Source organism: Vanessa tameamea, chromosome 27, assembly GCF_037043105.1.
Source record: "Vanessa tameamea isolate UH-Manoa-2023 chromosome 27, ilVanTame1 primary haplotype, whole genome shotgun sequence".
Lineage (NCBI taxonomy): Eukaryota > Metazoa > Arthropoda > Insecta > Lepidoptera > Nymphalidae > Vanessa > Vanessa tameamea.
In genome coordinates, this window is record NC_087335.1 from 1,946,093 (window position 1) to 2,522,808 (window position 576,716).

Consider the following 576,716-nt stretch of genomic DNA (forward strand, 5'->3'; position numbering starts at 1 on the left):
ATGATACTTTGAGTGTTGTCAGATACTAGTCAGCAATTTATTTATAACTAAACGTATATGTATTTGCTGACCGCTCGTCGTTGTCAAAATGTTGTTTAATTCTACGGATGGATAAAGTTAGGTCTTGGATCTAATTGGAAACTTATGTTTAATTTGACATTATCTGTTAACTTACACAATATTATTATTTTTTCGTACAAATTCTATTGATTTGAACTGTATAAACGGGGCCGGATTATGTATGCGAAGAGTCGAAGAGCCGTTATCTGAAATATTTGTTTAAACTTTAGCAAATGTTTGTAAAGTTTTTTTTACAAGCGTTTTTTGGTAAGCTCGAAACAGAGGGTACTGTTTTTTTAAACAACGTTGCGTCATTATTGATTTTTATTTAATAAATCCGGCCCTGTTATCATATCCCTCGTCCACTAACTAATCGACATCAGAACAAATAAAACGGCTCTATTCTTCATTTTCTAAATGTCATATTTGGATGAATATAGAAAAACTTTTTGGATGCGTTTTTTTTTTTTTTTTTTAATTTAGAATGTTGGTGCTGATATAGCATATTTTAATTCCAATTTTTATTTGACTGACGTTGCATTTATAATGGTTTTATCGTTGCCAGCTTAAAACGTAATCGTTCAAAGTGATAGTGAAGAACAAACTTTAATTTTAATAGCTAGCAAGAACTGCATTTCTTGTAGTAATTTCTGTACTCATATTATTAATCTACAATCTACAAATCAATTTAATTAAATTTAAAAATCTAAGTTTTAGTCTTACTTTCTGCAATACATTTTAATGGCAATTGTAATGTTTTCAATTATCACTTAGATAGTGATTAATAATTATTTTTCCTTAAAATGTATTTGATATATCTGAATCTTAATGTCGGCCATTTTTATTAGGCCCCGCCCACTTGTCAGATCTGTATCTTTAACGTTTGCGTTTTAATCTCGCAACCATAACAGTTCGTTTGTTTTATTATTTTACAAATGCGATCAATCTCATAAAATCATACATTAGTGATATATAATATATATAAATATATATAATATAAAGTGTAAGATAAAAAAATAGTATTAAAAATTTAAACTAACCAAATTTACGTTGGTAATGACGTTTATACAATTTTTTTTTTATTCGTATCGGTCTCAGTTATGTCAAAGATTGTGTATTTATTCATAGTTTATACATATATAGAAATGATTAAAGGTAAATAAATAAAAAAAATGCCATTTTCGATGAATATTTAAAATCGCCTAACATTGAGCTTCTTTTTTTGTTTCGTGTTCGCATAAAAGCTTTTATAAGATTTATTTTTAAAGTGTTTATTGTGTAATCGATGATGTTTTTAATTGTAAATTAAAATATATATCGTGAGATATGTTTTATATCCTCGCTGACTCGGCCGTTGCACTACCGCGCACTTTTTTAGCGCCTCTATACTAATTTGTGTAATTAATTCTTAATAATGAATGATTGTTTGTCGGATGGTTAATTTTTATCAAATGATTTGTATGTTGTATCCAAATAATGGCTTTAAAATATTACCGCTGTAATTAAATGTATGTATTTAATAACTAATATCGTGGAAGTTCGCCTATTTTTTTTTTATTTGGGACGATATTCGTTTTTTTTTTTGTGTACATCAATAATATAAGTTTCATTCTTTAAAAGATTTTGTTAAATTTTGATTGTAAACAATTTTGTATATTATTAAGATGATTTTTTATTTTATTTTATTTCTGTAATTAATTTAATGTTTTCGTCATCGAAGGCTTAAATGTTTGGATATATATTTGATATTTGGCGGTAATGTTGTAAACGCGTGGTGGTAAGTGATGCTCTAGTTAAGGTTACCACAAGACGTATGTAATTCAATTTATACTAATTGATGGTTTTCGTAGTCACTCGGATTATTGTAAATACCTACCCTTTACGAATTATATTATTTTTTTGTGATCCCATTTCTTTTGTTTTTATTTTTATTTCTCCTTTCATTTCAAATTTTAATTTAGTTAATTTTTTTTTTGTAATGGCAACTTTTTATAATACTACGTACAGTACAGAAGTTTTTTTATTTTAAATTAAATTTTGTGTTAGATCATAGACAGTATGTTTTATAAAAGTTATAATTTAACATATTATATAACGAAATACATATATTAATTTAATAACTAGTGATTCCTATGAAACATTATTTACTGCATTCAGTCTAGAGTTTGTGTGTTATCGAAATTTATGAAAATAGTCGCGTAATCGTTATCTGATATATGTTAAATACGAATGAGTGTCGACCGGTTTTGTAAACGCCATAACGTTAAGAATCCTTAGAACACTGCCAATACACTAAAACGATCAATTTCTATGATTCTATTTTAGTTATCAATAGCCTACTGAGATATACAATAGTAGCTTCTGGCGTTTACAACGGAGTGCTAGCTTGATGTTTGTACATACGCTGGAGTCAATAAAATGATACGTAAGACGATTTGTTTTATTTCCCACCTCTGTTTTCCCTAACCTTGTGCCAAACTATTTTAGGGCGGTGCTGCATGTCTTCCATTCTCCTCAATTAATCACCTGATCGTTCACATCTATCCATATCTTCTTTGGTCATCCTCTAGGTAGGCAGGCTACCTTCCTACCTTCACGCTCATGATCTTAGTAATGAGACTACTCTGCGCCACGCATGTCGATACTAACTCAAACGGGTCACACGGGTCGTTTCACTTATGGCGCTACTTTACAACAAAATATCGAAGATCCTCGATGAATCCTATTGCTGGACTAACCGTTGAGAAGATTTGGAGTTTAGGCTGTTCTAATCCGTGTTGGATACACGTATGGCCGATTACTATCTACTATCGGATAGGGACACGTGCAGGTTCCCTCTTTTTTATGTAATAGGTAGGCGGGCCAGCAAATATCGCCAACCATACACATTGGCTCTGTAGAAATATTAACCACCACAGCTTACATCGCCAATGCGCCACCAACCTTGGGAACTAAGATGTTATGTCCCTTGTGCCTGTAATTACACTGGCTCACTCACCCTTCAAATCGGAACACAACGATTCCAAATATTGCTGTCTTGCAGTATAACACCTGATGAGTGGGTGGTATGGAGGTGTACCGTCAGCACGTTGCCTTTTTAGTTGTAATTCATATTTGGCATGACGACGAAATCATAACAATTTCTTATTCGATTATATAACTAACGTAGAGGCTAATCCAGTTGAAAATGGAATAAAGATAAACAAACATTATACGTATTCTATGTGATTTACTAAACATAGCTCTGTGGGAATGACACGACTCAACATGAGAAAATCATAGAATGCTATTGGATTATACTGCGATTTGTCTAAAGCAGTAGTTCCCAAACTTATTTTTCTCGTGGACCACTTTCAAAATTTTACTGGTTTCGGTGGACCCCCTGCAGCTACATTTCTACCACATTCTTAAAGTCGCCAAAAAATAAAAATTGTGTCGCTTCTGAGTTCTGTCCCTATATTCCGATAGGTAAAATAAAAACGAAAAATGGTACATTTTATAACACTTTATTTATTAAAAAAATAGAATTACAAGAAAAAAATTCTGGTCCTTTTTTATTTTTAGTATATATTAATGATCTTCCTGATCCTAACGCTATAATTTACTAAAATTACCTTCCTTTCTATTTTATAGGTTTTTGTGCTATCAACAGTTAACTGATATCGATACAGCTCGTCTAGTATATTTCTATTAGTTTAATAGAATATTTTATTTAATTAACATAACTTTGTATTTGAAATGTTGGAAATAGAAACAACTGAGATTCTAGTAGATTGTACCAAAAAAACAGGCTTTCTAGCTAAAATCTACATACCGAACCGATGGTAGCTACCTATACTTTTAATATAGTTCTATAAAACGCTGAGTCAAAAGTGCTTATAAAAGCCTTTGAATAACCTATATATTGATTTTGTTCCTAGTATTAATTAGTCATTATTATTCTTTTGGGTCCAGGTTATAAAATGTCCTCTACTGCAATATTAAAATGGTATACCGGCTGAATTAGACATTAAATAGGCGAGCTGTGTCAACATAGGCTAGATGAATTTATTTTATCGCTATCATCAATCTTAAGCAGTACTTGACCGATTTTGATACGACTCTCATATATTCGTCATTTTGTACAATTCAGATGAAAACTCATTAGATAATTCATACAGGAAAATCTTAAACCGATGGACGGACGATGGAAAATCAAAACAGAAACTTTAAAAAAGGCATTTTATTTAAAAGAACTGAAAATAAAAATTACAAAAACACATTGCCAACATTTATAAATAATATTTAGTATCCACGTAATCTAATGCTTCAACAATCTTTACAAGAATACATTGTCATGTACAAAATCACTTTTTTATAACAAAATGAGAATAAAACGCTACAAATATATCAAAAACTATTAATACGATCATCACCAGCTTTATTTTTAAAATATTTGTAGCAAAGTTTCAAAAATAACGTATTCGAACACTCTTTTTAAACTTAAAACACATCGATAAATACAAGAAACAAACGAACAAAATATGGTGGTCACTGGTGTTGTCATGTAATTAAATAGCAATTTTTATATTAAAAAAGCACGAAGCGTGTTTTTATTAAATTTTATTGCACAATTTAACAACAAATATCATTTTGTGCGTAAGCACTTATAACTAAATCAACATTTATCTGTCACAGAATAGCTATTTTATATTTATATATTTAGCTATATCGCACTTTTAAAGCAAAGTTGTGGTTATTTAAGAGACATAAGTACCGAGTTGTGATGTTTATTAACAGTAAAATAACATTTAAAAATAACAAGTATTTTTTATATTAATTCATCTTAAATAAATATAATGTATATGGTAACCTTAAATTTCATGTGTATTGTCGTAACTTCGAAGAAATGAGGTAGAGATTTTAATAAATCCTCCATGTTTGTAACTTTGGCGTGTTTAATTTTTTTTTTTTTTTTGATGGTAACGTGAACGTTTGGAAATGGTTTTTAAGGTGGGCTCTAGCGATTCCTAAACTAGTCTAACTTTCGCGCCAATATGTGAGATAAAGCGGGAATCAAATTTTTTTTAGAATTTTTTATAAGGGAAACTACTTTTTATTCTTACAGCTAATATACAATTTCATATAACGTTTACATTTATAAATATATTTGTAAAAAAGCCTTTACAATGTATACGTATAGTACAAGGGTGTTGTACTTCGTTAATCTTAATAAATTAAATAATTTAAGTATATAGTTTTAATATTTTGTGCTTAAGCCTGGCGAAGATCACAACATTCTTATGTTCTTGTCCGTGTAAGGTGATGAGATGTAAGCCCTAGAAATAAGAAAATAATAATTAATACGATTATCATTAAATTACTTTAAAAACATCGAATTATTACAGCATAAAGCACTGCTATAAATGTGCATATCAAAAACTTTGTTATTCGAAAATAAAATGTGCTCAAAAAAGGTAAACGCGTTATAGCTAAGTTGGTAATTAAGGAGAGCATGCTTGGATAACATTTAATTATAATTTCAATTTGTTTACGGTTAATAGTAATGTCAACGAGGTGTAAAGCAAAAGCGTCCTTATGAAAATCTTCCAAACGCTTCAAAGTCGTATATACACGTATGTGCATTTAGGAATTTATCAGCTCGTTAATCGTAACTGAAAAACGTACGGTTACTGTTGTACAGACACGATTCGTTAAATATAGGAACCGAGCATTGACTTTCTGGACTGTTATAATGATTGGGTTACTGTGTATTTATTAAATTCATTATGTATATATGACAGAATAGAAGAACGTTTATTGACTTTTCATTTTTTTCTATTATTCTGCTATTAAACTTGCTCTTGAAAAAGGCAAAGACGATAAATAAACAGACAATTGCCATAGACAATGTTATTAGTTTCGACCTGTGTTTTAAAAAACTTTTCTTCATTATCAAAGTTTATTCATAATATACTAGAGACAGATCTGCATTATATCGAGCGTTCTAGTAATTTGAAAAATGATTAAGAACACCCGAGTAAATATAATAAATTATACACATACATTTGCTAGAGTTGTTAATCAATGAAATTAATGATTACCATAGAGATGATAAGTCGAGTGTTTTTACTTTTATAGTCATGATAAGTATGTCTATGATAATTAATTTCATACAAAATTTACATAGAAGGTTAAAATCAATTACTGAAGAAATTGCTCTATTAATAAAGCAAAATAAAGACATTAATAAAAGGATAAAGTACTCAATGATTTGTCTATCTCATAGAGTCCATAGATACAACATAAACATGCCACAAAAAAGGCAAACAGATTATAAAGGCGACTACAGACTTTAGTGTTTTTAGACCTGAATAGCTTTGATTTTTTTGTATTTTTTTTGTTTTATTTTTCTTGCAGTCTTCTTGCTTAGCTGGTTTATTCGCTTAACACTGGGAGCATGGATCTAGAAGAATAATTATTAAACATTATTAATAATGACATATATATTAATAAACTATAATTTAATATAGATATATTGCAGCTACAAATTTTAAATTACAAAAAACTATTTAAAGCTTCTAAATGTTGATAAAGCAAATTAAATAAGAAAAGCACGTTTTTTGATGTATTGTTTCTAATGACATATCAGCCATCTTGTTTTTTTTTATTATTAAATATAGAATTAAACATACAACTAAATTTATTTAAAATTAGCTGCTTTTATACAATTATATGCATGTCAGCTTCAAAATATTAGGAAAATACATTTAAATTGTATTTGCTTTTGTTATGGTAGAACATTAATTTACTTAGATTTATAACATGAGTTTATAAGATTTGGTATACAATTTCAACTCGCTTTGTAAATAAAAATTACGAACACATATTGGAAACAAAACGGTTATGTAGAAAATAGTAATCATTCTTTACATCGCAAATGCTCAGTGAACCTTGAGAACTAAGATGTCCGCCTTTAGTTACAATATCAGGTTTTGCTGTTTAGCGATCAAGGTGATCAGAGGGTGATACCCAGATGAGCTTGCACAAAGCCCTATCACCAAGTATTCATATTTTAGTGACTACAAGTCAGGTTATAGTCTTAAATAAATTTATAATATTTCATAGCTGACAATAAAACATTGATATAAAGACGACACTAGCGCAAAATTAATAAAAATACACGAATTTAATCTAACATTAAACAGTACATTTTTTTAAAATAATACTCATTTCAGTTCAATTCATCGGTCACTAAATTAAGTCATTCAATAATATTGAATGGAAATATTATTCGTAATTTTCATATATTGTGTGATAGCTACATATAATTATATTCTTTTTTTTTTAATTGTGCATGCGCTAGTCACGTCACTGTAACATATAATAGCATAGAGATGAACGATCATGACAAAGACAATATATATTGTTAATTTATCAATATATTGAGTATTATCTATTTTTTTTTATTCTGTCTTTTATTTGTGCCAAGAGGGCATAGAGTATTATCTATAAAATATTTAGTTATGACACTGTCACTTATGTGACAGTCATCTGTCAAAACAATTTTTATTTGACAATCGAATGATATCGAATCTTTTTGAGAATCGAATGAATCAATGATATTATAATCAATTATTCATATTCGTTCATCTCGAGACAACAATAAAAGCGTTTTAATATTATATGAACTAAATGTACCTTCCATTTCCAAAACTATGGGAATGGGACCTTGGCAGCATTGAAAATTAAAATATTCGTAAGCAATATAGCGGAAATGAATAGGAAAAATGTTTACGAGATACACTTTATGGGAGAGATATGTTTTTATAGTGAAACATTACCGTATCAGAGAACTCTACTGAGATTTATTACAAAATGATATATCTTTTTCTTGATTCTGTTGTAAACTATTTTTAAGCTAATTTAATTTGACAGTACTAAACAAAAAAACATAAAAAGTGGAAGGGATGGCAATTTGTGCTATATCTTTCTCTAAACCTGTGTCAAAAAGTTTAATTTACTGTCAAATTAGTTCAAGAGAAGCACGAAAAAAAAAACAAATTAAGAATAAGTCAGTATACAACAGAACAATTACCTACGTAAAAAAACGATGAGATTCGATCATTCAAACTGATCGTGGAATGACTGAATGAAAACCGGTTTCAACGATATGATATTTTGATATCTGTATACGTCTGATAAATTACAATGAAGTTTTCTGTCGTTATTATAGAACAGATTTCAATCTCGCTGACTGATTTAATTCATTCAGTCGAGTTCTCTAAGTCGTTTCGGATCTCGTAAACTATATGTATGTTTTAGCCGCTTATTATAAGCAACTTTTAAACAAAAAGTTGTTTATCATTCGTAACATAATCAATTACTAGAAAGCATGATTACTACTTGATTGTAAAATATTACATTGATTTTTTTTTTTTATATGTTGACAATGAGAATTTTCAATTAACCGTGCTAATTAAGAATTAATAATTTTAATATATATGGAGCCGTATATAATTATTATTTAATTTTTAAATAATATAGGCAAAGACATTTAGTACAACACGCATTTTTACAATTGTAGAATTTGAAATAATTATATAAATTCCTTTTGGAAACTGCTGTTGATAAGATTCTTCATCAGCACGATATTATTCGTAACTATTTAAACTAGTAAATACCAGATTTCATTTACTTCATTTTATCAAAAAACAGATACTAAAAATATCTCTTAAATATATTAAAAATCGATTGGCAAAATCGATATGAATCGATTCCAGTGAAATCTGGTTTGTTGCACACTTACCATACATTGGTTACAATCAATATATACAAAGCGTGATATATATTATTATATATGTAATGTATATGGATTCTAGCTAGCTATGTCGTTGGTTACCATTACATGTCGGACTCGTATTCATTGGAAGGCAACCAGATAAAATAAAATGTATACATAAATACATACGTTAAATAATTACAACGAATTTATTAATCTTATCTGTGGAATTAATATTTTTCATTTTGACAGATAATTTGGCGCTAATATTAGATGTCACTTTTATGATATTATATTCACTTTTAAATATGTATTTTTGAGAACTTCTTATATTTTTTTAATTAAATTGTTTATCAATCCTTATTTACAGTATATCAAGCTGTTATATTTAATAATTTAAAAAACAACCTATTTGCTTTAAACTATATCTTAAAAATATTTACCTGTAATAATAATAATATAAATAATAAAACATTAAATTTATTATTAAGTACTACAGTATTCATAATTGTTATTTCTGCCTATATTAATAACACATAAATACTACACTCACAGGCGGTTGTCGTAGTCGACTAATTCCCCCCACTCACAGCAACCCGGAGTACTTACTGAATTGTTGACGTGCGAGTTATAAACATACTTACAATTGTACACAGTAATTCTACATCGTAGGCTGGAGCACATACGTGTGGTATTACTGACTGTGGACTTACTCAGAATTCTGTCACGTGACTAGTAGAGCAGGCACACGTACAGTACTAGTGATGTATCACTAAATCGTAGTACAGCTCTCAGTGTGTTTATACTTACAATTCAATGTATATGTACGTGACAGATCTGTCGCACGTGGCAGCCCCAATGTCGCGCGACTATATCGTCGAGCATATCGGAGCGCGTGTGTGTGCGTGTGTGCGTGCGTGCGTGTACTCACAGCTCCATGTCGTGCACGGTGGAGCGCGCGCAGGGCTCGGGCACGCGCACGTGGCAGTGCTTGTGCACGCGCATGCGGCAGTCGCGGCACTCGTAGCCCTGCTTGCCGAGGCGGCGCGCCACTGTCTTGTGGCACACCTCACATACTGTGCCACTGCGGACAAGTATTGTCACTTGACTGTAAGCTTGCGTTAGATGCGACGATAATTGCGCAGTCCTTTTTTTTATGGCATTGGTTGGCGGACGTGCATATGGGCCACCTGATGGTAAGTGGTCACCATGGTCACCGCCCATAGACAAAGGCGCTGTAAGAAATATTAAACATTCCTTACATCACCTCTGCGCCACCAACCTCGGGAACTAAGATGTTACGTCCCTTGTGCCTGTGATTACACTGGCTCACTCACCCTTCTAACCGGAACACAACAATACAGAGTACTGTTATTTGGCGGTAGAATATCTGATGAGTGGGTGGTACCTACCCAGACGGGCTTGCACAAAGCCCTACCACCAAGTAATTTTTTTATTTTAATGAGCATCTTCAGGATCATTCAGATGTAATCACGAAGGTAGTTCAGATAGTCACACTACGCGATTACCTCCACTGAGCCTCTAGAGAATAGAATCTTAATATTCAATGCACACGATGCTCGATCGACTACAGTACAGTACCGCTACTTAAAGCTAACTAACTCAGGCTATCTGAATACAACATCTAAGGCAAACTTTATTTTTTATTGTTTGAAGTATATCTGTATATTGCATTTTGTGGTCAAGAATTTTGATGACTATAATAATTCCAACCGACTAAATATATTGTTATTTTTTTCTCAAATATGTCATTAAAAAGAATAACAAGACCTTTAGTCCTGTTACATTAATCAAATATAACTCACAACAGTAATGTTTAATTTAATTCAATAAAAATAAATATGAAAACACTTAAAGTTTTTATCTCTTTAAAAGTAAAGATTAAATTATTCCATAATAATCGCTTACCCGCTAAGATGTTTAGCGATGAAAGTATGTTCATTATAAATATGCAGTTTCACACCCTTCCGCCGCCATCTTGATCTTTGTGCGACTGTCAGCGGTACCAAGTAGTGTTTCTTAATACCGGCCTCTATGGTCTCCAAGACCAGGGTAGAGGCCTCATGGATGAAGGTACGAGCTGATGCTGTACTGAATCCGGAGACTTCGCTAAGGGACGATCTACTGGGTTATTTTTTGTAATGGTCACATATGACATGAATGATTTGATTCATGGTATAGTTTTGGAAAATATATAATCAGTATAAAAGTTGGACATTTTGAGTTTGACAGGAAAAAACGTATGAATTGGCAATGAAATATGTAGAAGGATGAAAAGTAGAAAAAAGAAGGTTGATCGAAGCGTTAAAAGGGGAGAATAAATCAAGAAAATTCATGCATTTTAAAGAAAATTAATTATAGAGAATGATTATGACAAACCAATGTTACCAGATTGCAGAGTGCGTTTATCCCCAGCGTGAGTGTTGCCAGATGAAAAAAGAGAAAAATTCACATTTAGCGCTTTGTTAAAAATATATATTCGCGTTCTATATATATTATGTATACAAATTATTGTTTTATTTTTTAAATGAGGCAGTACAGCCTTGTTTTTGTTATTTAGCTTAGTAATTATAACTACATTTCAATCGTAAGTTACTGTTTTAAAGAAGATTTGTCTTGTTAGTGCAAAATCATCAAAAATTTTAAATTTGGAAATGTCTATGATGGTATTTTTAATTAAATTTTAGAATAAAATATTTTTATGGCGATGGCAACATTGATTAAGTAACGTCAAACAAAACTATATTAGTGCATACCTTCTGGACGTCCTTGACTCGTCTCCGGACTGCGCGGGCGACGCTCCCGCGGAATATACGTTCCTATTTGGCAGTGTTAAGGCTTTTTCTGTAAAATTAATAAAGCAGATGTTTCATAAGACCGAATTCTTATTAAGAAAAGTATTTGATTAAGAATCGCCTTCGAAAAAAGAGTACTGTTCGAGGTAAACTGACGACGTACAGATTTGTAGATGGCGAAAAATTTGAATATGATCGTATAATCTTTTTAAAAAAATGCCTGAAATTTACATGTTGGGACTCAGAAGAATTGTAAGCACGTTTAGGTGTTATCTTTCCAATCCGAGCGAATGCCGTTCTGTTGAAATATTATAATACTATATAAAAGCCGCTACTATAATATCTCCAGCGCAATCGGCTACGTAGCTCCTCATCAACATCATAAGCATTATCATGAATTCAATAAAATTGAAGTTAAACTTACCATGACTGTTTCTCTCAGCGCTGATGCTGCGTATCCGTTGATTTTCCATCTCCGCATCTTGTTCTAGGGACTGGCCACGAGTTCGCGACCGACCCAATCTGGAATTACATTTTTAATATTAAATATGTGCCCTTAATAGTTATAAATTTGCCAGTAAATAAAATTATGCATTTTGGATGGTTAATTTTTTTAACATTTATTTTAATATCGAACATAGTTTTTATTTATCAATTGTTTATTAAAGGATTTCAACGTAAAAAGTAAAGTCTTCTACGATATACTTGATATACACTCATAAATGGGTCCAATTTTAATTAGGTATACCGCTAAATATCAATCTACAGTTTAAAGGCTTAGGGTGCCTGTATAATAATATACACAGATTGAACATCATAGTTATTTTGGTTGGCACCTCATTTCATTGTAAAGAATAAGCCTATACACAAATGACCTTATTTAGTTTGAAATATAAAATTGAGTTTATTATTCAACTATTTAATTAATTATGCAATAATCACATCGACCAAACCGACCTGAATTGCTGTCTCTTTCTCACTCATTCACATATATAAATATCTCCAAATCTTTATTTATAGATTCAACTCCTTCACGAACAAAATTAAACTTAAATTGTCCAATAGTTTTAAACAGCAGACAGTTCTTACCTTCGTTTAATAGTTCCAAAGAAGTCGCGTTTTCTCTTTTGCCTCGGCAAGGGTTCTGGGGGAGCTTCTTGGTTCACGAAATCGCCCTGCTGCTAGCAAATAAGCACATTAGAAATATAGTTGTAGTATTAAACCAAAGAGTTCGTATGTCACCGATAAACTAAATTTATAAGACTAAATAATTTATTAATAAAAATTTACTGTTGCGTTTAACGTCATGACTGTATAAATACACATTAATACATTTACATTAATACAAATATTTCACAGATTAAAAACGCACGTCTATAATAGCAGGCAAATAATACAGTGTATTCCGACTACAAGAGGACTAAAACCAAATAAAAACATTTAAAATCTAATTGACGCGATATCATTGGTCGAAAGCTTGAATAATCTACGATAATCACTATGGATTTGCGAAAAAAATGCATTTTGAACGTCAACGAAGCTGTTATCGTAATTAAAAGATGTAAAATTAAAGTGGATATAAGTAGTTAAGAGCTTAGTATTGTATTATTAATAAATATATATTAATCAAGAACCGTTAACAGTGTACAATATAGCGAAGCTAATTGTAAATTCAATGGAATACGTAAATCTATGGTTTGTTTAAATTCATCCTTACTCGAACCGTACCAACGAACGCGAATGAAACCGCGGTCGATAACAAGTACTACTATTACGATATTACCTTTTCGAATGGAACGTCTGACGCCTGTCAGTGTTACCAGTAAGACAACCGACGTTATTTAACTTTTCACAACGAAAAGTATTAATGTAGGTACCTTTTGACGAAATTAGTGCTAAGAATAAATGACATGTACTTGTGATATATTTATAGATCAATAGAATATAACCCAATTTGTATAGTTATGAGTGAACAAGAGAAATTGATGCCTAATTAAGTAAAAAATGATTTTATGTTAATGTTGTACTTTTAATGTATTGATTTTTAGTATAATATGTCAATTTTAATACATGTTATAAAAAAGTTTTTATTAAATACAATGAATCCAAATGATATGATTAATGCAACTATATTATTATTATTTTTAAAATAAAGCTCAATGCTTAATAGTTGAGACTTAAGAAATAATATTTCATGCAACAATTAAAAAGGAAATTAAAAAAACACACTTTTACCATCTCAGTGTCTCCGTTAGCTTTGGCGCCATTTTCCTTTATCCTTACACTTTTGGCGGGAGATTGATTAGGAGTGGATTGTTTCTCTTTAGGTTTATCTATGATCTCAAGGTTGTTTTCCATAGCTTCTCTTTCAACCTCGATGAATTTGCCGGAGTCCGTTAATTCCACCTTTTTAGGGAGTTTTTTTTTTTGTTAGTATGACAACACTGCACACGGGTATAATAGGAATTTGAGATTTTTAAATTAATAAAATTGTTAAAAAAGTATATACTACTATTAATTTGGTTATTTGAGTATAATTAATAAATAAATTAATTTAATTGAGAAATATAAAACGAATTTAATTTACTTAATTTCTAAATTAAAAATCTCATTTTTCTATAAAAAAAAATTAATAAAGAGAAACAAAGATCATGCTCAAAGAGGTTATTAGTTATTCTTCATAGACTTCAAGGGCAATAATTACATGAAGATAAACAGGCAAATGACGTATCAATCATTGCCTAAATGCAAGGGAATCTCACCTTTATCGACTTCATCGGCTCCTGCGATGTTTCAATTCCACACAGGCATGCGAAAATAAAATCATTTATATGTTAATTCACTTCTAAATAAAACACAAACAAATACGTCGCAGGGCAGTTTAATCAGTCATTCAATTAACAGCCGAACTTTCTAGGAGAGTCTAAAGCAAACTATAATATGAACTGAAAATGTACTAGCGGATGACATTTAGGAAGCTTTTTGAACGACGCCGTTTAGTAAAATGGCTAGGCTGTTGATGGAAAGGCTAATTAAATTTGGTTGCGACAAATACATTCTAATTACTCATAATATGATAGACCAAATAAATGCTTTTTTACATAATTATTTAGCGGATCATCATCGTGTCTGAAATGAAATGTTTGGACTGAAATAAGTATTCTTTCTTCTCATCTTCTAATTTTATAAACTTATACAAATTTTTGTAAATGTTAGATGCATAATACTGGTCATGACAATGTTGATGATTGACAACGTACGGTTGGAGAGCAAATTTTGCCGTATAAGGGAAGTCCTTGTGACGGCTCATGGACGTCCTATAGGAGTCTCAAGCGAGAACGTAACTCGGTTAGCGTTAGGAATGCTATTAAAACTAATAGTAATTTATCTGCGATGTTTATGTAATTTAAAAAAACTTCAGTTTCCAAGTGAGCTGTGTCGCATTCGACAGTTTAGATATAGGTTGTCTTGAGTCTATTCATGAAAATTCTTTAATAAATTAAGCTAGTTCAAAGATAGTAAAGACTGAAAAAAAAAACTTCTTCGAGAATTCTTCTTGATATGTTCTTATATTCTTATACGAGTGTAAATAGACAAAAAAAACACTAACATATTAAGTAAGTAGATACTTAGTGCATTTAATGTACCCAACGCATAATTTTATTTTTTCTAGCACGTTTTCGGGGACTGGCAAGTGGGCCACCTTATGGTAAGTAGTTATAACTGCCCAATAATATTGGCGCCGTAAGAAATATTAACCATTGCTTCCTACGCCAATGAGCCACTTAAGTTTAGCTTCATATCGGCAGTGTTTGTTATTAGCTACTGATAGATCGGTTTTTATGCAAATTTCATATTTTTGGTTGCTCTTGCAACTCAATCTTTAATAATCATAAAGTTTCCTGTTAAAGAACAGCTTCTATACAATACATACCCTTTGAACGGAGTGTATGATGAGCGTGGATTTGTTGGCTGCGCTGGTCGGACTCAACTCCAGCTCCCGGAGAGCTGACTCCGTGAGTTGGCTGGCGTCGTGTCCTGGACGGATAATGAATAGTTCCACGTTGTCCAAATTTATTTCATACTTAATGACATGATGCCCCAGGGGTCAGTTGAGTGGTCTCATTAAAATAACTTCCCCCCCTTTTTGTAGGAGCAAATATTCCACCAAATGGTAAGAACCTTGGTCCATGGCAAGATATGTACATGGCACTACCATCTACCATCAAATTCATATTAGACACTTGACATAGTATTTATGATGACATATTAACTGCATAGTCCCATAATTTTATATATATGTAGTATTTAAAGTTACATCCATTGCAATGAGTCAATAAAAATCTGTCGGTTTCCTCAAAAATAGTCTCTCACCGTTCTGCTGAAAGGTGGTCTTGGTGGTCGTGGTCAGTCTGCCCTGCGGAGTCACGGTGCGAAGACTCTCCTTGATCTTGAAGGGTTTCGACCCTATATCTGGTATATCTGCGCCCTCGATGAATAGGAACTGAAAATAAATTGTCATGTTATGTCATCTTATAGAAACTGTACAACCTCTTCTCTGAAACCTTTTTTTATATTGAATTTTAGTTTAGACAAGCTCACCTCTACAGTGAGGCTCCCGCTGACGTCGTGCTCCTCCATGGGCCTGGTCTGGAGCCCGATCTGTTGCCTCTGGGAGGGCGCCGCCAGCAGCTCGTCTATACCCACCAAACCCAGACCTAGGAACCTGGGGAAAAGTATAATGTACTTCACGAATACCATATCTACGATTTGAATCAGAATCTGGACATAATATTTTTATAGAAATTATTCAAATGCTGATCGGTTCTGTTTGTAAAGTTGAAACAGAGAACTGGAGACTACAAATTCCGTACTTTTGGAAGCCGAGACCCGTTCTTATAGGATTAGACGTCTCATTGGAAGTTAAGTTTAAAAAAATTAGAGTATCTTTGGTTGCACTGCGTGAAAAACGTTCTGACATCACGAGGACATTTCTCCCGAACTTTGCCAATATAACATCTCGTTTGTATATTTGTAATAAATAAAATATTAACATAACATAGTTAGTACTTGTACCTGTGTTGCGAAGTCGTGTTTCCGGGTGACGGGGGGCTACTGCGGTCGTACACTTCGAAGAGCAGTTCCGCTGTTTGTGGAGAGAGATCACTGGAAACAAAATACAAGTCTTTATATAACAAAATATTTCAGTTTATTTAGTATTTTATTCGTTTCGCTGTAATAATTGTGAGGCAACTTCCAGTTTAAAAGATTTGTGAACCAATTTGAGATGAACAAAGTAAATGGTTCGACAAAGCGTTTTGTGATTGGCCAAACATTGGTTATTAACGAAATATTATTGGCTATTGGCGGAACCAATCACGGGATATAAAATGTGATTGTTATGCTACTATTATTTCAATAAAATTTCTGGTTATTATATACTTGATGCCCATCATAACTCAGTATTGCTTGATAGGTGAGTTCAGATTCTCATTTCATAACAGTTGGACCATATAAGCTCACTTACATAAGAAAATGCGTTAATACCAAATATAAGTACTTAGTAACAGACTTTAAGAAGGTTCCACTACTGGGCAAGAACACAGCGCTCTTGAGGAGTGAATTTGACACGTTTCTCCGATGTGGCAGATTTCATCCAATTCAAACAGACTCCTCACGATGTTTGCCTTCACAATCCAAGTCTTTTAAGCAGAGGCCGCGATAGAAGCCTTTGATTAATATTATCTAGGGACTCACAATAGGAAATGTTCCTCCCACTGTGGGCTGGTGGTGTCCTTCTTGAACGCAGTCTGATTCCTTTGCGGAGGCTCGTCCATCTCAACCACGCAGTAGGGGGCGATACACCCAGTTTTACCTTTGAGACGAATAATTAATTGTTACATTAGCCATCCGGCAATGCCTCACGCGGGTACGATAGGGGTCTATACGAACTTTTTGATTTAATGAAAAACAAAAAAAAAAGATTATTCCAGCTAGGAATGTTGAATAGTCGAGTAGACTTTTCTCTACTGAAATGTGCACGTATTACACATTAAAATCCGTTGCGTGTTTTAAAAGATCAGATCAGATGGCGAAAAGCACCTTCCTTTGTACAAAGCACTTATATTTTTTTCATAATAATATATTAAAAATATTTTCTTTCGAAAAAGTTTCATTCAATTGATTTCCATTTAAAAGATATGTTTATTTATATAAAGTTGACTTTGAATTTTATTCGAGGAAAACAGTAATCATTGAATTTTTATTTGGATTTTTTTCTCGGTAGAATCTATAATACGAACAGTGGAGCTATTCTGTAAGAAGATATTCGAAATTCACCGCAGATACTCACTCATACGAGAGTGAGATGTTCGAATGTAATAATTGACATTGTCTGTACATAAACATAAACATAATCAGCCTGTAAATTTCCCATTGCTGGGCTAAGGCCTCCTCTCCCGTTGAGGAGAAGGTATGGAGCATATTCCACCACGCTGCTCCAATGCGGGTTGGTGGAATACACGTGTGGCAGAATTTCGTTGAAATTAGACACATGTAGGTTTTCTCACGATGTTTTCCTTCACCGTCGAGCACGAGATGAATTATAAACACAAATTAAGCACATGAAAACTCAGTGGTGCCTGCCTGGGTTTGAACCCGAAATCATCGGTTAAGATGCACGCGTTCTAACCACTGGGCCATCTCGGACATTGTCTGTAACAATTATAAAATTGCAAGTATACTCGTATCACCGTGAGTCGGTTGTCAACATTGCACGAGTGATATACGAAATGAGATCTTACAGTATCGCTCTACTGGCCTTTACAATAAATTTGATCCCGGCGATTAAAAAAATCTTATAAGGTCGAAGGTACTGTGCTAAGTGTTCTATATTTTGATTTTTAAAGTATTATGTTACACGTTTATTACTTACCACCAATATCCTTGGCCCCCACCACTTTCACTAGCAGCCGCTTGTCTCCGAGCAATTGGATACATCCAGCTGTGGAGTTCGGTGTCGAAGTGTACATCTGACGGTCTTGATGAAGCTGGAAATCAATGCGTAGGCTTTTGAGTTTTACATCACTGTTTAAAACGCTTTATTTAAAAGGAAGAATGTAACGTTTTTAAGGTTTTTAAGTATTTGTAAAAACTTTAAATTTTTTATTATTTTTCATGGAGTAACTAATGTAGCAAAATATAATTAATATGTCAACACTCTGAGAAATTTACACCAGTGGACTAATTCTTGGGCACCATATGCGTTTTCTTGTGTCAAAGACGTTAAAATTAATAGTAAAAATTGCATTAGTCGATTTACGGCTCCCACACAGATAGAAAGATTTTAAGATATCATAATGAAGAGCCTAAAATGATTGTGTCCCAAGATTGTGTCCGACGAGCCCCCAGTGAGCGGTGCGTAGAGGTGGTACCATGGAGTCGTAGTGCAGCGGCAGGCGCGGCGCGGCGTCGGGCGGGTGGCGGCGCAGGCGCGGGCACGTGGGGTAGCCCGCGAACGAGAAGAACAGCTGCGTGTTGCGCAGCGCACTCACTACGATGTCGCTGGAACCCATTGGAAAGTGCACGCCCGTATTCGTGACAAAACTTAAGATAAAAGGTTAGTTTATTTTTAGGAGACCAACAAAGTATTCACTAAATCCAAGTACAAAAACATGAAGACTAAATGCAACCTTAATTATGAGTAATAGTAATAGTATTTACTCCTAACGATGACAGTAGCAACGAAAATAAAATATTGTTTAAACGACGGCTGAAATATAAAATAGTCACAAACTGAAAAAAGCAACGATCAGCATACTTTTGATTTAAATATGACTTAATCACTTTTTTAAACTTCGAAATGTTGCCATTAAAAACGTCAAAAGTATACGTATGTGTATAATGAGCCGAGATGGCCCAGTGGTTAGAACGCGTGCAACTTAACCGATAATTATGAGTTCAAACATGAAGGAAAACATTTTGAGGAAACCTGCATGTGTCTAATTTCAACGAAATTCTGCCACATGTGTATTCCACCAACCCTCATTGGAGCAGCGTGGTGAAATATGCTCCAAAACCTTCTCCTCAAAGGAGGCCTTAGCCCAGCAGTGGGAAATTTACAGGCTGTTAATGTAAAATGTTTTAATATATGTATATAAGAATAGCTGTTGTCATTTTGGAATTAAAAAAATTAATAACCCATAAACATTTACAGACGATTCTGTATCGATTGGTCAGCCTGATACGGTTACGTTAAGAAGGACAACAAAAAATACATAAAAGTCAAATGTATTACTGAAGTTTTAGTAATAGTATTTATGCAAGCAATTTAATGAAGTTCTAGTAAGTTTTGTTTACCATATAAAAGAGCAAAGTTATTCCTACTCTAGAAATGTTTTCCGATTTCAGTTTGTAGCACTTTTTATATTGTAGCGGTAAATTTAGTATTACGAATAGTTTTATGTCGGCAAACCAAGTTATGTGGCCCAGGTACATAAAATGCAATTTTCAAATTCTGGAGGGAATTGGCAAATTACGTTTGGTTCGGAAAAAAATTGGCTCAGCGAAATGTATTGATAGAATCTACATTTATATAAATAGCCAAAGAACATATAAATATTTTATTCAATAAAAAAAATTAAGTTGCATTAATGACGGGTATTTACCTAATCAACTGCTGTAAGTCGCTCTCAGCGGCGTTTGGCCTTAACGGGCCCACCGGTGCGAGGGCGACTTTGACGTCTGGCCATCCGTCACATTTTAATTCACCAGTCAGCTTATCCGTGATGCATGTAACGTGGAGACGAGCTCGAAATCTGAAAATCAAAAAGGATTATTTTATTGGAAAAGTTACACCATCAACTTATGAATAAGCACTTAAAATTATATCTGACTTGGGTAACATACAAAGTGATACGTCTTTAAAGGTGTAAACAACATTGAGGATAACTTTTTGATCATAAAATTCGGCAATTCCCATGCGCTTACGCAGCGATGCGGCTGCGATTCAATCAGAGTCGGGTCGTATTTTAATCGCATCGTTAAGATCAATAAGCAGAATCGGTCCTCAGTTACGATAAAGCTGACGTTAAATTTCTGTCACCTCATCATTTTAAAGGACTACTTTGTAGTGCTTCAGTTTGCAGGTTCAGCGAGCTACATAAATCTCAAGCTTCATCGATATAAACACTAAGATTTGACAGTACGGATACGAACAGTCTAAAAGACACTTAGTTTAGTGTTTGCTTTTTGTCTGACCAAATATTTTTATGTTTTTCACTCCAGATAATTGTATGTTCGAGAAAGGTAGTATTTATTATAATAACCGTCTTTAGCGTCAATAGCGCAATGTTTACGGGCCGCCTAGCGATGTAAAAAGTCGCAGGATCCTGACACCTTGGGCTATTGTCGTCTCCACTCCTAAGGGGGGTAGATAATAGGAATATTAACAATTCCTTAATTCATTTGGGGAATTGCTAGTATTCTGTAATAAAAAGTAGCAATTAGTAATCTATCAACTATATAGTTATAATTTACTTGGTGGTAGGGCTTTTTACCAGCCCGCCTGGTTAGGTACCATCCACTCATCAGATTTTCTGCAGCCACGCAGCAATATTTTGTACATTGTGTTCCGGTTTGAAGGGGAAGCTAATGAAACTACAGGCACAAGGGAAATAACATCTTGGCTCCCAAGATTGGTGGCGCATTGGCGATGCAAGGAATGGTTAAAGTTTCTTTTGGTGCCAATGTGACCAGTGGTTACTAGTTACCATAACGTCACCGCGTTTATAAATAGGTATCCTATTTTGATTACGTACTTGTTAACATTAACCCTGTAGTGAGAAACTTCGACTTTTTCGCCTCGTTGACTGAAAGCCTTCAACTGGAAGGCGGGCATTGCTTCGCAGTCAGATGTTATAGTCTGAAATGTAAATAAAATTCATGAATTTATATATTTTGCTTAGACTTCTATCATTATAAAGATAACCCATTACCGTATTCATTGAACGGAAGATGTATTGAATGATTTAAATAAATAAATAAATATTGGACAACATCACATACATTACTCTGATTCCAATGTAAGTAGCTAAAGCACTTCGAAATCAGTAGTAACTACCGTTCGTAAATATATTCGTCATACAACAAATCGATTTAATTCAATGAGAATATTAGTTGTTATAATTCAATTCGGTAAGTCGTATAATTTATTAAAATGCTGGCAACATTGAATTATAATGACAGTCAATTTAATCTGTCACAATTGAATCTTCCGCTCTGCGGGCGCAGCTCGTAATTTATCAGCAGATACGGAACTTAGTCGCAACCTTATATGTATTAAAATGTTTTAATACAATACAGGAGATGATGACTCTTGGATGATGATGAATACGGGAATGGTTACATACTGATGATTGCGGGTTCTATTCCAGGCAAGCACCACTGAATTACCATGTGCTTAAAATTTGTGAGCATAATTCGTATCGTGCTTGGTGATGAAGGACACGTGATGAAGCTTCGTCACCAGTGACCGTAGTCATCGGAGAAGCGTGGTACAATAAATTCCAAACCGTGTCTTCAAAAGGAGAATCCAGCCGCGGGAAATTTACTGGCAGCTATTATTGTTTTTTTTTATACATATTAACATAACATACAGTATAATATACTTATCACTTATCATAGTTGAAAAAACAACCCCATCTGAGCAATTTTTTTCCCATTTTCCACAGGAAGGCAGACGTGCAAATGGACCATCTAAGTGGTTACTATGGCTGTTTGACGTTTGAATAACGAATTAATGGGGACCTACTCAAAACTTCAACTAGTAAATTATATCATTATTTAAAAAAATTAAGTTTAAGAAATAATTTTACCAAATAAGTAACGTGTAGTTCAAATTATTAAAATGTTGTAAAATTTATCTGTGCCTCAATCTTATTATCTTTGATTAGCAATATATATTTTATTTGACAGTACGCCAGAAGGCTTTGGAGGACTTGTTAAAGCCTCTTACGTAATATTATGATATTGTACTCTTTCAAACAGCGAATGAAACTTTTACGTCGAGCCCAAAGGTTGTCTGGAATCGCTTTACAGCGATAAGACCGCCTTTGTACATCTTCCCTAGCTTTAGTTATAATTATTTTTGAAACGAAGATCTTTTACGCGGCTTACAGTAGACAATTACAGCTTAGGGCGAACTGGCACAAAATATTCGATTAATTATCAAAAAAAAATCAGTAGTGCTTGACGGGGAATTTTCGATTACCACAGACGTTAAGTCGAGATAGCCCAGTCTATCGCAGCTTGTAAATAATGGTCGTACTCACCACGTCATCCTTAGTGTCGCACTCACAGAATATGTTTGATAGGCTTGGCGGGTGGCTCTCCAGCGCTCGTACGATTTCAACCCCGACACCTTGCTGAAAATAAAATATTGTTATATTAATAAATTGTATTTTTTTTTAAATTTTATAGGTAGGCTATTGGTAGGACAGACTATTGGTACAACCCGTATCATGACCGGCCATGGTAAGAAATATGAACTATTCCTTATATCGCCAATGCACAACCAATCTTGGGTACTAAGATGTTATGTCCCCTGTGTCTGTAATAACACTCGCCCACTTACTCTTCAAGCCGGAACCTAACAGAACTAAGTATTACTATTTGGCGGCAAAATAGATGATAAGTGGGTGGTACCTATCCTGCTGAGCTCGCCTACCACCCAGAACTATTAACTGCAGTTACTTACTTACTAACATTATAAACAAAAACCTTCTACGAAACGCGCTTGTTACATGAAACGACTGTAGGGGGAATCGCTGATGCTGCGAGCCGCCAGTTCCATTGCGACCCAGATCGACGAGTCCTCATCAGCAGAATATAGTTTTCGTAATTAATTATTGATTAATATTAATCATTCAATATCTAAACTTAACATTGGTATTGTCTCAAATTATTGTAAGTTTGGTTTAATTAGAGTAATTATGAAATCTTCGGTTTTTTTTAGTCCTACGGCTGTAGAAAACGTAATTCGCTGCATCTTCTGGTATATTTTTTACGTAAATCGGTTCAGTAGTAGGTAATATCAGTTAAGCAGAAGAAATGAGTCTCCTCATTTATTAGAGGTTTTTGTATTCAGATTGTTTGAAAGTTGTAACAAATTATATTGTGAAGTTACGTCAAGTTACTTCTAGAAAGTTTATAAAAAAGGGGTACCCAATGTTATTCGAAAACGTTTTTGGAATAAAACTGTTACTAATATCCTGCAAGTTGTATCATTTTTATCACATCACTGCCGTCTCGACATTTTATCTGTGATTACTTTTCATGATACTAAGAATTACATATATTATAGACTATTGGTTACCTAGAGCTAAAAAAATGAAGGCTGGGAAACCTTAAGTGGCTTCTAATTCGTATTATGAAGCCAAATTTGGAGTTAATCCACTAACCTTCGAGAACCAGCTCATTCTTAGAAAGCTTTATATGGTGTGGGTGATTTTTTATTGTCTGCAAGATGACCTAACTGCTCTAAACTCAATAATATTATGGGAATGGATTAAGAAACAAATATATATATTGTTACGAGACTAGGCCTAGCCTCCATACGGTGCTACGTCATAGGATATTATAATTAATTATATCATTAATAATATCATATATTATAAATATATACAATTATTATTGTAATTAATTGATCAATAATTTGTACAACTTTAGTTAATATTATTTTATGGGATAACATTTAATACTGGCATGTAGCACTATTTCTTATTTTAAAAATGATTGAGCTGTCATAAGGAAAACAATTGGAGGATTGTGAGGGATGGTAAAAGATATATACAGAGATTGGAGCATCATTGTAAAAAACATAAAATTATGTTAAAATTCAATCAAAACAAAACCTGTCATAGGTTTCGAAATTCCTAAAAATCTTTTGAATAAACGCGAAGTTTCGCGATAGTCAATTGTTTAATGGCGTAGTTATTATACTTATTACTAGCTTTTATCCGCGTCTTATCGTGTTTCTAGTCGTTCGTAGGTGTTATTTATAAATATTAAGAAATAGCCTGTCTCTCCTTGAAGTTCAAGCTTGTTTCCAATAACCATTCATAATATATTTTTTATTTTAAAGAAAACTTAAGTCGGTCTACACCTCATGGCCAAATAGGGGTTCATAGTTTGTAAAATAATTATATTACTCTAAGGATACTATTATATTCGTTAAGCCCTTATTTATTTACTTTATTACAGAGACGAAGTCGTTTTTGACAATCGAGTGCATTGTAATTCACTGTAACTGTCAAACTTTAACTGTAGTAACATTAAATCTCTTCTAAACGCTGGGTTATTATATTTTATGACTGTGTGATATTTTTCGATTGAGTCTGGAAAAATTGTTAAAGATTTTAAAGATAATGGATTATGGAATAAACTTTTACTGGTGGTAGGGTTTTGTTCGGGCTCTGGGTAGGTACCACACACTCATCAGATATTCTACCGCCAAACAGCAGTACTCAGTATTGTTGTGTACCGGTTTAAAGGATGAGTGACAGATGAACAATCTTCTAAACAACAATCTTAGTTTAACATAAAATGTGATTTGCTAACAAATCTGCTATATTATGCACTACAAACAGTTCTTGATTAATATATATTTATTTATAATATAACAATATTCCACTTTACAACTTATAATCGCTTTAATTTTACTTCCAAAGTTCCGCTAACAATATCGCTAATATTCAAAACGTCATTTGTTATGAGTCGATAATGAATACCATATATTATTCCAGCTATCGACCAATGATATCGCTTCAATTCAAGGTCAAAGTTGTTTATTTGTCTTTACGCGTTCTGAAATTGAAATTGTCTATAATTCTTTGCATTAGGTACAAAGAAAAATCCGCAATCATATTTTTTCTATTAAATCTCGCGATCAAATACCTACTGTGTCCTTATCCAACAGAATAAAAATATACTTTATTCAAGTAGGCTTTTATAAGCACTTTTGAATATACATATTATTTAGGTCTGTATATTTTGTTTGTAATGGTTCTGTATACTATGGTTTTCGTGTACTTAGTTTATCTTAACTATTAAACAATTATTAAACGTATTATAAATCCGAAATTTAATAAAAATTACTTAAGTTAGGTTTTGTTTCTACCTTAATTTTCAATTTTGTACGTTACTGTGTATTTTTGTTAGAAATTAATAAATAAAATCTAGATCACAGACTGCTATGTCAAACTACGTAAACAAATGTACAGACACGGTTACTTTCGCGTTTACGATATATATATAAAAGGACAAAGACACGTTGTATCGCCTATAGTAAAATAACAGATAAAACAAGGAATACTGCGTCTTCCAGTATAAGTTTAACGTATATTAAGCATTAAAAACCCCTCTTTAATACTTGAGTTATGTAAAGAAATTTTGGTAAATTTGTCGAATCATATGATATGAATTATATGATATTATATAATATTACTTAGGAAACGTAGTACTGGTAAAGAACGATAGAAAAACAATTTAGAACACTTTCGAGGTGGAGCCGTGATTCGACAAATTTACCGAAATTTTACTCAAGACATTTTACACACACATAAACGAACACGTACAAAATATGATCGTCTTTTGTCGTCTTTGATCGCGTCTCATTTGGCGCCATCGCTGTCTGGCTTTACTTGACAGATCGTAGACTATAGATACTATAAATATTGTCTATACTACACAGATTATTAAGATTAATAATATTCGTTCTCTGAAATAGTACACATTTAATATATTTCAATTAAAGGCAAAAAATAATAACGATATAATTAGTACTAGTTGTACGCACGCGGCTTTACGTTTAAGGGATTCGGTATAAAGTAGGCCATGGTCTTTCTTATGATTCTAGCTTTCTCCATACCGAATTTCGTCTAATTCGGTTCAGTGGATTGGCTTTTAGACAGACAGATAGACAGATTTACTTTCGGATTTATAATATTAGCATAGATAAAAAGGAAACGCCAAAATAATATTAAATTATATTTGTATAAAATTATTTCTTAATTTTCTTTAAATTAAAAAATATATATCTGCTAAGTAACTTTATTATGTAAAATTTGGAGATGTCAGATAGTATGAATCCTTGTGACACTTGGGTGTTGTAGGCTTCTGAGGGCCTTTGATTTCACAGGCTGTGCTTCGAAATATCCCGCAGCCCGAAGCGTTAATTCATGTGCAGCTTTTCACAGGTGAAGTTTTTTTAATTTCTACATTTGGAGACAATTTAATGTCTACCTAAAAAATTTCATTTTGTTAGTCGACATGACTTTAAAACTCTTTACAAAAATGCAACTACTCAGTTATTTCAAACTCAAATGCAAAATTAAATAATTAAATAATTTTATTTTTTATCATAGTATTATTTGTACGTTCAAAGAAAAATATGTTTATACATTAGCTCTCAAATAAAAGCAATCACAATTGTTGTACGTATTCGAACCGAATATTACTTTTGCAGTTAATAAAGTCGGTCGGGCAAGATCAAATTTATTCGTCACGTTATGTGACGTCAGACAAAACAAGAAAATAAACTATTGTCTATTACTTTAAGTCTATTTTAAATATATACTAATAAAATATAGTGTAATGTTTGGTTATAAAGTTACGGAATTACAAGTAAGTTTTTCGCCTTTATTTTTAGAAAAATAAAAATACTAGCGACCCGCCCCGATTTCGCACGGGTGTATTATTAAGAAATTATATGATATAATTATAATGAATACCCTATAACACTCAGAATCATGTGGCTCTTTTATTGGTGATTTGCTTTTACTAAAGATTTTAGTTCTTTGGTTACGGAGATTACCCCCTACATACAAACTAACACATTCATCTATATATAATATTAGTATAGACTACAGATATACTACAAAATATAGAATATCGTTCTTTTTTTAAAATTTCTTCTTTCGTTTCAAATTTTGGCGACTCTATTTTTATCAAAATTAAAACATAAAAATTAAACTATTATTTATTAAAGTCTGCTCATGTCTTACGATACTATAAATTACCCACTATAAAGCTCCTATTAATAACAAACTACTAAAGGTATCAAAAGTAGAAGCCCATAAGTATCCCACAACTGGACAAAGGCCTCCATTCCTCTTCTACTTATAGTATGAACACTCGATCATCGATTCAGATGCACGCATTCTGCCCACACAGTTAAATGAAAATTAAATCCAGGCGGAGGTGGATTTTTACGGGATACTTTACTATGACCCACGCGAACGAAGTCGTCTTTAAAGTGGAGTGAAACCACGCGCAACGGCTAGTGAATAATAATAACAAAAGTATCGTCACATTTATAAAATGTATATATGCGTCTTGCCAATAACCCCTGAGAGTTGGCAATGGCTTAAAAACTACAACTTTGGCAGGTTGCCACGGTGTCCTATTGTCAGGAGAATGTTGGATCAATAATGCTCTGAGAATTGGAAATGTCTGACACGTCTCAAGGTTTTTTAGGGACAAACAAACAACAATAACAGCATCTATAGTATATTCCAATCGAAGGAGTAAAGATAAACAAACCTTAGATTTACGTATTTCAATCAATCGTTTAATTACTTAACAAGCTGATACTTTATAATAAGCTCTATGTACCTGATTTGAACAGCACCTCTTTTCCGACAATCAATCCTTGTAGCTTTAAGTAGTTAAGAAGAGTTTTTTATAACTAAGTATAACTTAGGTAGGTATACTTTTTATTAGGGCTCCGTACATTAAGAGTAAAAACGGGACCCTATTACTAAGACTTCGTTGTCTGTCCGTCCGTCTGTCTGTCACCAGGGTGTATCTCAAAATCCCGCGATAGCTAGACAGTTGAAATTTTCACAAGTTATTTATTTCTGTTGCCGCTATAATAACAAATCCTAAAACAAAATAAAATAGATATTCAAGGGAGCTGCCGAACAAAAAACTTTTCGTCCCTTTTTGCTCGATATTAATAATGGCAACATCCTATCTGTAAATACTTGAAATATTCACAAAATACTCAGTTGTATTTTTACTTTTATAATAAATAATAAAAAGAGGGTTTTTTCGGGTTCCGTACTCATTATAAAATTTGTGTACATACTATTGTTTAGTCGATGGTACGGAACCCATCGTGCGCAGCCGTTTTTATTGTTACTTATTTTCTCCTATTCTTGTATCAAGTTGTCAATTTTAGTTGAATCCTTATCGCATGCGGTGTTTACCTATAATTAGCTTATCATTTTGTTTTATTTGTATATAAGTATAAAGTTGTCATAAATATATACAAATGTTATAACTCGTTGGCGAAACAAATAAATAAATAAAAAATATTGTCCCCTACTAACAGTCCTTGATTTATATGTCATTATTTATAAGACATCACTATTCCACTTAACGACTAATGTCAACTTCAATTTTATTTCCAAAATTCCGATAACAGCTTTCTCGACGTTCATGACGCCATTTTTTTGCAAATCCATAGTGAATATCATAGATTATTTCAGCTCTCAACCAATTATATCGCGTCAATACGACGTCAAATGTTATTTATTTGGGCTTTGTCCTCTTGTGGTTGGAATACACTATACGATATTAAGTTTCAACCATTAGATCTCACTAGTAAGCATTTTACGGTTACTGTTGTATTTAAATAGAGTATGGAATATATCTATTACATATAATAAAATTGGAGTGTCTGTTTGTAATATTAAAATAACCGCGTTTTACTAAATGCATATGTATATACGGTACATATACCTAAATATTTTTTTTTACAATTTTTATCTGTCTGTCTGTTTGTTCCGGCTAATCTCTGGACCGGCTGGACCGATTTTGACGAGACTTTCACTGGCAGATAGCTGATGTAATAAGGAGTAACTTAGGCTACATTTATTTTAGAATTATATGTAAAATAATAATAGACACGCTTTTTTATTAAATTCAAACGCGCACGAAGTCGCGGGCACAGCTAGTATACAATAAAATTGTTTACGTACTTAATTGACAGGCGAAAATATCAGTCAACTAATGTTCATAAAATTAGTTAAATGAGTCAATAGTACGCCACTAGCAATGGTTTAAGGGCAGTCTTGACCCCTTGGGCTATCGTCTTCTCCACTCCTAACACAAGCTTTAGGCTTAATTTTAACGGCACATTGCTAATATTATATTTAAAAAAAAAAGGATAGCACGAAATACAATCTCGATATTGTATATGCGACAGTCGTGAACGTTATCAAGCTCTTTTGAGTAGTAATGTTTTATTTTATTTATAAAATTTAGTGTTTAAATGTTTTCATATTAAATACTGGTAGATATGTAATCGTGACAAGTCCGATAGATTACCACAATTAGGTATTCAGCACTTAAGGATTATTTATTCAAATTAAAACTAGAAATTTCATTAATTAAATTAAATAAATATCAAAAGCTATTCTCAATTAAGTATGCATCCTCAATCGCGACATTGATAATTAATACTCAACTTTCTTTTAGAGTAGGGTACTCTTAGCAGAACAGCTATCAGTAGGTTATTTCTTGGTTCTTTTATTTACTTATTTCTATGTATTTATTTATGTATATATACTTCTTCTGGTGCGTGTGTATCTCCTAAACAGAAGCGACGTTATGATGGCTTTTATTGTATGTTTTGAAGTGGCACTGCGACCGGTTTCAAGGATTTTTTTTTATAACACATATAATAAAATTCTTATATGACCTATAGACACCGGCAGCTAGTATATTACATATATTCTGTTACTAGAACTAGTTACGATAAGCTTTTTCGGTTTAATGTTATAGCATTTATTACAAAAAGTCTTTAGAAAATTAAATATCAAGCATTCGTATGCTTGGGAGCGTTCGTATAACAAATTAATTCAAGTCTAACAAAACATCTTGATCCTTGTTTTACGTCAAATATATTACTTTTATTTTTTTTTTATTTTTTTTTATTTCATTGATTGGCGGACGAGCATATGGGCCACCTGATGGTAAGTGGTCACCACCGCCCATAGACAAAGGCGCTGTAAGAAATATTAACCATTCCTTACATCACCTATGCGCCACCAACATTGGGAACTAAGATGTTATGTCCCTTGTGCCTGTGATTACACTGGCTCACTCACCCTTCTAACCGGAACACAACAATACAGAGTACTGTTATTTGGCGGTAGAATATCTGATGAGTGGGTGGTACCTACCCAGACGGGCTTGCACAAAGCCCTACCACCAAGTATACTTATATGTATTTTGACGTAACACTACAGTTGCAACAGGATAGGCTCCTTGCTCAACGGTTTCCGTCATAAGTCGTAACCCACATACTCCATATACGTATCGCAATATCTCGGTTCTGTCTCGTGTTACTGACGCGCGTGTTTCGTGGCTTACGTTTTCTTTCCGTGTTAAGCAATTTGTTCATTAATGACCATTTAATAATATTGCGCTTGTATTTTTCATATATATTCATAACATACAAAATAAACCACTTATCGTCGTTAGCAAAACCAATTGATAATGGTTGGTATATTAACAATTAGCTTCCGCACGCGGCTTTGTTCGCATGAGGAGGGAGAAAGGGGGGTCAGGTGTGTGGTGGTAAATGTACGCTATATCTGTTCCAAGTTTCATCCAAATCCGTTCAGTACTTTTTGAGGAAACTTCAGCCTGCTCACGTTTCGTCACCAAGTAAAACATGTATTTTGATTCTTTACCAAATAATAAGTCGTTATTTAGGATCTCATGTCTAATTGACGTTTCTGCAAATATGAATACGTGACAGATTTTCATTACATAATTGTGTTCTGCAGGACTATTCTGTAACAAGAAATTCGAAAGTCACCGCAGAACACGACCGCGGAATGTCAGTGTGTGATATGCGACAGTGCCTTTAATAATTATACAATGTATAGGTTATACGAGTACGTATCAAAATGGTATATTACTGTAAGTCAGGCGTCAATATTTCACGCCAGTAGGGATATAACATCTCAGATCGCACAGTTATTGGTGCTGTAAAGAATAGTAAATGTTTCTAATGGTGCCATTCTCTATGGGCGTTAGTGACCACTTACTAGTAAAAAACCAAATACAAAATAAATTAAAAGATAACTCCGTACACCACCTTGCGTTGAACTTGTATACGCTTTCGGCAATGAGTCAGCCTTTTGTAAAGTATATACACTACAGGTCCCTTGTAATTCAGAGTGCAAAAATTTTGGGACGCTTCACCGATGACGATCAAGTCTTAGACCATAAGAATTAGACTATTCAAATGTTATTTAAGAAGGAGGGTTGTTCGCCAGAACACTTTTGCACCTGAGCACTGTTTGTGTTTGTGAAGGGGTTGAAGTTTGTCTTCGTTTGTTTGACGGGGTTGTCTTTAGGTAGGTACCAAGGACTCATCAGATATTCTATCGCCATAATGGTAATACTTAGATCTGTTGTGTTCCAGTTAGAAGGGTGAGTGAGCCAGTATAACTACAAGGACAAAGAACATAGCAGTCTTAATTCCCAAGCTTGATGGTGCATTAGCAATATTTCTTCCAGCGCCAATTTCTATGGGCGGTAACCATTTATCATTAGGTGGTCCATTTCCGCCTAATTATACCATAAAAAAATCTTGTAAAATCAACTTTAAGTTCAAATTCAAATAACAACTAGAAAGGATCCATCAGTGCGAAATCGATCCAGGTAAAGCTAGTCAAGAACATACCCTGACGTCATATTTATTTTTAGAGTCTAAGATTCAGCTGTCTGTTTTATTTTTAAAACTCTATTATTAATAAGTTTTCATATAACATAGTCCTCTAGAGTAGATAACTGTAGAGTTTACGGTTTGTGTCACTTGTTGCTTTGTATATTTTTGATGTTTTATTGGGTTCCGTACTTCTAAAGTGAAGAAACCCTTATAATATCACTTCGTTATCCGTCTGTCTGTCTCTCCGTCAAGGCCCTTTTTCTCAGGAACGCGTAGAGGTATAAAGTTGAAATTAATACCACATACTGAGGTCTGCTGACCTTTGGAGCTGTGTAAAAATCTAGACTTTTAGTCTACGCAATATAATGATGTAGCTGTTTATGCCGCGTTTCCCATCATTCCTAAAGGGAATCAAACCTATTGGGTACTTCCCGTTGACCAAGAATCATGAAATTGAAATTTGGCAAGACACTTGTGCGAGTTGTGTGTGCAAGTATAGTAAGAAATCCGATAACCGTAAATTTGTTGTTACATAATTGTCTGTTTGTCTATCTGTCTGGTGGTACGAAACCCCTCAGTACAGCCGGACTCGCACTTACCCACTTTGTTGCTTTTTATGTTATCGTTAGTTATTTCTTAGATTTAAGAAAGCACTAAATTTTTTTAAATATTTATTCATCTATTTTCTGTATCGTGGTTTATTTACAAATAAAATATTATTTTATTCTATTCTGTTCGAAATGTAATAAAAATTAGACAATTTGACAATCCGAGATGGCCACGTGCATCTTAACCGATGATTGTGGGCTCAAGCCCAGGCAAGCAAGCACCACTGAATTTTCATGTGTTTAATTTATTAATTTAATTAAATTATTAATTTATAATTCATCTCGTGCTGGGCGGTCAAGGAAAACATCGTGAGGAAACCTGCATGTGTCTAATTCTAATGAAATTCCGCCACATGTCTATCCACCAACCAGCATTGGAGCAGCGTGGTGGAATTTGCTCCAAACCTTCTCCTCAAAGGGAGAGGAGGCCTTATGTTAATGTAATCAATAAGTGTCTAAAGGATTTTACATTCGAAATTGGAATTTAGAACATATAAATTTTGAATATGTTTGAACGCGATTGCCGCACCGATCTTAGTATTAGCAGCGTAGGAATTGTTGCGCATTGCGACTCAGTGCACATACAAAGTAACTTACCGCAGCAACCTGAGTATTAAGTTTACCGAGTGTATTTAGGTTAAGTTTATTCATAAACTTATAAAATTATAAATCGATTTTCAAAGTATCTGTTTATTTATTGTATCTCATAAGTAGTCACAAGATTATTATACTAGTAATACTAGCCGAAACCGTGGCTTTACGCGCGCGAAATTTGTAAAACTTTATTATGCAACATCAATTTTTCCCTCGATAGAAAAATTGATTGATTCCCCATACAGACATCCAGCCCCTTGTCATATACTTATTATTATTATGAAAGATATATTATTATGAAAGATAAAATAAATGTTAAAGGATTTCTATATCCGGGATCTAATCTATTTTGATACAATATTGCATCATAATCAGTTCAGTGGTTTAGTGAAGAGGTAACAGACAGAGTTACTTCCGCATTTATAACCTTAGTAGGGATTATACTAGCCGTGTACCTGTTGGGATATGCCATCGGAATAACCAATTTCATCTTCTAGGATGAATTTTCAAGTCGTATAACTATTTGCTTTTAGTCATACCTTAATACTGATCTCAATATTATTAACATACAAAGTGACAAACTTCGACAAAAATTTTCATCCTAAATTTCATCCTCTTAGGTGATGTACAATGCTTCAACACCAGTCTCTAACAAACATTAGAAATTAAGATTTTCCATACAAACTTTCATCCCCATTTCAACCCACTTAGAATTAATTTTATGCGCCTGTAGTGTGCGCCTAGGTTTCACAAGGAAGTCCTGTGTAATTTTTTTTATTGTAAGTCCCACGTGTTTAATCTGTACGTTGCATTATCAGTTAATATAGATCGCCTTACAAAAGAACTAAAACAAACGAACTAACTTCATTATCTTGGTTTGCGTGTCGACTACGCTAAACGTCATACTATTTTCCTGGTGTCCTTAACCACAGTTGGCCACTATTCTTTTCGACTCGTTTGACAAGCAAGCAGCAATTTATGAAGACACATAAATAAAATCCAAGTCCGACAGTTATTTAAAACTTTTATTAAGTAGATTTTTATATGGACCTAGATGCCTAACGATCACGTCACTTAAATCTTACACGGTTGAAATAATCTTAAGAAAAGTACTGTATCCAACTAACGTATTTTATGCAAGGGGAAGACGATTTCTGATATCTATCGAGTCGGATGTATTCCATGAATAAGTAATGAGAAGGAGGGATGTTACTAAAATTGACAGATTTGTATCGAACTATTCTAATAAATGAAAAAAGTTTTTAATGCCTAACTGAAACAAAAAAAACTATTAAGTTTAATACTTACATTAAAATGATACAAGAACATGAAACGCCTTTCGGAGATTTCTGTAATATAATCTATACAAATATTTAAAATGCTCAAGTATGTCTGTTGCTCTATCACGTCCAAACCATAGACCGAATTTAATGAAATTTTGATCTGTAACAAGCTTAAACTTCACGGAGGAACATAGCTACCAACCTGACGACCAACCCCTTAAACGCGACCGACAACTAGTTAGACACTAGACACTTCGCAGTTACACGAAAATATAATAACTTATGTTTCTCTTTCACCCCCTCCCCCTATACCCTCTCAAGAAGTGAGTTAGAAAAAGAAACCTATGTCCTTCCCAGAGACTCGAAGTTTCTCCATGATAAATTTTATTTATATCGGTTCACCTTGAAGTGGTAAAACACAGAGTTACTTTCCCATTTATAAAGTATAGGTTATACATAACATAACATAATCAGCCTGTAAATTTCCCACTGCTGGGCTAAGGCCTCCTCTCCCGTTGAGGAGAAGGTATGGAGCATATTCCACCACGCTGCTCCAATGCGGGTTGGTGGAATACACATGTGGCAGAATTTCGTTGAAAATTAGACACATGCAGGTTTCCTCACGATGTTTTCCTTCACCGCCGAGCACGAGATGAATTATAAACACAAATTAAGCATATGAAAATTCAGTGGTGCCTGCCTGGGTTTGAACCCGAAATCATCGGTTAAGATGCACGCGTTCTAACCACTGGGCCATCTCGGCTCTTCATATATAGCATATTACACGTTTCAGTTATACGCAAAAATCTTATGTGATTTTTTTGCTCGCTGTTACATTACAATTAGACTTGAAGACACAATTAATCGTTAAGGATAAAGAGGTACGTAATTATAAACAGAATTTGTATGTCCTTGCAACAGCAATTACGCGAGCAATTTTCTTCAAACGGACGCATGCTGAATTTTAAGTGCAGATGTTATAGTCGACCACTTTCTGGTCGAAACTATTATTAACTGTGCGGTGAATTTTCATTATTCTTATTATGTTATGTTAATATACTTTATTGTACACCACAAACAAAAATACAGAAATCTTAGGATTAAACAAAAAACGAAAAAAAAATCAAAAATAAAAATAGAAATAATGCTCAAAACAAAATTATAACCAATTATTTTATTTTTACTGAAAGAACATTCCGTAAATTCATGGCCTGTACAGTAAACGAGTTGTTTAGAAATTATCCTAATTTTTTATAGAGAAATATATGAATACTTGTCACGTTTTAGTAAGCAACTGATATTTTAGTCGAAACAGAGTTTTCTCGAAACTTGTACTGTATATTCGATAAACTAAAAGAAAGCCGCAGTGGTTAACAGCGATCATCATCGTTCTGCCCTTATCCCAATTTCACTTGGAGTCGGCGCAGCATGTCTTCCACACTTCTGTCTGACGTCATCTCACAAATAACATTATTTTCAGCCATATCGTCTTGCACACAATCCATCCATCGTTTCTTTGGTCCCCTTCATCTATATCCACATCTCACATCCCACATCCAAGCTCAAGACTGTCCTCACAACATGGTCCTCATTCCTCCGCATTAACAACAATATTGAATAGAAAGTGTACATTCCAATGGCAGGAGGAGGAAAGATATACAAAACTTAGATTTACATATTTCATGTCATTTTCTACTAACTCTGCTATATTATGCACAAAAAACAGTTCTTGATTAATATTTTTTTATTCATAAAACAGCACCCCCACATCACTACTAATGTCTAAGTCATCATTTAAGTCGTTCACTCTTGCCTGAGTGCTCGTGATTACGAGTATTTTGATGCAGCTCTTACGATCTTTCACCTGCATCTATTAATTGCGTTACGAGAACACTAATTAATGGATAAGTAGCTGATCTGATTAGGTCGGTCTATCTTGTTGGATGAACACGTTCGTGTTCCTTCCACTGGACCTAGAACCGTTAGGTGCAGGGATTAATCCAAAAACATTCCCCGTGAACTGCTTTGGAAGATGCTGAGTGATCAAACATCTCTGAGCAAAGCTAAAAGATCAAGCAGGTTGCAAAGATTTAAGACCTTGACCAATGATGTCGCTTCAATTCAAGGTCAAATTTGTTTATTTACCTTCTTTTTCTGCTATTGGTACCGAAAGGACCGGGTGGTTCTTTAATTAATATATTTCACGTACATTTTTATAGAAATATACGAAACCTATGTTTTTACGGAGCAAGCTTTAATCCCAAGGACGGACGTAAATTATGCTAACCTATGAGTTGGATATCGTATCGTATTAAAAGATTTTCATCACTACCTTAAATCCACGTGTATGAAACCAGGTGTTTAATATTTATTTGATAACATATTCAGTCAGACGTTTTTACTTGAATGATCATTTATCTCGAATTCTGGGCCAAACGTCACGATGACGTCACTCATGACGCAACGAACTAAAATAATCGAGTTTATTAGAGCCGGTGCATAAATACCGCGATCTATCAGACGTGCGAGGCCGATTTTGACATTAAGGCGGATCACATACGATGCGATTGTTTTTAATAAACAAGTTATAACCAGTTATTTCTGGTTCAGTTATACTAATACAATAAAATCAAATTTAGTATTGGTGAATTCCAAATAAGGCAAGTCGAAGGAGAAACACTTTTATAAATAAAATAATTAATTTAAAACATTATCCATGCGATCCGTTTATCGTCTTCACCATCACGAACCCATAATAAGATTATTTAGATCAGCTGGATTTTTAAACTTTCCCAGATTGAGTTGTCTGAAAGATATTGCTAACTCATAAACAATTTTAATTTATCTAATAACACAGTTAAAATATACAATAAAGTTTATGAATAAAAAAAAGTTTAGACATAAAATATATTTATGATATACATTTTACTAGTCGTGACTTGAACGGTACCTTTGTTCATATTCAAACGTTAATTAAATATGTTGGTATATTGTTCAATGGCGTGAATGTTTAAATTAACATAATCATTATTGTGCTCAGTAGACTGTATTTGAAGGGATCTAACTCGCAATCTTGACTCTTACACTTGAATTGACAGTAGTTTACTTGAAATCTCTATTTTAATAATTTTTGGAATCTAGACAAATTGAATCGCACAAGCTGAATCGCACGGGCTACATATTTACAAATATTTACCGAGGCCGCGTCATTCGGAGCCTAATATGTATTGAAATTCTAAGCAAAGTCCAGGACTCACCTTCATGACGTTGTAAAGCCAACATAACTTTAATAATCTTGAAAAATATAGATGTTGACACAAATATAATAAAGTTACACAACCCGGCGAAAGAACTTAACTTTGTTTCACGATGCATTGAACCACAAATTCTTCGTAACGCAGAGAATCTTGCGTTTTAATTTTTTAATATTGGTATACATTATATCTATTAAGTTATTTTCCAGTGAATCTTATATAAAACAATATGATTATATATAAAGAATACTCTTCGCTTCTACCTGTTAACCGATTACTTTTTTTTTTGTTGTAATATAGTATTACACCAAAGCTCATCAATAACGAGCTTAACCGTAATAAATGAAAAAAATTGAGTTGAAAAATTTCGTCTTTCCACTGCGTTAGGTTAGTTCTTACAAAACAACAGTAAATTATTAAGAAAAATTTCACGCAAATTGCATTTAACGTCACTCATGAGATCATCCTTACCAACTACAGACGGAAATACTCGAGTATATTAGTACCGGTACATAAATATCGCAGTCTATCACCGTAGACAAGCGAGGTCGATGCCGGTTAAGCTACCTGCATACTTTGCGATTATTGAACGCAACAAAATAAAAAAAAAACGTCAAAGTTGTTCTTATTGTGGCTTGCTTTCTTAAACGTTTTTCAATTCATTCAATCATAGCAATTCTTTATTTAGTCTTGAATCTGTACTAGATTAAATATGAGATTTCCCATCGGTCTATTATGAATATTAAAAGTATTAATAATATTATTATTTAGAATGGCTTAGTAGATTTTTCAGTTACAATTATATAAAAATACAATAAAACTTGGTTTACTTGCACGTCCGCCAACCTTCTTCATAAAAAAAACTTTGTATATGAACTAATAAACCCTAAAATAAACTTCGCTGAAGTAATACGAACATTCTAGAAATTATCTAAGTCAATACCTGTTTAAGGCAATTAGTTGTTAATTGAATTAACTAGTTCTCTTACTGTTGACCTATTAAGGCTTCTGCTATGATATTATAACAGCCTCGTTGATGTCGATGGATAATGCATAGATTTGAACCCGGGGTTTTAGGTTCAAATCCTTAGTATGATTTCTAAACAAACCAGTAAGCAACTTAATTAATTTTTTTAATTATTCCTCTAATTTTTACATCATCACAAGATAAGAAGTGAAATAAATTTAAGATATATATATATATATATATATATATATATATATATATATATATATATATAAGATATATATATATATATATATATATATATATATATATATATATATATAACAATATAAAATATAATAATATGGACTATTTCCACATAACAGTTAGTAAGCGAATGAATTTGTACAATATATTGCTTATTTTTATATTATTTACAATCAGATTTATTTATAATAATTTTATTTACACTCGGCCCTTGGCGTGGTTACTATAAAGTACGTATTATTGTAAGCTCACAGACGACTATCGCATTAAAATATATTTATAAAGACTTAGACACCATTGGTGTAAAGAAAATAAACGTCCAAATATTTATTTTACAGATATAGATTTGATTGTAAGATGATTAGCTTCTATTGATCGATTTGAAGGCCAATCTTCTGATCATCGCAGGATATTTGAAAATAATTTTAAATATGTGTGAGTTATTGAAAACCTTCACTAAAACCCTCATTTTAGCCTGACTTTAAGTTTGAAACTAGAATCTCGAGATTTGCAGCTTTACAGCCTACCTTAGCCTAAGTTTATAAATCATAGTGATAACTATTTGTACTAAAATGAGTGTCAAAATGAGTTTAGTTAAGTCAAATGTTCGTCATCCTCTCGACGTTTTTCTTCAACGTTGAGCACGATGAATTATCAAGACAAACTTTATTTATAGAGCATTATTATGAAATCGACTTTGAAATTTTATCTTACTTCTAATAATTGTCTACATAATTATCTACATAAAAAGTTGATATCATAATACGTAAAAATCTATTGGTTAACGCTGCGCACGCAAGTAAATTTTGAATTAGGAAGGAAAGCAAAAATCATAACTATTTTTTTTACGACATCTTCAACAATCATCGTTTCGGTCAATTTACATAAAACCACATTGAATAATACATTTTTACCTTCCTTATGAATCAATCTGCCTATACGTGAAGACCGTATGAAAATCAGTTCGGTAGCTTTTGAGTTTATCACGTTTCGAGAGAGAGACTGTATTTTATAATTTGTAATGATTTTTCGGACGCTCTGTATGCGGTAGCCCTAAATACCTGCGGTGGTCCAACCATTAAGATTTTAATTTCACGCCCAGCCTTTTTCGTTCGTTTTATAAACGTGACTTCGACGATGTGTTACTCAATCAAGTTATGAATGTCATCACAATATATATACTTGCGAAATATATATATATATATTACCAAACAGTCTATCAACATTGCTATTATGTAAAAAACGACCCATAGTGATGCTGTTTTGATGACAATTCAATAGTTGTTTATATTAACTTGGTGTTAGGATATGGTAAGCCCGTCTGGGTCAGTACTACCCAACCACACTCCACATCCAAACAGCAACACAGTAACTATTTTTAATTCATATTTGTATATATATTTAAGCTCAGTATTGTTGTGGTCAAAAGATACTTTATTTAAGTAGGCTTTTACAAGCACTTTTGAATTGTCATTTAACAAACTATTTAAAGTAAAACTACCACCGATTCGGAATGTAGATTCTACCGAGAAGAACCGTCAATAAACTTAGTAGTTACTCTATTTCAACATCTAAAAATACAGTAATGTTAGTTAAATACAATTATATAAGTATGTTATGTCTCTTGCCTGGAAGTTAACTAGCATTAACTCCACGCTTTTTTATCATCAATATAATTTTTTATCGAATAATATGCCTTCTTTACCAATGTAATTTTTACAATTGACTTGAATCTATGAAACGGCAAAGTTAAAAATGTCTGCGGAATTTTATTATAGAAGCGGCTACCTTGCCCCAAGAATGATTTATTGACTTTGCGGAGTCGGAAACTTAGCGTTCTAAGCTTATCCTTACGTCTTGTGCACATACAATGATTATCACTGATTTTATCAAAGTGATCAATGCTACTGTGAATATACATAATATTGTTGTAAATATATTGTGACGCAACAGTGAGTATTCCTACTTTGTTAAAAACATCCTGAAGAGAGTCTCTAGCTCCAAGATTATAAATAGATCGGATTGCTCTCTTTTGTAAAATAAAAACAGATTAAATATCTGCAGCATTACCCCAAAGTAATATGCCATATGACATAATACTGTGAAAATAACCAAAATATACTAGACGAGCGGTATCAATATCAGTTAGTTGTCTAACTTTTCTAACCGCGTATGCTGCGATGCTGAGTCTTCCTGTCAGGGATGATAAATGAGGACTCCACTGAAGTTTGGAATCCAATGCTATTCCCAAAAAAACCGTAGTATCGGCTACATCAAGACGGCCACCATTTAAAGATATATTATAATTTAGCTTTCTAACATTGGGTAGGGTAAAAACTACACATTTTGTTTTTTAAGTATTCAAACTAAAATATTTACTGTAAACCAATCGTGTATCTGTGATAATGCACCGATCACATCGTCATAGTCAGTTCTTTTCCTGTCTACCTTAAAATCAGTGAAGTATCGTCAGCAAACAACACTATATCACAAATACCTTTAACATAAAAATGAAGATCATTTATATATACTAGAAATAGAAATGGACCCAAAATTGATCCTTGTGGAACACCCATATTTAACGTAGATCCAGAAGACTTTATGCCGTTAATGAAAACTTGCTGAACTCTTTGACTTAAATATGAAGTAATGAAATGAAGTGCTTTACCTTTAATACCGTAGTGTTTGAGCTTATAAAGAAGCGTCTCGTCTATCAGATAACTTCTTTGCCTCTACAACAATTTAAAAAAAACCACAGATCACAGTGCCAATCTCCTGGGTACGATGCCACAGGACAATCTTTTGGATGGTATGTTTTTTTTTTTAATTTAATGTAATGAATGTCCTAGACTTTTCATATTATCTTATCTCATCATAAGCGGAACGTTCTCATTCAAATTAAATTTATATCGTTGTATTGAGGTATGTCCTATTCATTAATAAACAATTTCCAATCGAGAACATCACGTAACAAAAAAGTGTAATAATTAATGACGTCATAGATTATAGAACCTTAGTGTCTAATGGTCAAAGGTCATAAGTATTCATTACCCAATTAATAAAAATTATAGCAATTAATTGGTGAATTGCTTCAATTGGATTACATCAGAGGTGGAGACTATATACGAAGTGGTCCTAATTAAATCATTTCTACAATTTTGAAGATTTAACACTTGACTGAAAGCTGGAGGGCTGCTATTGCTATGTCATACCGTGATTGCAATATCAAGTCACAGGACAAACTTTGTAGTATATTGAATCTGAACAGCTTAACAAAAAACAAAACACAAAATAACACCCAAAAAACACTGGGCCCTTGGATAGTGGTGCAAAAAACTTCATCAAAAGTATAACACCTCGCCTTATTGCCTCCACTGGTGACTGGCTGGTTCGTTTTTAGCCCAGAGGATCGGAATTGCGATTCAACGGGGAAATGCTGCTAACATTCTTGCCACCATTCCACGCGGTCAAGATTTATACAGTAACTATATTTAGTTCATATTTATGTATATTTAATGTTATCAATTCTTATGTTAATAAAATTACTCTTAACAGGAAGTCAATGCAGATCTATACTAATATTATAGATGCGAAAGTCTGACTGACCTCTTCGCGCTTAATTTGATATGAAAATAGTTTGTCTATGGGATTGATGAAGGATATTGTTACTTTTTTTTAATTCACATCTCCAGGGGTTAAAATCGGGGTGACGGTTTGTGGTAGGATTACTTTCATAAATTGTATTCTAAAATAGTGGTTCCACAGGGTAACTTCAGGATAATGACAGCATTATCCTCCCTAAAGAATCGGACTGACTTTCTATCTACGAAGATGTCTACTATCTACACAGACAGAGGGAGAAAATTGTCTCTTCTGGTTAGAATCTAGTCACCAAATCGGTGGTAGCTTTATATTTAATTCACATTGAATTTGTAGCTTATTTTAATACAATAGACATAATAGTTAGGAATAATATACATTGATAAAATGTCTTACTAGACTTGATAGTGAAGTAGATACAGTAAACATGAAAAAGATAAATTTTTGAGTCTTTTATTAAATAAAACAAATTAAGTATCTCGATTCCATTCGGTTTTTAATGAGAATTAATTATATTATATAATAAAACAAAAGAAGTATCCGATTCTATTCGATTTTTTAATGAGAAATAAGAGTATCACTTTATTAAGAGCGGAGCAAAGCTGACATAATACCTCTGGTAATAACGTTTCATTTTTAAAGTTCAAGTGTTTAAGATCTAAATGATTACACTATTCGTATCTTGGCTGCCCAGACCGTAGATGTTTTTCGTTACAGACCGACATTGAACGACAGGGAAAATAATAAAACACAAGTAGCTGCCAATTTATAATGTGGCTATCAGTCTATCACAACCCGTGGACGAGGTGAGCGCAAAAATCAGTAGAGCAATTCTGTTAGAACAAACAAAACTCACTTCAGAACTCGATCATTGAATGTCACAAAGTGATATGCGATATTGACATTAATATTTATTAGTCTTAAAGGTCATTGTAAAAGCATAAAAAAAATCATAATTTCACAAGAATAGTACTGTAAATAGACGACATTTTTTTTTATAAAAATAGTAAGTATGTTTTGTCTTCTTCTTTCTAATGTTAAATCAATTGTAACGGAAAGAGAGGAAGTATTGTTTAGCTAAACATCCGCTATACATAAATAAGGCTGTATATGTTGTGCATAGATAGCTCTTTAAACGTACTAATCTTAATTCACAATGATTTCTATTGGTAAAGTTTGCGCTTAAGATGTCGGTTACTTAAAGTAATGTTGTAATTGGTCAGATTCTAAACAATTTCATTGTTTTAAAGTATATTTATGTCATGGAATAGGACGTAATGCTTTAGTTATTTTAGTTGTGTTTAGTTTTTTTTTTTATTTCAACTTTATCGACAGGCAAACGTTAGTTAAAAATAAACCTAAAAATATATCATTGATAGGGATTATTTTTACCATTTAGCCTAGTGATAACAGTTTGTCTGACTCATTTAATTCTAATTACACTCGAAATATTTAAATACTATTAATATACATTATGACTCTGAACATGATCGACTACATTGAATTTAATCTCTATGTCGAAATGAACAAGATCGAAAATAGACTGCGGGTCAATATGATATGAAGAGGGTTACGTGATTGGCATTTTGTAATGTTGCCAGAATTGATTATTGTCGCGATTGCTATACTAAATTGATTTGTTTATTTACTGTGTGAGATATATATTTTTTTAATTTCCTAAATACAATAAACTATATATTTTTTTTTATAAAATCCCCGTTTTCTTAAAATCATATAAAAAGTATGTATGTGTGTGCGAAAAAACGTCGTATGAATTTTACCGATGAAATAATTGTTTAATTCCAATTTTAAAAATTAGACATCTATGATCGACATGATAAATCGATGTTCACTCACTTTTTTGTCACTTATGAAGTCGAATTTTGTATACTCAATTGCCATTAATTAACATAAAAATAGCACTTGTAATTAATATATAGGTACAGAAGAACAAACAAAAACATAGCAATTTATTTTGTATCGACTATAATATATATTAGATATAGTAATCTGATCTTTAACTTTTCAAAGGTAAAGATCAAATTTACAAAAACATTGCAAAATAAAATAGACATCCTAATTAATATTATAAATGGGTAAGTGAGTCATATTTAATTGTTTTAAGTAATACTTTTACGTCCTATAGTTTTGCTATGTACAGACAAAGTCATGCTATACCCAACACTCCTCACTAAACTTAACGAAACAAGTCTTAATAACACTTAGTTCTTTTTGTTGTCAAGAGATGGCGTTAATAGGTCTTTAAAACGCGCTATAAATGTTTTAAGTTATTATTTTAAGTATCGTCATTTATAATATAAAATCAAACATTTCATACGTAAAAAAATATGACATACAAAACAGAGACTATTAATTCCTTCATCATTACTTTTTTTTTTATTTTAATGTTTCAACATGGCAAACGTTGAATTACACACAGCCTGTAATGACCCGTGTAGATTTGTTAATAAGAAACTATTCTATTCCAATACTATGACCGGAACCTTGGACGTTATACTAGGCGTGTAACATATAACAATGCATGTTTACTATAATCTGAAGGTTTTTAATCATAGTAAGACCTTTTGAACCGTGTAATTCTAACTATTCATTTAGTGATCGAGTTACTATGTCTGTAGTGGTATTATAAATGCGAAAGTAAGTCTGTCTGTTACACTTTAACGGTTGAACCACTGAATTGAATTTGAATTTGGTAGGAGGCAATCTTTAAGCGCAAGGAATGAATTATGCTTTATATACTTTAAGAGCCGAGATGGCCCAATGGTTAGAACGCGTGCATCTTAACCGATGATTATGGGTTCAAATCCAGACAAACACCACTGAATTTTCATATGCTCAATTTGTGTTTATAATACATCTCGTGATCGGCGGTGAAGGAAAACATCGTGAGGAAACCTGCATGTGTCTAATTCTAACGAAATTCTGCCACATGTGTATTGAATTGAATTGAATTGCACCAACCCGCATTGGAGCAGCGTGGTGGAATATGCTCAAAACCTTTTCCTCAAAGGGAGAGGAGGTCTTAGCCCAGCAGTGGGAAATTTACAGGCTGCTAATGTAATGTACATGTGGTACTTGAAACTTACGAGCGCCCCAAAACGACGACGAAGCTGGTAAACTAATTAATTAATACTATATATTTTAATGAAACTTTGAATTTACATTGTCAAATGTGTCTGCGTGTATTCAATTAACAGACTTTTCACTAGGAGGCGCCGTTCAATCAGAAACTTGAATGTCATTGGGCGAATACATCTTCCGTTCATAGAATACGGTAATTTGTATCAATCTACTAATAGTAAAAATATTTATATTGGTTAGAACATAATTATTTGATTAAATACAATTTTATGAATTATTATGATCAGACCAGGCGAACTTTTGGAATATTCACGAAATATTAAGTTTTATTTAACAATTAAATTTTACAGAAAATTTACTAATAAATATATATTTCTATATATTATAGTGAGCCACATTATGTAATGTATATTGTTACGAGACTAGCACTAGCCTCCATACGGTGCTACGTCATAGGATATTATAATTAATTATATCATTAATAATATCATATATTATAAATATATACATTTATTATTGTAATTAATTGATCAATAATTTGTACAACTTTAGTTAATATTATTTTATGGGATAACATTTAATACTGGCATGTAGCACTATTTCTTATTTTAAAAATGATTGAGCTGTCATAAGGAAAACAATTGGAGGATTGTGAGGGATGGTAAAAGATATATACAGAGATTGGAGCATCATTGTAAAAAACATAATTTTATTGCCATATCGAACTACTGAAATTACAATATGTAACGTTATATTATATGCATGCAATAGTCGTTATTCGACATAATTGAATGATTATTGAAAATTAAGGGAAATCATTCACTCGTTCCAACTTTTTTTCCGTTCTTCTGTTATGATCTTTAACTCGTCTCTTTGGATTGAATTGAATGGACTCTAAAGCTCGTCGTTAACCTCTACGTGGTATAAAAGAAAGTCACTTCCCGCCGTCCGTAGGGTTAGATCTTTTAAAATACGCAACGGATTTTAATGCGGGTTTTATGAATGTACAGGATGATTCAAGGGGAAGGTTTATATGCATATTTTATACATAATTAAAGTTTTAATATATCTAAAAGTACATAAAACATCGTACCCTTGTGAATCCGGGACGGGTAGCTAGTGTTTATATAGTTATAGATAAATAGCGACCCACACTGGCTTTGCAATTCTCTGAGCTCTTAGAAAATGAGAAGACGCACAGCGCACGCTTTGAAAAAAACTATAAGGTATAGTCTATTCCAATCGAAGAAGGGATAAAGATAAACAAACCATAGATTTATGTATTTTACACAGTTAATAGCTCTGCTACATTGTGCTCTGCTAACAGTTCTTGACTAAGATATAGATTCCACTAAACTACTTATAACCACTTCAATTTTACTTCCAAAGTTCCGCTAACAGTTTTGTCGACGTTCAAAACGCCATTTTTTCTCAAATCCATAGTGTATATCATAGATTCAAGCTCTCGACCAATTATATCGTTTCAATTCAATGTCATATGTTGTTTATTTGGCTTTGTCATCTTGTATTTGGAATATACTATATGCATATTATGAATTTTATATAATATGAATAGTATCAAAACGGTTTAAATCGTAATTTCATTATAAAACATTGATCAAAGTAAACGGTTTATATATTCTTAGAATAGTTTAAATTTTCATTTAAAACTCGAATGAGTACTTTAGAATATATATATATATACAGACATAGTGTGCAAGACAGTTTTAAATGCACAAGATAAGCAGGACTTTCCTTTATATTATTTTAAAACTTATCAGATCATCATCTACCACGAGCAGGTTTCCTCGCGATGTTTTTCTTCACCGCTGAGCACGTGATGAATATAAATATATAAATTAAGCATATGAATTTAGACGCCGGGTTTGATATCAGAAATATCAGTAAATATCTTGTAACTATTGAGCGATTACGGCGCACAATAAATTGTATGGAATGAGTACCTCTATGATTTGTTTATCTAATTCAGCTGGAATAGGCTTAGCCTCATCTTTTGACATAAATAAAGAAAAAAACTCAATACATGAATATCATACACGTTTATATGTACATAAACAAAATAAATAGTCGTGCTAGAGAGTATACGAAGCTACCTTACGTTATATTCATAGAAAAGATTTAATCTTCAAAGACTGCAACAGAGCGTGACTGATAAGGTTTACGATCGTTTAAAGCAAGTTACATTTGTAATAGTCATGACTTTACTCGTGTTAAACACATTGAACTCAGCTCTGATTGGATAGGGAATAATACAACTTTAAATTATGTTTCCCTGGTACTTTGGGCAGTGATTCACGGAATGACTTATATAACGGATGACAAATCAGTTATTTGTTAACGCTCTAAGTTTTATGAGTCCCTGGTACTTTGATATCCAACATGAATGTGCAAACGGCAAAATATTGGTTATAGTTGAGATTATAAGTTAGGTAAATAAATAGACTAGCAAATGGAAATACCTAAAGATATGTGATCACCACCAACAATGTCAGAAATATTAACCAGCTCGCCGCCAACTCAAGGTGTAATATCAATTTTCTGTAGTTACAGTAGCTCAAAGAGAAACATTAATCAGTCATACTTAAATCAAATAGTTTTTTTTTACGTTATAGGTAGACCGGCAAGTGGGCCACCTGATGATAAGTGGTCACCACCGCCCATAGACACTGTAGGAAATACTAACAATTCCTTACATCACACCAATGCGCCACCAACCTTGGTAACTTAGATAATATGCATTGTTGTTTGGTGGTAGAATATATGATGTGTGGGTGGTACCTAGCCAGACAGGCTTGTATAAGGCTCTACCACCAAGTACTCCCAGGCACTTCTGAATTACCATTTTACAACATTAGTTAAATTTAAATCTATCACTTCGGAACTGCCGAGAAGGAAACTCATAAAATCAACGAATACAACTCCGAACTGTTTTTATTTGATGGTTTTTAGTGGGTATTTCGGTGTACTTGTCGTTTTGGGCAACACCGAGTCCCACATACCCCATAACGTTGAGAAAAGCGTACTGCGTTTTTCCAGCGAGAAAAAAGAGATATCACCCACTCATCAGTTATTCTACTGCCAAACAGGAATTCTTAGTATTGTTGTGTTCCAGTTTGAAGGATAAGTGAGTGAGTGATCTTAGCTCTCAAGGTTGGTGTCTGCTTACCCTTTGGGGGACATTTAAAAACTAAACTATAAAAATAAATGAGATTATAAAACGTCAAATGATCGTGGACCGTAACATAATGCTTACTTTAACGCATTATTTTTCGGCAGATTTGTAGTCTATCGATTTGAATTTATAATCTATATTATATGAACTCTAACCTAAACATCATCATCATCATCCTCCTGCCCTTATCCCAATTTTACTTGGGGTCGGCGCAGCATGTCTTCCTCTTCCATACTTCTCTGTCGGACGTCATCTCAAAAGTAACGTTCTTTCTAACCATATCGTCTTTCACACAATCCATCCAACGTTTCTTTAGTCCTCATTCAGAAATAATCCAATTGCTAGATTAATATTATAACTGCTAAAGTAACTCTGTCTGTTACCTATTTACGCTTAAACTGCTTAACCGATTTAAATGAAATTTGGTGTGGAAATAGTTTGACTTTCTGTAATTCACCCCTTCAAGGGGCTTTTGTGGCGTGTGTTTAGTGTTCGCCGCCGGTTCAGCTAGTAAAATATAAATTGAAATATGATATTGAAGGGGGAATTATTGAGATAAACATCTATCAATACATTTAATCTTGCTGTCAAAGATAAGTTCTACAAAATATCTGAAATTTTCAATACCATATTTATCTGTTGCGTAATGTAAAATCGTATATTAATAAATATAAGAAAACAGAAGGATTATGTAAGTTGGGTTAGGCCGATGATTTTGGTTTCAAACCCAGGCAACAACAGAATTTCCGTATGTTTAATTCGTGTTTTTTGTTCATCTTGAAGGAAGGTCCTTGTGTCTAATTTCAATGAAATTCTGACAAATATGTTTCGACTAACCCCATCTCCAAACCTCTCCTCAAAAGGAGATGTAGCTTTAGCCCAGCCGTGTGACATACAGATGTTACTTAATGAGGATTTTTTTAGTAATGTCTAACGGAAAAATAGTGCTAACCAATACACATAAAACTTATACCAGACGATGCTGGGCGTTTCCGAGAAAGTTTTATTATATAAGCAGCCATAAGTAAGTATGTACTTCGTGTACTTGTATGTATAATATCTATATACGAATAGGTGAAGTTAAATCGTTTTACTGCTTTTTTACGAAAATTACACGAACAGAAAAGAATGATAATGAGCACGGTTGAGGTTTATATGGAGAAGAAACGTTTGACAGACGCACACATTTATATTTCATATAAAACATTTATAATAGTTTACGTTCATACCAGTGACATCTGACAACACAGGTCATGTCAAAGAGAAAAATCGATGAAGCTAATTTTGACATTTGTTTTTTTTTTTAAATCGTAATATTGACAAGGTAGAGCCCAGCTGAGCCTAATTTTTTTCTATCTTTCGAATCCACGTATCTTATATTTTTGTCAGCGATTAATGACGGTCGAATTTCAACCCATGAGCGATCACTATATGGTATTAATTTATTATACGTGTATACAACATAAGTTGTAACGTTTAAGTATGTTTACCAGTAAATGTATTTGTCTTATGCACATTCAAGTGTATGTTATTTCCTTTTAACTTAACAGCTTTTAAAGTGTTTAAGTAATTAGTAGAAGTAATTCCAATAGGACAGCGAATATTAAGGTACCTTCACACGTGTATTTATAGGACATTCAACGATTTTCTTAATAAATCGCTAATTAATCTTGTTTTCTTTATAGAATGTTTTATATTGACTTTAAAGCAAAAGCTAGATGAGCCAATGGTTAGAATGCATCAATTCTCGGGCAAGCATCACTCAATTTTCATGTAAAAACGTGTTGGAAAACGTCATGGAGAAACTTGTATGTGTTGAAGGAGTATCTAGTTCATATGTATTCTCGAATGTTCCATACCGCCCTTAGGGAGAGGGGGCAATATTAAAAACACGTGATAACTCAGTGAAATCAGTAAACATATTTACTGACTTCTGTTTACAAAAACACTCGCTTTGTTACGTTCGATTTTTAAAACGATTAGAATTCAATTAAAAAAAAAAACTATTTCAATATCTTACATACATAATAGTAGTATATTAATAGTACAAAGAGTTATTGTTTTTTTTTTTTATTAAATTATAAATTCATTGTTTTTAACGTGTAAATAGGAAACCTGTCCGTGAGCCCAAATAGACATTGGTGCCTAAGAAATATTAACCCATCCTTAAATCGACAATGCACCACCAAATTTGGGAACTGAGATGTTCATTGTGCCTGCCACACTGGCTCACTCATCCTTTCAACCGGAACACAACAATACTTAGTACTGCTTGGCGGTAAAAGATATCATGACCGACCATGAAGAGTTTAATTGCAATTCAATTTATAATTTATTCGACTGATAATTTTTTTCTTTTTATTATTTAATTTTGGGACTTTTATCCACACACACACACACAGGTACGTCAGTCCCATTGTCCCTTCTTCCTTTTGTTTAAACATTATTTATTATTTATAGCTATTAGATAGAATTCTAGCAGCATCCTAGCAGATTCTTGTAAAGGATCTGATATAATGCTTCGAACTAATCCAAAACAAACAAGCATGCTTTTAAATTAGTTAAGAGTAACTTTCTATGATTCTGAGTTTTGTCACATTCCATAAAAAAGTGATATTGATCTTCAATAATTCCACACTTATTACAATTAGGAGATTTAATTTTTTTCATGCGGAATCTAAAACTATTTGATGGGTTATGTCATGACCTAAGACGATTAGTAAAGTATAATCTGTTTATTTTGTATCTGGTATATGAGGAGGCTCACTTTGGATGGTACAATACGATATTTCTTCAATTTTAGATATTTCATAGAAAAACTCTTTCCAATTACTATAAATCTCTTTTTTGTACTTAGATAAAACTTTTGTCAACCGATGATTCATTGAAAACAGTGGGTCTTGTTATGTTATATTATGTAGCAATTATTTTTAAGATTTTTTTTTCCCTCTTTGTTAACAATTTATTTTACTGAAATCGTTTCTCTCCATTTTAGAACATGTATTTTATATAAATTTTTGTTTCGTTTATTTTAAAATTCAGAAATTATTTTTAAAATCATTTCTACAAAATTGTTAGGTTATTATAGTATATACTTTTTTGTATTATTAATAAATTAAAAGTCCTTAAGGAGCGACATGAATTTAATTAACAAGCTTGCCAAAAAGTTCAGCAACCCTGCCCTAAATGATAATACTGAAAACAGCTGATGACAAAGATGCCAAAATAGATCAAATGCTGTCCAAGCTTTTAAAATTCGAATGTCAAACACGTTGATCGAGGCGTGATTGGCTGATAAAACTAAATCGTTATGCCTACATAAAATAAATTGGACCAAGGAGGTTTTATTGTCTTAAATCTTAATACAATAAAGATTGGACCATGTGTTTATATCCGCTGTGTATTATTACGTCCTCTATATACCAATCGTTCTTGAACCAGTTTTTTTACTCCATTAATTCAGATGTCTTACCAATCATCTCATAAAACTAAACTAGAACTTTATTGCAATTAATTAAAGTTAAAAATCGCTTGACAGATCAAAGTGATGCAAAGTAATAAACCAACGGGAAACTATAAACTTGCTCATTTCAAAGCTAAAACAACGCTAGAATATATATATATTTTTAAAAGTATATAGGTCAAAGAAACTCACCTCCTCGACGGACTTTTTGGAGAAATCGTTCATGGACACAATCCATTGCTGCACAAGTTCATTCACAATAACAAGATCATTATATAACCACGTCAATAATTCGTTAACCCACTGAACGCTCGCGGCATCCGCACCGGTGCAGGTGGGCACAATTACGCTTTGGTGCTTCTTTAATGTCAGCTGTTCAGGTCCGGGTGACATACGACCCGGTCTTCTTTTATTCGTCGGCGGCGTCGCGGGCACGAAACTCGTCGGTTTCGAGGGTTTGAAGGCGCCGCTTTTGAACTTCGCACTGGTAGCCAGCACGCTGTCCGCGCTTGAGATTATTTCGTTCGCTGTCTTCTTCGTATCTTCGCTCGGCTTCGGCTTGTCGGTCTTTTCCTCTACGCTCTTCGCGCTGAACCTCCCGTAAGCCCATTTCGCGATCCCGAGGATGACGATGGAGAATAGTATCCATATGAATATAAGCATCACTAGATTGTCCATCGCTGTGTCCATATAGTCGAAACTACATATGAGGTCATCAACCGCTTCGGCTAGGTCAGCCATAGTTTTCCATGGTGTTGTCCACCATGCGGCGTGGGCTCCCGCCGCCTCACCCTCCTCTACTGACGATGAGCCCGACATTTTTTCACTATTTCTGAACGTACTATTTTTGGACGCAGCTCTCTGTCTTTTTCCCGCGCTATCCCTTTCTTACGAGCGCGTTCAAAATTGCATATTGTATCACTCGTACGCTAATCACAATATTTACAATTTTTCAACTATAGGCAGCGAATTTCGTTTCAATGAACACATTTCTAAGATACGGATTAAATTTTATTGTATTTTAATCGATCGTTCGTATAATCGTGGTTCCTAATCATTCGTGTTCTGGTGTCGAGTTCTTACAGCATCCGGTTATCGAATCTCTGAAACGATGAAAAAAAATATTAGGAGTTTATTCAAATATTGCATTTCTATTATTCAAATCTTTTTTTTACTATCTAAATTATGGTATCTGTATTTATTTAATAGAGAGATTTTGTTTTTTAAATATGTGACATTTATTCCCTCATTGGACAATATCTGCTAACTATATAAATTATATAATAATTACATAATTCATTTTTATACATACACATTCCGATTTAAATAATTAAAAAAATATTTTAATTCAAAATATGCAACTTTAGCTAGCATTTGAAACAATATCAAAGTTATTAAAGTAACAGCAGTAAATATGGCCACCGCTGGGCAAATCTCGTCACCTTTCAAGGACAAATATATATCATATATAGGTACATCATAGTATAAACCAATGTCGATTCTCGCCGTCTGTACTCTTAGATCTTTTAGACTACGCAACGGATTTGAATGCGATTTTCATCAACAAACAGTGTGACTTATATGCAAGAGGAAGATATATATATATATATATATATATATATATATATATATATTACATACATATTATAGCAGGGACAAGCATATAATTTAACTTTCATAGCCGTAAAAACCGAGACATTTTTATTTGTTCTTCAATCTGAAAGTTGTAAATACTCTTAGTGTCAGATTAAACTTAAAAAGTGTGTTCGTATGCTTGCTCTTAAATCGTATGTAATTTGAATATTCATTATAATAATTTATGTTATTAAGATTTTAATCTTCAAAAAGATATCATCTTTGTTAGATTTCAATAATATATTATCTGATAAATTCATTTAGTTCATTAATTTATCCAGTTGTACGTAATAATTCCGAAAACTATTTATTTTAAACACAAATGACAGATAAAAATTGGCGCGAAAACTTTGACATATCTGTGAGTAGGTACCATACCAAAGACTGTAAAGCCGAGGCTTCACAAACATTGGTAACAGAAGTATACGAACGGGTGATTGCGGTGAAATAAAAGAAAAAAAATAATAAAACAGTCGAAAGACGATATTAGTTCAATTTACAAACATCAACACCAACAAAGACTCTTCATTGCCGGGAGGATGTCACGTAGTCATGATTGTTATCATAAATATTTAATATTCATCAGTTATAAAGAAATATATACTAATAATGAGCCGAGATGGCCCAGTGGTTAGAACGCGTGCACCTTAACCGACGATTGCGGGTTCAAACCCAGGCAAGCGCCACTGAATTTTCATGGGTTTAATTTGTATTTATAATTCATCTCGTGCTCGGCGGTGAAGGAAAACATCGTGAGGAAACCTGCATGTGTCTAATTTCAACGAAATTCTGCCACATGTGTATTCCACCAACCCGCATTGGAGCAGCGTGGTGGAATATGCTCCATACCTTCTCCTCAACGGGAGAGGAGGCCTTAGCCCAGCAGTGGGAAATTTACAGGCTGATTATGTTTATGTAATTAGACTCTACTTAGTATAAAAAAGTCCCTCCCATATAGACGCTTAAATCTTATAAGCTACGCAACGGATTTCACCAATGAACAGAAAGATTCAAAAGGAAGTTTTGTATGTAGATATATTAGAGAGCCGAGGATTTTAACTCTCCCAGCCAACAAACAAGAATATTGCTTCAATGTTTGTTATTCAATATAAAAGTTGTATTATTAGACACGTACTGTACCCATGTGAAGACAGGGCGGTTAACTAGTATAACTATAAATCTGTTCGTTGTTTTAACGTAAGGATAACACTTTCTTCTGGTTTAATTTTTGTTTTGATAAATTACAGGGTTTAATTAAAAGAAATTTAAATTTGGAAAAGAAATACTTGATAAAGTATTTGTTTTCGTCTTCCTCAAAGACTTTTTATGCCTCAGTGCCTCCAAATTCTTAAATGCTCTCTATAACTAAACGCGTTCACGAAACCGCGAACAGAGAGCGACTGTGTTCTTGGTCAGTACATCTTTCGCGCAGCAACTAAGCTACTGATAGACTCATTTACGCGTGTAGTACTTTATGGGCCTGTACTAATTTTTAAATTTATATTAAAAAAAAAAAACTGTTCTTTCGAAAACGTTTTTTAACGCAAAAAAAAGCTTAACAAGACAAAACAGTCTTTAATATTATTTTGCCTCTTTAACCTAATTCACTATATATATTTTTTTTATTTTTACTTATATAATATGTAGGTTAATACTGATTTAACTGAAATTTGTCTGTGGTTGATATTTATAATCTGTCGAAATGGACTTAATGGACCTTTTAGTGACGTCACTTGTAACAGTGAACTGCCTAGCTTTAGATTGTAGTTTAGCATCTGTGTCCTATTTTTTAAATACTTATATTTATTACAATACTATCTTACATCACTCCCTTTCCAAAGTTTAAGTACGATCCTGTAAACGTCTTTTCTTAAATTAATTTATGTTAAGGCAACCGATTATGCTTAATGACTAGAACAAATAAATCCTACGTAAAGATTGTAGGTTTTAGAAAAACATCATGAGGACAACTACATACGTAAAATGAAAATCTGAAACATTTGTAGGTATACACCTACACATATGGACCAGCGTAGAGGAGTCTTAGCCTTCTCGTCCACGGACAACGCCTAGTATTTCCTATTGACTCTGACATTAACTGGTTGTCTTTCATTATCTGTCTTTAAATATATACAAATATGGAACCGATCGGACGGGACCGCGTGGAATGGTGGCAAGAATGCTGGTGGCAAAAAACGAACCAACCCTCCTGTCACCTCTGGAGGCAATAAGTCGAGATGTTATACTTTTGTGCCTACTATAAATACTATGTCACATAATTTTATTGTTCAGTGTTGTAATAGATACTCAATTAAACAGACTTGATTCCTGCTGCGTCTAGTTATTTCACGCTTACCAATAAGGTACTATAATGTAAACACACTTTTAATTAAGCTTTTTGCACTACTTCTCGAAGGTCCAAGCGTTTCAACAACAAATGGGACAAAAACAGAATTTGGAACAAGATAAGGATATTTGGATCGTTTGTATATGTTAAAATATTTGATAAAATTTTTAAAAAATCTGACAATTTAAAATTGAAATTTTAATTAAACAACATATTAGAATGATATTGTCTGTGTTTTATCAATGACGCTATGAAGTCATTAGTTCAAGGTCGCAACCAAATGAGGTCATTCGACAAACATAACCGTTACCAGACGTTGAATGTGTAAAGAGGGCCTCAATAGGTACGATTACGCATTAATAATTCATAGCAATGATATAATATATATTATATCTTTTGATACTTTCGCATTAAATATCTTGACCTATTAAAGTTTTAAAAAGCTCATATCAAAGAAAACATTTATAAATAAGTCATTTTACTCAATACAAGATTATATTAATGACAAAAAAACGTACTTAGAATGTATTGATTTTTAAGCAAGATATATAAAAATTTAAATGTACTTAAGTGGTAATTAAGACTAAAATACTGAATTTCTTGTTGGTTCTTCTCGGTAGAATCTGTTTACCGAACGGGTGGTAGCTTTAAATTTAATTCAACACTAACACGACGATTAAACATGCCTTTATGAGCCTACTTGAATAAATAAATTTTTTTTTTTTTATTCTATCTGTCGGTCTGTTGCTATTTCACCACTGAACCGATTTGATGGAATTTGATATGAAGTAAGCTTGAACTCCAAGGAAGGTAAGAGGTTTTTTTATTCCTAATACCTGACGATCAACCCATAAAACCCGACGAAGCTGCGTGCAACAACTAGTTAATAAATAGGAATAATGTTTTTTCCCTATGTTATTAAACCATTTATCCGATTGTAGTAAATCTATGGTTTGTTCTGTACGCCTGCAGAGGTTCCGGTCACAAATAAATACAATGATTTATCTTGTTTGTCTTTCTGTATAAGGTATAAGAGTTTTATTTATAACCTATTTCGATCAAAGAAATAATAGAGACAAACAAACCTTAGATTCATGTATTCCGTATGGTACAATTCGTTAATAGCTCATCTATATTACTGACAGTTCTTGATTAATATATCTTTACATAAATAACATCACTATTCCAGTTATACTTATAGCAATATACTTTAATTCTGATTACAGTTTCGACAATAATAATGTGTCAAATTCTTAGGTTTAGCTCTTGTCATAAAAAAAAGTCCATTACTAAAACAATTCTTGGAAGATTCCATTTGGAAATTTGTCTTTAAACGCTTATGACATAGGCTTTAAAAGTTATTTCATGTTCCGAACCAAATCAAATCAAATTATACTTTATTAAAATAGACTCTAGCGAGCACTTGTAATTTCAAGCAGGGACTCGGTAATTAAATTAAATGTTCAGAAATTAATGAACACACACACACTTATATCATCTTCTTTGTAATATATATAATCCTTTATTGAGTAACATACATACCTTATTAATAAAGTATTTTAAACATGTGATTGAAATTGATTTGTCTAAGCTAAAAGTGTTTGAGGAATTTAATATAGAAAGAACACCTTGCCCACGGAAGTATGAACTGACTTTGCGGAGACGGAAGCCAGTTGTTAAGTTTTTCTTTACTTCTCGAATTTGGTTTTATCCACCCCACGATTGAATCTTAAAGTCTCTAGAATTGCGAATACAAAATATTAATATTCATTTACTACGATAATATTAATATTCAAATTACTAAATTGAAGCTGTAAAGTATAATTCGACTGTCTTGTGAAATGTAACAATCCATAGAAAAGCTAATTGTAAAGATTTAAAAAAGAGAAGGAGATAAGAAATCCAATAAAATGTTTTTGATGTCTTTATAATAATATGCATAACATTATAGTTATATACATATACAATTTAACAGAGTTACTATGACAATAAAACTGGTTTTCTTATGAAATCTTAATAACTTTTAGTAGTGCTGGTGTGCTGATATATTTCTGCACAACACGGTCCAATTGAATCAAATATATTCGCTCATCGATTGAGTAATGAAAAACAATGTCATTGTCTATGCCTAAACAATTAAAAACAATAATAATTACGTAATCAAATTAATCAGTGCATGTTTCTGTGAGTAATAATTTTTTTCACTTTTCTTGTATATAATCTGCGGTTTATATAATTATTATTATTCGGATAAATATTTTTCTTAATGAAACTTTTATAAACACTCATTTTTTTAAGTTTGTTCAATCTAATAGTTGCATATAGACACGTATGAAGCAGGGTAGAGACAGCTAGTTTTGTAATAAATATTGTAAAATACGGTAAGGTATGAAATTGTTTTACTTCGAGCGACTTGACAGTTTTGTGAGCGACTTCACCATGTAGGTTTCGTGTCGGTGTTCGCGCATCGAATTTTCACTCATCATTTTATTTACAACGTGCCAAAAGATGTATAACTTCAATAATATATTGTATTTACGTAAATATGTCGTATTTATTTTGATCCGTGTTTATTTATTGATTGATTTTCAATTATACGTTCATTTATTTCGATTATACTGTACAATCAACGATATTTCTATATTTTTATGTTTTATTTTTAATATTAACCATTCCTTACAACACCAATACGCCACCAACATTCGGACCTGAGATATGTCCCTCGTGTCTGTAGCTACACTGGCTCACGCAGTCTTCAAACCGGAACACTACTAGTATTGCTGCTTGGTAGAATGATGATGGTACATAACCAGCCGGGCACAAAACCGAACCACCAAAAAATCTTCAACGTTAGAAAAAAAGGTAAATTAAGTTAGTTTGCATTCTCGCTTAAAATACACATTCTCGTGTTGAAGAAACAATGGAAGATGTCACGGCCACACTCAGGTTTCTTTTGTTTACATTTCTGATGAAGTAACATCACATCTTGTGAATACAATCCGCACGTACGTATTTACGACCTTTACTGCAAAGTACATATTGTAGAAAAGGAGGTTGACTTATTGACAAACTCCTTACAAATATAACTCGTGCTGGCATTAGACGTAAATTTAATCTATATTCAATTTTTAAAATAGAATTTGTAAAATATGATTTCCATATTATAATCTATCAATACTTACAAGTTAACAGTTTTTTTCAAATGTCTAACTGAAAAAAACCTACTAAAACAATATACTTAAGTGAAATTATATCAGAAAATGCAGCGTTTTGAAGTAAGTTGCGTTTCGAAGTTTAACTTAGTTTAAATTAAGACTAATTTAGATAAATAAATGATGGATATTTAATTACATTACATTACATTAACAGCCTGTAAATTTCCCACTGCAGAGCTAAGGCCTCCTCTCCCTTTGAGGAGAAGGTATTGGAGCATATTCCACCACACTGCTCCAATGCGGGTTGGTGGAGTACACATGTGGCAGAATTTCGTTGAAATTAGACTCATGCAGATTTCCTCACGATGTTTTCCTTCACCGCCGAGCACGAGATAAATTATAAACATGAAAATTCAGTGGTTTGAACCTGGGTTTGAACCCGAAATCATCGGTTAAGATGCACATGTTAAGATGCAGGCCATCTCGGCTCGGCTCGGTATATTTAATGACAGAACTATATTTTATACTAGTTTCCGGCCGAAGCTTTGCCTGTGACAGGGAAAGGGTTGTCGTGCAAGTGTCAGAGAAAAAAAGTAACCTTTGTGCTTAATTCTAGACTAATAATGTATTTCTGTGACTTTGCCATATAATATACAAGGTTATATTTAGAACTAAATACCGCCATGGTATATTAGTCTAATAAAAGTGGGCCATCTTAATAGGAAATAAGCAGGTGACCGTGAGGTGATCTGTCACCAGTCGTGTAGGATACCTTACTATGAATTTGCGAGGCTGGAAATTAAGAGTATACTTGTGTATGTGTAAAAGATCTTGCAAAGTTGGATAAACTTCGTATCCTTTGAGTTTAGCCGCCGTCGAAATTCGGTCAAGATAAAATTAAGAAACACAAAGAGCGACCATGAAATTTATTTTCATAACATAATTAATATGCTAAGATATTAATAATAATTATATAAATAGATTATAAGACGGCAACCATTGATAAAATTGGCCAAAAAAAAATAAAATAAAGTTTCCATCTTGTAAACACTACGATACGTTCAGCAGTGCGATTTGGTCAGAATTCACTTCGAATCTCACTCATCAAATTTTGACAACTGACTTACGGTGACAGGCTATTTTATATGTGTATCCTATAAATCTCCCCTATTTATAATTTCGTGCAGGTCTACAATAGACCCGATTGAAAAAACGTTAAAAAATAACGTTTTTTTTTAATTGACAATATATATCCGCAAAATTCGTATAATCAAGATACAAATTTCTATATTAAATCAATAAAATTCAATGACATGACAGTTCAAAGGGCGGCCATGTTTGACGTTTACGGGTGCGTTCAGAAAGTGTCCAAATAATAATTTCGTGCAGGGGTACGGTAGACTCGATGGAAACTTATCCACAATGAATTATAGATCAAAGTTTATAAATAAGTTATATAAAAAGTAAAGGATAAACCGTTACTATTTGTTTAGTTTTTTTTCATTTACCCGAGCGAAGCAGGATTTTCATCTAGTATTATAATAATTCATATCACATTCGGACATATTGCGCTCGCGTTCTTCGGTTAGTTTCGAAGTTTTTCTTACAGAACAGCTCTAAAGTTCCACAAAATGTCCAAATGTCTGAAAATCTCTTAGATAACATTTATTTTAGAATATCATGTAACAAAGTTGTTAAGCTACTTAAAAATACAATTTGCTATATCGAATATTTAGGCTTAAATTGTAAATTTATATCGAACCATTACAACATACAAGATTAATCCTCTATAAATAACCATTATCTTTAATACAAAATAAACTACACGGATTTATACGCTGTTTATAAACATCTAGATGGTTTCCCAAACGTGACCAAAATTTAAACAATTCACGTGACATAACCCTATACATATTCTAACAATCCTAAAAGCCCAATGAAATAGCTTGATTTTAGATAGAATTTTATAACTTAAAAATGACGTTGCAAGGTCATTTCAGAATTTATTCAGCTTTTCAAGGAAAATGTTTTGGAAGCGGCATTTATTCATACGTGCAAAATTTATCAGGTACCTTAAATGGCTGTATTTGCTAGTGAGCTATACATTTAAAACCTCTTTTTGGCCCGTCAACTCCTTTAAGGATAGGGTCAACGCGATTTGACTGATATACGTGTGCCGAATTTTGGATATAAGTAGATTTTTTGGGAAATTATCCTCGCCGAGCACGAGATGAATTATAAACACAATTTAAGCACATGAAATTCACACGAGTCACGTCAATAATCTAAATACTTATATAATAATATTATATATTAAAAACTTCTCCGAAACGCACTGCAATTTCTGGTATAAATTCTATGAATATTTATGGGATTAGTAAATGGTTATTAGGGTTTAGTAGTGGTAGTATTTTTTCAGCTAGGCATTACTAATAATAAAATCTCATATATTATTATAGTGTTTTTTTTAATTAATCAAATTACATATACATAAGAATTGTGATAACAACATCAAGGTCGTATACGATGGGAACCCTCTTATCACAAGGATGTGGTCTGCAAAACCCAATAGTACATACTTGCAATTTAGTTTATTATTAAATAATATTATCTTTATACGATTCGCACATTTATACATTAAAACAATTAACACGTACGAATTATACTGTATTGTTTTTTTTCAAGGGCTCAATCCCGTCTTAGAAGCATCTGAGTTCTTTCAAGACAAAACTTAAAATGAACTTGGTAATTATTATTCTCATCAAACTTCCTATAGTCCATTCCAACCACAAGAGTCTAGAGCCCAAATAAAAAACATTTGACATGATAATTGAAGCGATTTAATTGGTCGAGAGCTTGAATGATCAATGATATTCATTATGGTTTTGCAAAATTCGTATAATCGAGATATTCCGATACTAAATCAATGAAATTTAATGATATGACAGTTCAACAGGCCATCTTTGACGTTTAGGGGTGCGTTCAGAAACCTGTGTAACGAATGTTTATTGTTAATTTTCACCGCCTAAATAGAAAATATAGATGTTTGATAAACACAACGTTTATAAAAAAGTTATATGAAAATTAAACGATAAAACGTATTTGTTTAGTACTATTTATTTCACCCGAGCGAAGCCGCGGTAAATAGTAATACTTTATAGTCCGTATTAAAATCATTCACCCTTACGAAGTTGGACAGCTAGTAAAAATTTATAAAATGAATCGCTATGATTCACATCACACTAAATAACCAAAGACCTTGCTTCGGTAGTTATCATTTAAAATATAAACAGCTCTTATTTACATAGCTACAAAGACTACATTGCACTAACAAGTGAACTTTAAACTTGGTGTTGATTTATAATTTCATAATTAATGTTTATGGACCTTGATTTTTGTACTAAACAGTATGTCTTACTTACACGTGTTTTATTATTTACTATTTACTACCTTAATAATAATTGGTAGGGTTTATTTCCCGTCTGGGTAGGTACTACCCACTCCATTCTACCACCAAGCAACAAAAAGAAGTGGTAAAGTGTTTGGCGTTATTATTGTGCTCCAGTTTGAAATTTCAATGAGCTAGTGTAACTACTTTTAAAAGACATAATATCCCAAGGTTGGAGGCGCATTGGCGATGTAAGGAATGGTTAATATTGAATACGGCGCCAATGTTTATCGGAAACGGTCATCAGATCGCTCATTTGCTAAACGCTTAAATATTACAGTCAGTCTGACTGTTACACTTTAACGGTTGAACCACTGAATTGAATTTGAATTTTGTAGGAGGCAATCTTTAACCGCAAGGAATGAATTATGCTTTATATACTTTAAGAGCCGAGATGGCCCAGTGGTTAGGACGCGTGCATTTTAACCGATGATTTCGGGTTCAAACCCAGGCAGGCACCACTGAATTTTCATGTGCTTAATTTGTGTTAATAATTCATCTCGTGCTCGGCGGTGAAGGTAAACATCGTGAGGAAACCTGCATGTGTCTAAGTTCAACGAAATTCTGCCAGATGTGTATTCCACCAACCCGCTTTGGAGCAGATTGGTGGAATATGCTCCAAACCTTTTCCTCAAAGGGAGAGAAGGCCTTATCCCAGCAGTGGGAAATTTACAGGCTGTTAATGCAATGTAATTGCAATGCTGATTGTATTGAGTCTCCCGAAGATGCCGTTCAAAGCCGATGACCGATACAGAAGGCGCTCGTAAGACGCGTGTAATCTGAGTCCTTAAGTGGACTCCCGACATCTGGCTTGCCTCTCAATACTCGCCCTTTCAACTGATGACGCTGTCAAGGCCTATAGTCCCTCAACTGTAATATACAGTCCGAGAAATATTATGACCGTATTCTTTAATGGAAGTACCTACTCAACTAGTTGTCCTCCGCGGATTCGATCGCATTTTGGCCTATATGCTTGAAATTCAATCTTGCCACATAGCGAATTACATAAAATTCCGTTTAGTTATTTGAAAGAGCGACAGACAGACAGAGTTACTTTCGCATTCATAATATTAATGTATATGTATATTTAAAATATATTTTTAACTAACTTTAAATTTTACTTGCGTTTAGGTTGTATTCGCTTTTTTAGCTTCACTACAATGATCCGCGAGCACCTGCCTTTTGTTTTGAAATGAAAGTCTGTACCTATATATAAGCATGACAGTTTATATTATTTTATGTAAATTAGAGTGCAATTAAGTCAATAAAAGATAATCAATAGACGAAATATAAGGGAAAAGCTCGGGCCAGTACTAATATCATAAATGCGATAATCTGGATGTATGGATGTTTGTCAATCAATAACGGCTGAATGGATGTAAAAGATTCTTGGCACTGATAGATTATAGTCTAGATTCTAGACTATTCTAGACTCTAGACTATCACATAGATTACTTTTATCGCTAAAATCAGCAAACGCCCATCACGCGGGCGTAACCGCTGACGGAAAACAGTATACATTCGAATACTAATTATGAAAAAAAAAAATAAGCATTTTTCGCCAGAACGACTGATTATGAGTAAGGGAAATTTAATTAGCGATACTCATAACACCAACATTTAATTACTGTTAATTAATACAGAATTTTGTGTATTAAGTTTTAATATTCTATGTTATAAATATGTGAATTTTGTATGTTTGGATGTTGGAGGTAATCTCCGAAACTAGGCATCTGATTTCAATTATTTAACTTATATTTAAAATGTAGCTTGAGGACGGACATTTAACACACACACAGTTAAATTGAGGCTCTTCGTGTAGAATTTGGCAACGTCGACTGTCAACTTACGAGAAACATGGTTGAGTTTTTACGAAAGATATATAACTCAAACGTAAGATATAAATTAATGCATTCTATAGAAAAGTTTTAGAGCTTAAAGAGGAGAAAACCCAAATAAACAACATTTGACAGCAAATTGACGCGATATCATTGGTCAAGAGCTTGATTAATCTATGATTTTCACTATGGATTTGCGAAAAAAAATGGCGTCAATTTGAACGTCAACGAAACCGTTATCAGAATTTTTAAAGTAAAATTAAAGTTGATATGAGTAGTTAAGTGTAATTGTGTTGTATTATAAATAAAGATATATTAATCATAAACTCAGTAGTGCACGACATAGCCGATTTAATCTTTATTAGTCAATTTTTTCTTTAGTACATCTCTACATAGTATAAAAACCTTCGCGTTTGAACTACGAAACGGATTTTAATGTAAATTTCGTCCATAAACAGCGATTCAAGAAAAAGGTTTGTTGGTATAATACATGCATGTTATATTAGAAATACGCCAAGAATTTCAACTTTTCGTAACTTTATATTTAGTCATTAATTATGTTACACTTACTTTGAATATTTAAACATGATATAGGCAAAGAAAAAACAGTTCGATAACTATTATCAAAAAATATACAAAGGTTACTTACCGTGTTATAGAAGCTTTATTCAAAAAGCCACCGATATGAAATATTTTTAAATACAAAATAAGAATCACATCATCAAATATCCAACAACCTTTCGAGACCAAACACAGATAAAGACTGAACGAAGTTCTTTCATATAAAATAACCTTTATGGATGATTAGTAGATATCTGACTCAACGCATATCCAGTGAGTAGGCTGGAGTAGACACAAACAAACCTTAGATATTAATATGCTATGCTATTTGATAATAACTCTGCCATATTATGTACTACAAACAGTTCTTGATTAATATATCTAAATTTTTAAAACAATGAATCCATTTAACTACTTGTAATCCGTTTTTATTTTACTTCCAAAGTTCCAATGACAACTTTGCCGACTATCAAAGCGCCATTTTTTCATGAATCCATAGCGAATACCATATTAAGACCGATCTCGACTAATTGTGTCCTGTCAATTCAATGTCAAAGACGTTTATTTATTTTTACTACTACTGCCGTTGGAATAAACTTTATGCAATTATTGGATTTGATTTTTGATTGTTTGCTGTTTGCTCTATTAAGGCTTGACCAAATAACCTTGAGTCTTTATCAGGTTTATTAAAACCCAAAATCTACTGAAAATACACACAAAGTAAAATTCAATTCATTTGGTCAAGAGCTTAAAAAATTAAACCACACCCTACCTAACACATTTTTGATGTAGCCATTGGTAGGTCGGCATGCAAATGGGCCAACTGAAGGTATTCACCAATGTCCATAGAGATTGGCGCCGTTAAAAATTTTTACCATCTCTTACAGCGCCAATGCACCACCAACTTTGGGAACTAAGATGTTATGCCTCTGTGCCTGTAGTTACACTGTCTCACTCATCCTTCAAACCGGAACACAATAATACTATTGCTGCTTGCCGGTAATATATATGACGAGAGGATGGTACCTACCGAGGCAGGCTTGCAGGAAGTCCTACCTCCGATGGCATTTCTTAAAAATGTTTCAATATAAAACCTTATCTGAATAAATTACTAGGATCTTGTTATATCTATAAATGCTTTACAAACACGTGAATCACTAACAAAAATTTTATATACATCGCTAAATTGTACGTCCTTGCGTATCATGAATGAGACTATACATTGTAACCTACTATATTATAATTATTAAGTTTGTTTTATCAGTTTAATCGAGTATTTCTCACGCTATTATCGATAGTTTTGTCGATGTTTACATTTTAATTATTCACATCTATTACGTCACTAGTGATTTAAGATCTGTTGAGTTACAATATATAACGCAGTTTTAAACATTTCCTCTTCCCGTTGATTGATTATCAACACTCAGCCTCAACTAGAGTCAAGAAAGATTGAATTAGGAATATACGTGTGTGTGTGTGTGCGTGTGCGACAGGTTACTATACAATTAGTGAGTTTATGTTTGATAGCACACCTTGGGAATGAAACGATCGCTTCCTGGCTATTTCCTTTCATATTCAATATATGTATTTAATTAGATTGACAAAAAAAGACCCGCTGAGTTTCTTTCGCCGGTTCTTCTCAGGTCAGGGTGTTTCCTTTTCCGAACCGGTGGTAGTGTTTGATTTAACTATCAATAAGTAAGTGTAATGCTTCTATATTGAATAAAGGAATTTGAGTTTGAGTTTGACGTATAGTTTATTTTATAACGTAAGCATCCCTAAGCAATTTCAATTTAAGGAGAGATATTACCTCGCATAGCTAGTTACATATGAAATAGAAAAAAACTTATTGTCTATGGGCAGTGGTTAACACTTACTATAAGGTGACCCATTTATCGATCCGCCTACCTATATCATGAATAAAAACTGTAACGAACATAACGCACAAGTGACTACCTAAACACCATAGCCTTTTATTTCGTCATTTTCGTAATCCGATTTGACGGCAAATCCGGCACGACTGGAAAGGTTCAAGCGCAGGACGCACACAGTACACTTTCAACGTCCAGACTCCGGGCTGACTCCAGCTGACATCGTTGATATATACAGATACTTAAAAGTTTTTTTTTTTTTTAATACTGATGTATAAAGTAGGCTAGGCCACGACTCATCCAATCCAAACGTGTTTGAAGTACGAACAACACATTTACTTACCGCGCAGCTATTTTTATTTATAGCTATTACACGTGTCAAAAAATTCTACTAATTATGTAACTTTAAAAAAAAAATGCTCTATAAAACAAAAAAAAAATGTTTTAAAAACTTTTTTAAGATAACATTGATATACTAAAAGTATTTTACGAAGAAGATTAACTGTACAAAAACGTACGTAGCTTGTTCAGGGTCAATAAAAATGTTATTATGGACTATTAAATAAAATAATCAAGTATCAAGTAATCTATTAGAATCAGGAAATATACGTTTATTTGGAATGTGTGCAATTTATGGTGGGTATCTTATGTAACTATGTGTGACGATGGAAGGGATGTTTATTTTTTCTTATCATCGGGCGGTCCAATTGCCAGACTGCCTATATATTTAAAATAAAACATTACGTATATACTCATATATTTATTCTCCAGTTCGACGTATGAACACGGAATATTTATTCAAAAACGATGTGTCATTTTTTTTTGTATTCTGATTCATACAAAAAAGGCGTATTATAGGTTACGGATCAAGAGAATGATAAGAGCTCTCAAGATAACGCCATTGAAGTGCATCGAAAATATTTCACGTACCTACATAATCTAAACGCTTTGTGGTAAATAAAATTTTTTTTTGCCTGGTAACATTTTTTTTTGTAATCAAAATTTATGTAAGGTCATGTTATGTAATCAATTCTATTTTTGGTTACAGATACATAGCATTTTTTTATTCAGGTTATAGTCTCGTATATTGGTAATCTGTGCTGATAGTATGTATCCTACGGATATAATTATGTTATTATTGTCTTTGTATAAGCCGAATGATTTCAATAACTTCACTTAAGCAATGAAAATATGCCGCAATCATATAAATTTAATATAATTTAAGTAGCCTTCCTATACCTAATATTTATTTAAGGTCAGAATATATAAAAAATATATTGTTAATCTGTATATATTAAGGAAGAGCATACAAACAAATATTTATACACATATGTATATTTAGGTAAATCGCAGAGCACAATAAATACGATTGTTTTTTGTGCTGTCACCAACGAAAATAGCTCAAACATTAAAAAAAAAATCTATGGAGTTATAAAATGGCGGGACGTACATAAAAGTAACTACCACTATTCTAGAACATAAATCATAATGGCCAGCAGTAAAATGTATGCGCAAATTATGATGGCGAGAAATATTATGCATTTGCAGCCGTTTTTATTACTTTTTCAAAATTTCATAAAACTAAAAAGAGGTCACAAGATTTCTTCAACGAAAATTAAAATATTATTTACTTAGATATTTTTATATATCCTTGATACTTTCGAACTACAGACGAGGCAATTTTATTATCTTGGTGTGCCTGATAGCTACGCTTGACACTCACCAAACGCCGTACTTTACTAGTGCGCCAACTGAGGCGCCTATTTTATTCGACGAGCTCATCTTTAATAGTCTATCTATACACATAAATAATCGCAGATTCTTTATTCGAGTAGCCTCTTGTTGATCTTAGCAATCGGAATATTGCAGATATAAAAAGATTAAAATAAATATTCGACTGATTCCGAATGTAGATTCTTTTGAGAATAACCAAGTTAATACCAGGTTAGGTTATTGTTTCCACCAAGTATATAGATATGGTTACTTTTTAAATAATACAATCTGTATTGTGATTGACAGCAGCTCCGTCTCAAGTTCAACAAGCGCCCGGTTGCTAGCAGTGTCCTGGGGAACATCCTAATTTTTTTTTTTTTAATTGGGGCGCGACACCGATTATCCAAGACTTCGTCGGCGACGCGCAGCGCCCGTCAATTTATTTCGATATCGATCTTAGCCACAATAGTACTTTAGTATGTATAATTAATTGAGTTATATCTAATGGAAAACGTAATTCTGAAGTTGAATTATATTAAATGGAAATCTAGCTAATTAAAATTTAAATATATTTTTTAATCTTATTACATAAGGATCGTGAAGAGTCAACGGACTTAATATTCAATTTGTTATCTATAACCACATCTTGATGATAACAATTCTCTAGTGATTAATTACTGTTCTTTACATGTTTGTAACTTTGTAGCCCCTATATGCGTGGCGGTCTCGCACATCGCTCGTCGCATTTGATTTACTTACCGATTTTGTAATCCAATCAGTAAAAACTATCTAATTAAGATCCCAGAAAAAATATATACAAACATTTTTTTCCGATACACTCAGATTAACAAAATCATACTTTTATTTACTTACCAATAATTTTAAATATCACAAAAACAAATTTCGAAAAAACAAATTATACTAATTTAATACAATTAATTAATTAGTATGCACGTACTTCAATTAATTAGTAGTAAGTATATATTATATTATTCGGAGCCCTAGCAATATAATAATGTAGTGAGCCAAACCCGCGGTTACGTAATACTGACATCATACTTTGGACAAAATGGCGTCACCACAAAAAAACTTAAATGCCGCGAAAGGTTGATAGCCTAGCTTTAAATTCGAGATTTACATAAAAAAAAAAAACAATTTTTTCCCCGTGCTAACTTGTTAATTTTTTTTTCTTATAGAACTTATTAAGCCTTTTTTATATACGTTTACGATTTTACAAATGTGTTTTGTCTTATGTAATTTGAATTGTTTTCTCATTGGCTAAAAAATTAACTTAAAAATTATAAAAAAATATGACATGTATGTATATTATTATTATTAAAATTTTATTTTTAATATTAATCAATGCGAAAAAAAAATGATATAATAGCTCGATTTGTTTGACATAAAATAACACTATCCTGTTACGCCAAAGTTCAAGGACGACGGTGTCGGTATGTTTCGTTAATTAATATTTTTATTTCTTTCTTTCTTGTCCGACAAATTTTGTCCTTGACTTTGCATACATCAATTTTATAATTCTGTTAACTGTCAATGTCATTAAAAAAACTTGAATGTTGTTTATGATATAAATAAATAAGCATATTAATCAATACGCAATTATATTCATTATTAAAAGCGCCATGTTTGTATTTGTTGATTTCCAGGCAAGATCTATGTATATAAATTTAATTTAAAATGATTGCCATAAACTATAAATAAACTGGCGGAAAAAGTAACTGTATTGTGTCGATCTGGGAGTCCTTTTATGCGCCTAGTACTTGAATAATTAATATTTTTATTTTTATTTATCATCGACTAAAGACTAACAATATATAGCTGATAAAAAAACGAAAACGTATTTAATATTCGACGATTTTCATGCCAAATGACAATGATAATTTTATAGCACTTAATTAACATATCTCTGCAATGTAATTAGCAAAAAATAGTAAGTATCAAGTTTCCTGTCGGTTGTCTTCGATGGAATCTACAAACCGAGTCGATGGTAGTCTTTACATATAAATAAAATAGGTATATCTTTGCAATGAATTAAAAAAAATAAATGGTTGTGTTCATTTTGGTAATTATTAATGTATGTAATTTCTTTTTTAATTATCTAACTTTATGTTCCTGTTTAATTATTTGTATCTTGTACTGTTTTCGTAAAAAAAAAGGAATAGGTTTTTCTTTGAACTTTTAACTATTATGATCAGAGCAATAGACTCAAGGTATTACTAAAAAAACTAATATTATAACTAGTTTAGGTACCCACTTACCTAAACTAGTTATAATATTAGTTATTTAGTAAGTAATAAAAGTTGCCCGTGTCCTTCCTTGGGATTACGTTTAGTGAATTAGCTCAAAGCATAACAGACAGCTTGATACTATTATCATACAAGTATAAGTATAAAACGTAGAGAAGGTCAAGAAGTGCTATAAAACAATGATTACAAAATAAGCCGGCTATGTTTGGTATCGATAACAAAATATTGAATACTTAATATATATGGTTTGTTCCCTCAGCGCGGGCTTTTTGCAAGATCGTCTGGCTAAGTGGCACCCACTCTATAGATATTTTTAGCCATCGCTGAAACCGCGAAACGATAAAATATATAGTATTGATATGTTTCAGTTTCGAAGGGTAAATGATTCTTAATAATTATTTATTTTTATTTTATTTAATATACTTTATTGCACAACACAGGAATACATAATATAGACACAAGGGTCTTTTTATATTGTTTATTATTATCAAATCAAATCAAATTCTACTTTATTCAAGTAGGCTTTTGCAAGCACTTTTGAATCGTCATTTAACAAACTATTTAAAGTAAAGCTACCAGTTCAGAATGTAGATTCTACCGAAAAGAACCGGCAAGGATCTCAGTAGTTACTCTTTTTCAACATCTAAAAATACAGCCATGTTAGTTAAATACAATTATATATGTATGTTATGTCTCTTGCCTGGAAGTCAACAAGCATTAACTCCACGCTTTATCATAGCCCCTTATGCCCTTATTTAATTCAAGTGTTATACTCCAACTTCAGATATGATTTGGTAGCAGCTTCTCGTCAGTGACTCTTGATTTTTTATATGTGACTTGATTTTAATTACAGGGACAAGGGACATAACATCTTAGTTTCAAAGGTTCGTGGCACATTGGCGATGTAAGGAATGGTTAATATTTATTACAGTGCCATTGTCTATGGGTGGTGGTGACCACTTACCACCAGGTGACCCATTTGCTCGTACGCCTACCTATATCATAAAAAAAGATGACTATCCGTCGTAACCTCACACGGACAGAATCTTCTTCTTCTTCTTCCTAGTCGTTTCCTCATTACTGAGGGACTCATCACGACCCTCGTGACCACCATGCGTGTGGCTCTCCTGTACACTTCGCACCACCTTCTTCCAGGCATTCCTATTCTGTGCCATTCGTAGGCAAGCCTGGGCACTGGATCCTGTAGACGTCTTTACTGTGTCTATCCACCAGGACGGCGCTCTTCCTCTGTCTCTCTTCCCATCCACGGGGCCAACCATTATAAGTTTTTCCAGGCCTCCTCCTGCCTAGCCACATGGCCAAAGAAACGAAGTACGTATGGAGAGACGTGTCTTAATCTTTAGCTGGTTCAGGATTGATTCGTTTGTGCGGCGAGCTGTTCACTTGATACCCAGCATTTTCAGCACCACATTTCGAACGCGTCAATCCGTTCCCTTGTTCTTGCTTTCAGGGTCCACGTTTCAGAGGATATAAAAAGATGGAAAAGATTAGAGTCCGCATCAAGTTAACTTTGGTCATCAAACTAATCCCGCGGTTGTTCCATATCTTCTCCAGCCTTTTGACCGCCGCTTTTGCCATCTGACCTCGTCGCACGACTTCTTTCTCGCAGTTACCATTGGAGCGTATCAAAGAGCCCAAATAATTGAAATCCTCGACTGTATCCAAATCTCGGAGTTCAAACGTGCGAGGATTGGTGTTGTACCTGTCCACGAACATCAATTTAGTTTTGCCTCTATTCATCTTCAGGCCGTATTCTAATCTGATTTTCTCCAAGACTTTCAACATTTCCGCTAATTCCTCCTCGTTCGACAATCGTCGGTTACTTATGCGTTTACCTCCTATCTTTACCCCGCCTTTCCAGTTCTGAAGTACTCTAAGCATAATATGTTCCCCAACAAGATTAAAAAGTACCGGGAAGAGTAACAACCCTGGCGGACTCCTCGTCCTATTTTAAAAGGCTTAGAGGCGGTGTTCTCTAACCTTACTTTTGACTGCCCATCAAAGTACAAGTTCTGAACCAGGAATGTTAGGTGCTCGGGTATACCCATCTCGTCCATAACCCGTAGCATTTGAGACCAGTTAATGCAGTCGAAAGCTTTAGCGTAATCAATAAAGCATAATGATAAAGGTGTTTTGTATACTCGGCGTTTTTCAATTAACTGTCTCATGTTGAATATCTGCTCGCGTGTACCCCGATTTCTAACAAAACCGGCTTGTTCTCTGGCTATGAGTCTGTCACTGAAGTAGGTTAATCTGTCCTTAATAATATACAGGAGGATTTTGCTCGCATGTGATATCATCGAGATGGTTCTGTAGTTCTCGCATTTACGAGTTGACCCCTTTTTGTGTAATGGTACCACACTAGACTCTGTCCAATCTTCTGGCCATTGGCTAGTACGCCAGACCTTGAGGCATATGGTATGTATGAGTTTGGTACCGTAGGTTCCTGTTTGTTTTGATATCTGCGCTGTTATACCGTCGTTGCCAGATGCCTTTTGTTTCAGTTTTTAAATAGTATGCTCCACTTCACGGAGGATACCGGGTTCTCTGCTCTCTAAGGGAATCATAAAAAGCTGTAAAATCTTCAATGGATGAGTCTAGCGTTGGCGCATACACCTGAATTATGTTGATTGGGCATGGATTTGCTGAAATCCTGAATTTTACTATACTGTCACTTATCGTGTCATATCCTATCACTTTTCCTGCCACTGACTTAGATATTAGAAAGCCAACTCCACTGAAAATGTTGTCCGGTGTACCCGCATTGCTTTGGAGGTTTCCAGTCGGATATTAGAATGACCACTTTCCCTTAGATGCGACTCACTGATTCCCAGAATGTCAATTCCATATCTCTCCATCTCACTCTCTATGATTTCTATTTTCCCGGCTTTTAGAAGACCTCTTACATTCCAGGTGGCCAAATTCAGGATTTCCTTCATGGTTTGTCTACGTTGCGTTGGTGGTATATGATCAACAGTAGCCCATTCTCTACCAGCAGCCTATCGATACACTGACTTGTAGCCGGTCGCCAATTTCACACCAGGGGGCCCGGACTCACACTGGCGCCGAGTATCAGCCAACAACAACAACAACAAACCATTCCTTGTAGTGCTGCTATGCATGGTAGTTTTCTTGGGATAAATTAGTAACGGTAGTGTCCCATTCCTTTCCATCCCAGTCTTTTTGAGGTTATTTAGTCCTCACGGCTACTGACGCCGCCCTTTGATTAAGGGTGTCGGGTTATTTACCGCCGCCCGATGCTCGGCGTTGTTGCTCGTTTAGCACCACCCGGAGGACAGGTGTGGGGTAGTAAAAGGTAGCTCCCAAGGACGCGAGCAACTCACCGGACCGGACAGAATAAAGTTCAATAAAAAAAAGGTTTATAGAAACATATACAAAAAAACCATGATCTTCTTTCGCCATGATCTTGGATCTTCAGGAATCTTGGGCCAAGAAGTTTCGCGGGCAAGCAGCGTACGTAACATCACATCAAGTTTTCATCTCAATGGCTTAATGGTTAAGCAACGCATACAGGATGTAGGTAAACATATTTTTATTTTGGAACAAATTTCTTTTACGCAGCTTAGAGAATAAAACGTTCCTTCCAGAAAACCTCTCCCTGTTTCTCTTTCTAATACGGTTTCATTTAAACTATTTTTTTTGTATCGTTTAAATTCACAGTGGGTTTTTAAAAACGATTTTATTTCATTGTATCTATTATTGAATACATAATACATAGCAAAAGCATGTATGTATGTATTTTATAGAGCATGTTTATGAGCTTACGATGGATGTAAATATTTACTCACAACGAATACACAATAATAGCAAGTTTTTTTTTTTATTTAACTGACAAAGGTCGTAACATTTTAAACACCGTGCATGATCCAAGGAAGGAATACTAAGGCCTACTTTGCTAAACAGAAAATAATAAATATATTTATACGGAAGAAATACGTCGTGAGAAACGAGACAAGACAAGTTAATACGAGGTTGCAAATCCTACCGATCTCACAAAAGACGTCCACAACTTCCGCTATAATTTAGAAGTGACATCGTTGACAGCCGCTGTCACCCCAAACGGTTTTAACGATGACGTAACGATGAACCGAGTGACGGGATATTAAATAATTATTTCCATAATTCAGGCTTTGAATATAATCTAATAAAACTCTTGGATCTTGAAGTTAAAGTTCCAAAACGCTTCTGAAACCATATAACAATCGTATTCCTTGACAGAATGCTCCTCGATTTTCGCCCAGAGGATTTGCGATTCAACGGAAAATACTGTTTACACTATCGTTCACGGTCTTATTAATTTTTCTCTATATTTATTTAGTGTTGGAGTACTGAAGTAAGTCTATTGAAGTGTATAAAATGCCACTACCGTGTACATCAAATTAGCATTTATGACTTTACTAATTGGGTTTAATTTTGATTAACAGAATAATTTGAAAATAGTTCCTTTTGAAATAAAAATAGACCGGAATAAGAGGGAGAGAAAGTTCGTACTGTCTCTGTCTAATTTCTTTTTTAATATACCGAGTACTAGGGCGTTCTATCTTTCACCCTATAACTCCAGCTGTGACATCTAAATGCAAAATATATTTCGAGGGACATTGTTTATACACTAAGTTCTGTTTACCTCTAAACTCCATAGTTTTCAATGGAAATAAATTCTCACATAAAATCTCATTAATTTTATTGTTCGTTAGTTTTTAGCGATGATATCATGACCTCAATGACTCAATGGTTATCGTATACGGACTCCTAATTAGCATGTTCGATTATCGTATGTAATACATAAATTAAATTAGAAAACAATGATTAATTATTACAAAAATACTATTGAACTGTGGTATTTATACTAACTGACATTTTTACTCTGTGGCAATCCGATTTAGCAGACTAATTGGAACTCGCCTAATTGTTATAGGTAGTTTTATTTCACACAATTTAAGCCATTGGAGTTTTAACTTTAATTATTCGTATACAGTCCATTGTTTCATTGATTCGTTTCGTTATTGTAATTTTGTCCGATTAAATCAAGTTAAAAAGAAAATATCCGAGTGCGTCTGGATATTATGATGAACTTATTTAACGGTCTCAGAAATAACATACCTTTAGATGTAATTTTTACAGCATTCTATACATACATAGGCTTATACAGCTATAATTCTCAAGGCCGATGGTCCTGCGCCTGAACGCTTTCAGTCCCAACTAATTATGAGTGAGAGGTTTAGAGTGCACATAATTGTGGGCACACACTTGTGCACTACAATATCTCGGACGCAATTGGCTAGACTTCGTTGAGACTGACCGATGTAAACGAAATCGGTCAGAAGGTTATCAGTTTTTTTTTTCTTTTAAACAAGACTGTCGTATTGAATACGATGACTTAATCAACTCTTCATTGTGGCCGAGACAAGTTAAATGCCAATATTGTTATATTTACTCAAACTATTTGAGACGTGCTTTTTAAAATACTTTAAATAAAACTTTTTAAATTAAATTTTGTAAATTAGAACCACTGCTAGAAAATTAAATATCACAAAAAAATTATACGCATAGATTTTTCAATAATTTGATATTTTAAAAATCGAACCCATTCCAAATTGGACGTTCCAAATTAATTTATAATAAACAAAACAACCAACGGATATTTTTTGAATCGCTTCCAGTCAAAACATGAGCAAACCAACCAATGACTCAACCATGTATAAAATGACTCAACTATACATAATATATATTTTGCACTACACACATTTCTAAAAGTGTCATAGGTACTATAATTATTAAATAATACATTTCTCTTTCATTTTGTAAGAAAAAAGGGAGCTTCGTTTCATTGTTAGAAATCTTCGTGGGAAAGCGTTTTATGTGTAAGTAGGTCAAGTTGTCATATCTCACTACACTTTGCCCGGGACTTTCCTATTCGATCGATTCAAAATGTTCTAAGTGTTCACTACAGATAAATACTAATATTTTAAGTGGTATACACTAATTTTATATAGAAACATTCATAAATATTCAAAAAGCGTTTCTAGATAATTTTAAAAATCGAATTTGAATACAAGATGTCTTTCCAAATAACAGATACATAAAAACATTCGAATATTTTTTTAAATATTTTAACAAAAAAAAAAAAACCCAACCGTTTGAATTCTTTATCAATGGCATAATAATGTTAGTCGTTTTCCGTGAATAAAAACGCGTTTAATAACATTTTGCGAAATAAAATAATTTGAACCAAATTATTTAGAAATGTGTAGGTGCATATTATTTCTGAAATATAACCTTAAAAATAAAGTACTTAAACTAACAGACTTTCATGTTCATTCTATTTCGACAATACATATAGAGAGATTATTATACTATTTTATTTATTTTTCTGTTAATTATTTTTTGTTTTATGTCTTAATATTTTAGACGTCATGTCAAATTTAGTAAATACTATACAAAATCATTATTGTATTTTCTGTACTGATAACTACTTGGTAGTGCTATGGGCCCTATATTCATATAAGCCCGTCTTCGGTACCACACACCACATATTTACCGCCAAATAGCAACACTTAGTATTATTATGATCCAGTTTTAAAGGTGAGTGAGCCAGTGTAATTGCAGAAACAAGACTTATCTTAATTTCCAAGGTTAGTGGCTCTTTGACGATATAAAGGATAGTTAATAATTCTTACATGTGCCATTGTCTATGGATGTTAGTGCTGACGTATCAGTTAGTCCGTTTACTACTCTGCATACCTAATATAAATTTAAAAAAAAACTCAAAGACATTCTACTCAAACTGGCTTTATAATCTTAGTCAATAAAAGAAGTCACTCGTACAATATAACTTGTTCACACGCGAAGTACTCTTTGAAAGTGAAGGGTGGGTTTTAAAGGCATACCCATTGACCTCATATGTATCCACGAGGTCGAATTTCATCAGAAGCAATTAAATTTTTTGTTTAATGATTTTTAATCGTTATGTCAATGTTGGGTGGGAATAGGGCTGTCACTTGAATAAATTATTTATTCATTGAATTGTCCGTTACTTATTGGTGGCGAAACTATAAAATAAAGGCTTAATATATATAAATTAGATTAAAGTCTCAACCAGGCTAGGCTACTACTCCCTTAGCCCATAATAGGCATGTCTGTAGACCACACAAAAGCATGCCAGATACTAATAACTCGGTAAATGCTATCGCAAAACTAAAATAAGTTAATGAAAAATTAATAATCCATTATTTAAACAGGACTATTCCGCTCATTATAAATGATTATACTGATAATTCTACATAGATACATTTAAAAGTTTAGTCTAGAAATTAAAATTTAAAACATTGCTCAAAAAATATATTTTTGGTCCTTCCAAACATCTGGAAATTTATTTTAAATTGTTGATTTCGAAATTTCTTAAATCAATTTTTTGACACAAATATATCATTGAATGTAATAACAATTCATACTTAACGTGATCACTTAAGAAACATTTAAAATTAATTTAAATATAATAATTTGTAAGATAATTATTAACTGACAGCCCTATAAATACACAGTAAGAATCCTGTTTTACCTGTTTCGGTGACATACGAGCTCTCTTGTAACTGGGATATGAAAACAAAATGTTTTTATACTATTACATATGCCTTCAAAACATATTAGATTTTTTCAATATCAACTTTTCCTGACTTCTATTCACGTCATATTCACAAAAATAACATCTGTGCCCTCTGTTCGAAAATAAAAAAAGATAACCGAACATTCATTTTTTTTTGCCGCTATATATTAAATAAGTACGCAATCTTTTTTATCTGTATTCAATACTTGTAAATTTGGCACGTAACATTGATACTAATATATTTTTAGATCATCGATATTTTTATTGAAAGGAATCTTTTTTCCGTCTTATGGCATTTGATACTGCGGTTTAAGCCCACAAACATACCGCCAGAAGAGAAAACTTCCTTGAAAGACTTGAGTAAAGTTTCATAAATCGAATCGTAATCGAATTGGATAACTTGTGACGTAATGTTTCAAGACGAAACGTTTCTGATCCGAAGATATTTTACGTCTGTCTCATAAATGGAGTCGCGTGCGTTATTTTATATATATTATTAACCTATAGGTATTTAAATAAAAATATAATAAATAATATACCCTTTACCGCAATCGATATAATAGTCGTTTGTCATCCGCCATATTGGATATCTAATGACCCCTTTTACCATTTGAACTTTCAATGTATTTTCTCTAAAGATATATTAATATAATTTCTAATATTTTATTGTGTAATATTTTTCCAAATTTTCATATTTTATTGTATATTATACGTAAACAACTTACTTTTAATTTAAATTTTATTAATAAGTGCTTGTTTTATCTTTGTGTGTAACTCTTTACCTCTGTGTACATAATTGTTTAATTTTTCATAAAATACCGATTACCATAATAATCATTAAAATGTTTTTTGTTTTTTTTTTACCATAAAAATATATTTTATATAAAAATATATTTTTAAAAATAGTTAGCGGTAAAATAATGGACATATAACAGTTAGCCTAATTCCTTATCGACACGGGTACCAGTTATTAACAAAAATAGATAAACTCTTCAATTATAGGTAGCGTAACTCTTTATTATGTTTTTTTTTTATGAGCGTCTCCGGTTCTTCCTTATTTCGGATTTCCTAGATGAGACAAAAATTTGAAAGGCAGTCAAATCGTCGCTCCTTTATTTGAAAATAATAATTTAAAATCTACCCTAACCAAATATATACTTTTTAAAAGAAAGTAAAAATTAGTATTAGTTCTCTCTCTATTGCCTATTTTGTTAATTATAAATATCAATTGGTGCCCCATTGGCGCTTTTATTAAATTTCCACATCGGCGCTGCCGAGAACAAATACCAATAATTGTTGGAAAAAAAAAATTACATACCAAGAAAAAAAAAATTTCGACTATCATTACAAATATTAGTCTAATTTATTAATAAAAAAGATTGTTAAAACTTAACTAATTACATATTTAATTAACGAAGGTATAAGAAAAATAAAAATAAGGAATAATTATTATATCATTTATCAACACTGAATATTTATACATTAACAGATTTTAATTAAATATTTTTTAAATCGAATCATAATAGTTTTTTTTCTATACCTTTAATAACATGTCTGGAAAATAGCTTTATCATCCACAATTACAAATTGAATTACATTAAAATGTAAATAAAGCCTATTAACATCACAATCCACAATCATGCGTAAAGGAATCTTAGTAGAATTCACTTGAATTTAGTTTTCACGTCCGATTATCGACATAAATTTTACGAGTAACATAATGATAATGCATTTACATAAATACTGATTGAAAAACACATCGTAAAATTTATCAGGGAAATTGGAAAAACATTTATGTTATGAATATTAATTTACATATTTGTTTACGGGGACGTTACTATGGGTTACTTTTTATAACATTCAATATGTTAAATTTGTACACATTGAATCGTTTGTACTCATTTATTAAGCTTACTAATACGTATACATTTATTTATAAAATCTTACCTCACTTAACGTCCAAAACACGAATCACTAACAATTATCGCAACACGAGTGTCAATAAACCAAAACCTTTTCTTTAAATCAAAACAAATTTAAACCACAGATATTATACTAGATCGCGTATTTTATGTTAAGACTTTGTACTATTAGTCATGTTTTCCGAAAAAAAAACACCACAATAACACAACGTCAAATTTATGACAGGATCGATAAAACGCGCGCAAAAACGTCCTCTCCATACGCAACTTGTGCCGCACTGACATAAGTACATAACTTAAGTTCAAAATGGCGCGGTTGTTGAGTTTGCGCAATGTAAAGACTGCTTCACAGCTGTGAATATTAAAACCTTAATTTATTTCATTATGTGAATATTTAAAAGATGCGATATGCTCCGAGCAGTATGATGTTTTACTAATTTCACGTTCTCATTAAATTAAACCGTTATTACGTTTCATAAGCACGATCAAAATTTGTTTTTTTTTTCTGATTAGCAGGTCAGTGACCTATTTTCATAATAAAAAGATATATTTTATGAAATAAGAATATGTTTTATTCATTACAGAGTATGGTATTAAAAAAAAAACATTTTTTGCAGTAAAATATTGGTTATATTACTAATATAGTTATACTAACAAACAGGACTTTTAAGGATTATTTATAATTATTATCTATAATCTACATTTAAAGTAAAGTAAAGTAATCTAACAGTAAGTAAATTTCCCGCCGCTGGGCTGAAGTCTCCTTTCGCTTTAAGGAGAAGATTCTAGCTGTGCCACCACGCTAATACGATGCAGGTTACACATGTGGCCGAATTTTTACTTCACGGCCAAATGGATCATAAATACATATTAAGCACATGGAAAATCAGTAGTGCTTGCCTGCGTTTTAATCCACAATAATCAGATGCACGTGTTCTACCCACTGGGTCATCTTGGCTATTTTGTATAAACTAAATGTTTATTATATATAACGAAAAATTAAAATTTTAATGAATAAATAAAAATAAACCTAAAATACAGATGTGAGTAAAATGGTATAGAGTATGTAGGTAGTAGAGTTTGTGCAACCTAATTAATTATTTAAGGGCAACGACCACTGCTGCCACAGCTAAATTACGAAATACTTGTCGTTTATGTTTCGAACCTCGTTCAGTTCCGCGGTCAATTTGAAGGTAAAGTCAAATTGGCATCTAATAAGCTTGGTGCTCAGCAAGGCAAGACGGTGCCGCACGTCGGCCCATAGCCTAAAACTGTACAAGTCGTTATGGAGTACTGCTCTCACCTCTGGCCGGAAGCTGCCCAGTACCAGTTTCTTCCATTTTACCGTATTCAACACAGAGCGGCTCGAATTATCGACGATCAAGCCCTTTCCAACCTACTTCATCCTTTGGCTTTGCATAGATGTTTTGGCCTCTCTGCATCTACTACGGCATTTTTCATGGGGAATGTTTCGAGAAATTGTTTGGATTAATCCTGGCTGCTGAATTTCCTTAGGAAATAGTGTTAAACTTCGAAGTTCCAACCGAAATTCCTTGTCATCCTTTCAAAAAACATTAAAAATTAAATATTTATTTGTTGTCCACGTTACCTTTTCTTTTTAGTATTGAATTGTTTTGTTTTTTTTTTTATCGTCATATAAAAGTGCTTTGTGTAGAATTCATATCATTTCCTTTTCATGAAATTAAATTTAATGTAAAGTACCGTTGATAAAGTAACACATAAAAAAATTGGAATCGAAGAGTTGCCAGCACAAAATAATCTATGTTTTTAAAAGCACATTTCTGTTTAAGCTGTCAGCATTTTTTTAATATGCAAACTTTTAAATGACAGTCAGTAACAAGATGGGATTATCTCAGAATACTCATGTGTCTCAAATTACGCTTTCCGATTAAAAAACGCCAAAAGTATCGAGAATCACTAGGATCTAATTTCTGAAGAATAACGAGAGGGAGACGTGGCAACACTTTGTACATTGAACTATCGTACATAAGAAAAAGTGACTTGATTACTTGATACTCATTCTCATCAATTGTGGAACGAAAAATTATATAATTTCATGGAAGAGTATCCCACATAGTTGTACAATAGAGTACGTAGTAGAGGAAATTTGTGAAGAGGGTACAAACGGGGCTTCCAAAGACATTATTGCTTACAACACTAAATGTGTTGGTCCATAATCTGTTATACTATTATCCAGAGATGTCTCCATTCAGAAATATCGAATATAAATAACAACTTATTACGGATTAGAATAGGACCTCCCCAACTCTACCCGTGGCTGTCGTAAGAGGCAACTAAGGGTATTTAAGGCCCACTGCATATCACCTGCACTTTGGGCTACCCGCACGGTGGCGGGTAAACCACCACGACAGCATTCCCAAGGAGGGTTGGTGTCAGGCAGGCGGCCGACCGTAAAATTTAAGCCAAAACCCTTAGCAGCATGGACAGTAAAAACCATACGAGTGATAGGGCTAGGGCGTACCCCACAGGCGACGCGCAGGGGCAGCACCCGGCTCCTGTGGGAAATGGACCAGGGTTGTCGCACCGGAACGGGCGGGTGCGACGTAAGAAGCGAGCTCGAAGTGTGAGAGAGTTAAGATTGAGGTGTGCAAGTTGGAATGTAGGAACGGTGTCTGGAAGAGGAAGAGAGCTAGCAGATGTTTTAAAAAGGCGACGGATAAATGCAGCGTGCCTGCAAGAGACAAAGTGGAAGGGTGCAAGGGCTAGGGAAATAGGAGAAGAATATAAATTATTCTATTGTGGAAGTGATAGCAAGAGAAATGGTGTGGGTATAGTTTTAGATAGTAGGTTGAAAGAATGTGTGGTGGATGTAAAAAGAGTGAATGATAGATTGATAGCGATTAAACTGATTCTGGACGGTATGACACTGAATTTAGTAAGTGTGTATGCGCCATAGTCAGGCTGTGAGGAGAGCGTGAAAGAAAAGTTTTGGGAGGACTTTGATTGCCTGCTGATGAATTTACAGGATAGCGAGGAAGTATACGTGGGTGACTTTAATGTCCATGTAGGAAGAGAGAGTGATGGATATGAGAGAGTGCATGGTGGGTGGGGATTAGGAAATCGGAACGCTGATGGCGAAGCACTTTTACAAGCTGCCTGTGCCTTCGACCTGGCTATAACAAACACGTGGTTTAAGAAAAAAAAGGAACACCTAATAACCTACAAGAGTGGCTACCACGCGACACAGATAGACTACTTCCTAGTGTGGCGGAGGAGTCTATGCTGTGTCAAAAACTGTAAAGTACTGCCAGGCGAAGCATTAATCGCCCAACATAGGCTTGTGGTGATGAAAGTTAAATTAAGTGTCTCCCCCAGAAACAGCCAAACACGGCCCCCTCCAAAGACGAATGTGCTAGTAGATTTAGGAACCATATAGTGGAGAAAGTGATAGAAATGAATGAGATGGAAGAGAAATTGGTAGATGAATGTTGGAATGAGATGGCCAGGCACATAAGGAAGATCGCAAAAGACGTGTTTGAAGAGTCGAAAGAAAAAAGTTTGATAGATAGGGATACATGGTGGTGGAATGAAGAAGTGCAAATGTACTAAGAGAGAAGAAAGTGGCATTTAAAGAATGGCAGGTTGTAAAAAATGTGAATACAAGTTTAAAAGATGAAAAAAAAGGAAGTTTACAAGGAATTTAAGAGGAGAGCAAAAAAGGCGGTAGCAGTGGCCAGAGCCAAGGCAGAAGAGAAGTTGTACAACTCACTGAACAGCCCTAGAGGCCAGAAGGAACTCTACCGAATTACGAAAGAGAGAGAAAGACGATCGAGAGATATAACACATATCAAATGCATGAAATATGAGGCTGGTAAGGTGTTATGTAAAGATGAGGAAATAAAAGAGCGATGGAAGATTTATTTTGAAAAGCTTATGAATGAAGAGAATGACTGGAATGGTATTCTCCAAGAGGCACAAGTAAATAAGAGATTAGTAAGAGAAATAAGCATGGATGAGATAATGACAGCAGTGAAAAGCATAAAAAATGGGAAGGCTTTGGGTCCAGATGACATACCAGTTGAAGTATGGAAGGTGTTAAAGACTGACGGATGTATATGGTTGACTTTATTCTTTAATAAGTTGTTGCATGAAGAGACCATCCCTCAAGAATGGTGCAGTAGTTCGTTAGTGCCCATCTTCAAAAATAAAGGGGATGTACAGGATTGCAACAACTATAGAGGGATAAAGCTCATGTCATATACTATGAAAGTATGGGAGAAGGTAATAGAGAGAAGATTGCGAGAAGAGAGTGAAATTGCCCAAAATCAGTTTGGGTTTATGTCAGGTCGAGGGACAATAGACGCTATTTTTGCACTCCGCCAATTGTGCGAGAAGTATAGACGTGCTCACAAGAACCTGCACATGGTGTTCATTGATTTCGAGAAAGCCTATGATAGGGTGCCTCGTGAAGTGTTATGGTGGGCATTGAAAGAGAAAGGTTTGCCTGGGAAGTATGTGGAGTTAGTCCGTGCTATGTACAGGGGATCCTGTACCTACGTCCGATCGTCTGCCGGCAACACCGACCAGTTCAGTGTGGCTGTAGGGTTGCACCAAGGGTCGGCTCTAAGTCCTTACCTCTTCCTGATAATTATGGACGCTCTAACGGCGGACATACAGGAGGAGGCACCCTGGTGCATGCTTTTTGCCGACGACATTGTACTGGTTAGTGAAGATGGACCTGAGATCCAGAGCAGATTGGAAGATTGGCAACAGAAACTGGAGAATGTTGACTTGAAAATCAGTAGAACTAAGACTGAATACATGTTCTGCGATTTCGGCGGTCTCTCGGGTCCTGAAACCATAGCGCTTGATGGCGTGGCCCTTCCAATCTGCTCCGACTTCCGGTATCTCGGTTCACTCATTCAAGGCGATGGCGAAATAGATCGAACGGTGAAGCACAGGATTAACACAGGGTGGATGAAATGGCGGCAGGTTACGGGAAATTTCTGACCCCGTATTCCCCATAAACTTAAGGGGAAGATCTGATGATTATTCTCGTTGGTATTATCAAACTGTCATTTTCCGACATAAAGCCTGTTTGTGTGTGTTTTTTTTATTGTGTAGATAAAAAAATTCTGAAACTTCCATATTGCATGAGTCTGTTTGTAGTTTTGCCTTTACTTATATAGGAATTTCAAAAATTACAAATGTCAATGTCATAGGCAGATGGAGTAACGGATGACAGTTACAATAACAAAAGTGCTTTTGGCGGTTATTTATTGTAGCATGTTGTAAATAGTTTAAGTATATTTTAACAATAATTAATCATTTACAATGGCCGAAAAGTTAGAAGACCTCAATCTCCCACTAACAGTTGTTACCAGAATCGTAAAAGAGGCCTTACCGGATGGAGTTTCTATATCCAAAGAAGCGCGTACTGGTCTCGCGAAGGCGGCATCAGTTTTCGTCTTATATGTCACTTCAGCAGCTACAAATATCGTTAAAAACAATAAACGCAAGGCATTAACTGGTCAAGATGTTCTAGAAGCCATGTCAGATATAGAATTCGATAGGTTTGTGGATTCTTTACGAGACGCTTTAGAACTATACAAACAGGCTGTGTCAGCAAAGAAATTGGCTTCCGGAAAGAAGAAAGATGAAGGGGAAGACGTAGAAATGGTTGAAGATGAATGATGTGATACAAACATTGTTTTTAAGTTCTTATTTTAATTGACTTATGGTGATAATGAGTTTTATATTTAAGGATCTAGTTAATAAATAATGTTTTTTGAAATTTTGTTTCCTTTTGAAGTAACAAATATTCGTATTAAACATTTATCAATATTACAAAGGATCTATATATAAATGAATGTTTGTGAACAATAAGTGGCAAGCAAGGGCAAATAATATGTACCGAGTTTTTAAGTAACCAACATTTATGTTATTTAAAATTTATTAGATCTTATACAAAATCACTAAAAATGATTAGTCTTTATATTTAATTTTGTTTTAATGTTGAGCCTAGCCAGGTCTATCTGTATAGTATATTAATGTTGATGTTGACTATATTAAGGTTTTATTTTTTAATTATTTTCAATGGACTTTTCACCTATTATGCTATGATGTCCATGTACAAAGAGGGGTATTTGGCATGGTAAATCCCAATAGGAATAGAATACAATGTCGTAAACTTAAATTATGACAAAAAACAATATTAGAACCAGAAATCTTGAAAGCCATTAAGTTGTTAATTACTTAAAATATGGATTTTTTATTTAAAGACCTTACCATTTGTGACTATGTCGCTCTGTTAGTTACACTTTACTTATTACATTTTTATTTTCTTAAACATTTGTTAGTTAATTTGAACAATAATTTCGCTTCATTACTGTCAGGAAAAGCCAGAAAACTTATACATTGCACAATAGTTAAAGTAATTTTAATATGCTGATAAATATCCTGTCTAAGTGACTTGTTCCGAACACATTCCAGTAAAATATGATAAATATCTTCAATTACACCACATTCGGTGCAATTGGTGCATTCAGTACATTTAAATTAATCCTAGTAATATATGAAAGCATTGATGTTTGTAACTTAATCACATAAGAGGGACAGAATATAATATATAGAATATATATATATATATTGGCACATAGGCTGCATGAGACCTGTGATAAATTACAAAACAATAATTATTTATTAACACCACCATAGCCACAAAAAGGCGTCAATATAGGTTAGGTTTTATTTTTTTATTCATTTATATTATTTATTTTTTTACATATTATAAATAATACCTAACCTAAGCTAGATATTTTTGTAATACCGCAATATAAAGTTTGATACATTTAAAAAAATCATGTCATTATTGTAAAAATAAATGGGCAAGATACATCAATTACCAGTCAAAATTATCATGTCTCACATGAGTTACTAATTAATCTGGCTCTCTTAATAACTGCTGATTATAATTAAAATAGATTTAATTAAATTAAAAACAGTCGTTTTCATAATTTACTTTATTCAGGAATAAAATTTGTTCAGAAACAATCTTGAATGTTAACATTGAAACTCGACATTCCTCTCATTGTCTATGTCTAGCTACTTATTTACAATCCAAGGATCTGAAACTACCCTCATTAACGAAAATATATACTTACGAGTCTAATAATTTCGCAAAATCTTATAATCTAATTTATATTTTTTTGATTACGAACAATTTTTAAACTTTCTTTTATTACTCAAGATTATAGAAGAATTATTGAGAAAATTGGATACTAATATCTATAGATTGTCTCACAATTTAACATTCTAATTTATGAAAAATCCTACAAATAATTAATGAAAACTAACATCAGCACACTAGCATGAAGCTTTCGCAAGAAAAAAACTAATATCAGAAGCATTATATGCTCATGATTGAAATATTAAATGACTTTTACCAGACTTTGTTTTAATATAAACCTTATTTTCCGCTTAATATCGAATATATTATTTACCACAAATAGAATTAATTTTAAAATTTAGATTTTTTTCAATTGGTAATACATAACTAACCTACAAGTATTAAACTTTCCACACTTTTATATTTTGGTGTTGCGTTGATTTTCTTATGTCTATTATTCGAAAAACGTACTTATAATATATATCTATATATATTTATATCTATATAAACTCAAGAATTATAGTCTTACTTGGTAAAATTCTAAAAATATTTTATCACTGAATTCAAAACAGCCTTTCTCAGTCCGTTTGCCTGTTTTCATTTTGGCAATTTAAGAGAGACTTGTGAAAAGCGATTCTAGAAAAAATATACAACTACATAAATTGTGACCGACGGATCTAAATAATTAATCTATTGGTTCTGTTTACAGATACGTTAATAAGCAGATGAAGCGTACGATAACTAAATTATTTAAATGAAACTAAAATTTAATTAGCTATTCTCAGGTGTTCAAAACTGTATATTTAGAGTTTTTCACAGATTTCGAATCATAGAATAGCAATATTCTATGTAAGACTCAAACTCATTGTTTTCTTTTATGTACCAATCACAATAAACACACTACGCGGAAAACCTGTAGTAGGCATCCGGGGGGATTAATCAATAATAAATCTGTCCAATGAGAAACCTATTTTGTCCATGCTTTGTACTGTACTAAACAAAATTAAGAACTCAACAACTAACCACTACCGTCTATACGTTGTAAGTTGTAGTACATAAAATTATAGCATTTTTACAATAATGTCCGACTGCTATCACCAATAACTAATTTCACACTACACATTATATCATATTAAAAAAAAAATCAATTACATGTTATTTTTATTTCTCTATTTTGTGTCTATGCTATTTGAGCGTAAAATAGTCTGCCAATGTCACGCAGATAGTAGAGAAGACACGGAGGACATGTGGCTTATATATTAAAGACGTAATTTAAATACGTTAAAATTTATATAAAATCACAAATTATACCAAACGAAAGAAACCAAGGAAACGAAAAGAAAAAAAAACCAAAAATTTAAAATAAAAATTTATTTCGGAGTATAAATAAACTGGATTATTCAAGTGTTACAGTCAATAAATAAATGGCGGTGCAAAAAATCCACTATAACCATTGTTAGTTGGATATATACATCCTTGAAGAATTAAAGAACTTAAGAAAAAAATATATGTTTAAAAATGTTTTATTGCTAGACAGTGGATCTCTCACACACGGCTTCCATAAGAGAATGCATAAAAATAACTGGATTTGAAATTATGAGAGAACAGGCCATGTCTAGAAATATAATGCCATCGGCGTTTATTTTAATCTGTATAATATTATAGACAAAAAATATAGTCATGAGCTGTATAATTGTATCTTTTAACATCCCGATATTACATCAAAAGATACCTCATAAAGCATTAGGTAAATTAATAATCTCATTAATTAAAATACACTTGATAAATAAATTTGATTGTATTTCAAAACCTAACCATGAATAATACGAAACAAACTATAAAAAAAAAAAACAATGACAGACAATAAATAAACAGTCCATTTTCACTCAGAAATGAGGATACCTTTAAAAAAAATTAAATACATTAAAATTACAATAACTACACTATTGATATTATACAATTGACTAAAAACTAATTGGAATATTTGTAATTATTTACAAAAAAAATACAATAGTGATTCATTTAAAAAAAAATCTATGTTATAATCTACATTTTTATATAAAGAAAATTGTCTTTTTTTATATTTTGTAAAAGTTTAAGGTAACACCGAACCTCAAATCACTTAATTTGGTTTCTTACACAAAGCAAGCATATTCATAACGTACTAAAATAAATTATTGCTATAGAAATCAAACTGTTCAACCTATTATTTATGTATATTTAAAAAGTCTGTCTAACTTCCTATTAGTACTGTGTTCACGCTAATTAATATGTATTTTAATTGAAATAAGAAACCGTTACATTTAAAATCGTTTCTTTTAATTTTATATTTAGTTTGGTTTTGTGCAAATATAAAAGAAACTAACTGCAGCGGCTATAAATGCGTTAAAGATATTAATATAATATTTACAAATAAATGTAAATTAAAAATTACACAAGTTTTTTTTTTTAATTTTTCTGTTCTAGGTCCATCCTTTTCAGCCTTTCTTAAATAATATAGAAAATAAATTTAGCCAGAAAGTTAGAAATGTTATTGTAATATATTTGTTGAATTTTTAAATCTAACGGTTTAATCTTCCAATACGTATAGCGTAGTTACTCTACATTGTCTATTGAACTCTACGCGATTCGATAACTCGAATACCTATAAAATCATTCGCTGTATAAGTATTGCTTTCGACATCAATGGATTTAATTACTGGCAGTGCTATAAGGATTTTTATAATACTAGGTTGCCTCGCGGAATTTCTTCGATTCTAAATAACCTAAGATTAAATGAGGTCACTATATTTTGTATTTTATATTAGTCAGCTAATAAAATTAAGGTCAAAGCTACGATAATAATCTGATCTGTTTATTTGTGTTTAGTTATTTTCATTTCTTAATTCAATCGGGTTACTATATTCGAAAAAACGATTCGTTTTGCTTACGAATGGTAGTAATTAAAAAGCGTCCCATTAAAAACAATTCGTAAATTTTGACGAAAAATCTTATTGGTTTGCGAAACACTAGAGTATGATACTATTTTTTTATAAGCAAAGTAACATGTATAAATGTATAGCTTAACGTCGTTGATATTTTAATGTATATTAAGCTGTTCTACGGTACAATACTTCTATAATGGATACCTGTTAGATGTGCACTCATTTTAAAAAAATCCCACAACCGCTTTTAATACTCCACTTTCACTCGACCAAATTATATTAATTGCAAACGAAATACAACCTAATTGTATAGGAATTACAGTTGCAAATCTATTGTCAAATCACTGTTGTTATGTTGCATTCCTAACCACTATGAACCGAGATTGCGACTATGTGGTTCATGAGACATTAGCAATTATAATAATTAAACGATTCTAATGTATTTGAGGTACTACAAACCACAAAATATATTTATAACTATCAGCAAATACTAGCGTGTTACAAATAATTTTCACTTTGTATAAAAAAATACGTTCGACATATTCACTAAACTGGATCATGGTGTAAATTAGACGAAATCGATGAACCAATTACAAATAAAATTATCGATAAACGTTTAATTTTTTATTACTTTCCGTTAGTATTGTATGTAAGCTATTAATGCGTATTAATACGACGCTTCGTGACCAGCCAATATGTACAAATCGTTGCCGTCTTCGCCCGATAGCGTGTTGTTCTGAAGCAAATGCGATTCCAATACCACCACTCTGAAAAACATAAACAGTGTATTTTTGTCACGTTTTTATCGATCAATAATAAAAATGGATCTCTCAATATGTATATATATAATCAATTTATGACCTGCAGCGACATTTACTGATCTTCCATACACATTGAAACAAAAAAATAACAAACTTGAATAACAATATAAGATTATCAGATCAGATCGGATACACAGCGAACTTAACAGAAGGTATTTTAAACGCTTCTTTGACAATATGGCGCTGCAATTGGGTCGGTGACGTCACTTACATGTATTGTAATCTGTGGCACATATAATCCACATGCAACGAGCAAACGAGGTCAACGAGCAAGTGACGTCATAATAAGCCCGACCAATCAGGAACGTTTTGTGTCACGTGACAAACGTTTATAAAAATGCATTTTTATTTATGAATTTTTGAATAATTTAATTATTATTTTCAACTTTCGTTAATAAAATACCATTTTTAAACTCATAATATATACTGATTACAATAATTGACATTTTATTTTTCGCATTGTCAAATAGCCTATTGATCGGATCACAGTGTAATTAATGCTAAAATTTCAAAATTAATAATTTTCACTTACTTATCATTTCCAAGCAGTCGGTACGCGCGTGAATGATCGGTGATTTCTTGTGTTATATCCGCATTTCTCAACGAACGGCCCTGAACGCCGTGACGATGAAATGCTAATACTGAATCGGCTAAACACACTGAACAAAAAACAAAATCAATTTAAAACTTTTCTCATAACAAATGCATTCTAAATTCAAAATAAAATCTGGGTTCTACTTATAGATGTATTCTAATTTTAATTATAAATTCTAGTATATTCCAATGGCAGCCGGAGTAAGGATAAACAAACCTTAGAATTTATATATCGACCTTATATAGCTTTATTATATAACGCACTACAAACAGTTTTTGATTATTGTATCTTTAATTTGTTATACAAACCTTTTCCATTTAATTACATACTTATAGTATCTTTAAATTTATTTTATTTTATTTATTTATTTATTTACTTATTTATTTATTGGAAAAGTTACACCATCAACATATCACTAAGCACTTAAAATTAATATCTGTTGGGTAACATACAAAATAATACGTCTTTAAAGGTGTAAACAACATTGACAACTTCCAAAGTTCCGAAAACATCATTAGAAAAAACTATATTTGTACGAGTCGGGCAGCGCGTACAGTGCTATGTATCGTCGCATAAGCATTTTCACATTATTTCATCAGTTCGTGTGCGGCGAGCAACCATACCGCGCGCTCTCATATCATTATATCATATAATTCTTAGTTACTTATATCAATAAATATCATATATCAGAGACTTTCATTCCACACTACAATCAACTATCAGTTACCAGCAATCAACAATTGTTTTAAGTCTCTTTTAAAACGACGCTGTGATACTCACATATACTATCAATATGGAAGTCGAATTGTATCCGCGATGGAAGTTTGTTCCGACGTCTCTCGTCGTGTCGCCTCTCGAACGTTGGAAGCACTGGGATGATATCTACTACGTTTTCATGACACACCAGCACCTGAGATTCGTTTTTTAATATAGTTATTAAAAATAGGCTAGGAAAACAAAATTCTATCGGAAATATATATATGTCTCAACTGTTTTTATATAAATCTATGTTTTACTTATAATTTATGATAAATAAATTACTAACAGCATCTTTATTCAACTGATGAACGGCTCGCAATGTATGAAGTCGTTCCGGACGCGGGATCACAGTGTTCGAACCACCCGGACAGAGTTCCAATTCATCCGAATGGAACCAAGTCGCTCCTAAAAATAGATTTATGGCTCATACTTTGGATCATGGTGTAAATAAGTAAGTGTAATTAAATAAATATAAAATATATTGTATGTGAAAGTGAGTTTATTTTGATTGTTTGTGAGATTATCACGTCTTAATTGCCTAAACGATTACAATCATCGTGAACTTTTGCATACAAGTTGTATAACCAAACATCTGATAGCAACTCCACCCGTTAAAATACGAGTGAAGCTACCGTCGGATAGTCTAGTACTATTAAATGTAAGTATATAAATAATTTAAATCGTATTAATATTATGTTATTTATTAATCACTATAATTTATATTGTTATTATTTAAAACCACTGAACAATAAACTTAAATATTTATGAGATTCTAAATACGTAATTTTTTTCATTTTTATTTAAAACGATTAAACTTTAAGTAGTAATATGAACTGCATATTTATTAATTTCTAGTCTATTTCCAAATATTTAATAATCACTTTGAATGTTACTGAGTCTTACCTGAATTTATATTGATTAGATTAAGTCGGAGCGGTTTCCGGGTGACGCCGACGCAGAGCAACGGATATTCCAGCTCAGGCGTGATGATCAGCTCGAAAGCCAGTAGCGGTGAAGGTACCACACATTCGATGTTCTGATGGACATGTTATATATTTTAATTCAATATATCTATTGTATGATTGTATATTAGAGGACTTTATATAAAATATATTTACTTATAACTATGTTATATAGCACTACGAAAGCTTTGATGTCCAACAAACTAGGGTAGTATTACGTTGTGGTAACGATATTCAAAATTAAAAATAATATATTTTTATTAATCCGTTGTCTATGTGTACTTTTTATTTTGTTGTTTATACCGAGTAGTCTACCTTATCTTGTCTTGACACCAAAGTCGACATAAAATTATTCTGTATGATAACTATATAGGTTTGAAGTTATGAACTTACCTTGAGCAACATAAACTTTCTGAGTGGATCATACCACTGCATGAGGAAAAGTCCAGCGGGAGTCGCACCGCAAAGATATTTGTAGCCGTTGTAGGGATTACGGGCTACCGCACATCGCATACAACCTGATATTACCGACGTTATTACTATATAGTATATTTAACATATAATAATAATAAAATAAATAAATAAATAAATAAATAAATAAAATATATCGAAGGTAGGTTAGAGCACATGTTTGAGGTAATTTTTTTAAAATAGGCGGAGAGTTGTTTGCGTACTTGATATTATTGCCATACAAGGTAAAGCAAGTAACATACTAAATGTTTCAAAGCTTAGACAAAATCGCGCCTCATTTTTGAGTTTCTCCTCAAAAGGAGTTTTCTGACATAGATTCAATGAATCCAAAATACCAAATTCCATATTTAAATACAATAGGTAAATAAAATATATAATAAACCACATACCTCTAGTATCAGGTACCCGAGTGGTAGGCGCGAACCGTCGCGGCAGTAATCTCGGCGGCAGGACACGGAGCGACCGCGCACCACCACCCCTTCCTCCTCTACCGCTACCCGATAGTACGAGAAGTTCATGGCGGTAGAGTGATGGAGTTTTACCTGTTCGAGAAGTTATTTGTCTTTTATACAAGTATGGTGATGGTTAAAGTATCTTTATTCTCGTTTGAAATACATCTTTTACTTTTTGTGTTTTCACAAAGTTAGGGACCATAGTACAATAGAAATAAATATTTTATATTTAATAGTTAAAAAAAAGCAAATAGGGTAAGGGTAGTGATACAACAAATTTATAGATTTAAATACAATTTAACAGACATTGTCAATAAATAAAAAAACTAGTGTAAATAAATAAGTGTAATTTGTACGTCCCTGATATATATTCCGGGAATATAGAGTAAAGTTAAACAAATAACTATTTAACAAATTAATTTAAATGAGTTAATATCATACAAAAACATTAACAAAATTTTAGAAAATTTACGAAATGAAATGCAATGTGAAAAAATTAGCTCATAGTGGTTTGATGATCCATTCTCTGGCTCATGTCAAATTCTGTATCTATCTTAATAAGAAAAACTCGTTTCTCTCTGATAGTTAAACGTTATGTGACATGAGACATTTATTAACGCGTATAGTTTATTTTTAATCAAATATTTTTAGATTTAATTAAAATTTCCTTTTTTTTAAAGTACAGGAATCGTTACTTACCAGAGAGCGACATTAAAACATCTTTTATGACATGCATCCATATAGTTCGTCTCGGACACAGCTGATCCATGGCCGTTTCGTGAAGCTCGTTCAAGTTTAAAGTGTAGATACCTTCTTCTGCCCCTGAATATCACGGAATATTGGATAATTTAATTTAGGTTTAAGTGACTTACTCATATGCTTAATAAGGGCAAATAAAAAGCACTAACAACTAGTCAAAATATCCATTTTACTAAATTTTATTAATAATGTGTTAACTCAACGTCTGATAAATCTGAATCACGCTATCAAAATTTTCTGGCGGCTGCTACATATATACAAACAACTATATACATTAAGTAGAGTCTGAGTCGACTCGATGTGATAATCATCTCAGCAAATTTATAATTTCTGTAGTTGTTAATGAAAAAATATTGAAGGAATTTACCTATAAGAATATGCTGATCTCTGGTGTCTGGATGTATCCAGGACGCTGTGCAGTTTATCCTCAAAGGACATCCGTTGAACACCTAAAATGTGTGTATAAAACTACAAAAAAATCTAAATACAATAATTTTATTAATTAAATTCGGCGAGGTTAAGTTTGAATGAAGTAATGATTTTTAGTTTAAGTAAAAATGCCAAAAATGTGTAAATAATATCTCAGTACCAGTAATGTGCCGAATGTGGTTTCGACCGATCAATAATTCGGCCGAACATTCGATAAAAATGAAAGCTAAGTCTGAAGTATCGGAAGCGTGTCCACCAACAGAATACCCACCTTCGAGAAGCAGGCCCCCATGTGCACCTTGGGCGTGGGCGGCAGGCCGTTGGGCGCGGGGCGGGGGGGCGTGCGCGTGCGCCGCCCGCGCGCGCGCCGCGGCGGCACCGGCGGCGTGCGCGCTGCACACCACCACACTCGTAAGGTTACTGTGGCTTCACTGCTGACTCGACTCAGTTTGAAGTTAGAGCGAGCCAATCTCATTACGGGCTCAGGGGACTTAACGTCTTAGTTCCGATAGACATATGTCTAACGATTGTGGTGACCGCTTGTCATTAGGTGCCCCATTTTCTCGTCTAAATAATTATGTAATAAATTGAATAACTTTTTAAATCTCGTTCAGTGCCTTCCCTCATTTATCATTTCCCTTTATTAGTGATCATAATTACTGCACTTGCATTGCATTATTTTCGCTCGTAAATCAGAACACTTACCGTCGCCTTCGACCTTCGCTTTGTCCCTTTGACTGTCAGACAGACTCCTTTGCCTCTGACTGGTCTTCAGTTCCTCGTCCACGAGCTCCTTCTGACCGTCCCGACCGTTCTCCTCGACCATTTTGAATATCTCGTCCACCGACGACGTCTTCCTCTTACTGGTACTCTCCATCTCACACTGGCAGAACTGACTCAGATCTATACCAGCCGTGACTGAGTCCGAGTTATGTCTGTTGTGTCTTTTCCTGTGCTCGTAACTTTTGTCCTCCATGTTCATGCTCATATCTATCTTCCTGCACAAGTCATCATCGGACGTCCCGCCGTTTTCGACTCGATCTGTATCCGCTATCCGTAAGCGATTCGCTATTTGCAAAGCGCGAAAATTCGATAGAGAAATCTTTTGTTTCTTACACGCATCACAGTAAACTATACCCGAATCCGCATTTTGGTTCGAACAATGCCGATAGTAGCTCAATATATCGCCGTTTGAATTGCACGCATCGCAGGAACATTTCGACGCTACCGACCTTTGCAGGTCGCTCAGCGTGTTGTTACCTTTCGCTTCTGGTTTGGGACACAGGCCGCATTCGCAATTTGCGTTTCTCATTTGAGACGAGTCGTTCGCTATGTCGTTCTCCTGCTGATCGACGTATAGGATATCCGTTTCGATCTTTCTAGAGAGAGGATCGTCTATTGAAATGGAGGATGCTCCGATAGGAGATTGGAAATTAGACGCGATGCTTTGGTAAACATTCGTTGTGGAATTGTTTAAGAAGTTCTGCTTCAACTGTATGCATTGAGAGAGATGTTGGTCGTGGATCGACAGACCGGAGCTGGTGGCTTGGGACATGGCTGCTGTGTCTGCTGTCAGGGGTAGTGTTGCCCTGTAAAATAAAACTATTTTTTTAACATTCGTTTGGTTATGTTTTAGAAGAAAGCGGGGTGTGATGCAGTTATGTGGAAGCTTGGGTTGAGTGCTGTTAGACACAAAACGGTATATTTATCGAGCATCGTTTTATGGGTTAGTTATATTAGTTTAAATAACAAGTGGTGCTTGTGGGACAATTTGATAAAGATCGTGGAATTTGAAATGTGACCAAAATTTATTTATTTTATTTCATCGTTTTATATGAATGGAATTTTTAATCTACATTTTTTTACTAACCGTACTACGAAATATGAACATATCAAATTAAACTAAAGTAATACCAAACGTCTAATGCAAACACATGCGACGCTGTTGATGTTAATAAAAATAAGCTGAAAACGCCAAAATAGGAACTTGTACTTTCTAATTGATTCAAAATCAGATTAGAAGCTTCTATTAAAATAAATTCCAGAATAATAAACTCATCATCATCATCATTTGAAGAAATAATATGTAAAATAACAACCAATCACCATAACTACTACTAATCAAATTACACAATTAAATTTAGACAAAAAAGGTATACAATTTGAGAACCATAGATTACAAAAAAAAAGTATATTTCGCAGATTCATATCTTCAACTAAATTTGGACAAATTTAAAATAGCATAACCATTGGAAAAACTTTATTTCATTGATGCATATTGCCACTAACATATGCCCATCGAAGGTATACCTTAATAAAGGATGAAGCCTTCCTAACCAAAATTCGGCAATGTCAATCAATCTCAAGGACAAGCCCTCCGTGCAGAAGATATTAGAGTGAATATGCGCTGATGCACGCCCATAATTCGGCGAGATGGCAAACCGACACCGGGGATAGACTGGGCGTCAAATCAATATCTGTACGTGCATTCCGAGGCACGGGAATGTACTTCAACACTACTGCCAATGCTAATTAAAGTAGAAGGAGTTGCTAAGCTAGCTCTGCTATAATTTGAAATATATATATATTTATTATATAGGTTGGTCGACGAGCAAATGGGCCCCCTGAAGATGGTCACCATAGCTCATAGACAAGGGCGCTGTAAGAAATATTAACCATTCCTTTCATTTATATCCATACCTTTCCTTGTGCCTGTAGTTTCACTGGAATACATTTCCGAATACATAATGAATATCATAGATTACTCAAAATATATTACCAATAGCAGGGATATCGCTTCAATTGAGTTTCAAAATAGTTTTTTTTTTGTCTTTTCTCCTGCTCTGATTGGAATAAAAAGTTAGGTATTGCCTATTGGGTAAATCTAACTTTTTTTTTAAGCCCATTGGAGCATCTGGGTTCAAAGCTAATGCATTCAAAGAAGCCACTAGCCCATCGAGGGAGTTGACATCTTTGTGACACACTGCAAATTGGCCACGTTCTATCATTGTCGAGCACGTGATAAATTGTAACTTAAGCACGTACTGCTTATTTGAGTTCTAACTAAAGTTTGATTAAAATATCTATCCACTGTCGGTTAGCCCTTGAGATCAGCTACTATTTCCAAAATTTGGTTACAAAGGGAGACTTCATTCATCACTAATATACATGTTAAATATTTCATCATTATTTAAACACAAACGAAAAATTATTTATCAGTTATTAGATCAGTCATAAATAGTAAACAAAACATAAACATATCAATCGAAAACCCAAGAAAAACCAATCACATATTTGATAACACAACTAGCGACATCTAACGAAATCGTTAGGAAACTTTTCTAGTAATCTTATTACAACACGTTACCAAGTTTATTATTCTGAATGTAACTACGATAAATGTGAACACATAGAACGGAGATCATGCAAGTGTCGTTTACCTGAGCATTAACTCTTCATCAATATATTGCAAGAGGCTCCTAAAACAAGAGAAATGACGTATAGACATAGGCGACCCCTCGTTGTGAACCTTAATATTTATTGCATAAGGTCTTTATTTTAATAAACAATTTCATTCGAATATTAATAATTATATCAGTTATTTAAAGCTTAGTAAATTCTTTAAGCGCCATTTTTTAGGCAGTTTAGATCCATATTTACTGTTTACTTTATTAATTTCAAAGCAGATTATATAAAGGCAGATTATACAGCTTATTTTGCTAAAACAGTATAAGAAGGTTATAATACATTATGGTTAAAAAGAAATTTGAAAGGAGAATTAATAGTCGACAGAAACATAATAGAAAATCTTTGGAATGAGCGCTATCTTTTAAAGTCAACACTTAATTGTAATAATTTAGACTTTTTAAATATTGATAAGGTTGCTTTTATAAATTTTCATACGTGTTTTTACTTGGATTAATATTTCATTTGACTCTTTTGAATTTATCATAAAATACTTATATGATATATAAATGATACCATTAACAAATATAGCATATTTAGTGTATATTTATTAATACTAAATAAAATTTGTTATTATTATTTTTTTTTAAATGTAAACTATTACCGTCCCTAATATACAGAAAAAAAGGGATTCGATCGATGATCGCTATAAAATAAAAACTAAATATACTACATAAGGTCCAGAATTTTTTATCACTAAGAATAAGAAAGTCATATCATAGTCTTCGGTGTGCTTTCTAAAGAAATACCTCACATACGTAACGCAATCTGTACGTATTACTCGCTGACGGCTCAGATACTGTGTATTGTTCGAGTGTGATATTCGTAAAGCCAATATAAAACAGTTATTTTCACATAAAAAAAAATTACATGCAAAAAAACGACATACGACAATTTCAAAACGTGTTTTATTTATTCTACACATTTGTGCACTTTTGAACATCCCTATAACAACGCATCGCCAAACAGTCTATAGCAAAGCACTTGAAATAACTGTAAATGACATAGATATATAATATGTATGACAACCAAAGAATTAAGAAGAAAAAGTAAAGGTGGAATATATTAAAAAAAAAAAAAACACCATAAATATATTTTTGTTAGTATCAAAAAAGTCATTTGCAGCTATTTAAACAAATTGCTATGAAATTTTCAAATAAAAAAAAAATAAAACACTAACCGCGAATCGCCACACGCATTCAATTGTTTCCAACAAACCTTTCCATTTAAAAAAAAAAAAAACCTGTTAGATTCAACCGCAGACCCGAAGAGTTAACGCAAGAGAAAATAATTAGAAAAAAAAATAATAATAATAATTTTGAAAATCGAACCTATACCTCAAACTCATTCTCATAATATCATCACCGGTGACGACCCGACACCACTTGCTATAACATAAACAATAATACATAAACATATAGAAAAAGAGATTTGTTTTAAAGCAGCGAGAGAGGTGAAAATTGTCTATGGTCACTCACTTCTCGCTGGAAGGCATACTGTCGGTGGAAGGGTCTTGGGTCAGCGGATTGTGCTTTGGACAGCTCATGAGAGACGCGACACTCCAATCTTCGCTCGTTTGTCTGTGGTATACTGAAATGCGGACATAAAAAAATATTATTCTGTCTGTCTGGAACAAAACCATATTATTGTTATAGTCGTGTGCGCAAACTCTTCCCCCCCCCCCCCCCATTAATAATTCAACACGATCAGAAACAGTTCAAGCTCAAGACCAATGGCTTCACGTGCGCTTGTCTTTTTTTAACCAGATTTGAATCTCGGACATCGTGGTCTGAAGCCAAATAAGTTAGGCATTAAAACAACGAGAGCATAACTACCTGATATTTAATTATACATAAAATTGAAATCCATAGACAATTAAACTTACAGTTCCGTTTAACAGTGTCCCCATCACACCTATTGACTTCAGCACTAAAATTGATCACTTTGGGCATAGACAAACTCAAATCGTCATCAGCGTCTAGGTCTATGATGGGGGAGTCGTCGTACACGCCTGAACGTCTGTTCGCCTCTCTCTCCTCTTCTGACGATAATCTGTAATTAAACTAATGCATTATATAATGAGGAGACCATGTCTGCCTTTAGAGCCCTAAAAGAAACTCTTAATTTTATGTAAACATAGTTTATATATTTTATGTTATGACGAGTTCCTATATTGATGTATAAGAACATAATATATGTATGAGTTCTTCTCCTTCAATGAAATCAAATTTGAAACTGATAGTAACTTCATATTCAAATTAATTGTGATAAACGACTATTCAAAACTGTTCGTAAGAACCTACTTTATGGCTTTATATAAAAAAAGTTGTAGACGTAGCTTTGACTATATATGTTGATCGACACCTCACCTGAGCGGATGATCGAGGGGCGAAGGCCGAGCCTCCATCAGTGACCGTGGACGACCTCGCGTCTGTCGCGATGCGATTCGTTGAGGTACGTTTGATAAAGCCTGGAAAAATAAAAATGTTTATTAGTAGTCAAAAAACGAGAATTTGTGAGAATTTGTTATATAAGAAAATTCTGTGAGACAGTTACTATATAGGAAATAAATATATAAGCATATGTGTGAATTTGAATGAATATTTTTTTGCAATTTCATAATGGGACTTAAAAACTCAATCGTATAATATAAAATACTTACTCCATCGTCATCCAACTCTTGGCTGTTACAGTGACTGGGTGGGTTCGAGTATTTCTGCAATAGATCGATCGCTAGACGTTTGCTCATATCTTGTTGGAAAAATGCGTGCTGTCGACAAAAGCAATTTTTATAATTTTCATATATTATAAATTTAATTAAATGTTTTATATACAAACTTATACTATTTACGCAAATGATAAATAAAAAAGGTCTTAATAGAACTCCTTGTGGCACCCCATAATGGTATTAAATAAAAATGATAAAACTTGATAACAGTCACTAGTTGACCCACCAACTTGCAGAGTTACGAATAAAATCAAATATTTTTACACAATATTTGGGACGTATTAACCAAAAAAACACTTATCAAAGAATATGTGTTACATTATCCAAAGCTGTAGAGAAATCCAATTTTTTATTTTAATAGATTAAATAGAGTAGAGTACCTGTAATAATTTCTCGGCGGTTGGCCGTTTCTTAGGATTCTTTGTTAATGCTAGTTTAAGAAATGCGTGGAATAGTTGCGACCATCGTTCCCGCTCTTTTAACTGTGGTGGTTTGAATCCCGACTTTGACATTAGGAATAATACTCGCATCGGGTGTAACTCAAACATTGGTGGTTGAAGTTCCGCTAGCTCTGAAAACGTGATTTACTTTTACAAATATTAGCTTCATAATTAAACTTCAAGTGCGTTCATTGATAAGTTAACCAAGTTTATGTAAGGGGAAATCTCTGGAACAGATTCTAATTATTTTGTTCATTGGTTGAAAGCTATATCATTCCTGAGTACTTTACTCACTCGAATTATGTAAAATGGCACTCATGCGAAACTGGATAGGTTTCTAGTCTTATATAAAAAATTGAAAATTGGTATATCTATTTGAGATATAATAGATTTCGAAACTATTTGATCGATGACCTTGAATGATTATAAATATATGTATTTTTCATGGAGTTGACGCTATACCACATCAATTTCTATACCGTTCAACGTATCACCATGACAATTGCTATACATATATTTATAAACAGGAAAACTTATATCAGCTCTAGCTAGGATTATATATAAATTTAAAATCAATTTACCGATCGCAGTGATACCACACGCCCAAATGTCACAAAGTTGATTGTATCCACCCTTTCTTTCTACAGCCGCTACCTGTAAATATAAACAATTTATTGTCCTAACTTTGCCTGCTATTGTTTAAGCCTACTATACGTTTTTTTTTTTTTTTTTATCCCAATGTAAGTAGCTAAAGCACTTGTGTTATGGAAAATCAGAAGTAACGACGGTACCACAAACACCCAGACCCAAGCCAATATAGAAAAGTAATGAACTTTTTCTACATCGACTCGGCCGGGAATCGAACCCGGGACCTTGGAGTGCCGTACCCATGAAAACCGGTGTACACACTACTCGACCACGGAGGTCGTCAAATACGTAATCGAAATATAATCAATAGACGAAATTTTGACGTGCCCTTTACTGACGGAACACATTTACTAAAGTCAACTTGTTGGGAAGGTTTTGTGCCAGCCCGTCTGGGTAATAGAAATACTTACTATTGTTGAGTTCCCGTATGAAGGGTGAGTGAGCCAGTGTAACAGGCACAGCATACATAAAATATCAGTTAGCAAAGTCGGTGGCGCACTAACGATGTTTGGGATGGTTAATTGTAATTATGTCAATGTCTCTGGGCGGTCGTGTCCATTTAACATCAAGAGACCAATTTGCGAGTTTACCGATTAAATATATTTAAAAAAACACGGCCTTCACTATTACGAACACGGTCACGGGATCATTCAAATAAGCCATTGCAACGCTGCGCTTATGTTGTTGAATTTTCCATCTTTGACTGAAGATTTTACTTGGTGGTAGAGATTTGTGCAAGCCCGTCTGGGTAGGTACCACCCACTCATCAGATATTCTACCACCAAATAACAGTACTCTGTATTGTTGTGTTCCGGTTAGAAGGGTGAGTGAGCCAGTGTAATCACAGGCACAAGGGACATAACATCTATTAGTTCCCAAGGTTGGTGGCACATAGGTGATGTAAGGAATGGTTAATATTTCTTACAGCGCCTTTGTCTATGGGCGGTGGTGACCACTTACCATCAGGTGGCCCATATGCTCGTCCGCCAACCAATGCCACAACTTTTTTTAGTGAACCGGTTAACTTCTTCTATACAACATTTTAATACATAATTTCACAATGGCATTGGGAAATGAGCGAAATACCACTGGCTGATAGATCTCAGAAACTATAAGTCCGGTTTCCTTGAAAATTAGCATAGTTATTCCTTACGCGACAAAGACGCTTCCCGACAAAGGATTTTAGAAAATTGCAACTTCAAGAGGGGTAACTTCGTATCAAATTTGACCCTTTCGAGACAGACCTACCTACCTACTAACTACTAACTATACTACTACTAACCTACCTACCCTACTAGTACACTATATAGATTCAAAAATACCTATAGATATTTACCTCTGGTGCCATCCAATAGGGTGTACCAATAAAACTTTTCCTTTTATTAATAGTAGCCGTAATCTGTGCTGATACCCCAAAATCTGCCAACTTAACGTCCCCACATTCCGTTAGTAAGATGTTAGCGCCTTTTATGTCTCTGAAATAAACAATGAACACATAATTTTTGGACAAATATCATCACATTAGTAGCCTGTAAATTTCCCACTGCTGGGCTAAGGCCTCATCTCCAACCTAACCTAACCTAACCACGTTAGGTTCAATGCGGGGTACATACATATGTGGCAGAATTTCGTTGAAATTAGACACATGCAGGTTTCCTCACGATGTTCTCCTTCACTGCTGAGCACGAGACGAATTATAAACACAAATTAAGCACATGAAAATTCAGTGGCGCTTGCCTGGGTTTGAACCCGAAATCATCGGTTAAAATGCACGCGTTCTAACCACAGAGCCATCTCGCTAATATCATCGCATATAATCAGATTAATGGACTTGACTCAGATGGTGGAAGGGCATTGTACAAAATCATATACATTTGGGAACAAGTCTCGCACATACGTAACATCCTTTTCCTGAGTAGACTGTTTGATGATTTGACATTGGCGGGATACTGTTTGTGGGGTACAATTTTCAGTAAGGAACTCAACAACAAAAGCATGTTCCAGCAACAACAAACCAATCATGTATTCTTCTGTATTCCTGCCAATATTCAGTATTCCTATGTACTACTTTGTAGAGTGAGCTACTACAGCACTTTCAAATTTACAGTTGAAAAACTCTAACTAGCTGCAGAGACTGGTGGGTCTTGATTTTCCTATCGTAAAAATATTATTTAAAACGGAAGACATATACAATAAAAAAAACAAAAAATATGTAAGTTCTCATGATTGGTTGAAGTTTGACAGGATATAGAAAATATTGGTAGTCATCTCTGACAAGATCAATGTCCAAAGCTCATTGGTTACTAATCACCAGTATGTAGGCCAAGTGCCACCTACGTGTCCAAATTTATTAAGAATAATAATAAATCGCTGTTGTCCACATACGTCAGCTCCTCTTGCTTGCTCGAATTCGACTAAATGAGTTGTGGACAATTGACCGTAACTTAGTGCGCAAAATATACGTATACAATATCTAAATATCTATTAAATATAACGATTTACCTGTGCATCTTTCCCATACTGTGTAGATACGACAGGCCCATCAGTGTCTCCTTGCACATGTACGCTATCTGTAACTCGGTGAGTGGACCCGTCACGTGGTAAATGTCCTTAAAACAAAGAAAAAAAAAATTAAAAATGTTAGTAGAGGCAACCTTTCAATGACCCGGTAGGGGTCTCTCAATCAGAATAATTCAAATATAAAACTTAATTTAAGCTTCGCAAAGTTAATACATCCTCCCTGGGGCATGGTATAATAAGATTCCACAGTAGTTTTAAACTTAGCCTAGTAGTAACTACTGAGTTACTTGCCGGTTTATCTTGGAAGAATCTACTTTCGGAATCGGTAGTAGCTTTACATTAATTTCTACACTGCAAAATGACGATACAAGAGTTTTTAAGGCCCTACTTGAATAAAGATTTTTTTTTTATTTTGATATTTGATATATCCACCACGCTTTTGCAATGTGGGTTGTCAACACCGTGCACGGGATTAATTATACTATGACGTTATGTGATGCTTATCCGAATTAGAACTAGAGATCTAGTTAAGGTACACGCGTCCTATCCGCTTTGATATCTAAGCTTTCTACCACTACTGACTGTTATACGTTTAACAAATATTGCTACGGTGTTACCTGTAAGCTTCCTCCTCCACAGTACTCCATGGATATCCATAATTTATCCCTCCTAAGATAAGAGCCATAATACGCGACAATGTTCGGGTGACGACAGTCTTTCATCATCAGGATCTCCTGCTGGATGATGGCGAAGTCGTCACCCGGTTCCAGTTTGATCACCTTGATGGCAGCCAGCTCACCATTGCCGTTAAGACGTTTCGCCTGCAAAATAAAAATAAATAAATCAATAGCCAATACAGTTTATTAATAACACGTGGTTTTTAACGGATAAATCTTCTGCTAGAGAAACTGCGTTATGTAGAGCCATCACATCTGAAACCGCGGCTTGTGAGACTCAAGGGAAGTTTTGTTAAGGCACCTATCAATACGAGTATTAAACCAACCTTATTTTTAAACTTCAAGCTTCTGTGTGCTTTAAACTAATTCTCCGGGTTGAACCCAGAACTCAACACAAGTTGCAGTTTTGCAACTGATAACTTTTTGCTCATCCTAAACACCCTTATAATATATAATATTCATTCAAAGCATAGTGTTTTGATGGTAAACTGACGGCACTGCTACTAAACTATCCGTCAAAACAACAAACAACAAGTCGTTACCTACATCATCAGATAATCTAACACGATCCGTTAATCTGTCCTTGAAGATGACAGAGGTCAGAAAGCAATCGTTTCAACGAGGAAAACGAGAAGATCCAGGCAATCACAAACGCATTAACTGGATTAGCGAGACGAGATCATAACATCAGATCGGGAAATTGAACATTTAGAAATTTACAACGAAACTTTGAGAAAATCACCACGAATGAAATAAAATCATTTAAACGGTATTTTGGTATTATTAGATTCCATCCGCAGCTTCGCCCGCATGTCAGCCAAGGGGGGAGGGGGGGGGGATGTAAGGTCCTTTACTGTATTACTTACGGCTACTTGAATAGTGTACACTTTTATGTAATTGGACATGCCTTAATATCTTTACTAATCCACACTAATATTATAAACGCAAAAGTAACTCTGTCTGTTGCTCTGTCACAACATTAGCAACCTCTAAATTTTCCACTGCCGGGTTAAGGCTCTCCGTTTGAGGAGAAGGTTTGGAGCATACTCCACCCCGCTCCAATGCGGTTTCGTGGATACACGTGTATATGGCAGAATTTCGTTGATATTAGACACATGCAGATTTCCTCACGATGTTTTCCTTCACCGCCGAGCACGAGATGAATTATAAACACATATTAAGCACATGAAAATTCAGTGGTGCTTGCCTGGGCTTGAACCCACTATCATCGGTTATGATGCATAGAATTTTATGAAATTGAGTATGAAACAAGTTTCAATGAAGGCCATAGACATACTTTTTTATCCATAACACTTAAACCAGCCTCTAAAACGCGAGCGACGCCGCAGGCGATACCTAGCAAGATATGTAATAGATGATTTTACTAGTTTACATTTTACTGTCTTATATGAAGACCACAATGGTAAGTACCGCTGGTTGTATTGAACCACACCAAGAGTCATCTCTCTGGGGTAGCTACCCACTCAATGGAATCATTTATACCTTGTCGAATCGGATTTCCAGTAGAATCAGCTATCAATAAAAACACATTCGTAGCTCTAGAGGTTTGTAACATATAAAAAATAACATAAAATAACGGTCCATACCTAATATCAAATATATTTAACACGTTGAAATTAATTGGCGGCATAGGTCTTTGACCTTATATCTTAGAGACCAGTATTACGAATAAGTAGTAAAAATTATTGATCGAAATTATTGTGTAGGTATATATATGAATTTATGGGTAGAACCATATTATAATGAGTTAAAATGGCTTACCTATTTAAATAAAGGATATATTATATTATATATATATACTGTGAACAAATCAAATCAATATATACTATATTCAAGTGGGCATTTTACATAATTGTATTAAACGTAAACCTACCCGTTCGGAATGTAGATTCTACCGAGAAGAATCGGCAAGAAACCCAGTAGCTACTCTTTTAGTTGCAGTAGCAGCATTGGGATACAAAGTTATAGCAGTTCCATACAATTAAATTCATATTTATATGCAACTATTATTCTTATTATTGCTTTTTAATTAAGACATACAGTTATCGTCAATAAATTAATTATAAGTAGCACATTATTAAAACGTTTGCAACTCCATGCGGTATCACAAAAGCACAAACAGAAGCCGACGTAGACTAAATTATAAATTAGCAAACGGAACTCGAGGATTCACCGGCTTGGAATTGAGTTTGTGAAGTAAAATTCTAGAACTTGTATAATATAACTTCAACCATGACATTATGGGGTTACAACTTAATATGTTTACCGAAGCACGGGAACATACTTGTAACGTCCAGACTCTAGGCTGTTGACTGAAAAACCCAAAACCTTTTTATCAGTCCGTTCTGGGGTTCGAACCCACAGCCCCAGGATCTGTGGCCTTATCTTTACCCACTAAGCCATCAAGGCAACTATACCACATAGATATTGCATAATGCAACAAATATTAAAGTGTCGAAGATCAGCGACGCTATTCTATAAAGACTAGAGTGAGTGAGACTAAGGGTGACCCTCCATTTTAATAAATATATTACCTTTAATATCTTTATTGTTATAGTCAAGGTCATATAACACTTTTTGATAATATAAATAACTATATCGACTCAATGTACTTAGTTAACAACATTAATATCCAGTGTCCACACGCATCTGCCCGTTCAAAACAGACCTTTTATGTACCGATATGTAAAAGTAACTATTCCAAAAGTCGTTTTTGGTAAGAGCAAGTGCTACTTATAATAAATATTATAGTAATGTTGATATGTTTAACGTAAATCTGTTAAAGTTCTTACGAGTCTTAAAAAACACTATTTATTATTAATATTATTGTTTTGTTTCTTTTGTTAATTTTGGAATTCATGTTGGATAACCTTATTTCGTATACATTGATAATATGTTACTTTTATTACTTGTCTTTTAGTTCACTCCATGTTTTAATGCAACAGTGGAAACTTTGTTGGCATATGTTAGAATTATTTTGGTATTAATTGTATCTATTATACTACGCTGTATGTTTCCCTAAAAAAAAAAAATTCAGTATATTGTAAACGAATTCAGACGAAAGCAACAAAAGTAGCATCAATGTCGATTTATAGAGATCGATTTCAATCCGAAAACGATTTTCATCGCGAGCGTGTTTCACGACCGTTAAAATCTTATCACCAGCAACAGTTTCCACCAAATTCACTTCCTCGATTACATCATACGGAAATAAAATTTATATAAAACGAAACTATACACGTACTCGAATTTAAATGAAAAACGATCGCATGCAGGCGACCTAACCTTTTTATTTTATATATAAAAAAAAAAATAGCTGGTCCACGCGACGTTTTGCAACTGCGTTCAAATATAAGTCTTATTATAACGAGAGATGAGAGGTGAAATTTGCTTGCAAGCACATGGCGTGGTCGAACACGTTAAGATCGAATTAAAACTTTAATTGGTTACTCAGCGTGTTAGTTTAAAAGGTTGTGAAGTAGAAAAATTAAACAGAAGTCATGCTTAATGTGACCATACGTCTCGTTTTCAATGGGACAGTCCGGTATAGAAAAGACAAAAGACAAAGTAGTTCCAATTGTTTTTCTGTCATTTTCCATGACAAAAAAATACCAATGCATCTTTATGGTGGGGGTCATTTCTAACACCATGAAAAAAAAGTCATACCAATATTACAATTAGTGAATCATCATGACACACGCACACAAAACTATCACTAGATGGATCCGGTTAATTTTGACATGTCATGTAATATCATGATAAATGTCTTGAAATGACAAAAATGTCTAACAAAAAAAACCTAACCTAATTTACTAATTTTTAGAATTGGAGACTGATAAAACAAAAACAGTTTCGGGGTAAACCCATCATTCAATCCAGTCCTGTTCCCAAGCTCTTTGACTCATTGAATTTGCTAATTAAAACATTTAAAAAAGCATCTCTATGGATAATGACGTCACATATTCAAAGAATTTTGCCCTTCCAAATAATCTACATTAAAACAAAATTGTAATCATGAATTAATTTTTCAAAACTATTAATTACGTATATAAACATCCGGTTCTATTTGTAAAAAATAAATACAGTCAGGTTAGTCATGCTAAGTGATTGTGACAATTATTTTTCTGAGCTGACATTAAGTAACAAAAGAAATCCTTGTCCATACATACTCGAGAAAACGAGAGTATTTTGTTTTTGAATCCAAATTGCGAATGGTGTCCGAAACATTCAATATATGACAAAATATTTCATTTAAAAATACTTAACATTTGCATTTACCATATAGTCGATTTCAAGTAATATTTATCATATACAGACAATTCGTCAACGATCATAAAATTAAAAAAAGTAAAAGACACGATTTATATTACACGATATTTTCATGTTCGTGTATTAAATAATAGTTAGCGCTCGCGGTTTAGAGGGAGCTGGCCGTCACGTGATAGCCATAAAAGGTAGCCTACGTCTTTCCTTGGAGTTCACGCTTGCTTCACACCAAACTTCATCAATTTCGGTTACAAACGGAGTTACTTTCGCATTTATAATATTAATATAGATAAAGATATAGATATACATATATAGATAACTTATTCTTGTTCGTATGTTATCTCGTACCTTTATAGTAATTACCTATACGGCTTTTATAAGGGGTTGGTTATTAAGAGAATCAAAATAATAAAAACAGGATTTAGAAGGATTTCGAAATTCAATCTAAAAAAATATTTTATTTTTTAAAAACAAAAATATAATGACGTACAATTAAAAACAGTTATTAGTAAATGAAAATGATAAGAGTTTTGCCGAGCTTTAAATTCTAGTTACATTTCCCATTATTATTTTGTAAAACAACTTGCGTGTTTAAGAATTAAACAAAAATCTTGTAATAAAATTATTAACGACTTAGTATATACTTACATACATACATATAGAATGAATTAATATCAATAACAAAACTTTTAGTAAAATCTTAATGCGTACAGTATCTTACAACGATTCACTCAGTCTCATACGTAATAACAAAATATATTTATATAAATAGCTCAATTACATCTGTCCGTACATGTGCAGGGCTTATTGTCTCAAACCCTCTCCGAGGCCGGAAGACTTCAAGTGGTGAATCAGCTATTGAAACTTAGGGTTACCCGTTTTGATAATATTCACACTTTATACAAACACGCCAGCTGCTCTATTGGTAACGGCCTTTCAATGAATTATATTAATAACATTTAGAAAAATATATTTTATGTAACATTATAATTATGATGTCATTATGATCTAAATATGACGGTGTATTTCGATTTATAGCCTATTTATATATTCATTGAGATTTTCTAACAGGAAGGCTATATTATGCACTACAATCATTTCCACACTATTCCACTTTTATATGCTTCATAAGTTTTGATAACAACTTTCCAATCCAAAACCATCGACTTGATATTAGTGACATTGTTTTTACTCCTCTCGAGATTGGGACAGGCTATACATTTGTTCAAAGTAACCAAAAATAAACTTATTTTATAGTAAATCATGGCATCCCTAAACGGGGTCAATGTACTTTTGATTTTATTGGTGGTTTTAACACTTGGCACGTTGTTTAAATATTTTAATCCGTTGTTCGACACCTTGTTCGAATTTTAAATATATTTAGTGTTTTTATAGAGGTCAGCCTGATTGTAATTCATCTCGTGTACCGCGGTGAACATTATCATCGCGAGAAAACCAGGTGCCATATGAAATAATGTCACATTGTAATCTCGTGTGATCAGTAAAGATATTCTGTGAGAAGAAACTCGAATCTCACTGCAGAACTCGAGCTTGATATATCAGGCTGTGATATGGGACATTGACTATTTACATTGTTCAATTTATAGGAATCGCATGCTGAATGGATAAATAGCCTCAAAACATTCTTGTCACAGCAGAGGTATCTACTGTTTAGCTTTAAAGTTGCCTGGAAGAAATCGTTACTTTAGCGATAAAGTCATATATTGCACCTAATAAAATAATACTCTGTACATTCCAACTATTTATTATCTACCTATCTAACGTATGCATATTATCAGCCCCGTCTTAAGTACAACAAGCGCCCAAATGGAAGCAGAGCTGGCGATCACCCCTCCCTCCAAAAATATTTTAAAGAGACTTTCTGGATCGTCTCAGACTTGCCCATTATGTAACGGAGATGCCAAGAGAGACGCCCGGGTTCTTAGGACCCTGGATCCTGGGTTAAGAGTAGCTTGTACACAATGTCACATATTGTGAATTATCCTGCAATAAAAATCAATAAAAATCAATAAAAGTAATCAACGAGTATACACTCGGTAACGTTGTCTAACAAGCCCAGCCCTTCATGCCAGCGCAAAAATAACGAGCGACTGATGTTTGCAATTGCTCACCAGAACTCGCAAATATTTGCCTATGTGTTACGTGGGTGATGTTACCGGTTAAGGCATTGTCAATGGCACGCAGGTTCGATGTCCAGGCAAGGTCAACTTACAAAACGTGAAAGTGAACGTTGCTCTTGTAATGGGACCGTTCAGACTTTCACGGATCGTGTCGCGATTAATATCATGCAAGTGCAATATTAGGAGTGGTTATATTTGTCTCGAGATTTCATGATCTCGTATCGTATATTATATACAATTCATTGAGTAGCACATAAAGTTACTTTTCTTAGAATATATCATAAATATTTCGATACTATAATTAATAGATGTTAAAAGAATACGATAACTTCACATTTTAATATCATATCATACGGACATTGCTAACTGAGATAGTTGAAATGGAATTTGGACCTCAATTTCCGAATTTGATCGTTGATTACAAATACTGTTTAAGAAAAATAGCAACTATATTCAATTAAATAAAAAACACATTAGTATCACATCGTAACATAAAAGTTTTCAGACTATACACAAAATTGAAACGTCAAAGAACAAAGGCAGAGTAAATACGATACGATCCGAATAAGTGTGGTTCGTACCATTGGTATTCGTTGTTTAAACAGTATGACAATAGCCGTCCGCCCAACGAGCCGCCCACCATACGATTCTAGTAAGCTGTTTGGCAAAATTTAATCAAATCCTTTAAACACTATAATACATTTGCATAGAGTATTTAAGATGTTTGGATATAGGTGAGATATATACGTATAAAAATATATTTTAAAGTATTACTGAGCTATTATATACCATGCTGATACGTGTATCCTTTAAATGTTACAATTATGGAAGTTAATGTCGCATATCACTTCTCGATATTTAACAATCGTCTTCTAAGGTGAGTTTCGAGTTGGTCACAGACTACCTCTACTGACCTCTGTACACGATTAAAAAAACAACCGTATCGTAATTATCTTTATCATTATTATCATAGTATAAAACAAAGTCGCTTACCGCTGTCTGTCCTGTATGTATGCTTAGGTCTTTAAAATTACACAACGGATTTTGATTCGGTTTTTATTAATAGATAGATGCTATTATAGTAGAGAGACACTGACTATTTTAGAGGTTTTAAGTACCTTAAATAACATTATATATTAAATAGATTAATATGGCCTTTTACAGCGTGTAATTTAAATGAATATTTTCGAAGATGTTACAGATTTAAAACGTAGGGACATAGCTGTTTGTATTGTCTAATGGCAAAAAACCCGTGAACGTTGTAAGACACTCCGTAGTATATTTAGTATCAGCATTGCACCCGTGCGAAGCCGGGCCGGGTCGCTAGTTTATTATAAATATCATAGTTAACGAATAGACTCATCGGATTTTAAACATATTTGTTACAGGACGGGTGATATTTTTTATGGCATAGTTTATAGTTGGACTAGCAAACGTAACGATATTGTAAATCACCCCATAAACATTGACACCGTATGAAGTTTTAACAATTTCTGATATACCTAACCATCGCGCCAACAACCTTCGGAACCGAGATGTTATGTCCCTTGTGCCTGTAGTCACACTGGCTCATTCACCCTTCAAACAATATTAAGCGTTGCAGCTTGGTCATAGAATGATGCAGCTATGACGAGTGGGTGGTACATACCCAGAGGGTCTTGCACAAAGCTCTACCAAATAAAAACAACCACTTGACGGTAAGTCGTCAACACGGCCTATATATATATATTGGCACTGTTATACACATAACACCGAACCCTATCATCACGTAGAACCACTAAATTAAATTCCCACTATTAATTTCACGAGGGAACCCTAAAATATGTGCTGTTTTGTTTCTTTACCACATATGCATAACAGACGCATGAGTTTTTCATCTCGTTTTTGTTATCACAGAGTTATTATTTCATGTTTAAATTATAAAAAGTGTTTTAAGTAAGACGTAACCTACACTTTGGTTTGGTTTGGGTGTTTAAGATCTAGCAAACATATATGAAATACAAACAGAATTGTCTAGTCGTACATTTTAACTATTTAAATATAAAAAATAAAAAAAAACAAATTATAAGGCTGATTATTTTTATCTGTGATTATAACTAATACCGAATAATAGTCTACAAATAAATTCAAACCGTCACCTTGTAATTTTCTAAATAATCTAACATTCATAACTAAAAAAATCCGATACAATCTGATAATCCGTAATAAACCGTAACCGTATCTGAAAACGATAAAATATTATTAACATATCCGTAGCCGTATCCAAGTCCAAAATGCGACATCCATAACATCCCTGATAACAATACCCTATCCTGTGATATCCTGTTACAAAACCAGCGAATAGTTTTGAAATTACAACACTACATACGCGGATATAAGTCGCACGTCACAATACCGCCAGCGAGCTGTGAGCCTATTTCGTTCTAGACTCTTGTGTCCTCATTATGTCTAGCACTCATTACTTTAAAACTGATGCTGGATACAGCAAACCAAGTGTAGATATTACTGTTTTGTTTTTTTTACAAAAACCGTATCAATCTCTTTTATATTGTGCACTGCCTGTATTTAACTAAATAATATATATTGGTAACTATCGACGATATTAAATACTTACCAGATTATTGATTCATAATACACAACATTTAAATCAACAGACAGGGGGTCGGTTAGGATTCGTAGTTTCGTCTGCTTTAAATATAGATTGTTAATGTTATAAGCCTAATATGAAGTGTATATACATATATGTATGTTATACAGTCGAACTTCAAAGGAGACGTAAAAGAATTCGAGTTATAGTGTACGACGTATGAAGGGTTTCGATTTAGGGCGGACTCACTGATTATTGCGACGTAAAGTGAGTTTGGATTTAGAAAATTGGAAGATTTGAGCTTTGAACGGAAGGGTACGAAATATATATTTTAGTTGTCGAGATTTCGAACTCACTTGGGTTCTATAATTATTTATAAGTTCTATATATAAGCCATTGTAAAATTAAGATTAGAGATCAGTCTTTGTCTGAATGTGGCCTTAACGAAGTTTCCCATGTACTGTTCTCCTGCCCCGAACTCCTCCATCCTGTTCTCCCTCCTAAAGTTCCTCATCCTATTTATGTTGAATGTTTGTTAATGTTTAGTCCATTTTGTAAATTTCTATGTAAATATATTAAACGTAATAAGATTAAGCTGTAAACAGTTTTGTGATTAAATATAATAAATAAATAAATACTGGACACCATCACATACATTACTCTGATCCCAAAGTAAGTAGCTAAAGCACTTGTGTTATGGAAAATCAGATGTAACGACGGTACCACAAACACCCAGACCCCAGCCAACATAGAAAACTAATGAACTTTTCCTACATCGACTCGGCCGGGAATCGAACCCGGGACCTCGGAGTGGCGTACCCATGAAAACCGGCGTAAACACTACTCGACCACGGAGGTCGTCATTGTTCTTATGTGTTTTAATAGCAATTAATTTTTTATCTAATTATTATTATTGTGTTGTTTCAGGTTATGGGTTTTCAATCCGTCTTCTGCAATTATGCCTTCAAAATTAATTTGAGCCTGTAATCTCTCTCTCTGATCAATCTCTATCTCTCCACCGCACGTGACATTGGCGAAATAATCTGTGCCTTTTTAGCACAAATAAAAACCAAAAAAAAAAATATATATATATATATGTGTATACAAGTCATCAAATTACTGATCGATAATTGTAAATAGCGATTCCAAGTGTCTTTGTAACTCGGTTGTATAACTTGTAAAACCTGCTCTCTGAGAACGGAGAACACCCAGATGGACGTCAGATACATCCATATATATACGAAATCAAGAATAATCCGATTCGACTTAACCTGTTTGGATGACGTCGACGTACAACAAAATACTCTTTCATTTAACATACAGACCTTTTAACATTGTTCATTCCAACGATCAAGGGATCGAAGAAGCATCTCCAAAGTAATCAATACTAATATTATAAATACGAAAGTAACTGTACCTGTTACTTCTACACATGTAAATCGCTGAACCGATTTAGATTAAATTTGGCATGAATATAGTGAAGGCGAAGGATATAGGCTACCTAAAGGGGGGGGGGGGCGTACGGTAGTATTATTATAATCGGCGAAGGATATAGACTACGTAAAATTTTGGTATTATTATAAATGGGAACGTGAGTTTATCTATTTATTTTATCATGAATTTACATATACGTTGTCAGGATTCAGAAAAAGAGAAAGGTCACTGAACACCTGTTCCTGCTCTCTAAGGAAAAACCGCGGACTGAAACTAGTAAAATATAAGATTTAAGGAGATATTTTCCTTAGAATAATAATCTAACTATTATTTTATTTATGAAGACTCTTACGAGTACTAGCAATTAAGTCAGTAGTTACTCTTTTTCTCAAATAAATTAATGTCTTGTATAGAAATCAAAGATTACTGGTAAGATGGCTATATGATGAAATAAACATCCGAATTATTGCAAAGTATTTATTGAATTAAGAACTATTTTGCGTGTAGTATAAAAGTTCAGTGGTCAAATATATGCTCAGTCAATTCCATGTTTTGAAAGGTCTTCATATTTCGGGTTTCCATGGTTACCGGACACCCTGGCCTCATCTCATAAAGGGATATAAAAGTACTGTAACGAACGTGACATACAAATTATTTCATATGAATAATACTTATGTCATATATATTAAGAGTCAGCTTTCCCAGGCACCGCTACGATTGATGGATCACCATGATCTTTAACTGATTTTTAAATGAGTTTGATTGATACATATCTGTACAATTTAATCTTCCCGCAAGAACTTTATACAAGCCTGGGTTGGTACCATCGAAAACAACCCAAACAACAAAACTTGTAGTTTTGTGTTGCGGTTTGAGGAGCAAGGGACAAAGGTACATAACAACTTAGTTCCCAAGGTTGGTTTCGCATTATTGATATTATGAGGAATTGTTTATATTTCTTTCAGTACCTATGTGCAATGGTGACCTTCCTGGTGCGTCTTGTGTTTTTATTCCCGGGTTTTTTTAACAGCTCTCCAAAATTTAGACATCTGGGAGTATTTTAAATTTGATTTTACATTTAACCATAAAGTATTATTTCGGCCAATACGTTTATATGGTCTCGGTATGATCCAATTTTAATGACCAATTTATTACCAAAAACGCTATTATTTTACGCGTGAATGTATCGCTTGATGATTGCACTCGCTTCATGGTTATCAATAATCAATAATCCTCCATCGGATTGTAAAGAAATGCCATGAGGAATATCTAGGCTAAGGTTTGAATTATTTATTAGATTCATTATATTTAAAAGAAAACTACTCGTAATCAAACAACCATTTATTCCTTCTTCTACTTCCTTAGACAGTAAGAGAATGTGGAAACGCCCAGTAAAAGTGACATCTGTAGTCCAATCACATTGATTTATATTAGAAACTAGTGTGACACGCTGCTTCGCCTGAGTTTTAGGCGGTTGGTCGTAAAGTAGCATGTTCTTCTTTGGAGTTCAAGCTTGCTTTATTATACTAATTTTCTTCAAATTCGGCTCAGTATTTTGGGCATGAAAGAGCAACAGACAGACAGAGTTACCTTCCGTTTTATAATATGAGTATGGATTTATTGCGATAAATGTAATTTCTTCATTTTTCACCATTGACATCATGACACTCTCTCACAAATTTAAACATTCGAAATTTGAATTTGTAATAAAGTAAGATGTGAAGTTGTCTATTTCGAGCGAGTTGACACGTAATTAGAGGTTTAGTGAGCAATTTCATCATGCACTATCCATGTGACCAAGTGAGCGCGTATCATCAAATTTATTTTTCTTTTGTTTCAAGATCTCATTGTTCGATCTCATACCTTATAACTAATATATTTAAGTTTTGTTTTTTCTTTTTTCTTTTATAAGTCTTGTAATTTGCTTTTATATTCCTCATTACGGTATTTTTTCTTTGTTATCTTAATTTCAATTATTATTTAGTTTCTAAAATTTAATTTTATATTTTATATAGGTTAGTTTGGCTTATATAGTTTCCTATCAAAAATATTTTTGAAGGTCAATGTTGTTTACACCTTTAAAGACGTATCACTTTGTATGTTACCCAAGTCAGATATTAATTTTAAGTGCTTAGTGATATGTTGATGGTGTAACTTTTCCAATAAATAAATAAATAAATAAATAAATAAATAAATAAATAAATAAATAAATAAATAAATAAAATAACGCGTTAAGACACTTATAACTTTAAAAACTATAAAATCTCATATATATGTATAGTAACAATCAAAAAATCTGACGCTTAAATCGAAATATTATTTTTGAACTCAAATTTCAGGAGCATAATTTCCAGAGTGTTCTGTACATTTAGCTCTAACGACTTAATTAACGAATTCCTCATCATGTCAGTTCAAAATACATTGACTCGCGACAGGCGTTTCCCTCACTCAACCCTTTTTAATTCATTCTCAGTTCTTCAATTAATGAATCCACACAGAACAAACTCTTAGGGTTAGGGGGGAAAGAGCAACAAACAGACAAAGATACTTACACATTTATAATATTAGTTTCGATATACATATCAACCCAGATGACAATTACTTCTGGTCAATAAATATTCGCACTTTATTGGAAGTAGAAAAGTATAGAAGTTACGTATGCCGTTTAGTTCTGGCAGAATTGACTAGTCTTCTCAATTTGTCAGTGTTATAAGAAGCGATTATGGGATTCCGCAAAGAGCTTTAACACACATAAAAAAACCATATTGCCAATATACAGGGATCGTATCAAGCTGGTGGGTCTGCTTTTAAATTAGCTATTGTATAATACTAATTTAAGTTTAGATCGGGTGTAATAAAAGACAATTTCACGAGATAGTTTTAAGTTAGAAAGAAAATATCTTTGTGAGTTTAGTACTTCTTTTTGGTATCTTAGTTATATCAATGATCAAGAAGTACAAAATATTGTATATAAAATTAATTATATAATTAAAAAATAGTTACGTTGTAACAAACACTTTCACTTTTCATCTCAAATTCGACACAAAAAACACTAATATATGTTTGATTCTCTGTTTTATAATATATACATATATATACTCAATCCTATTATTATAAAAGTGAAAGTCGAAACTCGGTCTCTGTCCGTCTGTCCATCTGTCCGTTGATCTTTTACGACCAGACCACTAAACCGAAATTAATGGAATTTGGTATCAAGCTATCTTGAACTCCAAGGAAAGGAAAAGGAAACTTTTTATACCTAACGGCTGATCGACCCATTAAACGCGAGCGAAACTGCGGGCGCCAGCTAGTTTGTTTATACGTTGTTAATTTAACTAAACATAGCTCATCATATTAACAGGTTTGGAGAATATACTTTTGATTGTATAACGCTGTTGTGTAACGCGTTATCAAAACGATAACAGATACACAAACATTTCATATCCGAGCTTGGCTTGATATAAAAAATGTATAGAAAACATTTTTATTTATTTACCCCTAATTTCTAAAATGTTAATCAAAGTCGAATTAATGATTTTTTTTTTCTTCAACTTGAATGGTCATTGGCCGATGGCAGACGATGACGCAACAGACGACCAATGGGCGTACAGTATTTAGACAGACTGGGATAAATTTAATTCAGAAAGCGGTTTATGTAAATCCCGCTTCGCTTGGCGTTAATTAAAATATAACCATTTTTTTTACTTAACTGAACGTTAATTTATAATAATAACAATCATTAACATATATATATTTTTTAATTTAAATTTAAGAAAAAAATTTGTTATGTATTCCTTGTAAAATGTAAATAAATTTGAATAAATTGCAAAAGTATTACACCAATACACATGCACCAGACTTAAACATGTACCAGAATCAATATTAACATTACGAATGCTAAAGTATCTCTGTCTGTTAGCTCTTCACGCTGAACCGATTTAGATGAAAAAAGTTGTATTGATAGTTTGAGTCCCAGGAAAGAACATAGGTTACTTTTTTAATTCAACCCTCGAGGTGGTAAAATAGGGTTAAAATTTCGCGCGGTTAATGCCGCAGGTTCAGTTAAATATACAAAAACCTGCGCTTCGGAGTTTCACTAGCTATAAATTTAGACTATTGAATGTGACACGCGTGTATATTCATGTTTTTTGTAAACATTTTTTTAAGTGATCAGTGGATAAACGATTAAATTATGGTAAGTGGTCACCTGATGGCAAGTTGTCACTTCTGCCCGTAGACATTGACGAAGCAGAAATTTTCAACAATTTCTTAGATAATCAACATCTAAGTAGTAAACTGAGATGTTACATAATCGCAAATCGACAACAGTATACAGCTGCTGTTAATCGTTAAGCAAATAATTAATCTATAAAACATATAAGTCGATAATCTGGTTTGAACTTCGAAAAATATTTAAAGATTGTGTTAATGTCAATAAGTATATGGCTAAATTAAATCTATATTTGAATTTATTGAAAAAAAAACACCAAATTTCAAATTTATTCTAAAAATGTGCAGTGATGGAAGTGAACGCGTAAGCGACGCATAATCCACGGCGTTTACGACCTTTCGGACGCTTACTTGACTGCAATTAAATTTTATCGGTGTTAAGTAAAGTTAGTTCCTCTAAGCTTCATCTACCGACATTATTGTGATCAATATATAAACAAAATGGATTGTAAGCATTGCTCCGAAATTTAAAGACCTGAAGGAACAATTAAATGCACAGCTTGTCAAAGTATGTCCCATTACTCATGTGTTGAAAGTGAGTTCAAAAATATTCTGCCTATGAATAAAGCGAAATGGAAATGTCGAGCTCGTAAAATATCTAAGAAAAACAATACTATAAGTCCAAAATTAAATACAATGGTCAGAGAAAGTAAATAATAATCAAGCCCAAATCATAGGTGTAAAATCGTTGATTGCTCACTTTGATGACCGTTTCAATAGTTTGCATTCCACAATGGAGTCATTCAAGTCTTTTATTACCGAAGAATTTAAAAAGCTTTCAGAATCGGTTACTTTTTTGTCTACGAAAATTAATTCGATCGAGTCTTCCATCACTTCTATTGTTGATCAAAAAAATGATCTCGATAAGGAGGTTACCAAAATAAACAATTTTGGAACAGAACTCGAAGAGTTGAAACTTAAGTTTAAGGAATTATCAGAGAGTAGTAATTAAAATGAACAGTGGGTGCGACGCTCCAATATTCAAATTAATGGGATTCCACAAGAAAAGGGAGAAAACTTAGTTCATATTATCAAGACCCTTGCTGAAAAAAGCGGTTACTCCATAAACTTTGGTACGGATGTCGATTTTGTAACAAGGGTTGCGGTAAGGAGTAATTCGTCCAATAATAAATCGCTACCTATTATTCTTAAAATGCAAGCACGTTACAAAAAGGATGATTTTCTTTCATCGCTAAGAAAATTAAAGAATTTGAAGGCGAGTGACATTGGATTTTCAAGTAGTAATAATCCTATATATATAAATGACCACCTCTCCACTTACAACGAGGCTCTTCTGAATGAAGCACGACGTAAATGCAAAGAGAAATGTTACCAATTCTGTTGGGTTCGAAATTGCACTGTTATGGTTCGCAAGACCAACAACTCACCAGTTATTCACATTACTTCCAAAGGTTCTTTAAACAAAATTTTATAAGCGTTATTAATTTTTTAGTTTATCATATTAAATCATGTTACTTTGTTGAGTTTTTTAAAAAGTTTATTTACTTTTTCATATTTTTACTTTCTATTGTTATTATTTTAATTATATTTTTAAAGAAGTTTATCCTAATAAGGTATGGTTTTAGGGACTTCCAGGTATGTTTTATTTCTTATTTGGTGTCTAAGTACATTAAAAATATTGATTTATTTAATATTACTACACACAATAACTATAATATAAAATATATATCACTAAGTACTTAAATATTTATTATCAAAACGTCAGAGGCTTGCGCACCAAAACTGTGCAGTTCTATTCTAATTTGTTAAATTCCAATTATGACGTAATTTGTTTAAGTGAGACCTGGTTACTTCCTAATATATTTGATGAAGAACTCTTCGATTCACGCTATAACGTGTACCGAAATGATCGTGACTATGCATTTCTAGGGATTAGTAAAGGTGGTGGTACACTTATTGCGGTACGTCGTAGCCACTGTGTTGACATGCTATACTCGAGGATGCCTTTGTCTCTTCCAGGTGCTGATGTAAAATTTGTTAGTATAGCAGTCGGACAGGGTTCAAGAAAGCACAAAATATGGCTTTTCTGTTGTTATTTGACTCAAAATCAACAACAGTGCGAGTCTGAAGCTACGTTTTTTGAATTCTTATCAGATTTAACTTTAAATAACCAATTAGGAGGGTAACCGAGATTAGGAACCTGGGAGTGCTTCTGGATTCAACTTTACTGATTGACAGGCATGTGAATAAAATTATTGCAAAAGCTTACAGCATGTTGGGTTTCATATTTCGCCACGGAAGTGATTTTAGAAATATAAGTACATATACCTTGTAAAACGCGTATGTAAGGTCCAGTTTGGAATTTGCTTCACTTTTGAAGACACAAATTTGGAATCCACAATATTCAAAGTATATTATGGCTATCGAAAATGTACAGAATAAATTTATTAGAAGATTAACGCGCAAATTTGGGTCCAATTCCGTTAATAAACTTAATATTTTGTCGCTTGAGAAACCCAGGGAATGCAAAGATTAGGTTTTTCTTTATAAAATTATAAATAACTATATCGACTCAATGTACTTAGTTAACAACATTAATATCCAGTGTCCACACGCATCTGCCCGTACAAAACAGACCTTTTATGTACCGATATGTAAAACTAACTATTCCAAAAGTCGTTTTTGGTAAGAGCATGTGCTACTTATAATAAATATTATAGTAATGTAGATATGTTTAACGTAAATCTGTTTAAGTTCTTACGAGTCTTAAAAAACACTATTTATTATTAATATTATTTGGAGCTTGTTGTTTTGTTTCTTTTGTTATTTTATTATATTTTTTTGTTTGTTAATTTTGTTAATTTTAGAATTCATGTTGGATAACCTTATTTCATAAACATTGATAATATGTTACTTTTATTACTTGTCTTTTAGTTCACTCCATGTTTTAATGCAACAGTGGAAACTTTGTTGGCATATGTTAGAATTAAATTTGGTATTAATTGTATATATTATACTATGCTGAATATTTCCCTAAAAAAAATAAATAAATATAAAAAAAAAAATGTTATGTGCCTGTACCGGAACATAGTGGGTGGTACCTACCCAGATGTCACTAAGTAAAACATAGTAAAGTTAAGTAAGTCATAAATATATGCCATAAAAACCAATATAACATCTTCGTAACTTGGACCAGTACTTGTGGAGGTATTAAAAGATATTTGATGCATAAAAGATGATCGTGAGGCGTGCGAGCAGCCATATTATCATGGTTGTTGAGCTGAATGGGGCGGGGGGAGAGATACTTATATTACTATGCAGTAAACTGTCGATAAAACGCCGATTATTTACAATAAAGTAACCGCTTGGCAATGACTCATTGCTGAGCTGTTCGGCTACACCGCCGGTCGTAGAGGTTTCCTCACGTTATACTCATTGATGCGTGGCCGTGTATGAACCTATAACCTTCGAGTAAGATTAATTACCGACTGGCCAATCTCAACGGAAACGAGTCAACACTGGACAGGATATCAGTATGTGCGAAAACACTGGCGCAATCTCTATTACGACATACATTCAGTAACTTATCTACTCCTAGTTTCGGTAACTAAAGATAACCAAACCAAACGAAACTAGCCATCTCTCATCGGGAGGACGGATAGCTTACTAGAGATCGGAACGCTCATACAAATCGTGCTTACTAGTATTTCAAACAAAGTTACAAGTTACTCTCGGATAGACGAAGCTATCTCTAGTGACGTCATCCGCTTATCTGTCAAAATCGACCGATAACTTTGGTTTTTCGTAAATGAAGTCTGTGTAATTTCTATCATTCATGGAGTATTATAGCAATAATGACAGTGATGGGGAACTATTTCGAATGATATTAGATTACGATGCAGTGATAATTATACCGATATCGTACGGTCACGGAATGAGTATAAGACACTTGCGAATTTTATGACTAAATTAAATCATTAAGAATTTGCACATAAATCTAGACTAAACGAAAGTGCTGATTGAATTTAAAAATTGAATACATCACTATTTGAGTGTAACAACTTAAAAGTGATATTACTTTTGTCATAAAAATTTCCTTACTTATGTAAGTACCTAATATCAGAATTCAATATTAACTCAACTTTTTTCAGAAGTCACGGTATGTCCTTCATCAGATACTTTGGCACTACGACTCCATGCATTGGATACTTTAGCATAAATATTAAACTGCCGAGACCACCAGAGAGAGACCGTGCTATCCTAGGCCCGACAGTATCAACACTGCCATCTTCCAATTTTCCAGAATTTAAACTCAAAACCTCGAGGTCTACAGCCTTATAAATCAGCCAATAGACCATTAGCACCCAAACTAGTGTTAAAACACTAAACTATATGATATTATAAAAGTGAACGTGTGCGAAGTTATGAAAACGACTGTAAATCAAACGAGTGTAATTTCAACGCTCGGAGAATCCAGCACGCTACCTCAGACGGTCGTCGAACCTGCACTTGTCTCGACGTGTTACATACACTTGTATAAACGTTGACTGATCTTCAGATGAAAGTTAATTATTAATCGTTTTTATTAATTAATGTAATTGATTTTGTCTAACTTTTTTTAGCTGTTAATAATGTTCTTGTATTTGATTTAGTAATATTTGTAGAAATAAATTATAAATACCTACAATCATTATTAACAAATACTTTTTTACTTATATAAATGATTTCTTTTTAGTAAAATTTTAATTTTATTCGGTAACCGTTTGTCGTGATAATACACTTTCTTTACCTCATTCTTACTAATGTTCTAAAAAAAAAACAAATTTAAATAAATAAACATTTTATCAGTCACAACTCATAGGTTAGTCTTGTGTGTCTAATAAATAACTGTTGGGGTCTATTATCTATACTTAAGTCTATATTTAAATCTATATATTATATAATTGTTGGATTAATAAAAATATGGAAAGTTTGTTGGGTATGAAATAATGAATTTTTTTGTATTATTTTATTAAGAACTTAATTTAAGGAAATATAATATTAAATGCTGTTTTTTTTTTTTACGTACGAGTACGTTTTCCTCCGTACGAGCATTCGTCAGGGTTAGTCAAATCATCAAACACTCATATCTTGTTAATCAGATATGCCACGATTAAAATAATTTGTATTAGTGTTTCTGACTAGTAGAGGTCAAACAGGACCAAAATCTAAAACATGAAAAATGTTTTTGTATGTCCGCTTCTCGTGAAATGTACTATTTGTAATGAAATAAACATTGTAAAACGAGATAAGGTACCAAGTTCATTTTGATCGACTTGACACCTAATGGAGGTTCAGAGCGCAACCTCATCATCAAAATGTTGTCAGAACGCGCCTGATACCTACTTTACCAAGTAAATCGTTACGAGTAGATACATTTTAAAAGAATTTAATTATTTAAATATCAAACATTTATAAGGTGATACTATTAATATTGTATCAATTGAGGGTTGAGTGGTGACCTAATGGACAGGATCTACATTATTTAGGCGCCGTTCTCCTCCAATAAATGATAATGTACCGAACTTAAGACTTACATTTGTTTGTACTCCATAGGGAAATAAAAATAAATTAATTCGTTCAATTAATCGTAAAGCAACTACCGAGGTACTTCTTTGAGGGAAATTCGCTCGCGTTTTGGTGAAATATCATGAAATTCAGTTCAGTAACTTCACCGTTAAAGAGCAACAGACATAAAGGCAGAGTTTTTTGCGCACTTATAATATTAGTACAGATAACTAACAATCTGTTCATTCAAAGCAATACCGTACAAGTACAAAACTCATGTTAAACATACAGAATACCATCGTAGTTAAAAATAACGACATAGAATAATCGATAATTAATTATTTGCTTACAAAAGGAAATAATCCACTTATTAACACTCCAGTGGAGCTAATCCAATGTCAATAGCCGTCTTAGTGCAGCGGTTGCATTGTCGAGTCTTAACGAAGGTCAAGGTTCGCGGCCGTGACGGGATTCCGAAACGCTAGTAATGCTGACTGCTTTTTTATTCAATATGACACATTGCTTAGTCAACATTAAGTTTTTTTTTTATAGGCAATGATACCTGATGGTAAGTTGAATGGTGCTGTAAGAAATATTAACCATTCCCTACATCACACCGATGCGCCACCAAACTTGGCAGCTAAGATGTTATGTCCCTTGTGTCTGTAGTTACACTGGCTCACTCACCCTTTAAACCGTAACACAACAACACTAAGTATAGTATAGTTTATAATATCTGATGAGTGATTGGTACCTAGACGCGCTTGCGCAAAGCCCATCACCAAGTGTAGATTAATACTTTTTAAATAACTTCGTTCATAAGATTTCATATACCTACAAAGTTATTGATATTTTAATTTTAATTTAATTTTTAGAATACTATATATACATACACATTGGGAACCATTCGAAAGGAGCTTCTAGGAGTAGAGTACGTGTACTTAGAAGAACTAAGTATAAAGAAGAAGAGTAAGTATATTTAGATTTCATGTAGGTGCATTTCATCTTATCAAATAAATACATTTTTAAATTTATCGTGTTAAATAAATAGTGTTATTTTTTTAAATTAATAAACAGACCCGTGATCATACAAACAATTCACTAATTCGGGATCCACTTTCGGCAACCGCGACATTTTCAATGCTAGCTAACTGCGCAGGAGTTTTTCACGCACGTGTTTTTACAAACAGAGGTGTACTCTATCCCTTACTCTCATTAACAAAACGTAATATGACACGAACGGATTGAATTCGGACGCACAATTACGTGCAATGCAAGGCAGTGGAGTTTAAATATCGTCAATTTCTAAACAACGGACTGCGACTGAAAAAAGAGTAAGAGATATACAACCTTAGATTTACATCTACCCTACTAACTTCAAAGTAAACCCTATTAACAGTTCTTGATTAATATATCTTTATTTATAAAACAACACCATTTCACTTAAATATATATCTAAATAGTCTAATTTAATAATAGATGTTGAAAAAGAGTAACTACTGAGTTTCTTGCCGGTTCTTCTCGGTAGAATATACATTACGAACCGGTGGTAGCTTTACTTTAAATAGTTTGTCAAATGACGTTTCAAAAGTGCTTGTAAAAGCCTACTTGAATAAAGTATATTTTGATTTTGATTTTACTTTCAAAATTCCGATAAGAGCTTCGTCAACGTTCAAGACACCAATTTTTCGCAAAACCATAATAAATACCATAGATAATTCCGGTTCTCGATCAATGATATTGCGTCAATTCGATGTCAAATATTGTCAATTTGTCCTCTCGTCATTGGAATAGGCTATAGATATTTTTAACTTTAAACATATAGGCAATCCATAACATAAGCACAAAAACGAAAATAACGACTGAAACAATACAGCACAGTTGACCTGGTTATGCTGAATCTAGATCATAGTATTTCGAAGCCAAAAAACGAACGTAAACGCTAAAATCTTATATAAGTACTGAGTGTATTGTATCTAATTATCAAACAGAACAGGGAATACTTCAGATGGAAATGATAACGATCTGCCAAGTAATATAATATTGTAACTTTTAATATACCAAAAAAATAAACACAATATTTTTATGGATTCTGTGGTTTTCGAGCCGAGATGGCCCAGTGGTTAGAACGCGTGCATCTTAACCGATGATTTCGGGTTCAAACCCAGACAAGCACCACTGAATTTTCATGTGCTTAATTTGTGTTTATAATTCATCTCGTGCTCGGCGGTGAAGGAAAACATCCTGAGGAAACCTGCATGTGTCTAATTTCAACGAAATTCTGCCACATGTGTATTCCACCAACCCGCATTGGAGCTGAATATGCTCCAAGACCTTCTCCTCAAAGCGAGAGGAGGCTTTAGCCCAGCAGAGGGATATTTATAGGCTGTTAATGTAATGTAATGCTGTGATTTTCAAACCAAAAGAAATATCAGTATTAGTAGAATTTACATGGTTTTGGTTTTGTGCAAATCGTCATTCATACCGCGAAACAGCAATAGACCTCGTATTGCTGTTTATCGTTAGTTAAGGGTGAGACATTAGATGTTCCAAGAAGGACGCCGGATTAACGATGTTAATATATTTAGCTTATTATCTATTTGGGGCGGTAGTGACCGCAAGCCATCAGTTGACGCCTTTGCTCTGCCTACCAATTTGATATATAAAAAAGTATCTGTATTTCGTACATTTAACTTAATATCCATCATCTGTAGCCTTCTGATCTGTAATTGACAACACACTGGTACCTTTTCAATTACGCCTCGTAGACAATTCTTCAAGCCGTATGCAAGACGAAACGTTTGTTGAAAGTAATATCCGGGCATGAGTGAATCGAATCGAATCAATTTCCTTTATTCAATATTTCTATATTCAAGTTAAACACTACTACCTGTTCGGAAAAGAAAATACACTGATGTGAGAGGAACATGCGAAAGGAACTCAGCGGGATTCCTTTTTATCCAAAAATTTGGGATCGTTTACTTGTATTCAATATCCAGGAGATTATTATTTAATTCCGTAGATATGCCATCAACCACGAATTCACTTATTGTATAATAACCGCTTGCACACAATCGAACCGACTTCATACCATTTCTAACAAACTCGCTGATCTTTGATATTTACATTGAGATGAACGCAACGATGATTCAAACGTGACGCATTGGTCGGTTGTCTCGGTTCTGACCACAAACAATGATGAAAATCATACTTTTTTTTTTTAAGGTAAACCCACACTATTAAAATAGACACCATACATACTTAATCGTGACACGTAAGTACGTTCTTTATTTTTTTACGATACCTAAAAAGTACTACTATGTACTATATGAAATATAGAAACATGTGTTCGACATGTATTCAGTCAAGATAGTTTATTTGTGAGACTAGACGAGGTTGCAAATTTGCTTTTAGGTACCTTTCCTATCGTAATTGGAAACTGAGGTAAATATCATATAAAACATATTCCAGAACAAGAGATCCCATCACGGTCTCAATTCTTTCAACCTGGTATTATGCATTCTAATCACAAGTGCCTCTAACAAGTGACAGGTCACCCATGAGCAGATCATTTGAAAACTGTTGAAAACAACTGAGGCAGATTATCGTGCACGCTGCAATACCAGAATAAAGATCATTATTACGACGCCATGGTTAAAACGAAAATTAATGCTTTCTGACGACTTTTATCTATCTTGAAAACAGATGATGAGATCAACTTCAAGCTAGTTATCTGACGCGTAATCCCATAATCGGCGACTGATTATGTACTCATCTATACTAATATTATAAAGAGTGAAAATTTGTTTGTTCGTATGTCGGATATAATCTCCAAAATTATATAATATAATTTTCTTTATTAATAAACAGCACCCGTACCGATATACATAGGTAATAACTATATATTTTCGTGCGAGTCATTCAGCCGTAAATTAATATTTTATATTCGATACGGAAGCGCTACACAATAAAAACTAAACGGTTCGGAAAAGAAAACACGAACGAGAACCAGCGGAAGAGCCACCGGTTTTTCTCAATTCCTTTCATTTCAGTATATCAATAGTATCAGTATATGAATCCCTAGGAAAGACATAGACTACATTGGCCCATTCCAATTGAAGTAGGAAAAAAGATAAACAAAACTTAGATTTACGTATTTCATGCGATTTGCTAATAACTATGCTAAGTTGTACACTATTAAGAGTATGTGATTAATATATCTTTATTTATAATACAACACTATTGCAAGTAACCATTTTAATTTTACTTCCAAAATTAACACTTTCGTCGATGTTCAAAGCGCCATTTTTTCGCAAATCCATAGCGATGATCATAGATTAATCAAGCTCTCGACCAATGATATCGCGTCAATTTGCTGTCAGATGTTGTTTATTTGGCTATTCTCTTCTTGTGGTTGGAATAGAGTATAAGTAGTTGTTTATAATATAGTCATTTTTTGCATTTTCTTGAATAATTTCGTAAGATCATGTACATTGCTCTACAAAACAGATACATAGTCTATTTCAGGCGAGCAAAAGGCGAAATAATTCAGTAACATTTAAAAAATATAAAAAACAATAGCATAAACATTACGTATACAAATTCAAGTTCTCTTAAACACCAAATTAGAGATGTTGTGAGCAAAACAGTGAGATAGTTGACTTTTGTAAAGAGAACTGTTTACTGGTCTACCAGGAACTCCTTTTATTAGTTAAGAAATTACAATTTTTACATAACAATGTGCACAAAAGTTACATTATTTCAAACAATTACATTAAATTACAATATCGTGTCGTAGTCGTATAAATAAAAATCCTTGACTTTGTAATTAAATCACATGTCATAATGGATATAAGCGTCAGTGACGTTTTTCAATATAATATATGGGAAGGATTCAGTTGAGCAAATGGGCTATATCATGGTAAGTGGTCATTACCAATATACAATAGTAGTCTAAGAAATTATAATCATTTCTTTTCAGTACCCAAGATTGAAAACGCATTGGCGATGTGAGTGTTGGCTAAAATTTCGTACGGCGCAAATGTCTACGGCCAGAGGTGACCACTTACTACCAGGTGGCCCGATTGCCAGTCCGCCCACCTATGGCACAAATATAAAAAAGAAATAAACGCATGACCAATGGCTTTATGGGTTGCGCGATTGCTTTGATGCCTCTCCGGTGATATGCCATCCCCTTCGGTCGTATCGAATCGTCGTCCCATCGAATGTGGACGTGTCTAAAATACTAACACATACAGATGTGCCAGTATAATATCTGAAGTACGGTCTTGCTTTGCTAAGCACACCAAGCTCTTTATGCCAATTTGGCTTTATCTTATAATTAGCCGCGGAACTGGACGAGACTTGAAACATCGTCGACGAGTATTTGGGCACTAGCTGTGGTAGATAGCTGCCGCATTGAGATACAACAAATAGTGACTTTAAAGCATTAAACGAGCAAACTTATGTCTTTTTGGGGTTAAATTGGACTAGGTTTCGTCTGCCCCATTCCGAGACTCTGTTGACTCGATTTTAGACACAAGTTTGTTCCGGTTTTCGTCAAATGATCCCGAGAAATATTAGCGCGGCCGGTGTATAAGGTGTCTACGGTACTATCATCTGAATAGCAATGGATATTGCTAATTTTCAACAAGTCATTGATAAACAGAAGAAACATAATAGGTGATAGTATGCAGCCTTGTGGAACACCAGAATTGAAGAATTTTAAGGCAGAGTACACCAATGCTCCAATCTGCAAAAAACTGGTGATCCAGTTGAAAGCCCATAGGAAGGAAGCTTTGAAAGAAGCGCATTTTATAGTATACCAAATATAATATATTACATAACAGTAATTTCAAAATAATATGTTATAAACACTTGGTTATTATTAATTTAATGTAAGAAATATACATGAATTTATTGTTACATTCACAAATGAATGTAGAAACAGCTGTTATATCAAACACATCGCTGAGTCATTGACTTAAGTATATTTAAACTTTAAATAGAATGTGGTTATATTGAACAAAATTACATTTAATTGTAACTATTCTGATAGTAATATAAATTACATAATTAAACAACTTACATTTATTGCATTAAAACAATTATTAAATGCAATAATTTTCATAACATTTCTCAATAGAATTTTAAAACAATGGCCTAATTTTGTTTGAACTGTTATTACTATTTGTGATTATACTAAGGATCTGTTATTTGGTAATAGCTTTACTGAGAAAATATTATAGTTTATATATTTAATTACTCATTTTAATTTGTAGAATTATGATTAAATTGTTATTAATGTTTTTTGTGTAAATTTTAAATTATACGTACACACTACTTCTTACTACAGCGACAAGGGACCAAACATCTTAGTTCCGAAGATTAGTGGAGCATTGGTGATATCATTAATTTGTGTTATTAATTCACAGCACACTTTAAGCACAGTAATGAAAACTTAGTGAAGAAAACGTGGAATTAAATTATGCCATATATGTTACTTTGAAGCTTATAACAAACCTACATTGAATTAGCGTACAATAGGAGGATACATTTCCTTAAGAGAGCAGGATTATGCTCTATAATCAATTTACAGGCTGTGGCATGAGTTTCTGTTAAAGACATCACAGAAAAGAGTACTTTAAATTTAAATATTATATCTTTTTAAACTAAGAATGTCTAATAATGAATGTAATCATGGTGTCAGTAGGAAGTCATGTAGAAGAATTAACTATTTTTCTGAGATACAATTTATTATTTTAACATGAATAAAGTGTGATTCATATGGACTAACAGAATCTGACAAATGAATACCTACTGAATTCTTAAACTTAAAAAAAAAAAACAATTCTGTAACAACTACCAATATAAAGTAACAAAAAAAAGATAAAACTTATATATTAATAGACAATTTTAAGTAAAAGTCATTCAACAATAATTAATTTGATAGTTTGATTTAATCCTCAGTGAAGTAGTTTAGTTCAAATATTGTTAATGTAACATTTATTTAATAGATTTATTGATCTTAATTATTGTTTACTATAATAAATCACACTAATTGTATATTATTGATTGTTACACTGGCAGTAATTTTGGCAGTCACCCTTGATAGCACAATGCTTGGATTATTTGTAAATATTATTGATATAAAGGTTACCAATAAAACACAACCAAAAAATAGGATCACATTTTGAACTGAATTTCTTGCATCTATATCTCAATATTTAAAATTATATGTTTAATATGTGTTACACGGTGTAAAGTGAAGAGTATAAATATTGTTTTTTTTTTTTCTATTCAAAATTGGAATTGATGCAAATGATCAACAAATTATTCAACAACAATTTATTCAGAGTAATTCATACACATTTTGTGATATGTTTAGCTTGCATTTCAATTGCTTATTATGTAATTCCTGTCCTAATTTCATATCAGTGTGCTGTATGAAATATGATATCTTTACACAATTTCCTATTCAAACATCTACACTTACTATTAGTATAAATGTATGTGTAAATTATTTTATGTTTTGAGCTTTTTTTTAATATAATAAACGTACAATAACTAAGGCATAGTTCAATAAAATTCGTTGCATTTTTTATTTTTATTTTTGGGCGTGTTTACTTGATAATAATTAATTAGTAAAACATAATGAGATAGACATAGTTAATGTTTTTTCTTTCAAATAATAAATTTTGTATCTTATCAACAGCACTCCTCCAAGGACAATAAGAGGTAATTAACGATGCAATACGTATTCGAGAAAAAAAAACAAAATCGAGACAAAGCCATTTCGAATTATTAATGTTAAATGGGTGTGTACTTATTCATTTTAATTAACTCATTTTACATTCAAGGCCGCAGCAATCGCGTGCTGTTTATTAAAAATATGCTCACTATAAAATACTTCATGCCAATTTCATACAAAATTCAATGCAGCGACAAACCACATCGAGCACCAAATATCGTATGCGAATGACGATCCATGAACCGTTACGAATCGCTCATAAGCACGGTGAATCATTCGCGAACCGAAATAATTGGTTACAAACAACCTGATGATGAGAAAAAATAGAGTTTAGAAAGGTCCCCTACCTTGTACACATCTCCGTAAGTGCCCGAACCGATCCTCTGTATGAGCTCGTATTCATCTTGAGGATTCCTACGCGATATATCCGAGCTTAAAACACCACCACTATGCGCCATAATCACTAGCGTACACTAATCTAACATTTATTTACACTTTCATCTCATTATTCACATAATTGTAACACAAAAACGTCGACAAATTAATTATTTTTTACACACAAACTAGACATCTCCGTCTGACGTCTGACACCACAGAATAAATAATGTCAAAATTCCTCACATTTACGATCTATCATAAAGTTGCCAGTACCAATATTCCGAAAGAGTAAGTTATTTTTTTACAATCGATTTGGAATTAATTAATTGGTATACTTGACTTCTTAATTTTAATATTACAACTATTTCATCTAAAATAGAACAACATGTTAGCATTTTATCCTGTGTAGCTTATACGTGATTTTACAAACTACGTACTTTTTGTAAATAAATTTAAAAACGATTACTAGTTTAAATAAAAATAGTGTTATCGAAAGATTATTTTCATACCATATAAATATTATCTATTTTTAAATAATGTTATAATTTCATTTATTTATAATTGATTTAAAACAAACAGTTATTGCATAAGTATTATCATGAAGAAACTTATGCAATAAGTTGATATTTTATTGAAATCGCTGTCGATAGTTTAGTAATATCGGTTTTTATTCAAAGTCCATCGATTAAAATTACATTAATTATTTAATTTTTTTTCTTATCCGTTACTTAATCATAAATCTTTGGGTAGATGCAAATCACTGAATTCATATCATTTACAAATTACACAGGCAACTGTTCGACTTATTAATCTACTAGCTTGCCATCATGACCTCGCACTGGATAAATAAAGTTTTGACCACTTCATCATCATTATCCAATTGCAATCCATTGCTGTGCAGCCTTTCCTAAGGTAAAAATGATTAGTTCTCCGCATCTGGTCAGGTCCCGCCTTTCTTCAGGGCATCGGTAGATCTGAGTGGAGGGTGCGTACTGTCTTAAATTACTTAATGTACAATGTATGTCATCCACGCGTCGCGTATTTAAATATCTAGTAATATTCCTAAAACTATAAGTTTCATTTGCGAAGTCTAGAAGGTATTAGGTATTCACATATTGGATTGTAATTTCATATGTTATTCATTTTGATAAGTGTTAATATGTTGTGAAAATTAAACTAAATTGTCAAAAAAAAAACTTTAATATATGTATATAGATATTTTTTGAAATATAAGTATAATTGTCGAGCAATATATTATTGTAATACCCGACTGAAAAAAAGAACTTAGAGAAACATACATAGAATATGGAGTTTAAATACGAAGTACCATACATAAGTGACGCTGGAACTCAAACGGTATAGACATCAGACTCGTCTTAATCTACCCAAAAAAACCTGAGCTCCTCTCCGATATTCGTCATGTCTGAGTCATCGGTGAGGCGCAAAATCTGTTTTGGAAGGAAGGCTGATAAACATTAGAAAGATTAACAGTAGTAGTCATTTTATTTGAAAATTACCTGTTCAGGGTGTATTTATTTATTTATTCTCTTTTTGTCTACAGGATATTTGTATTAGACCTTCCATCTACAACCAACTTTTAGTTAGGTACTGAGCATAGTTTTAAAGTCTTGTTTAGCATTTTATCAAGGAAACATGTAGGCGTTTGAAAGTCCCCAGAACCAGACGCCTGGAGCGGACCGGCCCTTCCGTACTCCCTTCTTGTATCTGCAGGCACAAAGGACATCACATCTTACCTCCCAAGCCACTTACCAACAGGTGACCCATTTGTCCGTTCGCCTAAGGAGTATTTTCTGTATAAAGTCTGTTGAATATTCAACCAGTGTTTAACAAACGTAGTCTTGATTAATTGAAACACCAGATTAGTCCAATCAATTTATATTCGATTTGATAACATCACGGGTATTTTAATAAAACGATAGACAAATGTTAAAATGGTATATTTATTACAATCCAATATCTCGGCCGGCATTTGTGTAACATGTTACAAAATTTGTTTAACGCCGACACTACAATAATAACTTCTATCACTTTATTATAAAATTATATAATCTTTTGGTTCAATCCATTTAAGTGCACTTTTACATACATTACGACGTACTGACGTAATATTTATCTCAAGCGAATGGAAATTTTTAATTTCCCACCAAATATTCACTTCGCGTCTATAATGACTTGCCTTATTATGCTGTTCTTATAAACAAGCTGTGATAACACACTTTTTCGATGCAAACGATTTGAGTCCTGATGATAAATTTCATTTTGACAGTTAATAACAATCTGAATTTTTTGTAATTGTTTAGTTTTTTTACTAGACTTTTCAGACCAATATTAAATACTGATTTTTAATGAAAGATTTTATGAAAGTGGTGATAATGAAGTGATTTATATATTATAATAAAAATAAATATGTTACGCATTTTAAAGAAAACTGTTAAAGAAAGCATAGTAAAAGTGTCTAAATAAATTCTTACATAAAAGAAAATATCAACGAAAATAAAAATATTGTACGCAACGATTAACTTTGCAAAGATTCAGTTTTAGCAAATATATATTTTTGTATTATTTTGAACTTGAGACATTTTTTAATACTAATGAACTGTCAAACCTGATGTAATCAAACTGGAACAGTCTTGATACTTATAGATTTAAGTTAGTGTCGAATAAACTATCGTATTTATGTGTTTTTAAATAATTAATTTTTACAATATAATAATTTTACATTTAAATAAAATGTCTTACCGATGTGTCTGAATCAACACATGGTTAGATGAAATTACAATAATTTTGATACAAGTTCACTCATAAAAAAATTATTTTATGTTTTCGATACAATCAAAGTGAAAGAATTACCACAGCTTGCTTTTTAAATCTATAAATACGAGTATAATTCACATTTTTTTTGATAATATTTTGTTTAAACTCGTATGTGTTTAATAATACAAATGTTCCAACAATAAAACTGGCAATACAACAGAATTATTGCATGATAAATTTTACATATATTTATGCAGTTGTAACAATTTATAAAGCATTTTCTCATATAAATGAATCAATTTATCAATATTATTGTTATTGCTTTATAGTCTTTGTAACGGTATATAAATATTGTGACATATCATCCGCTGTGTTTATAAAATTTTAAATATATATAATATATACGACATATTTTTTTTTTATATATGAACACACTTTTATCCCATACAAGTCGAAGACACGAAATTACATTGAAAAAGAAATTTAGCAAATGATTTTTATAAACACCAATGATATGCCTTCAGCTATCTACAGTGGCGTATTTTTTTTTTGAGATTTTCCATAAATAATAATAATTCTTCCACCGTTTTTTTTTTGTACTAAACACTAAATTTATATACATCGAAACAATCAAAATCAATTGTTATTTGGTAAAAGCGCTTAAAACAATGAAGGAAAACTAAATTGAGAAAGTACAGTCGAAGAAATAATCGTGTTACAAGATACATAAAAAGGCGTGCGTTTTTATACAAATTTACTCAACATATTTAAGCATGCTTTGGCACTTTCACCATACACAAAATTATATAATTTGGATAATTAAATGGAAGTATATGTAAAAATGTCATCGTTTATGATAATTTACAAATTTAACCTATTAAACTACGTTCAAACAAATATACACACACATAACTAATTTTTTTTTTAAATGATAGAGATCTATAAAAACCATCTTGATGCCTTCTGATCAAAAATATAGGATTATAAGATTAAATTACGACAAATCTTAAATTCTAATTGTTCATTAGACTCAAACTAACGAATTAGAATTTAATAAATCATAGAAAACCAACTTAATCAGAAAGTCGTTGCCGGATTGAAATAGAAATTAATTTCAGCTAAGGGAGGAAGTGCTCAACCACACATCGAAATTGCCTATTAATTAATTATTAATTACCTATTCAAAATACATAATAACCAACATCAAAGAATTACTCTAATGGTAATAATAGGGAAAAAGAGTGACTTAAAAATTAGTAGTAACATTAAATAAAAGAATTAAAAATAAAAAAAAAAACAGATTACCGTTAATTCATTTCGAACTAGATTGGAGCAGCTAACTAGGGAAATATAACTTACTCTTTTGAATAAATAATCTTTTTTTTTTACTAAACTATGCGTGAGCAAGCGTCGATAACTTTTTTTTTAAATTAATTTCTGCTTCACTATCTGTCTCGTTATTTGGAATTTTTCGAGGTTAAATAGCTGAACGCCATATTGGAATTTTCGAAACTAGATAATATATTCAGTTGCCAGACGGCGTAACAGACTATAAAGGATAATGAAATTGTCTATAGTTGATAACGGATGGCGTTACATTTAATTTTTTTTTTTTGGAAAATTAAATCGGACTTACTTGTGTAGGAACGACTTTATTTCACCTACGATTAGCGCGAGTTCTCGTGGTGCGAACGGGAGGCTTTTTCGCTTTACTCGTATTCTTCTTCCCTTTAAGGTTATTTTTTCCTTTGGCATTAGAAGTTTTGGATCGATTGCTCTCGATCGAGTTAACTCTTCGGTCGGATTCGAATGAAAAAGCCGGTATAACGCTCTTCACTTCGGAGGGAGAGAGGCTTATTTCCAGGCGTCTCCTCCTCGAACGAGTCATTCTCACGTTTTGTGTGTCCTGTAGTTCTAATTGCAATGGCTCTACGGTTCTTTTTGCTTTGGCAACCTTGCGCGTTTCGGTTTTAGTTTCCGCACTCGCCTTCCTCGACTGCCGGCCGTTTTGGCCCTTTTCTCTGAGAACCGGCTTTTCGATTTCCTCGTACTTACGTTTACGAGTCGCTCTAGTGACGATAGTTTTATCGTTTTCGATAGACTCTTTGGTTGTTCTAGATTTCTTCTCGTCGGCTTCTGGAATCTTCTTGGGCCGTCCTCTGCCACGTTTCTCTGGCGTTTTATTTTTCAAATCTGTAGTATCTCCATTGACCTTTTGTTTTTTGGCGGATCGAGTATCTATTTTTCTGCGTTTCCGCGGTACCGGTGATTGTGACTCTTTCTTCTTCCGACTCGTCTTTGGGAAGGCGACTTCCGTATCTTCTAAGCCTTGACTACTTTCTATATAAATATATTCGTCTAGCTTAGACCTAGATTTACCGTATGTCTTTTCTACTGGTTTAACAGACGGTATGTCGTCGTTAATGTCGAAGCTCGGTTCGTCTGCCTCGTTGACGGGCGTGTCTTGGGTGTTGGCCTTGATGAGTTCCACGTCGTTCTCTATGGAATTCTTGTTCATTCTATTCTTAAGGTTGTTTATGGTCTCCAAGAGTGACGTCTCCTTAGATTCCTCAGTGTCCGTAGTCGTTTCCGTCTGTCTAGAAGTGCCCGGCTCGGAAGTGCTGGATTTTCTTTGTTTATTTTTACTACGCCGCTTGTAGAGATCAGCTTTGGTCATATCCTGAAACATTTTTTAAATTAATTTATTTTAGCATTTCGGTCTTCTGATGCAAACGGATCTCTCAGAGTAACTCTCGTCTTATTTGTGTATTCGTCTGTTGCAGCTATTTTTTTCACATTAATTATGATATGTTTGGATTTTGTTTAAAATTTGTCGTTGTTTTTATATTGTTTTTACTTTGAACAAATTGAAACAGTTGAAACGAATCGAACCTGTAGTTTGAAGTTGTTTCCATCTTGGAAATTAACTCCCAACTCTTGTAGCAGCTCGTTGACAGTCAATCTATCGGCGGGCTCCACTGCGAGCAAGCCCGACACGAGGCGCTTACTATCTTCGGATATGTTATCCCACGCTGGACCTGAGTGGTATATTTTTATAAATAAATAAAATAAGAAATAAAAATATCAACTACGTCCTTAAATAAAACAGAGAAGAAAAATGACACATTGTACTAAAAGTTCATAGCAGTTTTTTATTGAAATAAATTTAATTGTATATATGGACATACGTTGTGGTCCTTCGAGCCGGAGTAAGATTAAGTATGGGTTAAATAAAAGTTCTAGAGTATATGCCTCACCTTCCATAGTAAAGCTACCGCTTCTGATCCTATCCATGAAAGCCGTGACCGGTTCCTTCTTCGAGATAGGTTGGAAGGGAGCCTTGCCGCATAGCAGGCAGTACTGAAAGGAATTATTTGAAATATATGAAATTCTCTGCTGACTTCTTATTTGTATTGTTTGTCGAGCTCATTGAGACACATTACAAGCGATTTTACTAAAGTATATCTAAGCGCAAATATTACACCTTCAAGAGTAATAATTTCACCTATTTAGTGAGTATTTTTTTTTAATTGTTTTTATGACAGTTACATATGGGTGGAGTACTCACGAATATGACGCCCAGACTCCACAGGTCGCAGCCGGCGCCGTAGCCCGCCACGCCGCCGCGCGCGCACGACACCACCTCGGGCGCCGCGTACGGCAGGCTGCGCAACACATGGCCGTTACACAAGCATTCATTATCATGGACCTATAGCCCATCCTGGTGGATTGGATTGAGAGCCAAGTCGGGTCAAGTTATTGAGAATTTTATGATTTTCTGTTAATTCGAAAGTACATTCCAAACTCTCAGTGGTCGTATCGCATTTACAGGCCCATCGGGTGATAAGAGTGAAGGAGTAGAGGGTTTGCTGGGATTGTGCACATCCTCATGTGTGTGTGTGTCTCATACGTCTTCCACGAGACAGGCCACGATGACCGAACATAGTCAGGAGACCATGATTTAAAAAATACTATTTGTTTTCAGATTAGTAATATAGTAGTTATTAGTAGTATAATTATATTGTCTTCAGCTTAGTACCTTTATCTACGAGCGATGCGTATGCGACTTTAAAATATATATTATTAATAGTAATTTACTTTTTTTTTTTTTAAATGATGAGACTAATACATGAATTGTGTGTGTGAATTGACTACTTAACGTAGGAATTTATTTTTTTTGTTAAAAAATCTAAATACAACAGTATTATTGTACATATTTGTATAGAATAGGAACGCTAAAGGAATGTTCGCATCTAGTAAGATAAATACCTGAAACACGGCGTCATCATCCGCTGCCGTTCGTCGCAGTCGGGCAGCCGTCGCGCGAAGCCGAAGTCGACCACTTTCACCTTCGCCTCGTTTAAACGTGTACTGCTCAGAAGAATATTCTGGTGAAAGAATAAAATTCTTTAAGACAACTATTTTCATGTCGTTCGACTGTTTTTTTTTGGTCGATACCATCGAATCCTACCTCAATAGTGAATAGTTTAGGAAATAAAATCTATACTGATACTATAAATACGAAGGTAACTCCGTGCGTCTGTTGCTTTTGACGGCCAAACTGCAGAATTGAATTTTATGAAATTTGGTATGAGGCAAACTTGATACCAAGGGCTCATTTACGCCTAACATTTGACGAGCAATCTATCAAGTAAGGCGGGCGACGAGTATTCGGTCGATCCGAAAGCGGACGGGAAATGCAAAAGGCGGCTCGCACCTCGGGCTTGAGGTCGCGGTGCACGACGAGGCGCGCGTGCATGTGGCGCACGGCGAGCGCGAGCTGCACGAGCACGCGCCGCGCCACGCGCTCGCCCGCGCCGCCCGCGCCCGCGCCGCCCGTGCCGCCCGGCAGCGCCGACAGCTCGCCGCCCGGCGCCAGCTCCGTCACGATGTACGTGAACGCCTGCGCAGCGCCCAGGTCACGGCCCGCTCCTAGCTCGAGCTTTAGTTGCCTCAAAGCTCGCGCTAGGCTCGGCCGGGTGAGTGTACACATTTATGTGGTTTGGTTGTGAAGTGTGTACATTAAATAGGAATGAGAGCATAAAACATAACGTAGAGGAACAAATTTAAAAAAAGTAAAATGTGGGCAAAAATGCTCACTAAATTTACACAAATTATTAGAACGATTAATTTATCTACCACTAGTACTAAGTCAAAAATTTAAAACGATTTAAGAATTTTAGAGGAAACCCAATAGTAGTTACCGATCTGATCCTAATGAAACAATTCTTACCGAATCGTGAAAAACTTCATGTAAGGTTATAATGTAAGGGCATCCTTGACACGCTTTGAGCAATTCGATTTCTTGTTTGACGTCTTTTCTCTGTGATGATATTATCTGTGAAAAAAGTCATTCATCATCATTTGATAAAAAAAAATGACCTTCTAAGCACCAACAATAGAATGACACGAATATAAAGTTTAAAAAAAAACAGTTATTTTTATTCATTTACTGAAAGCTATAAATTCAAAAATATTTAGTATTTACCTTCACAGCGTATTCTTTGCCCGTTTGTCTGTGTATACATTTTCTACACACAGCGTACGATCCATCTCCAAGCAGGGGCGTACTCAGGTCCACAGCGTACTTTTGGAAAAAAGGCGAATCCTGTAAAGTTGAGATCAATTGTAATTCATGTTGTTCAATGTTCTCGTAAATTAACATTTTTTAACATTTTAAAACCTCAAGTTAATATTAGTACATCTTATAATGTATGTAACCCATACTCATAAAACTAAAACTGTATGTATGTATGTATTGGACATCTCCCAAAATAGTGTCGCTTTAAAGTTAACGAGTAATATTTGGTATTCTAAAACATAAATGTTTGTCTATTTTCAGAAAGGCTTTATAAGTCTAACTACAAGATAACTGTACGAGGGGTGCCTCAGGGTGTAATTATTTTCTTAAACTTATCCTGAGTCACAACATACAACACACAATCAATTGTTGGTACTTAACGATACTAACCTTCGCTACCCATCCTTTTAGTTTGTCGTGTTTCTGTCCAGTAGCTTGCATCCATATCTGATCGGATATTACATTCTCGGAAAAGAGTATACTTGGAGCTACGTACGAATAACCTGGAAGGTAGGAAATTTTTTATACAGTAATTTCAAAGTATGTTTAATTTATAAATTTTAAGATAAATATAAATATATAAATATTGGACAACATCACATACATTACTCTGACCCCAATGTAAGTAGCTAAAGCACTTGTGTTATGGAAATCAGAAGTAAGGACGGCACCACATACACCCAGACCCAAGACAATATAGAAAATTAATGAACTTTTTCTACATCGACTTGGCCGGGAATCGAACCCAGGACCTCGGAGTGGTGTACCCATGAAAATCGGTGTACACCCTACTCAACTACGGAGGTCATCAAAGTTTAAGGTCAGATAGTTTAATTGTGTGTGTGTTTAGATATACTCACACACCACACCCAAGTATATTAACCTCAAACATCAGCGGTAGAGTTTGATGATTTGTTTTAACAAAAATTAAGACAATATTTAACGGTTTAATTTTCTATGAATTAAACTAATTTGAAAGGTCTTCAACTATATCTATTCCAATTGTGGGATATCTTTTATTTCCAGCAGAAAAGCCTGTTTTCGTTATTGAAAACATAACATTCTGCTATTCGATCCGAAGTTTGAACATTTTACGGAACAATGTCAGCGATATATGATCTATATTAATTTAGATATATGAATCATATTTAAAAATTATAATGTACAAAAATGAGCGATTAATCAGACCAAATAAGTTTAGTTACAATGGGTACTGATAATCCTAAGATTAATATTAATAAACTAGTGACACTCTTTGCATGATATTGTGTTTTCATTTTTATTAATAAATATATATTCAATTTAGGGTAATTTAGATGCTCACCAAGGAAGAGCTTGTCATGATGCTTGGGAGCTTGAGCAGGTGAGTCAGTGGGTGGCATTCTAGTGAACTCGTCGGCGAAGTTGCAAGTATCGGCGGCATGTGATAGCTGAGGCACGAAGGGCGCTGATATTTCGCGACGGGCTACCGCTTCCCAGTCTAAGTTCTGAAATTTCACATATAAAGTATTAACGAATATGTTTTTTTTTTAATAAAAAACGTAATCTGAATGATTTGGAATAATAATTGACTCTTTTCTAATTCTTTGCCTAAAGTTTAAGTGACCTTTTAAGAATAATATACTAAAAAGCATTTAGCCGTTAATAGTATTCTCTATATTAAATTTTTTCAGTCTGGTGTGCGAATTTTGAGTAATGTGAGATTGTCATTCTCATTTCTTGTATATTATGTATTACATTACAAATACGTATAGAATACATATATAATTACGGGAATAATTATTGGAAATGTAGTAATTATGCACGAGTCGTCAAAATAACTGACCTCGGGACATAAATCTAACCTGGAAAAATGAGTGTCTTTTCAACTCCTCCGCGTCACCCTCTCCGCCGCCGAGACGACGCCGAGGATCTTTTACTAGAAGTCTGAAATAATTGATATATATTTATATAATTTTTGGTAAAACTCAAAACTTATATGTTTACAATATAATAATACTAAACTAGCAATGCCTGCGTTTTGCGGGCAATTTTATTAATATGTTCCAATTTTTTTTCTTGGTTTCTATTTTAAGTATTTTTAAAAGATATATATGTATATATTTAACCTTATAAATAAAATATACATTTAAATATTCAAATATCCTCTTTGAAGAACTAAGTTGTCATGAATTAACTATCGTAATGGTCATACCATATCATGACCGTCTAATCTTTAGCGCAGTGTACAAAGTTGCAGGACTTACTTCTTAATAAAATCCTGCACTTCTGGACTGACGTCGTTCGGTACGGGGTAGCTGCATCTAACTATACGCTTGGTTATCTCCTGCTGGGTATTCTTCTCTCCCTCCACGGTGAACGGTGACGCGCCTGTCAGCAGTTCGTAAGTGAGGACGCCAACAGACCACCAGTCAACCGCCTGCGGACAAGAAAAGAGGACAATTAAAACAAATGTGTTTTTGAAAAATATGGTATATATTCCGAATGGATATGTTACATTACTAGTTAACACCTGTGTGTGAGAGGGTGTTTATTAGTCGTTAGTTACATATGTCCTTTCGGTCCTGAGAGCCGAGATGGCCCAGTGGTTAGAACGCGTGCATCTTAACCGATGATTTCGGGTTCAAACCCAGGCAGGCACCACTGAATTTTCATGTGCTTAATTTGTGTTTATAATTCATCTCGTGCTCGGCGGTGAAGGAAAACATCGTGAGGAAACCTGCATGTGTCTAATTTCAACGAAATTCTGCCACATGTGTATGCCACCAAACCGCATTGGAGCAGCGTGGTGGAATATGCTCCATACCTTCTCCTCAACGGGAGCCTTAGCCCAGCAGTGGGAAATTTACAGGCTGATTATGTTATGATTATTTCGGTCCTATAATCGGTTAAGTCGAGACATGAAAGACGTCAAAGAAGGTGACGCACTTGTAACATTAGATTAGAACATCATCGTTTATTGAAAGTCAACGATTTCTTTATTAAATATATTAATTTCCAAATATTATTTTGCACAATATTTATGTATTCGGTCTATCTTTCCTTGTTATTCTAAATATATGTTGCTTGAAGAAGGATTAATGTAATTAAAAGTTTTTCTTTTATCATATAGATAGGCGGACCAACCTTGAGAACTAAGATGTTACGTCCCTTGTGCCTGTAGTTACACTGGCTCACTCACCCTTCAAAACGGAACCCAACAATACTGAGTAGAAGAATATCTGATGAGTGGGTGTTACCTACCCAGACGGGATTTGCTTATATTTCATTTCTTATGTCTCTTCAGTATTTGGTCCTATTTATAAAAACTAATTAGGCGTATGATATATCCATATGTAAATAAGTAAGAGACTTCCTTATCCGAAAATACCCGATTGTCGCCGAGCGCTTGTCATCTCAACGTATATCATACGGTTTCCGTGTAGCATAAACCTTGAAGACTATTATCATTACATTGGGATTAAAAACTTATAATTTCCTTCATTAATTTGTGTGTCTCTGTACATTTATTTACGCGAAATATAAACTAACGTATTTAAAAAAGAGACTTGTATACATTTTCGTTTTACCATCAAAAAAATCTCAGTATCAGATCGCACCTTTAAAGTAGTCGTTCAAGAAAAATTTTTTTTCATTGGATATGTTTCACTCAAATTTCACTCGAAGTCGATTTTGACTTATGTCGTAATTTCACTTGAAAAACTTTTACGTGGAAAGTGGTTCAATACATTTTGTTCAGCAGAACCAATCACGATCGACGTAACATGTACGTATGATCCAATCAAATGGCAAGAGGAGTTAGGATAAACGAACAAGTTTGACCTTGAATTGACATGCAATCATTGGTCGCGATCTAAATAATCGTCATAATAAGTGAAGATTTGAGAAAAAAAGATTCTTAATGTCAGAGTTAATATAAGTGGTTTAGTGAGAGCTATTTGTGATGAACATTATAGGAGTGAGAGAGAGAGAGAGATATATATCTACAGTTCTGTGTTCATCAACCATATAAATATTCCTGTCTCTTTCAAATAATTCATTAGTTAAAAATAAAATTTAAAACCGATGAAGAACAAATCCCCCATACCGGTCGACCTTTAATTTAATATATTCTCGATGAAACAATCGCGGCTGTAATATTACTAATACAAAAATCACGAGTCCACGAGCTTATACCTTTAATGCTATGTATTTTATGACTGATTCGTCAGGCTGACCGAATCGATTTTACGTGCCACGTTGGTCTAATTGTAAGGTTAATTGGAAACTATAACTGGAAGTATAGTGTTCAAAAAACAAATGTCGTTTTTATGACGCTCGGAGTTTAGGAAGTTGCCAGTTTAAAACTCTCATCGCTTGAAGAACATAAGCCGTTGCTCCTGTGTCCGATCTTTCTCCCGTCGAATGTTAGAGCGAGACAAAATTGTGTATGTGTTTGGACACACACGGTACACTATAATATCTCCTGCGCATTTGACTAGGCGTTGAGATTGCTCGCCACGACCAAAACTAGGTCAGGAGGACATCATTATTATTATATTTAGATTTTCATAGTCGATAAAATGTTTGCAATATATTTAATTATATCTAATTTCCATCCCGACTTCGTGTGGGTAAAGTTACACACCGTTCTCATTACACCCTTAAAGTAAAAAAAAAATCCAAATAATATATTTATTAATTGAACCTGTGTTCCAAATTTGAGCTTTCAAAACTGTGATTTCTGTTGTGAATCGAGTTCATAACAAACGCTTTTATAAGTATAAATTAACTTTTTAACACAAGTGTTATTTCTTAAGAAAGCAACAATAATTTGTTAAGAATTTATTTTTACTCAATACGAACATTTGAAATCCTATCAAAGCCGATAAATTCTGTGTAACATTTTACCTCACTTATTGTAATAACTTATGTACATACTGTGTGCACAGTTGTACATATAATAATTGTATTATACATTATTCATCAATCAACACCGACATTTGATAAAACTTAATAAAAGAAAATACAATCTTAGAATCAAGACAATAAGATTTATATTCCTTCATGATTACAGTCAGGAATCGAACCTTGAACGTGTGATAGGCACGAGGTCGCGGCCGCTGTAGCGGAAGGTTGGACTTGCGTGAAAAAAAAAACAATACACTTTATTTTCAACTCTATTTTCGAAACCGTAACGTTTATAATCATTTGATTTCATATTTTGTGATTTGCCAAGCAATAATGCACTTTAACGTAAGGGAGGAATGTGCGAATATGGTACGAATTATCAAGTGGGTCAAACGAATAGTAAAATTTTGGCATCTTTTTTGCAAAGTAACAAGCTAGCATTGCAGATACTACAAATACGATTAGGTAGCGGTCAGACGTGACACTCATATTTCTCAACTATATATTTAAACATTAAATATCTGTATTAATGCAGCTAATGTAAATAACATTATTATTTTATATTATAACATATTAGTCTAAATCAGAGTGTTAAATATTCAAGTAGGCTCATTAAAAGCCTTACCTTCGAATTGTCACGTAAACTTTACAAAAAATCCTTAAAACATAAAAAAAAAAACATTATTTTAAAAAATGTTATATTACCAAATTTATTTATAATTGTGACTACAAAAACTGAGTGTAAAAATAAGCTAAAGGTGATAAAATATAGTGATAAATACACATTACAGCATTATACGTTAACGTGGAAGATGTTATCTAACTGTAAACTTGCATTTATCTGTATCACAAAGTTTGTCAGTTGGTATGGTCAGACACGGTCATCACGGGAACTAAATAATCGATTAAAATTTTTATTACATTATAATTAATTTGACAAGACACGTTATAAACTACGTGACTTCACGTTGCAATCGTAAGGAGCATGAATATAACATACTGGTTGTCGACTGCGGCTTCAATCGCGTTCTAGGGACATCGTTAGGCAAAAAAGTAACCTATGCAATTACTTGGCGTTCAAGCTTGCTTCTTACCAAAATTTCATTAAATTCTGCTAAAGAGCAACAGACAGACACACACACAGTTACTCATTAAGCATTTATATTATTATTAGATTGTATAAAACCGGTACCTTTCTATTATAATATATCGCCTCTCTAACGCTTCGCTTTCCTACCGTATCCTGTAAACGTGCCGTATATATTTTTAGCACTCGCCATGAATGAATAATGGTAAATTATCTTCTTATTGTGCCGTTCTACAGTTACAATTTACCACATACCAAATTATGGGAAAATATTATAAGTAAGTATTTTCTTTCGAGTAAACATTTCTCTTTATACAGTTATATATTTCTAGTAGGAAAATTAATTAATCATTAAATCAGACTAACACTGAATATTTTATCATAGTTACATACGTATAATTCTATAAGATAAAATAGTGATTCGATAAACAACATTTGCAATTGCGGTTACAGGTGGTGGGGCTTTCGGTAAGATCTTCTATTGCCTGACCAAGAATAATAATAATAATTATTGGTGCAAAAGTAAATATTACAAAAAAAAACTTATATATATGAGTTTACAAAATAAGTATGACTATTGTTAAATATTACTATTAGCTAAGTACTCTATTTACGTTTTCAGAATTCATCAGTTATTTCAATGTTCAGGATGGAAAATATCAGATAGAAAAGTGTATTAGGAAGACCATCTTAGCTGGTTATAGCAGCTTAGGTACTGACGATGTTAAAAGTTTATCCTTCTGACAGTGAAGAGGAAGGAAATTACTTAAAACCGACTGTCGACAATTGGTTAGTTTGCCATCTTAAAATAAAATAAATTAAAAAAATAATACCCACACCGATATTATCTGTAACTGTATTTGTTACAAACTCACATTTGAACCGCAGAATTCTAAATATCGCTAGCACCGTTAGGACAAAGCTTAAAAATAATTAGTTACAATACAAAATCTCATTCAACCAACTCAAATCCACTCCTTGGACTCAGGTCAAAGGAATTTCGATGTCATCGCTAATACTGGCTACTTCATATTTTACAACAAATTTCAAGGCTGTATCTGGTAGTTTAGCGTCAATTTTAGCTTAATAGATAGCAGTTTCAAATTTTCAAGGGAAGGTTACTCGGAATAGATAAAATAAATGTTTATAGTCGAGATAATGCATAAAATAACGTAAATACATCATTACGATGTTTCTGTTGAAATAACCTTGAAACCTCTAATTGCATTTCATTTGAAATTTTAGGGGGAGGGAACTATATTAAAATGTCTCCAATCCCATCAAAGCGCCTTGAGCAAAAATACAGTTAAAATTTTTTTTTTTTTTAAAACAATTTGCCTTCTGTATGAATATTAATAACCCGCACTAGTAATGGTTTCGCAAATATATTTCAGGCATAGCGCAATTAATTTTAGTTGGAGTTCAAAATAATAACGGAAACTATCAAACTATCAAAAGAACTGAAAATATCCTGTTGCTATGTAATAGAACAAAGGTTATAAGTAGTATATGTTAAATGTTACATACATAAGTATATGTTACAAGCAAATACGTCAGTTATTGGTGCCTGCCATTTATTATAGATTAAAACCTTCTTTTAAACGCGCTGCATCCTTTCGTATAACTTTTATATATATTGGATTAGTAGTTTTTCTTTTTAAAAAAAGAAACATACCCTCGTTCAAAAGAGGTTTCTTGTAATGCCTAATGGGAAAAAATCTATTAAACTAATACACATAACAAATCATATCATAAGATGAAGCACGTTTTCAGATAAACTTTCAGTAGATAATATTAATATATGAGCATTCGCGTGTAGCAGTTACACTCGCATCGTATTTAGACCATTCACGTGACCAGCGTGAATTTCATGTTATTGTAATATATGTGTAATTTATGTACTTACGAATGCCTATGTGTGCGTGTGCTTGTTACCATGCCGCGCTGAAATGTTAGGAAACGCGACCTCGACGTGAAATCGCCAATGTCAAATATATTCTTTAAGTAAAACGTAACGTATTTTTGTTTACATTTTTTTCCTTTTACACCTACCATAAAATGGCTAATTAGGTACAATTAGTAAATACTTAGACATAAAATATATTTAAATATATACTAATATTATAAATTCGAAAGTAACTCTATCTATCTGTATGTCTGTTACATTTTCTGTGACCCCGAATGTGATGATATTTGGTATGATGCATGAACAACAAAGAAGGTTAATGACTACTCGTACAAAATACATTATAACAAAATGTTTGAATCCAAGATACCACCCAATTGTGAGTCCAGGCCCCCTTTTCGACACTACCGACTGGACACTATTGCTATTAAGTATTATTTGTATTTTCTTAATACACACACCTATGTTAGACAGGCAGACAGATTACTATCAGCTGCTACAGTTGGTATATTTCATATAATTAAAGCGTTGCGAAAGTAAGTTTATTTACTTTTTGTTACGCTTTAACTACTTAGCCCGGCGATCAGGAAATTCTGCATACAAGTTGTCACCGATACATAAAGATACCAGACACCAGACACGTGGACGAATTTAATGAAAAATAAAACAAAGTTCAAAAGAACAATGTTGAAGTATATTGATTAGAAAATTAACAAGTGTGTACTACTTAGCTAACAATAGCCAATTACGCAATTATTATAAATAGATTTAAATCAATCAGGAACTTTAAAGATATTAATGACATAAATAAAAATATTTTTATAACTATTATTATGTTCTCCTCCTGACCGGATTTCCGGTAAGGCGGCTTATCACAATGACAAGTAACCTGGAAAGGAGGTATAGAGCTCAAGTGTTGCATAAGGAACGGGTTACTCTCACAGTGAGTATATATAGGAACATTATGATAGAAATATTCATGACAAACCTCAGAAGAAAATATTACCTACGTTTAGAAAAACCATCAATTGATAAGGCACATCAATACAAGAAAATATAGAAGATAAAAAGATTAAAGTACGTTACAATGTTGTAATTACTACTACTGTGGAATCTATTACGGATCCTCGTCGTTGAATCTACATTCCCATACGGTGGTAACTTAAAGAGCGGTCCCTCGCTGGGGACATTCACATGCATTGTACTAGTCCAGATTCAACCATTACAAAAGTAGATGACGACGGAGCTTTACAGTGCTCAAAATTTTGATGCAGTTTGTCGACATTGTAATAACAACCGACTCGACTTCAGGCGAATTCAAAATCTTAGATTGTTAAATTGCAGACCAATATGCTCTGCCTCCGGGGGACCGCTCTTACATTTAATTCAATTCTCTAGCATGACGACTCAAAAGTATTTCCTAAGTAGAGCATTCCTACTTGCATAAATAACATTTGTTTTTATTCAAATTTAACTTCAAGTAAATTTTTAGTTTTGATTCGTAAACATATTGAATTTCTCATTCGACTCATTTACAATATTGTAACTTGTGAACTTAAGATTAAATTTCAAATATATTCTCTTTCTAAATCTACTGTTTTAGCTTTTATTACAAATAATTGTGAAACAGATCACAACCGAAACAGTCCAAGAATAAAAAAAAAACAAATTCGATTTGCAAATTCGCAACAGACCTTGGTCTAAGTTAGGGTTTCCAACATCGATATTCTATAAATTCTTACTTATTTTTCTTAATGAGAAAGTGGATATTAGGGAAGGAAATGTGACAACTGGAACGACCGAAATTAAATAATTTTCATAATTCAGTTCAAATAAATTCTAATAATATCGAACATAGAAATCAACAACATTTAAAACACAAAAGTTAGTACTTCTACTTCAAAAATTCCTCGACGCGGTTGGAAACCTTCAAAGTTTCTGTTAAATTAACACTGTCCAATTATGGATATTCAATCAAAAATCTGTGATAATATTCAGATATCCAAGTATGTCATCTAGCTTATAAAATCCAGGTCATTCGAACTATTTGTCCTACTTTGATGATATAACTTTTGGCAACCCTAAAGTGAGTAAACATAAAATTTGTCGCACATCATTTTTAGTTAAAGTAGGTCAAGGAACGGTAAAGAGAGCATTAAGCGTAAAAGCCTACATCGTTACAGCGAGAACGTTACTCAGATAGAACCATGTCGATCTCGCTTTTCGATAATTCGGCAATAAGCTACTGACCAAATGATTTAATGCGGCGAGGTTCTAACCTCATTACCGAAATTGGTCACAAATGGCATCATGCGAAATTGTACGGTAAAAATTAAATACCGTTAGTTAACCCCCCTCAAATTTTACTATTAATAAGTCTAAACACGTGAATTCCAAATAACTGCTCCTATTTTCGAGCCCGTTGTCTCTTCGTCTTTGAAAAGCTAAAACGTGGACGCGTCACGTGTACCGGCCGTCTCTCGCAGCGGTCACGTGAATCATAACAAACATCGGGACTCGTTCGCAATACTATACGGGCTTTTCGTCACGGTCAGTTGAGTTGAGCGGTTAATATATAAATTGAAAAAAAAAAAACAATAATTCTTGATGGCTCAATCTATCAGTAGACGATGATGATGAGGTCCTTCTGACTGATTTCGACCACGGCGATAATTTCCAAGAGATTATGCGGGTCATATTCAGACAAGTATTTGCGCAAAGAGAAATACACTTTAATCCCAGTAGTTTAGGCGCTTGACCAACGGCTGTACGTACTTGTCGACAAACGAGGATGAATACTCAGCCATCTGTCAAACGGTGGACTGCTAAAAATCAATAACTATTGTAATAAGCTAGCCAATAGACCGATGTAAGTTACCTCATTAATTTTCATTTAGATATATATCCAAGGAAAAAAGCAATTATATATAATATATAGACAGACAAGAGGTGCATATCATATTAGTTCCCATGGTTGGCTTCGCATTGAAGGTATAACATTAACAGCCTGTAAATTTCCCACCGCTTGGCTAAGGCCTCCTCTCCTCTCTCAAAGGTTTGGAGCATATTCCGCCACGCTGCTTCAATGCGGGTTGGTGGAATACACATGTGGCAGAATTTCGTTGAAAAAAGACACATGCAGGTTTCCTCACGATGTTTTCCTAAACCACCGAGCACGAAGTTAATTATAAACACAAATTAAGCACATGAAAATTCAGTGATGCTTGCCTGGGTTTGAGCCCGAAGTCATTAATATTACTTACAAGGCCAATGTCAATGGAGGGTGGTACCTTCCTGTCTAATTTACTCTTCCAATTATTAATAAAATATCCTTGCGTTGGAGACGTTTCTTATCGGTTTTTCTTATTAATAGAGAAGCTTCAGTGGTTTTAATTTACATTGAAGAAAGGAAGTCCACGAAAAGGCCGATATAGGTATTATAACGTGACCTAGCTATATGCTATATATAACCTATATCGCGATATTGATTGGCATTTTATGAAATGACTTTTATTTGTTACGCCATTCAAACAGAATGTAAACTATTATATTACTAATACACTTGCCTTAACGAGCTTAGTATCTGATACGACTAGACACAGGACATAAAGCCAAATTTGTTACAAGCAGAACTTTTGGTCAAACCGAAAGTATTAAAGAGAAACTCTTGCTAGGCCATATCTAAATTTTAATATCATTGGTAACGTTTAGTAAGTATCTATCTGTCTGTTTGTTACACTGTTACGGATAAAACATAGATTCGAATATGATGAAATTTCGTATGAAGCCAGTTGAATCTTAAGGAAGGACGTAGTAGTAGGGGCAACTGTTTACGCAAGTGATAATAAGTATTACATAAACATATAAATAATACAGTCATCAAGACTCTTTAGAAAGACACTAATCAACACTATCACCCACAGACGCCCCCCCCCCTCAAAGTAATCAATAAACAAGGAAAATGCCGTTTTAAAAATATCAAAACATCTGCATATAAATAATGCTAGTATATATGATAGGATATATACAGACAAGAATCGATCGTTTACACAAGAAGTCGATTTAGCTTGCGCCAGTTTAATTGCATTGTTTTCCGGCTTCTGTCTTTGGCTACGCATCTAGAAACTATGTATATTAATAAGTCATATATTTAAGAACATTTCATTTATATTGAGGACTTAAATTTGTATGTATATGTCACCGTACCGTTAGACTATAATCTATCTATATTGTGAACCGTAACATACTGCTTAAACTATTTTTCGGTAACGTATAGGCAAATTGGCAACCTGATGGTAAGTAGTCACTACCGTCGCTCATAGGCATAGGCGCTGTTAGTATTTCATATTTTATCCATTCCTTGCATCGCCAATGTGCCACTAATCTTGGGAGCAAAGATGTTATGTTCCTTGTGCTTGCAGTTATACTGGCTCACTCGCCCTTCAAACCTGAACACAACAATACTAAGTATAACATAACATAATCAGCCTGTAAATTTCCCACTGCTGGGCTAAGGCCTCCTCTCCCGTTGAGGAGAAGGTATGGAGCATATTCCACCACGCTGCTCCAATGCGGGTTGGTGGAATACACATGTGGCAGAATTTCGTTGAAATTAGACACATGCAGGTTTCCTCACGATGTTTCCCTTCACCGCCGAGCACGAGATGAATTATAAACACAAATTAAGCACATGAAAATTCCTAATTAGTGGTAAAATATCGAATGAGTGGGTGGTATATACCCAAAGGCTTGCATACCGCCGCCGAGTAACTTCCCCGTTGAATTGCAAACTATTCAAATATTAATTTACGGACAATTTCTAAGACGATTTGTGAGGAATGAAATATTTGCTATCCCTTTTTATTTTCACACAAAAGAAAGAGAGACCGATGTTTTTATTCTCGCATAATTAGTTAAAAGTTTTTGTAGCACATACACCATTATTGTGTTAGTGAGCTGGTATTCGAGCCGGTTACATTGTGAAAGATTGTGAAAGTCACAGGTTAGGTCCTGACCCTTAGAGTAATTACCGTATCCAATCATTCACAAGTACTCACAAATACTCACAAGTACAAAGTTTAACATTTAAGAGACAAAATGCTAATACACACAAGTACGGCTTCCTCGATTCGGATTAACTCGCACTGCCAATAAATACCTCGCGGTTTTCTGTCGAAAATACTTGTACAATTGTACTCGTAAATTTAAAATGCCCGCGGTAAACATTTCTTTAATGAGACAAATTTCGTGACCTTAGCCTTAATAATTTCAAAATACATTCGATATACAGTCATGGCGTTGTACGAGTATCATATGTAACATTATTAATAACATCATTCAAGTTTCATTCTCCAATTGATCGTGAAGCTGTTGAAAAAAATATATCGGCACGTCAAAAACAAAATATTAAAGAAGTATTATACCACCGTCAAGATAAGAAGTCAGTAAAAAAATTTAATTCTCTATATTTTCAATTACATTATTTTTTAAATTGTTCTATCATTTTCATATAGACGGACTAGATCTGAATTACTCGATAGATTAAAACATGGTAAAAAAAAAAAACCAGTTCAATAATTAAAAAGCAATAAAAACTCTATTATGGAATAGTATATTATGTAAACAGTAAAAGAACCTAACGATCTCCCAGAATAGATACACAACGTTTTTTTAACGTTCCGGTGACGTCATACATTGAACCATCTAAACCGTCATTTAGTTATTCTAAATTGTAAATATAAGTAAAAGTATTCTTTCCCATCGGGTTTCTCACACGCTGCCTAATTTAAAAGTCCTCGCAGAAAATATTAGATACTATACTCTAATCAGAACAGGAAAAAAGCCAAATAAACAATATCTGACAGCAAATTGACGCGATATCATTGGTCGAGAGCTTGATTATTCTATGATATTCACTATGGATTTCCGAAAAAATGGCGTTTTTAACATCGACCTAACTGTTATCGGAATTTTGGAAGTAAAATTAAAATGGAAATAAGTGGTTAAGTGCAATATTGTTGTATTATTATAAATAAATATGTATATTAATCATAAACTTTTAGTAGAGCACAATTATTTTTTTTCGAGTTATTAGCAAATCGCATGAAATACGTAAATCTAAGGTTTGTTTACCTTTTTTCCTACTTCCATTGGAATAGGTTATAGATGTCGCCTGCGGTTTCACTCGCGTTTTAGGATTTGGTTGTCGTTAAGTAGCCATGTCCTTGGACTTGAAGCTTGCTTCATACCAAATTTAACAAATTCGATTCAGCAGTTTGCGAAAGAGCAACAGACGGACAGAGTTTCTTTTGCATTTATGATATTAGTATAGATATGCTATGTGTAGTATTACAATGGGACAGCAATCCGGCATGACTTGAGAGAGATTAAGCTCAAAAACAACAGCTTTACGACGCTTTCCGTGGCACGCGAAGTGTAACACTGCTTTCTAAATTCGAGCGAGAAAGATACTTTTACAATTTCGACCGAATGTTTAACACCGGGTTAAATCCCTTATTCGTTCAAAAATCAAAATATACTTTATTCAAGCAGGCCTTTACGAGCACTTTTGAATCGTCATTTTACAAACTATATCAAGTGAAGCTACCACCGGTTCGGAGTGCAGATTCTACCGAGAAGTATCTGCAATAAACTCAGTAGAACCATCTGTATACTTGTCAATTTCGGACAACCGACTGAGATAAAATTAATAATTATTTACAATTGCAAATGGACCACCTGACGATGATAAGTGGTCACTAATGACTGTAGACATTGGAAAATTAATCATACCTCCTTTCATTCAAGCAATGTCAAGGCGCGCCCTAATCATAGAAATTATGTTATTATGTCCCTTGTGCCTATATATTACTGCCTTCAAACCGAAACACAGAACATTTTCTTGGTGGTAGGGCTTTATGCAAGCCCGTATATCACAGCCACAACATTACAACATTAACAGCAGCCTTTTAATTTCCCACTACTGCTGGGCTAAGGCCTCCTCTCACTTTGAGGAGAAGATTTGAGCATATTCCACCACGCTGCTCCAATGCGGGTTGGTGGGTACACATGTGGCAGAATTTAGTTGAAATTAGTCACATGCAGGTTTTCTCCGCCGAGCAAGAGATGAATTATAAATACAAATTAAGTGGTGAAAATTTAGTCGTGCTTGCCTGGGTTTGAGCCCGCTATCATCGGTTAAGATGCACGCGTTCTAACCACTGGGCCATGGCTCTCAGAGCCATGTCTTACAGAAAAAAAATGTGAAGATCTTTTCTAATGCTGCCTCTTCCAGAGGTGCACTTTCTATCCCCTTACTTTATTAATTCTAAGCGACGACTCGATACGACTAGAGAGTATCATGCTCTGGACCAAGATTTTAAATAATTATGCTGCTGAGAATAACTAATCAGATAAAGTCGATAAATTTTTAGTGACCAGGTCTGAGATTTAAGCCCTAGAAGATTATACACATAGACGTTGTTATTGTATTGCGATTAATGTTATGACGAGTTACACAACCTATGTCTCCTCCGAACTATAGATGTCTGCTCCTTAAAATTATACTCCTCACAATAATGAACTCAATCAATATAACCCGTGACTGTTTCGCATTAACGCTACAATCGAGTATCGATAACTCGTTTATCGACATCGCGAGATCGTTGTGCAACTATCGACAAGCACAATGGAATGAATTCGACCGTTATGCAAGTCGATTGCAATACATCGACTGATTGAGTGTAAATTGTTATTTTAAGTGCAACTAAAGCGATTTGATATTTGCATTTTATTTAAATAGAAAAATTAAACTTTTCGTTAGGTCATGACTCGCTGTCACGGATTTAATAAGTTCCATTAAAATGTTGCATTACGTTAATTTTAAATTCATATGTATTTGATTAATCTTCAAAATGTTACGAAAACTTTAATACTAAACGATGGTGAACAAGATTAATATAAATAAAAGGTAATAATAATTTCAGTGGAATAGAAGTTTAATTGCAATCAGATTTGATACAATCTATTTGCTATCCTTGGTTATTATAGGATTTTTTTTTTTTTTTAATACAGCCGATTATTATTCTTATTATATATTTAAAAAAATCTGCTATATATAGCATTATCTAAAGCTGTAGAGTATGTTTGTCGATCTACGGGAGCGGAGCAACTTAACGCGGGTAAAACCACGCAAAGTAGGCAGTAACAAAAATGTTGCTGGGTCTTTTTACTCCCAGTGTCACTTCACCGCTGGACCTTGGCAGTTAGCCTCGCAAATTCTTCACGTTGGAAATGCCGGACCATTATCTAACATTCCGCAATCCTGAAGTACTTAATGGTCTTCATCTTAATCTTTGTAGTGAAGTTGACCTTTGTCATATTTTAAATACAACAATGCCATTACAATACTGCAGTCAAATGTCGTCATGATTAACGAAAGCTGGCCATTAAAATACAAAATAGTTTTACGCGCTTATAACGTATACCCACAATATGTCATTTAAACTAGTCTGACTTATACGTAGAAAAACATATATTTTGAAAACCCGGTTGGTTTTGAAACACTTGCTTTAATATTCAATTTAAATTACATTTTAATCATTTTTTTTATTACGAAATGAGGTAAAACACCGATATCAAATTAATTTCTTAATACTTCCACAATCGGTATCAATTTATTGATTAAACACAATTATTTTCAAATTGCTCAATCGCGTTCCATCGACGTTGACAAAACTTTCCTCTTGACGATTCGGTACAACATTATCGTAATGAACTAAAAATTTTACAGCTCCTTAAATATGGCATATCATTTTCAAATCGACCAATCGAATTCCCGAAATGAAGGCAACCGCTAAAATGACATAACACGCAAATCCCGAACCAAGTTCAGGGCTGACCGACCGGTTAGATGTTGCTACTTACTCGCCCTACTGACCCCGTTGCGCGGCCTCGCGTTGGCACGTTTTAGCGCTACGGATATTACAATTTAAATACGACCTTAAATTCCTTGTATTACGATTCAATTTACATTACTGTAAGATAATATGTTAACAGATATCATTATCGACTTTATTCATTCGTGATAAGATTCATTTTAGATTGTCCCGTAACAACAATAGCTAACAGTTGGTGAAATTATTGCGGTGTAACGTGGTAATGAGTGTTACTTTTGCTTTTTAAGCAAACTGTAATCAAATTTCTAATAAATAATTTAGATAGTTAAATTAATTTTGAGATAAAAAAAAAAACAGTTTTTTTTTTCAATTTTATTATAAAGGAAAATTTTCCTTTTTTTTCATTCTCAATAGCCTTCCCTACAGTATACAATCATGATCTATCAACATAGTTACTGTGCATTCGAACCTTGAGCGATGGAACCACGACGTATTAAGGTATCTTCACACTTGTATTTTGTATGTATGTCTATTTTATGAAAACTACAGAAACATTAAAATTTTAATACACTTTAAATACACGTTCAATAGCAAAGTAAATAAGATTTTTTGTCAATTTTCTCCCGTTCAATTCAGTGTCGATGATGTATTTTGACCAATAATTAATTATACTCGTAAACTTTTTCAACTTTACATCACAAATCCAGACGTAACCGGTTTAATCTAGATTAGATCACTGCGTAGATATCGAAGAAATATAGAAGCAGAAATAATTAAACATCACGAATGAAACAATCGTCGATGGCGATTTATATACCTTGTTATATAAACTATTCGAAGCTCAGTACTATTGTTAATTTAAAAAATTAATAGACCGTTTCGAATCATACCTAAGGTTTATATTTGCTTGATATTTTAAATGGATTATATGCTATGAGTAACGTGCGTCACGTTTTTTGATCAGGACTCGTCCCAGTATTAAAAAACACTTCATTAAAAGTAAAACACATCGCTTCATTGCCTCCGCTGATGACATGGCTAAAGGATCGAAATTGCGATTCAACGGGAATATTTAGCATTCTTTCCACCATTCCACGAGGTCATGATTCGTACAGTAACTATTTTTTTTTTAATTTATATATATATATATATATAGTTAAGGCCTTAATATTAATAAATCTCATGTAGGTAAATAAAGCTAAGTTGAATATTCAAAAAAGGGGTTCTCTCAAGTTTGAACATTATAGTTATTAGTAAGAGGCAATTAAACAACGATTCCATGGTATATCAGTATTGAAAATTTAGATATCTATCTTAGATTTCGTATTAAATCTCATCATTCGCTTGCCTTATCTAATTTCTTTCGAGTCAACGCCGCGATTGTTTCTACTATTGATCTCATATCTAGTCATAAACACGGTTATTTTCATTTTTGCGTTACTTTTAATGATATCAGCTATACAACTATAGATGTTAAAGGTGGAAACAAACGGATCCGTCACCTAAAAGATGATATCGGTCACATCCACTCTGAGGAACGATCACTTGAGTTGATTTGAATCTATGGCGAATCGAATGTTTGTATCGGTTCACTGATGAATTAATTGTTACTCTTGATTCATTTTGTATAGAGGTGTCACTTTGAGTGAAAGCAATATGAACGAAAAAGTAACCGTCTGATTCCATCTAACACTGGGGATTTGCGGAAAATTCTCCGAAAACAATTCACCGAGAACAATTCACCGAATCACAATTTTAGCATGTCAACTCATTTCACAATTTGTACATGTCAACTCATTAACTGAGCAAATTTTACAGAGTCTTCAATCCGCAAGGATAACCGAACTCTCCGTTACACGAGATGCATCGACGAACCTTACTTATAAATGTTTTTATACTAATACAAAGAATACAAATTAATAAATTTCCGCTTTCAGCCGCACCCGGAGTCAACGAACGAGGACTATTTTTTAGTATTTAAATTTGTTTTATTAATTTTTTTTTTGTATATTTCGTTCTTCAAATTTGTTTATAGTTTTTTTTTTGTATTTATGATTTTATAATCGTTGAAATTACGATTTCAAAATATTGGCCGTATGATTTCTGGCCAGGTTTTGGCGTCGCCAATTACGTCTGATATCCGATCCGATCCGATCCGATCCGAAAAACATTTATAAGAAAGGACCGTCGATGCTTTTCGTATAACAGAGAGTTCGATTATCCTCCGTAAAATTTGCTCAGTTAATGAGTTGACATGCAAAAATTGTGATTCGGTGAATTGTGTTTTCGGTGAATTGTTCTCGGTGAATTGTTTTCGGAGAATTTTCCGCAGACGAACACTGGGAATGTAATGATGCCTTCTATTACAAATAAAAATATATCGTTACCCTAAGTGGCACTTATCGGAATCGCTTTCATTTCGCTCAATCGATCGTGTGTAGTCGATCCTTATCGAATATCGTAAAATCGAAATAGTAATTCTTAGTCCCTACGGCAATCAAACCGTGTAAAGGTTCGGTCACAAATATAGCATTAGCGTTATTATATTGCATTTACCATAAAAAACTTCGGGAAAGTCCATCGTCCATACTTTAACATAGGAAAGTATTTATTTTATTACTGTTTATGAGCCTACTTGAATAAAGAATACTATTTTGATATTGGTTACAAACTAACCTCTAAGAAAATTTCATTAAAATCTGCTTACGTTATTGGTTAAGATTTATGTATCTTATTCTTTGCGATTCTTGGGATATAGACCTTGGAATTTTATTCGGAAAGCAAAATTTATAGAAAATATATCAGTTTTTATATTCTACTGACAATTACCATCAGAGAGACAGATCAGTAAATTTCAGGCATTACTGAATAAGGCAGTTTAATTACAAAGAGAAGAGACATGAAAACTTAATCTCAGTTAAAAATTGACAATACAACCCGACGCTACATAACTAACGGCTCTGATGACATTGTCTTCAACCAAAAGTGACCAAATAAACGAACAGCTGTTATTGAACCATGAAAATTTTAAAATTCGGATGTTTCTTGACGACAAATATAACCAACGATATCATACAAGTAAAAAGTACGTAACTATAATATATAAGCTTTAATGAAAACAGGCGAGCTGAAAGAACGCGCATCTATTTATAAATGCTGAAATTGTCAGAGCAGTCCGCCGTCGCAGTGACATTGTTAACTTGTTATTTTAGCTATTCCTCAGATATCCGAAGATTATTTTTAATATAGGGGGCCTCTAATGAGGGGGAGGGAATGTTACTTTTACGTTTTATATTAGTAGATGAATTGAAGATTAGTGTATTTTAAGCCGATCATGAGATACGATTATTACACTCTCCTACTGTTCGGTGTTTACCCAACACTTGGGGAGGTTTAGAGCGTATTGGTGGTAACCATGTGACAGAAAACGACGATGATATCTTTCAGCGCTGAGCACGAAATGAATATAAAACAAAGTCGCTTTCCGTCGTCTATGCGCTATAATCTATTAAACTACGCAACAGATTTTAATGCGTTTTTCATCAATAAACAGAGAGGAAGGTTAATAATGTATTATTCCGTAGCCCTCTAATCTCAACGGAACAATAGTAACTGATTTAAGAAATATACATAAAATTATCCTAGAATGTGATCTTTGACAAAAATAAAATGTTGAAAGTAGAGGAATACAACTTTCCTTACCTAAAAAAACAACATATTTATTTTGATGTATGTTCCTCAAACTAAAGGTTGTATATGTAACCTTATTGTACACGTGTTAAGCTAAGGGGGAGGGGTATTTATCTAGTATTTCATAATCTGAGTTCGATAGTATTAATTTTACATACAAAGTACCAGGCGATCATGACTAATATGTAGGTGTAAATCTCAAAATATAAAATCTATTTCTGTTAACATGATGTCGTATTCACATACGAACTAATGTAGGCAATATGACGCTCATCTTAATATTATTTTTCTTAGAGCATAATAAAGGACATACGACGCGACGTAGAGTGTTGATTCTATTATATATGTATTACTTATGTGTGTTTGTATTAAACAGCTGATCTGTCCCCGTTCGTCGTTGTGTGCGTGAGATGCGGCTGTATTTTTTGACAATAAAAAGGGTACCCTATTCTTTTTTAATCGGTCTATTATATTTTTGTATACGTGCTATGTTTAGCACGTAAACATAAACATACGTAAAAATACGTAAAAATAAAAATACGTAAACATACGTAAAAATAAAAAATAACCAAACCAAAGCCTCAACCTTTAATTGGCTGTAAGATCGTGATGTATCAATCAATCAAAATAAACTTTATTCAAGTAATTTTGAATCGTCATTTAACAAAATATATAAAGTGAAGCTATCATCGGTTCGGAATGCAGATTCTACCGAGAATAACCGGCAAGAAACTAAGTAGTTACTCTTTTTTAGAAATGTATAAATAATCTATATATTTTTGAAATGTGCTATCTAACGAAAAATTAAATGTGGCAATTAACATATACTCTAAAGTTGTGTAACATTTCTATAACGCTGATTACAAATAAATAGATTTATTCAAACCGAACAGCTAGATCCTGAGATCAGTGCGTTAAAACATACAAACTCTTAAGATATACATATTAGTATAAATAAGTAGGTATTTACTACGAATTTGCTTTGCTAAAATAAAATAAAAAATATATTTACTAAAAAAATTAAATACTTAATCCCATACTAGAACTAAAGCTACTTACGAATCTATTTTTATCCGAATATGTAAATTAGTTTTGGTGTGATTGTGTAACAAACATCCGAGCAGATTTACCATTTATAATATAATAATATATAATATTAAACTGCTAGTCTAACTTGTTTTATTTTCTTCGTTACACTTAATCCACCACACACAACACTTAATCCGTTTCTAAACTAACACAAGTTAAACATTCAATTCAAATAATTTGCACTTTCAAAAACTTTTGAATCGTAATTTAACAAGATAAATTAAATTTAAAGCTACCGCACCGTATGGAGAAAATATATGCATACATAATGTATGTATGTATTATACACATATTGTTTAACGGCACACAGATAGTTATCTAAGGACTTTTTCTTTAAATAATTGTAGTAACATCAAAATTAATTTTAAATGAAACGAAAAATAAACCGTGTCTTCCTTTCACTTTTACAAGATTTAAATCTTTAGACTTTCTTATTTTTTATTTTATTTTTTAATTATACCAGTTAGAAACAAGGAAGACAAGGAAACGGATTGAAAATTATATTATAACAAGACATGTTGCAAGAGTTATATATAATGTATTGTAGAATGAGAGAATTCCCAGGAGTCAAGCATAGTCCTTTAACCATTGAAGTAAAAAATAAATATATTATATCAGTAGGTGCTATACACTCAAACGACTTAGGAAGAAATACTTCAGACATGAAGACCCGGACAAAGAATCTTAGCAGAATTATATTTCAAAATATATATTAAAGTAACAACAACAATTGTTGGCAAAATTGCTTGTAAAGACATACACTTGAATGAAGTAAAGTATGTTTTGATTTTAATCTTATATAGACTTACGTACATAATAATTACTATTAAAAATTACGGTATATAAGTATAGTGTTCGATTCTATAAACTACAGTATAAATATAAAATGAATCAAATTAAAAACTAGCTAAATAAAAATCGCAACCGACAAAAATGTGAAAATTCAACCTCTCACATTTCCTCGATCGTGATTTTTTACAATCTCGGGCGAGTTGCGCCGGCGCAGCACGTTTCACTTTTGCGGGCACTTTCACTACTAACGGTTCAAGCGAATAAAGCCTTTGCTCACTGCGGTTTGGCTTCGAATTCGCTACAAATGTATTCGTTAATAACAAACGAATTTTAATAAAATGTATACGTCTATTGTATGGCATTCTATTGCTCGATGAAATTGAATTACTATTTATTCAAATGTATAATTATCAATTTATGTTAATACGATTTCTTTTACTCGTGAGAAAAAACACAATCGATAGAATCGAAACAAAACTATCAATCAAGATATTTAATAAAATGTTTTATTGAGAAAAATGTTAAGTTTTAATATGGTTGTATAAACCAGGAAAACCAAACTGTGTATGTACTGTGTCGGGGATGACATGAGCAAGAAGGATATATAGATAGATAGGATATGAAGAGAGACAGAGATAAATAATTCATCGACCCAAAAAAAGTAAGAAAACGGCAAACGTACAACATTCATAACATATTCAAGAAAACAACAAGATAATAAAACAAATATTAAAAATTCTATTGATAATTGATCGTAAATATTGCATAGTTTAATCTCTAAACATTATATCGAAATTGTAAATAACATTTCCGAAGCAAAACAAACAAGCAACAAATGTTTATTATTGTGTACGTTGCTAAGTACGGAAAACTTGCTCTGACCTTACATCGAGCTATATGTAACGTTACTGTATCTTCTATTACAACATTTTAACGCTATATAGTACAAAATACGACCGTATAATAATGTTCATAAGGTGTCAATTCGAATGCAACGACATAGATTCCGAAGTTTTCCGAAGTGCGTCGACGTCAGCCGATCCGGTCCGAGCTGCGCGTGAGTTTGAAAGGTGGTACCGTAATCTTGTGTCATCCGTTACGCCGGTGAAACTTATTACGTTGAGAACCGCTACGTTACGAATCGGATGGGGGCTGGGAATTTTGAACCGATTTAAAATGAATCGGTTTCATTTTGTAACATGCGATGTTTGTATAAAATTATTTTAGTGATTCATCGCTCATCGCCGATAGCCTATTTATTTGTGATTGTATTCGGAGTACATTATTTCATTATATTTTAAATATATATAATATATTGATGCACTTTAAAACCATAACCGATATATACATAGTACTGACGACCTCCGTGGTCGAGTACTGTGTACACCGGTTTTCATGGCTACGCCACTCCAAGGTCCCGGGTTCGATTCCCGGCCGAGTCGATGTAAAAAAAAGTTAATAAGTTTTCTATGTTGTCTTGTGTCTGGGTGTATGTGGTACCGTCGTTACTTCTGAATTTCCATAACACAAGTGCTTTAGCTACTTACATTGGGATCAGAGTGATGTATGTGATGTTGTCCAATATTTATTATTTATTTATTTATTATAATAATCTAAAATATATCGCTATATGCAACAACTCTGAATAGAATGCAGGCACAGAACCGTAAAGTCAAATGTTGTTTTTTTTTTGATAAAATATACAAAACACGATTTTTCTTCGGACATTTTGGCTTTAAGCCAATATTATTCCGCGGCTTTTAAAATTATTACAGATTCGAGTATATTATTATAATAAAAATGTTCTCTATTATAATATTTTTTTCATTATTATGCCATTTTTCTTAATATTTGTTAATAGTGTTTAAACATGAGGCTTTACTTGCAAATTTAAGTACCGCTTATTAAAAAAAAATATATAAAAAGATCGAACATTTAATAGCTAAATGCTCGATCTTAATGGAGATTGTATTTAATAAAAGGCAAGTAAAAGTTAGCAACACGCGATTCGTTCGACTTGACATTCATTATTTTGAAGTACACGATAAGGACTACACAACCTATGACCGAAGAAAGTCGCTTTACTTGGTTTCAAAACTAAAAAAACCTCAATAGCAGTGTAATACTTGCCGCCTAGTGATGTGAAAAACCAGTACTATTCAGATACTGCCTTCGTATTTCGACCTTCATGCAGCCTAAAGCATGTTGAAAATTGCCTTACAATGCTACGCTATATAAATCCGTATATCCTTAATTGTTATAATTATCTTAGTCAATATAACGTATCAGTTTCTCACATTTCACAATTCTGTTGTGCGTGAAAATCAAGTTTGTTCTGCGATATTTAAATTTCATCTGAATATATTCACCAATGTTGAATGATTTGCAAGTTTGTTATCTCGAGCGATTGATATGGAGATTAAATTAAAATCATCTTATAACCTTTTTTTAATGATATACGTAGGCGATCGAGCAAATGAACTACCTTGTGCTAAGTGATCACCACCGCCCATAGACACTAGCGCTGTAAGAAATATTAACCATTCCATGCAAAGCCAATGTGCCACCAATATTGGGAACTCAGATGTTATATCCCTTGTGCCTGGAGTTCCACTGGCTCGTTCACCCTTCAAACCGGAACACAACAATACTGGTACTACTGGGTACTAAGGATAGGCGGTAGAATATCTCATGAGTGGGTGGTACCTACCCAGACGGGCTAGTACAAAGTAAAGTAACTGCTTAAAATTATAGCGTTCATATGTCAAAGTTGAGATCATATTAGCAAGTTTCTTAAAAAAATACAGATATAGAAAAAAAGAACTCTAACATTTGTGTGTTAAGGATAAATTATTTTCTATAAATAGTTTTATTTCTATTAGTTGTTTGTATATCATTGTCCTCAACTTCAAGAGTAAATGTTGACACACAGTTATCAGTTTAAGGTCGAGTGTTCGCTGTAAGATTTTAATTTCCGAATAGATTAAATACATTGTATCTTTTTAATTAACGTATTTTCAGATGGGACCTTTTTCAAATGTTAAGTTGTTTTAAAAATATCGTAAAATTGTTTTAAATTTTATAATGTGCTATTATATAAGGAATTAATATTACTCGTATTACCTCACCCTTATTCGTAGAGCTTATTTTATTGGTAAAGGTTTGAATTGAGAGGTCAGTAGAACTACTCTTTGAGAACGATCTCGAAACGCACCGCAGAACACAATCATGAAATGTCAGACAGTTATATGCGACATTGACCATAATAATTATGATATTTGTATCCTACAAGCATCAAAATTGCGTATCATCGTACGTCGGTTATCAACATTTCACGAGCGACATACCAGATACGAAGTAAGTGCTTACAGAATAGCAAAATTGACTTGGGCTTTGTGCAAGCCCTGCCACTGGTATGGGAAGATACCCACTCATATTATATTCTACCGTCAAACAGCAAAACTTAGTTATGTAGTAATTTAAAGAACGAGTGAGCCAGTGTAACTACATGCACAAGAAATATAATTTAGTTCCCAAGCTTGATGGCGTATTAGTTTAAGGGAAGGTTGAGATTCCTCATGATGGCAATGTATATGGGCAGTGGTGGGCATTTACCATCAGATGGTCTATCTGCTCGTTCGCCTACCTAATAAATAAAAGCAGAATAGTGACTAATAAGATTTAACAAGGAAATTTGGAACTGTAAATGTATTATATCAAAATTCATTATCGATAATTCCGAGGAAATCGGTCCTTACCGGGAAACGGATCTCGGCAGTTACTCCGTCTCGCTCTAATCAACGTTTGTTTAGATGATTCCGAGAGAGATAGTAAATGTGCCGTGTAACGGTTATCGGTCTATTTATAATTGGACAGATGTGAAACAAGTTATCATCTGGATTGCGAATGTCTAGTTTGATTGAACTAAAGCTACGATTGAAAAATAAATCATGAGTTTGTCGACCTGTGAACTAATATTACCTTCTTGATAAAAGGGATCGTGTACTAAAATAATTGTTATTAAAAAAGGTTTTGCTTTTTTTAATATCTTAATAATTTAAATTTAGAACAGGAGGAATTATTAATGTTAATGAGTATTACATCTAATTAAAAAAATGAATGTGTAGTTGTTATTTTTTTTTTACGAATATTTACCTAATAATCAAATCTTGTTTTGCCGGAAATCTCAAACGCTGAGATTTCATCAATGCGAAACATAATTAAATTGAGTTATGTAAAGAGAAAACAAATCAGGTTTAAGATACAAAGTCAATCTAAACGAGGAATCAATGAAAGTAACATTAGAACAACTAATCAGCGAAATGAAACCATTTACTGTATCCGGCTGTATAAAAATTATCTTCGGTACAATAGGTTGGCAACCAAAAAAAAATAAAATGTCAGTGAAAGTACCTATCAAACTGAAATTCAAAATTGGAACACGCCGACCTCATTCCTCGCGCGACTTCGCAAGACAGCGCACGGATGATACGAAAATAAATGTTTAAAAATAGAACGTAATATTTGTTAATAATATCCATTCACAGATAACTAAGCGATGTTTTAAGCAACTGTCAAAGGAGGTTTTCATATAAGCGCGTTACGCTCTGTTAAATAAATTATTTTGTTGGCTTTCACTTGTTGAATGGAATTCGTCGAACGCTGAGAGAATATAGTATTCGATCCGTTTCAAAACTTCGATACAATTAGAACAAACTCGCATGTTCTTTATTCATTAAAGACCAAATTTTAAAGAGAGCTACTCCAAATGCCCATTGTTAATATATGTAATAATCAAATCACCATATATTAAAGTCATAATTTCGACGCCTTCATACCTGGTCGGGGAAATACGATAGTGAACGAATGCAACAATAAAAAGCATTGTTTTATCTACGAAGGTTTAAAATTTTGTATGAATTATTTCAAAGACAACGGACGCTGACTCGAATGAGGACCAAAGTAATAAAACTATTATATAGAACCCGTAATGTAGAATAGATGCTCCGAGAATAAGAAATAAATAACAAAGTAATTATTTATTTTTTCCATGGAATTTATATTTACATCGATAATTTCTACAAAGTAAGCAATTTTTTTCCAAATCAATGAGTTCTATGTAATTGGATTTCTTTGATAAAGAATCATTATTTTTTTGGAATATTTTTTTAAATGTTACCACGCAAGCTATTACTTGGCAAAACATTGCCATAGGTCTCGACAACCAGAACCTATTCACGAACCTGCATTGGAGCAATCCGAAACTGCGTGGTGGAATAAGCTCTAAACCTCTTCAAAACGAGTGGAAACTTTGCTCAAGGTTGGGAAGAGTGGGACAATTACACGTTACTTTTACATTTTAAAACACAAATATTGAAAATGCTAATTATAACTTGTCTAAGTACTTAATCAAGAATGGAGTTTTTACAGCGTTCCTTGTTATAACAACGGAACCATAACAAAAACCGTATCACATCCGAGTAAAAGTATTGGCAAATAGGTACTTTCACTTTTAGGAATTCGATGCTAATCTTGTTTTACTGGCTGCATACTATATCGCTATACAGGGCCGGCTTAGGGTACGGGAAAAGGGATCGACGCTCCGAGTCCTTTATAAAACCAATTTTTCTTGGATGTGTTCCGAGTTATCATGTTATAACTTTCCAAATTGTTTCAGTGTATGTGTCCTGAAAGTTTTCAACCTATATCTTACAAAGTATTTTCGATAATTATAACGTTGTATCTCTGGTAGCCTCGTTTCTTTAACCAACGCTACTGTTTGGCGGTAGAATATCTGATGAGTGGGAGTTAGTAAAGTAAAGCCATTGGTCCTGTGCCTCTCTCAACTCATCGCGGTCGTGTCGGATTAACTCACCCATCTGATTACGAGTGCGAGTTAATAAAGAGTGAACCTGTGTTAGGCACACACTTGTCCACTATAATATGTCCTGCGTAGTCCGCCTTAGCTGGACAGTTAAGACGACATTAACGTTGCTCCTCTATTTATTAACAATAAATAAAATCTACTTCTAATAATCATTTTATTAGAACTACTTTTAAAGGTCACCTTGTAGCAATTCAGTAATTATTTTTTCAGCAGTTTTTATGAGCGAACGCAAAAATCAATAAATTTCATATTTCAAGCAAATAATCTAGACTCAATCTAAGCTACTCTCACTGGACATAGTCAATTACAACACACTAGAATCTTGATTGATGATTCATCCTTCCATCCAACCTTTCAACATATTATTAATATTTGTTTTTATACTAATGGCATAGTGGCAAATGTCACATTTTTTAAAAAGCCCTTAGGCACTACACGACAACACGCTAACCATGGATTCTAAAATGGTATTCCTTATACCTGTATAGCTGCAGTAATACATGATAAAATGATGGTAACCATCCAGCCCTACCACCGACTTAGTAGCTCATAAGCGAACTAACCAAATAAATAACTACACTTAGTTACACCGTTTTGTTTAATACACTTAAGACCTTTTTTACAAACATTGCTAAACGGGTGTTTTGTTAAAGAAACCATCTCTTTTTGTTATCATATATTTGACATTTGAAAGAAGAAGACAGCATTATTCAACTACCCCATACACATAAATTATAATTAAATCTGTTATTAACAACCATAACATTTTAGATAGATGATACTAAAATAGTTCTTATATTGCGTAATATTACTTGATATGACGAAAGCAATTATTCATTTATGTGTATGACTATGTAACATATATTGTATAGATATATTATGTACAAGAGGTTTAGATGTTTGCACGATGTTTTAAGATTACAATAACATGAGTTATTGTAATCTTAAAAGTATTTTTATTTGATTGTTTGACTACGCTCGGCTGGGCTGACAGTAGTAAAACTCACCGAAGAGGTCTATTATTTCTATATCTATTTCATGAAATAATCGGTTTCTCTGGAGCTATTGTGTGAGAAAAAAGTCGAAAAGTTAGAACAGCGTATCACTCTAAGTCGGATTTAAACTTGTTTACACCTTTAAAGACGTATCACTTTGTATGTTACCCAAGTCAGATATAATTTTAAGTGCTTAGTGATAAGTTGATGGTGTAACTTTTCCAATAAATAAATAAATAAATAAATAAATAAATAAATAAATAAATAAATAAATAAATAAATAAATTTCACAACTGAAATAACAAGCGAATTCTTTCAGAATCGCACTGGCGGATCGGATATGGTTCAGCTCAATTTTTGTATTCATTTTTAATTTCTAAACAAATATCATAAATAATGAGGTTACTTTTATATTTATTTAATAATAATAATTGCTAATATACCGCTGGCATATTAAGATATTATTTACAACTTTTTTGGTACGAAGTTTTACGTGGCTTACAGTATAATGAACACGCAAATAGCCACGTAAGGAAAAAGCCTTATCTTTAGGCGACCTTTCCTTCTCCTACGCTATGTCTGTCTATTTCGATTTCGTTTACTATTATTTAAATACATTGTCTTACTCACATGAAATTATAATAACAATTTAATTTCTTGTCATGTTATTTATTATACATAATAATTTAAATGTGAAAGTGAGTCTGTTTAAAACGCTTTCACGTACCAATCATCATGAAACACAGAAAACTAGACACCACACTATGGGACAGTACCGTAATATCACAATATTAAATTAGGCGACTACAAAAAATAACAGACGTAACTCGATAACGAAACAATATTAGTAGGTAAATGTTTATTATTGTACGAAGCTACTAAATCTCTTTAAGTATAAACACACCCTTAATATAGTTATAGATGTAAGACTTAGATTTGTGACCAAGCAGGCGCGATTAATACTCCGATTTTATTTTGACTCAGTAAATCGTCGGGTACCAAAATCTTTAAAATAAAATGGCTCAGGACTACAGGTCTCCTTTATGGTATTTCGCCGAAAGCAATGACTCACGCCATAATCAACTTTGGTACGGTTTATATTCTAAACGAGGTCATGATATCAATGCTTACAAACATACATGTATAAGGTATTCGTAAGTATCTACATCCTGTTTAACCATAGACAATTTATTTGTTTACTCATATAAATATATATATATATATTGCTTTTGTTTAGACTATTGACTGTTATTTCTTTTATTAGATACATTGAATTTAAGTCTTTGGAGAGGCATTTTAATATTAAATATTCCTAGCTGAGCCCGCACCTTCGTGCGCGTTTGAATTTAACAAAAATGTTATTATTCATTTCGCAGATTTTACTATAACTTATTAATTCTGAATTAGGCAGCTTTTGTGATATTAAGTCGTTGGTAGGAGGAACCCGACGTAGCGGCGGCGCCAGGGCTGCGCACGGTACTGGCCAGTATTTGGACATTGCAGCGTGACTTTAGTATTAAAGTAGCCTAAGTTACTCCTTATTACATCAACTATCTGCCAGTGAAAGTCCTGTCGAAATCGGTCCAGCCGTTCCAGATATTAGCCGGAACAAACAGACAGATAAAACGTGTAAAAAAATGTTATTTTGGTATACGTACCGTGTATACATACATACATATGCATTTAGTGAAAAGGGGTTATTAAAAACAGACACAAAATTTATAAAATGTATAGATGAAAGTAATAAAATTGCATATTATCGGATAATATTGACACAGAATGTAATTTCGGTTGGATATTCGTAAGTAGGCAGAGGCGAGATCGCCGTGACCTACATTCTAACCGCCATTTTGAATATTGAGTGCGCGTGCGCACCGGCGGGCCATTTCACATGATACCGCTTATCTTGAGTTTTTATTTCGTGGGTATGTGATTGTTATTCAATTTAAACAATTACTGTACATATATAACATGGCAATAATTAAACATACGTGCGTTAATTAAGAACAAACAATATCAAATGTATGTAATATTTAACTTGTGGTTTTTTTTAAAGTGAATATTTATATATATATATTGATGATAATTTTAGCTTAAATTGTGATCGCTATAAATTAGTGTTTATGTCACAGATCTACACTACCTACTGAACTTTTTAGTAGTTGTTATTGATAGACCAGTATACGGATTACAGAATCTGCATTCCGGACCACTAACACTAACGTAATATTGCTTAGTACAGAAAACCACAGAAAAACACCTTTTTTTTATTTGTCTGTCTATATGCTTGTGTAGTCAGTTCTAAGGTAAAAATATCGTATAAGATTCAATCAACCTAACCGACTAGTATACAAAAAAAAAAAAACAATAATTATGGACATACCAAGACAAGAAGACCCGTTCTAGAACGAAAATAAATCACCTATTATTGTTAAATACTTTATATGTACAATATATACGACATTTAATTATCGTTCAAATTAATAATAATTTCAATGACAATTAAAATGGAAATGTTTATAACAATAACGACATTCTTTATCCTGAGAATTAATTAAATATTTGTGTTTAATAATTGTTATGCATGCATATTTTTATAGCTATCCCGTTCACACACGAGCGTTCTAATTATAGCATCTCTCTCTATTTTCAGCTCAGAAGGTGACACTAATGATACACGTGATAAGACTGAACGCTTTCTATATAACCACATACATTTTATATATATATATATTATTGACATTCTTTACGTCTTGTTTACTAACGTTATACGTACGTACTTAACGCGACTGTAGTGTGCGTAAAAAAGGAATTCTGTTTCTATATTACGTTTGCATGTGTTTTATTTACAGACAAACTAATTGATAGATTTTAATAATTATCTTTCAAATGTTTCATATTGAAGACCCAGCTTCAAGTAAATAAGAACGTCAAATAATTAACAATATTTAATATAGTTTACAATATTTATTTTTCCAGTTTTTGTTACAAACATCCATTATCTTCCGCTTTTCAAACCAGATTAACAATTCCCATGTCAAATTCAAAAATATTCTTCCTCTCCTTTTATTATAAAAATATCAAACCAAAAAGTATTCATCACATTTATATAATTCTGTGATTGAATATAACTCAATAGCTAAAAGCTATACAACGTTAAATGATTATTTATAAATATTTTATATAAAATAATTTATAGGCTTACAATATTCACTCTGATAAACGTGCACACGAGTGAATATTCATTTCTATACGGAATGCCGAATACTGTAACGGTTTAAAATAAATTCACTTCTCACTTTTGTTTCTTATTTATGTTGAGACGTGTCACTTTGAGTAAAAGTAAAATGAACGATAAAGGAACCGTCTAATTCTAGATTAATTTAGGTACGGATGATAAGTAATACTGGTAATATAATAAATATCTAGGTCCCACAATTATTTGTATATATGATAATTGTGGATAATAATAGATGTGGCGGGTAAAATTAAAAAAAAATATATAGACAGATTTATCATTTGAATGTAACTGAAATAAATGATATGCTTATTATATTATTTTTAATAATAATAATATACCTACTTAAAATTAACTATTGAGTTTCTCTTTTTTTATGGCATCGATTGGCAGACGAGCATATGGGCTACCTGATGGTAAATGGTCACTACTGACCAAAGACGAAGGCGCTGTAAGAAATATTAACCATTCCTTACATCACCGAAGTATAATCCTCCGTAGTTAATCTCAACGAATAATTAAATTTTAAGTCAGGGGAGCTAAACATTATGACTTGGTTTCGAGTCGATATGTCCGAGTAGTTGGAACAGGTGAATCTTAATCGAAGACTGTGTGTTCAAAGAATGCAGCTAAATTTTTACGTGATAAATTCGCATTTGGTACTCGACGACACGAGGAAATCTGTGTGTCGGATGCAGCATGGTCCAAGCTACAAACGTCCGCTTAAAAATTGACGAACATTCCCTGACTTCACTGTAAGTCGCACCTTGACTCCTTATCAAGCAACTACTTGACACATAAATAGTTGACAATTTCTGAATTTGCAACTGTTTGCAATTCTTTTGAAAGTCACTACCAATTATACAAAACTGTATGAACTTTTATCGACAGCTTAATTACAGTAAATTATGCCCTTAGAGCGTGTTGCGTGAACGCAGCTTTAGTTAGCTCAGAGCATATTGATAAATGAGTTCTTATTTTATTTTAAAACTCTATATTATTTCATTTAATATTTATTTCTAGTTTTTTTATGATTTGTAAAAAATAAATAAAGCGTAATTGATTTATAAAACATAGTAATTAAATAATAAACAATTGTTAACATAAGAGTTTTTAGTTGAGCAGTGCATCTTTTTCTTTTCAATGTCAAAGCAATGATCGCAAGAAGAGAGCAATCGGTGTTTAACTAAACACACCTACTACAAAAAAGATTGGACCATTTTTAGACGGAAGGGGTCGGTTTGGTTTATATGTGGTACTGATATTTATCGGTTTAAAAATTAAATTAATGTACAATTTATTCTTTTTAAATAAAATTGTAATTCCAATAGTCTTACGTTTGAACCCTCTTGAATTGTTACTCCCAGGGGTACAATAGTGCACTTAAACTCTATGATTTATATGATTTATATCTTATCATATGAACAGTTGACTCGTGTCTGTTGAAAACAGCCTATAATTACAGTGGCTAACTAACTCTACTAAGCTTAAAGTAATCCTGCATTATTAATAAATACAATTAAATTCTTATTACTCAACCTGTAATACTTTTCTCTTAAAATATTCTAACAATGATTAATACAAGTCTGCACAATTTATTTAAAATTGAACCTTATTCCGTGGACATAAAGAGATAACGTTTTGTTACAAAATATAATGAGAAAACAAATTGATATTAAACTTTAGAGACTTAAATACAGAGTCTAAAATCAATTGTATTTTTATTTCGTAAATTGATTTAGTCAAGCGATATTGAACTCTTTGTAATTATTTTAAAGTACAAATGTTTGTGTTGTTTAATTCCATAGGTTATAGGAGACAGACGGTCATCGACGTTTTGTTTATGACATTCCTCTTGCATTTGTCATGTAAATAACTTTGTAAATACGAATTATATGATCTTTATTTATATTATCTTTGATTAAGTACACCTTTGGTTATTTATTTTATATATTTAGACAGAATCACCAGACGGGATAAGCTCGCGGAAACCTAGCCTTAAAATGTCCAAGTGCTGGACTACAGCGTCCTCTTTAGGTGATGACTTTGAGCTTCCACTGTTTCAAAGGATTGGTGAATATATTTGTGACGTAATTTCATTCGATACGTGTTGGTTTCTTCACTACGTATTTCTTTACAGCCTATTAAAGGTAAAATATGACATCTCTAATACTATATTTGATAGGCGATAGGGGAACAACTATTAACATAAATTAAGAAAATCAAAATATTCGAAAATATAGTAGCGCTTGCTACGATCCGACGATCTTTAAAAAAACCATTTCAAACGTTATTCGGCTTTGCTTCAAATTAATTTAAAGCTTTTTTTCATTCTTCATTATTAAATCAAGACGAAAATAATTCAAGTACAAAAGAAGAGTCACGAATTCTCTAAGAAATATTATCACTGCAATATCTTTGGCTTTCGAACGTATTCGTTGGATTGCTCGACTAAATACAAGAGCAATGAACAACCCGTAAAAGTTGAGATGACCTATTAGACAACACGTGTATACGACACGATATCTTTCAAATTCCCCGTATTGCATCATGCTTTCATGTACGGGCTCTCAGGCAGGAGATAACCAAAAGGTCGTTTCATAATTTTAGTCATAGCATTGCATATTTTTCGAACGCTTAAATGTACAGAACAAAAAGACTTAATACGTTTTTCAAATGCAGATATAATTCTAATTATAATTTACTCTATTCATGTCTCACGAGCTCGATTAAAACGAAAACGACTACCGATTCTGAATGTTGAATCTACTGTAATTGAACGTTAAGAAACTAAGTAGTTACTCTTTTTTACTGACCAATAATATTCATTCATTATTAACAATTTGATTTTGTAATTTTTACTATATATATAAATTAATGAAGTATGTTTTATTTATAAATAATTTTTATTTCTAAATTTACACTTGAGTAGTATTAATAATACTTTAATAAACTTAAATATGAATTAAACACAGACTATTTCTCAAAAACAGTTGATTGTATCTCATAAGAGTAACGCAACGACAATTAAATTATTATCATAATATTAAAGACTAGCTGTGCCCGCGACTTCGTGCGCTTTGTATGAATTTAAGTTGTTTGGATATTGTAGCGTGATTTTATTTTTATTCTAAATATAATTCTAAAATAAAAGTAGCCTAAGTTACTCTTATTACATCCGCTATCTGCCAGTGAAAGTCCCGTCGAAATCGGTTCAGCCGTTCCAGAGATTAGCCGGAACAAACAGACAAACAGACAAAAATTGTAAAAAAAATGTTACTTTGGTGTATGTACCGTGTATACATACATATGCATTTAGTTGGTATGGGTTATTTTAATATTACAAACAGACACTCCAATTCTATTATATGTATAGATTAAAAAAAAAATCCAATCCTATTTATTTATATATTAACATAACATTGTACAGAAAATAGACCAATACGAGGTCAAAGGTCGCAAGAATGTATGTTGCTGTGTCACGCTATATATAGAGAACCGTTTAAATGAATTCCTAAAATTCGAAAGAAAAATACACACCACAAAAGCTTTATATTTGAACATAACTATACATAAGATTATCTATCTATGTATTAATAATAATAATATGTTTGTTTGTTTGTTTGTTTGTATTTGTTGTTGATCGATAAACTCTGAAACTACTGAATGTATTTTAATAGAAAGCTGATATTTTTTCCACTAACATTCTTATAGTCAAAAACTGAATTATACGCGGGCAAAGCGTCCTCCTCTAGTGTTATAATAACTGAAATTAAATTAAAGGAAAACGAATCTTTTATCAGGAAAGCAACGTTATAAACGAATATTCGATAGCTGATTAGTGGTCGCATGTTTCAGTGTAGACCTCAGTATGTGGTGAGTTGTACTCACAGGCATTACTGAGTTACAGTAGGGTGGAGTGATCGAATGTAATTACGAGGCATAACAACTTAAATCCAATAGAACGCACTTCAGTCACTAATACCTACTAAAGTTACCATTAGCGATGACCACTTACCATGAGATGGTCAATAAAATTATTACTTAATTAATACTTGATTTAAGTACACTCTTAAATTTTCCAAGTTAAATTACATTTAAAGCTACCATCGCAAATGTAGATTCTACTGAGAAAAAACGGCAAGAGAGACCCAATCTGCAAGATTAAATGATCTTATAAATACTCCTTTATATCAGCTAGATATAAAGCCGTCGATCCCGAAGTCCTCAGGACTTCAAGTCCCAGGAGGGGCAGATAAAGTTATTGAGATTTTCTAAAGCTGGAAGTGGCTGATTATTAAATACTCCTTTACCCTTTTTGTTACTCAATTAAGTAATTGTACAATCCTGAAACCAACGACTACTAGCTCGATGGTTTTTGATAGCTATCATATTGCTCTGTAATATATTTTATTTTTGATTTAGATTAATGCAAAAGTAACTCAGTCTTACGCCTTCCCGGCCAAACCATTCAACTGAATTTGATGAATTTTGATATTGAACAAACTTGATATCCAAAGAAGGATATAGGCTTTTTTATACCTAACATATGAACACCAACCGAAGCGCGAAGCCTGAGCAAAGGCATAAAACACCTAGTAATAATAAATAATAAGTTAGAAAATAATAATGTCTCTAATGAATAGTCCTTATAAAATCGTCCCAATCTAACAGAAACATGTGATAACCATTCAAATGTGATAGAGGCATATCTTATACACACGATTACTGGTTTTATAAAGGATTACAGAGGTCAGATGGGCAACTTGTAATCTGTCAAATCTCATTAAAGTGATTCGCTAAGAAAGCGTATAATACAAATGTATTTTGATCTATAAGTATACAGTAATAAAATTTATTTTTCAATGAATAAATATATAGAAGCCACGTATCGTGATTTGCAAAGAATCCAGTTAAAATTTCGTACTCGTTCTAGTTTCTTATTCAAAGATCTATCCGTCTCTTTCTAATGTACAATATATCATATCTGATATCTCCCTCGCGGACCGTGACCTACATGCCCGGCGTTCGCTAATTTGGGTATAATACTACTAAAGTAAAACGTCGCTGTACGCGTTAAAGATGTTGTGATGACAGACCTTTTCGTATTGTCGGGTAATAATTTAAGTGTGTCGGGTAGTTGTGATAAATTACAGATTAAATTAATGTACATGTTATGAAAACGTATAATTCGAAATATTTATATTTTAAGTCAAATTAGTTATTGATTGTATTTTGTATCTTAGAGGCTCAGGGGTTAGAACGGGTGCATATTAACCGATGATTGTGGTTTGCAAACTCAAAGCAACTAGCTGAAGTATCTTTGCCCCCGCAAATCTTATAAAGGCCCTTAAAAAGCCTTGTAATTAACCTGATTGGTCAAAAATACACAAAGTTGATATAATGATTAATATTTTTATATTCCTCTCTCAAGAAATGATTGATTCACACCCTTAAGGAATGATTTTCGTGATAAAAACCTAACTTATGTGTGTGATTGAAACTAACTCCATACCAAATTTTATCTAAATCAGTTCGGTAACAGACTTTCGAATTTATAATATTAGTAATGATTCCTTACACTGTCGAAATACTACCAAACCATGAGATCACCTCACTCTCTCACACACACACAGACACATACACACACCCTCCAACATCAATACAGCAATACGAAGTATTTATGGTGAGTTTGTAACTAATTACTGTGAGTGAGCCTATATCACAATCACCACTAAACTCACTTGCCGAATTAACTTTAGATTTCGGGTACCAAGGTAAAATTATGTTAGTTAGTTACATTATAAATAAAGTGGAACATTTAATTATACCTGCCCGTGTTTACGTGAACCAGTTCACGGTAATTATTGACGATAATAGTCGCATACGGCGCCTTATCGACAATGTTTGTACAAATTATTATGTTATAATAAAAATGGAGCCGAGATGGCCCAGTGGTTAGAACGCGTGCATCTTAACCGATGATTTCGGGTTCAAACCCAGGCAGGCACCACTGAATTTACATGTGCTTAATTTGTTTATAATTCATCTCGTGCTCGGCGGTGAAGGAAAACATCGTGAGGAAACCTGCATGTGTCTAATTTCAACGAAATTCTGCAACATGTGTATTCCACCAACCCGCATTGGAGCAGCGTGGTGGAATATGCTCCATACCTTCTCCTCAACGGGAGAGGAGGCCTTAGCCCAGCAGTGGGAAATTTACAGGCTGATTATGTTATTATGTATGTTAATAAAAATGAACTATTTAAAATCAACAACAAGCTACTATTCGTGCTAAGGATTTATTTCAAAAGTTAATAATAAAATAACTACGAAAGAAATAGCAAGTAGAAGTCCACAACCAACAACCTTCCTCTAGGGGAGGTTTTTTGACAATACGCTATTGCGTGAAATACAGGTATGTTTCCTCAACATGTCCTCCTACAACACCGAGCACGAGGCGAATCAGTACATTATGTCGGCACGGGTTTGACCTTTGTTTAAGAACCCACGCAACCTGTCACTGGGGCCATATTTGCTCTTTCACATTTAAATAACTAGTAGACGTCCGCGACTTCGCTGCCATTTTAAGGGTTCGTCGTCAGGAATAAAAAGCAGCCTATGACCTCCCTTGGAGATCAAGCTTGCTTCGTATTAAATTTCATCAAATTCGGTTCAGTGTTTTGGTCGTGAACGAGTAACAGACAGACTAACAGACAGAGTTACTTTCCCAATTATAATGTCAGTATAGACGGTTGACTTATCAAAGAAATATTTAAATAGTTTTACTTGGTGGTAGTGCTTTATCCTGTCTTTGTCCTTTTTTTTTAAGCCCATCTGGGTAAGTACCTCCCACTCATCAGATATTCTACCGCCAAACAGCAGTACCCAGTATTGTTGTGTTCCGGTTTGAAGGGTGAGTGAGCCAGTGTAACGACAGGCACAAGGGACATATCTTAGTTCCCAATCTTGGTGGCGCTTTGGTTATGTAAGGAATGACTAATATTTCTAACAGCGCCATTGTCTATGGGCAGTGGTGACCACTTAGCATCAGGTGGCACATTTGCTCGTCCGTCTTCCTATACAATGACAAAAACGCTTCATTAAGACAATATAGTATCAATTCTCACAAATTTGACCTTTAAAATCAACTCACGGAATTTCCTTAAAGAAAAATAACTACCCCGAATACGAGATCGAACAATATTTTGTTGTGTTACAATTATAGCAACACGTAACCATTGCTGTGCAATCGTGTGATAAGTTTACAACTTTCTCGTTACATTCATTGCGTTCTACAGCTGAGCGTGAAAAACTGTCTGTTCAACCGACTCCGAGGATAAGTGATCTCTGCACAGCACCGCGCGACATAACACAAACTGTAACGTTAAATGTACTAACAATAATGTTTATATATTTTTGTTACAATTAATATCATTTTCAGCTCAACTTATCATTTGGAAATCTTATGTACATAGTTTAGCATATTTATTCTATCTTAGAAAGTTACTATTTACTACAAAACACTTTTCAATTTACAAATAATTATTTATTTTCATCGAGTATTCATACGAGAGGAACTAATACGAGCAAGTTAAGTTTAGAAAATAATTTAAACCGCCCAAATGAGAAATATATTATCAAAAAAGTATCTTCTTATGAAGGGTGATAGTGACACTAACCAAACTTGTGAATTTTAACCGATGATTGCGGGTTCAAACCCGTACAAGTGAAACTTACACTAAATTTCCATATGCTTAATTTTTGTTCATAATTCATATTATGTACTGCAGTGAAGGAAAACATCGTGTTAAAACCAGCGCGTGCCAATTCCAATAAAATCTGTACTACTAATACTGTAACTGTAATACTAACTCGTAGTAGAGCAGCGTGGGATTAACTCCAAAAACATTATTTTTAAAAGGACAGCAAGCCTCAGCCTAAAAGTGGGTCATTTACACGCTGTTACTCTACTTTACTTTTTTTTTAATTTGAATATCTCTTTGTTTCCACTACACTGTCAAAACCACGGTTTTACTTAATGGTAATTGGTCAACCGCTTATCAAAACACTTCCAATAATTATCTAATATTTGTAACTAAATAGGGCAAGCTAATATTTTTATTATCACCGGCATAGTTCTATTGTGCAGACAAAAAGATATCGATCGACTAATGGTGACACGTGTGAGGGAGGAACTGATCAGGAATATATATATAACAGGAAATTTGTATTTACAAAAATCAATCAAATTCGTCCGTTCGTATTTTATAAAGTAATACTCGTAACCTGCACAGTTCCGTCAACAACTGACTTACTAACGGAATTTTCGTTAAGCTCATTTATCGATTGAGCACGTAAGGGCCTCAACCACCCGTATATTATCGTAATAGCTGGTGGGATCTAAAGCAAAATTAAGAAAGTTAGTTCTTGCAACTTTTATAAATATAGACGAAAGGCAAGAAACTAACGAACGAAATAAATAAATGTCACAAAAATATAAAGCCTCGCCTCGTAGAAATGTCTCGTCTAATTTGGACAATTACAGCCTTATCACTAAGTAAACTCTTCGAAACAATCTGATGAGATAAATATAAGTCAGTATGTATCTTAAACATTCATTTTCTAATAATAAAATGTTACTCACGATATCATGACCCTGGCTACCGCTGCGTACGACTTCAGGCGCCATGTACTCGATGGTACCACAGAAGCTGTATGCTCTGCTTTCACCACCGCAGAATTCCTTCGAGAGGCCGAAATCTGTCAGCACTATGTGCCCTTCCGCATCCAGCAGTATGTTCTCCAGTTTGATGTCACGATAAATAATGCCGAGCTGGGGAAAGGGAAATTGATCGACTTCGATATATTCATTTAACGTTATATACATCTAAATGCTCTCAAAATCGAGGTAAGTATTTGACATACATCATATATTCTACCGCTAAGCAGCAATAAATACTTATTATTTTTGTGTTTCGGTTTGAAGGGTGAGCCAGTGTAATAGGCACAAGGGACATAAAATATTAGCTCCCAAGTTTGGCGGCACATTGGTGATATAAGGAATGGTTAATATTTCTTACAGCGCTCATGTCTGGCCTATTTGTCTTTTCGCCTACATATCATAAAAAAGTTGCTAGATTTTCATGTAAACGTCAATATGGTAGATGCACTTCATTGTAACATATCATTCATATTAAACATTCCTGTGAATATGTTATGTATACAAAATATGAAATGGCTTTAGGCGTATTTTATTTTTTAAAACTATTCGATTGACTGTCAATTATTCCTTTTTTGTATCAACAATTTTGTCGTATTTTATATTTCATTATATATTTCACAATCAAATGACTATATTTTGATATTAATAAACAAGTATGTAAAATTAGAAGAATGAGGTCCATATTTCACTCATCGCATTGAAACTCAAAGGCTACGACGAGAGACGGATGAACTGTCATAGATGAAATGAAAAGATGAATGTATGTTTCTGTAAATCACCTTATGTAACTGCTCGAGCGCCAGTATGATCTCTGCGATGTATATACGAACTTCGTTTTCGTGGAAATGTTCTCGTTGGTAGAGATGCGTGAACAGTTCCCCTCCGGCGACGTAGTCTGTTGACAAATGTTTCGATTAATACATTTATAGGAAAAATATGTAAACTATTATCATTATTTTGAATGAACCTATTGTTAAAAGCGAAAATGAGATTTTCTAAGTCCAATGTGTATGTCTATGGTATCTTAGTTCCTGAACGAGTGACAAAACTTTGATTTAGTTTTCTTTTGTTTGAAAGGAAACTTGAGATGGAGAATGTTCTTAGCTGAACAGATATTCTTAAATCATAGATGATCTTTTCAGCTGTGTGTCGAACATCAACTCCATATGTTCTATTAAGAAATATTAGCCCCATTTAATTTTCTGTAAACATTTTACAGGATAGTTATATCAGAATCATTGTTCAGTGTTGAAATATTCAACTAACTATTGGTTTCGATAACTTCCGGTGAGGGAAGTCCTCGATATCAGACCTACCATAATATTTATTTATATTTTAATATGCACTATTTATTGTATCACCGATATCAGAACGTTATATGTTATACTTTCGTGAGTGCTTCGTCATAATTTACGTCTGGATTTTTTTTTAATATTTCTTTACTGATATATATAATTCTTATACCAAAAGATGCAGCGTGTTTCCGAAGTTGTGATATATTATATTACATAAGCTGTCCTTCGCAGATTCCCCCACTTTAAATTTAGACTATCGACGTGACAAGCGTGAATTGCATATCATCGTTAAATATAAAATAAATATGCAAACATGCACAAAAGTAACTCACCAAATGTATTAAAAACTTCGATAATTCAAAATGCATAATTTAAGAAATTTATAGATAGCAACTGGACATCTTATAATAATACATTCAAGTTATTTGCATGTATTGTACTGAACTTCGTGTCTGCTTTCTCTATCAAAATCAAGTAATTGTTTTGAAAGGCTAAATAAACCCCTGCTAAAACGAAAGCCCCAAGTACGAACTCAAAGTAAATCACGATCAACATTTTTTTTTTAATTGCTTACACGCTGTTTTGAAAGAAAGGGATCGGAATGTAAACGGTTAACAAAAACATCTCATTTTGTTAAAAACTTTGTTATTCAAATGAAAAATAAATATTAATTTTTTCTATGATTGATCAGTGATAGTAAGGGATGAAATATTACTTGTATATCTTATAGTAATAATGTTTTTTAAATTCGTATATTCATAGATTACCCAATGGGTAGAAGGTGGCGCATCTTAATCGAAGTTTGCTAGTTCATACGCGGGCAAGCACCATGGAATTTCCATGTGCTCAATTTGAGTTTGTGTTTATAATTCATCTCATGCTTGGTGATGATGGAAAACATCGCGAGGAAACCGCACGTGCACGTATCTAACTTACAAACAACAAAAATCAGCCACATGTATATCCACCAATACGGTTTTAGCAGCGCGGTAGAATTAGCTCTAAAACTTTCGCATCGAAATGAGAGGAGGCTTTACCCTTGCTGGACTTTTACAAAATAAATGAACTTCTTGTCACGTTTATAATATTAGATAAATATTTAAATATAATCAATAGGTTATATGGTTATAAGATTATTATACGAAAATTATACTTAATAAATTATAATTTTATTGCTGACGGTACCTCACTTGATCGATTTTAAAGTACTCACAGTTGAGCATACTTGAACCATTTTCACGAGACATTTTTATACTGTATCAAACTTTGGTGCTATTATATATAAGCTAGTTCCGAAACTGTGGAAGGTGCCAGATGACGTGTGAGGAATTTAAATATTCAAAGTACTGTTGAAAAAACTAACGTATAATTTGAAGCATAGATTAGCAAATGTGTTTATGTAGAGGGCAGAACAAGCAAACTTCAGATTTTTTACAAGAGGATAATCTATAGAATGACATTATTATTATTTTTTAAAGAATTGTAGCAATTCCTCATTTTGAGAAATTAGTTATATTCCTATTTAATTTTCCCAGAAGCTTAAAGCTTGCGCTAGGAGTGGGAACGATAATAGCCCAAGACTTAGAACATTTTTCAAGATTATACGTGCGTGGTCTTTCCGAACATCGGTTTCCAAGGCGGCAAAGTTAGACGACACGAACTATATCACTGTATAGATCCAAGAGCCAACATCTTGCACAAACCTACAATCACTAGTATAGTACTAGTATCGACTCCATAATTGGTCTAATCGCAGATCTCGAGATCTATTCGATATCGAAAAAAGAAGGAGAAATTTGTAATAGCGATCCGGAGTCTGGAAGATGATAGTCCCCCCCCCCCCGTACGTTGAAAAGCTCGTAAAGATGTTGTTCTTATGCCTAAACTATTTATGGTCGTGCCGAATTTACCGTCCCAAGAGATTTTTTTATTTTTTTTTATTATAATTTAACAACATCTACGGGCTCACAGTTGCCCGTGCCTTTTTTACATTATACTTTAATACATTTTGGCATTTTATATTAATACTGAACATAGCAGATCATCGCTGGACTTCGAGCTAGTCGTGGACCACACTAACGTATATACTTTTTTTTATACATTATGGTTACAATAGGGAAAGTAAGTGTTATTAAGTAGTAGTATACATTTGGTCTCACATTTTAGTTTCACACAAATCGTCCCAACAGGTTATGGGAGTGAGGGTATGGGGCACATGTGTGTGTGTTTGGGTATATATCCTATACATTATAAATAATATATCCTGCGCATATAGCTGGCCGAAATCAGTCAAGATGACATCATCAGTAGTATTTACGAAACATTTTACAGCAAGGAACGAGTTAAGATCCATACAGTCTTATGCAATTAATAAGCAAATAACAAGTCTGGTTTTCTAAATAGACCCAAGTAAACCTCCCACTTCGTGCTCACTGAAGGTAATTGAGATTTTAATCAGATCATGAATTAGCTAGGAGATGCTGAACTGGTGTTGACCTAGATACAGCGACATCATAAAGAGTATAAAAAACTATGTATACGTTATACGTTTAAAAAGAACCTTTATATTCAGAATGTCTCTTCCATAATATTCAACTTTTCCGTCGTCCTTGAGCCTCTTATATTTACGCTTTGACGTACATTGAATGACAGATGAAGATCGTTTCTTTACGCGTATTTATTTACAAGATATTACTTGGAGGTAGAACTTTGTTCAAGCCCTTCTGGGTAGATAATACCCTCTCATAAAATATTCTAACGCAATACGCTAAACTTAGTATTGTTGAGTTCCGTGAAGGGTGTGTGAACCAGTCTAACTATAGGTTCAAGAGACAGTACATTTTTGTTTCCATGGTTTGTGGCACATTGGTGATTTCTTACGGCGTCGATATCAATGAGGGGAACACACACAATTAAGAGGCCCATTTGTCCTAACCTAATCAACTATAAAAAAAATACACGAATTCCTTTATTTGGAGTACATTTTGTTATGAAGTACTGTATTTTTACTACACCCAAACAAACCTCATGACTTAAATTAAAGCTTATTATTACGATCTTACAAATATTCAATGCCCATGAGTCTGTTTTTGTTAGTCAACCGAAACGTTCAACGGACTTTAATGAGGTTTGATATAGAAGTAAATTTAGTCTTGGACCTGGTGTACGTACGTTGTACGGTTATTATAAATTTACATAATTTTTAATTAAAAACGTTATGTAATGTTATATTTGAATTTACGCCAAGCAAAGCGGGTCACAAAGATAATTGGTAATAAAATGCAAATTAATAATTACATTTAGAAGTTACCTTGTCACTTTAGTTGGGAAATAGATTTTAAATTAATTCGTAAAGAAAAACAACATAATGAACTTATAATATATTGAAATCCGATTTAAAGCAACCGAAGTAAATTAATCAAATATATTAAGCAAACTAAAGGGCTTCAAATTTTTTTACAATTTTTCAAGTATAGGAAATTTAAGTAATAAATCATTCCAAACAATTGACATGACAATATGGATACATATAAAGTTCGGCTTCTAAACTAGGTTACAACTATTAACATAGAAGTCCATGCTCTTTGAAAATTAATAGGATTCGCCGAATACGATGACTTCGTAGAGAACTATTTTTCTCATTATTTATTAATGAAGATGACTTGTTATTCATAATTATGTTAAGAATTAATATAATTTTACAAAAAAAAAAAAACTAAAATATGTGCAGTATAAAAGGCGGTTTTGTTAAGTTGTGGCTCACTAGCGATTTCATCCAAACAACCATTCGGTTAGGACATTCTAATAATGTATACTTGAAACACATAGAAAAATTTGTATGAATTAGATAACCATATTATACTTAAATGTCGTCCTGACTGATTTCGGCAAGGGCGACCAGCCAGCTATGCAGGACACATTGTAGGACACATCCGATGCTACGGCAAATCCTACACGACCAGCAAGAGTTCAGGCGCAGAACCAACTTCTAGTTTCCATACTCGGGGCTGTTTCTATTTTTTTAAAAAACCAATAACTTTTATCGGCCCAACCTGGTTTTTTTTGGATCCAAGAGCTTAGGATCTGCGCCCTTATAACTTGATACTAAACCAGGCAGTCTATACTTAAATGTATATATATATATATATACATCAGATTAAATTAAACAATAGATATTACTAAATTACAATGAAAACACAGATACCAGTTAGTTATATGTAAAGCTACGCGTTACTTTCGTGTAAGCAACAGACAGACGTGGGAGGGATGTGTCCCTGACCTACACGCAAATTAATAATTTATTATCCCGAAAATGATTTATTCATCCATACCAACGATTCAAAATACGGACACAGACTAAACTATAAGAAACATAAATAACACGAACATTTGATAGCGAAATTAAGAAAAGAGATAAATAATGTGAATCTATTATGCTGGAACAAATTGAAGTAGACTAGAACCAAATTTATTCTGCCAAGTCCGAAACAAATGATCATTATTTTTGGTATATCTGAAAAAGTCATTCGAGGCACTAGTGACGTGGCGTGCATCATAGAAGTGCTACTTTAAAATTTACCTCTCCCTTTTTCGAAGTTATAATGGTCTACATTTTGAATCACCAACTTTTGAGGATTCCGGATTTAGATTCTGTATTTTCTGGATTCAGAATTATCTGTCTATTTGTATATATATATATTTCTTTTTAATAATGACATTAAATAATGAACAAATTTGATTTAATTTGAAAGTCATTACATACATAAATAATATAGTCTAATATTAATGACATCGGAACTGTAAGAAATATTAGCCACCCCTTACATCGCCAATGCGCCACTAACCTTAGGAATTAAGATTTTGTTGTGCCTTAGTGATGAACCGGAGGTGCATACCTAGACGGACTTGCATAAAGTCCTACTACCGTATAAACGTTGCCTTATATATATCAATGACCATAAGTTATCTATAGAGCTCTCGATAGGTCTAAACATGCCCAAAAAAAAAACCGGAGCAACAAATACGGAACCGTCCACTACACTGTATTTTCCTTGAGCGTAAGCGGGAGAGCACTAGCATTGTTTTATATAAATGTAATATCTAATAGAGTGCAGCACAATACCGCTAATATATCCGCACCATTATGATATTGTTCTATCGTTGGCCAACCGCTCCTGAAGTAGCGTGGACGTGGGATGAGAAACGAGCGATTTAATGCAATTGGGTACGAAATTTGATAACAAAAAAATATATGCTACATATTAAAATTACGTAAACCCAAGCTAAATTAAAGATTCAACAAAGGCGAGGACAACACTATGGAGATACTATTTTTGGAAAAGAAATCAGCAGACAAGGGAAACGAGTCTTAATCCATAAACATTGACGCAGTAAGAAATATCATTACCAACTAAATATACCATGTTGGTGCCAATACGTCACCAACATTGAAAAATAAAACATTAATGCTACATCCCTTTAAAATGAATCACGACAAAACTAAATAGTACTGTTTAACAGAATAATTCTAGAACTTTTTTAAACATTGTATCGTGATATTCATTTTGGCAATATTAATTAAAATCTTTGTTAAAAAACATCTAAACGCAAAGTCCATGTAGCCGATACGAGCAAGTACTGAAACTCATTCGATCCACGTGTATCACGCACCGGGTCATAAAGTCCATAACAGTATTAGAACCCGCTATTACCGTATGACTTGTTACACTTATTCTCACAGTGAACGCACGTGCAACATCTAACAATAGGTCCGCAACTGGCTGCAGAAATAAGCTGGTGGAGAGGTTTTTTTACTTTTCGTTTAGACCAACTAGATTTAGCCTTTGTCTTGATGATTGAATGTTCTCATGCTTGAACATAATGTTATATTGATTTATACATATTTATCTGATATCTGATATGGATATCAGATATATAAAGAGCTGGTGGTATAAATTATTTAAACATATTATTATATTTTAAAGCCGACAACTCTACGCGAAACTTAATTGAAGATGTCAGATTGAAAGTATCGCTGACTTTTGGTGTGCATAATTCATCTCTTGCTGGGGGGTGAACATCATCAACACACTAAAGCTCCTGATAGGAAAAAGATCCAAAATTCCTCGAAAGACAGCTTAACAGCATAATATTTACAATGCGTTGTTTTACATACTTTTTAATAATGATACACTTATTTAAGTAGTTACGAACCGATTTATTCAACACGTGGATTTTATCTATCTTATACCGTATAACAGGATGTAATCGGAGTACCAACGAGTTTCACACGTGCAAACGATATTCATAGTAAGGCTTTAATTATAAACTATTGATTTAAACTTCACTTTATAGATGAGACTTCCCTCTAAAATATAACCTAAAAGATTTTTTATTGTTTTACAATATTTTATTCGTGCTTTAGGCAATCTGTGTGATGGTGAGGATTTTGTAATTTATTTTTATCTAAATCCTTGACGATTTAGACTTGAAATTTTGATACTTCAGGATATACGACGACAATACCAGACACAGAAGGACACATTCTGCTACGCTATATATTAATTTGTTTAACACTTATATAGATCGTCTCATCATTACCAAAAACCTCTAGAAAATTAACATTAAATCGAAATTAAGGTTCAAGACAATTTAAAAATTCAATACATAAACATTACAAAGAACATTAAAAGCGCAAATCTCTCACTGCAATAGTCTTCTTAATGGTTCATAAATCATTAAAGTCTAACGAACATAAGTTCACTAGCAAACAATAGCCGAGCCGCGTGAAAGAAAAAGTGGCCGGCGTCCGGTAGGTCAAGGCGTCTGGTTTCGGTTACGTAACATCTCAATCGCGATGAAACACTGGATATAGAAGGCTTAAATAGGTTTACACTAATACGATGATTTTTTCATTATACATAATCAATTTTTCCGTAAGAAAAAGTATAACTCGAGGAATTATAACTCAGTCTACGTTAGTTTATATTAACTCCAACTTTTACATAATTGTTAGGGGCTGAACAGGTTTTGATTATCTTGCATATGGATGAAAAAAAAATTTCAACCAATATATACTACAATTCACGTAAATTATATGATTCTCATTGAAAACGGTTGAATCGAGTCCAAAATCTTAAGTAAGAGTACTGAATGATTATATTTCTCAGTGGGTCGAATACGACTCCATAGGCAGGCAGATAATTAACTATCCCTAATAAAGTCTTGAAAAACATCTTTAATTATGACAAAAAATATTAATTAAGACTTGAAGTCACATCTAATTTTGCATGACCGCAAAGTTCTAGACTAATAAACATTTTAAAGTATCAAAACATTATTGAGAATAAAATAACCTACGGCAATAGATCAAAATAAATTTCGCAAATTATACAAAGTAGATTTATTGAGGACATAAAATGATAAATGAAATCTACAAGATTTGACAGAAATAACAACTAAATGTATAGATTATACGTTATTACTCCTCGTGCTAAATTATACCTTATTCCTTTGAAATTACAATTTAAACTATGATGTCTATTGCACATCTTAAAGATTGGATGGATTTGTATGAAATATTGTAAACATAATGATACCGAATAAGTAAAAACTTTAATTTCTAATAAATAAAACGATAATGAAAAATTTTCTCTAGATGATAATTTGAATGAAAAATAAACTTTCGAATAGAGTTCAATAGAAATTGTCTCAGAAACACCCTTGTAAGAGTATATACCGATATATATATATATACATAAATGCAAAGATAAAACAGTTCAGTATCATTTTCTCCTCTGTCTGTCACAACACTTTATTTTTATTATTGTTATGTAGTTATTAAAGATCTTTAGTATAACCAATAACAAAAATCATGTTTCTTAAATATTCAGTAATTTCAACCATAGAGTGAAAACTCTTTAATAATAATAACGAATTATTCTGCTTGTTTTAATCAACGTGACGTAAAAATTTCAAAATCAAGTATACTTCAAGCGCGTGTGAATCGCGATTCGTGTATAATTGTTAATGCGTAAATATATTTTTAATAGACGCGTAGGTACTATTTTAATGATCTTGACCTGCATATTATTTTATTTTATTTATATGGAAATAACCAGGAGAATATCACAATTATATAAATCATTAAAGATTTAGCGTTTATTGCTACAATAATAATAAACAATGCATATTACTACCCTAGCTTACCTAGAAGCTATAAATCTCACGCATTTGTTTTGAACTAATGAAGATTTTACTTATTTAAAGAACTTTCTTAAAATTTGCTTAAAATTTTAAAGTACAATTATGAAAGAACAAATCGAGTCTCATATTCTTAAAAAACTTTATATATTTATGTTTAGTATATGATTTGACGGTGTAGGGATTTTTTTTTGCAACAGCAACTCAGAAAACGGTCTGTCTCTGTTGCCAAAATGAAATCAAAAATTAAATGAAAATTTGTTTGTGGGAGGTTATTACGCAGTCAGCGTCAATAGCGAAATATTTTACTAGCCGCCTAGCGATTTTAAAAAAATAGTAGCAGACATTCCTTAAAAAGGGGTAATGATAATAATATTAATCTTTGTTTTTATTTGGCGTCATTACACGATTAATGAGTTCATAGACAATAACGCACCTTTGGAGAAACGATCGCCTATTGCCCATTTTTACCAAATTGTAAATTCAAAAATAAATCAATTAAAAACTCGCGCAAAAGCTAAATCATTAGGGTTTCTTATTAATCTTTTTCTTTGACTATCAAAAATTACGTGTAATGGATTTTGATACATCGTGATAAATCCGAGAGTGTCTGATGTACATCTGCTTTGATGTGTCGGGGAAGCGTAGTGGATCCAAACATAATCGAACAGTTGATGAGGCCTTTGGCCAGCTGTTGCACGGGTATACATTACCAATGCTAGTGTTTCATAGTTTGCCTGTCCCTTAGCATTTGACACTTGAGGCCCTTATTTGTAAACAATACTCGAACAATCACGATCACATCCGGGTCGAAAGGTCACCTGTCGAAAATTGCAAATTACCCACGTTCGTGTCGCAATTAATTGGGTTTTTAATTAATCTTCCTTATACATTTTTGATATCTAGCAAAGTCTGAATCTTGTCTGGAACCATGACCGACGCGGAATAGATATGACTCAACAGACAGAGGTCAAATTAATTATTTTAATATTGTCTAGCCAGTTATGTCCTAGGATCAGCAAAAAAACATACGTTCACAAATTAAACTCAAAATAAATTTATATTACGGTTCCATTTTTAAGAGAACTATTTGGATGATTACTTTAAAGAGTTAAGTTTAAGAAAACATTTTAAATTTTCAAGAAGTCACAATCATATATACCACACACTCATCACGAGATTTCTGAAATTATAGATCCGATTGACTTTAAAGTTAGCATGGTAACTCCTTTCGTGGCGTGGACGCTCATTAATAAAGAATTTTTGAAAATTACACCTTTAAGGGGAGAAACGGGACAGTTAACTTTGATGTTTACCCGTAAGATGTCGGGACGGGCAATTAGTTTCATACCATAACAGGGTTTACGTAAAATTCAAATTCATTTATTACTATACCCTATCTGTTCGTTACCTTATCAAAAGCCTTGATCTTGGTGGTTCTCTTTGAAATAATCCTTTCTGCGAGTCATTGTTAGTATAGAAATTTTTAATTAAGAGTTTATTAGTTTTGGAATATCAAATACTATATATATATACGTATATACAATGGCTGGGTAAATGTCTACTGACATATGACACAGAACTTAATAGATTTGCTTTTGTTAAGTAAGTAGGATTAAAGTTTATTCGATAATTGAATAGCGTATATACATATTATATTAGTCGATCGTATTAACTTCCGAGAAACTTAACCGATTGTAATCGTACAAACAGACGATGTTTTGTCGGAATTGCTTTTAATTATTTGGTCCAACAGATGGCGGTATAGAGCAGTTATTTATAATTTATGGATCAAAGCGATTCCTAGTTATGAGTCAGAACGGTAGTGTCAAAAATATATATAAATATATTTATCTGGGAAACTATCTAATTATATATATACGTTTGAAATTAAAGAGTAGAAATAACGTAAGACGACGAAATCCTTTGTCCTCGTGGGACCAAAGTATCTTTCCCGTCTGTAATTACACAGACTAACAACGCAAGGATATGTTGTTGTATAGTAACATATAAATAAACTACAATAAGTATTTGAAATGGGATATTTACCATTGTCTTGTCACGATAATGTCGAAATATCGAGCTCCACCAAATAAAAATAAAAAACATAGTAAATATCCCGTTTCAAATACTTATATTACTAAAAATAAACATGTTAATTTAAAATCTTATATATATAAATGTACCACTGTTTCGTGGTTTTTTCGGAACATAACACACATGTTTTTTTTAAATGATGTGTACGAATAGATGCTTCAATAGATTAACGGTAGGTATTTTAGTCACCGAGCTATAAACATATAGATAGAGTCGGGAGTTCGATCATGAGCTTAGACAAAAGCAATTTGCAATCAAAAGTTATACAGAGGAGTATAACTGATTTCATGACGGTCTGACCTGCTGTTTAAAATAAGCGAACATTTCCAAACGATAACTTAAACATCTATACATATAATAGAATTGGAGTGTCTGTTTGTAATATTAAAATAACCCATACCAACTAAATGCATATGTATGTATACACGGTACATATACCAAAATAACATTTTTTACGATTTGTTTGTTCCTCTCTAATCGTTTTCTAATTTATTGTTTGCTAATCTCTGGAACATAGATTAGCTCTGGAACGGCTGAACCGATTTCGACGGAACTTTCACTGGCAGATAGCGGATGTAATAAGGAGTAACTTAGGCTACATTTATTTTAGAATTATATATAGAATAAAAATAAAATCACGGTACAATATCCAAATAACTTAAATTCAAACAACTCGCACGAAGTCGAGGGCACAGCTAGTATGTAATAAACGTGTACATACATTCAAAATCAAAATTAAGATAAGTCATGTCAATTCGTTTAGATTCTGCATAACGCAGTGTGCCAAGGTCGATCCTAGTGGGCCAGTGTTTTGCCACAGGTTGGTAAATCGCAAATGCTACGTTTTATACTAAAACACCGGTTTGCAACATTTCGGAGTTCCGTTCTTGAATTGAGGAAACTCAAATTTTATTCGGTTTTTATATTTTATACAATTAACGCGAAAAACATAACATATTCAAGTATTACTATTAACGATTTCAATTCATATATTTTTCAGTCAAAGAAATCAAAATATATCTACTTTATTTAAGAAGATTCTTACGATACACTTATGTTAACGTGATTTACAAGATAACATTTTTTTTTATTGTTATATACGTATCTCCACAGACATGTCTGTGCCTTTGGTGTATCTTTAATTTTTATATTTTTTATAAATATTGGACAACATCACATACATTACTCTGATCCCAATGTTAGTATCTAAAGCACTTGTATTATGGAAAATGAGATATAATGACGGTACCACAAACACCCAGACCCAAAACAACATAGAAAACTAATGTACATTTCTATATCGACTCGGCCGGGAATCGAACCGGGACCTCGGAGTGGCGTACCCATGAAAACCGGTGTATACACTACTCGACCACGGAGGTCGTCGAATTAATATAAATAATATTTTTGGGTGCTTGCATATTTCTATCACATTGACAGCATCACAATTTAAGACAAGATAACTTTAAAATAAATAACTCAATGTAGATTATATTGAGAACAATTGGAAATTACCTCAGAGGTTACATTATATCGCGAAGAATCGTCGAGAAGGAATTTCCCAAATAAAATACTACCCAATTAGAAACAATTACATTTCCGTGATGAATAGAAACCGACGAAACAAAACTCGAGGCTTTTATATTTACTATACTTATATATTTTATGAGCTTCTTTATTAATAGGCAAAGTTATAAGTAATACATTTATACAGAAGTTAGTATTGAACAAATTAGATATAAATACAATTATGAAATGATAACAAAACTAATTCCTTATATGACGGAAAACGTTGTAACTGACATTATTCAAAGTCCACTATCATCAAAGATCGATAAAGAGCCAAAGACTGCTTCGAAGATAACGAAAGTAGCGTTACGACACGAGTTCTGTCACACGGCAAGACTGATGACTTTGATGTTGTGGTTCGCACAATATCTGGCGAGCAAAACTTCGATATAATTTGCTCAGGTGACAAACAACCTAGGTAATATCATATCATATATTACCACATATGATTATATGATGATATAGAAAAAAAATATTAAAATAAAGAACGAAACTCACACTATGACGTCACATCTGACATCTAAACGCAATAAGCAACATTATAAACCCTCAGAAAATGGGTTGGTATCTGAGCGCCGACTCTAGCGACGAACGCTCTTACTGACCAAATCAAATAGCGCGCGCTTCCCCGGTCCCTTCCAATCACTCCCACAGACAGAAAGCGAGAAGGAAAGATGTTACAGTCCATCATTAATTCTATTACTCTGTATCAGATAAAGTACAGAGCAATACATTTTGGACAAATATACAAGGATTTAACGATAACTAGATGTCTTGTAGAAATTAACTACCTGTGTTTGTTACCGGTTCTTGTAACAAGAAGTGAACAAGTAGCAGCGTTTGATGGTTCAAAGGTATTTCTAAAGGCCCATATGAATAAAAATGTTGATTCCATTTGATTTGAGACGAGAAATACGTCAAATATGTTTATTATAGAGTGATATTATTTACATTGTTAGTTCAGTCGATAGTTTCAGTCAATCCCCGGGAATCTATGTCCTAAATAATTTGCCATTTGACTAAATATTAATGCATCCGATACATATTTCAATAATAATTTTCCTACAAAATTCAGACAAATTATGAGTTTGATAAAATATAATGATTAATAATTGTTACGACAATATAATATTTTTAGAAACTTGATTATAACATGCTAAAATTACAATAATAAGTTTGTTGTTTAATTTCTTGAGCATCAGATCGATTTGAAGCTTTGTATGCTTTGTACCGTCAATTCACGGAAAAATGTATGATTTGAGCCAAGAGCTAGAACTAGTGAACAAAGTTATAACAAATTTAAACAACAAAGCAAATTGACAAATTGATCAACTAAAATGAACGTAAAACAAAAATTACTCACCCAGAATGAGATGTAACTTGGCATCGGTTTGAAAGGCGTAGTGAAGTGTCACGAGGAACGGACACACCCTCACAGCTTCTAGGACCTAGAGATGAAAATAACCGATTTGTACTTGAGACGTTGACAGATAATGCGCCACAATAAAACACGAGAAAATAAAATAATAATGTTTATGCTTGGATTTGGTATATTTATCTTTTAGCCCACAGAACAAATTTTGTCAAAAATGCGTCATATCCAGACTTATCCAGAATTAAAGGCTTAGGTTATTTACTTTCTAATATATTGTATGATCACCCTTTTTGGCTGATTTTGAATAAGCGTCCAGACCGTACATGAATATTTTAAAATAATCAACATAAAACTAATCATGAGATTATAAAATTTAATATAAATCTACCTATTAGCACAAGTATCACATAAGTACGATTTTCAAGTTGAACATAAAACAAAATAAATATCTTTACATACATGGCATATAATATAACTGTCAAAATATGTATTTCTTTATTACGTGCTGGACCTTACGTCATTACTAATCATAAAGAAATGGCAATTGACTTTATATTATATGAAGAGTTTTAGGAGAAGAGGATAAGGAATGTAGTATTGAAAGACTAGTCACCAAGACCAAATAGAGATTGGATAGTTATGCGTGTTGCAATATACAAGAAGTATATTGCAACACGCATACTTACTATACTTGGTGGAAGAATATACTTGGTGGTAGGGCTTTGTGCAAGCCCGTCTGGGTAGGTACCACCCACTCATCAGATATTCTACCGCCAAACAACAGTACTAATTATTGTTGTGTTCCGGTTAGAAGGGTGAGTGAGCCAGTGTAATCACAGGCACAAGGGACATAACATCTTAGTTCCCAAGGTTGGTGGCGCATAGGTGATGTAAGGAATGGTTAATATTTCTTACAGCGCCTTTGTCTATGGGCCGTGGTGACCACTTACCATCAGGTGGCCCATATGCTCGTCCGCCAATCAATGCTATAAAAAAAAAAAAGGAATTAACAGAATATTACTAGATATAGAGATGAATAGAAGTAAATAATGTAATTCAACGACCATAAATAAATTGGGAGTTTTCGTATTAATCAGGAATAGTGATAAACATCAAATAGCTAACCTGTCTCTCTGTCCGTGTGTGTTCCGCAGTCTTTAGTTTCTGTACAATAGAAGCCTTCTTGAGCACCTTCATAGCGTATAGCTTCCCTTCGTCGACGCCACATCTTTTTCTAACTAGAAACACTTTGCCGTAAGCTGGAACAAGGAGGAAATATATTAGACAATTAGTACATTTCACCGCTAGTAATGTAGGACAAGGATCACCTCTGCCATTGGTATAACATTTTATTGTAATATAAATTTTTAGTTCATCGTATTTTGTTATTTGTAATGTTTGTCGAAACATACCTATTATCTCTTTGATTAAGGCATATATTTTTGGTTACAACGGGCGTTATTCAAGGAAATTAAGTCGGCCTTTCCGATTTCTGAACGCAAATTTATAAATAAGTAGACATTGGCATTGTGTACATGGCCGACAGCGTCAGATTAAAGCAACCCTGAGATTTAAACTGTTTACTGTTGCTCGGTTACCCTTTATGATGCAACGTATACACAACAGTATATAAATGTACGACACGCTTTCAATATGGCTTCAACAGTCGGCCATAGAAGATTAGCTTACAAATCTAATGAAGAACATCTGGACGTTTAGTTTGCTGTTAGTAACATATAAACGAACTATAAAATTTCGATTTTATTTTCTATACGACTTAACGACTTTATCGATTTCATTCGTCTATTTTTTAGGTTTTATAATATTTTGTAGAAAGTTCCAACGGAAAGAAAAATGTGCAAAATTTTGGGATTTTTAGAAAATCTCATATAACTATATAACTATGGGTTCGATGGACTTGAAATTAAACATAGTTTTCTTTATGTTTTCTTCTCTACCTGTAACGCAGTATGCTATTTGTAATGAAGCTATGTATATATAATTTTAATATATAGGTAAGATGCACACTAATGACCATTGACACTGTCGAATTACCAAATTAGTAAATAACCAAATTATCACAGGGACACTTAAAACGAACGAGTTTTGAGAAAACGAGACGCTCACTAGTAATTAGTGAATCATTGAGCAGCTGTTACAACAAGTAACCGGATACGTCCGGTTAGAACCGGCACCGGTTAGGTGACAATTGTTTTTTTTTTTTGAGATGGACCGACTGTCTACCTGGAGTTAAAACTTTTGAATACTTCATTACGTATAATAATAGTTAAATAAAGCATTTGATGTTAGTTCATACTTTTTAACTTTTGCTCATTGTATATTTATTCACAACATTATATCTTACTAGTTATTTTAGGTATAAAATTAAAAGTAGCCAGTGTCTTTTCTTAATATTCAAGTTGGCTTCGTTCCAAATTTGATCATATTCGGTTTATGGTATAGCCGGGATCGCTTTTTTTATATAAGTAAGTGGACGAGCAAATGGACCACCTAATGGTAAGTCACCACCGTCCATAGACAAGAGCGCAGTAAGAAATGTGAACCACTCCTCACATCGCCAATGCGCCACCAAACTAGGGAACTCCGATGATATGTCCCATGTGCCTGTAGTTACTTACAATAGCGTAACAGACAGTTACTGCCGCATTTATAATATTAGTATAGATTTGTTATTATTATTAACTTCCGACGCGTGTGAGATCCGCTAAGTGATAAGTCAAAGTATTAAGCACTTTCTAAGTACTAAATATCATCCGAAGCTCATCTATTCAGCCGTTTTTAAGGCATTGCGTAAGAAACATATTAATATATACATTTAAAATAGTTTTACATAAGTACGTATGTACATTATTTAACGCAATCAAAGAGGGGTTACTATATAACTAGGGTTAAAATATAAAACCTAACAATCAATATTGCTTTTTAAAAATATTCACAACTTAAGAACGTGTGTCTGTGTGCGTATTTGAAGCTCGCGTGTGCGAGCGCGATGAGTGTTTGGTGTAAGATTATATAATTCGTTAACACCCATATTTTTCGATAGAGGTATATTTTTGTTTAATGTCATAAAGTCAAGATGTCGATATAATTTGTAATAATTTTACACATAAAACTTAAATTAAAAACAAAAAAACACGAGACCGTGATTAAATATTTCAAGTACGTTGATCTTGAACGTCAATAACAGAACACGACCAGTTCGCTGTTCGACCTAGCTGGTGAATGCATCCTAGGCCGGTCGTTGAACTACATTCAGAAAATAAAAATGCCAAAAATATTTTCATCTCGTGTGTTGGCGAGCTTACTTTCAAGATTTCCGTTAGTCTTGATAGTTATTAAGCGGTTTTATTTAATTAAATATTGAGGCTCAGAGAATAAACCACCTAATTGTAATTTATCACTATTGCCAATTAATATTGACTCCGTAAGATATTTTAATAATTTTCAATCTTGGGACCGGGCCTCTAGTTACACTGCCTCACTCACCATTCAAACCAGAACACAACAATACTAAATATTGCCGCTTGGCGGTACAATATATAATGAGTGGAGTAGCTACTCAGTTAATGACAAGCACAAATGCATAACATCTTAGTTGAATTAACCATAGAATTCACGGTGAATGGTTTATATTTTTGACAGAGACCGAGTATATGAGAGTCAACTAGCTCGACTTCATTCCCATATAAAAAAAAATCAATCATAATTCCATTCACAATCCAGATCAAATTCCATTCCGGATCGACTAAAATTTAACCCTCTTTAAAATGTATTTTTTTATATATACAATATACTAGAGTTCTATGTTACACTTCGAATATGTTACAGGCGTTCTACAGAAACATATTAAAACACTTCATACTAAAAAGGAGACACTACGTTATTTGAACTATATTCTATTTCAATACATTTGCAAACGAGTAATTAGAATATTCGATGAATTCTTTGTCTGTGATATTTCCCTTTGGAATTTAAAGTGATTTCGTTTCCGCGATACGAATAAACTAACAATACGTCTCATAATATTCCGACTGCCCTGAGACTAGCCTAGGACAGAGTGGTGTGGAGGAAGCTAGTCGACATCGGTGAAGGCATTTCAGGACAAGCACGACCTTCAGTAATGAAGCACACGAAGAAGAAGAAATCTCCTAATTATCTATCTCCTATGTTATATATCTTAGAGTATATACTTGCTTGTTTACCCATGAAGGGCATTTAACACGATAACGCCAAGTAGCTAGGCGATAGATTTCATGCAAGAACACAGTACTACATTAATTTATATCTAGGTGATAATATAATATATTACAAATTTACACGCGATTGCCGACGTGTCCATGTCTGGTTTAATTTATATCCGAACCTACATTATTTCAAACTCTAGGGGATTACTAGCAAACTTCTATATAAATATAAGTCTAAATGGCCCAATGGTACAAACACGTTTATCTTAACTTATAATTGCGGGTTCAAATACGTACTAGTACAACCGTATCACATGTTTTGCAGAAATGGAAAGCATCGCGAAACCTGTATGTTACGAATGAAATCAAACCTACATGTGTATCCACCAATCAAGCAAACAGCGTGGTGAAATAAACTCAAAACCATCTCAAGAGTAGATGATTCACCAATCAACTTGATGGTCCAAAATAATTGCATTATCATTAAAATTACGTATATTTGTTAAATTTAAAATCAGTACGACAACTATTGTACAATTAGAAGTAGGTTAAATAGATTTGTTTACATACATACTAATTTAATTAAACGAAAATGAAGCTAATGTGCCTTACATAAAACAAAGTCTAAATTAACCCTATTGTTACCAGTTCTCACGTAAACCGGTGAATAGATTTAGATGAAATTTGGTACGGCGATAGTTTCGAGTACCGCATACCGCTATTTTTATTTATTCAACCTCGAAGGGTACAATACGGGTTGACGGTTTGTGTGCTGTGGGTAGTTTAACAAATTTCGCTCGGGCAAAGCCGAAGGTACAGCTAGTATATCATAAATACCAATCTGTCACATTCTTATCACGTACGTCCCGAAAATTAATTATATTCCTTTTTACAATAGCATGTGATCAATTTCCCATTGCAATAATTACATAAATAATTTAAACATTGCATAATGCTGTGTACATTTCAATTTTTTTAAATCAACCAAATATATATATCTGTTTCACGTATCAAGTACATATAACAAAGTATCTTCCAAATTCATCAGTTTAATTACAATATATGTTATAAAAAATTGACGATCAATTTCGATGTTTAAATAAATACATAATTACATTAAATCAAAATTAAATATAATAATATTTTAACTAAGCATACTCTTAGAAACTGAGTCATCTTTTTAGGTTACAAAGCGCACAGCTGGGCAAAGACCTTCACTCGTGTTAAGAAGAAATGTTGGAACATATTCCGTCTGCTCTTGTACGACTTCATGGATATCTAAATTTGGCGGAATTTCAACCGATACGTAAGTATCTCCACGATCTTTTGTTGCATCGCCGTACCGTACGAGATGAATTATAAACTAAAATTAAGCTCACTGTTTAAACCGCAATCCTAAGTAAAGATCCACGTGCGGGACAGACATTGTACTGCGTCATATCGGTTTATAAATAAATAACTAGCAGAACCCGCGGCTTTAAATGCATGAAATTTTTAAACTTTAACGGCCCCCCCATTTTACCTCGCATACAAACATCCAATCCTACTTTCACACCCCTATGAGTGATTTCATCGATAAAAAGTAACATATGACCTTTCCCAGGACACAACCTATCTCCATAACAAATTTCATCGAAATCTGATCAGCAGTTTAAGCGTGACGAGGTAACAGACAGAGTATCTATTACTTTTGCATTTATAATATCAGTAACGATGTAGAACAATTAAATAAACGAAAGCCGATATAACTATTTACTTGGTGGTAGGGCTTTGTGCAAGCCCGTCTGGGTACCGCTCACTCATCAGATATTCTACCGTTAAGCAGAAGTACTCAGTATTGTTGTGTTCCAGTTTGAAGGGTGAGTCAATGTAACTACAGGCACAAGGGACATAACATATTAGTTCCCGAGACTGGTGGCGCATTGGTGATGTTAGGAATGGTTAATATTCCTTACAGCGCCATTGTCTATGGGCGGTGGTGACCACTTACCATTAGGGGGCACATTTGCTCGACCGCCTACCGATACCATAACATTAACAGACGTCGCATTGCAAATGCCACCGGCTTGCAAATTACCACAGAAAAAGACACGGGCGAAGGTCACGATACGATCCAGAATAACTCACGTTTCGAGAATTGCGCAGATACCTATTTTGTTTTCATATATTTCCTTCGTTCGGGGAAATTATGAAAAATATATTTTTAACAAAGATATTCTTTAATTACGTATTCTCTTTGATGTTTGAAACAAATGTTACGTTTAAGATACATAGAGTATATTTGAAATTTAGCGGTATGTTATATAAATAATGTTATATTACTGACAACCGAGCGAATAAAGACGCTGAGTGAATGAAGCGTTCTAATATTATTGTACATTTCTATATTACATATTAATATGTCATATAAGTTAGCCTAACAATGGTCCACAGCACATATTCATTGCCATCGTAAAAAAATTAAGCATTCCTTACGTCGCCAACGCTCCACTAACTTTGGGAACCAAGATGTCCCATGTGCCTGTAGTTACACTGGCATACCCTCCAAACCGGAACACAACAATACAAAGTATTGCTGCTTGACGGTATGATAAATTATGAGTGGGTGCCTAACAAAACGGACTTGCTTAAAGCCAAAACCAAGAGAAACAATTAAATTAAACACGCATTAAAACAGCGTATTACCGGAAGTCGGATTTAGTTATTTCACGAATGTGATACAATTGATTCCTTGCCGAGCAATACTGCTAATGTAATTTTAATTGTAATAAATAACTGTCGAAATGTAACCTACCAATGTCCACAAATGGAGCTTATTCCACCACGTCACTTTAAAGCGAGCTGGTAGATACAAATGTAGCATAATTTTAATCCGGAGAAAAATAATAAAAAATAAAACAAAATCTTATTCATTATTTTTTTGGTCGAGTTCGAACCCGGAATCATACGTTGTAACTTGTCAAACAACTAAGCCTTCCTCATACCCTTTTCGACAGCCACGAAATCTATTAAATCATAAAAAAACATCGCCGTGTAATTCATTACTTAGTACATACGATCATTTTCTAGAATTAAAGTACAAAGTCGCATTAGTAATCATTTCGTTTCACGTATTATGTTGATTACAAGACGAGTTTATTGAACTCGGGGAAAAGTCATCTATACCTTTAGTATTTACGATCCACAACGACCGTAAAGACATGTTACGTGTATAACGTTTATATATACGAATATTTTTGCGAAACTCCATTTTTCCAAATTAACAAAGCTTTACATATATATATACATCTAATATAATTAAATATATAGGTATGTTATCGGTAGCTTCGTATGTGAGTTCGTTCGCTTTAATATATTGTGTGAGTGTCGGTCTCAACAATTAAATATAAAAACTCACTTTTACATTTATAATTAACGCGGCTGCGACCGCGTTTTAGGAGTTAGTCATAATGTGTTAGGCGCCATCGTTAGGTTTCATCAATTTCGTTTCAGCAATTTATCCGTGAAGGATCATTTATATTAACAAGTGGGTCGCATGCTAAACTTCCCGCTTGTTCAACAGACTTTGACAAATATCGAAACCTATGACAACGTTTTTCTTTTATTTAATTTCATTGTAAACTGGCGACGTCTGTTCGCACGATTTAAATTTGGTTTTTTTTATACAGCCATAGCGCCGTTCGCTTACGTGGCCAGTAACTTATACCCGTTATCTAAAATTAATTCTTTATTAAATTATAACAATTTAATAAATTGCAATCAAGAATTCTCTTTATTTTCCTGCACGTCTAAGGCTGGAGCTCTTTGAAATGAGACCATAACCGATTCTTTATGTGCAGCTATCGTCCCATAATCACTGGGACAAAAAACGCCTTACGCTATTAATATATAAGATACGTTTGATTTGTACGACTGCCTCGTTGGTCTCCTCGTTTAAGGTCCCGGATACGAAAGTCGAGTTCAGACCTCGGATCGGGCCGATAAAAAATTATTTCGTTTTTCCATCTAAAATCTGTCAACACGGTTGAAAGAGTGACTATATGTAAAGCGTACATATGTAATTACATATTAAATGCATTACATATAAAATTTAAAAAGTTTTACCTAATTAAAAGTATTCGTATACAATTGATCAAAATCGTATCTTCAGACAGTACAGACAAGAAACACATTGCAATATTTAATTCGTCAATAACTTATTTCAATACAATCGTGTCACGTGACATATACTTATACGTATTATATATATATTTAAAAAAAAAACTGATAAAATGCTAATAGATCGGTTTCGGGTCGTTGACACATCGAAACAATAGCTAGTGGATTCATTGTTGAAAACCAAGCCCATTATATAGAGAAACTTTGTTAAAAATATAATCAATATATAAAAAAAAATAGTTCTAATTATTATACATACGCTAATGTGTACATGTGTATGTATATATTAAAATATTTGTCAATCTGTGAGTCAGTTTGCGTTAAAATATTTATTAAAAGTATTTTCATAAAATTTAACTGATAAGCTACTTAAAAACCGAAGAAATTTCACTGAAAAATACTCTTTATTTTTATTTTCCGTTTGGAAGAGTCGGGTGAGCCAAGTGTATAAACAATGTGTATTGTCGCATTGACAGTGGAACTAAAGGGGTAATATATAATTGTAAAACAATTTCCTATAAAATGTTTTTTAGTAAGTAAGAAAGTTTTAAAGAAAATAATTTTAAATATGGCAATATTATTTTGTCACAGAGAAAATAAAATATGCGAGTAGGTAACAATGCACCTCTCAAGGCCACTTTAAATACATTAACATATCAAAGCTACGTACTCGCTGCTTCAGTAAATATATACAAAGATGTTTAACTCCTGTGTTACCTTCGGACATGCCACATATATACACAAATATATATATCAACGGTTACATTGTTTTGTGCATCTCTAAACTCATATAAAAAATATATTTCTCAACTATGTTAACAGCCCTAACGCCAAACAGCAATACTTAGCATTGTTGAGTTCCAGTTTAAAGGGTGAGTGAGCCAGTGTAACTACAGGCACAAGGGACATAACATCTTAGTTCCAAAGGTTGGTGGCGCATTGGCGATGTAAGAAATGGTTAATTTTATTCTATGGACGGGGATAGCCCCTTCTACCTATATTATAAAATCAAAAATAATTAATTTACTTAAACTCAATATTCATAAGGTCGTATGTACGAACGACCGCGTACTCGTGTCCTTTCTCCAGTGTCACACTTTCAACAAGGCTTATTTAATTATTTATTTTAAAAATTTTATCATTTCTCTTTCTTGAGTCTGCAAAGCGTTTTCCTGGAGACGACAGTTTATATGCAAATATTTACTGAGTAAGTTTTGATATAAAAAATATATTATTAATATATTAATTAACCCTCAATGCGCTCTCTCATTAATCACGATTACAAATTACGTATTCAACCAATTACAAAGCCGACAAAAAAAAAATAAGCAATCAGAAAAAAGTAAAAACTCTTTAAGAATTAAATGTCTAACAAAAAGATTGTCTCGTAACAAGTCAGACGACTAGAGTGTTTGAACGAAACGTAGCTCAAACATTGATTAACACAGCCGAGTTTTGCAATGGAAGCGAGTATTGAACCGTGCCTATGTATATTCGTTCAACTTGATATGAAAACGAGAGTGTGATGACTTCTAAGCTCAGACTTTATACGCATAAAATCATTGCTTTTAATTTCTTACGAGCAATTTTGAATAGTCATTACAAAAATTAAAATCAGAGTAATCGCCTGTTCAGAATGTAGAACTTAATTGTTGATTTTTTTTTCGTATCATATAAAATTCCAAAACAACCACCACCAAATATGCCGAGCTGTTTGTATCTATATTCTATAACTATAGTGCATACCCGATGTAGAGGTTTGATGGCAATCGTTCTGTTCAAAACGCGAGTGAAAACTGTCTGTCGGAATTGCAATAATGTCGTGTCGTATGGATTTTTATAATTTATCAACATTACATCACAATCAATAATACATTTATAATACTGTGTCAAATTTATGCGTGATTCATTGATAACACTCTCACATTCTGATATCATCATTCGCTGAACTTATTCCATTTAATGGAGTACTGTTTTCCTCTTCTGTTCATCTCTATCTTTAGTCTAAGATCAGTTATTCCCCCTTATTCGTCGTCGTCTCAAACTTAAAGCTTGCTAAGGGTGCCCAAGGTCCACGAGGGACCGATGATCTTTAGACCCGACTGGACGTGTAAGGCGGAGAATAGGGGAGACTTCATTATCCTATGACATGAACTAAAATACTTCATATGTTATGTAACAATTTATATTATATACAATTTTATTACGAAATTTAAATATTCATCATCATCAGACAATCACTGCTGGAGACTCAACGAGGCTCCCCTTCTCTACCTTCCCTTGTTCATCTATCATCTATTTTCTATTCCTATTTCCTTCGAATTAGTTTTTTTTAATTAATAGAATAAAAAGTTATCTTCTAAGGTTTATGAACTTAAGATTACCCGGTTACATAGCAGGTTACTCGGAGTCTTACACGGCCTTAAGAGTGTTGAACTACCGAGTTCAACACTCGTATTTCAGAGTTACGACCCTTCGAACCCTAGCGTTTAGCCTTGACGTCCTTGACCTTTGGGTCATAGGCTCGAGCTTAGATAATGAAAATATTTTAAAGCTGTCTCGTGAAATTTTTTTACCGACCTTGCCAACATTTAATAGTCACACTTTAACGTGACCTTTCACAATCGATAACTCTAACCTTACATTACGGGAACTCTCACATTAATTTTACAAATCAAATGAAATCTAGACGTCATTTAAAAAAAAACATAATGATATAAAATTATTTATGTCTATGAAAACCATTAAATTTCTTATATAGATAGAATATATCTTTTAAATAGATCTAAATAAATAAATCTTCTGTATGTAAATTAACTTCTAAAATTAACTTCTTTGAGTTAATCGCTCGATGGTTTAAATTGGGCGCAATAGATGGCGCTGCGATCGGGAAGTAAATAAAACTTTTATTTCACAAGCATGAAGTCGGGACGAGTAGATATATTTATATAGAAATGCAAATAACACAAACCAATAAAGTTACTTTTATATGTCATATAATAAACAAGAATTTTAATAAGGGCGATGCGAGTTTATCTATCATTTGTTATAGTTTTATTAAGATGTATTAGCATAATTAAACCTCCGCATCTGCAATGTTGCACAACGCGCATTACATATTATTTAAAGTATCAAAACTTATTAGTTTAACTAATTGAAACAAGAGATTAGTATTAATTTCGAATCAAAAAACCAGTCAAACGATGTCTCGACTGCTCACGTCTAAATACAATTACAGTTGGCAAAGTACGTTTCACGATAAGCCATTATTAATTTTAACAGTACCACTAACTACATCGTCAATTTGTATAATTCTTGGAAGGATAATATATTCGGACGATCGACTGTACTGTTCGGTGAGCATGGCGTAAAACTAGTTAGAAACAAATACGTGATAACACATTTTTTTTAAACTATATGTTGTATGTAATTTGCATTAAACTGCCTCGTTAGTCTAGCAGCTAGCTTGTACGGCTGCAGACTAATTCATCCTGGGTTTCGATCGAAGGTCAATGACAGTTAGAGCTATTTTTGTCAAAAAAAATCTCAGTACCTCCGTGTTAAGAACATGCAGTCTTGCATCTCATCCCTCTCAGGTAATATCACCAATGGGATGAATATAAGGGTATAGAAGTTCACACATTTGTGTATATATAGCACAATTATTTTGTCTCTATGGTGTACGAGATAAAATCAGTCGGAAGGATATATATACGAAAGGATTAAATTTACAATACCTAAAAACTTAGAGGTGTTTCTAAGTATGGAAAGGACAAGCACGGCATATTACAATACATAACAATACAACATAACAAATACGATAAAAAAGCCTGGGATTAATAAATGTAGGTACATTAACTAGAAACCGTCGCGTCGGCTGCCCAAGCAGATCCGAATAACGTATATACCTATACTAAATAATCTTAGTATATTAAACAGTATGAAAATTTGCAGCGATTAAAATAAGTTTATACTACAAGTAACCAAAGTAACCTAACTATTGTCAAATAGTATGTGAAATTTAAACAAAATTATTAACTCAAAAATTAATACTGTATTCTACAATTACGTTCAAGAATCGTATTCCTTTTTAACGATTTGTATTCTAGACTGTAAAATGTTATTTATGATTCGTAATATCCCGCAATAACTATATAATATTCAAAGCACAAACGAACACTGTATATCACAAAACTGCCGGCTATGGGCCAGGTGGCGCGCTTTTTTCCACAAAGGGCAGATGTTCTCCTTAGGGTTGTTTACCTCACTTGTGTTAGGTAGAGGGCATGCATTTTTTCTTTCAATGAAACCGAACTTATTCATTACATTACATTGAAATGCTAAAATAAGTATTCATTCATGTATACGTAAAAAATTAAGAAGTTATACTTGATATATTTTAAGTTTTTAATAATAAAAACATGTCGTAAGTTCACATGGTTCCTCGATTCTTAAAGAGTTTCAAAGCTTATCTCACGAATCGACTTCACTGAAGATTGTGTTATTTATTTCGATGTTATCAATAGAAAATCCATTAAAAAATCTGAACTCGTTGTATAGTAAGGCTATGTCCGTCCATAATTGTTTTTTTTTTAGGAAGCAATATTATTATTAAAACTACACTAATCTGAGAACATGTACTATTGAACAATTTTAAATTAAGCAGTTAACCTTATATACTTTAGAATTATTTTTACTTTTGTATTTAAGTCTTGTAGAGACATTTAAGTTATTTTAATAGATAACAATCTTATATCATAACGACAATAATAAATAATTAGGATACAGGTTTAATTTATTAATCTTATGTACTAATAAATATACTACTAAACCTATACACACATAAAACTTATGCTAGAACATGCAAATGCGTTTCGAAGAAGGTTATACAATATATTATTTTATAAGTAGAAAATAAATATATATTTATATATATTATGTAGTATATCAATTATAGTTTGTTGTGTGTAAATTATATTTGAAAAAGTCAATAACTTTTTACCAGGTCGACCTGGGATGTGAACTCAGGACCTGCTATTACACCTACGAGACAGTCAAGGCAGAAAGTTGTAGCGTAATAAAGTCATATCACGGTTACCCCAAAAAAAAATATTACAAAACTTTCGCAGAGTCTGAACAATCGGGTTCATTATCATTGTGAGCTTATCATATGCGGGTGGTCCATTAATGTCATCGCTTAACGCCCTCTAAATATTAAAAAAAAAAAAAAAAACCGTCAATAGTGAAAGTACACATTAATCTGCAAGTTCCGTAGTTAAAAAATAGAGATAAAAACCATCTGCTTAATTTTATTATTTATTTATCAATACTAATATTATGAATGTAAAAAGTAACTCTGTCCGTCTGTTTCTGTTTCACGGCTAAACCGCTGCACCGAATTTGATAAAATTTAGTGTGAAGCAAAGTTGAATTCTAAGAAAGGACATTTGTTACTTTTTTTATGAGCGAAGCCGCTGTCGTAAACTATTAGCATGTAGGTACATAAAATTTCGTAACAATCATAGCATATTTTACTTTTATTGTATAATGACTATTCTTTTTTTTTTTTATGGAATTGGTTGGCGGACGAGCATATGGGCCACCTGATGATAAATGGTCACCACCGCCCATAGACAAAGGCGCTGTAAGAAATATTAACCATTCCGTACAACGCCAATGTGCCACCAATATTGGGAACTAAGATGTTATGTCCCTTGTGCCTGTAGTTACACTGGCTCACTCACCCTTCTTACCGGAACACAACAATACAGAGGTTATTTGGCGGTAGAATATCTGATGAGTGGATGGTACCTACCCAGGCGGACTTGCACAAAGCCCTACCACCAAGTAAATTATATAGTAATTATAATACACTGCAAAATGTATTACAAAATCTCTTTTAATTGTAAATCATAGCAGCAATGAAACAAAATGTTTCACAACAAATACAAATATAATACCGGGAATTATAAAGAAAACATATTCTATGTCTTCCATAGACTATACAATTAACGTGCTAGCTGTTAGTTTGCTAAAGCGAACTTTAGAACACGTATTTCGAAATGCATTGCTATGTGATTTTACAAGCTTTTATTTGACTTCGAGTGAGTATGAGTGGGTCAAAACTTGTAACTAATTTCGAAAGTGGCCGCCCATTACACGAAACTCTTTGAAATTTAGCTCTAACCTTTGAAGTTGGAGACAACAATACAATTTTATACTAATAATATAAATTGTATGCGTTTTAGTAACTGCTTTGAATAATATATAAGGCTTATTTATTAATATGTTTGTCATTAAATTGAGACGGATTTTTGATATCTTATAGACTTCGGTAATTAATTCGTAAAAGCACCGCATATTCAATTGACATAATTGATATATGTATCTTTACCGAAATCTAAATAGAAAAATAGTGTAAACATACGTGACTTTATTTTACATTTTAACATTAATCATTTAAAACTAGGTATTTGGACTTAGAATGTTCAAGTGTACGTATGGAACGAGCCATTATGCTCATGTTAACAAGCCAAGGAGAAATTAATCATAAATATTTTTTATTAGACAACACAACGCTTCTGACGTATTATATAATTAATATTTTACAAAACTGAACGTCACTTATACCTAACGCTATTTTGAATTAAGATAATATACTGTACGAATACATATATATATAAAATACGGGGATAGACGAGAGACGTCATCCACATTTAAATAAATTAGTAACGTAATATATAGTCAAGTTGTTGTAAGTAACGTTATAAATAAACACATATATTAACCTATATGTATCTCGAATAAATAAATAAAAATGTACTACATACCTAAATGTTTTTTTTTTTTAATTTAGCTCCGACACGCACCAACTTTATTCATAAGTATTCATTCGCGTTTCATATTATTTAGATATTTCATAACATGTACGTAACTTTTATCAGCAGGATATATTGATTGCGTGACAAATTCGCAATTAATATTCAGGAAGAGTTTATACTAGACCCTATAAATGCTAATGTTTACTTATAATTTATGTCAATTTTGACAGTTTAATGACAGGTAACCTTTTTCATGGACCGACTGCTTTACAATCGTTATTATCGAGTCATGATTACAATAAGAATTTGATCATTTTGCAATTTCATGGAATTGTCTATGGACGATGGGAGCAATGAACGGATTGTATCAATATCACCGTGCTAACATCCGATTTGAATGGTCCACTTCTACGGTTATACTTCAACTATTCGTTGGTTTTTATCATCAACTAGAGAAATAACTGTACATTTTGTTGTAAAAATATTTATAAGATATATAATAACCGTGCTATTGAGATGTTTAATAGTAAGATTAAATTATTGATACAATTTACTGATTAATTACTGAATTAAAACAAAACGATGTTTATCTTTTGTTTCCTGTTAAAACATAAACTATTTTCACATCCACAAAGTCGTAAGTCACAAGTGTATTTGTTAATTACCAAATAATTAGATTCTTAGTAAGTTAATCAAAGCAATTTCGCCACTAATAATATGTCGAAGTACCAGGTGGACATAAGGTCACGAGCGGCGTAAGGACGGGCGGGTAACGACCGGGCACCGCTACGCGCCAGTTTCGGGGGTCGACGACCCGGCGCGACGAACGCCGTCCTGGGATTGACTCTTACATACCCATAATACCCTGGTACCCAGATCGAATACCCATACTGTCCTCGTTTTCTTTTTTTTATTTATAACCAAATATAAAAAAAAAGTCAAAACAGTTGGGATAAAGCTTGTTTAATCAGCTGACCGGACATCCTTGTTTTTGTACTTTTAAAGTTGAATAACATTATAATCTCGATTTCGGAAATAATCTTGTGAGAAAGTCTGAGGCAAGTGCGTCGTGGGAAATTGAATTCGGTTTTAAAGAGTTTTGTTCTTATTTCCCTAACAATCTATTAGACTAGAATAAAAAAGGATATAACTGTATATTATGCAAAATCAGATACCAAACTATCTTCCAATACGTATTCAAATGATAATTAGTTTTATATATGACACGTAATCAGCAATCACTAAAATTGTTTAAAACATATTTTAAAAAAAACGCGAGTCAAAGATACTTGAGTGTTTTTTTTATTGAACCGAGGTCATGAACATGATCAAAAGGTTAAGTCACTTGTGAAATTATATAAAAAAAAGTTACAATTCAAGCAAGCGTAAAAATCTCAAATCTCTATAAGGACATGAGTTGGTAAGGATGTTGACCCAATACACAGCGGAACAGAACACAAAATTGTTGTCAACTGACGTGACGTCACAACCGGTAATCAAGTAACGGTAATTTAGTGAAGGTGGTCATCGAGTAGGAGAATATTTTAAAAAAAGAACAGAGGCGTGGTAGCCATTAAAAATATTTAGAACCGGTACTTCAAACGCTCTTTGAATATAACGATTGGTCGGAACGAAGCAAAGAGAATTATATCACTATTATAAGGTTCAAAGTTAGAATTCAAGTCATTCATAGATTACTTTCATATATTTTATTAAAACGAAGAGGTCAAATGTATTCAAATTATTGATAATATTTACGAACAATATGTCAAAGGGCAAAAGATAAAACTAAATTAATTATATGAATGCAATGATATTTTTTCATCTACCCTCAACGTAGTTTAATTCTCACAAAAACGTATGACTTCGTTCGTACGTGTATTTTTTCTAGTCTTCGATTTAAGTAGACGAAGAACTTCTAACAAAAAAATGATTATTACTATCAATAATTCATAAACAACAATGTTTATATTTCAATAAAATTTAAAAATGGAGCCTCAGACGTTAACCGTTTAAAGTATTTTTTAATTAACAGTATGTCAAAAGTATTGGCATAATCAGCCGGTGCTTGTGTTGACGTAGAAACTTGTAACAGATTTTACGCGTATGCACACACGCCTGTACGTTATCACACGAATGGCGGCAATGCCTGGAGCATGCGTCATATTATTCATTAGCAATCTAACTAGTTCTTATCATAATCAGAATCGTGTACAAGTGCAGAAATAAAACTCAAATTATGTACAATACGTCATACATCATTACAATGTAAGGACGTTTCTCGATTACAAACGCATTATAAATTAAGGGTGCGGCGTGACAAGATTATTTTTTATTATATAAGATTTTCATCTTCACCATATGAAATCAAATACCTTTACTAAATGACGAATAGCCTTTTACTAAGTAATATATATATATATAAGTAACTATTCGGGTCAAATTAAAATAAGCTATATTATTTGTTCGGTATCTATACACAAAAGTGTTACCCATACAAAAATAAAAATAAAAATTCAACGGAGAAATGCTGCTAGCATTCTTGCCACCATTCCACGCGGTCAAGTTTTATACAGTAACTACATTTTTATTTCATATTTATATATATTTAAGCACTTAATGTTATTAATTATAATTATAAAAATGGTAATGGTCGATTTTCGACCACTGGACGAACATTAGTTAGACCTGCGGCGACTACCTTAAATTAATAAGAATCTGTGATATAGTTATGTGCACGTGTCTTTACATAATAACATCGTGGCTCATAAAATTCCAACGACAAAAACCAAGGCGTTCTATGGACCATAGACTTTCATTAGTTGGATCGGGCTCATGAAACACAAGTTAAAATAATTAATATGTAAGAGGAATAAATTGTGAATATATAATACGAAAACCTTTTTAAAAATATTGTATAATGTCAGATAAAGCAGTCGTGACGACAATAATTACTATAAGTTATTACGAATGCCGTGAATTAAAGAAGCGTGTGACTTAAATGAAAATACGTATAACTAAAGAAACAACTATATTATAATATATGATTTATTTCAAATAACTTTGACGTAAACCGTCATTAATGTCATTACCTACGACCTCTTTTATAAATTTTGCTCAAGGAGGCTGTCGGTGGTATTGTTTACTACACGTGCGCGATTTCTAAATTAAGTTTTTTTGTACTAATATCGCTTAGTTTCACTAATATTTGTGTTGTCCTGCGTTGTTTCTTGTATATTACTTGTTGTGAGGTAAGTGTTTCTTTAATAATTTAGTAGTTGGTGATGGAATCTGAGAACCCCCCGGATGTAGGCGGAGGTGACTCCATAAGTCATGATTTTGTGATGTCTACTGATACTATAATGAGAGAAGACTCCAAAAAAGTCTTGAAGGCTGCCAAACGCTCTCAAACCGCTGCATAGAGTATTCTAAACAAACGGGATGCTTCCTCTCCTCCTAGCGCTTCAATTCAGCTCACATTCACTCTCCCCGAATTTACTGATACTAAATTGAAGTATAACGACTCCGATCAAGACCCTTTTATTGTCCACGCCTCACGAGTGGAACCCAACTCATCAGCTGGTTATACAATTAGCTTACTTAAATTTGCTCAAATTATTTACAGAAGCAAGGTCTCTGGTGATCTCAAGGGAGGAATTAAATCAGCAGGACGCAACCGTGTTGTTGTGGAATTTGAGAATGCTTCTTCTGCCAATAATTTCATTGACAGTCCATTGTTCCAGGAGCTTAATTATAAAATAATTATCCCAGCTTTTAACATTACCCGAATGGGTATTGTGAAGCAAATCCCCATCGACTGGTCTATAAAGGAGTTCCTTAGTAGTATCGAATGCTACACCCCTTGTTGCCGGGCTATAAAAGCAAGAAGGCTGAACCGTAAATCTGTCACTGATGGTAAAACTGAGTGGTTACCTACTCAAACAGTTGTTGCGACATTTTTAGGTCAAACCTTGCCTGAGAGAATCTTTTGTTGCTACACTTCACTTCCAGTAACCCTTTACTCCCTTCCCACTATCCAATGCAATAATTGCTGTCGCTTTGGGCACACTCAAAATATATGCAAGTTCAAACCAAGGTGCTTTATGTATGCTCAACCTCATCATGCACGTTCCTGTCAAGTACCCCGTAGTGAGGCTACATGTTTGTCCTGCTCAGGTCCACATCTGGCTATTGACCCCAATTGCCCCAAAACATATGAGACAGACACAAATTAAAATTGTGATGTCAGAGGAAAATATCCCATACTCTGAAGCTGCTCTCCGTTTTTGCCCTACCCGTCGCTCTTTTGCTGACTCCGCACGCTCTTCTCCCAACTCTATGTCCACTCCCACGATGAGCCCTCTCACTCCAATTTACGAAATCTCCAGCCCTTTAATCCCTCCTGTTTCATCCCAACGGAAAACTGTACTTCTCAACCAACGACCTCGCCCTCCCCTTAGTAAGGGATTCGACAAATAAGCTCACTCTGCCCTAGTTAGTTCTCCAAAATTTTCCCATTCTAATGGCTGTGCTCTTATAACTTCAGATAATCATCCTAGACAAAATCCTGAATTATCCGATATCCTCTTAACTCTTCCTATCCCTTTAGTTGTTGTAAGTGACTTCAACTGCCATTATACTATGTGGGGTTCCCTTCAGTATGAGTACCCTTCTGCTCACCTCATTGATTTATTTGATAATAATAACCTTTGTTTATTAAATGATGGCTCGCCTACTAGAAGAACTCCTCCATCTCAGAATCCCAGTTGTGTTAACTTGTCCTTGACGTCTCCCAATCTGGCCTCAGTGTAACTGGAAGGTATTATCCTGCTCATATGGTAGTGATCATCTCCCCATTCTTATCATCTTATCCAATAGTGTTCCTGTCTCGCCTATGCCATTTCCTCCTCTCTTAAAGTTTCGTATCTCGAAGGCTAAGTGGGCAGAATTTCAGCAATGCGTTACAAGCCAGACAGACCTATTTCCTGAAATAACTGTCGACAACTTTTTACAAACTTATAATGATTTTATTTCTGCTTTAAGTCTCCTAAAGATTTCATTCCTTCCCCCCCTTGGTGGGATTATGAATGCACGGAAATCATCCGCAAACAGGATGAGATGGAAGAGGTCTTTATGGAATTTCCGTCTTTAGAAATCTACTTAAATTTTCAAAGTACAAATGCCAAGTCCAAAAGGGAATTATCCTTGAAGAAACGTAACGGCTGGTTTCGTTTCTGTGAGTCTTTCTCCCCGAACCCCTTTTTCACTTGTTTGGAAAAAAATAAAAAACTTCCGAGGTTCTTTCAGTGATGGTATTCTGTTTCTAACGATCCTTCTGTCTGGCTCTATGATTTTTTGGATAGACTGGCTCCACCTTTTGTTCCTCCTGAAAATTGTTTTCCTTCATTTTCCCCTTCTCCTACTTCCTAAGATCGAATGGATGATCCTTTTACATTTGATGAGTTTTGCTCTGTTTTAGACAATCTTCACGACTCCTCCCCTGGTATTGATAATATTCCTTACTCCTTTTTAAAAAAATATTCTGACTGTTCAAAATTAATTGTACTCTCTATTCTTAACAAAATTTATTAAACTGAGCTTGTTCCTGAGTCATGGACACATCAAATCATCATTCCTATCCTTAAACCCCATAAAGATCCTAAAGATCCCTCCTCCTATCGTCCTATTGCCTTATCATCAGTTCTGGCCATAATTATGGAACACCTAATAAAAAATAGATTGGAATGGATTCTTGAAACCAGGAATATCTTGCCAAAATCGCAGTTTGGGTTTAGAAAAGGTATGGGCACGATGGACAGCCTGAGCGTGTTCTCTTCAGAAATTCGCCTGGCCCTCTCAAGGGGACACCATCCTGTTGGTGTCTTTCTTGACGTCACTTCAGCCTATGACATATTACAATACGCAGACGATATAGCCCTATATTATGCCTCAGAATCTATTGAAGATTGCTATGTTCGCCTTAATTCTGCTTTACAAAATCTTTATATTACATTAAGGAAAAATGTGAGCTTGGGGTAAATGTTTTGAGGTCTCTTTCAGGTGTGTGGTGGAGTGCTCATCCCTACACTCAGAAACTCCTTTATAATGCTATTGTTCGGAGTCATTTTGATTACGGGTCATTCTTGCTTGAACCGTGTAATAAATGTGCTTTAGCCGAATGGGACAAAATTCAAGCTAAGTGTCTCCGCATCATTTGTGGTGCCATGAAGTCCTCCTCCATAAAAGCTCTCCAAGTAGAAAGTCTGGATCCTCCCTTATTTCTTCGTAGACAATATCTTTGTGATAGATTTCTTTACAAAGCTGTTCAAAATTCTTGCCACCCATTACTTACTTCTCTTTGTCACCTTTAAAATTTTATTCCATCTTCAACTTATTGGACTCATAAAGAAGCTCCTTGCCTTTTCAAAAGTTATGAAAAATTTATTGCAGCATCTCCTCTTTTTCTGGAGAAACAATAGCTATTTATGAAAATGTATCCCTGATAGAATCCCACAACCTTAATAAAACCATAATCTTTACTGATAGTCGCAGTTGTTTAGAGGATATTTTAAAATTTCCCTTACGTTCTAGAGATGTTCACCCAATCAACCTCAAAACTCGGGAACTTCTTTTTAAGTGTCACTCTGGTGGAATTGAGGTAGCCCTTGTATGGATTCCTGGACACTCCGGGATTTCTGGCAATGAACAGGCTGATATATGTGCTGAGTGGTCTATTCGCAATGGTACGGAGACTTATGCCAAGTGTTTTGCCCAAGATTTACGTTCTGTCGCTAAAATTGATTTGAATAAGCGCTGGAATGATGTATGGAACTGTACCCGTCATGTAAAAGGTATATTTTATATAATAATAATAACTTTGCTCAACGGACGTCACCTGATTGTAAGTGGTCACAACGGCTCATAGGCATTGGCGCTGTAAGAAATATTAACCATTCCTTATATCGCCAATGCCAACAAACTTGGGAATTAATGTCATGTCCCTTGTGCCTTTAATTACACTGCCTTACACTTCTGTCTCTCTCAAACATCCATTGACTTCACATTTGAAGGATGTGCTTTAATTCGTTTCTTATAATATTTTTAAATTTGATGATAATTTATCTTAATGTTTCGTTTCATTCATCCTTTAATATTAAGAGCGTAGTTTGTAAGCGTGGGAATTAATTTTAGAACACACACATAGGTACTTTTCAATAATACAGTTGCATTGTGCAGTGTATCGTACGCATCCCCGGAGATAATCAGTTGCTTGTTTTCGGTGCAACGAATAAATTAAATTTTCATTGCGCGTTCATAACGTAGGATTTATAAAAATACATTTAATTACGAGTAATGTATTAGCTATAAGGTTGTCACTCGCAAACGCAATTATAAATTATTTGTTAGCATAGGGTGCGGTCAGAGTGCATTAAGATGCCAAATATTCATTATGATTTTTATTGTTTCAACTGCTTTCGTCTAACTAAATAATAATTATTATTTTCTTGATATTTTAAGGTTGGTAGATATACCGAATTAAATTAAAGTAAAGACACATTAAATAATCACTTCTTAAATTTTATAAATTAACGAAGTTAAATATAATTTTTTTCAATACTCTATTTTTAAGTAAAATATTCGAAAAAAATATTTTAAATCAACTTCTCGTCCATTTCGGTACAAATACTATTTTTCATAGTGAGCAATTCGGTTTTACAAGAGGTCGCTCGACAACTGATGCGAGAATAGCACTTCTTAAACATATTTACGATGCTTGACAAAAATCACAGAATGCTATTGGAGTATTCTGTGATTTGTCTAAAGCATTTGATTGTGTAGAACACGAGACGCTTCTTTATAAGCTCAAATACTACGGTATTAAAGGTAAAGCTCTTGATCTCATTGCTTCCAGCAAGTTTTCATTAATGGCATAAAGTTTTCTGGATCTACGTTATAAATGAGTGTTCCACAAGGATCAATTTTGGGTCCCTTTCTATTTCTACTATATATAAATGATCTTCCTTTCTATGTTAAAGGTATTTGTGTTATAATGTTGTTTGCTGACGATACTTCACTGATTTTTAAGGTAGACAGGAAAAAACTGACTATGACGATGTGAACGGTGCATTATCACAGATACACGATTGGTTTACAGTAAATAATTTAGTTTTGAATACTCAAAAAACGAAATGTGTAGTTTTTACCCTACCAAATTTTAGAAAGCAAAATTATAATATATCTTTAAATGGTGGCCGTCTTGATGTAGCCAATATTACGATTTTTTTTTGGGAATAGCATTGGATTCCAAACTTCAGTGGAGTCCTCATTTATCGTCCCTGACAGGAAGACTCAGCTCCGCAGCATAAAAATTAACAATTGTGTCTCACGACACTCGCGCCCCACCCTTATGCTAACTTGTCTATGTGTGCGTAGACGTTTTGCGAAATTATAAGAGTCGGCTCGAAATAAAAATTGACGTGCTCTCACCTTGGGCTCTGGGGAGGGACTGAAAATTTATTGACAGCGATGTCGAATAATAAGTCAAAACCGTCAAATTATTTTCTCCATACTAAAATGTATGGACGACGAATGCCAAAAAGTAAGCAATATTTAAATAAAAATTACTATAATATTGTGAGATATAATAGAAATTGAACACGGTGAACTTATTATTTACACTTTCGTGTTCCCATTTAACCAAAAATACATGTATAAACTAGCCGCTAAATAGCTTAAAAAATGTTAATAGAAAAGGTCGATTTCAGTGTTTGGAGTGATGTTGACGATAAATTTACCAGGTTATTGATACAAATTTTATAAATATCATGCGGTGAAACTTGAGATATATCTATTGAGATACTGAATGTATTTTTTTATCCATAACCAATGCTCCAGTTTTAAGATATTTTAAAAATAGTAAGCGCTATTTTGGCGTTCCGCAAGGACTGTCCTCTTAATGCAATATTGGAAACTGTTATTGATTACTTTTGATGTTTATTATTTCATTCAATGTAATAATGGTTTGTGTACATATTATATAAATAAATAAATCAAACATACCAGACCATATATACTTTAATTAATATTAATAACATCTCATAGACATGAATATTTAATTTATGCATACGACGAAAGTTCACGTTTCCACATTTCTATGTATACTCTATCTTATCAGTGGAGCTGTGACTTAGGGGATTTCCCCTAACATTAGGGAAATCGTTTTTTATAAAAATCTTTTTTTAAAAGCACAAACAACGTTAAATCGCTTTATTATATTTTATGACAACTTAATTAGATAATAACAAATTTTAAATCGCATAGGATTCCTCTAACAACATTTAAAATATGATGTTATGGAATTATTAATTAATTAAAATATATTATCTATTTTGTAAATATTTTAATTATTTATTTAAAGTTAATACATTATCGGGTTTACTTAACTTCTCATAATGCCAGTTAAGTGAGCGTCAAAATCACAATAACGTGAAAATAAAAAGAAGTGTTCGCAACACTGGATCTTAAACACACAGTATCATAACCTTAAAAATATTAACAGCTATAAAGATACGCACAGATATCTTTATAAAAAAACTATAATTGAACAAAAGCAAATTTAAATTTTTATTAAGTTGATGTATAAAAATATAACCGAAAAAGATTGTGAAAAAATACCTATATTTTAAAAATAATTTGCCCTGACTGACTACGGAGAGCCAATGTACAGCCATAACTAATGGCTCCAGAAATCTATGGAATACAATTTAACTTAATAACGTAAGCATCCGCTTTGAAAGGATTTTTGGAAATTTCAAGTCTAAAGGCAAATGGAACGGAACTTTACATGGATTTTAAGTCAGGACGAGCAGCTAGTCATCTATACGAGTGACTTTCAAACCAGCTTCGTTATACCAACTGAACATGGACGTGTTTATACAATGCGTGAATACACACGTGTCTTGGGTCACGTTTACCGAACTATCAGTTTCGATGGCGGAAAGCGTTGACTATACCAAGTGAGTGATAGAATTTGGGAAATTACTTAATAGGGTAAGATTTAGTTACAGGAATGGACCGTACAATGTACATATCTCTTATAAGATATATATATTTATATATTATATGTGAACATAACTTAATTGATAATTTAATTTAAAAAAAAAGGCGACGATCATTATTTAACCACAGTAAATATCCTTTAAATGAATCACTAGTAGGCTTCTCTTTTAAAAAATGGTTTTGTAACGTATTTAATTTTACTCTTCAAATTTAAATGGGACAAAGCAGAGTTATTCCGAACAAACAATGAATTTTCCAACTCGGTTTATTAATGACGGAGTTCCGAAGTAACAAAGTTAAAAACATACTGGAAACATATTAGAAAACTCTTATTTTTAATTCGGTTAAAAAGCCAAATTATCACTTATGTAAGCTCTATAACAGTTTATTATTGGGCTTTAAACTGTATTTATCAATAATAAATATATTCAAAAGATCCGCTTCAATGTCAAAGTAGAATTACAAATACCATCTAATCAATTACTGATTAAAGATTCAACATTATGATACTCTCATACCGGTCAGTGTAATGATATTCATGGGGTAATCTTTAGCAATCCCGAAAATCACAAAGCAAAATTAAATAATTATTCCTTGTTACAGAAGAATAGACTCCAAGAATTAAAAAAAAATAAAAACTCATTAACAGCTCTTCAAACTTCCTTATCAAAAAAAAAAACATTTCCTGGTAACAATTAAAAAAATAAAACTCTTCAAAAAATTATCATTAAAAGCGATATAGTACGCTGTTAAACTATAAATGGTACACTGAATTAACTTCTCTATAGCAAATTAATCAGCGCTGTAATCGCTTGAAATGTCGTGAAACTGCTTTGTTTAAGGGATTATGATCCTTAATGTCAACTTGTATTGCGGTTATATTCGTATGTATGGATGGTACCAACTTTACTATTACAACAGTCATAGAACATGAAGAGCACTGGAAATGGCAGCGAGAGTCTAACCTGAAGCATAGAAACATATTTTTACTTATTGTAATAAACTAAATAAATCTAGTAAACTTGAATAAATCCGAACTATGCAGTGGTAAGATGGTGAAGGAATATAAGATATACTGAAGAATATTTGTGATAATATTAATAAAAAATAGCAATATGTACTTTTTGTGTAATGATTCTTCAATACCTTATATAAGAAAGTTTGATAGTGAGTTTCAACCTTACTGGGTCTTTTTAGTCTTTTTTAATGAAGTACTTGTAAACACTTAATCAAATACATGTGCCTTGCGTTTCAACTGACATATATATTGGCAATCTTGATCGTTTCTATATTTTTTCCAAATTTAAAATAACCAGCTGCTCTAAAACTTCCATACAAGTAGACGCGTTTAGAGTTTATTTCACCAACCTGGTCTTGCTCAAATCTGGTTAGTGTTTTCAAATCACCCGTGTACCATCATCGTATATTCTACCGCTAAACAGCAACACTCAGTAATGTTGTGTTCAGGTTTGAATGATGAATGAGCCAGTGTAACTACAGGCACAAGGGACATAACGCATCGGTTCCCAAGCTTCGTATTAGATTGGTAATTAATGAAATGGACAGACAGACATTCACAGACAGATAGACAGCGCCAATATTTATGGGTAGTGGTGACTGTTCGCCTACCGATGGCATAAAACATAAATATATATACTTGACACCATTTCTCTTAGACTTGTTCTATGATATCAACCGTTACACAATTGACCGAATAAATGCCTCATACGTAACATTAATACTTTACACTGAGTGAACACCCTCGCAAATTATGAGCAGGCGATAACAGCTCCATAACTGTTAAGTTTATTTCCTATATATATTTTTAATTAAAATCTAATGAGAATTCAGCTTTAGACAGTTCGTTAAAAATAAAAACCGAAATGAAATATAATATTATATTCTACTTTTCTTTCGTAACAACAGACAGAAAGATTATACAACATACAACTACTAGTAAGTAGTACTGTAACTGTACTGTAACTACTAAGTATACTATATTTGAAATAATTCTTTGTATGCTAAAATAATGATGAAACATTGACTGGTTAGGTTGTAAATTTAGGAAACACTCGCCTCGCTAAAAACGAAATTTGCAAAATCGTATTTGTTGTGACACAAGAGTCCCTTTAAATTAGAAATGTCACTGATCATTTAAGCTGTTCATTGACTCATTGATAATACAAGTTATTGTGTATATTGACCTATTTTTAAAAATATCATAATTTTAAATATGTATAATAATATTATTTAATAGTATTAATATTTTCATACAGATTTTCCGGTCTATCTGGGATAGGATCTATTTTGTCATATCCCTTGTACGGGCGCCCGTAATCAGACTGGCTCACTTCCTCTTCGAACCGCATCACACGAATACAAAGTTTTTTTACGTGTCTATTTATTGATAATTTTATTTAAAAATTACCTAACCCGTAACCTAAGATATAAAAATAAGTTTTCTGTACAAAGTAGAACAATCCTATCCAAATATAAATATTAAAAAGAAATGTGACTAAAACGTGACTATTTACTTGGTTTCTCGATCAAAACGAAGAAACTTTTAAGTAATCCCTTCACAAAATTTACTGAATTAAAAAATAACGAGACACAATAATTAAGCATTATTTCAAATATTACATTTATATTTAAGTGTAACAAATGTTTTCATTATATACTAAAAAAATTTGAACTGTGAAGTTTCATTGTACGGTAAATACCGTGTCTGTTGGAAAAATAATGGTCAATTAGAACCACACTCAATAGATTTTGTAAATAACTATGAAATATGTCACAAATAAATAATTATTTACTAATTAATTTTCAAGAAAAATCTATAATCACGTTTGCCACACCACGTGGTAATTAATTGAGGAGCTTAACGATGAACTTAGCTCTGTGAGCACTTAAAAGACCCTTTTTATTAAGAGATAAAAAATAAACCTATCAACACCACAGATAAAAATAAAACTCAAAAAAAAGCCCCCATACCCCGGACATCCTCGGTAGACAACTATCACCACGTGGTGGGTCATTGACACGACATCTGCGCTCGCGCAATGCTTTACATTGTAACTTAACTAGCATATTATATAAACAGGTGTCCGAGACTTATATCGATATATTTGACAGTTTAGATTTGCGATATACTGATGAATACGTATTGTTCCGATTCGAAGTTATATTTTACTTTAAAATTAAATAATTTCAGGTATAAAATACCTCCTATACCGTTGAACCGAGTTTATTCCTTGAAAGATTTAAGGTATTACATGCATTAATAACAAATATTTTAAAAATCAAAGAAATTATTCACTTTGAAATTGCTATTTATACATAAAATTCGTTTTTCTATACGCGTTTAAATAATACTATTCAAACAAACCTACGGAATTTATTTTATTTTATTATATTTTTTATTCAACTTATTCTAAACGAACCTTTTAAAATTTATTATAATGGGCTAACAATTTAGTACACTTATTCCAATGATCAAAATTTCCTCATAGATTTTGTGTGAAACTTTTTCTGACACTGTTTTGAGATGTACCAGGCAATCATAGAATGAGAGAGCCTATATTGTTTCTTTAAATATTTTATACTTTATTTTCTACACACAAATAGTTTCCTCATGGATGAAGTTATAGATTTCTGTCTAACAATGCTTTTGGCTTAAGCTTTTTTATATATATGCCAAGCATATCACCAGGCAATCATAAAAAGGAATGGGTTTGCCAAATTTTGATACCGGACTTAAAAAACGATACATATGTATATCGAATCATTTATAATTTAAATAATAAAAACAATAACTCACCTCCAGTTCCAAGTACTTTGAGCAAGTCGAAATGTGATATGTCCACTTTAGATGCGCTGTTGAGATTAACTGTAACAAAAATTTACACATATTAATCATCTCGAAAAAATATTGTAAGATTTCAAACGTTTAACTTTTTTTTTTAAACTGTCAAACAGGTACGGTTTAAAATACAGCGGCTTAAAACATATTTCAAATATATAAACCATTCGTGCATGTTATACACCATTATACATAAAAGGATATACATATATAGAAGTGTATAATTAATTATTTTATAATAATATTTTTTTAGGTATTACGTAAAGGTCAATGAATATGGTAACACTAAGTTGAATAGGCTAGATTTGATTAGAGATTATAAAATTAATCACACCCGTCTGACCAACGTTGTTAATCTAAACTGTTGTTAACTGAGTTAACGAAAGAACAAGTAATTAAATAAGTAAGTTAAGTAAATAAGTAAGTATTTTTACATTGGTTATTATTTTAAATCAATTTTGTGGGAACTTTAAAGAGCGACCTTTAGTACGAATTCGGTCATGTTCGAATACGAATTTCCACCAGCGTCCTTTCTGATAATTTTATTTCGGTTGCTTTGAAATAAATTCTTAGTTTTAATACATTTTCGGAAAGCTAATTAAACGATTATGTTTTTAAAATAATCTGCAGAACAAGTTTCATAATGTGTTTTTTGTTTTTCAGGCATTGTTGAGGGAAAAAAATAAAAAAAATATTGAAATAATATCGTTCTCCGTCTCGCATTTTTAAATTTGGACCGATAATTATTGTTTAAATATTGAAAAATATCCAGTGTTTAATCGTTTTTATAAATCAGAAGAAAAAAGTAGATTTTAATCGAAACTTTTTTTTTAATAAATTTTTGAAGTTGCAATTTTGATTTTTTGGAAAATCTAAAAAACGTGATAACTTAAAAATTGTTCACTTTTGCATCATACATAAAACTATCGCAAATAGTCACCCCTATCACCTCCTAACGGGAATACATCGAATTACCAATAACCCTGTATATGTATATTGTTTTTACATTAACCAATAAATACATTTAAAAGTCGTACTAAATTTTTTTTACAAATTATATATGAACTTGGATTTAGCAAGTGTTGGTGTTTATACAGGATACATATATACTATTGTAACTATGATTAAATACGTATTAAAAATAGTAACTACTGAGTTTCTTGCCGGTTACTCTCAGGTGAATCTATGTGAAGGCGGTTGTATATAGCTTTACATTAAAATTAACCTTGTCAAATGACGATTCTAAAATGCTTGAAAGGACCTACAACAATTAAGTATAACTATGCGGCTACAGATCCTGAGGCATCTCGGTTTCAACCAATAAAAAGTTAGTATGTCTTTCTGGGAAGAAATTCTTCGTACCAATGTCAGGATTGGAAATTGGCAGATTATTCTCTCTTGTGACTCAATAAACATAGTAAGCCATTGGTGTTGCGCCTGAACTCTCTCCGGACGAGTAAATAGAGCTCTTGTTACGCACACGTATTTTAATATTTTTTACGCATTTGAATATCCGCTATTGCCGAAATCGGTCAGAAGATCTATATAGGCTAATGGCAAACAAAAATAATAATAATAATAAATAAAAACATAACATAACAAATATGACGACAAAAAACTATTTAAAAAAAAATATAGAAATTAAACTTTTATCTTCATCCATAAACTGTATTTATAAAAAATCTTATTTGAAACAAAACTACTAGTGACTTATAACGTTTCTGTATCCGTTACATCGTAAATATACATTCTGTCTTAACCTATCTATTTAACTGTCATATCAAAAACCAGCCTATAATTTCACAGTATACCTATACTAACTCGGTAAATGACAACAGATAACACAATAAAAGAAACACGTTCATAACTTTTACAACTAAAAATAGATCAAATTTTCTTCGTACATATTTAAATATAAAATCACGATACAACACATAATACGCACACGCCATTGTCACCTTTATATCTATAACGTTAAAGCGCATATTCTATTCAATAATAGTTACCTTATTACTCGAACAAGATGTTTGATAAAAATGTTTTGAGTCATAAAATTTAAATCTTACAAAAATATAGTATTGTCTCAAAGTCAATAGTTTATTGAACTCGTACTACGCCTGTTCATCTTCAACATCATAATAACCTAATTCAAGAATAAATAATTATATAAATAAATATTTTAAAAGACTTTAAAAAAGAAAAATTCTAAGACCTTTATGTATGTTTGCATGTGCCCGATTTAATCAGAATCTACACGACACGAGCCGCGATAGCCCAGTGGTTAGAACGCGTGCATCTTAACAGGTGATTTCGGGTTCAAACCCAGGCATATATTTTAGATTTTGTTTTATATAATATTACCATTATTATGAATATATAATATTTAAAAAAAGTAATAACCCTATCTACAGCGAATGTATAGTGGATTTATTCAAAAACGTTGGCAATATGAGTGTTTACAACTTTGGAATTCATCAGTTAGCTACCAAAAAATACGCAGTACACAACAGTTTTTGATGTCAATAGCGCGTGTTTACAACAAACAAGTTGCGAAACATAGTATGTATACTCTATTCCAACCATAACAGGAAAAAAGCCAAATCAACTACATTTGACAGCAAATTGAAGCGATATCATTGGTCGAGAGCTTGATTAATCATATTCACTATGAATTTGCGAAAAAATTGCGTTTTGAACGTTGACGAAACTGTTATCGGAATTTTGGAAGCAAAATTAAAGTAAGGAAAAGGAAATAAGTAGTTAAGAGCAAAAATGTTCTATTATAAATAAATATATATTGATCATAAACTCTCAGTGGTGCACATAGCTGAGTTTATTTATTTATTTATTTATTTATTTATTGGAAAAGTTACACCATCAACATATCACTAAGCACTTAAAATTAATATCTGTTGGGTAACATACAAAATGATACGTCATTAAAGGTGTAAACAACATTTAGTTATTAGCAAATCGTATGAAATAAATCATAAATCAAAGTAAAGCTAAGGTTTGCTTATCTTTTTTCCAACTTCCATTGGAATAGGCTATGTAGCCTATTTCCAACACGGAAAGAGTAATAACAAATAAACAACTTTAACCTTGAATCGACGCGATATCATTGGTCGAAAGCTTGAATTATCTATGATATTCATTATGGATTCGCGAAAAATTGACTTTAAATGTCGGCGTAGTAGTAAACTTTGGAAATCTAATTAAAGTGGATATAAGTAGTTTAGTGGAATAATATTGTATTACATATTATATATTAACCAAGGACTATATAAATTAAAGCAGAGCTATTAGCAAATCGCATATATCGGTTTATGTAAATCTAAGGTTTGTTTATCCTAGATTTGAATAGTCTAGGTGGTACTGGCCTGCGTTCTTTACCATCAGCCAGAATTTTTTCCAATGTCATTGTTATAGAATGTCATATTATGCTATCGGTACATACAAAGTACATAATTAACAGCTTACTAAGGGCCCTTATTTGGCAAAGTACCGGTATTCGGTATGGTGAGGCAAATAAATAGTACAATGAAAATATTTGTAGGTAATTATTTGAGACGGCTCGTTTGTCCGGACGTTCGTCGCTTATAAAAATTATAATATGACATTTAAAACAATTATAAATGAAATAATCGTATAATAATATTTTTTACAGTTCGTACATCATAAACATTTTTATGACGATATATATAAATATTAATATTTACATTTTTTTCATACTTTGTATTATTATTTTTAACCGACTTCAAAAAAATAGGAAGAGGAGATACTCGAATTGGCTATTTCAGAACTCCGTCATTTATGAACATATTAAGATATTTTTTTATTTGGAAGTTCATCCTGTTTGGGTGAAAATATACAGGTTGAATTTTTTATGGGCTCGAATATTTTTTTTTTTTATTAAAGTATTATTTGAAGTCGGTTTATATTAGATTTCGGCCTGTAAATATCATAGTGCTAGACTAACCTCATGTCCTTTTGAGGACATGGTTATAAATATGATTGGAACTTTCTCGAATGCCTAACGAATGTGATCGATTCTTTAAGATCTCGACTAATTATTCATACTCTTAGGCTGTTGTAAATGGCTACACCAAGCAGTTTTTTAACGTCTAACAACAAAACTTTCATTTATAAAATTCAATGCAAAGTAATGTACAATGTGTAAGTTTTTTTTCTATGTAAATACAGTTTATAGAAAGAGATACAAACAGCTCATCGGACTTCTTAATAAAAGGCTCAATATATAAAATGTACGATGAAATTTTATTTGTATCATACAAATCTCCACTCAGCGCGATACGATATCTCATTCGCATCTCGACCTAAATTTCAACCGAGATTTGATTTTTTTTATAACGGTTGTATCAATTTGAAATTATAATTGATAATTGCAAAACTAACTATTATAAATGCGAAATTGACTCTGTTACATCTTCACAACTAATTCGATCATTATGAAATTTTTCATACAAGTTTTGACTACACTGACAAAAAATGTTATCATGTACCTTCTGTACTGTATCGTAATTAAAAGATTTGCTATCCCTTCTAACCCCACAAATAAGAAAGAGACAACGATGTTACATTTTTTTTAAATTACATGAGTATATTTACATATTCAAATACTCGTACTCACACACAAGGGTGGCTGCTAGAATCTCTTACAAATAAACTTCTCTTTGTAACTTAAACCTTGTTAATATTAAATTTTCTTAAGAACATAATCGGTACATAAATAATAAAATCAATAGTTTACATTATGAACGGGAAATTGAAATGTTTGATAGTAAATCATAGAAGTCGATTACGGCGTGAAATAAGCTTAGATTTTTTCAAGTTTATATATCATAATCAGTTTTAGTTCCATTAACATTTCAACTAAAGAGCAACAATACGATTAAAAAACGTATACAAATTTGAACGTGCATCTCGCTAAAAACCACTGAACATTTTGACATGAAATCTGTACTATTATATTAAGCGTGTACCATAAGTCAACCTATAACGTAACCACAGCAATGCGTGGCCTGGTCTGCCAGGACTTACATACATTAAACAGCGAATACATTAAGTTCAACTAATCGATAAATTTCAACTATTCGATATTCTAATGTCTAGAAAAATTAAAACTTTTTCTGATAAGTATATGAAGAAAAACAGTTTTTTTTTACATAACATTAGCAGCCTGTAAATTTCCCACTGCTGGGCTTAGGCCTCCTCTCCCTTTGAGGAGAAGGTTTGTAGCATATTCCACTACGGTGCTCCAATGCGGGTTGGTGGAATACACATGTGACAAATTTCGTTGAAATTAGACACATGCAGGTTTCCTCACGATGTTTTCCTTAACCGCCGAGAAAAACAATTCATATAAAATCAATAAAACACAATACTCATCACCTATAGTTCTAACCTCTAGTTCTCGAAAAGATTATTACCGTTTGATTAGTTTAAAAGCTTCGTCAACTAATTGCTTTTGGTCAATTAAAGTAAAATTAAGCTATGTAGTAAAATCGAGTTTTATGTTAAACAATATTTCTTCGGGTCGATTAAAATTAAATTAAACGTCGATAGCGGCGTAAAAGGATCGAATAGTTGCTATGGCTTTAAATCAACGGATTTTAGCACAAATTCCCGCTTAATAAAATCTGATGTATAATTTATCTATTTCTGTGTATTGTATCTATTAATAAAACAAAATCAAAACATAATTTATTCAATTAGGCTCTTGCGAGCATTATTGCATTTTACAGGATTATATAATTATTTTTATGCTTGTTAAATTTACAAAAAACTATCATATCTTCGGTATTACTGTAAACTAAAAGTAACCTTAAAAAATATGAACTCATCCTCACATAATCAATACATATTAGCAAATCTAAACATCAATCATTTCATAATGAATCTTTAAACTCAACTTATTCGAATAGGATTTTTTACAAACACTTGAATTATTTTACAAAATAAACGTTACCACCAAGCTCGAAATGTAGACGAGAAGAACCGGCAAGAAATTCATTTTTAACCGACTTCAATAAGGAGGAGGTTATCAATTTGTCCGTATTTTTTTTCAACAATCGTTTACATGTAACCAAAACAGTATCGACGCAGACGCTAATAACACAGTTTTTGATAAAACTTTCTCTGCTTATTACGGTTACGGCATATGATAAATCACCTGATGGTAGGTAGTCACCACCATATATCACCACCTAACTAGGAAACTAAGATGTTATGCCCCTTGCACCTGTACAAACTGGCTTACTAATCCTTCAATCTGTAACACAAAAATACTAACTATTGCTGTTTGACGGCAGAATATCTGATGAGTGGGTGGTACCCAAATGGTTGCACGATGCTCTACCACCGAGCAAAACTTGTGGATTGTGTTTATAGTCTGGGAAATGACAACGTTCTCAGGAAATAAAAATACAATGAACTGTTTCCATACCAAAGACTCATGTAAGAAAAATAGGAAAATTGTAATAACCTCAACGGTAAAATGATTATCTTGTAAAATAAACGATGGTAACCTATATCCCTAACGAGTATTATAATTGTGATAAGTAAGTTTCTCTGTTATGATTTTAGATATTAAATACTTAAACGATAATCATGGAATTTTGACAATACAGTAGACCGCCGATTATAGTACATATTAGTCTCGGACATACTGGTAATAAATAAAAACGAACTGTCACACATAGAATAAACTTTATCAAGTTTAACAAACACAGTTCTACAACCATAACAGTTGAAATATATATGGACTCCAAGGAGTTGCAACTTGTTACAACAAAACAAAACAAAAATTACTAGGTTTTAATTTTTTTGTCTTACGCATAGGACCGATTCGAATAATTAGCGATTCGGTTAATCGCAGTTCGGATAACCGGCGTTCTACTGTATATAAAACGTGTACATACGACGTTGGCTGTACATAAGATAACATATGATATGATACAGAGGTTTTCAATAAGAATATTTTTAACTTGGGTTATTAAATGGTTCATGTCATACATACAACATTTCCTACCTCAAAATTAACTTTTAAAACTCGTCTACGTGAGCACATATTGTCAGAAGGCCCCTAGCTCTTATGATTTCTGTTATGCACTATTATTATTAAATTAACTATTGTTATATTATATATATGTTTTTACGATACACAGTATATATCAATATTTATTTTGTAGATACTATATGGATATTGTATGCATATGTTCTTTTTTTATGTAGTTTTATATAAGTATGTGCATATATTGTTATATATTGTTAAATAATTTTTAATTACCGCCTTCATGGTTTTTCTGTTTGACTTAAAGGTTGACTGGCAGAGAATGCCTTCAGGCATTAAGTCCGCCTTTTGTTCCATTAACTTTATGGTGGTCAATAAAGCATTTAAATAAATAAATAAATAAATACATCAGCAAAAGAACTTTGGTAAATAAGGCATATTACTTAGTACAAGATTATATTAAAGATTAAAGTGACATATATATATTTAATTCTACTTTACTAATACACTCTGTAATAAATATGGTATAAAGATTAACTACTAAGTTTCTTGCCGGTTCTTCTCGGTAGAATCTACTTTCCTTACTTTCCGAACCGGTGGTTGGTTTATATTTAATCAAAACTGCTTTTATGAAACTACTTGAACAAAGAATATTTTCATTTTGTTTCTACTACAAATAATCGGTAAAAATACAATTAAACGTCTGCCTCCTGTATAAAATGAAAACTAATTCCAAGTTACTATATTGCCATACAATCTCGTACAGTATTATATGAGTTTAAAATTATTTTTTTGGAACTGTGTTAATGTATAAGTAGATCATCTATGTACGTCAGTATATTAGTGATTAGAATATCCAACACCAGGAAGTATCAACTCGACTTTGCGGTCGAAGACTTGGTGTTATAAGTTTATTTGACTGTGTAAATAAGTCTATAGAAATATTAGTTATTTAAATATACATAATAACTGATTAACGTCGAAATACTCTACTGAAATCATACACACAACATACTATGGGTATAAATTTAAATTAGTATAACATATTATATTATACCATTATTTATTTACAATATAAGCTGTCATTGTTTAAAACTTTTACAGCGAGCTTTAAAAGCTCATCAAGCTTTCACGGATATAATAAAATTAAAATATTAAACTACGTAGTTAAATTGAGGAACACAATATTGCATTAAAAAAAATCTTATAGGTACTGAGACGATTTTTAACTAAACTAATATACCTACTATAAAACTATACTTTGTTTGGATCTATAAGTCCATTTTGAAAAAAATATGTTGGCTTATTAGGGTTACGTCTATTTTTATTGAGAGGATATAGATTATATAACATCACGCTTCGACCCGAGGGAGAGGCGCAGTAACGTTTAAAACCTATGATACGTACTAGTAATTAAATATAATATTATGAGAAATATAAATATATTTTTAAAAACGAATGTTCAATAAAATTTATTATTTCGACAGAAACAGTGACATGCATTTTAAACGAGACATAAATATAACACGCAACACCGAGTTTCCTAAACCAATACAATTTATTATTGTCTAATTCATTAATAAATAAACTACCGATGATACTCTACAGTTTCCAGGGAATATATTTAAAAATAGTAATACAATTATTAATTAAATTTTGCTTAAAAAACAAATTATGGAATTACCAAAAATATGTATGCAAATCAAAATTAAAAATAGCTCCTGTACAAATCATGACCGCGTCGAATGCCAAGAATGCTAGAAGAATTTCCCTGTTGAATTGCAATTCCGAGTCTCTGGGTGAAGAATGAACCAACTCCCATATCACAGGAGCTCGTAGGTAAAAATTATATGTATATTGTATATATATGTATAAATATATAATCTGATAACACCAGTGAGATAGTGATAGTGTTACTTGACTTCATAAAGATATAATTATCGAGAGGTTTCTGACCTTGTTGTATCTTTGTAATTTACTATCTTTTAACGTTGATTAAAGAAGGCTAGAGCCTTATTCTGTTTCTTATTTAATTGTTTTTTTTTCTCTACCATCTTTATATTTTCTGTTGATGATATTATGACAGCAGCAAACTTTATCAAGCTGCTAGTAACAACTTCAATTTTTCATTTAAGTGGAATTAATTATAGGTATAGCATTCTTATTTATATACACAACAATGTTGCAGTTTTAATCAAGATATCCCATAAAATATAAATTTAATCTTAATATCTGACAATACATATTTTTCATCATTATTTAATGTGTTTTTGTTTGTGGTCACACTGGTTTCATACTATCAAAAGTCCTTGACGTACACCGCGATAAGGAACAGCCGTTATCAGAGGCATGGTGGTCTTAAATGATTTTAGATTTATAATGCTTCGATTTATTTTAGATTTTTTTTTAATGTTCGAATATTATTTAACAACTGCAACAATAATTAATAAAAAGAAATAAATAGGTGCTAGAATGCCTAAAGCATTATAAATGATATATTCCAAAAATACAATATATTGTCTTTTAAGTATAAATTGCAAAGCAATATTATACAATGATCATACGATTATAGAGATACCAGGTCGGAAAACGAAAATATCGATATATCTTAAAAATTAAATTTTGAGGTTATGTTTGTATAACTAAATATACATTATAGAAAATTAATAGATTTTTTTCTCTGGTACATCCTAGGTACATATTATACATAAATTGCCTTAGTTCACTAATTTATTTTGTATTTGTATTTAGAAAATATTTAAAATTCGAGCAATATACATAAAAAATTGAGCTTAATCACTAGCGAATCAAATTTATCGCGAGATCTTTTATTTTGTCGGCCATTTCCCTTTTTCCCAAGAATCCAGCTGAATCCCGATTACTGGCAACATCTGAATTAGACTCTTAAGCCGACATATACATTTTCATTAAATATAAAGAAAAGAAGCAATGTATTAGATTGATATCTTACATCGTATTATGTTAATACACCTTTAGTTATATACTACATATAAGTAACCATCATTCAACGAAATACAAAATATACACTATCCAGGTAGGCACTTATCATTTGAATTGTCGTTTTACAGTTAGGCAGTAGGTACTACTGGTTCGGAATGTGGATTCTACCGAGCTCTGACAAGAAACTGAATGCACAGTTTCTTTATTATTTTAGCTTATTTATTTATTTGATTTTGTACGATATAATATAACTGCCGATATATAAGAGCCGAGATGGCCCAGTGGTTAGAACGCGTGCATCTTAACCGATGATTTCGGGTTCAAACCCAGGCAGACACCACTGAATTTACATGTGCTTAATTTGTTTATAATTCATCTCGTGCTCGGCGGTGAAGAAAAACATCGTGAGGAAACCTGCATGTGTCTAATTTCAACGAAATTCTGCCACATGTGTATTCCACCAACCCGCATTGGAGCAGCGTGGTGGAATATGCTCCATACCTTCTCCTCAACGGGAGAGGAGGCCTTAGCCCAGCAGTGGGAAATTTACAGGCTGATTATAATATAACTGCTGTGATTATATGTTAATTTAATGAAATAACCCCGTCATATTATGTTTTGCATAATGTATTCACAAGGTAAACAGAACTGATACTAGAAAAACTATTAAAATAATGTAATTGTTATTTTCATGTACACATACATGGTTTTATTTGTCATTTTGTTATATAGTTTATTTTTTTAATTATATATGTTTATATACCTATTTTTTTTATATATATATGTTTATACAATGGGCCTCCAGGTGGTAAATATTCATCACTTCCCATAGACATTTGCATCATAGAATTAATAATGATTCCTCACATTCCCAATGCACCACCAACTTTGGGAACTGAGATGTTATGTACCCTGTACTTACCACTGACTCACTCATCCTTCAGGGTCCTATCACCAAGTATCTCATATTGAATTGAAGGTAAATAAAAACTTCATGATATAACCTACATGTGTCAGATAAAAACTACCACATGTGTTATTTCCAACCCACATTGGAGCAGCGTGGTCAATAAACCTCCAACCCATCTTCTTAAAATATTTTAACCCAGCAATGGAATATTAACACACTGTTAATTTTGTTGAAAACTCAATAAATTATTAGCAAAATTATGTTTTTTCCTGCATATCATAAACTTTATTTAAAATGCAGTAACATTCAGACATGTCCCAAAACAATTATTCCAGATGTAAAACTTGTACAATAAATATAATATAAAATTGAAGATCTGATTTCTATTTAGTTTTTTGTTTTGCTTAAGGGCAATTGTAATTAGGTAAAAAGTATGAATGAGGGCATGTATTTTTTTGATAAATCTTTTAAACTGATTTATATACAAATCATACCAGATGAAGCAGTAAATTTGGGAGAAGGGTATAGTATATAATGATATAGCTTCGCTTTGCAATTTCTCCTGCTATCAATTTTAAAGTGACAAACTCCAATTTCATGATGTTTGTGATAAACTTTAAATGTGCATTGAGAATAACAATTTAGTTTTAATCTAACATAATTTTAAAACTACATTCTATTAATAGAATATTAAGAATGATATATTTATGGCCTGTAAAAACCCCTTTTCTTGAATATTAACATCATAAATTTTACTAATACGTTATTTATGTATTTACTGTAGAACATGTTAATGGAAATGTAAATATATTTCCCATTATTCTAACAACAATGCAATCATATACATGCTTGTATGTTGGATTATGAATGTGTTTGTTTGTTTAGTGATAAAATCAAACACATATATAAAATATGAAATCAATTATGGCAATGAACTTGTATCCAAGTTAGTTTGCCATTTATTGTCTTCTAAATTAAATTATTTCATAGTAAGAAATATACACTCTACTAGGTATTTTTCTACTTTTTTTTTTACTTTTTCGGTGTTTGAAATCTTCTTTATAAACATTAATACTACTGTTAAAAATCCTAAATAAATTTCTACTCATCTACATGATGATGAAATAGCTATGTAAACTGGGTTTATACATTATTTTGTGTATCTATTATTAAATCTATTTCCATCCATAGTTTTATTATTAACAGAAATTAAATAATCATATCAAAACATTAACATTTTTTTTTCTTTTTTTATGCAGATACTTTTTTTTTTTGAAAGATAAAGATTTATGTATTATTTTTATTACAGTTAATCTGTCTATGCTATTGTATGATATTGCACATAATTAATCATAGATACTGTAAGTTAAGATAACAGGGAAACTATTTTTATAATAAATAAAATAGTCACCAAACATGAAGAATAAATCTTATAAATATATTAAGTCAACTTTTTTTTTTTCGAATATTTTGTATTAGCCCTCTAGGCTACAGGGCACAGATTTATATGTCAAAGTAACTTAATTTTTTTAAATTAATTTTGTTTTCATAATATTAATATTAATGCAATTTTTTCAAGTAAGTATATATATATAAAATATTAAAAACTTATTGTCATAAAAAATCATTACTTGATACTTGTGCAATATTCTTGGGATCTGAGCAGAATGTGCTTCCACAAACTTATTTTAAGTATTAGAATATAATATTCATCAACTTACCTAAACATAATAATTTAACCATTAAGTTTTTTTAACTAAAAGGTAATTAATTGGAAAAAATTAAAATTATCAAAATACTTAGGTCGCATTTATCACTTTAAACTGTTTTATAGTAAGTTAAAAGTTGTTTATTGGTATGTAAGTGAAATATCACAATTTCTTCAATCTTATTTTTCTGCCTTAACAGATTATGTTTCTTGGTTTACTTGTAATAAAACAATTTAAGGAATTTAGTTTATAAATTATATAGTTGGTAATGATGAAATAAATATGTGTATTTAAAAGAACAAACCTTTACTTCTTTTCCTAATTTTGCTGGCTTCAACCAAATTCCAATCCACGGAATCCCTAGCTGGGGCAGGCACTGTACCACCAATTAATTCCACTGAACTACTACGTTTACTCGGTCCAGGCACTGCCACAACCTCTTCAATTTTTTTGTCCTTCACCGACACTGTATATTCCACTATTTCTACACTTTTGTCCGTATGGATATTGCTGTGACCATTCATGGGTTGTTCAGTTTTAAGCTTCTTGCTTGGTACCTTCTTATTTTTATGGGCGCTGTGACGACGTTTCAGCTTCGTGGAGTGTGAGGAGTTCCTCGAGCTGACGGGCGACGGGCACCCGCATTCCATACTGCCCTCCTGGTCGCTGCCTTCGTAGTATCCCGACTCGTGCTCAGGCTTCTTGTCAGGCAGACTCATCTCTGCTGTCGCCATGGCTCAACCCTTTAAAACCATGTAGACCTGACCTAAATTCCCGACTACGCTCTCCCGGACGGCGTCCGGTCACGACCGAACCGTTTTTTTTCACTTTAAAACTATTTCGAATTTAGGGAAAGTAAACACGACACGTAATAAATTTCGCGAGCATAGTCAAACCTGCAATGAACTCGCGCGAAGTTCGAGCAAGACCGATCCGCAGAGGGCGCCGCTGCGACAATACCCGACCGATTTAAAAATCCATTATAACTGTACTGGGTACGAGAACCGTGTAGCCAACGTGATTGCTATGCGTCTATGTCGCTCGCAGCTACTTTCGCACCAGTGAAATGTCAAAATGTTACACTTTTTCTCGGTTTTTATTTAATTAATCACAGCCTGTTCTTCGTTTTGTCGCACGATTTTGTTCACAAAAATCCAAATGCTTGTTTTGTATAAAAATACACTACACTATTGGTACAGTCCATTTGACACTTAAGACAGTTCGATTCATAACCTTTTACTATCACTAAAATGTTTGGTTTGTCTAAAAACTATTCTAATCACTTGTATATAAATTAAAAAATGCTAGCGCGAATGACGCCTCACTCAGCGCAATAAAGAACTAAATTGAATTCGAGAAACGCAAAATAGAAACCGTGCGACGTGCGAGAGGCGCTGCCCCCACTACGATACAATTTACGAGGCCAGCCAGACTAAGGAAAACATACAGATGAAACTAATTTGAAATAAGTAAGTACCTATTAAAAATATGCTTATTACATTATAAAATTAAATTGAAGTCTTTAAAGTTGACTTTAATTTAATTTTTCATTAATTTTATATTTTATAGTTGGAATAAATTATATCTAAATTTCTTATATAAATAACTTTAAATCATGAGAACCGTACAAATGGGCACGTAGTCCATAATGTGGCATGGTATTATTGATTATTTCAAGATGGCGTCAAGTTTCTAATAATTTGTCAGATGTAGAAGAATTCGATTCATAAGTTAACTAACTGGACCACATGTTTACTAGAAATATTTTTTCAATTATTTTTTCTGTGTTTGACTTGAACACATACGGATAATGTCAAATGATAACCCTTACTCATTTTAATATAATTATTGTAAATCGAATGCAAATTATATAAAAGAATATAGCACGATTACGCTTACTTTGGTACTTATGTAGTCTATTGATAGTACTGGCAAGAATATTAATAGCACATTGAATTTAGGAATATTATTGTAAATGAATATAATAAATTCATCAACATCGTGATGAAACTATTGAACGAATATTTTGAAGAATTATAAGATAAATAAATATATACTTTTAAATTATCATTATAACACTTAATGTTAAATAATATAATTTTCCTTAGTTTTATATTACAAATTTAATTTTTTATCATACAATATACTTTATCTTCATTTTATCCATGTACTACACAGTCACCATTTCATGGACGTAAACAAAACGAGACAAAGGTATTGCTTATCTATCAAGTAGAGTGAGATAGAAGATGTAAGAGCGTAACGAAAGTTCAAACTATTTTCCATCTCTTTCTAGGTTCTTTTAAGTGTTCGAATTAAAAAAGGGATTGAATAAATTTGTCGATTTACACAAAAATACTCATAATTGTTAAATGATAGGTAACTATCATTAATCGCATTTGTGTGTAGAAAAGTGTAAATTACTATAATGTATTGGACAATAATAAAAAAAAAAGTGTAATTGAAAGTTATACTTCTAATACAATAGTAATAGGGTCAAAGACCAAATATTATAATAAAATATATGCCACTTTTTTGTTAAATATAATATTTGTTGATAAGTTTTAAATAAACACGGCAAAGGAATATACTTTAACATACCAGTGGATAAAATGTCTTTTTAATGTGTTTACGCGTATGACAAAGAGATGACATTCCATTATAGTTTTTAATAAAACGTTATACTAATGTCAATATTAATGTCCTAATTACCAGGCATGAGAATATTGTAAAAAAAAAATTGCGTTATATAATGGGATTGCAATACATGAAACTTAACCAAAGAGTTCAAATAGGGGCAAGTACCACCGAATTTTAAATTGCTTAATTTGTGTTTATTATTAATCTAGTGCTCGGCGTTGAAGGGGAACATCTGAAGGAAATTCAGACGTCTAGGTATTAACTGACACGCATTTTACTAGCGTGATGATTCCATCACTCAAATCTATCCCTTAAAAGGATAAGGTTTGCGTTTGAACCCCATTTATACATATTGCATAAATATATTTTTATTATCAATAATTGTTAACATTAATAAAATTCAACACAAATGAATAAAATACTTTTATATTTGAGGTATTTTGTTCGTTAATAGACAGGACGGGAACAGACTCATAGTCTCGAAACAATAAAATCGCCCTGTGATTATTGTTTTCATATGCAATTCAGATTTGTGTATAATTGATACTAACAATAAATGAATAATTATGTTATGAGACGATGTATCCTTCCGGTCAACCTCGATGAAGACTATCTAACTGCGCAAGAAATATTAAAATGCCTTTGATAGTCCGATAGGACGGCAATCAGTCAAAGGGATTTTAGCCGCAGATCCAAGCTTCACGATCTCTCTTGTACGAATGTGTTTACACTGCCAACATACAGGCTGTTCCACCAGAAGATTGAGTGATTGGTCGATAGAAATATTGTATTTTTTTTATATGGCAACACCGGTATTTAAACCTAGGACCTCAGGATCTGCACTATACGTCACTAAACTAACGTGACACAGACGGTCATTGAAATAAGAGATACAGACAGTCAGTCTTAACAGACCACTAGTCAATATTTACAAGTACAGGGTCGGATTTAGAGGTATGAATGGAGGCTCTGGGGCAACAAAGCAATGGAGGCCCCTATTTATTTTCCAAATAAATTGAGCAGTTATTTTCAGTCAACATATTTGTGCTGAGACTAAAATAATTTATCGTATTTAAAAGGCGTTATTGCCGCCAGTCTCTCGTGAAGATCCCGGGACTATACTCCCGAATACCCTTTCCCTATATTCAACTATGACTTTAATAAATTGATGTAATTATAAATCATTCAGATAATATGTTAATAAAAATAAGAGAGCCACTTCAACCAGTTGCTGACGAAAGACTTACGAGGAAAATAAGAATGTTTGTCAATGGTTTAAAACAATACAGCAACAACAACAATCCCTAAGCTTGTCATGCAGTCACCCATAAGCCTTCATGCAGTGTTTTAACGCTACCGATTCTTACGATAGTTTATGACATTAATATTGGTAATAAAAAAAGCATTTTTTCTAATTCTTATATTTTTAATTGTGATATAATAAAGGTAATGTAAATCTTTAATAATTGTAGAGTATTCGTTGATATAAATTAAATAAGATTATTTGCAATTAGTGTTTTTTATCGTCGCGCTAATATTCACTGACCTAGTATGTTAACAGATAAAAAATAAATGAGCCTATATCTATGAATGCTTGCTTAGCCGAGTGGGAATCTTGTTAGCTTACCTTCAGTTTCTGAAACGCTGATCAAAGCCAGGTTAATTAATATGTATGGCCATTGGTCGATGGTAGTTGATGACGCAATAACGGTCATTGCTTTCCACTAATGAGCGTCCAGTATTTATTCAGTTACCAAATCGTTTTGATTACTTCTTATTCGTAGTAGACTAATAGCACATTTGTACAATTTAATGTTTCGATTTTTCGTTTTATGTATGACATTAGAATTTTGGCCACGATCAAACGTTTATTTTTTATTACTTTCTTCGACATTAAGATAGTTTTAGTTGTTAAGTTGGTGTCTCTGCTCATGTGCCTACTCGGATTTCCATCCTTCTTTTGCACAAAGTCTCTTCGTATACCTGAGTTTGAAGTCAGCGCAGTTAATCCTGTAGTTTGATATGTATTTCTTTTTTGTAAATATTTATCAATCTGGTATTTTTGTTATAGAGCCATCATAATCTTTGAACTAATGGCAGAAGCGTTGGTAAAAAAGTTGGCCTGATCTCTGTCCAGTCTCCGATCGTATCGGATTGCAGTAGCAGATGTTCAAAAGAGTTACAATCTAAGTCTTACTTCTTTACTTTAGCAAATGTTTTAACGGGACCGGCACCACAGGCGTCATTAAAAGTAGGTATATAAGTGAATTTGTTAAGTGCCTGAATGACAATGAGTAACCCTTGAAATTTAGAACATCTGTATAGAATACTATTGTAGGTTTCAGGCCTCAAACATGTTTCATATTATGTGAAGGTATTTTTTTCTTCTGAAATATATTTCCTGACTTTTATATTATTGATGACTTTATTTTTAATTAACCTGCTTGTTCCAGATTGTGCAACAATCTACATTTCTAGATTATTGATAATTACGTAAACTTTAGTTAGAATTTACGACGAAGACTTATTCATTTAGTCAGAATATTGCACGCTAGTTATTTTCCCCGGGATGTTATAATTTAAAAATCTATAAATCCAGAAAACCGGGGTTGAGCAAATACTTACTGTCCAGACTGACTGGTCTGTATAAGGTCGTATCATTTATTTTGACTAAAATAAATGTCATATTTTAGTCAAAAGAAATGACACGACCTCTCACCAATATTGTGCATTAGGAAAACGATTTGAAACGATATAACTTTGTAAAAAAAAAAATTATTAATATTTTAAAATGGAGATACATTTAAGTGGAAATATATTGGGTGGGGACGTTGGGAGAAATGAATCAACCGGGTAATTGCAGGGAACAGGGGATTTATCGGCAATTACTTACTTGTTATTAGTTAAGAGTTTAGGCATTACAATATTATTAATCAGGCAATCATTTTCAGTAAGGTGAATTCTCTTGATTCTTAAGAAATTTTAGGGGGTATATTTTCTTTAGAGGATAGACAGAAACTACACACATACAGAGTGCCCAGGACTGGTTAATTTTACCAATTAAGAGAGACCTACGTCCAGCACATGGACATGGACATAAGGGAAGTGGATGGATGGATCAATGGATTCCGTACTTTATACTTCCATCCTTATCTCAGACTATCTTAATAACAAATTTCCTCAAGAACAGTTGAGTTATTTAGTCGTGATGAGCTGTTAGCTCATCTTACGTAGTTAGTTACTTTCCATACTTCCCATAATATTAACATAGAAGTACTGTTTAGCTGCTGACATGCCCACTATTGATTATCGATTAGTAGGTATTGAGGGAATTTATCGTTTTATATAATTATTTACCAAGAATTATTTGAATTTAATTTGAATTATTATACAATTATTAGTTTTAGCTAAACCGCGCGTATATTGCACCGGGAGATGCTTGTCATAAAAGAGTGTCATAAAGGAGGAATAAAGTAAATATATCTTATTTAATTGGAACAACCAGACATTTATGACACTCTAGTTCATTGCTGATATAGTAACATTATATAATTACATATATATAAATAGATCCAGAGTTAGATCTTCGTAGTTATTCAATTTTTCAGTCGAAGATTTTCAAAGAATTCTCGGTATCAGTTACATTTCAATATTTCTGAAAGCCTGCGCTTGATACCTTTGCCCTCATATTGAATTATAAAATAGTAAGGAATAAATCGTTCATCAACTCAGCTGGCTACTCATTGATGTTGGCTATCCAATAATAATAATAATTATAATCCAAAATAAAAATGTCTTTAATACTCATCACAATATTCGTATATAAGGGCTCACCAATGTTACGCGTTAATTGAATCAGATGAAAACAAGGAAGTGTGTCGTTTCAATAACTAAAACGTGTAGGACATGTTCTCGTACATGGCAAGCTACTTCCGCGGAACAACTGTTATGTGACACTTATCGGTTTCTGAACTGTTTTTTTTTTATCGAGCCCCACAAGGCTATGCCTTACACGAATATTGTTTCATATAGTGTCAAATTTAACAATTGGTCACAATTTATTTAGACGACTTTTGTTAACACTTTACATAATATATTCTTAAAATTGTGATCAAACCTAACATGCTTGGGCATTTTTGTTTCAATTTCTTATAAACTATACATAAGTCACTGTTTTGGTTCGGTTAAGGAAATTAAAAAAAAAAACTCTTGAAATATACCAAACTATTGGTTATAGTAAATTATATAATTATTTAATTGTATTATGAATACAATTAAAATAATTATAAAGTATTATTTTAATAGAGTTCACGATAATTTTCTTAAAAAATATATTGCCAGTGTTAAAAAATCGGTCCAAATTTTTATAATAATCATTTTATCATACCTAATCATAGAAAATTTATTCTTATTTTACTCTGTACTTACCTGATAGATCTCGATTACACTCCGACCTACCGATTCTCCCATAATAACAAATTCAAGAAAGAATAAACAAGTCTACACTTTATTATAATAATTTAAAGGCAGAATACTTAACAATAAGGTTACATTCGTATTCGTCTAAGATAAAAGTGTTAACTAAATTTGCAAAGGCATTCTAAAAAGATCATCTCTATAAAGGTTTGTATTGTAAAAGGAACAATAATTAAGACGTAATCAGCCATTTTCTGTTCAATAATTGAAGATACGGAAGTTTGTGTTTCGACCTTCGCGTTCAAACAAAAAGGAAAAATATCACGTAGCAACGAAGTTACATCGAGTTCGAATAGAAATTAGTATGGTAAGATAAAGAATTGTTACCATACGTGTAGAAATTTTTCTAGAAAGTTCACGTAAGTATACAAATATATAAAATATAAATTTTTAATTTTGATTCGTCAGAATTCAGAATGTGATTGCGTTGCAGTTATGGATTGTTAGTAGGGTAGGGTCGTAGTCTACTTGTAAAACATCGAATTTTATTTTTAAGGTAGGTAATTAACTATCGTAAAAAATACATTATTTTTTTTACTGTTTGTAACTTTATCTTTGCCGATTAATTATTTCTGGAGTTCAATTGCAATGCATTTATTTTTCGTTTTTAAATAGATTCAATGAGAGTTAAATTTCAAGGGCGATTTTATATGTCATTTTATACACATCTCACAACTTTTCATCTTTTTTTAAACGCACGTACTTTTATTTATGTAAAGCAATCGCCTCTTCATGGCATTTACTGAGTATGTGTCACCAGAATCTAAGCTATTTTGTCTTTCTTCATTTATTACCTTTTATAAAATAACTGCCCATTAAATTCTCAGCTATTTGCATTTACATAAGGTAAGGGTATAAAACGCCATACAATTTTGAACTAAGTATATTTCTTAGTAAAACAAAAGTAAGCAAACAAAAGTAAGTGGTTAATGACTAATTTCTAATAAAAATTATAGGTATATTGCAGATGTACGGGCCGCGGCCATTGATGTAGTTCTAGCGTTATTCTGGTCAAGGTCTAGACTAGACCTCGCTCCGTGAAACTAAGTATCAACGTGCACATAAATTTCATGATAATTCTCCTTTTTTATTTCTTCCTTGTCAAGGAACTTCAATGCTTATATTATCACGTAAAAATAAAAAGGAGACTTGCCTCTCCTTTAAATTATTTTTATACATATAATATAATATTTATAAATTTCAGAAAACGTAAATTTAACTCTAATCTACTTAAAACCAAATACTTTGACAAAAACTGATATTAAAAAAGATAATTATGACAATGTAATATCATATAAAAATAAAAAAATATGTTGTATCCATAAATTACAATGTTAATTGGTAAATAATTGCCAGTGACAAAGTCAAATATTGAAAGATATATTCAAATATAGAAGAATTGATTTATAAATAAACAATCCGGATAAGCGATTAATCGGCATATCTGTGTTAAAAACAAATACATACAAAGTTAAGCGAGTTACACATACAAATAAACATTATTTATCTATTTCAGATAAGGTGAACTGCTTTACAGGCGTTAACAAACAAAATGAATTACAAGGCTTATGTTACAAATATCTTTAACATTATGGCATGACAATTGATTTTTTATCTGATACATGTATTGACGCGCATTCGGCGTAAGACGATGACGACGAATCGTATGCCGTGACGTCAAACTGTATGACGCTCTCTTATACCGTCTTGTTCCCTCCTCGCCGTTTTCCTTCCTTGTGTATACGTCGTACGTATCCTATATTATCCTTCTTTGCTTTTATTTTATATTGTCCGGGTCCGGGTCCGAGACATACGACTCCACTCTGCTTGATGGTAAATGGAAGTGGAGTCCAAATGCGAAGACGACTAGTACAGTCAGCAAGAATGAGCTGCACTAGTCACCCTCGCCATGCAGGCCCGCAAGATGCCTCTTCACGCCTCGTTTGAAGGCAAGGTTATATATTTTATTAAAGAAACAATGTTTTTATTGATTGAAAGCTACACACGCACACCACCATTTACACCATTATACATGGCAATTTCAATGTTTCAAATGTAAACTCAACATTGAAATTGTTTATTCAAAAGAAAGACAAAAAAATTACCAATGTATTGAGACCAACCGGCGAAAGAAGCTCAGCGGGACTTTATTAAGATATCGATCGATACTAAGCAGATCCAAAGTGTACCTGGGAAAAAAATATAAATCACATATTATAAAACGAATACACTTACCGTAACCTATTTCGTGACGAATTGTGTCTGCCTTCACTATAACGGGAATTTCTTTAAAAGCCTTATCAGTTTTCTCTTCGTTATCAGACGTAGCTTTGGGTACATCTTCGAAATATTCTTCAAAATTATTTTCATTAAAAAAGTTAAAATCAATAACAGCTCTTTTCATAGTTGGCGTCGAGCTCTTTACAAAGTCCACTTCGAATTGCAACATTTTGGCGGGAGACATGATCTCCGTAGCCGAGCAAGGCTTTACAAATCCGTCATCAATATTTTTAGTTAATGACAATTTGAGTAGATTCTGTTTTGTTACAGCCCCTTTTACGTCTTCATTGCGTTTTGGCGTTTCTAATATAGGTGGTGAGTGCTCTTTAGTAGGTGTGAAAGAGTTATCTGTCTCTACGGGAGTATTACATGGTGTCTGTGTATCTATAACTAAGTTGCTTGTAACACTATCAATAGAAGCATCTCTATCACCTATTGTAACATTTTCTCCGATTACTGACATATAATCAAGACTCATACGAAATGTGTCGTCTGGTAGGTCTAAACTTTCAGTCATGAAAAGCTGATTTGAACTTGAAGTCGATGCGCTGCGCATCGCTTCATCAGAATCATTTCTGTTCATCTGAAGAGACTCCATGATCCAAGATGTTAATAAAACTTTAATTATTCAACGATTACAATCAATCGTCGGTTATAATACTATTTACAAATACCATATTATACAAGACGTATCGACTATCGTCCTTGAAATTATCTAGCTAATCGATAAGCGCAAGAATTTCACATCACTGCTCAATGCACACCCACATGCGCAACGATTTTAGCTTGTGTGTATCTGTGAACTGTCAACTAGTTTAGGCGGCTCAGTTCTATATGTAAATATAAATTATTCCATAGTACAGAAAATAAACATCGATTATTTTAGTGTTAAAGCCCAGTTGGAATGATTATTTTTTACCATAACACTGTACAATCTCAAAAAAATACAATAACGCGCCACAGGCTTAGCTATAAATAGATTTATGATCGTCACTGCCACTGAATTTTCCCCGCTCTTTTTGTTCATTCACAACACCGTTGTACACGTAAATATGTTCGATAACGTCAACAGTTCACAAAAGTACTCTCACTATATACGTAATGTGCTTATTTTATGTATTAATGTAGTTATTTTACATTTTTCGATACGAGATGCGGCGCTCTAACGCGTTCACGAGACAACTGCATGACGTACTAATGTCAACAAACAAACGATCGGCGTGCAGCAAGTTTGTTCTTCTTGTCCGATATCAACACTTGAAATAAGCGAAATATATTCTTAATAAAATGATTTACCTTACAAACAATTTGACTAACACGTAACCAATGATATTACGTGAAGTTAAACAAATATACATATTTTTATTTTTATTTTTTATGGCTAGCATATGTAGAAGAAGTTGAAAATAGCTTGTACAATTTTTGACATTTCATATCAACACCTGTTGGGCCCACCGTACAAGTTAGTAGATGTCAAAGTGTCATTTATACAAGGCAAAAACAATTTTATTGGCGCTTGATAAGGTTAATTATGGCTTGTACAAAAATTTGAAAATAAATCGAGTGACCAGCGCCACCTGTGAAACAACCATATGTCAAGGTCAAATTGATAGAGTCTATATAAGAAATTGTAGGTTAGTTTTATTTTCCTGTTTTTGCAAAATATTAACTTTTAGCAAGAAAGTTAAGTATTATAGTATATTTTAAAATTATCTATCAAACAAACGAATTAGTATTTATTGCTTGAGCTTTACATTATTTTAAAAATGGTGTCAAAATGATATATCGTAAAAATGTACATGTTAATAAAATAATGTTGTTAATAGTTTATCATTTATTGTAATAAAAATACAGTTGAAGATATTATTTTATTTTTCTCTTCTTAACCCCGGAGGCGTCAACGTTGCCGCCTTTTCTTTTCCCGCCTTTTTTCTTGTCCGCCATCTTATTGGAATTGAAATTTTTATTGAATTTTTTATTCTTTCCTTTGTGGCCCAGAATTTTCTTATTATATCCCTTGATCCATTTATCACGATTTTCTTCCCAGGCTAATTGTTTTGTACTTGAATTGTCCGTGTTCGATACGGCTTGACTCGACCCTTGTTTCTTATTTGTTGCGGTTTCTTCTAAAAGCGTCGAGAACTCTTCGGCTGACGCGAAAAGTGATCCGAGATCATCATTACCTACGAAAGTATAAGTAAATAAGCACATAAATAAAGTAATTATTAATTACCTGTTGGAATTAATTTATTAATTGTTGTTATCTGTCCGTTATTTCAGATATTTGAAACTAGTTTTGGATATCTATTTTTTTCTATATATTTGAATATAAAATAATAAGAAACGCCATTAAAAAAATCTTGTTTTTGGAAATTTTTAAAAAACTCAAAGAATCAACCAATATAATTAAGCAGCATAATATTTTTTCTATAAAACTATGGCTGTTACAAATTGAGTATTAGTCTTGAAATGGATATAATCAAGCGCTCATAATCGATTTTGTTACTTTCACATCGCTGGGCAAACTGAATAATATTTATATAATTAGATATAAACCATGTAAATATTTGAGAAGATCGCTCTTTAGCGATAAGGCTATAATAATAACATAATATACTTATTTTGTTTCATTTTTTTCATAATAACTGTTGTCTTGTTGTGCAATGTTATTATTATTATTTGATTTTAACTGCAAAACTGAGATTGGAATGGGTTTGTTTCATCGCATTGCATTCGTGATTAATCTGATTATATGTGATACAAAATTAAATTAACATATTAGTTAAATATCACATTTCCGAAAGTAATTTCTGACCTTTAATCTTTAATTTGTTTTTAGCCGATTTCTTCCCGGGAACATCAACGTGGTCTTCGTCTTCACTGTCTTCAAGAAGTAATTCTGCAACAAAGAATATTATATAGTAAAATGTGACAACCAGTCATAGCTTCATTCTATTTATTTGTATTTATATATATATAAATTTTATACGCAATAACATTCGGAATCTTCAATAATCTATTATATTCATTATTAATTCACTCAAAAATGCGTTTTTATTAAAGTGGATATAAGCAGTGAACTGGAATATTGTTTTGTTTATTTCTAAAGATACTAGTTAAGAACTGTCGGTGTGCATAAATACAAGTCTACGGTTTGTTGTATTTTGCAATACCACTAATTATTTATTTAAATGAAGTATTGAATCACTTTGATTTGTTTTTATCTATAAACTCCATGTCTAGTGTTTGTATCAGATTCTTTGGCATGTTAAAATCGAACGTTCGGTCCGCTTTCTGACGTCAGATACGATTTTGAAAATCTGTTTATAGAAATATGTGCACCTCAAATTGTCAAAGTAAGACTTAAGAAATATTCTGGCACTATAATCTATTGCTATGTTTTGTTCTAAGAAATAAATAACTACCGTCATCTTCGCCCGACAATGCTGGTTCATCTTCATCACCCGACAGATCCAAGTCACCGTCGCTGTCATCTAAAATGATAAAATACTATGATACGAAATATAACATAACAAAGTGCTTAAATAATAATCGTTAGTATAACAATATAGTAAGTTTTATTAGGCATCCAAACTCCACAGCCGAAACTATTGAAAATAACATTTATTTTAAAAGATCTTGCACACATAAACAACACGCCATTTTTGTTAAAATTTTTTATCTTATTGTATATAAAAGTAATCGAATTTACACCTACATCAGAATCGTCCGAGGAGAGAATATATTTTTGATATCAATGAAGATATTTTTTTACATAAACGTGCAATCTGAAGTTGTTGAATCATAGCTCGTTAAATAGTATTTTTTGTTTATAATAGATCACTACCAAGTCCTTATGCTTTCGAGCGTTCTTAACGATTTTTGAGATTAAATTCCTTAAAATGTATGTCCACAAAAATATTTATTATTATTTTGAGATTATAATTATATACCATAACTGTTAAAATCAATTCAAAAACCTTTATTCAATACAGAAGCATTACACTTACTTATTGGTTGTCAAATTAAACACTACCACCGGTTCGGAAAAGAAAATATTCTGACCTGATACGATTAAGCAAGGTATTTATCTTTAACATTGTGCTGATATCTAACTTTGCCAATTAGCAAAAAAATAAGGCATATTATTTGGCATGTGACGATGCACAGCATCCGTGAGAGTGCGTTGTCTACTTCCCTTTCCGGTTTCTTATTTTAGAATGGGGATATGACGTCACGTCCGTCCCACTCCATTTGTTAGGTCCCAGGATGGCAGCTTGCCATTTTGCTTTCATAGCGTCGTTACTTCTCTTAGCGTTAACATCAATTTTTTGCTCAGTGTGTAAAATTGTGTTCTTTTTGTAATTAATTCGGTTTTTTTTTAGATAGAAATATTCTATTGTGCTAACAAGTGTTTTTGCTATTGTTATTATGAGTAGTGAAAGTGAAGTGGAAAATGTACGCTTGGACCATAATGGTTTCGAGCAAGTCGCTGGTTGTAGCAACCAGTCTATGCAAGCGCCGGTTTTAGAACCGGTGTCTAACAAAAGGAAACGACAAGGACCTGGAAGCGAATCAAATTTGTCTTCTTCGAATTCCTCTGACAGTGAGTCAGACAGTAGACGGAGGAAGCGGATCAGGTCTTCGAATCAGCTTGATGCTTTGACAAACAAGGTCAGTGAGCTTACCAATATTTTATTGCAAAATATTTATCTACCCGCATCTCAGGCATCAATGCCTTCGATTAATTTATTGAGTTCTCTTCCTCCGGATAATAACCAAACAACTCAATTACTTACTCCTGCACTTGAACCCGTAGCAAGTTCGTCAGCAGCACCGTTTTGTTTGAAACGGCCTGTAATTGAATCATCTGGTGCAAACAATACCCCTTGTCTTTTGAGTTTAGGATTAATTAACACTTCAGTAAAAGACCCAAAGGTGCCTCGGGCCGATCCCGAGCACGTAAAAATTATCCAAAATTTGCAAAGATTCGGGGACATTTCGTGGAAGGATGTACGGTATGCTGACCCTTTAAAAGTGCATATTGCTTCTCCGGGATTTGTGGATCTAGAGGTGAATGATGAACTCAGGCAATTTTTAAAGGGTAAAGACTATTTAGCATCCTCGGAAAAAGCACTGGCAGCCATGTGTAATGCGTTAATTACACAGCGTGAGCTTCTTAATAAAAATTTGCAATGTTTAGTTGATTGGGCGGCCTCCGCCGACACGGTGCTGTCTGCAACTAATCTTTTTGACAAAATAAGTGAATTATTTCAACCAACTTCAAAATTTCACAAAGTAAGTGAAGATATTATGCAAATGGTCTGTGGTAAGCGTGCCGAATATATTGAAAATCGTCGGGAGCGTATCCTGAACGAATTGCTAAATAAGAACCTTCGCGAGGGTTTGCGTAAAATACCTCCGAGTTCTAATCATCTTTTTGATGAAAATCAACTTCGGATTTACATTCAAACTACGGGCGGTATTGATAAGTGGTTGCGTCCATGGTATCATACAGGAAGAGATTCTAAGAGTAATAACAAGTCTCTTATTAAATCTACCAAAAAGATGAATAGTTCAGATTTCGTCATGGTAAGCTCTAATCCATCCTTTCGTTCGAGAGTCGATTACCAGAATACAAAAAAGTCTAAATCTCACGCGGGTTTTACAAGACAAGAGTATAACCCCAAAAATAGAAAACCCTTTAAAAAGGATAAACTGCAGATCAAGAGACAGTTTGATAAGTGACTATTGGCCATACCGCAACAAATTTTACGGGGGCTGCCTTCGAGCGCATCGAAGGCAGTGGCAGATGCTTGGAGCTCCGAAGGCCCTTCTCGATATGATTACGGGAATGCGTCTGCCATTTACCTCCAAACCATTGTTAACCAGTCTTTCAACAAAGGTTCTCGATCGCTTCCAAACGCCACTGTCACCAGAAATGACCGACCAAGTAAAAATATTACTGAAGCAGAGGGTTCTAGAAGTGGTCAGTCATCATCACCACGTACCCAGTTTTCTATCAAAACTATTTCTAGTCAAAAAGAGCGACGGCTCAAACAGGCCAATATTCAATCTGAAGCGGTTAAACCAGCACATTGCACACAAACCCTTCAGACTAATATCACATTTCCAAATACCCCGATTTCTACAAAAGGGCGATTGGATGGTGAAACTCGACCTGTCATCAGCCTACTTCCATGTAAGAATCAGGGAATACCATCGAAAGTTCCTAAGACTAGTTTACAATCAACAAGTTCTACAAATGACTTGCCTTCCGTTCGGACTATCTTGCGCTCCGAAGAACTTTGCTGCCTTAACCAACTGGGTGGCACAACATTTGCGCAATCAAGGTTTGAGAGTGGTTGTTTATTTAGACGATTTCTTAATAGCGAATCAATCGGAAGCAGCTCTTCAATCCCAAGTAGAGTTGGCGATGAACAAACTCAAAGTGCTGGGTTGGACTATCAACTACGAGAAATCTGTAATCAAACCATCTCAGGAAGTAGAATTTTTAGGAATAGTTTGGAACACCAAGTTGAATTTCAAAAGTCTTCCAAGAAAAAAGATACACAAGATATTGTCAATTTCATATCGCCTGAATCAAAAACGTACAATATCACTCAAAGAAGCGCAAGGTATTTTGGGCTGCCTAAATTTCGCCAATTTTGTAGTCCCTCGAGGGAGATTACACTGCCGTCAGCTTCAGTTACAGTCCAGGGTGCTAGCGAGATTATCAATGAAAGAAATGAACTTGCAAGCTACAGTAATGAAAGATCTCAAGTGGTGGATCAATACCATGGAGATGTCGCAGCCAAAAACAACGTTGCATTCGAAACAGATTCATCATTTTTTGACAACAGATGCTGCAGATTTTGGATGGGGAGCTCAAATGGACAATCAGACAGTGTCAGGCAAATGGAGAAAAGATCAGATGCAATGGCATTGCAACCGCAAAGAAATGTTTGCCATAATAGCAGCTATAAGGCATTTCAGGTTACAAATACAAGGGCGTCATCTGATTTTACAGTCAGACAATCGAACAGTTATCTCATATATTCAAAAAGAAGGCGGCACACGATCGATAGCTCTTCTCAACCAAACATACCAGCTTCTAAATTACCTGGACAAGTGGGATATCACGATGACAGCAGAGTATATTCCTGGGAAATTCAACGACATCGCCGATCGTCTATCGAGAGGGAAACAAGCAGCCGAGTGGCACCTATTGAAACCTGCTCTCAATGTGATATTCCGCAGGTTTGGAGTACCACAGATAGATTTGTTTGCCACAAAAGAAACAAGAGTAGTACAGAATTACGTTTCGAGCAATTGTCAGGACTCCTCAGCTCTATTTTGCAACGCCTTCAGTCGTCCATGGCGGTTTCAGCTAGCGTGGGTATTCCCTCCGCCGAGTCTCATCCCACGCGTGCTGCAACATCTCAACACGGCTCAAGGAACCTTTTTGATCGTTGCGCCAATGTGGAAGAGAGTATTTTGGCTTCCGGATCTCCGCAGGCGAGCTTTATGCAAACCTTTGAAAATCCAACGGTTATCTCAAGTGCTGGTGGATCAAACGACGGGCTTGCCACCTCCCCGAATTCAAGACATAAGCTTTTCGTCTGGAAAATTGGGGCTGGGAAGATATAATTCAGACTTGGACTGAAGCTGAAAAGAGATTGCTTAAGTCTAGTTGGAGGGAATCTACGCTTAAAACATATAAACCCGCTTGGTCTAGATGGGTGAGGTGGTGTAATCTAAATGATTTTGATTTTAAACATCCGAATGGAGTAACTTTATCAAGATTTTTGGCCTTTTTGAGCTTAGAAGAAAAATTAGCTTATCCTACTATTCTCCTACATAAATCAGTAGTTCTTACATTCGGAAAAGTTTTAAATAATGAAAATTTGAATTTACATTTTTTAGTCAAGCATATTTTAAAAGCTATTTCTCTCCGTAGCCCAAAAACAATAAAACCTCCAATTTGGGATCCAAATGACTTGATTGTCTGGTTAAAGAACAATCCACCAGCCACTAATTCATTATTTGATGCTTCACGACGATTAGCATGTCTTTTGTTACTCGCATCTGGTAGACGTGTTCATGACCTTACATTGTTGAAAATAGATTCACGCCATTACTTTGATTTCGGTGACTATATAGTTTTACATCCTACATTTGGCTCTAAAACTGATACAGCTACGTACAGGCAATCAGGTTGGAAATTGAAAAGACATTCATGTACCAGGGTTTGTCCGGTGTACTGGTTAAGGAAAGTGATTGAATTAGGCACTGAACGGCGTACGCCCAGTTGTGATAGTTCCCTATTTATAACAATTAGAGGTTCGAACCGAGCAGCTTCTCGTACTGTGATAAGTGGTTGGGTAAAGTCAGTTTTTAAAGATGCAGGTATTGTAGCTTCGGCAGGCAGTTTCCGCTCTGCCGTCGCATCCTTAAATTGGTTTGAACATTTTTCTATTGAAGATATATTAGCGCGAGGAAACTGGCGCAGTGAAAAGACTTTCCTTAAGTTTTATTGTAAACAGATAATAAGTAATTCGAAACCATCTCATTATAATTTTTCAAATAATTTTGAGCCTGTAGATTAATATATTGATTATTCAATGATTTACTATTCGTTAATTATCTATATCTTTAATCTTCTTAAACACCTGTGTTTATTGTTTTGTTTTTTGTTGAAATATAAACATGTGGATTGTTTTATTGGATATTATATAACTCAGTTGATTATTATATTCATCTTGTCGAAGTAAATATATGATTCTCAAATATACAGATTTTATATTTTATATTATGTTCTCAGTTTTCACATAGCGTCGTTTAATGGTCACCAGGAGATATAAACACGTCTCTCACGGATGCTGTGCATCGTCACATGCCAAATAATAGTACAAGTTTTACATAACAATAAAACTTGTATTATTGAGCAGAGACGATGCACAGCATCCCAATAAGGGCTCCTGGTGAGAGACTTCTATGAAAGCAAAATGGCAAGCTGCCATCCTGGGACCTAACAAATGGAGTGGGACGGACGTGACGTCATATCCCCATTCTAAAATAAGAAACCGGAAAGGGAAGTAGACAACGCACTCTCACGGATGCTGTGCATCGTCTCTGCTCAATAATACAAGTTTTATTGTTATGTAAAACTTGTACTATTATTCACAAGACATATATTAAAAAGCGCAGAGATACTATTCATCGATATCCATGAAATATATTTAACTGTAATGAATCATAAATCATTGACGATAAAATACATTAAAAAAAAAATACCTAAAACCTTTTTTTCTGTTATTTTCGATATTATCTACATTTAAACCGGTGGTAGCATTACATTTAATTTAATCTTGTAATATTACAATTCAACAGCGCTTTTAAGCGGTTACTTGAATAAAGTTTATTTTAATTTTGAATATATAAATAAATAAATAAATATTGGACAACATCACATACATTACTCTGATCCCAATGTAAGTAGCTAAAGCACTTGTGTTATGGACATCAGAAGTAACGACGGTACCACAAATACCCAGACCCAAGACAACATAGAAAACTAATGAAGTTTTTCTACATCGACTCGGCCGGGAATCGAACCCGGGACCTCGGAGTGGCGTACCCATGAAAACCGGTGTACACACTACTCGACCACGGAGGTCGTCAATATATTTCTTAAGCAATCAAATATAAGTTTTAAAATGGTTCCTAATAAAACAAATATCATACCTCCGTCACCTCCTCCATCGTCACCAATATCATCATCCGCATCATCATCATCATCATCACCAAGTTCATCATCGCTCTGTTGTTCACCTTTCTTGGGACGTTTCCTCTTCGCTGCTTCCATTTCCGCCAAGAAATCCAAATCTTCATCTGATTCTGAAAGTGATTCAAATTTTAAAGTAATCCTTACTAATAATCATACATTATCTGTTTATGTAATAATATTCAGCATATGTTTAAAGTGATGCACGATTATTTATCGTAAGCCATCACAGACTAAGTTTCTTGCTGGTTTTTTTCCTTTACTCAAAACTTAACAAACAAAAGCTTTGTGTTTTAGTATCTAAATATTCAATCACATCAACTAAATTGGAGAAGAATGATGGACTGAGCCCCAAAACTTCAAAAATCAAACAATTTCATAATGATAAATATATAGTTTCCTATGGAAGAAGGTCACGTACTATCTGGCAGTCTATCTACTTGTTTGTAAGCCTTGCTAATATACATTATGTATATAAATAACCAATCCCAATGGCTTCTTGCCATTGCCATGTTAAGGTTGGATTCGTATTTGTTACTCAACACCACGGATCTGTATGACATTTGGCACAGAGATAGAATAATAGTCTGGTAATTTTTTTCTTAAGAAAAATGTACCTAACACACCTTTTACCGCGAGCGGCTTGTACATAATAATTGAATTACTATTATATACTTTATATACTATATAAATATATATTATATACTATATACTAGCAAATAGCATGGAATGTGTAATGTAAGTTTCGTTTATCTTTACTTTTTCTGTCATTGGAATATAGTATAGTTTTTAATGTATTTTTAGTAAATTTTTAGTCGACATGTTACCTTGTGCCTTCGACCCAGTCACGGTGTCCAAGTATTTCTCAAAGTCCTCGCTGGTAACGGAGTCCGTATCGCTGTCTTCGTCGTCCGACGCGTTCACTTCTCGCCGCTTTTGTAGGAAACTATAGATATACAATAAAATAGTAAGGTTCCTATAGAGATCTTTTAGTTCCATCAAAAAAATTAAAAAAAGATTAGTTAACTATTTTAAGCAAATTTAAAAATTTAAGATTCTACTTTTACTGGATTTTTTTTTTCAAAAATCAAACAACCGAATTTTATGTTTTTCTCACTAGGGGCAATCTATATGTTTCTGTAAAGGTTTGAGTATATTATTTGTTTAATACAATACTTATATAATGTATTTTTTAATTTTAATTAACAAAAAGACTGAGAAGTCTTTTGTTTTGTTATGTAACAGATTTTAATGGGGGCACTGCACCCTTTCATCTTAAAAGTTATTCCGATAGTCCATTCTTCCATTCCAGCTTCAATTCAAATCATTATTAAAGACATAGTAATATTAAAACTTTAATTGAAGAAATAAGATAAGCGTAGAGCCAGTAAACTATAATAGTAAATTTAATTTAATTCAGAACATACACAAAATATCAATAACTATTGAGATCAGACAATATATTAAAAAAACTTACTCATATAAGAATTTCTCATCCACGGGTATCTTCTTCACGTCTTCGTTTAAATATGTCGATGAATTTACTGGGATACTTTTAAGGCCTGTAAAAAAATTGTAATATTTCAAACCTTTCCATTTAAAATGTGTCACATGTCAAGATCATACTATTTTATAAATCTGAAATGATTGTTGTGACGCGTTAATCTCAGAATATCAGTCCGATGTGAAAAATATTCTAGTATTAGATAGACTATTTATCAGGAACGGAATAATTAGGTTTTGTGCAAACCTGCCCGCCGGTAAGTACCACCAACTCATCATATATTTTACCGCCAAACAGCATTCCTCAGTATTGTTGTGTTCACAGGCCCGAGGCACATAACATTCGTTTCCAAGGTTGGTGGCCTTTTGCCGATGGTTATTATTTCCTAAAGCGCCAATGTCTATGAATGATGGTGACCACTTATCATCAGGTAGCATATTTGTCGTGCCGCTTACTTATATCATAAAAAACTTTATTATATCACAATCAAAATTATTTTCACTATTATATAACAGAAAGTCAGTCGTGTAGACGCTTCAGCTATTACCACACCCTATGAACAATGACACTGTAAGAAATGCACCACGGCATCAACGATGAGAACTAAGCGTTCCTCGTGTGTCTGTAATTGTAAAGTTTTAATCGATTTCCGCTCTCGGCAGTCATATTTAAAACAGACTAGCCAGTCGTACGAGTCATGTTATAGTGGATGTGCGGTGTGTACGCAAAGTCAATATATAATCACAGGCACAAGGGACATAACATCTTAGTTCCCAAGGTTGGTGGCGCACAGGTGATGTAAAGAATAGTTAATATTTCTTACAGCGCTTTTGTCTATGGGCGGTGGTGACCACTTACCATCAGGTGGCCCATATGCTCGTCCGCCAACCAATGCCATAAAAAAAAAGAAAAAACGCAAAGTGCAAATACAAGTGCACTCTTTATCACTTTATAATCCGATGGGACGGGGAACCCTCTACGATCGGAAAGAGTTCAAGTGCAGTACCAACTACTTTACTTGCTTGTATAATACCTATATTACTAAGTATTTTACTAGTCACATTATCCGTGGCGGTAAGATGCATTAAGTAGGGGGGCGCCCCTCCCCCCGAGACAACAATTAGAAAACAAGAAATTAGATAAATATTGTAATACCTTTCGCTGTATAATTCTTCCTCACTGCGAACTTTGGATGGGATCCTTTGACCTTCTTAACATCACCCTCCTCGTGTCTGTCCGATCTTTTCTTCGGGTTCTTGAATACGAATCGATCCAAAAATCGTATACCGGCAAAATCTTTGAGTGGGTCACCACTGTACTGTATAATTTGATCTGTGAAATAAATATATAACTATATACATATATATCTAATACTCCTTTTTAACATTACAATTAGCCGTAAAACTTGTGCTAGGAGCCGCATATAGTCCACGCGGTCAGAAACAAACCATTTTTTTGGCTTTAACATCTCTAAAAAAAATCGTTGCGTAACTTTGAATCACATTTATTTCGTTTTATTTCGATTATTAGTTCTCAGTTTACTAAACATTCTCAATACTCAACCCTCATTGGTTGCCTATTGCGTCATCAGCTGCTTTCGACCAATCACAATATAGATTTTAATAATATTATTTAATCTTACTTTGATCACCGGTTTGGAAACTGAAGATTAAATACTACTAATGTTACTCAACTATTTCAATGCAATGGAGGATAATAAATACTAAAAGAAGATGTATCAAAAATATTTATAGGAATCTACTTGAATTAAAAAATATTTAATTTGAACAACAGTTTAATGGTGTATCAAACTTAGTAAATTGGATCATTGTCTATTTCCAGTCCCAATAAAAAACTATTCTTGTAAGGAAAACTTGTAACTTAAGGCTTTACTAAATGTTAATAAATCAAATTGTACCATTCATCAACTTTTCTGCAAAGAGTTTAACACTGGGGTGGTAGTGTTTTGCGAGTGGCAACAGCTCCAGATACGCTGAACAGTGAGCTCCGGAGAAAGCGGGGTTGCGGGCGTAGGGATTGTAATCAGTTATGACCTGCAATTATATTGTCAAATACAAGTATGTCTTATTAACGAAAGGCTTGGCCACATTCACAGCTGTTAGTAAGCAACAGTTTTGGTTCATTTCTACATATCAAATGCAGTAGATACATTTCTTATTTACGACAAAAAAATGAGCGGTAAGTGGTCACCATTCCTTGTGACCATAGTTACACTTTAGAATAGACGATGAATGGGTGGTACCACAAGATAATAGAATTTGAAATTGAATATATTAGTTTATTTATGCAATAGCGATAAACAAAATCCCTACCTTTTCCATGTTGATAGTCTTCTTAAACTGTATCTTGGATGTGACTTCTTTCTCCTCCTGATCCTCTTCCTGTTCATCGGGTTTCACCCTGGCGTGGTACCAGCCCGTGACTGCAGCCGAGCGACGCTTCTTAGGCTTCACGTTGCCCTGGTCATCGATTTTCAGATCAACGTATGTTTCTTCTTCGTCGTCATCTTCAAATATTGAATGTATTTTTATACAAATGACAAATATATGTTTTCAAGTCTGAGACTTGATATATTATCTTAAATTAATCTCGATTGACCAACAAATACTTGAACAATAACGGTTATACGGTGGTTATTTAAGTTTTTATATTTGAATATAAAAACTTAACTTAAAGTCCAAACTGAAAATATTCAGTTATTAATAAATAACAATGAAAGGATGTTTTATCAGCTTTCTTGAAAAATCTACCACCTCACGCTCCATGTTACCGGAGTCTTGACTTGTTCGATGACAAAATTGATGAGGCTTACTATACTATCCTTCAGGACAGGAGCCGCACCCTCTTCCGTCATTGCTGATTCCGGATATTTGCTAATTTGAGCCACTCTTTTTTATATATAATGTTACCATAAAAAAAAAATCAAAATTTTTGCTCAAAATGGTCGCCTCAACTATAAGGTACCGCGATCGTAATAGACTTATGGCTATTTCAGAACTCTTACCTATTAACAGATCTTTTTTATCTCCCTTTAGAAGATCAATTTTCTTCTGTTCGACTTTCTCCTCTTCAATTTTTTCTGTCTCTTCTAGTGTCTTATCTATTGTATCGTTGATGTCTGTCACCGTATCCTCTGCGTCTTCTTTGATTTCTTCTTTGTCATCATTTGTTTCCTCTTTTATTTCCTATATCATAAATTTCTATATTAAATAAATACTTTTTAAAATCACATATCACTTTCATCAAGTGAATTTTAACTTAATTTTAATTTTAAATTAATAAAAAATTCCGATAGCAATACAACACATGTACAACAATTCGGTCACAGAATTGATCTGAAGTAACCAGAATAGTGGAGCTCTGTATTTCTGTTAATAAATAAAAGTATTTTACCTCTTTTATCTCCCTCTTACTCCAAACCAACTTGATAGCGTCCTTCTTCTCCTTATTCTTCAAGACCTGTGATATCAAGAACAGCATCCCACAAGCCTGCGCGGGCGTCATGTAGCAACACAGCTGCAGCAGGCGCTTGATGAACGACGTCACGCGCTCGGTGTTGCTGTCCTGCTTCAGCGACTTGTATATGAGCGAGAACAGCAGAGCCGAGTGGGTCGTGTTGAAAATATCCGCGTTGGTCAGCTTGCGGTAGAGGGCGGTGTAGTATCTGGAAACAATTTGTAATATTTCGATTTTTTTTTACATCTGAACATTTTTTTATTTAAAATTATTTAGTACAAGTTTGAATATTTTTAATGATTATGTAATCTAGAGCTCTAAAAAGGTGCATATAGATTTTGACTTTGAATTGGCACGATGTTTTTGACATTATGGTTTTGTTTTAAGTTCTAAGACATTAAATTAAAGTGAATATAATATTACAAAGTGGGATCGTGTACAGTGTTGTTATTATAAAAAAAAAGATAATACTTAAGAATTAGAAGAAAAGTAAGCGACATTATACACGTATAAAGCCAAGCTTTGAATTATTATCAGCGTACATTATGTGAGTACGAGTGAGCGACTAAGAGTAGAGACAGCAAAAAAATAATATCTCGAGTTTTATTTTATTAGAAACGAATCGATTGAAATCGATTGAATCGAATGAATGCCCTCCCGAGTGGCTCAGCTGTAGTCAGAGTGAAGTAGCAGACGAACCTGTCGCTGGCGGCGCGGCTGTGGCCGGCCGTGTGGTGCAGCAGCGCCAGCGCGTGGATGGCGACGCCGAAGCCGGCCAGGTGCACGAGGCGGTGCACGGCGTCCGCGTGCTCGTCGGCCGCCGCCAGCCGCGAGCGCTCCGCGAACGGGTACGCGCGCTTCACGCCCGACAGGATGGCCGACATCAGCCGCGAGTCGATCTCGCCCTGCGCACCGCCCCCGCACCGTTACCGCGCCGTTACCGCGCCGACCCCCCACGGGGAGTGTCGCGGGAGTTCGACGTGGTATGGAGTTGTAGTCTTCCAGATATTGAAGCTTTGAGATATGGAAATCCCATCGGATGATACTCGCATACGACCGAACAGTTCGGACGCTGAACCGACGGCTTGACGTATTTACCAGGGCATGTGTAGTGTAAACACTGGCAACTTTCAGACTCCAGACTTTGAGAATTTTTCAACGGATAAGTAAATTGGCAAATTGCATGAAACTTATTTTGTAAAACAACAAACAATATCGCTATATTGTCAGAAAAATAAATCGTTTCAATGTTAATTAATTAGTAAAATATTGAACCAATTTTTTGATAAACAAAAAAGGGATTATTTTAGTAACATCTATATAAAATACATAGTTAAAATTATTTAATATAATAAATTAAATATTAAACTGACCTTCTTAATCGAAGCTTTGAAAAACGAAAAATATATCCTTATCAGATTTTCAGCAATTTTGCTGTCGTCTTTACCGAGGAAGAACTGGTTTAAGAAACAGACGCCATAATACTGAGCCCGGGGTGATATGTTTGTTCTGAAACCGAACAAAATTAAACCATTAAATCATTTGTAACTTTAATTTACAGGCTGGTAAATAGATCTCTTATAATTCTAATCGAAGTAAGTAATGCTGACAAACATACCAATATTAATAACTATTAAAAACTCTTAATATCTCTACTTTTATGTAATTAAATATGAATTTATCTAAATAATAATGGTTAAAATTGTGAAAATTTATTGGTATTTGACTAGCTTTAAATCGTTAACATCCGTTTAAGATTTAAGTTTTCTAAAATTCATTCCACGAAACGAGCTCCCAAAGGAAATTGACTTTGTACACTCATTATTTAATACGAGACATTCTTTAGCCAAATATTTTCTTAGGACCTTTTCTTGTTTTGCATTGATACATGCCAGTATTTTGTTCTTAGACTTCGGTCTTGGACTCTTGTAATGTACTATAGTGAGAGTGTAGCTCCAGCACTCAACTGTGACTTTATTGCTCAATACTCACATACTGAGTTCTTCCATCGTGTGACCTATTTATTCAATTAAGATTGATAATAATTGTGGTACATTACCTAAATAACATTTTTTCAATTTCAATTAAAACAACATTCTTCATATTCGGATGGTTGTACAGCAGCTGACAGAGATGGTAGATCACTTTAGACGCCACACCTTGGTTTGGATCACCAAGTTTGTTTATTATATTCATGAGTAACATCTGAAAATACATGCTATTAGAATATTGCTCATATATTATACCGGAAACCCGGCAGTTGCTCTATCTGTGTGTATATCCTAATAGTGAAAGGAATTTTTTTTTCTCCCCTCCTTAATGGCATTTACATATCTTGTTTGTGAGATAGTCATAAGAATTGGTTGGAGTGTACACAAGTTGATATGCTGCAGTGACATCTAACGGCAATTTAGACAGAATAAAATCAATTTAAAAAGATATAGTATAAAGTCCTTTGCCATGTAAAAATGAGACGATTAAGAGTAGGGACAGCAAAAAAAATTTAAATTAGATTATATTATATTGTTAAATTTTATTTTATTAAAAATCTTGTTATCGCCCGCAGCTAAGCTCGCGTAAGGTGTTTGGCCTAAAAAAGGAGCCTATGTCCTTCCTTGGAATGCATGTTTGCTTCATACCAAATATCATCTCATTAGGTTGAGTGGTTTCGCCGTGAAAGAGCAACAGGACACAGAGAGTTACTTTCGCATTTATAATATTTGTATAGATAATTAATTTAACATGGAGGTGCTAGCCTTCGTTTGTATATAAATCTATACAAATCTCAATTCTTATATATAAAATAATTAAAATTAAATATAAATTAAATGTTAGTGTCAACAAATTTCGGCAAAATTGTTGTGTGGTTTTAAATTGCAAGTTTTGACCAATACATACTAACATGTAAAAATTAATGACAGCTTATTTATATACATATGTGTGTAAAGGACATCGGTATTGTAAGATACTTGTATTCTTTAACTCTAGTGTATAATATATTTTATTTTTTACCTTTTCTCTTTCTGGGTGATGCATTAGAAGATAGGACATAGCGCTGACAGCCTTCTCTTTATTCGCATCTACGGAGTCATGTGCAAATTTATTCAAAGCCTCTATATATGCTGAAATAATATTCATATTTTATTATTAAGATGAAAAGCCAATTTCAATGTTACTGTACAGTTTTTATATTTGCCAAGTTTTGTTTAGTGATAATCAAAACATTCATACTACATAGAGTTCACTTAAGGGCTCAGAAAATGACTGCTCTGAAGGTACGGTAATACTGTGAATATCGTATATTCAAATCCACAACTGTGTACATGCACAATCATTACTATTACTTGAATTTATTGTTCAGTTAAAGCATATCAAATATTGTGTCAAAACTGAACTTGTTTGCAGTGAAATTTTGCTACACATGTATCCACCAACCTCCATTGGTGAAGTGTGGCGATAAAGGGGGGCCTAAGCCCAGCAGCGGAACATTTATAGGCTTTCTATTGTTTTAATGTGCTAAATTTGTCGTTGACTTACTTCCATATAGTTCTTTAAGCTGATCTTCGAAGTACCAGAGCTTCAAAACGTTACGTTTTGCCTGCTTGTTACCAGATGTCATCTCGTCCACTTTATCTAAAGGGTGCTGTGTAAAGGTTCTCAACTTGACATTTGGGATGAGCAGTTCTGAGATTAGGAGTTCTGATAATGCATCTGTAAAAGGAATATAAAAAATAAAGTAACTGCTTAATAAATAATTGAATTACAAAAAAATATATATTTTAAATTAGAATGTTGCATTGGAAATTGTGAGAAAAATATAAAAAAACATTGCACAAAACACATAGAATTAAATTTTTTTTTTTCAAATAAATGTTATGTTAATCTTAAGCATATAAATGTATATAGGATGAGAAAGGTTATTGTCATTTATTTTATACCAAAATGTCTAACTGATAGTATTAAAAACTACATATTAGGAATATGATCAAATTTTGACCACAGTGGCCATTATAAATCAAGATAAACTTAACAAATATCAGTACACGAAATCAACCATACCTATTATAACAATGCCATCCTTCTTCTTGGCTGGCTTCACATTATTTACAAGATTCCTTAACGCTGTCAAATTGTGAATCGGATTATCCTGAAAAAAGAAATTAAATTGACTATTTTTTAGGCTCGGGTTCCATCGCAGGACCCTAATTGTAATCTGTTTGCATTGTAAATCTGTTTATTTGAAAAGAGCAACTATGCGAGTTTCTTGCCATTTATTCTCGCTAGAGGCTGCTTTCCGAAATGGTGGTAGTGTTTGAATATTGATGATTCAAAAACGCTTTATTATGAAGTTTACTTATATAAAATAGATTTGAATTTGAAGTTATGAAATGTAATTATAAGTATTTAAGAAATTAAGTACCTTTTTGAAACAATCTTATGATCTTAAAGTATAAACACTAAGTAGATTGATAAATTTTATTTCAGATAAGATCTGAGTGTTTGGACATTGAGGGAGATCTCCTACTTTTAAAAGATTACTGCTTAAAACTTGTCACATCACTAACAATTAAAAAAAAAAATAGTATCACAGTTAATCTACACATGATTATTTTATCAGAACTGTTGTGACAATAGTTGTGTGAATTTAAATATCTTAAACAATTATATACCCAAATATAGGGTGTTTTTTTGAAAGGGCACTTTTATTTTGTTTATTAATATGGTAGTTTTAATAGTTCACACATAACAGTTTTACAAGCTTTTGTATTGCTTCACCTTTTAGATGTGATAATATATAATATAACAAATATTAAATCAATTCAAGCTTACTAAATATATAGAAAAGGTTGACGTACCATACAACATTAAGATTGAAAAACCAACATAAAAAGCAAAATTCTTATTTTTCTGGCTAGGAAAATACAAATTCTCAGTATTTCTTTACTGTAATATGTATGTGTTATACATATAAACTTTTCTCTTGATTCACTCTGTTTATCAAGGAATCTCATTAAAATCCATTGCACAGTTTACAATACTATTCTTAAAAATGGTGGATTGCAACTTTGTTTCATACTATATAAAGATTTATAACATATACATCTATAGCCTATTCCAATGGAAGTATGAAAAAAGATAAATAAACCTTAGATTTATGTATGTCATGAGATTAGCTAATGACTCCGGTATATTGTGCACTACTAAGAGTTTATGATTCATATACCTTTATTTATAATACAACACTATTACACTTAAATACTTATTTCCACTTTAATTTTACTCCATTCTAAGACTTCAAAACAGTTTCGTTAACGTTCAAACTACTCATTATTTTGCAAATCATAATGAATATCAGAGATTAATCAAGCTCTCAACCAATGATATAGTGTCAATTTGTTGTCAAATGTTGTTCATTTGGCTTTTTTCCTGTTATGGTTGGAATAGAGTATACATTACCTGTATTAATATAGTAGCTGCAGCTACCCTGTCCCCTATTGTACCCTTTGTGAGCAATGTGCGAGCCCATTGTTGATCAGAAGAACCACTTCTGCTTGATTCTGGAAATCATATTACATTTTTCTATAATTTTGTCAATAGATAGAATAAAATTTGATTTTTAATTTGAGAGAACACATTTTAAACATTTATAGGTGTTTATAGGATTAAAGTAGGACTATATAGTTCAATGTAAATATTACTTTTAAAAGAAAAAGTTTCTTGACGCCTCAATGTATATTAATATTAATTACATTAATGTATTGTGTAAACATTTTTAATTTAAATATCGTAATAATATAATACAGTAATTGAAGATTTTAAAGGTATCTAAAATCTCAATGCAGTATAACTTTCTTACCTAATTGTTACAAAAAAAAAGTTATGAAACCTATAGCTTGATCCCTATTTTAAAATTATATTTTTATTCTTATCAAAATATTCTAATTAATATCCTTACTGGTTTCATAAGCTAATGTATCTCCGTGCAAGGCGCTACTCGCTTCTTTTCTAAGTTCTTCGACCTTTTCATCTGGCAGACTTGTATTTGATGATGGTTCTTCAGGTAACTAAAAGTAATAATCATGTAAGTATAGTTTTGAAATGTTGAAGAATTACTCCTGTGACTTGGTGCTAAAGGGCTAATGTCAATAACCCAATATATAATCAAAATAATTTATATATCATGCTTTTTTGAGTAATATTGATTGTTATTGTGAAGCTTAAGGTATAGCACAAATGAATTCATGATTTTTGTGTGATTTGGGAATACCGAAATGTGGTTTTAATTCTACTTAAAAATCTACTTTGGTTAAAAGTATATTAGTCATGTATAATAATAATATACATTAAATAGTCACACGACGGAAAACGCTGTCATTAAAATGTTCCATCAATTTAAATTTGAATTTAAATATTTTAAGCATGAGTTTTAAACAAAACACTTTTACCTGTTGATACCATTTCTTCTTTTCAGCATATTCTAAAGTTTCTGCAAAATGTTTAGCAATTCCATAACCTTTCTTTTCGTCTGCATTTTTGTCAACTTTGCCGTAGTTTGTATATGCCTCGTCAACTAATATGTTTTCTTCAAACCTTTTATGCTTCATTGTTTAAAATTTATGACCATTTGCCGAATTTTAAATATTTTATTTAACAATAATAAAAGCACGTGAAATGTGGTCTAAGGTTTTACATTATATTATACTAAATGACAGATGTTGACATAAGGTTTGACAGTTGGTAATGTTTTGAAATGCCTAAAACATAATTATATGAGTTACATTATTAAGATTTACTTTAAAAAAACTTTTTTTTAAATAAACATTTAGAAATCTAACAAAACATATATATATATATATATATATTATTATAAAGTAACATAAAAAATATACAATCTTAGTTTTTCATTAATATTTTTATATCTTATTAGGAGGATACTTATGAATTTTTATCGGGATTAGAATCATGCAATATATTCTTATAAGCATGCTTAAGCGCGCACATACTTCTTTTGTACTGTAATTAGAGCTGCTTCTGTCAGGCTAGTGCCAGGAGGTTGGGTTGAATTTTCTCCCAGTACGTGCCTGTTCTTAGCTTATGACTGGGAGCCTGTATTATTTATTTTAAAGATAATTCATATTATATGCCGGATGTCAAAAAAAGCGATACGAAAAATGAGGAAAAGAGATTCTAAAAGCTAATCTAAAATTTTGAATTTACGCACCACTACTTCATATTATATACACTTAAAAATTAATCAGATCAGTTCCTCAAACTTTTTTTTTATAAGACTTATATTCTTTGAATTGCACAATTGAAAAAAACAATACTTGCAAAATTTATCGTGCTGTTCAATTTATATATTTTTTAAAAAGTATATATTTTTATTTTTATTTCGCTTCTGTAAAATCATAAATGTCAATCGTCAATTGTCATATCGGAAATTGACGTTTGTTAAACGTCCTGTGTTCCGTGGGGTGTAGCATTTGATTATTTTATTGAAAATACAATTTTAATTAAAATTATAATAATAATTAAATAACTTAATAATATACTTTGAAAATGGATGACCAAGGAAGGAAAGTTATCGTTTGTGATAACGGAACAGGCGTAAGTTTCACTAGAACAGAAAAATAGATTTCATTTACTTGAAGATAAGGTACTGATTCATCACGGTAAAATGTTGATATTTCAGTTTGTGAAGTGTGGATATGCCGGTAGTAACTTCCCAGCCTTTATTTTCCCTTCGATGGTCGGAAGACCGATTATAAGAGCTGAAAATAAGATCGGCGATATTGATGTCAAGGTATGTACGAATTTCCTTTTGACTTATGAGTAATATTGTTCTTTCAGCTGTAGCAGATTAAAAATACTTAGTTGTTACGGTATATTAAGCATCAATTTGAAATATATTTATATATTTCGGTTTTAATATGAATAACTCATATTAATAGAAAAAACTGCAGTTATATTATAAAATGAGAATAACTGAGATTTTTTTTATTAAATGTAGTTTTCACTAACATTTTGTCTGGTGGTAGGGCTTTTTGCCAGCCAGTCTCAGTATTTAATCATCAAATATACTGCTACAAAACATGTTTGAGGGTGAGTCATTACCATCTTGCTGTTATCACATATTGAGTTCTCACTGAGTACAATCAATCAATGTTGTAAGGAAATTAGTAATTTTTAGTGTTCAAGTCTCTATGGTCACTGGCCCCTTACTAAGAAGGTTGCTAATTTAGGCATTTGCCTTCCCAGCTTAACACATTTTAATTCTAGAGATAATAAACTTATATTTTAGTTGACTATTATCAGTATCAAAAAAAGCTACTTTAGTATTAAGAGTCCAAATATTTAAATATTTTCAATATTTCCAGGGTATTTGTGTAAAAGTAAGTGTATTCAGGTCCTTGCATGAGAATTATTGCATTTAAAAAAAAAAACTAATACACTGTGTTTTGATAAGAGTTATAATAATCAATGTTGTTTTATGTTAATGTTTTATGCTGTGAAAATAGTCATTTGAATTACTATAACATTTGTAGTATATTTAACAAAAATATTTCAACAGTAAATAAGTCATTTAGCATGAAAGTTGTAGGTTAAATTCTTACTTAAAACTCCATTTACTCATATTTCAATTTATTATAAAGTTGGTTAAATAAGTATATATCAACAGTTTTATAAATAGGAATATTTTTTAAAAAACTCAATAAAGAAATCTTTGTTATATATTATCTGTTTCAATCATTTTATTAAGTTTACAAAGTCTTATCCTAAGTTTGATATAGATCTCCTGAACTCTGCGTAACATGCAACAACAGGCAATATAATAAAAAAAACTGCCAGATAATAATCTGCTCAGAGGTCTGATTGTATAAAAAATATATAATATACACAGAGAAAGTATATGTATACAATTTGTGTTAATAAACATTTACAAACAGGTATTTTTTTATATATTTTTTTTTTTATTTATTCAGCACATACAACAGAAGTAACAATTCTTATAATACATAAAATAAACAGTTAAAAATTTTTTTCACCATATAGGCTTACTAGTGTGGCTGTGTGAACCTGTGCCTTTGGCCTAGGGGTGAGATAAAAAAAGAGTAGTCTATATCGTTCACCAAGATTCAAATTATATCCATACCCAATTTCATCTACATCGGTTCAATGGTTTAAGTGTGAAGAAATCAAATTTGCTACTAATCAAAGTACTAGTTACAATTAAAACATTGTTCGAAGTAAATCCAATATATTTCTTTAAATTAATAGTCCTACAAACAAGTAATTTTTTTTTAATAAATTTGTAAGTTTCATATTGAACTTTCATGCTAACCAGACGTTTGATAACGAGATTATTCAGGTAAAACCATAGATAAACAAAATTAGCTTCAAATTTTTTATTTATGTTGCATAGAAGCTAATATAATATTTTGTTTTTGGATATAGCGATACATATTATGTTTTTAAATAGATTTAAAACAAGCTATATATATTGAATTATATTTTTATAACATATTTTATTTCAATGAAAGTGTTGTTACAGTACAAGAAACACTCAGTAGGTGGATGATTTATTTTGGCTTATTCCTGAACATTGACGGTTAATTTGTATAAATATGAGCAGGTACCATTAACTGGATTTATATATAAGGATAATTTAAACGAAACTTCATAATAATAAATGAATACATCAAAAAAGTCTGATAACACTGTTATATATTGAGCTTAATACTTTAGTCATAAATGATGTTCTAAATTCAAATTGAATATTGCTGCCCTTAAATTGCATGAACGCCATGCAATTTACGTGCGCCGCAAGTAATTCGCGGCAAAACTTATTGGCGCGAAAATTTGCGAGCTTTAAAATGCTTTTGAAATTAAATTCGATATTTTTTTATAAATAATTGATTTGAAGATATTTTTATTTGAATAACAAAATAATATCACGATTTACTTAATTGTATTTTTTTTCATTTGTTATATCCTTTTTAAATTAACGATATATATATATATTTGTTCGAGAATGTTAGTTTAGTAATAAACCATTTATGAAATATGTGTTTAATGAAATAAATATTGCAATTGAAATGTACATTGCTTTTTATGGCATTAGTAAATTTAGTTTCTGCATTTGATTGTTTTTGTTGCATTTAACTGCAGTTTTTGTTTTTAATTGAATCACTAATAATACAAGATTTTTTTATGCTCTGTGTTCAAGGATAAGATCATTTTCAGGATTTAATGGTTGGCGATGAAGCGTCACAGTTACGATCGATGCTTGAAGTCAGCTATCCTATGGAGAATGGCGTTAGTAATTATAGTTTTTTTTTTTTTTTAATTATTTTGTTTGAATTCATAATATTTGACATTTAAATTATGATTAACAAAAAAATAGTGTAATACATGTATTTATGTAAACATTATTAGTATTTTGTACTGTTACACATTAATTTATTTTTAATCAATGACATCGCAGGTGGTACGGAACTGGGAGGATATGTGTCACGTTTGGGACTACACGTTCGGGCCGAGCAAGATGAACATCGACCCCAAGGAAACGAAGATATTATTGACGGAACCGCCCATGAACCCCACGAAGAATAGAGAGAAAATGATTGAGGTCAGTGACCCCTTGCAACGAACTGCTAGCGGCATCTATCATCAAACTGTTTAACTATTTATAACTTTTGGAATGTTAGTGTTGTTAATGTAATGTTATTATTTGTTTATATTTTAGGTTATGTTCGAAAAATACGGATTCGATAGTGCCTATATCGCTATACAAGCTGTTCTAACGCTCTACGCTCAGGGTCTTATATCAGGAGTTGTAGTCGATTCGGGTAAGTTTACATAAATAAACTATAGTAGATATCCCACTGCTGGGCTTAAGCCTCTTCTTTCACAAGAAGCACAACTTTTAAGCAAATTTTACAAACTGTTACTATAATGAGGAATGTGTTCTATATGTGTTTAATTTAAGTATCACAAAGTTTTTATATTTTTCAAAATAAATACAATTTTGAACGTTTTAATGTAATATGTATTACCAGTAAAATTAAATTCGGGCGTGTTGTACGATGAATTAACAGAACGGCAGAATAGATACGTTGGTGAATGTAAAGATATCATTGGTTAAAAGATATCACGAGATGAAATTCTCATTTAAGTCACCCGAACCCCCGGCCGGTTAACCCACCAGCCAATTGGACAGACAGTCCTCTCACAGAGCCATGTCGGTGGTTAAAAATCATTAAATATCTCCTCAGGTGACGGTGTAACTCATATCTGCCCGGTATACGAGGAATTTGCGCTCCCTCATCTCACGAGGAGGCTGGACATCGCGGGTAGAGATATAACGAGATACCTCATCAAGGTCAGTATTATTAGGGCTAAGTTGTAACCTTTCCATCAGAAGGGGCTTCATTAAAAAAAATATGGCTCAACCGTGTCAACCTCTGAGACATGGACTACTTAATCATAGACAAAAAAGGAAATAATTTAATTTAGTAATATTAATTATATCGAAATATTATTTTGGAGTATATAATCTTAATCTACTTTATTCGGTGGGCTGATACAAGCACCGTCATTTCAATTTATCTAAAGTTATCATCGGTGCTGAATGTAGACTTTACACTGAAATTGTTTTTTGGCTAAAAATTTTAAACTACCGGTAACGAGACGGACAGCCCTTTCCTGTGTTTTCGTAAACGATATTAATCGGTGGTAGGGCTCTTTAAGCCCTTTCGGGTAGGTCATCATATATTCTACCGCCAAGTAATGTCTTGTCCCAGTTTGAAGGGTGAGTCGGTGTAGCTTCATGCACAAGGGACATTACATCTTTGTACCCACTGTTAGTAGTGCATTGACGTTGTAAGGATTGTCAATATTCCTTACAATGCCCATGTTTAGGGGCGGTGGTGACCACTTAACAGTAGGTAGGCAACTTGTAATTTTTATGTTTTTAATGTAACATTCGTATCCACAGCTGCTCCTCCTTCGTGGCTACGCGTTCAACCACTCGGCTGACTTCGAGACGGTGCGCATGATGAAGGAGAAGCTCTGCTACATCGGGTACAACGTGGAACAGGAGCAAAGGCTGGCCTGGGAGACGACGGTGCTCGTTGAACCTTACGTGGTCAGTATTAAAGGTTACTTTTGCTAAAATTGATTATATATGAGTCGTGCACGATTATGAGGGCAGCGCAATAAATATTTTAAATACTGTTTTAAAGTAAATAAAATATTATGTTTTCACAGCTACCGGACGGCCGAGTGATCAAAGTGGGAGGTGAGCGGTTCGAGGCCCCCGAGGCGTTGTTCCAGCCCCATCTCATCAACGTGGAGGGTCAGGGCATCGCGGAGCTCGTCTTTAACACTATACAGGTGCCTACTAAAATGTTTATTATATATAATAATTATGATTTGAAATTTTATTCTTGACTGATAGAAATAATTAAAACTATACTGTCATCCTCGTCCCGCAGGCGGCCGATATCGACATGCGCAACGAGCTTTACAAGCACATCGTGCTGTCGGGGGGCTCCACCATGTACCCCGGCCTGCCGTCGCGGCTGGAGCGGGAGATCAAGCAGCTCTACCTCGAGCGAGTGCTCAGGAACGACTCCGACAAGCTTGCCGTGAGTGCCGACACTCGTGTCCTACACGCGAGACATATGCGAGACACAATATGTCAGCCAAATTTATTTTTCATGTTACACGTACTCTGACGGGTCAATGGGCCATTTATTGGAGTGGTCACCACCGCGCAAAGAGTAAGGCGCTGCAAGAATATTCCTTACGTCGCCAATGCGCCACCAACCTGGGGAATTAAGATGTCTCAAACTTGTGTCTGAACAACTGGAACACAACAATACTATGTTTTGCTGTTTACCGGTAGAATATTGGATGGTACCTACCCAGTCAGGCTTGCACAAAGGCCAACCATCAAGTATGAAAAATGCATGACACACGTCTTTGCGCGTTACCTTCATGACGCGAAGTCGATCTATGTTAGACACAATAACGACTTGTTTTTGATACACGATTCAATTCGGTTTTCAGAAATTCAAGATCCGCATAGAGGATCCCCCGCGACGCAAGGACATGGTGTTCATCGGAGGCGCTGTCCTGGCCGAAGTCTGCAAGAACCGGGACAACTTCTGGCTCACGAGGCAGGAGTACCAGGAACAGGTGAGTTTCCCTCCTATTCAATAAGCCTGTGACTCCTGAAGCGTCATGTACAGGATAAAATTTAATGTAAAGCTACCACCGGTTACTGAGTTATATCGAATTTTCTCAAATGTTACTTGAACAATTACTGATTAGATGTCTCGGCGAAGGATTACTGATATACAATAGCTTATATATATATGTGTATATATATATTTAGTATATACTTGTACCCGATGGGTAAGTATCGGAGGAGTAGCTTTAACCACAGCTATATATCTTAATTCCTTTTTACGTAAAAATAAACTTTACGTTTTGTAGTCATATGAAACTTATGGGAATTAAGTATATTATTATTATTGAAGTGCTTATTTCTTTTTTCAGGGAATATCCTGTCTCCGAAAGCTCGGCCCACGAGCAAGTTAATACAAACAGTATTAAATATATTGTAATCTACTTAAGGTCATTTCCAATACTTATCATAGTTTGTTTTTATACTTAATGAGATTTAATTAATTAGAAAATATAACATGAATTTATTCTTTGTGGCTTAAAGTGTTTAATATGAATTTAAAAGAACAAGCTCTCAAACATAAAAATAGTTTTGTCAATGCAGTACCGTCTTTGTCATAATACGGGGTCCGAGGCCATGGTCCCCATTGTCAGGAGGCCCGGGAAACCGATTTAATCGCTTATACTGTATTTTTATCTTTTAATTTCACTGGCGGTTCGGTGCACCCTTGAGTTTAGGGGGCCGAGAGGGGCAAGAAAAAAGAAAACTATTTTAACATTTATTTATTAAACAAATTGCGATATGTTTTTACAATAAGACTTGCAAAAAGTGGAAAAATATTGTCGTCCACGGTTTCCATACTGTACTTGTCCAACAGGGTCTCATATTGTCGTGTGTAGGGCCCCGGGATGGTGTAAGACGGCACTGTATCAACATCAATATACAGAAGACAATGTAAATATTGTAAAGACGAAAATGTGTACATTGGTCTGCTTATTTCCTAGTGCAAGATAATATGTACGTTTATGAATATACGGCTAATTCTAATGTCAGGAGCGAAGACCTAAACTTTTGACCTTGAATTGACATGACGTCATTAGTCACGATAAAAAAATGTCGTATTAGTTATGGATGCGTTAAGAATTAATTAACAGCTGTTTGTAGTTCACAATATAGTTGAGCTAATACCAAATGACATGCAATATGTAAATCTAAGGTTTGTTCATTTTAACTCCTCCTGCCATTGGAATGGATTATATAATCCATTCCAATGGCTTGTACGACTGAGAGCTGTAAATTTCGTGGACTTTGTAAATACGTAAAACCCATCGGTATTCAAAGTTTTCTGCTCCTTATGTGTATTTATAAAAGGCTGAATATGCACAATGTTCTCGTCAATGACTTGTCTGTGTTATAGTCAGAACTCTTTTTTAGTCAAAATGACTTGATTAACTATAAGTCAATTGTACAACCGTAATTGTTTTTGAGTTACGAGTATCAAGTCTATATATACGAGACATTTTGAAGTGGAACATCTTTCACCTCCCTATCCTGCGATCTGTGGAAGAAATTACGTAAAAAGGGACGGAAGTATGTAACGGGAAGCCGCGCTTTTTGATTTGACCAATGAGCGCGCTGTGCTAGAGTCGACGTCAGAGGTACCAACATATTGTCCGAGATGATATAATGTTAACTTTGCTTATTTCCTACGTGAGCTAACAGACAAGCAAAAGGTATACTTACTGAGAAAAATAAAGGTATATTAGTCAAAATAAAGGTATATATTAGTTAAAAGTACTTTTAATTATTTTTTCCGGTCAAAATAAGTTTTGTCAAAAATTGAGTTCTTACTGTAACATACATTGAGTCAGTAATAATTAGCCAAGAAAATACATTAGAATTTGACCGGAAGTTGAAATAATTTGATGATAATTATTAAAATGTAAAAAGGTCTTGCGTTATAAAATTAATATTAAACATAAAACTTATCGAAATTGAAGTTCTAAGACTGTTTTAATTTGCATTTAAAGTATTCTTTTATCATTAATAAATTTTATACAATCATATATAGAAGAAAATGCATTCTAATGAATAAAGGCGATATATTAATTTTGTGTTTTATTTATTAAAACTTCTTTTTATATGTAGCTCATACATATGTTACATACTAACATATATGTTTATACTAACTGAACCTGCATGTGTTTTAGCGCGAAATTTATACAATACAAAAAAATCTAAACCACGTTTTACCTCCTTAGGGGTGGAGTTTCGTGAAATCCGTTCATAACGGATGTCTACAAGTAACCTACCTGCCAAATGTCAAGTTTGTAGACGTTATAGTTTCTGAGATTTCGTGATTAATCAGTGAGCGGTATTTCGCTTTTGTATGTTTATATGATTATGTATTTTTTAAATTTATTTTTTTAATTTAATGTACATTTATAGTACAGTAACATACTGTCAATGTCCCACTACTGGATTAAGGCCTACTCTTTTTTGGGGAGGTTACTCCAGCACGCTGCTCTAATGCGGGTGCTGGAGCACGTGTCAGATTCTCATCCGCCTCATGCAGATTTCCACACGATATTTTCCTTAACCCCCGAGCACGAGATGAATTACAAATACAATTTAAGCACGTGAAAATTCAGTGGTGCTTGCCCGGGTTTGAACATAGAATCAACGGTTAAGATTTACGTCATCTATGCTCAGCGGCGGCCTTAGGGGGTGGCGAACAAGGCAATCGCCCGGGGCCTCGCTCTTGCAGGGGCCTCGCGCACAAACCCAAGCAAAATTGAAATAGATTTTTTATTTAAAACTTTTGTTTTTGATCCCTAATTAACAAAAGGTTATAAAATAACAGTAAATTAAAATAAAGTTAGTTAACTAAATCAATAATTCAGAACATAATTGAAAAAATAATTATGTACTACTTAAAAATCGCGCCTCGAAATACTTGAAGATCGGTTTTTTAATCGCATAGTTCACGGCCATTGCTTTAATAAAATATTTTAGTCTAAGGAAGACGCCAAAAACATCAATTTAAAAAAATATAATTTCTTTATTTGTTAATTTTGTAATTCTTTCGATGTAAAATATTTTTAAAGTACACAAATTTTATTTATTTGTATAACTTTACCATCTCTCGTCAAACATAAAAAATACCTAAACCAAACAACCAGACCTACTTTCGAATCACATACATACTTTTCCGAGGACAAGACCTCGCAAAGACCTACCGCCCGGAGCTTCGCAATGGGTAAGGCCGCCGCTGTCTATGCTCATTACGGCTTCAATTATGTTTAAGGATATTTAAATCGAAAAGGATTAATTCTCTCGCTCGTTAACACGACTTTATAGAGACGTGGGTAGAAAGATCAATTTAACTTGAGGCCACGACCCTCGCTGCTATTCAAGTAGTTACGCTAAGCTTAAAGGAAAACCGCGGTGATTAACTAACTTACCGCGAGAAATATTAAATGAACATTCTTGCATTTATTTCGATATGCAACTGATATTTTCCCAACACTGAGCGAATTAATTTTTGTATGTTGCTCGAATGTTCTTAACGATTCATTTAAATAGCTTATTTTCAGAATCTCTAAAATCTGGTAAAATTTAAATGAATAAGAGCAATATAACAACTATTGATTCATTTCAATATTAAATAGTTTTTGAAGTGATCACTTCTTACATAATACATACATAATCAGCCTGTAAATTTCCCACTGCTGGGCTATGGCCTCCTCTCCCGTTGAGGCGAAGGTATGGAGCATATTCCACCACGCTGCTCCAATGCGGGTTGGTGGAATACACATGTGGTAGAATTTCGTTGAAATTAGACACATGCAGGTTTCCTCACGATGTTTTCCTTCACCGCCGAGCACTAGATGAATTATAAACACAAATTATGCACATGAAAATTCAGTGGTGCCTGCCTGGGTTTGAACCCGAAATCATCGGTTAAGATGCACGCGTTCTAACCACTGGGCCATCTCGGTTTCTTGTGGGATCACTTCTTATGGGAGGGTAAACCGCTTCGTTACGTAACGCGTTACGGCGCCAGTCTGTCGGGCGGACCGGGACGTATACGTATTTTATTTATTTGTTTAGGTTTACAAAAGGAACTTAGTTTATAGTTTGTTTTTCGTACACCGGAATACCCACTAAAACCCCAGCGGTACTCTCTCCGTCTCTTCGGTGGGCGTCACAGGTTCGCTTTGGCATGCTGCCGTGGCAAACTTAGGTCATACCTAGTGTAGTGTACACAGATCTATAATAACATATTCATTAGTATTAGATTTATATAATATATAAATATATATTATCTATGTATTTATGCATCTGTCATTTCGAGTGACACATATAGCAAAAAGCGCGGGAAAAGAGGATATATAAAAATGGGCGCGCGGTGAAGACGGTGTGTGCACAGCGAGCTGATATTTAATATAATATTTATTTAATATTTATTTTAAATAAATAAATATAATATTTAAATATAATATTTATTTTATCTAATTGGTAAATCGACCTTACATGTGAACATTACGCCTAGAAAATCGATTCGAAAACCACAACGTGTAATTACAATATGAGGTGGCAATATGTTAATACCTTTGTCTCCTCGTCTTGTATATTATGTTGATGTCAGCTGGGACCGATACTTTTTTTTGTTCTTTATCAAATTTCAAGGAATGGTATTTCAAATAGTTTTCAGTATAGAAACATTAATAAATTAAGCATATTCATTTCAACGCAAGATTATATAGGTAGATGACAAAAAAGCCTGGAGCTAATACTTGTTGATTTTCAGGCAGGATATATTATCTATATAATTGTGTATGCATGATTGTATGTATCTCAAATGTTGAAAAAGAACTATCGAGTTTCTTGCCGGTTCCTCTCATTAGAATTTAAATTCCGAACCGCTTTACATAATATAGTTATGTAAAATGACGATTCAAAAGTGCTTTTAAAATTCTACTTAAATAAGTATATTTAGATTTTGACACAATCAGAAATGTAATTTCTTCAACCATAAATTGATATTCTTTTGACTTTTGTCACCGGTGAAGGAAATAAAGCGGAGTGTGGAGGAGGCGGTAAATATTTTTTTTTTTTTACAATACACAAAGGTCCAAATGTTTCTGAAAGCCAATTGTTTCTATGTAATAATATTTGAGATATTAATAATAAAGCGAGACTTGTTAAAGTTGATAAGTAAATAAAACACATGTTCGATTAATTATTTATTAAAAATCGTAAATGCAAAAATTCCTTCCATTAATAAAGTACGCCTTAACACATTGCTAGGTAAAAAAGTAGAAAATAATAGTTATATGACACGATAAGTCAGTCTATCACATAAACATACGAAACTATGAAAAACTATATGATTATTTAAAGCTAATTTAAAAAAAAAGATTTGCATCAGTATTACATATAAATTGAATGCGCTACACGTCTGTGCTACATTAGGATGTAGAATTAAAAAAAAATAAACACCAAAATCAAGCACCAGTATTTTGAAGTATTACAAAAAAAGGACACGTAACAGAAGTGAAACTTTTTGCGCCAGGAACGTTACATATAAAACGTTACACTCGAATTGAAAGATCACTCCCTTAGCACGCAAAGAAGTTTCACTTTTGATATATTTAGAGTAAGAATTCAGAAGGACAAAGTAAAGCTTTCAAACGCGTTCACATTCGACTGAAGCGAAAAACTAAATTAAAAAAAAAAATAAGGAACTCAGTTTTATACAAAATGATTTTAAATATATTACATTAATATTAAAATACAAAATTGACACGACGATAAAGCTAGCCCCGTTAGAGGTAAATGCCACAACTTTCGTATTTAAAAACATATGCAACTTCGAGACCAAATGTTTTGAAGTCTTAATTACTTAAAAAAAAAATGTATGAGACGTTTGTGAGCAGAAAAAATACTAGCTGAAGGTAAAACATATCTAAATGTATTATTATCATAAGATTGTAAGCTAATATGAAGTCCAAAAAAAAAAATTGGTGTCAATTCTTGCATCCTATCCTATCAGTACTGCATCGCACATTTTTAATGATATTTAATGTATAAATTCAAACTTATAAATATTCTGTGTTGATATTCTTCACAAGAATAGTATGGGATACAAATTGTCATTTTTCGTCTCAATTAAAAAAAAGGATTATATAATTACTGTTTTGAATTAAAATTAAAAAAAAATTGCATCTTGTTTATTGTAAATACTTTCCTATTACTACAAGACTAACAAACTTAAACATCCCACACCATTACTGTGTCAAGTATTTTCTGATAAGAAAAAAATGAACTAATTCCACCAATCCACATTAGAACAGTATGGTGGAACTTCAAATCTTCTCAAAAAGAGAGAAGCCAGAAGTGGGATATCTAGTTATTTTAAGATCTTAAAAGTATTTTTTTTTTTAATTTCATTATACAAAAGTTTTTAAGTAAGTCAGTGTGGCTCTATCTTAAACATATACCTAAACTATCTGGCACTACGCATATAAAACTAACCTATGTATGTATGTCAGTTTAAAACCGACAATTAACTACACGAGTACTCATGAAATATAACACTAATATTAAGTCTTACAATAAGTTGAAAAATAATTATGAAAAAACAATAGAACTGGCCGAATATTACGTTTTTTTTAAACTTGGACTTTTTTCTCTAGCCTTATTTTAAAATAGATTTTTTTATACAATTTAGAAGGTTTTACAAAACAGGTTACATACCTTTTACATAAAATTAAATGTTAATTTATGGTTCTAAAAATTACTATGTTTACGGTTTTAAATATATAATTGGCAAAGACTAACTGAGTGTTGTTTTATAAAGACCGACTATCATATATTAAATAAATATTTAAACCTAACTAACTTCTAGTGATTCCTTAAACTATAAATGCATCGCCTGGTATCAATTAAAATGTACAATTTCAATATAGAAATGTTCGCATTTCACGTGTTAATACTTAAAACGGAACAATTCTTGTCATAATCCTAATCCTAAACACAAATTATATTAATTAATAATTACATTTGCTTTGTTAATAATAATTTATTTAATGTTTATCTTGACGCATGTTCGTTGCATCGACTTTTAAATCATAACGATTCCAATGAAGTGTCAGTTCAATTATTTTTTTTCATACGTTGTACAGAAAATTTGAAAGTGGCACCGATAACCGAGAAGCTATCTGGAAACCGGCTGTCTTGGTATGGGCATGTTATGCGGAGGAATGAGGACCATGTTGTGAGAAAGGTTTAGAGAATGGATGTGGATGGATATAGAGGGAGGGGACGACCCAAGAAATGATGGATGGATTGTGTGAGAGACGATATGGTTAGAAAGAATGTTACTTGTGAGATGACGTCCGACAGAGAAGTATGGAAGAAGACATGCTGCGCCGACCCCAAGTAAAATTGGGATAAGGGCAGGAGGATGATGATGTTGTACAGTAGACTCTCCCTATTCAATATTCTTAACTGAGATAGATTTAAAAAATCTTTGATAATCCTTTCAAACATATCTCAGTTAGCACGTGAAAACTTAGCTTTAAGAAATTGACATAAAATTAAAAAAAAATACGAACATAAATTTTAAATTAAAAGTTAATTCCGTTTATTCTTGCCTTCAGTTATTCGAAATGTTCCAACAAGTTCCATATAGTCTGAATTAGTAAGATTTTACTGTATACATCTGGGCCTTTATTTAATCATCATATAGTATATAAACAAACTAACAGATTGCTTTTTAAAAAAAATTATAGTAAAAACTTTTTTTTCTGACCATACCATTTTTAGCCGCTTACATATTTATGAATTATTAAATATTAACAAAGCAAATTATTCATTACTATAAATAAATATCAAAAAGAACATATACAGTAACGCTCATACACACTTAAAACTAAATTTCGATTCAATCAGGACGAGCGTTCACAAATTACGGACGAAAAAATTTAACTAAGTTACATCAAAATGGCTACATCAGTCTTAATCTAATCTCATTATTTACACCAATGGCAGTATCGCGTAGCTTTTGTTTTTCACTTATTTCTACAATCTATTTTAATTACTCATCTATTTAAAAATACTTGTCATAACGTCACGTTAATAAACGTTAAAGCTGATGTCACTGTTAATCGGGTGTACTTTAATTGCACCTTTAAGTAAATAACTATAAAATAATATTTGACACTAACGCCATCTATGTGTTCACAGATTCAATTAAGGGCTACTACACATCAACTAGGTAATCAATCAAATAATGTGACACGGTAGTTGTGGCTACCGTAGAGGTCATGCCCGGGCAAGGAGGTTTGCCTCGAGGCCCGTACCCAGCTTGGCCTAGGTCAAGCAGGAGGCCAACCATCTCTCAACTAGGCACGATTTTTGTGACATCGGTTGTGTAACGGATATTTGGATTAAACATCGGTGTTGACAACCGATTTCAGATGTCGCCCTGTCTTCGTTTAACTTTACATTTTACGATATGTGAGAAAGAGATGAAACGAATGTGATATCGAAATCGCTTTAACATTCGCTTCATCTCTTTCTCGCAGATGGGTTACTGTAAAGTTCGAGAGAGAGGGCGAATATTTCATGAGTCGTACTTTGAATTCTTCGACGTACCAGTACGATATTCACAGTTTTTTTTATATTCCAACCGCATCCGAATTTAAATTAGTTTCGAAATATCGGAAACATGCCTAACATCAACACATTACGACGTCGTGTGATACATGCGGTCGGCGTCGGGCCCGCATTATAGACGTTTGGTAGTATTTATTGATGGCATGGTGTGAGCAATGGATTAATTTATTTAAACGACTACTTCCGACTTAAGACACTTCCGTAGTATTCGTCAACTAATCTCGCGTATTGAGTCCGCTGTACGTCTCCTTCAAACTTGCGACATCACGCTTGTGAAATAAGGACAGCATTAACGTTTATTAATGTGACGTTAAATAATTCTTATTATAACTTGCCTTAATAATATATTACAGTAATGTTATTTTTAATGTTAATGCAGATATTGGCCTAGAATTTATGATTAAAAAAAAACGTGATCCATTCTTGTACGATTACGTTTATAAACTCATACTGATTCTATTTAAATTGAAGTCCTTGTGTATAATAACCATTGTCTAAATATAAAACTAAACCTCCAGTATCTAGAAAGTTGGTCAAAGTGAGATTACCTGATCTATCTTTAATCTGAATTGTCATTGGTTAATGGACTGTTGTTGCCGCAAAAAGCGACCACTAAGCGTTCAGATTAAAGACCCTAAAGGAGGTTCATGGGTTCATTCAAAATTAATTATTTTGACTTTTAATTGTGTTTCAGAACTGGAGGTATAGTAATAATATTATTTTTAATAAATTATAAGTCAACATATCTAACATATCGCATGAATTCGCTTAAAAATATATAAAAGTAAAAAAAGTTGAGATTTTTTGGTATATCGTTAGAAATGGAGTTTCAGTAATACTTTTTTTTCATATCACAACGCGCTATCAGACTAAAATGGCAATTTTTGTATATTGGTACTTTTGTATAATCTATGTTTACAAAAACGTTTGCCCTAACCAGTCAGCTACTGATTCAAAGACCGTTTTAAGAACTATTTGAGATGAGTAAAGAGTTTAAGTTACAATATAAAAGTTTGTTTATATTGCAATGTAGTTTAGTATCTATGTGCAGAAAATTGTATATGTGCGTTCTTAGAATGTATCATATAAATATCACATATACTAAATGAACTAAACACTAAAACAATGACTATCATATAATACACATTGTAAATGCATCGAAACGACTAAACATCTAAAATTATAACGTGAAAGTCTTTCATGGTGGCTGATAGTGTATTTTTTAATATTAAAAAAAAAACCTTCTGAAAAATATTTACGTGTGATCGCTTGTATAGAATTCTAGAAGTTTTCCGCGGCTTCCTGTAGCGTTATGCACCTCTCTTTCTTTTTATTTTCGTCTCTTTCTTTCTTATACGGTTTAATATCAAATAAGTAAACTTTAAACGGGGATATTTAATAAAAAATTGTGTGAACGTCTTTTAATTATTCTCACGTTGTTAATTTATTTTATTGTGTGTGTTTTTAATTAATACATATTACATAGCAAAAGAAACTTCGTTCAAACCGGGTGTCCCATGACACTTCTCGTTTTTTTTTTTGACATTTAATTCTGTGGTCTGAAACACTAGGCCATCTGTCCTGTTAGTTAAACGGACCGATACCAGTAACTCTTGATTATCAGAAAGTGAGACAAAGAACAAATGTAGCGTGTTTTATAGACTATACTAGTTGTTGCCCGCGGTTTAGTTGCTCGTCAGTTGGTAGGCAAAAAAAAAGTGGTCTAGTATACATTTAAATAAAATAAGTACGTTGATGATAAGTTTTTTCAGTAATGTTCCTCACTAACCTATATTAAAGATTTACAAGATGGCGTCATTTTGATTTCACTTTCGTTTTAATTTCTAATTAGAGGCCTTAATTAAACTAATCATTTTTCCCTATATTTAGACATTTTTAGACATAATTAAGTTTTCCATAAAGGGACAAATCGCTGGTGAGCGTTACATTTATCAATTTGATATTTACAAATTCAATTTAAAATAACTCGATAAAAGTTTTAATAAATATTATAGTTATAAGTTAATTTTTAAAGTTAATCATGTACGAATATTTATTTCACTGCTCACCTTAAGGCAACATATCTCTTAAGGTGCACTTGCACTGAAATACTTAACAATGTCTGTGTTTACAACTGTACGAAATTCCTTAGAAAGTTGGTAGTTACACAACATTCTATAAAAAAAATTGTCAACCAAAAAAAGCTGCATTTTTCGCCGCAGCCCTGTGTCGCGTCACAAAGCTGATATATTCACAGCAACTTATACATCGTGCTCGATTTTATCCTGCGAATGCTGCGAGACGTTCTCTGACGTCATCTCCTGTATTATTGTGTTCATCTCCTCACAAATATCGGTGAACTGAGGACGATCGGTTGGTGATTTGTTCCACGAACGTTTCTGTAAAATAAATACGTCATATTAAAAATCAGAGGTTCATGAACACTCACGACAATTTAGTCATCACCGTTTATGGAAAAAAAAACACAAAGAACTAATTGTAACATTACGTATTTGCTATGAACCTTCTTTGTTTCTTTTGTATTGTGATCTTGTTATTATTGTATAGTTTTAATTTCATAAGTGTTGAGAACGGAAACCAATTGATCAATTGTTACATCGTTTCTAATACAGTAGAACATAAAATAATGTGTATATTTAATTAAATGAAATAAAAAAAACGTATACACCTCTTTTTAATTTAAAATTTACAGACAGACTGGCAGTTGGCTCACCAGTTGGTAACTACCGTCCATAGGCACTTGTACTGTACACTGGAAAAGGCAACGATCTTAGTAACTAAGACGTTATGTCCCTTAGGTTCGTATTATTTAAAATTATACCGGTTCAAATCACCCTTCAAAGCCTACCCACCCAGTCCGACTTGCAGAGTCCTACTCCAAGTTAAATAGTAATTACTTTTAATCATTATGTAAATATAATGTTTATCATAACATCCTGTGAGTGGCCCACGGCTGGGCTAAGGCCTACTCCCCTATGTAGGACAGGAGACTTCTATTAGACACATGCAGGTTTCCTTACGATGTTATCTTTCGCCGACCACGAGATGAATTATAAATACACTGGGCCATACCACAATATATTACTTTTAAATTAACATATTTGAAGATTAATCGCCTTTAATAGTTTACTTAAATTAGCATTAAGTCTAATATCTGCTATATGGATAGCTATAATAATAATAGTCTTTATGGGACAATCTTAAATAATACATTCCTACTAAACTGTAATATTGGACACCAGTTTCGTCAAGATTGTCTCGCTTCCCAGCATAGGCCTCCCCTAAAGCTTGCCACAAAGTACGATCTTGTGTCTTTCTTCTCCGTGTAAAATCTGCTATTCTTTCTGTCTTTTTCCCACCTACGACGTTGTCCGGATAGCTATCATCATCATCATTAGCAGCCTTTGAGGAGAAGGCTTGGAGCATATTCCACCACGCTGCTCCAATGCGGGTTGGTGGAATACACATGTGGCAGAATTTCGTTAAAATTAGACACATGCAGGTTTCCTCACGATGTTTTCCTTCACCACCGAGCACGAGATGAATTATAAACACAAATTAAGCAAATGAAAATTCAGTGGTGCCTGCCTGGGTTTGAACCCGAAATCATCGGTTAAGATGTATGCGTCTAAGCGTCTAACCACTGGGCCATCTCGGCTCTGCCGCATAGCTAGGGTGAGCTATGGATCCCACGAGTTCGTCAATATGGACGAATCACTCACGAGTAAGGCAGCGAGTCGCTCGGGCATCGCCTCCGGTATATTCCACTCGAGCGTGTCACTCTTCAACCTCTCCAGCACGGAGTTGTCGTTCAGCTTCGCAAACGGCATTTCAGCTTTAGTGTATATCTGAAAAATAAGTTTAAATACAATATAATCTTATATATTACTAGCGTAAGGCGATTTTTGTCTCAGTGATTATGGGACGATAGCTGCACATAAAGAATCGGTTATGGTCTCATTTCTTTAGATGTGCAGAAAAATAAAGAGGATTCTTGATTGCAATTTACTAAATGGTTACGATTTAACAAATAATTTAATTTATTATTATATATTATTATAACATGAATATAGTAAACAAAAAAAAAGTAAATTCTTATCGATAAACTCCAATTCTAACTTAACTAATGTATACTATTTGACATTAAAAATTTCATTTAAAAAAGTATTCATCATTTTGGCGCCAAATGTAGATAGGTGACTTGCAGTTTACAATAAAATGAAATTAAAAAAAAACCTGTCATAGGTTTCGAAATTTTTAAATAATCTTTTGAATAAACGCGAAGTTTTGCGGGAGACCTACTAGTAAAAATAGATTTTCTGTTTGGTTCTTATAGTACACTCGAATCGATTCCAATGGCAGGACGAGTGACGAGAAAAAACATCTTTGACCTTGAATTCATATGATCAGGGATCTTATTAAGTCATTTCTGATATAAATACTAATACGGAAACGAAATTAATTCAGATACCAGATTGTTTCGGTATTGAAATAATTATTTCTTTAATAAAATTCCGCAGATATTTCACTTCACTGAATACAGTTGAATAAAGTGGACTTAGATTTTGATTTAACGTTTTCCATTTCGCATTTTAAATTGGGACCGATAATTGTTGTCTTAATATTGATAAATAACCAGTGTTTAATCGTTTCTATAAATCAGAAGAAACAATGACATTTAAATTGATACTTTTTTTTTTTAAATAAATGATTGAAGTTGCACATTTGACTTACTTCGAAAAAAACTAAAAACCGTTCACTTTTGCACCATGCATATGGGGGTTAAAATTATCGCAAATAGTCATCCCTATCACCTCCTAACGACGAATTACCAATAACCCTGAATAATCAAGAACTGTTCGTAGAGCATAATATTCCAGAGCTTTAAGCAAATCGCATATAATTTGTTATGTCTATGTCTTATTTAGCTTTACTCATCTCGAACTGGAATCGGGTATCGAAATTCTTATATCGGTGGTATCACTGACCTCCCAAACAGTAGCTGCGAACATGTACACGTCCGACTTAGTGGAGTACTCGTCTTCCATCACCGCTTCGAACGGCAGCCAGCGGAGCGGAAGCACCTGTTACGAAGACATTAGGTATGTAAAATATATATATATTCAAAAGGGTTTCGTTACATTTTTGACAGAAAAAATAGAATGAATATAGCTCACCTGATCGTGTAACTTGAAGTACTCGTGCGAGTTGGGCCCACGAGTGAGCGCCGGGAACGACAGCTTCAGCTGCAGCTTCGACGTTATCACGCAGTTGCGCGCCGCTATGTCTCTGCGCACACAGGGGGGGGGGGTGAGTGTTACATGCGGTGCGGGGCGGGGCGGCGCGGGGCGGCGCGGGGGGCGCGGCGTACCTGTGCGTGAGGCGCTTGTGCGCGAGGCGCGCGGCGGCGGCGCCGAGGTGTCTGGCGAGCGCCAGGCGGTGCGCGGGCGCGAGCGGCGGCGCGGCGCGCGGCCGCGGGGGCAGCCCGTGCGCGGGGCCCACGCGCGACACGTACTCCTCGTTTTCCTCCGGCGTGCGCGTCGCGATCAGGAAACTCTTCAGATCGCCCTGCGACGCAGCCCGTATGGATTACAGGGGACCGACCCTCGACACAGACGGGACGGCCGACCGGCTCCGCCTACTCACCCAGTCGGTGTGCTCCAGCAGCATGTAGTGCGGGTCGGCCTCGTTGCAGAGCCCGATGAGACGCGCGAGGTGCTCGTGACGGATGCGGCTGAACAGTTCCAGCTGACGCCGGAATTCGGCTAACTGTACCTAGAGTTGAGTAACGTTATTTATTTTGAAAGGGAACGAAAATTTATTAAGTGGTGTATTTGCTCGTATTGGCTACAAAAGGGATGACTGAAAGACAACTGCATGTGGCGGAGAATGCTGAGAGGAATGTGTGGTGTTACGCGAATAGATAGACTAAGGAATGAGTACATAAGAGGAAATTTGAAAGTGGCACCGGTAACCGAGAAGCTATGTGGAAACCGGCTGTCTTGGTATGGGCATGTTATGCGGAGGAATGAGGACCATGTTGTGAGAAAGGTTTTGAGAATGGATGTGGATGGGTATATAGGGAGGGGACGACCCAAGAAACGAAGGATGGATTGTGTGAGAGACGATATGGTTAGAAAGAATGTTACTTGTGAGATGACGTCCGACAGAGAAGTATGGAAGAAGAAGACATGCTGCGCCGACCCCAAGTAAAATTGGGATAAGGGCAGGAGGATGATGATGATTTCCTTGTATTGTGTTTCGTAGGAAAATAAAAAGAGAAACATCTGGTACCACCCACTCATCTGATATTCTACCGCCAAACAGTAATACAAAGTATTTTTGTTTTCTGGTTTGAAGGGTGAGTGAGCCAATGTATCAACAGGCGCAAGGATCGTAACATCTTAACTTCCAAGCTTGGTGGCGCATTGGTGAGATAAGGAATGTTTATTATAGGAGGTGGTCACCATTTAACATAAGAAAACAAACTCCCTTTTCAGAAGTTAATTTAAAATTAAAATTAATAGAAAACCTCACCTCATCCTTTGTAGTGAGTACTTTTATGAGCACTGGTTTCAGTTGAGGTTCGCCCTCTTCGTCCTTGTTACGTAACTTCTTAACTTGACTCATATCTATTTTACCCAGCATCACGTCTCCAAACTCGCCTCGACCTTGAAATAATAATCTGGATTAGATGATCACATAACGGCGGGGATAAAACTTTTCTGTTAACCACTTCGTGGTAGTTTTGTGGACTATACAATATTTAGTACTGTAGTGTTCCAGTTGGAAGCTTGAGTGAGCCAGTGTAACTAAGGTTGTGTAAAGAGGTTGGTGACGCTTTGGCGATGTAGGTATATGATCGGTGGTTGTCACATATCGTCTGGTCGTCCATTTGCCAGTCTACCTAAATATTTAAATAAAAAAAAAATAGTAGAAGATTAAATTATTTGTAATTATTCCACTGCTGGACTAATTTGAAGACCAGTCTTTTTGGAGAGCAAATTGGATTTGTTTCAAATGTCTCCAATGAGATTTACGTAGTAATGGTTCGAGATCACATCTTGTAACGAAATAATCAAATACATTTCTAAATGCTACATAAACAAATCGACGAATATCATACATTTTTAATTAAAAAAATTACCTAAAGTAATCTGTTCCGTGAGCAATGTCCTCGGTACAGTGAGCTGGTCGTACTGCCCAGACTTCTTCGATACTCGCGATATTCCCGAAACCTCTGAATTGTCGGCACCTAGAAGCGAAAGAATAACACTTCCTTCAGTTTTAAATACCTTTTAGGCCGTTTTGATTCTCTCATTCGCTCACAATATATGTAGAAGTATGAAAAAAAATACGAGTTCATCAGGAAAATCGTATAACAATATATTACTCTGTTTTATTCGTCGGATAATCTTACAACAATTATATAGAAAGCGTATCATACCACTGTCTCTATCGTGCGGCAACAGCCTTCCGTTCTGCGTAGGCGCACCGTTTACGGTAACCTTCTGTTTGTCTTCTTCTCCCTCTTCCACTAATTTCTCTCTTCCTTCTGCCATTTCTAGTTCCATCTTTTCACCTTCATATGGAGCAAATATCAGCATTAATTCGATTTCAATCTGAATGTTTATTGGTCGGTGAAAGCTTATGACGCTATAGACGACCAATGAGCTCATTCCAAAAATTGTTGTTTAATTCTACTTTCCAAGTGATATTTGGTCAAATATAAAAAATGACTTGACTTTAAAACAGTATAATAATGCTTAAATGTAAATAATTATTTAGGTTACCTCTCTGACGCCGCTGTAACCGTCTTCGCCTACAATACAGCATGAGGGCTAACACCAATATCATGTATGCGCCTGCGACGGATATGGACACGAGAACCGCCTTCCCCGCAACGCCTGTAGACTCTGGTGGGGGGAGCTCACCTTCTGTAGAATTAATTAATTAATTAACGATGCTTATAGATTCAAGTCAATTGTAAAAAATACATTGGTAAAGAAGGCATATTATTCGATACAAGATTATATTGATGATTTTTTATCAGCGTGGAGTTAATGCTTGTTTACTTCCAGGCAGGAGACATAACATGCATATATAACTATATTTAACTAACATGACTGTATTTTTAGATGTTGAAAAAGAGTAACTACTGAGTTTCTTGCCGGTTCTTCTCGGTAGAATCTACATTCCGAACCGGTGGTAGATTTACTTTAAATAGTTTGTTAAATGACGATTCAAAAGTGCTTGTAAAAGCCTACTTGAATAAAGTATAGTTTGATTTGATTTGATATTCAGTGTAAACACAGGTGCACTCTATTCTGTCAGTCTAATAATCTGATAGAACGGTAATCAGTGTATATATAAAAACAGAGATGTAATTGAACTACCGGTTGTAACGATTTTGCTTCCGTTATATATTACGTTTGAAATAACAGACACAAAATAAATTAACAACTTGAGAATAATTAAATACCAATGACAAAATTGATATTAAAAATCAGATGCGAATTAAAATAATAACAAAAAAAATAGTTTAAATAAGATTACGTGACAATTTCTGTGAGTTCACTCTACTGTGAGCCGAGTCAAATAACTTTAATCCAAAAATGCTATTGAAATCTCACCGGGGTGCACTATCAACTCGAGCTCATTCCTCGCCAGTCCGGCCGCGCTGCCAGCCGTGCAACCATATCTGTCAGAGTCCTCCTCCATTGCGTTACGGATGAGTAACGTCCCATTGTTCAGGAGAACCAGTCTGGAAGAGATTTAGTGTTAAAGAAATACAAGATTTTCATAAGAATTAAATGTTAAGCGAGCGACGCATTGTCTGAGCAGCGCATAGCGTTGTCTATATGAGCGAGTTAGACAGAGTATGTAAACGTAAAAGTATCTTCATCGGACGGACCATTAGTATTATATTTGTATATTCAATCGATATTAAGTTAAAATTGACTAACAAGTGCGATTACAACTTACAGCAACACTTAAAAAAGTAGTAAAATTTGTTTAACGTGTATAATTACATTGAAAGAGTAACTTACCTCGAGTTAGATGCATTCACGCCGCCCTCGATTGCAACTCCATCTTCTGAAAATAAATTATCAAATTGTTCTTAACACGCTTTAATTAGCTTCACTTGTAGCTACGTATGTAAGAAAATCTTGGGATCTTAATTTGACCCACTTCCCGGTCTTCGATTAGGATGAAATTTTGCACACGCTCTGAGTTCTGATGACCATACATGACTAGCTAAGAAACGTCATTACAAATCCAAGATGGCGGACTGGCTGTTTGAAATCCACCCCCATGATATGGATATAAAACAAAAGAGTTTGCTGTCAGGAATACGAAAAAAATAGTCACGTGACATAAATCCAATATGGTGGACGTCCAAGATGGCGGACAGGCTATTTGAAATCCACCCCCATGATATTGGTATCAAACAAAAGAGTTTGCTGTCAGGAATACGAAAAAAATAGTCACGTGACATAAATCCAATATGGTGGACGTCCAAGATGGCGGACAGGCTATTTGAAATCCACCCCCATGATATTGGTATCAAACAAAAGAGTTTGCTGTCAGGAATACGAAAAAAATAGTCACGTGACATAAATCCAATATGGTGGACGTCCAAGATGGCGGACAGGCTATATGAAATCCACCCCCATGATATTGGTATCAAATGAAAGGGTTTGCTGTCAGGAATACGAAAAAAAATAGTCACGTGACTTAAATCCAACATGGCGGGCATCCAAGATGGCGGATTGGCTATTTGAAATGCACCCCAATGATATAGGTATTAAATGAAAGGGTACTTAAAGCTAAAATCGTGTTTTTATTTTTTTAAACTATTATTATTATTTTATGAATTAAGTTTGTATTGTAAACAGTCTTTATAAAGATTTTCTTTGTTATTCGTATACTCACGTTGTTGATGCAAAATGGTAAGGTTTCTGTCCCAGTGGGTGGTGGGTGGCGGGTCGCCGGTTGCGAGACAGTTGAGAGAGACCGTCTGTTTGACTGTCACGTGCATCTGTTGTCCCGCTATCGGCTCTATAACTCTTGGTGACACTAGTACAAAAAAAAGGTTATTTTAATATATTATACAATAGCTTTGTAGGGGTACTGGTCCCTAGCTTGCGGCCTACTCTGGTAATTCCATCTTGTGGTACTTCTTGATAGTTAAACAACACTCTGTTGCTTGTCAGATCGGAATGAATTTATGTTTTTTTTTATCTGTATTTGTGTATTGCTGTTGGCCCGACTGGCCTTCACAGCGTCACCGAACGTTGGGGCGAGTGCTAAGATTCTGCCTTAAGGTGAACCCTTTTGGGCTCGAGAGTGACGTTCGTCCTGAGGGTGTCTCCTATGAGATCGCACCTCGGCTCAGAACGTAGTCGGTGGGGAAATTTATGTAAAAATGTGTCAGTATATATACAAAAACTTAAAATAGAATTAACCAATGACAAAGCTTCAATTTCGTATGATTTGTAAGAGCGCGACGGGAGAGCGCCATATACGCTTGGTCTCTGGTCGTCGACGGTCGTATGTCATTATAATGTAAATCCTACAGCTTTATAATATCAATATAACTCTGCAAGTTTGGCAACTAACCTAATACTAAATTAATTTCGTAAGAAGTTTATTGAGATCCTTGTCGAATTCACTTTAACTACAGGCACAAGGGACATAACATCTTAGTTTCAAGATTGGTGGCGCATGAGTTAGAGATAGTTAAGTTCTTATAGTGCATTTGTCTATCTCTATACGACCTACCAATAGGCTCTTTGGCCAGTCACCTCAACTATATTAAATAAAATAAAAAAAAAAAACAAAAAATACAGTCCAAGATCAACTTTACCAAGAGCATAGAGAACCTTATGTAAAGTGGCTCTTTGAACGACCACTACTTGATGGTGTATATAATTATATTTAAAAACTAATTGGTATACACTTCATTGACGTTGTAGGGCGAGGCGCTGAAGAAATTACATGTTCTAGAGATTATATGACGATGACTTTTTTAATCGATGCTAGTTGAAGGGGAATATTGAATTCTATGGTGGTTTTTAGACGCATCGTCTTAAGCTTTCAGTGAGGGTTTTGAGTTGAATGAGATGTTAAAAGTCTATTTGGATCTATCTGTTAACAGGCGACCATTTTACAGAAACATTTCAGGCAGTATATACGGAAAAATCGAATCAAAGTTCTTTATTTAACATAGAAGTTATGTGCCTTAAAATTCACCCCAATCACATTGGCGACGTAAGATATTTAGATATTGGCGATGCACAATGCGCCACCAACCTTGGGAACTGAGGTTGGATGTTCCTTGTGCATGTAATTACATTGGCTGTGGTCTGGACAAAGGCCTTAAGAAATAAAGCCAAAATAAATCTCTAGCTTAACATACAAATGGATCAATTGTAAATTCTCGACTAAACTTAGAATGTGCGTCTTACCCACTACGTCCAAAGTAATCCTAGCAGTGATATTCTGGTCTCCGTCTGAAGCTCGACAAGTGTAGTTACCGGAGTGACTTCTCTTGGCCTCTGAGACCATTAGAGTTCCGTTTGCTGATGTCACACCTTCTGGAAGGGGGTCTGCGTCGTTCTAAAAAAAAGAAACATTTTCAAATTTGAATCATCTCCAAATGTGTAAATATTTATGACTTCTTTAAGAAGCCATATTCGTTCGTTTATTATTATTATTAATTTTAAAGGAAATCTCTGAAACAGCCCGTCAATGACTTAGTTGAGCAAAATAATACTTACTTTTAAAGTGGTTATGATCTTATAAATAATATGAAGCATATTTTTAATACGGTTCTGAATACCTAAGTATTTTACATAGAAGCAAAAAAAAAGTATAATAAATCCATGTCGAATATTAACCAAGAATTCAATTTGAGAGTATAAAGATTTCCGTTTAGAACATGCATTATTTATTCAAATTACTACTGGCCGGTAGATGGCGTTACTATAGAATTCAATGGTAAAAAACTATTTCATAGTAACGAAATAAACTTTTAACAATATTTATTTTTATCGTTTTGTTTGCTATCCCACAAAGGTATTAAATGATTTTTATGCTACTTTCATGTTGAACGGAGTTAGTAGTCGAAAATTTCTGTTACTTCTCGTAACGTAGGTATGTGCCGTAGAATGATTTGATAATTCGAATGGCTGTAAAACAAGTCTTAGGAGTAATGACCGCCTCCCCCCCTAAATCAAATATGTGAAATTGAAAAAGATACAATTTACGAAAATTTAATAAATAAAGACAAGATCATATACTGATTAGTATTAACAGAGTCGGTTTTCGTATAAGGAATGAAATGCAACGTTGAAAACATTTTGACGACCTCCGTGGTCGAGTAGTGTGTACACCGGTTTTCATGGGTAAGCTACTCTGAGGTCCCGGGTTCGATTCCCGGCCGAGTCGATGTAGAAAAAGTTCATTAATTTTCTATGTTGTTCTGATTTTCCATAACACAAGTGCTTTACCTACTTACATTGGGATCAGAGTAATGTATGTGATGTCCAATATTTATTTATTTATTTCTCGAACATTTCAAGTTTGAGAAATGTTTTCAACGTTGTTTAATCCCTAGAAGTATTCGCGGAAATTCGAATTATCGAATCATCCAACGACATATGCAACATGTTCGGGTTGAAGCACAGATACACAACACCAAATACAATGGTTTATCTTACTCCTTTCTCGCTTTAATTGTAGTCATTCTGCTCAGGAAAAACCAACCATGCAGAAAATGTTATAAATGCACGACCGAACATAAGTAGACACAATATGTATTCTCACACTTCCACAGCTAGAAAGAATAGAAGTGCAGGGACGGATTTGATAATTTGACTGCTCCAGACCTAAGAATGCCGCTCCCCACATTTCCGAAGAAATATATTATTTGTGAGAATCTAATTAGATAAATTTGTAGAGGTCTTTCGAGTACAACTTTGTGTTTCAAAAAGAGTTTTGATACAACTCAGTCGATTAACGACTTCACTCAACTAAATTACCTTGAAATTATATCCAAACAACTCTATCAGCCTGAACCAGACACGGAACCTCCGTATCTGAGAACCTCGGGACATGCTGCCGCATAGTCTTATTCTATAACATGGGAGTACTTACAAGAAACCACATTACTGTCGGAGAGGCGCCTCCGGCTACTTTACAATGTATCTTGCCAGAGCTGTTCAGTTCGAGCTTCTTGTTATACGGTTCTGGTTCGAAGCGGAGAACGCCATCTGTTAAAAACGTTTCCAATAAAGATCGATAGATGGCATTAGTTTATTTAATAACGACACGTTACAATCACATTTGCCTTTTTATATGTTACATTCTGAAACCCTCATAGGCACATTGCTGAAGTCTTGGATCATCTAAGACCCAGGTGGTTAATTAAAATTATTTTTGGGGGACAGAACAATGCTCGCCCTCAGGGGTTTGTTATGCTTAAGACGGTGGTTTATAGGTACAGTCAGCGATAACTTAAAAACCATATTTTAGTAAAATTATTTATGTATAGTATAAAATCCATGAAAAAAAAAGGTCTATTTTTATGTTGAAACATTGTCGAGGATTTTTCATCTCTTAACAGATGTACCAACATTTTTTTTATAAATAAGATTTGATTCATTTCATCACTATTATGTTTAATCCCCACGTCTTGACATCCATCTTATCACACCCCCTTTTAGGGACTGACGTCATTTATAATTATTACATATGGTATTTCTGCCCAGCTGTTACGTTTAACGAATCGTTAGTGTACATCAGTTAAGTAACAGCCTTTAAATGTGCCACTGCTGGACTAACCCCTCCTCGTCTTTTTGAGGACAAAGTTTCGAGCTTACTCCGGATATAACAGATCATCAGCCACATAGAGATTTCCTTACGACGTTATGCTTAACCGCCGAGCACAAGATTAATTTTAAACAGAAGTTAAGTACATGAATATTCAGTTGAACTTGGACTCACAGCCTGTTTTATATCGAGTCTTTTGAACTACTCCTCGTAGACAAATCTAGCATCCGTTAGTCAAAAGAACTCTTTATTTTTTTACAATAACAGGACATTCGTAAATTATTTGTATTAGACGATCATCATGACGGCGGTAGCTTCACTTAATATAGTTTGTTAAATGGTGATTCAAAAATGAAAAATTCACTCACCGATTGCGGCTCTGTGTCGTCTGCTTGGCTTATGACCTCTGATGCGATGACTTCCATGTTGTGAATCTGAAAATAAAAAATAACATCTTTAACCTAGATAAAATATAATAAACGCATTTATTATTTTTAACGAGTTTAGGAAGACAAATATATATAATAATTACATTTACACAATTAGTTACGTTTTAATAAAGAAATACATAGTACATAAATATTATAAAGTTTGATAATTGGTTTGTTGGAACGCGCTAGTCCGATGAACAATACCGATTTCAAAATCTCAATTTCAGTGAAATAGCCGTTTTTTTTTTGAGAAAGGTTATAGATTTCTTAGTGAGAGGGCTTTGTGCAAGCCCGTCTAAATAAACACCATCAACATCAATTATTCTATTAAACGCTACTAACTGGCTAAAGAGTGGGTGGGCCAGTGTATTTGCATTGACAAGGGACATAACCCAGTACTTCTCAAGTTTGGTCGCACACAGGTGATGTAATTAATATTCAACATTTCTAATGTCTTGTTTTTGATTATGTTTGGCTATTGGCTTTGGTGACCAGGAACCATCAGGGACCATTAGCCGGTACCTATCTATCCTATAAAACATATAGAAATTTAATCGAAGTTTATGTAATTGGGTACATAAATTAAAAAAAAATGGAATTTTGCATTCAAATGTAACTTTTAATTAGTGTTTTTTTTATCTCGTGTCAGATGGATAGAGCCAGATGCGTCTACGTAAGCAGCATCATATTATGGCAATATCCATTGACAAACTTTCAGTTACATGTTTGTATAAACTACCAACCGCAGACGCAGCCGGCAGTAGATGGTAAAGCAAAAGAAAAAAGTCTAAACAAGGGTCGCTGGTTCGGTTACCGTAAGTACAAAACGTGTGTGTAAACATAAACGGAGTTAACGCTACGCCGGCTACATCAAACGAAGTATTCTCGACTTGCCCTTTGTAGGGTGGCCATGTGTAACGAATTTACTGAATACAATGTAAAGACATTTACTAAATTTGTACGTATGTAACAGCAATCTGTATTTTTAAATAGCTGCAAAGGAATCTGCTGCTAATATTCATTTTAATTTCAAATTGTAATAGATCTGATTTTTGTAACGTTGACGTGAGTTCACTCTGTTCTACGTGAGTTTCGACATTCTATCTTTTTAAAAGGAACCTGTAGGTGTTTCATTATCATACGTTATTATAGATGACTAGCTGTTACTGCGGCTTTACCCGCGCGAAATTTATAAAACACAAAATTCCAATTCTCTTTTTACCCCATTAGGGTGGAGTTTAGTGAAACAAGGATATATCGTAAATAGCGGATGTCTACACCCTATATGGAACCTACCTGCCAAAATTCAAGTTTGTACGTGTTATAGTTTCTGAGATTTCGTGATTAATCAGTGAGTGGTATTTCGCTTTTATATCTGTATATAGATTACGACATATATATATTACAAAGTTTTCATCAAATTCGATATATTAATTTTTCCAATGGCGTCAAATGGAAATATAGTAGAGGTAGACTTGGTATAACTCAATTAAATAGTTCTACATTAATATATTTTCTTTGACAAAAGTGTAATTTTTAACGATTTAAAAAAAAAATACTCCGCAAATCCAGACACACCCTAGATATCAGTCTCGAATATCACTAAAACCCGCTATGAAAGTCACCCAATCGCGCAGCAGTCAGCACTGACACACGATTTAACTAGTCGTCATTGATTTAACTAGTTTATTGCCATTTGACACATTCATTATTACAATAATATTTATGTGATAGATTTCTAAGAACGTAGTTATAAATTAACTCAATTGTAAAATCATAATTATAAATAAATATGTAAGCTAATATTTATTATAAATACAAATACAAATACAAATTGGACAACATCACATACATTACTCTGATCCCAATGTAAGTAGCTAAAGCACTTGTGTTATGGAAAATCAGAAGTAACGACGGTACCACAAACACCCAGACCCAAGACAACATAGAAAACTAATGAACTTTTTCTATGTCGACTCGGCCGGGAATCGAACCCGAGACCTCGGAGTGGCGTACCCATGAAAACCGGTGTACACACTACTCGACCACGGAGGTCGTCAAATTATAGACATAAATTGTCAACAATAATATTATACCGGTAGTATAACATCGGCGTACCTAGAAAACGGCACGTAGTTCGGCTTTTATCTACAATTAAGTATGCATCTATATATATCTCTGTATGCATATATATATATTTAAATGTGTGAAAAAACGGGCAACAAACTAATACTTCAACCATTTTTGAAACGCACTGGTACAACTCTCATGTATGTTAAGTAGGTTTTAGTGTAGCATTACAAAAAAAAAAAATCTCGTTATACTAGATAGATAGATATCCTGAAATCTTACCGACAGCTTTACAATTTGTATATGTTTATATAGGTGTAACATCACCGTTAAATAAAGACTACCGAGATTAGATGAAATGTAGAATTCATTAAACATTGAATCATGATAAAAAAAAGCACTTGAAATACTGTTTAAAATTGTAATTTACATTTCAATACATAGATTTAAATAAATCAAATGAATATTTATTATTATTAACGTAGACTGTCCGTGCACATCCTAACATCGTGGTCACCCTATAATCTTTCGTCGGCTCCTGCAAGCCATCAGTCGTACCACCCGGCCGCATCTATTATCACTCGATTACAACAAACTCGATGTATTCGAGCTGGAACACTTAGTTCACATCCACGAAAGTGCTTTGATGGCGGAGCGCGGATGTATCTCGCATGGACGGGAATGTATTGTTTCGTAAATAATCGATTCGTTAAGTACTATCGACTTTAAATATATCAAACAATTTGAAACATAAAACTTTTTTAATATTGGAATTCATCTCGTCCGTAAATGTCTCACATGTGGACAATGACCTTCTCTGCTCTCAAGGAGAACGTTTGCAGGTTACTCACCTATGACACTGCACTGCAAGTTGATGGTTAAAAGTCAATAACCTAACTGACAACGTCACTTAGTGGTAGGGCTTTGTGCAAGCCCGTCTGGGTAGGTACGACCCATCAGACATTCTACCGCCAGTCAGCAGCACTCAGTATTGTTGTGTTACGATTTGAAGGGTGAGTGAGCAAGTGTAACTACAGGCACAAGGGACGTAACATCTTAGTGCCCAAGGTTGGTGGCGCATTGGCGATGTAAGAAATTGTTAATATTTCTTAAAGTGCCATTGGGCGGTGATGAAAACTCACCTACCATATAATTAGTCTTTATTATATTGCACAAGAACATAAAATGGGCGCTTGTCACGTCAATGGCCTTAATTTAAAGGGGGTGAAACTACAAAGCGCAGCAACTTATATAATATATACTAATAATGTAAATACGAAAGGAACTCTGTCTGCTTGGCCTGAATTTGATGAAATTTTGAATGATGCAAGCTTGAACCCCAAGGAAGACAAGTTTAAAATGGGAGCAAAGTCGCGGTCGACAACTAGTATAGTGTAATTCAACCTTCTTTAAACTTTATTTGTTAAGTAGGTTTTAGTTTACCATTACAAACATAAAACATTTATTAATAAAGATACAGACTTAAAATTCGAAGACAATTTTTTTTTTTTTATTTATAAGCGGGCAACGGTCTTATTGTAAACTTTGCTTTGCTTAAAGGAATTGCTAATTATGTTGGTGTATCCTGTACGAAGTGCATTTGTGACTGCATCTCTGTTCTATATATATTTAATACTAGTTTTCGCCAGCAGTTTCACCAGTTTTTTCACCAGTTTTAGAAATAAAAAAGTAGCCTTCCTTGGTGTCAAATTTGCTTCATACTTACTTAATTTCGTAATTTTTTTTTCAGCTATGAAGGCCTAATATATAGACAGAGTACTGTCACATTTATAATATTAGTATAGATTTACCCTGCTCAGTGGTAAAGAAAATAAACGAGGGATTTCACACATCTATGGAAGGTTTACCGTTTACTATCAGGATCCCTAAGTATAAAATTGTTTATTTTATACAACACAACAATTCTGAATACCAATATTGAGTTTTTCATTTACATAATAAAAAATTCCATTTATTTTTATTTCGAATAAATAATCATCACAGTTCATTGAGAAAGAAATGGTATTTGAGTTTATTTATTATTTTCCAAATGAATCTAACATAACAAAAATGTGTTAAATAATAATTATATAATTTTATAGAATTGAAGAATACGTTAAGTTGAATATCCAAAATAAATCAGTCGTAATTTTATTGTGTATATACGTTTAGACACTTCATGTTTGGCAAACCTGAATCACGCTATAAATATTATCTGTGTCAGTTATTATATATACAATAAACAACTTCAATTAACTAGTATTTCCGGCAGTCTTCTACGACACGCCGACCCGCCCGGTGACGGTGGAGAGAGCACTATGGACAACAGCGACAGTCAATTCAAAAATAAAATACCATCTAGATATCCAAAAATCTTACAGACCCTGTAATTTTTACAGACCAACTGTATCACTTGGTTTAAATATTATTTTTGTTGAATTTGAAATGACAGTTTTCCGTATTCGTTAATGTTTATAATAAATGGTTACTGCTCCTCATTTGGGCCATTATCTTGAGTTATATATCCTAAAATATTCATCAATAAAGAGTCTACTACTCGCAAAAAAAGAATTTGCAAATTGGACCGATACTCGCGAGAATATATCTATTTATATATCATCGACAAAAGATACTTTTTAACGAGGCCCATGTAACGTAACGCAAATATTTTGAGCTAATTATAATGTCGAATTTAAATTTATTCACTGATACATTTTTATAACCAAACTAGTCTCTGTTTGTTTGAAAGGGCGGAGCGGAGGGTTAGGCTTGTTTAGTGTTAGGTACCCCAAAATTTAACACGCAAAGTGTCACAAATAAACACTCTTGCATTAATAATATCACTGACATGATAAACGTACTCGTAGAAGTGTCGGTAGCAAAAGATTGTCGTAAATATTACCTATGTAACCAACAGATAAAACTTTTACGATATTTGTTTAGGACAGTTATCAAGCTATAAAACCTCGATTACACCATGAACCATTTGAAAATACGTTACGATAATTGTACGGATAAATTTTATGGTACGGTGACCATTTTTTCGGGATTTAGGAAGGATTGTTCCAATATATTAACTTATTTATAATATATTAAAACGGTGTAATCACGATCTTACATATAATTTATTGACTGTTAGAAGCATATTCCAACCTCGAGAGTAAAAAAACATTGGATTTCGAACTGATACGATATCATTGAGAAATTGTTTTATCTATGATATTCATTGTGAATTTGCGAAAGTAATGGCGATGAGAACGTCGACGTAAGTGCTATCGGAAATTTGGAAGTAAACCTAAAGTGCACATATGTAGTTAAATAGAATAGTACGGTATTATAAATAAAGATATATTAGCTAAGAATTGTTAGTGGTGCAAAATACAGCTGAGCCGTTAGTGAACCGCGTTGTATACGTAAATAAGGTTTGTTCCTTCTTCAATTGGAATAGACTATATGTTGTTTGACAAATTATTTATTGAAATATTTTAACTCTTCATTATTCTTCATTGTCTGTGGGCGATGGTGACCACTTACCATCAGGTGGCCCAATTGCTCGTCCGCCAACCTATATAAAAATTGATGAATAATTTTCATGGAAATCAAAGAATACTATATGCGTATACTTTATACTTTTATTGTACACCACACAGAGAAAATAAATAAATACAACATAGATCCAGCCTTAATACAAGACGCTTACAATTTTGGCGACTTTATCGCTACATAGCGATCTCTTCCAGGCAACCAACGGTGTAAGTTAGGATAGCTCATAGAATATGAGTAATCCCTAATCCTAGTGCTGTATTCATGAATATGTATTTAATTTAACGAATAATACGCCTTATTTAAAAAAAAAATCTTAACATGTGATCGAAATTTATCCAGGAAATATTTTAACTGAACTAAAAATGTCATATGTAGGACGTCGGTACATCAAAATAAACGAGGATACTCGTTTATTTTTACTATATATACAGCCTCATGTTTAAAAAAAATGTTTAAAAATGTTTTAGTTCTTATTTCAAATAACGTTACTTTCACTGGATCTTTTCGGTCTGTGGTATTTGACAAGGTGCTAGATAAATCAAAAAATCAAAATCAAAATATACTTTATTCAAGTAGGCTTTTACATGCACTTTTGAATCGTCATTTAACAAACTGTATTAAGTAAAGCTACCACCGGTTCGGAATGTAGATTCTGCCGAGAAGAATCGGCAAGAAACTCAGTAGTTACTCTTTTTCAACATCAAAAAATACAGCCATGTTAGTTAAATATTTGATGAATTATAAGTATTTATTTCAAAAATTCAAAAAAAAACTTAGTCAATAAATCACACTATTCATTAAAATAATACTTTTTGGATAAAGACGATAACTTTGAATACTAATATGGCTATTTAAAAGAGCAGCTATGCGAGTTTGTTGCCATTTCTTCTTCTCGCTGTACGTGTCTTTTGATAATAATTCACTCAATAAGCATGCTACATACAAGAATAAGCATGCTCTTTATACCTACTTTCATTTGATTGTATTGTGTCTTGACATTTTGACTAGTATATAAGAATGCTACACTAGCGCCGCACGGTGTATAAGCGAACTTAATAATGGCGCCGTTGCTATGGATACCGGTCGTAAAATTTGATGGCGCGCGCCCCCAGCTTTACGCTTTGAAATCGTAACGGGTCTAAAGTTCCATTAGATTAAAGTGTACTTTGGACGTGTATTTGAGATTTGAACGATGAATTGTATTTATGGTAGGTTTATTTGTATCGGTCTGCGGTTTGTTTGTTTACTTATTTTATATTTCCGTTGGCATTGGAGTTAAATTATCTAAGTTTTTTTGAGTTAAAGTCTGTTTTCTTCGTCAGATTGGAAACCTTCTGACTATAATACGTGTCTTAACATTGGATAAATAATTAATTATTTAATGAGCTGTGATGGCCAGGGGTTAGAACGAGTGCATCTTAACTGATGATTCCGGGTTTAGTCCCAGATGTGCACCAATGATTTTCAATGGGTTTAAGCGTGCATGTGTATCCATATCCATGCATTGGAGAAGCGTTGTAGAATCAATTCCAAATATTATCTTCAAAGGGAGAGAAGGCTTAGCCCAGCTGTAAAATATTTATAGGATTTTCCATTAACCTAAAAGCTCATAAAATCAAAATCTTACAATCTCCTTTGAACCGTATTTTTTTCTGTTAACAAACCACTACAAAAATAAGTATAATTTTTATTTTCGTTGCTTTTAGTAACTTGATGTCCCTACGTGTTTTTATTTCTAGGCAGCATCGTAATCCCATATCATCATCATCATCCAGAATCATAATTTTACGTCATTACGATATTACCGATTCGGATTGCAGATTCTACCAAGAGGAACTTCTTTTCAGGTATTAAGATACAATTATATAGCACTTGCTAAATTTAATTTCATGGCTTATCTCCGAAATTCACTTGCTGATGGTCTTTAGCACACATTCAACCGCCTACCAGCAGTACTTAGTATTGTTTAGTTCCAGTTTGAAGGGTGAGTGAGCTAGAGTAACTGCGTGGAGAATAAAAAAAATCAACTTATTCAAACCATACAAATCTACTTATAACAACTACATAGAAACTGTGACGATATTTTTTAAAGGTATACAGAAGTGACACTCTGTAACAACTCACTTCGCATCTCACTCGTGAAATGTTGACAACCAACATACGCTCATATGACATTTTGATATGCGTATCCTATAAATTTTATAATTATCGAAGTCAATGTTGCATATCAAATTCTAACATTTCACACTCGTGTTCTGCGATGAGTTTCGAGTTCGTTCACAGAATACCTCTACAGATAACAAACTACATCTGAATTATAAGCGTGTATATGTGTGTGTCATTATGCACTACTCATGTCATGTCAAAAAAAAAGTCGAACGAAATGAAATGCTGCAATATTTGAAATAAAAAATGTACTCGTACTTCGTTTGAAATTGATTTTTTTAAACATTCAACACTGGATATCTAATAATATACTACACATATATAGTTACGTATCTGTAAATCGTAGTTGCTTATATAATACTTTATAATAAAACCTCCAAAATGCGCTGCGTGTTCTGGTTTAAAATATATCTATCATAGTTTAGTAGTTTTTACATTACAAACATATCGTTATTTATTAGTATATACTCTACCATAACAGGAGTAAGAAGTAAAGTTCAAGTTTAAGTGAGTGGTTAAGTCCAATAGTGTTATGAGTACTATAAATAATGATATATTAATCATAAACTCTTAATCGAGCACAATATAGCTCAGTTATTAGCGAATCGCATAAATACGTATATCTAAGGTTTGTTTAACTTTTTTCCTCCTTCCATTGGAATAGGCTATAGTTAGATATTGTTTAAGAATTCGCACGTCTACCCTCCAACGAACTTAAGACGAGTTTCTTCATAAACCACAAACTTACCTAAAAAAAAAACAACAGCAAAACGTAATGACTTATCATATGTTTGAAATATAAGTAAGATGATAATATGCAAGTAAGACCGCGGGACACAACCAGTTCATAATAGGACAGAGCTAATACAGATTATGAGTTCATTCGGCTTCAATACAATACGATATTTGAATATTTCATAGAGATACGACTTGTCTTTGGAACTCGTCCCCTGAATAACAATAGAAGTCCCATCTTGCAATCGATTATTGAAACTGAAACCTGAGACGGCGCGGGATATAAGTTTAGCCCGCGGCCTCGCTCGCTTCGTAAATCCTAATATTACTTCGGGTATTGGATATGGGTATACTAATGATGTTTTTATCAGTTCCTCTATTTATTTATTCAACACATATACAGAAAGTATATTATAAAATCATAAAAATATATATAATAAAGGATTAAAACTAAAAGATAAGCAGCAAGAATACGTTATGTATGTATGTATGTATGTATTTGAAAACTTCTAGAACAAACCTTGCAACAAAGATATACATATAGGCATACCTTAATGTAGTTTTTCAAGAAAATAATTACGGTGACTGACCTATTTACTTTAAATATTAATGAGAGAAACCCAGCTCCTTATACAATACAAGTCAAGACGCAAATGCGTAGCAAGCCGGAGCGTAATGAGATTTGCCATCTCTGTTTAATGTTTGACGAGCGTCACCCGTCTCTTTCTGATTATTTTTGACGTGTAGCGATATAGGCTGTTTTGTGTTTTAAATTAAGAATGTATATTATATCGGAATGTATGTCTAAGATTTACAAAACTTATTCATAATGTACAAATTAATATTATATTTCTGAAATAGTTGACAAATATTACCATCCATTATAGTAATTATATAGTAAGTATATTATATTAAATAGCACATCCTTAGTACAATCTATGTACAAGAACTAACTAATATTATATACTGACAGATCAATGTGATATTGGACAACATCACATACATCACTCTGATCCCAATGTAAGTAGCTAAAGCACTTGTGTTATGGAAAATCAGAAGTAACGACGGTACCACAAACAATTAGACTCAAGACAACATAGAAAACTAATGAACTTTTTCTACATCGACTCGGCTGGCAATCGAATCCGGAACTCGGAGTGACGTACCCATGAAAACCGGTGTACACACTACTCGACCACGGAGGTCGTCAAATGATGATGATCTTCGAATATAACTACGTAAAATAAACTTCTAATTTCACGTGACAAAAAATTAATTTAACTATTCAGTATAGTATTCTACGATCGTGACGAAATGTTTTTCTTCTGTACCTTTCACAAACTCTAAAATATGAACGTGTAATTATTTACACGTGTTAAACCTCTTTGCTTTATTTATACTCTACTGACTCACTGAAGTAGTAAGCCAGTGTATACTGTAGATATAGTTAAATGCAAAGTAATGCTCTTTGAAGTATCCACTTGCAAAATCGTTGACTAACCCGGCAAGATAGTTAGGTTTATTAAAGGAAGAAAAAATAAAATATTTTGAAAAATAAATAACCATCACTCCATACCGCTTTGGATATCGACATGGTTATTTATGAGGAAGGCTTAAGTGTATAATACATTTATATTTTGTACAAATTGGCTGAATTATTTCGACGATTGTTGAAGATATATATTTTACTTGGTGCAAGTCCGTCTGGGTTATACTACTAGGAACCACCCATTCATCTGACATTCTTGGGCCAAACAGCAGTACTCAGCACTGTTGTGTCCCGGTTTGAAGGGTGAGTGAGCCAGTGTAACTACATTAACATGGGATATAACATCATAGTTCCCAAGGTTGGTGGCCCATTCGTTACGTACCATAATGTTGCAAATTTACCAGATTGTAGACATATAAAAAAAAAAAAAACAACAAAACTAACAAAATAAAAATCTCTTTACAATATGATATATTATGTATTCTAAGTATACGAACACACACGGCTCCGTTTTACGTCCATAATTAAAGCGCCCCCTAGAAGTCGTAAAGCGACTTGATGGTATTTCGACCCTTAAACATTGCGTTTAATGCGATCACCGACAGTGGCTCTCATTAAATAAAATCGTAAAAAAATTACGACTAAGATATTTTTTATAATTAATTCTGGTATCACGTTTTTGTGTTGATTTTGGGGTTGGTACTAGGTATACCTACCTAGTGACGTCATTTTCCATTTTAATATAAAAAAATATTGCTGCTATATACTAGCTACCCGTCCTGGCTTCACAGGGGTAGGATTAGACTAAATAAAACGTCCATCTCTTAATATGTAACTCTATTGGTTTATACGGCGCACGCCTGTAAAGCCCCCAGTCAGTATATAGTAGATATAGTATTATTTTTTATATGGTATACTTAGGCGAACCAGCAAATGGGCTTCTGTTGATAAGCGGTCACCACCACCCATAGACGGTGCTTGAAAAAATATTAACCATTCCTTACATCGCCAATGTGCCACCAACCTTGGGAACTGGGATGTTAAGTCCCTTGTGTCTGTTAAATTGTCTCACTCAAACTTCAAACCGGAACACAACAATACTAAGTAAATGATTAGGGAATTTACCTTATTCTAAATATACAATATATCCTGGCAACACGTACAATTACAATTCAAAGGGATCACGTTACATTTATATACATATAGACCGGCTACCCGACCCGGCTTCTCTTCTCTTCGATACAATAAATATATACATACCGCCTAGGATTGTTGAAATTATCTGCTTCTCTCTAATATAATACGCATGTATTATACAAACAAAAAAACATCTTGAATCACTCTGTTCATGAAAATCGCATTAAAAACGTTGCGTATGTTAAAAGACCTTCGTCATGGTAGCGTGCGAAAGCGATGGTCCGTAGCGTCCGCCGAAAAGTCGGAGAGGGTACCGCTGTTTAGTGGATGTACTAGTCATCCACCGGCGAGTCCCACATTCCCCCTCACTCCAAATGGGAGAAACGGGTAATGCTTTTCCCAGCGACAAAATGATCTAAGCGTACAGACGGCGGGAAGCGACATTATTCGATTATTATTGTTATTCGATATATCGATTCGATTATCGAGAGATATATTGCAATCATCATATATCATATAGTACATCGATTAAATATTATACACAGTACAAAGTCCTAGTGATTGGATCCCGTTCGAAAACCAGCCAATTAATTCACATATGGTTTTTTGAGCATGAATGAATATAATAACCGATGTTTTCTGTCAATCATTTGTATGACTGTATTTTTTTTAGTATGAATTACTATTTTATGTCAATAGTGGAGTCTGGTACGAAGCGAGACAGCCCAGTGGTTAGAATGGGGTGAACCTTAAGCGATAATTGCTTGTTGGAACCCAGGTTAGCATCGATGAATCTAATGTGCTTAATTTGTGTTCATAGTTCATCTCGTGATCGGCAATAAAGGATCTGGAATACGCTCCTCACATTTACCTCTTCCTTACAGGATTTACTTTTTTAGTATACGGTATCCGATAGAATACTTATATGGGATATATGCAGTATATAATATAACTATATAATCGAACACAGTGCCGTAGTCACAATCAAATCCAATCAAAACATACTCTACTCGAGTTGATTGTAACTAGAGATTTAATCAATTTAAACAGAAATTGCACGTCGGATTATTATTATTCTTTTAAAAAGTAAATACAGAATATGTATATATTTTGATTGGTATTACATGTCTTTAGTTTCATATTTATAGTACAGTATAATATGGATTATATAATCAATAATATACTATTAAAATTATACATATATCAACATAAGCCGTTTGAAAATCAAAGAATATTCCACGCTTATAAACAATCTTCAATCGACTAAGACGTTTTATTTACTAAAGCTCTTTTAACATTAAAGATAAATTTATTAATGAACATTGAACATAATTTAAAATTCAAACAAATTCGCTTATATATTTTTTTAATAGATTCTAATTTTGACAAAGCACAGACAAAACTACAGACAGCTGTTAGTCAAGAATATTAAATAAAAAAAAAAGAAAAGTGCCGTGGAACATCCGGTTGGGACGACCTTTCTATAGCTATATATTATGTATTTCATAACAGACACAATGAAATATATTAACAACATTTGAGAATAATCCGTCTAGAAATAAAATTGTTATTAAAAATCCGATTTGAATTCACACTAGAATAAAAAGAGACAGAGAGGGGGGGGGGGTCATATCACTTTTCCCTTACGAAGTTTTTTTTTATGGCATCGGTTGCGGACGGGCATATGGGCTACCCGATGGTAAGTGGTCACCACCGCCCATAGACAAAGGCGCTGTAAGAAATATTAACCATTCCTTACATCACCTATGCGCCACCAATCTCGGGAACTAAGATGTTATGTCCCTTGTGCCTGTGATAACACTAGCTCACTCACCCTTCTAACCGGAACACAACAATACAGAGTACTGTTATTTGGCGGTAGAATATATGATGAGTTGGTGGTACCTACCCAGACGGGCTTGCACAAAGCCCTACCACCAGAGGTGATTTCTACCAGTTCACTCTACTGTAAGCCGCGTAAAAGAACTTCGTTCCAAAAAGAAATATCATTCTAACCTAACACCATTATCCGATACATCTACGTCGCACAAAAGGAAATACATAGCAAACCGAATTCACATCACGTCCTAACGACAGCGTCTGACAGCCGTTGAAATAATTAATTTTGCCCGCAACAAGACATGAGTGTTTTTGTAACGAAAAAACGTATGTTACATAACGTACTATTCGCCAATTCTACGGTATATTAAAAAATATACCAAATTTGGAATACCTACTGAAGTGTTTTATTGAACATCCGGATTAAAATTATGATTAAAAATTCAATTGTCTATCTTTTCACGAATGGACTACTGAAGCGATTTCGCTAAAGTTTGACATGGAGATAGTTTGAATCTTGGAAATTTATAACTATATTTTCATATCGAAATGTAATATTTTTTAAAATATTTTAAATGCAATAATAATAAGGCCACATGATCGAGCTTTTTTTTTTTAAATTATATAAATCTTTTTACGTTTATGCTAGATAATCTCGAAAGTCGAAACACTACACACACAAATTACAATGTTGGCGAGCAATATTAAGTGACAAATACTGAAATAAAATACACAATACTTCACTTCGAAGGTATGTAAGTTAAAAAAAACCCTAATATCACTACAATAAATATAATCTTTAAATAAACACCACGATACTAAAATACAGAAACTACTGTATCATATATTTGTAATAAGTTTTATCTGTACATTCTAAAAGATATAATCTTCTACCATTAAATATCAAAAGCATAAAATCAAGGTTTTTTTGTTATAGAAAAACACTGTAATAAATATATTCATATATTATTTAATTCACTTCAATAAACTTAAAGATATAATTATTATACTAGATTTCTGCATCCATCGGCATTTTAACGACAATATTAAAAAAAAAGATAGATATATATATTTTAGTTAGATAACATCACATAGAAATCTTTAAAATAATGAAATAATAATGAAATAGCCGAGATGGCCCAGTGGTTAGAACGCGAGCATCTTAACCGATGATTTCGGGTTCAAACCCAGGCAGGCACCACTGAATTTACATGTGCTTAATTTGTTTATAATTCATCTCGTGCTCGGCGGTGAAGGAAAACATCGTGAGGAAACCTGCATGTGTCTAATTTCAACGAAATTCTGCCACATGTGTATTCCACCAACCCGCATTGGAGCAGCGTGGTGGAATATGCTCCATACCTTCTCCTCAACGGGAGAGGAGGCCTTAGCCCAGCAGTGGGAAATTTACAGGCTGATTATGTTATGTTTATGTTATAGAAATCTTTATATATTAAAATAACAACGAAAATGAAAATAACGCAAAGTAAAAACGTTAACGAAATAAAAATAACGGAGGCATTAATGAAAAAGCATTCCAAACTTGTACGAAGTCTGAATGGTGTATAAATTTCCGCAGAACTATGCTATTACTATAATAGAATCGAATGCTCTAAAAAAAAAAGTATTTCATTCATTACGAAACAGAGATTTTTATAACGTCTGCAACGTGACTTTGTGTTTTAATAAAAAAAAAAATGCAGATTAAAAATATATTAAAATGTTGAATTTACATAGTATTTAATTTTACATGGTATCGGGTGATCATGATGATGGTGATGGTAGTGCATTTCAATGGAAGTATTACAAAGAGTCACGTGAAGATCTTTTTTATTTTATTTCAAGATTAAAGGTTACTGTAATGATTAAAAGCACCATGGTATTTTTATGCGATTTGTTTGTAATTCATAGTACTCGACGGTTTCTTGGAGAAATTTATATGTGACGGATATCATTCTGCCCCATATACACAACAACTATCACAAATCGGAAAATCCGGATTCTGATCTGTGATAGGTAGGCAGGCGAAGAAATACAGTGTAGCTGGGGTACCCCCTGCCCGCTTCCATTAACAGATGCTGATTCTGCTTCGATTGGTATGATATTAGCTTGATATTGGTTTCTATTGGATGTGAGTAGTCTAATTGACAAAAAAAAGACCCGCTGAGTTTCTTTCATCGGTTTTTCTCTGGTCAGCGTATTTTCTTTTCCGAACCGGTGGTAGTGTTTCATAAGTAAGTATAATGCTTCTATATTTAAAAAAAATTGATTTGATTTGTTTTCCACATCGATATATGTGTCTAGTAGTACTCATGCGATAGATGCCCAAGAAAAGACAAGTATCTCAAACTTGTTCCATTATTTTACCCTGTTTGTTGGTTTGCTCTGCTGTACTTACGACACCACACTACGGAATATTATGATTATTTTGTACTATTATATAAAGCTAGTACAAAAAAGCGATTAAAATATTAGAGAAGGAACGTCTTTCTCATCGTATACGTTTGTGAAAAAAGATTTAGAGTTAACAATAATAAAAAAAAAACAATTTCAAAATGTTACCTGCATTAAAAATAAAAACATAAAAAAATTTTTTTTGCGAGCCTGACGCACGAGGCGTGTTGGATAATTGTTAACAAACTTAAAAAGGCAACATTGACATATCAGGTTTTATATATATATATATATATATTCCATACTAAAACATTTGTAATATTTCTTAATCATATCCAAAGTATACAGAAAACTGTGCAATTAGTTATATAATTGAATTCCACTCGCCCGACCTGCGTAATAATTCTTCGTTATGTTATTCAAAGACAGTTTATTTAATCTCGAAAGTGCTGTCATTCGGTAAATTAGAAAATATAAAGTTTTTAGGGTGAATTATTTAATTAAACTTGAGATAATTTAAGAAGATTTCGTAGTACAGTTTTGTGCAAGTCCGTCTGGGTACTATCCACTCATCAGATATTCTACCGCTAAACAGCAGTACTCAGTATTATTGTGATCCGATTTAAAGGGTGAGCCAGTGTAACTAAAGACACAAGGCACATATCATCTTAGTCCCAAGTTTGAAGGCTCATTGGCTATGTAAAGTTAATAGGATGGTTTATATTTCTTACAGCGCCATTGTCTATGGACGGTGGTGACGTACCTATATAATAAAAAAGTAACTTGTATATTCAAGTCTTTCATCGCAAACGGATACGCAGGTGACGATGTAATTTATAACATTATTCGTCGGAACGTTATCGACAACGAAAACCTGTACCGACAAAAACGCACCATTGTAATGTCCATTCCAATGCCATGAGAAGTAAAGATGTATAAACAACAATGACCTTGAATTGACATCATTGGTCGATATATAATTGTAAAATAATTATCTGTAGTATTCGATATGAATTCATGAAACAATTGAATTTTAAATGTCGGTGAATATAAGAGCCGAGATGGCCCAGTGGTTAGAACGCGTGCATCTTAACCGATGATTTCGGGTTCAAACCCAGGCAGGCATCACTGAATTTTCATGTGCTTAATTTGTGTTTATAATTCATCTCGTGCTCGGCGGTGAAGGAAAACATCGTGAGGAAACCTGCATGTGTCTAATTTCAACGAAATTCTGCCACATGTGTATTCCACCAACCCGCATTGGAGCAGCGTGGTGGAATATGCTCCATACCTTCTCCTCAACGGGAGAGGAGGCCTTAGCCCAGCAGTGGGAAATTTACAGGCTGATTATGTTATGTTATGTTTATGATGGAAACAAAATTTAAGTGGATATAAGTAGTTAAGTTTTATAATTTTGTATTATTAATTAAGATATATTAATCAAGAACTGTTTGTAGTGCAGAACGTAATACAACCAATAGCAAATCGCATGGAATATATAAATCTAAGAATAGTTTATTTTTACTTCTCCTACCATTTACAGTACACGACACATTAATTAAGAAAAAAAAGTATCATGACGTTTTCCATCTCAAGTTAAGATGGATTTGGAGTATTTCACCACGCAACTTCGCAACGAGCTGACGAATAAGCATGTCTCAGAATATCTCCTGACATAAGTAGCTCGTTATGATTTAGGATCCTCCGCTTCAAGAAATATGTCATTTTTACGAAGCACGCACGGATGTGACGGATCATATATAACAGAAACACACACACACACACGTGCTTTGCATTTTGTGAGGTGGATACAATTAGAACTACTTTTCTTACACATGTGAGCTCTATTGGACTAAATCAAAGTTTTTTTTTTTATTATATCGGTAGGCAGACGAGCAAATGGGCCCCCTGATGGTAAATAAGGTACCGCCCATAGACAATGGCGTTGTAAGAAATATTAACCATTCCTAACATCACCAATGCGCCACCAACCTAAGGAACTAAGATGTTACTTCCCTTGTGTCTGAAGTTACACTGGCTCACTCACCCTTCAAACCGGAACGCAACAATACTGAGTACTGCTGTTTGGCGGTAGAATATCTGATGAATGGGTGGTACCTACCCAGACGAGCTTGCACAAAGCCCTACCACCAAGTAACTTTTAGTGTACTCACATATGTATATATAAATACACCATAAGCTATTGATATACATGTTTGTGTGTGACTAATAGACTTCAACACCGATTGACCTATCCCTCAGCAGCACTGGAACATACACATACGTATAAATGTTTTTCATTGGGAACACTTTCCAAATTGTTGTAACTCGCCGCTAGATGGAGCTGAAGCAAATGTTTTAGAAACGGTTTTTTCTATTCTCATAAAAAATGGATTTGAGTATATTTGATATCTCTAATAGCTCATTTAACTCAACAACTACACGTGACAGAAGTAAGGCGTTTTAGGATCAAAAACTTTGCAATCATCAATCTTGAAAGATCATTTCACTTGAATAATCACAATCTGTCCTTACGTATAAAGCTGATGAGTTTCTTTTTAAACACACTTATCATAAAATCTATAAATTTTATCTGAAAATACTTTATCGCGTTAAACGTAAAGTAAGATATTGTAAATATTCCAAAGGCTTGGACTAAGGCTTCCTCTCCCTTTAAGGAAAAGGTTTGGAGCTTATTCTATCACTTTGCTCCAAGGGTTTTTGGGTACATATGTGGCAGAATTTCTTCCAACACATGAGAGATGAATTATAAACACAAATTAATGAAACATGCACATGAAACTATAGCGGTGCTTGGTGGGGTTTGAACCCGTTAGAATCGATTTAGATGAACGCGTTCTAACCCCTGGGCCATCTAGTCTCAATTGATCTATTAAGAAAAATAAAATGCATAAGATAACATCACCCACCCAGCCATAGTTGCAAAGGAGTTACTTTACCGCGGACAAAACAGCTACAAGTTCTTAGTTTAAATAACAATGCAAAACTTTTTTACACAAAATTTCCTCGCGTGTTGTAACGTATCTGTAAGTCAGGGTTGAATACGCGGGGCGAGCGCAATGCAAAGACGTACAAGAGTTTTACACGAGCGTGTGCAATTATCAACACTTAGTGTAATAATGCTTTCATCATTACGATCCTGTTATATTTAAATTATATAATTGTTTGTGACTCGTTTTAAATATGAAAAGCATTTATAAAGCAATTCACTTTGTAGCGTGACTAAAATGAAAAACTGTATGTGTTTAAATTGTAAGCAACATATATTATGGCTATAAAATAAAACTTAAAATTAAAATCCAGCTCAAATAACCTCTGGAAGTATATTATATTTATAATTCGTTCAATGGGAACAATCCAATGATCTCAAACACGATGCCTTTGCTGTAAGTTGGTACATGATAAGGAGATAACCTGCTGATAGCAGATAAAGCTCCAAGATCTGGTCAGAGTTTCCATGTTATCGTAACATCATTGAAGTCACAGGTTACTAAATTTTGAATTGATCACACCAGTGAAAACAACCGATCAGATCTTTTTTAATCATAGCTAAGAACTCTCTATCAAGTCACCTATAAAACAAAAACGAAATCAAAGTAGGTTCATACGTTAAGACGATACGATACCACACACACAATGATACCAAGGTAATACACGCAGGAGACGGAAAACTTATCTAGAAGATATATATGTATGTAACCTATTATAAATATGACATTCTATTTGTTAGTTATTTGGAAGACAACATTTCCTCAACTCAGCCTCTTGTGTCGGAAAATCAAAAATAATGTTCGCAAAGCCCAAAAAGTAACGCAACGCGTTTTTAGACGAATTAAAAGTTATATACGTATTTAAATTCCTTATTGTGCCCGTGTGAATCCAGCACGGGGAGCTTGTTACATAAAATAAAAATAATGGCATACGAAGATCTTGGACAGTTTTATAAAGAAATACATTAAAGGTACGCTATTTCACTTATATCCCATTATAAACAATAAGGGTAGGAGATTCTGGTCACGTGCCGACCTAAATATTGCGCGCAGACGCTCTTCTAAAGGAAAAATGGGGTAGAAAACGGTTATTCGAATTTTATGGAAGATTTAGGTAATCTTTATATTATAATATTTAGTTAGACATTTACGGTCTTTATTATTTGACGTTTTCATGTTAGATTCTTGAATAGTAATAATAAATACTTATAGGAAAATATGCCTCGGACGTACCAAAACATAAGCGTATATGTACCAGAACTTATATTATTGGGATAAATCCTGGTACGATCGTTTGAATGCAATAAGACAATAAAATCTCATATCAGTACCATAAATTTGACAGTTAATAATTCCACGACCTAACGTTTACACTGACGAGTGATAAATTGAAACCCGTGAAAAACTCGGTGACGGTTTTTTTTAATTAGTGTATAGGACGCAAACGGTCTGAATCCTCATCCGTTGGAAAGTAACTACAACCACCCCCACCTTCATTGCACTTGGACATCTCCAACATCGTTTTTGGCAGTTGATATTTCGACCTTAAAGAAAATCAATTAAATTATTTAAGATTCCAGTCGAACAAAAAATAAAAATTCTCCTAGCGATATAAACGAAAAGAATTTCAACCACGATCAAAGTTCTCCCAAATATATACAAGGAATCGAAATACACCACAAACATAACGAATACAATATCCAAGAGAAACAAGCTTGATCAAATAAAATACCAAAATAGTAATAAGATGAGATGGAACGAGATCGGATAGCTCGCACATTATGTAAATTTCTCTCGGGACATCGAATAATAGGATTTTGATCACTACATCATTCTACGCATAACAATTTTGTGTTTGTCTTTATGGAATATACGACGGGAAATACTATTTAACATTTTCATAATAAATTAGTGTTTGATATCATAGATGTAGGTTCCTTATTCAATGAAAATTATATATGTTTTATTGTTATGAATAATGATAATGATTGTATCAATGATGATGACGATGATGATGTTAAGGGAACGCTTATAACAGATGTTTTATTTATAAATTTACAAACTATTCGGGATTGGTTAATGAGTTTAACAATAAATATATTTTTTAAATTTAATATAGCTAGGCATACTGGCAAATGAGCCATCTCATAGTAAGGGGTCACCGCTGCTCATAACTATTGGCAAAACGCACCAACCGTGGGAATTAACATGCTCTGTCTCTTGTTTCCAATTTAAATCTTCTTCTTCAAACCAAAACAGAACAATTATGAGTGGGTGGTACCTACCCAGAACGTATAGAGATCCACCACAAAGGGAATCAACAAGAAACTTCTTTGAAGAAAGAAAGAAATAAAACATTTAATTCTGAACCAAATAAACCAACGCTCTATCTGTATTTTAAAAATCAACGCTCTGCATTGTATATCAAACATTTAACTTCTTTGTTTTAAATTAAATGTTATTATGTATTTTAATACGTTAAACTACAATACGTATAATTATCGGTCTATTAAAATGTCAAATACATAATTACTAATCAATACGTACAATTTAATAATAAGAACACTGTCCAAATAATGTGTTGAAACAATTAATTCGAGTATTTGATTGTTTCACTACAAAATTTTAATTAGGTTCTATTCTATTTTTTTTAAATATATGTCTTTTTATATTTCTCTGTGGCGATTTCCAATAAACTCTCTATTGAATTGAACCTCTTTTTGTAACCTTTCAAAATTCGAGTTCGCGTTAGCTCCGAATCTATGTTATGCAAATAAAAAAAAGAAATCACAAACCCATTGTTCGTTTACGATAACTTGCGAAAAAGCCTCGAATCGCCACTAAAAATAGTTCATCAAACAAAAGACCTAAAACTATTCGAGTCATCCATAGCTTTGGCGTTCAACAAAACTTTGAAAACATAGTAGGTACAATGCGTCGAAAAGCGTTCTAATCCGCTAACGAATCGACATCGAAACAAAAAAACCTCAGTCTTATCAATTATTCGGCACTGGATTTTTGCGACCGGCAACACAATGGTCCATCAATCCGGACAAAAACTGGCAACACTAACATACCGAACAAAAGGCCGCATAAAAAGCGTGCCAATACACGCGAAGACTAAATGTTCGCCGGTATCATATAAAATCTAAATGAAAGATTTACAAAATTAAAGTCCATCATATTGCAAATCAGAGAAATGTCAATTGGATGCCCGCGACAATGTTAAAGTTATTAAACCAAAACCTCCTATTCCGAGTTTCAGCAGAATTTCTTTCAGCTTCGTCTATTTACCCAAGAGTCAGATGACAAATCGCGATAAAATACAAGTTTGAAACAGTCATTCAGTCTTCGGGGTATTGAAAAGACGTCGTTACCATCCCAGACCGATTCAGCTCAGTCTTTACGTTCCATTTTCTTCCCTTTTTAATCTGTCACCAATCAACCGTGCATTAATATGCAATCGGCATTCGAAAGAATCCCTCTCTAATACTTGTGTGTTTCCGTCTCGCTCGTATTGGTACAATGAGAGGGGGATGGATTTTACAAAAGAGCGCTCCAGTATTCATGGGTGAGGCGACGAAGCGAAGCACTAGACTAGTCGATGACGATGACGTAGTGCTGTCAAATGGACCGATTTGTTTTGTCGATAAAAATAATTGAGTATAAATATAGAACTAATAAAACATATTACCAATTTATTTCTTTTTTTAAATTAATAACATTGCTCTAAATAAATCTTACAAAAGTCTTAAGTCTTAAATTTTTAAATGTATCGATTATAAAACTTTCTTATATATTAGAAAATACTACTACCTTCAATATTCAGATGGTTTACTTTACTTCAAATTAAACTTTCTTTCAAGCTTATCTCAATTTAGTTTTCGTTGATTCTTTGTAATATATCAACTAAAATAACCCCAATAAAAACTTAAGATGTCACAAATTTTCGTATGCCTCGCGCAATTTTTAGGACACGATAATCTCACATCACTAAAGGCGAAAATAAAGCCTGCCACTTGATGACTCCTTCGCAGCACGTATTGAAATAGAAGAGCCTCAAGGTACTCACCATTCATACGAATTTCAATTCCTTGAATTAGTTTCCGTCATATTTTTTTAATTAAGATATAATAATTATGTTTTAATTATGTTCTTTTTTAAACAGTTAAAATAGTTGGAGAAACCAGACCGCTCTTATTACGCCTTTTTTCATTAATTAGGGACTTGTCAAGCTTAAAAATGCTTAAAATTGTAAAGGAAAAAAGACCACAAGTGTAAAATTTTAGCCCTCTCGCATTTCATTAATGTACAAGAAAAAAAGTTTATTTAAAATGCAACTTTTTATAAGTTCTGCAATGCATTTATTCGGTATTAGCATCATGATTAATATTTACTACAGTCACTAATATTAATTTAAGCGAGTTTTGTTTTATACCGTATGAAGTTTTTATAATTCGCCACCAATATATATTAAGTATAAAATTAGATCTAATATTGCACCCTGTGGAACACCTAAATACTTTATCCTAATTATTATCTAAAATGTAATATCTATTATGTAAAATTATTTTGGTAATATTTGACACACAATAAAGTAACTTGCACTTCGATTAACTCGTTTCTATAAAATACTAAGATGCAATAATGTGTGATTAATCATCAGATCAATCTCTTGGACGTTTTATCGAAGAAATCGTTCAACATGTTTCCTTAGAAAATAAAATATAATATAACTTAGATTCTTTGATTGGCGCCGCATTAACGGAGGATGATTTTTTTATTTTTCTTACAGCGCCAGTGTCTATTGGCTTAGATACCAATAACCATCAAGTGGAAGCATTTGGTCGTATTCTTTCCCAAAAAAAATCTATAGTTACAATTAGTCTAGACAAACTTAAGAGTGACTTCATTAATTAATTGCCTTTCGATTATCAAAGGAAGAGAAGTTAGACCGAAAAATGGGACAGGCATAACTTATAACCAAACCACAGCTATTTGCACATACCACATACACGTAGTGAGATTTTATAAATATCCGTATCAAAATATTGCGTATTTACGCGCATATGTAGCCTGTACGTGAAACCTACAAAGGCTCTGTTTCAAGTTTCAACAAACAATGATTTCCGTTTCCGCTTGCAATATGGCGGTATTATAACTTTCAGATTTCCATCGTTGCGTGGGCTTTTGTAAAAAAATGGGTTCTGTGTTTAGCGTTGACGTTAGTTATGTAAGCTTTGACGTTGCTTTTTTTATGTATAAGTAATATTTAAACCGAACATTGTGTAGTACAGTCGTACATCATTTAAATTGTACGAATGTTTTTTTTTTTATAATTAATAATACTTATCACATCGGAATCTATCAAACTATGCTTATATAGTCAACTTAAAGTCCATATTTGCATGGAACGCGATTGCGGCCGACTGTGTTCCTTGGTATGCGAATATAGACTTTAAAAATGGCGTACACAGTTTAATTTCCTTTACCACGCGTTAAATAACTGCGGCGCGATACGATGAGGCACGTCTGATATGAATCGTACTATGTGAATACTACATACTATGCTAAAACCAATGAACAGAGAGAACAGAGAAGGTTTAATATAATATTTATATTATGAGTTTAGAAATAAGATAACATATAATATCTATCAATCAATGATAGCGCAGTACTTACCCGAACCCGTCCGAGTAGGTACCACCCACTCGTCAAATATTCTACCGAGAAACAGCAACAATTATTATTGTTGTGTCTGATGAATCAGTTCAAATACAGCCAGATGGCAGTCTACATCCTAGTTCTCAAGGTAGGTTGGACATTGAGGATGTAAGGGATAATTCATATTAACAAGAGGGTCGCCCGCGAAACTTCGCGTTTATTCAAAGAAACCTATGATAGGTTTTGTTTTGATTTAATTTTATTGTAAACTGCAAGTCAATTTATAATGTCAAATAGTATACATTAGTTCAGTTAGAATTGGAATGTTTATGTTTTTCATTTTTTTTTTCTTATACAGCCGTTGCACCGCTCTCTAACGTGGCAGTATTTTCTTCCGCTCTCTAAAATTAATTCTTTGTTAAATTGTAACAATTTAGTAAATTGCAATCAAGAATCCTCTTTATTTTTCTGCACATCTACGGAGCTCTTGAAAGTGAGACCATAATCGATTTTTTATATGAAGCTGTCATCCCATAATCACTGAGACAAAAATCGGCTTACGCTATCAACATATAAGATTGTAGGACCAATATATATGGGCGGTGATGACTTATTATTAGGTAACCTATTTGCCAGTCTGCCTGCCAAAGTCAACGTCACAATACAACAGTTAACAACTTCTCCAACCATTTCTTAGATCGAACACGAACAAACATCAAACGTCTGTGTCTGAAGTCAGTTACCGTATGTATGCACATACATTTATCCAAACGTAATACCTACTAACTTTGTAACTCATTGTGGAACTGAAGTCGTTTAAAGACAAAGGTCGCCGCCGGTCAAAAGCAAATGTCTGATACGAACTTGAAGCTAATAATCTGATAAATTGCAACGATCACATATATATTAAACTACGTCCTATGGTATATTGTTAAACCTCGAACGAGATGGCACAGTCGATGGGTAGAACATTTCAACCAAAGGTCAAGGTCAAAGGTTAAAATCCAGACAAGCGTTACTGAATTTTTCATATGCGGCGATGGTAAAAATATATTTATCACGAATCCGCTGTACTTTAAGAGTTCAGAAATCTTGTCCAAAAGTGTGACATTATTGGTTGTATTTTTTTTAATAATGTAAATAATTACAGTCAAATAGGCTGCGTAGCCGATTAAGTTAATATATTTCTTTTTTAAATAGGCGGACGGTCAAATCGGTCCCCATGATGGTAAGTCGCCATACACCCATAGACATTGGCGCACCACTGCTCTGTAATCATGGACGAAAACAAAATATGGCCGCAACTTTTCTCCTCTGTATGTCAACTAAATTTGTTTTGTTTTTCTTTTTTTTGTTAATAGTTATTAGCATTAGTGTTATAAATAAAAAAATAGTATATAATAAATCAGGTAGACATACATTTTTTCTTCAAACTGACGAGATTAATAGTATTAATTAAGCAATTAAAAAACTTGGTCCTCTATAACCGGATTTAGAACATTTTGTTGAAATATTAAATAATACAAAACATCTTATATTTTAGCATTACGATGTTGTCATAGTGACCATACCCTGTTATAAAATCATAAAATATTAAATACAAAGGCTTATCTCAATAAAACATCTCTCCCAGACAACCTTTGTAGTACTGAGAGAAAAATTAATCAAGACTAGATTAGAGTCGACTACAAACGAATTCTGTATTCGTTTGTACTTATATTTAATATAACAAACAAAAAAACTCAATCAGTAAAAATACGAGGCGTGATGGCACAGTGGTTAGAACGCTTACGTCTTAACTGATGATTACGGGACCAAACTCAGGCAAGCACACTGTATTTCCATGTGCTCAATTTGTGTTTATAATTCATCTCGTGCTCGGCGGTGAAGGAAAACACCGTGAGGAAACCTGCATGTGTCTAATTACAAAGAAATTCTGTCACATGTGAATCCACCAACCCACATTGGAGCATCGTGGTGAAATATGCTCCTAACCTTCTCCTCAAAGGGAGACGAGGCCTTAGCTCAGCAGTGGGAAATTTACAGGCTGTACATGTTGTACAATCAGCAAATAATATGATTCCCGTTTATATTAAAGGTTGGTTGGTTTCAAACTGACACAATGCTTTGTCTCCTTTCAAATGTAGTCTTGCTGATAACAGAGAAAGACAAAGCGACGTGGAATTATTATTCCCTCGTTATAAAATATTAGTTCATTCGTTTTGATAGAGATTTTGACATCAGTAGTGTTATTCGGTAAGAAATAACTATATAAGTGTTGACATCGCCTTATCGCAATGGACTGTTGATGCGTGTATCGTGTTATTTTATGATTATTATATTCAACGTCGCATATTACTTTTCTGACATTTCACGATCGTGTTCTACGTTAAGTTACGAATCCGTTCTTATTTCCTAATTCTACAGAACAAATATACAGTCAGTATATAACTTTATGATAATAATAGTTATTATTATTCAAAAAAGTTTCACCAATTCGGTTAAATTGTGTTTTGTTTTTGTAAATAAATAAAAGGTAACTTAAAACTAAAACCCAAAAAAAAAAAACCTTAAAAGAAAAAGTAACTTTTTTTATATTTGTATAAAAATTACGATTCAACTGTTCTTGTAATTTTACTGTTCAATAAAGTATCATCACCTAAATTCCGATAAGTTTCGTCGACGGACGTTCAAAACGTCATTTTTTCGCAAATTCATACTGAATATCATAGATTAATGCTCTCGATCGATATCGCGTTAATTTGCTGTCAAATGTTGTTTATTTGGCTTTTCGCCTGTTATGGTTGGAATAGAGTATACGTAATAAACTCAAAAGTTACCACCAACGATTTTTATACGGTTTTTACTAATGGACGAGTGATCCATGAGAATAGATCATGGGTTAATTCATAATTCATTAAATCTTTGTGTAAATTGGCTAAAATATGATGATGACCAATGCGGCTGTATATTACGAAATAAACGTTTCATGTGACCCTTTGTTCATCCCGTGCGAAGCCCCGTCTGGTAGCTAGTAAGATTATATTAAAACAAAACTGTTCCTCAGCAAAGAAAGTAAAGGAGAAACAGTTCAGTAAGTTTTCGTCCTGTGTTTAACAACCGATATATTTTGTTTTGTATTTATTGATAATAAAATAAAAATACTTTTACTGGCCTTTGTATCGTCGAAAAAAATTACAAGTTCGAAATAAAAGTAGAAAAAAATAATTTAAATATATTTTCATCGAGTATTCAATAATGTTTAATATCGAATTTCGGAAACCGGGCGAACACAACTCATTAAAATTGTATCGCATAAAATAAAAATAAACGACACCAACTAATGTAAATTACATAACAGAAAAAAGAAGGGCGAGACAGACGGACGGGTTAGGTCTTCAATATGACATTACCATAAGTTGCGAAATGTCAGCCGCTATTTTTATCTGTTGAATAGAGCCTTTGAATTTTATAATATTCGTATAAATTATCTAGTCATTATTGTTTTAAGCGAGTTTGAGTGCCTCGTTGGTCTTCTAGCCACATATTCTGAGGTCCTGAGTTTAATCTCGGGTCGGATCATTCAAAAAGTTATAGGATTTGTCTGTACAGAAACTCTCAGTGGCAGTGAAATTTTTAGTGTTTATCTCGTGCCTGGGAAAGTATGTAAATACTTTATTCCTATACGAGGCCAGCTTAGTCCATCCAGGGGCTCTAGGGTTTGCCCTAGCGCCCCTGAATTAATTTCAAAATCGATACCCTGGTTGGAATGCAAAAAACTGACTCAGTATGAATCGAACTTTAGCACTAGATAATGGCCAGACTGATCTTTATCCGCCTAACGACAGGATAATAAAGATCAATCTTAATTAGGAAAAATCCGTATAAGCGAATATACCAGTCTTTTAGGGACCCCGTGAGAAAGGGCACCTTGGATTCGGACCTGTGTGCGCTTATAGTACTACACCTGAACTCTTTCCGCTCGTGTTTGTCACGTGCATCGGATTATTAGAGTAAGGTAATAAAACTTTAACATACTGAAAACTTGCATAATCAATTCTACAATTTACGATTTAGAAAAAATATTAAACGCAAACTAGCGATCCTTAAGCAACGTTAACATGATATCGTCTCGGAAAATAGGTTGGTACCATCTAATGACCATTCTCCATATAGCACCGCGAGTTCTCATTGGTCAGATCAAATAGCGCTGGCTTCCCCGGCTTCCAGTTACAAACTTTCTTCCCTAATCACGAAATTGCTCCCACAAATTGCAGGAAAACGAGAAGAAAGATGTTCGCCCTGAGTGACACGCGCCATCGGATCCGCCAGGAAAATGCAGTTGGCCATGTTCTTGCCCGCTCGGACAGGTTAGGTTCGCAAACCGGACAGGTTCAAACATTTCGAGTACATATTTGATACGCACGTGTCATCACTGAGCACACCAAGGAGTTGTTTATGATTGCAATGCCAGTGATAAATATGAGGTGACCTCCCGCCATCAGGCTCTCATATGATTGTTTTTAAAAATAAATATATAATAGTAATCGTTGTTATGTTTAAGAAAATCGATTTAAAACATAAATGCAGGCGTTGCACCTGCCGAGTCGGAGCGGTTACTTATATTGTGTAGCCACGAAAGCCACAGTCGGGGGTGGCTGCTGGCCATTAAGGTTTAGCATTATTTTGCAATAGTTTACCGACAATACAATTTATACTATCACACAAACAAGATAATACTATTCGCATTACACATTTAACCATGGGTATTTTTATTAGTGTCATATCCTTTTTTATAAGTTGTTCCTTAGCAACGTTATTATTGCTATGTCATTAAAAATGTAATAAATAAAAATGCATGATATGAAATTACCAGTTATTGTTTATTTAGTAAAAATATATTAATAATTGGCGACGAGGATGTCAAACACCTATAAAAAATACAAAAGATTAAGAGCCTCTTTATGGGGTAATTTAACAAGAACGGAGAATTACATAAATTTTCAAGAAAATATTAATGTTACGTAGATATATTACTATTTTCTGTTTCATTATTATTTGTATAATAATGAAACAGAAAATAGATTGAAAAATATTGAAAATTTAGAAACAGTTAAAAGTGATACACACAAAGAACGTGCACCGAAAATACAATTCCAGCCGTACCAAGAAACAGAATCGTTTAAAAATTTTGCGAGGAGATTATCCGTATATTTGTTAATGAATAATATTAACGATACGAGAATGAAGGTTTATACATTACTATACACGGAAAGGTATGTGACTTATGTTCACCCGAAGATCCTCTCGATAAATGCTATGAAGATCTTATTAAAATATTACAAGACTACATTGATCCAAAACCGAGCGTATGGGCGATGCAACATAATGTTATTTCAAGTCTTCAATCACACGATGAGGCGGTAAATATCTACGCATCAGAATTGAAAAGACTCACATCTTACTGTGAATTTAACTGTCAACACTGCAAAACGACAATTTCAGAAAAAAAATTATCATTACAATTTATAAGAGGATTAAAAGATGGAGATATACGTATTAAGATATTACAAAAAAAAGAAAAACAACAATTTTCAGAACTAATACAAATTGCGGCATCAATAGAAATGGGTAAGCTAGATAATGCCGCCAAGACTAACATTCCAGGTCAACAAAACGACATAATTGTAAACAGAATAACACCTTCCAAATATAACGTAACGTCAACCAAAATGAGTAAGAGAGATTGGAAGGAGTTAAATGTTTCTTCGACGACATTATAATTCAAGGTTTTTCAGAAGGAGAATTATTACCACGATTACATCAAGTACTACAAAGGCTGAAGGATAATAATCTCAGGGTGAATAAAGAGAAATGCAATTTTTTTAAGCAAAGTGTCTCGTATTTTCATAATTGGATGAGGGTTGACTTAGTATGGAAAAGCGTGTCAAACAAACATTCTTACTTTCGCATCCTAACTAATATTATGACTGACCCCCACATGAGCGGAAACTAGTAAGAAATATTTAAAATTCAATTTATTTTATATTTGATTTTATTCAGCCCCATTAATATCATATTGAATGTAAAACAAAAAGTACCTTAGTTTAGTACAACACCTTTACTGAAAGTCTAACATGAACAGAAAATAGGATGAGAATTATTTTCTCATCTCTTAAGTATAAATTGATATTTCGATAACCTCGCGAGAACTCGTCAACCCCAGACGAGTTCTCGAGTGGAGACCGCATCTTAGAAAACGTGAGAAAGGACGTCCTCAGGCTAGATGGGGTTGACGACATACGCATAGCTGGTGGCGTTTGGATAATAAAAGCTGAAGATCAGGATGTGTGACAGTGAAGAAGTCTATTTTTTATGATATTAATAGGAAGATGGGCCAATGACGTGACGGTACCCTGACATCGCCCATAGTCATGTACTGAAATAAATATTAATCATTCCTTACAACGCCAATGCGCCATCAACCGCGGTAACTAAGATGTTACATCCCTTGTGCCAGTTACTTAAACTGGCTCACTTACCATACAAACCGGAACACAAAAATATTAAATATTACCTACTGTTTGGTGGTAGAATATCTGATAAGTGGATGTACACATATGTCTAGCAGTGAACGAACAAGGGTTGATGTTGATATTTTTAAAGTAAAGCTTTTATGGGCGCGACTAGCATGAATAATTACTAATACGAAGGTTACTGACGCAAGACTATTTTATCGCTTATGGTCCTGGCTTTATTCAAAGGCCGCTATTCTCAAGGGAGAATAGCCGGTACCTATTATATTATTATAGTTCACATATTTGTGCGCAAAACACAAGTGGACTCCATATAGTAAGTGCACTTTCATTATCTCATAGGACGGTAAGACCGAAACGAGAGAAACATTTTCAGACATTGGTTTGACATGTTCCAAATTCCAGACTTCGGCTTCAAAATATTTCTCAATTGGCGCGATTAGAGGTTTAAATTCAGGACGTCCGAAATCCTTTAAATCAGGACCATGTAGGAACTAGAACAATAACCAGTAACCCTTGTATCGAGTTAAACTCGCACTTTTATTCATTATTTTGTCATATTTATATTATTCTTATGAGAAAATACCACAGACAGACGTTAAGACACAAACTTATTTCTATTATATGTAAATTGCAAGTACAATCTAAAACTAAATTGATGTTTGAAGTAAAATACGTAATTTGCATTTATATGTCGACATTTAGAATTTTATTCGGACAAATCACGCGACACATCGACGTTAAGTAGGCGGAGTCACGTGCTCAACTTCTGCATGTAGTCCATTTAAATAGATCGAGTCTCAAGATTAAATAAATTCGAAACAACACAACTGTCGAAAAGATTAAACAAAGTTAAATCGAAAAGTCAAAATATCAATATCAAAATATTCTTTGTTCAAGTTGGCTTATGGTCTTCAGAATCGTCAAGTTAGATTCTACCGAAAAGAACCGGCAAGAGTCACATTTTTCCACCATTTTAATTGCAGAGTATGTCAAGTACAAATAATTTTTATATATCCTGATTAGAAATCAACAAATATTAAGTCCACGCTATCATATCTTTAATACAATCTTGTATTGAGTAAAATTCCTCATTTATGAATATTCTCGTTATCCCAATGTGAACCTTCTCGTAGATCGCCAACGAGACTTGAGATTTATATTTTTGTGAAATGCAATGCTGTCTGGAAATAAAAAACATGCGGCAAAAACAAAAAAAAAAAAAAAATCAATGACAATAATAGGAAGATACACCAAAGATTAATCTCCACAAACGCGTTGTCTAATGTAGATTCATCAAAATTGTATATAACAAAGTCCTTTTATTTTGCGTCATGTTACAATATAAATAAAACAAACGAGTCAACTTTAGCATCTTGGTGTGCGTGACAACTACGCTTGATAGTCACCAAAGGTAATACTACTCTACTAGTGTGCGTGTAGGTGAAACGCGTCGAACAAAATTTTGGCCGGCAGTCTATGTAAATAATCAAAGACCACGTTTTTTAAATGGTACGCTTAATCCATTATTAATTAAAATACCTGAGACGGCATCTTAAAAAGATAGACTTTGAATATATTTAAATTAACTAATTCTGTATGCAAACTTCGGTGAGTTAATGGTCCATGAATTTAAATTTATACTAATCGGTTTGTTACAAATAAAAAACTGGAATCCCATTTTAAAAGTATAAAGAGTTAAGATCATACAGTTTCAAATTTAGTTTTAGATTTTCTTTCACCATTTTTGCCGTTCATGGTATTTTTTAGGTGGTAGTACCGTCTAAGTAAGGTCTATCAGTTAGGACTAGAAGTTGGAAATCGATTATTCCTCAATTATTTTCAGTGTCTTACTTCTAAAAGCAGTCGTCTTTCAATTGATAAAGAAATTGACTTACCATCCAATCCCATGGCCAGCTTGATCCCTGAAACAAATAATAACAATTTAATATCACAAAAACGACACACTAATATCTAAACATGACAAATTTTGACAAATACATATGTCGGATCATCAGAAGGGCCTTTATAAAGTTTTTGGCTGTTATCCTCCATGGTTCGTGTGATAATGGCGGAATATCAGAAATAAAGATGCGTTATAATTGTTCAGTAAACTATTATTTTATTACTCAGTACAAATACACAAAATATAATACGGTTAGGTCGATTAACTTGGATTGAGAGTCATTAGGTTAGAAAGCGTCTGCCTCGTGCGACGTTGACAAGTTGAATGAATCAGCACGTTTTATGAAACACTACTCTATTCGGGACTACCAGCTCTTAACATAAATATTCGGTTAGAAATAAACAATTTGTTATCATAAAAGTCAAAATCAGACCGGATACAAACAATTGATCAACACGAACGTCATTCAAAATAATCAAACTATGATTAATACAAAATCTCCCTCTGAAATTATAAATTATCACCGCGCCGTCATATATAATACAAGAACATCATTACTATATATATACTTATATATAAAACAAATGATAGGGAAGGCTTACTATAGCCTGTTAAGAGTCGAGATGGATGTCAAAGGATTGAATACGTCAATCTCAACCGAAAATTACGGATTCAAATACTACTGAATTTTCATGTACTTGATTTGGGTTTATAATTAATCTGGGGTTCGGCGGTGAAGGAAAACGTCGTAAGGAAACTTGCATCTATCTGATGAAAATCTCCTACATGCGTATCCACCAGCCTACATTGGGCAGTGTATTGGAATAAAGTCTAAACCTCAAAGTGCGTAGTAGGCTTAGCCCAGCCTTGGATTTTTATAGGCTTATGCTTTATTTAATTAAAAAAGAGTATCTATGTATATTACATTATTAAAAACAATAGAAATATTTGTCAAGATGTTCCGTCATCGCACTCTCCCTAATGAAAGGAATTTCAACCACGCTATGCGGAAAATTGACATCTCGTCAACGTAAGTGCATCGAGATCATTCCGTACACGTGCAGGTCGTGGAATGTTCTTCTTTCTGAGGTTATCCAGAATCGCTATAATATGGGAGTTTTCCAAATTAATTAATTATGAACTCTTCTTATACTGTAGATGTCGGCTACAGTCACCACTTACCATCAGCTGGATAGAAGGCAAGTTTCCGAGTCTTATGAGTATTTCTGAGAGACTTTTTTTATATGTCATTCTTGGGGCAAGGTATTCGCTTCTATAGTAAAATTCCGCAGACATTTTTAACTTTACCGGTTCATAGATTCAAGTCAATTGTAATAAATACATTGGTAAAGAGGGCATATTATTCGATACAAGATTATATTGATGATAAAAAAGCGTGGAGTTAATGCTTGTTGAATTCCAGCCAGGAGACATAACATACAAGAAGAACCACCTACCGAGAAGAACCGGTGGTTCTTCTCGGTAGAATCTACATTCCGAACCGGTAGCTTTACTTTAAATAGTTTGTTAAATGACGATTCAAAAGTGCTTGTAAAAGCCTTCTTGAATAAAGTATATTTTGAATTGATTTGATTTAAGATTTTTCATGGTATAGGTTGGCGAACAAATGTTTACAACAACACTGAGAACTGCTGTTTGGCGGTAGAATATCTGATGAGCGGATGGTACCTACACAGACGAGTTCGATGAGACAGAGCTACGTAAATAAATATTAATAAAATGAATCAATGTAGGGTTTACAAGTTGTGTGCTCCTTCAACCAAAGGAGACCACAGCATGAACTATTAAGTAAAAAATATTTAAGCACAGTTTCAATAAAAAGTGAAAAAATAATTCCTAACAGTAAAAATCAAATGAAAATCAAATACTAAAATTTAGTAATAAGCTTGTTTCAGGAGTAATTGAGAAATTATTTTTCTCGAATAACATATACGATTTATATATCCTTTAAACTAATTAAAGAATACCTGCCAATATTAAAAAGTCAAATTTTACAATTGATTTAAAGACGCAACATTTTAAATTCGTCACTTGGAGACGTCAAATTAAGCAAACATTTTTATTTTACTTTTTCCGTTTAATACATTGTCGAAAAGCAATCATTCGGCTTTATCTTCATATGTTTTATACTATTTAATTACTTAATACCAAACCCGGCTTCGCAGGGTTAAAACAAAGGTCTACAAAGCATGTTAACATTAAAAGACAAACTTACAAAGATTTTTTATTTTTATTTTGTGTAACAAACGCAACAACGCAAAGGACAGATATACTAATATTTATTTTTGTTTTTATTAAGAAGGTCAATTCATAGATATCAATAGTCTACATCTTTAAAAAAAACTACTGGCAAATTTTAATAAATGCCATAAACCTATATGTATATTAGTAGTGTGTTTTTACTCCCAGGTAAATTAATAAACAAAAGTTAAATTCGCGTAAATAGTATCTTGTGTCTCCCCCATTCTAATACATACGAGATCGATATAACGCCGCCTTACCAAGACAAAGTTGACCCCCTGTTAACGTTGTAAGTTAGTGATAACGTTCATGTAAAGCATGTCGTCCACAAAACGTAGCACCAAAGAACGCTAATTTCCAATATAAATATCAAATATAAGATATCAAATAAAAATATATATCAAGGAATAGATTTAAGATCTAAAACAGTACAAATAATATAAAAACATACGTAAAATATTTTTGTGTTTTGTATTTATGTCCGTCCTTAGGTTCAAACTTACTTCATAAACAAATTTCATCAAATTTGATTCAGTATTTTGACCGTGAAAGAGTAACAGACAGAGTTACTTTCGCATTTATAATAATAGTATAGATATATGGACACGATAGAAACATCTTATGCCCATTTAAACCACCATCAACACAAAGTGAAGCGAGTGATCTGGTATAATTTAAGGTTGCATCTTAAATCACGTAGATGGCAGCACATTTACATTGTAAAAAGGTTGAAACCTTCTTACAATATTTTTTACAGTTCCAGTATATATCAGCAACCACCAAGACAAACGGCGTGTTCGCCTTTTGTAATTAAAAAAAAATGTTTCCACCAACCACTATTACATATTAATATAACATGAACATTATGCGATATTCGTTCTTTGCTATAATAATACAAATAACTTGGCAGAGGGTTGGTATTTAGTGTCACGGTAGCATGCGCAAGCGATCCCGTGGCGCCCACCGAAAGACGGAGAGGGTACCGCTGGTTTTTTAGTGGGTAAACCCGGCGTACCTGGGCGCACTCGGCGTCCAGGGCTCCGGGGAGTCCCACACACCCCCCCACCTTCCATCACGTGGGGGAAGCGCGTAACGCGTTTTTCCAGCGAGAAAAAAAAAAAAAAAAAAGGGTTGGTATTTAGTGGGTGATACTTAGCGGGCTTGTCGACGGTCGTAAATTTAATGACATTGATTATCTTGTGCAACATTCAATATTTACTTACAGCGGAAAGCCAGACAGCCAAATGGGCCTCCTGGTAATAAATACGAAATTCTTCCCAGACATTCGGATTAAAAGAAGTATACAACAAACAAATAACTATCGAAGAATAAACTCTTATAGATATCACATCTGAGATATTATGTGTTCTTACTTTAAAGTCTCAATTTTAAATTGTAGACAGCAATAAATTGAAATTATTTGGCAATAATCCAGACAAGGTTTTCACAAAGACATTATAAATATTACACTTAAATAAAACTAATGCGTGTACTAGCTTTCGCCAGAGGCTTCGCCTATGTAATATGTTTGTAAGAGGGACAGGTATTAGGTAGGCTTTGTGTTAAGTCAGCGAATCCATGCAATCGTTTTGAGTTATTATGTAACAAACAACCAAACATACAAACTTATCCATTTATAATATAGCGCTGTAATCAGTGGTACACGATCCTTATTTGCGAAGCACTCGTACGTAGTCGTGATTCGTTAGCTCGGGTTTTAATTGCGACGTGTTGCGACACGTTACGCTCGCTGGTTGAGCTGGAGTGTTTCATGTCGTCCGTGTTTTTGTTAATGGCTTCGGTTAAATATTAGTTTTCGTATTCGTTAATTCGTCTGTCTGATCTGGCGTGGCGTGTCGTTACGTTACGATTTTGCTTTTTGTAGTAGGTATATAATTTCAATTCAATATATGTTAGACCAGCTGTGTCCATTGTCTGCGGTACCCGCTTGTAATTCTGGTTGTGACTATAAGACTACATACATACATACTAATATCTTAATATTACTTAATTAAAATATAGCCTATGATACTTTTTGATAAAGTAACTTTAAGTAGGTTCAGTAGTTTATGAGTTTATGGACTATAAACAAAAAATCTCTTCTCTTTATAATTTATTTGAGTTTTATTTAGAGAGTTAGAAGTTGAAGTCTATAGTATAAGTGGAATTCACGATACACCTCTGAGCTATAATGTGCCAAGGCAGAATCATCTGAATTTACAAACCACAAGCTGGTACTCACCCGCTTCTTTGGGCAGTAAAATAAAAAAGGGACAAAACACATTATTTAAGTGGCATATGTATTTAGTACAATACTTTCCCATGGTCGTAGGGCTTTGTGCAAGCCAGTCTGATTAGGGATGGTAAAGACTTATTGAGTGGGTAATCAATAAAAATAGCATGAATGCATCGAGCCATTGACAATTTCAGAAACTAGAGTTTTTTTTCTTATTAAACACGCTGAATCGAAATTCATAGACGTGGGAATCAAGTTTTTTTTTAGATAAGTTTGCAGACAGATTGTAAAAGAAAAATGCTTAACCATTTGGAATCTCAAAAATTCTAAAGAGTTTACATCAACAATACTTGATAATTATTCTTTTGGAAGTGATAAAATATTGAGTTAAAAATTAAAGATAGCAAAAAAAGGCAATTTTTTTTTTTTAATATCCAAAGAGGAAAGGTTGCGGATTAGAAGAAATGTACGTTTGACACCAAAAATATACATTAGAAAAATGGCACACGATCGTACAGTGGGCGGGTACATAATGGCTCGTCTGCGTATATGCCCGTAAATTTGAAAAGTAGCTCTGAAAGATGCATTGTGCTTGTAATGGGTGCTTTCGCTTACTTTAAAGTAGCTTTTATGCGTGGTACCAGTACTAGTTTTTGGCATAGGGTTGTAATTATTAGGGTAAAAAAAAAACAAACGAAAATTCTCTGGACCAATTATTTTCAGTGGAATTATCCCTTGGTTTTTAAGTGCTTTAAAAGGTTTATCGTTTGACTAATACACGTACAGCGTGTAAGCGAGATCTTGAATAGGGTACGATTAAGCAAAAAAAAATAGCATATATAATAAACCTGTTATATTGATAGTGCTTTTTTCGTCTGTATTGTCGTAACACTACCGGCCAACATGTACATATACACAAACATACTGATAAAAAAAGAAAATGATTGATTAATTAAATATGTAAAAAAGAATACATACAAAAACAACGTTCCTTAATAGTTTACACTCGCGTATGTGGGGGGGCTGGCAAGATGTTGGGTACCCTATATCCTTTTCTGTATTCCTCACATGTATCCAATATTTAATGAGTCGTTCTTGATGGTAAGGCTTTGTCTGTGTAGGCACCACCCCTTTTATCATATATTCTTCTATCAAATAATATTGTTGTGTACCAATTTAAAGGATGAGTACAACTACAGGCACATAACATCTTATTTCCCAGGATTGGTGGCGCATTGGTAGTATGAGGAATTATTAATATTTCTCATATTTACCAAGTACCAATGTCTATGGGATGCGACCACTTACCATCAGATGACTCATTTGCCAAACAAATAAACAAACTAACTTTCGCATAATAATATAAATAAGATATTACTGCAAATAAAAACGGTAAATATATTGAATAATATGCCTTGTATTTTAATACTTATAAACCTAAGTTTAAGTGATCCATAACAGTTCAGTATTTAGCAAAAAGGTTGTACTATATGCAGTATTGTTGTAATATCCAGTCACAACAACACAATATCATCCATTGTTAGTAAGTGGAAAGAATTGCGTAGGTGATTCGTTAACTGGTTCGTCGCTAAATTCACCGATAAAACCATGATGTTAAGTCGCTTGTAGTTATTCCTTTTCAGAATTAATTTGAGAAAAATATTTTATATAATATATAATATATATATATTTTGTATATTAATTTGAGGAAAATAACGAGTGAGACATCGTAAGGAAACCTGCATGTCGTAAGGAAACCTGCATGTCGTATGAATACGTGCAGCACACGTATCGACCAATGGGCATCGGAGCCACGTGGAACAATAAGCTTCAATTCTCCTCAAAAAGGAGAGTAGGTCCAGCTGTAAATAAAAATCGGCTTCGTAAATTTCCCTGTATTTTTAAATTAGATATGTCAATATAATATTCAATTATTTTTAATACCAAATCATACCTTTGTTAATATCAAAACAGATTTTAAGTTTTTACTCCAAGAGTAGATTTAAAACATACAGGCGAAAAAATTTTTTAATATCTGTTTTTGTTGTGATAACTTCTTATGGGAGGGTAAACCGCTTCGTTACGTAACGCGTTACGGCGCCAGTCTGTCCGCCTTCACTTCTGTCGGACGTCTCGAAACGCACTTGTATATTTTTTTAAATTAAAATGTAATTCTGTCTAGCTTCTCTTCTCTAACTGAGGTGCTTTAAAATTTTCGCTACACTTTACTTCTCTATTTAGGATTTCAGAAGAAAGCTATTACAAAAAACAAAAAAATACAAAATATCCTTTGCATAAGTAAACAACGTAAAAGCTTTACTGCCATTCAGGTCCATGTAGTCGGTAAAAACGGTAGTACATTTAGACTCCACTGAAAGTTGTCTAAATGCGAGTAGTGCTTTTCATACCAGACACGCTTGACATGGTTGAGCCGACATCGCAAAATGCCAAGTGTCTTCAGGCAACTCGAGAAAAAGATTTTTTTTTACGTTCCTTACAAAAAAAAGTGCTTTAAAAAAGATTGCAAAGTGAAAATACATCACTTACTAGACGTATCCTGCGGGTTCGTGTGCAACATTCATCTTATACCTACATTTATTTTTTAAACAAGCTTTTATTTGGTGATAATTTTAAACAGGTCACAATATTTAAAAAACTAGATTTTATTTTCACATAGAACCAAAAAGTGTAAGCAAAATTTCAGCTCCATCGTTGTGGTGGAACTGATTTTAAATTCAGTTAATGGATTTGACACACACATACTTACAGGTGAGGTCAGTGTGCGTGGGTGTCAACACAGGATCCGAACAATAAAATGTTATTGAGTTTGTCTGTTGATAAATTCTCAGAAACAGAAAAGTTTGGAAATTGGTTGTGATGATATTCCCGTGCCTGGCAAACTCTGGTCCTGCGTCTGCACTCTCTAATCGTGTAAAATTTCGTCGCTTGGTAAAACTTTGTGCAAGCCCGCCTGGGTAGATTAGTCATCCGATATTCAACCGCCAAACCACAATACTTAGTATTATGGTATGAAATGTGAGGGAGTCAGTCAAACTACAGGCGCATTCTAGCTCCCCAAAGTTGGTCGCATTGGCGATGTGTGGATTGGTTAATATTTCTTACAGCACTAATGTTTATTTGGGCAGTGGACATTTGCCTGTCCGCCTAACTATATAATAAATATATTTATATAAGAGTGAGGGAATAGCGAGTGTATTTCTGTTTGCATACACACCTGCTCACTATATTTCCTGCGTAGCAATGGTCGAAATCCCAGGCTCATTGTAATCACTGGCAATGGTAATGCAATCTAAAGCTCATCACACGTGACAAATAAGATATGATCGGTCCAGTATATCGGTTCCCTAACATTTGTCAATACAATTATGATATACATAGATAGCTAAGGTTATTTATTCAGAAATGCGAGTGTTTAAAAACTGGATCAAATTTAGATATAATATATACCGTGTCTGGTTGATTACCATCTTATGATGACGCTGGTAATTTTGCCAGAGCCCTAGTAGAATTTGACGTTCTTCAAGTAGGCATATAAGATACTAGTTTTACCCTGTTCTTCACCTGGGTTAGAGGCGGTTCAGTTCAGTCCAGGTATTAAGTATCATATATCCTTTTCGATACCTCTGACATATATGCAATATTTCATGAAGATCGATTGAGTAGTTAAGACGTGAAAGCGCAACAAACAAACAAACATACTTTTGCGTTTATTATACTAGTTTGATATACATAAACTCATCGGCCTTATCCAGTCGAAAAGGTCCTAAGACCCTTATTTAGCTGTAGAGCAATGACATACTTATCAATATAATAATTTAAAAGTAATTTAAGAATTGTCACAATATCTGTACTTCGTTTTCTATTATTATAATCCGCAGTAAGTAGAGAACAATCTAAAACGGTCCACGAAATCTTGACGCTTGCATTATCCCAAACAAAGACTGTCAGTTCAAAACCAACGACACAAATTCATTCAATCTTTAAATAATAAGCTTTATAAAAGATAATTCTAGATCTTTCTGGGTTGCAAGTTGATTCGCTGTTTCTTCCATTGAAAAATAAAAAAATATACATTTTAAAGACTAAAAAGTGTACACCACTTTCGTATTGAATAGGAGTAATTTAAATCTCGACTTTAAACAAAGTGAACTAAAGTTTACTTTTGATTAACAATGTTAATTTTACAACGACTTCTCTGATGGTCTAATTTACAGGAGTAAGCTGGTAGAATAACATAACCCTTGCATAACTTGTTAATAAAAAAGAAAAATCTAAGTTCAAATATATATACTAACTCTTTGGAGACGCAATCTCAAGCATGTTTTCTTGATCCTGTGTTTTAACATAATATTCTGCTACAAAAATCCGTCATACACCGTGACTAGTCATCAGATATTATAAGGAAGAAGTTTATGCACAAACACAGATGCACGCTCTATTCCATTTCTGTCGTAATATGATTGGACTGTAAAACATACAAACACGGATGAGTTTACGTGCTTTATGAGTCACGAGTGTACTCTGGCGACTGCCTTTGCTAACTACCCTACTTTAATTCGCACGAACTTCTAGCTAAACCCTATTGTAAAGTTGCGGTGGAAGGAAAATAATACAGCTCTCTTTGATACCCCAAATTGGTAAACCAAAATAAAGCTCTTGAAAATAAAATAACACTTGATTTAATACCTGTTTTATTCCGAACACTTGATACGTTAAAAACGCAACTTTCTTATAATTTGAACCACAGTTAGAAGGGGGAGTCACGGTCGTAAACATGTCGGGTTTTATATCAACGCACCCTGCCCTGGGGTGACGTTGGTTGCTCGTTGGTTACCAACGATTGCTTATCAGGATACCTAGCACTTTATGTTATTACTACTGAGATGGCGACATGTCACAATAGAGCAAGTTTTAATACATGTTAAGTAGCTATAACGAGACGTCGAGACAAATTTTTTTATATATCACAATATAGTAATTAGCTCCGTTTTACTCCCACAGGATTATTGCAAACAACTCTTACGTATTTTTACCATTTTTATAAATACCTGTTTTTTGTTAATAATAATCAATTGTTTGTGGATTTGGGATCAACTGAAAACCAGTGCAGTGTGCACTCGGCTATAAACCATTATACGTGAAATTTAATTATACTATTTTTTTCTTTCAAGTATTAAAGAATGCTCCACTCAGGGTTCCACCCTTGCCTTCATGATAGGCAATTAGATAATTCATTAAAAATATGTTATAGGTTCCTCATATAGTTTTGGAGATCAGACTGAAATCCGTTGGTCTAATAATGTATTTTAATTTGTTATTTCATTATAAAAAATATATAGTTGGTAGCTCTTCCATCAGACGGGAGAGTTGGGGCATAAAAAGTACACATCAAAATTACATCAATTTACGTAGCAAACAATGTTGGAAAGGAAATATTGGACAAACTCAAGTATTGGGGCTCTTAGACAGCGCAATAATTAGGACATCTAAATTCACAACGACGAAGCCTTCAAGCACCCTCATAGTCAATTTACCATGTCATGCCATCGGCTATTATATTAAAATTTAATTTGGTAAAACCAAAATCCAGTTTTCTTTGTGAACTATTTTAGACAATCTTACAATATTTTGAATATACTTGTATGTTCACTGAAAGCTTGCAAAACTAATTTTTTTTTTTTTTCTTAACTTATTAATTTACTAAAATCGTTAATTTTACTTATAATAAGCAAATAGCTTTAGTGAAATACATACAATTATTATATTTCTTCTTAAGTGAAAATCAACGAACGATACCTCCACTTTAATGTTTTAATTCGGATTAATTGACCAAAGCTTGACAAAAAATTCTAGCTAACAGAATTTTGGTGCCCTTTCTTACTGGCGTCTAGAGCGGCCGCTACTTTTACCCTTAGACCCTTTTTAGGGTGCCGATTACTACAATAGCTGAAAACAGAGAACCCTAACAGCTATTACGTTACAATGAAAGAGTTCGGGATCAGGGAGCAGTTTAATGGCCCTTTATGATACGAAGTGTGTCATGTATTGCGTGCAGGTTTAAGATCTAATGAATCGAACAATTTAAATAATTTCTTGTTTCTTATATTGATTTCATAGAAATCGCACCGTAAAGGAATAAAGAAATTAGCATTAAATACTTAACGATAGGGCAAGTCTATGTATTAATAATTAAATACGCTATAATTATTATCGGTTATATTAACCTTTCCTCCTTCAAACGGTTTAACCGTTTTGAATATAGAATTGTCAGTATTCCAAGTACCAGAATTGCTAGTGCTAAAAATCTTAGAGCTACTCAGTAAGAGAAGGTAATTTGTTAGCTCCACGTTCATACTTGAATAATAAATGATTGCCAGTCACAATGAGCCAGATTGAGACCTAATCGAGTTCAATTGTAAATTCTAAATTAAATTGACTTTACACAATATTATATCCTTATTTATTTTGTAATAGAATTCGTAGGTACATGATTTGTACACATATAATAAAATATAAACAGAATTTGTTATCTAGCCTCCACTAACCGTTAACCTTATGTGATTTATAATTACATATAATATTACAGGTTAACTAATAAGCGAAAATAAGATTATGTCTATTGAAGCCATTAATATATATATTTACATTATATCTTAAAATTAAGAATTATACATAATAAAAATCATACGTCTTTTATATAAGCCACAACATATATTTTATTTAATAATAAATAATAATTAATTGTACACCACACAGATAAAAGAAATACAGAAGTACTTATCATAATAAACACGCTTGTATGTAACAAAACATACAAGCTGAGTTATAGCTTAACGGCGTTTTCTTCCGGACAGCCGGTTAGAATTTTACAATAACACAAGAGGATATATTGAAAAGAACCCCTATATTATTTAAGTAAAAAACCGGTAATCGAAATTTTACAACATTTTTCGTATTTCTTAATACTCAAATCAAATATATAACAATAACTCAAACCGTTATTGGGCAAACTTAATTAAAAAATACACCCCGCTGTGCAAAATAGCTACCTGGCCTGTATTTTTCGGCAATCAATTCTTCTCAGCCCAATTATTCTTTTGTGGGTTTAAAAATGATTACTGTTTTAATTCTCATTTTTATCAACCCATAAATTAAAAATAAAAAAAATATCCGCCGTTTTTGTTTTTCCATTAGTTATTACAATTTTGAGATGTTTCCCAAAATATGGAATTACTTTAGAGTTTTGAACTTAATTATTGTTAATTCTGTGTGATAATAAAACTTCTAGTGAGGACAAAAATCTTGTCTGTCTCTAGAGGAGTCGAGTTCTAAATTATATCCTGTAATAAAACGAAACCCAATGGCTAGAACAGGCAACAAATAAGCAAAAATGTGCATCACTTGTGTCAATAATTCTTCTCCTGCTCGGCGGTGACGGAAAACGTCGTGAAGAATCCATGTGTCGCATGAAATTCCGTCATATGAGTAGATATCCAACTGACAACGGCGAAGTTTTCTCTTCGAGGCAAGAGGAAGCTTTAGCCCAGCAGTGGAACATTTACAGACTTTAGTTTATATAATTTGGTAAGTGTACTCGCTCAGGAAATACAAAACCTTGTACTTCCCTGATTCTTCTAATACAGAACGGCGTCCGGTTGATATTTAATCAACTTGCATAATACGTTTCTCATCCATGTTTCTGGCACGTATCCCTAAGATATGGTACGATCTTCTAGCGTCTTTATACTGTAACCTGCTACATCCCTTATCCCTACCACAAATAATTTAGATGCTTATAATGAGCGAAGGAACATTATCTAATAAGCATCCTTACACCTATTGTTTAAGCTATCCTTTCAGCGCAATTCGAATTACACTGGAGGCTATTTAAATATGAATTTTGGATTACGTTTATATAGATCGCGCACGAAAAGAAAATACTTACCTATGATTCATACGAAACTTTTCAACTCAATCAAGACTTTTTCTCGAGATTGAAAGGAACTGTACACAAAAATTAGGCACAAGATAAGCTCAGTGCCCTCAAAACGAGGGAATCTTTTATCAACCGCGGCATAACGAAGACGCTTGTATTCATAATCCACTGATTGCACGTTTCTCGTAACATTTTCTTCACTGCGAATTCAAAAAACAATTAAGGGGTTTTTTCAACTTTAAATATCCTATACAAACATTTTCTCGGATATCACTACATATTTGATACTAATTGTCTCTCACGTTTTAGGGTATATTCGTCAGGTATTAGGCACAAAAAAGTACCCCATGCTCTTCCTTGATTCATGCTTTCTTCATACCTCCATAAATAACGAGATCTTTTCGCATTTATATTATTGGTATAGATTATAAAACAAAGTTTGTATGAACGCGATAAGCTCAGAAGGTTACCGAATGGATTTCATACGATTTTCACCGATGGCCGGAGTGATTAATGGGACGTGTTCAGGTATACCTAATTCATTCATTCATTCTATCAATTTACAAAAAAATTTAAATTCGTCGAAATGTCTTGATTATTGCTAATGATGTCGATACAATTCATGTCGACTAGGAATTTTGCTGGATTACGCCGCGTAAATAAATATTATTATTTATAATATATACGTTTTACGTTGACCAATATTCTCGCGTGTGAAGTAACGGTAGCTAGTTTATTAAATCAAAAATTTTTGCGAAACAGACTAAGTTAGTAAAGATTCCCTTTGGTTTAATTTGATTATTTGTCATGATTAATATGCGAAAATTTAGGGCGACTTGTTATTATGTTTCTAAAAATTGAGATTCAGATGTAATCTTAATTATCAGTATTTTTTATTATTACACCTTCTTGGAAATAGTAGGCGTTCAGTCACATTGCATACATTATATTGTTCAATAACAATAAAACAACAAAATTAGCTGTGCAAGATTAGTAGTTGCAGCAATATTATAATTATTTGAGACTGGTATTTAAACATGTATTAATTTATTATTCAATAAATTAAAAAAATAATCAAGTTGAATTTAGAATTAGATATGTCATGTTGTTTAGGAGTTATTGAATTTATAGAAAGTGTAATGCTTCTATGTTGAATAAAGGAATTTGAGTTTGAGTTATGTATGTTAGCTATTGAGCAGGGAATTGATTAGAGTGATATACTTGCTTCTGTTCAATTCTTTGTTCATAATTAAACTATTATGAGAATTCATTTAATTTATAATTATTTTATCTACATGAATATTATAGATGTAAAAGTAACTCTGTCTGTTGGTCTTTCACAGCCAATCCACTGAACAAAATTTGATCAAATTTGCTATGAAGCTAGCTTGAACTCCAAGAAATGACATAGGCTACTTTTTTAAGCCACACACCTTACGACCAAACCCTATAACATGAGCTAAGGCTCGGTGGACAACTTTGATCACATACTGCAATAGAATTTGGCAGCAATAGTAATAATGGCAAGTAACATACTTTTAAATGTAAAATTTTATATAAAAAAATAAAACTAACAATAACATTAACTTAAATGAATTTAAATAGCAAGTTTAATCTTATTAATAACTACTAAATTTCATACTTGTAATATTATTAATCTTAATTTAAAGCAGGTGTAACTGAATAATCGAGTGCATTTATTTATGCAATAATATTATATAGTAAAACCTTTACCAGGCTGTATAATCCGATACAGTTTCATATTTGTTTTTTTTTTATATATCTTTAAACAGTTAAACATTACCAAATACACATTTATGTTTTCTATTACATTTTGCATTAAATAAACTTATTGTGATTATAATAATATGACATTCAATTAGTTAGGTTGTTTCTATAATTTTCGAGTCATGTGGGCAATAATTTGGTAATATTAAATACCAATTATCAATTTTCCTGACTTATATGAAATGGGATCCATTTACAATTGCATTTTATATCAATTTAATATTACTAATACACCATACAATGTTATAACTCTTTTGTTCAAAGTCTCAAATTATTGATGGTGTAAATATTTAAATATTTATTTATGTACAACTTTAAATAAAAAAATTGTAGAAAGTAATTGTTTTACATTATATAAACAGGAATTTTATGATTAATATTTAATAATTCAGAATAAATTTTATAAAATATTTTCATAAAAAAACATTGTCTAGTTTAAATTCAAGGTAATCAATATTAAATAATTATATGTTTATAAATATTCTGTAAATTAAATATAACAATCAAATTTGACTATTACTGCTTTGTAAAAGAAGACAGAATTTAAAAAAAATAAAAACATACTTTATGCTATAACAATAAAAAAGGAAAGATTCTTACATGATAAACATTACTAATTTCATATCTATAATTAAATATAGTGTTATAATTATAATTAATTTTAAGGGTTGATTCATCAATGCATTTACTGCAATAAACAGTGACGAAGACTATTAATTATGTAGACACATTGTTTAAAAGGCCGACATCAAACGAATGAGTTTGTCGGTAAACAGTGTCAACATCAAAGACGATCGGAACGTGCAACGAATTACATATCCTAACAAAATACCATTAATATCTGCCCCGAATGACCGTAAAACCTATAAATAACCGCCAAAGGACTAAGGATGCGACTTACCGGATAGCAGGAGAAAAACGACCAAAACATCTCGACACAACCACATTTTGAGCACTTTATGACACAACGTCCACTTTGATATTGTTTTTAAGTTAATTTTAACTAATTGAGAACATTTTTAATTTAGGAAACGCTTAGAAGTAACATTTGTTAAGCAAGCTCGGCTAAATACTTCAATTCGCGTCCGACGCCGAAGCGCGTTCCGTACAACTGCAAGCGGCAGCGCTAAGTTGACTCGGGTCTCGAATTCGAGCTTTTTCAAGAACCGCTTTCACAGACAGCACACAAAGACAAATTGTTTTCATTTACGCACGCATACAAAACGTTTTCCGAGCCCAGACAGCAGATAACTTCATAGCATATTTGACAGTTCATTCACACCAATCACGTTCCGTTTTACACCATTGTGACTTTAATACATGAATTTTAAATGAAATATAATTAACTAAAAAAGTAGTCCGTAAAGTATCTAAAAATAATTATTTATAATTAAATAAATCAATACTTAAATCTTATCTACAACATGATAAAATATTTAATTGTACATCGTTTTTTTGACATAGCATACTAGATGTCGGTAGTAACATTTGAAAGTTGTCGCTATTCGACAATAGATGTCGATCATCTACAATTAAATTGAAGTACGTATTCAATACTAAATTTACGAAAGCTAATTTTTTTTTCGTTTATAAGTATTTTATTTTGTGTAAGAAGGTGGAGAAATAAATAACAAACATTTTAAACATTCTTTTTATTTTTGAAATAATACTTTGCAAATGTTTGGGCAACTAGTAGAGGAAACACAAGTGTTGCGTCTGAGTATAATTTGACTGGTGTTGCATTGGTTCGAATCTTTCCCCAAGAGACAGCTTCATCAGGTCTAGCTCCAGAGTCACTGCCATCAAATTCACTTGCAGTGTTTACATAGACTGCAAAATCAGCGCCATTCCTCATTAAATTAGCATTACAGATATGGTGTTTAATCACACCTCCTCCTAAAATTATCATACCAGTGTTATTAGCCTTCACAGCCATAGTGTTCAGTCTACGCAGATCACCGAGAATATCAATAATAAGTCCTGGTCGTTTATACGAGTGGAAATACATCATGTCTCCTAAAGATCCATCGGTTAAAGCAGGGCTAAATATTGGAATTTTATTTCTCCATGCCCAGTAACATACTGAACTTTCATTATTAATTCTTTCTCCTAATCGGGCAATAATCCGTGAAGGAGTCCAAACTATACCATCGCTGATCTGTTCATCTAACATCTCATTCAGCAATGGAGTGACCCATTCTTCAAACAAGCAATAATTGTCATTGGGCACCAATAGGTTTCCAATCCTGTTAATTCCTCGAGTCCTTAACATTTTACCACTTAAATTAAAGTCTCCTATATAAGTAGGGGCAAGGCATTTTATGAAGTCTTCTTCCACTCCTCCAGCAGTAGTTACAATACAGTCTACAAGTCTATTTTTAACAAGAAATAAAATTGTATCTCTTAACCCAGATGAAATCATATTAGATGTGTAACCTAAGAAAATAGTGCAATTAGTTTTCTTCTTAATGAAGGTATCTTCTTCAAAAGGGTCGCTAGTTTCTTCTGTAAGTGGCACAGATCGACATTTCAGCATTTTATTAATTTCTTCGACAGCTTTACCAAAGCTAGTGGCTTGAAAACCTGAGTGCGTATAACTGTCTAGAATTTTATTGTAGTCAGTGCCGTTTTCCCAATCATATCCTGAGACTATAGGCGTTTCCGCAGGCAATTCTTGACTCGGTACCAAAACAGCACTAACGGCGACGTCGGGGACTAACGTTTTCTTGTCGATTTTCGTTTGTATTTCCATTTTAATTGTTTCAAACTTACCTTTAAATAGATAAGGTAGTGTGCATATCAAGCACCTTGATTCCTTTGTTATTGTTTGGTTATTGTGATAATGTGATTGAAGAAAAATCTAGTTTCATTTATTTATATTTGTCAATGTCAAAACCTGACGCTGCTGACATTTCTTTATGTCAAGTGTCAAATTAAAAAGTGATTAATTACACCTAGAAACCCTAAATTTTATAATAATTTTAATTAAAAAAAAATTAAGCTAGATATATTGATCAAATCAAATTCTGCTTATAAAATTATTTTGAGTTTATTATAGAGCGATTATATATTTTTTTATAAATATTGTCTATGAAAACAACACAAGTGAAGTCAAACCAAGTTGTTCCATATAGAAGGTAGTATTTATTATAATATAAAAGGCAAGTCTTATTTGTCCTATTAATAAAATAAACTAATTAACTTTCTCTGACTTGTCATCTCGTAAATTGATAATAAAACGTTTATTCGAAAATTATTCTAGTCTATATAATAATTATAATAACATCTCATAAATGCTTTCCTTCCTAGGCAATTTTCAAGAAGCCACCTTTTATCCACAATAATATTTCATTTATTGGCACAACAAATCATGTTTAAAATTTGCATAATTGTACTTTTACTCTTAATAATATTATAATTATTCTAAATATAATTTTCTATTTAATTAAAAAAAGAAAATTGATATCAATTTTTAGGACGGCTGATGTTCAAATTTTAATTGATGACCATGGGCCTGTTACGGTTAAAGCAAAGCAACTGTTGTTATCAAATATTTGTTGCGGATTGATAAATATTGCAGTCGATAAATCAGTATTATGGAGTATTATGATACTGCAGGTTCATAATACTGATTTATAATTTTTGATTTGATTTATGTTGATTAGATATCAATCCGCAACAAATATTTGATAAGAACAGCAGCTCTAACCGTAATGGTATTATATAATAATCGGAAAGCGAAGGCGTCGCTATTAAACTGTACTGCAAGCAGAATTAGATATTGCTTACACCTTTGCCATTTTGGTATCAGATCGAAATTGGTATACCATAAATTGAGTCCATAACTATGTCGACTTACTTTACTTTCAAAACAGAACACACCAATACGGAATCCCAAGCCTCTGCACAGGTCTGAGAATATATAATCGCAAGCTTGTGTGTTTGAATGTTTGTTACTCAATCACGCCTTAACTATCTTCTAAATTATTATGAGCAAGAAGCTGTCAATCTCGTTTATATTTTCTGTACTCTAAATTACTGTATTTAAAATTATAAGGATATCCGGTTTAAATGCTACCCAAAACGTACACAATGAAAGCCCTATGGCGTATTATCATCTATGAATCGTAGACAATTATTACGTCTACGATTAATTGAAAAAAATTCGAACTCTATAGAATGATGTCATGGATTATGTCATAGGATATTATTTGTAACCATTAAAAGTAAGCGATACAAATATCGTGTCTCGTATCTCATTCCAAGTGATGTCTATGTTTTATTTGCAGTTGGAAAATTTGGACCTTGGAGTAGTAGTTTTACACTTCCGGCCTTTTTTGCCTCCACTGTTGAAGGGAGGGCTGTTTCATTATTTGCCCAGAGAATCGATACTGTGTTTCAACGGGGAAATGTTGCTAGCAATTCTTGCCACCATTCCACGCGGTCATGATTTGTACAATAACTGTTTGTATATAATTCAAGCCTTAATTTTAAAAAATCTTATTTAAATTAAACATGAGAGTTACTTTTTAATTTTCCCTAGCAAAGCAGGCGGCAAACGGCCAGTTAACAGTTAACTAATTAAAAAGCCGACAGGTCATAGCGCTTGCGTAAATTTCGCATTAAGAAGTCAATTAAGTTGAATCATACATTTAAGATGTAACACTTATGTCACTTGCGCTACGAGACCCTTTCTAACCATATTAGTACTCACTCTCGGCATAAATTATTTCGCTCAATAAGGTAAGCCTTCAGCAGCAGATTTATTGTATAGATTACAAGAAGGTAGATGACCATTTAGTTTAAATAAAATGGGTAGACAGACTGACATTTACACCACCTAATGGTAAGTGGTTACCATCTCTTATGTCAATGCATGCTGTTTACCATAAATACACACTATTATAAATAAGTAATTGACTTTTATTTTTTGATTTGCTCCAAAAATATCATTTTCGATTTGGATACTTTAGCAAACTCAACGCGCTTTTAGAATCGGTTAATCCCATTCGATTTATATACCTACCTACATATATTCTACCCTACATACTATACTACGCTATCGGATACTACTACGGGATCTATTAGACGAATACAATAATGGTGTTTATTTCATAACATCAATGTAATCAGTATTACCAGCAAACTCTTTACGAAATAAAAAAAAAAAAAACACAATCATTCGAAAGAAATTATACATAATGCCACAGATACAAAAACACATTGTATTCAACCTCTTTTTTACATTCATAATAAAAAACAGAATAAGATCTACATTTAGACTGCGTAATCGTCGTGTAGACACATTGATGGATATGTTATGAAAGTGAAGTAACTCAAAGCTATTCCGTAAAAAACAAATATGACGCTCGATACTCAACACGATCGTAAATTTTTAAAAATCGGATTACAATGATGCGCCCATTTGATCCTAGTATCCTATTAAGATAATAATTATTGTAGTCTATATCGTTTTATACATTGTTTCGCTTCACGATCGTCTTTTGTCGCTCTTCGAGTTTCCTCTCACAGAATAGATCCACAAGTTGTCGAGTACAGCATTTCATGTGTTACATCATAACGCATCGCATTTAAATCGATGTGTTATTTACATTGTGATGATTGTCTTTAGATTGTAATCGAGAGCGATTTAATTTCCTAACTAGCTGTCAGCTGCTCGCTTGGTTCGGTGTGTACTGTAATACATAGTAGAATCCGCCCTTTCATTCGATTTGTGAGTACGGCAAACAACCCAACATATTTTCTCTTTTAAAATATTAATTTAACGATAGTTTAATTTTTTAAGCCGAGATGGCCCAGTGGTTAGAACACGTGCATCTTAACCGATGATTGCGGGTTCAAACCCCGGCAAGCAGCACTGTATTTTCATGAGCCTAATTTGTGTTTATAATTCATCTCATGCTCGGCGGTGAAGGAAAACACCGTGAGGAAACCTGCATGTGTCTAATTTCAACGAAATTCTACCACATGTGTATCCACCAATCCGCATTGGAGCAGCGTGCTGGAATATGCTCCAAACCTTCTCCTCAAAAGGAGAGGAGGCCTTATCCCAGCAGTGGGAAATTTACAGGCTGTTAACTTTTTTTTTTAAAATAGTATAATTGACATGTCAACAATTTTATGTTTAAGCTTTTAAACTTCCATCTCAATCTCAAAAGCAGTCCCGAAAACTTTAAGAATAATAAAAAACTACACAATTTATTGGATACCGTTATCAGCTAATATATGTAGTTTAGGTTTCAGAATAATAGAATTTAATCTTTTCCTTGCAAACAATGGCAATGAAGACTTTGAAAATTTCGTTTTTTGAAAATTTCGTTTAGTAACACAGTTAATTGTTTAGCTTTGACATCAAAATTTACCATAATTTCTCGATAGCGTCGAAGTCTTAGACTTGTCTGCGATTGAAATTTTAATTTGTCTAGTTTAAGAGTAATTTTAGGGATGGGCCGAAATTGATTGACATTTGGTGCAAGAAAACATAGAATAAAATACCTACTTGCACTATTTTAACTGAAATGAATGGGTATCATGTCATATGAAGCTAGGCCTTTATATACTCATAGTCATTTATATTAGTAGGAACAGGTTAACCTTGTTTACAATGTGATCAAATTTAATTTTGATATCGATCTTCATCTCATCTGACATTACATTATGTTGATAAATATAGATGTTGGTGCTTGTATGTTAATAACTATTTCTTCCCTGCCTCCGAAAGTAAACAAACCCGTAGATCTTGTACCTGTAGCGGTATTCCGTAAGAAGAAACTCGAAAGCCATCGCATAACACGAGGGTTAAATGTCAGATAATTTAATATGTGACATTGACTTTAACAAATATAAAACTTATACAAAACACGTTTTAAAATGCCGTAACACCAACCCGTTGTCAAAATTTCCCGAGTGAAATACGTAGTGAATTCTTAAAGAATCGCATTACTGAACTCTTTCGGTTAATGTGTGCCGTGGCCAATATTGTTCATGAGAACATCATCAATTATTATCTCAATATTTTTTACGGTATAGTTCGGCGGACGAGCATATGGGCGACCTGATGGTAAGTGGTCACCACCGCCCATAGACAATGGCGCTGTAAGAAATGTTAACCATTCCTTACATCGCCAATGCGCCACCAACCTTGGGAACTAAGATGTTATATCCCTTGTGCCTGCAGTTACTGCTCGCTCACTCTTCAAACCGGAACACAACAATACTGATACTGTTGTTTGGCGGTAGAGTATCTGATGCGTGGGTGGTACCTACCCAGACGGACTTACGGCCATAATAATATAATTACAGCAGTATAGAAATTCGATAATCTTATACAAATATGGAACTTAAAAAACATAATTAAAAATAATAACAGCAATTCATCAACATGATTAAAAATCATCGTAATTTGTATGTAAGTATTTTATTTCTAATGTTTTGAACAAATTGCATTAAGACTTAATGTATTGTAAAATACTAATAAGTAATTACAACAGAGTATCAATAACCACATTATAATCAGTAACATCCGGTCTAAACCAGTTTGAAGCGCCATCGATCAATAGTAAAGCCGCCCATGTGATTAAATAATCATTTTCCCACACTATTTGATGATTTATGCAAAGTCTATCGCGTCGGAAATTAGAATTATTTCATTTTTACATTCATGTACCTAAATTATTAACAGTAGACCTATATATAAATGTATCTATATACAACTTTTCTACACAGCACAAAACCAAACATTTCAAATTTCGTAAGAATTTTAATTTTAAATACTCCCCGATGTCCGGAAATCTACAACATTGCAATTTTAAGGCATTCGTCTCGTACAACAGATCTGTGGAACTAACTGTCATGGCGGTTTTCCCGAACCGATATGATTTGGTACCCTTGATTCAAGAAAAGATACGCTATTTTGATGCGTGCTTTCTTTTATTTTATAACTAGCTACCATTCCCGGCTTCGTTCGGGTATAATAAGAGTCTTCATTATACGTTTATATCATTCAAATTGGTCGGTATATTTTTCTCTGACAACTTCAAGAATTTTTTTAACAATCATATTTCGGCCATTTTCTACAAAACCATAATCAATTATACACTTAAGCCTTCCTTATGAACCACTCCGTCTATTAGTAAAAACCTTTATTAAATAATGTGTAGTGAATATGGTAAATGTTATATGTCACATTTTACATTCTTCTTTGTGTTTTCACGTAAAAACTCAATGGTGAAACTGATTTGAACCCGATATATTTGTTTAGGATGTCACCATCACCAATATTTTTTATGAAATATGTAGTCGGACGGCAAATGCGCCCCCAAGCTTGGAAACTAAGATATTATGTGTCTCTTGCCTTTAGTTTTGGATCACTCACCCGAAACAACAATGCTTAGTATTGTTCTGGGACGGTAGAATTTGGCATGATTACATTACATTCTACATTAACAGCCTATAAATTTCCCACTGCAGGGCTAAGGCCTCCTCTCCCTTTGAGGAGAAGGTTTTAAGGAAGGTTAAGATGCACGCGTTCTAACCACTGGGCCATCTCGGCTATTTCTAATTTGATTGTTATTAGATTTTTGTTCTTAAGCTACCTATGAAAAGTTTTATTTTCATTTACATTGGTATATTAAGTAACCAATACTAACGGCTTATTTTTGCAGAATATCTTTTCAAAGATTATTTTACTCGTCGATAAGAACAAATCGCGATGCAATCTCTATATCGCCTATGAAATCAGTGCGAACAAGAACTTGTACCGAACGGACGTGTGATATTTTTCTCCATAATCACTGCACAAACTCGAAGTGAGGCTTCAGGTGGCATATTTATCGGTAACGCCCAATCGAGCAAAGAAAACGAATTATATACACCTCTTAATAGCCCGACCTAGGACTTAAACGCAGGATCTGCGGATCGTATAAGATAGTCTCTTATAACATTTGCTATTCTCCAACTCTTTCTCTAGGAGATATTACATAAGCTTACATTATAATTGTTTATGAACATATAGTGTGTAGATTTTGGATACATTGAATAAAACGAATAGCCTATTTTAATCATAAGAGGCGTAAAGCTAAATTAACAACATTTAACACTGAATTGAAACTATATTATTGATCGAGAGCTTGAATAAATAATATAATATGATGTTCATTATGGATTCGCGGAAACATGGCGTTTTTAATGTCGGCAAAGTTGTCTTCGAAACTTTAGAAGTAAAATTTTGATATAAGCTATCAATATTTGTATAACACAAAAATATATATCTATCAAATAAAAATATATATATCCTAAGTCAGAACTGTTTCCAAATCTAAGGTTTGTCTATCTTTACTCTTTCTTCGATTGGAATAGGTAATCCATGAAAAGTCGCAAGACATAACTAGTTCAACTTAGTAGTGTATAGTCGGATAGAGGAAATCTTTAATTGAGCTAATATCCTAACAAAAAGTTCTTAACCTTACCTCGTTAATCAACTGTAATGGAATGTGTACCGAATCAAACATACATTTTTAGTATATGGAACAATTTTATTTTAATTCATCAACAGTCAGGAGTTACGCATGTACATGAGGGCTGGTTTATTTTTCGCTCTGAGGAGTGGAATTGGATTGGAGTGGATCGAAATAGTAGATTAAATGGGAAATGCTGCTAGCATTCTTGCCATACATATGATTTGTACAGTAGCTATATTTAATTTTAATTTGTATTACAAAATTGTTGTATGCGTAATAACACTTTATTAAAGCTGTAATTTATCTTGTCTCGGTAATTATGTTATCATTATACATAATATTTGTATTGAGACGTATTTATTTGGTCTCAGCTTTATATGTATATAATTTTTGTGTACTGGAATCCTAAACGGCTGAATCGATTTTGATGTCATATATCAGTGTTTAAGGCGGTCCCTGGATGGTGAAAGATTTTTTGTTGAAAATTAAAAGTAAAAACCTTTTTAACCACTGGTTAAGGTTCGGCTTTATTACAAACTTCACCTTATGGTACGTGAGTCAAATTTCGTGACCGTATTTTTTTGCACAATTTTTGTTTCTAGTGAAATTCAGTCGAATAACATATAATTTAACAGTTATTCTATTATATCTATATACTTTGGTGCAAAAGTTACTTGTTAAGTTATTATTTACACTTGGGAGAAGATGGCTGGCCATCTTTAATACAGGTTAATCTTTGATCTAGCTAGATGACCAGACTGTACTCTAAATTATCTTTATTAACTCTAATTATTGCATGAGTTGTTTCTTGTCTAGACTAAATAAATATATAAACATTCTGTGAAAAAAAAAAAAGAAAAAATTATCAAGGAGTAATTAAAAACTTTTTGGAGAGGTTTTTTTTTCATGAGTTATTGTTAGTTTAGTAAAATTGACTTTGTGTAATGTTAATAACTATTTTAAATTGTTTGATTTATTTGTGAACTTATTTTAAATAAAGTAGGTCACAGCCAATATAAACCTAAAGGTTTAGAAATTTTATTAGATGGAAATTTTCAATTCTCAACCGGATAAAGCTATTTTCTAATCAATTTAATCTAGAACTTGTAATCTAGAGTAAAGTTAATATTTTTATTTAACCTACATTTTATAGGCAAATAATGAGCTGGACTGATAACCTCAAATATATTACATCTAATCTTTAATAAAAATGGCTTAGCTTATTTGTGTATAATAGTGCTTTTTTTTTTCGAGTTTAAAAATTTCGATCAAATACTGCAGTATGAATTAAATTAATATATTTTTTAAATGTTTATATACTAAAAGTTACAATAAAAATTCAAGTAACACGTGCATCTTCACAAAATCATAATTTATATAGAACTTATTTCTATTTATTCAAAATAGTAAAATAAATAAATAACATAGGTACTAGCTTATGTGAGGATATTTGAAATTCCTTTACGGAATCCCAAGAAAGGTTCGAGTGGAATCTAGATATTTGATACCGAAAGCTCTCTCCGATATTTGTAGGAAAGGGAACTAGATGCTACCTGTTGCTGACTGCTGTTACAGTTCGCGCGCAATCGTCGCATGACATACATGGCTGTAATCATACAACAGTATGTTATATAGTCTGTTGATATTTGGCGCGTATTTTAAAAATAAATAAATAGGTGCGTTCAATAATCATTTAAAGAAATTTAAGTGTGAAATAATTGTTTGTGTTATATTTATTGCCATAGTGAGTATACTTTTTAATATTGTTATTAGGGGCTTTTTTTAGTTATAAAAAATAAATAAAAAGTTAATAAATCCACATTAACAATGAATCGAACGACAAAAATATTGTCTACGAAATAATAACAATAAATAAATCTATGAAATAATTAAATTATACCTTCTAAAGGTATAATTTTATTTATCAAATCTTAAAAATATAAGCTCATTTAAATTATTAAATATTAGTAGAAAATTTGGGAATAATTGATTAACAAAAGCAAATTTACTATTAAAAAAACAAGGGCACATTAATAATTAATTATAATAGTGATATTACAGTGGTTGAAATTCGACCGTTATATTATTTTTTAAATCTAATTTTATTTATTTTTTCCTTTTTTTTTGTTCCTCTTATTTCTATTTTTTTTTTATTGATAACACTAAAACGGGCCATGGGCTACCAAACGAAAAAAAAAACAGGAAATTAGTTAACAAACATGGTAGAAAATAAAATCGTATTGAATTGATCGGTCTTTGCGTATTTATATTTAGATAAAACAAAACATAATGTTACGTGCGCATTATTAAGCTACCGGTCCGCAAGTCGGTTAGAGCAATTGATCCAAAAACCTCAGTAATATCACCGTATCTCCGGAACTGCTGAATTAATACCGTCACGCCGTATTACACTCGTCACTTCCTCGGCCATCGCGTGACGCGTATAAATATTTTGATGCTTTCATTGAAGTCATTAATTTTTTATACGTCATTATGGGCAATGTTATCTGACAGGCCACTTAGAACTTTCATAACAACAAATAAAAACAAGAGTATTTTTAAATATATTTAAAATACATAAGTTGCTTATATTTAGACAAAAATTACAAAATACCGATTTTTTTTTTTTCGATAAACAAAAATCGATCATTCTTATTGTTGATAAGAATTACAAGTCAAATATATCTAATTAATTCTTGAAAGAATCGTATTTTGATTCGACTCCTGTAATATATAATATTACAATAACACAATTGATTTAAATGTTTTTACTATGCAGGATGTAGGTCTCAAAATTCATTAATTGTATAACAAAACATCAAACTAACTTACGTAACTGAAGTAATGTTAATAAATAGATAATGATTACGTATTAGTGTAACGCCATTATTTGCCGCGCAGCTAAGTAGTTAAGCCAAGTAATGGCAGTTAATTACGATCGAGTTAAAAATAACTGGCCGTTTATGAAACAAATCTTTTTAAATGATTTCGTTTTTAATTATGAGTATTAAATTTTATCTAATTAATTTTGTAGGACGGTATTTTGTATTTTATTAATATTTACGTATTCCACGTTTGCTCGTCTATATTGTGCATTACTTAACTTTTGATTAATATATTATATTTATTTATAATACAACACTATACCACTAAAATAAATATAAAAGTAGTTATACTTTTATCCACTTTAATTATACTTTCAAAACGCCATTTTTTCGCAAATTAATAATGAATATCATAAAAAATAAAAATCAATATATACTTTATTCAAGTAGGCTTTGAAATGTCATTTTACAAACTATACTAAGTGAAGCTACAACCAGTCCGGAATGTAGATTCTACCGAGAAGAACTAGCAAGAAACTCAGTAGTTACTCTTCAAGTTCTTGACCAAAGATATCGCGTCAATTCGATGTCAATTATTTATTTGGCTTTTGTCCTCTTGTCGTTGGATTAGACTATATATTATAGTACATTGAAATTTGGTATTGGTATTTGGTAGTCGATGGTGTCTAGATAAATAACAGGGGTTAATAACCGTAGATACATTTTTATTGCATTTTTACAATGTCCAATACAAACTTAAAATATATTTTTTTTTAATTTTAAAGTTATCGATAAAAAATACATAAGAAATCTGTTATTTGCTTTGTATACATATATGTAACCTAATTATTATTTTATTAATTAAATAGTTAATTTACAAATGAAAGAAATGATCACGTGGATCGTTACTGAAGAACCAATCTAAGGTTAATAGCAAGTTTCAATTTTGTAATTACAAAGCTATTGCTTGAATACCTATACCTAATATGTATAACATTAATTAATCTTTGACAAAAAATATTATTTTACAAAACTTAGACTGTTTAAACTTCATTCAATTGTGAAATTAAAGAGGTGTTAAGAAAGTGACAATCGTTAATAGTTTTAATGTAATTAATGTTTTAGTGTAAAATATTGGGTATTTTCTTGACAGTCATTGGCCAAATTGATTTCAATTGGTCCTTAATAAGCTTTCTGACTAAAGACATAACATTTAAAAATAGTTTATGATTGGGTGACAAAGCAAGAAAAAAAAGTTATGAAATATAAATTATTATCTGTGAAATTTCTCCCGCGCTTTTCTACGTACTTACACTATCCACTTAAAATGCGTTCTTGTTGCGAATTTATAATTTGCTTGACATTTTCAACTTCTACGAACGTGCTTAAATAGTTTTATGCTTTCAAATTCTACGGTATTTTATTGTTATTTTCCATATCTTTCTAAATTACTATTTAAAATTGCGTCGTTGGTTTAGTGGCTAGCTTTCATTACTATAGGACTATGCGGTCTTAAGGTCATATGTTCCAAATCAAGTGGGCCATTTAAGTTATTGGGGTTCCAAAATCAAAGCCAGTAATGATTTTATTACTGTTTAAAGTCCTCGACTCCTCTGTTAGATGAAGGCTTGGAACTTCTTCTACGGCGCTGTTTTATTGCGGTTGTGGGCGAATTTTACCCAACACATGCAGTTTTCATCAGGTTTTCCTTAACAAATTAAGCATATCGTCGGAAGAAAAGCTTAAGCGCCAAAATGCTACCTTCACAAATGAGGCTTACTAACTTAACTTTAAATCTCATTTTCCAAAATGGCGCTTAATAATTTAGTATTGCTTACGATCTACGATTTGGATTCCGAAAAGTGTTATATCCACTGAGACGCTCAATAAATTATTAGTAAAGTTTAAGAAGTATTTCATTGACAAACTTATGAGTACTTTATTCGCTCAGTGGTTGATGGTCATTAATTTGTCAATTAAACAGACGATTAAAAGGTTCTAAACAGTTTTGTCTTTGCCTATACACGCACATAGAAACACATATATTATATTAAGTAACTAAGAACCATTGTTGCCAGATTCGTAATTATATGGAGCATCGTATCAAACTTAAATAACATTTTTATTCTTTAAAATCGTTTATCCTTTTTTTATATATTTTTAATAATTCATTTATTTCTCCAATGACAGCTGTCAAACTATGAGCGACAAAAATTCAGCCGGCAAAGCGTATTAAAGATGCTACGAAGATAATGCTATTATTTTAATTGTCAGACAAAGCAATATATGACATCTGGGTTATATGTCTTGATTTATGTAACCGAATCCACACTTATGGTAAATGTCTGATTAGTGATTGCAACCATGATAGAACTATTATGTAAACTCGAAATAAACATTCCAGCGATGAATCGTTTTATAACGCATTGCGTCACTCGCAATCACATTTGACATGATTAATAAGTGGAAAATGTCCGTCTGATTCGATGGGATTTATTTCGTTACAGAGGTAAACTCAGATGTGTGGAAGTTAATATAGACAGTTAATTATATGTCTCAAGGTTCCGTACCCAAAAGATAAAAAAGACCCTATAACTAAGACTCCGCTGTCCGTTCGTCCGTCTGTTTGTCGTTCACCAGACTATATCTCATGTACCGTTATAGTTAGACACTTGAAATTTGCACAGATAATGTAAAAAACTGAATAAGTTAAATATTTAAGTTGCTCTCATACTAATGAAAATATTCAGCGTCTTGGAAAGTCTTTCACTACATCAAAATATACTTTATTCAAGTAGGCTTTTACGAGTACTTTTGAATCCGTACTTTACAGAACTGTAACGTAAAACAACCACCGGTTCCGAGAGTAGATGCTACCGAGAATAACCGGCAAGAAACTCACTAGTAGCCTAGTTGGAGTTTCCACTTGAAATCTAACACCCATTTTCCAGTATTCGATTTCAATATCACGCGATCTAGAGCAGAGTTTTTCTTACCTAGGATATTATTTCCATTTCACTGGTCAGTAACGCGATGACTTCATTTTCACTATCATCGATTCGATTCAGTCATAATAAGGCTATTCTACTAACAGATTGACACTATCGTAATCGAATCGAAACGTTACCGTTGCCGTTCAGCGGAGTACCTATTTTTATATGTAATATACCTTCAAATCAGAGCAAGACAATATTGTGTTTTACTGTTTGGCGGTAGAATATCCGATGAGTGGGTGGTATCTACCCAAACGGACTTGCACATAGCCCTACCATCAGTAGAAGTTGGTTTATTCGCTTGTTACGCTATCACGTCTTAACTACTCAACGGATCATCATGAAATTTTGCATACATGTTGCCAGGTGTACAGAAAAACATAGGGTATCTAACATATGTCCCCCTACAAGATCTGTCTTAATGAAGGGCGCGCAAAAGACCCTGACGCCTCGCGTTGTGTTGCCTAGTCGTTGATAGTGAAGTCTTGGATCCACGTTGAGGCTGATATTTTAGGTCTCCTAAAATATTTTGAGGGGAGAGGGGAAATCGCCAGTACACTACTTGCACCCTCGACCATATTCGGTAGGTGGCGTTGTGAACGGGAATTAAATAAATTTTTCATTTGACCCAGACGAAGTCGGGCCGCGCAGCTAGTATATATATTAATTATATATAAAAGCCGTTATGACTGAGTGATTAGAGGACGTCAATTTTAATCGATGATTCCATGTTCAAACCCAAGCAATCACCTCTGAATTTTCATGTGCTTAATTCATCTCGTGAAATCATCATTAGGAAACCAACCCGCATTGAAACAGCATAATGAAGTAAGCTCCAAATCTTGTCCTCTAAAAGGAGAAGAGGCATTAACCATTATTATTAACCTACCCGTGAGGTATTTACAGTTGCTTTATTGAAATACTATGTTAAATTAACACATGTATATAGAAATATTTCGGTTTGTTCATTTGCATTGCATTGCTCTTGCGATAATTTGGCATTTTACATTCATTAGCGAGTTCATTCCATTTGCAAAGTATCTGCGACAACTAAGAAAACGTACTAAGTGAAGTAAAGTGCTGCATAATTTCGAAACATTTATTTCATAACAATTTAAAAAAAAAACTTCTTTATTTAGGAATATGTCTTACTAGTTTTTGTCTTACTAGTATTAGTATTTGTCTATGGAATGATCTTAATGTCTTTGATTAGATTTGACAGTTTATTTATGACTAGGGTCTGTACCTGCGACTTTCACATCGCCGATAACTGCTGAGATATTGAGGTTTGCGTAAATTACAAAATCAAAATTAACATTAATGATCTATCTCACTACAAATTAAGTCCACCACATGCGTTCGCAGTAAATTGAAGTTGTAAAGAGAGAGTTGCTTAAAGTAAACCGCAGGGCTATTGCGCAACAAATGTCATATATACCATAATTCTTCCTGATACATGATTCTGGTATTTTATATCCCTTTAATTGCGTAATGACAATAAATGTTCTAGCGAACTGCTCGTTTTGTTTGTTGTTAATGACATTTTACTATTTTAACACGCTTTTATTTGTTTGATCTGTATCGGACATGTAACGGATTATTCAAACGTGATTTTCACCATATTCAAGACGTCTGGTGAACTTTAAAACTGTCACATTAACTCGGGGACAGTTCTACTTGCATATAACTGTTATATACGTTCCATTCGTCCTCTCTATTCCGACCCAACTTCGATTATTCCTCAATAAAATAAAAGTCAGTTTAATCGTAACTTTGGGTCAATTGAACTAATTTATATTGATTACGATACGATCTCGATTATATTACAATCCAGCTTCGACCGAACCACAAAGTTTTTTTATTATAATAGAAAAACGGCTAAACTGCATACATTATGTTTTCATTGGATTGCGATATTTATAATTTAATAATAGAATTGGCGACCGAACGAACACTAATACGTCCTTAGTATGCCGACCAGGAGCACCGGGATTAAAAAAAAATTGTCTGGTATTATAGGTTGCATACGTACCATTTTTGGTTTTGGTAAATAATGTTCTTTGGCGTTTTAAATATTTTTATGGGTCCAAGATAATCGACATTAATCGTCTTCGTAACAGTCGTTCGAGCAACAATTATCCAACACACGTGTTCCCATATTTAGGCGTATTGCAAACACGTCTGAATAATAGCATCCAAACATTAATTATTTTACCGCCAAATAGTAATTTGTATACCGTTGGACTTAACATTTAGAGGCTGAGACAACATTTTAAAAAACTATTGCGACAATTCATACAGCCAGTGTTTAAAAAGTCTTTATATATTTGTATTTTAAAATTTTCATTTTGTTGTAGGTCTGTCTACAATTGAGAAACTACGAAGACGGTATTTTTTTATCCTGGCTTTAAGCAATGGTAAGTTGAATATGATATCTTATTAATTACGAACTTATTAATTCTAATTTCTTATCATATATATATCTGGATAAAGTGTACAAAAACGAACGGGCAAACTTTATTATCTTGGTGTGCGTGACCGGTACGCTTGACACTCGCCGAACGTCATACTTTTTTACTAGTGTGCGTGTACTTAGTGGCCAACTGTTGGTCACTTTTTTTCGACGCGTTCTAGCTTTGACACTCTAACTAAACATATAAATAATCACTTAGTACTATTACATAGTATATTTATCGCCCAAAGGATTATAAAGAGGGACTATGCCATTTAGTATTTTAGTTTTCAGCTGTCTTGATACTTTTCGAAGATAATCAGTTGATTTTTTAAATAATGATAACTGAGTACAAATAACTTACAACCTTAGGTAATAATTTACATAATTTTTTTTGTAAATTCGAAATTTGAAATCTACATTGATCGTGAATCGGTTTTGATGTTTTTAATGGTTTTTTTTTCACAGTAAAGATCTCATTTAAATGTGAAAAATCCGTTCTAAGTGTGGAATAATGGTATGAAATAGGTGAATTTCTCATTTGTTATAGTATTGTAGTAGTTTGAATTCGTTTTGTAAACATTTTTTGTTATATATATAAATTATAGTTATATAAAATTATATAATAAATTTAATGATTGGTGTGTATTATTATTTATATATTAATGAGGTATAAGAACAACTATAACCTAAAACTGAAATATATAATAACTTTATAATACCTTTGCTCCGATCATATGTTTAAAAAAAAAACATTACGCAATAATAATATCGTAACATTTTTCTCGTTACAGTGGGTTCCGGTCTTACTAGCGTGCAGTATATGGGGAAATGCTTTGTCGCAAGATAATAACGCGGTAAGCGATTTATTCAGTTTTGTAGTTTTTTACATGTATCGCATCAGGAGTTACATGGCTTCAATTTAACAGCACTTATGTATGTATGAATTAATTTTCACCCAATTCTAGGCAAACAAATAACATTTAATTTTGCACACGTTTGAAAACTCGTAAAGTATATTCAATATTTTGATATATTTTATTTTTGTTTTAAATATATATAGATTCACTAAAAAACGGTAAATAACATTTGAAGTGAGTTCTATAGTTAGGGGAGGATAATAGAGTATCTAGCCCTGAGCCCTGCACATCATGACATATGTTTATAATAAAAAAAAAAACTGTCACAGATAAAAATCTAATGAACATTCACAGAGTACTTTTTAAAACTATTTTCAATTTCTCATCGCTATTTTTTGTTTAATTAAATGAAAATCAGCTAATAATAATAATAATATTTTTTTGCCTAATCTATGAATTGCCCGCAGGGCCCCAGGGCCTTTTAAATCCGACCCTCAGCAGACATAATCGTTTCATTCCACAAATATGATATATATTATTATCATAATTGTATAAACCTATTCCATAAAAAATAACAGATATTCATTTTAATTCTTTAACAACTGGTATTTAAATTAAAACAAATTGTAACATGACATTGTAATAGGTGACGTTAGCTGGCACGTGCGAAGTCGACGTGAGATCTATTCTTATCAATTTTACACATTCGTTAGTGTAATTATAATATGCTGTTTCTAATGAATGGACAGACGGCGTACAAATTGCTGTATATATGTTAATGTCAGTTTAACTTTCTCTTAAATTGACATGATCTTACTTACGGCACATTGTCTTATTTCCGCTTCCGATCGCATAACACACATCTATACAGTGGAAAATGAATATATTTATATACATTTATATTCACATAGAATAGAAGTCTTTGGTCGTGTCTGTCTGTATACAATACTAGTTGAAACTGCGAAATTTTTAAAACACAAATTTCAACCCACGTTTTACCCCCATAGGGGTTGAGTTTCGTAAAATCCGTTCTTAGCGAATGTCTACACCCTACTGAGATTTCGTGATTAATCAGTGAGTGGTATTTCGCTTTTATATGCATATATAGACATAAGCGCTTATCACAGAACAACCGATATATTTTTCTTGTTTTCGACATAAGACAGATTAACTTACTAGGAAGATTTAGTTACATAAATTTGAATACTTTGTACAACTTAAACAGTTTTCTTAATATTAATATTAATATAGCTTATTGTATTTTGAGGTTACGTTAGATTTACATAGTAATTATGTTCAAGGTTTCACTGGCAATATGACATTATAGTCATAGTAAATAATTATAGCTTCTTACGTATTGATTTTGACAAATGCATTACATTTTACGATGGTCGACCTCGTAGGAAAGGTCAAGCCTCTATACAACATCTTGAAAATATTATATGCGTGAAAGTCTGACAGTTTCAACGTTTCTTAATAACCCTCGAACTACAAGATTCTGATGAAATTCGGTACAGATGTCGATGTGTCAATTACTAGGACATAAGCGTACTTTTATAAATATTCTTAAAATGATTACTTAGTAAAATTTGTTCTATTCTGAGCGAAGAGGACGTTAGTCTTAAATAATACAAAAATAAATGGTATTTTTTTATTTTTTTACTTTTAGGCCTTAATCATTATTTACATTAAGGCCTTAATTATGGAAACAAACATGATAATTATCATAAATAAATAATAATTACCAATAAAAGCATTGTTGACGTTGTTTGCCCGTCTTCTGACCCAGTCCTATCGCAAAGTAGTGTTGTTTTTTTTAAAAGATCACATACATAATGATAATTTACAAAGCGACTTGTTCGGAAGAATACAGAACTCCTGGTTGCCCTACCTGTCGTTAGTATTCAAGTATATCCGCCAACAGATTGGAGCCTCGTCAGACATTTACGACCTACAAGTCATTTTCTGAGTCCTAAAGTCAAGTTTAACAAAATCTCATTCAATAACTAAACAATGAAACATTAACGAAAAACTTAAGCCGGTTGAAATACAATACAGACATACAAAAAACAACTACGTAATGTGTTTTGATGCTTCTTCGAATGGAACAACTATGTAACGAATTAACTCACATCGTCTCATAATTACTCTTATATTATGTTATATAAAACGTGTTTATGTACTAAATTCCATGTCGTGATAACATAAACTTCCTACCGGTGAAAGGCCGGTACCGATATCAATGTGCGTTAAGTGCTGGATATATAAACTAACATTTATTTATAATATTCATAATATAAATTACATAATATAAAGCCTCGTGTCCGTCTGTATTGTACCTCAACGAACCTTTACTTTAGACATTAAGCAAAGAAAAAAAAGAATTTCAATGTACTTTGCAATTATTTTAATTGGATATTACTACTCGGTGGTGCAATATAGGTATCACTCATCACTTATTTTACCGCTAAAACCAGGGTCGCCTTAGACCACTTCGAGGCCCTGGGGCACACGAGAATACAGTTTAGTAATCGTAGACGATTTTGTCTCCCTTGCGAGACCCGTTGCTTTACCATATTTAAATCGTATCAAGCCATATCAAAAAATGGTTTACCAAATTTATCTTAAATTTCTTATATATTGTCTCCAGGAGGGAACCTACCTTACTTCACGGGGCCTGGTGAAAAACCATCAGTTAATTTATCAAACATATTATTGGCCAAAGAGTGTACTTAGTCATGGTCAAGGAGTCGTAGGGTCGGGGTCAAAATCACCCAGGCGACGTACAAGTCGGGACCCCTTTTCTAACTTTCAAAATTTTTTTTCCATCATCCTAGTCACCTAAATAAAAGAAATATTTGCCTTCATTAAATTAACAATCTATTTTAAAATTATTTTCCAATTCTTGGTCAGCCAGCAAGCCAGTGTAATAGGACACAAGGAACATTATTACTAATTATTTACGATTGTCACTGCACTGATTAACTTAAGTATAATATTCCAACCATAAGAGAATAAAAAAAAAACAAATGAACAACATTTGACAGCAAATTGACGCGATATCATTGGTCGAGAGCTTGATTAATCTGTGATATTCACTACGGATTTGCGAAAAAAAATTTGATTGGCGTTTTGAACGTCGACGAAACTGTTATCGGATTTTTGGGAGTAAAATCAAAGTGCATATAAGTAGTTAAGTGTAATAGTGTCGTATTTTAAATAAAGATATATAAATCATAAAGTTTTAGTCGTGCACAATATAGCTAAGTGATGAACAAATCACATGAAATACGTAAATCTAAGGTTTGTTTATCTTTATTCCTACTTCGACTGGAATAGGCTATAGAGGTACTTTCATAGGTCGAATATACTGAACTAAATCGTCTATGCTGTAATTCTATTTAATGTAAAAAATAATAAAATAAGGAAATGAAAGTAATACAAATATTTATTAGCTACGTAAAATGCAACAAAAAGTTCTGTATTAAGTCTATTAAACAACTTTATAAGAACGTACGACCGCAGGAAAAAAATAGCCTTCGCAATTTTTATGGCTCAGTCATATCTAGCTATTTAAGAAATTTGCTATGTTTTATATTTAAAAAAAAAAGTTATTCGTAATCTATGGTACAGTTTGAAAATGTTCACTAAACGGAAAGACGGTAAGATATAAATACCACTCAGAAAGTAACGCTAAGCTCGAAAGTATTTTAAATCATAATCGAATAATTATAGATTTATTGAACGATAAAAGAACTATCGTTATAACTTTTACTTCGAAGTTATTTTTACGTAACGTACCTTCAAGTATACAAAAATAAATTTTAACGGACTTTGCGCATGCGCGTCTGAGTTCGAAATATGAATATTTTTATTGTATATCAAGACGAAATGAAATGGCAGATGTTACAAAAGAAAGCTTTATTGGTAAAGAGCGATATCTTGCAGGCCAACTCAGGACAGAGCAAGTGGTTACATAGTTATATAACTATGCTTTATTGATTTCGCGAAAAAAAAATCCCTTATATCTTGGGACACCCTAATATATATATAACAAAATATAATGAGTAAAAAATATTACGAGTAGATCATCTAAGGATTGGTTTGCCGTTGTTTCTGTTGACAGTGACTAAATATCATTGAGTGATAAAATTACGTCATTATTTAAATATTATGAAAAAAATATATGACTTATCAAACTATATACAAACTGCGACTCGGCCAGGCTTCGCGCGGGTGCAATGTATTTGTAAAGAATATGTTTTGTTGTAATTATAATGTTATTAATGCCCTATAGCACTCAGAAATAATTTATGCTACATTATTAAAAAAAAAAAAAACAAACCTAGCATTAAAAAAATAATAGAATTGGATCATTAATGACTCCTCATTAAAAACCCCTACAAAAAAATAAACAATATTTGCCTCTATAATATCAAATTTAAAAAAAGACGTTCATTGACTTTACTTTCTTAATAAACCTTAATTAATTCTATTCTTCAATCATTTGATCACTCAACTTTCATTTCCATTCATTCCACAATACAATATCTAGATTGACTAAAAGTCAAATCAAATAAAATATATATCAAATTCAAAACAAACAGACGTATGTACATGATTTATGATATTACGTAACAGGTAGTGCCAGTGAAAGGGACTTCCGCTAACACAATGGCTGTATGAATGTGTTTTAAGTATAATCTGTGGAAGCGAGATTACGATGTCATCGACTCGACAGCGATAGATTTATTTGTAGTTTTAATTTTTTTTTATGTAACATTTTTTAATCTGTTTTATTTTGTTTCTTAAATAAACACTTTCGACGTTTTCTGTTTAATCTGTATTATAGAATCAAATGAAATCTTCAATATAGATTAATTAACATTTTTATTTTGACAGATTGCAAAGGATTACATTTGTACAAAAAACTTCAAGCCATTAAAACACATTTGGAGATATTTAACATATATTATTGGTGCTGTAACGTTAATGTTTCAATATACTTTCATTGTATATAGCTAATAATGAAAATTAAAAAAAAAGACTTCGTGTCTCACAATAAATGCATTTTAAAAGTGTTGAGTAAAGTCATTCTATATAACCAGTTACATTAAACGATATATAATAATAGATCTCGAACAATGAAACTTGGACTCTAACAGTTCTGTCTGCATCCTATTGTCTCGCAGATCAATATCATCATTTATATTTTCATTTCTTGAATATTTAAGTGTGTTATCAATTTATCATAGTGAATGTAGATTATCTACGATTGATCGTTTGGCTATGGTTATAAAACGGTTTGACTCTGTGCCTTTTTGGCACAAATAAAAGCCACAAAAAAAAAAAATGTTTTGACTTCGACTGTCCATGTACAGCCAAAACTACTACATTTAGAAAGCTTAAATTTGCAAAATAGGTTTATTTCATAACTTAAAACTTTCTTAACAGGGGAAATTGGAGGATTAATTCTGTATAATTTTTGAACGTACGAAGCCGGGACGTGCAAGTATACTTTAATATACTTAGATGTATTACATGTAGTATATAAAACAATTGCGCTAGCATTGAGATCGCAATAGCCACCAAGTGCAAACGAATGATGTTTCAGCATTTTCTGGCCTGGAAGTAAAGTTTTATTTATAAGGTGAAAAAATATTTACGAACCAAAGATTGCTTAAAGGAAATAACTGACGACGGAACAGTTAACGATCGTAAAGTTAATTTTATTATTAATGGCACACACGATTTCATAAATATCATATTTAAATATATTTATTTGAATAGATAGTACTCGTATATATGATCATGTTATATAATAATTAAAATACACCTTACAAATACTGCTTATTCTACTTTAACTCACATGAAACCTGTTTTGATGATCGTAAGACGGAATACTATTATTTGATAGATCAGCTTAATCATTTATTAATTACGATTGGTACTAAAATGGTTCATCTAAAAATAATAAATCAAATATTATAATTTATACAACAACATTAAAATTCTCACTTGTCATGTTAAGTATATAAAAAATCGGATGAAATCCTAAAAACGCACATACTTCTGTAATAATATACTAAAACCTTTTGTAAAAGGCGCTGGTATGTTTTGAATTTATCGATTTTGTAGTTTTTTTAGTTACAAACAAAATTAAATGAAAAGCCACTGGTTTAAAATTAAGATTCTACCGAGACGAACCAGCAAGAAAATCAGTATTTACTTTTTCCAACATTTGAAATACAAAGTTATGTCAGTTAAATACAATTATATATAATATATCATACCTGAAACTCAACAAGTATTAGTTTTATGCTTTTTTATCATCTACTCGTATATAAACTTGTGTTGAATAATATACTCTATTAATTTTTTTCAAGCGATTTAAATATATGAATCGTCAAAGTTAGAAATAGCACAAAAATGACGTATTTATTAATATATGTTACAAATTGTTAACATAAATGTGCAAAAAAATAACACGCTCTAACAGTTTTCATGTTACTTATGTCGTAGTGACATCGTACATCATAAGATGATTGATGTGGACTGCTATGATATATATTTTCATTATCAACTTTTATACATTTTCCCAACCGCCACGACTATTGGTATTAATACACAGGCAGGCCAACGTTTGTTGCATAAAACTTACTTTTACTTAGGGATTACAGAGCTTTGTCCATCTGGGTAGATACCATCCATTCATCAGATATATATACTTAGTGTTGGGTTGCGGTTTGAAGGGTAAGCCAGAGCAACTACAAGCACAAGGGACTAACATCTTCGCTCCCAAGGTTGGTGGTGCATTGGCAATGTAAGGAATGGTTAAGATTTCAAACAGCGCCAACGTTAACGCCTAAGAGCGTTGGTAACCACTTTCCAAAAGTTGGCACATTGGCTCCTCCGTATATATATTAAATGTATACATAATATGAATACTTGTTTTTTCGTATTGTAAGGGTTCAAGTATGGAATAATCGATTGAGTTTAAACTTTATACGGTCGTGGGTGACAAGTACAAGGCTTAAGAATGTGGTTATTAAAGGAACCTATAATTAAAAAAAAAACAATATATAAATATAAATACATATAAAACAGAATTTTATAAAAAAAAAAACTTATTATTATTATATATTATACAACGAAGTATACAGTATACCCACCGCACACAAGAAAGTAGCGCTTAAGAGGGTCCCGGAGAGGGGAAACACGGCTTGTTCGATCTCTTCGACATGCCGTTTGCCGTCACGGCATACGAGAGGCATACCTTACCCCGAAGACGCGCCAATACTTGTTTGAAAAGGACAACAAATGTGTAACAGCAAATCGGCAGACTATCAGTTATGATAAGATATTGAGAAAGGTTATATACATCGCGCTAAAACCCACGGGGACCTCCAATAGCGTTCAACGGGGGTAAAACCACGCGGAGCTAGTTTTATAAATAAGGCATGTAAATCTACCAATCCGCAAAATCCGCTGCCAGCCACACAGGTCTAGCGGCTGTATCGAATGCGTTCTGTCTAGGTCTCAACTAAAACTGGTCGTTTATTTTAAAGTTATTCAACTACCATACTTATGTATATATTGCTTATCTCGAAAGTCTAAGTGTCATGTGAACTTATTACAGCGATTCTATCAAAGATCATTTAAGTGCACCTGTTGAACACTATTTAATATATTTTGAAGTTCTATAACGATAGAAATTTAAAAGATGATTGTCTATGAAATGAATTTAATCTAGCGATTTTTAAAGTTGCACGTATTCTACGGTTTATGGTCATTTCCATTTGATTATTAGATACCATTGTGTCCGAGTCCAGAACATTTTTATGAAGTACCTTTCTTAAAACTTTATTAACGACTTCCGCGCGGTTATACAGTTTTGTCTTTCTCAATAAATAGCTTGTTGTATTGTCTTGTTTTATTATAAAGTTATTGTCTTGTTTAGCTATTAATTACATTTCATACAATCTATTATTACAGAATCTATTTTTACTAATGTATACTAATATTATAAATACGAAAGTGACTATCGGGCAGTTCTCGGTCAAACCACTGAACCTTGAGCATAAACTCCAAGGAAGGACATAGACTACTTTTTTATGCCTAATATCCGACGACTACCCCCTTAAACGCGAACGACGTCGTAGAACGTAGAACTAGTTTGAAATATCCCTAACAGTTAAAGTCAGTTAAAGTCTAACTTTTTTTTTTTCAAATCGCACTTGCAAAGTCTGAAATTATAGCGTTCAAAAAGCATACTGTGTATTCAGCTTTATATATTAGTATAGAATAGTTTATTGTACATACATACATAAAAGTTGTCCTGTCTCTCAGATCAACGAACATGAATATAGAAACTTGTGGTTGAAGCAGTAGGTTAACTTGCACCAAGTCATTTCAGAATATAAAAAGCATTTGCGTTAAAACAACAAAATCAAGGCAAATATTTTATACTTTCCTATTTTTAATATTTTTAATTTTAATATTTACGCTTTACCTCAATAAAGATAAAAAAAATACGCTAAAAAAACACGTAATATATTTTATCTGTGTAATGTTTAATTTTTTTATCTGTATTCGTAAATGAAATAAAAAGTCGTGTGTGCTGAGCTTAAAGGGCGCTATGATGGCGTCCACTTTCGATGTGTTTTTTTTCTCACCGCACCACTTTTACTTTCGAGGTATGCGATACATTCGCCATTTCCTACGAGCCGAGCGTTTGAAATTATTCTTATTAAATTATAGCTTAGGAACCTGACCGTTAGTTATAAGCTGAGCTTCCTGAATATATTTAATCTGATACATACGTTTGATAATAAATTTTCATACTGGCCAGATCGTTTTTTTAAATTATTGTTCACAAAAATTCACTTCCGACAAATAATTATCGTCAGTTGAATGCATCAATGACTTGTAGCGAATTCTTATTACGTTATATATTTTTAATTAGGTACGTTGACTTTTAATGTTTTGCGCTAATTTATGTCGATGTCGAAAAAATATACTGCATAATGTTTCCTACGTTTATTAATTGAATTAAATGAGTTTTCTAGGTGTTTTTTTTTTAAATCATTCATCGTGAATTATACTTTCTGAAAACATATTTTGTGTATAATAAATTAATTTTCATTATGAACAACTTATCGTAAAATCCCGTAAATATTTGACATCTGGGCAAAAACTCTTACCTGTTAAGAAGAAGGTCTTGCAACTATTTCACGAGTCCGGTCGTCAGTGGGCTCGTGAATTATACACATCTGACAAAAATACCTACAAAACTAGATATGACAGTGGGTCAGGACTCGATGTTTTCCTTCAACACTTCAGGAGATGAATTATGACGCAAATAGAATACGTGAAAGTTCGTGGCGCTTGTGTTATACCCAATGGTATCTCGTTATCTCGTATCACTGTTTAGTTAATGTCTTATTCATCAATCTCCGAGTCCTCCGACATAGATCTTACTTCTAACATAGCCTTCTAGTATACTGCTAAATATTATAGATACTCTGATACTAACTTACTTGGTCGTAGGGCTTTTTATAAGCCCTGGAAGGTCCCAACTCATCGGATATTCTACCGCCAAACAGGAGTACTCATTATTGTTGTGTTCCGGTTTGAAGAGTGAGCGTGTCAGTATAACCAGACACACAAGGGACATAGCATCTTAGTTTTCAAGATTGCTAGCAATGGTGCGATGTAAGGATTTTTTATTATTTCATACAGCGCCAATGTTTATGGGCGGTGGTGACCACTTACCATCATGTGGCCCATTTGCCCGTCCGCCGAACTATTACATTAAAAAAAAAACTAAGACAATGACGTTTAAACATAGACAATTCTAGTACTTTTTACTAATTGACATAATCCTGACATCCGTTCAAACAATAATAGATAAAATAAATTATAATTACTATTAATTTTACTCATATCTGAACGCAATTATATCAATCATCTTAATTGTGTGTAACTCTAAATAATTCGCGGCACGCGTCGCGATATAGGTATCTTTAAGTTTTTTAACAATTACTCGAGACGTAACGCGGCCGTTTCTCCTTTCATTGATGGTATTGCATGTGTGTTTCTTAATATAAATATATAAGATGTATAAATATTTACGCCAATTTCAGCTCAATTATAAATAGAAATTATCCTAACCTACAAATAATATAGTAACGAATTTTTATCCTTTGTATTATTAACTAGTTTTTTTATTGTAGATTTATATAAAGTAGCCTGAAGGTTCTTCCTCGGGGTTTATGCCATATTTCATCAAATTTCCTTCAGTAGTCAGTCGTGAAAGTGTAACAGATTGACAGAGTTGATTTCGCAATTAATATATTAGTACAGATTATAAAAGATTGATTGCTACATTCATAATTATTTGTCAGTTTATAATCTTACTTTTTTTATATATACAAAAACAAATGCTTACAATTATTATCCAAAGACGTTAGTATTATAAGCGATATTTTTTGTGAGTAATAAAAAGTAAAAAACGAATAAAGCCACTGGCTATAACTAGTTTCAAAATTACACATATTACATTCGCGCTACGACGTAACAGACATTTAACTTTAAATGATCACCGAATGAAAAATTACTCTGTAATAGTCAATTCAAGATTTCGTAATAGAAAATTATTATGTATTGCTTTTTAAACTTAAGGTGATTTGCACAAGATGTATGTCTGTTAAAAAAAATCTATTCGCTAGCATGTCATCCAATCCTAGGTTGTATTTCAAATTTCAAGCTTCTACATAACTCATCAGGAAGTTAATCAATTATAAATTTTCACGTTCACATTTATTGCCCAAAGCGATATAAAACACAGAACACAGGACATTGACTTTTATAGATATTTTTTTTTTAATAAGATTATTATATTTTGCAATACCGTACATAGAATGTTGACGAACAACCATGTTAACAGTTAGTAAGTCTTGCATTATAATTTAAAAAATGCGAAAATGTATTTGTAATGTAAATGTAATTCTCGTAATTGTTACATTTAGCTTTTAAGAATACGCAATTCATCATCGTAATGTAAATATTTTTTATAAAAATCTAACCGATATATATTCTCTATTGTTTATTAATTAATAGGCTTCTATTAATGATGCGAAAGTCTGTGGCGGGGCAAACATTTTACCCGGGCAAGATATATTGGACCCTTTGGAGACTTTATAAAAAAAAAAAATTGAAAAATATTATATCAAATTTTTTATATCTCGCAAAGCAACGAAATAATATATAAAAATAATATATAGTAGGTATATAAAAAAATAATAAAATATTAAAAGTGTAAGTGTCAATAGTAGATTGACCCTGAGCCTTGAAAGTGCCAACCGCGATGTATAACTTATATTGACAAAGGTATTACATTATAATTCCTTAAATCATGAGCTTTAGTGTGACATTTAAAAATTATCTAAACGGAAATACGACAAACATGCAATATTCTTGTACAATAGATTGAAATTATTGCACAATTTCGTTTGCATATTTATTACTTACATATTTTATTGTTTATGAATAAATACTACAGATAAAAATATATTGGACGTCGATATTAAAATAAGCTGTTGTATGAAGATAAGTAAAATAATATTTTAATCGTTAACAAAATTTGTAACAGAGAAAGTTTCTCTACAGTTTTATGTACGTTCCGATATTCTCTTTGAGGTTCATTAATCTTAATTCATGGCCCACAGTTAATAAGTCTAACTTTGTATTGTAATCATTCATGATTTGATTAATTTCCTCATGATCGATTTTGGGCACAATCATTCTCAACGGAGAACACCCAACTACGCAGGAGTTATCGAGTTCTCAAGTGCGCTAACACTCAGTAGAGAGTTCTATTCCCTCACTTTTCTAATCCGATGGGAGGGCAATCCGTCGCCAATGGAGAAAGTATAGGCGCAGGACCAACAGCTGTAGGTAGTTTCCAAGGTACGAGAGTGTTAACACTGTTAACTTCCAGAATTTATATTACAGACAATTTCATGACACAATTGAATACATTTTTAAGAGCCCAGGGCTACTCTCCAGGATCACAAAGACGTCAATTTTATAAGGAAACCTCGAGTCTGTAAGGTATAATGAGTAATTCTGAATATAAATAAATTAAATATGTATTTGAATGTTCCAGAATGATCTCCCGGTTGCGACGGCGCAGTGGGGGTGGCAGATGAGTCAAACGGGACCCGGGACTATCGGGCATTACTTCGTTAGATTACCAGAGGTTTATTTTTATACATATATACATAATTCTTGAACTTTTGTGTTTTATGTATTACAATTTGGACTTTGTCCACAATACCCATATATATAATTCAGAATGCATTTTGATATTGTCCACGTTTGAAAATTCGTTGTATATTATAAGTATTAATAATTTTTTCAAGCAACTTTTCTCTCTAATTAAGCGTTTTTAGAGTGACCAAGAAAATAACCCTAAGGGTCAAGGTAGAGTCTTCTTGAAGGTGCAACTTTTAGTTCGATGTTCGATCAGTTTTTTTAATTGTATTTTTTGATAATCTTATTGTATATTTTTAGTATATATGACCAAATTTAAGAAGTAATTTTATTGTAATGTATTTCAGTCAGAACAACAAGTGCGGTACGTAGCTGACGGTAGCGGCTACCACGGTACTGTCGCTGTCACCACCAGTGACCAGCAACACGTGCATACCACCAACTTTGCTCTAGGAGAGCGAGCTATTGAACTAAACTCTCAGGTTTGTGGAATATTTTATGCTCTAAGTACAATATTATATTCAATTTAATTCTTTTTATTTTTATAAACATGACAAAATTTCAATTATTTAATAAGCTTTTTTTAGTAGATAAATATTTTTTGGTTGTGATGTCCGTAAAATTTTAAAATTATATTTATGTTCTTAATTTTTCGAAATAGTCATTTCATTATCAGATATTATCTGCAATACACAGTATTGTATATATATAGTAATATAAACAAACTATATCATCAAATATAACATTTTTATCTTACAGGTGGCAAATACATACCAAAATACAGCCACCAACGGAAGTCAATTGAACAGAAGCAGTCTTCAACAAGTACAATCACCCATTGATATATATCTTCTTCAACAACAATATCCTATGCAAGGACAAATTGTACACATAACTCCTCCACAAAACTTCTTACAGTTCACATCTCTACCTAGATTTTACTATACCGAAGGTACTACACCTAAAAAAAATTATTACAATGAAAACAAAGACAACAATGTAAATAACAACGCTAATTCCCAAAATTCAAATGAACCTACAATAAACCAATCAAAAAGTGAAACCAATGACGAAATTATAGAAACTAATGAAAACGGACCAGTTGTGAGAATCTTCAAAGATCACAATTGTCGAAACGAAGATAGTCACGCAAATAATGAAGAACATGTAAGTAAATTACAAAAGACAACGGAAGCAACTGCAAACGTACCTAACTTTAAAGAACATAACGTTCACGGAAATTTCGGAGAACGAGACAAACCAACATATCAACGTGAGTCTAATTACAATGTCAATTCCAACGATAGAAGCCAAAGATTCTATTATTCTACTGAAATAAGCCATCCCACAACGGTCGAACCTTTATCTTATACAGCACATGAAGGTATCTCGAGGTTAGTAGCATCGACACAGGATTTGATATCAAATGAAGATCTTTTAAGAATAAATCACGCAGCAGAAAGAATAGTTAACAGCCATACTGATGATATTATAAAACCTAAACGCCGCTCTAATTCTAGAAAGTTAAACTACAACTACTACGGACCTGAAGAAGATTCTAGAAATAGAATAACAGTGTCAGCTAAGTATGGAAATATCGAAGAAAGCGAATTGAACCAACCGCAGATAGTTCAAAGACAAAACTTTCAAACGGCAACAAATGAATATAAATTCGCTTCGCCTATCGTTGTCGGTGATACAAATTATGGCAGTTATAATCAGCAAATAGTGAACAATTTGATGTCAACAATGGTACCGTACATAGACAATGGCTATGAAATTATCGATGTCAGAAATAGTCTAAATGAAAACTATACTTATTCCGAAGAGAATAAATCCGACGAAGATTTAGTCAACATCACACCACGACCAGTTAGTCAAAAATATTTAGCACCTATCACCGTTGCTTTAAGATTACTCAACTCGAATGATTCTAATGTATTTAACAATGTTGATGATCATGAAGCTTCTGACAGCGAATTTATTACAAATACAGTTGAAAATCCCCGACATGACAAAACCATTGTGGAAATACAAGAGTCAATACCTGTAGAAATTACTCATATAAATGAGGTTGAATATCATGAATATTTAGATGAAGGTAGAAGCAATCAAGAAAACCCATTGGGCCTAGTCAAATCTCTATATCAAAAATACTTAGAATCTTTGGACTCATCAAATAATAATAAAAATGCGTACCAAAATACAAACAGCCCACAAAATAATTACAATGAAAACAATAATGAAAATTCCCAAGAAATTTTAGAATCTAGTGAGAATAAACCGAATGATGTTCAAGAACAGGCAAATTCGGATAACCGAAATTCATATACAAGTTATTACAACACAGATAATAAAATCATTCAACCGATAATTATTGAAAAGCAAGTACCGGTAACAACATACGTAGATCGTTTTATCGAGAAAAAAGTACCATATCCAGAACCAGTTGAAGTTGTTAAGCAAGTGCCAGTAGATCGGCCAGTACCGGTGCCAGTGCATTATGAGACAATAGTGGAGAAACCGGTGGAAGTAACTAGATATGTAGATAAACCTTTCCCCGTTGAAGTTCTCAAACCATATCCAGTTGAAGTCAGAGTGCCATATCCGGTGGAACACAAGGTTTATATTGACCGTCCAGTACATGTTCCGTATCCAGTTGAGAAAGTTGTCGAAAAACAGTTAATACAACATGTACCCGTGCCGACGCCGGTTGGAATTCCAGTTGGAATCCATATTCCCGTTGAAAAGAAAGTATTATATCCTATACCGGTCGAAACTCCAGTACCCGTGGCTGTCCCAATTGAAAAGCATGTCCCATATGAGAGAATTGTAGAAAAAGAAGTCCCAGTGCCCTATCCCGTAGAGAAAAAAGTTCCGTATCCTGTCAGGCATGAAGTAAAGGTTCCAGTTCCGTACCCAGTAGAGAAAAGGGTACCATATCCCGTTGAAAAAATTGTTGAAAAACCTGTAACTGTTACGAAAGTTGTCGAAAAGCACATAAAAGTGCCTTTTCCTCATCCAGTCCGAGTGGAAGTACCAAGACCTTACCCCGTTGAAAGGATAGTCGAGAAAAAGGTACCATATCCTGTCCACGTGGATCGAATAGTTGAAAAAAAAGTGCCAATCCAAGTACCCTATCCTGTAAAGACAGTTGTCGAGAAAATTGTTGAAAAGCCAGTAGTTGTTACAAAGTATATCGATAAACCGTATCCTGTCGAAAAACACGTTCCATATCCAGTTGAAAAAATCGTAGAACGAAAAGTTCCCTACCCTGTTCACATACCAGTGGAGGTCAAAGTCCCTTATGCAGTCGAAAGAAACACACAAAAACCCGAACCATACCAATTCGAAAAAGTTGAACCGACAACGCTTTATAGCTACGGCATTACTCAAGAAGCCCTTTCAAATGTAGCGAATTATTTAAGATATCAACAGGAACAATATAAACAACCCATTCCAAATTACTTAAAAAGTAACGCTGATAGTTACGGCTCACAACAAGCTGAATCACAACGAAATTACCAAATACAACTCGCCAACGCGCAGCTTTTGAAAAATCTACAAAACGCAACGCCCGTCCACTCGACGCGCTGGGGAAATCACTACGCTTCTTCGTATAACTATTTGAATTCTACCATCGATTCTAAAAAACCATCAAATACTAACAGTCAAGAAAATTACAAATATTACGGTCCGCCGCCGTTGAAAAATTACAATAATGAATGGGAAAATAATAAAGATTACTCAGAGAGGATCAGAAGGACTGACAGAACACCCAAAATGACGAACTTGAGGATAGAATACGGAGGGTTCAAGCCTCCGTTAATTCCAAGCACAGAGGTCGATTTAGATGGTGTACCCATTAATAACAAAGAATAATCTTTCATCAAAGCGATGAAAATGCTCTCTACTGTTATGATCGATATCGACTCTATTTAGAAATACAAGGATTATTTTTACAACGACGTTATATCGTGACGATGTTAGAACAAAGTCGGGTCTAAAAATTTGTAAAATCGATTTCACATAATTTCATAGACAATAATATTATTTTTAATTTATATCAGTTAACGAACATAATGACAAAGAGTACTTGAAATAGACTGATTTCCTAGCCAGGTAAGAAATTCATAAGGGAGGTAATTACGAATGTCGAAAAGCAGGCGATCAGAATTTGCCATTTTATATAGATACTAGCTCTTGGCCGCTTCACTGGATGTTACATAAAAAAAGGACGCGTTGATTGGTCATACTCTCATACCTCATACGATACATTCAGTTCGTAGTTTTCAGGTGATTGACGCAAAAATAACTAACATTAAATATTTTAGGCGTTGTACCTTAAAACAAAATAATACTTATTTCTTTGTTAATATTTACGATAAAATATAAATAGCTTTATTCTCTTGCTTATAACATTAATAGTCATACAATATATAAGTTAAATAAATTATTTTATTTTTAAGAATCAACAAATACTTAAAATAGCGTAATTGGAATATGAGAACAAATAAACATTCCTCTTATTTACCAACGTTTTGATATTAATCTATTTACTAATTCTATTTCCTAGAATAGTTATCCCAGTATAGTCATTTATTTATTACAAAATATAAAATAGTATTGTGATTTGTGATCAATTATATAAGTATTTTTTTCAACAATTTCATTATATTTAAGATTACAACAAATACTGCTAAGCTAATTATGATGGAATTTTTCTAACTATTAAAACCAAAATATAAACAAAACTTCAAGAGCCATATTATGGTGAATTTTAAGTTAGCATAAGAATCGTTATGAATTGAGTATAAATGTATTGTTGAATTATATTGATTTAAAAACAATATAGTTATTTTATTCAAACCTCTAAACAATTAAGAATCTTTAAAATCATAGCATTCCTTACTGAAAGTTAAGATTTGCTTTAGCAGTGAAAATAAAGGGGCTTTATGTTGGTACCATTCACTTATCTACATATTTTACTATAATAATGGATGTATAGATTTCTTAGGTCATATGATTGGTGGATCATAGATGGTGTATGTTGTCAGCGTCAGTGGGTAATACTTACCATCTGATGGTACCTTTATTTGCTATTTGTTCTTAAAATTACAACTTAATAACTTGAAATGTGAAATAGAGCTGCCAGAAAGTAACTTTATAAACTCCTGTCTTATATTAACTTTAATATCGAAAATTAACCTTCATCATTTCCTACATTGCCTACTGTCAACAAAAAATCAGTTGAAATGTATGGGTTGAACAGGTTTAGAATTCGATTCATTTCTGTTGCAATGTTGGTTCAAAATAAGTTTATCAATAACTTGATCAGTGGTAACTTAAGAACTTAAGTTTCCTAAGTTACCACTGATTAAGTAAAGGGAAAAATAACAAAAATATTTTAACCTATATTGCATATGTAATAATATTTTTATATTTATCTTTAAAGTACACATCATCTTACATACGACCCTACGTACTAAGAATATAAAATATATGTATACAGGCAATACACAACAGAATAATAGCTTAGTAGAAGAGGAAGGAAGTTAGACAAGAGTGGGGTAGTTTAGGGCTTTCATATTTCCCTTATATAAAGGACTTAAACAAAAAAAACTAATGTTGGAATTAAAAATAAAATTTATTTCCTTGAATATCTCACAATCGCCGTACCACAAGTCAATCTCCAGGCCACGGTCGACTACACTAAATTATTTCATAAACCAAAGCTCATATATATAACTACAGTATGTAAACATTATTATGTATTTCGACTTGACTTGCCGCGTCGTGAAACAATGAAAACTATATAAAACATATTTTCTCCTAAAATCACATGTAATTGGCAGTTCATTATTGTTATATTTTTAATGGTAATTTTTTTGTATAGCAACACTGTTCATTTTAAAGTCGGGTAATGATGTTACATATTCTTTTATTGTATTAAAACGTCAAAAAGGGACGGAGATATATTTTAATGGCAAAAATAAAAATAACTTTTCATTTATTTTTTTAACTTTTTATTATAAGAGTTATGAATATTGTACATTAATAAAGAATTAAATAATTAAAAAACAGTAAATCAAATATTTATAAAATTGAAAAACGATTTTACAGTCAGTGTTGCTACTTTATATAATTGTTTATGTTTTAAAAATAATTTAAAAAAAAACAACAACATGATAACCATTTTCCTAATACCAGTTCTTAAAGCGGCATTGTGTTGTTAATAGTATATGACGTAACAACGCGACAGTCAAAAGCCGAAAGGTCAGATTTGTGATTTCTTGTAAAAGTATAACACTACACTTAATTAGAATATAGAAAAAGATACGCGATCGCCCGCACGGCTTACAACATACATACATACGTACCTATTTTAATATTTATATCTAGGAAGTATGCGAAAATTCACTCACAAAGAGACAAAATAAAAATGAAAGCATCACACCAAATCACAAAAGAATATATTATATTGATCACAAATAAAAGGCTGATTACAATGCATACCGTGTAACAATAAGGTAAAATTAAAAATAAAACAGAACAATTTGACACGTGTAATAATGAACATTATTGCTATAACTACAAAGTCCATAATACTTTGATCACAATTACGTTACACATCTAACATTTTTTTTGTGAGTTACCCTATAATGCGTCTAGATTGAAAGTTCAACCCACAATGGTACATTTAATAGAACATTTTGACACTTTCTAATTCAGCCTTATAATTAGAAAGAGGCAACTGCAGTGGGCGACCGCGTGTTACCATTTTTATATACTGACACACTTCAAACATAGAAGCGCGGATAGATGACATTTGTTACGAGTGTTGCCATAGCAAAATTTTTAAAAACTATCATTTAACATATTTTTTAAACTTTGCTATAGCATTACTAAAGGGTCAATGACTATTTCACAATCGACCAATGTTTCTATTGCCATTTTCAAATTGTCTTTTCATTTCAAATATTCAATACTGGATATTGACTGGGCAGAATTATTATTGCACTGATTAAATTAAATTAAATTAAATACATTTAATTCAATGTTGAGACATGATAAAAAATAAAAATAAAAACATTTTAATAGGGCAATTTCAACATGGCGGATCGTTACTTTCTAATTTAAAAGCTGTAAATTTAACGAATGTAGCAGGAGAGTTCAACAATGACAGATAACATGTCGTCAATAAGACAGCAATATTTTATATCAACATTAGTCATTACGGTTGGAAAGAAAATTATAATTAACACTAAGCTAACTTGTATCTTGAGCGTAAACTCACTTTGTACATTATTACATTATTAAGATAAGTAAATTAATATGTAAGCGATAGCACAGACGTCGGTGCGTCGGTGTGTGCAGCGCGACCGTTAAATGTCTTTTAAAAAAATCAAGCTAAACCAGAATACGCCAGTTCGAGTATAAATAAAAGTGATAAAATTTTTAAATTATTTAAAAATAAACAATTCCGCACGACACACACCAATCGGCCGTTCCTTAACTACGTTTAAAAAAAAAATTAAAAATCCGTGAACGTCACGACGATAAAAGTTTCAATTATTTATTTTTACAAAATAAACGAGGCGTTTCAACTTGAGAGCGATTACATTTAACTAAACATACGTTCGGTTCGATAGAATATTGACGGAACCGTCATCGATACACTTCCACGCTGACAATTCTGAGAACCGGCACTTGGCACAACTCGCTTTAATCTCGCCCCAATACATCAATCACTGATATTACAGGTTAAATAATAAGTCTTAGTGAATTCATTTATTTTTATTTATTTAACATAGCGGGTAACACTTCCGCTTGCCATGTGAAAAATTATAAAAGACCAGTCCCGAATATAGTACATAATATAGTTCATCGTTCTGGAAACACTAAAGTGTATTCGGATGAAATAGTCTTGAACTGAGATATTTACATATTTATGATAAATCAATTATTTCCTACATATGATTATTTAAAATATGACAAAGTTAACCATAATTTGAGTTCGACTGATTAGAGAAATAGCTAGATAAAACATTTTTTTTATATTACAACAATATCTTAATAATTATTAACCTTAAGTCTTTTGTAATAGAAAAAAAATCTATTCGAATATTAACATAATAAAAGTGAAGTGTCTCACGAAACACAACGAAAACTAAATTCATAGTCGGTTTCGTTAAGATACATTCGAAATAGAAACGAGAAAACATCGATTTGAGAATACACAAATCGAATTAATTCCGAACGTTGCGGATAATTCTCCGTGAACTCCGTTCGCGAGAGAAATGAACGCACTTCAATCTGCGGCCGTAATTAAACTAAAAATTCGAATCGAACTCAATATGTCTCGCCGCGACGGTTGATGGAAACCGATCAATATAGCGCCGCTAATGGATTCGAACATCGAACGGCTCCTAAGCTCGAGGCGCGGAAACGTGACCACCGGTGGAAGGTTTGAAAATGGAACGGGTCGAGGTCCGGCCGCGCGGAAGAAGCCGACCGTCCCCGTCGAAGAGTTTAATCTCGCGAGACGTGACGACATCGGCATTTAAGTTTCAAAAATCGAACAGCTCCGGCGGAGGTATCGGGTCGACGGGCAGGCAGTCGCACGGCGGCGACACGGGCGAGCGCACGCGGCCCTGCCTGCGCAGCGCGTACACGCTGGACGTGTGCGGGATGCGATGCTTCATGTCGACGTCGGCGCTGTCCGCGCGCAGCGACAGCGACGAGCGCGGCTGCACGCGCGCGGGCGACAGCGGCGGGCGCAGGTAGTCGCTGCGGGCCAGCGACTCCGGGGTGTACGCCGTGAGGTAGTGAGCCAACGCACCTGACGGCGTCCGGAGGCCCGCGTTGGCGACGAGCACCATGTCCTCGGCGGACAGGCGCAGGCTGTCGGAGCGCGGGGGCGGCGGCGGAGGCGGGGGTGGGGTGAGCTCGTCGTCGGAGGGGGCGGGGGAGGGCGTGGCGGAGGGCGGTGAGGGCGCGCGGCGGCGGCGACGCCTGCGCGGGACGCTCCCGGGCAGTCACAGCTTGAGTTCGTTGGCGATCTTCGAAGCAATGTTCTTAAAGCCGATGCTCGTGCCTGCGATATGACGACATAGTCAAGTGTTAAAACAATTATGTGAAATTTCATTAGGAGAAAATAACTAATTAAGGGTTAATCACCCACCGAGTTCATTTTACAACAGTAATTTCCCTTTAATATAGAAAATTTACCAAAAATCTTATTACTAATGGCCACTCTCTATTCATATACTAAGCATTTGGTCGGTGTCATTATAATATTTTATACTAAATAAAAATAAAAACAAAATATAATCTTTGCATAATTAAAAATGTTGTATGACTCACCGGATATCCTCTTGAACCTAACGCCGTTAAGAGAGAGTCGAGGCAGCTTGCAGACCTCGATCTCCCATTGAACCAGCGAGTCCGCATTCGGGTCTCCGTGCACACAAAGTAGTAGGAACCTCTCTCGTTGCTCGTAGTCGCAGTTATTTGCATCTAGCACCTAGAATATTTAATAACATCGAATTCTTGAGACTTCAACTTTACAATGGCTACTAGGGATATCGTTTCATTTATAACTTGGAATTTTAAATTCCCTCCAAATGATTCAAACGTACTGTACTCACTTTAATTTTGTATCGTTAACTGTGTATCTTAAAATTGCCACATATACGAGTACTTAAAATTATATAATTTAAAAATGAAATGTTACTTAAATATAAATGAGCTGGAAATCACATAAAAATATTCTTAATCAAAAACAATAAAATAATTTTTTTTAAAAATGTATTTTCTCCATGAGTTATAAAGAGTTGACTTGTAGAAAACTTGTAAAATCAACTCTTCTTTTAATTAGGTCAACTCGATTCTTACTAACCTTTCGAATTTCAGCCATTATCTCGTTGGGATCTCTTGAAGACGTAGTCTTCATGCTCCATGTGAAGCGCAGCACCCGAGGCTTGACTTGTTCCTCGGTCCCCTGTCTAAATATCAGGGGTTCGTTCAGAACGTCTACAACTGGCTGATAAAATTTTGACAAGGGAGAAAAATATGTGATTTTAACTTCTCCATACTCAGCCCTACTTCTTTAATATTTTAAAATTATCCCTTCCATCTGGATTTAAAGATTAGGCTAAAAGTGTTTACCACAGTCTGTCAAACAGTCTATCAGTTTATTTCCCTAACCTAACAATTTATACTACGAAGTCAGTTGAGTGAACTGTTTACATTGAAATATATGTACCACGGAATATAACCCAGCGAATAAATTCTTTTTTTTTTTTAAAAGAATTATCTTTATTTGCGTTCTTTAAATGTATATTTATATAAACAAAAAAATTGTATTTCAAAAATGATTAGGTTTTCATAGTAATGTTAAATCATTTAATTTGCTTATATCAATGTGTGTTTATGTGTTTTAAAGATAAAAAGAAACCTAAAGAACAGTCCAAACTTAAAATTATATAGTTATTATTAAAATATTGTAACACTAAGCATTTAAAAGGACATGTTAATATTGCAGCATAAAATGTTATATGTAAATGGGATGTGAAATGTTATGTTATATCATGGTATAAAGCAAAATACGGGTGTATGTTCAAAGCCCGAATGTTGCCAACAGTTAAAAAGTAAACTGTTTACAGATAACAACAATATAAAGATTAAAAAACGATTTCCTAAACATAGAAGATAACATGAAAAATAGACTATTTAAAATAGTTTATATGACACTCAATAGATCAAGAAGAACAGTCAAAGATCACTAAATTTCCAGATAAATTTTGACAGATTAAAAAAAAAAGATAAATTTAAAAATATAAAATGAACCAATGGATAATTACCCAAGGAGGGCTTGCGGACTAGCGCCTACGGCATGCTTCGGGGTGGTACCGTCGATAGGCCTAAAAACAGAAAAACATAAACACTAACACTAGGGCAGGACGCGATGCACTAACACAATATTTACATCAAGCTGAATAAAAAATACCAGGAACGAATTTGACGCAAGTTATTTTCAAGGAAAAATATATTGAGAGGCCATTTATATAGTTGAAATTGTTTGAAGTAAAATATATAAGTAAGGGTGAGAAAACATCTTTAAATAAACACCAATTTAAGATCAAACAAAGATTACAGCATAAAAAAAATCAGCTCAATATAAATATATGTTTACATTATTTAAAAGTGCAAATTTTCAAAAATCAAAGCACAAGAAGCAAGGCGACGATGAAAATTAAAAAAAAAAAGACAGCTACACTCATGCCGTACGTCCTATAACTTACCCTTCTTGTGAACCATGCTTATAACATGCTTACAATTTCCGGATACAGACTAACAACAAAATATATAAAAAAAGAACGTCGTTAAAAAATATTGCATTGAATGAATTATACAGCCTAGTTTATTACTACCTGACATAAAACTACAATAAAAATCACTATGTATATTTTTTTTAATTGGAAAATAATTTAAATACTTAGACGCATTTTCAATTTATTTGAAGTTTTAAGGCTATGTGATGAATGTTTTAATGAGATATGCACTAAACGCATGCAATTTTGTTTTTTTTTTCATTGTGTATTATTATCCTATAAATATATTTTAATAAATCAACAATATTAGTCAAACATGTTAATGAGTTTTAATTCAATAAAAACACTCGAAAATATCACAACGGTTAAATTTTGTTATTTACGATAATAATCCAGCCGATTTTTGTTATGAAAGATTAATAATAATAATAATCATTATTTTATTTCTTTGAATTTTTTTTATTGTTATTATTTTTGTATATTAGCAAAACGTTAAAATTTTTTGCAACTTTAGTTATAATTTACCTTTTTTTTACATGACTTGGATGGTTATAAAATTAAGGCGATTTAAAATTTATATTCAATTATTTTCTGTTTTTTATGCTCTCTACATTTATTATATATAAATTAATATTTACAATAAAACGAACACTTTTATGCTATTGCTTGACAATATTGTAAGCCGTTTGATGGAAATCAAAAAAATCGGTTGGATTACACGTTAAAATTAACAACACACAAAATTATGTGATTTATAAAGTTGGTCGAATACGTTATGTCGCACTTTTGTGGCTTTTATGACATAAAAATTTTCTATTTAATAACGAGATTATACAAAATCAATATTACTATGAACAATACAAAACCAAGGATTAAAACTTTGTTTAAAAAAAAACTGAAAATTATATTATTTAAAAAAAAATAGTGTATGAAAATATTCAGTTACATTCAGTAGGAATTATTATTTGTCATAGTTAGGGATTTTAAATTGACATGCGTCACCACAAACGCGCGAAAACGTTTCGAATATTAAAAAATCAAACTGTCAAACATCGTTAGCCGCGTACCTCCGCTGTATGTCCAGAGAGGAAAAAATTCGCGGTTTCTGCCGTCCGGCTGTCTCGCCCAACACTGACAGTCTAAAGAATAACACTCACCATGTAAGTATACATGAATAAACTTTTTTTTTTTTTTAATTAAAAATAAATAAAACCTTTATAGATCAAAACTCATTCTGTAGATGAAGTGCTGCTATAAGAATTATGATTATAATATTTTAAAATATAGTAATTTGACTCATCTAAAAATAATCGTTAAAATCATGTTTACATTGTGTCTAAAATTAATCGAAATAATGAATTTTATATTGGTCACAATTATGGATTTTGAAAAACTACATGTTATAAATAAAAATGTATTTTTTTTTACAAATGTATATAATTGTGATAAGTAGTTAAAAAAAATTAAATGAAAAAAAAAACCGTAACGTTTTTTGTCGCAACGTGATTACAATAAAAGTGCACATATAACACGACCGATTGGTATATTATTAATACGTTTGTTTGCATAATCGACGAACGAGGCGGACGGAAAAGTGTGAGAGAGACAAAGTGATCGCGTAATTTGTCGTTAGAACTCACAGGAAAGAGACAGATATAAGTTACACAGACGCTTTGTCTCATCGTAGAGCTTCTTTTGTGATGCAATCGATCAGTTCGTTATGTCTATGGTATAGCTATAACACACGTGTATAAAAGTAGAAAATATCACAATGAAGGGTTCCCGTTAAAATAAAACACATTATTTATTGAAAATCTGATTATTAGGATAAGCGCAACACATACAATACTAACCATTCATCATTATATTACATTTAAATTACATAAATTTTTATTTCACTCCTGTAATACCGTAAAAAATACCTATAAATAACGTCATAGAGACAGATTGACGTCACAATTCGAATGAAAGAAAAAAAAACAACATATAAATGACAGTATAGAGTGTCACTAAGATAGTAGCAAATAGAAAATAATAAAGTTTTTTTTTTTAAATCGTGACTACAATCTATCTCTAAAAGTCAAATCGCAAAAAAAAAATACAACATGTCAATGGATTTGTTATCGATAAGGGGACAAAGTTATTCATTAAATATAAAATACATAAACAATCAAAACTGATCATTAAAAAAAAAAAACATTTTTACGGATGCTATCTGTACGTACACTGAATAAATGAAAAAAAAAAAGAAATCATCACAAGTCCACATATTATATATAAAATCACAAACTTAGCGTCTAGGTTAGAAATAGAATGTATTGCATCTCTCCTACAGTACGATTAATATTTACTTAAATTAATAAAAAAAAATGCTAATAAAAAGATAATGCACAGTTATTATTTTAATTATTAAATTACAACACGAGATAAATTTTAGAGAATTGTGTGTCGAGAATACGCCGCTTAGTCTAAAACTTTGCAAGTAAAAATATGTAAATAACACGATGACAAAGAGCCCTACGCTCCTGAACCTTGGCCTTATTGAATGTTTTTTTAATAAAAAAAAATACAAATATTTCTTTCATCAAGGAAAGTTTTTTACTTTAAAGTTTTAAGCAGAAAATAAAAACGTTATTTCGGAGATAATGGAATAAAGCAATGTTATATATAAAAACTTTAAAAGTTACAAATAAAAAAATATATAATTATCACACCGAAAATGTCAATCATTTTATCAACAAATAATACAAAAAAAAAACTTAAAGGGAGGGAGCACCTAAACATAACATTATGTTTCACAGTCATAAAAATTTACATTTAATATGAATACTGCTAACATGATATAATAAAATAAATGAAAATAATATAAAATAATTATTACATTAAATATTTATGTTATAAAATAAATGTAAATATATAAAAACGATTACAGGTTTCTATATCGATATTGCCTAATAAATTAAAAAAAATATATATTTTTGGGAAATTATGAATAATTATTATTTACTTAATAATCATGATTTATTAGTAATAACTATGATGAATTTGTATTTCTTTGTGACATTTAATTTATAACATAAAAATTACGCGCCAAATGTTACTAGATAATTTCCAAAGGATTTTTCACAAAAATATTATATTATATTTATACCAACTATTGGATAGTTATATAGTTTTTAATACACAAAATAATAGACTTATGAACGTCTAATACACTCTCTCATACTACAAACGTACATAATATGTACATACGAACTAACATTGATTTACGAGTAGTTAGAAAATATGAAAAAATCTTATCAACGATTACAAATATATTTATACATTAATATATATATATTTTTTTTAATTCTGATTCAAAATGATTTATAGAAATTTGTGAGTTCAATTTCACTATAAAACTGATGAAATTTTTGTTTCATGCTATCCTAATATAAGTAGAACACCTGTGTGTACAGATTGATACGATATTATCGTAATGATAGTTCTTTGTAGGTAATCAAACTGTAGGTCCTTTTTAATATTTAAAATTTAATATTTTTTTTTTTTACAAATCAAATGTTATAATTTTTTTTTACCTACATAGAAACTTTTTTCAACTCATCAATATAATTTTACTAGCAAACGTTAGCCCCATCAAAGAATTGTCTCCTAAATTTCCTTATAGCGAATGAACTGATAGTGAAGAACCGTGTTTCAAGGGGAAGAACCGTATTTCGAACGAAACGCAAATGAAACAAAACAAAGTGCCAAGGCAAAAAAAAAAAAAGAAATGTCGTTTCTAAAATATTTTGGACAGATTTATTTTAACGTCATATTCTATAGCTGCTTAACGCATTCCTACACGGTAATATCTATTGAGTATTTGTACCAACGTTAGGGATGGGCCACAGTCATATACTAACGATTAAAAATATTCACTGTTATGTCATTCACTCTTTTATACACTAAATACTTATACATGAGCCGTTTCTTTAAAATCTATTTATATTTTCGAATTATACTGTTAATTAAATTTTGTTGGCTTTGTTTACTTTAAATTTTGAACTCTTTAATTTTTTTTGTACAACGAAATTCTTGAAAATTCGATATTCAAATTGATCTAGTTAAGCTTTCTTATATCAAACCAAAAATTTCGATAATCTTAGTTTCATTGTACAACATATTGATTGGTCGATTCTGTTGTATACAATCCATAAAGTATTATTGACAGGAGAAAAAAATATATCTATCTGTTTTTCATGTTTGAAGTTAAAAAAAGACAGGAAATATTTCAATCCTGACAAATAAATATAGCTTAGAGATTGTGTTCAGCAAAACTAGCACCATAATCGCACACTTGCTTGTAGGCGATAGGCCTTCGCGGTCTTCATACGGCGATAGTCAATTTATTTTTGTTCTATTGTAAAAGACCAAAACTTAAGCAAATTACATATGTATTAAACTAATCGCGTGATCAACAATTGGCGTATTATATTGAATAATCGCTTCGACTATGTCGCATGTACTATATCTTCGTAATTCCTCCCCCCTTATTCTATATGACTGATAATCTGTATAACCCATCTCATAGCCTCTACGTATATTATTTCGAATCTCCGTCTCCTAAAACGGCTCACATACATAGTAATATATTATTGAATTGTAATGTCTTAATTTGTATAATATAATATTACAAATATACAAAATAATTGCTCAGTCGTCATAGTCTATATAGATTGAGTCCGAAACATAATGATAATACGAATATTTAAAAGGAAAAAAAAAATATTTGTGCTAAATAGGACCCCGTAAGATTGTATTCTATATATAAACTTTTAGATACTTTTTTTTTTATTTCTTGTACAATTTTTACAGAACACAATCGACGCGAAGGCCCAATGTCCTTGAAAACCCTGGAATGTACAAAATTCGTTCGACAATAGAACTGTATTCACTTAAGCTACGATGAAATGCGACACGCGACGGGACTAGGTCTCCATTACATGTTGGCCCATTCAAATAGCGCTGTGATATATAATCAAGGGAAAACGTATTTTTATACAATTTACCTTCTCGTTAAAAAAATAATAATAATGAACAAGACCAAATAATTGTGAATATATCTTGTTTTTATGTAAAGAATAATAAAAAGTAACGCGTTGTATATTAATTGCTGGGTTAAGCCCTCGTCTACTTTAGAAGATTTTAAGCTTATTCCAATGCGAGTTGGTGTCTCTCATATGAACATTTCGCAGATTTTCATCCGAAACACGCAGTTTCCCTAACGATGTTCGCCTTCACCGAGAACGAGATTGATTACCAACACAAATTAAACAGATTGAAAATTGAAATTTCAAGTGCTTTCCCTGCTTGCTGGGGAAAAATTAACTTGTCCTAACTATTAGAAAAAATCACCTTTTGTGATTTGTCTCAAAATTTGAGCAAAAAAATTTGAACGTATTTAAAACGTAGTAAGTTCAATCCGATGTTTATGAAATATATATCCTCTTGTTACCTATGCATGTGTTATTTCTATTTGAACAAGACAACATGAAATCGGAAATGTCGCCGCGATATAAAAACAAACATTAATACGACAAGCCAAACTCGAGGTCGTTAAAGACACCCTACAATACCTAACGTAGCGAACAAAGACAACTGTTAACACATTCGCAAACAATATCATTATCAATCTATTTACTCAGCGTATACAAATACAGTTTACATCATTGACGCGATTATGGAAATGTTCCCAAATGTACATTTATTGTTGCGAAGAAATTATGCTATTTATTTTGATTTAAAGAAATTATTGCTTTCAAAAATATTTCATACACACTGGGCTAAGATGTGTCTCTGTCGGAGATGTGACGACGCAATACGCTGAGTGAAATAAATTAATCCACGGATTATATAAAACCTCATACAGAACTCATAAATTAAGCATAACAATTTTGCACATATTTCTCTATAGATTAGCTTATTATATAATAAAAAATAATCTTCTCCGTTTCACGGACGTCAGCGAAGCCTCATGGATTTTGATTCAACCTGCGTAGAACGGAACGGGTGAGCGATACGACCAATCACGAGCCGAATCGCCCCCCTCTTCTAGCTCCGGCTCACTTTTGTTTAAATTAATTTAACGCTGTCACTTCGGGGTTGCCATATCAAATAAACAATGGCAACCCTTATTCTCGCAAAACACAGATGCACAATACTATACACTCCCTCCGTAATAAAAAAAAAAACGCCCGTCACGTTGCGACTAAAACGTTAAAGGGTTGTGGATAGACTAGAAGCGGAGAAAAACCGGATCGCGACCGTCGACTGACGTTAGTAGAAGCGTACGGTTAGAGAGAGAGAAAACAAAAAATTAGCCTTCGTAAAAAAAACACGGGGGATGCACGAGGTGTCATAGAAATGTAAAATCCGTACACCTCAGGTCGACGAGGCATGAACCGGTAATACTTACATCGAAACTTCATCACTATCGGTAAGATCTAAGAACAACATTCAAAGCGTGGTGGCATAGCTTATACGGCTCACACTTCGAAGTAGCAATAAGTAAAAAAAAATAAAAGTCAGCGTTCAAAAATTTAGGGGAGTACATCATGCATTGATCTATGACTACTTCAATCGGTTATAAATGCAATGGCAGCGCGCAGTCGGTACAATTTAGAAGTTAATAAAATCGATGTGCGTTTGTCTATAATGTAAGGGAGGTAGGAGGTTTTAGCATCGTGCATCCCCTGTGTTGACGCGAGAATAAAAAAAAATAATAAAAAAATAAATAAAAAAAATCGGAGCTCGGAATCTTTAGAGGGAGACAATTTGAGCACCAAGTAAAAAAATGTCAAATGAAAAAAATATATTATATATATAAAAAACACACAATCGTAATGATCCACAGAGCGACACATAATGGTTAATTCAATCAAGTGACAGATTGACAGACAACTGTGTTACTTTTTAATGGAAACATTATTTACAAAAAAAAAAAAACGTGAACAGGCTTTGGGCTTTAATAAAAAACGTGCATATTTGGGAAATAATGAGCTCAAATGCTGTTCATTTATATATGATTTGAATTATTACGAGTCTTTTCCACAACCCTTTTTTTAATCAATTAAAAAAAATCTAACGGTCAGATATTGCAGCAGCCATCTTGGCGCCAATGTTTAGAATTGTCTATGTTATTATTGGATACTATGCATGTAAAATGAAAATGATATATACAAGGGTGCTTGAAGCGTGCACAGCTAACATCGATGCGTGGGGTGGAATGATATTATGGCTTGATATTCTTATGTATAGCATTTTATGTTACCATCTTTGTGTTATGTACTTTAAATAGACCACTTATTCATATAAATACATACTTAATAAAATTATTAAATAAATATGCTAATTTGCGCTGTTAATTTTATAATTGTTTCAAATGGTAACACAAACTGCTCGATGTGGATCAATGTAATAGCTTATAAGCATAATAGCGTTACAGGAAAGTGTAAACAGAAATTATGACGTCACATAAACAAAAATATACAACACTATGAAGATTATTTATTTAAATTAATTATTATCTAACATATGGTTACGATAGAGGTAAAGAAAAGTGTTCAATGTAAGTAATTATTACGGAAAAATATACATTTTTTATTTTTCATTAATTTATATGTACGATACACATTCGAGTTGATGTTGTACACAATCTCGATACAAAACTCATTTGACATCATTAAAAATATCGCCATCTCTTTCACAAGTGTGAACTTAGAAAGGATAGTACTTGTTTTTCATATACAAAATGAGTTTAATTAATGACTCATGCATGTCGACGCTTTCTACCAGTTATACGTAGATTCTTTCAAAGAGACAAGGACAAGACTACGCGATAGCGTATAAGAAAGAACGAGACGGCATTTCGCTACTGTATAACAGAACCATCGCTAGTGACGTCGACTTGTTACTTAACAAACTTTTCCGTAACAATTACTTAGTTGAAAGGTGACCTAATTAAAATATTACTGTCAAGTGATTTGTGTTAGTATATTTTGAAAATTATTTTATTAATACAATGTAATGTTGTTAGTGTGCGGGCCCGATAGTTAGAATCAAGATTATGTTTCAAAGTAATTAGCTAGAGGTTAACATAAATACCTTTTTTCGAATTCATGAAAATTAAATTATATTAAGTTTAAGAAAAGTATTTAATATAAACCATATGATTGGTTACAATCATTCTAACGGGCCAAAAATATTGTTATTTTTTGTCGAGAAGGAATTTTCTCGGTATTAGTAGTTAGTAAGTATTTATTTATGTGTAACATAAACCAATAATTTACCAAAGTAGACGTGCAAACGTGTGCATGTGTCTGCTCTTGCACATACTCGTGCGAACGTGTAATCATGATGAATATAATATACAATGTAATGTATTTGACATGTGTGACCTTAAGTAACGGGGGGTGTGATCGTGTGGTGGTGGGGTGGTGAGGTCGGTGGTGGTACTGACCGCTTGGAGAAGCGCGAGGAGAGTTTGGAGAAGAAGGACGTCCGCGGCTGGTGGGGGGAGCCGCTGTCGCCGTACGCGCCGCCCGCACTGCCGCCGCGCGACCGCGTTTGACCTGCACGGGGACACAAAAGAATTAAATGGTCATTCTGCCGACTAGGGCTGAATTTAAACGTCTGGAGGCCATAGGGCCACAGAGGCGTCGAGACCCTGGAGCAACAATTGAGTGGACGTCCTAATTATTTGGAATATTTTCATTTCTGTCAGTCAGGTTTGGTGTTTACTCTGCATCGGTAGCTTTTAAGGCAGTCATAAGAAATATTATTATAATTTGATAACATCCAGATATCTAAACATCTATTAAAATAACATAATAACAGTTAACCCGTTTGCCCCTCCCTTAATCCAGCATCACTACCGATGGGCCTCGATCATACCTCGCCTCCCATCGACGCGCCGGTTACACCGACTGGTCTATACGTCTATACGACGGAGCGGCACAGACCTGAGTGGAAGGTGGAGCGCGAGGGCACGTTCCGCGGGAACACGATGGAGGGGTTGGGGAAGTCCCGGCGCGCGGCCGCCGCGCCCGCGCCGCCCGCGCCCCCCGCGCCGCCCGCCGCCGACAGCGACGCGTTCAGGCTGCAAGGCACGCGCCGCTCAGTCACTCGGTACGACACTACCGGCGACGACTATCGTCCCCGTGCATTTTGTGAACACATCATTTGTCCATTCACTTTAAAACACATGAAGAGATAATCAAATCGATATACAATAAAAAGTAAGCGATTGGTTAATATTTTTAACAGTAATCGTCATCCAAATATATAGAATAAATTATTTTATAACAGTAACAACGTTTATAAAAATCAATATTAGTTCCAATATAGCAGTCGTTTGTTATTACAAATCATTTAACAAAGAATTTTATATGATGTGTCTACCATTAAACGACTAAAGAGTTTCTAGTTAAATTATTTTATTGCAGAATTGACATTAACCATATCTTTACGACAGCGCTCATGATGCACAGTAGTTGATGATTATTTTAAAGCCTCATTTAACAATGCAACTATTATTCTGTTTAAAAATATATATATTCATTTACATTACAAATATAGATCAAATATATGTAGTTGTATCATAAAAAAGATTTACAAACTTGTCCTCGTTCACTATTAGCGTTTCTGTTTATTCAAAATAAGCATAAAATTACTCTATAATTAATTTTTATTATTTACTTCAATTAGCTAAACAACACAAAACAAAAAAAAAACTATGAAGTTTTTTTTTTTTTTAATAAATATAATTAAACAAAAAGTTTCAACAAAAGCATATTTTTTTGCCGACCGTACTTTACCATTTATAGTTCTTCACGCTATTGGCCCGCGTTTTACACGAACAACATCTAATACACTAATTATCCAAACATGCAGCATATATCAATTAACAGAAAAGTCAAACATAAAATAGTAACTCAACATATTTCTAAGTTTGTACAGCAAATGAAAAAAATATATATGTTATAAAATAAAAACATTTAATATTTTAAAAGTGAATGTTAACGTAACCGAAATGAACCAGAGACTGTAATTACAGAAAACATGTATTTTAACCAAAGATTTCTCTAGACAATTATCAGTGTTTACACATTCTTAAATTGCTTGTAGATAGTTGCATAACTCGGGTGAAACTATTCAATAAAAATAATGTACGATAACAACAAACCTAAATAGTAGAAGCCTTGCCCAGCAGTGGGACAATTATGGGATGTTCATATGTGCATTAAGTTCTAAATATAAATTAAGTACTATGTTGTAAATAAATAGTTCATTTCCGTATTGAATATTTAATTAAATATCGAAATATATAAATGATTTAGTGTTGTAAAACAAAATCAGTATCGTCCAGAAATTGTTGATTGTGATTCTACTTTAATTAAACATAATTAATTAAGCTATTTGTAATTTATTGATAACGAAACGATTAAGAAAATTTATTCCATAAATGGACCTTGGACATTCTATCATAGGTTGTGTACAAATTTTAATTTATTATAAAGTACAGTTCATAGAAGGTGTCCCGAAACAACATCACTATTAAATCTTAATATATACAATGATTAAAAAATTCGCGAAAGATAAAATATATTTATGTAAGTACCGTGTAACCAAAACATGTGCGACCAATATTAATATATATTCAAAGCTGTGTGTCCGTGTAGTAGAAAACCAAAATCCAAACGTGATTGTTGCAAAATAAAGGCGTCGTGGCTGTTCGCTTGCAATTTGCTTTGTTAAATAAAAATAAGTTACTACGAAAGATCGATAGGGAATTTTATAATCATTCTCGACTATTTACAGCTTGCATGAAAATAAAAAACAAAAGTAATATCTTAAAGATGTGTTCTTAAAAGGCAAATAATACTAAAGAAAAATTCCCAATCTTATGAAAAAATTGCTAATCAGCAAACGCAAGCTCAAACACGTGCATACTCGTAACGAGTATGTACCTCGGTCTCGGCTGCGCGAGGTCCCGTGCCGACGCATTGTGCGAGGGCTCCGCCCCCAGGGGCGGGGCTCCGCTAGCGGACGATATCGACGCGCTCTTGACATGCGTCTTACCCACCGTACCCGCAGTGCCCGTCCCGACAGTCCCCGTCGTCCCGTTCCCGGTACTCTTAGCGTCCTGTCCCGCTTGCGCGCTGTCCGTAATCATCGCATGCGGTTAGTTACCCCATCGTGTTACGCGGCCTCATGCATGCATGTCGTTTTATGCGGAGGGGTAATAGTATTGTGATAGTAGTACTTATATAGAGCCTTGAGATAGATACACGTCGTATAATTTTGAATAACATTTTAAATAAACATTACAAGAAATTTATCAGTAAAATAATTCTATATAGTGATGTATTATAATGAGTTTTTAAGTAAGATACACATAATACGAGTAAATATAATATGATTCATAAGTTAAAGGAGAAAAGTTAATGTAACTCCTAGTAAAAATATGTAAGTATATATAATAAAATGTAACTTTGTGTAAAATAACCGAAATATATTTGTTAGTAAGAGGCGAGCTGTTATCTTAGTCTACATGAGATGTACACTCTATACAAGACGAGCTAGAAACCATCGTTACCTCGGCGTGTCGTGAGGCGGCGACAGCTTAGGCGCCGCCTGGTGCGACGTTTGGTGCGACGTTTGGTGCGACGTTTGGTGCGACGTTTGGTGCGGTGTCTGGTGCGCTTCGGTCCTTCGTGCGCCGCTGGTTAGTGTACGAGATCGGGGCTCTAATTTTGGTTGAGCGCTCGTCGGTCGCGTTGTATTTTGTACCTGTAATTATGAGCACATTAATTAGCATTCCATAATATAATAAAAAAAAAAGAAACAGCACCATAATATGACTAAAGAAAACAGAATAATATATATGACAAATATATGAAAATGACCTGCATCTGTGCGATCCGCGCCGTATTTTCCTTAATGGAGGCCGAGTCGATTGTGTTCTGAAATTAAACATTTTTAATGCACATTAACAGATATTCATTTGACACGTGACTACGTACAGCCAAAATAAAACGAATTAGACATTTTTTGAATACATTAAAGGCGTATTAAGAACATCATTTTCAACATAAGCACGATGTCTTAAAATTTTATATAGAATCGCAAACATATAAATATATATATATAAATAAGACAAAATTACAAACGCAATCAAATCAAATAAACAGTACGTGCTTACCTGTCTTTTGAAATTGGACGTTGTGGTTGTTGACGTTGACGTCGTATTATTCGCAGCGCTAGTCGTCGTACCCACTGTAATATCAAAACAATAACATTACCGCTGCACTAGAAAAAAAAAAACAAAGCATTAATATTCACGAAGGAAAAACATTCGTTCTCATTGCTCTTTACCACGTTTTTATAAACTAATATTAACTAGGCTTGAACATTATTTTTTTTTTTATGATATAGATTGGCGGACGAGCATATGGGCCACCTCTTGGTAAGTGGTCACCACGGCCCATAGACAATGGCGCTGTAAGAAATATTAACCATTCCTTACATCGCCAATGCGCCACCAACCTTGGGAACTAAGATGTTATGTCCCTTGTACCTGTAGTTACACTGGCTCACTCACCCTTCAAACCGGAACACAACAATACTGAGTACTATTGTTTGGCGGTAGAATATCTGATGAGCGGTTGGTACCTACCCAGGCGGGCACAAAGCCCTACCACCAAGAAATTCTCTGAAGGTGAAATTTTGCAATCGGTTTTAAACTAACTTCTTCATGATCTAGAGACTTTAAATTTTGATAGCACAGGATTGGGTGAAAATAAAAAAAAAATGACCAAAAAACGTGGTATATAAAAACTATTATTGCTCATATGATTGGTAATTTTGAAATAGTAATTTATGAAAAGTAAATATATTAAAACGCTCTGGTTGGTTGGTTCAAGGCGTCAATCTTACCCTAAGAGTTATCCAAACATAAAAAACATATTTGAAATGAATATGGTGTATACATTTGTTTTAGTTTTATTCATTTCATGAGCCAACTGTTGGTAAATAACCACAGTCGCCCATATACATTGGCGCTGTAAGAAATATAAAACATCAGTTACGTCGCCAATGCACCACCAACCTTGAGAACCAAAGAACCATCAGCAATATTGTTAAGTGAATTATACATAACGAAGACCATATGAAAGTAAACCTCCTATACACAATAGCTCCAGGGGTTTGGTTAGACCTAGAATACAAGAATTTGAAAAAACAATAAACATTATTTTACAGCCAATTTGAAAAGTAAGCGAATTGTCTAAGAACCTCTATATTATGGCAAAGGTGATAAGCGTTAATACCGCAAAGCCGTATTCATGTCAAAGCCTCGAATTATACCTAATTACACCTGTCCGATTAACCTCCCAGCTCATCAATTCATACGAATGAAGCAATGAATCTATTATAATGAAAGCTGGTAAAATTTGTGAAATCTAATTCCTACTTAAAATTAATTCGATTCTCAAACTACATTTAATATTAAATACCTCTAAAACTATACTTAGAAAATGTTCATCGTACCTAAAACGACGGGTGGAAAACATGGTATGGATTCAAAACATATAATAATATTCGTTTCAAAAGAGTATTATCAAATTTGGTCCATTCGTTTTATGAGGGTAACGAACAAACATACTTAACAGCATGCTTCAAGATAAGTAATGCTATAAGAATATAGAGAGATACTACATGCGATCTAGGGGGGGGGGGGGGTGTATGATTTCACATATAGTACAATAAGTGTAATGTATAAGGAAGACGTCACAAGAGTTGAAATGATATGTAAAAAACTATTTAAATATATTTATTTCTAGATTGTTCTAACAATATTTTACACAGACATTTTTTAGTGATAGGTTAAGAATGCTACGAATGTGTGTTAAACGTATAACATGTATCATATGGGAACCCGTTATGTCACGATGAGTACGAATTTCCTTTCGGTCGAAGCTCGCCTCTAGTAAAAATAAAATATTATTTATAATTCTACGAACCACTGGGGGGTCAAACCGAGCGACATGCAGCGATGGTGCCAAAAGATATGTGTTCGCTGGAGAGACATCGTTCTCGCTCGCAGGCCGTCAAAAGTCGAGGCGAGAGAGGCGGAGGAACGTGCGAGACGTGAACGTGCAAGAGGTGCGAGATGAGGAGCGGGCATGCAGCGGTTACCTTGCGCGCGCAGCACCTCTGCGCCGGAGGAGGCGCGGCGGCACGCGGCGGGGCGCGCGCTGGCCGAGATGCTGCGCTGCACGCCGCGGTGCGACGGCGACGCGCCTGCACCCAAAGCGCGTCAGCGCACCGCCCGCTCGAGCGCGTCTCGGCAAAAGCTTCGCCCGGCCCGGTACCGGTGTCTCGATTGAGATTCGAAAGAGTCGCGGGTACGGTTTCGATTTCCATCGATTTTAATATTTGTCCTATCACACTCCAGTAGCTTTGGAGACGTATCTTCGAACTCTCTAAAATTGATAGTAAACCCTTAACCCGTACCGTATCCCGGAAGCTTTTGCTGAGACAGTTTCGAACACAACGTATATTTGAGAAAATATACAGCAACATTCCATACTCTTTTCCGCTTTCGCAACGTGTGAGTCCGGTCGTCCGGTTGCGATTACGAGACGATATGTCGTAGAACACTCGGCCCCGGGTCGGTCCGTCGCGTCGGAGTCGAGGGCGGGCACACCCGGCGCGACTATAAACACCGCTTTGTCGCCACGAGACGCGCGTCGCTCTAACGCGACCGTCGAGTACTTACAATATATATATGCATGCCGAGAGACCATCTAACACATATAGACTTTAAAAAAAAACACGCGTAACGACTTAAAAAGTATACAAATTCAGAAAAATCTAATAGAGAGAATAATGGACGAGTAGACAAGACAACGAGTGGAAGAGGAACGCCACGGCAGCAGTATAGTTGCGTTGGGTGTACGGCACGGCAAGCACACGAATATACGATTAAAAATAAAAAGCAACAAATACTACGGCTTGGAAAGGAAACACGCACATACGTATCCGGTTAAATAGAGTGATTAATGATAGTGAACATCTGTTGGTGCTTCGATTCCAAGTCGCAGTTTTATAACAAATGGACCTCAGATGATATTTGATAGCTCACTGTGTTGACTCGTGTCAGAGATGTCCTGTTAGAATAAGCTATGAAGCTCGCCCAAATTAATGTATTTTCATTAAATAAATAAATTCATTAAACCCTAAGCACTTTCATTGCATTCAGATGAGAACAAAAAAAACAGCCAGAAAATATAGACTCGGAGTTACAAGTTATTATCAATAGATGGCGCTGATTAATTCGTATTAAGATATAAGTCTAAGTCACAGCACAGCACAACACAATGTAAAGACTAAGGAAAACAATTATCATTTAAAAAAATGAGGACTTTTTTAGAAAAAAATATCTTTAACAGGTAATAATTACCGTATTAACATCAAGATGGCATTTTTATATCATTTAAATTGTTTTTCTGATATCTTTTGCTTTATCATTGATTCATATCTGATAGTAGCAATATGATTTTATTTTTTTTTAATTTCTTCTCAACTGAATACATTTTAAGCAGTATTATTATTAATTATAATTGTCATAATTGATTTCTAAGCCTACTTTATATAGCTTTTTTATATATTCCTGATTTTAATCCCTCATTATAATTGTAAAAAATTGATCAGGGCATTTTCGTTCGTATGTAAAGATATGAAATTTGTTTCAATTCAATTCGATACAGATTACAAGATAATATTTATTTTTTTATAGCGCAATGGGCAATCTGATGGTAAGTGTAACATAACACACCGGCGCTCTAAGAGATATCAGCCCCACGAGCGAAGCCGTTATGTCCCTCGTGCCTGTAGTTACACAGACTCATTCACACTTCAAACCCGAACACACCAATATTAAGTATTGCTGCTTGGTGGCAGAATATCTGATGAGTGGGTGGTGCCTACCCACCGAGTAATTATAAAATGGATACTATCCGGTGTCGAATTAAATTGAAACAAGTCCATATATCTGTCCCGTGGTGCGTGTGTGTGTGCGTGTGTGTGTGCGCGTGTGTGCGGGGCCTTACCGGCGTGCGCGTTGGCGGGCTGCGCGGCGGGCGGCTGTCCGGGCGCGGCGGCGTTGCGCAGCGACAGCGACGAGCCGGACCGGCTGCCGTCCGACTCCGGCTGCGCGGGCGCCGGCGCGACATACAGATCTTTTATTACATGTTGTTCGAGTATTGTTTTCCTCGCAGTAGTGGTAAACGCGTAGACGGACTTACGTCGGTGCTCTTCCTGCCGAGCAGCAGGTAGGTCGCGAACACGTCGTCGTACTTCGCCTCGGCCAGCGAGTACTCGATCTCTTGTCGATTATATCCAAGGCACACGAGCGCCTCTGCGGATGGACAACAAACTTTAACATTGTTTTTAAGTACATTTTCATCGACATAGCATCGTCATAAATTATATATTATATAAACGTATATCCTCGAAAATAATTATATTTTTCTGTGGAAATTTCTATTCAAATATTTATTTATTATAAAAAAAATAGTATAGAAAAATGCAAAGATTATATGTATGCAACTTGAGGATACATTTAAAAATATCATTTAGACACATTATATCTAAACATTAAAAATATTAAATTAAATAAAGTATACATTTGTATATAAAAAAAAAAACATATTTTTTTCGTACTTAATAAATAAAATAAATAATAAAAATAAAATCATATTTAACAACGTTTCGTGCAGAAATAAATTATTATACTTACGACATAATATTAAAGAGCAAATGAAATATTATAAATACAGCAGAAATAAAAAATTAACACATGCGTTGACGGAAGCGAAATTAAATACCGTTTAATAATTCCGTCTTATCAAATGTCTTCTGATAAATATCAAAATAATAAATTGAAAGCGTGTTAACACACTTAAATAATATCTTTACTGCGATAATTCTTATACAAAGATATTCAATTACTAATAACATACGAAATATTTTAATGGCAACACTATTCGACGTCAAATATTCATAGGATTATTTATCTGTATAGCTCAACTTAAAATATGACTATAGCATGTAGCAGTAAAAATATATTATCATGTATATAGGAAGACATTAAAGAAGACGGAAGTTATAAAACAATACCACTTATACTGAAATAACATTAGTACCGCGTAACGGTCACGTACCAACTTGCGCTGTGGCGGGCGTTAGCGGGACGCATGAAATATAAAAAACATATCTTGTTATAACCTAGCTTTAGATATACTCCGTGTACGGTTCGCTATTTTATTACTATATATAGGTTGGCTGTGCTTTTTGAACGCTTATTGAACACAAATCATATAGTCATGTATGTATTTATTCATTGACAATTATTAGTGTGCAGAATTAAGATTGAAAGTAAAGCAGAGTCAGTATTTGTAAGAGCTTAATTAAATAAAGGATTTTTTAATTTATTTTGATTAAAAATAAACTAATTTGAGATCGTATATATAGTATGATGCAATTTTAATGTTAATAACATTGTAATATTCATAGAAAACCATACAAAAAGTACATATCAAATGTACAAAATAGACGCGTCCATTTAAATACAATTTCAAATCCAATTATATTAATTTATATAACAAATTAGTTTGTGTTATTAAATATGTGAAAATGTGAATAATTTTGAGTCCAATTCAGTGGTTAATAGCTAAAGCATTGTAATTTAGCTTCATGTAGATTCTAGACTTGAATAAGCTTTCAAAAGCTGTTTATCTAGCACTATGTGCAACTTGTATTATGTGCATTATAATTAGCCTTTATGTATTTTAATATATATTACACATGTACATATATGTATATTAGGTTAAATTGAGGTTATATTAAGTTTTCAACAATTAATGATTATTTAAAATGACGTCTGTATGGTGCAGGTTACTGTTCAAAATTACTTAAAACTTACAATATTAGTAAAAAGGGGGGCGATCGAATGAGTTATTGTAGCATTATTTGTCAAGGTATTTAGCGTGTGTACACATCATGAGAATATTAAATTAGCGCTGTACTGCTGGTGATAAAGAATGATCTCATGTCTACTTCGAAAGTCCAGGTAAAAGTTTAAGTTTTAGTAAGTATCAAGAGTAGACGGGTCACCCAATGTTAAGTAATCACTACATTGCAACTGTACGAGATCTAAAACATTCCTTGATTAACCATTGGATTACACTGGCTTACTCATTGCTCACACAGAACAAGTATACAAAGTATTATTTGTCGGTAACGATGAGGTGAGTGTGTCTATTGAAGGCTTATATAAAACACCGTTGCCAGTTCCTATCATTGTGTACCGATATCTAGGAGTGACAAAGACAGTTGTAATGCTAACGAGCGCGAGAGATAGAGTTATTTGTATGATGACAGATATAATAAAAAAAAGTTAGAACTGTATAATATTGGTTTCGATGGTTGGCATGATGTTATAAGGAGGGGTTCATATTTCATAGTGTCGTTGTCTATGGTGACCGAATAGGTTATAAGTGAGATGTTCCTCTAACCTATCCGCTTGTGGTCCTTGAAGTCCTGCTGCGGCTCGACGTAGGGTCGAAGTTCGTCGTCCTCGTAGCCCATGTTCATCCACTTGTCCCGCATGATGCTCTCGAGCGAGGCTCGCTTCGCCGGGTTCAGCACCAGGAACTTCTTGAGGAGATGTTCGCAGTCGGTCGACATGTAGAACGGTATTCTATAATTATAAGTAGTTTATTTAAAAAAAGTCTTTTGTTTACGTACATACATATATATTATTCAATAATTTCTAGACACTTAATTATTAAGAGAATAAAATTAAAATTATACGAAACAAATAACTATATCACATTCCAACCACAAGAAGACAAAATCCAAATAGACAACATTTGACTTCGAATTGACGCGATATCATTGGTCCAGAGTTTGAACCTTTGATATAACGTCACGAAAGTGTTATGGGAACTTTGCGAAGTAAAATTGAAGTGCATACAAGTAGTTTAGTGGAAAAGTGTGGTATTATGAATAAATATACATTAGTCAAGAACTCTCAGTAGTGCACAATATAGCTGAGCTATTAGTAAATCGCGTGGCATAGACAAATCAAAGTTTTGTTTATCTTTATTCCGTCTTCGACTGGAATCCTCTAGCAATTATTAAAACCATATTTATACCTATATTTCCCACGTAGCACTCTTTCTCTCAGCTCCCGTAGCGTCGATCCGTCGAAGGGCAGAGACCCGGATACTAAAGTATACAGGATCACACCCAACGACCACACGTCCACTTCCGGTCCATCGTATTTCTTGCCTGGAATTTGTAACATTGGAAATTAAAAAATATATTTTAAACGAACTTTATCTTTAAGTGCGCATGCATCCTGCGTGATTATTGACATTTGAGCGCATTTAGGATAATGCATATATTGAAACGTTGAATATTGTCCGACGTATATTTTGACGTACGACGTATTTTTTGTCTCGTGTGGGTTGAAAAAAATTTTTGGACAATTTAATTTTAAGGAAACGCACCCCCATATCTTACTCCCTATTGCAACATGTGTTAATATTGCATTGATACGGTCTGGTTAAATAAGCTCCAAGGCTTCTCCGCGAAAGGTCCGACTGCTGGTCATAGGCGTACTCTACGCGTATGCCCAGCAGTGGAACGCATAGAGGAGTTACATATGATACCTTGAAACAATTCAGGCGCAGCGTAAGGCGGTGACCCACAGAAAGTATCCAACTTTGCACCAGGAGTGAATTCGTTTGAGAATCCAAAATCCGCTATTTTGATGTTCATTTCGCCGTCCAGCAGGAGATTTTCAGCCTGAAATTGTGTATCAGGTATATAATATACAGAAACATTTTGAATTCGAGTACAAAATAATATTTGTACATTATTTTTTAGGAATAATAAACCCATTCGCGTTGGAAACGTTTTGCTCAAACTTATCTTAAAGTAAAAAAAAATTATATCAATAAGAAGGATCTTTCTTTAAAATGTATGTGCGTAAGTGTTTCAGTCAATAAAATTTTCAGCAGTAAGCGGAGCCAAGAGTTATCAGTGTCCGACTGACCCTTACCCCTTACCCTATCAAACAGAGTTCCATCGCACTCTCGAGTGAGACTCTCGAGTGAGTGAGAGTGTCTTCGTTTGTGCACACACATAAAATATATCGTTAATAAATATATATTATGAGGTACGTTACCTTGAGATCTCTGTGTATGATCCGTTTCTGATGGCAGTACTGAACAGCTGATACTATTTGTCGGAACTTGGCACGAGCCTCCTTCTCCTTCATGCGACCGTGTAGCACCAGATAATCGAACACCTGTGCCACAAAAAAAACATCTTCTATAGTTTCGTATAAACGGTTATTTCACAACAAACATTTATCAAAACAATATTTTCGAAACTTATTAATTATCATTTGAAAAGATTGCACGTGAAACGGACACCGGTTCCGAGTGTTTATTCAGCTTTGCAAAACTACCAAAAAACTTAGTAATCTCTTCGGAAGTCATTACAAAAGATATCTACATACGGCATTTAAAAAAAAAAGAATACAAATAATACCCCAAATAATTTAACGAATTATTAATATTCCTATTTAACACTCGTTTTAAGCTTATCACTTGTGTTAGGAGTGGGGGCGACAACAACCCAAGGGGTCAGGATCGATCCTGCGACTTTAAACATCGCTAGTCCGCCCGTAAACAATTGCAGTATTGACGCTTGAGACATTATTTAAAATTAAATAACATAATTTTATACTGTATCATTTTTGCCACTAACTAAGACGTCTTTGCCGCTGTGCCTGTAATTACACCCTCGGCGGGGACCACAACGCAACAATACTAAGTATTACTGTTCGGCGGTAGAATATTTGATATATGTGAGTGGCACCTACCTCAACGGGCTTGCACAAAGCCGATCGACAAAAGAATCCTTAGCACTTTTATCATACAAATAATCCTGTATGATAATATGTAATTTGAATTCCTTTTCGTGTGTTAACTTAAGTTTTAAATGTGTTTAATGTTATATCATGACCATGAAGCCATATTTTATACCAATATCTGAGGGCAAAGGTGGTCGGCCGTGCGTGTAGCGTGGGCTCATTTACTATCACCCTTTAAATCGATTACGGTAAATTTAAGAGACACAATAGCAAACGCGATTTGAAAGACACGTGACATTAATAATAGTATTACAAGCGTCATAAGATCTAATATTATTTAAACATATCAATCCAGTATTGAGTTATGGCCATTCATTAGTAAAGCATGACTATTTTGTATGTATGCTAGTTCGCTCACCTCGCCACCAGACGCGTATTCCATGACGAGATACAAAGTCTTCTCCGTCTCGATCACTTGGAACAACTTCACAATGTTCGGGTGGTCCAACATCTTCATTATACGAACCTGGAACAAACGACCATGAATCATCAGAACACTTATAGAAGACTGTATGAACCCACAGACAAATGACGACGGAATTTTTGTCAAAACTCTGCTTGAAGTTCGATGTAGAATAAACGATGAGAGCTACAAATTTAACGTGGAAAATTTTGTGTACATTAGAAAAAAAAACGACACACTCCTTGACTTCATTCAGATAAACATTCGCAAATAAACTTAAATCGTCTTTCAAAAAAAATAAGATGAAAAATCGAAAGGTAGATTCAACCGAAAATAATATATATAAACTTTATTCATAATTGTTTAAGATTTCCCTTAGTATACGTTTATTGATCTCATTAATTGTATTATACAATTTGATTTTATGTATGTTAGTCTTTTATTAATAATAACTGTGTAATTAGTATCAGTGGAAACTTAGCTGATGTATGTAATATTGTATATTTTTATGTCATAAGTGTCATCTCATTGTCTGTTTCCCTAAAATAAAATAAAATAAAATCATATGTATAATTATATTATACTAGAAAAGTTATTTACAGTGATCCGTGAGTTAAAGCCATCACTGAACCCGTTTAATGAAACGTGCATTAACAATTAAACATTATAGTTAACTGAAACAGGGTTTAAAGCTATTACGTATACGAGAGGTATATTTTGACGTAACATTTGGTACAATAATTAAAGTTAAGTTGAAGTACCTACTTGAACTCGAGAGTAATTAATTTATTGATTGGCTTACACAGAGCGACGGCATACTCTAGTCTTAAGGGGAAAGTTTGAAGCTTGCTGTTTCAATGCTACACGTTAGATTTAGATCCGACAAGTGTCCTCATGGTATTTCCCTTCATAGACGAGCGCGGTTTTAAATTCACTTTTTTTTGGCATAGGTATAGGCGGACGAGCATATGGGCCACCTGATGGTAAGTGGTCACCACCGCCCATAGACAATGGCGTTGTGAGAAATATTAACCGTTCCTTACATCGCCAATGCGGCACCAACCTTGGGAACTAAGATGTTATGACCCTTGTGCCTGTAGTTACACTGGCTCACTCGTCCTTCAAACCGGAACAAAACAATACTGAGTACTGTTGTTTGGCGGTAGAATATCTGATGAGTGGGTGGTATCTACCCAGGAGGCTTCCAGAGTATTCCAAGAAAAGTAGTCATGTCAACAATTGTCATATTATAAGCCGGTTAAGTTGATGTTTATAATTACCTCTCTGAACAGTTTCTGCAAGGAGCCAGGGTTGAGTTGCGTCTTGTCGATGATCTTGATCGCGACCTCCTTACCGGTCGGCACATGTTTCGCCAACTTCACCTTCGCGAAGTTACCCTTTCCGATCGTTTTCAGGAGTTTGTACTTGCCTTAAATAAATTATAATTGAGGTTAAACAAAGCAGTTTATTAATAATTTATCCTAATGAGTCTCATTTTCGATAAAGCTTTTTTTTATTTATATAATTATTATTTATCTATAACTATTTATATATTTAATATGGGTTATTTCACTACCAAGTAGTCCATCTGCCCAGGCAAACACATTGACAAATGTTGTGAGAAATATTGACCATTCCTTATACTTACCAACAATGCGCTGTCAATCATTGGGGCCTATAATGTTTTGAGTCTTGTCTCTACCAATAGAACGACGCGGTATGTGGTACTCACCAATATGCGGCTCCTCAGACGCCCTAGATCTCGAGGAGACCCTGGCGCTGCCGCCGGACGAGCCGCCGCCACCCGCACCCGCCGAAGTCTCCGACGCGCTCTGGAAGACAAAATTATAACACTATTAAAAAAAACGTAGGATACTATTTTTACAAAATAGTATAAATAGAATACATAATAAGTAATAATAAATTTCAGTATAAAATAAAACAATAACATTTTATACACTGCAATTACTCTTTCAAATAACAAGATTATATAATGAAACAAAAGTAACTGAATTTATGTTTTTCGATGCAAAAATCGATCAACAAATGACACGCCACACAAAAGCTAATTTCTCATCTACGATCCGACGGCCAAAAATATTTCGTCGAAAGAGTTGTATATATAAAATTATTGATTATTTACTAGCACAAGATCTTAAATGTAATATATCTTAGGATACATTATTAAATTCGGCCGTAAGGGACTTGGGAATAAAACGGGTGACAATAGCCTAGCTCACTACCATTTTATAGCTAAGGTTAGTTTTAGTCCGCTTAAACAATACTCTTATTTACATCACTCGAGATAGAGAAGTAGCTTATGTGAGCTACAAATCTTTGAAGCACAAACCTAATAAGACAGATGAAGGGGTCAATGAACTAATTTTATCTAAGATAAGCTCGCGACAGTTCTTTGTATTCTGTTTAGGATTTACCTAGAATGTAAAGTAAAACTATATAGTAACTATATATAATAGTTTTCTTTTCATCTCACAGATACAGCGAACACATTCAAAATTCATTACACGAACATTTTATTTTATATATATATATATATATATATATTTTAAACATCATATCTTAATACATACATCTATTTTATTTTTATTAAACTACGGACACAACGAATAACAAAACAATTAACATTATTAATAAAAGCTGAACAATTTAGACATTTCAACAACAATAGAATCATAAAAATGGTTTAAGGAGTTTTAATTTAAGGAGTTTACATATATCGTATACAAATATATAAGAAAACGTTGGTATAAAAAGTTATCCAGGACATAATAGCTATGAATAGCTACGAATCCGGTCATTACCAGACCAGGCAGACTCGACGTAAGGCTCACAGGCGCCCCTAAAAACTTTTACGAGTATTACCGTAGAGAGTACACTTCGTGTTATTTATTTAAAAAGGATCTCAGATCTCATATCCTCGTATTCTGTAGACGAAGTAGAAATAGAGCTATTTACTTCTGATCTTTTTTCTATTCAGCGAAAAATAACTTATAAATCTGGTCCGAAAAAATTTCGCATAAGAATATTTTCGACGATAAGGCAAAAACGAAACGGATAAATATAAATGTTTTATTTTAAAAACATTATCGCTGAATAAACACGCCGCGAAAAGATAAAAATGTTGATACATGATTCAACGGATAGGAAAAACGAAACACGAAATACACGGACTATTTGATTTATGACAAAATCAGAGTCAAAATGTTTTTATTTATTCAAGAAGGCTCTTATTGTCATATTATTGGATTCAGTTTAATGAAAAGTGGTTTGAAAAGTGAGTTTCACCGAGAAGAAACGACAATAAAATATAAAATCAGTAGTCACTCTTGTTCTCAAAATAAAATTACAGTCGAACTATTTACAATGACATGGATATTTACTGTATGGGAATCAACGAATACAACACTTGAAAAAGGGAGAAACAGAGGACATGACTAGACAACGACGTGATTGGAAGAGACTCAGCGACGAAAACAATGAATTCGGACCAAAATAAGATGGATTTGGACAAACATACGATCAAATGAAATGTATTTTATTCAAGTAAACGTTACAATAACGCATTTTTGAATCGTCAATTATTCAACTAAACCAGCATTTTGGAAAGCAGCCTGCAGTAAGAAGAAACAGCATGAAACTGACTAACATTTTAAGTGACCAGATTTACAAAAATGTTAGTACTCACAAGTATTGTACTTAATTAGTCAGTATTATAACCAGAGTCTAGTTCCAAGCGTCTTTATCCTAAAAGTATTACAAACATATATATAGTCATCTATACTAATATTACAAAATTCCAAAGTAACTCCGCCTGTCTTCATGTTGGTCTTACGGAACTCCAAGGAAGGACGTGGGCGACTTTTTAACGCCTGACGAACAATCACAAAACAATCCTAATTCTATAATATAAACATATTAGTGTATTTCCTACCGCATGCAACCTTTCGATGGCTTTCGTCCGTCTCCTCCTCCAAAGCTTCGATAGAAACACGGGCGCCAGCAGCGGCAACACTCGGTGTCGCATCGTTTGAGGATTTATTTTGATGAATTTAATAACCCTTTGGACACTGGACTAGCTGATCAGCTAGTCTCACGCGTTCGATTTGATGAAGATATATATAGACTTTCTGTTTTCGATTATGTTTCTCAGTTACACTTGCTAACGTTGCTGTTCATTTACTAATACGTTGCGTTTCAGTTTTAAATTAAATTCGTTATATTTTGTAGGATATCTATTATTAAAATTCGTTATTTATTTTTTTAAATTTAATATAAATTATTCGAATCAATATTAATTATAAATTAAATAAATAGTAAAGGAATGTCATGTTTCCGTCATATTGTAACACAAATAAATCACACGTTTACGTAATACAATAATCACAAAAACACAGCTCATTAATATGTCGAAACGATAAACTTTAGCACGTACGAAATGACACGACGCAACGACCAAACTAAGAACATTACTGATACGGTGACAGAATTATGGCAACAATAATAAATAACTAATATCGCTTACATTGACATCAATTCGAGTATCGATACAAACGAACGAACTACAAGGATTTACAACGAACGCTTGATTGTGTTTCAAATACAATGTTTTCTTACTTTATATGCAAAATGGAAAAAACTGACTTCAGACTCAACAACATTTCAAACGCTCAGATTACAAAGCACAACATCAGATACAAAAGACGGATTTTTAATTGACACCGAAGTTTTAACTTTAAACATTTCTATTTAAATATTTGACCATTATTTAAGTGTTCTTTCACTTTTCAATGTTACTATACGAAACTATAGATTCAAAACCACCTCAATATGTATAATAGATCCTCTCCTAAACCAAAGAAATCGTCCACGACGATTAATCAAATAATTTTCTAGCTTATAAATAACAATAAAATACCATCTGACCGCACGGATCAAAATAAATCAACGCCTTCTGGAGAAAATTACACGTCAACATCCCTATCGGAATAAACGTCAAAGAGACAACCAATGAAGGCAATCCTACCCTAACAAGTTATTTTCAAATTAGAATTCGTTCAAACAAAAAATGAACAACATAAATAAACTGTCAAAGTATTTCAATAACATAATAATTTGATATCAGAACCAACGAAGAGTATTTAGACAACCATATAATCTTTACAGCTGTACTAATAAGCTTTATCCCATTAAAACATAAATGTGAAATGAGAGCCAAGTTCAATATTATGATATAGGCCTTGGTTGTTGACTTCAACGACAAAAGAAGTGAGATCTAAATGGGTGCCAAGTTCAATGGCCAGTTCAAAAATATATTTATAACTACATAAAATATAATTTCTTCTTATAACTTAAGAGAATATATTGTAGCCTAAGGTCTGACTTGGCAGTTCTCATATGCGAATTATATTATAGCCTTCGCAAGTTCTATCCGTGTTACAAGTGAATTATAAACACAAATTAAGCACGCGAAAATTCAGTGGTATTTGTCTGGGTATGAACCCGCAATATCTGGTTAAGATTCGTGTGTTCTAATGACTGGACGATCGCAGCTCTTAATGTACGTTAGTTCTAACTAAGCAATTCTGAGCTATCCTCGATTCTTCTTAGATGTTCTGACTTATAATTTGTTATTATAAACACAAATTATAACTTTTAGATAAATGAGATGCAGTTAAGAGTCCTTTCCTCATTCCGAGTAAAACTGGTTTTAAGTCGTGTTTTATAATTTTAGAATTTTTTTTTAAAGTAAAATTTTAAACAGAATTCATTAAATTACAAATAACATTGTAATTAGTAATAAATAATCATAAACAAAACAAATAAGACAAGCGTCTCTCGAACAAGTTCCGTCTAAATCGAACTGTCAGCGATCGTTTTGAATCTGTCGTATCATACAGTGCTCGTATTGAGAAACAAAAACATATCAATATAACGCGGTTCAAATAATCGAGGTTATCAGATAAGAGACTAATTATGACACGATTACATTCTATTGCCAGCAGTATGTGTATGTAACATATCACTCGCCCTGAACCCCGACAATGTTCGAATAAGATACATATTTTTTTTAATTTACTTTGTTATAGAAACATTTTTTACTATGAATTCAAATATGGCGAGAGATCTCTCCACCAATACAGATTGATAATAGTCATCACAATTCCAAGCTACAATAAAATACATCTAATTAGTTTTTCAGCTCCGCAGACCGCAACAATCATAACCTTTTCAACATAGCATTTCAATATTTTTCAATCTAACTCAACTCGACTAGCTTTAAACTTGTTCTAGAACTACTTAAACAAAAGCTTAGAGGGTTCCGTATCAAGCTTCGGTTTTTCATTTTGAAAGTACATTATACCAACTGTGTATAGTGCGATTTAAAGGTACAACGCTGTTTAAATATTCAAACGAAATGTCATTACAGGCGATCGATTTATAGTTTTATATACATACGACTAGATTATAGTTTTGACAACTGCAAACATCAGATGTAAAAGGTCAACACCAACACGCAACCTTCGACCAACGAAATCGATACTTATAAATAAATCGCCCTCGGATATTGTACTTACGTCATAAGTGAGTGTGCCGTGTACACGTCGCTCAATAACTTCACTATTTAGTGAAATCGACCAAGGAAGAAGTTCCTTTCTATGAAATAGCCAATAACATTTTCTAAGTAACTGTGGTTAATTCAAGAGTTACGGTTATGTACGGAGTAACATACTTTAATGTGTCATCCTATTTTTAAAGTTATAACACTCGTTATAAAGTTATTTTATTTTGAATATAGAATACAGATAAGGTTACTAAAATCAAATCTATAATATTATAAAATTTAAGCAGCCAAATTTAGGCTACAGCAGTAAATCTTAAGGACTAGCTAACTGAGCACATTATGAGGACCTTCTCAACAATGTTTGCTCATAGATGCAGGCCCGCGGTCCTGTCTCTCTTCCTACTGCTTTATTTACTTCCTTGGAAACATTGCCAGTATTTACTGTGAGTTGCTACTGAGAATTTCTTCAAACCCCAATAACTTGTATTGGTCTGAACTCACATTCTGCAGCCTACCAAGGAAGCTGTAATAAAACTGTGATATTATCAGAAATTAATAAAAACGCTTCATCGTGGAACCCTATTTTTCATGTCCAAAAAGAACTACGACATTATATCGTTTATCTAACCAAGCAAACCAACCAGCAACAACCAATGGCCAACTACAACTACCAATTCACCAACTACATATTAAAAACAAAACAAAATCTCGTCGGCGACATTTAAATCCTACAAAATGTAGATACATACATCGAACAATCAATAAAACATAATATATATATATAGATCAATTCACCTAATGCGGGTCGAACGAACTGGGCCGTGTTATATAACACGTATGTATATACAAACACATGCGTACTATATACGCTCGATAATTACAGTACGAACGATCAAATTATACAAATCAACATGAGAACGGGGCAATGACGTATAAGACTGTCGGAACAATAAATAATAAACTTCCAAGACTTACTCGTATGCAATGTCACTATAAAAATGTTATCTTTTATTGGTTAAAACATCTATCAACAATATCACCAGTGATAGATCAATTAATACAGCATCTTTCTACTATATATGTGTGCTAAAAGTAATAGCACACACATCAACACACAACAACCAATAACAATTATACTATTAAGCCCTTCTGTCTAAGGGGTCGTTTACGCCCTAATGAAAAAAGCAATTTCGAATATGAAAACCGACGAACATTTTATAATTTGAATTGGTGTTAAAAAAAAAACCTTCAAGGCATTGTTGTGGCAAAACGAATGAATAAAACTGTCACGTAATACCGAACTTGGCCAAGTTTACTTTTCTATACAGAAAATTGAATTCCGTACGTTGACCTCTTAACTCTCCATCCAGATTAATATCAAAGGTTATACGTGTCCATTGTTCCAAGCGATTGTTCGTTGATGAAAGAAATAGATACAATGAGATAGTGCTACGATTACCGGTCGCGAAAGCGATTTCAATCACATTGAGAGTTTCGAATCGAAATACAAAACAATTTAACGATGCTAAATCAAATAAATCCTGACTTTGTTTTGAATTTGGAAGTTTCGAGACATCATTCCCCGTTTCAGAATATTAAGAAAATTGCTGTTTTATTTTTATTATTTAATGAAGTTTATTCAAACTGTTACAATCAAGTACATACATTATTATAAATGTGATTTTTATCAAAGGTATGGTCTAGTTATTGACTCGTGAGTTCGGTTCTTTTGCAGACAGATTTTGAGACTTGATTTAAAATTTTGCGTTTAAGATGACTGTCACTAACATTTTATGGGCGTGGCGTGAAATAGGTACATGTTTTATTATTGTTGTTATTATAAATAATTTAAACGTAACTTACTTATTAAAAAATAACAAAAATAGATCAGAATATTGTAGCACATATTATAACTAGTACTAACAGAGCGGAAAGAGGAAATTCGAGGCATGAACAAAAAATATTTTTCATTTTAAATTTGTAAAGGAACCAAATTATACGTATCTTTTGTTTCAAAGCTCCAGCCACCGGGGTCGGATGTAGGAAGTTAAGTGACGTAGAGGTAGCAGATAAAAGAACGTTCAAGCATTTGATCGAGCAAGTGCCATTGTTCATAAAGTCTTTGTTTAAAACCGTACCGTTGAGCAAACTGTGGTTTACATCCTACAGTACGTGAGCACTGCCTGAGTAACAGCACATACATAATAACATTTTACAGTTATATTAAGATGTTTTAAATAAATGTATATACATGAAAGGATTTACTGTCGATACGGGTCGAACACACTTTAATTTCGCAATATCTGTGGGTCAGTGACGCGTAAATCAAACGATCCCTCCTTAAGTTGTTATTTGGAGAATCGTCAAGTCCATACGAACCGCCTAGCGAACAAAGTTACAAGATAAACACTCTATACAAATATATATCTATTTTCGATTAAAGTATTTAATTTATTTATTTCTAGTGATTTGTGAAATTTATTAAACATTATTTCAATTGTAAGCTACTGATAGAGATTATTATGATATTATGTCATCAAATAAACATATAATATATCATTATTTTCCTATTATGTATATGCCAATATCGAAGACATTCTAATTTGTTTCTATTTTATCACTTAAAGATAGATACTAGATGTTTACTTACTTATTATTACTAATTCCTATTCTGTTATAAATAATTTGATCGGTTTTTCTTAATTAAAAATGGATTAGATAGCTTTCCCGTTTTCTATTTAACGATTAATACAATATATAAAGACTGACAATTTAATAAACATTAATCGCTTACGTAACAATAGACCACAGCAACGCGAAAGAAAATTAATTGACATAGCACGACCGATACCATCTATAAAATTAAATGGAACACATCAAATAAATATCATGTTCGTACAGACGGAAATAATAGAGCATAGAAAAAGACAAAACAACGACGTGTTAAATAATTGAACATTGGTATACGTAAGGGTCGAGGAAAATATATAACGCACAAACAAAATTAATAAAACAAGGACAGAATATTATTAAGAACATTCGTATAAACCGATCGCTATAAGAGACGTCGATAACTTGATCTTGGATATATGATCATTTAAAACTCAACTGTCGATATATACAAATATTATAAATGCGAAAGTAACACTGTCTGTCACAAAACCGAAGAAGAAATTTGATGAAGCATGCTCGAACTCCAAGAAAGGACATAGGCTTTTTCTGTCCACATCTGACGACCAACCCCTAAAACTCGAGCCGCGAGAGCGAAGTCGCGGTTAACAAATATAGGAGACACAATCTACACTAGACGCCCAACTTGAAGATATACAACTACCAAGAGATGCAATCGCTCCGAATGTCACAATACACAGATGAGTTTAAGATTGGACCGTAATTGCAAATCGTAGCAGCTTGCTGCACTGTTGATTTACGAAATTCGAACAGTGCTGATTTAGAAATAAAACGTGGCGAATTTTACAATTTAGAAGACAAAACCACATTATGTTAACTACAGGCTAAATTGAGCCATTACATATTTAGTAGTTTGTATATATTAAATAATGGTTAATCATAATCGAATTACTAGAACCATAACAAAACAGATATCCACAATGAGAATTAAGCTAATAGTTGCAACACAGCTTTGGATTAACGCTATGACCGTTTCGAAAATTATATATTTATTTCATATAATTTATATGAAATAAATAAATATCTCACTACAAGAACAATTTCTGTCAAATTCGCGCCAATTGATTGTTGGAACTAAATCTACCCACTATTATAGCATTATAGATTATTAAATAAAAATTGTTAAAAACGTATATAATGTATAGAATTATATATAATTAGAGCTCCAAATGTCCGTCAAAGGGTCACCGTTAACACTGTAACGCGATGCAGAATGACTCGATCCGACCTAATTAATTGTTTCACAAATTTTCACGACGATACATTGAATGTATCAATATGACGGTATCTAGTCCAGTACTGAGAGGACGAGAGCCAGTGGTCTATAATAAGCATGGACCCACTGGAGCTCGAAATGCGCAAGCAGACAGGGCGTGAAGAGTGGACGGTGGTTTTAATAATAAATAAAAAAATATATCAATGTGATTTTTACTTTGTATATTTTAAATAATCGACGTTTTAAAGTAATTCAAGTTGTTAATCACCCAGTAAATCAATGATATATTTAAAAAAAATCCTTCAAAATAAATAACAAATTAATCAAAGTTAGTTAAATTATACTTCAGCCTTTTAACGCCACAAAACAGCCAATGTGGTCATAAATAAAATAATGACCATGAACTTTGTCGTCTGCTTTAAAACAACAGTACGTTACTTTACTTCATTCGAAATTCTATCACATATATTACTAAACGCCTCTATGAACACCAGTTGGTTAAACATTTATTTAGAGTATGGCACGTATCTAAACGAGTACTATTTCAAACGTCATGAAACATAAAAAGCGACAGGAAATACAATTTCCTGCAACGATCAGAAAAAAAAAACCTTCAAAACGAACGCTATCCTAGTAATATTACAAAAATGTTTCTCAGGACGACTGAATATTCGTAAAATATTCTTTCACGTAAACACTACTGAGCGGATTTGGATGAATTTTGGAATAGAGATAGTTTATGACTTAACAAATGTGCTCCCTGATACCTGCCCCAGTCCCCTCCAACGCGGGTAATCATTGTACTAAAATGACGTATAGCTAAAACGATGGTTTACTTACAGTCAAAAAAAACACTAGCTGTGTATAAATTTCCCGAGCGACTACGATTGCGTTAGTAATATAAAATTTTACCTTGAAATAGTCATGTTTAAATGTACCGATCAATGTTATTATCCTCGGCTCCCGGCTTACCTGTAAACAAGGAAAACAACAACGTTAGTTATGATAAACGCACAATTTACATAAAAAATATGGTGAAGTTTTAAAAAAAATATATCACAAGACGTTTATTTACACGACAACGTAATACGACAAATAATATAGAACCCGTGAATGTTCCACGGTTGGGCAATAACCACCGCCTCTTTTACGAGCAAGATAAACACTACACGACATGTCATGTCTAGAAAATTCCGGATCGAATCGCCAGTTTGTATTATCCTTATAAAATATCCGATGATATAATATTTTAATAAAGAAAAGTTTTACCCATTAAAAAAAAAAAATCTTGGTCCGTGTCGTTACATACGACACACATACACGAGTACGTTTCGTTCGTGTATGTGTGAGTTCATCCGGAATACGACGCCGGTACCGGATAGAATTCTCCCGGAAGCCATGCTCGGGTACTTCAGTGTTTTCTTCTCAGTACAATTGCATGTTGGGGCTGATTTTACAATATTATTTAAAAGGTTTTTTACATTTATAAATCCTTAGAAGCTTTGAACTATAATACACTGCAAATATGAGATTACTTACAGTACTTACTTATATAATCAATTAAAACGAAATGTTGTCTTTTAGAGTGCCGAAATGGAACAGCGGTTAAAACTTATTTATTTAAGCCGTTGTTTACGGATTTAGCTTATTGTTTGCGGTGGTGCAAAACCTTGTGAGGAAACTGTTAGTATAAGAGTATATCTTTTTTTTTTATATATATATATAAAAAAAAAAAAAAAGTGTATGAACCACCAAATCTGAGCATGAAAGAATAAACTTCAAATCGTCTCTTTAAAACGAGAGAAAGCCTCTGTGCAGCAGTGGAAAATTAAAGGTGTGTATGATAAATTAAAATCATATCTAAAGAACTTGCTGTGCAATCTATAAACTGATATAATTTTGTTTAAATTGGCAAATTTAAAACGAACCGTGCGAAGCCGGAACTGTTAACTAGTATAATTTTAAATACTTTCAAAGTATTTTCTGATTGTATTATTTGCAAACTTCACGGTGCCTCATGAAAACAATTCAATAAAACAAAGCAACCAGAACTAAGAAAACTTCAAGAGTTTATAAAAGATGTTTAAGAAAACTCCCCACGGAAACTGCTCAAATAACTTAAATAAATTACTAGTTTAAGAAGCGTTTAAACTTTCTATATAAGAAACGTTAAATTTATGTCTTTTGAAGTCACAAACAGAAATTGATGAAATTAAATACCGTAGTATTAAAAGAAGTGCATATTTGCACTGTAAATTAATACTTAAATCTTAATACAGAAGTGTGTACTGTAAATTGAAATATCACGGTGTATATTTAACACGAGATCACTTTCTACGTGAATTCATGATTTTAATGATAAGGAAAACATCGTGTGTCGAAATAAATTCTCTTGAATCCATAAATCCACCAACTCGTAGACGACGAAGAAACTCCAACTTTTTTTAATTAAAAGAAGAGTAGACTTCGTATTAGCAATGAAACATTAACGAGCTGTTTGTTAGTATGACTATTTAAGTTATCTGGCGTTTGAAAAAAGCGATCATATAAATATTCTCGATCGATTTATTAAATCTTTACATAAAATATTATCGCGGATAGCTTTTCATACACAAAGCTAAGGACTAAACTCTCAGTAAAATTTACATGCTGAGGTGAGTGTGAGATTCTTTACAAAAGCAAGAGTGTCGTGTGCTCTCTTGAGAGAGCCCCGCGCTCTTGTTGTCAGCTAAAACGCTACGACACGTTAACCTAAATTAACAACACTGCATTTAGAATTCACTTATCAATAGAACAGCGTTGCTACTTCAAAATTGAATCTACATACGCGAACATAGAAAACGGACGCGCGTTTTGTTAGTACCTACATATTATAGACAAGTTGTTGTCTGCGGCTTCGCTCGCCTTTAAGGTACGTCAGGTGGTAAGTATAAATCGGAGTTTAAGCGTGCTTCCTATCAAATTTGATCAAAATCGGTTAGGTGGTTTGACCGTGGAAGCGAAACAGACAGAGTTACTTTCGATTTATAATATTAGTAACTATAGATTAATGTTTACGTTCCGCAAGATTGTATATTTGTCGAAGGAAGTAAATACATGTGTACATAGAAAGGTTTCACAGAGACCTCTCGCGAACCGAACCGAAGTTACCTTAAGACAAATGTGTTTATCGCCTTGTTAAAATTTGATGAAACTCGCGGATTGTGTACCGTCAGCGGATAAACGGAATCCGTGGAAAAACGATTTACGTTTTAATGAGAACATTTTTAATTAACTTCGAAATAAAAAATAAACTTCGCCTAATGAGGGAGAACTTAACTCATTTACGACTAATGCTAAAATTCTCTCTGACATTTAAATTATTCCGCTCTTAAAACAATGAGTTTAACTTAAACTTAACTTTAAGATGATCCAATTGAGTAACCCATAAACGATCAAAAACTAAAAGCACGAGACATATCTATAAACATATATATATATATATTGATTTCAATCATAAATTACATACGGTTACCCGGTATGGTATTTTTCGTTTATATTATAATAATAAAAACATATAAGTAAGTTCTATAAAATATATTTGTGTTGGAATGCGTCGACTGTAAGTTTGGGTGGCAGCAACGGCTGTATATTACGAAACGAATATCTCCTCTAAATTTTAAGCCTCCATATCTTATACTTTACACTGTGTGTCGACATATAACAGTCAGTCAGTAAAATGTTCACAACTCTAGTAATTTATTTGGTTAGTTAAATAATAAAGCAAACTTCATAAATTTCTTTCAACGCTCAGACTTGGACAGTGTGTGCCCTTTCACCAAAAATACGTAACGTGTCAACTTTTATGGGTATCAGTGTCTAACAACATTAAACATAAGATGATATCACAGGATTACAATACACATTTATGTACTTAAATACCAATATCAAATTATATAATATATGTAGATATATATAAATACGATGGAATTTCCACTTGACTCCACGCCTGCATTCAACGGCTCGTGCATTATAAATTCGTATCGAATACAATAATGAGCCTAAATTCCATCTAAAACCCAGCATAGCGGAACTCAACAAAGGCACACTTAGCCGCTCTTTACATAGAGATACCTAAAACCCAGTTTCCATCCCGAGGGTAGTGACCTAGTTTCTCGTTCGGATAGCACGTAGGAGAGGGGAAATGAAACTACGGGGAAAAATTGTATTATATAAAAATACATATTTATTTACTGGTACACCAACGAACCGGTGATAGCTAACTGTGAAATGATGAAATACACCAAACAAATCTACTAAAATCTACATCGTAATACAAAGTTGAAAATGTTGTAGGTTTGAACGCGCATCTCAGGCTCTATGAGTCTGATTTAATAATCTTTTGCGTTTAATAACTCATTTATTGAGAAATCTTAAAGACTATATAACATTACGCTGAGACCCACGGGGCCGGAACAGTACTTGGAAGAAACTGCGCGGTGCAGCTAGTAAACTCTATTTACAAAATGTTTTTATTTTGCGAACAAGTTATTGACAACGTTAAAAATGAAATAAGAATGACTACTGAAGAAAGTCACGATCAAGACACAATTGAGTAAATCTTTATTAACCTATAAATTCAAGACTATATTGCCAGTAAAAAAAAAAACAAACAAGTTTAACCAATCATCAAATTCAATTAGTATGTATAACAAAAAAAAAACACAAAGGAATCAGAAATTTATACCTGTTAGCGCCTCGCAACGTATTCCGAGTTACTGATCCTTAAATAATAATGAATATTTAAACATATAATTCGTTATTCCAATTGGAACAAAGTCGAGAATTCAACTTGAAATCCTTCAAAACAAAGAATTCGAACAGTTGCTTGTACAAACAGGATATAAATGATTTGCAAAGTTATTTAACCCACTGTATTATTCATTTTACGATGCGATTCGCGCAAAAATATCTCAGTACCATGTCTCTTTAATAACACTACTTGCTACTTAAATATATGTATATTAATAAATGTGGAGGCTCCTTGAAAGACGAAGCCGCGAGAACCGACTAGTATACTGTACATATTTGCATTAAAGCCCCTCAGACTTTACATTACCTGTGACCCGTATTCCATCCGACCCTAGTGCCGCAAGGAGTAGGGCATAAACTGTTTATAATGTAAATTAGAATTTCTCTCAAGCATACCTACATGCACGATTTACGATAGTTCTTAGGTAAGTATGTATGTGTTTAACACGGACAGATAGACTAAATGATAGTTGTCATTCTGAAATATAATTACACACACTAGAGGAAAAGCCATGTATAAACATGAATACAGTGATATTTTATCAAAAGCATTTGTGATATCCTAATTCAAACAAAAAAATACTCTACAGTAATTGTTACAAGTGTGAATTTAAAAAGAATCTAATCAATACTACTTTATTTCTCAGCAGGATTCGTTGTCAAGTTGGCAGAGCTATACTAAAGCCATTCGTCCAGCGTCTAATCTTTCACCTTATGTCGGATTTCCACCCCATTGGAGTACGTACTTGTACATATGTTTGCGCACACAATTTTACGCTTTAATGTCTCCAACGTTTGGGTCTAATTTGCCTTGTCACTTGATCATTAATAAAAATAAGTTAAATTTAATTTATCATAAACTATTTTTTTCACTCTACTGTTAGGTACAATTCTCAATTCAAATAATAAATGTTCCTAGCGAAGCATACTATGGACTGACAGATTCGTTCGGATTCCTCGTTTATATTCGACATTTTATAAATAAAGTTTTGTAACTGCGAATGGATACAAAACCCATAGACCGTATAAACGTTGAATGTCATCGAGTACAATGTCACCAGTATTAGCAACTCTTAAATATGTTATATAAAAGGCAAGGTAAATGTGTGCGTATCATTTATATATAGTTTTACGATGTTTTTGGTATTGGACAAAAGTATCGCGCTAAAGACACACTAATATACTTTTTTCAAACATGCCGACGAAGCCCGACCGACGTGCAGTAAATACCCGACTATATACACCGACGTGAAGTTGGAACAAATTGTTTCGCTTCCGAAATTTTCGTAACCGTGTCAACTTCATTAAAAAGGACGCGAGTTGACAGGAATTAGAATTAAGTTAGTCTTCTTGAAGCTACTTCATGGATAATTACTGTAAAACTCGTTTAATTAAAATGAGTCTTCCCATGTAAGCTCCTTATATTATTTTATCAATGTATATAACATTGAAATTTGTATATATATGTATATAATCTGCGTATCTCACTTTTACACCTCACATTTATTTAGCTATATATATTTTTATATAACTGTTTAAAAATAGTAAATAACTTCCGAACGTCGAATCAAACGAGGCTAACAAATACGCCGACCCGAAGGGACGCTGCGTACATGTGACCCTTGAATAATAGACCAATATCGCGGTCGTTCGCCCTTTATTTCGTTTTCTTGTGTGCGAATCTAGCGTCTTATAAATCCGTGTAACACGTTCGTGAAATTAATTTCGGTGTAATACGGTTCAGGTGGCCGGAGTCAAGTATTTGCTTTAATAAAGACAAAATACATTGGTACACTGAATCCTGTTTTAGAAGTTGTAATTTCACTTGATACTTTTGTAACACTCAGTAACTTCTGGGACTCCTAACTATGGCCTCTAGAAAAAAATTGCTCAAACACAAGCAGGCCTTCGACACATGCATCCTCACCATGGTTTTCCTTCGCCGCTGAACATGAAATTAATTATATTTACACAACTGTGTGTGTTTACACATGAAAATTTAGTGGTGCATTCCTGAGTTTCGATTCTAGGCAACTTATTTATGAATACATCAATTTATTATTATCAATACTCCAATATATACTGGTCAAAGTACAAAAATTAAATAATTAAGATATTATTTTAAATAAATTGCATACTAAGACGCTCCCGTCTCCGCTACCTTGCCCGCTGACACTGGCACGTAATACGATACGGTGTACTCTACACCGTCATATTATTCCGAGCTTTTCGTGCGTAATCTGTTACATGTAGGCTTACGTTTATTATAATACAAAAAGTTTTATCTTATCACACCAACCGCGTGGAATAATATCCTCTATACAACGCACCACCGACCGAACAATCGAAGATATTATTCTGATTTGAAATAACACACGTGTGGGTAGTGCGAACACAGCCTGGCACAGAGTCTATACAATAACATACTAAATTCATAGATAGAATGAATTCGAATTAGAATTTGATAATAAAACCGCGTCATTTCAATAATTCTAAATATATAAAAGGATACGCACTAAAATTTGGCTAAAATTTTATAACCTGAACGAATAAAGATACAAGGAAATACTGATTAATAGTACGAGTCTTTTCGGAATATACAAAACTGATTTTAATGCAAGTTTCGATATAAAATTCAATAATCTTAAATGATAATAAAAAGTCAAATATTTGCTCGATAGTATTGCTCTACAGGTACAAGACGACTCAGTTGTCGTTACAAGAAATTAACTGTAATCTCAACGTGAGTCATATACGAAAATAAGGAAAGTCGAATAAAGATTGTATTATATATAAAGAAATATTGTCAGCGGTATTTTGTTATGAAAATGTAATGCATTGAAATCTTTATACTGAATTTGTTAATCAAGCCACGCATTCTGTTTGAGCCTTAAATTTGCGGTAAGTCATACATCTTAGTACAGGCTGTACAGGTAACCTTTGCCCATGTGCGTTTCCTATTATCTATCAATCAAATATGTACCCACATCCGGTTACCACTGAACAATAAAACAACCGAAACATTTCCTTACAACAGGAATTATATTTAACAAAAGGATCAAATATATGGGCATGCTTTTCCTATAAAACTTTAAATGAGATAAACATGTATATTACCAAGTATCTACCCTTGACGCCCATCTTCAATTTATCTTGATTGACAGAGATCACTGAGGGAGAACAATCCGTCACAATTCACAGGCGAAGCACATTTTAAAAGTAACTTTTTCTAATTCACGAGCAATCAGTCCTCAATGATTTATCGAACACGAAAACCGTCACATTATTATGACAAAGTAATATCAAACTCAAAACAGTTAATAATTAAATTGAAAAAACTCGATTTCAAATCACTGCTCACTCGATCTCTTATACATTCACTCAACAACTATAGATCGGAACACAACGCATTTCATAATATAGCAGAGTTATTTCACTAAAATTTTTAGTGAACATGCTGTAAATTAAAAAACACAAAATAACAGAAAATAATTGTAACGATTCAAATAAAAATTATAACAAAAATATTCAAACATGCATGTAAATTGAAATTAAAACGCAACAGCCTCAAATTTATCCTATTTTTATAACATCGGTAGGCGGACGAGCTAATTCGACGATTTGATCGGCAGTGGTGACCACTGTCCATAAACATTGTCACTGTAAGAAAGTTTAACTGTTCCTTATATAGCCAATGCTCACTCACCCTTCTTCACAATGTGAATCTGAGATCAATTATTGACTTTATGGTGGTCGAGTACGTTTAACATTTATAAATTTATATTAAATACGAAAACAAATTATAGGTAATATAATTTTAATTCGAGATAAAGCTACTACTGTATTTTTTAAATACCTACACAAAACAAAATGTTGTTAAGTGTATAAAATTAAAATGAATATATAAATATACGTATTGAATAAACATTTTTTTTTTAAATTTTTGATTTCCGACCTATATTATTCCGACCATTTAATTTCCTTCCTTTTTAAATATTTAAAAAAAGAACGTGCGTCAAACCTCGACGTCGAAATTTATAGATAATACCATCATAAAAAATATATAAAAAATACAACGATAGAGTCTGTCTACAAAGCTATTAAGTCTAAATGAGAGTATCAATATGCAGACCTTGAAAATGAATAGAAGATTAATCAAGGTTATTAATAGGAAAAAAAATAATTAACTTCCTAAGCGGGTCCATGGGCTAACAGTGAATTACAAATTAATTATAAATCTCAGGCCGACGCAAGGCCTCGCATTAGTATACAATAACGTAATATCCTTTCTAGGAATATTTATTTATTGCAAGTACGTTCAATTGACTTCCACCAAAGTCAAATACTTGTGTTAATTCAACAATAGCAGAAATAAATTCTGATGTCATAAGCGACTTTACACTCTTAAAAATATTTTTCTATAAACTAATTATTATTTATTTTAAACATTTTTTAATCAAAAAAAAATTATCAAATTAAATTTTTTACAAGATGAATTTTAATAAACAGATGGTCTGTGTTCACACAAATGGAATTCATTTTACCTATTACAATAATTATAAACTATTATTTTCAACGATTTCTATAATATTTATATGATTAAGGCGGTATTTATTTATCCTGTAACAAAACGTTAACGTAACGTTTAAATTATTCCGAAAAATAACGTGACTTTCTATCGGTACAATTACACGCACAAAATATTCACATACTCATCTACGGATACGTCACACATTCGAAACCAAAACAGGCGAACGACCAAAATAAAAAAAAAAACGAATAAAACTAAATGTTGGTTCCTTACAGGGAAAGCGAGAAATAATTACATAAATTGAATTGAGAATGACATAACACATCAGAACTAAGGGCTGAAACACGTAGGCATAATGTAATATTCACACTGCCAGTTCGAAGGCTTATAGGTGAGCTGGATCGATACTGAACAAGCACGCTGCACTACGAAACGTTTACTCAGTAACGAACAATATACACAGCAATTTGTAACGTATATGTATAAGAATCGAAGTTATTTAAAACGAGTAACGGCTCTTGAATTTCGATAGGAATAAAAAATATTAGTAACTAGTTCCGGCCGCGGCTTGACTCGCGTGGGAGGGAGGGGGAGAGGGCAGGTGTAAGGTGCGCTATGTATTTTACTGTAATCCTGAAAACATATATGCCAAATATCAAAAAATCAATTTTGAATGGTCATTTTACAAAACTATACCAAATGTAAAGCTATGCAGACCACCTAATCGAGATTCTACCGTGAAGAACCGCCAAAAAACTCACTAGTTAAATATACACATTCTGCCTGAAAGTTAATTGAATACTTAAGAAGCGTAACAAACAAACTTAGCCCAGTAAAGTACTTTAAATTATTCGTATGGAACAAAATAGTCATAAATCGTTTTTAATTAAGGGTCCCCATTTCCAAGGTTTTCTTTGAACTGACTTAAAATGATAATTTTATACATTTCGCTGTTAAGCAGCGTCGTTTCAGTGTTTGTCATGTAAAATATTCTAAAGGAATGGAAAACTTTCGATTATATTTTATACGATTTAACTCACATCTTATTCCGGCTTAGCTTTTGTATTCGAGCATCCAAATATTATAAATCTTTGAATGAAGTCCGTTAGTGTTTCATAGTCTAAGTTAATAATTATTAAAAAAAAAAAACGTTATTAAAAAAGAGTACTAAAACAAGTTGCATTTGTATTGTATTATACAATTCACAAGTATCATAATCATGAGCAAAAATCACTTGCCATTGATGATCTACACATACGGACGAGTTTATTTCACTAAAAGTTTACTACAAAAACAATTAGTAATATTATACAACGTACAATGACAGAAATATAAAAATGTTGAATCGACAGTTCTATTTTGTAATGCAAAGATTTGCATATTTGAGTATATTAATTGTTTCATATGTATATATTTGTACGATACAGTGGTTTGATCGGTACGAAGTATAATTATAATATCCGAATAAAATGATCAAAGGATAAACCGTTTCCGACAAAATTGACGATAAAATCCCATCGCGTTTTGTCAGATATTTACAGAACCGTTCAGAAGAGCAAACAATGGAACGCTAAATGGATAATTTGAACCCGAGAGATTGTTATCGATGTATATAAAATTCGTTTTCAACCAAGAAAAAAAATGTATACGATTATATTCGACCCTCACTTAGACGATAAATCAGAGGTAGACTCGACAACAGATTCGCAAATTCGTTGAAAATACGATTGGCTACGGGAGAATCGTCTCCTCGTTTCCTATGAACATTACTTCATACCGAAAAATTCTATAAGAAAAACAAATACACACGCATATTTGTCAAATGTTTGAGTAAAAAAAAGGCGATCGAACGAACCACTCCTTAGCTGAAAACGTAAAATTTTCTAAAGCTCGGAACATAAGCTAATAAAAAAAAGTTTGATTAATTATGGAATTCCACGATCGTAACGTGAGAAAAGTTTTACTTTCATAAATGACATGTTTTTTCTTTAAAGACTTGATCGTAAACCTCTCCAGTTGCACGCTTGTCCATAGCCCATTGTTTGTTCACAATCACAGATTTATTCAATGCTACGTGCACATGCAGAAATCCGAATAGTAGATAGTTTATTTTGGGAATGCGCTTGGAAATTCAAACGAAGAATAATAGAATCTAATACTATTTACATTCGAATTGAAAATATTTGTCGCAACTACGTCATTCGTTTTCATTCGCTCTGACTGACGGAATTCCTATTAAACAAGAATAGCTATCAAATTTCCTATCTAACCTTTTCTTAATATTGTTAAAGATTTTACAGCCCTTTAAAAACAACATATTTTTTAGATTTTACATGACATTAAATAATTAAAAACGAGTAAAATTGAAAAGCTCATTACTTATATAATCTATACATATAATAATTATATTATATACTAGAACCTTCGGCGAAACGTGACACATATATTTTTATGTAATTGTTTTAGTTTTTTTTTCAATTAGGCGTAACAAAACCAAACGTCTATGATCTAGTATCGATAGTTTATACCCGTAAGGTAGAACTAGCAACAATTTGAAAGATATATATCTTCAGACTCAAGCGATATACGATATCAGGTATCGGTGACAATAACTGAGACAGGGGTTGAAGCGCCCTTCAAACCCTCAAGACCCGAAGAGGACTTGATGAAGGATTGTGAGATGGATTTCTTATTGATAAAAATGGAATCTCGATCATCGAACAATGACGTTTATTTAAAAATATATGTATTGACCACAAGTACAATAACTTTGTAAATACCAAAGCTTTTGGCATTTTATTAAAGATATAATATAAAAAAAGCTTACGAAACCCACAATGAATATCTTAAGAAAACATCGTTAAATTACTTGACTATTTTACAGAATAAGCAAAATATCTATATATTTATTTTTAAATAGCGGTCTATTCGTAAAAAACTGATTTAAATTATTCTAATATTGAATTTTAACGACGATTTTAACTAAGGGCAAAATATGGATATAAAGGAAACACTAACTCATTAATTAAAATTAAATTAAAACAATATAAAATGCAACTATCGCTTGGCAGAGCTAAAAGCTACGGAACAGAGATTGATTAAACTGCAATTACTTGAAATATTATTTATTAACCTGCAACGAAGTGAAATATTGATGTTTGTATAGATCTTTAACCTTTATAAATCAAATTTATATTATTTTCGTTTTTTAAATATGAATGTTGTTTAAGGTTACTATTGAAACGATGCCGTCTTCTTCTTTCGAATGACAAATCGATTACGAAAGAAAGAGAGAAAATAATATTTAACTAAACTAATTCGCTTCCCGACGTTTATGAGTAAGCTATCTTACATTGATAATGAAACTTATAAGTTTATGTCAATCCAAAGACATTCATGTATGATTTGCCTTTAGTACAAGTTAGTAAAATCGTTTCGTATTATTCCTGTACAATTATTTTTATATGCCACGCATGGTTCGAAACAAAGAAACATTTTATTATTATTATATCATTTGGATTGATACGTTATCATTACAATATAAATATATGTCATTATTTCAAGAGATTAATTAAATAGTTCAAGTTCGAGAGCTTCGTTTAAAGATTTTTAATTCAAACTATTATTATTATTATTGTGGATGAAAATAAAAACCGGTACTATTTTATCTAAAAACAATAACGACTTAATTGAACTTATTTGTATGTGAAGTTCATTCAGTCAGAGAGCTAAGTGAAAAAACTTCCTCGTTTTATAAAACTTAACGTGTTCCTGACCTACAAAATACGTAATATATACGTATCGACTAACAAACCAGTTATAATCACCACCTATATTCTTATTAAAGCTTATAACATTTTTGATGAATTGCTATCAATATTCTACGATTCATAAAAAACTAAATGAGCAAAATACACAAAATGAACATAACAAAAAAAAAGATCAAAGCGGAAAACAAAAAAAAAGTAAAATATTTTCGTTGTACAATAATACGTCCTAACTGACAACACTAGTTCACATCACTATTACATCCATCAGCCTAGCGGGAACCCTTACCCTTTTCCTGGCCATGGTTACAATTTAATCACAAAAACAATCGCCATACTACGCATCCGTAACGGACGTCCGTTCGCGACGGTGTCCGAAATCACACTGCGGGAATAGCGGGGTATCAAGCGCCCCATTTTTTTAAAACTTAAAATGCAAAGCGTCTCAACATCATTTGAGTATGCAAGGGAAATGCATCTTTAAAATAAATGCGAAAGGATCATATTTAAGTGCATACATTCTTGTAATATAAGTGGATTGTAAAGGTGCGAATGCATATCACCCCACCTAAGTTGCGTCACAGCGGTATGCTGGTTTCCTTATGGTTTCTTTTATTTTGAATTCACAACGATTTTTTATTATTAATAAAAGTATGTATAGAGTTGAGTTTGAATCAAAAACTAGTGATATTTTAATTGCGAATACACTTTTGCAAGTTGATACAGACAGTTTTAAAGTAATTTATAGAATATAGAAACATTTAATTAGAAATATTTACAGAATTTATAATTAAAAAAATATAGTATTACATTTTTGTAACATACATTTATAACAACTTATCTCTGTATGATATTTTTATTACTTTGTGTGCAATAAATTGTATTGTACGGCTTTGCATAAACAAAATGAAGATCGACTTTTGTAGTTTCAGATGTTACGAAACAATCACAATAATAAATTCAGAAGTGATGAAAAACAGTGTCAGTCACAACTGCGTGTACGATCAGTCTAAATAACTTAGTCTTAGCCAAGCCCGAGTTCGAGCTGTACATTACGAGTACCCCACACGCGATAAAGGCAATCTAGAAGCGATTGAAATTCCTAAAGCTCAGCCTATAAATACGAATAGATATCGATGTTAAAATATTTGTAACGTGAGAATATTAGTATGTTATATTTACCCGATATACTAATATACTAATATTAATATATCGGGTAAACTGTTACACAACGATTCCTTTCTTTCTGTCAACAGTAATATTGTATTTGTTGGAAGAAGACAAAAAAGTGTTTAAACGCACAAACTTTAATTAATTAGCAAGTGGGCAAATGCGTCGAAACCTCAGCTATTTCCTTAATTATTTGGTCACCAATAGTTGCATTTAAATTGATTATTGGTTACGTGAATATAGTTAAGCTATTACGTAAGAACACTCCCAAGCTCAGCATAGAACTTGACCGCAAAACGACAATTTTTTTATTTAGTAATTAGACGGACGAGCAAATGTGCCACCTGATGGTGACTGTTGACCACTGTCCAAACATTGGCCCCGTAAAATATATTAAAAATTCTCTAAGCCCTTATGTCCCTTGTTAATGTAATTACATTGGCTCATTCAGCCTTCAAACAGTAACAATAATGCTTAGTAGTAATGTTTGGCGGTAGAATATCTGATGATTGGTTGGTACCTCTACCACCAAGTACCGTACATGAATACGGCATTGACAACAATCATTGTAATATGTGTATTAATAGAATTTCGTATGACACATATTTCAACTAGTGTAATTATTGTTATTCGTATTTAGAAAGGAGCAAAAATATATATTGTGTTTATAGTATAAGTTTATATGTATAAATGTGGTCATAAGTTTAAATTCAAAGAGGAAGCGCTGTCCCCGAAGTCGAAGTAGCACAACCACCACTAACCTACATACTAGTCCGAGATCACTTACAGTAATGAAACACCTAGAGTCTTATACTTTATAGAGTTTCATTGGAGTAGAATTTAAATGATACATTTTTTTAAGTTAAAACCAAATCTTTGCTCACGTTTTATATTTCAAACAGAAAACGATTATAGTGTACAATTATTAAAATTCCGCCTTTTTAATGCTATAAATAAAGCTTCATTTAGTGACAAAGCGTAACTACTGAGTTTCTTGTCAGTTCTTCTCGGTAGAATCGACTTTCCGAACCGGTACCTTTAAATTAAATCAAAACAGTATAATGACGTTTCAAAATGGCTTTTATGAGCCTACTTGAATGAATAATATTATAATTTTTGATTTTGAATTGACTATGTAAATATCCATCTATCCTAGTAGTTGATTTTGACTTTATTCCAATTGTCATATCGATTGAATAATCCAATGATGAAACCAGGAGATGGATAGTGGCATTGTTTAATGGCTACTAGCCAAATCCTCGAGTTTGGGCTCAATTTCCATTCCAGAGTACACGAACAAAAATATTTTGTTTTTAAACTATAGTTTAAATTAATATTAACAGAATTACAATAATATAAATCGTTCTCTAGTGTAATGTGAGCTATGTTGTCAAATTGTATTGAATAGTTTAAATCGGAATGTATAACGGGTGAACCGCACGCCGCTTGCAACCTGAATATTGACCGGGTTCTAAATAATCTATGCTAATATTATATTATATACTAGACCGTAACACTCTGTGTCTGTCTGTTTCTCTTAAGCGGCGAAACCACTGAACTGTATTTGCTAAGAAGCAAGCGTGAACTCCAAGGCCATGGGCTATCTTTTATACCTCACACCTGACGACCAGCCCTAAACTTATCATATAAAACTGATAGTCAGTTTGTTTCTAACACATCTTAACTACTCGAACCTATCATCATGTAATTTTGCATATTAGGTATACGTTATCACAGGGTACAGAAAAGGACACAGGGTACCTAACACCTGACACCCCCCCCCTCACACGCCGACGAAAACTAGTTTCAAATATAGATTTAAGTTAACAGACCTTCTTTGTATAATATAAGCATCGTTATATATCTGCCCCTTCCTTAAAAATGTCACTCGAGTGCGGTGGGTGAATTACAGGCGCGTGTGGTGCGGCTGAATATACAAAAATATTTGCAATAATTCAGAGTTTGTTGAAATTATGTAATTTGACTAACTCAGTATATAGTTAAATGCATATAGACTTCTCCATCCACAAGAGGGAAAAAGACATTAATCAAGAACTGCTAGCAGTGCACGATATAGCCGAAATATTACCAAATCACATGAAATACATAAATCAAACGTTTGTTTATCTTCATTCCTTCTTCGTTTGGCATAGACTAAACGTGTTATATCCTAGTTAAGGTGAGCTGGCTCTATCCCACACTGCCCGAATCAAACGCGGCCGCTATCTCAACGCCCTCTCATTGGAGCTGACTAAAGGAATTTTTGTTAAGCGCATCAATCAATCAAACACGGCAGCGCCTCAACCATCGTATGATGGCGGTAAGCATTTGTAAGCAAGGGGAAGACTAGGGTAAGGGAGGCTTCCTTTATTTGGTCTCGTTGAAGATTACATACTGCACCCTAAAATTGGATATAGGCAAAATAATTATAACGTTACAAAAAACGAGATAAACAATTGTATTCAAAATCTAGCTTCGTTTTACTCGACATACGTATATTACGTACAGACGAATCATACAACTGTTTATATATATATGTACAAATAGGCATCTTCAAACAATACATCAATGTAACGTTCATTACAAACATAGCATATACTATTTGTAGTTATGTTAAACATACATAATATTAATCCACGTCACATTATAATTATCGTCTAACACGTATTCTTCACCATGAGATTCAATACATAAGAATAGTATTAAGATGAACGAGATCTTGCAACCAATACTAATACATATTCTTAAAGTAATAAGGTTTATAATCGTGAAAAAGTATTTTATATGATAAGGGCTTTGCGAGGCTTCCGGTAGGGTTTCTCTGCGTCAAAGCGACTTGATACTTACACAATTTATGCAAGTCTGCCCTACGTAACGAGTATTTATTGATTCAAGATATTTTCATAATAAGTACGACTTTTATTCAAACAAGTATATGAAATTTTGTCTGTAACAAAAGAAAATGAAGAAGTTCTATTGACTAGGTAGAGGATAGAGGGTGGAGAGGGTGGAGAGGGTGCTGTTGAAGAGAAGCGAAGTGGGAAGAGACGAGAGGGGAAAAAAGAGGTAGAACAATTATAAAACTGGCGTAGCTTAACTTTTAAGTTCACTAATGCATTTTCCATTCCATTTTTTTTTTTAATTTGAGAGTCATATAAGTCGGGATCAGTAAATAAAAGCAAGCAAAGGTAATGTGGCGTGTGTGCGTTGTCATCCGCCTTTGGTAAATCAATTTCGCATTCAACGGACTCAATATTATAAGATATTATATATAATTTACTATTTTTAAAATTACAATAAGAAAACTACTTATAACGAAATAATATATATATTTCGTTATTTATTTAAGACGAAAGACACGCTTAAATAAATACGTGTAATGTTTGTATAACACAAAAACACAAACAGCAACATCGTTCCGTAAACCCAGAATCGAAAGAAACTTACAAAGGTTAGTTAGTACAAAATTTGGACATACAACGATCTGAACGGCATTGAACGAGTACCTCTAAGCAAATGGAAATTTAATTATTAATTACGACTTCGCATGACGAGGTATTATATCAAAATTTTTATTCCGGGAAATAAAAGGTTACCAAGTTCAATTCATAACTCATTAACCCGATGTCCAGCGTACGAAACTAATGGAAACAACACGTGGAAAACGTCAGTAAAAACTATTTTAATTGTGCTAAATTACTCTTTGTTCTATAACTACGACCGAATATAGCTCTAGCCTTTGACTTTTTGATCTTAGCAGTAAGACCAAAAATGGAAGTACATATTAAGAATTTTAAATCTATAATTTTGAATCATGATATGGGATTAAATTGATTTTAAAGCTAACCGTTGTACCGGTTATATAGAGTCTACCGGGAAGAACCGCAACAATACTCAGTTTGCTGCGGTTAATATTTTCGTAACTCTAAATAACGAAAATAAAAAACAATCAATTCTAGATATGACGTTATGTATTTTCCAAGTTTCACGAGCCGTAGAGGAAATGAAGCCTCTACGTCAAATATGACAGTGATGTTTATTGTTTATTGAAATCGATCCTCGAAGATTTTAGATTTTCAAATATACCTATTGTTATTTGAAAATATAACGAACGATATATTGGAATATTATTTAAAACAAACCTATGATAAAATAAAGTTGAGGAAAATAAGGTAAACAACAATATGAACGATAAAAAAAAAGTTACTTTCTCTTTGAAAAAATATATATCGACTAAAATACGGCCTCGGTTTCACGAGAAGTTTTTTTGAAAACAAACCAAAGCTCAGGATTACATCACAATTTCAACAATCGTGACCGGCTAGTTGGATACGTCACACGAGTCTGCGCACGGAGTCTGATTATTTAGCTTTTACCATATAAAGGCATTAAGATAACACATTTTTGCTCGATTACGTTCACGCGTCTCAAATCGCACCTTTGTTTTGTGTTACGAGAGGGGACACCAAACTGAATAGATATTCAAAGAGCGTACATTATTCGGGTAATACAGTACTGATACATTATAACGACATTTATTAATATGGTTTCCTAATTTTTATACCCTGTACCAGAAAGGTTGAGTTCTTTGACAGATGTAAAATTTTCTGAACGACATAACTTTACAATGACGAACATGTTATTTTCTTTATTTAATGATTTTAAAAATTGTAAAAATATAAAAAAAAAATACATACATACAAAGTTCCTAAAGATTCAAGCGTTATCCGAAAAATTTAAGACTTTTTCTATAATATATTATTGCTACAAAGTAAAATTTAAATAGAAACACTGATAATAATAGACGCTTGTACAATGTAACCTCGGTCGGACGGTAGGGACGCGAATAACAGGCAGTAACTGCTACAAATATCGATTACAAAAATCCTTATTAAAGATCATTGTTAAGTTATTATTACGAACGGGGTTCCTTTTGGTTGGGGTCTCTTTGGCTAGTGGTAGGGGTCTCTTTAGCTTTTATAAGTGGTATAACTCTTTTTTAGAAAAATAAGTTGAAAATATATATATTTTTAAATTGAATTACGCATTCCATCGTTCCATCGACTGTTATATATGTTATATTTTTTATTTCTACTAGCCCGTCTGTCAAAAAGATAAAGCTAACTTGAACAGGGTATATAGTATCGAATCTCTATGCTTGTTTTTATTATTTTAATTGAGTTTAGTATTTGGGTGTGCCCGCATTATTCACTTGCAGGCTACATCACAATCGAAATTTCAGGAAAACAATTACAATTGCATTGAAATTCTCATTACATGTAATTTAAGTAAGTTGATAAAAATCTATTAAAATATGTTCCGTATACCTCTAAAGTTAAAGAGACCATGGTATTTAAATTTCATATCACCCCTACACTAATCTACACTAATATTATAAATGCGAGAGTACCTCCGTCTGTGTTTTGCTCTTGCACGGCCAAACCACTGAACCCAATTTGATGAAATCCGGTATTAAGCAAGCTTGAACTCCAAGGAAGGAGTTACTTTTACATAGACTACTCTCTTTCGCCTAACACCTGACGATCGACTTCTAGTCTATTATAAAATGGTATTAATTTGTATAACGTAAAACATGACCGAATTAAAAACCATGTCGTAAGTGAACTTACCTCACAAACATTTTATACAGCTACCCTTTTACAGTCTACCCTTAACAAAACTCGGTTTACCTGTGAACAAACAAAGCAATATTTATATTATGTTTCTAATCATTAAATACAAATTATCTTAGAAATTAATTAATTACGTAGTCATACTGACACATATAAATAATCTATGAGAGGGCGCAATATTTAATTTTTAATAGTAACATTATATACTTTTTAAGATAAACTCTATCACTCCGATTCAATCAATATGTTTAGTCTATTTCAATGGCAGAAGGAGCAAATATAAACAAACCTTCGATTTACATATTCCATTCGATTTGCTAATAGCTCTGCCATATTATGCACTAAAAACGGTTCTTGATTATTATAAACATATCCACTTATATATTTTGAAAATATTCGTAACGATATTCATTCACGAATCCGTAACAAATACCATAGATTATTTTATATCTTGATCTTGAAGTCGATTCGGGGTCAAATTTGTATATTTACTCCTACTGCCGTCGGATTCGCCAATAATATCTACAGCCCGATATTAGCTACTGAAGCGTTTCACGCAATATAAGACAAATGTATCCTTCATTTTGTAGCCTATTGTGAATGTTTGTTGACTACGATTATATAATATTACTAGCTGAACCTGCGGCTTTACCCGCACGAAATTTATAAAACACAAACTTCCAATCCCCGTTGTACCCCCCTTAGGAGTGGAGTTTGGTAAAATCCGTTCTTAGTGCATGTCACCCTATAAGGAACCTACCTGCCAAATTTCAAGTTTGTAGATGTTACATTTTCTGAGATTTCGTGATTAATCAGTGAGCGGTATTTCGCTTTTATATAGATAGAAGATTTTGTTATTTTAATTTAAAATCCGTCAATTGTTTCTAAATTAGTAGTTTTATAACCTCATTTTAATGTAAATTTTGACTAAACGCTTGCGATAACACAAATAATCTTAATGAATTTTATATTTAACATATCAATATTAAAACATGTGTTCAATCTGATCTAGTTAAAATCTTAACAAAACTTTAAAAACATATGTCGCTGGGATCGCGTACAATTTATAACCGTTGAAAATCGACGACGCTGTCTTAAAATTGAATAATTATTTAATGACACAATAGTTTTACAAGCATTCAAAGATTCGATTATCGTTTTCCTTATGTTTAAAGACAAAATTTTTAGTGTTGTTTCATAGCTCGCCCTATTATGTATTTAAAACATAATTACGTCATCAAATGTGACTACTGAATGAAATCCAAATATAAACTGTCAATCACTTAACGAAATATTTTTAAGTCATGATTAATTTTCTTAAGTTCTCACTATTTCTACAAGGGGTAACACTACTGTAATGAATTCACTGTTAATTAATTTCTTACCGATAAATATACTTATTCGGTTCGTTTGTAGATAAAACGGTATCGGATGTATTATCAAAAATAAAACTGTTATAAAATGATCTCTAACGCTACTCTTGAGAGTTGAAAATGGAGTGTATAGATAACTTCTTAATTAGTCACACAACATTTTATGACATAATCGATCGTATAACCATTCAACAAGACACGATTTTTAAATTTACATTTTTCCATATTTGCTTTTCTTCACTTTGACTTTGATTTTCGACTGAAACAATATATGTACATGTATGTATATGTAAATACAGATAATTTGTTATAATATCGATGTAAATATTTTCTCGCTTTTCTGCGATTTGTAATAAAAATTAATCATTTTTTACTCACTGATATTTACGTGTCTGAGTGGGAAGCGCATTGTAAAAATATTTGATAGTCGACGTGTTCTCATACACAAACAAGAGCTTCAATCAAACAAACTCAATCCGCATATTTTAGCACATTTTAGCATCCGACATGACTAATTAACTTTAGCGAACACTTTGATGAAGAATGCCGTTACCAAATTCCACTTGTAACAATATTTATCGAACGCATTCAATGTTATACACATAAAACATCATCTGCCGTGGACGTTCACAATTATTTTTTACCTGTACTGAAGAGCGCGTCGAGACAGGCGACGTGGGGCTCTTCGGTGACACAGGTTCCGCTCTGTGTTCTGCCAACACTCTGTGCTCGTGCTTCGTTCCAACTACGGAGTTCTTTACCCTCTCCATCCTAGCTTGTATCGCTTTCCTCGATATCACTTTGGTCTTCTCATCCTTGGTACCCCCGTCCGCTAGCTTCCTCATCAAACGAGCGGTGACAGCGACCGTGTGCTGCTGCGTGTCGGAGTTCGTTCGGGATAATCGAGTAGATGGCCTAGCAGCTGGAGCTGCGGCTCCCGTGCTACTTCTTGTACTTTCGTTTCTATTAAACGGTACCACATCGTGTTCCGTATCTGAGTCTGCTGGCAAGTAGCCCCCACCGCCCACTGAAGATACTCCAGTGCGTAAAAGATTTTCGTGTTCCGCGTACCTCACTCGCTCGTCGACTTGAACGGTACCATTTTGAGCTCTTTCAAGGCCACGTTCCATTTCACCGATTTGCCTTTCCAATTTGCGTAAAACATCGTCTGAAGGAGGAGTCGGACCGTTGTCCTCGGGTGGATCGGTCGCTTGGAACGATTTCAGATGTATCGGATGAGCTCTGTTTAGTTCTAAGCGTTTAGGGGCAATGCCCGAAGACGTCAGTTCGTACTCAGTACGTGGTGTTTGGGAAGTTCGTTCCAACATCGCTAAGGACACGGGGGAAGGTGGCGGCGCACCGTTCACAGTCGCAGTTGGCGAGTCAGGAGCTGGCGACACCCGAGGTGCGCGGAAACTTTTCCGCATGAAGTCCTCACGAGTCAATTTTCTCTCCATTTTAGATTGTAACCATTATAATATAAAAAAATAATATTCACTTAATGTATTAAAAGGCCCATTCGCTCAATTGTTATCACTTTTATCACTTGATATCACAATACACTACATTTATCTACGAGTTCCATAACTTTGATATAAATCTGTAATATAAATTAACCAATAAACAATTGTACCGCTGTTATGTGATTCGTCTTTTAATACATATGAAATGTTAAAAACGCTAAAAGGAATCGACAAATCTACTAGTCCTGTTACGACAAAAATCGACAACGACTTAATAAACATATCATTACACATAACCTTTAGTAAGATGTGATTCAAGAAGAGAAATGCCTTACCAGCACAAATAGTTCTAAAATAAATCTAAACAAAAGAGAATCGAGGTAAATGGCAGAAGACAACGCGACGAAGTAATTTACTAAAATAGACCTAAACATAAATCCATGATCCAATTCATTCATTCACGTAACAAGCCTTAATCCGACGAAAATCGACTCCAGGAACTAACAATTGATTAGAAAAAAACATATACTTCGATGAATTTAACGCAGTCTTGAATAGTAAAACAAAGTTAGTCTCGTGGAAACAATTATACTAATTGAAAATATTTAGAGAGTAATTTTTTTTTAAATAGGAACAATAAGTTAAAAAGACAGAAACGCATATGAACGCGTTGAAAAAATTTTAAGTAATTTTCTCTACATTTAATTCTCTAAATTAAAGAAAATTTCGCCGAATGCATTCCTATTTGGGATGAAGCGAGACAGCGGCCAACGGCATCTGTAAAAGAAAGAGACAAACGATAATGTTAGTCTGAGCGATTACTTAAAACCGTTCACCGTTAACCCAAGAGCGGCACATAAAGCTGTCGTAGCTGAGACACCTGGAATAAATAAAACACAAAACCGACACCACACTTGTACCAACAGACAGACACAGAGTTGAAGCAACATTTAACGACGATGCACTTGACAGTTTCAGAAGTAATCGTATTCAGGTAAACGCAAAGTTATCGCGGTTACAGAATTACGTAAATCCTAACAAGATAACAGTGATAATAAATTGTCACTGTAAACTGTTGGACATACTTCGTTAATTTCACAACACTCTATACAAACACTAGATTTGTTTGTGAGCGATGTTACCACATACATAAAAATAAAATAGGTATTCATTAATTTCTTTTTTTTTTTTTGTAACGTATAACCTCGAATGTTTTTAAAAAAAAATTTACTTTTTAACCGAAAAAGGAAACATATATCGAACTGAAGTTTAAAGTATAGCCGAGAAACCTTGATACGAAGCTAGCAATGCAACAGATGGTGACCGCTGAGTCACGTAGTTTTCGCATGACCGTGAAATAACACACACCAGTAACGAATCGTTTAAAATATCGCATATGATTACTTCTTTGTCTACAAATATATACACGTCCTTTTTTTACATCTCAAACAGTATATTTTAACATCATATTAAGTATATAACAATGAGATATTGTCCAGTTTTTTTGTGTTGAACGAATGACTTAATATAAAATCAGTTAAATGTTACGTATAATGTTATTATTGAATAACACAGCTTTATTTAGGTACGCTATTTGTTTATTATTTATAAATAAACAAATGCGATCGAAATATAATTTATATTATTCATTATTAAATGTGGAAGTAAACGGTGCCGATATAAAACCATATGAATAAAACAGATGTTTAGTTTAATTTTCCTATGAATGTGAAATTATTCGAGTATTTCTCATTACAGCTGTAAATCAACTGAGCTATGATGATTCATCTAGAAAATGGTAAACACCAGTTGAAATCATCAGAAAATAGTTTTAAATATATATATTGGTAATTTTGCTTATGTATTCCTGGTCACCCTTTGGATGTTTAAAAATAACACGCAATGGGTTGTAGTGTCTAAGTCAAGCGATATTTTTATAACATTTTACCAATCAAATCGCACCGTTGTAGTTAATCATGCGTTCAATTCATATATATTTAGGAACACTAAAATAGTAGCCGTAACGCGCAACGTATTAATAGACGTTTGTGTTTAGTTAATTCTATTTTTATCCAGAATTTAATCGAGTTCGCGTGACTCGTAAACGCATATCGTCGGTAATATAAATCTTTCACTTGAAAGTTAATTTCGGCGACCTTCAGAGTTTCTCGGGTAGTAAAACTGGGGTAAAAACTGAACCAATTAAATGTTCGATGTATGAGTTAAATATCCTTGAAAATGTGCTACTAGTGTCGAGAGCAACAAACTTGGGAAGACCTATAAAAACTACGCGTGACACAAACCTGATTAGGGTTGACAAATATTTAAACAAAGTTCTTAATTTTTGCTCGAATACAACTTTTAGCATGTTAAGAGATTATTTTATTTTCAGCTATAACATGTGGTTTTACCTTACAGAGGCGAATTCATTAACATTGTAACGATAACAACTTCAAAGGATGACATAATATTACGGTATTCCAGACTGTTATAAACGTAATGCTATACAGATATACATTACCTGCCTGTACGTAAATTAATTTTCATTTGAAAACCCTGGAGATATAATCATATTACGGCTGAACTACTGGTAATATTATCCTACGATGTCGTAGACAACGCAACTCGAAGCATTTGCGGTCGAACCGACCTCTATTCTAAAGATATTCAGTGTATACTTTTCATATTCATAATAAAATGTTTATATAAAAATTATAATAGCAAGGCCTCGTGTAATGAATATAATTAAATGTAGCAATAGCTGTTCCGAGGGTTTCTTCCGGGTTTAATGTTAATACTGATCCTCACTATGGATAGTAGCACAGTCGCATGTTAAATGACAAATCCAATATCTTTCAGAGATTTTTTTTCTGATTGGACTGGTAGCTCTTGAGATAAGCGTTTCTTTAGCTTCCTAAATTTACAATAGTATAGATATTGAAAATATATCATACTCATTTAAATATATGTTTAATTTTTGGCATCAAAATCGTTATCGGATTAAACAAAACGGGAGCGTATAAACGTAGGCAGAGTAACTACTTCACCCAAATCGTTATACTCCATAATAATAATACTACTTAATCGCATTAATTTAAGACAAGGTAAGCCATGTAATTCCGTCCCACGTAAATTAGCGACTTTTAAATGTACATACATTCGGAGTTCGGACCGAGCATTTTGTTGATACCTTTCATATATTTTTTGCAGACGAGACGACTGACTGGAACCTGTTTTGTTCTTCAACTTTTTATGTAGTAAAAAGCTTGTCTCAGGTTGCTGGCTTTATTCAGCTAACGTGATAAACGAGATGGCATTATAATCTTAAAAAGGAATCCGCAATAGGCGATTTCTCATTTCCGTTTCGATTTCACAGTCGTTAATAAAACAATAAATCTTATTTCCGATGACAACTTTAATGGTACCATTTTAATTATTTACCGTTGTTCTTGTATTAATTAAACTTCAAACAAGTCTGGTTCACCGTAAATATAATTATTTTTACGCGTCGTTTTCGCTCTATGATGAGTCTTCGTATAACATTAATATGTTAATAACCAAAACAATATGACCCCATATCGGGATCGTCATTATTCGAAAAAAAATTACAATTCATACAAATCGCTTGTCATGCTTATATAAGTTTATTATATATTTTTCGCGTGTATTTCATCCACGCGTTAAGTCCAACGACATTTAGACTTTATAAAACGTCGACATAGTGAATCTCGGTGTGACTCATCGCTGTAGCAATTTCGCACGCGGTCGTTATAACCTGAGTTATAGAGGCTTATTGATGTTCAACATTCAACGATCAAATTATATGTTAATAATATCACTTATCAATGATATAATGTGAATTATATGTGAATTAGACTTATACATTATTAGAAAATCACCGAAAACTGAAGATTGATCGTTTGCCTTGATATGAATATTCGTAGCGTGATTTAGTAAATTTAGTTTAGATTTTTAACAGGTAGGTTTGGTCAATATTTACAAATAACTTTACGCAAAATAGAGATCGATCAACGTGGAGTCCATCTGCACGGTTATTGCTTTCGTTACATTACACACGGTTTAAGGTGTCGGGATGGGTCTACTGTCTATGTTACGAGAACAATATACCTATTACTTTAAAATCTTTTAAAAAAAAAAATTAAAAATATCACACTCAATTGTCAGGGTCTTGATGATTTACTTTTAATGACTTTTGTTTTATTAAGTTTATATTAAACTCAGGTAGAGCACCAACCTTTTTCTGATTTTTGTTCTTAAATTTTTTTTTAGGTAAAATTGTTTTTATAAAAGTATAGTTAACTGTCTAGTTAACAAATATATACAAGGTAGGTTCAACACAATATTTTTAAATGTAATTAACTACAAACTGATACGTAGGATTTCTCAAGACGTATTCATATTTTTTCGGAATCTTTCGTAAAGATAATAAGTTAATAAAAATAAAATAAAATTAGTGCATCTTTCAAGAATCACAAAGCAACCCGCTTGCCGCTCACAACAGAAACCAGAAACAAAAAGGCTGCGGTGCGCCGGAGCATGACTCACGAGCAACGAACCGAGAGTCGACAGCTGTCTCACTCTAAACGAGTATTTCATATCGCTGTCCCTTTCATTTATCATCCATCGTGGAGGCCTCACGTGACCAATACATGAAACTGCGATTAGATTAAACTTTGGTTTTGTCGGCCACCTCGTATTTACTTTGCAAACGGATTATCGGATTACTTCAAAGCACCTAATAATATTAAATTCACGTATCGTCTGCAATTTCCAACATATTTTAATACTTTTTTCTTAGATATTTATAATGATTGACTTATACAAACAAATTTTACTCAATCGTTTATTATTTTCATGTATCGACCACAATTCTTATCAAGCACATGAGATGGTGATTTAGTTGGATAAAGTTCTAAAGAGCCCATAACATACCACTTTTTTATTTGAAAAATTATAATACTCATGTATTTTGACTCGCTGAGCACGAATACGATTGTTAAAATTGGTATAGATTTCATTATCGAGGTCAAATCTAGAAATAAAACGGACAAAATAAACGCCTTTAAAGTTGCAGTCCGTTTTATTTCTATTCAATTTTCGAGTAGAGCCAGTCGTTTGTGAGAATAACTAGATAATACCCATATAATGTGATGGTCACAGCTGGCCAACCCAAAAAATAAAAGCCACCTTATTAAATATTAAATGAATGCTCCGAAATATGTTCTAAGAGGAGATCGTAATTTATCGTTTGTGTGAAAGGAAATTTCATCTGACACAATTAGGGGATCATTACGTCCATTTAGTTATCATTGTTGACAATGAGTTTGACCTCACGAACGAAACGGTAATTGCAACATTTAAAACATTTAAATCTTGCCTACTTTTCACATCAATAGTTTGAGCCACACCTAAATTACACATTTAAACTCTATACTTTTTACGAATAAGTATATTTTCCGTATCACATAACATTCTAAAATAACGGTACGTAAGCACGTCATCACCAGACATTTTGTCTTCGCTCAACTCTCACTAAAACATGACAAATTACCTCTCGGTGCTCTGAAAGCGCTTACGGTGCAATTATTTTCCATTGTTGCCCTGTCACTGGGATCAAAGGGCGTAGTTCAGACCTACCACGCATGCTTTTCACGCTTTAAATATCTCAATCAGGCTCTTTCACTCGCACAGTCACTGTAATATACTGAAAAGAGACGCTCGATATCCTGAACCATCCTTATTTGAAACTTTATACATTAAGTGATTGATAAGATCTATCCTCTGTTGTCGCTCTGTCATGCTTGTCTTGTCTTGTTGTTAACTGTCTCGAACAGTTACGTTAAGTAGTGATTTAGACGTGATGTTGCAAGATATATATTGTAATCAGTCGGGTTACACTGAATAAGACCGGCAGTATGATACGATAGAGGAAACACAATGTGTACAAAGTCGCTCATCAAAATGCAAGGAGAAAAAAACTAAACATGTCAAACGGTATAAAAATTGAATAGAGCGAGTCATTATGACGCAAGTTAATGTGGGACATACACCCACTTCTGAGAGAAAGTATACGTACACAAGTATACGACATTGGGATTCGAGAATACGCTATCTTGTTGCAAGAGTGTTACTTTAGGAGATTATGCGTAAAACTAAGCATATCGATCGGTTGTAAATTTAATATAAATAAAATTACAAGTAGAAGAACTCTGAAACGACTATTTAGTTGAGTAAAGTATTCTAGTTTTAATTATAAGGTAAAAAATACAAGAAACTGTCTGTAATAATAGTAAATTTAGTATAATCAGGTCGATATGCTGTTGGACTCTGTAATGGTCACAATAGGCAACGATCTATTCGTCAATGTTTTGCAATACAAAAAATACTTTTCACTCTTTCAAGGCCCATCTAGAAAGTTGTTAAAATGAACTTTTAGTTTTTTTTTAGGTATTTAGTTGAAATTAAAATCAATTATTTATTATAAAATATTTATTTAAATCAGTTAATACATGTTAAATATAGAATCTAAAGCATCTTTGTTTAACCCATCTAAAGTTTAGATGGTTTAAATAATATTGAACAAAAAACAAAAATTTTAAATGGTTGTTAGATTTTTTACGCTAAATTTAAGTTAACGAACTGAAATTTTCTTTCTTCAAATAAATTTCAAGCAAAGCTATTTTCCGCGTGTACGGTGCGAGACAATGGACGGCTTTAAACAATAAAGAAACAAAACCCTTTCGTTGAACCATTACTATAATTTGCGCTTATTTTTAAGATTGCACCAAACTTATTCTATTTTTTTTAATTACTCGTTAAATGTTGAGCAATTTTCAAAAATTTCTTCGCTGAAGATAATGGAACTGCATTTAAATTGCGAGACCTAAATGGTCCGGAATCGTTAAACTTCGGACGTTTCGGAGCAATTGCGACATCATTGAGTAACATAAATCTTTATGAAATAAATATAAAATTTCTATTTACGTCTCAATGCATATTGCATATTACAAAACATCGCACGTTATCAAACAAGTAACCTTTTCGAAGTAAGGATCCGACCAGATAATATTTTGTAATTAATATAAATTATAAATATTACGTTACAGAGCTAGATTATATCCATCGATTTCTTGTTTATAATAAATAGCGTTATAAAGGCAAAGTAGCGCGTGGGTATCTAATTGTAGGCAGTAACAAGGCGCAATTTACTTCACGGTCTCCTGCAACACGATATTTGATAATTGACCGAGATAATCGGAGCAAGCACATATTTATTATTACAAATTTACGACAATATGAACAATTTTCATATTGTCGTAAATTTGTAATAATTGTAGTGGAAAATGTTTTTTTTCTATAACATGGGGTGTGTGTGATCCCTGAACAAGTGCCAGACTATACACTAAAAACCAGCGGTGCCCTCTCTGACGTAGCGGGAAGCCACAGGATATATTACGTGCGTAATGCGGTACCGTGAAATATGTACATATTACACAAATATTTTGATTCAATTACGTAATATTTGTTTATTTACTCGCACCGAAAATGACTTCGTAGATTTTATTGGAACAAATATAATACATTTATATAATTATATGTATTATAATATCTAAATATTATATTCTAAGCAATGATAGAACAAGATTGAAATCTGAGAAGAAATTATTCCTTTTAATATATTTTTTATATTTTGTCAATTAGATGTATATATATTTAATTTGTTTTTGAAAAAAAAAATTAAAAATATTCTTTATTCAAGTACAAAAAGCATAAAAGCAGAATTGTGATGTTGCAGTGTTGAAGTAAATGCAAAGCAACCACCGGTTCGGAAAGTAGATTCTAAGGTCATGTCATCATTCAAGTATCAATTTCGTGACTTTACAATACATATAACAACTATAACAAAGTTCTACTTTAAATTAAAGCATATCAAAACAAAGACTCGAAAACATGTGGCTATCATATAAACAGAAAAACTGAAAAAAAAAACACTTCTTACGAAATTATTACGTCATTTATAAACGCTTCATAAAACGCTTTTGTCTATTTGTTCATTGAATACGTGCGAGGCTGTCGAACTAAATGGGTTATAATCGGTTTAATTATAAAATATACCAGTTTACAAATACATCGATTTGAAAACTAGCTTTTCAAGAATTTTCTTAAATCATTCAGCAAAGCAAAGCTTATGGTTAATTAACAAAAATAATAAAGTTTTCATCGAAATATTTAATAGCAACGGCAAGAGTTTGAAATGTCCTTTTTATTAACTTGAAAGTTTTCAACAACATTAAATTTCGGCTTCTGATATATAACCTCTAATCATAATGCACAGTCCTATTCTCGAGGACCTGTTTTATATTAATACCACAGAAAAACAATACATCGTGCTACCTAACCGATACAAAATGTTAAAAAAAAACCGTTAATCTTACATGTAAATACTAGTTAAAAAGATATTGAAAATAGAAAGCTTAAACGTACAACCGGTTAGCTACATCGAGTGCTAACATGTGCTAACACTGGAATCAGTGTCTGTCAATTTGTATAGGCAGGTCATTCGTGTAGACGCGTGTGATGATACAGGCTATCGAGGCCGAGACACTAGATAAATATTTAAATAAAATATTGTTATTATGTACCTACGATATTGGAGATACCAAATGTACCAAAGTACCAGATGAATTTTGAGTAGGTTCAGGCTGAGTCAAAGTGATTGTAATAGGTTTTAAACCTAGGGTAAAGAATATTTTGTTTTTGAATGATAACGAAGGATGATATAATGATGTGTCTCATTAAAATTATTATACTTTAACTTTATTAAATTGACCAATTAAAAAATTTAAAGCTCGTGTCAAAAAAACATTGATAAGTAAGGCCTATTACTCAATACAAGATTATATTGAAGATAAAAGAGCATGGCCTTAGTATTTATTGATTAGCAGGATATATAAAAGTTTAATTTTACTGACATATTCTGTAATTTAAATGGCAGAAAAGAGTAGCTACTGAGTTTTCGCCGGTCCTTCTGGATAGAATCTACTTTCCAAACCGGTGATAGCTTTACATTTATTTCAACGCAACATGACGATACGAAAATGCTCTTATGAGCCGACTTAAAGAATGTTTTGATTTTGATTTAAAAAAAAAATATTTGTGTCGGTTAAATTATATGAAATGATTTTCATAATACTATTTAGTGAACACCACAGACAATGACCTCCGAAGATATTTAAAACAAATATAGGATCATCACTACATCGAAACTGAAATAATATCGTTAATATTCATTCGAAAGCCTTACGTTAGGCATTAAATTAAAATATGTATCATAAAAAACTGTTCGGTCTGGTTGATTTTATACACGTTTTTCCACATGGTTGAACAAATTCACGTTTCGGCGACTCCACCGGCGACAGCTTCTTAGCTCTCGATAACCGGTTTCATCTCCTTTGATATTTTCGGCTTCTATATTTGGAGTCGTTTTAATTTATTTTAAATTTTAATCATTTCAAAAATCGAATTAATTTATTTTATTCAAGTAGGCTTATTAAAGTACTTTTAATAAATGTAAAGCTACCACCGGATCGGAAAGTAGATTCTACCGAGAAAAACCGTAAAGATACTCAGTAGTTACTTGCTGATTGAGCTGAAGTGACCTTGTGGTTAGAACACGTTAATCTTAAACGAAGAAATCGAGTTCAAGCTCGGGCTTGCGCACACAGTTTTCATGTACATCATTTCTGTTCACATTTCTTGCCTGCGCTCAAGGAAATCATGCTAAGGAGAAGAGGCTTCTTTGCCAAGCAGTCGATCATTACCACTGTTACTTACTGAATGTAACATTGAGAAGTATATACATATAAGGATCAGACGTGCCGACATCGTGTTCCACAAAATAAGCACCAAAACAGTTTAATATCTCCCATACCACAGTAAACAGTCGAGTTTTTGTGTGGGCCATCAACGATAACGGTAGCCCATAACGGTGAGCTCTCGTGGCAGATTAATGTACCCAATTCTGAACGGTACTCGAATTTCGTTATTTACCGGTAATATTACTGTATTGAAAACTAGAATTCAGGAGCGTGGAAATTGACACAATTTCTATTTCATATCGATATTGAAACATTAATTTAAATTACACTGCTCAATTTCTTGTTTATTTCTTTTAATTTCTGGGTCAGAATCATCAGCTGATTACTATCAGTTATTATATACTTCGTCTATTATGCACCAGTAATATTATTTTTTCGACAAACGTGCAATCATGTAATGAAATATAAAAACGTAGATCGAACTATATCTTTGCACAAATCAGTAATAAAATAAGATCTTGCTCTCGCATAACATCTAATTGAAAAAGCTGTTATACATAGAGACAGATAGAGATCGTAGAGTGACATCTGAACTAATATTATAAATGCGAAAGTAACTGTCTGTCTATTGCGCTTTCCCAGTTAAAACAGACTGGACAGATTTTAATTAAATTTTTGGAAGGGGATAACATTGGAGATAAGGGATGTTCTTAAAGCATTTTCGTGACTTCCATATGAACGAAGTCGGAGTTTCAGTTGGTTAGATATATTTGATGCCTAAAAAACCACGGGTAAAAACTAGTTTAACATAAATTTCCAATAAATAGACAGATTTATTGATAAAAAAAAAAATCATAGCAATAACAATGACTCTTCGAGACAATGTAGTTCTTAAACAGGCAAAGACACCAACGCTTTTAATCGATGTTAAAAATTTAGCCAAAATTTTATCAATCATTAAAAAAAAGAACCCTGTTAGAACATATGTAGATTGTGTATACTGGGATTGAACTATTAAATGCTTACAAGTTTTGATGAACTTATTATATCTACCACAAAGCTAAACACTATGCTAACAGTACAAAAGTATTGTTTGGATAATAATGACTGACATTAGATGCCAAAATAAATAAATAAATCACAATACGATTATTTGATGAGGACAGAATATTATAACTATGAAAGCATTAATATATCGCTTAAGCCAATAGATTTATATCTATGATACAGTTAAAGGTGATATTAATATCAACATTATTGGTTAAAATCGATAACTAGTACGATCTGACTGACCTCAATGCATCAAGTGTTGACCTGTACGACCGATACGACAAATTTAAGACTGAAATTAATATTAATACTAACAATATGATATATTTTAATCAAATAAAATAATATTTTACGAACCGAGTCACAATGACAAGAGACAGTCTTTGAAACCTGTCGATAGATCTAATAAAATCATAGAACAATGGTCCGTGTACATATGTTTGATTGTTGCACAATAATGTATATTTGTATCGAATTTTAAAAATCGAGGGCAACGTCAGATAAAATTAGAAAAAAAAGATTAAATAAAGGCAATTAATAAAATATATATACAAGGTATATTGTTATTTGTATTCTACGTCGTTGTACGTCAGTACTTCTTATGTACAAGCTTATTTAAGAATAGACTAAGCGGTACAAGGATAAGGTGAGACATCTGCGAAACATGTAATCAGATTACGAACCAAGTAAATGCTTCACATGTATGTATGTATGTGACAGACTCAACTCCCTTTCCAACAGCTTAAGAAAAATATACAATCCGTCTAACATGTCTATACGCTTAAGACTTTGTTACGAGTAGGTTTTGAAAAAGGTTATGATAAAATATTATAGTAAAAATGGCTTAACTTAATAATATTAAGGTCACGTCTGAATTATTTTTGATAAATGATAATATTTATCGTCGGGATTATTATTATCGATATGAAATGTTAAGATGTTAAATAAACCAAAATATTGCTCGTCTGTTCACTCATCACACGAGAACATTCGAAAACAATCGGAAACTTGTACCTGCATGTGTTTTATGTATAATTCTTTCATCTTAACAAAAAGCCGATCTTTGGAGATCCGCATACTATAAAACAAGAGTATTGTATAAGACTATACACATTTCGTTAAGTACTTTTAAACTTACCATATTAATAAACACTTGTATTATAATAAAACAAAGAGATGAAACAATGTAAACATGTCTTGAGAGATCTAGTTCTGAATGTCCTCGAGTGTGACTCTCGACCTGGATGTAAGTTACATGACACCTACCTCTTAAGCTTAGCGGGTTAGATATTAAGTCAAAGTGAATAATTATCATGAAGTTAATCGTTAAAACGTAACCCGACTACGACATAACCGTAACCGTCTGCCATGTTGAATTCTATTGACGTCACATACTATGACAATTGATAACACTTCAATAAACACTTGTTTCTGTTTTGTTTTGACGAGAAACAAAACAAAATATATTACAAATTATGTAACATTACAGTAGGCAGTCGTACCCAAATCATCAAAACATAGAACACATTTCACTTATATGTTAAATAGCTATATTATTGAAGGAAAATAGCAACTATAGAGCTATTCTGTAAGAAGTAAGAACAGATTCAGAACACGATCGTGAAATATCACATGACAATAGGTTAGGTTTATAGACGTTATCTCTCAAAAAGACATAAGTCGCTTACATGAGAATACACTTATTTGGTAATATAACAATCGCGTTCGTCTTAAATAGTAATAATAATAGCTATATTAATAGCTACCCATTCAACGCATTGTCTTATTGTTATTTTATTATTTTGACAATAGGAATACTTTTACATTTTAATATGTATACTATGTAGGTATATATGTATGTACTATAATTTTAAAATAATAATCAGATATAACGTTGAGATCATTTTCATATAAAAAAATCTAGCTGTCTATAAATGATTAATTGATATAAAATTTCACTAACAATTTATGATCTCGCCTGAAACAACTATCGATAGGAAAGTTGTTACGATGCCACATCTCTCTCGCTCCATCACAAAACGTATTTAACCAGAAAGAGGTAAATAATCTCCGCTCAATGACCGGAACGAATTCCGTAAAACTTTCAAAGAACCGGTTTCCTATTAAGAAGTGAAAGTATTTTAAATATTCTATCGATTTTTATTCACATATTTGCATTTATTTTTGTATGTTAATTAGTAATTAACGCAAACGTCAACAACATTAACGCGAAGATATTTAACAATCAAAATTAAATACAATTACATTAAAAGTATAATTTGTATTATTTATGTGACATGCAGTTGACATTTAAGCCATAAACTTGACGCCATTGATCTTAACAAAAAAAAAACTTCAACAAGTATTTACATAATACATAATCAGCCTGTAAATTTCCCACTGCTGGGTTAAGGCCTCCTCTCACGTTGAGGAGAAGGTATGGAGCATATTCCACCACGCTGCTCCAAATGTTGCTGTTGTAAATGCAAGTATTTACAACAAAAAAAAAAAACAAAAAAAAAAAAAAAACAAAAAAGTTACAGGAACAACGAGTAATTATTCTAGATAAACTATTTGTTTAACCGGTGTGAAGTAATTAATGATAATTACATTGTATTCTGTCGGGAGCTAGAGGCGTCTTTTTATACACACAAGGTTTATTGCGATGCTTCTAGCGAGAGGACTAGGTCCAGCAATATATGTAGTCATCGTTCGCTTTTAATAAGACCCTAGTAAATATATTCAATAAAACATTTCAATTGAATATTTATTCATTTGTAATTTGTATGTAAAGCTGTATAGAGATTACATCATTTTTGGTGAAAGAAAATTTCATACAATAACAGTTATACCAATGATAGGTCAAACAGATAGAAAAATAACGAAACTGTTACCGGAATTTTGGAAGTAAAACTAAAGTGGAAATAAGTAGTTAAATGTAATAGTGTTGTAATATAAATAAAGATATATAAATCTCTCAACTCTTAGTAGTGAACAATAGCTGAGCTATTAGCAAATCGCATGAAGTACGTAATTCTAAGTTTTGTTTATCTTTATTCCTACTTCGATTGGAATAGGCTATACGCTAAGTATCTAATAATGTTCCGCTATTCGTTTGTAGGGAAACCTAAAAACATTGCAACCTAAACGTGAATCCATTCACTTTTCAGGACACGCCCGAGCCGAAGCCTATAGACACAGACGCACCCACTTAAGTCTTGTAATATTTCATAACATACGAAGATATAGTACAAACGTACAAAACATCTTTGTACGAACGCGTAAACGGCCGCTTACTCACTAATCCGTCGGCTCTTCAATTTACTTCACCTTTGTTAGCTCAGAGTTGAAGTTTATTTGAATAGTTTAAGCGCACACGTTGAATTTTAATATACTAATTTGTATACTATGTTTTTCAATGAGTTGTAGTATTCTATATGGTTATTGCATGCAAACTTTATAAAATAAGATCTTTGCAATTGAAAATTACAATATCAAATATGATTATATATAATTTTTTTATTTCTAAAACACAAACATTTTCTGACTATTGAATACCTCGTGAATAATTTCTCAATAGATTGTAAACAATCAAAAACTTTTATAACAAAAATTACAATTAAAAAAAGGCACCAACAAAACATTTGCAAACGTGTAGTAAACGATTTTAATATTACATTAAGGAACGTACTATACTTGTCTGAAAATAACATGTCAATAAATATACACCTGAGATCGACTGTTTAATTCACCCTTATCAGTTTCTGATAAAGTTGTTATTGAAGCTCGTGTGTGATATTGTAATGCGTGGGTGCTTTTTTATTGTCAACAAAAATAGCAACTTCGGTAGGGTTATATATATATATATATGTATATAAACATTTACTTGACAATAAGATTTTTTTATATATAATTTACTATAAAGAAACGTAAAATTAAGCTCTGTAACATATTATATTTGTCTTTGCGTCAATTTTACACTCGGTATGTAGATAGAATACTGAAAACTCAACGTGTTCGATTGATATAATCTTACTCTATTTATTTCTACTATTATTCGTGTGTGTGTCAGTACAATTTTATTATATTTATGTATGTGTCTATGTTTTATTTTAAAACTAAGCATCCATCTATCTCGACCGCATCTTCTAACACCATGTACCAAGACAATTTCCTCTGCAGTAAGATTGTCTTGCAAAGATCGCTCTGTAGCGGAAAGGGTAACATGTATTATTTTGTTTCCACTGTAAATAATATTTACATTATAATGTTATAAGTACGAGGTTATCAAAAAAAATATATCACATAAATATAACAGATGAATGAAAATAACCTACAGAAAAAATATTAATAAGTAAAGCTTCGATTCGCGTATAAATAAGTAACATAACAACATTATTTAAAGTTACAAAGTTAGTTTGCCTGTAAATATTGAAATGATAGGTTTCTACTTTGAGGAAAAGGTGAGGAGCTTGTTCCACCATGCTACTCCAGTAAGATGTGTGGATACGCATGTGATACATTTTCATCTAACACTTGCAGTTTTCCTCACTATATATTTCTTAACACGAAATTAATTATAAACACAAATTAAGCACATAATATCCTGGGGGGTTAGAATCCATAATCTTCGGTATAAAAATAAATACTTATTCCGTCTACACATCTCCACGAACATCCAATTGTCGAAACTAGCTTCCTCCGATGTTAAAAATTAAAGAAATTAAACGATGGACGACTGTACGTGCTCGATAAAAGAAAACGTAACTACTTCAGAGATTGCGATTATAGTATGCTTGTAATCGCTAACGTTAACGAGCTAACAATTACAGCCTCATTATGTCGTAATGACGCAACACGATTGTGTTCGACACTCATTGTAACTACACACAGATCAAGTGCATATACTTGAGATCATTTAAACATTAACTCGTGCGAATGTACCAAGTTCTGTACACCATAACTTAGATATTTTACAAATGTATCAATAACCACGTAGTACAATACAAGTATTTTTGTTTAATACTTTTAATTCATTATTTTACAATCAGTTAAAACAACCGGTTTGGTAAAAACCATATTCGACTACTCGTTACTGTTTTACCGACCAAACTTGTATCCAGGATGAAAGTAAGTCAATCATATTGTCACTTGATCATTCGTTATAAGATCAATCGGCCAGTGACTATTGAGAATAGCCAACCGAGCAGGGCATAACATCAAAATATTCTTTAATCAAATAGGCTCATAGAGGACCTTTGATTCATCATGTTACAGTATTAAATTAAATTTAAAGTTACCACCTAGTAACATAGTCCACAAGTATATACGTGCAAACACAAATGAACTCTATGCCCTCACTCTCTGAACCGGAGGGAGTTCAAGAACTTAACTTTGTTTTCGAGACACGTGACTAACCACTGCTAATGTCTTCAGGAGTCTACTGAGAATTTCTCGACAGAAAACCCCAAAACATGTCATTGTACTGATCCGGGGGATTTAAACTCAGGACCTCTGGATCTGCAAACTATTATCCTAGCCTCTAGACCAATGAGACGAACAAAATGTGTATATATATTTGTCGAGACATAATATCTACAAAACAACACCCAGCCTCGAGGTCACAACAATATATTTCGTGTTACTTGTGTAATTACTATAAAACGAATAAACAAAAACAACAAAGGAATTGTTTCACATGTATCATATTGTCTCGAGTTTCATCAACGACGTTTGAATAATGTTTAGCTTTGCGTTATGATCGGGACCACTGACAGCTCTTAGTTTAACTTTCGTCCCTTTTATCTTGTTAATTTGTGATTAAAGGACATTATCTGCGTCGTTAAATTGCACATGCCTGCATCCCACTGCTCACACGGACCCAGTGTTGTGGTTTTCTTTTTCGGCACTTAAAATGGTACGATATTAACACTGGTTATTTCCTTTTATAAACATTTAGAAGAATTATTTAAAAACTTATCCTTTTCATTATTCCATGAATTTTATAGTGGTTTAGGCGTCAAAAAGTAACATAGAGCCAGGGTTAGGTTCCCATTTATATATAAGTTTTACATTACATTAACAGCCTATAAATTTCCCACTACTGGGCTTAGACCTCCTCTCTCCTCTTTGAGGAGAAGGTTTGGAGCACACATGAGGCAGAATTTAGTTGAAATTAGGTCCAGGTTCGTGATGTTTTCCTTCACCGCCGAGTACGAGTTGAATTATAATTCAGTACATGAAAATTCAGTGGTGCTTGCCGGGGTTTGAACCCGAAGTCATCGGTTAAGATGCACGCGTTCTTACCACTGGGCCATCTCGCCTCTAGTATGGATGCATAATTACACTACTACATTGACATTTACAAGATGAACAAAAAAATAGTAAAAGAGGACGGATGTTAAGTATTATATCATGGCAACTATATTTTAAATTTACGATGTTCTTTTTCTTGAATATAATTTATCAAAGATGTGAAGGTCAGCAGAGTATGCTAACGAGACCGTACCTTTAGCTGACAACTTATCTGTCACCCTTGAACGTTCTCACCCGAACTGAGGTCAGAGATAATTAATTATAAAACTAAAATATTCATTGCTTTAAAGGTAATAACTTTCATATTCAGGTAAAATATTTTAGATATATTTTTATCTTCGTATAAAATGAACTCTACTTTCGAATGATTAAAATTAAAATTAGTCATACATTTTAATCGCATAAATGCACTTCGTCGAAAACAAAATGAATCATACCTATTTCTATAATTTTGATTTTCCTAAATTTATGCAAGTCTATTGTTAATAAGGATGTAAGTATTTAAAGCTTTTAAAATTAATTTCAAGGGACTTCAAGATCATAAGGAAGCGGCTGCATCCGTTATTCATATGAAGATGATCGTTACCGTATAAAATATTAATTTTATACTCAAATACGATAAACATTATCATTTGACCTTTTGTTTGAATTACCAATTACAGTTACTTTAACGTCTAATTATAAACATTTCAAAAAATTTCTTAAATCAACAAAAGGGTTCGGCAAGGCTACAGACATGGTCATCTATTTTATAATATGCATAAAAATGATAAAATAACAAATTTCAACACGAAAATATTTAATGATAGCTGACATCACCGAGATACACCTACCCTAATCACACTATCACTATCAGACGCTATCACACGAAAGACTGATAACTCCTTTAACGATATGATAAAGAAACAAGTGGATACTTTCAGCGAAACATGATATGAATCGCTAAATATGTTTAATCTATTTTCAACCTTATATTTAGGGTCATAAATATCAGAAAGATACGTTTAATAGATTAAAACAATAATAATATTCAGTTTACTCTTTAAATAGGCCAATGCAAGTTTTTTAATACGTTGCTTTATATTTTTTAAATATGTAATTCTAGCTATACCTTTGTATACAATTATTTAATTTCTATTTTCGTACGACTTTTTGTAATTGGAAAAGCTATGATAATACTTATAATATCGATCGCCTCTGACATTCTGAGCTGTAAACACAAATTACTCCTTTAATAGCACTTTTCTCGTCAAGCCGACTTGTTTAACCCAGTACGAGAACTGGGGCAGAGTTTCCAGCGACAATCGTGACAAGCTAACGTCGAAACGAAATTTTCCTTTAAGTACTCCAACCATTTTTTTAAACAGGATATAATTATTTACCGCAGTGTTTCTATTACAAGGTGATGTATCTGTTTTTATTTGTGGAAAAATACTGCAGTACAATTATACTTAAGTTTTAATTTACAAGAAAGACTAGTTATTTTATATATAATTATGCTACGTTAAGGTTAACTGCGCTCGTTTTTAACGATATAAATAACTTAAAGTAACGAAAAATAAGCTTAATTTGTATGAACATATACGAATATTTCGTAATAGTTCCAAAACAAAAATGGTAAAAAATATCCTCTGAAAATGTTTAAACTCCCAGCTTGTACAAAACAGAAAATAAGTATTGTATTCACTGTTGCAATGCCGGATATCAAGGTCCAATTGCCACCGTTTCACTTGGTCGAAACAAAACCTCTCCACTCCGATACGAATTATAATCTCTCGAGCGTAAAATAAAGAAAAAAACTTATCCATTATTCCGATGAGATGATCGGTTATGATTCACCAAAAATGTACTAAAATCGCTATACAATTTCTGTATCATTTTTGCCGTACTTTCATTTATTAACAGCATTTAAAGCAATGTAAAATGACATCTATTACTATTATAATAAAAGTTGAAAAAGCGTGTTTTATTAATTGCAATGTCATTTGCACATTTGCCATGGAGTCTCTAAGCTCGACCTAAAACTTAAACGAGTATCACAGATTAAAAAAACAAAACCTGACTTTAATCCCAAACTACAACTAAAGCTTTTAATAAGCCTTCATAATTCAATGAAATAAAACATGCATAGCGCACAAACGAGTTTTGTAATGATCAAACAAATTCCGATAAATATTAATTCTAAGAAAATATCAACGACACATACGATATGTAATGAGTCAAGTATAAGTCGAACCCTGTGCTGTATAGAATTCCCAAGGGAAAAGTAACAGGAAGTAAAACAATCGAGCTACCAACACAAAACTTTCAGACTAATCTTTTCGATTTTCATGTCCTTAAAAACACTACAGATGCCAAGTACTCTGGAAAAAAAACTTCTCGAACAATAGGAGCACCACGAAAACCTTCGATACAATACCGATCAAGGTAAGTGACCTTTCCACGATATTAAATCTTAGCAAAACCACTATTACACAGTCACTGTAGATCCACAAGTTATTAACTGAATCGCCGAAGCGCGACGTAACGGCACCAACGCGGTTTCGTGTAAAAACTTCTTCCGTCACATTTAAATTTGCAATTTTTGCCACATTACACTAATCCACAAGCACTATTATCGATGTATCACAGAATTTGAGAATGTTAAAAACACCTAGTATAGGAGCCGCAAACCGTCCGCCCCGTGCGACGTACAAGAGGAGACTGAGGTCGGCTGCGCCCGCGCCGCCTCACACACCCGGTTATCAGCCTTCGGGGGGAAAGGGGGTAAGAAAGAAAAGTGTTCACGTGACGTGGAGATAAGCTGAAAAATCAATTCGCAAATGCTCGCGTTTTTCTATGAAATTATAAGTGTGACATGTCTAAAACAAAAACATTACCTGCACATAACGTGACTTTAGCATCATCAATGAACGATCGAAATGCTCATATAAAACAACATTTAACTGAAATATTATTAATTTAACTAAACATTTTAACCTAATGGTTAAGTGAAAAAGTTGAAAGAGTATTGCCATTTGCATTTTAATCGTATCAGGTGTCACGAACGCACCTGTACCTTTAACATAGAGGGCATATGGTTCCAGCTGTGCTTATTTGATAATAAAATACTAGTATTCATTTCTATTCGTCGTTTTTTTTGTATAGAGTTGATATTTTGATATAATCTCTATACTCTCTATTCTAATAATATCTACATAGAAGGCATACGCGATTGAAATTTGAGTCAAAATCAATTCAAAACACAAAATTATGCTTAACTCAAACTTAATATAAAAACTCAACAATAAATGTAATTAATTTTCTAAAAGTAGAGCCGCGTCTAGTAGTGTCAGCATTTCACACAGATTTTAAAAGATAACTTTCCTGCAAAGTACGCAGACGAGGTTCAAATAATTGTTCCTAGGTTAACAAACTTCGCAACCCATGAGAATACCTTCAACTTAACCACATATGAAAGGCAGATATTATGACCGACAGTGATAGAAAGTGATACAACAACCCCTCAAGGATAACAAAACTTTAAGGCTATGTATTTAAGACACATTATTGCTCGTTAATACCAGTTTTTAAGGTAATAATTCATTTTGCAAATATAGTAGCTTATTTATATATAAATAAAGATGAAATTAGCTTGATATTAGTTTTGTATGCACTTTACAATGAATGGGTTCGTTATAAAAGGATGGGAACAAACGTAGTGAGGTATACTCGTTCAGGATAATTTTAAAAGAGATTGCACGGAAGTACAACAAAGTGATGTATTCTATATTTTCCAGGTATACTTTGACTCGAACGGTATAAGGTTTAAAATTGAATGACAGAATAATTGGAATGTGCTCTATCTCGTGAGCAAGAGAAAATTTGTTTCCTAGTAAATGTCATAAAGTATAAACATTGAACAATCTAGCGGTATCGTGCGGTTTTGCTTGCTCTACCATATTTTATTCTGTTCAGCTTTCAATGGTTATATATTAATGAGTCATTTATAACTCCCAAGTCAAAGTTAAATGACATAAATGTATTTCGATTTCAAGGTAAGCAGCATAAACAATTATTTTCCACATCATTTAAATGTTATATTTTGATATATCCCTAGGTACTTATTACTTATTGCGTGACATTAATTTATATATAACAAAACTGTAATTACGAATAATTTTCATTTAATTTGCAAATACAATATTAAAATACTATCAGTAAAAATATTTTACTTGGTAGTAGGGCTTTGTGAAAGCCTGGGTAGGTACGCAATCATATATTCTACTGGAAGAAACAACAATACTTAGTACTGTTTTGTTACGTATTTAAGGATGATTGAGGCAGTGCCAGTACAGGTACAAGACACTAAAATCTTAGTTCTCTTAGTTTGGCGGCGCATTAGCGATATAAGGAATGGTTAATATTTCTTACAGGACGAACATGTATTACCGATTATCATCAAAGAGATTTTTTTTAAAAATCTGCTGCTTAAAGAACAAAGCGTTCCAACTATTAGTTCTCATCTTAATCGAAGGCAATCGAAGGTTGCTATCATTTCATACTATGATGGCATATAAATTCAGGCGAAAATGTTACGCGACAGAGTCAACACGGACAGCTAGTTCAAATATATGTGAGTATGAAACACATAGTTATGCATCATCATCAGCAGCAGCAGTCCATACTTTTCCACTGCTGGACATAGGCCTCTCCAATTGCACGCTACTGTGATCTATCTTCGGCTACTCGCATCCAGCTTCTGCTAACCGTCTTGCGCAAATCGGCACTCCACCGTGCCTGAGGACGTCCACTCCTCGGTCTCCACTCTAAATGCTTATACATATACGAGACAGACCATAATATATGAACAAAAATGGTGAATTTAAATTCAATGTTTTGTAATTCCACGTGTTCGTCTGTGCTTAAAAATCGTACTTAAAATAATTATACAAATTTTCAAGCCCGATATTATTAACGCAGGCCGATAAGTGGGTCGACGTCAGACGGCCGTGATTTTACACGTGTGTCCATTGTAAGATTATCTGCGAGACGTTTTACTATTTATTTTCAATATAGGTATGTAGAATTAAGAAATGTATAACATATATACATATTTACAGGATCTTATATGGTTTCCGATATTAGTAGTATGCGTAGGTCGAATCTTGCAAATTAATTGTAACCTGTTTCCGTTGATTCCGTTCCGTTGATGAATTTTAACCGTTTTTGTCATAATACGGTTTAGTTTTGATAGACGATTAAAATTTATTGGTTTCGTGTAAAGCGTGAACAGACAAGCTTTATATACACTAGTAATTTAATGTCTATTACATTAAATTAATCGATATGGTTATATTATAACAATATCATTCAATTTAAAATTAACAGAATCACGTGACTGTGACGGCATAACGTCAACCATCAACCAAGTCAGACATTACTGATATTTTGACGCCCATGTCAAGTTATTAAATTTCAAAACTTTACTTTCTCTGTGTACAACAAGATTTAATGTAATGTAACGTTAATACTTTATTACTTAACTGTCAAATTAACGTCAGTAATATATTTGATTATTTGAAACTGTATAATATTTCTTCGCGTCACAACACAACAATGAAAACGCGCAACGAATGAGTCAGCGCAGGCTGCGCCGGCGCGTGTAACAGTGAACCGCTATTGCGCCGAATGATCTCGATACTAGTTATTTCTCATTATTTATTTCTTATTTAAAATTATAAACCTTTTATTTATAAAATATGTGTCTTAATACAATTAATATTAATTAAACGTACAGCAACCACTAACCATAATACCATCAATAATATGATGTTATTATTACAATTTAATTTTAATACTAAACTTCATTCTATGGTATATTTATTCACTGGTAACACCATTTACTATAAGGTTATGCTCAACTTAGAAATAATTAATCTACCATTGTAAGTCTTAATCAGACAATATTATCATGCAAATAGAAATTTAGAGACTATTATCATAATTATTAATATTTAGAATCGATAACAATTATCAGAAAGATATATGTACAAACCCAGAATCAGAAGTAGAAAGTCTTTACTTAGTCCATTAAAAATAAATTAAGGGCGCGCTCCGATCTTTACTTGGATTAATAAACAATTATTATTATTTTTCTAATTTGAATTTGACATTCGAACGATAACTAAAATTCTATTTTTAATTTAAAAGTTTATGTTACACACAAAAACATCGTACTCAAATTCGAAAGTATACTATTCCAAGTGTAAACCCGAATATTATAGGTTTCAGAGTTCTATGGAAAATATAAATAGGAGTTGTTTTTATGAAAGATACCAATTTAGCTAGTATACCAAATCAAACTCCAATATATTGTAATATAATAAGTTTGAATACGTATCCTAACACGAATAAAGCCAATAAAAATCCCTAGTCTCAACATAAACTATTCTAAACAGCACGTCATAGCTATATAAAAAGACGATAAATAAACTATAAACCCTATCGTCTGCAGCACAAGGATCACTTTCATTTGTACTTGTATCGTGCGGTAAGTATACAATGGACTAAGCACAATTAAGTGATCGTCGGTCTACTTGCATATATAATTAGTGAGACCGTGCATTAGTGTGGCTCGGCTTTTGGTCGGACAAATGAGTTCAAGCGTGGGAGATAAACCCGAAGTCTAGGTTACAGATACATGAGGCTGTCTGCTATTTAATTTGCATTAACTATTTACAGATTCCGTAAATTATATGTGATAGTTATAGTTGCGTATGTTACAACCCGGAACCCACAGATGGCGCTGATTGTGCCTTTATAATTCGACACATCACCGACTACGCCGTGGGTCGTGGATCGCATTAGACTCACTCTCAGGACATCACTCAAAGCCCTAGAAGACTCCCAATTTCAAAGCACATTCTAGTACCTAACCACACGGATAGCGAAGCTCTAAAGGTCAATAATGTCAACAGCATTTACAAAAACGAAAACAAAAAGTAAAAATATCAAATAAAACATAGTTATATGATCCGTGAGAAGCACTTCCATATTTTCAATAATCGTTTGATCCCCCATAACACTTCGATGTAAACAGGTAACGATATAAATATGATAAATAAATATAAATAAAAAATAACATCGTGTAGTTATTAATTTAATTAAGCCGATTGACTGAATATATAACAAACGATTTTAACTTCAAGTCGATAAGTTATTCGGAGACATGCTCCGTGCAAAACATTTTTTATTACCTACAAATATCGTCAATGTCGGAGAGAAAGTTTGAATTTTTTTTTTTCTTGAACATTTTCACAATGTCAATGACGAATGGCAGTTTTTAAAGACTATTTAAATTTACATCATTTTATTATGAAATGAAAATTCCACAATAAAATGCTAGCAAGCCAATACTAGCAATTAAATTCACGAAACTTATACGACATAAGCCTTTACTTTAACTTTTAAATAATAAGTAAAATCTAAATATATGTATGTGACAACATATTTATAAAGTTTAGTGTAAAAAGTGTTTTAAACACTGCATTTTCTTGTTGGTAAAGCTCACAAGAAAAAAATGGGAAGAATTAGGCTTGTACCGTAAAATGAGTCTGTAATTTAAGTTTCATTGCATATTCATATGTATTTCAACAAGACACGATTATGTTGACAGCGCCATCTAGCATCTAGTAGCAATATTAAAGAGTAGTCATCACTAAATACTAACTTAACTATTGTCCTAACAATTATATTAATATTGTAAATAACACCTCATTTATAATATATGTTTATATATTGTTAATATAAAAATAAGAAAACTAGGTAAACTTCCTCTATAAGTTTAAACGTAACTAAATTCTTCTATTCGCCACTAGATGGCGGTACGTGTATCCTTAGCTACCTTGGTTTAACGGCTTTTTTATTTATGTTTAATGTTTGGGTAATGGTAATTATATGAAATCTGTATTCATCGGCCGACCATTAATTGTGCTGCAATATCGCCACGGCAGATGATTCTGTACAATATATTACAACTAGTTTCCACTCGTCGCTCTGCGTTCGAGCATTTTTCCGGGTATTCCCGGAATGTGAAAATTTAAATGGGTAACGCTATTGCGTTACCTATTTAAATTTTCACATTTGTAATTACGTCTAGGCAAACATTTCGATCGTAAAACATAACAAAAGACAAACACAATCTCGTGAAAAGTTTCGTTAAAAGATACACAATAACGTTTATCTCAAAATTTCAAACTTAAGTATAAACCTGTTAACATCGCACAGCCGGCTGAATACCTATATCCTCTTGATCAGGGCTGGGTCTACCACATGGTTTTTTGGGCCCCAGCTAAGTCAAGTCAAAGTCAAAAATAGACGATAATGCGAAAGAATCCATAACTTTATTAAATTAAACAGATCGTATGGTTTGCAGCCCTGCGAGTCCTGCAATTAATCAAACACATTTAATTCAAGTCTACGTTCAGATATGTCTTAGGTTGGCCCCTAAGTAGTGTTAGCCCAGGGCCCCCTAAACTTACGGTCCGGCCCTGCTCTTGACGAGGATATGCGAGGACTCTACGCTACACCAATACGAGTAATGTGCAGTATGTATAAATAGACATTATAATTAACAAACAAATGATAGTCAAATGATTTATCATCATCACATTCAGGATTGTAGTAATTTTCCGGTTAGAACCGGAATTGTAAATAACTACATAGTAACAAAACAAATATATATATAACAAACTTTGCAATGTAATTAATTACATAAGCATTTGTTCAAGTGCAAATGATATCTAATACACATATATATATATATAAATACATATAACTTCTAGTCGAATTCTGCAATATTATTATGAGGAAAGCAACACTTAATATTATTGTGTTCCGGTTTGAAGGGTGAGTGAGCCAGTGTAACTACAGGCACAAGGGACGTAACATCTTAGTTCTCGAGGTCGGTGGCGCATTGGCGATGTCAGAAATGGTTAATATTACTTACATCGATAATGTTTATGAGCATATCGCATAAAAAAGAGAGTCCAAGACTTGATTCAAAATATGTTTTTGAAGAATCATTTAAATGTGTTTACAATCTTTGAAGTTGTAACACTCCTACAAAACTGTACCTTTAAGCGGTGTGGTCATGTGCCTCAACTCAATCCGTGGCTAGGAGAGGAATTAGGGGCAAAGTTTGTGTAAAGCGTACTGAATCTTCGGCATCAGAATTAAGTCTCATCGACCAGATCCCTGACAACAAGCAAAACCACTTGTGAAAACGATCTCATGGAGTCATATAAATGCACCAAATGCTTTTTCTTGCAGTCTCAAAACGCTTTATGAAGGGGGAGGAGGGCAAACAATAATTATAATGATAAAACTCAATTTTGAAGCTTACTATCAATTATGTGCCGTACAAAGCAATTACATTTTATAATGAGCGAAATGGCAACAACTGGCATCCATGTGATACGTTGCATCGTGTACAGATTTCAAATGATCCTCTTTGAAGTGGCTATATTTGACGCGATCGTACTGGAAAATCCATGAGATACGGTGATTAGTGGTGGAAAGTACAGATAAATAAATTCGAAGCCGTTTAAACATGAAACTTACCGTGTTTTATATATTTATTTTTTCAAGACTTTCGACAATCATATGAGATTCAAATAATATTATACGTAATGAGGAAAATTAACATAAAAAATAATTATAATAAATAATTACTAGTCAAAAATGCAATATTTGACTTTGAGACCAAGTAACACTTAAAATGATTTTTTTTTAGTGGCTCTGAAGTATCTCAGCGATAAATATTATATAGTGGAAGACAATCATAAAGTTATCAATATTTTTTATGAAACAGCGTTGTTACTGGTCGGCATTGTTATTTTGAAATCGACCGCAACTTTCTAATCTATTGTGTTTAATGCAAAATAAAAACCAGTTTCTCGGTAAATTGACATCGCGAACTGGCCAAAACGACGACGAACTTTCCTTCGTTGTTGCGAATTTTACTAGTTTCGTAAGAATTTAATTTAGTACACGCTTAACGTAAGACTCTAAGAGTCATGCATTCATTCAACTATAAAACTTATATATTGATTATATTAATCAAGTTGAATTGCAAGCAGCATTTATAGAATATTTTTTACATATTATTAGTTTTTACAATAAAAGCTGACAATTTATTAAATTTATATACGATGATAAATTTTATGAATTCAATTAATATATTTGATTTAATATTTACTGAATTATGATACCAATATAGATTACTTCAAGACACAGAGAACCGACGTAATTTTTTTTTTATAGCTGCATGTTATTATGCAAATACTAAAAAAGAATTATAATAAACTTTATTACACTTGCATAGCACTTATATTTTGATAAAATTATGGTTATGCATTAAATTGCTCTGGAAAACTGCAAGGAAATTAAATACCAAGCGGACTCAACACCGAGCTGTAACGTCCGTTTTTATACATACTGTAATTTATACCTATATATTTAATTAAATATTTTTTGTTATATTAAATATACTAAATTATTATTAAATTAATTTAAATACATAGAACAAAACTCTAACAAGTATATAAGGTATAGAGCACGTTTCGTGTGCTTATTAACATATTCGTAACACAACAACCGACTAATAAATACCGATAAATTATAATCTTGTAATTAAGTTGTACGACTGGCTGGATAGGATTGTATCCACTAAAGTATGCGTAAACAGAGACTTCCAGAAAATTCTGACGGACCTCGTTATCGTGTGCAAATTAAACAAAAAAAAAAAAATAAGGAAACATAAAATCTTTGGTCACAGTTAATAATTAATATACGCGTCTAATTTATACATACATACATATATATATATATATATGCGAAACGATTACTAAGTATTTTGTTTTCTTTACATTCGTCATTATCTATAATTAAATTAACAAACCGAAAATATTCCACAGTTGAACTACATGGTAGCACATGATGCGAAATATTCTTACTCGTGCAGGATATTTTCCTTCCAAGCGAAAATTTTACTATTATACAATTTCAATGACGCAATAACTTCACGCCGAAATAAAACAAACCAAAATACGACCGAACTATAAATAAATTTTAATGTTATAAATAAAACTTTCGCACGTTTCATATTCAAACACTAAGCGAGGACGAGGCTAATGATAACGTTGAAAACTAAAAATAAGTACATCGCACGTCTTTTAGAGTTCGTATTTAATTTTTCATTGATATGGTTAGAAATAATGTTACTTGTGATATGACGTCCGACAGAGAAGTATGGAAGAAGAAGATCTTATTAATATATGTCTTATAAATTCCAAGGCTTGTTTATTTGTATATTTGATATTAAATCAAACTCGAATGAAGGCGGACTGTATTTTATATGTTAAAGATATATTAATCTGCAATTGAAATCGAAATATGTATTCCTTATTCAAGTAGACTCAAACGAACTCAAGAGACGACGTATTAAAGAATTTCATTAGATGTTCAGCTATTTCAGAATACAGATCCTACCGAGAAGAACCCGCAAAAATGAAATGAATAATGAAATACAAAGTCTACTAAATAAAATTAATTTTATAAATACTGTATGAAAAATCAACAAATACGACGCACTTTTTAGGGTTCGGGTAAAACGGACCCTATTACTAAAACTCCGCTATCCGTCGGTCCGTCCGTCCGTCTCTCACCAGGCTGTATCTCATGAACCGCGATTGTAAGACGCTCGATATTTTCATAGATGATGTATTTTTGGTGCCGCTATAACAACAAATACTGAAAAAACAAAATAATATATTTATTTAAGGGGGCATACAACAGTCATGACTTTTTTTGCTGTTTTTATAGATAGTGGTACGAAACCCTTCGTGCGCGAGTCCTACTCGCACTTGGCCGGTTTTTTATCTTTACAAAATTTTTGTATTGCGTTAACCTTATCAATGTTTTGCTTCACATAAGTAATATTTAAATGTATTAATAGGCAAAGTTAAATACAACACGAACAAACACAACCTAAACATAAGATTTATTTAACTCGAGTCATTACTATCAAACAGACACTAAATCTGTCTTCAATGGTCCAGGAAACGTCTAAAAATAATCGGTACACGTGCGCTTTCTAATTGATCGTTATAGCACAAAAAAAAAACGTTCGAACTTTCCGTTTGAGTATTCACTTAATTTTATATTTAATTAAACTAGTTTTAGTCATCTCATAATTATTAATGCGAAAGGTGGACGTATTTTACACAAACACGTTCTAAGTATTCGGGGACCAATTATATTTTATACACGTAAGTAAAACTTGAAGATTCTGCGTGATTTCCGATCATCCAACTTAGATGTAAAGATGTAAAAAAACTGAATTGAAATTGAATAATTAAAAATCTTCATTGACAATTCTATCATGTCGGTAAATTAAACATAAATCAACCACTTTATATACATACATAACATTTACTCAAGAAACTTAATTTCGCATTGAAATTCGACGTTAAAATTTTACAATCTCATTGCGCGCAAGAAGCTTCACTTTATAACTCGTAAAGTGCATCACTTCTCATCACGTCATATAAAGTCACGAGGACGTGTAAATCACGCTTGTCACGACAATATTCTTAAAACGGGTAAAACTCCGAAGCGCAACCTTATATACATAACAATATTATGCACTAAACCCTTCTCCGAAGCGCTACATCTTCCTAGTATTCATTTTGTGTGTATAAGTAGCTATTTAAGTAGATAAATATAGATTAGATTTAATATTATATTAATTTTACTAGATAACTTTACACCTATCATTTTAAACATGTTTATTTAATCACTTTAAAACTACGAGACCGAAAAACAAATCTTTTATACAAATTGAATTCAGTGTTGCAGGCGAACAATTTGCATAGCGCAGTGCCCTAATGTATCTACACTGATATATTACGTATCCTGTCTGTCTGGGTTGTTTGGCTGTCTGTTAATAAATATATAATCTCGCCTAGATTCTCTCATCGTCGGTTTATATTCGAGGTATGGCCGTCTCAGCTAATTCCGGGGCCCTAGGGAAATATTTCCATATGAGGCCCTGCGGGTAATTTCTTTTTTACATTATAAAAAAAATATTACAGTATAAGCCTCTCGAGAGCCCAAAGACATAGTGGATACAATGTGCCCCGTGTACCTTTTTGTAACGACAAAAATGAAGCGAGATAGATATTAGACGAGTTATTCAAATTCAAGTCTATTTATAAAATCTATTGGACTTAAAGATAAAGAAACGGGTTAGATAGATTTTTGTATGGTTTTATAATGTAAAAAAAAGTATAAGAAACATCAGAATTCATTCTATTAGTTTAAAACGAATCCTTCATGTGCTGTTTTTGTTTGTGATATGTAACGCTTTTTAAAAATAATATCCTGAAGATAAATAACGTTTGTACGTGAAAATGGTTACATTATTCCATTGACATAATGTACCATAACACATAAATAAACATTTATTTATGTTGACTAGTATGATGTTGAGAATTGAAAACAAGGCAACTTTGAATGAGATACATAGGAACGTACCTTAAATCTTCATTTCATTAACAACCGACTATAATATACCTATATAAGAACTGTTATTGCTTGGTACTCCTTACAAATAGAGTTAACAAAGACTAAACACAAAAATGTACTCTAAAATACGGTTATTAGTTTTATTTTAGCTTGAGAACAATTCAACGGCAAAACTTTGTTTACATCAACGCACTCTGTGTGTATGTACGAAGTTAACGTGCACTCTTTCAGGAATCGATCCTTCACTTCCTGTATACCTCGAGCTTCGAATAACAAAGAGGTACATAATATATATCTACTAGCTATTTTATATATTTTACTCAGATTTATACACGACTGTATACTCTATTCCAATGGGAATAGGAAAGAAGGTAAATAAACAACTTTGACTTTGAATTGACATTTTAGTTACATTAGTGAGGAGAAAATTATTGAGTGAATGGGTAGAGAATGCTAAAGAACGATATATTTTACTGAAAAGTAATGTTCAATCAGCGTAGGCCGTGTTGATGGCAAATCAAAAGTCAGTAGGCAAAAGCAAAAGGTCGTAAATACTAAATCGGTTACAATTACAGTTCGCTTAAACAAAGCCAGGTCGTAAGAAAAAAACTTTTGATAATTCCGAATAATATCTTACTTTTGTGTTATTTTCAAAACTATAAACTAAGTGTTGCTTTGCATAAAACTGATCTATATTTTAAGATTTTTATTTCTTTAAAATGAATTAATTATTTTAATTTTTTGTGTATAGCTTACTATATAAAATAATAAAATTTTTATCGAACATTATGTATCTTTCTATATTATATTATAATCCATATTATAACCAATTAAATAAATGTATATTTAAAAAAAAAATCTAAACTGTATGTTAAAACTAAAATAATATATTTTTTATCTGTATAAATTTATTCATTCTCCATTCGTTTAGCGAACATCCTTAATGAGGCCTCCATTTTAATTGTTCGTTCATCGAAAAATGCCGTTTTGAATGTCGGCAAATCGGTTTTCGTTACTTTGAAAGTCAAATTTGAGTGGATTTACGTAGTTAAGTGAAATAATGTTATATTAAAAGTGAAGATATATTAATCAAGAACTGTTTGTAGTAAATCATAAAGGGGACTTATCAACAAAACACTCGTGATATTGAAAAGTACGGTTTGTTTTGGTTCTTTCCTATTCCCATCGGAATAGAGTATAGTTATTTTATTTGCCCGACTTTTCTACAGAGTATCTACTGTGGTTTTCGTACAGTAGTAGTAGGAGTATATAAAAGACTAGTATCATTTTACGCGGTTTCGTTAGCGTTTAAGGGGTTGGTCCTCCGGTGTTAAGCATAAAAAAGTAGGCTATGTCCTTCCTTGGAACCCAAGCTTGCTTCATACCAAATCTCATCAAACTCAAGTTCAGTAGTTTGACCGTGAAACAGCGACACACACAGACTAACTTTCGAATTTATAATATTAGTATAGATTAAATAAATAATAAATAATAAATATAAATATTGGACAACATCACATACATTACTCTGATCCCAATGTAAGTAGCTAAAGCACTTGTGTTATGGACATCAGAAGTAACGACGGTACCACAAACACCCAGACCCAAGACAACATAGAAAACTAATGAAGTTTTTCTACATCGACTCGGTCGGGAATCGAACCCGGGACCTCGGAGTGGCGTACCCATGAAAACCGGTGTACACACTACTCGACCATGGAGGTCGTCTATAGATTACTACTTGTCTTAGGGTGTGTCGGTGTACTTACGATCTGTTTTTCTTTTAATCTTATCAGCGCTCACAATCTGTATTTCCAAAAGATTAAGGATAAAAGAAACCGACTATATTGGACTATTTGCGTACAAGTGTAGCGGCTTAAAACAAACACAATAAGTACCTATAATGTCCAAATCGGGCGTATTTTCTTAAATATATTTATCTACTACCTTGACAATAGAGTAAAGAATAGTATTAGGAAGGAAGCAGTATTTTTTTCGACAGTTTGATCTTGCGATATATCGCAATGAAACTTATTGTTGTAGCCTAGAGCTATTCATCAGTTTTTTTTAAATCCTTGGTCACGGAAAAAAGTATGTTCTACTTAATAATATAAAATACTATTTCTCGAATTAGTCCACAGGTTTTAGGTTTAAAAAGTAAATGTCCTTCCCTAAGATTCAAGCACGCTTCCTATCAAATTCAGTGGTTTGGCTGTGAAAGAGCAACAGACAGACACACAGAGTTAATTTCGCAATTATAATATTAATATATATAGCTACGTAATCTACTTTATCAATTTCCATGAATTTGGTTTAATTTCATTTATAAAAAGAACTTTAATTTGTGTGTAGAGAGTAACAGTTCATATACGATAAAAGTAATTACTTGATTGAATATAAGTACTATTATTGTTTGGCAAATTGAATACAGCACTTCAAAAGCGAGTTAACGAGCTATTTGTGAACACTTTTTCAATCGAATCAATGCCTTCTGGATGCAACGAGCGTCGAATAACAAAGAGAGATATAAAACATTTGATCAGAGTTCGGAAAATTAGAGATTTATAACACTAAACTAGTTCCTTATACCAGTTTACATAGCATGTGTAAATAATTCTTCTCCTGGATAACGGTTTCAATATTATTTACATCACAATCCATCACTCTGTTTTAGTACAAGAAGAAAACATGACACAGATTTTCATCAGACTCATGTGGGTTTTCTCGTGATGTTCCTTCATCGATAAGCAAGAGATGAATGAAATTAAAAAATATATGTGTTATACGTACGTACATATATTTTCGCACACATGCACACAAACGATTAAGAAGCAGTCATAAGTTATTTTCTTTAAAGATTTTCTTACTATATCTTAAAAAATTAAACGTATAAACAGTAGAAATATTAAAATACATGCCTTCCGGCATGAGACATAAAATTTGCAATGAAAATCAGTGTTATTTTTTATTTACAAATCAAAATAATTATATTACTTAATACCAACAAATCTCAAGTAATATTTATTTAATCTTCTTTACTGTTATAACTATATTGAGGTTAAATATTAATCTCATTCAAATATTGTATTATTTATTTTCAAATTATATTACAATTATTATTAACACAAAAACTCTTAAACCTTTGAAATTAGCTTAAAATCAAAAGTACAAAGAACTAAAAAAAAAACAAAAACAAAATGTTTTAAAACATATTTTCGATACAAAACGAATATTCATCACTTATTTTAACATCAAAGCGAGGTATGACTACATATTTCCAGGAACAAAGCAAATCATTTCATACATAAGTACAGACAAATATGGCCAGTAAAACTCTTGTACTCGGAATCATATCTCATTACATACTTTTGCTCTTAATCAATTGTGTGATATTAATCATTATGATTGTACGTAGAATAAAAAAAAATAAAACAATGTTTTATATATTTGTTTTTATTAAACGCTAATTTACCTTTTTAAATTTAATTATTATTATTATTATTTTATGATTGCATGTTTTTGCACGTACGACTGAATTGCTACGTATTGCCAAGTGATCCCCTCGGTTTTAAGAGATTCTATGTAGGTGTATACGTAATTAATGTACATATATATTTCGACTTATAAATACTAGATGGCGTTATGACAAATTGTAGATAATTCTAAATCGCGATGGCAAGATTCGCTAATTGTTTGCATATAGCATTTGGGAATTTTTTGAATAAATATGGTTACCAGTGGCACCTAATAGCTTTATTAGTAAAACGTTAGTAAAGTGGAGCATCCTTGGGATTGACTGAGCTAGTTGTTCATGGTCCTTCGAGCCGGATAGTGTCTCATCAGACATAACCAGGAGGAAAGTGCAAGTCTTTGGTTACGGAGCAAGGTGGATCGCCGCTACAACCGGAAGTTTAACGGCTGAACCTTTGCTGCTGCTGGCGAGTACCTAGGAGCGGTACTGTCAAGAATACATCGACGTAGTTGCCCAGGACCTTACTGAGACCCAGTGAAGTCAACGCGCTACGAGCTACCGGGAGTGAGTGGTGGTCATCGGAGCCCTACTACTCCAAAGGGAAGCAGGAAGTTTGGAACACCAATATATTGTGGATAGACTGAAGTAAATATAAAAAGTGAAACTGTGAGTACATTTAAAATTACATTAATTTGAAAAAAGAAGATATAAACTCAGAAATATTTTATGAATTTACTTAGTATTCTTAGTATTTAATAAATTTAGAAATAATTGTATATTTTAGAAACCCTGACCCCAGAAGACAGTGATACATCAGTTCAGGGCCCCACTTATCAAAGAATTTTCGAAGAATCACAAACACGTAATCTATCACTGATAAGTGCCTTGTATATATACACCGGTACTCGCCCTCATGGGTATGGAACACAAGCCCCCAAAGTGGCAGTTACAGTAAACAGATCAGAAGAGTACAATAGAAAGAAAGAGAATAGAACAATAAACATTGGAGGAGCAGACATAGCAAGGCTAAACTGGGAAAAGAGAGATGGCCCATTTCCCCACTCGGAAGTACATGGTAATTATATAACTGCTTTTGTAAGAGGATGTGTGGAGAATTTTCTAATACGGCACCACACATTAATAGACAGTGCAGTGGAACAGACAATGCAAGAAGTAGTGCTCTCTAGCTCAGATATCTTGACAAAAGGTCGTCAAACATTTTGCCCTTTTCAGGAACAGTGTCACTGCAGCTCAAGCGTATGAGAATGCTTACTCATTTTTTGAAACAAATGGGATAGACTATTGTCATCGTCTAATAGGTTGGGTAAAAGCAACAATGGAGTGTTTTGACAAAGAGGAATTAATAAACACAAGAGTAGTAGAAAGAGACACATTCTCTACTGTTTATGACAGCACCACTAAACAGAAAATGAGAGTGAAGAAGACAAAACTAGTGGCATCTAAGGTTAAAACGTTAGTAAAGTGGAGCATCCTTGGGATTGACTGAGCTAGTTGTTCAGTAGGACTTAAAAGATTGCGTATGTCTTACCTATAATGTACATTATCTTTCATTCAACTTTCAGAGGAATACCAATACAACTGGCCAATGGATATCAACAAACCCACTATAATCAATAAATAAATGGTTAAAAATAAACGAAATTTATTTGTTGAACATAACATTTAACGCTTACATCGACATAAAATAGACACAAGTAAAACAAATGTACCTAAAGTAAGCTAAACAATTAAAGTATACAACATATTTATATATTTATATATAAAATAGGTACAAGTACCCTCAAGAAATTCCTTAATACAATATCTATATACAAGTTTCAAAGTTCAAAACTATTTTCCTTGAAAACTACTCTAACCGAATACAAAGGGTCCAGTATATACCGCTGAACCAAAACATTGTATGTACTTAGCTATAATTTGTTAGCGTGCTGTTTATACATGAGCTATTAATTACAGGGAAAACTTAAATCATAACTGATATCGGATACCTATTGTGTAACATTAGGTACGTTTTTTAAATCAAAATACAAATGTACTTCATTCAAGAAGGAAGCGCGGGCACTTTTGAATCGTCATTTTACATGAGTAAATTAAATTTATACCACTGTTTCGGGGTATAAATTCTATACGAACCATCGAGAAGATGAACCGGCAAGAAGTAGTTTATGCAACCAAATCTAATAATCAAACATTTAATATAAAAATATTATTTTAATCGTATTCCCTATTGAAACGAGCTTCTATGAGTTTCCTTCACTGTCATTGTTTATTTGATTCTTTCGTTTCCTCGAAGTTAAGAATACGAAATAATGTTTGAAGCATTTCAAGCTGCTTTTGTAATTAACTCTCAACTCGGTCACAGAGTTCCTACGACCTATTTATTAATATAGGTTATTAAACGTCAATAATTATACTTTACTATCTACTCTGCTCTTTCCTATCACGCGCCTCTTAAGTTAAAAGGAGACAGCTGAATTCACCTTTCAGTCAAGAGTTACTGTTGTTGTTTTCGCTTTCCATTCAGATTACGCAATAAACAGTCAATAGTTATATAGATTATAAAACGTCGACAATTATATTTCATTATCTATCCTGCTCTTACGTACTACAGATATCTTAAGTTAAAAGAGGATAACTCGTTGTACTAACGTTGCTATTAAAAACGTACCGAATTTATCTTCCACTTCATGTTAAAATTGATTTCATTGCGGACTAACTGCGCTTCCTCGCTGTTCTGCATTGATAAATTGGAGCCAACTCTAGGGCTGCGACTCGTGCGACAGATCACTTCAATAAAAATAAATTATAACCCCCATTTTATCTAGCTCATCTGAACTGAAGTGAATAACTGCTAAAATGAAATTGAATTTGTACACCACAAATGAAAAAGTATATAAGATATTATTATCTAATCTATCTATATTAAGAGACTAATGGCATATTTTAAATTAACAATCTTATACCAGAAGGACAACTCTGTTTATTAATAGATGCATCATGTAAGCCGTACGTATAAGCTACCAAGTTCATAAATGTTTTTTTTTTTTATGAACTTGGTAGGCAGACGAGCGAATGGACCACCTTATGGTACATGGTCACTATTGACGTCGTGAGAAATATTAAACATTCCTCACGACACCTAATACGTCACCGACATTGGGAACTAAGATGTTGTACCCCTTGTGCCTGTAGCTACAGGCTCATTCAACCTTCCAACTTTGTTATTTGGCGGTGCATTATGTGGTGGTTGTTACCTACCTAGACGGACTTGATAAAAGCACTAAATGAAGCAAAAGTGTTATTCGATCAAATCTATATATAATACATAGGTACTTTTATATTTCATATAGAGACAACAATACTATGTATTTATGTACTTTATTTACCAAAGTATTACGTCCACGATACGCGTTTAAGCCACACCAGTAAATGGTATATCAAAATCAAAATATACTGTATTCAAATAGAGATTTATTAACACTTCAAATAGTTGCCAGCTTTTAATGTAACGCTGACATCGGTTCGGAAAGAAGATTCTACCTTGTTCTGGATTTATACATTTTATATAAATATAGGACAACATCACATACATTACTTTGATCCCAATGTAAGTAGCTAAAGCACTTGTGTTATTGAAAATCAGAAGTAACGACGGTACCACGAACACCAAAACTAATGACCTTTTTCTATATCGACTCGGCCGGGAATCGAACCCGGGACCTCGGAGTGGCGTACCCATGAAAACCGGTGTACACACTACTCGAACACAGAGGTCAAAATTTAATGCCATAGCCATAAATACTTAAACAAAAAGTGTCGTCGGCCACCCGGTCGGAAAGAAGTTGCTTTCGCTACGTATATATAAAGTAACAGATACAATTAAATAAATCAACAACGTTTGAGAATTATTAAAGGACAACATGCATTTTTTTAATTTATCAAACAAAAACCCCCGCATGTATCAAACAAAAAATATTTTTAAACAGTGATATATAGTACCGTACATATTAGAAAAAAGACAGAACGAGAACGTCGCCTGGAGGGTTAAAACATAACGCTTTTTCCTTGCGTGACGATTCTGCCAAAGTACCGGAAGCCGCGTAAAAAAACTTTGTACCAATAACTACGAATAAAACAATTAAAAACGTTCGTTCATTTCTATACAAATAGTAGGTAACCCTATCAATAATCGCTCCATTAGTCACACTATCACTTTTACACGGCAACGTTTAAACGTATTTCATAATGCATACAACAAGCACGTACCTAAACATGTGTGCCGAAAAATCGACGAATAGAATACGACTATAAACGGAACAGGGTTAACGACCTGCCGAGAATCAATCTCGGTCTACGGTGCGATCGGGGGCGATGATTTGATTATGGAAATGAAGCAATTAGATATTATATTTATATTTACGGAATATCTTATTATTACTGGGTTACTTGGTAAGTGACTTATGAACCCAATGTTGCTTCTTGGAACTGTTAGTGTGACTATGACATCACACTCTATTCTATAGCGGATGGCTATATCAGAATTATTTTTGCACTTAAGACTGTCCGCCTCACCACTAAACATTCTGACATATCGCACCCTTTTTCTAATAATAATAATACCTTATTGTGACTTAAAGAATAAGTGACTTTGGTATTTTTATAACATGTTAAAATACAATCTGTACTATACACGTACAGAACCATCACCTTTACTAAATGATTGATAAAAACCACCAGTTTAAAAAAGAAAACCCACCTGAAAAGAGACTTTCGATATACGAATAAAGTTCACAAAAACCATCATCTGTTTGTACAACTTAAGATGTCACAAATATATCTTGTATTTTAAATCATATACGTTACATTTATTTAAATATTAATCTTTACAAATAAAATCTTAACTCGCTTCATGTCTCAACGTCACGGAAAAATTACTGGCGACAGGATTTTAAATTATTTAATTTATGACTACAAGAAATCTTCTTAACTCACATTTTAACATATCAGCCGTAGGTATGTATATCGTATATCATCAACTAGTGTTACACGCAAACGAACTGTGCACTAGTATCTATATAAAACCTATTATCAGGAAAACGTCTAGACGAGTCAAGGAAGCTGCGGACGCAAGTACTGTACAAATATTGTTCGATTAAGGTATTCTGATATCGATAACTGTACTTCAGTAAGAGCCCGTAAAATTCCTACTACTAGGAATAGTATTTCCACCAAGGAAAACATCATGTAATAATGTATTTAAAAAAACACACACACACTCAGACAAATTAGGTACGAGAAAACTCGACAGTTCTTTCTTGGATTTGAGATTATCGATCTCCTTTAACAATACATACATCGGCATCGGTTACAGATCAAACACAATAAAGGCGACACGAAACATTTCCCTACTACCTCAATGCCAACTATTCAAACAGCTGATTATTTTTATTTCAGATATAACGAAGGAGATAACTTCACGTGTCGACTGTTCGCACACATTAAACGTGAACGTAATTATGATAAATTAAAATGACGCCGAGATTCGTCACGCGGCATTCGTGATGATTATTTATATTAATAAGATTTACATATGTATGGAAACATTTGAACTTGATAAGCAATCTAATAACTATAATCTAACTAGCTTTTATACGCTACTTCGTTTGTGCGGAATTAACTGCTACCGATGTTATGACTGCTATACTGATACTGATATTTTGTTTTTCCTTTATTCACGGAGAAACGGCACAACTCGAGAGACCATTTTGAGAAGAAAATGACTAACAGTTTATTTACACGTAGCGTCACCTGTGCTTCTTGTTTAACTGTATTTGATATGTTATATAATTTCCATTACTCTACAGATAAACTATGATCTCTATGGTCAGGACAGTCGAAAAATAGCTAGGATAGATATTTTTTTATGTAAAGACTAATGATATAACAAAACAATATTTATTATCACAATCGTAATGTTTAAAACGTAAAGTTTTTTTTTTTAATAATAACTATATTGACGTAGTTATATTCAAGTCAAAAATAATAAGCGATTATTATTTATTTAATATTATTTGCAAAATGTTATCTTACATACATACGTTATCTTCAGAAACGAGCAAATAATTTTCCATGCAAACATTAGCTATATATAAAAATATAAACGTTTAGAGGCAAGAAAAGTTTGATGTCTTTAACATTATTTATATTTATCTCACGTAGTTTAAATTCAATTTCATAAATATGCACGGCCAATTGACCCAATTAACTTAAGAGATCAATTTAACTTTATATGTAATCTTTTATACCGAAAGAATTTTAAATGCTACCGTTAACTAACCTACATAATAACCATACCTTATCTCGGTGTGAATGACGGTGATAGGTGACCGGTGGCGGGTGTTGTGGTGGTGGAGGCAGTTGAGACTGACCGGTCACCACCACTGGTAGCCCGTCTACGATGGTCACCATCACTCGCTTGTCGGAACTACGGCGACGTTCCGCCGAATTCCGCCGCCGTCTTTGCTCATCGGCTACAGGCTTCGAAAACACTGTCCTGCGATCAAACAGCCTCGGATCTCCTTGACTTTCTGCCACTCTGGTGGCCGGAGTGTGGCTTTTCGACCGCTTCAAGAGTCGCATCACATGGGATTTCAAGGCATCAGGCTTGCTCACAGGAGGCGGTTCGGGTTTGTGTTTGTACGATTGTGAGTGCGCGTGATGGCGCTGGACGGACACAGTGTGCCCCATCCCTGGTGGAATTACGTTAGACAAGCTCTTCACTGCGTAAGCAGCATCTACTTTGTTTCCGGCCACGCAAGATACCTCGTACATTACGACTCCTCGCGATCTCTTTTCCCCTGGTACCTCGAAAATACCGATTTGACAATCGACGACTTAATCGGTCATTTTTATTGAATGAATTCCGTGAAACACTGCAATCCGTTCACTTTACACTTCCCGCATTATCGTACACAATAACACTTGTTCCGAAGAATCGCCAATGCTTACATTTGTCTGCGTTTGATGCGTAAATCGGACCGGTTAAGGAGAAAAAAAGCTTCAAAACATCACAGAGTGTTTACAATATTGAGAATAAACAACGTGAGTTCACGTGATTCATCAGCATTCACGCAATGCACAAACAATAGTATTAATACGATAATTAAAAAAACCGTTAAAACTCGCACGCGCGTCCTTAGCGCACGAGCGCTGTCGTTCAACTGACTTGTCACACTAGAAGCATTCAAGAACTTGTAACGATCCAATGATACTCGAATGATAAGAGCGGAGATAAATGATTGTTTGTATGCTGATGGGCGAGGCCCATCCTAATCCGCAAAAGGTCAATGTTTCAGTGAAGTCATACCAATTGATGTAATTGCAGATAACAAGGTTGAACATCTATTCGTCCCGACAAATGACGTCTCTCGAATTAATCACTTAAAGCTTCGCGAATTCGTCGAGCATTATTTTGGTTACATTACTACAATTTGTGTTAACATTTTAGATGAAAATTGTTCAGCATTGTAGAAGTTCAAAGGGAGATTGAATTTTTTTACTCACCGATAAGTAAATCGAAAAAAATAATAACCTATTGATAGAGTTTGGAGATTATTTTTTAGATTTTTTAAATTAAGAACCAAGCGTTCTAAAAACACTTAATATTCAACCCTAAATTATGTAAAGAAGGCAATAGAGAGTAAACCACATTATCCTTAAACGTTAGCATCAAAGGAATTTTAAGTGAATTCCATGTTTTACCTTTCCTTTGTAATTTTCTTTGTTGAGGCGCAGGATTTCTATGAATATTATAATTTAGTGTTGACCTTTTAATTCGGTATACATAATTTTATAGAAAAAAAAGATAATTTTGAATTCATTTTAGTTCTTGAAACGGATGTCTGCATCAAAATTAATTTCGATGTCTTACAATAAAAATATAAATTGGTATTTCATTTATAAAAATCAAAATACACTTTAATCAAATAGTTCTACATGAATTTTTAAATCGTCTTTTTACAGAACTATATCAAGTAAAGCTAACACCGATTCGGAATGTAGATTCTACCGAGAAGAACCGGAAAAAACCTATACCGTTAAGTATTCCTTCTATAAGTGTTGTGTTACGTATGATTAAGTCAACATTTATGTCCGTACTTTCCTTTGACATTACCAGGCTTTGTTGGTAACCTGAATAGATAAATTAATTAATTAAATAAATCCTTGCATATGAGCAATTGAACAGTTATTAAATTAAAACAGAAAATACTCAGAAACATTTCCGTACCGCCAATGATTCCAAATTTTCCAACGAAAGCCGTAAAATTCTAAACTGGAAACTGGAGTCATTAGCATGTTTCGTTAGTGAATGTTTTGTGAGTCATGGGTTCGATTGTATAATGTGAAAGTGCACGCACATTGAGTCGATGACAGGCCTACTTAGAGACAATTAGTTATCTATAAAACAAAGGAGGAGTTCAGTAAAAAACGATTGAGTCATCTCATCGAAACCTAATATAAATTGATATTTGTATTTACGAAAATACTTCGATCGTGAGGTTAATGATCAATTTTATAAAATAAATATATTCTGTCAAAATATAATCATTTACCGAATAATCAACCAATAATAACATAACAAAATTATTATTGGTCGATTTAGAGGTTTAATATTTCATTAATTTCGTCAAAAGTTTATTGTTTCGTCAATTTTTTTTTTTTGTTCACCATAACTTATTCAAAGATATATGTATACGACAATTACTTGAAATTAATTATATAATTTGAATATAGAATAACAATAAACATAACACAGAGACAAAAAAAAAGTAACTAAAACAAATAAAGAGAGTGTCTATGATTAAAAGCATTCTTCAAAAAGACATCGACACACGATCTTGCAATAGAGAGATTACTTTTTGATTGTTGTATTATTATAAAGCACGTCCCCCACATTCTTAACATATGCGCACGCGACGGTCAGTAATATAAACGGAGAGGTCACGGCCCAGTTGCACTTGTAAGTCAAACCATTTTATTGTTTTAAAGTCTAACGACGATACGGTTTTGTGGTAAGTAGATGTGAACCTTATATGTCAAACAATATTAAATTATTTTAGTTATTGTTTCGTATGAATCGTTTATTGTCATAGGTTTCAACAATAACATTCTACAATAAACGAGATATAACGTCATTTGAAATTTAAAAATAGGGTAGTGTACGAATACAGTATCCTTTTATGAACGATCAATGTACATACAAAATACTCTCGACCGAGATTATGATTCTGGAGATTAATATAAATTTCTGATAAAAATCATAATGACACTGGCTTTTATTTTATATTTACAGTTTGAAATTAATTGTTATGTTTTTTATAGGAGTATACTATCCCAGAAAGTGTTAACCAAGAATACTTAAAGTGTATTTTGTTGTGTATCCAAATTCCTATGTTTAACCTCTTTGATATCCCATTGTTTCTTACGTATAATTAATATCAATAAAAATGAAACTTCTTCTTGTCAGCTGTCCAAAAATGTTGTTTTATTATATAGTAGTTGTCGCCCGCGGCTTCTTTAAAGTTTAAGGGGTCGTCCGGTGTTAGATAAAATTCCATCAAATTCGTTTCAGAGCTTCAGCCGTGAATGCGTAACAGACAGAGTTACTTTCGCATTTATAATAATAGTATAGATATATATTAAATGTTGTAATTGAATTATTTAAGAGGACAAGAAACGTCTTACGCTTGTATTAGAAACGAATTACAAAACCAATTTACAATTTTCAAACCTAGTATATTAAATAGCATCTATAAATAAATCAAATATGAAAGACCTCATTCATAAAGTTATATCTTCGTTACTCAAAAGGAATACTTAGTTTACAAAAGTAAAAACATTCAACGCTTTCAGTAAAGTTTAAAATAACAGTAAGTATACTTAAAGCGTAACAGCTACTTAAATTTACAAAACAAATGACAAAAGAAATATATATAATTTTCTTAAATTAACACTTGTACGGTACGATACTTGAATGAATTCAATGAATTCATTCATTCCGAATGAACTAAGTGAAGTATTCACCGTTGTTCCTGTCCAAGGTCGATTTATATTGGTTTGGTTCATTCATCTGTTCGAGATTGTTTGTAAACATGCCGATATCGTTTTCGCGTTGTTTTTATTAGAATTCCGTTATTTTGCTATAGATATTGAATTTCGAATTTTCTTTTGCTTCCCAAATAACAGAGAAACTTTAACTAGTGTTCAATATAGGCTTTGTACTACGATATCGAGTTTCGAACAAAATGTTTTATTAATATTGAATGAAGATTCCTTATAAAAATAAGGTCTGTACATAAAGAATGGACGTCGGTTTTTGAGAATAATAGGCAGCGTTCAACTTAACATTTTTATGGACAAGATTTTTATAATAACCACTTTGTTGTAACTCAATGCTCGGTGACACTTCACACTACAGCACATCAACGTCTACGACTTCTTCGAGTTTTAAGGTTTAGTCAAGTATTAAGTGTAAAAAGATCCTTGTGGTTAAAGCTTGTCTCATACCAAATTAGATCAAATCCGGTTCATGGATTTGGCCGTGAAATAGTAACACAGTAACAGACAAACAGAGCTCAATAATATAGATTTGTGCTATATTACTTCTTTTAAAAGAAATAAAGGGAATTAACGTTGGAGACGGTGGAATGATCGTAGCATAAAATTATGACAGGACAGATACTAGTGCGTCAATTATAAAGGATAACGTCATTAGACACTATTACTCCATAAGGAAAACGAATCGTTTTTCAAATATGGTGTTGAGTAGATTATTTTGTTACAATTAAGTTATTTCTATTAAAATTTATAATTACAATATAAACAAAACTAAATAAATAACAATCACTATACACATACACGTCATATATAAGTAGGTATCCTTTGTATACATCTAAGGAAATATCCAACAAAATCAGCTCGACGTATTCGACTATCTATTATAGGAACCCCTCTTCATTTCATCCGGCTATCATACATTGTTGCGAGTTTGTATTCAAAGCGTATCTTTGCGTCGATGTTGTGCTTCGTTTAGACGTCGAGGTACTCGCTGACAATGGACAGATACGTAATATTTTTTTATGAAAAACATTATACAAAAGGACATTTCGTAATGTATACCATTATTTTCATAGTTAGTAATAAGTTCAGTTCACAAACTCTTCGTACATTTTGATCTTTTAAATACGATTACATTTTATATTAATTTAACAGACAATTTAAATATAGTTCATTTGAATTCAATGTTAAATAGACAAATACAGAAACAAGTAAAATTATGGGCACCCAATTCTTCTAATTGAACAAAATGTAAAAGTACAGTAAAATGAGTAAAAACTCCGATTAAAGATACGAAACACTAATAATACTTTACGTACACGTTACACCAACCGTCACCCCCCATTTTACAAGCTCGAGAGTTGAATTAAATAAATTAGCATATGTCCTTCTCGGGGAGTACAACTATCTCCGTTGCAAACTTCATCTAAATCGGTTCTGCGGTTAAAGCGTTATGAGTTTTCTCATTTATAATACATAAAGCACAGACTATAAAATAATCTCTTGCCTTGCAATACCACAGTCATTTTCTACTTGACGAATTTGTCTTTATCAAGTATAAATACTTGTGCCACACCAAATTATATAGTAACATGGAATCAATAAACTAGCAAAATATTTCAAGTCCAGTTGATAAATGAACGAGAGCTTTTCACTATTATGAGTGAACATTTCAAGGCCCTGCTATAGCGCGAGATAATATCGACACGAGTGATTTTCCGACGTGTCCAGGTATTTCGGAAATGGCGGACGGATCGAACGACGTGATAACTGTTATTCTGCTATTGAAACCGAGACCAACAATATGTTCTCATTTAACGGGAGGATATTGTCTGTGAAATATTTTCTGTTATCATTATTATTTTTTGGATAGTTAACGCGCAATTCTATGTCTATAACTATTGTTTTATAAAGAGGAAAGCTTCGTTTGGTTGTAATCGATAAATTCTGACACCGATACTAAGCCGATTTTAATAAAAAGTATTTATATGTTATTTAAGTAAAAACAAGACCCTCATAATCACCAACTGAATTATACTCTAATAGGTTATACGAAAGATAGTTGACGCTTTCAGGCACTAGGACCGCATCTTATTCTGTGAGTGTACCCCAAACCATGAGACCTAATACATAGTTGTATTCATTAGAAAATAAGTTCGTAAGTCGTTCGTAAGTCGTTCGTTTATATCGTATGCACGATGTGCTATTAAGCACGTTTAAAAATTCAATTTCTAAAAAAAACACATACTCCATTGATTTAAATCAAATCCTTTTTCTAGTCACCAATAGCCAGATTAGTTAAATTCTTAAACAAAGTGATTTATTTTAAGTTAACGTTGAGCATACATGTAACAGAGTAAGAAGTTTTAAAACTAAAATGAAAGGGACTACAAGCGTTAAGACTGTCGTGAGATATTTATCCTATAAACAAACATTAGTCTGCAAGGTCCAAACCACAACCTTACTAAATTTACACGAAAGTCAGGATATCCTTTGAAATGTAAATAGATTAGAAGCTGAAGAGATAATATTAGATATTTAATCTATATAATATCTACTAGAATGTCAGATTCGTATATTCGACGAATCGTTATTGTACATCGTTAGCACTAGAACTTATTTAAATTACGAGTGACGAGCCGTTAAATTGTGTCTATAAATGTTCACGTCGTCTACAACTTCAAAAAAAATTTTTTTTTTAAAGTCTCGATGATAAATCAACTCCTATCTACATAGTTTCTTTAATATAATAAACAGGCATACGGGGTCTGTTTGATGAAAGAGTGCATTACTTGAGACATAAAGGAAAGGATACTAGAGGAAATATAGAAGAGGTTCATTGCAGATCTAAATAGCCCATTAAATGAAAAACTTTTAGATGTCAGACGTAGCAACATTAATTTAAATGGAGAGATATAAAAAGCATAAACTTAAAAGACGTATAAAACAGAGAACGATTAATGGGATTATAAATTAAATAGAAAATTAAGAGAAAATAAAATCACGAGCAAAGAATATTAACTGTAATAAATTAAAATAATCATTATACAATCAGATATAAGTAGAAAACAATGAAATAGAAGAGGACGGAACAAATTTAGATAATGAATTAAGTAACAGACCTCAAGAGTCACGGGCAGGCGACGTAAGCTTAATGGCATGGCCAGATTAAAAAATATCACGAGCAAAGTTTGAATAAATGAAAACAAAGGGTAAATTTAAAAGGAAAAACGAGACAGACCAGGAGAATGGAATAAAGTGCACGTTGAAATAATAATCACGGACGTCGCTGCAGGTTAGTGTAAACTGTGCGATTTCAAAAGACGATACTTTGGTGTAATGATGCGGGGTAAATATTTATTTTCGTCTATGCCTCGGTAAGCTTTTAGTTTCTCATCACACGACACACAAGTATTGTTGTTAAAAGCCGTTTTCGTTTGTTAGTGAAAATAACTTCAACATTACCTTATAACATAAAACTATTTAATGTTTTTGAGTTTTAATTTCTATACATAAAATTGAAATTTGAATGCATTTAAATAAAAAGTTACATTCAATGTAATTACACTATAAAAAAAAAATCATGGCATCTAAAACTAAAACATTTTCGATAAGTTTTATAGCAAACTGTAGATTACGACATCGATGCAGCTGAAACTGACTAGAGGTCTCATTACGGATATTATAAGTCATAGTAATGATGCACTCGCACACCTGCGGGACGGAGATGTGTTCACGTATAATCACGTATAGATAGTCTGAGTCGACGACCAAGAAAATGCTTACTTCGATCATTCTCGTTGTAAAATATGTTAGTGATAATGAAAAATATCTTGTTAAAAACACGTTCTTTTAAATTGTAATAAATAATCATTGTATAAAACCATATACTTATATTATTTTATTCCAATACCTTTTAATAATAATCAAATTTGAACATAAATTTCACTAAAGCTTCGGAATGTAGATCAACCGAGAGAACCGACAAGAAACTCAGTACTCTTCGACGGTAAAATTACATAGGCATATTAATTGCATACATTAAATCATAATAATAACTATAATATAAATCACAATAACATAAATCAAGTATAATAACAGAAAATACAATTTTATGTACAGAAATCTACGTCAGATTTGTCTCACAATTTGTCATAACTATTCGCGCCTTATACACACAGATGTATATTTAAAAAAAAAGAATGATTCAAATATCGAACGTGAAATTGAATAAATATGAATACATACATAATGTATGTAGTAACAGATACATATTACAAATGGTAGGAACAAACTAATAACACGCCGAAGGAAATACATAAGGATCTTGGCAATAAGCCAAGATGAATCGAATATAATTACGTTGTATAGGCACGTTACACCTATATTTCCTTTAATATTTTCCGAGAAAACGGACCTCTAATATAAAACTAATAAGGGTTATTGTTGTTTGTAAACGAATACCTACTATCGAATAAACGTTCACAATAAGCCGCTAATCCAAAGCATTAAGGTTCATATTGGCTATCATGTTATTACGAGTACATACATACTGCATAGTCATAGAGGTTATTGTCTAATTCAAGATGATTATCGTTCGACATTGGCTTGCGGCATTAAAATCCCATCGTAAATACAATCGCGATTTTATTATCCAAAGCTTTTTTTTTGTAGATACATTTAACGATATTAGTCTTTGTTGTTATTAACATTAAAATCTTGATACTTGTTTTAATTAAATATGTTTTCCTTTTGATTAAAATATTAATACAAGCTATATTTGGAGGTTATATTATACAGATTTGTTTTCCTGTTTTTATAGTAACAAATTAAAATGATGTCCATGTTGAAATCTCACAGTCATCTGTGAGATTTCAAGAAAAATCTTTTTTTTTTTGGGACTTATTTGGTAACGTCCTTCATGCGCGTCACTCGATACGCATATATGGCAGATTTTCTGATTATTACTGAACTGATACAAGTTTTTTCGACACAGTTCCTTCACCATCACGCACAGAATGAATCATAAGCACAGATTAAGTGTATGAACTTAGTCTTGACCAAACCTAGTTAAGATTTACATATTGGAACTACTAAGCCATCTCTATTCTATAAAATAACAAGTTTATTTTTATAAACTTGAAAGTTACAGGAAACGGTAAAATATTTCAATGTGAGGACGGACGAGATTTACGTATACATGTATAAACATTTCAATCGCAAGTACCAGGGCTACAGTAATAGGCAGGAGTTTGGCCGGAGGCCAGTAGGGCTCGGCTCTAGTAGCGTCATTTCTCGTGCCTCCATTCATTATCGTTTATTACGTTCCATACCAATTATAATTTTTTTAGGTTAATTTTCGAAACTATTAGTTCACACACCATTATTATAGTTTTTTTTTTTTGCGTTGGCAATATTTACTGTATAAATGTTATTATAACTGCGAAAGTTTGTTTGTTTGTATGTTTGTTAATAAGGCATATAGATGTCAATCATATCGTGGAATAGAACAGAACAAGTCTAGGAGCAAATAGTGAACTGTCCGTATAAATATCCAATTTGAAGCATTATACGTTAATAATATTATTCAAAGTCATTCGTCAATATCCGTGTCACAAATAAACACAAAAATATCATGAATATATGTAAAATTTCAATACCAAAATGCCAAGGTCAACTCGTTAAATAACTGCAATTCCGAATTACCACAGTTGATTATCGGAAACCACGAAATTTCAAACTTCATACTGCATAATAAACTTAAAACGAAACGAAATTCAGTAAATTGGTTAAACAATGAAATACAATTTAATTACAAAAGTTTCTCTTTGTATTTTATATGATCATTAATTAATATTGCACAAACGAAATAACACAAGGATATAATTTAAGACAAGTGATTATTAATATTGAAAAATAGTTTCGGCGAGCGGACGAAGCTAATGAAATACGATAGGTACACACTGAATGTGAATCGACGGGATAACGGCTTAAAAAAACGAATACGAAACGTGAATATCACTATTAAAGTATTTATAAGCATTATGAAAACAATCATTTTATTCTTCATAAGGGATTTTTATTAAATGTATAATAGTAAATCAGACGATTAAATAACGAAACCTGACGAAAGTCAAAAGTCAATAAAAAAAATCTACGACCGTTTCGAAGAGAAACGACTCAAACCTGAGAAGAAGAACCGGCGAAAGACACTGAGCGTGAAAAGTGGCCAGTAAGTGGATCCCATCACCCAAAGACAATACCGTTTTAACAAATATAATCATTCCCTACATCATTGAGCTGCAAACGAGGACATGGGGTCGGACCAACAAGACATAAATCTCCATACGGATGTTGAGAGAGCCATTGATGTATCTATTATATTGATTGGGTTTATTTTAGACGTACCTGTGTGTTTGTTTTCGTGTCTGTAATCAAACTAGCTCGACGGCATCACACCAATACAAAGTATTGCTTTTTGGCAGTCGATTATGCGTTTAGCAAGTCATGCAGCTGATTATAGAATAAAACAATTTTACAAATGATTTCGGTAGATTAAATCGACGAGAGGGAGAGTTAAGAGGATGAATGATGAATAGTATATTGTAAGGCATCAACGCACTAATAGTTCACAAGAGGAGTGCGACAGCGCAATCGGACGTGCGGTTCGATTTTGTTCACGCTCTGTTTCACAAGTGTGTCGCTCGGCGGGCATCGGAGGGATTCAAACAAATAAATATTAAATGCATCATAGCATCGTATGTTTGAATTTGAGATATATCTAATAAACTTAATATAATATTATAAATACCTCACCGGCTGGGTTTAAACCCTGGAACGGTCCGAAGAAAAATCATTGGGTTATTTTATTTTTTAGGAACAGCCCGGAATTTGGAAGTTGAAAGTCCCGTGCCAGGAAAGCATGTAATGGCGTTGTTCCTTCTTCTGAACACTTTCCATGTCATATCAGACTTGCTTTTATCGGATAACGAGAGTGCACTTGTGTCAGTGCAGACACTTGTGCATATCGTGCAGTTGGCTAGTCTCTCGAGGATTGTGACCTTAGTCGGAATCGGTCAGGAGTACATCATTATACATACGAAAATATGTATTTCTTACAAAAATCAACAGAACATCGGATCTATGGGATTTGTCACATAGTGATAGTGTATTAGTCGGGGAGGAAAGAATACGTAAGGATAGTATCTCGATCGATCGAATATTGATAAATAACTAATAATTTTATGATTAGAGTGAACTTTTGAATATTACGTTGATATAACGTTTCTTGATCAAAACTAAATCTTAAACCAGAAAAATATTACATCGCTTTGAAACTTCAGCCATTGCAAATGGCTTAAATATTGATTTTTCCTACCAAGTAATCTTTCAGAATCTACCATACGTCAAATTACATAACTACATGAACGTTTGTTGTTTTTTTTACGGCTACACCACTGAGCCCGAATGTGATGAAATATGCTATGAGGCAAGTTTGATCCCCATATTTTTTTATACTTCAAACCTACGACCGTAGTAACCTATAAATGTGCGCCTTGGACGTATAAGCAAAGACACACCATATTATCTAGTTATTGTACGAGGAAACAGTCAAGACGGAACCGAGAATAAATTGGAGAGGATTACTGATATTGTTAGTCCAATGACGACAACGGGCAAAGGTTGATGTTAAACGTAATTATACTTCCTCTCTGTAAGGTTATGCTTTAAAATACAGATAGATGTGAAGATTTCATTAGTTTCAGACCTAACGATGAATCGAAGAAAATCAAGGAGTTTATACTTATTCAGTGAACAGAATAAATCTGTGCTAGTACTTACAATCTTTCAAATGCTTTTACTCGAAACAATATTTATTTTCGTCAAAGAAGCAGAAAACAAGTTTCGGACATGGGTATGTATCTTGTTTCTTATTTAAAAAGAAATGAACTATGATAATATATTATAATAAAATATTATTATAAATGCGACGGTAAAATTGTTTATTTGTTACGCATTAACTGAACAAGCCTACATAATCAACCTGTAAATTTCCCACTGCTGGGCTAAGGCCTCCTCTCCAGTTGAGGAGAAGGTATGGAGCATATTCCACCACGCTGCTCCAATGCGGGTTGGTGGAATACACATGTGGCAGAATTTCGTTGAAATTAGACACATGCAGGTTTCCTCACGATGTTTTCCTTCACCACTGAATTATAAACAAATTAAGCACATGTAAATTCAGTGGTGCCTGCCTGGGTTTGAACCCGAAATCATCGGTTAAGATGCAGCCTAAGGATAAGGATATTAAGGATGCCTACCCCACACGGGGGTGAAACTGTGGAATCTGGAAACTAAGGATCTTTTACAATCCAAAATGATTGCTTCATTAAATACTCACTCGTAGAATTGAATTTATCATACCTACCCAAAAGCTGTGAAAACTTTTAATAAACTGAACATTTGTAGTGCAGAAACAATTCCTATTTACATACCGAGTGAGCATCAGCTTTTTCCACCTCTCCCCCAAACCACACAAATGTTACTCAGTGAACAAAAGCCATTAATACTATAGTCCTGTTTGTTTCTCGCAATTGCGCACTTGTGGTTTCGTCTACGGAACTACTGCTAACATTCAAGCTATCGTTATGATATTTGTTAAGCTTACGTTACCGACAACTTCAATATTTTGTAAAATATTGTAGAGTTATACATGTTATACATATTTAAACATCATTTATTTTTATATTTATACTATCGAATCTCCAGAGAGGGCATGCCTTTGGTTTATATTTCTATTGGTGACGAATAAATATATTTTTTTTAACTAGCGAAACTTTGCGTTTTTTTTTTTGGTCTATATTTATTGAATGGTTTCCTTTCATTATAAATTATTTCGATAATCATCAATTTCAATGTTTTACATCTGCCGGGCGTCTCGTGACTTCGGGCCAATATGAACTTATAATTAGCATCGCTACACATAAAAATAGTACAATACTAATTACCATATTAATAAAATTTAATTATACCTCATTTAGTTCTTAAACACAAGACGTAAAACCGAAGGATTTTCTTATGATTTTAATAAGGGCAGACCAAATTGATTAGTCGGGTTTTTTTAAATACAAAATAACCCTTAAAAAGTTTTATTTAAGACGACAAAATAGAAATGTAATAACCATGAAACAGATAACTGCTGAATAATGGTCACGTCGGTCACCTACATCCACTGCTATTATATTTAACATATTTTGCGTAGTTTCCAAGTCTCACGCTCGACTTGAGTCCTCCTAACTTTAACCTTGCATAATGTAATTTGTTCATTTCCTATACCAACAAAAATAATGACATTTTAAGTTTATATTATTAGATTCGAATATATTTCAGCCTAGCTCGATACCCTTTCACAATCTATTTCGAGTTAATTAAACAAACGACCTTGAAAAATTTATAATAGTATAGTGAAATATCATTCAAATTAAATACGAAAAATAATCTATATTTAAGAAAATATAAAACCGATTGTCTAGAAGATTAGAATTATTTATACCTTTTAAATTCAATCTGTTATGACGTAACTCCAACATAAGAATATAATTTGCATAAAATTATAGACACGATACTACGGTATTGCGTGGTCTTGGATGCTATCGTGATGCATCGACAATCCTAAATGAAGTAAATCTTTATTTTCTTATAGTATAATAAAGACCTACAAGCAATATTATTGATTTAATTAAATTGAATTATGAAAAAATTTACAGTATTTGTTAAGTTTTTTCGATGAACACACTGCGAATTAAATTAATGTTTCCTTCACCGCCGAGCACGAGATGAAGTATAAACACTAATCAAGCACATGAAAATTCAGTGGTGCTTGCCTGGATTATAACCCGCAATCATCGGTTACGATGTACGTACATTCTAACCATTGGGCCATCTCGACTCGACCACAACCAAACTATAAGCGAGTTTATTTTAAGAAATTAAATTCTGTGTTTTGGTTGCATTCAGATGACCGCTTCAAGTTTCAAATCGATCGCGTCCATTTAAACGAATATAAATATTTAGTCCATTTAAAAGAATCGTAATAAATATATAATAATAAAATAATCAAGATACCAATAAGGTTTGATGTCATTACGAGTAGGTATACTAAGTACGTATGTTAAAAATAATAAAAAAATAATAAATAATTCAGATGGTCCAACGCTTCGAATGGTTAAATCTTGCTTGCCCCATCCAACTAAATTTTTAAGTACTGAAATTGCGTTTATAATTCATCTACTCAATGAAGGAATACATCACGAGATAACTTAAGTGTATTGGACAAAAATCTGTTACATGTATGTATCCACAAACCTGCTTTGGAAATAGAGACCACACCTCAAAACGAAAGGCCTTAACCCAGCAGTGTGAAATTTTACAGTTTATAACTACACTTTTACTTAACAATTTCAATATTTTTTTAAATAAACTAGTAAGTCTGTCCTACGAACTATTCGCAGGGGTAAAGTGCAGATCATATATTCAGGATCAACGTTAAATACATTCAGACAATGTTCTCAAGGTCAAACGATAAAGGGAAACTCAAATTGTTTAATTCAAAACAAAAAACATTATCCTTTAACAAATCATAGCATTTTCGTCAATTGATGAAAATAACAAATTTGGCGAGCACGTTGCTATAATCATCTGTGGGGGACCAAACAACGGATGCTATGGTCAAGTTGCTAAATTTGAATTTATGCGTCCGGCTCGCATCACGTGCTAAGCTAACGCGTGAATATGGCTACTGTAATGGTACCTACACCTTGAACATGCTCGTATAAATATTTTTTTTGTATTTCGAGCCATAAGGTTTTGATTTTAAAAAAGCTTTGTATGAAATACAAGATAAAATACCTTAAAATGTCCTACGTCATAATGCTGATAAAAAGATAAGACTCGAAGCTTAATCCCACACGTTGCCTCCATACACGAATATATCTCAGGATTTCTTTGAACATATCTAGATTCCTAAGAAGTTTTTCTTCACCCATTCGAAATAAATTGTACACAAAGGCTTTGGGAAAGCTCAGTAGATCTTGCTACCTCTGAAATCTGAAAACTGATTCCAAGACACAAATGTTCAGTTCATTTGAATAACAAGAAAACAAAATAATCCAAAAATATATATTTCAAGATTTCCGATTATTACTGTTACAGATAAATCTTTCGTCCCCGATCATAACTTTATAATCGGAGGTTATAAAATATTTCAAACTTATAATAACAGATCATATACAACCTGAGTTTGCAGGTAGAACAGCATCCGAACAGATGATCCGAGCTTGACCTAATTTTCAGAGTTACGACGTTCGGACGATTTATGGGAAACTTTTATTAAAATGGTTATTATATACTTGTTTTCCGTTCGCAGCGTTTACCAATATCGTAAAAATACGAAATACATACATTAAAAAGAACAGTAATGTATTTACAATCTCCTTACGGTTCTATATTTAGGTGTTTGTTTGCTAATTCTAACTTTACTACCGGTTTTATTTAACCTTACCTCGAGTAGAGGATCACGTAAATACGAATTCAATTTGCGTCAATCGTCCCTTTACGAGACTCACCTGTAACACCCTACAACACAAGTTTAAATTTAATGCACTAAATATCAAGTTATACAAACTTGATAACATAATATAAAACATATTATATTATTTGGCATGTGACGATGCACAGCATCCGTGAGAGTGCGTTGTCTACTTCCCTTTCCGGTTTCTTATTTTTGAATGGGGATATGACGTCACGTCCGTCCCACTCCATTTGTTAGGTCCCAGGATGGCAGCTTGCCATTTTGCTTTCATAGCGTCGTTACTTCTCTTAGCGTTAACATCAATTTTTTGCTCAGTGTGTAAAATTGTGTTCTTTTTGTAATTAATTCGGTTTTTTTAGATAGAAATATTCTATTGTGCTAACAAGTGTTTTTGCTATTGTTATTATGAGTAGTGAAAGTGAAGTGGAAAATGTACGCTTGGACCATAATGGTTTCGAGCAAGTCGCTGGTTGTAGCAACCAGTCTATGCAAGTGCCGGTTTTAGAACCGGCGTCTAACAAAAGGAAACGACAAGGAACTGGAAGCGAATCAAATTTGTCTTCTTCGAATTCCTCTGACAGTGAGTCAGACAGTAGACGGAGGAAGCGGATCAGGTCTTCGAATCGGCTTGATGCTTTGACAAACAAGGTCAGTGAGCTTACCAATATTTTATTGCAAAATATTTATCTACCCGCATCTCAGGCATCAATGCCTTCGATTAATTTATTGAGTTCTCTTCCTCCGGATAATAACCAAACAACTCAATTACTTACTCCTGCACTTGAACCCGTAGCAAGTTCGTCAGCAGCACCGTTTTGTTTGAAACGGCCTGTAATTGAATCATCTGGTGCAAACAATACCCCTTGTCTTTTGAGTTTAGGATTAATTAATACTTCAGTAAAAGACCCAAAGGTGCCTCGGGCCGATCCCGAGCACGTAAAAATTATCCAAAATTTGCAAAGATTCGGGGACATTTCGTGGAAGGATGTACGGTATGCTGACCCTTTAAAAGTGCATATTGCTTCTCCGGGATTTATGGATCTAGAGGTGAATGATGAACTCAGGCAATTTTTAAAGGGTAAAGACTATTTAGCATCCTCGGAAAAAGCACTGGCAGCCATGTGTAATGCGTTAATTACACAGCGTGAGCTTCTTAATAAAAATTTGCAATGTTTAGTTGATTGGGCGGCCTCCGCCGACACGGTGCTGTCTGCAACTAATCTTTTTGACAAAATAAGTGAATTATTTCAACCAACTTCAAAATTTCACAAAGTAAGTGAAGATATTATGCAAATGGTCTGTGGTAAGCGTGCCGAATATATTGAAAATCGTCGGGAGCGTATCCTGAACGAATTGCCAAATAAGAACCTTCGCGAGGGTTTGCGTAAAATACCTCCGAGTTCTAATCATCTTTTTGATGAAAATCAACTTCGGATTTACATTCAAACTACGGGCGGTATTGATAAGTGGTTGCGTCCATGGTATCATACAGGAAGAGATTCTAAGAGTAATAACAAGTCTCTTATTAAATCTACCAAAAAGATAAATAGTTCAGATTTCGTCATGGAAAGCTCTAATCCATCCTTTCGTTCGAGAGTCGATTACCAGAATACAAAAAAGTCTAAATCTCACGCGGGTTTTACAAGACAAGAGTATAACCCCAAAAATAGAAAGCCCTTTAAAAAGGATAAACTGCAGATCAAGAGACAGTTTGATAAGTGACTATTGGCCATACCGCAACAAATTTTACGGGGGCTGCCTTCGAGCGCATCGAAGGCAGTGGCAGATGCTTGGAGCTCCGAAGGCCCTTCTCGGTATGATTACGGGAATGCGTCTGCCATTTACCTCCAAACCATTGTTAACCAGTCTTTCAACAAAGGTTCTCGATCGCTTCCAAACGCCACTGTCACCAGAAATGACCGACCAAGTAAAAATATTACTGAAGCAGAGGGTTCTAGAAGTGGTCAGTCATCATCACCACGTACCCAGTTTTCTATCAAAACTATTTCTAGTCAAAAAGAGCGACGGCTCAAACAGGCCAATATTCAATCTGAAGCGGTTAAACCAGCACATTGCACACAAACCCTTCAGACTAATATCACATTTCCAAATACCCCGATTTCTACAAAAGGGCGATTGGATGGTGAAACTCGACCTGTCATCAGCCTACTTCCATGTAAGGATCAGGGAATACCATCGAAAGTTCCTAAGACTAGTTTACAATCAACAAGTTCTACAAATGACTTGCCTTCCGTTCGGACTATCTTGCGCTCCGAAGAACTTTGCTGCCTTAACCAACTGGGTGGCACAACATTTGCGCAATCAAGGTTTGAGAGTGGTTGTTTATTTAGACGATTTCTTAATAGCGAATCAATCGGAAGCAGCTCTTCAATCCCAAGTAGAGTTGGCGATAAACAAACTCAAAGTGCTGGGTTGGACTATCAACTACGAGAAATCTGTAATCAAACCATCTCAGGAAGTAGAATTTTTAGGAATAGTTTGGAACACCAAGTTGAATTTCAAAAGTCTTCCAAGAAAAAAGATACACAAGATATTGTCAATTTCATATCGCCTGAATCAAAAACGTACAATATCACTCAAAGAAGCGCAAGGTATTTTGGGCTGCCTAAATTTCGCCAATTTTGTAGTCCCTCGAGGGAGATTACACTGCCGTCAGCTTCAGTTACAGTCCAGGGTGCTAGCGAGATCATCAATGAAAGAAATGAACTTGCAAGCTACAGTAATGAAAGATCTCAAGTGGTGGATCAATACCATGGAGATGTCGCAGCCAAAAACAACGTTGCATTCGAAACAGATTCATCAGTTTTTGACAACAGATGCTGCAGATTTTGGATGGGGAGCTCAAATGGACGATCAGACAGTGTCAGGCAAATGGAGAAAAGATCAGATGCAATGGCATTGCAACCGCAAAGAAATGTTTGCCATAATAGCAGCTATAAGGCATTTCAGGTTACAAATACAAGGGCGTCATCTGATTTTACAGTCAGACAATCGAACAGTTATCTCATATATTCAAAAAGAAGGCGGCACACGATCGATAGCTCTTCTCAACCAAACATACCAGCTTCTAAATTACCTGGACAAGTGGGATATCACGATGACAGCAGAGTATATTCCTGGGAAATTCAACGACATCGCCGATCGTCTATCGAGAGGGAAACAAGCAGCCGAGTGGCACCTATTGAAACCTGCTCTCAATGTGATATTCCGCAGGTTTGGAGTACCACAGATAGATCTGTTTGCCACAAAAGAAACAAGAGTAGTACAGAATTACGTTTCGAGCAATTGTCAGGACTCCTCAGCTCTATTTTGCAACGCCTTCAGTCGTCCATGGCGGTTTCAGCTAGCGTGGGTATTCCCTCCGCCGAGTCTCATCCCACGCGTGCTGCAACATCTCAACACGGCTCAAGGAACCTTTTTGATCGTTGCGCCAATGTGGAAGAGAGTATTTTGGCTTCCGGATCTCCGCAGGCGAGCTTTATGCAAACCTTTGAAAATCCAACGGTTATCTCAAGTGCTGGTGGATCAAACGACGGGCTTGCCACCTCCCCGAATTCAAGACATAGAGCTTTTCGTCTGGAAAATTGGGGCTGGGAAGATATAATTCAGACTTGGACTGAAGCTGAAAAGAAATTGCTTAAGTCTAGTTGGAGGGAATCTACGCTTAAAACATATAAACCCGCTTGGTCTAGATGGGTGAGGTGGTGTAAGCTAAATGATTTTGATTTTAAACATCCTAATGGAGTAACTTTATCAAGATTTTTGGCCTTTTTGAGCTTAGAAGAAAAATTAGCTTATCCTACTATTCTCCTACATAAATCAGTAGTTCTTACATTCGGAAAAGTTTTAAATAATGAAAATTTGAATTTACATTTTTTAGTCAAGCATATTTTAAAAGCTATTTCTCTCCGTAGCCCAAAAACAATAAAACCTCCAATTTGGGATCCAAATGACTTGATTGTCTGGTTAAAGAACAATCCACCAGCCACTAATTCATTATTTGATGCTTCACGACTATTAGCATGTCTTTTGTTACTCGCATCTGGTAGACGTGTTCATGATCTTACATTGTTGAAAATAGATTCACGCCATTACTTTGATTTCGGTGACTATATAGTTTTACATCCTACATTTGGCTCTAAAACTGATACAGCTACGTACAGGCAATCAGGTTGGAAATTGAAAAGACATTCATGTACCAGGGTTTGTCCGGTGTACTGGTTAAGGAAAGTGATTGAATTAGGCACTGAACGGCGTACGCCCAGTTGTGATAGTTCCCTATTTATAACAATTAGAGGTTCGAACCGAGCAGCTTCTCGTACTGTGATAAGTGGTTGGGTAAAGTCAGTTTTTAAAGATGCAGGTATTGTAGCTTCGGCAGGCAGTTTCCGCTCTGCCGTCGCATCCTTAAATTGGTTTGAACATTTTTCTATTGAAGATATATTAGCGCGAGGAAACTGGCGCAGTGAAAAGACTTTCCTTAAGTTTTATTGTAAACAGATAATAAGTAATTCGAAACCATCTCATTATAATTTTTCAAATAATTTTGAGCCTGTAGATTAATATATTGATTATTCAATTATTTACTATTCGTTAATTATCTATATCTTTAATCTTCTTAAACACCTGTGTTTATTGTTTTGTTTTTGTTGAAATTAATATATACATGTGGATTGTTTTATTGGATATTATATAACTCAGTTGATTATTATATTCATCTTGTCGAAGTAAATATATGATTCTCAAATATACAGATTTTATATTTTATATTATGTTCTCAGTTTTCACATAGCGTCGTTTAATGGTCACCAGGAGATATAAACACGTCTCTCACGGATGCTGTGCATCGTCACATGCCAAATAATAGTACAAGTTTTACATAACAATAAAACTTGTATTATTGAGCAGAGACGATGCACAGCATCCCAATAAGGGCTCCTGGTGAGAGACTTCTATGAAAGCAAAATGGCAAGCTGCCATCCTGGGACCTAACAAATGGAGTGGGACGGACGTGACGTCATATCCCCATTCAAAAATAAGAAACCGGAAAGGGAAGTAGACAACGCACTCTCACGGATGCTGTGCATCGTCTCTGCTCAATAATACAAGTTTTATTGTTATGTAAAACTTGTACTATTATCAAGTTTATATAATTCAAATATAGTACATTTTCCTGCAAAAAATGTGCCTTATTACCAAAATTTTCGATCGATTACAATTATGATAATATAAGCCAAGGAAATTCTGATAGTTCATTAAAGGGTATAAATGTCTTTAAGGATTATTTTTCCTCGATAGTTTCATGTAGAACAATGATGTACGACTTGTTTTTTCCTCCTTTTCTACGTTACCATGTTTCTCGACGCATCGACGCAATTTCATTCGCTACCTATACATTCATTTTAAGACTTAAGCAATGCTGTAAATAAAGGTGCTACAGAAGGCTCTCGGGAAGAGGCCGTTATTTGGTTTAGGCGGCCATGCTTTATGGTAAGGGGGAATTATACGTACATATTAAATTATCGTTTCCTCCGGAAAATGGCTTAACTTTCTTAAAAGCAGCCGTAGAACAGGTTAAAAAAAATTCATAATCATTAATGTTATTAATGACTTTTCTTGTGGAATGAACAAAATCGTTTTTTTTTTAATGTCACTTTGTCTTTTGTGTAAGGCCCAAAATAATAAGTAATGTTGTACAAGATTGTACAAAATTACTAATTATTTTGGGTGTTTTTCTTAATTTTTTAAGAAAAAATAAATTTTAATCAACTTAGATGATTTATATTTCGACTAGCCACTCTGTGCACATTTCCTATCTCTAAACAAAAACTCACGTTCAACAACAAACAAATTGTGTTTTTTTTTCTATTAGCAAACATTTGTTTACGGCTTATAAATTTGCCAAAATAATAAAATAAAAAAAAAAAAAAACAATTTCAAAAACAGAAGTCAAACTTATAATATTTAATAAATCATTGAAAAGGGGATGTAAAGATTAAACACGCAAAACGCGTAAAACGGTACGATTACATTTTAATAAAGCGACGGTAGTCAGAGATTGTATTTACCCAAAAGCCCTACCTAAAAGATCTAAAAAGGTTCCTTACCGCAAGGAATTGCGAACACGAAATATAATATTATTTACCCACATGCCCTTGAGCTTTAGATAAAAATTTAATAGTTCAGTAAACACTTATATTAAATACTTTAGAAAACAATTTTCGATACTGCTTTTAATATTAACACTACCCATAGACCGTCCGCTTCGCTGGGTATTAAATAAATGGGGAAGGATCAAAGGAATTCAAATAATGAACAGCCTACAATCATCTACGAACGATTCCACGTCGATTGGTCATAATCTCATAGCGATATATTCCATTTTCATGTGATTGGTAATGAATTAAACCTTTTTATCAATTTGAATATTTTAGAAAAACATATTAACAAAAAGTTTGTAGTAGTAAATATGCTCTTTTTTTCTTTTGATTAAGATATATGTATGTTTAAATCAAATTATTTTAGTGACTTCTGGATATAACACGTATGACTTTGTTGATGCATCTACGGCAAATAATAGTCAATAACGCGATGGTATGAGCTAATCTTACTAAGGATTACGTACTGAATGTTACACATGATTTCAGCACGCAATATAAGCGAATGAGTTATATGCTTATATCGCGTTTGGATAAACAAAAGAGAGAAAAAACTAAAATTACATTTCATGTTATTATTTTTTTTTACAAATCGTGTCTTATCCTGTAAGTCTACAAAATATATTAAAATGTTTGATGTTTTAAGTTTTATTATAAATTTACCTATTTAATTGAATACCTATAAAGTGAATGAAATAATGATTACGTACATATGTACTCAGGCAACGAGCGAACCAAGATACACAACGTTTGTTAAATATAAAATTAAAAAAATAGATAATTAGTTAATCATATTACCATCTTTATATTATTTATTAGTTAAAATAGCCATTAGGATTAAAATGTACTTGTCGAGGGAGGAATGGAAGACAAACAAAGGCTTAGTCATCTCTGAAGGCGACATCTAGTAATACAATGGAAAAGTATTTTTCAAATGGAAAAAGCGTTTAGTGATACCGAGATAGATCCAATAACATAATAAAACATAATCAGCCTGTAAATTTCCCACTGCTGGGCTAAGGCCTCCTCTCCCGTTGAGGAGAAGGTATGGAGCATATTCCACCACGCTGCTCCAATGCGGATTGGTGGAATACACATGTGGCAGAATTTCGTTGAAATTAGACACATGCAGGTTTCCTCACGATGTTTTCCTTCACCGCCGAGCACGAGATGAATTATAAACAAATTAAGCACATGTAAATTCAGTGGTGCCTGCCTGGGTTTGAACCCGAAATCATCGGTTAAGATGCACGCGTTCTCACCACTGGGCCATCTCGGCTCATGATCCAATAACAAAGGAGACAAATTACTGAAAACTACTAACTGGGCAGAACATGAAACATTCACACATATTAGATAAACGATTGGCAATCAGAATTAAAAAGGTCATACAATAACATTGGTATAGTTTACATTATCGATTGATTTAATCGATCAGCTATTGACAATATTATAAGACATATAATCTATGGAAATATTATAAATGAGAAACGAACTCTGTTAAATCTTCAACCTTAAACCGCTGAACCGATTAAGATAAAATTTGGTATGTATATAGCTTCGAGTTCCGGGGATGGATATAGGCTACTAATTTTAATTCACTTTTCACTCACTAACATACATTTAGGTTTTTTGGGACATTTACTACGTCTGAAAGTGAAATCTTTTTATAAACACTGGAATGATCCTGTAAGGGTGACGAGGTTTTTGGTTTCGTTCAGTCATCAAAGTAAAGAAACAGCTAATGAATATCCAACTACAGAAAAAATGCCACCTCAACCGTTGCGAGAAGATTAATCACCACTTTAAATTCATCTAATTTTCTCTTGAACAAATTCTAAGCGTAACGTGTCCTTGCCCGTCTCGGTGATAGCGGAAGCCTCACTACTTGGTCGCGGTTACGCGCGACTAGATTTAAAACTACTGGTTTAGTTAATCACAATCGGTCAGTTTTTAAGTAACACAGTGACTAAAACGCGAACATAACATTTCGACGTTTACTTAAACCGCGTCTGTGTAATTTTATAAAAACTGGGTCATTTGTAAGATTTATTACGTTTAAAGACAAGCTTTAAATGGTATTTAAAGAACTAGTTTTTAATAAATGTCATGTTAAAATGTTTCGATATGCTCAATCACTAGTCATGCAAATTATTTCTACGTATCATTTAATCGAAAGACTATTGTATAAATCACATGACGATGATGATGACGGATGATGACGGAGGCCGTGATAATGTTGATGATGATCAAGGTGTTGGTGTGATGATGTTGATCAAGGTGTTGGTGGTGATGATGGTGATGGTAATTATGTTGATCTTGATGCTGCTGCTGATGGTGGTGATGGCAGCGGTGATTGACCTAAATAGGTCCGAAGACCTATTTATGTCAATAGGATACTAATCTCATCGAAGAATAGCCATTTATGTAAGACACATTACAGACGTGCTCGAGTGTGTGCGCAAACACAAATGCACTCTCATAATCCGATGGGGACGGCAACCAGACACGACCGAAGACAGTACAGGCGCAGGTCCAACAGCATTACGCGTTCGCGAAAAGTTCACACTGCCACCTTTTAAATGCAGATCTGGTATAACATTTGGTGGACCCGACGCGCATATTGAACCATCGACCTCTAGATCTGCAGTCTTATGAGGTAGCCACCTGTGAGGTGGACGCAATCGAACTTTGTGATTATTAGTACGAAGTGAATTTAAAAGAAAGTTCTCTATTCTTCAAGCTAGGCTATAATATATGGCTAATCATTGTCCTTGGTCCATTTGGACGATGTAATGTCGGGCGTGACTACAGTCGCATAATGATAGCCTGTGCCAATTTCAATCAGCTTACTAATTAATATTGATTACGTGTATTGTAAAATATACTCTGTGAAGAAGACCTTTGATAAATACGATCTGTACTTTGATATAACATATCAACGAATTGAGATATTTCAAGTTCCAAATTGAATTTATGTAGTTGTTTTAAATCACAATATCGATATCTAAGAAAAATCGGAACTTTATTACTATATATATTTATTTATTTATTTATATACTATATTATTTTATTTTAGAAAAATATTTTTCAATAATTATAAATGTATTTTTTTTTTATATATATATTTTGTTTTGAATATAACGATTGAAACAATAATAAATAAATAATATACTTTGTATAAGAACACACAAAAAACAAAGTAATACCAGTTCACTATTTTCATATATTTTTAAAGAAAATTACACTATCACTGTGTAAACAGTATCGATCAACAGAGTTAGTTTTGATATTTCGTTTGTGATACTGCCTGGAAAAAAAAGTCAAATGTCCGATGTACATCAGAAATAAATCTAAACAAAATAATAAAAACCTACACAAAAGCGACGAAAAAACTGTTGTAGTTTGCGTAGGTACCACCTACCTACTCATCATGTGTTCTACCGTCAAGCAGCAATACTTTGTATTTCTGTTTTCGAGTTTGAAGGATGTGTCAGCCAGTATAACTATAGGCACAAGGGACATAATAATTTAGTTTCCAAGGTTGGTGGCGCATTGGGGATGTGAGGAATGATTTGAATTTCTTACGGCGCCAATGTCTATGGTGGAGAGCACTTACCATCAAGTGGCATATTTATTCGCCGCATATATTTTCCATAAAAACAAAATTGTTAAAAATATCGAAGCCTTATGATCGACGCGTAGAAAACCAATGGTAATGGTAAACGATTTTACTATCCCTTAGCAGAACTTATCGTTTCTAGTAAGTAACAATAATAATAGATCTAAAAACGTTTCGTTTCAAATTTCCGAGAAGCGCTATTAGAATACGACACGCCCTTGTGAAATAAAAATCTCACAGCGCTTTAAATGATTATACAGTAATTACAGGTAAAATGAACAGTTCCGCAGAATTACGGGCCCTCGTTACTCGAAACGCGACTTTGAATATTTAAAGAATTTACCCAGCTGATTGCGTTACGTCCAATTAGAATTACGAAAGGCGAACGAAATGACGTAAAGAAAATCTGACGCTTTAATTCTCTATAAAAAAACGAGTTTGCTTCTCGTTTTACTCATGAATCTTTAAAATATTTCATCGCCCGTTCAACTTATAAATACTTTTAGCTTAGATCTTAATTCGTAAGAACTGCTATAAAAAAATAACGGTTGTAAAACAAATGAAGTCCTCGTTGGAAGTTTTATCATTTTATATAACTATTAACGAGTAAATTTGTATGAAGAAACGATTGATCAGTGCGTTTAAGTAACGTTGATTTATGTACCTATAATTATAGAATACGTTATAATCGTCTATAACTATAGACATATTAACAATTTGTCGATACATAACAGTCATAAAACATTTCATGAACTATCAATGAAATCAACTAACAGCAAACGCGAAAGTATATCGTATGTCGATTATCAAACATACATTTGTAACAATTTTTAAAACATGATTTAAAATAATACGTATTTTTTCATCAGGACGATATGATATATTTAATTAGATTACTAATAAGTCGTCCATATTTAGCGCGCGCGTATATTCATACCCTCGTCCGGAGTTTAGACAGGTTGACAAACCGATAAAGTCCATTAGTGCGATACCATTCTATTATTAAGAAGACAAAGCCATTTTGATACTTTTGAAACGTGTTAATGTGTGTGCTTAACGTTTTATCTAAATAAGCAAATAATTCATACTTAAACGAATGTAATAATTAATTATTCATTATAACACAGCTACGAATATTTTTTTGTTACGCAATTATACACAGTTACAGCCTCACATTTTAACACAAATTACTATCAAGTTTGGAAAACGCGTCTCTTTAATTCAATCGTTAAAATATTACTAACATTATAATTATGCAAATTATGGATGGTTGAATATTTGTTATTCAATTAAACCAAACAGGCTGAACGTATCTGAGAATTTGATACATAGATAGATTGTAATCTGGAATAGTACATGGGTTAGTTTTTATCGCTAGCACCTACACCGAATCCTACCCCCTCCCCTATGTATATATATATATATATATATATAAGAATAAAATGAATCCAAACGAACACAATGAATAAAACAAAATGCGATTCTCAATAACACGAGGCCATTTGTAAACCTTACAAATGTCAGTTACCTACACGCAATCATTTGTTGAAATTAGTTATCGTCACCGTAATAGTTATAATTGAATTGTATATAATATTGTATACATAATTCTAACAGTACATTGTGTATTGCGTTTTCTGTACATATGTGTTTACATCGGTGTATGTGTGTTTTTTATTTCAACAGACATTATACAAAGTGAAATCAGAATTAATGTCAACTTAATTATAAAGGCATGATTTCGATTCATTGATAGTTATTTATTATTTACCGGTTGTAGGTTTTTTAGTTTTCGTTGGAGTTTTTCCGTTTAATATGTCAATGAAACAGTGATATTTCAGGCTGATAACATCTCATCTGTCGTGGTCGCTGCGTAGTGACTACTTAACATCAGATGGCCATTGGTGCGCCTGTCTCTGAATTGAATCGTTTTATAATTTCCAACTGTTTTAAATTTATAGGTACAATATCTCTGAAAATAAACGATGCAAATTCGAAAAATGTTAAGCTGTAGTAACTTAATAAGCCATGCGACACACATTTGTAATACACAAATAAACCACTTCATTTAAGTGTAGTTTTTACGCCCGATCTTGCCATTTAAATGACATACATTATTACATTTATTTCGGATGTAGAACGATTTCACAAGGCTGGAGTATCGGATTAATTAAAAACATTGAACTAATTGAAAAAAAAAAAACGAAAACGTAAAACCAGTTTAAAATTGGAATAATAATAAAATGTAAGTTCACCTTGACTACATAACATGCTGTAAGGATTATTTTTGACCTGTATAAACTGACTTCGAGTCGGATGGACAGCAAACCAGTTTATTTGAACCATGCGACCTTGTGGAATCGCACCTGACTTAAGCTTGGACACTACATATCTTATTTGGTTGACGTCAAACACATTTTTTAATGATTGTTAATATTCATAAATATATTATATGTTCAGTATAATCTGGTAATTATGATATACAAACGCTTTTCTTAAGTCGCATTGTCGACAGTTCTCTAATATAATTGACATTTAAATAACAAGTTTATTTGAGTAAATATTTTGTTATCACAATGCAATTTGTTGAATATTAAAAATACGCACTTATTGTAAATATGTTTTTTTAAAGGTTTTTACGTCGTAATATGTACGCTTGTAATTTATGGTTACCCTAAAGAAGCCGGGCACGGAAATATGAGGAAACTTCCAAAGTAGGCAATTTAATAAGAGCCGATATGCTTTCTCAAGTTTAGTCGAAGCGAAGAATACATTAATCTTTATCGATCTCAAAACTTTATCGAGTTTTTTCTTATTTATTACTGTATATAACTAACCACTTAAAAATAATAAAAATAGCTCGGCTACATTACGCTAGCCGATAACTGGTTCTTAAAACTAAAAAATACTTCGTAATAACAAGATTTTATATCTATTTTAAAAGCAATACATTTTAGTTGTACTAATAATGTGCCGGTGATCAGTACCAAAAGCGTGTGCAAAATTTAAATGTTATGTAAAATGTTATATAAAATTCATTTTCTATGACATTTGACCTTTTAATTAACCATAAACAAAATTATCTGTACTCGTTCTGAAACCGGTACGTGTATTAATACATGTGACATTTACGTACAATACTAATTCAGAGCACGCGGTCCGGTCATGTGCAATAAATTTAAAAAAAAAACTGAAATTGAAATGAAATTATTATTAAAAAAAAAATCCTAAATAAAAAAAATATCGAATATTTTTAAAAGAATGTTTGAATTCTTTACTGACTTTACAATTTATCCGGTTTTCTATATATATACATTATATTGAATCAATATAGACAAAATGAAAACAAAAGCTGCCATTCCGAAAAAATGCCAATAGCTAATTATTGAAATCGAAACGCGTATTTCTATACAAAAAAAAAAAAAACGAGTAGATATCCTCGACGTGACAAGTTGCTAGCTACATCATAGAAGTGTAATACAGTAAAAAAAAAGTTATAAAATACGAAAAATAGTGTTGGAATTGTAAAACGAAAATCTTGGAAACAGTCTTAACAATAATTCATTCAGGTTGTTTAACTGAACCCATTCTGCAGCGAGCCTGAGGGTTGTGGAAGCTCATCGTCTTTTAGAGGATTTGGAACGAGACATGATATTCTACACTGAGATTACCATCGCCATTCAACGCCGCAATGCAATCGCCGACCTTTATATTTATTTTCATCTATATTAATAGGGGACTATTCTTTATTAAATCATAATTATTTTTCGTATTTCGTAAGCCGAAATTCTTATAACACAACAAACACATTTTCGTTTTTTATAAAATTAGTTGCATATATGTGTATTGTGTATGTGTGTGTTGTATACTTCTGGTGTAAGATATATGACTAAGCTTAATACGTGCTACATATACGATAGAAACAAAACACCAAGTATTAAACGTTGCGTATATGTTATCTTAGTCACTTTTCCCAATACGGTGTATTTCCACAAATCAATCATCTACAGATGACGCCGAGTAATGAATCATTGCGTTGTAGAGAAAGAAATATATTTTATCTTTGTATCCGTTAAATACTACAAATACCTAAATAACTGATCTTGCTATAAATCTAAAAGTATTAATAGGAAACGGGTCTTGTCTAGACGCAGAAAATATCACATTAATCTCTCCAAATATTATATGGAATAGCTTATCAAAATCAATTTTTAAATCCGTAATCAATCGTTCACAGATAAGTACATTGAACGATAAAAAACTTGATAAATAGTTAAAAAAAAAACGACGAAGAATAATAGTCCTCCAACTCTTCGATTTCTGTTAATAGACTTTGCATCAGTTCAAAAGATATAATCTTACTTTGAAAATAAAACACGTAAGCCAAAAACGAAAAACTATCTAAATAAATTGAAATGTTTCACAAACAATACTTCAAAAGTAATACGATACAAAAAAAAAACTAATCAAACATCGATGAGGTGAATTTTAAAAGCGAGGTAGACACAATACAAGACTAATATTCCATGTAATAAGAGTTTGAGTCGATAGAAATCTTATAAAGATTCTTCTACTACAGCAGGGTTCAACTTCAAACTGTATATAAGAAAGCTGATATCAAAGTTTCGCCACGTTAGGTAACCGAACACTGTTCAATGGATTTTACGTGATATCCAAAGTGGAGCTATTTGGAAGTCAATTGTCTGAACTTTTGGAATAAATCCCTTTTTATTAAGCTTTCCTGGTTTAAATTACTATTTCCGAATAAATTATTTTCACGCCCGTTCATCGGGTTTTACTAGATGCTGTTGACAATGTTATGAATATTATTGAAACCCTAAAATATTTTAAAATAATCTCCATAACTGTTTAAAAGCTTTGTAAGAACTAAATTACAATATTCAATTATGTGTATCTTTTATAGAAAAGTTTTGTAAAGCAAATTTGTATAATACAAAATTTGCTTTACAAAATACGTACAAATTTTTACCTAAGTCTTCAGGGATTACTAGTTCGTCAAAAGATTAAAATGCTCTCAAAGGATATAGCCATGAGCCAAAGTGCCGTCAGCGTTGATACGCATCCCTGTCAACTTGTTTTTAGATCAACTTCCATGAAAATGATAGGCTTTTTGTATTTTGAAACACCAATTTTCCTGTAACTTCGAAAAATATAAGTAACCATTATAAACATTAAAATGTCACAGGAACATTACTTTTTCAAATCACGACACAAATATAAAAAACAAGGCTTATAACGCTGTTTCTTTTGTCGTAAGACATCTAAAAGCCGCTCTAAAATATTTTAAGTAGCGATTCTTGGATAGCTTAAGATTTTACGTCAAAGCAAGATCTGAGGAAATGGACGTAAAAATATAATGGAAAGGATCAGAACCAAAAGTGACGGAGTCAAATTGCGCTAAACGACGCTAATTGAAGACTGTCACCGGTCTGCAAATGTGACACACGCCTGATTTACGCGACCCACGCGCCAAGAGTATACACGTTGACCAAGTGAGATTTGATAACATCTTGCATAACATAACCGTTACAATATTTTTTAAGGTAAATAATATTTATATATATCTCTATGTTGGGAAAAGGAAATGTCACAAATACATACTAAAAATATTACTTACACTGAGGGAAGACACTGTAAATAACAATTCCAAACAGTAATATGGGTGCTAAAATACAATTTATTTTTAAAAGTGGGATTAAGCTTCATTTCTAAAAACAGTACAAACAAATTAGTAAGCTAGAACAATTTATCTTGCTGAGTGTAATTTTTCATAAATAATTTTGACCTTCAACTTGCAGCTGACAACAATACCACCCACCGTTCGTTCCGTAAATAAAACGAAATATGTAACGACAATAAATAAAACGAAATAGTATTAATATACTATTGTAAGATCTGCAAATACAATCAGTGAATTTTATCGTCACATTTATAATTCATCTCGCAATTTATTTATTTTTAATTTACACATTATGAATACATTGATTCCAGTAGGTATATATTATTTTACACAAATTGCTATCTATATGTGCGAAGCGAAGGTATTACATTCTTGATATGACGCTTATAATAAATGTGACCAAATATAATACACATGGAAAACTTTGGAGGAAAACTTATTTTAAAGACACAGGTCGGCATTTACGAAATGAAAATGAAAAAAACACAACGTATAGTTAACAATAACCATCAAAGCCTCTTCGAAATCATTCCGATCAACGTAGATGTAAATATGGAAACTTCCTTTATTATATTACAATTATTTAAATGCGTTGAACCGGTTTATAATTTATTCAATCCGTTGATTGAAGGATATAAACACGCGCTGAATTTAATAGACCAGATGTCGATACGATAGTTATATATATATAATATCGTGATTGACTGCAAGGGTTTGTAATTTAAATAAATGGTTCGATCTCGATGACAGTCATCAAAATCGATCAAATTCCGGTAGAACATTTACAAAATTAACAACTGTCCGAAAAACTGTGAACCTTTTTGAACTAGATTAAGACCTAGGGTTTTCAAGCTACTTTCCAAATTGTTATTGTTTTCAGGGTTCATATACATATTTATAAGTAAGTTTCTTATTTTCTGCATAATTTAAAAAAGCCTGAACAGATTTTGATGTATATAGTATCGTTATAATCCATACAATATCCCGAATGGTAATGGCTATAACTTTTTCTTACTTTTTATTTCGATTCGTGGCAGGACAGTTGAGTTTTTTAATGATTGACGCCGAGTTAATTAGTGATTTAGCTAGAGTGAAGCTGTTATATTAGTAGACCTGTTATATAGTATAGTAATGCTAGACCAAACATTGTACCGAACAAGTTCAAGAGTCAGATTATTATTGTTTTTATAAATATCTGAAATAATAATGGCAATATACATTCTGAGGTCGTAACTAATTGCCCCTCACTAACACATACCTTAGCATTAGCGTCACTTGAATTTAAATTAAGGCACGCGAGATAAATCTTTAATAAAACACGTGTTTACATTCAAATCAGCGTGTAAAAGATACAAATATCACCTTGAAAATTATTAAATATAAATTTTCCTATATCGCAGTTAATTTGCATAACATTGTCATCTCCGTCTAGCGTAATAACTGTTTAAAGATGTCTGATAGTCAATATATCGATAAGGATAGCGAAATCATCGAGACAAGGTACTAAAAACGATTGCAGATAATAAAAGCAATATAATATAAGTCGAGCGATCGAGTTGTTGAACTATATCGTAATCATAAATGCATCTATAGATGTGTGATAAAATTTTATCAATATCTAATACCTGTTGTAACTTTTTCTCGCTTCAACTAACGTTACTAATACTGCATTTATACACAGAATATATATGGTGGTTACCATTAGTCATGCAATTTTTTTACAAAAACGCATCTTATCTTAAGCATCAGTTGATTGCACTCCCTCTAATCCCATTTTCCAGTGCACTTGAAGGGATGTAGAGCGTCATCTTTAATTCATCAACTTTTAATAGTTGTTAAATCTATCTTATAACTGCCATCCCGTCGTTATGAACTGGAGTCATTTAATATAAAAATAAATGGCAAGACCTAGCTTTTTAATTAATCTTTGCTTTTCATCGTACTTGAAAAATATAACCATCGAAATAATTAAAAAAACATATATCCAGAATTATCTTATATGTGTGCTTATCGCGTGGCACAAGTGTTGGTATTCAATATGGCGGACTGATGTGCCTTGTCGCAGGCCGTTTAGAATACATAATAAGATCCAATACCGATCATCCGCTTATGGAATCGCACCATAAGAAATATTTATGATTCTGTACGTACGGTGACTACTTAAGCCGTGATGGTTATTCGTTATTGCAATAGTTACGCTTCTCTGTAACAAACATGAACTTCTGACAAAAAAATTACGTGCCATGGAAAATGATATCGCATAAGACCATTGAGAAGAAATCTTAGTGGGTACATTCTTATCGAACAATTTCCCGAAGTGCGCGTTAGCCGCAGACACCCGTTATCATTAAACAAACCGCATATTATAAATTGTCTACGATGCTTCTGAACGAAGTCGTACTTATTTAATGCAAATATTTTAAACAAGCTCTTAAACTTTACACTTACATCCGCTGCAATATACAGAGTATTTATATATGCCTTATAATATTATATCTTATACTTAGCATAATATATATATAAATTAGGGTATCGTAGATCTTTGATTCTTCTTTACTGTTACTTGTTTGTTTAGTTCAAAAGCTGCGAGTACCTTTGAATAGTATTTAAATCCTCTGCCCATCGGCAATTTTCAATTCATACATTATAAATGCGTGTGCACGTACCTTTTAAAACGATTTCCATGTTCAGCGTTCTACCACCAGGGTCAAACGTGGCCATTTTAATATCCACAAAGCATTTTTTTTTTCAGTCATAATGAAAACGCCGAGATCTCAGCATTCAAAAGTATGAGCCTTGACCTAAAATACTATATTTTTTCCGTTGAAGGTCATTTAGCACATAAAGAATTTTAATTAAAACTTGATAAACTCAAGTTATATTAAATAATAACCTTTATATGTTCAGACGATATGCGAACGATAAACATGAATGAATGACCCATCTTATAGAACACTATGAATAACAAGTACGTATATACGAATAAATAAGAAAAATAAACTATGTCAGACATAAAGCAATGTTCAACTTTTGAAACGGCATATAAAATGACTTTTTCAGACAAGTCTCAGCTTACGATAATTTAAAATCAAATATATATATTATATATGGCTATATAATATATAGGCAAAGGCCTTACCTAAGGGAGTGAGAGGGTAGTGACTTCTCGTCTGTGTTCTTTTATGATAATTATGATTACACAAAAATAACTCCAATCTGATCATGAAACTCGTTTCGGGTCAGAGGATAAATATAAATTGTGAATTTATTGTAATTATAAGGAACCAATGATTCAGTATTTTCAAAACGTACTAAAATAAAAGGGTTGTAATAATATCCATAAGAGTATATGTCGACTTTACTGTTAGATCAATCGCTAAAATTAAAAAGACAAATTATGGAAGAATATTGCAAATTATAAAAGATTATGGCTATTTTAAATATACATTAGGGCTTAAGTACCAAACTCTGTCTCAAATGAGAATCAAGCAAAATAATATAACAGATTTAACTTTTCATAAACTAGCAATTGCAAAAGAACTTTATTCAGGTTAAACTCCATAAATACACAATCCAGAACCTGTCGTTGCAAGGTACGAGTTTTGTCTCTTACAAAACTGGATAGATCACACAAAAAAAACGATAAATTCAATGAGCAAAATTGTCTCTGTAAACAATAAAAGAAACGATTCCATCGCATCGCAATAACATAATACAGAATATACTTTATACAAGTAGTCTCATAGAAGCACTTTTGAATCGTCATGATATTATTGCATTACATTAAATATAAACCTATCACCGTATCGGTTTGTAGATTCACCCGAGAACCGGCAAGAAACTCGGGAGTTACTCTTTTCCTGTAATTAGTATAGATATTGTTAATTTCAAACAGTTAAATTCGTATGTATGCTGCATGAAATTGGGGATAGGGCTTTGTGCTGCCCCTGTGGGTAGATAGTACCCACTCAGCAGATGTTCTAGGGCTTAAGAAATGTTTAATATTTCTTATGACTGTGATGACCATCGTGGCCAACTAGCCCGTCTTACCAATATAAACATTAAAAAAATAATGAAAATCATAATATACGAATAGGAACTTCAAGCTTTTCTTAAATTAGTCTCATTAATCAATACTTTTAGCATGAGGATAAAAATTTGAAATACAAATTCAGTGCCTACAAAATTGTACCGTACACCTTTTAACACGTTTTATATTTGAATTAAATTTACGTAACCATCAAATTTAGTTCGTAAAAAAATCTTCAAAGTTCAACCAGTATTCAATTTAGTACGTATCTAATTACTTTGGTATAGATTAAAAACTTAGCAATTTTTTTATAATTCAAATGGTATTATCCAACTGATCTGATAACGTAGCCGGGATATAGATAATGGTATCTTTGTTGACAACTAAACATATTTCATACGCAACATTGACAATACATAATTTTATAAAAACTAATATATTCTCCTACTTCGTGCGGGTAATATTCATACAATGCGCCCCCTTGGATTTCTTCTCTCTAAAGTTGAAATTTCCAATTACCGTTTCTTAGTGATCGTTTACGTCGCGATAGGAGTAACAATGCTAAATTTCAAGTCATTCAGAACTATAGTTATGTCATAATCAGTGTTAATTCCCTCTTATAGAATAGTAAGATTATTAGTTGTAATTCAATCGCATTTATAAATTTAAAACGAAACACAACACAAGTATTTAAACGAATAGTTCGTTAAATTTTGACGTAATATTAATAATTATTTAAATATATTTTTTCATAACATATTGAAGCATATTTCATGTACTGATCGCAGCAGATTTTAAGCAAATGATTACTGGAACCGCACCGGCCACCTTTGCCATTTTCATCCACATGTAAAATCGTCGACAATTCATTTTAAATTACAGATTAATATTACCATCAAAAATCAAATTACATGACTATTTAAAATAATTATAATTCTGTGCCCCTTGAATTTTCGCAAAAGCACGATTGTCAATTCTAAAACTTTATACGTAGGTAATCTGAAGTTATTAATTTCCATAACGTCGTAAGGAATAGAAACCATATAACAATTCCGAAGTACAATTTACGTTGCAAATTTGAATTCGTAAATAAAAATGAAAACATGAAACACAACGTTCTATCCGGCCTAAGTTCGTTTCGACGAGCAAAACTTTTTGTAGGCATTCATTTAAAGAAACAAGATGTTTCCAAACTCGAAAAGAAACTGTATTTGACTCTTTTTATTTTTAATCAAATTTGGGAGAAGCCCTTCCGTTCAAAGGAGGCGTTCAGATTATTAAAAGTAAAAATATTCTTTCAATTGTCAAATGTTTATTGTATTTGGAAGATTTTTTACAAAAATCAATTAAAGTTTCTAACAATTAACTAAACTTTATACAGTCAAAACTAACTATGAAAATATTTAATAAGACATATTGAAAAAATAACTCTTTGAAATTAATACTTTATATAAAATATTAATATACTTTTTTCGTTTATTACAAATATTTCGATGCAATATCATAGACATTGCAAAAATATAAAGCATTGGTGTATAGTTTAAATTAAAAAAATACAAATAAAAATTCAAATAACTATTTTCATTGAATGCAATAATTATGTTAATACCATAACCGGTCCGACCACATAATAACAAAATAAATGCAATACAAACCGCGTAAACACAGACAAAACAGACTTACAAATCGAACGCTATGTTTATGTCACTAGCACACCCTCACATACAGTCTTCGAGAAGACCGTCGGAGAGCACAACACTTCAATCGAGCCAAAACGGTTTGGCTGTATGCAACAAACACAGCACTGCACAAACTATTCTTTCATCGAACACGTGTTCGATATTTAAATTTCGCCAGAATCGCTGCGAACGTGCAGTACGTCGAGGCCTCAATACTAGACTGCCGTGCCGCTGCCGGCGCACCGCAACGTACCAACGCGACGTACCGAATTCAACATCAACGTTGCCACGCCCATAATGTTTTGATTCTTGTACGCGTGCTACGAAATAACTTATTCTGATTAGATTTTCGGCTGACTTCGAGATGTGGATAATTCGTTTAGGGATAATTTCACATAGCCCTTCTGCAATTACCTCGGGCTAGCAATATTATCAAATCTAATAGTCTTCATTCGCTACCCGATCTCAAACTCGCAATATATAGACAGAACTTCAAACATTATAAAATAAAAATGAAGACCAGATTCTTCGCTGTAGATGCAGATGTTGAAACACTCTCCTATCCCATTATACATAAATAGTCAAAATAAACAATCCGGTAGCTAATCAGACTGCATTCCTCGTAATCCAATTGATCTCAAACGAGCCAACGTGTGCAATGTAAACAAACATGAGATTAAATCGTTGGTTTTTATTCGTCAGCCATCGTGTAAGCTCACTGAAATACGTATCAAGTGTATGTTTATAAATATTTAAACATTTCAATTCTCACGATATATTTTTTTTTTATTATTTCTTCGTATTCATAATTCATTTTAAAATAAAAATTAGATCTCACAGTAGACTATGCAGTATTTTATTGAAGTTAGCAACAAAAAATATTATCTGTAATTCCGTCGGAATATTCCAATGTATTCAGTGACGCCTTTGTGTTCCATAATCTACCGATTGCATATCAATTAATGCATTCATATTCATCTCTAGAGATGCAGGGAATTCATCTTTAAATTTTTGTTATGCTAATTTAAATCGTATATCAATCCATATTACTTTGATTAGATATCTGTCGTATTTTTCTATATTCAACAATATGGCAGAACCTTACCTTAACAAATATATAGGATAAACTCACCAGTAACTGGCCAATTAAGCCACCTGCGTAGTTTTAGTTAAAAATTTGTTCAGTTATATTATAGCATTGGCTAAGTTTTTTATACCTATGGATAACTGATATTCTGTTCTTTATGTAATGGGCATTGATATAGCAATAAAACTAATTTATTAAGATAATATTGTAGTCAAAAGAAAAATATACGCTTTTAGCTAGTAACTGGCCGGCAAAAAGCAGTAATTGGCCATCAAATTACCATTAACTGGCCATATGAGATTACAATTACTTTGGAACATTAGAAATCTAAAATAATCACAGGAATTTAAATATATATAAAACAAAAACATTAAAAAATACTTCAAATCGTAACTCTTACTAAACTAATATCCTACTAAGTGGCCATATGAGACCACAATAACTTTGGAAAGTTAAGTATTTTTGACAAAACGTCAAAATGAAATAGAAAATTTCCTTACCAATTTCGTAATTCGCAGCCGTTAAAGTTGAAACATGTCTGCCGACTGTCGAAAAATAACCGCTAATACTGTTTCCAGTATCTATAAGGATTTTTTTTTAAACTAAGATGATAGCTAGATAACTAAGTGATTCCGTAAACTCCTCAGAGGTGTCTTCGTATAATACAATTCTTATTATTTTGAAATGAAGTTATGAGTGGCCAATTACTGAAAGCGGCCAGTTATACCTGTTTTTACCCTATATAATAAAAATTTATGAAACGATCAGTTTGAGTATGTTTCTACTTCAACATAATAACATTACACACATTGAAGTATATCAAGGTGTGCGTTCTCTTCACATGACAAATAAAATATATCACATCTATAAATCAGACGAAACGTTATGAAAGCGTCTAAGTGATTGGTCGAACTGTCTGTGTTTACACGTGTACGTGTAGTAAATTCTTACTAAATCATAAAACATATCAAGGAAAACCCATTCATCGATCTCGTTCAGTATTCGCGTTAATATTTTTTAATTTTAAAACAGAAAATCACATTGAAATAAAATTACATTATTTCTCATAACGTACTGTAAATATTGAAAAGTAAATAATTAATTAATTGTTTCTTCATTTTCCAGAAAAAACAAGAACCAACCTGAAGCCAGTTAAAAAAAAATGTACAAAACATCCCTTTGAGCAATAAACAGCACCATTTCAACTTTTCTTTTTCCGTCTGGCATAAAAGGGGCAAAAAATGGAAAAAAATACTCTCATAAATTATGTTGGCTGACTTACTCAGCAGTCGGACATGTATTATCTAGCGGTGGAGTTGAATTTTTCTCTTACCAACGTTGAATTTTTAGAATCGTAAATATTTTAAACTACTACGTTTAAACTGAATGTATACGGTCGAATACCAAGACCAAGGAATCCAGAATACCGAGAAGACAAATAACAAACCTTCAAATTTAAATTGTAGTGCTGCATGGTAATAAAAATATGCACACACGATAACAAAACGATACACCAAACGCACCCTACTACATTTAGTTGGAGATACAAATATAAATACATAAAAAATTTCAAAAAACTGTTTAGTTCCAGAGCTTTTCACCCAAACGGTGTAATCTTATTGCTAGCCTTAAGTCGTCGGTAACAGGGCTTTATCGTTAGCATGATAATACTTATCTTGGTAAATTTACAAAGAATACTTGTAATAACAAAACGGATTAAGTATCTAATAACAAAAATAATAAAAAGTCCAAATCCAAAGGTAGCTCGAACCCTTAAACACGTCGTTTTATACACACATTAACGACCTTTAGCCTTAATAAATTAAATTAAATCTAATTAGAAAACTTCTGCATCTTAACGAATACCTAGCAAGTTATGTTTATTTTAAATTGTCACCGAATACATCAAATGCATTATCCAGTTAGAGCACTCATAACCTCTTCACAGTCATGTCACAGAGTAAACACAAGGCAATCATGGGTCATGAAAGATATCATTAATGAAAACAGTTCTCGAAATTAAAACAAAGTAAAATTATAACATCAACTGAAGTTATATATAACCGCTGTCAGACACAATGCACTCGAGCGCCAACAATATACATACATTGAAATTTTAACTGACGTTTAGAACCGACTATTTTGATCCGTAACAAGTATGCGATAGCTTCGTGTTTTGTGCATATTTTAATTATACGATATAAATTTATCAATTAATATGTAAATTGTTTCAAGTAATTCATTCTTTATTTATTTTTTATCGATAAAGCAGTTGAGTATATAAACCACCTGACGACACTCAGTACATTTAGTTTATAGGAATAACTAATTCGTGGCAAATTCAACACGTTCCTTTACTCGGTGTGCAATTTATACACTTTGATTGACAAGGTCAATTTATTTTAATAAAAACAATACCAAGAGCTCAGAGAAAATGTGTACTTACTAATTTATCATCTGTGAACATAATAATTTTATAACAACCTTTTAATAACAAAAAAAAAAACCTTTATTTACTCTATTATACATAGAAACATAGGCGGCAGTTTTTACATTTTCTGGTATACTTTGCCTTATAAATAAATCTATTCAAACGAAAAAGAACAGTTGGTAATAAGCATGTCTTAAATATACTGTATAATATGATGTTATATATAATACAAGTTTATGCCGGCGACTTCGTCCGCGTGTTATTGTTAGGGTTTAAGGTAAAAAAAAATCATCAATTTTTATTCTGTGGTTTCGTAACAGAGTTAATTTCTCATTTATTATATTGATATAGAAGAATCTGTTTATTGAACCCATGTAGCTTAGTAGGTATAAATAAACTAAAAAAAAATCTCAAATTTAATAACAGCTCTAATTACTAAAGTGCACACACGCAAATAGAATTTTACCGATAAAATCTATAGAATCAATCACTCAGCTGTACTCCAGTCGGATATTTTATAATATTAAATGCATCCATTGAAAACGGTACGATTATTTATTGTGACACGCGTGTTAATTTAATAAATTAATTACACACTTAATATATAATTTAAGTACCAATCTGAGTAAAAACGTATTCATTTATTTAAAAAAAAAAAAGTATATTATAAAGAAAAGGAAAAACTTAAGCTGACACTACGATTAACGATGGTTTCCGTATTGTAATAATTGATAAAATAGAAAAAAAAAATACCTAGTTAATTATATATTAACTGTAATTTATACATATTGCCTTTTTGGATGAAATAAAATACGTTTTTATCAGAATGTTCAATATCAGTAAAGTTGGACACTTCTTTGAATATATAATAAGAATTACGATATTCATTCATTAATAAAGACTTACAGACCTCGACGTTCGATTTTTTTTTTTTTTTTGGCTTCATGATGTGGTCGCCGTCGCACCTGAGCGTCAGCAATACCAGTAGTACAGTCACACTGACTAAGCAAACGTCGATAGCTTATAAAAAAGCGTATAAACTCCGTGACATACCTTAAAACGACATAGGAAACAGTCCCAATAGTCACAATCAAGTAGTCGCATCACTCACATCCCCAAGCAATCCACTGAATCAGCAATCAACTAATAAAAAATCCGCGTACCAATTCCAACGGGCGTCGAACCGAACTATTGCCGAGGGTTCGCTAATTGGTAGTCGGATTCGCGCCGCGGGTAAACGTCTGCATCCTTTGCCCTGTTTGACTAACCGGTCAATATCAATTTAGTCATTACGATAAAAAAAGAAATACCGTTTCGTAAGCAACGGTTCGATTTGGGTGATTATGTTGCATTATTGAAGACAGAAGTCACGTATGGAAGCAATTAAATCTTGTTATTTTATTTTGTTGGGATCTCCAACGATACATACCACAAAGTTACAATAAGAACTGTACAAATATGTACACTATGGGCACTGTACAGCACCTTATATAAATAACAAAGTGAGTGCTTATATTAAAAACGAAAAACTTCAAAAACTACTTTTTAATTATTTTTGTTTTTTTTTTTTAATTGACAATATTATTATTATATAGATTTGATTTTGATTGGGTTTCAACCCATGTTTAAAGAAAAATTGTTGATTTTTCAGTAGAAGATATAAAATATATCACTTTGAAATTTAAACCAACAGCAATTTAACTGTAAACATAAAATCTTCTTAAAAGAGTACATTAAAGATCAGTCAGATCAGTTTAAAAATATATTAAATAAAAGCAATAAACACTAAATATTAAAAACGCAAAACATAAATAATTAAAATATAAGTTCACAGTTATACTACCACAAAAAAATGTCTTAAGACACTATTAATTCAATTATATATCAACCTTCACTCCAAATGTGTTTCATTATCGTGATTCTCTTTGTTTCACTAAACAAAAACAAAGTCATTGTGACATATTATAAGTCAGGTTCAGGTAACAGTATGTTATCTTTAACGAAAACACACGCAACCCGTCTTCACAGCAAGAGGATCGATGCTAATCCAGTGTCTAACTAGGATTTTCTCGTAATTATGATGTCCTTTACATATTCAATTTAATAATCCCTATTTCAAAGCGATCAAAACTGTGAAGGTAATTGAATAACATTATACAATTAGAAAGAGCTGGTTTGAGAGGATTTTAGAGGAGCAAGGGTTAGTCAATTAATTTAAATAATAAATATAATATAATTTTAAAGGTCGTAAAGTTATTTGCAGGTCAATTATTATTCAGTACGGACGTTATTCGAACGCCAAACAGCAATACTTTGCAGGGCTGTGTTCAACAAGTACAATAAAATTATAATCACTTATATTGTGGTTATAAACAGATTGACGTTTTAAGAAATGGCTTCTATTTTTACGGTACCCGAGTGTATGTATCGATAATTTACGGTCAGAATAAAATTTATTTAGTACAATAAATGACACAATAAAGAGGGCTTAAGGCAGTAAGTATTGCTGCTAAACGCAGATTCAAATTCATAGTCGAAATTCGTGACGGGTTCACGTTTCAAAAGTTCTTCCGTCTAACCAGCGATATAACTAACATTTTCCATTATAACCATCTCGATATCACCGTTCAAGAGTAGCGTCCGATCGTACATCCTCAATCGACCACAGTTGCGCTAGTGAATAATTGGGACTGTCCGGCGATTGGCCTTGACAAACTTGTTTACAGATATTTACAAACTAAAACAAGCTAAAAAGGGAAAAATATTACATTCATATAATAAGATAAACGTATTAATAACTTGACCTGTCGTAATTAACATTCTGATGTGTCTGATGATCTAAATTCCATTTGTAAATCCTCTTTTTGACGTAGTTTGTTGCAGAAAAGTCTCCAAATTAATAATAAACAGACTTAAGTAACAGCTAAAACAGTGTACTCATTTAGTCAGTCTTTATTGTACTCCAATCAACAAAACACATATAAACGTGAGAGTGTCATATGATTAATGGTCTGACAAAGTAGCATCAGATGCAGGATGCTATGATTCCCATTAATTTTCAACATAAAATTTAATTTAATTTAAAATTATAAGACAAGATGCAGTATTACATCCTCGCCAATTTTTGCTTTATAAAATCATCAAATATTTTCATCAGAATTTTAACCGTAACATTAGTTATCTTTGAGACAAAAGTGCATCAGACAGTTTGCAACTCTTTCTCGTATTGAGATTCTGGTCACAAGCAACGTTTCAAATAAGAATTTGTCTGGCAACTATAAACGACCGATTTGAATAAAACATCAAAATGTGATAAGAATGAAATCTACGTTTATATGAATTCCCTTTTAAAATGTATCTTTGACGAAATCTATATTTCATTCAAACATCTTATATTCTTGTTTGGTAAAATGAATCTGAATTTTTATCTAAAAATAATTTCTTTACTTGAGCGTCGTTGGAATGTCCAAGAAGAACCTTCCAGGCGATTTATCAAACAAATTGTAAATCAAAATCTGATTAAAAGAAAACAATAATCTAGTGGATTTCCGAAAGAATAGATTTCCTACATGTTATCGATTATAACTCTTTTAATAAAACTATCTAGATAACGTCTGGATCTATAAATAACAGCTACTTCTATAAGACACAGTAGAACTAATTTAAGTCTAACATAATCACAAACCTATGTAAATATGAACAGAACCTGAATCGAAATGAACAAGGCAGCTAAACTCAAAGTTAATTCAGTTCTGATAAGTGAGCTAGTGTAATGAAAAAAAAATGGCACAACAATTTATGTTCTATAACACTGTTCTAAAAATGCAGTACTTGGTTTTTTATTAAAAATAGCTAGCTAGCTAGTTCTTTCTTTACATTTAATTTAATATACGACGAAAGCTTGTAAATTTCTAGACATCCTAACGTAAATATATTTATCTAGACGAAAAATACGATACGTTGGCTTGACACAGCTATTCCTATTGCCCATACCTCGCTCTTTGAATTTCAGCTTACCATTTTCATTACTATCAAGCCAAAGATCAATGACATACTATTGAAGCTATTGCAATTTGATTTTAAAATTTTCAGAGGACCTAAAAAATCTATATCACATACATACCTTTTATAAGATTTCGAAATACAAATTATTTATTTTAGTACATTTTATCTTACGAAACGGACGCGTAAATATTATTTTGCAATAAAAAAATACATTTACTGATTTGTAATTAACATAAGTATAATTATTTTATTACATAATGTGATCATAGTTTATGTTACTTCGCATCAATCTAGCTTCAAGGTTAAGACAGGAGTGCAATCTAAGAATAGACAAGGGGGTCAGAATTGAAAGACCATTACAGGTACTGACACTACGTTAACAGCATCCGTCTTGATACTCGCCTGAGCGTTCTTGATATTTGCAATGTGAATAATTATAGATGATGAACTCAATTCATGTTTCCTTTTATAATTACTACGTTTGGGTTTTCATCTGTACTTTGTCTTTTCGGTAAAATTGTAAGACAAAATTTCTTGAAACCGTTAAAAACAATCACATTTGTCTGTGTCATGAATTTCAAATAAAAATTAATACGACACTCGAAATATGTAATCAACGTCCTAAAATATTTGAAGATTACAAGACAGAACCGTTCGTCGAAACTACCTTAATTATTTATTGGTAGAATAACTTATAATCGACATCAAAAGGGCAGACCAATATGAAATCAGAATTGCTCCACTCGAATTATGAATAGGAAACTACTGCATATTCCCGTCTCATTCAATTAAAATGTCAGTTCAATGAACTCAAAAAGCTAGGATCGATCCTGATCACAGGAACTATTTTAGAACAATATTACGATGGCATGTTACTAAGATTTGACATAATTTTTATATTCAGGAAAAATATGATTCAATTGCGACACAGCTTCTTAAGATCTCTCTATTTCAACCATCCAAGAATATTTCCTGTACATACATTTTAGTTGAGGAGTTTTATATTCATATACCTAACAATTCAAATGTCTTGGTGTTTTTTATTAAAATTTTATTGAACATTTTATTGATTTGTAGATGTATCCTAACTTCACATTTATTCTACACGATTAAGACACATTCAATGTAAACAGAAATTTTTGTATTGATTTTTTTTTTTATTATTATCATCATTTACAATATCATACAGCAAAACAATAAGAGGCCCAGCATTGTCATGTCACCTTGACACAATCTTCGACTCTACTCCCGCGCAATCATCCAATTGGCGGTAAGGGACAAAATGGCCGCCTGCGTTGACAGTTGCGTTTAGTAATTGATGCAAGCAGATATTTCGCGCCTTTATGTAATTTGATGTTGAAATGGACTCGATAAATAACAAATTTAAAATTTGGCAAAAAAATATTGATACCATATATTTATTACTTGCGATTAATTCGCTATATATGTATACAAAAAAAACCGCACTCTCCGCGCCACTTCTTGTTCGAAGTGTGCAAACGCTCAAAACGGACATTTTATGAATGTTTAAAATGTCTTTTATTTATTATCCGTACTAAAACATAGCTATCTTTAGTATTATAGATACGAAAAATCAACACAAATATACCTATTAATATAATTTTTAAAGCTAAAAGAAAGTCATTGTGTAATAAATGGAGATATAACAACATATAAAACAACGTTATGTCAACTTACAAGATAGTCAAGGAAACTGGTAAACATTCGTATCACCGAACAATAAATATTACATTTGTACATTAGATAAAAATGAATCAATAACAGTGTACAGTCTAGTACTTGGCTTCGCTTAGAGCGCCATCTATTATTCAATAGCGGAACTATTTCGAAACGCCAGGCGGAATAAAGTTACAGCACATAGGTTCGCGTCGAAGTATAAACAATTTACGTTTATGATCGTTGGGGGCGCGGTTGCATTAGGAAATTGGTCGAGTGGAATGAAATCTAACTTAAACATAAAATCACAAATACATTGTAAAAGAAAAAACAAGACAATACAATTTCCCATCATTTTAGTATATGGAAACAATACTTTTAACTATTACTATCTGGAAGAAACAAAAATATATTAACGACTTTTAAAGATGCGTCTTCGTTATTTTTCTTGAAACGTTTCAAAAACAAAACTTTTAAGACAACTTTTATGAGTTCTGTTGCCAGTTAGTCTAGTAAATAAATAAACTGAAGAAGCTGGGAACAACTCACCAATGTATAAGTCCGAGCGTAAATGAAAAAATTTCAAGTAAATAATTTACTTATTTGTACGTTAGTACGTACAAATAATTATTATTATTAGAATTAATCATTCAAAAAACATTTTATAAAACATAACTTACAAATCCGATAGGCTAAAATTTACCATGAGGTTCTCTTGGGGTAATGTATTTGGACCCATTTTCTAATCAATGCATAATGACGGCAAAAAATAAAATTAATATATTTATTATGACAAAATTTAACTTTAAACATATTTTATATCGTACAATAATTCTCAATGCGTCCGAACGCGAAACGCAGAGAGAACAATACAGACACGTTACTATATCCAATTTCACAGTCGAATGCAAAACATGCGCTTGCGATCGCATCGGCTGATAAAACGTTTGCTATTACGGCACACGACACCCAATAACGTGATGAATGAACAGATCATTCACCCTTGAGTTCAAATTAATGAAATATACTAAATAATATATAATAATAACTATAGTGTAATTCTACTTTTGATATTTACAACGTTGAATGATATTGTTCGCATAAGATATATGTTTCGAACTTCGCAAAAATAATTGAAATAAATTTAAAACAATATGAAATAACAACGCAACTATTAATTGGACGCGTAGAACCATAAAATGCGTACACGCACATTCTAGTAACACACCTATTCATTATGAATAGTGTTATTTATCTTTGCCAGTAATAAGTGAAACAGAAGTGAAACGAATTACATATTGAGCAATGTGGACGAAACCACTCAGTAAGTCCGCACCTGTGTAATTTTCAAATTCTAAGGACCAAATGACATTCCGCTAGACTATCAAACGGTGCGCGGGCGCCGGTGAGGTGACGTCACCGCGGAAGCTAAGGACGTGTTCGGAGGTGACTAACCCGTCTATTGTCCAAGTCGTCCTTTCTACGTATCTTATCACTGATGATATAGTTAAAATATTTCTTGTTAAATACTTTTCGTTATTTTATCAATTTTGCTAGTGATTTCGTATAGACAACGTTCAAATCTGTTACAATATTTGGTACATATTCTGAAACTATATGGCATGAGACTTTCAAAGTAACTGTCGATTGTGTGATTACTTTACGAACTTAAAACAATAACAAGAGCTATATTACATCGATTGCGGATCGTAGCAAGTAAATTCTCAGACAAATTGATCTGTTCCAAGACTAGCATGAATAGTAAAACGTACCGACCGACTCAGTTCACAATAAACTAGAACATAATGACGTTAACGTGACTACAACTCAAATGTCAACGCATTTATACGTTTGTAACAATAAGAAAACACCTAGACCTACTAATGCTGGCAATCGAAACCGTAACTACATAGACATGTATGAATATTTATAACACCGGAAGACCGATGACATTGGTGTAGCGTTCACTATACTTGCATGCGAGTTGGCTGGTTGCCATATGTTAAAACTGTTTTACCGCAGACGAGAACCCGAGAGGGATTTAGTACAATAGAAATATGTAAAAGATAGAACTTTTGGCGATCTCAAATTAACTCCATCTTACTACATAACGGTAAATGGTTTACATAGCAACGACGAAAAGTGTATATGAATATTGGAACATTAGTCGATTTGACACTTAATTTTTATAAAAATATTTCCATCTCTCTTATTCTTGAGCATTTAAGCGAAAGTTGATAAAGACAAAACATTAAGTAACTAAAAGCTTTGTCAGCTGACTCTATTCACTGATAATTTAGTATCTCTGATCAGTTAAACATCATACAATATTGTGTATAATAAAGAACATGTTATTAATAATAATTATAAGATGGTACGTATATTGTCAAATTTTTTAGATATTCCTTCAGAAGATTAATTTCGACATATAATTATCATCGGCATGGAGACCGAAAATCCAATACCCAAGCATATTTAAGAATCCAACGTAATCAATTACATTTTTAATCTGAAGGAACGCAAAAATCATCTAAAAAAATAAATCATAAGAAACGTTTATTAATCTAAAACCTAAAGCAACGAAATCGCAAACAGAAAAAGTCATACGTACATTTATTTTAATTCAGCTATCTATTTGATTATAGCTTTAAAGGTAAAACAATCCATAAGTTTATGAAACATAACATAAAAGATGAAAGGAAATCAAAAGCAAATGATAGTGAAACCTTATTTGTCACAGTCCACTTGTCACGAATGACAAAATCGCTTTCCTATGGAAACTGCACCATGACCCATGCATTCAGAGAAAGTCAGCTGAAGTCATTGTGATTAGATTTGTTGTTAGCATAAAACTTCTATTTCATATGAAAAAAATCTCTCAATTATTATAAATTTTAAGAGCGTAGTTTGTAAGCGTGGAAATTTATTTTAGAAAACACACACAGGTACCTTCCAATAATACAGTTGCATTGTGCAGTGTATCGTACGCATCCTCGGAGACAATTAGTTGCTTGTTTTCGGTGCAACGAATAAATTAAATTTTCATTGCGCGTTCATAATGTAGGATTTATAAAAATACATTTAATTACGAGTAATGTTTTAGCTATAAAGTTGTCACCCGCAAACATAATTATAAATTATTTGTTACCATAGGGTGCGGTCGAAGTGCATTTTTATTGATTCTACTGCTCTCCTCTAACTAAATAATTATTATTTTCTGGATATTTTAAGGTTGGTAGGTATACCGGCGGAAACACACATTAAATAATCACTTACTTAAATTTTATAAATAAAAACAATGGAGGTAAATATTAATCAGTTTTTTTTAATTAACTAAAGACATAAATCTTCTTGGTTAAACAAGTCAATTAAAATTATTTTATATTACACAAAAATCAGGGGGGCGGGCCGTTGACGGTATCTGGTCACGAAAGGTACTAACTAAGTATAGCATCAATACAAAATGGAATGTATATCAACCGTTTTTGCTTAGCACTATGCACTATTTTAATTAAGCATTCAAATAATTAGGAATTAAGCAGACGAATAAACGACATGAGTTATGGTATGAGTTGGCGTTTGTTTTAAATTTCGTATTAAGAGAAAAAAATAAGCAGGATAGTGCAAAAATTACATTACATTCAGGTACATTCAGGTATTCACTATGTTCATCCTTACAATTTTGTACATTTAATTCGACATTAGGGGAAAGTGGTTACCCTTCGTACACTTATTAGATTTTATTTTTTTACATGTGATTAATTGTCGTATTTACCTAGTTTTTGTATTTAAGTGTAACAAATATATTATAGTTTGTTACAAAAAAGTCCAAAACTATTATGACAAAAGGCATTTTTCTACATAAAATATTTGTAGGAATGTACCCCACGTATTGGTATGGTACGGTAAGGGTACGTTCGTACCTACAGTAAATGCGGTAAATCCGTACGCCATGGGGTAGATTCATACAGGGTAATTAAAAAGCCAATTAAAATCGTTAAATTTTTATTAATTATTACAAAAATATGCGACTTGACTAATAGTCGATAAATCTTTCTTTAGCGAAATAACAAAAAATAAAATAGCTCATCTTTCGTTTACTTTTTGATTATTCTAAACTTTACAATCAGTATAAATGAGATGTTTACAATAATTTTGTATGGCATCGTTGTACAATGTTACAGTCTTTGATAATTCAGCGATCCTTCAGATTCCTGTGAATTTTCATCGCTTTCTATTTGCTTGCCTCTCTTTTTCTTTTGTCTTTAATTAAGTTCCTTCAAACTACGTTTCACTGCCTTGCTCTGGCTTTCCTTTCCTGTTTTATTTTTTCAATTATTTCTGTCTATGTCTCTCTTCTAGTTTGATATTTTCAGGTGTATCTGTATATAAACGGGAATGGCTGTGCCCGCGACTTCGTACGCCTTTGAATTTAACATAAAAAGTTAAAGAAAATTACATTACTTTCATACAACCTTTCTACCATTTACAACACTTTTTTCCAATTAAAAATGCCTATGGCTTTTCTCAGGCTATCTGTATACTATATTACAAATCAGGTCAGTAGTTTTGGCGTGAAAGCGAGACAGACAGACAGACAGAGTTACTTTCGCATTTATAATATTAGTTTGGATTTACCCGGTTTTCTTCCTTCATTGGTTTTTCTGTATCTTACGACTTCTGGTGTTATGGGAACATATTTTTCTAAGCATATTATTTCTTAAAAAAAATTTTTGATATACTGGTGGTTAGTAAAATTTAAGGGGGCACATTCGTACGCGTACGAATATACCCCCTCACTAACTGTCCGAATGCACCCCATGCCTTTACACCAAATTAAAATACAACTATATACAAAAATTAGTTTGAGAAATATAACAATTAAGCTCAAATTAAACAATGTTAACATTAATCAATCATCACCATTTTGTCAAAAACATAACAATTTTACTTATAATTACGAACTAAACTTAGGTAAAAAATTACTTAAAAAAGTAGTGATTCTAAGGTTTCATACCTAATAGATAAAACGGAACCTTATTATTAAGACTCAACTGACCGTCCCTCTGTCTGTCTGTACGTCTGTCGGTCACCAGACTGTATCTCATGAACCTAGACAATTAAAATTTTCACAGATAATTTTTTTTAATTAGTATTTTTTTATGTGTTCGATAATTTTCTTTACGTTTTCCCATTTCATTCTGAATAAGATAGAAATTAAATAGATAGACCGGTTAGTAATACTTACTTACTTAGTTTATCTGGTTTCTTGAAAAGTAAAAATTAACAATTGCATCTCACGACACTCGCGCCCCACCCTTATGCTAACTTGTCTATGTGTGCGTTGACGATTCGCGAAATTATAAGACTCGGCTCGAAATAAAAACTGACGTGCTCCCACCTTGGGCTCTGGGGAGGGACTGAAAATTTATTGACAGCGATGTCGAATAATAAGTCAAAACCGTCAAATTATTTTCTCCATACCTAAAAGTATGGACGACGACGACGAATGCCAAAAAGTAAGCAATACTTAAATAAAAATTACTATAATATTGTATGATATAATAGAAATTTAACACGGTGAACTTATTATTTACACTTTTGTGTCCGAATTTAATTAAAAATACATGTATAAACTAGCAGCTAAATAGCGTAAAAAATGTTAATAGAAAAGGTCAATTTCAGTGTTTGGAGTGATGGTGGCGATGAATTTACTAAGTTATTGATACAAATTTTATAAATATCATGCGGTGAAACTTGAGATCTATCTATTAAGATACTGAATGTTTTTTTTCATCCATAATCAATGCTCCAGTTTTAATATATTTTGAAAATAGTAAGCGCTATTTAGGCGTTCCGCAAGGACTGTCCTCTTAATTCCTTTGTTCAATGTATTATTGCAAAGACTACCCTGAACATGATTTCCTAGGAAATACTTTAGAACTCTGATGAAGCTAATATTAGAAAGAATTTGTTAAGAAATACCAAAGCCTTTTCCATTATAAACTTAAAATACTCAACATTACGTTGTTTTTTATATAAAAATGTATTATATAAAACCATCAACATTCTCATAAATTAAATAAAAACTTTATAATACATTCCCAACGCTTCACGGATAAACGTGGTGGGATGAGCATTAAACCTTTTACTCAGAAGAAGCCCAGCAGAGTGACTATGACTTACATATTTGAATAATGTTTTCTTGATGGTGCAATAAAAGCTTTTAATTTAAACATGGTAACTTTTAATTCACTTGCATCAATTACTATATTTGATATGTCATAACCGCGTCGTTCATTAATAGCGTCGTATCTTAAATAGTTTACAATGACATTTTTTCCTAAACATAAAACATTGTTAACAAATCCTTGCCTAACACAATCCGCTCTTTCCTCAATATGTGTATTTTTCAGCACAAGACATTTATAATTGCGCTTGCGCAAGTGACTGTATTATTGCGACCATAGTATAGTTTATGTAACTCGGTTGCGTTTTGCGGTCACGAATATTTTATTGAGATATACCGTAATTGTTATGTTTTTTTTAGTTGTCGACAGCATTTCATAGACGTAATATACCTTTACGTTTTCTCTACGTTCATTAGATATACATACTGCTACTTTTTTAATCTTACTTCTTAAAATTATATCGTATTCAACAGATATTCGTCATCCGAACTGAATCTCGCAGGCCATCAAATAGCTTATCTAAAATACCACCCACATTTCTATGACGAAAGCGCGAACTTGACCGTGTGACTCAGCTTACATTTTGTATTGATGCTGTACATTGTACAATATACGTGATAATAAAACCAAATCAAAACGTACCTAAACAACATGCTTGGAAAGATCGACGCCTAATTAGATCTTATATTTAAACATATTAATCTTTACAACGAATCAACAGTTAATCCGCTAATATTCCGAGTCTCATTTAAATAACATCAAGAAGTAAAACCGTCGAAATCAGACGAAAATTCGATCTGATATTTTCCATATTGCCGTTTTTATACGACATACGGTTTTTTAACCCACATTCCACTGACCCAAATATAAAACTTTTGGCACAATGCTAAAGGCTTTATCGATGGAGGAATGAAAATATAATGACGGTTACTGAAATACTATTTATAAGTGCACGAGTGCATTGTAAATTAGAAACGTACCTAGTATCAAAACTATTAAAATGCACTATTCAGTGGTTATGCATTTTAACACGGAGACGTTAAGATCATTTATATAAATAGAAGATAATTGTATTTTTTTTAAAGTAAAATACATGTTTACTCATATTAAGATACAAACAAACAATATGTATATTACGAAACTCAACGGAAATCTTAGATATAGATAAAGATAATTGTAAAAACGTATAACATGTGGCTAAACATTATCACAAACGTTCGCTTAACCGCAGCATAACACATACATTATTACATATATAATCTCAAAATTTTAAACATAGACTTGTCATTTTCGAAACGCGTTGAACTTCGTTCAACAGCTAGGTAAATGTAAAACGGAAGTGATCTTTTCGATCGTTATTGTAAACTAATCTCAATGATAAAATAAAAAATTCCACATGGCAACATTAAAAAAAAAAAAAAAAAAGACATATTAATCGAACCGAATAAAATATTTAGGAAACTGCCCAAATATTTTAATAGACTTGCAAAAATGTAAAATTATTTATAAGCGGTAGGTTATTAGTGAAATTAAATTTACGCGTGTAACACACAATAGATTGTTAGTTATATTAATTAATAAGTTACGTCATCGAGAGCGTGCCATGTTACGGACACGTTATGAAAATTAATAGCTCTGACGCCAAGGGGAACGGTTGGAATATATATATATATATTTTTTAAATGTCACCGTAATACATATTTATGAAAACATTCCACTATCTTTACGATATCCGATAGCTGTCACAATAATGTTAATAACATATTCGTGTGAAATGTCCATCGCTTTTATTGCTTGTTTACGTAAAGTACCCTAAGACTATTTTTTATTTATAAACTGCATTGGTTCAATCAGCATGTACGTATACAATATATCTAAATCAATAACGAAATATTTTTGTATCAATTGATTTAAACATATGCTTTGAGAAATTAAATCTTACTTTTTAAAATAATGGATGCGCTAAAATACAATAATCAAATCACCTTAAATAAAATATTTATTAATTACTGATCAACTAACAGACAAAACAACTATATAAAATAAAATATGAGTGAATATTGTATTTATTTAAAATAATAATTGTTTATCATTTCGATTATTGAAGATCGAATACAATTATATTATTCCTCAATATAATTTATTTCGAAAGGAAAATTAATAAAATAAAATGAAATATACATATAGACGGCATCATTGACGACTAGGGCCAATGATTAGTTACTAAAACACAGTCGTGACTAATCCCAGAAATAAAAAAAAATTCAAGTTTTTTTTAATCCAGTAGCCTCTTTAAGCATTTTAAATTATTAAAAAAATACAAAGTTATATATATGCTTCCTAAATTAGCCTCGGACTTGGATCCCAGAGGAAATTAGTAAAATCTCATTTTATCTGCAGTTATATCTCTAGACAGTATAATAATAGACAGCGAATGATATTTCACTTTTACACTCATTTATATTTAGAAAACAAAACAATAAGAAGCGTCAAAATTAGATCGAAACACGCCATTCGAAAATCTATAACAAAAACTTAATCAATTTTGACACTTGGTCACGTTTGAAATATTCACTAAAGCAGATTTCGCAGCACGTGTTATTGAAATTAGTTCGGTAGTTTTGAACGGACAATTTAATTACAACAAACTAAATTTTCAAAGACTTTAGTACAGAATTCCCTGATGGTAAACTGTTTACTGAAACATTTAATTATAACGTGAATAGTTGGAGCGTCCATTTAAGACGAAGTAAAAATCACCCGACGAATTCTAAACGATTCTTTCTAACATTAAGTTTTAAATAGACTTAAATCAATTCATCTTGGTAATTTATATATGATATAAAACATAGTATATCCCTATGTCAGTGGCTCATACAGTTTTTATTAATGGACGGAATGAATCATGAAAAATTTTTTGATGTAGTATTCATTAATGTTTTGTATATACTGGCTGAAATAGCCTTTATAACCCGTGCGAAGCCGTGGCAGTGGCTAGTTATTGATATTTTTGATATATCTGCTTCCATAATGTCGTATAAATCGATCGTTTTCGGAATAAACGTAATATAAACAGGCCTTGGAAGGCAATAATGTATTAAATAAGTTAGCGGTATTTGATTTATGTCGAGCACGCGTTACGAGCGTTTTATTAAAGTGCGTACTTACATTTAGTGTCCCGTTACAAACAATTAGGTTCCGCCAGAGGTTACCATACTTGTAGACTTGGCGGGAATAATTTAGGATATTTTTTCCGTTAAGAATGTTTAAGAGAAAATCAAACGAAAAAACATACTTGTCCAAATATATTTTTTAAAACGAATTTAATAATGAAGACATTGAAATAGATCGTTTCGAAATAATTTAATACTTATAATAATACATTGTGATTAATGTGATTAAATTTTCAATCCTTGTACCTAATATAACCGAATTTTATAAAATATTATAAAACTAATATTATAACATAGCCGAAAACATCTATCAAAATTGTAAAGGAAATATTTATTTGGTGTTTTGTTATTTATTACTATTATATAATTAGGCAAACATTGATCACGATCTATATAGATCCCGAGGTCCTCTGATCAAACCCCGGTTCGGAACAATAAGTTATTGGATTTTTCGTATGAAAAATACTCAGTAGTTCAGAAGTTGATTGTGCGTAAAATCCCGTGGCTCGGAAAGCACACACTCTTTCCGCTGGTGTCGGATTTGTCTTCACATCGGAGGCGAGTGACGGAACAGATGTATAATACTGTGTTTGTGAACTGTATGTCCCTTGCGGTTGCTTAGTCTCTAGTTGAGTATAACCGCTGTAGCTGAAATCGGCCTGAAGGACCTCATCATCTAATGGTTCAAAAATATGATAACAAATTTATAACAAAATTAAAAGTTTAATATTTATTCATTAACATTATTTAATAGTTATTCATATACTTTAATAAAGAAACTCATCTTTGGATAATAAATTTCAATTAACAAAATTTAATTAAACTCGACAAAAAAGGGATCTATCTGTCACTAGCTCACCGTTCTTGTGTAAGCAGTACGGCTATTCTGTAACAAGAAGATCGAATCTCACCGCAGAACACGAGCGTGAAATGTCTGAACGTGATATGTAAGTTGTAACATTCGATTTTATCAAATTTATAGGAGACACGTATCAAAATGCCGTATCACTGTTAGTCGGTTGTCAACATTTCACGAGTGAGATACGAAGTGATTCCTTACAGAATAGCTGTACTGGTACACAAAACATTCAAGCCACGAGCGATGAAAGTATTTTATACACAAGTTTAACGCTGTCATTTCGTTAAAATATTTGTCCATTTTAGAAGGCAGATGTTGTTACTGACACGTTTCGGTCATGTTATCAACTGCAGCCTTAAATATAATTTATTATAATAAACGCTTCGTGACGAATTGTCCATTATTTATTTAAAATGAATCGAATATCGATCGAACCGAGATGGCCCAGTGGTTAGAACGCGTGCATCTTAACCGATGATTTCGGGTTCAAACCCAGGCAGGCACCACTGAATTTACATGTGCTTAATTTGTTTAAAATTCATCTCGTGCTCGGCGGTGAAGGAAAACATCGTGAGGAAACCTGCATTTGTCTAATTTCAACGAAATTCTGCCACATGTGTATTCCACCAACCCGCATTGGAGCAGCGTGGTGGAATATGCTCCATACCTTCTCCTCAAAGGGAGAGGAGGCCTTAGCCCAGCCAGTGGGAAATTTACAGGCTGATTATGTTTTTTTATTATGAATCGAATATTTTAAGTAGGTGGTTAAGACTACAATTTCGTCTACGTAGGAGCCATCCACTCACCGTATATTCTACTACTAATCCAATGTAACTCCAGGCAAAAGCGACACAACATCAGTTCCCGAGGTTAGCATCGCATTGGCGATGTAAGAAATATTTCTTTAGCTACTATTTAATGTCTTATTTAATGTTTATGGGCCGTGTTGATCACTTACCATCAGGAGGCTCATTAGCTCCTCCGCTTGTATTGTAAAAAAAAAACCTCGAGTACAAAAATATAACCTACGATATTTTCTTTACCAGTAATTAAAGAAGTCATTGTAGCTCTAAGCAGGGTACTGCTATTATTATTAGTATTGATTGTTTTTTTTTTTTTCATATAAGTGTGTGAATGTTAGTACAGACACGGGGAACAATACACAGGCATTATCAAGTGTGACCTAATGTCTCTCCTTATCTATTTTTAATATGTATTTGCTTATTCCATTCACCATTATACATTCGTTTACAATCAAGTCAGTCTTTATCAATAAATATATATATATATATATATATATATATATATAGTACATAATTATACTCAGTAATGTTCTATCGAATAAATACTCTATAGCATATTGCGTTTCGTTTTCCTGTACGTATTATCTGCATTACAAATGACCGTTTGAGTAAAATATAGCCGAGGTGGATCAGCGGGTAGATAGGACACGAATTTTGATGTTCTGAAACTTTTTTATTATATTAGGTTAAACTTCTACTGGCAAGTCGACAAAAATATGAAACGTCCTTAACACCACAAATGGACCACCAACTTCGGGAACTCAGATGTTATGTCCCTTGTCGTTATTGTTTTTTTTATTCGTCTGATTCTGAGGTGGTACATGATCTTCTTCTCAAAAGAAGACGTCTTAGCCCAGCAGTGGTGAATTTATAAGCTGTGTGAGCAAAAACAATATATTTGAACCGGATCTAATCGTATTGTTACGAATAAATAATACATTATTTAGAGCAATCATAAATTGGTATGACTTAGAAAGTGTCACACACATTTTCAACGTGAAACACAAGACCATTTACAAACTAGTAAGGAGGAGTGTCAACTCTCTACACCTTACATGGTCATCTCAGATCGCCTTACAGAGCGAAGTTTTTGCGACCAACTTGTATATGACTTTAGCTGTACAGATGCGACCGCTATAAGATTATTGTCATTTAATAAACTTTTCTTTTCGTATTCTATCCTATATACGTAAACTGTGTATAGTGTATTCCAATCGCAAAAGAAAGTAAACATGGTACATCTATATATTCCATGCGATTTTCTGATAGCTTTGTTATATATTTTGCACTACAAACTGTTCTGGCTGTTTGCTGACTTCCGATTTTGAAGGTGATTTTACGATTGACGTTGCTAGGAAAGAAATGCAATTTTTGGGTGGAGGTCTGTTACCTAATCACGCCTAAATAGCTGAATAGATCTGATTTAAATTTGACACAATATTCCAAAATGGCACAGACTTAGTATCCCTAACAATTGAAATCCCTCCTCTCACTTCAAACGCATGCGAAGCCACGGCTGGAAACTAGTGATTTATATTTTATTTTTTATACATTATCTATGGAGCGACCAGTATAACAGTTTCACTATTCATATTAAATTTCGTTTCATTATTAGTATTCTTTTTTGCTTCATTAGATCAAGGAAAACAATTAAAGATACCATAAACAGATAAATATTGTACACATAAACATAAAAACCAGTATTACGTAATCGTAAAGGCAATTTTCAACACAACATTAATGATTTACTGATAATTATCAATGACATTCGAAGCTTTACATGTATTAAATAACCGATTTGTCTTACGAATAGAATGCATTATAAAATCGTATGTTCATTAGGCAATACGCGATAAATAGACACTGGCTGTCTTACCACAGCTGTTCACTATGTTGTAGCTAATATATAATTAAGCGACGAGGAAAATATATAAAACATCCTCGGTTTGATACCTACTGTATACTTTATATAGATACTATTAGCATGTTTATAAAATGACTAGCCTACCTACCTGTCCTGAATCCGAACGAGTAAAGGGTTGATATTATATATCATAGCTTAATTTTCTGTAGAAATTTTGGAGAATTTGTTTATGACAATTTCAGGAGCAATCGCTTCGGAAGCGCTTTTACCGACTGTGCAATTTTCTATACTAATACGTCGGGATATTAAGCTGTATCACAAAAAATATGGAAACCTACGTACATAACGCCATTTTATTGTATTTATTTTTTTATATATGTAATAAATAAATAAAATCTAACCTAACCTATCCTACATTGAAGTATTAGCAGAATGTTTTCTATGCTGTGATGGCGTTTAAGAACATAACATGCAATATATATCCATCCTGAAACTATAAATGAAAATAATATTAAATATTTATACCAGAAAAACAAACAAACAATACTACCCTCTTTATAACATTAGCATAATTCGGCGCAACATTCTCTACGAGTGTAATTTACACTTCGGCTGCAATTCCCACAGTTTAAGCATTGCATGCATAAACATGATTTATTAATTTATTAAATCCGGTCAGTAATACTAAGTTTCGCAGGACTAAATACATATTCAACGATTAGTGATATGCATTTTACAAGTTAAAACGATCATTGAAAATTATTTTGTTCATTAAATATATTTTATACTAGTTGTAGCTCGCGGCTTCGTTCGCGTTTCAGGGATTGGTCGTCAGGTGTTGGGCAATACTTTTTGTATTATATGCTTCAAACAAAATTTCATCAAATAGGGTTCCTGTGTGGCCGCGAAAAATGAACAGATAGAGTTACTTTTGTATTTATAATATTGGTGTAGATTAAATATCAAAAGGGGATAGCTCAACTAATCTTATAAACGATATTTTAATTAAAATACCTATGTAAATGATAGCTCAGTTTAAATCCAAGGAGTGCGTTGGCTTTGCCAAAGGGTACCTTCAGCTTGCTTAATATCACAAACAATTTCCTCTTCCTTGGTGGAATATTAACCAAAATACATACGCAATATTTTCGGTTAAAGTTAATTTGTTGAAGCAAGACTTTATTCCAACGAAACGATTAAATGACGCGAAGTCAAGTATCCATGTTTAGCTTGACATCGAACCCAGTTATGCAAGTGTACCGACCGGTTGACCGATCGACCAAACCATCGTACATGACATAATACGTGTATTTGTTTTTTTTTTTTTATTCGGCTGCGGTTTCGTACAGTCCATCTCAAAATAACACGAAGTTAAGCAACAATGTAAAAAATATATCTCCACTTTATCAATACCTATACAGATTATTGTTAAGAAAAAATTAGGTAATATTATTCTATACGAGATTATATATATGACAAAAAAACACGAAATTAGTTTTCGATGATGTTAGTTATACTTATCGAATTATCAAGTTTAAAATGAACTTCTTTAACGACTTTTTATTTAATTCACGTAGGAACTAAAAGGAACAAAGATGGGTATGCCAGCCCTATGTTTAAATTACAGCTCCATTGACTGAATGTAACTTTAAAATTCAGTTACAAGATTTGACACATATGTAACGTTAAATAAAATGAAACCTTATTAATAGTAACTAATCAGTACTGAGTAATGATGATTATGATGATAAGATGATGTTGCTGCGATTAACTATTCATTACAAAATTTGACTAAAATAGCAATGATAACTTATCAATTCCAACATACTTTTGAAATAGACTGTACGTATTGATTGACATTGGATAAAATTGGTTGTCATGTCATTATATTGTCATTATTTGTATTATAGATATATCGAATACGATTCGTTTAAATTGACTAAACATAATTGAACGCGATCGATTCGAAACTCGAACCGGTCATCTGAATTCGACCAAAACACAGAAATCAAATTTCTTAAAATAAACTCGCTTACAGTTTGGTTGTGGTCGAGTCGAGATCCGAGATGACCCAGTGGTTAGAATTTACGTACATCGTAACCGATGATTGCGGGTTATAAACCAAGCAAGCATAACAAAATTTTCATGTGCTTAATTTGTGTTTATAATTCATCTCGTGCTCGGCGGTGAAGGAAAACATCGTGAGAAAACCTGCATGTGTCTAATTTCAACGAAATTCTGCCACATGTGAATCCACCAACCCGCATTGGAGCAGCGTGCTAGGATATGCTCCTAACCTTTCCTCAAAAAGAGAGTGGAGGTCTTAGCCCAGCAGTGGGAAATTAACAGGCTTTTTTTACTACTACTATGTACTATCCGAGTCGAATGTTTAGAAGTCGTGAATCTTAATCGATGATTGTGATCTCAATTTTCATGTGCTCAAAGAGAATTTATAAATCATAACACACTCGGCAGTGTCTGAAAATCGTCAGAAACAGGAAAAAAAACAAAGTTTCATATTACGTATTATTTACTACAAATATGTCTAAAACATAATGAACTCCTTAATACTTATCCTATTACCAACGTAAAACACTAAAGCTTAAGTAAAAGGAAACCACACAAAACCATACTCTAATTATCTTTAATATATAGAGTATACAAATTTGTTTCAAACATATAGATACGTATTCATCACACATAGCTATAGACGAATACCAATCCGAATGCAATCCGATACACGGATGGTTTACCTACAAAAAAATTTAAACGAAAACCCGCGACCTCCGATTAATATTAACGTATTCTATCAACTGTTGCGATAATAACAAAATTAATAAGGTAACCATTCGAAACGATTAAACGCATATAAATAATAGCGAATATCTGGACGTCGCTGTATTTCGAGTGTAATAAATATTCATCTTATGTTTCGTATCGCTTGATTACTTCGCATCCTTATTAGACACTCACATGGATGATACAATTCAAACACTGTGCTTAAGTGCACTTGATTGAGAGTCATCCATGAGATTTCAACGAGTCGTCTTTGATGACGTCAACGTCTCGATAGACATTTTATGGGAACTTTTTTTTTTTTATCATCATCGTGTTATGTAATACCTTGGTTGTGTGTTATTGTAATTTCAAGTAAAACTCTTTACAATTTTTTATTTGTAAATGTATAATGTATGGATCTGTATCTTCTATTTCTCTCTGATAAATATATACATATAATTGAATAACCATAGTCCACACATTTTATGTTTATTTGAACCTTATGATACACAGTAACTTTATGATTAAATAACAAAAAAAAATCTGAGTATTTTATCTGAAATTAGCGTAAAAATATTTTATTTTATTATCGAAAATCAAAATATGCAATATTTAATTAAACTTTAACAAACCAACGGTTCGCAATAAAGATTCTATCGACAGAAACCGACAACAAACTCAGTAGTTAACTTACTTCCTTTTTATTAAATTACATATAATATTATTTTGATAAATAATTACATTTATATATCCTGAATACTACTGAATCACTGAATAATAAAAGCAAGATCAATCGCAATTACAAATTAAAATTACATTATATTTTTTTAAGTAAACATTATCTTGAAATTTATCTACAAAAACTGCCAACACATTTTCTTTTCCAGTTTCCGAGATGTTCATTGTTCATCTCAGAAGTCAATCTTGATTTCCGTTTGTGCAAAACTCCTTGCCGTGGAGACGGAAGTACGATACTACACTTCACCTAATACACGGTGACGGGAGGAGCTTAAAGCTGCTAACATTGTTGCTCCTATTCCACGTAAAATTCTTGTTTAATTATTACATGCAAGCTTTATCGTGTTATATTTAATTTAGTCGGTTTACCATTTAAATACACACTGTGAATATATATACATCAGTTTTTAAACAGTGGTGGCAGTTTGTGAAAGTCCACCTGGGTAGATACCATCCACTTGTTTCAGCAGCAGGAGATATACAGGTTAATCTCTAAATATTGAGCTATGTTACTCATATCTATCTATACGCTATTTCAACCACAAGAGAAGAAAAGTCGAATAAACATTTGACAGCAAATTGACGCGATACCACTGGACGAGATCTTGATTAATCTACGATATTACTATGGATTTACGAAAAAGGTGCGTTTTGAACGTCGACGACGTTGTTAAAATGGGAAAAAGTCATTTAGTATAATACTATTGTATTATAAATAAAGATATATTAATCATAAACTCTTAGTAGTGCACAACATAGCAGAGTTATTAGCAAATCGCATGTAATACGTAAATCTAAGGTTTGTTTAACTATATTCCTACTTCGATTTGAATAGGCTATAGATACCTATAATGAAATTCAGAATGGGAATTCATCAAATCGGTTTACAGTCTAATTAGACATGTATGTATAATATGAAACACATTTATCCAGGAAAATATAGAAGCTTGCGAGTAAAACTCAACGTCCAATTAGTAGATCGTCATCCCTTCGTATGCAGTCACATCCTTACAAATATCATGCAAAAGTAAATCTGTCTATTTGTAAATTTTTTTAACTCAAATAATAATCACATCTCAACAGACGTGATGTACGTGTTTTTTCATGTATATTTTAACCGAATTCAAAGGTGGTTCTTGATTCGGTTGTATTTATAATCTGATTTGGATTTTTTTATTTGTTATAGAAGACTAATAGCACGTTTGTTTTCCGTCTGTTATTATCAAACGTTTACTACTGAATATATTTCGTTAAAACTAAAATAGATCTTGAAACGCCTATGATTTGCAATTGCTAATTCCACAAAAACGAACACATATTTACGAGGTAGTTATACAAAATGTCATCGACTTAAATATTCTAACATCAAATGGAAGACATATTTATATACGTTACGATGTTATTGGAATTCCTCTCATGTTATTCATTAATTTTCACGGATGCCTAGCATCAATGAACCGAATAATGAATATAACCTGAAAACCTCACCCCAATGTATGTACAGTGTATAGCATCAAATCCTTCCACGAGGGCGATATTAATATCCTGAAATCTGTGCGACAGTTACGTGGGTTTTAAATCAATCCACATCAAGTATCACGCAATTTAATGCGATATATCATACCGTCTCGCTCTCTCTGATAACTTTTTAATGTTTTCGTCTCATTCACACACCCTCGCTATGGTTTATCATCGATACTTGGAAATAATTTTGCAAAATTGCCTTTTGGAGATATCAAGCGGGGAGTTCTTGCTACACAAAACCACCTGTGGGTTAATTAATGTTTCGATATAAAACTACGCTTCAATCGCTATCTCGTATAATCAATATGCTCATCCGGTAATCCAGTTTCAGTTGTGTATATCCGTAGAGAGAAGACTTATGAATTATAAAAAAAAAAAAAGAAAATAAATGGTCGATGTTTAGTATGCCACAAAGATTAATTCTCATTCGTCGTCCTTAGGGATCAAATTAAGCTACTTGAAATTGAGTTGTTTTTTTGTTATAAAATAATTTGATTAAACAAAACAGAATTAAATTAAAACTTAATTAGCGGTTTATTTATACAGTTATGTCGGACGATAATTATTTGAACACTTCATAATTATAAGAGCAAACATACATCCAAATACACTCAAACACACCCAAACGTACACTTTTGACTGTGATTATACGTGCACGTATATACGATAGTCAAGCATGCAGATATAATTTATTTAATACATTTTAATAATTTCTTACTGGGTAGTAAAATGTGTATTAATAACATAATAAATCAAGGTAAATAAATATAAAATAATAAATTACAGATTTACCTAAGCTTAAATAGAAAAACAATTACTTGATTTAAACAAAATCTAAACAATACAATAAACATGAGTAGAAACTCAAGTCACGTGACTCTAAATGTAATCACAGACTAATCATGTATAATCCCATCCCACTCTTACATGACTTAATTACTCTCGATATCTCTTTCACTCGTTTAATCGAAAACTAATGACAAGCATTAATAATAAGCTATGCCCAAGCGATGCTTTACCAGTTTTCAGTGGAAGGTTAGCCTTAGCGTTAGTGATTTCAGGTCCCATTAGCCGTCTAGACAATCTACGCCCTAGCCCAATAAGCGTTGTGATTGGTTTGTCATGTTTTAGGAAATCATTGGAAATGCTGAAACAGCGGGTTATTATTACGACAAAATTATCTACGCTAATGTTATAAGGAGGTAAAATTTGTTTGTTTGTATTGGTGTTTATTGTAGAAAGCTACATTATACCTGAGTGCTATAATATATAAATTATATTTATATCATATCATTTTCTTCACTACATTGTATAAAACAAAGTCGCTTCCCGCTGTCTGTCTGTCCCTATGTATGCTTAGATCATAAAAATTACACGACGGATTTTAATGCGGTTTTTTATAATAGATAGATAGATTGATTCAAGAAGAAGCTTTATATGTATGTACAATACATGCATAATATATAATCAGTGTATCTCAACACTGATTATTTTATAGGTTTATAATGTGATGTCGAAAATAAACACATTTTTTGCGTTACTACACGTACGTTGCAAACGCTGGCTGAACCTTACGAGGTAGATCAAAATAATGTGCAGTATTGTATTCAAAAGTATATTATGTTGTATTCAAAAGGTCTACAAAAAATTTCGCGATGGTATATGTCTATCTCTTGTGGGGTTAACCCACAATAACATATTTTTATCATTTTCTTTTTACGATAATTAATGGCTTATTTACAAAGCGATTTTAAGTAATTCAACATTAATCCTTATCCAATTAAGTACATTAAATTCATTGTGCATTTAATATATATAAGTATGGCCCTTTGCAGTGTGTAATTTAAATGAATATTTTCGATGATATTACAGATTTAAAATGCAAGGACAAAGCGGTTTGTATTGTCTAATGACAAAAAGCTTTGAACGTTGTATATAGAAACATTCTGTAGTATATTTAGTATCAGCATTGCACCCGTGCGAAGCCGGGGCGGGAAGCTAGCAAAAAAAGTATTTTAAAACCAATCGTATTGTCAATTATAAAACAATTCGGACGTGATATAAAAACTAAAGCACATTTCGAATATCTCAAATTTAAAAATTTATTTATCACACAAAATCTTTCATGCCATATTTTAATATAGTTCGTTGAATATCATTTGAATATCTTTATATATACATACGAGTATAATTCCTCTGTACGTATGTATGTCACTAAACTCCATACAGACCGTGATTTTGATGTTTATAAAATTGTATTTGAGTGGGTTTGGTTGTGTAATTTAAAGTCTTATTTCAACCGAAAAAAGTCAAGAGGTCATTTAGGTAGTTTCAATATAATAAGTATTAAATAACTTCACCTTTAAACAATTATAACTTATGTTAAAATATTTATTACACAATAAATTATATTACACGTGGTAAGAAAGCGTGGAGTTAGTAATCGTTGATTTCCATACATTATATATAAACGCAATTGTATATATTTGACTATGCAATTCAATTTGAGTAATCGAGTCACTACCTACTTAGTTGACGAGTACATTTAGGTGAAATCTTCGTTCCAAATTAGTAGTTAGTAGTTTTACATTCAATTCAATCGTTTAACACGACGACTGAAAATTACTTATTAAATAAGCATACTTTAAAAATGTATCTTTTGACTTTTTATATACTGAGACAATATGTCATCGTGACGAGTTCTAAATTTATATCACTAGCTTATAATATTGCTTGCACAAAGACAGACAAAGGTGCGTTTGATTAGGCTTGCTGTCCTTTACAACCCTATATAGGATAAAAACGAATTATTCTACGACGTCTTGTCAAGTAAGTTAAAGCATTATTTATACATAGTCAGATTTAATACATCCTTACGTGTATGAATAATGTCGATAATACTATTGCATATTAAAATTACAATATTTATCATCGAACATTATAATTAACGAGCTTTGCAAAATATCGTATAAATTTTAATTAATAAACATGGCAAATATATAATATATCTGTACTCAAACTTGGAAATGGTCACGGACATGGTAAAAACTGCTAACGTTGAATAAATCAATTTAATATCTTGTGTAGAATAAAAGTTTAAGTAAATTATTTATCAAATTAATTACATGAACATTTTCCAGTCGAAATGTTCATCTATACTAATATCACAAAGAAGTAAAATTAGTTTTTTTGTTTGTTGGGGGTGATCTCCGAAACAGATATCCCTGATTGATCGTATTATTTTCTTTATTAATTGCAGCCGTGGGAAGCAGGAGCGGGTCGCTAGTACATAAAAGTTTTAGTGAGATTATTGTTACCATGTGAGCTTTATCGCTAGTAGAAGTCTTAACACTTCAAATGCAAATAAAGGTATTTTATTTTTACTTCATTCAATTATTTTATCCTTTTACGTAGTCATAGGATTAGTCGATTCCAACGAAAATTTCATATCTCTGCCAATTAGACCAAACCGATATACCAAGCCTACGCAGTTTCCCGGCCCACGTCCTGCATATCGTGACATAACGATGAACCCAGTGAAATTGGAGAGAACACGTTGCCAAATTTTTTTAATCATTTTGTTCACTTCCGAATATATTCGGATTCGACCGTCAATTGTAATCCTGATAAAATTGCGATGTACTAATGTAAAATATTGTTTTAAATAGAAAAGATTATAGAAATAACTGAGGTAAATTAAAAACTACATCGTTTAAAAGTATTATTACACATAAAAATATATTTTTTTAAATCTAGATTAACATGTAAAATGTATATATCAATGGATCCATAAATTCCTTGAACTAAAACAAAATAAAGAGTATATTTGGAGCTTCTACTTAGTAATTCAAATATGGAGGAGCACTTGAATACGTAATCCTCATTTACTTAAAGTAAATCTATTATCAGTCCGAAAAGTGTACTCTACTCTCTCAAACACAAAGTTATTCTATCAAGACTATATGTCGAATAGGTATATCTTAGTAATTTGTTTAACGAATAACTGAACCTGTAGCATAAACCGCAGGAAATTTATAAAAAAAATATCTATAGCACACAAACCAACCGTCACCCCTATTTCTCCTCGAAGGGTTAGTTAAAAAAAGTAGCCCATGTCCTTCCCGAGACTCATGCTCCACACTTTCATCAAATTTCATCTCAATCGGTTCAGCATAAAGATAACGGCCAGTGTTACTTTCGCATTTATAATATTAGTATAGATATTTATCCGTTCGTTCTGATTAGAATAACTTGTAACTTTGTTTTCTTATCGAATGGTTAATTTGTTTTAAAATATCGTATAAGATATGAGATTAGATTTTAAATCACTTATAAACGTTTCTATGCTTAAATAATATGAAAATATTTAGTATAAGCTGTATTTTAAATTACTTGTTACATGAGAGATAGCATTATCCTTAAGACCATCGACAATAATATTGTTCTCAATAACAAAACTTTACAATTATTATCTCTAATGCAAACTATGCAATATACGATAACAATCCTTAATACTCATTTTTTTTTTTTTGTAAATAAAGTAAACAACAGTTTGAAAATATTTAAAAAAATATCTCACACGCACTCAATCAGTGTGAAGCGAAATAAAAAAAACGTAAACATTGATAAAAAAAAATAACCGGTAAAAATCATTCATCCGGTGTAACGAGCCGTGTAATACTTAATATTTTATGCATGACGTCATACACCGTAAGCAAATACGATACATTATAGTAGAAACTGTGCGATAATAGATAAATAGGCCGTTACTGCGTATTGATTGATAGGCGAGCTTAAATAAGAAGTTGTAATATTAGAAAAAACCTATTGCACGTATATACTAACTAAAAATATATATTAAACGATTTATTTTTTAACGAATCAATTATAATCATGTCTTAACCAAAGACACTTTAAATTTTTAGGTGCAATGAACTTTAAATGTATTCAATTTTTATATTATATAATTTTGTTAAAACCTTTCTCTAATCACAATTTCGTTACTACAGTTCAATAGTAAACATACATTTACAACATGGAAACGAAAACACGCGGGACAAAAATACAATTGACATAACGGCTTGAAGCTTACATAAAGCTCATAAAAACATTCCTCAGTCATGAATTAAAAAAAAAATACAATAAAGTGACAATATAAATATCTAGTACGAACATCATAGCACTAATGGGTAAAAATATATTATATATATTATAAACAAATGCATAGTTTTATTTAATCTTTGTAAATAAACAGTAAAATATATGTATAATAATATAAATTGAGTTTATGACTTATTGTGGCACTTGGTTTGTTTATATTATTGTATGACAATTTTTAAACATTACTTTTTCTTGGGGTATTACATAAATGTGATTGTTTTTAATTTAAACAACATTATATTCATGAAAAATTCTTATATTGTTTGTCCATTCATATAACACATGTTTAATATAGTAAATAGACACACATAAACTACCTTCTGTTACATTTTTAAAATATATGAGTCATACATAAGCCTGTTTCTTTTCTATAATATATATGTTGAGATCACACAACACATCCCTGATAATGACATAATGATTATAAATAAATCATCATATTATTTAACACAGCCTTTAAATATTTATCAGAAATATTGATCAATATGAAAAACACATATTATTTATATTCTTTAAACATACAAATTTACTTTAATTAATTCTATGTATACTGACTTTAAAATTAACGAACTGATTAAAACAATATGTTTTGATTATATGCCTCATTGTCCGTGAGTCAGACATGAATTGAGTATAAATGTCCAACAATACCTACATATACTTAATTTTAACTGCCAAAAAATTTACATATCAGGTATTCATTAATTGTATTTTAAAACTATTTACTCTATTTATATATGTATGTATGTATTCACAGTCACATCATTAACATCTTTGACATACTAAATTATTATTGTAATAAGAGAATAATATCATCTAAAAAAAGTAAAATCTTTTGTAAGAAAACTGTAACATTAAAATTATTATAAGCTACATACTTGTTGGGGTATACCATTAGCACAATTACATACAATTAAATGGAATTTTGCAATATTTTGCTATAGCATTATTTTGTAATCTAAGCCTTTATGCATAAAATACTTAAATATATAATTGCAAAATTATAGTTCATATACCTCAAACCTACAAGTTGATTTATATTTGATGTCTGTCTTATTAATATTATGTTAATTCAATCAAAATTTAAAATAAATACTATTATAAGTCATGAAATTTTCAAAATCTTGTGCTATTTTATTTATCAGTTAGATAATTTATTTATTTAAACACCATTATTGAGATGAAAGTTTCATAGACCCCGTCATTACTTGGTTAACATAATTTGCTAAAGAAACAGTTGTTGGTTTTATAAACAGGGTTCATAGACTTCAAGCGGATAATGAATTTGATAGTTTAGACTGCATGCAACACTGAACACTTTCTAAGCTAGATTACAGCAACTTGCAGCAGCTTGTTTAAAAGTATATTATTGTATATAATGTTTTATTTGTTTGTTGTTTTAACTTTAAAGGGTCTTTACTACCTAGTATTATACTTTGTAACTGGTCCTGCTTACCAATCTATAGAGTAGAAATTGTTTAAGAATGAGTTGTGTATCTCTTGAATTCTTCATATTTCAATCATTGTTCAAAGAGGATTTTTACAAGAATGTCTAAAAATCAACAGAAAAATATTAATGCATAATTGACTGAGTAGGTGTTCAAATTATAATCTATGTGAGACTTATTTTTTTTTTTTTATAATATTGATCTATTATACCCATTTTTTTCTGAATTCATTGTATAATTTATTAAACAGTTACCAGATATTCCTACTAGACTTTATAATCATTATGTTTTAAATCCCAGTCCCTTAAACAGGATAGAAAATGAGTCTCATCGCATTTGGCATTGTTTCTGCTTATTTTATTCAGATTCGTAATGAGACAATTGTCGAACTAAACTTTCTAACATGACTGAGGAATCTCGAACTGTTAGGACACTTACCTTGAACATAGGGCGCGGGTGCCGTGGCTGAGAGGGAGCCGCAGCGGTGGCCGCCGCAGGGGCCGGCGACGACGTCACGTGGTCCGCCGGCAGCGCCTCCGGCACCGTCTGCAGCGTTGGCCGCATAGTAGTCGACATCTTCCCCTCAACACCAGTTTACTATACACCTCGCTACCCCGCCCTCACCGCTCGCATCCTCCGCAGCCGCGCGCTGTGCCCGCCTGACTGGCCCAGCACCTTCGGACCTCACTTAGAACCGACACTACTACGCCCAACTAACCGCATTTTGGACCGTCAAAATACATTACGATATTTCTTGACCGAACACAAAATCGAGGTAACCAATACCTATGTCACTTTCACGTATATGCTAACGATCGTCGAGATGGAAAACGGAAATAGACACGCAAAAAACTATTAGAAAGCTTACAGTATCTTCTCCTGTCACATAAACACTACCAAAAAATTCGGCGTTTCGGGTATACAATGACGTATCAATCGATTTACTTAACGCGAACCGACTATATAAACGTTACGAAATTGTATAATGACTAAAAGTTCGTCAATTTAATAATAAAATAACTAAAGATATTCACTTAACTCCGCTAAAAGTCCGTATATTCTTGAATTCACTCTCAAGATGGCGGATTTTACCTACTCCTCGTAAATGGGCACAAGGCTGACACGAAAACATCAACCGGCTCTCTATCAATCCCTTTCTTTTGATACTATATGAAATGAGATAGTTGTATGTTAGCGGCTTCAACAAAATTATAAAATACGTCGGGATACGTCATAGAAAACCTGCCAATGAAGCATGCGCAAAAGTAACGAATGAGACCAAATTACAAAATTGAACGCAACATTTGCGTTCCATTTTAACATTTTATAAAATATTTATTTATTTATTAATATTGTTTATATCAATAAAAACTCATATACCCGTATTTGTACAATTCAATGAACGAAAATGTATTGAAAATTTTCATTTTTAATGTATGTACTTATCACTAAATAGTATCTTTAAGTCTATGTTTTACTTACATATTGTTAAATATTGTTAATGTACCTTTTTATAATAAATAAAGTAATATTTTTAACATGTAAATTACTTTACATTATAAAAATATTTTAAATTCCATAATTATATATAAATTTCTACTCCTTATATTTATTGAACGAATTAAAATACAAGTTTAATTGTATAATATAGGACTAAACTAAAATAATCTTAAATTAACTCTTTCTTTGGATTATTTTCTGATGACAAACCATAATAGAATAAAGCTACGACATACACTATACAAATGTCAAATTATTGAAATTGTGAAATTTGAATCTATACAATTTTACTTTGTAATTTGTTTTTCATATGCTTAAAAAGGAAATCATTAGCAATCCCAGGCATCGGTCTAATTAAGAAACAAGTTCAACAGATATATATGAATACACATTAACAATTACCAATTAACATTTTTAGCGTTCTTGGAGTTTATTTTATAATGTGATTACACTTTTTAAATTATTATTTGCAATTGAGAATCTAAAAAAAAGAGATAATATCTAAAATAAATAATTAATTAATCCTTTAGAAGCTATTTATATGCATACTACAGTTGCTCTTTAATAAATCTATAGTCAAGTAATACATTTACCGTAATCTCAAATATAATAAAATCAAATTGGGCACAATGTATTTAAATATTAGTGATTCCTTTTCGTATATTTATTTTTATATGGCAATCTTAAACGCCATTTTATAAAAATGGCTGGCTTGTTGTTGGCGACTGTTGGGCGCTTGTTTGGAAATTAATGTTTGTTTCTTTTAATTATAATGAGTTTGGTTTATCATCAGCTTATATTTTCACGTAGTTCGATACATGACAATGTACTGTGGTGAGTGATTTATTATAAAAGTATGTTAATTTGCATGAAGAATACGGTAACGTAATAACTTTTTGTGGAGCGCAACGTGAGCCTCCTTAACGTTTATAAAAATTCGTGTTATTTCTTAAAATGGATGACAGAATCTATAGAACCTTACGGTTAACGTTATTATGATACAATAAATTAGTGTTTTTTAGTTTATCCATCAAAGATTCTACGTATTTGGTGACCTTAGCACTTTTCTACAAAGAACAATAATTTACGTATTTAACTTGTTATCAATAACCAGATGACTAAACAAATGTCGTAAATGTAATAATTAGTAAACAGTTGTTGATCTAAAACATGTGGCATACATTGACGTTGCCAGGGTTTTGTTATAACGGGCCCTTGGAGGGATTCTACAAATTTAGGTTTGGATAAATATATATATATATATAATTGGATATCTAAGAGTGCTCCAATTTTATAACGGGGGCTGTGTCTACTCAAGTAAAATTATTGCGCCTCCTAGCTACGCCAATGATATCGAACTGAAATTTTTATATTATCATTATTCCATAGACTGTTTTTAAAGTGTATTTCGTATATATGTTTACAAAGTATTACTCTTAAACATTGTTTTGAAATTATAATAAATTGCATTATTTTAATATATTAGCTCAATGCATATAAAATGTGTATTAAACAATCTAATTATACATTTATTTATAAAATACATTATAAACACAAACAATAGCTTAGGTAATTCGTAATGATGTTCAAAATACCAAGTAATTGAGTTTATAAACAAATATTTTTATTATGATAGTGCTGAGAACAAAACTATGTTACATTCCTATTTACAATTAAATTTAATTATATAACAATCTTATCTAAATATAACTTGCAACATGTTTGGTTTGAAATACAAAATAAATAAATTATAAATTTATTATTCAACTACCACGCATACAACTAAAACTAAAATTACTTTGTAATAACAATGTTTATTTAAACATAAAAGTAAAATAAAAAAATTAAGACCTGGAATTTTCAGTTATATAACTATGTGTATCAAAAACTTTCAAATTCAAAGATGATATTTAATAAATATTATTAATTTAACTTATGCTTGGTATAGATCAAATTATTTAACTAATGGTATGATATATAACTATTTATAACACTTAATTCTATTATATTTATGATAAAAATTGTAAAGCTTAAAATGCTATTAAAGATCTAAGTAATTCGCAAGATCCGATTCACCTGGTGTCAATAGGCCTATCTGCACGCTCAACCACCGTACAAATGCCTACCCACTACCTATTAATCATTTACTCATTATTAACAGTAGACTGTTAATAATGAATATTGTATATTGCTGTATTCACCATCAAATAATGTTGTTCGTAACATCACCATTCAAAATCTTCTCAGTTTTGCATTGTGTTGGAATAAGCCAGTAACAGAAACAAGTGACATAATATCTTTCTCTATTCCAACCATAATAGGAAAAAAGCAAACCATGCAACTTTCAACCCAACCATGACAGCAAATTTATGGGATATCATTGGTTGAGAGCTTGATTAATCTATGATATTCACTATGGATTTTCGAAAAAATTGTGTTTTGAACGTTGAAACTTTTATCAGAATTAGAATTGAATGTTAGTAAAATTAAAGTGGAAATAAGTGGTTAAGTGCAATAGTGTTGTATTATAAATAAAGATATATTAATCATAAACTCTTAGCAGTGCACAATGTAGCTGAGTTATTAGCAAATTGCATGAAATACATAAATCTTAGGTTTGTTTATCTTTTTTCCTACTTTCATTGGAATAGGCTATAGCCTATTGTTTGAATTTATGGTGTAAGGAGTGGTGTATATTTCTTACAGTAACAATATTTAAGGGTGATGGTGAAGTCTTACCATTAATTTGTCCATTTTACCGTCTTGGATTTGTTATTTTTTATCTTCTTAAATTATGATAATAATGGATCACTCAATATTAATAATAATAAGCTAAAACAATATTCATGATTAGAAAGAATCCTGTGTTTGTGATAATATACATATACAAACAAAACATAATATAGCATTATTTTTTTGTATGTTGTCTATATTTGTTTTATTTTTATATAATTTTTTTTTAATATTAAATTATGATTATGGGTATGTTGTGGAAGCCAAAATTTAGTTATTGTTAGTTTTAGGCTTTTACACAATTTATAGGGTCAGTGACATATGATTTTAAGAAGTGGGCATGACTAAAAAATTTAGATCGGCCCCTACATGGCCAATAGGGAAATCCACCCCTGATTACTAATATTTATCTATATGTTAAAGTTTTAATGCAAAAGTTCTGTAATTATCATCTCACTTGATAAAAATTTAGTTCTTAATTAGGTAGTAATTTATTTATTGCTATTACTGATTTATAATGAATTTCAGGTTTTTATCAATAAAGATTGTTATAAATCAATTATTGTGAGATATTTTTGTTCTCTTTTTATAAAGTCTATGAACCTATCTTATATTTAAATTATTTTCAGATCAGTAAGCGTGTCACCACTTGCCTGAAACTAATTCTGGTTAAACAGATGTTAAGAAACCTGTACTCCCACCTGTAGATTCATAAGTTTTGTGTAGAATAAGCGTTATAAAAAACAAGCAAGATGTGGCCCGCGTCTCAGTACACGCATACTAACCATGCCCAGGCTACGGTTAAAACAAATGAACATCAGAATCAACAGAACTTGAAGACACTCGGAATGACTTCTGCTATATCTATGGCAGGTTTGTATTTTTTTTTTATTTGTTGTTATGGTTTAAAAATAAAATGACAATAAATAGGTTGGTTTCTTTTATGATTATCTAGTTTTACTGCTCTCTGTTACTTCTACTACTACTCTGTGGGTTGTATTGTGTGATGTTCCTTTCGATAACACATACATATTAAAACTGGACTTGAGATCCTGGATCAGAATTTAATTAGAGTTGATATTATTATTGTTATTCAATAATGAAGCTCAGGTGCTCAATCAAAGAACTTAATTTTTAAATAATATTGTAGCACCAATCAGTACCAATATGATTTATATACGCACTAAACAATGTCATACAACCTTCCTAGAGAAGGACAAAAGTAATTCCGTTCTAAGATAATTATTCACAACTATTAATAGGGTCGTCATAAAATAAAAAAAAAATAAAAATTCGCATGCTATTAAACTTATGATGTTTTCTAATAATTCAAGGTGAATTTTCAAGTATTTCTTAACATTGACTTTAGTCGAGTGATTAGATATTATGCCGTTCAATGCTAATTGTACAAGGTTATTATCATTTGCACAAATGTTGATAAAGTATTAAATCTGAATCTAGATATCATCGACGAGCCTGAAACGACAAGTTGCTAAACTAATTTATTGAGTTACTAGCGATATAACTTATGTAAATCTGCCATTCTGTGTTTGATTTCGTAGACATTGAACATGGGAAGAATTATCTTTACTCTATTGGATCAACTTCATTTTCCTTTTCTTGTGTAAATAGCGTCGATAGCGCAATGGTTTACGGTATAGAAAGTCGCAGGTTCGATGCTGACTCCTATCATCGGTGGAGCCTTCCTAGCACAAGCTTTAAGTTTAATTGCAGGGGTGAATAGGAATATTGGTAATTCCTTTAAATAGGGTATTTTATTAATATTTTTTTAGTAAATGACAAATAATAATAAAAAAAATATTAAAATGTGTTGTTCAAAAGTAATTGAAACTGATTTAACTGTGCAATGATTATTAGCATACTATGTTGTGATATATGATCTTATGTAGTATATTGCAACCACAGGAGAAGTAAAGTCAAATGAATAACTTTGGCAATGAATTGATGTGATATCATTGGACGAATTTTAAATAATATGATATTCATTATGGCTTCGAGAAAATTTGCCGAATTGAATGTCGGTGAAGTTATTATAGGACTTAACGATTAAAGTGGATATAATTAGTTAAGTGGAATAGTGATTATTATAAATGAAAATATGTCAATTGAGAACTGCTATGCACTGGCATAATATAGCAGAGTTATAAGCAAATCGCATGGAATTCGTAAAATTAAACTTAGTTTATATTTATTTATTTTCCTTCAATTGGAATAGGCTATAGACGAAACATCGTTTACATAGAAATAAAAGCCCTTATGGCTCAGTGGTTCAAACCCGGGGCAAGCATCAAGACATACAATTAGTGTTAAATGTATCTCTTGATTGGTGGTGAAGGAAAACATCGTGATCTCCTCACGTGTATCCATCGATGCATCCTGCATGCATTGGAGCAGCGTAGCGGAGTAAACTGGAAACCTCAAAGGGGAGAGGAGGTCGTCGCTTAGCAGTGGGACGTTAACAAGATTGTTACTTTAGGCGAAGCTTAAGAACCAGCGTAAATGGCGCTGCAGAATTGCACCACAATCCTCTGACTTACTATTCAATGCCGGGATTTGCGATTTTATCGCGGCACTTGGAGAACATCGATTCCCTCGCAGGATATTAACGTGTCTAACCTACTGAAAGAGTAAAGAGTATATTTCTTACTGGCTCTAGTTAGAATACACATTGCGTACCTGTAGAGGAGTATGACGTAAACGGATTTTAAAAGGCCCAGTTTAATATTTATAATAAAGACTTCTAAAAGCTTACGTTAAAGTACTCATTGAACTTAAAGAAAGTTGTGTTTGTGTTTATTTCGTCCAACATACAATACAAAACCTCGTAAAATTTAGATTAATAAAGTAGCAGCGGAGTGAATTTGAAAAAATATTTCGTCGAAATTTTGGTTAAAAGCTTACTGAAAGTTTATTTATCAACTTAAAAATAATTGGTTTATTTTTACAATTTATGAATATTTCGATTCAGGTCCAAAGCCAATTGACGTTGAAAAGACGAATGACTTGAAGGATTCCCTCGTGCCGTTTGGCGTGTTCGAGTCGGAGGCCGAGATGCATCATCGCATGGAGGTCCTCGGGGCGCTGCACCGGCTCGTCCGCCAGTGGATCAGAGACGAGTCGCTGAGGAAGAACATGCCGCCGAGCGTCGCTGATACCGTCGGCGGAAATATTTATACATTTGGATCGTACAGGCTCGGGGTGAGTGGGAAAATTTTATTAGTCGACTATTATGATTTTTCACATAGAGGAACGTTATATTTTAGAAATTGTATCATGCCAGCAAATGTGATTTCTTCCTGACTTATATTATGTTATTCGATTCCCTATCGTAGGAAACTTAAAAGAATTGGCTATCGGGATGGGATCGAGATTTACGCGACCAATTCTACTAAGTTATAACGGTTACGATACGTTCCTGTTTATATTCCGATCCAACTTCGACCGAACCGCAACTGGATCATTGTCTCAGTAGAATAGAAACGGCGTAAGGGCAGCGATTACGTTCTGCTTCGAATGCGTTAGAATGACATTCTGTCAGTAAAATTGACCCACGGTCGATGACAGTTACAAATGATAGTATATTGGCCATGTAAATGAGAAAAAGAGAGCCGCGATGGCATAAGGGTCAGAACACGTGAATCTCAACCGAAATTTGGTTCTGGGCTCTAATCCAGATAAGCACCAAAATTCTGACGATCTTTGATTTGTGTTTTTCATTTGTATCGTGATTATCGGTGAACGAAAACGCCTTGTGTCCCATGCACTTCTGCTACATGTTTATACACCAACGCACGGAACAGCGTGGGGGCGATAACATTCTCCTCTAGTGGATGGAACGCCTTTGCACAGCAGTGGAACATCTACAGGTTGTGTAAGTTCTAACTTATAACATTGATAAAAACTGTCGTCAAAGATCGATTGCAGGAACTGCTAAGGTGGTGAGTCTGTCGAGTATTATTCTTGATTTTCATTATTCAAGTTCCACATATATAATATATTTTACATCGTGTTAAATATATTAAAACATTTTAATCCTTAGTAAAAATGGATAGTTATAACTTTCCTATTCCGTTCTTATCCTAATATCTGCTGATATATATTTTATAACTTTAAAAAAAAAAACAAAATTCAATATAAAATCCACTTCAAAATCTTATCCACTTTATAGTGGTTAAGATTTATGAATTCTATATTGATCTACGGAGAATGATGTACTAAATGATTATGAATATACTCGTACATCCTAATAGTTCGCACATGAGATCGACAAGTGCTCAAGCATTGCCTCGCAACTCCCCAGGTCCACCACCGCGGTGCCGACATAGACGCCCTGTGCGTCGCGCCGAGGCACATCGACCGCGCCGACTACTTCCAGTCCTTCTACGAGCTGCTCAAGACGCAGCCCCAGGTGTGTACAGCTGCAGCACCCCACCCAATTATCAATAATCTGTACACTCTGTACACAACAGACTAGCGAACAGCGCAATTGATGTTATGTGGTACCACCGCTCGAAGACATTGGTAATATAAGAGATATTAATCATCATGCGCCGCCAATGTTATATTTATATTATATTTAGCCATATTTAAATATAGTATTTTAATCGGTATTTACTGCACTGCACAAAAACGTTCTTGAACGGGCATTTTGTTAAACAATGATTTGTCTCTTTCTGTCATCATTGATTTCACATTCGAAGAAAGAAGACAGCCTTGTTTAACTAAATCACCCTTCTCAACATTTGAACAAGATAATAGGTGAGCCCTGTTGAAGTGAAGTCATCAGTAGCATATACTTTAATTTCCAGGTGAAAGATTTAAGAGCAGTGGAAGATGCATACGTGCCCGTGATCAAGATGAACTTTGATGGCATTGAAATTGATTTACTGTTTGCTCGGCTCGCTCTGAAGGAAATACCAGGTCAGTTTACATATGGCAAACATTAGTCTTTAGGTAGTTGACACTTTGCATTATGGTAATGTGATTGCTAAGGCCTCAAGTTGCTGCAGTTATTCACATTCAACGTATTAAAATGTTATTAAGCACCAATTAAATAATATCTAATTAATAAACAAAATAAATATGTACTTTATTCAGGTAGGCCTTTGTTGTCTGATTGATTAAAGTTGAAGTTGAAGTTTTGCATTGGCAATTTCTGTGATTGTATAAGTAACATATCTCTTTTCTTTTTAGATTCCTTTGATCTCCGAGATGATATACTTCTCAAGAATTTGGATCAAAAATGCGTCCGGTCTCTCAATGGATGCAGAGTGACCGATGAGATACTGCGTCTCGTGCCTAATATAAATAATTTTAGATTGACGTTGCGGGCGATCAAGCTATGGGCTAAACGTACGTGTGCCGACTTGTTTTTTTGTCAATCAACGTCACCAAAACAGCAATACAGCGGAAGTCTCCCGCAGGTCACGGCATCTACTCCAACACGCTGGGCTACCTGGGCGGGGTGTCGTGGGCCATGCTGGTGGCGCGCACGTGCCAGCTGTACCCCAACGCGCTGCCGGCGACGCTGGTGCACAAGTTCTTCCTGGTGTTCAGCCAGTGGAAGTGGCCGCAGCCCGTGCTGCTGAAGCAGCCGGACGCGGTCAACCTCGGCTTCCCCGTGTGGGACCCGCGCGTCAACGTGGCCGACCGCTTCCATCTCATGCCGATCATCACGCCCGCCTACCCGCAGCAGAACTCCACCTTCAACGTGTCGGCGTCCACCCGCACCGTCATCATGGAGGAGTTCCGCCTGGGTAGGGCCGCGCCTGACGACCGGCTGACACCAAACCCCTCCGCCCGCTGACGCCCCGCGTGTTGCAGGGCTGGCGATCACGGACGAGATCATGCTGAGCAAGTGCGGCTGGGAGCGGCTGTTCGAGGCGCCCAACTTCTTCTCGCGCTACAAGCACTTCATCGTGCTGCTGGCGTCGTCTGCGCGGGCGCTGGACCAGCTGCAGTGGTGCGGCCTCATCGAGAGCAAGATCCGCCACCTCATCGGTGAGCGGCCGCTTGCGTCTTCTTACAACTGCTGGAATTTATGCTCGAAATTTACTGATTTTTAACGTACTGTTTTAGCACATTATATTTAGATTATTAATAAGTAAATACAATGATGTCAGGTTGAGTTAGCGATCTGCTTAGCCAAATGCCATTCATCAACTTTTCTAGTTACGAAAGTTACTATACTGTGTGATCTCTCTGAATACGAGAGTAACAGTGATGTTTCACTGGTTGTAGGAGTTTTTTAAATGCGTTACAGATCGTATAGTGCAGCTGTCCTTGCCGATATTTTCAATCATTTGTTTGACAATTATTTAATCATCATGTCCGTATTGATATCTCATATATGTCACCACAATGATTTAATTTCTACCAATATAATACAAAAAGTTATAACTAAACAGTGATGTGTGAAATATTTGGAGATTATTGAAGTAATGAGACCTTTGTTTTTATGATTACAGCGACATTAGAAAGAAATCAACACATAACAATAGCCCACGTGAACCCCGAGTGCTACAATTCCGTACCGCTTAGCACTAACAACGGGCAGCCATTAGCTCTGCCACCAGGTAAGTAGGGTGTACAAAATGTCTCCTATTTTATTTTTAGTTAAATAGTTGTTGAATGTTACTCTTGCCTCTTAGAAGAATGATGTTATGTCCCTTGTGAATGAAGACAATAATACTTAGTATTGCTGCTTGACGATAGAATAAGTGAGCAAATTAACTTGAGTGTTTCCAATAATTGCAAAGAAGTTTTGTAAAGTACATACATTTAGGTGTTTTGCTTTGTAGGTTAAAGCATACAAGTATAAACGTGTATCACGTGGACATCGTTAATGATTTATTTGGTTAATATCGTTGATCAGAAGCATGCTCTTTATGATATTAACCGTATACAATATATATTCTACTTGTTTACTCTTGCGATATATATGTCACTGTAAGATTACAAACATCGTTAGATTACAATCTATCTCGTCAGATTGTAAACTGACGAAATATTGTGAACCGTGAAATATGACAGGTAATCTTACGGTGACGTACATACATAAGAACATTGGCTTGAATTGAGAAATTAATATTTAAATGGTTAGTGGATTAGTATATCTTCATAAATGTTTCTCTATATTCTTTGTGGCTTACCGTAAGTATAGCCGATTCCATAAGAGTAAATATAAATAAACAACTTTGACCTTGAATTGACGACAATTCATCGGTCCAAATGTAAATAACCTCATCGTATCTGCGATAAATGGCCCTTTATTGTCATGTGTTGTCAATATATATTAATCAAGAACTGTTTGTTATTGATAAATCTAGGTATTGTTTATCTTTGCTTCTCGCTCAATTTGAACATATAGTCTAAGATCCGGCTGCAGAATCAGTGTACCCATCGAGTTTTTGCTAAAAACCAAACTTTTACACATTTATGATTCGGAGAATTTATATCTACCAGGTTGCCTATCAAAATGTGGCCGCTAGTATTTTTAATTAAATTATTGATAGTTCTTATTCCGTCATAAATTTCGTTGACTTGTTTTTTCAATAAAATGTCGTCCACTTTACGGCAACACCTATAAAGACTCTGAAAAATCATGGTTGCTGTTGCACATCTGGCCGCACCTCTCCGCAGCCAGGTTTACACAGGTATGATTTTGTTAAAATTTATGTGTATATGTAAAAATTTGGTTTTTAGCAAATACTCGATGGGAACACTGATTCTGCATCCGGATCTCGTACTAATAGTATGTAAAAGTGCCTGCTCAACTCTTGAGTAGATAAGTAGTAGTAAACTGAAATGTTAATTTTATATATGTAAATTAATTTCAGGCACACCGGTGCCAGCGGACGTCGCATTAAATGAAATAAACAAAAATGATAAGGTAAGTTGAGCTTAGTTGTAACTTACTTTAATATTTATAAGTTTTTTTTTTTATATATCAAACATTGATCAATTCTTGAACAAGCTTCAGCTAAGAATTGTCTGTAATAATTAGAATTTGTACGAAACTTCCCTCTTTAATATGTCGTTAAGAATTTTTTCATCATCATCATTCATAAAAAAAATTATTTACAAATTCAATGGCAAAGGAGTAAATCACAGTTGTTTTAGTTGTTTGTTTATTCAGCTGATAAATATGTCTTTGTATTTGTTATCCAGGGCGAGGTGATAGCCAACGTGTGTTCGATGTGGTTCATCGGGCTGGTGTTCGACAAGACCAACGTGAACGTGGACCTGACGTACGACATCTCGTCCTTCACCAAGGCCGTCCACTACCAGGCGGAGAACACTAACATGTTACGCGAGGGAATGACGATAGAGGTAAACAATAAATATATCATATTTACATTGTTTTATATTGCGTATTTTCTATATATTTTAAATGATTCGAAACTGTAATGAATAAGTTAGAGTTTTGATGTGACTGATGCACCAGTAATTATAAGTAATACATAACATACCATAACTAATACAGAGAAGTTGGTGACGTAAAGTATATGAATGTGCGAGACAATTCATTAACTGAAGATAGTTGTTTCAACATAATGTGATTTACAAGCTTATCTGTACAAAATCATACCGCTAAACAATTATATGGTGTGTGTCGCGTTGTTTTGTGCAGTGACGGTAACTTGGGAGTTTCCCCCAAATATGGGGGAAATAAGGGGGTTCATTTATTTAGTGATCTTTTTAACAAAATAAAAAGGAATAGGAAAGAAATGTTTAAAAGTAAAAATAAAGAAAAACTAAATTTAAGGAAAGAGAAGTTAAGTAATAAAAAATAGAAATTATTTAATTTCAAACGCTTATCTAAAATTTCCTCTCAAACAGGGGTGATTGTAAAGTGGGGCTTCAGACTTATTCAGGGGAATCAGTTAGCATCACCGGTTACCTTCGCGCAGTGTGCTCAGTGAGGCCGGTTCCGTTGCAGGCGCGGCACGTGCGGCGCAAGCAGCTGCACCAGTTCCTGTCGCCGTCGCTGCTGAAGCGCGAGCGCACGGCGTCCGGCAACAAGCGCAAGCTGGACGCGCCGCAGCCGCCGCTGCACAAGAAGACCAAGCGCCTGTCCGAGAGCAGCGTGAGTGCAGCCCCTCTGCTGGCTAGCGTCACGACCTCGCGGGGGCTGGGTTCGAATCCCGCCACGAGAGTTAGAACATTTGGAATATAGATAATAACACCTGTATCGGATGCGGTTTTGAGTTGACCCACCTTGGGCAAGATGAGATTCAGAAGTAACCCTTAAAAAAATGACATTATTACCTCGGAAATTATTCGTGATTGACATAAATCGAGGAAAATTAAATATATATATATTTTGTTTCACAGACCGATGATATCAGTTGCTTTTCATACAACGAAGATTCAAACTCGTCCAATATGTATGAGGTTAACCTCCAGAACGGAAACGCGTCGAGCCACACCCCGCAGGAGGCGGACAGGAACAAGTCGGCTGCGGAGAAGCAGATGGCGCCGGCGACGGAGCACCCTTCCACGTCGAACAGTATTGCGTGTACGTAGCAGTACGAGGAGTGGCGCCAACGGTTCATTTACGGAACCAGTAACGTCAAAATGCACAGAGTTAAACGCGCCTAAGACGCTAAGTGTATAGTTAAGTGGGCCTCAGTGGCTACGAGAAACTCCAACGGAGACACGGTAAGACGATATGTCTATAGTGACAGTGAATAGTGCTTAAGGACCGCGACTGAATGTGACAGTTAACGGATAACAGATCTAAAGTTTTTTATTCGTTTTGGTGCAATAGCTTTGGGAAGCTGCCGATTTTACTATGGGTAAGTCAGAAATATGTGTAAATTTGCCCTCAAATCTTGATACATTGATCTATACTAGAAATAGATAAACTCGTATTAATGTAGTCACGATTGATAACGAATATTTCTTATTTATTCGTTAGATGTTGCACGGCAGAGCGTCGTCGTTACGTAAGTTCAATTACATAGAATAAGATGTTGAAAAATAACAGTTTGATAATTTGACATGCGAAGGTCCATTATTAGTTATGTTCGTGGATATTGTTTCATTGCAGGTCCCCGGGGGCACGCGGCTGACATGTGAGTTGGTTCAAACAATAGATAGGATGATCTATTGGGGTTTGCGAGGGGACTATTTAAAATTTGCACTAGTCTAGGAGAAATTGTTATATGCATTTACATGAACATTACATATTTCTTAAATAGATGGTCAACTTTTATAGTTCACTAATTTAATGTGTCAATATAATCAACATTTCAATTTAAATAAAAATCTGTATAATATTGTAAAAATCTTCACTAGGAATATTGATTAATGAGATATAAATAGTTTTCTTGCAAACGCCACAGTAGTACAAAGTGGAAGAAACTGTGTTTTGTGAATCGTTTAAAATAATTCATTAACCTTGTGTTTTAAATTTTATTATATTTCTCGTCCATTATTTATGAAGTAGCAATTGATTACAAGAAAATACCTTATAAATTTCTTCTACTTGTTGATTTATTCACACTATTCCAAAATTATATCAGTCAGCTTCGTAATTGTTTGCATTGTTCTTCTTAATGTTTTACTTATTATGACGATCTTCATCGTAAGTATTATAATGTACTCATTTTGCACTAAATAAAACTGAAATTTACAATTTAAGCTCTTGTATAAACTTGTAAAAATAACATAGGTATTGTAGATTATTGGTGGTCATTAGTGGTGAACGATTGTGAGATTTATTGATGGTTCAATCGTTATCGAATATATTTCGATTAAATTCATAAAGTAGTACTCATTTGTAGCACACATCTCATCGAACTAACCGTGGTATAAAGGTCATGTTTTAAATGTAAATATATTAACTAGTAATTGTACGATTATATGTTAATAATTCAATTCAATTATTGGCAAGGTGACCCTTAGTTGTGTCAACAACATCAATTATTAAGCATATTTTTTCAACAATTATAAATGTGTCTATGTGTTACTAATTGTCTATTATATCAATTCAATGATAGGTATGTTGTACATGGAACCTTTATAGAAACGAAATAGCTTTTTGAGTAAAAGAACCAATTACCAAATTGCTTAACAATGTGATTAGCTATATGCATAAAGGATGTAGATTGGAATTCGGTTTTACATTAATTACTTGTTGCAATTATAAATGAAACATCTGTGTTTAAGACTTTTCTATGTTTTACATTTCAAGGAAATCATGATAATGTTACTCGTGCCATTGTTCAATTTGGAAGTTGAAGTATGCTATAAAACGAAGACAATCGCGCTTTTTTAAATTTCTTTGTTAAAAACATTTAAATGACAGACAAAGCTCATCGTGTCCTTTCATAGTTCCGCTAACTACATCGCCGAAACTAATTAAAACGCCATTATTTTACAAATTCATAATGAATGCCATGTCATTACAAGGTCAAAGTTGTTTTTTTTATTTTTACTCCTACCATTGGAATCGACTTCAAAGTGTTATTAATATTTTATGTTAAATAATGACACTGCCAAATTATGTATTTGTCATAATGTATAATAATTTGTTATTGTTTTTATCAAATGCTTTTGACATCCTGTTAGTATAATAAACCATTTTTGAAGTACACATAAAATAGTTATATCAGTAACATGTTGCAGCTATTCATTTATACCTGACACTTTGTGTCAGGGTAATGCCTGTACACTGCATGTGTAGTTCTACCATTACTTTTAGATACATAACAGACATAATTGTAAATGTATGAGGAGGTATCACATGTTGTAACGAATTGTTATTTTTAAGTCGATGGATATTAGTAATTTCTAATATATTACTAGATTTTTTAAAATTCTATTCGTAAAGTAGATATTTTATGTGTAGATGAAAATGTTTACATACGATTTTTTTATATTATAAATGAATGTATTAGTCAAATATAAGGAGAATGATGCAAATATACCTAACAATAGTGTCTCAAATTATTGAACAAATTGTATGTGCTGGGATATTGAGAATAAATCTGTGTTTGATATATGTATCGTGATTTCTTTTAAACCTCACCAAATGTCTTTATGTATAGAGTAAAAAGAATCCATTCAAACTCCATGAGACATGAAAATAAAAGTAATTCAACTTTCTATATATTGAAATAACATTTGCAAATGACAATAATTTAAGTTCCTTATGTGTTTGAAAATATATATCTTTATAATTGTTTTAAACAAACTGCAAACACAATTTAAAGTTCAATAATTAAAAAAAATGTAGTGTTTGAGTTGTTTACATATAGTTAGTATTTTGTAATTTTATGTGTTTAAGAGAAATCATGTATCATGATAGTATTAAATTTATTAATAGTAAAAATGATTCCACCTAGTTAATAAGACTCAAATGTAGTTCTCTTTAAGGACTTTCTCGATATTTTGTAAGTTGTATATATAATAGCCAATTCATTATAATTATATATGAAAAATATATTGGAAAAAAATAAAAAAATAAATATTTACAAAAGGGAAAATCGTTTTCATTTAAAACCTTTTTATTAAAAATGTATACTTTTATTTATCCTTATTAATAAAATAGATGTATAAACACATAATTTTTTACAAAATCTAATGCATATTTATTGGATAATACTTCATTTTAATTAGCATTCATTTATACTAGATTTTCTGTCACTGTAAAAGAAAGAGAAAAATTAAATAATTATTGTTTGTTTTTTAATAAAGATTAAATAATTATCGTTTAAATAGTAAAAAAATATATATTTCTGTTGTAATTTTCTTAAGTTAATTGATAGCAAGAATTATAGAATATAATTTGGATAAAATACTCAAATATTACTCTTTTAAAACAGACCAATGGTTCTATCCTTTTAGTTTTTCTTTGTATGACTGTAATGAGTGTATACTCAGAATCTAGATACAGTAAAGTCCCGACAAGGGTATAGATCTATTCATTCATTCATTCATCCAGAAAATTCACACAGATTTTTTTATAATAAGGCGAATATTTTCAATATATACATTATACATATATTGGTGCGATTCCATGATATATATGCTGCGACTTTTGTTGCCATTCTATCTTCTGGCAATTGAATTTACTATCCTATGTCATAATATTTCGGATAATGTGTTAACAGTTACAGACATGCTATGTTTTTATTATTGTAGTTATAATAAAAAGTATATAAATCTACCATTTCGACTCTTTAATAATATTGTTGTTTATGACAACACATACTAATATCGAAAAATTTTAGTATAAGATTATACAGATCATGAAAACCAAAATCATCTCACGTCAAACGTTTAACAAAACGATGTACAATTATTACCCATTTAGGTGTTTGTATCGCGTCATTGTGTGCTGCTTGTAACTCCAATATTTCGTTCTGTATAGACACGCTCAGTTCTTGGATCGGGACCGTCTCAGTTTTCCAAAATACATTCTGATGTTTGCTCGTACGGTTTCTTCGTTTGTGCGCTTTGAGATGCACCTTTGATGGAGAATAATATAGTCATTATAAGTCTACAAGAGTATCAAATGCCATAGAGCATCATCTCATCAGTAGTGATTTTATTATGATAATAGAGTATTAATTATTAATATTATTATAAAATTTCAATTTTGTAAAAACTAATGAGACTCACAAGCTACAATTACTTCATGAGACACATATAATGATGTCGATATCTTGAACGGAAAGACTGAGTATATAAATAGTTCGTATACACAAAGTGCAGCGATATTTTCTTAAGGAGGAGCGTCGGGCAGAGCGGACAGACGCACGAGTACCTTCTTGATGTGCGTGTTGACCATGGAGCGCAAGTGGAAGAGCGCGGGGCAGAGCGGGCAGCGGCGCGCGGGCGCGGTGTGCGCGCAGACGGCGTGCTGGTTGCGACGGTTCAGCGACACGAAGCCGCGCCCACACACCTACAATGTTAAACATTTTATTATTCATGGAAACATTGGTAATAACAAAAATTATAGAATAAATTGTTATTATGTAATGTTACAGGCACGATATACATGTCCGATGTATGGACAGTACTGTTTATTGATTTAGATTCTTCATATCATCTCACCATTTCCGTTCTACTCAAAATTGCTAATTTGAGATGCTTCTCAAAAATAATATTGTATAATCTTAGTTTAATGAATATTTACGTTATAGGTATACTTATTATTATTAAAGAGTATTCCGGCATAATGTAACATCTTATGAGATTTGGACGTAGACAATTTTACTACTTTTTAATAATATTATATATTCCTACAAATATAAGTATACGATAAATGTTTTTGAGACCTAGGACTCACTTACATCACAAACATAAGGTCTCTCATTGGTATGTAGCCTTTCATGCCACAGCAGTGCCCTTTCGTCCACAAAGTCTCGTCCGCAAGTAGGGCATGTGTATTTCCGCTTTTTTTTAGTGCCTTCATTTTTAATTTGGCTCGGATTTCGTCTGAAAAAAAATAAAATTACTAAGTTATTTCTGTAGTATTATTTGCTAATTAAATTAATCCAAAATCAAATTATATAGAAGTAATCATTCGATTTTTTTTTTTTTTATAAAACAGCCAAATTTTTATTTTACTTATAAATAAACTAATATGTATATTTAGCAGTCACCACTGCCCATAGACTGCGCCATAATAACTTTTTACCATTTCTTACATAGCCAATGCACAACCATCACTGAGAACTGTAATGTTATGTCCCTTGTGCCTATTTATTACAAACATGCATTAGTTACTTTTTAAATTCAGGATTTCTTAAATTAAAATGAAATGTAGGAATACTAACTTAACATCATTATTCATTTCATGTTTCTTTATATGCATCTCGAAGCTAATCTCTCCCTTGTACATTCGCCCACAGTAATAACAAGTATATTTCTTAACATGTTTTTTGTCATTGTGTTCTTTCAAATGCTCCGCACTTTTAAGTATCAGACCACATATTTCACAAATGTGAGCACCCTCTAATTTACTCATATTTTTCATTTCTTCGTGCCACTTGAAATGGGCAATGATGGTTTCACGTTTTTTGAATACTGTATTGCATATAGCACATGTGTGTATCCCTGTGTGAGTTTGTAGATGATTGTTGAACTCCTGTTCATCTTCTATTATGGCTTGACATACCTAAAATATTAAATACTTTCAAACTATGTCATATTTCAATACAATATTAATATTTAATTTTTTGAAATTTAATACACACAATAATATAAATTATATAATTTTTTTTCTACTTAGAAACATTGATTATGAAACAAAGAATTACTAAATTACTTCACTTAATTTCATTTCAGACTATTGTTGCAGTTAAATAATCTTAACTAAAATAACAATATGCAACAATGTGAAATTGTATATCAATAACATATTATTAATTTATTTTAAATATACAACCTTGCAGACAAACAAATCTACCCCATGTTCTTCCTTCATATGTTCCTTCAGCTTCCTAACAAATCTGTATCTAACGGGGCATCGACTGCACATCTTGTATTCCATTGGATTCCGTTTCCTTTTCTTTTTCTTCTTTAAAATACTTGTTTCTGGTATTTGTTTTAAAACTTCACTGAAATCATTTTGACTATTTTCCAGAGACATCAGTGTTCCGTCTTCCTGTGGCTTATAAAAGGATGGTTCACCGTTTTCTCCCATAATAATCAGTATATTTTCCTCAAAGTTATCTTCTACTTTTAATTCTATTTTCATTTTTCGTTGAACATTTGTTTTGCCCATGTCATGTTTGTCATATAGCTCTAAATTTTTGTCATTTGAACAACTTTGAAATGGAAATTTATCAATATCAAAGTCATATTCAAAGTTATCTGGCTGTACACTCGGTAAAGTTATGCAAAGGGACTCTGCGGCTAGTTTTTCTGGTTCATCTATTGAATTTAATTGATTATTTAATTCGTCTACATAAAAATTAAGTAAATTTTCACTTTTTTGGGTTAATAAATAGAACTTGTAGGCTTCTGAGGCTGTTACAAAACAGCTTGGGCATATTTTAAATTTATGCATAGCTGAAAGCTGAAAAATGAAATACAATTGTGAACTAATGCGTATTCTAACAATAATATTGTGATAATTAAAACATTTATTATAAATATTTGGAAACAATTTGTAATCACATCTCATAAACTTACTCGAATATGACAAACAATTTCTAGAATATCTGCGATAGAATATTCAACGTTTTCTTTACAAACAGTAGTAAAAGCATCCTCGTAAAGATCTTCTAAAGGTAAGAGACATATCCGACAAAACTTGTGCTCAAATGTACCATTTACGATATGTTTCACAAGATCTTGTAAATTTATGGCCTTCGCCATTTTTCGTGTATCCTGAAAAACACTTTATAAGAAAAAATAACTTGAAAGCACATTTTTCATTAACATTAAATTATTGTTTCTGACACAAAATTTAGAATTTACCACCGAAACTGTTACTATCGATGCGTTCTTGAGTATACAATTTTGCGGTTCGTTCATGAATCTTCAGGCGCCATTTTGATTTTTTAAGCTTATGTTAGATCAACGCCAGTAAAATGCCTATATTTGA

The 576,716-nt window shown here is 33.0% G+C and overlaps 13 protein-coding genes and 1 pseudogene across 48 annotated transcripts; 5 read left to right on the forward strand and 9 right to left on the reverse strand.

The window, feature by feature from the left end:
- Positions 1-4,267: 4,267 nt before the first annotated feature.
- Positions 4,268-81,381, reverse strand: LOC113401176 (uncharacterized). Of its 14 annotated transcripts, none has more exons than XR_010309715.1 (21): positions 81,118-81,381; positions 52,886-53,796; positions 22,968-23,060; positions 21,456-21,559; positions 20,304-20,453; positions 19,071-19,200; positions 18,572-18,686; positions 17,395-17,512; positions 16,714-16,803; positions 16,240-16,363; positions 16,012-16,141; positions 15,572-15,675; positions 14,400-14,420; positions 13,867-14,043; positions 12,727-12,818; positions 12,062-12,159; positions 11,599-11,686; positions 10,751-10,966; positions 9,753-9,905; positions 6,410-6,505; positions 4,268-5,378 (listed from the first exon to the last, which is right to left on the reverse strand). XR_010309715.1 is itself a non-coding variant. In XM_064219379.1 (20 exons), exons 2-20 carry the CDS (start codon positions 53,510-53,512, stop codon positions 5,330-5,332), a joined length of 2,655 nt encoding a protein of 884 aa, XP_064075449.1. In that variant the 5' UTR covers positions 53,513-53,796; positions 81,118-81,381; the 3' UTR covers positions 4,268-5,329. The 14 variants fall into 14 exon arrangements, 12 of the variants coding, with proteins under 12 accessions (XP_064075449.1, XP_064075447.1, XP_064075446.1 ...); XR_010309716.1 differs by having other exon boundaries at positions 6,394-6,505; XM_064219379.1 differs by lacking the exon at positions 6,410-6,505 and having other exon boundaries at positions 10,751-10,951; positions 12,727-12,815; positions 13,873-14,043.
- Positions 72,473-74,668, reverse strand: LOC135194204 (uncharacterized; annotated as a pseudogene).
- Positions 81,382-83,553: 2,172 nt separating the features above from the next.
- Positions 83,554-84,683, forward strand: LOC113392077 (uncharacterized). Its single transcript, XM_064219357.1, has 3 exons — positions 83,554-83,943; positions 84,031-84,336; positions 84,450-84,683. The coding sequence occupies exons 1-3, from the start codon at positions 83,554-83,556 to the stop codon at positions 84,681-84,683; spliced, it is 930 nt and encodes a 309-aa protein (XP_064075427.1).
- Positions 84,684-86,313: 1,630 nt separating this feature from the next.
- On the forward strand, positions 86,314-86,868 carry LOC113391989 (DNA polymerase epsilon subunit 3). The gene has a single exon (XM_026628162.2). The coding sequence runs from the start codon at positions 86,409-86,411 to the stop codon at positions 86,766-86,768; it is 360 nt and encodes a 119-aa protein (XP_026483947.1). The 5' UTR covers positions 86,314-86,408; the 3' UTR covers positions 86,769-86,868.
- A 4,431-nt stretch (positions 86,869-91,299) lies between these two features.
- On the reverse strand, positions 91,300-135,435 carry Hppy (happyhour). 4 transcript variants are annotated; one of them, XM_026628294.2, is made up of 23 exons: positions 135,177-135,435; positions 106,833-107,036; positions 106,198-106,304; positions 105,032-105,170; positions 103,629-103,701; positions 102,988-103,178; positions 102,542-102,649; positions 102,249-102,349; positions 101,765-101,931; positions 101,358-101,469; positions 101,217-101,267; positions 99,855-99,893; positions 97,120-98,003; positions 96,686-96,807; positions 96,353-96,434; positions 95,926-96,048; positions 95,164-95,316; positions 94,697-94,821; positions 94,245-94,377; positions 93,628-93,746; positions 93,363-93,492; positions 92,520-92,646; positions 91,300-91,933 (listed from the first exon to the last, which is right to left on the reverse strand). In XM_026628294.2, the coding sequence occupies exons 1-23, from the start codon at positions 135,285-135,287 to the stop codon at positions 91,834-91,836; spliced, it is 3,501 nt and encodes a 1,166-aa protein (XP_026484079.1). In that variant the 5' UTR covers positions 135,288-135,435; the 3' UTR covers positions 91,300-91,833. The 4 variants fall into 4 exon arrangements, with proteins under 4 accessions (XP_026484079.1, XP_026484081.1, XP_026484080.1 ...); XM_026628296.2 differs by lacking the exon at positions 101,217-101,267; XM_026628295.2 differs by lacking the exon at positions 99,855-99,893.
- A 4,145-nt stretch (positions 135,436-139,580) lies between these two features.
- Positions 139,581-251,607, reverse strand: LOC113392058 (ribosomal protein S6 kinase alpha-5-like). 2 transcript variants are annotated; one of them, XM_026628290.2, is made up of 18 exons: positions 250,364-251,607; positions 228,358-228,426; positions 200,423-200,556; positions 199,286-199,370; positions 185,539-185,654; positions 184,682-184,870; positions 145,810-145,982; positions 145,408-145,489; positions 144,888-145,050; positions 143,954-144,066; positions 143,471-143,590; positions 143,216-143,320; positions 142,700-142,885; positions 142,252-142,370; positions 141,551-141,647; positions 141,240-141,342; positions 140,875-141,020; positions 139,581-140,662 (listed from the first exon to the last, which is right to left on the reverse strand). In XM_026628290.2, exons 1-18 carry the CDS (start codon positions 251,004-251,006, stop codon positions 139,640-139,642), a joined length of 3,666 nt encoding a protein of 1,221 aa, XP_026484075.2. In that variant the 5' UTR covers positions 251,007-251,607; the 3' UTR covers positions 139,581-139,639. The 2 variants fall into 2 exon arrangements, with proteins under 2 accessions (XP_026484075.2, XP_026484077.2); XM_026628292.2 differs by lacking the exon at positions 250,364-251,607 and adding an exon at positions 241,317-242,405.
- A 617-nt stretch (positions 251,608-252,224) lies between these two features.
- Positions 252,225-271,870, reverse strand: LOC113391946 (CCAAT/enhancer-binding protein zeta). The gene is made up of 20 exons (XM_026628099.2): positions 271,623-271,870; positions 271,133-271,241; positions 270,634-270,734; positions 269,236-269,323; positions 268,714-268,887; positions 268,189-268,298; positions 267,236-267,381; positions 266,550-266,685; positions 265,876-266,081; positions 265,114-265,384; positions 264,725-264,905; positions 264,033-264,226; positions 263,618-263,753; positions 262,855-263,031; positions 261,673-261,757; positions 261,023-261,141; positions 260,156-260,308; positions 253,834-253,902; positions 253,224-253,307; positions 252,225-252,591 (listed from the first exon to the last, which is right to left on the reverse strand). Exons 1-20 carry the CDS (start codon positions 271,779-271,781, stop codon positions 252,272-252,274), a joined length of 3,018 nt encoding a protein of 1,005 aa, XP_026483884.2. The 5' UTR covers positions 271,782-271,870; the 3' UTR covers positions 252,225-252,271.
- A 730-nt stretch (positions 271,871-272,600) lies between these two features.
- Positions 272,601-280,480, forward strand: LOC113391948 (actin-related protein 2). Of its 2 annotated transcripts, XM_064219332.1 has the most exons (12): positions 272,601-272,784; positions 272,870-272,980; positions 274,523-274,546; positions 275,422-275,493; positions 275,663-275,806; positions 275,924-276,026; positions 276,453-276,559; positions 277,175-277,324; positions 277,447-277,572; positions 277,674-277,826; positions 278,251-278,379; positions 278,743-280,480. In XM_064219332.1, exons 1-12 carry the CDS (start codon positions 272,737-272,739, stop codon positions 278,782-278,784), a joined length of 1,209 nt encoding a protein of 402 aa, XP_064075402.1. In that variant the 5' UTR covers positions 272,601-272,736; the 3' UTR covers positions 278,785-280,480. The 2 variants fall into 2 exon arrangements, with proteins under 2 accessions (XP_064075402.1, XP_026483887.1); XM_026628102.2 differs by lacking the exon at positions 274,523-274,546.
- An 8,837-nt stretch (positions 280,481-289,317) lies between these two features.
- LOC113391947 (tyrosine-protein kinase-like otk) lies at positions 289,318-301,342 on the reverse strand. Its single transcript, XM_026628100.2, has 16 exons — positions 301,282-301,342; positions 300,239-300,354; positions 298,549-298,699; positions 297,014-297,157; positions 296,128-296,173; positions 295,711-295,841; positions 294,871-295,014; positions 294,525-294,659; positions 294,225-294,332; positions 293,615-293,748; positions 292,724-292,852; positions 292,449-292,645; positions 292,255-292,366; positions 292,066-292,161; positions 290,800-290,925; positions 289,318-289,455 (listed from the first exon to the last, which is right to left on the reverse strand). Exons 2-16 carry the CDS (start codon positions 300,248-300,250, stop codon positions 289,318-289,320), a joined length of 1,803 nt encoding a protein of 600 aa, XP_026483885.2. The 5' UTR covers positions 300,251-300,354; positions 301,282-301,342.
- A 48,375-nt stretch (positions 301,343-349,717) lies between these two features.
- On the reverse strand, positions 349,718-350,975 carry LOC113392038 (probable deoxyhypusine synthase). The gene has a single exon (XM_026628251.2). It carries the CDS (start codon positions 350,830-350,832, stop codon positions 349,720-349,722), a length of 1,113 nt encoding a protein of 370 aa, XP_026484036.1. The 5' UTR covers positions 350,833-350,975; the 3' UTR covers positions 349,718-349,719.
- An 8,169-nt stretch (positions 350,976-359,144) lies between these two features.
- Positions 359,145-382,881, forward strand: LOC113392067 (putative uncharacterized protein DDB_G0277255). The gene is made up of 6 exons (XM_026628302.2): positions 359,145-359,303; positions 365,735-365,794; positions 366,624-366,686; positions 378,859-378,951; positions 379,313-379,447; positions 379,725-382,881. Exons 2-6 carry the CDS (start codon positions 365,792-365,794, stop codon positions 382,845-382,847), a joined length of 3,417 nt encoding a protein of 1,138 aa, XP_026484087.2. The 5' UTR covers positions 359,145-359,303; positions 365,735-365,791; the 3' UTR covers positions 382,848-382,881.
- Positions 382,882-387,912: 5,031 nt separating this feature from the next.
- LOC113392040 (serine/threonine-protein kinase MARK2-like) lies at positions 387,913-557,105 on the reverse strand. Of its 16 annotated transcripts, none has more exons than XM_064219326.1 (23): positions 522,162-522,384; positions 485,595-486,254; positions 413,489-413,588; positions 413,037-413,185; positions 411,712-411,819; positions 410,601-410,723; positions 410,083-410,218; positions 409,564-409,699; positions 408,922-409,106; positions 406,651-406,763; positions 406,456-406,555; positions 404,540-404,644; positions 402,546-402,619; positions 402,250-402,306; positions 401,940-402,133; positions 401,311-401,502; positions 399,304-399,440; positions 398,802-398,913; positions 391,369-391,440; positions 389,831-389,890; positions 388,867-388,972; positions 388,332-388,491; positions 387,913-388,062 (listed from the first exon to the last, which is right to left on the reverse strand). In XM_064219326.1, exons 2-23 carry the CDS (start codon positions 486,069-486,071, stop codon positions 388,004-388,006), a joined length of 2,955 nt encoding a protein of 984 aa, XP_064075396.1. In that variant the 5' UTR covers positions 486,072-486,254; positions 522,162-522,384; the 3' UTR covers positions 387,913-388,003. The 16 variants fall into 16 exon arrangements, with proteins under 16 accessions (XP_064075396.1, XP_064075395.1, XP_064075390.1 ...); XM_064219325.1 differs by having other exon boundaries at positions 485,595-486,297; XM_064219320.1 differs by lacking the exons at positions 485,595-486,254; positions 522,162-522,384 and adding exons at positions 444,156-445,111; positions 464,653-464,890.
- A 984-nt stretch (positions 557,106-558,089) lies between these two features.
- Positions 558,090-570,401, forward strand: LOC113391977 (poly(A) polymerase type 3). Of its 3 annotated transcripts, none has more exons than XR_003368371.2 (14): positions 558,090-558,229; positions 560,758-561,001; positions 563,118-563,347; positions 564,450-564,557; positions 564,958-565,069; positions 565,343-565,501; positions 565,573-565,905; positions 565,973-566,149; positions 566,617-566,724; positions 567,988-568,040; positions 568,319-568,480; positions 569,091-569,237; positions 569,486-569,949; positions 570,072-570,401. XR_003368371.2 is itself a non-coding variant. In XM_026628142.2 (13 exons), the coding sequence occupies exons 2-13, from the start codon at positions 560,881-560,883 to the stop codon at positions 569,675-569,677; spliced, it is 1,902 nt and encodes a 633-aa protein (XP_026483927.1). In that variant the 5' UTR covers positions 558,090-558,229; positions 560,758-560,880; the 3' UTR covers positions 569,678-570,401. The 3 variants fall into 3 exon arrangements, 1 of the variants encoding a protein (XP_026483927.1); XR_003368372.2 differs by having other exon boundaries at positions 570,204-570,401; XM_026628142.2 differs by having other exon boundaries at positions 569,486-570,401.
- A 2,260-nt stretch (positions 570,402-572,661) lies between these two features.
- Positions 572,662-576,648, reverse strand: LOC113391978 (zinc finger protein 484-like). The gene is made up of 8 exons (XM_064219236.1): positions 576,605-576,648; positions 576,302-576,527; positions 575,553-576,185; positions 574,942-575,282; positions 574,456-574,600; positions 573,927-574,064; positions 573,466-573,627; positions 572,662-572,803 (listed from the first exon to the last, which is right to left on the reverse strand). The coding sequence occupies exons 2-8, from the start codon at positions 576,485-576,487 to the stop codon at positions 572,801-572,803; spliced, it is 1,608 nt and encodes a 535-aa protein (XP_064075306.1). The 5' UTR covers positions 576,488-576,527; positions 576,605-576,648; the 3' UTR covers positions 572,662-572,800.
- Between the last annotated feature and the right edge of the window lie 68 nt (positions 576,649-576,716).

Bases quoted from the DNA above. Each gene is read 5' to 3' on its own strand.
- LOC113401176 (XM_064219372.1), bottom strand. From the start codon at position 53,512: ATGTCGGGCTCATCGTCAGTAGAGGAGGGTGAGGCGGCGGGAGCCCAC. The intron at 23,061-52,885 runs GTGAGTTTCTTT...TTTTATTTTCAG, and splicing joins CCAAAAAGTCCGTCGAGGAG to CAAGGTGTCGGGGTTGAAAT. The intron at 12,819-13,866 runs GTGTGTTTTTTT...CTTATTTGCTAG, and splicing joins GAGACACTGAGATGGTAAAA to CAGCAGGGCGATTTCGTGAA.
- LOC113392077 (XM_064219357.1), top strand. From the start codon at position 83,554: ATGGACAGTAAAAACCATACGAGTGATAGGGCTAGGGCGTACCCCACA. The intron at 83,944-84,030 runs GTAAAAAGAGTG...TATGCGCCATAG, and splicing joins TGAAAGAATGTGTGGTGGAT to TCAGGCTGTGAGGAGAGCGT. The intron at 84,337-84,449 runs GTGTGGCGGAGG...TGTCTCCCCCAG, and splicing joins CACAGATAGACTACTTCCTA to AAACAGCCAAACACGGCCCC.
- LOC113391989 (XM_026628162.2), top strand. From the start codon at position 86,409: ATGGCCGAAAAGTTAGAAGACCTCAATCTCCCACTAACAGTTGTTACC.
- Hppy (XM_026628294.2), bottom strand. From the start codon at position 135,287: ATGGCGCATAGTGGTGGTGTTTTAAGCTCGGATATATCGCGTAGGAAT. The intron at 107,037-135,176 runs GTAGGGGACCTT...TTTATTTTGCAG, and splicing joins CTTACGGAGATGTGTACAAG to GCGAAACGTCTTAACGGCAA. The intron at 106,305-106,832 runs GTAACACCGTAG...CTTTGTTTTAAG, and splicing joins GTGGAGGAGGAAGCTTACAG to GACATTTACCACGTGACGGG.
- LOC113392058 (XM_026628290.2), bottom strand. From the start codon at position 251,006: ATGGAGTCTCTTCAGATGAACAGAAATGATTCTGATGAAGCGATGCGC. The intron at 142,886-143,215 runs GTAAGAATTGTT...GGCGCTGCGCAG, and splicing joins ATGAAGTTTTTCACGATTCG to GCGTTCACGTACATCGTGAC. The intron at 141,343-141,550 runs GTGAGTACTCCA...AATTCCTTTCAG, and splicing joins GGAGTCTGGGCGTCATATTC to TACTGCCTGCTATGCGGCAA.
- LOC113391946 (XM_026628099.2), bottom strand. From the start codon at position 271,781: ATGAAGCATAAAAGGTTTGAAGAAAACATATTAGTTGACGAGGCATAT. The intron at 268,888-269,235 runs GTATGGTTGATT...TTCCTTTTACAG, and splicing joins GGATGGCATTGTTATAATAG to ATGCATTATCAGAACTCCTA. The intron at 263,754-264,032 runs GTAGGGATTTTG...ATATAATTGCAG, and splicing joins AGACTATCAACATGGAAAAG to GTCATAACTGATTACAATCC.
- LOC113391948 (XM_064219332.1), top strand. From the start codon at position 272,737: ATGGATGACCAAGGAAGGAAAGTTATCGTTTGTGATAACGGAACAGGC. The intron at 272,981-274,522 runs GTATGTACGAAT...CATGCTAACCAG, and splicing joins TCGGCGATATTGATGTCAAG to ACGTTTGATAACGAGATTAT. The intron at 277,827-278,250 runs GTGAGTGCCGAC...TTCGGTTTTCAG, and splicing joins ACGACTCCGACAAGCTTGCC to AAATTCAAGATCCGCATAGA.
- LOC113391947 (XM_026628100.2), bottom strand. The intron at 294,660-294,870 runs GTAACCTAAATA...CTCCATATGAAG, and splicing joins GTTACAGCGGCGTCAGAGAG to GTGAAAAGATGGAACTAGAA. The intron at 292,367-292,448 runs GTACGCCGCGCC...CTGTGTGCGCAG, and splicing joins CACAAGCGCCTCACGCACAG to AGACATAGCGGCGCGCAACT.
- LOC113392038 (XM_026628251.2), bottom strand. From the start codon at position 350,832: ATGGAAATACAAACGAAAATCGACAAGAAAACGTTAGTCCCCGACGTC.
- LOC113392067 (XM_026628302.2), top strand. The intron at 366,687-378,858 runs GTAAGCGATTTA...TGAATGTTCCAG, and splicing joins TGTCGCAAGATAATAACGCG to AATGATCTCCCGGTTGCGAC. The intron at 379,448-379,724 runs GTTTGTGGAATA...TTTATCTTACAG, and splicing joins CTATTGAACTAAACTCTCAG to GTGGCAAATACATACCAAAA.
- LOC113392040 (XM_064219320.1), bottom strand. From the start codon at position 444,968: ATGGAGAGAAAATTGACTCGTGAGGACTTCATGCGGAAAAGTTTCCGC. The intron at 404,645-406,455 runs GTAAGGCCCCGC...CTTTGGGTGCAG, and splicing joins GCCCGCCAACGCGCACGCCG to GCGCGTCGCCGTCGCACCGC. The intron at 389,891-391,368 runs GTACGCGGCTAA...TTCTGTTTTTAG, and splicing joins TCTCTGGACATACAGCGGAG to GCCTATCGACGGTACCACCC.
- LOC113391977 (XM_026628142.2), top strand. From the start codon at position 560,881: ATGTGGCCCGCGTCTCAGTACACGCATACTAACCATGCCCAGGCTACG. The intron at 565,906-565,972 runs GTAGGGCCGCGC...CGCGTGTTGCAG, and splicing joins CATGGAGGAGTTCCGCCTGG to GGCTGGCGATCACGGACGAG. The intron at 566,150-566,616 runs GTGAGCGGCCGC...TTATGATTACAG, and splicing joins CAAGATCCGCCACCTCATCG to CGACATTAGAAAGAAATCAA.
- LOC113391978 (XM_064219236.1), bottom strand. From the start codon at position 576,487: ATGGCGAAGGCCATAAATTTACAAGATCTTGTGAAACATATCGTAAAT. The intron at 575,283-575,552 runs GTTGTATATTTA...TTAATATTTTAG, and splicing joins TAGATTTGTTTGTCTGCAAG to GTATGTCAAGCCATAATAGA. The intron at 574,065-574,455 runs GTAAGTGAGTCC...TTAACATTGTAG, and splicing joins AGAGACCTTATGTTTGTGAT to GTGTGTGGGCGCGGCTTCGT.